The sequence below is a fragment of the Equus przewalskii genome, chromosome 6, assembly GCF_037783145.1.
Source record: "Equus przewalskii isolate Varuska chromosome 6, EquPr2, whole genome shotgun sequence".
Taxonomy (NCBI): domain Eukaryota; kingdom Metazoa; phylum Chordata; class Mammalia; order Perissodactyla; family Equidae; genus Equus; species Equus przewalskii.
Genome location: NC_091836.1, coordinates 18,106,458 through 18,683,173, shown reverse-complemented (window position 1 = coordinate 18,683,173; position 576,716 = coordinate 18,106,458). Strand labels below are relative to the sequence as shown.

General features: G+C 38.4%; 1 protein-coding gene, 2 long non-coding RNA genes and 1 pseudogene across 4 annotated transcripts; 1 reads left to right on the top strand and 3 right to left on the bottom strand.

Annotated features, from left to right (window-relative positions):
- Positions 1 to 71,383: 71,383 nt before the first annotated feature.
- On the bottom strand, positions 71,384 to 90,037 carry LOC139084282 (uncharacterized). Its single transcript, XR_011541661.1, has 3 exons — positions 89,770 to 90,037; positions 80,632 to 81,545; positions 71,384 to 74,431 (listed from the first exon to the last, which is right to left on the bottom strand). It is a non-coding gene; the product is annotated as an uncharacterized lncRNA (long non-coding RNA).
- A 138,233-nt stretch (positions 90,038 to 228,270) lies between these two features.
- On the bottom strand, positions 228,271 to 232,489 carry LOC139084077 (uncharacterized). Its single transcript, XR_011541342.1, has 4 exons — positions 232,067 to 232,489; positions 231,883 to 231,966; positions 229,475 to 231,386; positions 228,271 to 228,822 (listed from the first exon to the last, which is right to left on the bottom strand). It is a non-coding gene; the product is annotated as an uncharacterized lncRNA (long non-coding RNA).
- Positions 232,490 to 244,996: 12,507 nt separating this feature from the next.
- DDX10 (DEAD-box helicase 10) lies at positions 244,997 to 520,281 on the bottom strand. Of its 2 annotated transcripts, XM_070624851.1 has the most exons (19): positions 519,938 to 520,281; positions 511,304 to 511,364; positions 510,424 to 510,554; positions 509,199 to 509,357; positions 508,037 to 508,157; positions 507,262 to 507,451; positions 500,824 to 500,950; positions 496,523 to 496,685; positions 492,010 to 492,094; positions 479,762 to 479,863; positions 478,520 to 478,607; positions 475,366 to 475,454; positions 470,863 to 471,331; positions 367,956 to 368,075; positions 364,979 to 365,140; positions 354,026 to 354,082; positions 275,571 to 275,707; positions 275,316 to 275,369; positions 244,997 to 245,683 (listed from the first exon to the last, which is right to left on the bottom strand). In XM_070624851.1, exons 1-18 carry the CDS (start codon positions 520,121 to 520,123, stop codon positions 275,327 to 275,329), a joined length of 2,490 nt encoding a protein of 829 aa, XP_070480952.1. In that variant the 5' UTR covers positions 520,124 to 520,281; the 3' UTR covers positions 244,997 to 245,683; positions 275,316 to 275,326. The 2 variants fall into 2 exon arrangements, with proteins under 2 accessions (XP_070480952.1, XP_008522806.2); XM_008524584.2 differs by lacking the exon at positions 275,316 to 275,369.
- LOC139084032 (small ribosomal subunit protein uS5 pseudogene) lies at positions 414,292 to 415,102 on the top strand (annotated as a pseudogene).
- Positions 520,282 to 576,716: the final 56,435 nt, after the last annotated feature.

Below are 576,716 nucleotides of genomic sequence, written 5' to 3'. Positions count from 1 at the left end.
ATTTTAGGGAGGACATTGAACTTCCATAAGCTATAGAACTGGAATCTCAGTGACAACTTATTTAGGTTTTCAAGGAAAAGGGAGATACTAGGTAAGGTCAAGGTTATATTTACACAAGGAAAAAACTCTACCAAACTACTGAGAGATATAAAAGAGGCTTGAAAACCTAGACAAGCCAGGTTCCTGGATGAAAAAACAAACTACTAAGGAGTGTCAATTCTTTCCAAGTTAATTTGAAGATTTAATGTGTTCCCAATCAATATCCCAAATGTGCTTTTAAATATTTTGACAAAATGATTCCAAAGTTCAGCTGGAATAGCTAAGAAAAAAACTGAAGAAAAGTGATGGCCTCAATAGATGTTAAAACACTGTAAACCTAGTCAGCATGGCACTGGTGCGGAAATAGATGGGCAAATCTATGAAGCGATATGCAACCAGGAAACAGGAGCCAGTACGTATAGGAAATTAATGCACAATCACAAACCAGGGAAAAAGGAAAGAGGCACTCATTGAACAGTGCTGGGACCATTTTTTAGCTATTTGGGAAATAATCTGCTCAATTCTCATGCAATGTTATCCAAATAAATTCCAGATGGGTTAAGAAGTTAGATATCAAAATGAAGCCATAAAAAACAGAAGGAAATGTAGTTGAATATTTGTCTGTTCTTTAAGTAGGAAAGGACATTCTAGCTTAAAAGAAATCTAAAAATATCTTAAAATATCAACATATTTGACAGCATAAAAAATACTAAATGTCTGTATTTTAGATAAACCTATTTGGAAAGTAACCAAGAAATTATATATAAGTATTTACATTAAATATAATAAAGTGTTAATATATCTAAAATCCATATAATTCAATAGGAAAATATTAACCTTGCCCCATCTGCTCCCCCACCTCATAATAGAAGGAAGATAAAAGATATGAACATATAGATCTCAAGAGAAAATGCTAATAAAAATCTGAAAGACATTTAAATACATTATTAAGACCACAAATGTGAAACTTTTAATAAAGTGGCATTTTTCCCTACCAAAAAAAGTAATACAATATATTTTAACTGAGAATATCTTCAACGAGGCCACTGTGAAATAGCCACCAAATACACGGTGTGGGGAATATAAGCAAGTTCAACATTTTCAGAAAATAATTTTGTATTGCATTGTGTAGATGGAGCTTTAAGTTATAACAATTTTTAACCAACTAAATCTCACATTCACAGAATTTATTTTAAAGGAAAAAATAAAATACAAAGATTAATGTCACAGATGTTAGCCACTGTGACATTTATAATAGCAAAACACCAACAAACAGATCTTGGCTTTCAATAATATAGATACACAAATGATATGGAATATTATGTAGGCTTCAATAAGGACTTTTTAAGAAAGGTTAGTGACATTGAAAAATGCCGAGAAAAATATAAAATTGTGTGTATAGTCTGATGACAGCTGAATAAAACAAGACATGAAAGAAGGAAAATATAAAACATTAACAATTATCTCTGAATGAAAGTATCACAGGTGATTATTTTATTCTCTTGATGTACAGTGTCTTTTGTTCCTATTTTTGTATAATAAACCCATATTGCTATCATAATACTTCATAACTTTTTAAAAGAAATACTAGGCTTTTGTGAGTGCAACTACTGTATACATCATTGCTTCTCCTGGTCAGAAATTTCTCCCCGTGACAGCACGTAGAATGCCAAGCAGAGGCACGCTAAAGCAGCCACAGCAGACATCCACTCCAGCAAAAGAGACAGGAGATGTCTCAGGTTTCCCGTCTTCTGGCCAAGCTGTTCCTTCTCTCTGGACTACCTGCTGCGTCTCCTTGTCTTCCTGGCAAATTCTACCGCACACTTGAACACTCCCTGACCCTTTGCACACCCGCCCAGGAAGAATTAGTTCTCCTCCTTCAGCAGTCCACAGGGCACGGCATTCCCTGCGTATTTGTTCCAGATTCTCCCTAGCAACTAGGCTTTCTCACAAAAGGCACAGGGTTTTCTCCACCTTACACTCTAGCCCACTGTAGCAGCTCAAGAAATATTTTCCAAAAGTTTGAGAACTTGAAGAGAGCTACAGGATTTAATGCATAAATCTTCTCTTCCAGCGATGTTTCTGTAAATGCATTTATTAATTTAATAAACCAGGATTAATCTCCTGTTATGAAATGATTCAAAGATTAATAAAGCCTGATCTTTGCCCTAAACAAGCCAGAAGTCTGAAAGAACTCAGATTTGTAAAGAATTAATTATATCAGGGATGTACAAGATTCTTCTAGTCTGCAAAATGCTCCCTTTTGGGATTTCTGATACATTTTGCTGCTAATGATCCCAGGAATAACATCTGAACAAAACACATGAAATAGTCTAAAACCACCTTTCTTTTCTGAGCAGAACGTTTAAGGGCAAAGACACGAAAACAAAGGGTAGCACCTTTTTTTCCTAATTCACCCCTGTGTTAATCAATAAAGACTTTGAAGCCGAAAAGGGATTCAAATGCAGTGAATTTTGGGAATGTGTTTGGAGATTCTTACTTTCTAAAAAGAATAATAATAATTTGACCTATCCACTGAGAAGTGCTGCTTTTGTCACCATCCCTAAAGCAGCAGTTTTTCCCTAAGAAAGGCAGAATACATTAAAGGAAGTGCATGTGTCAAAGAAGCCAGGGTGTAGGGGGCCTTATATTGATAACAAAATTACTTTACCTGCCAAGCTTGATCCTCTGTACAATCCTGTGAGGACAGCAGGCAGACAAAACGAGAGCCCCATGCCCTTCACAGATGTGAAACCAAAGGGTTAAGTTGTTTGCCCAACACCACACCTGAGTGACAGCCAGGGCAAGAAGGAGGGTGGAGCAGGTCTCAGACTCCAAGCCCAGCCTTTTCTCGACCTTGAGGTGCTGCCTGCCCTGGAGGGTGTTGCTGGAGTTGGGCAATGACAGGAACAAAGGGTAAAATGAACATTAAGGGCACAAACCCTGGGGCCGGGCCGCGGTGCAGGGGTTTAATTCGCTCATTCAGCTTAGGCGGCCCGGGGTTGGCCAATTGGGATCCCGGGTGTGGACATGGCACCGCTTGGCAAGCCACGCTGTGGTAGGTGTCCCACATATAAAGTAGAGGAAGATGGGCATGGATGTGAGCTCAGGGCCAGTCTTCCTGAGCAAAAAGAGGAGGATTGGCAGCAGATGTTAGCACAGGGCTAATCTTCCTTAAAAAAAAAGAACACAAATCCTTATCAGCAACAGGATGACTTCAGTAAAGTGACATCATCTAAGCTAAGATTCCTAAATACTCAAAAGACTGTGAGAAAACCAAAGCATGAAAGGAAAAGAAATGGTAATGGTGATCACTAGGAGGTCGGTGTTCATTGAGACCCTCGCAATGTTTGCTCCAGCCACATTGTCAGCATAAACAACGATAATTGTCTCTCTGCCCAGTCTCCCTCCCTGACTCTCTGCTTGGTCTCATGATGCCTAGCAGGAGGCCGTCACCCTGATCAATGAAGACAGAGACAGAGATCGTAAGTGAACATTGATGGACTCCAACGCTCGCCACACATTCTTTCAGAGCTTACACACCCTCAGATTGTGGGTGCTTGGATGGCAATTTTCTGCAAGAGGAGAGGGGCATCCAGAGTGTCTGCTGTACTGGCAGAGCCTTTCCTCACAGAGCCATCCTTGGAAGGGTCTTCTCTGCCCCGCACTCTGCCCCCTGTAGGTCTATGTCTTCACAAAATGGCTAGATGACTCTATGTCTTGGACTGACTACAGGGTAACCTGTGAAAGGGGATAAGGGTGGATATTCTACGTCTGCTATTGACTTACACCCATGTCTTTGTGGAACTGCACTGGAGAAGTCTGGCAAACATTTCTTTAAAAATTCTTGGCCGTTATTAATTTTTATCTAATTGCTATGGGCAGGTTTGGCTATCACGAGGAACTTACATTCTCTGTCTCTGTCTCTGTGTCTCTCTCACTGTCTCTCTCAGACACACACACACAAAAAAACCAGATAGATACCCACACACCTCCCTTGTTCATATTCACAACTTCTTTGGCCACAGATGATAAAAAAAAAAAAGTCCTCTACAACTGTCCACTCAGCAGAACACTTTGGAGGAGACATGTGACAGGAATGTAGGGTCATGAATATAGTACTGAAGCATCAGCACCCATAACCCTCTGGCAACTCTCCTGAGAGCTCTGGGACCAAGGATTCACTCATTCTTTGGTCCTATTCCTCCTGAGACTCTGCCAGGAGTTAGGCACCATGCCAGGTGCTGAGAAGACAGAGATAAAAGGCAATCTCTGCCCTCAAAGAGAACTCAGTCTGGGGATAGGAGAAGTGAGGATCTCATAGAAGTTAGCCAACAATCTCAACACAATGTGAGAAGAACTTTGAAAAATAATAGCATAGATTTATACATTCACTGATTTCCTATTATGTACCAACTCTATTAAGTTCTCTGCATATATTATCTTGCTGAATCTTTTGGAAATTACTAACCTGTTTTACAGAAGAGGACACTAAAGTGCAGAAAGGTGAAGTATTTGGTCCATGGTCACACAGCTTGTTATTAATGGAGCCCAGGTTTTAGTTTGGGTAATGTGGCTCTACAGCCTGAGTTTCTTACCTGTTAGCTATAACATAGTGGGACAAGTACAGGCTGAAAAGGAGGCACATATACAACCTACACAGATCAAAAAAATCAAGGAAGGTTTCCCAGAGCACTTGGGAAGGATAAGAAGGAATTAGTCAGGCAGAACAGGGGAAGGGAGAGAGAGAGAGGCATAGGCAAAGACAAACGTATGAGCCAGTGTGGAGCTTCTAGGAACTTACTATCCGAATCATTTTCAAATTTAAGTGGATCTACACACAAAAGCATATCTTGTCCTACAAATTAAAGTGGGTAGAAACAAAGGCAAAATTTAGGCTCAAGCAGTTGAAACATTTGTTAGAATTTTTAGTCAAGCGGCAGAGTCAAAACAAGAGGTCCTATCAAGAGAGACTTCAGAAAAAAATCTAAGAGATCTCTTTGTATGGATGTACAATACTTTGTATGTCTCTTTGTATGGATTACCGGTGGGAATGAATTTATTTCTTCATCAGAATAGCATCCATCAGTTGCCTTCACTTCCAGGAGCATCATCCTCCAAAACAAAGCAAACTCTTAGAGTTACATAATAGACATATGAATGTGTCAATATAAAATGGCAAGAAAGAGAGCAGAAAAGAGACATTTAAAACCCTAAATTAAGCCAGAATAAAAGTATTTCAAGTGCCAGAGAGATAAGTCAAGAACAGACTGCCTGTAACCCCATGGACGAACACAGTCAAAGCATAGATCAAAGTCCGTGAAACGATGGGCTCAGCTTGTTGCTGAGAAAGCTTCTTGGCTGCCTTCCTTTGAATATTCACTTGAAACCATTTCTAACTGTGCTCATTTTCATCCTAATCCCTTTTATGAGTTACACTTTGGAGATAAATTTTATGTAGTACAAAAATGACCTCAATCATATTAACATTAACCAGAGCTTGCAACCCATAGCTGGCCTAAGGGCCTGGAACATGAAAGGAAATTTTAAGATCCCATACGTTTTGCCAAAAAAGCACAAAGAGGAGCGAATTGACAATCAGACCTAGCTGTTCAGAGTGCCCCCAAGGTGGTCACTTATACTTTTAAATGATAGGATTTACAGCAAATACATATAGAGCTCCCCCTGTTCAATAGGCAAACCAAAAGAAAAAGGAGATTTTCTCTTTTGGCATTACCAAGGACAGTTTTCCTGAAAAGCTTCTGCTATAAAACAACAAAAATGCTAAATGAATCATTAAAAATGTGTTGTAAATATGTTCTGTTTCTGGAAATAGTTTATTGACATCAACACTTCTGCTGAAAATAATGCTACATAGTATATATACAGTCCTAAATCATCTTTAAAGTGTCGAATTGCTGGCAGGTACTGAAGACTGCCAGGCCCTGTTGGGGAGAAAGTTGGAACCCTAAGAGAGAAAGTGAACACCTAAGGAGCACTAAACTGCTTTTTTCCTGAGAACTTGTGCCCATACCAAGAAACTGGACTTAAGATAGGACCTAGCTAGACAAAAATGACAGAAGTTGAGGTCAGGCCCGAACAGAGGTGAGGAATCTTATGAGACTGTCTCATTTTAAGTTGGGCCTCAAATGGCTATAGTTTCTGGATAATTGTGAACCAGAATTAAATCCATAGCACCTTCCTCCAAATTCTACCCCAGAGAACTGCAGGGAAGGTTGCCTTGGAACCAGTGAGAGCTCAGAAAGAGAGAAGGAGGAAGAAAAGGAAGGAAGGAAGGAAGGAGGGGAGGGGAGGGCAATGGAAGAGACTGGAAGAAAGGAAAGAAAGAAAGAAAGACAAAGAATGAAAGCAAGAAGAGGGAGGGGAAAAGGTAGTCCTGAGAAATTGTGAACATAGCTTGACAAAAAATCTAAATAAAATATTAGCAAACTAAAGCCAATAAATATGTGAATGATGATATATCAAGTTGGACTTAAAAAAGGAATGTTAATTTAATGTTAGCTTAACATTAGAAAACTAATCAACACAAATCACCATAGTAACAAACAAAAGGAGAAAATTCATATGATCCTCTCAATAAATGCAAAAGAAAATCTCCAAAATGTTTAACATCCATTCATTATAGAAATTGTTAGCAAATAGGAAAAAAGGAATTTCTCAGTCAAATAATATTACGTGCAACAAATGTGCAACAAGTGAATTAACAAGTAAAGATACAACCTTGAGAAATTGCCTTTGAGATTAGAAACTAGACAAGGATGTCCATTATCACCAGTCCTATTCAATATTCCAACTGGGAAGTCTCAGAAACATGGTAATGCAAGAAAAATAAACAGAATATATAAGAATCAGGAATAATAAAAGATAATATTTTCAAAAGATATGATTACATATCTAGGAAATCTAAATGAATCTATCAATGTTATTAAAATTAATAAGAGAATTTAGCAACTTTGCTTAATGCAAAGTCAACATGTAAAACTTAATCCTATTTCTATGCTCTGGCAACAAAAATTTAGAAAATGAATTTCTAAATGTATCATTTATAATATGACCAAAAAAGTATCTGGTACATAGGAATATATTTTTTAAAGAATGTGAAATATCTCTACAGGAAAAATTCTGACACCTATTAGTGAGATATATTTTAAAAGTCTTAAATAAAAGGAGAAATAAATCTTGTTCATTAACTGGAAAAACTCAAAATTGCAAATATGTCCATTTTCTTCAAATGAATTAATAAATTCCCTGTAATCATAATTAAAATTCCAACCCCCAGTGAAACTCACTGTTGACAACGCCGCTTCACACATCCACACACATGCAGCTCACACACGCTCACACAGTAAGAGTTCTAAGTCAGCTTTTTAGTGTCCCACTATTAAGCATTATGGTCAGACAAGGACTCCAAGGCAACTCAAGGTAGCCTGTGACATTATAGACAGAAGCTAAAGCAAACACACACACAAAAAGGAATTTGAAGAAAACAGAGACTGTTGCAAAGAGAAGTTCTTTTTAAATAATAATACTATCATTAAATCTTCACAGTGATGAGAAAATGCTGCATCCGTGAAACAAGAACAGAATAATGTATAAAAGAAAAACATTTAAAGATGGAAAAACTACATTGGCTGTTTGTAATAATAGCATAAATGAAAAACTCAAAAAGATGTTGGAAGATAAAGTTTTAGCACAAAAGAAATTGAAAATAGGAGAGGCAGGGTAAGAAAATTTGAGAAAAGTTCAGAAGGTCTCACATCTGATTAATACATTCTTCAGAAAGAGAGGGTCATCATAGAATAATATAAGAAAATTTTTCAGAAATAATGAACATGATTTTCCAAATCAGAAAAGTTATTTAAGTGTCCAGAGCAATGAATAAAAATAAATCCCCACCAAGACATATCATCGTGATATTTCAAGAAACAGAATAAAAAGACTGTAAAGCTTTCCAGGGTCCAGGGAGAGAGGAAATATATTGTTCACACACAGGATCAAGGGTCAAATGCCTTTTTCTTTGTCAATAGCCATAGCGGACACTAAAAGGCAATGGAACAATGCCTTCAAAGGATCTGACAGAAAATTATTTACAACCTAGAATTCTATACCCAAAGTATCATTTAACCATGAGAAAAAGACCAAACTAATACAAAACTATGGTAATCAAGACAGTTGATATTGACAAAGAGATGGACAAATTGATGGATGGAACAGAATACTACATCTAGAACAAGGCCTAGTACATATTAGGCATTCAATAAGTATCTTTTGAATGTTGACTGAATATGTAAACTTGGTGCGTGAGAGGCAGTCTTGCAGATCAGTAGACGAAGGATGGACTGTTCAATAAATAGTTGGAAAAATTAGATATCCATTTAGAAAAAATAAATCCAGCTCAATTATTTACACGACACAAAAATTGTTAAAACTCAAGGTGAAATAGAGATAAACCTGAAGGATAAAACTTACAAAAAAAAACATAGAATGATATCTTTTTAACTTCACATGCATAAATATTTCTTAAACAAGACACAAAAAGTTTGGTCCATAAAGAAAGATTGTTAAATGTGGCTACATTAAAATTATGAACTTCCGTTTATCAATGATATCTTAAAGACAGTGGAAAGGCAAGCCACGACTGGGGGAAGATATTTGTACATGCATAACCAACAAAAAATTAGTATCCAGGAAAAAAAAAACTCTTAAAAATAAGAAAAAAAGGCAATTCAACAGAAGAATGGGCAAAAGATACAAGGAATTTAATAAATATAAATGAAAAACACATGAAAAGATTTCAAGCTCATTAGTAGTCAGAGAATTCAAATTCAAATCACAAGAATATTGGCAAATCAGTCTGATATATTGCCGGCAGGAATGTAGATAAAAGGAATTTTTATGTCTTACTTGGAATATATATTGAAACTACTTGGGTAAACAATTTGGCATTTTCTAGTCAATCTCAACATTTATATAATCTATGAAGTAACAATTCTACTCCTAGATGATATCTAAAAATTTTTTATATAAAAATGGACTTGGAAACATATAAATACTATTCATAACAGCAATATTCATAATAGCATAGCACAAAAGCTCAAATGTCCATCAACAGTAGAATAGATAAATAAATTATGATTCATTTATACAAAGTTATTTGACACAACAGTGGAGAAGAATGAAATCCATCCACACGTAACAACATGGATGAATCTTAAAAACAATACTGCGAGCTGAAAACAAGTAACAAGAATTTATAGTGTAAAATACTATTGATTTCATGCTCAAAAACGTTCAAACCAAAAATTATATTCTGTAAGGATTCATACATTTGAAAACATACAAAAATTCAGAAAATACTAAACTAGAAATTCAAGTCAATAGATCTTTCTTGGGGGAAAGGCAAAAGTTGTGATTACAGAAGGATACAAAAGGGTCTTAAAAATTGGTAATATTCTGTCTTAACTAATTCTGTGTCTTAACGTTGGTAATACTCTATGTCTTAAACCGGAGGGTGAATGTGTAGTCTTTGTCATCATTTTTTTTTAAGGTCCAAACTTTTTTTTTTTTTTTTTTTGAGGAAGATTAGCCCTGAGCTAACATCTGCTGCCAATCCTCCTCTTTTTGCTGAGGAAGACTGGCCCTGAGCTCACATCCATGCCCAACTTCCTCTATTTTGTACATGGGATGCCTACCACAGCGTGGCTTGCCAAGCGGTACCATGTTCGCACCCAGGATCTGAACCGGCGAACCCGGGTGCCAAAGCGAAACGTGTGCACTTAACCACTGTGCCACCGGGCAGGTCTCCATCTTTTTTTTTTTAAAGATTGGCACCTGAGCTGACAACTGTTGCCAATCTTCTTCTTTCTTTTTCTGCTTTTTCTCCCCAAATTCCCCCAGTACACAGTTGTATATTTTAGTTGTGGGTCCTTCCAGTTGTGGCATGTGGGATGCCGTCTCGGCGTGACCGGACGAGCTGTTCCATGTCCGCACCCGGGATCCGAACCGGCGAAACCGTGGGCTGCCAAAGTGGAACAGTGAACTTAACCACTCGGCCACAGGGCCGGTCCCTGTCATCATTTTTATATCTTTCATATACTTTATATTTTCTTTTGGATATGTGAAACATTTCATAATTTTTAATAAAACAAAAAAGAATATGGAAAAAGTAAGACTGTGGAACTGACATCCAAGTTACCCATCCTACAGAACTGAGAATTTTCCACATTGTATAACTTAGAAACAGTACTCTGGAAGCTTGTCAAGTCACTACCAGAAGTCTAACCAACAAATGATGGGCAAGTTCATCATTGACCAGCCTGATACGTTTGTGCTGCGCTAGTTGGGTCCATGTGAAAAGCTTTGGCTTTGGAGTCACAGTTCTAGGTTTGCAGCTTCTGAAATTGAGAGAGGCTCAGTTTGCACATGTATACAGTGAGGATTGACAGCAAGGATTGTTTAAAGATTAAATGAGACCATGGGTGATAAGTACCCGGCATACTTCAAGTACCAGAAAATGTTGGTTCCTTTCCCCTTTCATACAGTCTTTGCCACACTTTCATATTAAGCTCCCTAGTGCTTTGACTGCACCAGGTAACAGTTTTCTGTAACAGAACTTTGAGTTTGGAGAGTATATTATCTATTTGAAAGTTATTTTACAAATATTATTGCATTTGATCTTCAAGTTTATACTTCAGAAGAAATGACTATGCCAATTTGCAAACTGATGTTCACAGAGATGAAAGCAATAATGTCCAAAATTCAGGATAAGTCCTGGTTGCCACTATTACATCTATTATTCCCCAAAACATTTTTTAAGTCCAGAGAAAAGCTCCAATATTGTGACATCTAAGTGACCTCTTTCAGACCACTCCCTGACCCAAAAAGTATTTGCTATCCAATGTTCTCTCATTTGGGACTTGGGATTCTATGGTCCCTAGACTGCTAAAGCCCTAAAATTACAAAATCAAGCACAGAATAATCCCAAGATTTACCCAAATTTCGAAAAGCAGAAATATATTCAAGGATGTTTTAGATACACTCGAACACTTAAGGCAAAAAATCACTAGCTGGAAATAATGTAATTTCACCTCTGAGGCCTATTTCTGGTACATTCCCTTGGGAAGAGCTGCCACATAATTATCAGTCCTATAAATTAAAAAGAATGTTCCAGTAGGCATCGTCCCCAGACCTCCAGGCTCCATAGAGCTTAGAAGGAAACATTGACACTTGTGACAAAGAATGCTCTTCCAACGCAGCCTCCCTCTCGGAGGGCCCTGCCCAACCCTGGGCCTAATTAATTTTGTTCAACTTTTATTTTGTGACTTTATCTGCATTGAGAATAAGTCACCAGCAACCTCAAATGCTGACCATGCAACCTACAGGACAGCCAGGAGGTGCAGAGTGTGCCGATGAGGCATTATCTTCTTTTATCTTTTGTACTGAACAGTGTTTTTGAGAGCAAATCCTATAAAAAGCTGTGTGTCTCCATTGGCATCATTGTGAAGAGCCCCCTTCCAACAAGACTCAAAGGATTCTTTCAGAGAATTTTATAGAGCCATCATGACCCTTAAGGGGAAAGTCCCTTTCCTAATTGGCAGCAAAAAGTGAGCACCATCAAAGCCCTACTCCCAGACCATAATGGTGGTAAGGAGGAGCTGTGTGACTGGCCGTAAAACCCAAGAAAGAGTGGTGACCTAGAGTGGCTTTAATAGCCACTCACAATCCATCCACGTGCACTGACATATTTCATTTATTCAGGCTACTGCAAGAGGTGAGAAAAAAGAAGGTGCCTAGTATGCCTTTTGTTCTCATTTCTATTTTTGGCCCTCTGAGGTCCTGATTATTCCAAGAGAATCTTTTCCCTGGCTGTCAGAATAGGTGTTCTGAGTTTTCATCAGCAGAAAAAGACTCTTTAAAATGTCAGGACTTCCTACCAACTTATAAATGAGAATAAATTGACTTTCATTGAACTTTGAGTATCACATGCTGAGCGAGGCACTTTACATGTTGTCTCAGTGAATCTGCCCAACAACTGATGGAAGATGGGTCAACTCAAACACAACTCCTCAGATGTGCAGAACAAATAAGTAACATTCTTTGTGTTATTTAAATGCTCTCCCCTTGCCCTTAATCCCCTAGTTCCAAAAATGGCAGAAATTACAGGGGAAAAAACAAACTTTATCTTGGCAATCCAATGTTGTTCTGTTTTGAGTAATTACTCAGTCTTTCTGCATTTTGGCCCATTCTCAAGTGTTCTCCTCTTCCACTTCTCCTTCCCAAGATAGTAGGAAGTTTCAGAGAAAAGCCTATCCATTCCATTGCCCTTTGGAAGGGCACCTGCTCTTCATGCAGTTGGTAGTGGCTGACAAAGGCCATTATTTGTGTACACAGGTGAGAGGGCAAGGCGAGAGGGCATTGCTGGTGCAGTGTTAGGGATCTTCAACCATTGGAACCAACAGAGCCTGGTTGGAAGGCTCTGAGGAGGAATCATAGCATTTCTGAGCTAAACAGGACCTTGAGGATGAATCATAAGTGAGAGTTTTCCAGAGCGGAAAAAAAAATTTTGATTTATAAATTAAAGTTTTATATATTTAAAAAATAAATATTCATTAAAAAATAAAAAATAATGACTTTAGCAATAAAGGCAAGGAGAAAATTCCAGGTTAGGAGCAGAGCAACATTTACAGTGGCTTAAAGGTGAGAGAGGAGCAGATATAAGGGAGAGCAAATATGTCTACCTGACTGAAGCAGAGGGCTCCATGGGATGGAAGACAAGGACAGCCACAGGCTGAGAGGTGGCTCTGGCTGGAAGAATATCTTAAAGTCCATAATGAATTAAGCCAAAGAGTTAGCATCAATGCAGGATGGTGAGAAGGTGACGGTCGTAGTTAAAGTGAAATATAAGGTAAATGGCTAGAGACGTGACTACGCACTGTGTCCTAACAACTATTCTAGTCAAAAAGGGAGACAGCCCAGGGTGTTCAGAAGCCAAAGTTTGGAGAGAGAAAGTTTGCTGGATGTAGATAGACATCATCAAAGGCAGAACATGAACAGGATGAGCGGGCAAACCGGTCCCTGCCTGGAGTAACCAAGGAAACCGCCCCTGACTGGACAGAATCTGAGGAGGTCAAGCTCAGATCATGGCACCATGTTTTCTTTCACAGGACTTTGTTCAATTTGGAGAGGACTGACAGCTGGAACTTTTTCCTTTACAGATGGTGAGGGGAAAAACATAGATACCCACTTTTGGAAGTAAGCTTTGGGGTTACTTAGCAGAGACCGAAGGGAAAAAACCACACTTCTCCTCTGACAAGGCCCAGGAGTTCATTAATGGTTTCTGCCTCTAGGGAGAGAAAGTCAGGCTAGATTTGAAACTAGAAGAAAAGAAAACCTGAGCAAGAAATTAATGAGAGGCATATCTTACATTGAGAAAAGCAACTTTCCTGGGCTTAGGTGAATATTTTTTTTAACTAGAACTTTTATCTTAACTACGGTTATCACGGACAGAAATATGTCTCTATATTTATATTTAGAGATATCTATAGATTCGGAGTTGGCAAGTTTATATTGTATATGTAAGAAATTTAATTTTGTAGAAAAAAAATACAAGCCAGTGATTAAGAGTTTGGTCTCTGGAGTTTAGATTTTAATCTTGGCTCTCCATTTAGTGCCTGTCTGACGTAGGTCACACTATTGAAACTTCAATTTCCATCACCTAGAAAATAGGCTCATTTCCACATAGCACTCTATTATCTGTAATGAAAATGAATTCTCCCGTTTATCGTGTCTGCTGATTTTCTGTCATGGTTGTTTTCATATACGCTTTGTAATTTTCAGCTTAGCTCATCTTCATCAAGAGCTATTTCCTGTGGGAGTTCCATGCAACCTCAGCTGCGGAGGACACCTCATGGGACAGTTTTGTGTTTACCTCCTTTACTAAACCAATTTTCCTCAGAAAGTCATTCTCAGGATTAAATAAGTTAATATTTGTGAAGAACTCAGAATGGTATGTGTGGCTGTTCTTAATGATATAAATACTCAACAAATGAGTATTTGTTGAAGGAAATTTCTTGGTTCAGAACTCTCACATCTCCAGAAGAGTCTCAGGATTCCATTTCCTCACAGATGACTTTTTTTTTGATTACCCAAGGTACCTGTTGTGATTGCTGTGTCCCTGGGACAATGGACAGAATTTTTCTAGGCCCTGATTAAGTCTTTCCCAGCTTTGCGCGTAGGCAGGGGACTCACTTCCAGGCACACAGGATCCTTGGCTTCAACATCCATCCATTCTCTCCCCTCACTCGTGACACTCTAGCCTCTTAAGCTTGTATAAGTTTCAATAGCTCTGTGGGTCTTTTGGATTTAACCTGCTCTCATGTTCTGGCTTGTTTCCTCTTAGTTTCTAGATCTTCAGAATTTCCCTTGTCTGCTTTTGAGCTAGACTATGGACTTTCTGACTTGATTACACTGTAACAACGTCGTGAGTTGGGAATGTGCACCCTACACTGCCCACATCAGTTCAGTCTACCATATTGACTGGAAGTCACCTACCCTACATTTTTAACCATCAACACCAGTGGTAAAAAGGCCACAGCATACACCATAAAGACAGCTCAAAAACCAGGAAATACCCCAAACCATTGGATGACCAATAGTTTTTAACACCTACATTCAAATGGTTCTTAACATTTATCAGTACTGTCATTTCACGCAATGATATCTGATCATGTCTGCATTACTATCTAAAAAGCAGCTTTGTTCACCTTTGTAACATATTTCCATTGTTAGTTTAAAATTTAGGAATATAACTCTGTGCTCTTGGGGATAAAATCACATTTCTTTTTGGTGTTTTCTGGATTCCCAAAATTATCTCCATACAGTTTGTTTTTATTAGACTATTGGCTTCTTCATTAAGATTTCATGCTGTTAGAAGTGAATACCTAAAATGCATGTTGCAAATACTGTGTGCAAGAGCTCACTCACCCAATCTATTTTTATCTTTTTGAAGTAACCAGAGATCATATTTTAAACTGGTTTAATAATTCTAATGAGCCTGCTATTAATTGAAAAAGTTTAAATAAATATTACCAAGCAGAATTTTTAATTTCACATATTACGGAAAATCTCATTGATTCTAACTAAAACAAGAGTTACCCAAAACTTCACCCAAATCCATAGTACTACTGCAACAGGAAGAGAAACATTGAAGAAACAAATGATTTCAGCCAGTATTTTACTTCTACTCCTGGAAATAGCCATGTAGACAGCAATACTCCAGAACTCCTGACCAGAGCATGCTAGGCCATCTGTCCCTCTAGTAAGAGATCCACGGCATGCATCTATGAGTATCAAACAAAAGAGGAAAAAACTTTGTTCAGCCTCAATGTCTCAAAAAGGATCATTCAATTAAACACACTATAGTACAGGGCATATGGTAAAAGATAATACTACATAAAAATATGATTATATACTATTCAACCCCATGGAAAGATATTGATAATGTTTTAGGAGATAAAAGCTAGTAGAAATATGACCCTATTTCTTATAAAATGAAATTTATTGTAATAAATAATATGGAAGTAGGGATGGATCCTCGTTTTGTACAGCCTAAAGTTTATACAGTATGGGCAGGATCGTTTTAGGAAAAGAAAATGAAACGATGAAGACAAAATTACCTGGGCTCCTATCAGTGCCTGGAAAGGCACCTATGCGAGCTTCATTAGCCCCATATAAATCTGCCTTTGTCTGAAAGTTTCTACCACCAAGTATTAACAGGTACATGTTTAGGTAATAGAATTTCCAATGATCCTTTTCCATATTCTCTCTGTCCACCATGATTTTCTTAACTTTCTAGAATAAAACAAATTACTCATTTAATAGGAAGAAAAATACTTTCAGAAAAACCTTTGATAAAGTAACCTTTGGAGGAAGATTTACACAGCCTGAGCAAAAGAATATTGATTTCAAATGTCAGACAGGGCCCACCTAGGTCAAGTATATGCTTAGAAAAATACGTGGAGGATATTGGATTTTAACAATATCTTAAAATATATATATGTATTTTTTTAAGACAAAAAACAGTTAAGAATGACTGAACTCACACTCTGTAATGAGAACTACATGGATTTTACTTTGGGACCTGTACTAAATATGAAAATAATTAAAAGGTACAATGTTTTTCTGATATAAAATGGTCAGTTATCCTTTATTTCATTTTTTTCATTACACCCTATATGGAATCACAAAGTCCTATCAGTTCTACCTCTTTTTTTTAAGTCCAAACTGTTTCTCCCTCTCCTGCTATCCTAATCTGAGCCATGGTCAGTGCTGGCCAGGCCCACATGCCATCCTTTCACCTAGTCTCTGCTTCTGCTTGGGCCCCACACCTACCTCGGTCCATTCTCCACACGGCAGTCAGTCATCTTTCAGAAACGTTAACTAGATTGTGTTGCTCCTGCTTTAAAAACCCCTCAGTGGTTCCTCCATGCACTAGGAATGGTATGCAAACGTGGTCTGCGTGACCCCCAAGGCTCTGCGTGTTTGGCCGCCTGTCTTCCTCACCAGCCTCACTTGTAATTCTCCCCTTGCTCACACCTTCCCACCACATTCCTTTCCTTCCTTCTCATTAAGCAACAAGTTTCCTGCTTCACTGCCTTTGCACTTTCTATTCTCTCCACTGGGGAAGCTTAACCCCCAGTTTTTCAACTGCCTGACTGCTCCTTATCCTACAGGATTCTTAGTGATTGTTGCCTCTGAAAGGTCTTCCCCCTCACCCTCCTAAAGCTGCAGCTCCACCCACCACACCTCCTTACTTTCTAAGGCAGCACCCACAACATTAATAGAAGTTCTGTCTCACGGGCAGAATTATGGATTCTTTTCTTTTCTTCTCTATAAATTTTTGATTTACTAAATTTTCTAAAATAAACCAGTATTTCTTTAATAAGAGGGATTAATTGGTAATTGTTTTTAAATCTCTGGACTAGTAGAGAAAATTAATTTGTTTGCCCCTGTGTGAATTTGCCTGAGTCTACTGAAAGTAACCCACCAATGGTCCAGAACTTACAGAACTTCCATGCTGCTGGCACACTCCAATTCACTCAAGGCCCTGCTCAAATCTCACTCCATTGTGAAGCCTCATTAGGTCATCCAGGAAGAGATGTATGCCCTTCCTCTATATTCCCACGGCTTCTCATAAGTACTTCCACTCCAGCTCTCATCAAACTGAATTGTAATTATTAGTTTAAATCCATTTCCTCCAGCAGTCAGAACTATGTATTCATCATTTCACCCCCAGTACCTGGAAGAATACAGTGCTGAGGACATTTAAAGTCTCTGATTTATATTTGGATAAGTTAATATGGAAGGAATTTCCCCCTCATTTTCATAAGAAATAAGAAAACGTAAGAAAATCTAGTATTTGGGGACCATAGGGTATAAAGACCTTAGAAACTATTTAGTTCCATTACCCAGCTTCAGCTTGAGCATTTCAAGGGACAGGAAACTCACCCTCTGGAGGAAGTTAATCCTACATGGGACAGTTCTGGCCAACAGAATGTTCCCTCCTTTTCTGATTCCCAAATGGCCTCCTGTAGCTTCTTATCTTTCTTTTTCTTTTTTTTGACCAAGAGTTTTTTTAAAGCCCACCAAACTGTTTTTTTTTTTTTTTTGAGATTTTCCCTTAGCTAACATCTGTTGCCAATCTTCCCCTTTTTTTTCCCTCCCCAAAGCCCCAGTACATAGTTGTATATCCTAGTTGTAGGTCATTCTAGTTCCTCTGTGTGGGACGCTGCCATACCGTGGCTTGATGAGCGATGCTATGTTCACACCCAGGATCCAAACCAGCAAACCCTGGGCCACTAAAGCGGAGCATGTGAACTTAACCACTCGGCCATGGGGCCGGCTCCCTTATATTTCTTTAATAAATCAGATCTATCATCTGAGAGGCAGACATCATGACCCCATTCCACATGAAATATTTCTAGTTACTTATATAGGCCATGATTGATTGGTTTCAAAATCCTGGTCTTTGCCCATTTAACATGCCCCAGTGTTTCCATATCTCTTAGAATGTGGACAGTTCAGCCTAAGGTAAAGGAGAATTACCACCTCCTTCATTCACAAGTCTGTTTCTATCAATATGTCCAGGATCCAGGATCAAGAATGCATCAGCATTTTCGACAGCCACACCACCCTTGCCGTACTGAACCAACTGTCAACCAAGACTCTAAGTTTTTATTAATCTGCATGCTTCCCATTCTACACTCGTACAGCTAGTTTTAAAGCCTTTGTGCATAAAGCACATTTTTCTTTAATTTTATCTTGTTAGATTTGGTTCCACTTCCTGCCTCTCAAGACTTTCTAAAATATCAAGGCATTGGCTCCTCTCCTAGCTTATGTCATCTACAACTGTAATAAACATGCTTTCTACACATTTGTCCAAATCATTGAGAAAAATGTGGCCAAAGAAAGTCAGCATAAAACATCTATTGCTAGTTGGATCTAAGGCAAATATCCAAAACATGATGCCATTTTATGTTAAGTGACATAAGGGAGCTTCAAAGCAACTAGAAGGAGGAGGAAAAGAACACAGTTGGCGAAGTGAAGAAAGGGAACACAGGGAGGATGAGAAGGGAAAGGGATTAGGAAACAATCAACAGAAGGGATAATATTTGAATGAGAATTGAAGCATAGAAGATATTACAATAGGCAGAATTGTACAAATAACATTCCAGGCATGAGAAGCACATTCACAAAATTCTGTGGAAGCAAATCACATAATATACTCATTCATTCAGAATTTACCTACTGTGCTATGTGCCAGATACTATACTAGGTAAGAGGACAGAGTGATGATCAAAAATAGACACAGTGTCTGCCCCTGGAACTTATGGTCTAGTGAGACAGACAAGCCAATGCTCAAACAAATTAAAAATTGCTAGTTTGACACATGAATATATTTGGATACAAGCAAGTTTTCCAGTTCAGTAAACATCTTGAAGAATTTAGGGTAGTACCATGTTATATATCTGGAAGATGCAATGAATCTGAGAATGGTACATTGTGGATATTTGGCTAAGAAGCAATGGGGAGCCATTGAATATTCTTGAATAAAGAGATAACCTAATCTGTTTAAGAAATAAGCTTTGAGACAAATAACTTGGCAGCACCTTGCAGAATCGGCTGGGAAAATAAAAGACTGGTAGTTGAGAAATTTTGTTAAACTAAGGCAAATATTGAATGGGAGATAACGAGGGTCTACACTATAATTGTATAATTGGGGATGGAATGTGAGAATCATTAAAGAAGTAAAATTAGTAATGTATGAACAGTGGCCTGGAGATAGAAAAGAAGAGAAAGTAGTCAAAGGGGGACCAATGTATAAGCCCAACTGACTGAGAAAATGGTGATAACTCCTTTAACAACACTAAAGATGCTAGAGAACTGAGTTGATGTGTGAGGAAAGATGCAAATAGGGTATCTAGAAGGCCATAGTCAGCAGGAAACTGGAAATGAGGGGCCAGAGCTTAGGAGAGAAGTGAAGGTTGCAGAGGGATGGAAGTTGAAGCCTTGAGAGTGGATCCTAGTATTGAGAGAGAAATAAAAGACAGCTTCCTGACCCAGAACTTGGAAAAAGATCCTGCTAGAAAGAGGCCAGAAGGTTAAAATGGGAGCAAAGAAGACTGAAGTGAAACCTGTAGAGAGGCATGTCCATCCTCCTTTTTCAGAAGACCAAACCACCAACAAGGAAGAAAAGCAAGTTCAACATTAGGTTCTTGTCTTCACAATTCTTCTCTCTCTGCAATATTTATGAGGCACCTGTGATTATCATATAGCCTTATATGGCATCTGGCCTCCACCATCTTGGCAGTAGAAATGGCCATCATCCTGTAATCGGTCAACAGAGGGTCACTGGCAGTGGACTCTCGGTGTAGCAGTTCAGTCAGTTCACAGGGCAAGACAGGCACTATGGGTTTAATTTGGAGCATGCTAGAAATTCTTTATACCACATTGTATTACCTATTGCTCCTACAAACTCATAGGCAGCATGGAATCTTTTGTTTTTGTGCTTTCCACTGAGACTAGTTTCAGCCTGAAATGTAAGCTCCTACTTACTCAAAGGAACAACCAATTTGGTAATGCTGGGGCACCGTAGGCATGATTTGCATCTTAGTATTTTGTGAGATGTAAGTGAAAGATGGTAGCAGAGCCCAATCCATAATGTATTTGTTCTATTCTATCAAGAAGAGATAAAAAGAACTGTAATGTTAACTACACCTAAGAATATATTTCTTCGTATAACTTGAGTGACATGAATTATCAGTGGAGACACGTAGTCTCATATATATACACCTGCATGCACATACACACTCATACACACACACAAGCGAGACCAATTGTAGAAGAACAACAGTAGTCTTTCTAGGGAAAGATAGCCAAGCATGACACTTTACACCTCTGGAGGAAATCATGGCAGTTTCCACTTAAATTATTTCTTCGACAGTCATACATGCACATACACACAAGCAGGCAACATGACCACAGGGGACTGCCCTGGTTGGAACTAATCCATACAGCACTTTTAGTAAGGATTCAGATCAAAATAACTACTAAATCAAGTGAAGAAGGACACAAAACACACACACACACACACACACACACACACAAGTGTTAATGGAAAGAGATCATAAGGGATTTCAGTATTGGCAAAAAGCCTCACCAAGAAACCCACAGACCAATGAACATTTCCGAAGCAGCAGAGTTAGCCTAGATTTGGTTTCCATGGCAATACATGCAGAATGGAGTTCTGTTAACTACCTTTCCTGAAGAGAAGGGTCAGAAATCAGGAAAATACTTCATTTAATGATTAAAAGGTAATTATCAAAAGCAATCACAATGGCACTCAGCACTGTCAAAAATAACTGTTGTATGACATTGTGGCTTTTACCCTGGTTAAAAACAATAAAAGGAGAATTTATAAAAGTCGCCAAATAATATGGTGATTTTATGCTGAACCCCAACAGATCTATATAAATAAAAAATAGATGATTTAGGGCTGACCACAAGCCACTGTGCCTAAATTTGGACGCCTTGAACAGTGTTAGTGACCACCAGAAGGAGCTGCAACCATGGAGTCACCTATGGATGTGGTCTTTAGACTTCAACACTCCCCTGTAAAGAATCCTAGAATATCTCAGAAATTCATCCTTCTTACTCTACAGAAAGCATTTAACTCTAATATAACCACATGTGCAAAGTAAGCCTGCTTACTTTCACAGGCTGGAACCAGGAAAAGTGATGATAATTATGTGTTATTAACTATGTCATTCATTCAGCCTTCGATGATTTGCTACACACGTGCTCTATGTCAGGCATACTGTTGAACACGCAGCATACAAAGATGGAAAAGATAGTCTTTCCCTCAAGGAGCGCAGAGTCTATCAGGGAGGCACAGCTGTGAGCTAATGAGTATAACATAATAAAACAAGTACTCCAAAGAAAGATATTATCCTTCATTGGCTCATTGTTACCTTAGGATAAAGTCAGAACTCCTTCACCTGGCTCCAAGGCCCTCTGGAATCTCTGGAATCAAAGCTTTCTGGCAGCTCTTGAATCTCATCCCCGCTAACTCCCCCGACCATGGATGTTCCAGCCATTACTGTCCTTGCTGAGTTCTCTCTTGCCTCCAGTTTTCCCACACGTTGCTCCCTCTGCTTAATCATTCCCTGACCCCTCATCTGGCTCCTCCTAGGGATCCCTCAGTTCTCAACTTAAGCCTCACTTCCCAGAAGTGTTAGGTCCTCCTGTCATATGTTCTCATGGTTCCATATGCTTCCCCTATTAGAATTTCTCACTTTAGTGGTTTTAGTCTTCAATTATCTATCAAGGTCATTGAGGAATGTGATCACTTCTTACAGGTTACCTCATATCCCCAATTGTAAGCACTGGATGTGGGACATAATAAATCTCAAATACATATTGAATGAATGAAATTGTCAGGGGATAGGTAAGCACAGAAGAGCTAATTAGCATAACATGGCCTAACCCTCAGCACAGAGAAGATGCTGTTGCTAATACCAATGTTTATTGTGATGTAGCAGTGTAACTGAATAGATTACAAATTAATCTGAAAACCTTTATAGAATGCAGAAATTTCTACAGAGCTGGTTCTGTATCTGGATTAACTCATTTTCTACCCAGGAAAAGAATGCCTAAAACTTCTGATGGCTTAGTAAGAACTACTGTGAAAACACATAAATTTAGACTTCAAACATTTGAAATTCAGAGTAACGCTCATAGAGCGCTGACATTTCCATGCTTTCTCTAATTATAAAGGATTGTTAGGCAGCTGGCATGTATGATGGGTATGTCATGAGGTGAGTGACTTTAACAAGCAGAACATACTAAGGTGTGTTCCGAGGTATAGTAGACAGAACACTCAACCAAGAATCAGAAGAGCTGGTTCTTGTACCAGCTCTGCCACTAACTAACTCTCATGAACCTCTCTGGGTCCCAAACTCCTCACCTGTAAGATGAGCAGGTTGGACTCCATGACCTTCATGGTTATATACAACCCAATCTGTCCTTAAGTCTAAGAAAAACACACCCAATTACATATAAATGATTAATAGGTTAATTATTCTAGAAAATCAAGTCTTCAAGGGCCTTTAACACAAGTAATGTGTTCCGAAGAGTTATTATTACAATACTACCTTTAAAAATGAAATTTTTATTACATAGATATTCTATGATATTCACTAGGTCTCCCTGGCCTAGCTCAGATGAGGAAGTTTTGCTGAATTTGATAACTGGAATAAACCCATGCACCCTGTAGAAGTAGGGCATGAGGCAAGGGAGTCATGCTCACAAACATATTTCATCTCATCTCTGCAGGTTCAGGGCCAACAGGGAGAAATGGACACAACAGGATCAGTTCAAGCAACAACGTCACGGGAGAAGCTTCTACTATTCACCTCTGACGATAAATTGTTCACCATCTCAAAACAGACAGTCAATAACTTTTTAAACCAGTGAACCTACCCAGGAAATGAATTTTAATAAAAACAAGGACAATTTTAAGCAAAACAGGTAATAAAAATATCAACCACATCATCTCAAAATATGAAAACACATGCTAAAATAAAATAATGCAAAAAAACTCCCTCAAATTATGAATAAAAAGAATAAATCAACGAGTCACTTGAGTAATTGAGATCATTAAATATCCACTGATGAGGTCACTGACTTTCTTTATACATATATTACTAGTATAGGGACATCCAATTCCCACTGCTTTCTTCTCCTAATCTAATTACCCTCCAATATTTAGATCTGTTTCCAATCAACATATAAATTGAAAAGTGTAAAACAGAAACACTCTTCTAGAGAGACTATTTTCTTCCTTCCTTCTTTTCTTTCTTCCGTTCCTCCTTCCTTCCATCGTTCATTCATAAGAACAGCATTATTTGGCATCTATTATATAACTGAAACAGTTTAAGGTTCCCAGGGGGATATTATTCTTTTTACAGAAAATGCAGGCACTAGTCTTGAAACACAATCTATTGAGGAGATAAATCAAATACATGAAACAACTAGAAATCACTTCTAAGGGTAAGCAAGAATAAGAGAACTCAGTATAATCTGTACATCAATGTGCTGAAAAATAAAACTGTCTTTGGGCAGGGTTAGTCTTGGAGATTGCCTTAGAAAAGATGACATTTGAAATAGATCTTAAATAGTTGATTGGATTTGTTATGTCAGAAATTAAGGAAGTGCTCAAAAAAGGGAGTGGGGAGTACAGGTATCGCAAGGATATACAAAGAGACTGTATCCAGCTTGAAGGGGCTTCTGCTGGCTAAGTCCGGAACAATTTCAGCATCAAAAAAATTAAGTTCAGTAATGAATTATAAACAATTGAAAAAATGGAAATTCATGAGTCTATATAAATAATAATTAGATAAGTGAATAGAGAACTGAGAAGTTAGATAAGTAAATAAACAACCACTTACAGTAGACTGGTGAGGGCTAACTGGTAAACAGGGAAGGAATGCTGGTACTGGCGTTGAAAAAATCATCATTTTACAGTCATTGTAAAGACTGGATCAGGCAAAAACATCAATAGATAGAAATTCAAGGGGAACCTTCATAAGAAACAATATATTTGCTTGTCTCTGTGCAAACTGCTTATTAGCTGCAAAGGAGAAAAATAAACAGTAATATACAGTGGAGAAGTTGGGCAACACTTGACTGGGTGATCAAAATGAGCATGACCGAGGAGGAACAGATGTGCATCCTGCGTCTCCAGATGTGATTCCCTGAGAAGGACACAACATCACCTGCGCAGTATTCTAGCCAAGACTACGTAATCTTAATCTAACCACGATTAGAGGAAACACCAGACAAACACGATGTGAGGCACGTTCTTTTTAAAAGAGGGGGGAAGGACTTTGTGTATCAATGCTATAAAAGACAAAGAAAAGCTGTGAAAATTTTTCAGACTAAAAGTTGCTAAAGAGACAGACAACTAAATGTAACCTCTGACCCTAGATTGGATCCTTCGCTGGAGGGGGAACTTACTATAAAGGACATTAGATCAACTGAAAAACCTGAAATATGAGTGATCAATTAAAATATTATATCGATGCAAATATACACGTACATACATATAAGCATATATACACAGAGAATAAAAGAGGGGCACTCAGGGCCTGGCCAGATGGGGCCTCCTGTAATCTGGTAAAGCTCTACGTCTTGACCTTGTCGGTCGTTACAAGTATACAAGTTTTATACATTTTTCTCCTATCTCATAATTTTAAAAGTTAAAAAATAAGATAAAAATACTCACACACATACATAAAATGCCAGTGATTTATCTGCACAGATGTCAATTGGGATTTGTCCACGTTATTGGCAATGGACGTACAGAATAAGAGCGGGTGGGCTTCTGCTGGGAATTCTGAATAAAGGAAGTTGAAAACTCTCCCCTCACCTCTGTGGTACTCGCCTTTGGACACTCCAGCATCTGGAACTGGCCTCATTAGACCCATACAAGTGGTAGTTTTCTCTCAGAGAGAAGTGGAGCCATAAAGTTTTTTTAATGGGATTTTGTTGGCATATAAATATAAGACAAATCAGGAGTGGACCAGGATTGTGGTGCAGATGCTCCTCTGGTTAGAGATAGGAGGATCAGTCAAGAAAGCAGCTGTTTTGTTGCTGCTGTTTTAAGTTTTTTTATTGAATTATAAGCAAATAAAGAGCACAAATCATAAATATTCAGCTTTATGAATTTATACAAAGTTAACCCACCCATTTATCTATCCTTCAAATACAAAAACAAAACATTAACAGAAGTTCTCCTTCCTGATAACAACGCCTATTCTCCAAGAGTAAACATTATTCTGACTCCTAATAATATAGATTAGTTTTGCCTATTTTGAATTTCATATAAACAAAACCATACAGTATATATTGTATTGTGTCTGACTTCTTTCCCTCCACATTATTTATGAGATTCATGTAGGTTGTTGCAAATAGCAATACATATATATATTAGTCATGTGCCATATAATGACATTTCACATATGTGACTAGTGGTCCCATAAGATTAGTACCATATAGCCCAGGTGTATAGTAGGCTATACCATCTAGGTTTGTGTAAGTGAGCTCTGTGATGTTCGCACAAGGAAGAAACCCTCTAAGGACACAGTTCTCAGGATGCCTCCTCGTCGTTAAGCAGCACATGACCGTAGTTTGTTCATTTTCATTACTGTATTATATTTTTTCCACTCTACCGTTAATGGGCAATTTGGTTTTCTACATTAAGGAAATTACAAATAATAGTGGTGTAAAATTCTTGCACATACTTTTAGCACACATATGTATGCTTTATTGCTTAGTAGGAAGATGAGAATAGAATTGTTGGGTCGCAGGGCATATATCTGTTCGGCTTTCACAGACCCTGCCAGTTTTCCTAAGTAGTTGTGCCAATATGTAATCAAAGCAGAGTATGTGACAGCTCCAGTTGCTTCACAGCCTCTCCAAACCTTAGACTTGTCAGTCCTTTTAATTTTAGCCCTTGTAGTGCATATGAGTGTGATTTTAACTTGAATTTCCTTGATGGCCAATGAGGCTGAGCAGCTTTTTTTATACTTCTTGGCTGTTTGAATCTCCTGTTTTGTGAAGTGCCTTTTTACATCTTTGCCCACTTTTCTTTTGGGATGACTCTCCTTCTCATTGATTCTTATGAATCTGTTGTATATTCAAATAAGTCCTTTGTGGGAAATACGTATTGCAAATACCTTCTCTCAATCTGTGTCTTATCATTTCACTCTCTTAGTAGTGTCTTTTTGTGATTATAAATTCATAATTTTATGGAAATCTAATCTGTCAATCTTTCCTTTATGTTTAGTGCTTTCTGTTTTTGTTTAAGAAACATTTACGTATCAAAAGGTCATAAAGATATACCACTATGTTTTACTTTAGAAGCTTTATTGTTATGTCTTTTATATTTCTATCTACTGTTCATCTGAAATTGATTTTCAGTTTCAGTGTAAAGTAGGGAGTTAAGATTTGTTTTTTTCTATATGGTTTTCTAATCGGTCCAGTACCATTTGTTGATAAGTCTTCCCTTCCACAGAGCACTGCAGTATGACCTTTGTCATGAATCAAGTGAACATATAAGTCTAGGTCTGTTTCTGGATTTGTATTCTGTTTCATTGGTTTATTTCTCTATCCTCGTGCCAATACCACACTGCCTTAATTACTATAGCTTTAAAACAAATCTGGATAATTGATAGTGTAAGTTTTTCAACTTTGTTCGAATTCTTCAAGATTGTCTTGCTATTCCTGGCCTTTTAATTCCATACAAATTTTAGAATTGACTTGTCAGTTTCAAAGAAAAAAACAAAAATATAGCTTATTTTGGTAGTGATTGAGTTGAATCTATAGGCCAGTTTAGGAAGATTAACATCATTACAACACGGAGTATTCCAGTCTATGAACAAGGAGTATCCTTCCATGCATTTGGTTCTGCTTTAATTTCTAGACAACGTTATACATATTTCTGTGTAGAGCTTGTGCAAATATTCTGATAAATTTATTCCTATGTAGTTGGTGTTATTGATATTATTTTAAATTTTCTTATTTTTAAATTTCATTTTCTAACTGTTGGCTACAGGTCTATAGAATAAAATTGATTTTTGTGTATTGACCTTATATTGAATGATCCTGCTAAACTCGGTTATTAAATCTATCAGTTTGTCTGTAGATTCTCAATTATGCCATCTGTGAAAAGCAATTTTATTTCTGTTTTTCCAGCCCTTATACTTTATACTGTTAACTTCATTCCTTTCTGCATTTCCATGTTTCTATCAGGGATCATTTTCTTCTGCATGAAGAACTCATTTAAGGATTTCTTTTACTTCAGGTCTGCTGACAACAAGTTATTTCATGTTTTGTTTTGTTTGGAAATATATTTATTTCACCTCCTTTTTTAAACTTTTTTTGAAGTACAGTATACATATAGGAAAGTGTACATATCATAATTTTATATATAGATAAATTTTCACAAACTGAACTAAGCACCACTTGAGCTAATCAAGACACTGTAACTCTCCCAAGATTAACTATGCTGTTGACTTCAAACAGCATGGTTTTTCCTTTTTGAACTTTGCATGAGGAAAAAAACATAAGTGTGCATTTTTTTCACATTGGCTTCTTTTACTCAACGTTTTGTTTGGGAGATTCATCCATACTGCTGCATGTAGTGAACTTCATTCCCATTGCTGTTTAGTCTTTCTTTGTGTGATTACATTTGGGTAGTTTCCAGGTTTTGACTCTTTGAATAATGTTGCTATGAATAATCAAGTACATTTTGTAAGTCATATACTTTTGGCAGACAAAAGCAGTCATCTCTGTTGAATGTTTCTGGGACATAGAGTATGCATCACTTCATTTTTTCAAACTAATTTCCAAAGTGAAAATACTAATTTATATTCCAAGAAGCAGAACATGAGAGTTCCAATTTTTTGACATTCTCACCAATTCTTGGTTTTTACCACCTTTTTCATCCTATCATTCTGGTGGTTGTGTAGTGGTATGACATAGGAGTTTTAATTTGCATTTCCCTGATGACAGATGCACTTGAGTATCTTTTTCATATGCTTCTTAGCCACTGGGAAATTTCTGTTTGAGTTTTTTTGTTTTTATCTGTTTTTTAATTGTCTTTTTAAAAATTTATACCAGCTCTTTATATATATATATATATATATATATATATATATATATATGAAGCTCATATATAGAGTCTTTTGTCAGATATGTGCATAGTAAATATATTCTCTCACTCTGTAAGTTGTGTTTGCTCTCTTAATGGCATCTTTTCAAAACAGATCTTAATTTTAGTAGAATTCAATTTATCCACTTTCTTTTATGATTAGCATATAGGATACATCATTGCTAGTGTCTAGAAATATACTTGATTTTTGTATGTTGATCTCATATCCCACAATCTTGCTGAATTGTCTCATTATTTCTAGAAACTTTTTTGCAGATTTGATTGGATTTTCTACATAGACAATCATGCCATCTGAAAATAAAGACAGTTTTACTTGTTATTTTCTAATCTTGATATCTCTTATTTCATTTTCTTGCCTTATTGCCCTGTCTAGAATGTGTAGAACAAGGTTGAATGGAAGTGGTGAGAGCAAACTGATCTTAGGAGACGCAGTCTTTTTCCATTAAGTATGATGTTAGCTGTATGTTATTAGCACTGGGGTTTTCCACAAATAGCAGGGGAAGAATTGGGATAGGAGGGGAATGAAGTGCTGAGGACAACTGGATGCTGCATTCAAGGAGGAGGAAACTTAGGGCCACTGTCACTTGAGCATTAATGTTAATGTTGCATCCTTTGTACTTACAATTTTGTAAAGATGTTCTGAGAACAAGGAACGGGTTATCAGAAAACTAAAAGCCTTGTTTTGAGCTCAGAGAGAAAATCCAGAAACAGTTCATGGACCTGAGTATTGACTGGAATTCCTCTTCACTAGGTGAAGGCAGCAAAGGAGAACTGATGGGTAGGTTCAACTGGTCAAATAAGCACCAATGAAAAAGACTTTGTGAATTCAGCCAGGATCTCTTATCCAACAGATGTATATCCCAGATAACAAAAGGGCTAGAAGAAAGGAGTGTGGAGCACACATATTCTTCCACTACCTAGACATCATCCTGCACTTTCTTGGGCAGAAGAATGCTCTAATGGAGGCAGTGTTTCAGAAGGAGCCCTTGGGTACCAATAATCTGCTTATACCTTGCACTCTGGGTGCCACCACCATGTGAGTTGTGCCTAAAATTCCACAAAGGCATATACAGCATATTCAGCCTGAGGTACTTTTAGGTATCTATCTTGCCTCCCTGGGAACACCATCATTTTATTCCCCCTACCTTATTATAGAATATTGCAGTTTAAGAAGAACTTTAACTCACACTGTATTTTAATCTTGAGCTGCTCAACAACACTATGATGAGGGTTAGGCAGTATTATTATTCCTTCTGTACATATGTGAGAATGGGCCAGGAAGGTTAAGTGTTTTGTTAAGGGTCACAGGCTAATAAACAGATGAGCCAGGATTAAAACCCAGATAATCTGATTCTAAATCCAGTCCTCTTTTCATTACATTATATTCCTTAATCTCTGTCAAAAAAGCAGACAGAGTTAAAAACAAGTTTTATCCAAGGATTTTTCAAGAATGCTCAAATCTACTTTGCCTAAAATAATATCTGCTACTTTCTACTGTACACCTTCCTAAGGGCCAGAAAATATGCTAAGCATTTTAGATACATTATATCATTGTTTTCTTCAACAATCCCACAGGGTAGGTACTGTCCTCATTTTATAGGTCAGGACATTGCAGCTAACGGAGGCACAGAAACTTTCCCAAGATCACACAATTAATACATGGAAAGCAGTAGGCTCCACTTCACCAGACTTCCTAAATAAATAAATACGTTGACTTATGTTCTGGAATCATGTTGGAACATGTGATTCTTATTTTATTCTGAAGAGTTTATATTCTCATATTCAGTTCTCAAATATTTAAAGGACTGTCAAGGAAAAGAGAAATCAGGCTGAATGTGCATGCTTCGGAAGAAAGAAATAGGACTAACATGAAGAAGTTCCAAACAGTTAAATTGTGCTTCAACACAAGAAATAATCTTCTAATAATCACATCTGTTTGAAAAACAAGGAGCTAATGTTCTGCATTTTGTTTGGAGTGGTGGTTACACAGGCATCTACACTTATCAAAATTCATCTAATTGTAACTTCAGATCTGTGTATTTCATTATATATAAATTTAACAAAAATATTTTTTAAATAAAGAGGGTACCTTGTGAGATAATGAGCTTCAGTCAGAGGCTTAATGATAACCTGTCAGAGATAAACAGGATTCCTGACTTAAGTGGAGAGGTGATACAGGACAGTATCTTAGGATTATTCCAAACTTAAGTCTTTATAGTATTTTCATTGGTGTATATAAAAGAGAATATGAGGTCACTTCCGAATCTAAAACTCTTAGTTTTTTTTAATTGATTACTTTCTGTACTCATAGTCTCTTTAAATATGTAATGAGTTTCCAGATAAGTTACCTTGGGAGCATTTTTCAAGTAGGAGGAGAAGAGCCAGTGATGAGCTTAGAGTGTCACTTGTCAAACTAGCATGTCACGTGACTAGAGACCTTCCAGAATGGACTTCACCAATGAATTGCATTGGTCAATAACCTGGTCCTTAGCCTTAAAGACCCAGAAAACTAATTTTGTCTGTACATCAAGAGCATAGCACAATAGAAAAGTTTACAAGACTAAGGGCAACTTCTATTATTTTTAAATGTGAAATAAAATTTCCAAAGGGATCAGATCCATTGGATCTTCCAGTCAGCACACTGCTCTTGCAGCATGCCATAGAGGAAAATAAACTATAATCAGAGTGTTGATTCATAATCGTGTAGTCAAAGTGCAGGATGTTGTATGACTCAAAATTTTAATGACATCTTTGGGCAGCTTAATATTCAATCAGGTTATTGTTCCTAGGAGCAATCTTGGCTTTAAAAAAGAATTACATATGTTTGCTCTGGCTCATTATGGATTAATATTTTAGTTACCTAACAGGGCAATGTTTCTTTCTTCATTTCCAAGTTCCTGGAAAGCATTGTGATTCTTACACACTACAAAAGATAAAAACAAGTGGAAATGTTACCTATAAAATATTCAGTGGGTACTTTGTATGGTCTAGGAAATGTGAAACTATAGATATAACACAGACCTTATTTTAAGGGTACTTGAAGTCTGATAATGAAAATCGAATGGATAACATGTAATCAGCAGACATGGATAGTTGAGATTATATCCTACTTATAATATAAAAATGGAAAATGGAAACATGGATAGTCTGTTGTAACAACTGTTGAAATCTACATCTTCTTAAACAGGGATATGTGCCCACTTTTAGTTTGCTTTCTTTGTTTTCCTTGCATGTTCATTCTCATCAGAAGTGTTTGAATATCCATTAAGTGTTGTATATGCCAGCTTCTCTGTGTCCCACAATATGTTTGGCTAGGAGCAATGTCAAATTATAAGATGGACACGGGGTAAATGCTCTTGGAGATGGAGAGTGCTCTTCATTTTCACACGTCAAAAATAGGGTAGGAATGAAATAAATTAATATTTGTTGAGTGCCTAATTTATGACAGGCTCCATTTTAGAGATTTTAGTCTTATTCAATCCTTATGTGATGTAACCTGTCAAATAATTCTCCTCATTTTACAGAGGCAGGTATTGAGCTAAAAGAGATTGCTTGACTAACTAATGGTTGCCTAATTGTTGAGTAGCAGGGCTGGAATTTGAACCCAATCTCTCTGATCTGAATGCCCGATTTCTATGCATATGCTGATCTTTCCTGCTATCCTGACATTCTTTTTTTGGGAGTGTAGGGGGCAAAGAAGATTGGCCCTGAGCTGACATCTGTCACAATCTTCCACTTTTTACTTGAGGAAGATTGTCCCTGAGTTAACACCTGTGCCAACCTTCCTCTATTTTGTATGTGGGTCACCACCACAGCATGGCTTGATGAGTGGTGTAGGTCTGCACCCAGGATCCAAACCTGTGAGCCTAGGCTGCCGAAGCGGAGAGTGTCAAACTTAACCACTATGCCACCAGGCTGGCCCCCTATCCTGCCATTCTTATCATCTTAGTAAAATATTTTGTTTGTTAGGAGGGAAAAGGCCCATTGCTCCCCCAACTCCCTGAAAGCTTTCTCCAGCACACAGTGAAGAGTTACACACACACAAAAGTGACTAGAATCTTCATCCACAACCATTCACCCCCAACACCCAAATTGCTGCATATTGAGATGGCAAAGCTCTGAAGTGTAATTACACAGTATCGAACAAAATTCTAAAATGTAATTAAACAACATTGGGTAAAATTCTGTGAATGTTCTCACCTGTGCCAACAAAACTTTACTAAGCCAAGGAAGAGACAGATCTCAAGTGACAGCGGCTGTCTTTCAGGGAAGCTGCCTGCCACGGCCACTTCTCCAGAGAGCTTCCCAAGTAAGGATGCCAACCTTGCAGGGGCCAAACCAAAGCTGGGCTGTTGCAAGAAAAAAACACATCTGATAAGCCTCCCAGTGTCTGGGAATGGATCATCCAGGAAATGCATCCATTCATTCCACAGACATTACTAAACACCTACTCAAAGCTAGTGTTTGTTTGGGGCCCTAAGCCCAAGATGAATGAGAGACATTTCCTCAAGCAAAGACGCAGTAAGTTTCACTTCTCTTTGACTCCAATCAAGTATACCGGATCCAGCACACTGCCTGTGAAGGAGACAGAAGTGAATGAAATAGACCCAAATTCCTGCCCTCGTGAAGCTGGCATTCTAGAGAAGCAGAAGAACAGATGAATAGATAAAGAAGAAAAATGTATATTATGTCAGATGGGGATTAGGGATATCACATCTCACTCTCAACACATGACAGAACTACTAGATATAAAGTCAGCATGAATATAGAACTGAACAACACAACTAACCAACAGGATCGAATTGACGTATAGAGAATACTTCACCCAATAGCAAAATATTTTTTCCAAGTAGTTATGACACATTCACCAAGACAGACCATGTCCTCATCCATAAAACAAGCCTCAACAAGTTAAAAAATATTGAATTCATATGAAGTTCTCTGATCATAATGGAATCCAACTAGAAATCAATAGCAGAAAGACATCAGGGAAATCTCCGAACACTTGGAAATCAAACAATAGAGTTCTAAATAATCCGTGGGTCAAATAAGAAATCTCAAAGGAAATTTTTTAAAGTACATAAAACTGAATAAATATAAAAATAAAACATATCAAAATATATGAGATGTAACTGATAACAATGCTGAAAGGGAAATTTATAGCACTAAATGCTTACATTAGAAAAGAAGAAAGGTCTCACATCAACAACATAAATTCCTTCCTCAAGAAAAGAAGAGAAAAGTAAACTCAAACCAAGCAGAACAAAGGAAATAACAAAGGTAAGAGCAGAAATCAATGAAATCAAAAAGAGGAAAAAAATATACAAGATCAATGAGACAAAAAGCAAGTAGACACAAATCACCAACCATACCTAACTGAATGGCTAAAATAAAAAATAGGAACAACATCAAATACTGACAAAATGCAGAAAAACTGGATCACTCATACATTGCTGGTGGGAATGAAAAATGGTGCAGCCGCTCTGCCAAACAATTTGGCAGTTTCTTATAAAACTAAACATTCAATTACCATACAACCCAGCAATTCCACTCTTGGGCATTTATCACAGAGAAAATTACATTGACATAAAAACCTGTCCACAAATGCTCACAGCGGCTTTATTTGTAATAGTCCAAAACTGCAAATAGCCTTCGTGTCTTTCAGTGGATGTATGGATGAAAAATCTGTGGTACATGCATACCATGGAATACTACTCAACCATAAAATGAAATGAACTATTAATACACGCAACAATCTGGATGAATCTCCAGGGAATTGAGATGAGTGAAAAAAAAAACAATTACATACTGTATGATTCCACTAATGTAACATTTTGGAAATGACAAAATTTTAGAAATGATAGCAGATTAGTGGTTACTAGGTGTTAGTGATTAAGGGTGTGAGATAAAAGAGAGGGAGGTATCATTATAACAGGGCACAAAAAAGATCTTTGTGGTGACAAGTGGTCTGTATCTCGTGTGGCGGCAGATACAGGAATCTACACATGTGATAAAATTGTATAGAACTAAAAACATACTCACATACACACACAAATGACTACATTTAAAACCAGGGAAATTTGAATAAGATTTGTGGATCGTATCAATGTCAATATCTTGGTTGTGATATTATATTACAGTTTAGCAAGATGTTACCATTGGGGGAAAATGGATTAAACATAGGACCTTTCTGTATTATTTCTTACAATTGCATGTAAATCTATAATTATCTCAAAATAAAAAGTTTTTTTTAAGTAACGCACCTAGAAAAAAAAATTGGAGACATGACATTGAAAATAAGGAAAGAGAAGTTTGCGTTAATGCTACCGACTGGTATAAGATCAGATTTTGACGTTCTTAGCCATATAGTTTGGTTTAAATGTCTTAGAGCACACATTCTTTTCCTGGAATATGCCTCACTTCCCTATCCATTAGCCTAAGAATGCTGGCAGTTTCAAAGAAGATAAAAGAGTAGACAGATGGCGTTATGGAAAAAAATTCATAGACCTAAATATGAAAAACCTGGCAAGGAAAGAATGTCACCAACCAAAATCAGAATCGTGTTTGGGTGAAATTAAAGATTTATTTTGCCTAGCACACATGAAGGATTACCTAGAAATTATGGAACTATGCTATGAAAAGTAAACATTAGTTTGAGGAATCATCAAAAACATTAGCTACACTTCACCAAAAAGAAAAAAAAAACCCACAATAGAAAGTGCTAGCCAAGTAGGCAATTCAGTAAGTCTCTAAACTCAAGACCTGTGAAGAATTGAAAAAAAAACAAGTGTAAAACTTTACATGAAATTAAAAGTATTTTAATAATTTCATGTAGTTCCAAAATAGGTAAAATAGTGCTTAAAAACAAACACTAAAAGGGACTGGCCTGGTGGTGTAGTGGTTAAGTTCTCTCACTCCATTTTGGCAGCCCACGGTTCACCGCTTGGGACCCTAGGTGTGGACCTACACACTACTCATCAAGCCATGCTGTGGTGGTGACCCACATACAAAATAGAGGAAGATTGGCACTGATGTTAGCTTGAGGACAACCTTCCTCAAGCAAAAAGAAGAGGTTTGGCAACAGATGTTAGCTCAGGGCCAATCTTCCTCACACACACACACACACAAAAAACCACTAACGGAAAACAACATTGTACATATTTTATTTTTTTTGAGGAAGATCAGCCCTGAGCTAACTGCTGCCAATCCCCCTCTTTTTGCTGAGGAAGACTGGCCCTGAGCTAACATCCATGCCCATCTTCCTCTACTTTTTTTATATGTGGGATGCCTAACACAGCATGGCATGCCAAGGGGTGCCATGTTCGTACTCGGGATCCGAACCAGCGAACCCTGGGCCACTGAAGCAGAATGTGTACACTTAACCGCTGCATCACCGGGCTGGCCACTCTACATATTTTTTAACGTGAAACTTATTAAAAACAAAAAATGCCTGTTGCATCAAGTGTCATGAACTTGAGAATTTTTATGTTGGTATAATTTTAGCATTGTAAATTGCTTTTAATACTTCAGTTACCATATTTTGGGTTAATTCTAAATGAACATGAATTTTTAAAGGTAATAAGAAAATGTCAGAAATAGAAAGTATATGAGAAGCAATTTATTCTCCCCTTATCTTTGTATGGATGGTTTTGAACCTAATGATAAGCAAACAGGCAAAAATCTCAAATTATTAATCTATGAGTCAAATCCAGGGAGCCTTCACAGACAAGTTTCCCTATACCTTAACAACTTGCTTTGATAAAATTTATAGATACTAAAATATCATTTGGGCATGTGTCCTAATTTACCTTTGACAGAGACCTTTCTGAAATGTCAATTACTGTTATGCTGAGCTATTAGTGTTATGATTCACATTTATTCATTTCCTAAAAGAATGATAACAGCCTGTAGTATAAAGTGTGAAAAGACATTAATAGAAAAAGAGAAAACACTTTATATTGGCAACTCTGACACCTTTTTTAAATTTTAAAGAAAGCTGCGAATAAACTATCCACTTAGAAATCATGTTTCTTTAATTCTGTTTGCAGGTAAATAATGCAAACGTGTGAACAGAAGCTTGAAACTTTGTTAAAGCAAGGCATAACAATAACTTGAAAACAATTTTTAAATAAATAAACTAATTGAAACTACATCTTTTATCTCAATTTTGCCTGAAGGGAAAGAAAACAAAAGATTTCATACAAATTGACCATTTATGGTGAAAAAGCCCAACACCGCCTAGAAATGTCATCAAGCATTTTCCCCTAAATTTTAGATAAGCAACTATCTAACTGGTGGATACTAGCCAAATTAAAATGTTTCCAATACTGTAAATTCGAATGTGGATAAAACTTGCTCTCTATCCTGTGCACCCGTCCAAGAAGATGGCACCACTGGCCACCCACACTAAGAACCTGGCACTTCTCCTCAGCCCCTCCTGTCTCATATCCCTCGCATCTGATCAGTAACAAAGGTTTATTGACTCCAGCTCATTAACAGTCCCTCCTCTCGACCCCACCCTCCTCCCTGCAGCATCTCTTTCCAGGACACTTACTAAATGGTCAACCAAGTTCCTGCCCAGCAGCAGTCTAGTCCACTCTCTGGCTCGCTATCAGAGTGGTTCGACTGACACCACATACCTGAAAATATGACTCCACTGTCACACTCAACCCCTTAGCCTGACCTTGCACAATCTGGTCCTTGCCACCTCACCAGCTTCATTTCTCACCACCCTACCCCATCACCACTCACATCATTTATATTCTGGTCACACCAATCTATATGCTTTCTCCTAAATCTTGCCTATAGTTTACACTCCTGGGTTTCTATCATAGTCTTTTTTTCTGCCCAACTTTTCCTTCTCTTTACATCATGTTCCCTCAATGTCAACGTGAGCCTCAAGAGGGCAGTGACTTGGTCTTTTTGGCTTGCTGTATCCCAAGTCCCCAGAACTGTACCAGGTTCACAGTAAGTGTGTGGAGAGTTTTCAAACGTGAGGCCTAAAATTGGTACACATCAGTTCCATTCATACTCCTTTGTCTAGAACTCAGCCACATGGCCAGACCTACCTTCAAGGCAGGTGGGAAATGTAGCAAAGTGTGTATCAAAGAAGAAATAATAGACATGGATGAGCAGCCAGCAGACTCAGCCACACCAGGTAACTGTCATATAAACATAATGGTAACAGAAGAAAAATTCAAATGTGCAAAAACCAACAAAGAAAAGCTACTTTTCCTTGAAATAAAAACCTACTAGAAGCTGAATTTAAGCCAAGAAAGAGATAAATGAAAAAAAAAATTGATAGTGAACATTTGAGAACCATTAGGTGTCTAGAAGTTTCAGAAACGATAGCATCAATCATTTATATGTGCAATTACAGTACTCTTTAAACTATTTCAGAATGTTCTTTTCAGGAAGCTAGTATAATATTGATACCAAAAGATACACACAAAAATCTACAGGCCAATGTTACTTAATGAAATATCAATGCAATAATCCTAAATAAAATATCAGCAAATAGAATATACAGCACATTGAAAGAATAAGTCACCATGTATAAGCGGAGTTAACTCAAAGAATGTAAGAATGTTCAATATTAGAAAATTATTGATATAAATCACCATTCTAATGTCAAAAGAGAAAAATCATATAATTATTTGCATATGCATGATAGTAAAGCCTATTATCAAGTTACAGTAATTAGTAATTATAATCGACAATTATATTGATGCATAAATAAGCAGACAGATAATAAAACAGGAAAGTGAGTCCAGAAGCAGACACAAATACCCACTGGATTTAGTACAGCCATATCTTGTGGTGCAGCCATTCAAATGGCAAGAGTCTTATGAAGAATTTCGTTTAATACTCCTGCTTTGGCTTATAAGACTTTACACGTATTTATGAAGATCAATTAGGATTCCCTCTGAGCAAGAGAGTGCTGTGAAATTAGAGCCAACAGGCAGACTCCTTGGAGTTGTATAGTTGGTGCATGTTCTATTGGGTTTTCCTCCAAAATACTCTAGCACATAGTAGTAATAAGCTCTTCATTTACACTGATTTCATTGATTTTTTTACCCTAAAAATTCCATAACTTAAATATTGAGAATCACATGAATCCTTTGTCTGTGAGGATTATTTTAAGATTACAACAACATCCAATGGCTACGACAGAGAGAACGAGTACACATATATAGCCATACTTTAGAGAAATTAATTAATGAAACTTGCCCTTGTTATGTCATGTTATAATAAATACTAATTATTGATGTTGTATAGATTTCAATGGGGTATGGAATTGTTTTAGCATAAAGTGTTTTTGTTTTGAGACTCAGGAAACCACACAATTTTTTGCCATTGAAATAATAGTAAGAAGATCTTCTACTTAGAACAACTTAGCATCATAACATAAGGAGAAAACTCTGCCATAAGAAAGGGAATACCACATGTGGAGATAAAAGGATGGCTCACTCAAAAAATGGGCCAGTAGGTCACGATCTAGAAAATGATAAAAATCATATCCTTATTTCACTTCTTATATCAAAATTAATTCCATGTGAATGAACGATTTAAATATAAAAATGAAATTTTGTTCCAGAGGAACACAAGAGAAGTTTTCATTATGATCTCAGAGAACATATGCCTTGTCTATCTTCTTCACAGTTGTAATCTCAGCAACCCAGCCTCGTAATAAATATTTGTTGAATTAGAATGAATTGAATTGAATGAGATCTTAGAGGAGTAAGAGCCACGTTCTATAAAGTGTTCATGGAAGGCACACATAAGAAACTTCTGCCAAAGAGTCTCCGGGAAAACAGGGCATTGCATCTAGTAGTACCGGCTTCAATAAATTTGGGAAAGAGACACACTCAGACCCCCACCTGAGAGAAGTCAACAGTTTCCTGATAGTGGAATGAGCCCTCAGCTGAAACCCACAGGATGGTGCCTGCCCTCTCCTGCAGCAGAGAACACCTCAACTCCGCACATCTGTCACCCTCAGCACCTGCCCAGCTGAGGTGCAGCCAATGTACTTCCCATTCTGGCTCTCTGGCAGGCCTCCAGAAGGGTTGCTTCTGGTAACTCCATCTGCCAGTAGATGGAGAGGATGTCACACAGGCAAGCTTGCCCATGACTCTGCCAGGGAGAACAGGCAAATGCTTTAAGGATGACCTGGTGCGAAGCTTCAAGTGGTGTGGCAAAGCTGCGGACTGCTGAGAAACAGCAGCAGCAGTCAGACCAACTCAGCAGGAAGCTATTAGGATTGGGGCAGCTCACTTTGAGCAAAGGAATCTGTCCAATTGAGACTGAGGCAGGTTCAACGACAGTGGCAGGCTTTGTTCAAGAGACACTATGCCCAATAAGCAAAGATGAGCTTCATGTGGTTTCAAGAGGCAAGGATCACAGCTCCCAAACTGATCTTTGCCAACCCCCTGAGCAAACAATTATCGTCAATCAGTGCTAACAACCTGAAAATAAAAAAACTATACAAAGAGTGTGTGTGGCAGATTTCAGATTCACAGCAAAGGTCTTATGCTTGGTCTGAAACTTGAAGCTTCCGCAAGAGGAAACTCTGCTGGAAATTTCCTCACAATACCAACTGCCTTTGCTCAGTGTTCACCTTTTCTAACATTATCACCAGAGATTACACAGCCTGCAAGGATTTTATAAGGACCACTATGAGCCCAACAAAGGGCTAGTCCCTGACGAGGCCTTGAAGATTTTAAAGGCACGTACCTCAGTCTTATATGAGCTTAAAAAAAATTCATCATAAAAGTAAATTTAAGCCACATTAAATGTTTGGGGAACAATTAAACACAGAAGCATGGTAATGATCATAATTCCAGTGAACAGAAGCACAGAGAAAGGAGAAATAAAAATAGGAAGTAGGATGTGATCTGGGCCTTGGAGGGAGGGAGAATGGTACGGGTAGGCAGAGAGGAAAGGAAGAACATTGTGGGTGGGAAGAACAGAATGAGTGGGGGCTCAAAAGTGGAGGAGAGCTGGCATGAAACTAAGGTCATAGCATCTGGTGAGAATTCATGAATCTGCATCTACAGGGACGATATTTGGTGCCAATGATTTTGCCTCGGGTTTTCTTTGTCAGTCCGTTGCATAGGCTAACTCCAAACTACCCCATATTATTGGAAAGAGCTTCTTGAAAACAATAAGCTGGATTATTACTTAGAATCAAATGTTAGAGCTATGAGGGATCATAGCATCTACCTAGGCCATCACTTTATTTCACAGATATAAGAATGTTGCCCGGCAAGTTCATAGCTAGTTAGTGCGGCTGACGGGTCTCCAGACAGCTTCATTCCATGGACCTTTTTCTCTAAGCCATATTTTTTCACATTTTAAGCCTGGGAGCTTTCCCCTCTGGTTTTGCTATTTCACCAAAGACTGTGCTCCTTAGGAGCAGGGACATCCAACAACTTTATCTAGCACAGAATAATCATTAAGCACAAACTATGTACAAGGCGTCTGGGCTGATATGATAAATAATATAAAAATAGGGGAAAAAAATCAACAACCATGTTCTTGTTTGCATCCATAGTGCTAAATTCAAATAGATAGTTTTGTTTAGTAGCACATATATTAAGTGACTTCTATGTGGAATATGAGAATCTAAAGGAAGACTTGGTGGAAAAGGCAAAAACACATAGAGTTTATTGTAACACAGTGTTAGGTAAATAACATCAGTGAGCTGTGGGTGCTGAGCAACATTAAGGAGGGGTAATTAATCCAATTTAGGATTGGGGAAAGGGATGGCCAGATGTCACGGAGTCTTCATGAAAGGGTTAACATCTGAATTTGATCTTAAAGAATGAATAGAAGTTACCCAAGTAAAGAAAAGGTGGTGAAAGGGACAGCAAGAGCAAAGGCATGGGCAAGCAAGACAACCTGTGTTCAGAGAGCTAAAGCAGTTCAGAATCGGTGAAATGTGTTCCTACAGTCTAGGAGTGGTAAAAGAAGAAACTGTTAAGAAAGCCATAGGCCAGACCATCAGAGTCCTTGCATCTCAGGTCACAGAACTTGATTTTTATCAGAAAGTCTACAAGAACCCACAGAAAATTTAAAGCAGGGCAGTGACATGATCAGATAGATCATGCTGGTAATTGAGGAAGGCAACAGTAGAAGCAAGGAGAGCAGTTAGCATCACAACAGGCAAGAGATGATGATAGCACGACAGTAGGGATGAAAAACAAAAGAGGGGCCAATTTAAAGAATATTTTGGAGATAATACTCTCCAAACATTTGGTGTATGAATAATTGGTGAAGATTGAAAGAGAAAGATAATCAAGTATGATTCCTGGGTTTCTAATTTGTGTGACTGCCACCACCAAGATAGAAAATCCTAGAGAAAAAAGACAAGATTGTTTTGAGGTATACTGAGTTTGAGATATCTTTGTAATATTTGTTTGGGGATGCCTAGCCCACAGATAGATTAAAAGGTTTGAAGATCAGAGGAGAGAACTGAGCAAGAGACACAGCTTTAGAAGTCATCAGCCTATGAGAAGAAGTCAAAGTAATGAAAGTAGATGAGACCATGAGGAAGAAGATGAAGAATGAGAAGACAATTGAGATAGGAATGGAGCCCTAGGAAGCAGGAATATCAAGGTGCGGGGAAAGGAAGAGGAACCAGTGAAGAAATGGAGAAGGAATGTTCAGCAAGGATTACAGGAACATATAGATGGTTATAGGAGGGCATGATCAATAGTTTCAATATAACAGTGAGGTCAAATAAGATAAATCTAGAGATGCCCATTGTACTTGCAAGTAGTAACTCATCGGTGACTATAACAAGATGTCTTTCAAAAAAGTGGTAGAAATGGTAGGCAGTTTGCAATGAGTTACAGTAATTGAGAGGTGAGGAAATGAAGACTTTGAATCATCAATTTTTGGGTAGAAAGAGGAGGAGAGATTGGATGGTATCTTGAAAGGAATACAGTGTCAAAGAAGGATGTATTCTTTAAGATAATCATGTTGATGGGATAAAGAGAAGCAGTCAAGAAAGAGAGAGACTAAAGAGAAAGGAGAGAGTTGGCGATAACTGAGAGAGTAAGCTCCTACAGGTAGCAAGAGGAGAGAGAACCAAAGCTACAGACACAGTTGTCAAACCGGCCCTTAGGTTATACCTAGAATATTCTTTTGAGTCTGAAGAAAAGATGATAAGGATAGATCTGGATACAGATACATTTGTATATAGGGCAAGTAGTTAGGAAGTTTAGAGACAAAATACTTAGTGATTCAAACTTTCTTGTTGAAATAGGAAGTAAGTTCATTTAATAAAGGGCAGAGAGAACAATGTGATCTGGTGACAGTGCAGTTTCTGACAGTCCCCGTAACACCTCCTACAAACCAAACCGATCAACCATGATGGCAACGAGGGAAAAAAGTCCATAGAGGACATCATCAACAAAATTTCATGATAGAGAATTCCCATAGACCCAAGACATGGGTGAGTGCTACCAAACCACCAACTGTGACCTGCCTAGGATTTGCAGCTGTGTGGCCAGGCAGACAGGGAATAAACACACCAAGTTGTGGAAATTTAAATGTTGCCTCAAAAATTTACCGGCAAAGGAGAAAACCTTACTTGAGGGAAACCTAAGCAGATAGATCAAGAAATGACGTTTGAAATTGAGACAGTCCCCACAGGCTCTGTGATGCGGGTGAGGGGAAAAGTCTGCCTCAGACATGGGAAGGCCAAATAGTGTTTCCGGTCTCTAATTTCAGAATGATTCGGCAAACACTCTCAGAGGAATTGATTCTTACCTGAGGGAAATCTAACAGAGAAAGGAACCAAATAGAGGAGAGCAGAAACACTGAGGGCAAGAGAAAGAGAGAGAAGCTTCACCTGATGGGGCCCAGAGGATCCCAGACCCAGAAAGCACTGTGACAGCAGAGTATTACTTCTAAAGGTGTGCGCCACCAGAGAATGCAAGGGCTTCAGAGGACCAGAAAATTTTTCTCAATCCAACTCATCTCAGACAGAGGCCATAGTTTGAATTCTTCGTGGTAATGGCATAGAAAGGAGCACTTTAAACCATGAACCCAGAAAAATATTACCATAACTCATTTCTTCCAAAGACATTTTCTCTAATAGCCTAGTAACATCAGAGTCATTTAAACAAGTAAAACAACAACAAATAATAACCCCATAAAAAATTATTACATGAAAAAAAGTTGAAAAGGACATTATAACACTTTGACAAGTAATGGAAACACATCTTAAAATGTGGCCACAAAGCAGAAAACTATCCAAATGTTTCAAAATGAGGTAATCAAAATTTCAAGCATTTTTGAAGCTTTGAAACAACAGCACAAATAAGAAATAGAAAAGCTCAGATATTATAATATGACTAGACAAGAGGAGTACATAAAGCAAGAACTGACATTTCAGAAAAGAATCAGAAAAACATTTTCAGACTCTAAGGCTAAATTAAAGAAACAAAAGAGTGAACAGACACCAAAGAATGTACATTATGGGAAATAGAAGATAGAAAGGAAATACATAAAATAGTAATAATAATATAATAAATGAGCCAGAAATTTTCAGACTTTTTATATGTTTCAAAAAAAGTGACAAATACAGAATATAAGCAAAGAAGAGTGAATAAATATACAGCTGGTACCTTCTAAAAAATGAAAAAGAAATAAGTGAAATAGAACAAATGTTTAAAACTATACTTCAAGAAAATCTTCCTAAAGTAAAAAAACTTGCATCTATATATTAAAGAGCATACTGTTGCCATGGAAAATTTATCCAGAAGTGTCAACACAGACATTTCCTAGTAAAAGTATTGGCCTTTAGGGGCTGGCCTAGTGGCACAGTGGTTAAGTTCACACGTTCCACTTCAGCGGCCCGGGTTTTACCAGTTTGGATCCCAAGTGTGGACCTACACTCCGCTTGTCAAGCCATGCTGTGACAGGCATCCCACATAAAATAGAGGAAGATGGACATAGATGTTAGCTCAGGGCCAGTCTTCCTCAGCAAAAAGAGGGGGATTGGCAGCAGATGTTATCAGGGCTAATCTTCCTCAAAAAGAAAAAACGTATTGGCCTTTAAATATAAGTAAAAGTCGGGCATGGCCCCGTGGCCGAGTGGTTAAGTTCATATGCTCTGCTTCAGTAGCCCAGGGTTTTGCTGGTTCAGATCATGGGCGTGGACATGGCACCACTCGTCAGGCCATATTAGGTGGCATCCCACATGCCACAACTAGAAGGACCCACAACTGAAAATATACAACTGGGAGGATTTGGGGAGAAAAAAGCAGAAAAAAAAGAAGATTGGCAACAGTTGTCAGCTCAGGTGCCAATCTTTAAAAAAATGAATAAATGGAGCTTTGAGTCAGGAGAAGATGAGGGAGTCCAATTCAATTAAAATATGTATTTTGTGTATATGTATATTTATATATATTATATTATATATTATAATTAATTATATTATAATTATATTATAATTATATATTATTTTATTATTATATTATATTAATTAATATTAATTAATTAATATTAATTAATATATAATTATATATGCGATTAATTAAATTATAAATATATAAAATATATATAAATTATATAAAATATAAATACACAATTTTTAAATATATAATATTATATATTATTTATATATTATATATAATTATATATAAATAATATATAATTAATTATATATCAATTAATATATATACTTTTACATATATATTTAAATTATGTATATATATATGGAAAAGACCTTTGGGTATCTGGAAAAAAGTCCAGGCTATTTATAGGGAAAAAGCATCAGATTCAAATTAGACACTCATCTTAATAGTAATATTTCATACTGGTAAACAATGTAACATTTTTAACATACTCAAAGAAAGAAACTGTAAGCTAGGGTTTAAAATCTATCCAAAATTTTTTTTAATATAAAGGTCATAGACATGCTAAAACTTAGAGAATATTGTCTCCATGAGCCTATCTTGAGGAATTTACAGGAATAAGCTTCAGACAGTCACAAAATAATTGGAAAAGTTTTAAGATAATGCTCTAGGTTGAATATATTTACCTATCAAAATAAGACTAAAGGGTGAAGATAAGTGTAATATAATAATATGAAAAGGTATATGCTCTAAAAATGTAGAAAAATAGCAAAAATTGCTTGAGAGAAGGGAGAGTATATGGAAAGTACAATAAGCTTACTGACTACTGTATAGGTATTAACTGGGATGTGTATATGTGGGTTTTTTTTTTTTGAGGAAGATTACCCCTGAGCTAACTGCTGCCAGTCCTCCTCTTTTTTGCTGAGGAAGACTGGCCCTGAGCTAACATCAGTGGCCATCTTCCTCTACTTTATATGTGGGACATCTGCCACAGCCTGGCATGCCAAGCAGTGCCATGTCTGCACCCGGGATCTGAACCGGCGAACCCCAGGCCACAGAGAAACAGAACGTGTGAACTTAACTGCTGCACCACCAGGCCAGCCCCTGTATGTGTGTTTTGAAGCTAGCAAATCAAGTAGTAAAAGCTAAGTGCACCTAAAACTACAAAAAATAACATTAAATGATACTAGTGTCTAAAATTGGAGTATAGAGGAGAGACAGTGGAGAAAAGAAGAATGATTGCTCATTAACCTCACTACTGGTCATAGTAGAAAACCAACAGGTTATATCTGAACAAGAGGTGACTAAGAGTATTAAATAAAGATAGAAACATGTCTGTTTTAACAAAAATTAAAACTTTCAAATAACAAAAGAAATACCAATAGAAAGCAAAGAAAACACATGAGTTTCAAGTAGTCGTTACTACATGGGTGGACCCTGAGGGTATTAGCTTAAGCAAAATAAGCCAGACAGAGAAAGACAAACATCGTATTATTTCACTCATATGAAACAACATAAAACGCCAAGTATACCCATCATGTCAATAAATGCAAGTGGGCTTAACTTAGCTAATAAGAAGAAATTATTCTCATACTGGTTTCTTTTACACCCAGATAGATCAAATGGACAAAAGCAATTGTATAGGGATATAGAAGATCTAAACAGGCAATAAGGCAGATGTTATGGACATGTGTTGAACTCTGTTTTCCAATAGTTGGAATGCACCCTTCTTAAAGAGTATACGTGGAACATTTACAAAAATTAACAATATATAATGTTACAAAGATTCAAAATTAAGATTGCTTATTTCAGATTTTTCTTGTTTGTTAAGGTTGACCTATATTGCTATGAATTTCCCTCTTGGGATTGCTTTTGCTGTATCCCATATGAGTTGGTAAAGGTGTATTTTCATTCTCAATTGTTTCCAGATATTTTTTTATTTCTCCTTTAATTTCTTCAATGATCCATTGGTTGCTCAGTAGCATGTTGTTTAGTCTCCACATGTTTGCCACTTTCCTAGCTTTTTTCTTGTAGTTGATTTCTAGTTTCACAACATTATGGTCAGAAAACGTACTTGATATGATTTCAGTGTTCTTCAATTTATTGAGGCTTTCCTTATTTCCCAAAATATGGTCTATCCTTGAGAATGTTCCATGTGCACTTGAGAATAATGTGCATTCTGTTGTTTTGGATGGAGGATTCTATATATATGTATTAAGTCCGTCTGGTCTAGTTTTTCATTTAAATCCACTATTTTCTTGTTGACTTTCTGTCTGGATGATCTATACATTGATATAAGTGTGGTGTTAAGGTCCCATACTATTATTGTGTTGTTGTTAATATCTCATTTTAGATTTGTTAAGAGTTGCTCTATGTACTTTGGTACTCCTGTGTTGGGTGCACATGTATTTATAAGTGTTATGTCTTCTTGGTGGAGTGTTCCTTTGATCATTATATACTGCCCCTCTTTGTCTCTCATTACCTGTTTTGTCTTGAAGTCCTCTTTGTCTGATACAAGTGTGGCAATATCTGCTTTCTTTTATTCGCCATTAGCTTGGAGTATCATCTTCCATCTCTTCAGTCTGAGCCTGTGTTTGTCTTTAGAGCTGAGATGTGTTTCATGGAGGCAGCATATTGTTGGGTCCTGTTTATTAAAAAATAAACATCTCACCACTCTGTGTCTTTTGATTGGAGAATTCAATCCATTTGAATTTAGAGTGATTATTGATACATGAGGGCTTAATTCTGCTATTTTATCGCTCATTTCCCAGTTCTGCATTTCCCTTGTTTCTTGCCCCATGTATTTTGGACTACCAATTCAGTTTGGTAATTCTCTATGATGGTTTTCTTAGTTTTCTCTTTGTTTATCCTTTGTGTCTCTGTTCTGCTTACTTGTTTAGTGGTTACCACTAAAAATCTCGTAGATGAGACAATCCATTATCTGATAGCCTATTTTCTAATAGCCTCTTATTTCTTTAAACTAAACTGTTTCCATCCCTTTCCTTTTCACCTTCGAAGTTATGATTGCCACAACTTATTCCATCTTGTATTGTGAGTTTGTGGCTAAAATGACAAGATTATATTTATTTTTGATTTTTTCCTTCCCTTTATCTTCAATGTTTTAAGTGTTTGCTAACCTGTTCTGATAGAGGGCTGCAGTTTTCTGATTTTTGTCTACGTATTTCCTTGCTCAAAACTTCATAAGCCCTTTCTTTTTATTTCAGGGATGAGGGCTTTCTGGAGCATTTCTTGGGGGGTGGGGAAATCTTGTGGTGATGAACTCCCTTAGCCTTTGTTTATCTGGGAAATTTCTTATTTCTCCCTCATATCTGAAGGATATTTCTGCTGCATAGAGTATTCTTGGCTGAAAGTTTTTGTCTTTCAGAATTTTGGATATATCATTCCACTCTCTCCTAGTCTCTAAGGTTTCTGCTGAGAAATCTGCTGAAAGCCTGATAAGGGTTCCTTTGTAAGTTATTTTCTTCTGCCTTGCTCCCCTTAATATTTTTTTTTTGTCATTGACTTTTGCCAGCTTTACTATTATATGCCTTGGAGAAGGTCTTTTTGCATTGGTATAATTAGGAGATATATTAGCTTCTTTCACTTGTATTTCCAGCTCCTTCCCCAGGCTTGGGAAGTTCTCAGCTATTACTTCTTTGAACAAGCTTTCTGCTCCATTCTCTTTCTCTTCTCCCTCTTGAATACCTATAATCCTTATGCTGCATTTCCTAACTGAGTCAGATATTTCTTGGAGAATTTCTTCATTTCTTTCTAGTCTTAGTTGTTTCTCCTCCTCCACCTGAAGCATTTCTTCATTTCTGTCCTCCAAACTGCTGATTCTCTCGTCCATAATATCAGCTCTGTTATTCAGGGCATCCAGATTTTTCTTTATCTCATCCATTGTGTTTTTCATCTCCAATATTTCTGATTGGTTTTTCCTTATAATTTCAATCTCTTTTATGAAGAAGTTCCTGATTTCATTGAACTGTCTATCTGTATTTTCTTGTAACTCATTGAGTTTTTTATGATAGCTATTTTGAATTCTCTGTCATTTAGATTATAAATTTCTGTGCCATCAGAATTGATTTCTGGGTGTTTGTCATTTTCCTTCTGGTGTGAAGTATCAATATATTTTTTCGTGATATTTGGTGGCACAGATTTCTGCCTCTGCATAGTGATGATATTTGGTTGCAACTTCCACCTGCTGCTACTGGGTAGGGGTCAAGAGCTGTGTATTCTGAACTCACCATGACCCTGGCTTACTCACTCACTGCTGCTGCTCTTCTATCATATGCACCTCACTCTGGCTGACTGGCTGAGCTAGAGCACCAGGCATGGTGAGGGGTGTTTCTTTCACCTGCACGATCCCAGGGGCATTTTCTCTCTGCCCTTGCTATCTGCTTTCCTAGGGTGCTGGCCTGATGAAGACACCCCCACAATAGCTTAGCCACTTCTGTGTGGGGCTTCCCACGTGCAGTGTGGGAACTTGGAGAGTGAAGGTGCTCCCACAAAGGGCCACCCCTCCCCCCTCTCTCAGAGTCATGTGTGATCCTGTACCATGGGTTGCTATCATTGGGGGAGGGAGAGGAGTTCCCCTTGCCTCCTTCCACTTCTTCCAGAGGGGTTCGGCACTTCCACTTTTGGATGTATGGCTGTGTGGGTCTCTCATGCACCTTTTGTGTTGTGTGAATGTGCTCTGTTGGTATCTGAATGTCCTTTTTGTTGTATCTTAGTGGGGAAGAGTCTACGGGAAGAGCTCACTTCATCATGATGCTGATGTCACTAGGATTTGTTTTAATCTACATAATTATATTGGCACAATCCTATGCAAATATTTGAAAACCTAAAGGAAATCAATAACTTCAGTCAAAATAAAATGTTGAGATAGAATGTCCAAACAGACTAATTATCATATAAGGAACTGAGAGGGTTTTCAAAAAGCTACTCTTCAAAATGGCACCAGGACCAGAGAGTTTTACAATGGAACATTACTAAACAATTAAAAACCACATAGTCTAGCTGCTATTTAAATTGTTCCAGATCATAGAAAAGGAAGGAAAATCATTCAAATATTTTATATCTAATACCAAATATTCATTGATATAAAAGCTGTATAAAGTTCATACAAAAAAGAAAGCTACACATCATTCTCGCCTGTGAAAACTGATGTAATAGTTATAAGTAAAATATTTAAAATAGAATCTTACATCATATTGATATAAAATACATCATGATCAAACAGAGTTTATTCTAGGAATACAAATGATTCCATATGAGGAAATCCATTAATATAATTAATCATAACAATAGGTTAAGGAAGAAATCATATGACCAGCTCTCTTAATGCCAAAAAAATTTGAAAAATATCAGCTCTTACTTTTAAATCATACACACACACTCACACATACACATTCATTCATTAAAATAAGAATTCACTAAATACACTAAATTAAGAATTCACTAAAACAAGAATCAATTAAACTTTCATCTTACTTAATGGGGAAACACTTAAGGGCATTTCCATTAATGTAATAAACAACACAAAATTGCCCACAATTGCCACTAGTATTTAACATGATGGTGGAAGAACTAACCAAAGGAATTAGACAAGATAAAGCAATTGGGAGGTAAAACTAGATTTATTCTTAGATAATAGGTCTGTATATTAGAAAAATCAAGGATCCAGCCCTGTTTCCTGGTGGCACACTCCACTTTGGTAGCTCAAGTTCAGTTCCAAGGCATGGACCTACACCACTCATCAGCCATGTGTAGGTCTGATGACCCACATACAAAATAGAAGAAGATTGGCAACAGATGTTAGCTCAGGGCAAATCTTCTTCGGCCAAAAAAATATAATAACTCAGGAGAATCAAAGAAAAACCTACTACAAAATCAGAGAATGTGGTAAATTAACAGGATATATATGGAAATCAATAGCTTCCATATATACAAACACTAAAATGTTATGCTATATAAAGGAAGAGAAGGCTCCAGCTTAAAAAGATAAACTACTTAGGCATACACTTAGCAAGAAATATGCAAAATCTTCATAAGGAAAATTTTTAAACACTACTGAAAGATGAAAAATGTACATTTAAATAAATGGAAAAACATTCCCCGCTGTTATAAGAAGACTCAACATGAATGGAGGGATCAAGGCTTCACAAAGAAGCAAACAGATAAATTCCAAATATAGGTCATTCTTAAGGATGATTCCCTTCTTCTCTTCAGGAAGTCAATAGTGCGGTTGAAAAACAAAAATGTGAAGGGGGTGGGTGAGGGGAAGGGGTGGGGTGGGAAGGAGATTGATCTCGATTAAAGGAAATTCAAAGCACAACTCAATGCAATTTGTGGGCCTTGTGTGGATCCTAATTCAAACAAATCAACTTTAAAAAGAATTTTGGTAATTGACTGGGTAGTTGATGATACCAAAGGATTATTTTTTGTTTCCTTAGATGTGATAACAGCATTGTGGTTATGTAAGAAAACGTCCATAATTTTTAGAGATGCATTCTTAAACACACAGTCATGAAATAATATATTTGAAATTTCCTTTAAAATAATTCACCAAATGAAAAGTCAAAAGGGATAGAGATAAAGTAAATATAGAAAAATCTTCAAAATTAGTGAATGAATATAAATATGTGGAGCTTCATTATTTTTACGTATTTTTTAAATATTCATTAAACAATTATTTTATTTAATAAAAAAAGAATGAGTACAAGTAGTAGGCTTAAGGCAAGTGACGATTTGAAAGAGTTGCTGAGGGAAATGGGAGCTGGTTTGACCAAGAATGAATAAAAAGTTTGCAGAACAGCACAAAGGTCCACCTCAGGGTGACGGGCCTGACTTGGGTGGGGCCAGTTTGCACTGGTGTAGGAATTGAAACGATAGATAGGAGTCAGCGGGGACATTTTTCTCCACATGTGGGGAGAAGAAAGAGAAGAGAATCAAGGCATCACACACCTTCCCAAAGCCAAACAATCTGATCACATAAGGATCAAGCCAGACTCCAAGGACAACTCATAGAAAACCTAAGATAGGTTTGTCAGTAACGGGGAAAATAGGAAGTGAGGCATAGTAGGGGTGTCGGCACCATGAGCAGCTGGAGCATGCACAACCAAAAGTGGAATAAACCCCCTTTCTAAACTTGCACCATTCTCGGCACCAATCCTGTTCTTAGGGATTCCCTCTTAATTGTAAGCAACGTTAATTGCTCCCTTTTCTGGTCTCTTAGAACAATAGCTGTGTACCCAGCACTATACATAATTAGTAACGACACTGGCTGACATTTATCTAGTGGTTGCCTCATGGCGAGGTAAGCACCGCTGCACAGGGATTATCTCCTTGAATCCTCATAGCTAGCCGAGGAGTCTCAGCGATGTTAGGTGGAAGTGAGGGAACTGGGATTTGAGCTCAGATGACTGACTCCAGGATCCAAGCTCCTAATAAGAAGCGGTACTGTAATTACAGCTCATCAGCTTCCACCTCTCTGATTTTCTCTCCTTCAAGAAAGCATTTCAGCATGCAAACAAGTGATGTTTTTAGGGATTAGATTGAATCCACCCTAATTTGTATGAAAAATAAATAACTCACAAATTTTAGGTCTTTTAGTTATTATTACTAATAAATTATTAGCAACAAATCTCAGAACTGATTGTGACACAGGAGTGTGTAATAATATTGTGGTTGAGAACTGCACTTCTGATATGCTTACTCTCCAAAACACTTTTTCAAAATGTTTCTACATTTAATTAAGCACTTAAGTTTTCTAATTTATTTCATTCCTGACTGCCAGATATTCATGCCAGATATTCCTAGTAAATTATAATCTCTTTGAGGGGAAGAGTTTAGTCCTGTGATTTTTTTTTTTTAAACTCTCCAAAACATCCAGAATATGCCAGGCACATAGAAATCACTTAATAAACGTTCTCTGAATAGAACTGATTACTGCTGAAATAATATTAGTAAGAATAGGTAATATTAGGGTGGGGCTTTCCTCTTTATAAAAACCCTTCCATCAGGTCATCAGGCTTCTTCTGAAAGTACACAGAAAAAGAATCAGAGGGGCCAGTCTGATGGCCCAGCAGTTAAGTTCACACCTTCCGCTTTGGCAGCCTGGGGTTCACCGGTTCGGATCGTGGGTGTGGACCTATGCACGACTTGTCAAGCCATGCTGTGGTAAGCGTCCCCCATATAAAGTAGAGGAAGATGGGCACGGATGTTAGCTCAGGGCCAGTCTTCCTTAGCAAAAAGAGGAGGATTGGCAGCAGATGTTAGCTCAGGGCTGGTTTTCCTCAAAAAAAAAAAAAAAAAGAATCAGAGATCCCAGTCCAAGAGGGTATATTCCCTGTGTAGAGCAGGCTTTTTTGCCCTGTCTCCCCAGAGAGGACATGGATGGAGAAGTTTTCTAGAATTGCGAGTACAGTAGCCCCCTTATCTGCAGGGGATAGGCTGGAAGAACACCAGTGAGCGCCTGAAACCACAGATAGTGCCAATATACGCTGCTTTTCCCTATACATAGGTGTTTGAGGGGAGACAGCAAAACCAGCACAAATTTCTTTTTCCTTCTTCACAATTTCACAAGTAGAAGATTTGTTCTTGCTGACGATGTTAGCAACCTCAGCATATAATTCTTTTTCTTTCCTTACTAAGTCTAGAACTTTTACCTTTTCACTTAAAGGAAGCACTTTGACTTCTCTTTGGCATATCTAAGTTGCCAGCATCAGCGATACTGTGACAGTTGATCTGGTAACCAAGATGGCTACTAAGTGACTAATGAGCGGATACAATGTGGACATGCTGGACAAAGGGATGATTCACACGCTGGGCAGGACGTAGAGGAGCTGCACAAGATTTCAGGACGCTACTCAAATGGTGTGCAATTTAAAACTTATAAACTGTTTATTTCTGGAATTTCTCATTTAATATTTTTGGACTGTGGTTGACCACGGGTAATTGAAACTACAGAAAGCGAAACCGTGGATAAGGAGGGACTACTGTATATAATTAGAAGTACCCAATGTCATAGCTGGATCTGTCTTTTAGCTCTGCACCCTAGTGCATTTCTAACACAGGCTCAGAAGTCTGTGTTTGCCTAAATAAGATCTTATTACATGTCACCTGTACCTAACTCCATTAACATGTAAATAAAATTGATTCTCTGCACTGAGAACAAGAATACTTACCTGGCAATATAACCCAATGCTTTAAAAAAAAAAAAATGCAAATTTTTCATTACAGATTTCTAAGGTGAAAAGAAAGTAACTTATCTGCCAAGCTGACCAATTTAAAAAGCTCAGAGCCAGAGAATGAACACTTGGAATTAAGTATGATATGATTAAAGACACTCTGCAAGCTTAAAAGGTAAGGCAAAAAGGAAACAGTATATGCAACATCTAGGATAATTTTCACAAACAAGGGCTCATGCTCTTGTTTTCTAGACCTGAGGAGTAGCAACTTCTTCCTTTTTGATACTTCCTAGCAGGGAGGTTAAGGACATGAGATTTGGAGCTAGACAGGCCTGCCTGTGGACACTCAGTAAATGTTAGCCACCATTCTGATTTTGGGGCAGAGAAATTTTCAGTTCCCTTCCCTTACCCCTGTTCCTCCAGAGATGAAGTTGCTGCAGGGTGTATAATGGATGGGAATCCCTCTGTAGTCTATGAACTTGTAGGAGAGGAAGATAATTCCTCTACCTTCTAGGTCCTTCTGGCTACTCTAAGTATTAAATTGACATGAGACAAAACAAGAAGAGAAAATAAACAAAGCTTTATAACATGTATACATGGGAAAAACCCAGGAAAGTTGAGTAACTTGCCAGAATGGCCAAAGCTGCCACCTTAAATATCATCTTCAGCCAAAGACAAAGCAGGATGTTGGGGGCAGTGGTTTGGGACTTCAAAGGGGAGGAAGGCAATTCACATGGAAATGGAGAAGCAAACATTTGGTAGACAGAACTTTGATAGGAATGGGCTTAGCAAGGACACAGAGTTATCTATGGTGATGGCCTTATCTTAAATTCTGTTAGGCAGTTAGGGGGAAGGTGAAAGTTTCTTCCAGAGTCTTTTGTCTTTAACCAAAGAGACACATTTTGGGGTGGTCAATTCTGATCCCCCACAACCTCTCTTCCCCGGCATGCACTTTGCTGGGTGAATATACTGCCCAGAGAGCTGGCCATGCCATCTCTCTCCAGTGCTTTTTCTACTGCCCTGCAAGTGTACAGCTGGAGGTGCATTGAATCTAAGGCCTGTTCTGCAGACCAGTTAGCTAGTTCTCCCACTTCTTTAATCACTTCTTCCACATTGCTAATAAGAGGGTTTCAGATCCCAAGACTTGGAAAGAAGGCTGTGCTAATCAGGTGTCAAGCTCAGGCTCCAAGGGGGGAAAAGGAGGAAGAGATGTCAGAGAGCACTTGAGCACTGCTGAGTCAGAGTCATACCATTTAATAACATCAGAATCCTACTATAACCCAAATTGTTGTTATTGTTATTATTATTGACTTTGAAGTGGAGAAGGTCAATTGTGTGGTCAATTGACTTGCAAAGGTTTCCCGTTGTCTTAAGGGTCCCCTGTGCTTCAGCTCTATCTTACCCACTGTAGGGGAGGAAGACATTTCCTCTACCCACTCTGGGTCCTTATGGCCAGAAAAAGAATTAAATTGACATGAGACAGAATAACAGGAGAAAATTAAACAAAGCTTTATAACATGTATACATGGAAGAGGCTCAGACCAACTGAGCAACTCGCCTAAATGGCAGAAGCTCTCACCTTAAATACCACCCTCATGTAAAGAAAAAGGAGGATGTTGGGGCTGGGGGGAGTCAATCATGGGAGGCTACCAAAAACCACAGTAAACAAGAGTAAGGTTATTATGCAGATTTAAGTTCTTGCCTTCTGCATTGATTAAGAGTTTCTAGAGATAAGTCATCCTTCTTTCTTCCTGGTACAGAGAGGGAGACACCTTTGCAGATGGAGATTTCCTTTACAAATGTAAATGTCTCTTAACAAAGGGTAAGTAAATTTTACTTTGCAGAGCTTCTTTCCTGTCTGCAGTTTTTTAAAAGTAACCAACCCAAAATAATCCTCAGGCCAAAGAGACATATCTTGGGGTGTCCAATTCCAGTTTCCCATGCCACATAGCTCACTTTCTGGCTAATGTTTCCTTTTACGTTAGGTATACTTTCCTGAGTGCAATTTTTGCACATCCCTCTTTTTATCTCAATATTAATTAATTAGTCTTTACTCTTCATCCTGAAATTAACTATTTCCATTTTACATAAGAGGGAATGTTCAGAGAGGTTAAGTATCCTGTCTAAAACCACACAGCTACGAGTGGGAGACCTGAATCTAAAATCCAGACCTGTTTAATCCCAACGAGCATCCTTCACACTAACGTCCCTACTTTCCCATTCCTAACTTCAACCTCATGAGAATTTCAGTTGATTGAGTTTGGTAGGAAAGGGATCAAGGTCAAGATACGTCAGTCTCCACATAAACTCAAAGGTCCCTTATCTTTCAATTCACATTCACTTTTCCAAACCACCACAGCACCTGTCATCTCCCATTTAAAAGGTTTCTCTGATCTGGGTGGTTTCTTCATGCCCCAACATAAGTCAGATATCTTTATCTAAAAGCCAGGACTTCTGAATTTTCAGAGCAAGCATCAGTGAGGGCACAAGTCACCCAGCTGCCTTCTCTTGTCGGTTTTTACCACCAAACCTTGCCAAAACACGAGTCGCATGTGTAGGAGGAGTAGAGCTCACTCATCACTGAGGTCTGAGACTTGACAGGAGTTGGCAGTGCTTAAACCTCAGGCCTCCTTTATTTTCACTTCAGAAAGGAGAGGAAAAAATACCCAGATACTTTAGTGTGATATTGGAAAAGTCCCCTTTACCTTTGGCAATTTCTCTGACAGTCCAAAAGGGCATCTGCTGTTTGTGGTGAAGATAATACCTCCAGCCTTCTCAGTCATCTTGAGAAAGCCAAAAATGAAAACACAACCTTGCAGCTTAGCAAAATAAGGATGATACACTTGGGGAGCAAGATAAATGATAAGACACTATATGTTGGGAATCAGTGTCGTTCAGTCTGAAATGATCAAAGCTGGGCCTTCGCTTCAAATAGTGCCAGGCCAGTGGATTTGACTCCATTTTGTTAGAATGTTTTTTTAACAATTCCCTTTCAATCACCTTTGTAAACAGTCATCTTCTGACCTCAGGTCTCACGCTGAATACAAATCTTAGCTGGAAATCCCAAAAACTATTCAAGCTTTTATCAGCTGGCAAGGATTCTTTTAACCAGAATGATTTCATTATAAAGCTTATCACAAGTTCCTTAAAAAGAAAGCAGAATCTCTAGAAACGTGTCTAACCAGATAGCACACCCATCTCAGTCTTCCCTGAAATCAGTTGAGCAGTGGCTTCCATGTACTTTCCTGAGAATTAAACAGCAGAGCAAAAAAGACTCAAAGTTGTTAGCTGAGTTCAGTGAATGTGCAGGAAACTTAACCCCAGAAAATACCAGGTCTCTTTCAGTCAGTCTAAAAAGGAAGAAACAATACTTTGAAAAAGCATCTTCAACTTGATGGTGAGACATGGTCCCACTGCCCAGAAGGCCCTTCACTCCTCCTTCCTCAGCCACTAAGACTCAGCTGAGGCCTCATTTTCAAGCTTGTGTGGGACAACCCTCTTCTGTGTCCCCATACAACACTGTGTTTGCCTTTAGCCCAATACCACTCTATGCTATAGTCATAGTCTATGTCCTCTGTCTCTCCTATAGAAGGTGAGGGGAGAACTGTGGCTTTTTTTCTCTATATCAAAAGTGACCAGCTCAGGCTCTAGTACATAGATGTTGAGTGAATATTTCTTGAACGAATCGATGGACAAATGGAATGGATGGAATGGATAAATGAACGAAAGAAGGAGCAAGTGAGTGAACAAAGGAATAGCACAGCCTCAAGATGTAGGTTTAAAATTCTGCTCTGGTCCAGATCTGCCCAAATGGCAGTGGCCTATCTGCAGTAGGAACAGGAGGCCAAGGGGGCAATTTCACTATGGAAGGATATAAATTGCAACTTCCTTCCCCAAATTCCAATCCATCTGCCTACCATTCTTCCAAACCTCAGCATGACCTCTTCTTCCTCTCTCATTCATACATGTTTAGACATAGGCTGTGCATCTAAGACACCAGGTCTGCCTAAAGCAAAGTGCCCTGAAGAATCCCACTTCTCTTTGAGCAGAACTCACCTGACATCACAAGCTCCCCAACTTCACCCAGCAGGACTCAAAAGACCAGACCATCCATAAAAACCTTCAGCTTCAGAAACCAGGAAATAGAGAGCAGGAGGAATGAGAAATAGAAATATCTCAACCAAAAGCCCAGAGGCACTTTTTATGCCCCCCGGGGCAGAATGGACCCCTGGACTGAAGCCACAAGCAGTGAGAAGTGTGTTACAGGACAAACTGCAACCACTGCTGGACTTCAGGACTCAAACTCGAAAGCTCATTTGTAACTATTTGCATATATCTTTGCGTGCTATTTGCCTAATGCACTGAAAACTCTCTTGCTTTTTATTTCTTCCAAAGTTCCCCATTTATGCTTTCATTCATGCCACACAGATTGGCCCAGCCTCCAGGGAAGATACGGGGTGAAAGAAGAAAGAAATAAGAATAACCACCACCACTACTGATTGAAAACCTTTGGGAGCACAATTTCTCTGTCGAAAGATGTGAAGATGCTGGGTACTCAAATCCAGAGGTCACCAATACACATTTTAAACCTACGACCTAAATCCTGCAACTAAGAAGCCAGCTGTCAAATCACTCGTTTGAAGCTGGCCCAAAAGAGAAAGGATACATTAGAAGAAGGAGCACAAAATGAGTCTCACTAATCATCCAGCAGATGAAGGATTTTACATCATTATTGCCCTTGCCAATAGCTTCAATATGCTAGGAGCTCCTGAAATTCTCTCAAGATAATCTCAGTCTGTGTATTTCATCCACATATACCATCTAACAGCTGAAATATACAATAGCAGTGGGAAAGCCTTTTCCACCTGACCAAATGAGGTTAAGAGGATTGGTTTGACCCATATCTGCCGAAAGAAATTGCATTCAATAAAACTTGGTTTTCCCTATAATTTACCTTTTCAGTGCCTCTGAGCAATTCTTATGGGTACATGTTTGGAAGTTAAAAAGCAAAGTTCAGAACTGCATCATTCCACTTTGGAGTTATTATATTTTAGTGGAAGTTTTGTGTTGTTGTTTGTGTTTTTATTTTTTTAATGCAGTACTTGAGGCAAGTCCATATGCAGCATAGTAATATTCTCAAATCACACAACAGAGATTCTGGAAAATGTCCCTTGTGCTCAAATAAAGCCATCACCATACTCTAATGCAGGGTAACAGCACACAATGCAGTCATGCACACGATATTACAACAAACTGGGTCATTGCGATCACTCACCCAGTGCTCAGATAAAAAGACCATTATCATGCAGTAGATGGGGAAGAGATGGAATTGATTTCCCAGGATCCAGTCCATGAGCAGAGTGTATACAGAACAGAGAAAGAAACTGTCCAGGTCCTGGAGGAATGGCTAATATTTACTTTAGGGGTTTTTGTCTTCTCCCTCCATCCTGAAAAGTGGGAAGCAACAGTAATCAACATCATGGGACCTGACTGTGCATTGTGCCCAGAAATGCTTTAGACGCCTGCTGTCTGGTTTTGATTTCTGGAATACGAACACTGCCTCTGCTCCACTGATTGCCCGCAAAATGGTTACCTGTACATTTGTTGATTTAAAAGAAGAATTTGGTTATTACGAAGCTCAATTTACTCTGCTTTCTGAATATTAACATAAAAAATAGCTTATGTCAATGATTTTTTGGGTATGACACAAAAACCTAGGCAAGAAAAGCAAAAATAGACAAGTGGGATTGCAGCAAACTAAAAAGCTTCTGCACTGCAAAAGAAACAGCAGACAGAGTGAAAAAGCAACCTACAAAATGGAAGAAAATATTTGCAAACTATAGAACTGACAAGAGTCTAATATCCAAAATATATAAGGAACTCATGCGACTTCATAACAAAAAACTGAATAATCCAATTTAAAAATTGCAGTGGCAGAGTGGTTAAGTTTGCGCACTCTGCATCAGCAGCATGCTGTTCATGGGTTCAGATCCCAGGCACAGACCTACACCATTCATCAAGCCATGCTGTGATGGTGACACACATACAAAATAGAGGAAGATTGGCACAGATGTTGGCTCAGGGACAATCCTCCTCAATCAAAACAGGGAAGATTGGAAACAGATGTTAGCTCAGGGCCAATCTTCCTCACCCAAAAAAAGGGGGTGGGGGCAAAGGACCTGAATAGACATTTCTCAAAACAAGACATGCTAATGGCCCACAGGTACACGAAAAGGTGCTCTACTTCACTAATCATCAGGGAAATGCAAATCAAAACCACAATAAGATGTCGTCTCACAGCTGTTAGAATGACTATTATCAGAAAGACAAAAGATAACAAGCACTAGTGAGGATGTGGAGAAAAGGGAACCCTTGTGCACTGTTGGTGGAAATATGAATTGGTACAGGCATCATATAAAACAGTAAGAAGGTTCCTCAAAAAATTAAAAATAGAATCCAGCAATCCCATTTCTAGGTATATGAAATCAGGAAATGAAGGAAATGAAATCAGGATCTCAACAAGATATCTATACTCCCATGTTCATTTCAGCATTATTCACAATAGCCAGGATATGGAAATAATATAAATGTCCACTGATGGATGAATATGTAAAGAAAATTTGGTATATACATACAATGGAATATTATTCAACCATAAAAAGAAGGAAATCCTGCCATTTGTGATAACATGGATGAATCTGGAGGACATTATACTAAGTGAAATAAGACAGACACTGAAAGACAAATACTATATGATCTCACTTATATGTGGAATCTAAAATAGTCAAACTCATAGAAGCTCAAAGGAGTAGAACAGTGGTTGCCAGGGGCTGCTGGGGAGAAGAAATGAGGATATGTTGGTCAAGGGCTACAAACTTCCGGTTATGCAAGATGAATAGATTCTGGAGATCTAATGTATAACACTGAGACTACAGTTAACAGTTGTGTGTTGTACACTTGAAATTTGCTAAGAAGGTAGATCTTAAGTATTCTCATCACAAAAAGGATTTGGTAACTATGTGAGGTGCTGGATATGTTAATTATCTTGATTGTGGTGACTATTTCACAATGAATATGTATATCAAATCATCAAGTTATACACCTTAAATATATACAAATTTTAATTGTTAATTATACCCCCAATGGAGCTGGGAGAAAAAAATAGCCCATGTGTGCTGCTTACTCTTCTGTTTACTCTGTCTTGCTTACTTTCTTTTCAGTTTTCTGAAGATGTTTTCTACAGATAGATAAAGGATGGTGGAACAAGTTTGGGCAGTAAAGTAAGGATGAGAGAAGTTGATAGGAACTCTAAAATTGAGATTCAAATAAAATCTTCATAACCATATGATTTTTAAAGAATTCATGTTTTTATGCCTTAAGAACTTTCTTATCAGTAATTTCAGTTAATGTAGATATAAATCATCCCTCTCTCCCAAATAGGCATGTTCTTGACCAGACCAGTAGATTGAGAGATGGAAGATGTATTAATATCAGATAGCATCAGCAGGAGCTGAGCAGAACCTCAAAAGTGCCTAACCACAACTGGATTGCCATGTTCTAGGTCCCACTCGGGCCTGAGAAGCTAACTCTCATTCCTCAAAACACAAATGAGACTGACTCAGATGCCTAAATGCCAGTTTATCAGTTTACAATTAGAAATATCAGCCAGCATGGACCAGAACATCTGCGCTAGCTCTAACTGCTGAGGAGCCACCTGACCTTACGCCCCATGTGCTCACAAGAACTCTTCTCCTTGGGACGGGGGAATTAGCTCTCATCACCTATTTTCTATTTCCCCTTTCCTCTTCCTGTGGGGTTATCATTAAAATACAAGTGTAGGGACATTAAAAGCTATCCCCAGGCACATGATAGCACTGAATACTTGTTGCAAGAGCCTTTGTCGAATCAGAAGAGAAGCAATTAGTGATCTAACTCCCCAAATCTAGTAACTTTTTCTGACAAGAAAACAAAGGTTGTCGAGAAATGCTTATTTTTATCACAGAATCCAACCATGTTAAAGTAGAAGAGACACTAGAAAGAATCTAGGCTAACTCCATTACTCATTTATTCATTTAGGAAATTTGTATTGAGCACCTAATATGAGCCAGGCATGAGTTTAGGCACTTTGGAGATAGTAGGGAACCAAATTGACAAGGATCCCTGTGCTTAAGGAGCTTACATCTGTCAGGGGAGAACACAAAATAAACATAATAAATAAGTGAACCACATAAAACATGCTTTGGAAAAAAGAAAAAGCAGAAGCAAGTAAGGAGAAGTAGCAAGAGTGTATGGTAGGAGGTAGGAAAAATTTTGAATAAAGTAGTTTTTTCATTGAAAAAATATCATTTGAACGAAAGCTTGAAGGAGATGAATAAATTAACCCTGTGGACATCTGTGAGAAGAACATTTCAAGCACCAAGAAGAGACAATGCAACGATCCTACGAGAGAAGTGAGTCCAGAAGGTTGAAGGAACAGCAAGGAGGCCGGTATGGCTGGAGGGCAGGAGGAGATGAGCTCAGAGAAATAATGGAAGATCAGATCAAGTAGAGGGGTTCTGTAGGCCTTTAGGAAGACTTTGGCTTTTACTATGAGTGAAATGGAGTTTTAAGCAGAGAAGTAGAATGACTCACATTCCTTTCATTTTAACAGAATCATTCTGGCTTCTCTACTGAGAATAGATGGTAGAAATAGGGATGCAAGTTAGGAAGCTATTGCATGAATCCAGATAAGAGGAAAAAGAACCTGAGCCCATGGTGGTAGTCAGGGAACTGGTGAAAAGTGGTGGAATTCTGAATCCATATTGAGGTTAGACCACACAAAACTAACTGATGGATTGGATGTGAGATGTGAGAATCAAGGAAGATTCCAAGGTTTTAGGCCTGAGCAACCGTAAAAATGGAGTTGCCTTCAATATCCCTTTTCAAGAGCTCCGTCAGCCCTCAAATATGTAAGGCAACTGGGGAGTATGCTCTATTACCTGGGAATTGGGAATTGGAGGAATTAGGGGATGGCAGAGCAGAAGGAAGAGCAGGGGTTTACAGTTCCCACACTCTCAAGTACATTTTGCTTCTGAATCACTAATTCTGGGTTCCCTAAACTCAGTCTTCTACAAAATGGCCATCCTCTGTCCAGCTATTCAGAATGGCGGGTTTTCTCCTTCAAGAAGTCCCTGGCCCTTGTTTCAGACACACTCACACTTCAGGGTTGGATGACGCTCCCTCTAGTCTTGGTGGCCTTTGTAGTCTCCTGGGCAATGCTCTGAAACAGCAAGTCACCGAATGTACTATCTCTTCAACCTGGCGAGAGTCTTAGTGACTATTTCAAATGATTTGAGGTCCTTCTTCTTCTCTTGAAGCTCATGAGAAGCACAAAGAACCAGAAGGCTATTCCTGCTGTCACTGCAGCCTTCGCCTGCATCAAAGCCCTGCTTTAATGCTTTCATAGCAATGAGTTTCTGAGGCACTTGTGAACTAACTGCCTCCTTCTAGCCACAGGCTCTATGACTGTGGTTAACCAAGGAGCGCTTTGTGTAAACAAAGTCAGAAGCAGTGGTGCAATATTCAAGTAGAGCCGTTCTGGTGGTTAAAGCGTAGGTAGGAGACAAGGAATCCCATCCTCTTGGCCTCCCTCTCCCCACCACGACCCTTCCCCACTCTTGAGCTCCACTGGGGTGTTCTCTAAGTAGGCACTAAGGAAAATTGAAAGTTCTGTGGAACACAGTTTGAAAATGAATAGACTATGGCTTTCTGCAAGATCAATGACACACAGCAATAGAGAGCGTTCATTTCCTACCAGGTGGTCAGGCTTAAGAAACTTAACCTGCACTGTCCCACAGTTTCCCATATTTCTGAGTAACAGGTAAATATACCTGAGGTCTCCCTCACAGCAACACAGGCATTGTCTGCCAGAGCAGATGGACAGACTCCAGTGAAAAGCCAAGCAAAGTGTCAACATCTTTCTTTTATTTTGGTCCAGAGCATGCCTCACAAGAGGCATGTTTCAGCCAAAGTTCAAGGTTTTTTGTTAAGGCTGAAAGAAAACTCTCCAAGAAAATTTTCCATTTTCTGACCTCGTTCTCTTTACAAGAGGCTGATCAAATTTCCTTACTATTTTCTCCACTATAAAAATGTATATCTCTGAAAGCATGCCAAGGCTTGGGACTGTAGGAGTGATATCTTATAGCCAAGGAGTCTAGGCAGGGTTGATGTGGTCTAACCTTTTTCTCTAGAATGGGTTATCGTTTCAGATTCTCAGTGCCCAAGGTACAAGCCTAAAGACCCGTTCCCGGCACCACCTTTCCTGGAACCTCCCTTAAATAGCAGTCAATCTCACCAAGCCTAGAAAGGCTTTCATTTTAATTATCCTCTCTTTTGAAGTGCCGCATGCAGCTGATGAAAGAGAGCAGCCCTCTTTCCACTTTGGGGCTGTATTGTACCAACTGAGCCCTAAAGGAGCTTTGGCTGTGCTGAGAGACTCACCAACTCTCTCCCCAAAACCGTTTCTTCAGCTTCTAACTCTAACTTCTCTCACTCTAGGGGCTCAAAATGAATCCAAATTATCTACTCCTACCTTTGTACCTTTACAGAAATGTCCTTCCTTTCTCTCCTGACTGAGAAGGGAAGAGAGATCCTCATGAATGCCATTTCATGGTAATAGGCCCAGTGGAAGGTGGGCTTGGGCTGCGAGGACCCCCAGACCAATCTATGCTTAGGCTCAGCCAAGGGACACCCCAGCAGCTACATACAGATGAGGAACCTGACCCCCACTCATCACTAAGGAGGCTCGCCCAAGACCACAGAGGTCATTAGTGACAAAGCAGACATTCGAACTGATGTCCCTTAGTTCCCTATCTGAAGAGCATCAATTCTCTGGAAAAAGGTGACAGATTTTTAAAAGGTCAAACTATTTTATTACTTAAAAAATTTAGGTGTAAACCATGACAAGAGATGTATTTATCACAGGAAAAAAAAATACTTGTTCTAGACAGATTCTTTTTTCAGCCTGCTAGTGACTAACTTTCATCCTTTATTATGAATTAGCTCAAAGACATGTCCCTACACCTAAAATGCATTAGCCGTGAAAGTAGGAGGGGAGTGGGCTGAATGTCTGACAGCATCCCTCCCAGCCCTAAACCCCACAAGTGAAGGCATGGATGGGCTCTGAGCATCTGTACAGCAAAAAGGAAAACAGCACATTGACGAGACTTACATAACAGCTTCTCAAAGGTTAAAAACTGCTCCCGGTGGCATTTTCTGAACTCGTATAGTCGGCTGCTGTGGCTGTGGCTTTCACTTATGGGGGTCCTCAAGAAAGGACTTGGTTATTATTCCCTGTACTTTAGAGCTAAATTATCTTGCAGTGCACACAAGTCAGTAAGGCTGTTTTTCACCAAATTGCGAACAGTCACTTCCCACAGTAATTGTTCTGTGAATTCCCCTGTCTGCATAGACAATGGGTTCCAGCTTCAACCCTTTGCACAAATATGGCAGTTACTGCTACAATAGACCAGCTCTGCAGCTGGAAGTCAGGAAGGCGCTAATATTGAGGGTATTGTGCTGGCCAAATTCAGGAAAGAAAAGTGACAGCTTGAAATTACAGCAGAATAAAGTATGGAGAATCTGAATGGGTACAGGCCTTCTAACAGAGGGCATCTTACAGGTCTGTATTTCAATTTATTTCTTAGACAAGGCATGGATGGTGAGGGGGCTGGAAGGAGAAGGAAAGTGGGATAGGACTTGGATAGAAAGGAGTGGATCCTTTTGCTTTCTTTTCTTTTGTATGGTCTTAATCCATGGAAGAACAAAGTTTCAGGATGCTGGGGGTGACAAAAATATTTACCTTCATATAATGTGACCACTTTCTTACCTCTGAGACATTCTTAATGCAAGGCCAGTGTTAGGCTTGCTTTTAAAACAATGATAATAACAACAACAACAGTAATAATACAATGCCAAATTACTGACTTCCTGTCAGCTACTTCACTCACTCTGATCCCTTGCCTTTCCTCTGTCCAAAGGCACCAACCAGTCTCTTTTCATCTTTTTCTGCCTCTAGGAAGTTGAACTTTTCAACCCTTCATTATCTAGAATTTAAATAATAGACTGATATGCACAGAACCCAAAAAAGCATGTGCTCCCAATACCTCCATCAGGACAGACCTGTTTCTGCTCACCACAGTATCCCCTGCACCTAGTCTGTGCATAACAAAAGTTTGTTGAAAGAATAATTGAACCACACCCTCCCTTTCTGTCCAGTCTGCATAAAGGAGCAGGCACCGCCTTCTTGACTCCGCTGTGTCAGTTTCTGACCTTTTCTCTAACTCACCAAGGCCATTTAAATCCCACACTTGTTCTTCAGAGTGTGGCAAACACACTGACCATCTCAGTGTCACTGTAATATCCTAAATGAACTTCAAATCCAGTTTATATTCTGCCCGTCTCATGAAGCCTCTGCTGCCCACACCAGCTCGCAGTGACCGTTCTCCTCTGATCTTACCATGCACACCACTCATTTGGTCTCAGTTTATTGTGTAGATTTTCAGACGTGTTTGCAATTATATTACAAATACATTGCACAAAAGGACTGCATTTTAGATTTCCCTTACCTCCTAATCAAGGCACAAGCTGTAGCAGGAAGTCGGTAACTATCATGTGTTGATATGAATCAATGAGAACACTTCCTATTGCAGTACTCCTATTTTTAAATGCTGAATGGGTCTTTGATGAGTTCAAAGTAACAGTGCTTGGTAGAGTCTTAAAAGCAGAAAACACTGTCCTCCTGTTCACGTTAACAATTGCATGGTCTAGTTAAATGATGTTTGTGAACAAATCACCACTCAATACATATCAACAAAAACCCAGGGCCTAAAAGAAATCAGGTTGCAAACAAGAAAAATTACTAACAAATATCAGATATGTTGGCCCTCAAAATTGGTTTGTATTTCTACCCAACCAACTAACCCATCCGGTATTGGGCACTGATATACAGAGAAAGGAGTATTTTTTTACTGTTTATGCTTTACTCTCTGGTTATATGTGTATTGCCTGGAGGATGCATTTATGTGTCTTCAACCAAAAGCTCCTAAAGGATATCATCACTGTCATCATCATTAGCAGCAGCAGCAGCAGCAGCGGCGGCAACAACATCAACTTCCTCACTGTTCCTGGTATGGGGCTGGGGGATGCAAAAAGAAAACGAGGCAGACCTGATTCCTGACTCTTTGAAAGGTCACAAAAACAGGCATACTGGTGGGAGCCCTCCTTACTAGGGTACCTAAATATCCAAATCCCAACCAAAACTTGTCTCGTGACTGAAAGATAAGGCACAGCACTGTGGAGTGGTTAAACAGAAACAGTGCCGATAGCGTTCTCATTCCAACTTTGCCGCTACCCGAGTGCAGGACATTATACAAGGGGCTTAGAAGCCCTGGCCTCAGATCTTTAACTTTCAGAAGAATTTGCACTAGATCATCTCTAAGGTCCCTCCAAACTCTGGAATTTAACCAGAGACAGGGTCTTTGCCAGGTGCCACTCCAGGGCCACCCTTAACAGAAGAATGCAGTGATGAGAGTCCACAAAGTGGATGCAGATGGACCTGCGTTCAAATTCTAGCTCCACCACTCACCAACTTTGGGCAAATCATTAATCTCAACAAGCCTCAGTCTGATAAAATATAAAATAAGTCCAATGATACTTTCATAGGGCAGTTATCAGTATTAAAAGAAGTAATGTTATCTAACACATAACGTGGCATTCAGTAAACATAAGCATTTTCAGATTATTTTCCCCTCTCCTGTTTAATGTATAAAGCAGACTGTCAGGTCCTTTAATAGTGAACATACAAGAGTCTGTTAGAGAGGTTTGAAACATTCTCAGACCTCTGGACGTCTGACCCTTCAATCAGAGGCTCAAGAATCCACCATGATGGCAGTTCAGGAGTATAAATGCTGGGACAATTGGTCACTACACTGGGCCCTCCTCATATTTCTTCTAAGATAGTCAACACCAACCAAGATCAAGACATGACTTGCCTTATGTCAGCTTTTCATGTGACACGAGTCAAGGACCACCAGAAAGTTCCTGCTTCCCACAATATCTCCCAAACAGTCTCCAGAGTATTTGAAATTTCACTGTTAGAGAACTACTTCTTGATAAAGGCTCAGAAAAAGTCCTTGCCAGATTTCCTCTTTTGAATTCCAAATTCCTTAGAGAGTGGTAAGTCATTCGTGATTAAGCAGACAGAGGGTATTATAGGAATCAGAAGGTTATAGGGGAGACAAAAGGCTAGTGAACTCTAATAATAAACTTTGACTAACTTCACAGTTCTGACAACTGCTGTACCCGGATGGAGGTGCTACATGTAGAAAGCGTACCCTATTGGTGATGTCCATGGGAGGTGACTTGGGCCAAAGGAGCCCTCATAAACAATATCCTCCACTTTCAGCCTGTCTGGTCCCCCCATGTGCAGGCTACGCATCCATCTGCACCTGCATCCCTTACCACTGCAGAAGTGCCTACTTGGGCTCCTGCTTCCCAGAACTCACATGGCTTTCTCTATTCCTGGTCTGGGCTCTGTGCCATCCACTGACATAGCAGATCCAGCATCATCTGCCTGGCCTCTCTAAAGAAAGTGAGAGAGATCTAGGAGGATGGCAGAGATGGGAGGCTGATGGCCCCAGTAGAGAGGGCCGAGTACTCATCAGAGGATTTCCAATGCCACTGCTGATGAGAAAAGGCCAAAAGTTCCTCCACTGAAAGAGCATAGTTTACAATTCTAATAATTTATACACGGGCTCACTTTCCTTGAATAATTACAGATTATTATCCAGCTAATTACAGTACATGGTATTAAAAGATCTGGAATTCATTACCCCCATCTAGGAAATTACTTTGGTACGTGTTTGGAAAAGAAAAATGCTGGGAAAGTAGTTCAGTTCTTGCCAGGATGATATACTGCAGTGGTTTCATATTCTCTTCCCAGCATGAGACAGGCTTATATTGCTGTGTATCCTACAGAGGTCCTAAAATGTGAATTTCAGCGTCTCAGTCCCAAACGACTTTTCTCTCTAAGTAGGGTTGCCAGAGTCAGCAAGTAAAAACGCAGGATGCCCAGTTAAATTTGAATTTTAGACAAGCAAATAATTTAGTGCAAATATGTCTCAAACATTGCATGAGACATACTTTTACTAAAAAATCATTCACCGTTTATCTGAAATTCAAATTTAACTCAATGTCCTATATTTTATCTGACAATCCTATCCCCCAAGGGAGCTTTCAAACAGCAAGTAATGCTGAAAAGCGTAGGTTCAATGAACAGTTTCCCAATGTCAAAAAGTGGGGGATCAAACTTCATATAAAAATATGAATCTCCAACGGGGGAGTGTTCCACATTAGAAGAAAAACGTCCGTGGAAATTCTCAAATATGAGCCTTCACTCCCAGATCAAAATGGCACAATGGTAAACTCTTCCATTCCTATGTGGATCTGATCCTTTGGAGGGTCCTTGGCTGTCTCCAGCTACCGAGAATCTTTTCAATCAACGTGAACGAGAGGGAGATGCAAAGGAAGCACGGACAGCCCTCTCTTGACATGGTCTACCCACCGCACCCACCCCGCCTTGCCCCACCAACTGACACATAATTCTTTTCAGGATGCCACCCTTATCTACTTAACTAAATTACCATTTCCAATACCCCCACTATGTTGTTGGGAACAGAAATGCACATGCTGATGTTGATACAGAAATAGTAAGGGGTAAGGGATGGAGAGGGAGAGAAGAAGCGTTTTCTAATATTAAAGATAAGAGTATCAGTGCTTCATTTTTTACTCCAAAATGACTTCAAAAATTACTGAGTATAAGAAATAGTCACTAACACATTTGAAAAGAAATATAGTCTAAATACAGGCAAACCTGTGTGATACTGACCACAAGCAGAGTAAAATTTCAAAGAACACCACCAGTGTGAACTGTAGACAATCCAGGTAGTTCAAAAATCCCTTCATTCAGCAAATATTTACTGAGTGCCTACTATTGTCCTAGGCACTGTGCCAGGCACTAGGGTGACAGCAGTGAATGAAACAGGCAAGATCCCACTCTTGAGAGGTTTCTATTCAAGGAGTGGGGCGGGGAAGGATAGGAAAGATAGGAGATATAGGAAATAAACAATAAAGGGACAGACAAAATAGCAAGATTATTTCAGGCAATATTAAGTGCTATGAAGGCAATAAAACAGTATGAGATGATAAAACAGAATAATCTGTTACTAGACATGTAGATAAGTTTGACTCAAATGTCCAGTGGCTTCACAAAGATAATCTCTAAGTTCAAGGTTTGAGGTGGGGTCCCCCAAATTCCCTTGGTCACCTCTACCACAGTTTTGCAGAATTCACTCAGTTTAAAGATTGACTCACCTAATCATCCTGTCCCTTTTCCATCCACCCTAAGTGCCAGTCCAGACATGGAATATAATCCCTTTCCATGATATTCTCTCTCTCTCTCTTTCTCTCTCTCTCTCACTCTATACACACACATATAAACACACAGCCTTTGTGTGTTTGGCAGAGTTTCCTGAAGGTTTTTGGGAGGGACATAAAGGGAGTTTGCTTCATCACAACACAAAAACTTAGAATATCAGACATCCCTGTTCTGAACCATCTTGGGGCAATCTATCACATTACTCCTACCTTCTTGGCTTCCTCATTCCAATAATGTTCTCTTCATATCTAAAGATAAGCTTTTTATGATTTTTGTTGTTTTACCTCCTACTAAGCCATCACTTCAGTGTCTCACTTTCTGTTCAAGGTATTTCCCTACATAGACAGTTTCTTCCTTAAGAGAAATTCTGTTGCCAGCTATTAAGATAATAACTTGTTTCAACTAACTGCGTGTAATAGTCAGAAATCTATATTTTTCTCTGTTGTTCCTGGTGAAAGAATTGTTAAAATCCCTTGACCTTGTGATAACAGAAAGTTTAAATGAAATCAACAGTCTTCCTTCTTGCAGTCAGTTTTCCAGATCCATTTTGTATGTGAAAGATGCACAATAGGCTCTCAATAAATGTTTGATGAATTTAATTGAATGTAATACAACCTACATGTGCACCACGGAGGGCACAGAACAGACATATGACAGTGAGCCAACACTCAAGAAAGCTAGTTTATTAACAATAATTTGCCACCAGCTGTACTTTGAAGTAGATTACTTTTCACGCTGTTTCTTGTTCTTATCATTAAAACATAGGGAATATTTTGAAGCAAGCTAAGGTAGGACGTGTCTCTCTCCTCTGAGATTTCACATTTAAATATGTGCCACCTAGATTGTCTCAAAAGGAAATAGAAAATAGAAGTGATCAAGCCAGCATTAGCTAGGTTCATACATTACCCATGTCTTATCAATGTATCACAATCATATCCATCTCCATAGGAGTGGCAAACATCCTAATTGACCCAGAATTTTCTGATTTTCTGTATGATTCTTTCTTGCCTTCAGAGGATAAGTTTGGCTTTTGAAATAATTTTTTTAAACTGCTCCCATCTTGTAAATGGTTTTGCTAATCTATATTGACTTTAGGAAACACTCCTACTGGAACCTTGTGATGAACTGAATGTTTGTGTCGCCCCAGAATTCATATGTTGAAGCCTAATCCTCAATGTGATGGCATTTGAAGGTGTAGCCTTTGGGAGGTGATTAGTTCATAAGGGTGACAGCCTCATCAATGGTATTAGTGCCCTTATAAGAGATCCCAGAGAGTTCTCTTGCCTTCTTCCATGTGAGGAAAAAGAGGATGGCCATCTATGAACCAGGAAGCAGGCCCTCACCAGACAGTGAATCTGCCAGCACCTTGATCTTGGACTTCACGGCCTCCAGAACTGTAAGAAATAAATTTCCATCATTTATCAGCCACTCAACTTATGAAACTTTGTTATGGCAGCCTGAACAGACAAAGACAAACCTTAAACTCCAGGCAGGCCAACATAGACCAACCTCTGAGCTATTGGTAACCATGAATCCCCTTGACTTTGTGTCAACCATCTCCCACCCTGAGAGGTGGTCACTCTCCTCTCTTTGATTTCCAAATCCTTATGCATAAAGATTTCATCCAAGCACTATGACAGTACATTGTAACTACTTATTATTAGCTTCTTTCACTGGATTATGAGCTTTCTGGGGGTAGGTGCAATATCTTATCTTTTTAGCTCTAGCACCTAATACAATGCTTGAAAAAAGTGTTTTAGTTGCTTAACCAGTGCTGACTGATTAAATCAACCTTTTTCCACCCCATGGCAAACAACTTTTGGAAGATATGAGGAAGCCATGAGACTGCATTAGAAAGAATTAAATACAATTTTTTAATCTCTATTTAACATCTAATGCATAAAAGACAACTTCAAGTACTCTGCAAATCTGCCCTAATCTTACATTCAAATTAGAATTTATGGTTCTCTGTTCAGCACATGAATTGCCTAGTTTATGGGAGTAAAGTAATTTTTTAACTTTCAGAATTTATCGTGGTAAAATGAGTGGTTTAATTTGAAGTGTTCACTTAGTCTATTCTTGGTTCCTCTGAATTCTAAACAATTCTCTCTAATGAATGAGAGGAGCTAGAGACATAATAAGCAAGAAGCTGATAGGAATCTTTGATCTGTCTGTGCATCCTCTTTATGAAAATATACCTAGGGAATTCTTAATAATGATCTCATTAGGACTCACCCTCTTTCAGAACCCAAAACATTTTAGAAGAAAAGGAAGACTTAGACCACGGCTATCAGGTAGAGGTGTATAGAGAAGGAGGATATTCTGCATTGTTTAAGTACACTTGTCCTATCTCAATCCATTTCTTAATGGAGGAGAGAAATTCTTAAGAATCTGGGAACAAGTCACCAGCAAAGAGTAGATATTAATTTATCAGTTAGACTTGAAGATCTTCAGCAGATGAATTTTTTTAAAGAGATACTCATGTTTAAGAAAATAAAATGGGAGATGATGAGTGAAAATTCTTCAAATCATTAAGGTATCACTAAGAACCCAGTCTGTTTTTAACATGACTACATCTCTGCCTCTTTGCCTATCCAAATCCTACCTATTCATCCAATTCTAGTTCACCTCTTCGATCTGAACCCCTACAAAATTCATCTGGTACGAAACAAAAATTTTAGATTCATATAAGCCTGGGTTATTATCCTAGCTTCCCCATTTCACTTTAAAGTTCGCCTTTCTGAATCTGTGCACTTCAGTCAGCATGCATTGCACGTCCAGATACAGTACCAAGTGTTCCTTTTAACTAATTTAGTGGATGCATTTGAATGCTCTTAGAATGCTTTTCTACTTGCAAGTAAGATTTCCAAGTTTGTGTCTTTGGGCAATCTACTTCTCTGAGTCTTACCTCACCTGCTATATGGGAATAATTATATCTACTTTGAAGTTTTTTCTTATGTTTAAATAGGATAGCACATGAAAAGTGCCTGGAATATAGTAACTGCTCAATAAAAACTTACTAATTTGATAAAAATGATTGATTTTTGATTACTTGATTAGAAAATCTTGTTCCTCCTATGAAAGATCTGTAAAATTTTGCATCCTGGTGAATCAGTTCTTTCCCAGATTCCTAAGCCCGTCACAGGTTTAATAGTCAAAATATTTTCTGACAATCCCTTATCTCCTTGTCTCTGAGATTCCCCCATAGGATACTATGTAAAAGCAAAATCATCAATACAAATCAACTCTGGCCTGTGCTCAAGCATTTATCAATTCTTCCGTAGAAGAAGAATAAAACATTAAAACATTTAGATTGCTGAACGTATTGAACTGCTCTTTTCCTAAGTGGCTACGCAAGAGCTGGAGGAGTCCACCCTCTGCCTTGACTGGAGGCTGACACCAAAGCTGAAGAACTGCTTCATGACTAAGGTCTGAAGTTCATACATACCTGAGGCATTTGTGCTCCTCCAGGTCATCCATCTGCTGACATCCATGTCAGCCTTGTTCCCACTTCAATTAACAAAGAGCAGTTTTATATGGCTGAAGTATAGGGTTATCCCCAAAGGAACCAAACAAGGTTAATTGCAAGGGTTCCAATTTTTTTTTAATTCTTTACTTTGAAATAGTTTTAGACTTACATAAGAGTTACAAAAATAGTAGATAATTCCAATATGCTCTTTACCCTGCTTTCTCTAGTATGTTAATCTCTTATAACTATAATACAATTATCCAAACTAAGAAATTTACATTGTTACAATACTATTAACTAAATCATAGACTTTATTCAGATTTCACCAGTTTTTCACTCATGCTCCTTTTCTATTCCAGGATCCCATATCGTATTTAATTATGTCTCCTTAGTCTTCTCCAACCTGTGACTGTTCTTCAGTCTTTAATGACCTTGACACTCTTGAAGGATACTGGTACTGGCCAGGTTTTTGTAGAATGTCTCTTAACTTGGATTTGTCTGATGGCTTCTCATGGTTAGACTGGGATTATCCACCTTTGGGAAGAACACCAGAGGGGTATGGGCCATTTTCAGTGCATCCTAAAATAGAACACGTGAGGCCCATATGAGTTGTTACTGGTGATACCAACTTTGATCACTTTGTTAAAATGGAGTGTGCCTAGGTTTTCTACTTTTGTAGAAAATTTATTTGTAATTAGTAAATATTTTTCCTTTGTACTGAGTAAATATTATGCAAAAATCTATTTTTCTCCACTGATTTAGCATTCATCAGTGGATCTTGTCTGTAGCAATTATCACTATGGTGTTCTAAGGCTGATTGTCTATGTCCCTCATTCTTTCTCTATCTATTAATTGGAGGATTTTTGTAAGGAAGAATTGCCTCTCTATTTTTTACTCAAAAGATTTATATCAATTTGCACTTATGAATATTTATTTTATTGTTTGTGTTATAATCCAATACTACTGTTATTTATTTTGTTGCAAAAATTGTTCCAATTTTGTCCATTGCAAACTCTTTTAGGGTGGCTCCTGTGTTCCTTTAACAGGTCATCATCTTTTTTTCTTTAAGCACTTACTTTCTGACACTACCGAATGCTCCAAGCTCAACCACTTCTCCAAGGACAGGAACGCCAATTTTTTCTTAATTTATTTAATTCAGTGGGTGTGCTTAATGTTCTTAAATTAATGGTCCTAACCTACAAGAATTACTTGCCCCTTCCAAACCTAGTTGTTCCTTCCAGCTTAATCACACAGCACTCTTGTATTTGTTTCTATCAGAACACATCTCAAATTGTATCATAACCGTTCCTTTACATTTCTGTCCCTCCATCTAAATTTCTCAAGGGCCAGGATTTTCATTTATTCTTTTATTCAAAAGATATATATTGAGCATTTGCTATCCGATGAAGATACAATGGTGAACAAGACAGACCCAGTCTCAGCTCTCAACTTCCTGATACAACACCTGAAATATAATAAGCACGTAGTGCAGTCTTTGAGGAAATGTCGAAAGAACTGTCAGTGAAGATGACTACAGTGAGATGACTACTTTGCCCACATGTGGCAAAAAGGAAATCACTCCAGTGTATGGCTCAGGTCCTTATTAACCACACACAGAAAATAATATAATATCATCCATGGAAAACTATTATCTCCATCCCTTTTTCTATTACCATCTCTCAGGGATTTATTATCCACTGAGAGAACTGCTTGCTTAGCAAATAAGTGCTAAATATACGAAGACTGTAATTCAAGTAGTGACTCCTGAAGGACAGCATTATTATATGAGCTCTATTTAATGTTTCCCTGAGCTACCCTGACTTTCACTATTCAAGAAAACTAGAAAATCTCTTGAGGAAGAGCAATGATAGGCTATATCTGTTCATATTTCTGTATAATCTCCATGCTGGATACATACAGACAAAGCTCAGCGTTTACACATTTCAAAGAAGACAGAAAAAAATTAACAAAGTCACGGGAAAGATTAACTTCTCTTCAAGGGTACAAAAATTCTCTACCTCAGAAGAGAAATTTGCTGTAGAACGAACACAAAAAACAATCAAACAATCTTATGGATTCCTTCTGTCAAACCAAGTTACAGAGGGTCACAACAGAGCCCAGGGCAAGATACTTCTTGTGGAGAGCAATATGTGAACTTCAAATGTAGCAGACTTCCAAACCTGTAACATTTTAGTCTTTATCACAAGAAACAAAATGGAATCTGACTTGTAATGTCACCTTTAAGCACTTCTAGGGTTACTGTATTTTAAAATCAGCCTTAAATTGCAGGCAGTGCACCTAAGTCTAGTAGAGGAGAATAATCTGCCAATTTATCAAATAAAATCCTAATTACGCTTCAGTTCGCAAGTCTTACTAATGCTTGTAAAGAAGATGCTACACCATCATTCTGAAGTGATTACTTCCCTCGAAGGAAAAAATATGTGCGAATTTTCATGAAGTTCCTCCATCAGTGATACAGATTTGCTTAAGGTGAAACTTCACTTGGACAGATAAACTATTATCCAACATAACACTGAAGGTGCTTTGGAAAGTGTGGAACTAAGAACAAATGTAGCAAAAATCTCCTTCTGTGCATGTTTAAAATAATCCTAGGCCCCACCTCATACCCAAATAATCTATATTTTTTAAGAGATAATTCCTTTGCATACCAAGGTTTGAGAACCACTGAAATATAAGCAAAACTCTAATGACTTTCACATTTATCTAAAATGTGTGAGTTTATGAGTATAGAGACAGGAAAATTACATTGACAAATGGTTCAAACACCAGAGAAATTATTAAAATTATTATTCATTTATATAATGTAGTAACTGTTGCTGCTGGACATGATGGAATAACTAATATAACTAGACTTAGTCTCCTGCTATAAACAACTATAAAACTGGACAAAATATATAAGACAACTGTTGTCATGCATTAGACATCGAGAAGCACACGACCACAGTCCTTGAGAGAAGGAAAACATAGGTTAAACCCATATTCACCTGGGATTTCTGCCTGGGGCACTTTCCAGATCGTAAAATGTAGTGAGGTAGAGACAAAGTAGAGAGCAGCTGTCTCGCTGAGTTGAGGAAGCAAACATCAGAGTCTATTCCTGCAGAGGTGACTAGATTTTGTGGGAAAAGGTACTAGAATTTTAAAAGCTTTGCAAAGTAGGGGCTTCAGAACATTGTGTGGAGGTTTCCCTCAAATCCTTGCCTAACGGCTGTGTACAAAATGAAATTCCACAACATTTAGCAGAGAGACCCTCTTGGGAGCGGGAGGAATGAATAGAAACAGCAAAGGTTTAAAAATGCTTTGATATACTGGCTGAAGCAGCATAGAGAAGCCTCTCTGAGTACCTCCAACATTCATTCGGAACCCCAGAAAGGCCATCCCTTGGGAGTAAAGGCCACACTCTAGAATAAGGGTTATGCCCTAGGACTAAAGACAAAACAAAATTAAACCCACCCTAACAAAGCCTAAAACTAAGACTGACAGAATCAAAAAGTTTCTCTAACAATTTAATTGCCTGCCAGAACAAGATTCAATATCCTTTAAAAGAAGACAACATAATCCAGACTCCTTTCAATATATTACCCGCAATGTGCTGCATATAATAAAACATACTGGACATGTAAGGTGACTCATAACCAAGAGAAAAAGAAAAGAAAAAGAAGTCAAGAGAAAAAGACCAAAAGATAACAAAAATATTGGAATTAACAGACAAGAAGTCTAAAACACCTATTTGAAATATACACAAGAATTTAAAGAAAAAGATAGGCAATGAGTTAACAGATGGAGAATCTCAACAAAGAAATAGAAACTATGAAAAAAAGAACCAAATGAAAATTATAATATTTGAAATGAAAAATTCACCAAATAAGCTTAAAGTAGATTACACTATGCAGACTAAAGGGTAAATAAACTTGAAGACAAATCAAGAAAAATTACCCATATTGACAGAGAGGAAAAGACTTGTGTTTAATTTACAGAGCTGCAATTAAATTTGGAAAAATATCAAATGGTTTAACATACATGTAATTGGAATCTCTGAATGAGAGGAGAAAAAGAATGGGGTAGAAAAGTTAGTTGAAGAAATAATGGTTGAAAATCTCACAAACTGGTAAAATAAATCAGCAAACAGATCCAAAACTTTGGCAAATCTCAAGGAAGATAAATACGAAAAAAAAAAAAAAAAAAAACCCCACACACTTAGTTACATAATAGCCAAGCTGGTGAAAACCAAAAATAAAGAGAAAATCTTCAAAGCAGTCAGAGAAAAATGACACATTATATATAGAGGAACAATGATAGTAAGGACAGCTACAGTTCATCATCAAAAACAAAGGAGGGCAGAAGAAACTGGAATGACTTCTACAGAGTGTGAAAAAAATGTTAAGAATTTCACACCTGGAAAAACAACCCTTCCAAAAAGAGGGTTAATAAAGACATTTTCAGATAAATAAAAGCTGAAAGAATCAGCTGCCAGTACATCTATAGTACAAGAAATGCTAAAGTAAATTCTTCAAACTAAAGAGAAATAGTACAAATGGAAACTCAGATCCACAGAATAGTGCCAGAAATGGCAAATATGTGAGTAATTTTCTTAAAAACATATTTTATTCTTTTAATGTTTTAAAAAACTGATTTATAAAGCAAAAATAACAGCGTATTGTGCAGAATTTATAACACATGTAGAAGAAAAATCTATGACAACAATAGAACACAGCTGGAAGATAAAGCGAATATACTGTTAAAGCAGTCTTACATTTTTACATGTAGTAAGCCATCAGCATGGCTTGATGAGTGGTGCTAGGTCCATGCCCAGGATTCGACCAGACAAAACCCTGGGCCACCGAAGCAAAGCACACAAACTTAACCACTCAGCCACAGGGCCGGCCCCCAAGCAACACACTTCTAAATGACCCTTAAGTCAAAGAAGAAATCGCAGGGAAAATTTTAAAATATTATGAACTGAATAAATATGAAAATACAATGTAACAAAATTTGTGGGATGCACCTAAAGTAATGCTTAGCAGGGGGAATATGTAGGTTGAAATTCTTGTAGTAGTACAGGAGAGAGCTTTAAACGTAAAGTAGATAAATAATAAAGATAAGAACAGAATAAATGAAACAGAAAATAGGCAAACTATAAAGAGAAACAGCAAAGCAAAAATTACTTCTTAAAAACACTGATAAAGTTGAAAACCTCCATCAAGACTGATCAAGAAAAAAATAAGAGAAAGCACAAATTATCAATTTGGGAAGGAAAGAGAGGCTAGTGTTATTAGATGCTACAGACCAGGGGTCAGCAAACTACGGCACATGGGCCAAATCAGCCAACACCTGTTTTTGTATAGCCTGCAAGCTAAGAATGGTATTCACATTTTTTAAATGGTTGAGGAAAAAAAATTAAAAGAACATTTCATGATAGATGAAAATTATATGAAATTTAAATTTTAGTGCCCACAAATAGTTTCCTTGGAACACAGCCACACTCATTCATTTATATATTATCTATGGGTGCTTTCACACTCCAATGGCAGAGTTGAGTACTTGTGACAGAGACTGCATGGCTCATAAAGCCTAAAAGATTTACTATCTGGCCCTTTACAGAAAAACGTTTGCCAAGCCCTACTGTAAACACTAAAAGGGTAACAAGGAAACATTACTTAAAACTTTATGCCAATACATTCAACAATTTAGGTGAAATAAACGCATCCCTGGAAACGTACAGCTAACCAAGCTGACACAAGAAGAAACAAAATATGTGAATATCTATTACATATTGAATTTGTAATTAAAAACTTTCCCAAAAAAGAAAACTCCAGGTCCAAGTGGTTTCAACTACTAAATTTAACTCCAAGTGGATTGAAGACCTGAAAGGGAAGGGCAAAATAAACAGTAAAGATAACATCAGAGGATAGTTGTGTTGGAAGAGAGTTTTCAACCAGGACATAAAAAATGCCAGTCGTAAGAAATAACACTGATAAGCTGGACTTCACTCAAATTAGGAACTTCTGTTCATCAGAAGATTTCTTTAAGAGAATGAAGCCACAGGTGGGAGAAGATATTTGCAACATATATCACTGGCAAAACACTCACATCTAAAATATGAAAAGAACTCCTACAAATCAATAAGAAAAAAGGCAACACATTTTTAAAACTGGGCAAAATAATTGAACAGTCACTTCACTAAAGAGGAAAAGCCAATAAGCATATTAAAATTGCTCACCATTATTATTTATCAGGGAAATGCAAATTAAAACCACAGTGATAAACATCTGTTGTTTGCAGATTAACACCTATTCCTCGTCCTTCTGGAAGTATCAAATATCCTCTATAATGACATTTCCTTTATAAAACCATCTCTTCTCCCTTCTCAGCTTTGTAGTTTGAGTGGGATTCAACTCAACCATAACTCTAGGGACAGAAACTGTTTGAGCCCAGCCAATTAACACATCCCATTTTCCAGCCACGATGTTCGGTGTGAACATGAAACCCAATCAGAGCTAGTAAAACATGATGCTGAAACTCGAAGCTGCAGTTTCAAGTAAAGAACACCTCTCCTTTCTTCAACCAGAAATACTAGAAGAGACTTTTTCGTTTTTCCCCTATAGGACAGAAAGTGACAATCTGAGATTTTGACTGCAGTCAAAAGAGGAGAACCTAGAGTGTCAAGGTGGCAAAGGGTTGGTGGCGAAGTCGGGTGGGGTGGGAGAGATCAACAGAAATTTTCCTTGGTGTCGCTATTAAGAAGGTGGATCACATCTCACCTGAAGCTTCTCCTCCTCCTGATCTTTTCAGATATGTCAGCCAACAAATTCCCTTTATGACATAAGCCATTTTGAGTTTGATTTTCCATGGTTGCAACCTATAATCAAAATTGATGATATTATTACCATATTTTAGTGCTTGCTAATATACCAGAGAACATGCTCAGTGCTTCACATACATAATATCTAAACTTCAAAATCCTGAGATAGGTATTATGACCTCCATTTTACAGATGAGTAAACCAAGATACAGAGATGCTAAGTGGCCGGAAAACTGACACTCAAACACACAGCTGGCTTTTCCTCCATAAAGCCTTTAACTCCGGAAAGCCCTGCTGAGCACTGAGCAGAAACCACATCAGCATTTGAGCTGCCTCAGCATAGACTTGGAAAGCTAAGAGTCACATAATTTCTTCCAACATAACAGCCAGGAAGAGCCCAAGAGCATTTTATTACAAGTTCAAAGTAAACAGCAAAGAATTAGGTGTTTATCTTTAAAAAAGAGGAAAAAAAGCGTTTGGTAGATATTCTGCTGGAGTTCATTTTTTTCCTTCCTTTTAAATTCTTTAAGATAAAGTTAAAGCAGCCCAGGGGAAGAAGCAGACTAGAGTTGTCTCGCTTTTGTGGCTCGAGGAGAGGCATGATCTCCTTCATGATCCACTTGATGTAGAGGATACAAAGCAGAGAAGTGAATCATGGGCTCTACTGGCCGCCTGCCTGCAGGATAGGGAGGAAAAAGACCCTGCAGCTCCAGCACGTCCCAGCCTTGCCCCGCATCATTCGTTTTCTTTCATCTGCAGGTCCTTCCGAGCCTCCTCTTAGCACTGCCTTCCTAATGCCCCCTGACGTTCAAGTGTCTTCCCAGGTGTAGACGTTCTGATAGTGGCCTAGGACAAAAGAGGCCAAAGCTGGTTCTGTTAGGACGGGACAGAAAAAAAGAAAGGTCAGCTTTCCTCAAAGATTCTGACAATAGCAAAGGAGGTAGGATCTGGTTGGTTACTTGAAATAGGAAACCAAGCAATTTGGAGCCTTCGTGCTGGCAGAGTTTTCCCAAGGAGTAGATTGACATCGTTGGGGTTTTTTAAAAATATTTAATTGCTTTTTTCAAATAACAAACGTAATACTTTTATTATAGAAAAATTTGAAAATATAAACAAGCATTAAAAGTAGACAATGTAAACCAGTATAATATCACTATTCAGAGATAAGTACTGTTAGCTCTAGACATTTTCATATATATGTAAGCTTTTCCTTGTTTTTTCACCAAAAACATGAGAATAATGCAGTTTGCAAGCTCTTTACATTACTTGGCATCTTTCATAGCAATAAGTAGTTTCTACAACATGATATTAATGGCTGGGTGGTCTGTTACATATATTAAGATAATCCATTTAACTAATCCTATCTATTAACTTTCCATCCGTTTCCAATTTTTAAACCTGCCATGCTGAATATTTTGTAGTATAATATCTTGACCCTTGTCATATTGTTTCCATCAGATAAATGACTAGAAATCAAATTTATGAGTCAAAAAATAAACATTTTTAAGGCTATTGACATATATTACTATTCATTCTCCTGAAAAATTATACAAATTCACATTTATAGACTCACTCTTGAAGGCTTACAAGAGTAAGTAAAAACGACCTTTGATAAACAAGGGGAGCCCTACATCTAACTGGACCAATCAAATTCTTTCCTGGGAATTTAAAATGTGGATGGGAGAAATCTAAGTCTTCAAAGCTGGACTGCATTCATTTCAGGACTCTAGAGAGGTCCACCAAGTCCTGCTGCTGTGATCCCCAGAGTGTCCTGGCCCATCAGTTTTTTAGCTCTTCCTTCAGTCTCATGAAATACTGCAGGAATCTTCCAGTACTTTTCCATTTTTTTGGCTTAAGCTAGCCAGCATCTGTTTTTACTGCTTGTAACCGATGAACCTGACATATTACCCAGAGCCTGGACTTCTATCATCATCAGTGTAACTGCAGGTGATGGCAAGGCCTTCAGAAAAGAAAATTAACTCCTCCTCACAAAGCACTGGGAGCCCCTGATACGCAGCCCTGCCTCAGAAAGAGCGGCCAGTTGCTGGTGGCAGAATACTGCTAGCAAGCTTCCAGATGTCTCGTTACCAGAAATTCCATGAAAACGTGGGCATAAAATTGCATAAATTTCAGACATCTCAGAGGACTGTGCTTTCATTGTTCTTTTCCCATATGTTACAAAAGTACAGTCTGGGTAGCTCTGGATGTGTGGCAAGCTGGAACAGTGGCTAAGTGAATTTTCCTATCCAAAAGCCTAGAGAAAGTTCAACTGTTTCTTTGGAACACTGCAGGTAGAGCTCGTACCTTCTGGAAACTAATTATGAGAACTAGATGTCCTCAGATAAACCTGCCAAAAGTGAAAAGCCTTGAGCTATTACTTCTTTTTAATGTTTTACGATTTTTCTAAATGGCTGTAGGTTTATAGAGAATATAGTTGAAACCACTGGAAACTGGGGAGGGAAATCATTTAGACCAAAAAAAGAAAAAAGAAAGACAAAGAAAGGCTGTCTTGTCCATCAGATCCAACCTATGCAGCTTCTTCCTTCAAGTTGTTTCTTAGATATATCCTTCCTCTGCTTTTCCATCAGCATCTCCCAAATCCAGCCCATCTCACTCACGCCCCAAATTAAGGCTCCAGTTTCTGCTCTCCAGCATCTTCTCTCTCCAATCCATCATTTGCAGTTATGCCAGACCAATCTTTCAAAACCACTGATTTCTCAGGGCTCTCTCCTATGCAAAAATCTACCCCAGAGAGACTTGGGTGCAGTGAGAAATGCCTGGGCTTTGGAGCCAAGGACAAGAGCTAAATTCCTGCTCCACCAACCATAGCTGTTTGAATTTACATAAGGAATTTAACCTCCTAGAGCCTCAGTGTACTCATTTGTAAAATGCAGATAATGCATGCCTTGAAGGTTATTACAAATAAATGGGACATAATTTGCAAGGTGCAAGCCCTCAGAAAACACTCCATAAAAACATTGCTTCACTTTCTCCTCTCTATTAAGCTTGAAATCTTATGACCTTATTCAGCACCTCCTCTTCCTGGCCCATCAATGCCCTTCATAATCGGACATCATACTCCATTTCCAACCATGTGTCCTGCATGAATTAATTCTGTGTCCCAACTAGGCTCCCACCCCTCTACCCCCATTTCTACCTTTCTCCCTTTACTCATGCTCTATATTCAATTCCACTCCCCCACTGCCCATTCCTATCTTTCCCGTCCTGCAAGTCCCTTATAATCCAGCTCAAGTCCCTGCCCCTCCAGCCTCCTTAGTCACAATGATTTCACCATTTTCAGAATTATGCAATGAATACAAATTTCCCAGGCCACAAACTCAGATATCTAGGAATGTAATTCTCTTTATTTTTCAGTAATTGAATGTGATTTCCAGCTCAAGCCCCAATTCCAGCTGGAGGTAGTAATTTAATCTTACTCACATTAAGTTTTTCTTGATCAAATCAGAGTTTTCTCTGTCAGTTCTGGGTTTTCAGCTTCCTTTTCTTCCTAGGATTTCATCTAAATTCCAGAGAGGCTGACAAAATGCTTAGGTTGGGATATGTGTGAGGCATTTCTTATCACCTTGGCCTTGTCCACTCTTTCTTCTAGCACCTGCTGAGATGTGCATCCTTCCACTGACCCATCATCAGAGTCTCCTCACTCACATTTGCTTTGGGGCTTGAGTTCCCATGTGGTCTCTTTCTACAGACTAGCCTAGCATCTTCTGCTGCATATTGTCCTGTCCGCAAAGCTTAGTTAGGTCTGCTGGTTCATACTCTCAGCCTCTCTGGCATGGTAGAAAACTGAGCTAGGCTGTCTCAGGTCCCTTTGTCTAGATGTCCCCACAGCCATCCCTTTCCTAATGCCCCCTTGCCCTGGAGGCAAGGGAACTCTGTTAAGATTGATGATTCCCAAGACTGTAACAGGGAAGCAGGACTCAGCTCCCTTCTGCTCTCAAAGCCTACAAACTATTTGATGATTCTATTGTCCTCACCCAAACAGGGCCCAGACCAAGTATAGGATACATTACCCCTTATCAGATTCCCTTACCCATTTCTAACTCTATTGCTCTTCTAGCCAATTTTCCTCTCTTCTCCCAGGAAGAATTTATCTCTTCTCATTTGGAAAAGCTGACTCTAACAGAATCTCTGTCTTCCTATTCAAAATTCTATGTCTGATAAAAGTATTAAAATTACCTATTTCCATAATAAGAGGGTATTGGATACAGACACACAGAAAAAGAAGTTAGACATGATAGGAAAAACATGAAATGTGGGAGGAAGGAAATAAAAGAGTAGAGCTTTTAGAAAGAGGTCAAACTAGAGAGACCATTAACTTAATATAGATTGCTATATATGTAGGTTATTATATATGAACATCACAGTAAGCACAAACCAGAAAACTATAATAAATACACACAAAAATTAAAAGAAAGTAACCCAAACATAATACTAAAGAAAGCCATCAAGCCACAAGGGAAGAGAGCAAGAGCAGAAGAAAAGGAACAGAGAAGAGCTACTAAAACACCCAAAAAAAAGTAACAAAATGACAATAAGTACATACTTATCAATAGCTACTTCACATGGCAATGGACTAAATGCTGCAATCAAAAGGCATAGGGTGGCTGATTGGATAAAAAAAAAAATCCATATATATGCTGCATGCAAGAGATACATTTCAGACTGAAAGACACTCACAAACTGAAAGTGAAGGGATGGAACAAGATACTCCATGCACATGGCAATGAAAAGAAATCTGGGGTAGCAATGTAAAATAGACTGTAAAGCAAAAACTGTGATAAGAGACAAAAAGGGGCAACACATAATGGTAAAGGGAACAATCCAATGAGAGGATATGACACTCATAAATATCTATGCACTCAACATAGGAGCACCTAAATATATAAAGCAATTATTAACAGACATAAAAGGAGAAATATACAGCAACAGAATAATAGTAGAGGACTTTAACACTCCACTTACACCAGTGGATAGATCATCCAAACAGAAGATCAATAAGGAAACACTGGCCTTAAATGATACATTAGATGGACTTAGTAGATATATACAGAACATTCTATCCAAAAACTGCAGAATACACATTCTTTTAAAATGCACGTGGAACATTCTCCAGGATTCATCACATATTAGGCCACAAAATAAGTCTCAATAAATATAAGAAGATTGAAATAATACCAAGCATCTTTTCTGATCACAAAGGTATGAAACTAGAAATCAACTACAGGAAGAAAATCAGAGAAACCGCAAATACATGGAGATTAACAAAATGCTAACAAACAATGATTGAATCAAAGAAGAAATGAAAGGAGAAATTTTAAAAAATCACTGGAGACAAATGAAAATGAAAATACAACATGCCAAAATTGCAAAAGTGGTTCTAAGAGGGAAGTTTATAGCAATACAGGCCTACTTCAACAAATAAGAAAAATCTCAATTAAAAATCTGACAGAGCTCCTGAAGGAACTAGAAAAAGAAGAACAAACAAAGACCCAAATCAGTAGAAGGAAGGAAATAATAAAATTCAGAGCAGAAATAAATGAAATAGAGACTAAAACAAAAAAAGGAAAAAATCAATGAAACCAAGATCTGATTCTTTGAAAAGATAAACAAAATTGACAAACCTTTAGCTAGACTCACCATGAAAGAAAGAGAAATTCTTCAAATAAATAAAATCAGAAATGAAAGAGGAGAATTTACAATGGACACCTCAGAAATAGAAAAGATTATAAGAGAATACTACGAAAAGCTATATGCCAACAAATTGGATAATCTAGAAGAAAAGAATACATTCTCAGAATCATACAACCTTCCAAAACTGAATTACAAAGAAATAGAGAATTTAAATAGACCAATCATCAGTAAGGAGATCAAAACAGCAATAAAAAACCTCCCTAAAAATAAAAATCCAGGACCAGATGGTTTCCCTGGTGAATTCTACCAAACATTCAAAGAAGACTTAATACCTATCCTTCTCAAACTCTTCCAAAGAATTGAAGAGGAGGGGAAGCTTCCTAACTCATTCTACAAAGCCAACATTGCCCTGATACCAAAACCAGACAAGGACAACACAAAAAAATGAAAATTACCAGCCAATATTACTGATGAACATTGATGCAAAAATCCTCAACAAAATACTAGCAGATCGAATACAACAATATATTACAAAGATCATACACCATGACCAAGTAGGATTTATTCCAGGGATACAGTGATGGTTCAACATCCTCAAATCAATCAACATGATACACCACATTAATGAAATGAAGAATAAAAGTCACATGATCATCTCAATAGATGCAGAGAAAGCATTTGACGAGATACAGTATCAATTTGTGACAAAAACTCTGAGTAAAATGGATATAGAAGGAAAGTACCTCAACATAATAAAGGCCATATATGACAAACCACAGATAATATCATTTTCCATTGAGCAAAACTGGAAGCTATCCCTCTAAGAACAGGAACCAGACATGGATGCCCACTGTCACCACTCTTATTTAACATAACATTGGAAGCCCTAGCCAGAGCAATCAGGCAAGAAAAAGATATAAAAGGGATTTCAAATTGGAAAGCAAGAAGTGAAATGGTCACTATTTGCAGATAACATGATTCTATATATAGAAAACCCTGAAGAATCCACCAAAAAACTTTTAGAAATAATAAAGAAATATGGTAAAGTTTCAGGATACAAAATTAATGTACAAAAATCACTTGTGTTTCTATACACTAACAATGAAATCGCAGAAAGAGAAATTATTAATACAACCCCATTTACAATTGCCATAAAAAGAATAAAATACCTAGGAATAAACTTAACCAAGGAAGTGAAAGATCTGTACACTGAAAACTATCAAACATTGTTATAGTTTGAGATTCCTCAAAAAATTAAGACTAGAACTACCATACAATCCAGCTGTTCCACTGCTGGGTATTTACCCAAAGAACATGAAAACATGAATGCATAAAGATACATGCACCCCTATGTTCACTGCAGCATTATTTACAATAGCCAAGACTTGGAAGCAACCCAAGAGATGAATGGATAAAGAAGATGTGGCATATATACACAATGGAATACGAAATGATAAAATCCATAACAAATGATGAAATCCGGCCATTTGTGACAACATGGATGGACTTTGAGGGTATTATGCTAAGCGAAATAAGTCAGAGAGAGGTCAAATACCATATGATCTATAGAGATGGAGACTGGAGTGGTGGTTACCAGAGGCGAAGGAGGAAGGGAAGAGGGCAAGAGGGGTGACTAGGCACATGTATGTGGTGATTGATTGTAATTAGTTTTGGGGTGGAGAATATGATGTAATCTACACTGGAATCAAAATATAAGGAAGTACACCTGAAATTTATATAATGTTATAAACCAATGTTACCACAACAAAAAATATAAATTAAATAAATGCAATCATTAAGGCCAAAAAAACAACAACAGAAGTGTATGTCTGAGTCTTTCAAGGTTTTGACATTTGAGATGGAAAAAACTTTTGTATTTTATCTACTGGCTCTACCAGGAGTTTTAAAAGTCTGCTATGGAACACAAAAGCTGGATATGGACCCTTCCCTTCTCTGAAGCGCTGAGCACAGGCTGCCCCAGCTGCCACCTGAAATAAATGGAGGGGTTACAGTACACAGGGAAATATCAGGAACAAAAACACAAAGTAAATGAAAGATTTTAGTGCAGAAAAGAGATACCTGGAACAAAAAGAACATTCATTGATGTCAAACATCACCTCTCCCACACTGGTCAGGAGCTCTCTCCTCCCCATTTTCACTTCTACACTTCTTCCTCTGGATAATTTCTTCAGTTCTCTGCTCAGATATCACATCCTTTGAAAAGTTTTCTCCTGCTTTACCCACTCTCATTTCAATCCCAAAATTTAGGAGAAGTACTCATCCTATGTGTCCACAGGCAGAATTCTAGGATGACCCCCAAGGACCCTCTCCCACATATAATTCCCTCCCCTGTGCCTATGATGGGACAACACTACTGTGATGATGTTACACTACATGGCAAAAGGGATATTGTTAATGTAATTAAGGCTACCAATCAGTTGACTTTGAGTTAATCAGAAGAGAGGTTATCCATGTGGGCCTGACCTAATCACATGAGCCCTTTAAAGGCAGAGTTCTCTGGCTGGTTGCAGAAGAGGAAGTAAGAAACTTGAAACATGAAGGAGTTCGATATACCATTGCTGGCTTGAAGATGGAGGGGGCCACATGGAAAGAACCTTAGAGAGGCTCCTACAAGATGAAAGAAAGAGAATTACAGCTGAGAGCCAGCCTGAAAATAGGGACCTAAATCCGACCTCCTCAAGGAAATGAATGCTACCAACAACCAGCGATCTTGGAAGAGAACCCCGAGCCCAGATGAGATGCAGCCTAGCTGACACCTTGGTTTCAGCCCCAAAAGACCACGTGCAAAGAATACAGCGATACCATGCCCATACTTCTGACCTCAAAAACTGTGAATAGTAAATACGTGTTGTGTTAAGCCAGCAAGTTTGTGGTAATTTGTTACACGGTAATGTAGAACTAACACCATACCATATGTAACCCCACAACACGTGATGAACCCTAGTACCAAAGTGTATCATGAGTGCCCTTAACTTTCCGCCTCACCCAACAAGACTGTGAGTCTCATGAGAGCAGACTATATCTGGTTCACGTTTACGTTAAAGGGATGGGGTGCTTGAGGAGCTCCAGGCAGTGACCATTTATCACTGATTTGGAAATATTTTGATGTTTCAACAAAAAGTTTTGCCACCTTGGTGTGCACCTGCTGGACATCAGCCCTGCTTTGATCCTTCCTGGTCTGGGGACCCTGGATAACTACTTTATCCTCCTGAGGCTGCCAACTCTGAGAACTCATTTCAGGGGGTCTTAAGAATTAAATGAGATAAATGTATATGAAAGAAAAAGTCTATTCCTACTTGAGACACAATAGGTGTTTGATGAATGGCAGCTGAATGAATTAATGAAAACAACAATACCTGTTCTGCCTTCCTCACAAAGTTTTTTTTTTGGGCAGGTGACAGGTTTAATAAGCAAGGGAACTTACAGACGAGGCTTGGTCTTAGCTGCCACAGGACCAGAAGACCTCCGCACCCGCCCGGCAGCATCTTAGTTTATAGAGAGGCCTTAACTGGGTTCAGTCACGTATTCCATCCAGATGGTCTCCACAACACTTTGCTCTCTCAAGGCTGCATCCTTGAAAACGGCTGTGAATGGTGGACAAAATGGACATTCTAAGGACAGGGGGAGGGGTGAGGCGCCTCTGATTGCCAGAGTCCAGCTCATGGGTCAACCCCAGGTCACATCCTCTCTATGACCTCCTCCAATGCTCCACCCCTTATGACAAGCCCTTACAGTCTTACACAATGTGCCTGAGGGGTCAGCGAAGGGTTTCACTGGCATGGAGGTGGCTCATTTGGTGACTATCTGGTTGCACAGGAGGCAGATACCACAGCCACAATATAGACACATGCAGGAGAAAACACAGATTAAGATAATGATTCAGAAAATAAGTAACAATTTTTTCCACCAGGAGCCCCACGATCCAAACCACTGATTTATTAAGTCTCCCAGGCACTGAAGGCATTCACTTGCAGTGTGATTTAATAAAGATGCTACATTAGCAGATTCATCAAGTATGAACACATAACATTCTGTTTGAATAGTGGCACAGGTGCCTCCTTGTGGGGCAGTCATAATGTCCAAGGCCATCCTATTTTAGAGGATAGCTTTTCTCATTAGAGATATTTCAGTGTCCAGTAAAGACAGGCTTTCCCAGCCGTCACTTAAGACTCGTTGGCTCACAAAGTTTAAAGGAAGAATAGTAAAATATTGGATATGAAAATTTTTTAAACGTCAACCCCGCAGGTCTGTGGGCCCTGCTTATTATTTGCTGTCCCTTGGAAACAAGTTTCTATTCCCAGGAGCTGTCCACAATTATTCACTGAGACCCTCACCACATGAGCCCTCGCCCTCAAACTTTAGGAAATCAGATGATAACCTCCAGTACAGGTCCGAGTTTTCAAGCGCCTTTGGATCCACCCATATCACTTAGTGGGCAGCCTTTGAGAGCCGTTTGTTAGAGTTTGGACACTCTGTTTCTTCTTCTGGCCTCTGTACCCAGTAATGGTATTGACGACCCTTTTACGAGCCAGCAACTAGTACATTACGGCCAAGAGGAAATTGAGTGAGTGATCATTAAAATTAGTGTGTCTGCCAGCAGCCTGCCTCCATCTAGGCAGCAAGCTCACTGTGCACTTGAATGTCTCTTACTCTACCTTCCAGGTAAATTAAGGTAATTTAACACAACCACATCCAGGAGATGTTCAGGATTTGGTGAATGGAAATAAGAGAGATTTATAATCAAGAACGACCTGTAGCCATTTTACAGATGAGTAAGCTGAGACCCAGAGAGGCATCCTTTGCCGGAGGCCATCTGGCTGTTCAGTGGTGGATTAGTTCAAACTCAGAGAGCTCATACTCTTCCCAGAATGCCCAAACTCTTTCCCACTAGCCATCTCAGCAAACAGGTGAAGTAAACAGATAATTAAGCTCCACAGAGACGATCTGCTGCCAGGGCCAATAATCCGTACAAATAAAGCCCTACATTTGCAAATAAAAGGTAATATTGCTGAAAGGTAAGTTCTAGAGACTCTTGGAGCTGAGCCTTCAGCAGAGACAGCAAACTCAGCAAACTCTTTAGAGGCAAAAACTGGCGCCTGTGTTCCAAAGAACTCCACTTAAGAGAATTAACCCCTTGCTACAAGGTCCTGATGTGTGTGTGAGTCAAATGATGAAAATGCCCAGGACCCAGGACCTATTTATTGGTCTCTGTTCCAGGGCAGGCAATCCTATACCCTGCCTTGGGAAGCTGAAGAGATCTCAGCTGGCAAATGGTAACATCAACAGAGCAGCTGGACCCAGACCCCAGCCTTGAAGCATTGTATGCAACAGTCCCCTGGAGAGGATGGAACTGCTTGCAATACTTTTAGGGCCTTTATACTTGTTCTCTTGGCCTGGAATGCCAATTCCCCTAGACTTGTTTGTGGTTTGCTCATCACTAAACTGAATTCTCTACTCAAATGTCTCCTCCTCAGAGAGGCCATTTGAGATCATCTTGTTTAAAAGAACCCTCTGTTACATTCTACATCCTTACTCTGCTTTATGTTCTCTCTTGACATCCCCTCAATGTTGGATAAGCTCTTGGAGGGCAGAGACTTTGCTAGTTGTATCACCTGTGCGTAGAACAGTGCCTGACACTTAATGGACACTCAAGAAATATTTGTTGAATAAGTAAAAGCAAAGCTGACAGTGCCTGCATCTGCAACTACACGTGTGAGAAAGTAGAGATGTCACAAAGACCAAAGAAAAGCAAATGCCTAAAAACAGGAACCAAAAATTGCACATTTATTAATATGATCCTGTCTGTGAAGGAAATTTTTGTATGTTCAGTGTCATCATGTAAAAACATTTGGGGAGCCAATCACCCCTGACCCTGCCACCCGCTCCTCAACGGGCAGAGTGTCAACATCATATTGCAAAGAAGAGCGTGCAAGGTGAGAGATGCTGCTGAGGCCATCTTGGAGAATACAGTCTCCTACAACAGCTTCTTCTCATAGCAGTTTCTAAGCGGTAAAGAGCTGAAGAAATACCAGTTTCAGAACAAATGAGCAGCTGCTATGATGTGGTGGGAAGACCACTGGGCTAAGATGACAGATTCCTGTGAAATCCGGCCTTGGCCCCTAACCCACGCCTCTTCAAGCCTACCCTGGACTCAGGCTTCATCTCACGCTGTTTCCCTGCTTCAAATGTCACTGCTTCTTCTCTACCAAATGCAGTTGGAAAAGTTTCCCTGACACCGTCATGCCCACAGTTAACCCCCAAAGGATGTTTTGCAAGTTCTGTTACTGACACTGAGCTCTTTGTATCATCATTTGTTCATTCACTGCACAATTTATACAGTCCCAGGCACCATTCTAGGCATCAGGTACCCCGGTGGATTTGTCATGAAGCTAATGAAGCTTCAGAGGCCCTCATTTACATGCATCCCTTTTAAAATCCTGGAAGGGGCCCTAACAACATGTGGTCATATGTTTCTGTCAAATTTGTATAAGTAAGACACTTTAAACTTAATCAGTTAAAACCACCCTCTGTTTCCACTTGGACTCCCCTCAGGAGATGTTGGGGTCACAGTAAGCATTCAGGGGATCTGGCCAAGGGGAAGCTGAAAGAGGATACATTTAGTTTGAGTTTAGTGGGATATTTTTATGCGGCTTGTAGCCACTTTTGTGTACAGTTAAGCTATCATCAGCCTTCCTGGAGTAGGAATGGCTTCCAGAATACTTTACTATGCACTGTTGCCAACTCACCAGCCACTGTAACACAGAGGTGCTGGGCCAGATGTGGTCGTACAACATGAACATGTCCTGTAGTGTCCAGCCCCAGAAGTATGTATGTGGAAGAAAAATCAGATTTAAACATACCAGCCAGAAACTAGTCTGTCCAAAATCAAATGCGGAAAATTATAAGCAGAAAATTTGGTCCTCATCAAAACAAAAGTCCTCTGCTGCCAAAATACACCCAATAATGCAATGCATATAATTATAAACACATTGTATATTTATTTTCTTTTTTAGACAGGAATCACACACGATGGAAATTATCAGAAGGCCTGTGCGTATAGGATACAAATCTATAATCATACTACAAACAACAAGTATGTCTACAACTGCTCATATGACACCAAAAAACAAACTACAAAACTGAAAGAAACTTTTCTAAACTTCCAATAATAAAAACAAATTTGACCAACTGGGAAAGAATAAAGTATGACTCTACCTCTAAAGTAGAATACATTATAAAATTATTGTAATAAAAGAGATGATCGAAGAGTATGTAGCCAAAAGCTATATGAAGAAAAGGTATGGTAGCAGTGATAGGCATTTAATTAATGAGAATATGCTGTTATTTTTATGGAATTTATGATGCTTATTTTATTTGTCAGCTTTAAATGTTCAGTGTTTGTGATTTCTTTTCTTATTCCAAACAAATATCCATTCAGAACTAATTTTTTGTGAATTTTGTATTCTTTTTCTTAAAGAGAGGCCCCCAAATTGTATAAACATTAAGCCCCACAAAACTTAGATCTACCTAGGGACGTAACACTGAAACAAACAGAAAAATGTATATATCTCTGCCTCCACTCTAATGGAGGAGAACAAGCAAACAATAAACAAAACAAAAAAATCACATTACATATTGTATTGATGGTCATAAGTGCTATGCGCGTGTCCTCACCACTAGATCAGGAGCTCCTTGAAAACAGGGACTGTTTCTCACTTACATAGATCCCCAAACCTAAGCATGGTTTCTGGAACAAAGTAGGTACTTGATGAAAAATCAGATAGACAGATGGATGGACAAGTGAGTGGCTAAGGGCTGAAGCAAGTCAGTCAACCTCTGTGTATTTCAGTTTCCCATCTGCAAAATGGTTAGATTATATGATCATTTTACGTAAAGTATCCTATATAATAATAAACTTTGACTCTAGCTATGTAATCTTTGTCTTCGGCATATGTTTTCTATAATTGTTCAGTTTTTAGGTCTATATATTATTTGTCTAGCAAGATTTCAACTTTCTTAGACTAGGACTCTATATAGTACATCTTTTTTACTCTTGATGTCTAACAAATTTCTACAAAGAGTAGGTGTGTTTGTTTGAAATACTGATGCTAAATATGCTGGGAAACAATGCTATATTCATCATTCTTCCTCACATCAAGATAATAATTCAGAAAAGGAATATGAGAGGCAAGATCATATAGAGGCTAGGGGCGTGGACTTCCGGGTTACATTTCCTGGTTGGATCCCTTCTCTGACAAGTGTTAGTTTTTATAAACTGGTCAAGTTCTTGTTTTCTCTATACCCCAGTTTCTTCTCTGTTAAACAGAGGTCGTAATAATCCCTACCTTACGGGGTTGTTGTGAGAGACTTTTACAATGCCTGACAATTGCAATTACTCAAAGTCTGTCAGCCCTTAACATCACCGTGGACGTATTCACAGTTGTGCCTCTCCCACTTTTTTTGGCTGCCATCAAGACCTGCTCTCTTAGGACCCCATTGGAATAGTGAGATAATTCTGGAATCACAAAGTCTTTTTAATTTCCTAATTTCTTAAAGAGACTATGAATGTGCAGTGATGTGACAGCAATCCCTAGACAGCTCCTCCTGAACCCGGTGTCAGTCTGATTGCCTCTCTCAGCTCACTTGGACAGCTCACTTGAGGACTTGCTTGCTTTTGCAGTGCTGGTTTGTCTGGTCTGTTAAAAGTTCAGTTCCTCCTGCCTTCTGTCAATCTCTCTATAATTCAATAAATACAGCATCACTATGCACCCGGCAGGCTCTAGGTACTGAAGACGTGTAAGTGAAGAAGACACGGTCCCTGTTCTAAAGTAGCTCAGGGACTAGCTGGGAAGGCAGGTATGCACATAATTCACAAGGGGAATATGATAAGAGATATAGTAGAGGGATGAAAAGTGCTTTGGGAACAGGGAGGAAGGAGCCAAAAGCCATCATTATAGCCTGCCTGGCTTTTTAAGTCCTACGGATCAGAATTTTATGATCATCTTTGGGTACAGTAGCAGGACAAGGAAACATACAAAAGCAAAATATACTAAAAATCAAAATCCTAATTCTAGCAAGTGAGTGGCATAGGTCTGTGTGACGTTTCCCTACAGGTCTTTGGACAAGGGCTGGGCTGCACGTGTGCAGGGCAAGCCTCCTCGAAGCCTGGCAGAGAATGGAGGTCACAGATTTAAAAGTAGAACAAAGATGCTGGAGGTAGACAATTCTGGGACACATGCTCTGGCCCAGTCAGAATGGAGAAACTCATCAACACCTCAGACATTCATTGAGATTCCAGAAAGGTCTAGGAGGAAAGACCACATCCTAGGGTAAGATTTAATCTAGACCTGCCGTGGCCAATACATATAGCAATTTAAATTTAAATTTTGACGAATTAAAATTAAATAAAATGTAAAATTCATTTTGTCAGTCTCACTAGCCACATTTCAAATGCTCACTAAATATGACTAGTGACAACTACATTGGAAATCACAGATATTGAACACTCTCATCATCACAGAAAGGTTTACTGGACAGCCCTACTCTAAGAAAGCTAAAAAACAAGCATGAAAAGACGGAGGAGAGACACCCCAAAATTATTTATCTCAACACTCTTTAAAGGAAGGACACATAATCCATAATCCCTTATAATGTATCATCCACAATACATAGCATACAATAAGTAATTCTAGGCATACAAAGAAGTAGGAAAATGTGGACCATAATCAAGAGAAAAAAAAAACTATGAATGGAAACAGACCCTGAGATGATAGAGATGCTGGAATTTTCAGACAATGGCTTTATAATAGTGACTATAAACGTCTTCAAGGACTTAAAGGAAATATGGGATTCATCAGTAAATAGATGGAAATTCTTAGCAAAAAAATAGACATTATAAAAAAGATAAAAAGAAATTATAGAATTCTAAATTGCGATATCTGAAATAAAACATTCACTCAATGGGCTAAACAATAGATTGGAAATCACAGGAGAATGGATAGGTAAACTTGAAGACAGATCTCTAGAAATCAACCCAATCTGAAGAACAGAGTGGGAAGAAAATCTAATCATAACAAATGTGAGTATTCATGCTTTCTATCTTTTCCTAAGATTTATTATTAATTATTCTTTGCTAAACTTGTCAAATTTTCAATGCGTAAACCAGACAGGATCTGCCAAGTGTCTTTTCATACGTCCAAATGCTCCATCACATTACTGCCAACTCTTAATGACTAGAAAGCTGATTTGCTGAAAAAAGTTTAAATCTCAGCCAATTTAACCACTCTTAGTTTTACATTATTAATCTATATCATGGTCACACTTAAAAATTATGTCATTTTCATCAAATTTGGAGCCCTTCTAAAGATTATCAAGGTACAATTTACTTGACTCATAGGTCATTCTGCAATTTAAAACAAGGTGGGAAATGATGTTTTCAACAAGCTGGACTTCTTAATGTGTTTCATTGAAACATATTGCTGGGTAGAAATTCCAGAAATATTTTCTTTGATTCAACAAGCATTCATTGAATATGTACTCTATTCTAGAAGTTATGCTGGAGATGTAGAAATGAAATAGACATGATCCCTAATTATTATACTGAGTGAAGTCCCTAATTTATAGTCCTAATTTATACCAACTAGGTATAAAATAATAATACTTGGCCCCTGTTCATCTTCCAAGGTTGATGGAGGAGCTAAGTTGAACAAGGTGCCACCTCTGAAGAGTGATACAAATTTCATTAGGAAGAAAGGTCTAGATTGAGAAGGGGCCTCCTAGTTAATTATAGGTAAGACAGGGCTTGACCTATGACATGAGTACACCTGAGTTCTAACGTGCCTTTAGCCTACTTTTTGCACCTGATTAGAGATGGATAAAACAGGAGTAATAGGTTTTAATATGAGGACTAAGAGATTCTGGGGTGCTTAACTCAGTTGGTTCCTAAGTGATCCAAATAATCCAGTGTTTCTTCAGTTAAATATCTTTGCAGATGTTAATTTCTAATTTGCTCTGGAGAAATTGGACATAAAAGAAGAGTCTTGTTATCAATAAACCAATTATATAGTAATGTAAAATTTCAGTAATAATAAGTTTATATAGTATAATTGATATAAATCAACAGGCCAAACACGTTAACTAGTTTTTAGTTATTTCTTTAAAGCCTATTATAGTCCATTGCATCTCAGTGATGGAAAATATTTTACTGTACTTCATCTCTGCACTAATTTGCTCTGGGAACCCAAGTTACATAATATTTTAATGCTTCTATTTGTGAAGTCAAAAATCATCACATTCTATAAACCTCTCATCCTCAGAATCCACCCCACATTCATCTACCGGGTAAGCCCTCAGGACTTTTAATTAAAAGGTATGCACATAAGACCTAGCCCACCATCTCTGACCTGGCCACCATCATCACAACTTGCTACTCTACTGAATAATCCAAACACCACTAACTTGAAGCCTGGCATCTCTTTGGCATTTTGACGAGAAGTCTCTTCTCTTGCATCCTGGTCAGCCCCTGATTGAGGGAGGAGCCAGAAATGTAGGTGCCCAGTGTGATCAGTCTACAAGAGACACTAAAGCATCAGGAAATATACAGGAATTGTGGTGTCAGTTTCCACACATGACTACATCACAGGCGCATCGTGGTCCAGCTCATATGGAGGAAGGCAATAACTTCAAGTGAAAATTTCAAAAGGTGCTCCTGGCTGATGCTGACCTCTCTGTGTTGACTATTTCCACAAAGCACATACACATATTTCACGATGCGACTACAGTAATCTGAAGTTGGCAGTCCCAGCCAATATTGCGTAATGCCTTTTGCTGCAAATGAGTGATTTACTACTATCTATAGTGTAAACTCTGTAGTGTGACTCTAAAAAGTTGTGTGGTTCAAAAAATTCCAAAAGAAAAATGAAGATAGAGTAGGAATAACCAAAAAGTGGGAAATACTTTGCCTACATACAAGCCAGAAAAGAGAGAATCTTCAGAACATTTTGAATAAGACTTAGCAAGTATTCCTATGTAAATTGCTTCTATCCTTAGTATCTGAGTGACTGAATCTATCCAGTCATGACTGCCATAAAATCTAGAAATGAAAGATAAACCAAGTTAAAAAGTTAAAGTTACATTTGGTGCAATGCTTGTAATTTTGGACATAAAGGAAGGGGCATAAAAATTTTCTTAGCGGGGCCGGCTCCGTGGCCGAGTGGTTAAGTTCGGGCTCTCCACTGCAGTGGCCCAGGGTTCAGATCCTGGGCGCGGACATGGCACCGCTCGTCAGGCCACGTTGAGGCGGCGTCCCACATCCCACAACTAGAAGGACCTGCGACTAAGATATACAACTGTGTACAGGGTGGGTTGGGGAGATAAAGCAGAAAAAAAGAACAAAAAAAAAAGATTGGCAACAGTTGTTAGCCCAGGTGCCAATCTTTAAAAAAAGAAAAAAATTCTTAGCAAAATATAAATTCGTCCCCTCCCCCTAGAAAAATGTTGAACAAATATTTTTAAAATATTGATTTAAAGGGTCACCAAATTATTAGGCTGCCTTTGGCATCTTCTTGTATCTGTCCATCCCATGTCCTGGCTTATTCTGTTTCTCTCTTAAAGTCAGAACAAAATGAGAGAAAAACTCAGAAGTCAGGCAAATGAAGGTAAAAAGTATCGACTCTTTTTTTAACTGACAAAGCTGTTTGGAGAACATCACTAAATTCTAGACCAAGTGGCCTGTCTCATATCTCAGCCCTGAATTAATCCTATGCACCCAGACACCAGCAGAGATGGACCAACACAGGCCTCACTAAAAAACAAAAGGTTTTTGACCCTAAGTTTACCTTTCAGCCAGGGGAGAGCACTTCTTTCAGTAGGAGGATCCAAAGGAGAAAGAAGGGAGGCAAACGCATGCCCAGTTACTTCTCCCAAACTCCTCAGTCGGATTTTGTTCTACTACGTTAGGGGGCAAAGAGTGAGATCAGAAAGTAGCCAGGATTATTAATCTACAAAATCATCCCACCTGGAAGCAGAAAGAGGGGGGAATATTCTTTGCAACCTAGCACTCATTTGGGTTCCTTCCTTCCTTTATTCCTTCCTACCTTCCTTCCTCGACCTTTAAGCAAGTGGTTCTCAACTTTAGCCACCATTGCAAACACTGGAAGAGCTTTAAAAATATTGACACCTGGGTCCCACTCTCACTTATTCTGATTTAATAAGGCTGGGAAGAGGCCTGGGTATTGGGATTTTTAAGAGCTTCCCAGGAGATTCTAATGAGCAGTCATAGTTGAGTACCACTGCATTCGTCCCATGTTCAAACAGATGAGTGAGGAGGAAGTGAGAAGTCTATCCTATCTCGCTGAGATTAATCTCCCAAGGCCAACCACTGCTTCTTTGAGGATTCTTCTCACGCCACTGGGGGGCAGTTTAGCATTTTGCTCTCCAAGAGCTCTGAAATGGGTTGATGCAGTTCATTAATTCAATTAACTTCAAACCTGAAAAATTCACTATCTTTTCCATTTCCCATCCCAAATTTGCCCGGCCTTGAAATCTAATACAGCTTATCAGAGGTTCTGCAATGCTATTAGATAATAGCATAGAAACACTCTACTCCATTAATAGAATACCTAGAGTAACAGTCCCCAAGTTTGAGTATAAATCATCTCCAATTATGAAATGTGCAGGGAGAAATTAGTGTTCAAAAATTAATTTTTTTACAAGTTAGATTCCGAAATCAAATCCTCTTGCCATTTTAAATTCAAAGTCCAAATAATTTTAAACCAATATGATTCTTATATTATAATCCCTCTGCATTTTTAATTTTGCTCTGTCTCAGGTTAGAGGATTTGTGATGTCTGGGTAGAGATTGGATTTTTCAGTAGCTGTTGCTTGGCTCTTGTCCACTGTATGAATTTAATTTTCTCAGACTCTCTTAAGTTGAACTAAATAACAAGCCTTGCATATAGCTCACTTTTAAAGAATCAAAAGAGTTAACAGGACACAATATTATCATAGCGCTAGTCCCATAATGACAAAATATAGACCCTAGCGCAGCTAATCCCTGCATTTCTGCATCCCCAGACCTGAGTACCTACTGTTACCACAGACCATAGCAAAGACTCAGTGCTATGAAGGGAAAATGGCAGAAGACAAGGATCTCTGGGTTCAGCCTCACCAAGACACAAAAGAGTCTCTGGCAAAGGTCCTCATTTGTGCCCTTCAACTCAATGAATAGAGGGTTCTTATTGGGAGGCTAATTTTGACACTATGTATGCACTATACCTGTGAGGAAATTCACTCTTGCACTGTCTTTCTCTCAAGGAGTGGCGTTCAAGATATTCCTGCAAGGAACAACTCTGTTACTATAAAATTTAGAGATCTGCAATGATGACAGCATCAGTCAACATATCTTATTTGAGGTAACTTTCTTTGCTCCTCTGCTTAATTAGAAACCTCTAAAGTTTCATTTTCCCTTTGAGCACTATGTCTGAGGACTTGTGGGCAGGTTAAGTTAACTACAAGGGAAGCTATTACCAACCCAGACTAAAGGGGTGAGGGGAGGGAGCTGCAGCCGCAGGAGAGAGGCTGCCCAACAGGGAAATGCAGCCACTGCCAAACTCTAGCTTGGCAGGCAGGGAACCAGTGATTAAGTACCTCAGTCAGCCTCTCTCCCACTCTCTGATCCCTTCTGGGCCTTCCATTGGCCATACTCAACCAGATCTAGAGGGTAAAGCAGCCTGAGTGATAGAGATCAGCCTCCAGAAGCACAGAGCAGGGCCTGGAAGGATGGACAATAGATCTGGAGGAGAAAGTGGGGAACATCTAGCACTGCTTTTAGGTTTTATTTCCATCTGCTGTTCCCCTTTTCCTCCAGGACAGCTCAGTTGAGTTTCTAACTGTTCAAGCTGCTTCTTAAGGACAACTCTTTCTGTTCTAACATAAGTAGTGCTAAACTATGCCTAGAATCTGCCTATCTTCCCTCTTACTTTCCTTTGATTTCTGGCTCAGCCATGTGATTTTGAAAAATATACCTTCAGATTTTGTCTTGCACATTCTCCTATAGCAAGAAACATGAAATCAAAACACTCTGGGTCTTCCATGATCATCCACTGTTCAAACAAACCTTCCCATCTTCAAAACGTCATCCAGTCACACAATACCATTCACCAAGGACACATTCTCCCATCCGGTCGATCCAGGCCTGGACTTCATCTATTGTTATCTGCCTGCTCCCATTTAATATTCCCATTTTTGGGGGCTTTCTCTTAGTGTACTAATTCCATATATTTCTTGGGTATGTTCCCTCAAGGTGGAAGCAATGTCTGTGTTACTTTGGAGCTTTCCAAATCATTCCTCTTCCTAGTAGTCTTCTCTCAAATTTTCCATAACCCCTTGGTATTGCTGTCCCGATTTGCAAGGATGGTGGCCCAATTCTTTTATGATGGAGTCTGTATTTGCAGCTCTAAGAGAGTGTTTTTCAATCTTATTCTGGATTCTGACATCTTCTGAGGAGTAATTCCAGTTTTCTCCCTAAGATATTGCTTTTCCTACCTTTATTGAACCCCTGTCACTATTTCTGAATTAGTAACATCTAAAATATTTTCCTCTTTCCTAATGCCCTTTTTAAGAGCAAGTACACCTAGGCATATCTTGTTTTTCCTTCCATATCTGCCTTTCCTGATGTTCAGATATCTGCTTTTCTATTTTGTGTCTTCTAATCTGGCCTCTACATTGCAGCACATCTCCTGAGGAAATCTCACCTTTGTCAGCGCTTAATCATACTTTCTTTCATTATTTTATTTTTTCCTTTGCTTCTGTAAATATAGTTCTCTTATTCTTCCTTTATTTCCTGAGTTATTTGATTTCTAGAAACCAAGAATTCCAGACTAAAGCCTTTTTGGCATTTTGATTTGAGATTATTTCATCTAAATAATTTTCTCCTTTAGTTGTTTTTGATGTCATATTCTCAGCAAACTTTTTGAATTTTCTATTCTTAAAATCTGTTGCTATTTTATGGATCTCAGAAATCCAATGTCAAGGTCAGAGTTTATGTAACTAACAAGTGGTAGCAGAAGCTCTGGAGGCCCCATGCCACAATCCCAGCCCCACCAAGCCCATTTGATTTCGGCACCGCTGAGGTGGACAGTTCCAGCATGTTACCAGTGACCTCTCTAGCCCTTCCCAAGGCTTCTCTGCTTCAGCACTCTCTATAAAGCCTCAGAAACCTACTCAAGTGCATGCAGGTACAGCCCAGAAAAGAGAGGAGGCTGCTCTCAATCTATGGGGAATAGGAGGTAGTGGATCAATAGCCCAGTTTCCCATGCTGCAGAAAGACAATCTTAGTATATTTTCTACTGAATTCCAAGGGGGTACCATTGCCCACAACGGAAACCAGCTCCATAAGACATCCTGTATTGCTTTCTCTCCTTGCCTTTCTCACTTGTCCCATTCTCTCACTTTAGCTTCCTGGGATCATCTCAAAAAAATAAAAACCGACCTGTACCCAGTCTAGTCCATGTCTCAACTCATTTCTTGGAGACACAAAACCAAGCCTACATGAGACTTTGCAGTGAGGCAGGGTCAGAGGAGTGACTCTTAGACTGTTAAGACTCTTAAGAACACTAGAGGTTGCCCCACCGCCCCAGTCCCCCTTTGTCCTTGAGCATAATTAATGGAACTTGAAGCAGCCAGTTCAATACAAACTACTTAGGTCTGGCATCAACAATTTACAGCCAGAAATGCCACAAACACACTGGTGAGTTCCACTTGGAACTTAGCTACTTTTGTAGACTTTGACGAGAAACACAGTAAGAGCAGCAAAAGATTGTTATTGGGCCTCCACCTGTTTCAAGATAAGTCTTCAATGGGACTCAAAGCCTCTCTTTTTTGTTTTATTGAGTTCATAATGGTTTACATCAATGTGAGATTTCAGTTGTACATTATTTCTTGACTGTCACCACATAAGTGCTCCCCTTCACCCCCTGTGCCCACCCCCCGCCCCCCTTCCCCTGGTAACCACTGAACTGTTTTCTTTGTCCATGTGTTTGTTCATATTCCACATACGAGTAAAATCATCTGGTATTTGTCTTTCTCAGTCTGGCTTATTTCACTTAACATAATGCCCTCCAGGTCCATCCATGTTGTTGCAAATGGGATGAATTTGTCTTTTTTTTATAGCCGAATAGCATTCCATTGTGTATATATATATATATGCACACAATTAGGGTTAGGGTTAGGGTTATATATATATATACCATATGTTCTTTATCCAATCATCAGCCGATGAACACTTGGATTGTTTCCATGTCTTAGCTATTGTGAATAGTGCTGCAATGAACATAGGGGTGCATATCTTACTTTGGATTGTTGATTTCAAGTTGTTAAGGTAGATACCCAGTAGTGGGGTAGCTGGGTTGTATGGTAGTTCTATTTTTAGTTTTTTGAGGAATCTTCATACTGTTTTCCATAGTGGCTGCACCAGTTTGCATTTCTACCAGCAGTGGATGAGGGTTCCCTTTTCTCCACACCCTCTCCAACATTTGTTATTTTTAGTTTTAGTGATTATAGCCATTTTAACAGTCATAAGGTGGTATCTTAGTGTAGTTTTGATTTGCATTTCCCTGGTTATTAGTGATGTTGAACGTCTTTTCATGTGTTTATTGGCCATCTGTATATATTCTTTGGGAAACTGTCTGTTCATATCCTCTGCTCATTTTTTGATCATGCTGTTTGTTTTGTTATTGCTCAGTTGTGTGAGTTCCTTATATATTATAGAGATTAACCCCTTGTCAGATATATGATTTGCAAATATTTTCTCCAAATTGGTGGATTGTGTTTTAATCCTAGCTTCTTTTGCCTTGCAGAAGCTATTTAGTCTGATGAACTCCCACTTGTATATTTTTTCTTTTGTTTCTCTTGTCTGAGAAGACATGGTATTCAAAAAGATCCTTTTTAGTTCGATGTCAAAGAGTGTAATACCTATATTATCTTCCAGGAGTTTTATGGTTTCAGGACTTATCTTCAACTCTTTGATCCATTTTGAGTTTATTTTTGTGTATGGCATGAGATAATGGTCTACCTTCATTCTTTTGCATGTGGCTGTCCAGTTTTCCCAATACCATTTATTGAACAGACTATCTTTTCTCCATTGTATGTTCTTGGCACCTTTGTTGAAGATTAGCTGTCCATAGATGTGCAGTTATATCTCTGGGCTTTCAGTTCTGTGCCATTGATCTGTGTGCCTGTTTTTGTACCAGTACCACGCCAATTTGATCAGTATGGCTTTATAGTACATTTTGAAGTCAGGGATTGTGAAGCCTCCACCTTTGTTCTTTTTTCTCAGGGTTACCTTAGCAATTCGGGGTCTTTGGTTGCCCCATATGAATTTTAGGATTCTCAAAGTCTCTCTTTTGACAATTAAATCCCAATACCAAAACCATCTGTGGCTTTATTGTGCAAGTTCAGCTGCAGCTAACCATTCAGCAGGGCATCTGCTAAGGCCCACGTAGCTTCTCCCTCACACACAGCCCTGTCTGTGCAGAAACACCCACTTTCCAGAGTATAAACCTCCTCTTGCCTGTAGACAAAGCTGCCATAATTTGCAATGACCCACCAACATCATTTTCCCACATAGCTTACTTATTAAACCCAGAGTCTAAAGCCACTTCTAAGGCAAAGCCTATTAGAAGCCAACTATGCAAATTTTAAAACTAGCCACACAGCAAAATGCAGGTACTGCAGACTGCCAAGGTGAAAAAGCCACATGGCCTCATCTATTAACACTTACTGTCTACAGCCAACAGGCCAGGATGTACTAGTTATTTTTAGTCCCAAATTGTATACCTTATCTCGTTTATAAGGTCCCCAGGTCATCTACCATGTTAAGGTTTGGGGGATCAATAAATTGTCACCTATTTTTCTGTCAAATTCAGAATCAATTGAGAGATATCCACATGGATCAAGCAGAGACAGATCAAAATATCATCATTACTACTGATAAAGCTATTGTAGAATGTGGCTTAGAGCAGGGCCAAGTGGATTCCCTAATATTTTACCCTTGAATTAAACTTAGCCACCTACAGTCATAGCTGAGTCACCTGCAAAGGCAGAACCATAAATCTTACCTGTGACTGTGGCAGAAGCTCCCCTAGATTCCAGGCAATAAGTCTCTTCCCCTTCTCTCAAAAGGAGTGGGTGAGGGGGTAGAAAGAGGCTAGGAGTGTTACTATACGTAATCTCACCACATGGAAATAGGAAGAATGCTGTCTTCTAGCAGCTTCCTCTGCCTACATTTCCTGTGTATGGATAAACATGGCTACCAGTCCCAGCTCCACCATCTTGCAGTTCCTACAACTGAGACCCACCAGAAAGAGAACCTTGTGACTCAGTTTATCTCTGACTGACCCCATTCATCTTGTTCATTTCTGCACAGAGCCTCACCCCAAACATGTCAAAAGCCACTTGTCAGATTGTGGATTACCAGCCTTGGTCCAGGTGTCCACCCCTGAGCCAATGAGCTATGGCAGAAGGTGAAGGGAGTAAAATGATGAGGTTTGTGGTACCTCAGACTGGTACTGTGGGCAGGGGCTCTGTGAGGGGCACCATCAGACCTGCCCAGCACAGATTTCCAGGTGGCCCAACTTCTCCGAGGTACATAGTCCTCCACCTGCTTGCTCCTGACTCCACCCTGGGATGGCCTAAACAGCTCCCCCCAGAACACATCTACTCAGCCGGCTCCCTGGCACCTCCCACCAGGGCCTTTGGCCGGCAGAGCATTCCCAAGTGAGGCCTTCTCCTACCACTCCTGGGGCTTCTACCACCTCTCAATGCTACCGCGGAATCAGGTCTGGTCCCCATCCTCCACTAGAGGCACAACAACCAACACAGTCGTCTGCCCCCTGTCACCTAAAAGCCCAACCATAGACCACATTCTATTCTATCCTATTCAGAATCTGTCAGAGAACACAAGAATCTTACAGATTTCTGGCATAGGATCTGTCTCCATTTAAATTTACATTAAAAGCATTGGTCTAACCATTTTGGTCAAACATTATCGGAGGCCCCAACCACATAGCAGCAAATTTTTCAAGGGCCAGTACATTTTAAAGACTGGCCCTTCTAAACTGGAAAACCAGCATCCTGGCCCGCAGGAGATCCAGTAAGAGGGAACCAAAGGGGCACCCAGGTTGCTTAAGGATAATATGGTTAAACCATATTTACACAACAATTCACCCCATCCCAGAGGGCTGTCCACGTTAGATTATACCAGACTTCTCCAGTCACATTCGGGTAATAACCCTGGAAGAACAGACTACAAGAAAAAAAAGTAATCAAAACATTTTGTCTCCAACTGTTGAAAAACAGTGAAGTCAGTCAATATCGAACCTGAACACCAAGAGCAGCTTAACGATCACAACCCCGCCGAGTCCACCTTTCATCACTCCCGGCACATTTTGGAACATCATGTAGACATTGCCCTTGTGTGCCTAGAACCAGAGGAAAGTTGTCTCTCTTTACAGGAAACCAGGCCAGGGAGAGGAAGGGAAGTTAAGCATGTCCAATGTCTGTCCCTCCCTACGGCTGCGGGAACGCTTGGTGAGCTGAGACCTCAGAAGCAGTAAATGCAGCAGCACTGTCTGCACAGTGGGGCTCACAGGGGCAGAGAAAGTGCTGGGCCTGAGTCTAGTCATATAAAAGCTCTGCAGAGGCAGGGGCATGGAGTGAATGGCTGTTTGTTCCTCAATGTTGGCAACTTTGAGTCATTTTGAGTCAACAGCAACTTTATCACAGTCTCTTAGACCTCAGAGCCATCCACGCATGTTAGTCTGCAGCCAAGCTTGCAGCCCCCCCTAGCTCTCTCTTGACCCCACAGAGCTCAGGGTCTGGGTCCTCAAAGTTGGTGCTCACAGGAGCAGAGGACCACCACGTGGGATTCTCGAGCCCCACCCCAGGCCCAGTGAATCAGAATCTGAATTCTAACAAGAGGCCTTGGCAATCAGCTTTCACAGTAAAGTTTGAGGTGCGCTGCTCTGCTTCTGAGGCTGAGGATGAGAAATGTGGGTGAAGTGGGTGAAGGAAGGCAAAGGAAAAGGCAGAAAGAGAAGCAGATGTAGAAGTGTCCAGGGAGAAAATCACACCGCTGAAACGTGAGTTCAAACCAAGCCTGAAGAAGGCTATGAGAACACAAAACTTGCTTTCCATCAGAAGCTGTATCTCAGAAATCTCCATTTTTGATCGATATGTACCTGAGTCTTTGTGTGAATTCGATAAGCTAGGATTTCTAGGCAATGATCAAAATATTCCACTACATTCCAGGAAGCCAAATAGAAGTAAGTGAAGAAATGGTGGCTCTGAGAAATCAACAAGCAGAATAAACTAGAAATTGTATTTCCATCCCAGGGAGCCTACATGGGCCACCCTCATTTTGCCACTTGCGGCTATTCACCCACCTCCCCCATTGCCTTGCTGACCCTGAGTGGGTCCTCAGCCCTGATCCTTCATGTTTGAACTGAGGACACTCCAGTAAAAGGATTAATTAATCCCATTTGACCCCTCACAATCTAGTTTAATTATAAAGATTTTTCTTTTCTTAGTGAGACAACTCTTTGAAGAGGTTCCTGATCATTCACTTTAAGTTTTAAGGGAGATGAACAATTTTAAGGACAGAAAATAGTTTATTTCTTAGATCTCTTCTATCCAAGGCAACTGCTGATATATTCAAGTGAGCATAAACCACGAAGGCTTGGTTAATCACCAAGCTGGGAAAGTGTCAGAGCAGTCCTGTGCAGTCCTGGGTGGAACCTGATCTTCAGAAGCAAGTGAGAAGGCTGATGAAGAGGTCAGGATGCGGGATCAAATCTACAAAGAGGCTAGCGATGGTCACTCAGAGGAAAGGCAGGTAACTCATGGTCCCTCCCTCAGTGCTGCACCCAACCCAGTCATGTTTTGGCTGCCGTGATCGTGTCCCAGGGTGGAGGGATGTTGCCCTTGCATGGAAACAGCAAAGTGTCTATCCTGCTGACATAGACAGATGGGAGAACATGGGATCTTTGGAAGTCAGATTTATTCCTGATTCTTATTTTATTTCCTGTGGTGTTTTTTTCCCATAAGAAATAGAAGTTATTTCTGTAATCAGATTTAAAATGAGGATTACTTTAAAATGCACGGGGATTTGATCCAGAGAACCTAGAAGCAAGCCTGTTCTCCATCACCTCTTAGCTTTGTAATTTGGGGGAAATCATTTAACCTTTCTAAGCTCCAGTTTCCTCAATTTACAATTACTATCTTAATAATTACTGCCTTACCAACTTCAGAGAGATTTTGTGAGGCTCAAATAAGATAATGAATATTTATCAAAATAAAAAGGACCCAAAAAAAGGGATGTGGCTTTGAATAACCTGCTCACGTTTTAGAAGCCTCTTCCTAGGCTTGGTCTCAGTTGACTATAGAAGGAAAGGGGAGTGAGCATCCTCATGGAGTGGAAAGAGCACATGCTTAGAGACCAGACAGATCTGAACGTAAAAATCCTGCTCTGGCCCTTATTAGCAGTATGACTTTGAGTAAATTACTTTACTTCTCTGAGCCTCAGTATCTTCCTCTATAACATGGAAATAATATCCATGCAGTGTGGTTGTGAGACCTAGAATAAATGCATATCATTTGCCTAGCCCTTAGGAGGCAGCTATTGTTAGTCTTTCCTGCTAGTAGGATCAGGAAGTGGGACTATAACCATATATTCTTGTATTGAAAGAGTATATACAACTAAATTTTGCCCTAAATCTTCTTGAATTGAACTAAGTTTTCTCCATCAAGCATGGGGTGGTTGATGGAAAGGTGGAGTGCTATCCATCACTTCCGCCAGGACAGTTAGCTGTGAAAGCAAGAGCTAAGTCCAGTAGCGAGGGGGATAGCTGTGTCATGAGATCCTGTTTTCTTGGCCCTAAGAACCTAAGAATTGGAGGAACTGAAGAGAATACAAGTTGTACACAGGAATCAGTTGTTTTTCAGTTGCCTACATACCACAGGTGGTAAAAGAGGCATCACACAGTAGCTGTGGGCGTTGTAGCGGCAGTAGGTACCACAGGGAGATAAAGTGGAATTATTGGCATCAAAATTCGCGATGAACACAGTGATAAAGCCCAGAAAAAGAGGAAGAACACAGTCCAGTGGAAGGGCCCGTGGTAGTGATTGGTCTTAGTGGCAGAGGCATCTGGGACTGTCGTCTGAGGGAACAAGCAGGAGGCTCTCATCCAACCAGTGATATTACAAAGCTCTGCTCTTCAACATGCAATCTCTAGAAACTGATCCAACAAGGGCAGGAGCCAATCCTACAGGGAGCCACATTCCACTCTCAGTGGGGCTGACTTAAAAGTCTTGGTCTATTCCAAGAAGATCTTGGGGTTCAGGACCGTCCTTGTGATGGTAGTTATGTGACACGTGAAACCAAACACTTCATCCACTTCTACCTGGGCCAAGTGGCCATACTGCCATTCAAGTCTGGTTAAAAGTATGGACTGTGCCACACACCCAGTGATCCATCCAGAAACAAGGACTGCAGCCTAAATTCCAAATACCAGAGACTGAAATCTTCAGCCCTGCCTAAGGGAACAATCTTGATCTTTGAATCTTTGTTGTGTTGTTTTGTACAGGGCATTCTCTATACTAATTTGTTGTGGTTATAAAACAACTAGCAAAACAGCTTACACTTGTATTTATGGGGATCATGGGGTGGTGGGGAGAGCCAAGACAGCTCAAGCTCCTACTCATGAAGCTGTACACAGTGAACTGTTTAAGCTGAGCCTGAATCAGCCTCCAGAGACAAAGACAAAGGACAAGGGAAACAGTCAATCTTCCTTTGAAAACATCCTCCTCCCCTTGCCCCCCCACAAGAAGTTCCTTCTATAATTTGAATTACATACATAAAAGCATGCTTCAACTGCAAACTGCCATGCAAATGTAAGGTGGTTTTATTCTTGTTATTATGACTAATGTACCCCAGAGACCCCATCCCAGTGTGCAAAGGACAAAGCATCCTTAGATGCACAGAATATTCGGTATCCATCCTAATGAATAAAATATCATTTACTACCCTGGGTTTTTTTTCTGATCTTTAGAGTCTTCATAATCTTTTCTGGTATTTTTGTAAAGCCAAGGAACTGCGCTCTTTTTAAGCTAATCGCCTGGAAAAACCATTCCCACATCTCTCATATGCAGAATAGAAGTATCTTCCTGTGTAGTCAAGGCAGGATCCTAAATATGAGTCATTGCAGACAAGATAAAGATGAATCCCCCTTCATCATCATCTCTGCTCTGATTTTCCAGGCTGCAGCCTCTGTGCTCAAGGTGCCTGCATGTATTTCAATTGGGCCCTCTCCTTTCCATGTACAGCTTACATGTCATACACAACAATGGCCATCTGAATGCAGGCTCCCTCAAATCCTGTAAGCTGCTTCTGACTGTGCAGATAAGTTGACTTTTCATAAGAAATAGCATGAGTGCCATTGTTCTCTGCTCTTTGAAGAGCCAGCATAAGAAAACACACGAATGCACTGGATGCCTATTAGTTGGGCCACCCATTTGTTTGTTCTCTCACCAAATAGATACTGAGCCCCTCCTATGCATGAAGCAGTTGAGAATGAAAAGATGGAGGAGACACAAACCCAACCTTGAATTTCCTATCGGTCTCAACAGACAGCACTGCCATCTTATTTCTGAGGACATGTATTTGATTTTTTAACTGGTTATATCTTCCATAAGAATCACCACAATCTGTCAGTGTCAAGAGGAGAGTGGTGAATGTAAAATCAAGGGGTGAGCTTAAGATGGTCAAGATCATTTAAGCAGGAGGCTAAAACTTGTCCATACAATGAAATCTACATGAAGTCAGGGCAAACCAGGTTCCAATTGTCAGTTAACACACATCTGGGGAAGGAAAACACAAAAGAAGCAAATATGAGAATCATAGTCCATGAGCAAATCTTGAGATTGAAGGCGACAGGGATTGACAAAGAGGCCTTTGCTCATGGCTGCCCTCTCTGCCTAAAACAGCCCAACTCCACCACCCCAAATCCACCTAGCTCACTATTCATGCTATAAAACTGGTCTCAGCATCACTTCCACCGGGAAGCCCATTGTCATCACCACCCCTTCCAGATAGAGTTTGGTGTCCCTTCTCGTTGTGATACCTAGCACTTTTTTATACCACTGACTTCCACGTATTGCTGTATAATTATCTATCTGCATATTTCTCTTCCCCTCCTCACTGTGAGCTACTTGAGGGCATGGATTTTTGTTTTATTTATTATTTAACACAGTGCCTGTTACATTTAGTGCTCACACATTTGTGGAATGAATGAGCAAACGAATGAATGAAGAGAAGAGTGCCAGTATACTCTTTAGAAGCCTGGGTGCTTGCCCCTTACAGGAATGTCTTCACTGGCTGACACTTCACTTCACTTACACAGGGACTTTGCAGATGAAAACATGCAGTAAATATCCCTCTCTCCTGTAGGTCAAGGGCAGAAAGGCGGCAGTGTCGGCTAAGGTCTTTCAGTGTCTCTCTGTCAGCCAGAGAGACAAGCCATCCACAGTTTGCAAGCTTTCCTTGTCTTCTGTGCTTTGGAGGGATTTGGCTATGGGGTTCTTAACGAGATCAAGTCAAATCACACAGTTTCATCCTGTCAAAAGGAATTGAAAATTTTTCTTGGGTGATTTATCATGGAAATACACATGGCAGGGAAGGGGAAGGGAATTAGAAGAAGCAGAGAAAGCCATTCTCAGCCTGCAGTGCTCGGCGGGCAGGATGCCCATGGCAGCCGCAGCAGCTGGTGGACAAGGCTGTCCTGACCCAGGGATGGATGGGCTCCTGTGAGAAGGCCGCCTCCTAGAAATAAATAATCATCACCGGGACAGTCCCACTCCAAGAACCGCGTTAGCAGAGAACAGCCGTAGCCAGTAAATCCTTGCCAACGAGTGTGGTAGGGAGAGGGGGGCCGGGTTAATTTGCAGCTGCTGGCAATGCCTGACAGATCAGTTAAAATATGGAGTAGCTTAGATTTGCTCCCCAAAGTCAATAGCAACACTATCACTAATTTAAAGCCAGGGCATCCACAACTAACTAAAGTCACTGCTAGAGAGAGACTGGGGTAAAAGAACATTAATAACCAGAAATTTGAAGCTATCTCCTGTATCTTCAACATACCTGTAAATATTTTGACTTCTCTCTCTCTTGCACCTCCCTCCCAGAGCAGGGGCTTATCTCAAGATAACCCTTGTTTTGTGTAGATGACTTTGTTTTGTTTTTATGGTGGTATATGTGCCAGTATAGCATGCTGATGCTTTTTATTAAAAGCAGCATTAACAAATGTGAGCCCAAATAGAAAGTCATTGCCATTTGTCAATGTTGCTTTGAAAAAGAGGTGCCAGATTGCACTACAGGGCCCTTGAGGGCAGAGACACTTTGTTCCAAGGCTGAGAGCCTGCTCTTTTCGAGGCAGGATGCTGAAAACGAAGAATACAAAGATAGAATGCAAATGGCACCCTGCCCCCAGGCCCTTAGAGTCAAGTGAGGGAGATAGACCAGAGATAGAGATAGAAAATTAGCTAAAAGAAAGAGCATTGCACTAAAGTGTGGTGCTTTGAAAGAGGTAAACCCAGAGTACCCTGGGACAGAGATGGGGAGCCTTGGCAGGGCCTGGCCTAGGAACAGCCTGTAGGAAGAAATGATGCCTTCACCCACAGGCCAACACACGGATTACCCAAAAGACCTCTCCTCAGAAATTCATAGTGTGTGGCCATTATTTTTATTTAACAACATTTAAGACTATGCAAGTGTGGGGGACTGGAATTGGCCACCCCAAGATATGTCTCTTTGGCCTGAGGATTATTTGGGGCTGCTTACTTTTAATAAACTGCAGACAGGAAAGGAGCTCTGAAAAGCAGAGTTTACTTACCCTTTGTTAAGAAACATTTACATTGTAAAGGAAATCTCCATCTGCAAAGTTGTCTCCCTCTCTGTACCAGGAGGAAGGGGGATGACCTTATCTCTAGAAACTCTTATCAATGCTGAAGGCAAGGACTTAAATCTGCAGAATAATCTTATTCCTGTTTACTGTGCTTGTCTGGTAACCTTCTGTAACTGAGCCCCACCCCCCCCCCACCCCCAACATCCTCCTTTGTCTTTAGCTGAAGATGATATTTAAGGTGGTGGCTTCCGCCATTTTGGTGAGTTGCTCAGCTTGCCTGAGCCTCTCCCATGCATACATGTTATAAATCTTTGTTTAATTTTCTCCTGTCATTTTGTCTCATGTGAATTTAATTCGTTCTCTGACCAGAAGAACCCACAGTGGGTAGAGGAAATGTCTTCCTCCCCTACACAAGCTTTTCTTTTTCTATTTCTTATTTGTTCACCACATTATCCTTTAAATATGGGGGATTCTGTGTAAGCCAAATGTGTGGGGAGTTTGAAGACCCACTAACAGTGAGGGGAGGGGCACCAGAAGCAAGCAGGAGTGAGGAGGGGTGGTTTCCAATTTATCAAGATAAGAATAATGGTATCTATTTTTTAAGAGGATTTATTTTTAATGATAATAATAAAAAGACAAAAAAAGTAAATGTAGCTACAACCCAAAAAGTCCTGTGGGCCTTAAGGATTAGCAGTTGGCCTTCTGGGTTTTAGACCAAACAAATAAAGTAAATAACACAAAGAATCATCAAAAATCATTGAAATCCTGCCATTTGTGACTACATGGACGAACCTTGAGGGCATTATGCTAGGTTAAATAAGTCAGACAGAAAAGGACACATACTATATGATCTCACTTACATGTAGAATCTAAAAAACAAAGAAAACTGAGCTCACAGATTCAGAGAACAGATGGGTAGTTGGGTTTCCAAAGGTGGGGATGGAGGGTGAGTAAATGGGTGAAGGTGACCAAAAGGCACAAACTTCCAGTTATAGAATAAGTCATAAGGATGTAATGTAAAGTGACCATGGATAATAATACTTTATTATATATTCAAAAGTTGCTAAGAGAATAGATCTTAAAAGTTCTCATCACACAAGTAGAAACCTCTCAGAATTTAGAAAGAGTCAAAATCTCATTTATTTCATTATTTAATACAGCCATGCATCATTTACCAGCAGGGACACATTCTGGCAAATGCATCATTAGGCAATTTTGTTGTGCAAACATCAGAGAGAACATCAGAGAGTGTACTTCCACAAACTGAGATGGTATAGCCTATACACACCTAGGCTATATGGTATAGCCTATTGCTCTTAGGTTATAAACCTGTACAGCAAGTTACTCTACTGAATACTGTAGGCAATTGTAACACACTGGTAAGTATTTGTGTATCTAAACATATCTAAACATAGAAAAGGTACAGTAAAAATATAGTATTAAAAAAATGGTCCACCTGTATAGGGCACTTACCATGAATGGAGCTTGTAGGACTGGAAGTTGCTCTGGGTGAGTCAGTGAGTGAGTGGTGAGTGAATATGAAGACCTAGGATGTTACTGTAGACTTTACAAACACTGCACACTTAAGCTACACTATATTTATTAAAAATAGTTTTGTTTCTTCAGTAATAAATTAACCTTAGCTTACTGCAGCATTTTTACTTTATAAACTTTTTTACCTTTAACTTTTTAACTCTTTTACAATAACACTTAACTTAAAACACAAACACATTGTACAGCTGTCCAAAAATATTTTCTTTCTTAATATCCTTATTCTATAAGCTTTTTTCTATTTTTAATTTTTTTTTACCTTTTAAAATTTTTTGTTGAAAACTAAGACACAAACACACACATTAACCTAGGCCTACACAGAGTCAGGATCATCAATGTCACTGCCTTTCACCTCCACATCTTGTCCCACTGGAAAATCTTCAGGGACAATAACACATATGAGCTGCCATCTCCTATGATAACAATGCCTTCTTTTGGAATACCTGCTGAAGGACCTGCCTGAGGCTCTTCTTGAGGAAGTGGCACTCTTTCAGAAATATGTCCGTGGTGGTTTGCTTCTTTTTTTCATCACAGATTTGCTTGTAAGCAGATAATGCGGCATGAACATTCCTCTTTATTAGTGAAAACCTTTTGGTGTTGGGATCCATGTTTTCAAACTTTTTAAGGAACTTGTTGAGGTCTGCAAAATATTCTGCCTAACATTTCATTGTGAATTTTCTTGGAGGTTCTTCTTCTTTTTCTTCTCCTGCAGTTTTCTTTTCTCTTGCCTCTTCTTCAGCTATGCATGCTTGTTCCAGTTCCAACAGCTCCTCATTAATCAATTCCTCAGGAACCACCTCTAGTTGCTCCCTAATGTCATCCTCATCCACACCCAGGTTAAGTTGTTTGCCATCTCAACCACAGCCTTGTTGATTTTCACAAGCTCCTCATCCTTGGCAAATCCTCTGAAGTCATGGACGAACCACTTGAGTGTCTTCTTCCAGATGCTATTCATACACTCCTTGATGATATCATCTCAAGCCCAAGCAAGGTTCTTGATGTAGTCATAGATGTTGTAATCCTTCCAGAATTGCATCAGTGTCTTCTCAATGTTTTCCTTAGTTGTAGCAATAGCCTGGTCAAAGGACTTCCTCAGGTATGGGCCTTAGAAGCTGCTATAATTCCTTGATCTGTTGGTTTGATCAAAGAGGTAGCATTTGGAGGGAGAAACACCAGTTTAATATTGGAATGAAGATCCTCAATAAAAGGAGGATATCTGGGAGCATTAGCAATGACAAGCAAAATCTTGAAAGGCATGTTACTCTCCAAACAGTACTTCTCCATTTTGCTGACATAGCAATTCAGGAGGGCATCTTGGAAGTGGAGCTGGGTCATCCATGACTTACTAGTGCTCCTGTATTACACTGGCAGTGTGTGCTTATTGATATGTTTGAAGGCCCTGGGGTTCTCACTGTGCCAGATCACAAAGGGTTTCAATTTGTAGCTTGCAACATTGCCCCCAAGCAAGAATCTTATCCTGTCCTTAAAAGCCTTGAAACTTGGCATTGACTTGGCCTCCTTATGGATGAAAGTCTTTTCAGGCATCCATTTACAGAATAGGGAGGCTTCATCCATATTGAATGTTTGTTCTGGCAAGTAATTTTCCTCCACAATCAGCTTATCTAGTTTCCAAAAATTCTTCAGCTGCCTTCACATCAGCACTCACGACTCACCAATCACTTTCACATTATGTAATGAATAATGATTCTTTAATCATTTAAACCACCCAGAGCTAGCAGTAAATTCAACATCATAGTTGGGTCCAGGCTTTTCTTTCCATGTCACAAACAAACTTTTTGCTTTGGCTGTGATCATTATGGTGCTGAGAGGGATAGGTTTCTGTGTCTGGTCTTCAATTCAGGTCACTAGAAGTTTCTTCATGTCTAATATAGGCCCTTCTGGAATTTTGTGAATCTCGTTGCCTTCAATGAAGCAGATCCTTTAACAGCTTCTATCACTTTGTTCTCATTCTTCAAGATCGTAGCTTCATGCATGACTGGCGAGCAATAACCATCACTGATTTTCTACCTTTGTAGCCTTTAATCACTTTTAATCTTGTTTCCAGGTCAATCACTCAATGTGGTCTCTTACTGGCAACATTAGCAGTGGATTTTTATACTTAGGGGCTATAATGAACAAAACAACATGAGATCAAATCAAGCACAAGAGAAATGATGCAATCAAGAAACTCGGTAAATAGGGGGCTGGCCCCATGGCCTAGCGGTTAAGCTCAGCGCACTCCACTTCAGCAGCACAGGTTCAGTTCCCAGGCATGGACCTACACTGCTCATCAGGGGCCATGCCGTGGCAGCAACCCATATACAAAATGGAGGAAGATTGACACAGATATTAGCTCAAGATTAATCTTCCTCAAGCAAAAAGAAGATTGGAAATAGATGTTAGCTCAGGGTAAATCTTCCTCAGCAAAGAAACTTGGTAAACAACATGTATAAGGCTGGTGCTGGTGTAACACACATACTGTTTTGCATAAACTTTTTTTTGTGAGTAGAAAGAGTATACTCTAACATAATGAGAAAAAGTTTAGTGTAGGAGTGACATCAGCATCATGGCAGAACGAGTTGTTCTCTTTGTCTCTCTCCTCTATATCACAACTAAACAGACATCCATTGACCAACAGAGGATTCCCTACACAGCACAACAAGACGCCTGAGAGATCCATGCAGCTATACATCTGAAGGTGGGTGGACTGGGCCCCTGCAAAGTAGTGGAACTAGGGGAGTGGCCCCTCCCTCTCCCTGGCAGCAGCAGCAATCCAGGATGTGGACCCTCAGGCAGCAGCCTGCACAACTGTGAGTGGAGGTGGGGGCAGCCCGGCTCACGTGCAAACACCCATGGGGCAGCAGTGGACCAGCCTGCAAGAGTGTCCACTGAGAGGCAGTAGCCCTGCCAGCATGAACATGCTCCACCAAGAGGCAGTGACCCTGCCCATGCGATCACAACCCACCAAGAGGCAGCAGCCCCACCAGCCTGAACACAGAGTGGCGTGACCAGCACAACTATGAACAGATGGAGCAGGAACAGAAAAAACAGCCCCTGCCCCTGCAGCAGTAACAGGTGGAATATGCCACCAGAAGCCACAGCAGAACCAGTGACCCAGCTCCCAGTGGTGGCATCTCCAACATCAGCTCCATCAACAGCAGGAGCTGCATACAAGTCCCCAGATCCTTGGGCCCCCACCAGCAACAGCAACATGCATGAACCCTGCACCTCTGGCAGTGGCACAACCAGCACTCTAAGATAACCCAGAAATAGCAGTGTAGGTGGTGCACAGGACAGAAATATCCAAGCCTACAGAGAGCCAGTGGAGGAACGTGGGACCCAGGTGACCCTGGAAGCAGCAGAAGTGCTTGCAGTCTGCTAACCTGGGTAGCATCACCAGAGACCACAGTGACATCTAACCAGCAAGCCACCAGTAAACTCAGGGGCACAGGCAGCCCAGGGAAGGCACTGATGACGCTTCCAACAGAGGCAGTGGAGGATGGAAAGTTCAGGCTCTCAAATACAATCAGAAGTAGCTCAAAACCAAAACAACCAAAGCTATACACAAATAAGAAAAGTTGATTACTATGAATGAGCCAGAGAGGACCAATTCATCAAATACCATGAAGAACTACATTAACATTGCAGAATAGAAGGAAAATGACAACTCTCCAGAAAACAAACCTGAAGTCACAGAAGATTACAATCTAACTGACAGAGAATTCAAAATAGCTGTCATAAGGGAACTCAATCAGTTACAAGAAAACTCAAAAAGACAGTTCAATGAGCTTAGGAATAAAATTAATGAACAGAAGGAATACTTCACCAAAGAGACTGAAGCTCTAAAAAAACAAATACACAGTAATTCTGGATATGAAGAACACACCTAATGAGACAAAATGTAGAAAGCATAAAAATAGAGCAGATCTTATGGAGGAGAGAATTAATGAGCTCAAAGATAGAAACCTAGAAATGCCTCAGGTGGAAGAGAAGAGAGAAATAAGTTTTTTTTAAATGAAGAAATTCTTCAAGAAATATCCAACTAAATTAGGAAAAGTAACATAAGGATTATAGGTATCTCAGAGAGAGAAGGGAAGGAGAAAGGAGCAGAGAGCTTATTCAAAGAAATAATAGGTGAAAACTTGCCAAACCTTGGAAAGGAACTGGGCATGCAAGTACGTGAAGCTAATGGAATTCCTAACTACATCAATGCAAAAAGACCTTCTCCAAGGCATATGATAGTAAAACTGTCAAAACTCAATGACAAAGAAAAAATATTGAGGGCAGCAAGACAGAAGAAAATAATCTACAAAGGAACCCCTATCAGGCTTTCAGCGGATTTCTCAGCAGAAATTTATAGGCTAAGAGAGAGTGGAATGATATATTCAAATTCTGAAAAACTATCAGCCAAGAAAACTCTACCCAGTGAAATTATACTTCAGATATGACAGAGAAATAAAAGTATTCCCAGACAAATAAAAGCTGAAGGAGTTCATTGCCACTAGACCTGCCTTAAAAGAAATGATGATGGGAGCCTCCCACCTGATACAAAAAGGCAAGTGTCTACAGAGCTTTGAGCAAAGAGATAAACACACAGAAAAAATTGGAAAATTGCAGCTTCATATCAGAATAGGTTAGCAAACAATTATAACACAAAAGATAAACAGAAAGAAAGCATCAAAAATAACTATAAACACTTCAATTTAGTCACCATCTCACAACATGAAAAAGAATATTTGTGACAACAAAAACATAGAAGAAGATGAAAGGGTTGGAAGCTGCTTAGGCTAATGGAGATAAAAAGCTATCAGAAAATGGACTATCTCATCTATGAGCTCTTTTATGCAAATCTCATGGTAACCACAAAACAAAAAGTCAGAGCAGAGTCACAAATCATAAATAAAGAGAAAATATAGAAAAACATCACAGGAAACCACCAAACTGAAATGGCAGACAGAAATACAAGGAAAAAGAAAAAATGGAAATATAGAACAACCAGAAAACAAGAGTTAAAATGGCAGTATTAAGCTCTCATATATCAATAATCACTCTAAATGTAAATGGATTGAATTCACCAATCAAAAGACACAGAGTGGCTGGATAGATTAAAAAACAAGACCCAACAATATGCTTCCTCCAGGAAACACACCACAGCTCTAAAGACAAGCATAGGCTCAAAGTAAAAGGATGGAAGATGATACTCCAAGCAAATGGGAAACAAGAGAAAGTGAGTGTAGCACATACTTATATCAAAGTAGACTTCAAGATAAAAAAGATAGTAAGAGACAAAGATGGGCATTATATAATGATAAAAGGGACAATTCACCAAGAAGACATAACATTTTATTAATATATATGCACTTAAACAGGAACACCAAAATATACAAAGCAACTATTAACAGACCTAAAGGGAGAAATTGACAGTAACACAATAATAGTAGGGGACCTTAACACCCCTCTTACCTCAGTTGATAGGTTATCCAGACAAAAAGTTAGCAAGGAAAAAGTTGCCTTAAATGAAACATCAGACGAGATGGATTTAATAGATATATGTAAGACATTGCATCCCAAAACAACAGAATATATGTTCTTCTCAAGTGTACATGGAACATTCTCAAAGATAGACCATATGTTGGGAAACAAAGCAAGCCTCAATAAGTTTAAGAAGATTGCAATCATATCAAGCATCTTTTCCAACCACAACACTATGAAAGTAGAAATCAACAACAAGAAAAAAGCTGGAACACTCACAAATATGTGGAAACTAAACAACATGCTACTGAAAAACTATTGGATCAATTAAGAAATCTAATAAGAAATCAAAAAATATGTGGAGACAAATGAAAATGAAAACACAACATACCAAAACTTACAGGATGCAGCAAAAGTGGTAGTAAGAGGGAAATTTGTAGCAATACAGCCCCACCTCAGCAAACAAGAAAAATCTCAAACAAACAAGCTTACCCTATACCTAAAAGAACTAGAGAAAGAACAAATAAAGCCCAAAATCAGTAGAAGGAAGGAAATAATAAAAATCATAGCAGAAATAAATGAAATAGAGACAAAAAAATAGAAAGGATCAATGAAACTAAGAGCTAGTCCTTTGAGAAGATAAACAAAATTGACAAAACCTTAGCCAGGCTCACTAAGAAAAAAAGAGAGAAGATTCAAATAAATAAAATTGGAAATGAAAGTCAAGAAATTACAATGGACACCACAGAAATACAAAGGATTATAAAAGAATACTATGAAAATCTACACACCAACAAACTGGGTAACCTAGAAGAAATGAATAAATTCTTAGAGTCATACAACCTCCCAAAATTGAACCAAGAAGAAATAGAGAATTGAACAGACCAATCACAAGCAAAGAGATTGAAACAGTAATCAAAAACCTCCCACAAAACAAAAGTCCAGGACCTGATGGCTTCTCCAGTGAATTTTACCAAACATTCAAAGAAGACAGAATACTTTTACTTCTCAAACTCTTCCAAAAATTGAAGAGGAGGGGCAGCTTTCTAACTCATTCTATAAGACCAAAATTACCTTGATACCAAAATCAGACAAGGACAACACAAAAAAAGAAAATTACAGGCACATATCACTGATGAACATAGATGCAAAAATCTTCAACAAAATATTAGCAAATCAAATACAACAATGCACTAAAAATATCATACACCACAATCAAGTAGGATTTATTCCAGGGATGCAGGGATGGTTCAAGATTTGCAAAACAATCAATGTGATACACCACATTAACAAAATGAAGAATAAAAATCACACAATCTGGGGCTGGCCCTGTGACCACGCGGTTAAGTTTGCACACACTGATTCGATAGCCTAGGGTTTCACCAGTTTGGAGTCTGGGCACGGACCTAGTGCCACTCATCAAGCCACGCTGAGGCGGCGTCCCACATAGTACAACTAGAAGGACCTACAACTAGAATATACAAGCAGGTACTGGGGGCTTTGGGGTGAAAAAAAAAGAAGATTGGAAACAGATGTTAGCTCAGGTGCCAAACTTTAAAAAATAAAGTCTGTTATTTTAAAAAGAAAATCGCACAATCTCAATAGATGCAAAGAAAGCATTTGACAAGATCCAACATCTATTTATGATACAAACTCTCAAAAAAATGAGTATAGAAGGAAAGTACCTTTATATAATAAAGGCCATATATTACAAACCCACAGCCAAGATCATACTTAATGGAGAAAAACTGAAACCCATTCCTCTAAGAACAAGAACAAGACAAGGATGCCCCCTCTCACGACTCTTATTCAACACAGTACTGGAAGTTTTAGCTAGAGCAATTAAACAAAAAAAGAGAAGGGATTTAAATTGGAAAGGAAGAAGTGAAACTTTTACTATTTGTAGATAACATGATTCTACATATAGAAAACCCTGAAGAACCCACCAAAAAACTACAAGAAATAATCAACAAATACAGTAAAGTTGCAGGATACAAAATCAACATACAAAAATCAGTTGCATTTCTATACTCTAATAATGAACCAGAAGAAAGTGAAATGAAGAATACAATCCCATTTATAATCACAACAAAGAGAATAAAATACTAAGGAATAAATTTAACCAAGGACGTGAAAGACCCATAGACTAAAAACTAAAAGACATTATTGAAAGAAATAGAAGAGATAAAGAAATGAAAAGATATTCCATGTTCATAGATTGGAAGAATAAATATAGTTAAAATGTCCAAATTACCTAAAGCAATCTACAGGTTCAATGCAATCTCAATCAGAATCCAAATGACATTCTTCCTGAAAATAGAACAAAGAATCCTAAAATTTGTGTGGAACAACAAAAGACCCTGAATAGCCAAAACAATCCTGAGAAAAAAGATCAAAGTTGGAGGTATCACACCTCCTGAATTCAAATTATACTACAAGGCTATCGTAATCAAAACAGCATTGTGCTCACAGAAAAACAGACACACAGATCAATGGAACTCAACTGAGGGCTCAGAAATAAAACTGCACATCTATGGACAGCTAATCTTTGAGAAAGGAGCCAAGAACATACAATGGAGAAAGGAAAGTCTCTTCAATGAATGGTGTTGGAAAAACTGGACAGCCACATGCAAAAGAATGAAGGTAGACCATTATCTTACACCAAACACAAAAATTAACTCAAAGTGGATTAAATATTTGAATGTAAGACCTGAAACCATAAAACTCTTAGAAGAAAATATAGGCAGTGCACTCTTTGACATCAGTCTGAGCAGTCTCTTTTCAAATACCATGTTTACTCAGTCAATGGAAACAAAAGCAAAAATAAAGAAATGAGACTACATCAAATTAAAAAGCTTCTGCACAGCAAAGGAAACCAAAACGAAAAGACAACCCACCAACTGGGAGAAAAATTTGCAAATCACATATCCAACAAGGGGTTAATTTCCAAAATATATAAAGACCTCAGACAACTAAACAACAAAAAAGTGAACAACTCAATCAAAAAATGGGCAGAGGATATGAACAGACATTTTTCCAAAGACGATATACAGATGGCCAAAAGGCACATGAAAAGATGTTCAACATCATTAATTATTGGGGAAAAGCAAATCAAAACCACAATGAGGGGCCGGCTCCATGGCCAAGTGGTTAGGTTTGCACACTTCGCTTCAGCAGTTTGGGGTTTGCTAGTTCGGATCCTAGGCGCAGACCTACACACCACTCATCAAGCCATGCTGTGGCAGCATTCCACATAGAAGAACTAGAATGACTTACAACTAGAATATACAACTATGTACTGGGTCTTTGGGGAGGAAAAAGAGAAGGAAGATTGGCAATAGATGTTAGCTCAGGACCAGTCTTCCTCACCAAAAAAAAACCTACAATGAGATATCACCTTACACACATCAGAATGGCTATAATTGATAAGACAATAAATAACAAGTAGTGGAGAAGATATGGAAAAAAGGGAACACCCATACACTGCTGGTGGAAATGCCAACTGGTGCAGCCACTATGGAAAACAGTATGGAGATTTTCCAAAGAATTAAAAATTGAAATACATAACAATCCAGCTATCTCACTACTTCGTATTTATCCAAAGAACATGGAAGCAACAATTCAAAGGGATTTATGCATCCCTATGTACATGGCAGCATTATTCACAATAGCCAAGGCGTGGAAGCAACCCAAGTGCCCATCAATGGATGAATGGATAAAGATGTGGTATATAAATACACAATGGAATACTAGTGAGCCACAAAAAAAGACAAAATCGTGCCACTTGGGACAAGATGGATGGACCTTGAGTGTATTATGCTAAGCAAAATAAGTCAGATAGAGAAAGACAAATACCATATGATTTCACTCATATACAGAAGATAAACAAATACATAGATAAGAAGAACAGATTACTGGTTACCAGAGGAGGAGGGAGTGGGGGGAGGCTGAAAGGGATAAAGGGGCACATATGTATGGAGATGGATAAAAACTAGACTATTGGTGATAAACATGATGCAGTGTATACAGAAACTGAAATATAATAATGTACACCTGAAATTTACACAATGGTATAGGCCAATATGACCTCAATTAAAAAATATAGTATATTAAATATATAAGCCAGTAACATAGTTGTTTATTATTATTAAGTATTATGTACTGTACATAATTGTATATGCTACAGTTTTATACGACTGGCAGCACAGCAGGTTTGTCTACATCAGCATCACCACAAACACGTGAGTAATGCATTGCACTACACATCATGATGGCTAGAACATCACTAGGCGATAGGAATTTTTCAGCTCCAATAGAATTTTATGGGACCATCGTTGCTTATGTGGTCCATTGTCGACCAAAACATCATTTGCAGCATGTGACTGTATGTATACTACCATAATAAACTAATAATAATCAGAGTTTTCAAAAATCACTGAAACCCAGAAAGCACTTCATTGATGAATAGTACTGTATTACTTTCTTTGGGCTGCCTTAACAAAGTACCATAAACTGGGTGACTTAGAGCAATAGACATTTATTCTCTCACAGTTCTGGAGACTAGAAGTCAGAAATCAAGGTGTCAGTAGGGTTGGTTCCTTTTTTTGGAGGTTCTGACTGAGAATCTGTTACTGTCTCCCAGCATCTGGTTGTTGCTGGCAATCCTTAGTGTTCCTTAGCTTATAGATGCGTCACTCCAATCTCTGTCTCCCTCTTCACGTGGGCTTCTCCGCATGTGCCTCTGTCTCTGTGCCCAAATTTCTCTCTTCTTGTAAGGACACCAGTCACTGAAGTAGAGTCCACTCTAATGAGGATGGCTTCACCCTACTTGATTACATCTTTAAAGACTGTAGTTATAAAGAAGGTCATATTCACAGGGGTCAGGTGTTAGGACTTCAACATATTTTTTAGGGAGACAGAATTTAACCATCAACAAATACCCATCAACTCTGTTTACTTTTCAGACATTAACTATTTACCAAAGATTAGTTATTCATCTTCCAAAATTCAATCCAGGGAAATGTTGCCAGCTCCCCTCCTTTATCTTATTTTTTTATCCTGAGTGTTGCCTGAGTAACCCCCATAACAATGAGGGAACTATGTATTTGACAATAAACAAAGAAGAAAAGGTTCTTTTCTGAGCTTTGAGCTGAAGGGATGTGTGAGCCATCCACTGTTTCTTACTCTAAAATGGATGTGTTTGTGTGGATCCAAGTGTGTTATGCTTGAAAATAATAATTCCGAAATGCCTCTATTATGGTTTCTCTATTTGCACTCCCATTTTTCTTCTTTCTATAGAGACTTGGCATTCTAGAACACTGCACATTCTGAACAAAATGTCCTTTTCTTATCCAGCACCACAGTTTGGTGGATAAAAGGTGACTGAAATGCTAAAAGTAATATATAATTCACTCTTAACAAATGGCAGAGGAATAATGGAGCGTCGATGTTTTATAAAGGAAAGACTAATTACAGTGAGAACCAAACATAGCAAGGACCCAATTTTAATCTTTCATAACAGAAAATGTCACTAACACAACTAGGTGTTTTTGCTTTTTCTTAGCAGTAGCTTGAAATAATGACAGTTGGGGAAACTGTTAGGTTTGTACTAAAGTTGTTCCAAAGTTTGATTTATCGTCAGTCATCTTCCGTTTGGCAGCAGCTTAGAAGGAAGAAGCAGTAGAGAGAAGTCTGGCAGCTTTCACCCTTGAGGTTAAGATATTAAACAAAAGTGAAAACTAATCTATCTTCAGACGGAAATGTGGTACTTAAAACTGAGTGTTTGAGAGACGATCTTAAATGTTTCTCCTTAAAAATGATTTTATTAGAGCAATTAAAATGTAGAAAATGGCACCATGTTTCTAAAGTTGTGTAAAAGCTCTGTTCTAATCTCCCGTGCTCTCTGGAGCTAGATAAATCTATATATAGCCATCCCTGGTATATGCTTCACTCATTATCTCTATATATAGATCTGTAGATGGACTCTTCACTGTGAACATAGGTCACACTGTATTCACAGGAGGATTACATCTTCAAATCTTGAAACTATAAATCCCTTGAATAGTTCACAGAACCAGCCCTGGGAAGTGAGAAGTCAGAGGTAATCTTTGAGTCTCACAGTCATGCATGTATTTATTTATCCATTCAACAAATATGTACTGAGTATCTATTATATGTAGACACTTTTGTCAACAGCTGTGGGTTTAACAACAATAAAAAGAAAAAGTCTCTGTCCTCTAAGATCTTATCATAAGGGGAGAAACCTATTGTTCTACTTTTGGCAGTGTGGCTGATTATCCACATTTATAAAATAAAAAAAGTCTTCCTGATATAATACTAGTTGCTCCTGCAGAAGTAACAAAAGTAAATTTTGAAACATATTGCTGATCTCTAAGAATGTAAGAAAATCCTTATAAAAGGTGATAAAAGGAAGATGGAGTTTAAACCAGAGCATGACCTGTAAGCCAGAAGCCAGGGGTAACTGGGAGGAAGGTGCCAAGGCCAGGAGCCTAGAGCTTTGAGATTTTCAAAGAAGAAACAGGGCATTAGTCCTTTCCAGGGTTTCTAAACCTGGGGTCTGTGGGTTCTCAAGGTATTTGCAAGAGAATTCAAAGAATCCATGGACTTGGATGGGGGAAAAAAATTACATCTTTATTTTATACATCTCTGATTAAAATTTCCTTTAATTAAAAAATGTAAGCAACAAATCACAGTAGTTTGAGCAATAACTGTCTTTGCCTCCAATAGAAATCATAGATATTTCATATCATATCAGAGTGTTGCAGATGACTTGAAATGATGATTATGCTCATTTTGACTGTTTTGCAATTATGGTAGTTATTAAACAAATCACTAGGTATTATTTAATGCATGAATAAAAAAGCACATATACATATACATGTACACATACACATATACATATAATATACATTTGTTTCCTAGTATTTTGATAACTGTTGTCTCAATCCATTCAGATTGTTATAACAAAATACCATAGACTGGGTGATTTGTAAACAACAGAAATTTATTTCTTACAGTTCTTGAGGCTGGGAAGTCCAAGATCAAGGCGGCAGCAGATCTGGAATCTGGTGAGAACCTGCTTCGTGGTTCGTAGGTGGCCATCTTACTGCTGCATCTTCACATAGCAGAACGAGGCAAGGGAGCTCTCTGAGACCTCTCTAATAAGGGCACTAATGCCATTCATTAGGGCTGCACCCTCATGACCCAATCACCAAAGATCCCACTTCCAAATATCATCACACTGGGGATTAGTTTTAAGTATATGAATTTCAAGGGGGACACAAACAATCAGCCTGTATCAACGGTACTTCAATATAATTGTAGTCATTTGTAATTCTATGTATTTTACGCACTCAAAAATATTCCAAGAAGGGTGCATAGGCTTCACTGGATTGTCAAAAAGAGCCTAGACGTCTGCACTAATGAAAGAGTGAGCTAGAAAAATATTGATTGTTTGCCAGGAGAGTGAGCCCATAAGGAAACCTACCTCCTTCTGCTATGGCTGCAGTAGTAAAAAATAAAACAATAGTACCATTGATGATAGCTACCCCTTAAGAATTTGTAATCCATAATCATAGGTCTGCTCACTTATAGTACAGTCAGAAGGGTACAGACAAAGAAATTCCTAATCTAGAAAGTAAACCAAAGTGTGTCCTGGTCAGTAATACTTTAAGATGTGTGGTAGACAAAAATGTCATTTCTATCTAGGTGAAGACATTTAAAACTAGGCCCCTAAGACTTCTCACAAATGATGTTTAAAAAATAGTAAGCTCAAAATAAAAATTGTTAAGCAAATGAATAACTAAGATACCATGAGTAAGAGTCAGAAGAGGAAAAAAGGAAATAAAAAACAGTTTTAGCTCAACCCTTGCCAAGGACTTCAGATATTCAGAATTACTTGATTCTGAATATAAAATACTCTATATCATATGTTTAAAGAAATTTTTTAAACGGAATCAAAAAGTAAACAATATAAAAATTTATTAATAATTCAAAGAACAAAGGTAACCCTGAGAAGCAGGTAAATCATGGAGAATTCTGATACGTCATCATAGCTCCCTAGTTCTTTCCTTGCTGTGTTATGACAGCACGCTCCCTGGTCCAGATTTAAGTCAAGTTCTCCAATTACGCATACTGGACACCACTTACACAGAGGGGAGCAATTCCTATCACGAACCATCTCCATTTCGTAGACTAGAAATTACATAGCCGATACTGACATTTTCCAGTGGGCCATGCCCCATAAATCTAGAAACAACCTCTTGGTCCAGTCATATCCTGCTAAAAGCAGTCCACATATAAAGACTCTTCACTACATTTACAAAGAGATTCGACAAGGTCATTTTATTCTTTTCAGTTCTTTTCTTCTCTTCCCTGAATAGGATGGGAAATAGACCAGCTGCTAACCCCTCCCTTCTCAGCCATAAAAGGTACAAGGACTTGGGGGTCTGATCCATATGCTAATGTTTGTTTTATTTTTGTTTTGTTTTGTGGATACTAATGATCTGAATCTAAAACTATGTAGGAAAGAAAAGTCCAATATAGTACTGAGAAAGAAGGAGGAAAACTCACTGTATGAAATACCAAAACTCATTATAAAGTTACAGTAATAGAGTTAGTGTGGCATTGATGCAAGAACAGACAAATAGACCAATAGACCAAGCAGAAAGCTTGGAGAGAGAGCCATTCATATTTGGCAGCTTAGCACATGAAAGAGGTGGCCCTGCAAAACTCCAAGACTTTTAGCAGCAGAGAGTATCTCCATGAACTTAGACAAGACATAAAAATCACAAGGAAATGATTGCTATATCTCACTATGACACTTTTGTTAAGCAAAAGATGCAATTTAAAAACAAAAAAAAACAACAACAAGAAATAAGCTAGGAGAAAAAAAGAGTTGCAACAAATGTAGCTAACAAAGGATTAGTAAACTCATATATATCAATAAGAAAGTCATAATCCAATTGAAAAATGGACAAAAGTCTGTTCAGTCATGCTACAGAAGAAAAAATTAATCACAGACGTATGAAAAAGTTGTTAACCTTGTAACTAATCAGAGAAATACAAGTTTTAACTGCAATAAAATGCAACTTTATCAGAAATGTAAATCCCATCAGAAATGCAAAAATTAACCACTGACAGTACTATTTGTGGTGAGGATGCAAGACCATGGGAACCCCCATACTTTGGTAGGAGAGACTATAACTGAATCCAATCCCTTTGTAAAATAGTTTAACATTAACTTTAAATCTAGAAATGTTCAGACCTATGAACCACAATTCCACTTTTTTATATGTATCCTAGAAACACTAGAGCATGTGCACTGGAAGACAGAGCAGTTTTGTGTGTAAAGAGCAACAAAACAGAAACAACTCAAATGTATATCACCAAGGAAATGGATAAATGGTGGCAAATTAATACTATAGAACACTGTCCAGCAGCGAAGCAAATGAACTACAGCTACGCACATAGATGTGGATGAACATCGACCACAAAATAGTGAGGAAAAGCGAGTCATGGAAAAACAGATACAGTATGATATCACCTATGTAAATGGCAAGATGTGACAAGTGATGGATGCAAGTGATACAAAGTTTCATGGAACTTCTGAGGAAGAACTTCTTCTGCCTAAGGGGAATCAGGGAAGACATCATAGGGAAGTGACATTTGAACTGGACTTTGAACAATAGAGAGAATTTCTAGAAAGAGATAGAGAGGATTGAGGGCATGTAAATACAGTCCAGGCTGAGAAAACAGTGAGAGTGATGGTATGGAGATCCCCCTGACCTCCCTCCCCCATTCTTCAGAGAACAACAAAACTGAAAAATAAGGCATGTAATGGAAAAATCATAAGATTAGAGACATGTTGGGTCTAGGGCACCAAGAGGCCCTTGCCTGATGTATTTGAACACAAAAGAGAGAAAGCCCCATTATTCATATCCTAAAGGGGTCCCTGTTCTTTGCTTCCCCCTTGAACAGTGCTGTGTCCTATAAGCCACACCCTCTCAGCTTCTGCCCAGTCTTTGCTCTGCTCCTCTTCCTCAACACCACTCCTATTCCCATCACTTGCAAGTAATAGCAACTGATGCCACATTATCATGAACAGCACCACTTCAAAATGAGTGTGAAATAGCAGCAATAATCTGAGTATCAAAAGCTTGCATTGGCACCGAGCATTCAGCAAACCCCTGAAACCTTGAATCCAAAAGAGAAGGCCCCGGTGTACGCCTGGGATTGTGTTCCTTGAGCGAGGTCTCTCACACACACATCCAGTTAGGGGTACAGCTCAATAGATAAACTCTGGGCTTTCTATCTACACTCATTCTGCGCATATTTATTGAACATTTAAAACCAATGAAGGTTGGGTCTTCATGGAGCCACGCAGCCAGTCTCATTACACTGCCGCTCCTCCATCCCAATGGTAGTTTTCAATGGTAATAGCCAAGTCTTATTAGACATGATCCAGAAGCGATTAGCTACTTATTTTCATTTTGCAGAACGGCCATTCAGTGTTCACTCAAGCACTAATGCTTTTTAAAACCAAATGGGAACTGTATTGAGTAAAATACTCTTAATTGTGTTAGAAATAGTTTGTTGTTCAAAGTGATGTTTGAGATAAACAAAAAAAATCACTGACAGAATATCAACTTGCACTTTTAAAAAATAATTATTTTCCCTTATCCTTGTCCCTCAAACCAATGTTAATACATTTAAAATAAGAACAGAGAAGATATGTTCTGTGTAATATGACTTGAAGGAGGAGCTCTATGTGTTACCAGGAAACTGAGGGGGAAAGTGGGCCCTTATCTTTCCTTGCTATCTCAATTCTTCATCTAGAAGATTTTATAGCAAGTTGAACTCATCTGAACATGAATATGGAGGTTGCTCCTTGTAAGAAAAATGAGTTTATTGACCTGTGATCAAAAGAGCTGATGATGAATTTTAATGATCCAACCACATACTTTTAAATGCTTTCTCTTACTACCAAAGGTACGTATAGCTGAGTCCTAACGCAAACAAGGCCCCAGTGGAGCCAGGATCCAGAAATGGAGAAGGGAACTGCGAATCTAACCAATAAGTGGGACATAGGGTGCCAGATGTTACCAATACATCACAATCACAGTGTAGATGGAGCTGGTTGAGAGACATAGTCAGAGGCCAAGCTCAGAGCTCAGAAAACAGATACAGGAAATTAGGGTACCAAATTGAAGGTAGAAGAGCAAGAAGCAAAACTGGAGCACAAAGCACAGAATATTTTTGTTATCAGTCCAGAAATTTACCAAAAAACACTTTTATTTTATGGCTTGAGGGTTTGGAATTCTGGTCCTGAAGCATCCTACTTCCCCGCTTTTAAAGAGATGGGCCCAAAGCTGAAATTTATCAGAAAATCAAGACAGATAATTTGCAAAACAGTAACCTGAGAAATAGTGAAATTAGCCAATGTGGCACAGAACATCTCAACATAATGCAAACCCTTGGCTTCATTTAGCACAGGGCTCTAAACACTTGAACTAACCAGTCTTCTGTGGAACCTAATTCATTAACAATTACTAGAGATACTCAAAAGATAAAGTTACAAAGTGAGATCATGAGGGCTATTTCATTTACAAGTGGTGGAAACTCAACCAGAAATAGTTTAAGCCAAGAAAGTATACTGAGGTGTCTCACAGAATGTAAGCCAGGAACAGTCAGGCCTCAATAACAACTCAAAGCAGGAACACACGCACCACCAGGATTCCTCTCATTCTCTAGTCTCTGCTTCCCTCTGTGCCCTGCTCCATTCTCTCTCTCGGTGAGGACCAGTGTGGAGGAAAGCATGGTCAACAACAGCCCTACCGTTGTAGGTCTTAAAGCTCCAGCCCTCAGAGACTGATTTGTTGCATTCTCTGATCCCAATTAAAAACATATGGAGAAGGAAATTTGTGGCTCAGCTTCCCAATCTTGGGCCAGTCAACTGTGGCCAAGATAGCAGGATACTTGGACTGGCCCTGCTGGGATCAGGTGTCCAACCTTGTACTAGTTAATGGTGGTCAAAGTGATGAGGTCATGAAAAAATATGGCCGTTCTGGTAGAGACCACAGAGACAGAGTTGGGGCTGCCATTCCCAGAAGAAGCAGATGCTGAGCACATAAACAGTAAGTACCCACCCAACAAAGTGAATTAGCTACGTATTAGAATTATTGGGTTAATGGCACAATATTTTATTCGGCCCAGAATAGAGAATCAGCTGTCCCTGACTAAAAGCATTGCTTCCTTTATATAATCTTATTTAAGAATCTTATTTAAGCTCATTCTCTGAGATGAAGATGGAGCTTCTATACTACTCAGTTTCTAAGCCGCTCCCCAGAACTCTCAGGCAGGTGAGGGTACGTGTTCATGTCACACACTAAGGTTGCTCTAGTTGAGAGGCAGGGTAACCAAGAAGAAAGAACCAGCTTTCCTGACAGATTTAGTTCACATTCCAACTCCCAGTGTACGAGCTGTGACTGTGGGCAAATTGCTGAAACTCTCTGAGCCACAGTTTCCTCACCTGCAAAATGTGGGAAATAAGACATACCTTGCAAGGTCGTATAAAGGTTAGAGATGATGTACATAAGGAGCACTGTGCCTTAGCAATGCTGGCTATTCTATTATTAATATACTGAATGGCTCCCTCCCAACCTCTAAGAACAGAAGGGCACTTGCCCCTGGGAATGTCTTCAGGCATGCTCCATCTCAGAGAACCGTTTCCTTGTGAAAGGCTCCCTCTCCCACGCAGTATACCGGAAGACATGGTTAATATCCATCCCAACTAGGCTGTACTACAAAGAAAGGAGGCTGTGGTGAGAGGGGCTGTTTTTACTTTTTGGCTTTCCCTATAGGTTTACTTACTTTATCTGAAATGATGCCACAAAATATCCAAAATCCAAAGATGACTCTAAAATGTGAGCTAAGAAAGACAATATAGCTGCATTAATACCCAAATGTGTATGTATGTGTGTATATAGATGTATAGCCACATGTAATTTTACATATATAAATATATCTAGTATATATTACATATATGTAATATATATGTAATATATTGTTATTTAATATTTTATATATTATATTTTATATATTTATAATATATTTTATAATTGGCTTTTTATTTCATGAATGAAATAAAAATACAGTTCAGGAAAACCACAGCTGGCACCATCTCTGGAGCTAGGGGAGTTCAGAGCAGAGCAAAATTCCCTACTGGGATTTCAGAGTATTAATCCCTTCATTTTACAAACAAGGAAACTGAAGTTCAGAGAGATGAAGTGACTTGTCTGAGGTCACCCAGTTCAAATATCAGGAGCATGTCCAGAGCCTTATTCCCTGCCCAGCTACTCTCCCACCACACCCCGGCATCTGTGGCCAGAAGGAGGCAGACAGACGGGACCCTCAGACAGCCCCACAGGAGGACTGAGAGGGAGCTGCACAGAGACAGGAGCAAAGAACATGCTGCAGGCAGATCCCCGTATCCCTCAAATGGGTCCTCCAAAAAAGGGGGAGGAAAGCAGGCCGTGCATCCAGCGCGCTCTCCTGGCCACTTTCCATGGCCAGATTTAAGTGATTGAGAATTATCTATTATTTTGCAATGTCTGAAGCTCCATTAACATAGATAATCAAAAAATAGCTTTCATTAAGGACCCTTAAATAGCAACAGTAATAAATAGAACAAATAGTGCAGCCAGCACATGATAAAAAATGATCCCCATACTCCTGTCTCCATCTCCCACTTTGACTCACTGCATACTCAAAGCAAAAAATGCTTCTGACATCCCTGGACACCCCACTCCTTCTCACCTCCATGCTTTTGCTCCTGCTGACCCTGCTGGCTGGAATTCCCTTCTGCTCTTTCCTTGGCTCACTCATCCTTTAAGATAGAGCTCCGGCACCACCTCCTCCAGGAAGATTACCCTCATTCATCTTTGTGTCCTGGCCCATCGTAGGTCTCAGTGAAGGTGTGTTGAGCACTCAGTGTTGAAGGGAAGAGGTTTCTTGCTGTAATCCAGTATCAGAGTTCCCTTTTTCACAATCCTAACCTGTCGTGGTCATCCCAACAACATCTCCTTTAACAGCACTTAAGGTCATGTGAATCAGGCCGTGTCTGTCATAGGCCATTGAAGCTGTGGAAATGTCTGCTAGAAAAACTCTGTTTCCTTTCCTGGCAGAGAAGAAAGAAAGTAGAGTGTAGGGTAGGAAAGCAAAGCAGCAGGGAAGACAGGATGATGTGGGCAGAGAAACGACACAGCGGTACTTGGGGCAGGAAGCAGCCTAGACAACATGAACATGTATCTGACCTTGTCTAAGACCATTGCTTCTTCTCTCATGGTTTTCAGCAGCCTGCCCCTTGGCCTTGGATTCCTGGGTTTGCAGTCATTCCCAGCAAAAAAATAGAAGGCTTAGGGAGTGAACTAGGCCCATGGCAGTTTCCACATCCAAGACCATTATCCCTTTAAAGGACCTCCACCCCAAGTTATACCTGGGACCTAGCTGTCCCTACATCAGGACTAGCGGGCCAAGTGGAGGTCCTAGAAAGTATGGGCTCTGCCCTAAGATAGAACTCGAGGGGGCATTACATGATTTAGAGAAGAGACAGCAGGAAATCCAAGTCTGGCCTGCCCAGCCTGAGTGCCCCTGGGCACAGTCTTGTTTCTCAGCCACTGAGGAAGCCTCCACATCACACCCAGCACCAAGCCTGGAACAGCCACTCCAGGACAAAATACAGGCCAAATCTCAAATCCAAATTTCTCTGATTCTGATTCTCATCTACACAGCTTAACAAATCAAGTTGGTTCGAGCTTATTCATTTACAAACTCTGGCTGGCATCCAATGTTACCAGTCTGAGACCATGGGTCCCATGGAGCTCATCACGTCTGTGGTCTGTCATCTTCCATGGCCAACAATTAGCTCCAGGATGCCATACAAGCTGCCATTTCCATTCTGGTCCTGGTTACCATGGGGAACACCTTATGCTTCTTTGGAGGAACCAACTGTAATACTTTTGCTAATAGCCCATAGCCTTGACTCTTGGGAGATTAGCAGCATTAGGCAATCAGAGCACTTGTATTTGAAACTCCTCTCCTTCCCTAGGAGCTTAAGTATTGGTGAAGAAGGCCAAGGGACACAGAGAGGAGGGTGCCCCTATTCCGTTAGGAAAGAGGTTTCTACTAGTCCTTTCCTTTGCCAGCGGAGTTTAGATATTTTCATAAATTTAAGAAAAATAGGAGACACCATAGTTACATAGCAGGGGTACAAGATACCTGAGTTCTACACTTAACTCAGCCACCAACTCTGTCTGTAAACTGAGACAATTCACTACACCTCTTTGGACCTGTTTCCTCATGAATAAATTGAAGAGTTCGACAAAAACTTTTTCAAAGTTCCATCAGCTAGTATTTTGATAATTTGCTCTGCTCTCAACTGACAAAATAACGTCTCCCCTACATGGAAAATGGTCAATAAGAATGATCAGGTGGAAAGATAGGAAAAAAATAGCAAGACTGAAAATAAAACATGGTTCTGGTCCCAGGGCCAGAGGCTAGAGGAGCCCAGAAGCCAAAGGTAGAGATGGAGTTAGGGGTCTGAAATCAGGCAAGGGATCAGGCACTAGGGAACCCAGGGACAGAAAAAGCAATCCAGATATTCAGTGAGAGGACACCACAACCAACGTACGAGGGCCTCAGGGAAATCCAAAGCAAGAAATCATATCTGAGTAACCTGAGGGATTAGATTATGTCTATGCCAAGTCAGAAAATCATGAGTCAAAAGCCAATGAGAGGTTAGAAAGTTAGGAGATATCAAGAGGAAAATGAAATCCTGACTTCTCTAAAATACTTAAAGTCATGTGTGTCATAGGCCACTACAGAAGCTGTGGAAAATGTCTGGCAGAAAATGTCAGTTTCTTTTCCTGATAGGGTTCTCAGGATCTAAACGGACAATGAATGAAAAAAATCCCTGGAGCAGTCAGTGCAAAACCTAAGGGATCAAACGAATGAGAGGTCTGAGGCTGAGATGCAGGCATCCTGGGGCTCATTTGGACCACATCTTTTGCAGCCACTGAGGTCCTTTTCAAAGCCCCTGGGCTATACATCTGTAGGCGTGCCCTCTCATCTCTCTGTATCTTGTACTTAACTTCTACTTAACTGAGCTCTGTTTTCTCAGAGTTTGGGGCTTGCAGATGAGAGCTTATTCATTGTTTCAACAAATATTTACTGAGTACCTACTGCAGGCCAAATACCATGCTAGGAATTAATCTAGAGGCACATTGATTGCTACTTAAAAATCCAAATCTTTCGTGGTTAATTTTCTGATCTCATATGAGTTCTTTGCTACTATACAACCCAAGGAGCTTTCTATAGACCCCAAAGGGACATTTCCCCAGGCCTTGGTCCTTCCAAGTACAGTGGAAAAAGAATTGGGTTCTTATCCCAGTTCTGCTGCTAACCTGCTTTGGGCTAAGGCTGCCTCACAAAAACATTCAAGCTCTCAGCTTCCACTTCTGCCATGTGGACTGAATCCTTCCTCCTCTGCCTCTTTCACAAGATGCTATGAGGAGTCAATGAACTAATCCTTGTAAAATCACTTTGAAATATGGTCTCATTGGCGACAAGCCAGCACTCCGCATGGATGGCGGTTTCATTGGAATCAGGGCTTCTGATTCAGCCCAGCTTCTCTAGCCATTTCTGCATCAATCAGCTGTCACTGCTCCTTCTCCTCCAACTGGGCAAAGTTAAGAAGCCTGCACAAGCTCATCTGGAATTCACATACCCAAGCTTTAAACAGACAAGGACAACCTGAAATTGGAAATACAGGAAGATGGCAGGTGGTGCTGCTCTCTGTGAAAAATGAGCATTGTAGAAACAGCCGCACTTCTCCCGAAGATGCCCGATGTTTGTGGATGATTTGTAATGCTTTCACTGAAAAAAACCTCATCCCCTTGAACACATTTTGAAGACAGAAATCAATCTTACAATATAACAGAGAGAGAAAATCTGTTAGGCAAAATGAAAAGGCAAAAAACCACCTGGTTCTAGAATCCTTCCTACTAAATAAATGGATTCCAGAGAAGTAGGGCTGCATCCATATTTTTTCTCACTCTTACCATTTACTAAGCAGCTGCCAGAGGTGAGATTGAAGAGAGAGACTATCTAGCCAGCCCTACCAGCCTTTCCATCTCAATAATTTAGGCCGGATGCCATCAGACAGAGACGATCTCCTTTATCATCTCACCTCAGCGACCTAAGTCTTGGCATTTTGTACTCGGCCAGTGTTTGCCTATATAAGACAAATAACTAAGACCCTCCAGAACCAGTCACAACTATACACTATGATCCGTTGGGCATTACTACACAGGACAGGGTGCCACCATACCTTTGGGGTATTTGTGATCTTTAAAATAAGGCAGTAACATAAAGAGGTTTAATTTAATTCCCAGACCAAGATGAATTCTACTTCTCAGACCCTCAAGCTCTCAAGGATAATGTCACTACAAGATATACTGAAGCTCACAGCTGAAAATCATCATAGAACACTGCAGCGAGAATCCAATCAGCTTTAGGTAGAGGTAAGTTACCGAATAAGGCAGAAAATAGAAAGGGGTACATAAAGCTAGCAAAGTGGAGGAAAGGAGACTAAAGCTATGAGGGAAGGGTCAGAAAGACACTTTCTATGAAGAAAAATCCATTGTCGAGGTCCACCAGTATATGCTTACACACTGAAAAGTCCCCTTTACTCTTTTCTTGCTCAGATGTCCACAGCCTCCTACAGTGTTCCATTCTTTCTTTCTTTTTTTGGTTTTTTTTGTGAGGAAGTTTGGCCCTGAGCTAACATCTGTTGCCGATCTTCCTCTTTTGCTTGAGGAAGGTTGTCACTGAGCTAACATCTGTGCCAACCTTCCTCTATTTCATGTGGAACGCCACCACAACATGGCTTGACAAGTGTTGCTCGGTATGCACCCAGCATCCGAACCTGCGAACCCTGGGCCACCAAAGCTGACCGCATGAGCTTAACCACTACACCACCAGGCCAGCCCATAATGTTCCATTATTTAGAGGGTTTCAGAAGAGTTGCAAAAGCTTCCTAAAGAACAGGTCTTATTCTGAAAAGAGGGAAGGGTTGGCGTCCAAAATCAGTGTTGCTTCCTCCCTATCTTCTCCCCACACCTCATCTCCTACCCACCCCAGAGGAATCCTGTGGGAAAATAAGCTGTACTCTTTCCCACTGCCCTTCTGGCCTTTTGTATGTTTGAGGAGCTTCTCTTCTGAGAAAAATCCATCCCCAGCAGGTCTGGGAGAAAGAGATAATGTGAGTGCTCACAGTGGGTCAGTAATTCAGTTAAAAGCCAGAGAGCTGTTGGCTGGGGAATGTCAGAGACATCTGTGCAAGAGCCAGGGAGAAAGCACACTCAGCGCCTGCAGGACTCAGTCCTCAGGATGGAGCCTGGCCCTGGGGAGCTGCCTGGCTGTGTGCTCTATGTACCACGAAGGAAGGTGCTGAGACTTGGAATTTCCTCAAAATGCTATCTTGAAAGAGAGAGGCAGCTGAGACTGGATGTGAAGAAGGAGTATGTTTAAGAAATGTGTAATGACTTCGAGAAAATCAGAAATATTGTGGAGCCCTGTAAGAACATCCTGGCACACCACGGACAAGCACGTCAAACTCAAAATGCATGAAGAGGCTCAAAATCTGACATAAATAACATAAATCTAAGACTGTAAATATCCTGTTAAAATTCCATCCTGGCCCCTTTAAATTCTACATTCCAATTCTCCAGCTTCCAAGAGTCAAAAATAAGTCAAGATAACCCAGCCTGACTGTCTTTATTACAATGACCTGCATCCTGTGAGTGCTTGAAGCATATTAAAGGAATTGAATGCATGGCTACAAAATTCCAAATCAGCTATGATTAATTCAGAAACTGAAGGGAGAACTTTTCATATGTAAATCAAGAGAAACCACAATTTCAGTCATACCCACCTTTTCCAAGTGCCTCTGCTGTTAACATCAACAAGGACTCCAGGTGGCGGTTAAGTGTGTTATCTACCAGCCTACGAGTCCAGAGTCCTTTCAGAAAGGCATTATGAAAGGCTACTTGAAAGAATTTGAGATCCATCTGTGACATTAGTGAGCTTTGCATTTTAAAGTTATTCCTCCCATAGTCAGCAAGTATTTTTAAACCAATCTGAAAGCAGAGAAAATCTGGGTAGAATCAAGATGGCTGAATGAGAAAAAACATATACTCCCCAGGAGCTAGCTAGGGGAGACATTGGACTCAATCAGGATTGTGGTAAACGTTGTCCCACTGGAGAGACTAAGCCCTACAGGCCTCGATGTAGAGGGTAACAGTGAAAATGTAGAGGCAGACCCAGGTTTGAACTTCTGCGTAGTGTTAATAGCACAAGGCAGTAACTCCTGACCCCAGTCCAAAGCCCTTTAGCCCTTAGGCTCAAGCGCAGCAGGCTGAGGTCAAGTTGCCTGGAAGAAAGAATATGAGCTTTGGACCTTGTTCCAGGCCCCAGCTCCACCTGTGGATAAGTTGCTTCACTCTCTGAGTCTGTTCCCTTCTTTTGCTGTCAGTGTCAATGGCCCTATTTGAACAGCTAGCATGGTAATCAATGAGGTAAACATGTATATGTCCCTTAGAACAATTTTTAGCGTATTTAGTTCTCGCTCACACTTCTGAAACCACTGTTTGGGACTGTATATAGGGAAGGCAGACAGAGCTGTTGATATTTAGTGGAAAGAGTACTGGGCTAAGAATTAGTGACCTGGTTCTTATACCAGCTAGCTCTGTGACTTTGGACAAATCACTGCACTTGCTGATGCATCAGCTTCGTCACATGCAAAATGAACTCAGATAATCTCTGAGATGTCCTCTGGAAATAGAAGAATTCAGATTTAGAGTTGGGAATAGATGAAAGCATTAGAAGAAAAGTGTTATAGCCAGGGTTATAGAGAAACACCAGCCCTGGAGTCTACCAGAATTGCTGAATGAGGTCAGAAATACTGACCATGTCAGGATATGAAGATTCTAGATTAAAAAGAACTACCGTGTATTTCTACTCAAAGGCAGTTGGGGTGGGGGAAGTGGGGAGGGAGGGAGAACAAGATGAAAGAGATAATGCTCCTCCTCTGAACTGATGGCTGCAAGATTCCGATGGAAGAGCCTCCTACCCAAGGAGGACAACTTGAAAGTACTGAGACTTTGACCCCAGCTGGCTAATCCAGGCCAGACTCTATAACAGAGCTCCTAGGTGTGCCTCACATGCAATAGATGGGCAGGGTAGGAGCACTGCAGAGGGAAGGTGAAAAGTGGCAGCCAGCTTTGGAAGTATGTTGGCCTCCCACGCCCCTTCCCCATACATACACACACTCACACACACACACTTCAGTGCCCCTCATGTCCGGGCAGGGATCTATGGCCCTGTTTCTAGTCTTCTGTGTCCCTTCTCTCCATCAGTGAGCCTAAACCCTGTCTAAAGCAGCATCCCCTCATTTAGGGTCAATGAGAGTTTCACAAGAACTCAGATGGGGACAGGTAGCTGGGGCTGGCTATGCTGAAGGAGCCACAGCCTGTTCTTCAAACTTCCTGGGCCTAAAGAATGAACAACTTAGAAAGAAAACATATTTAACACCATGCCATAAAACTTGAGAGAGTAGTGACTTTCCCCTACACCTTGCACCTCTCCACCCATAAATGCACACAAACACCTACCCATTAACCAACAAAAATATCACACTGGGACTATTTCAGAATAGTATCTGAAAAGCAATAAAGTATCTTTTAAAATACTCCACAAAAGGACAATTCTGACCAGTCATCCTTGATGACTCTGGCTCTCTGAAATACCTCCAGGCCCGACAGGCTCTCAGGAGCTTCTGGGTAGACAGTACCAAGGTTGGCTCAATCTCTCCCAAGGCCCAGGCTATTCCGTGCAGCACAGATATGACTGCCTTCACTTTCACCATCCTTCATACCCACTCTGCCCCTACCTTGCTTCTGCCTGGCCAATTCCTACTCATCCTTCGATCTCAGTATAAATGCCCCGTCCTCCAAGAAGCCCTTAGTGACTGCCTATGTTAGCGAAGGTGCCCTTTCTATGTGCATCTTCACCTATCTTAGCATTAGCTGGCGCAATTGCAGTTGTATATCAACTTGTCCATCTTCAGTAAACTGTGGTTCCTTGAGAACAGAAACTATATCTCTAGCACTTAACACAGTTTTGGCATATAGAAATGCCCAGTAAATATTCGTTGAATAAATGAATCTGAACAAGATTAATAGTCGTAATAAAAAACTACCCAGGGGGCCAGCCCCATGGCATAGTGATTAAGTTTGTTGCACTCCACTTCGGCAGCCCAGGTTTGTGGGTTCAGATCCCGGACGTGAACCTATACCACTGTCAGGCATGCTAAGGCAGTGACCCACATATAAAGTGGAGGAAGAATGGCACAGATGTTAACTCAGGGCTCATCTTCCTCAAGCCAAAAAAGAGGAAGATTGGCAATAGATGTTAGCTTAGGGCTAATTTTCCTCAGCAAACAAACAAACAAAAAGAACTACTCAGGTCTACTGAGAAACAAACCAATGACCCTGCTGTAAGGAAAGCAGAAGTCCCTACTGCTGTGAAAACTGGGTACTCTCCCTAGAGTTCACAATGAATTAGCTGTGTGACTGAGCCCGGGATTGGTGCCACTGAATGAGCCAGACCAGAGGGCAAAGGAAAGAGTAGCAAGGCCAAACCAGCTGCTGCCTGTAAAAAAAGAGGGAAGAGAACAAGCACTTACAGAGCATCTATGTATATCCCTCTTAAGCCAAATAAAAACTTGTGAGGGAAGTGTTATCATCATCTTTTTACAGATAAGAAAAGCAATGCTCAGAGAAGCATATAATGCATCCAGTAAATAGCAAAGTTGGTATTAGAAGTTGGACCAGCTGACGCCAGAGTTCACACTTTTTTCACTCTACCTCATTGCTTCTCAAATGTGATAGGTTTAGATGTTTGTTTTCACATTCTGGTTAGTAAGATGCTGGCTGGGAAGCTGGTTGCCCCTGAAGTCGTGGCAGTTGATATGGAGTGGTGGTATTAAACCAATAAGCAGATGAACTGGCATTCAGACTCATTATCTGTGGCTGGCAAAGGGCTCATATTGCCAAAGGTCTTCTTGTCTTTGAAAACAGCTTCAAAGAAAAGATTAAGATTCAGAGAAGGGAATAAAGAGGGGGGGAAAAAGAGCAGAGAGGAGTCAAGACAGGCTCCTCTAGACTGATGATTGATGAAACAAAATTATATTGTTTTCTCTAAGTGGTTGCACACCCAACCACTCACAGAAAATGTATTCCAAAAAACAGCCATCTTCAAGTGTCATTATCAACAGGGTCCCTCGTCATAGCCACAAGGCCCCCCCCCCACCCCCCAACTATCAGCACATAGTCTCCTGCCTCCAAAGACAAAGACACTGAGAGTCGAGAGAGAAGCTTGGAGGAAGTGAAAATGCATCCAATTCTCAATCAAATGAAAATGCTATGGGCCCAAGTCCAAAGAATATTCTTGGCCTGATACTGTTCACCACCCTAAATTTAGCCAACTGGTGAGCTTTTTTAAGAAGCATCTTATTCAACCTTTTGAAAGCCAGAGATTTACCTCCTAATGCACAGCTTGCTTCCCCCCTGAAGCTGGAACACACTGTCCTTGGCTTTGTCATCTGTGGAAGAAGCAATGCCAACAGAAGCTCTGCCGTTATCACCTAGCTCTGCTCATCCAAGCAGTGCCTGGATGAGTTTTTTAAGGGTACTGCCAGAAGGCCTGCCTTCCCCCAATAACCCAGCCCACCTCCCCACTCTCCCCATAACTGCTAGCTCATCTTAATTCTTATCATCAGAGATTCGTTCCTTTGCGTTAATCACTCCAGCTCCAGATACTACCTTTTAAGAGGAGAAAACTTTGGGGAGAATTTGCATGCCCATTAACATAACCAAGGTCTGTGCAGAATGTAACATTGCTGGCCTGTGTAATCCTTAGGACAACACTGTGAGGACTGAAACGCAGCACGGAAGGTTGAAAAAGCCACGAAGCCTTGGAATTAGACCTGGATTGGAAGCCTCACTCTTTCACCCAGGCAAGCTTTAGTTGCCTCATATGAAAAATAAGAATCGTGATTTCTATCTTTGCTCAATAAATGGAAACTAGTATTATTTTTAGGTGGTTATTAATTTTAGGAACTTTTAGAGCTAGAAGAACTGAATTGAATGGTTAAGTGCACGACTCTAGAGCCAGACAGAGAAATCAGGGCCCATGCTGGAGAAGTTTTTGGAGAATTGGTGAATAAAGGTGGTATCAAGACACAAGTGAAACTGATATCAGATCTATGGGACTCAGTCAGGAATCCACAGAGGCCAATAAAAGAAATGGGGGTCGGAGGAGGGGATGCAGGGCCCTCCCACCAACCTAGAGCAGTGACATACGTATAGCCATGCTTCAGTTCATCTTGTAGTCACTCCTAATGACCAGTTTCATTTTGGCAATCAATAAATACTTATTAAGCACAGTTTTGTGCCAAATGACGATCAAAAGAATAGGTTCAGTGCGCTTGGGGTTGCAGTAAGTTCCTCCAGACTTTGGCAGAGGACGGGAAAATATCTTGAGATCCGAATTAATGAAAACACATGAGAGGTGGTGACAGCCATGTGCAGAAGTGGCCCACCCTAGGAAGCAGTTGGTAAATATGTTCTCATAGGAAGAGAGAACAGAGCAAACAGAAGGAGGGAGAGAAATCACACATGTGTGCACGCACACACACACACACACATGAATTTACAAATCAAAAGGGCCCATTGAGGGTCCAGTGCAACAGAAGGAAAGTGATCCATACTTAGGCACATTTTCATGACATTTCCGAGCACTGGAGTTGAAGAGAAATACCTTAAATATCCTTAAAGCTTCCAAAGGGAAAATGGAGCAGTGCTTTCAAAACTCTGAGGAAAAGTTATTTGCGATCAAGACTTCTATACCTATTCAAACTAGGATCAAAATGTAGGATAAAGTAAAGGCATTTTCAGGGAAGGATTGCATGAGATTAGGAAGTGAGGAGGAGTTGCTGGTTTAAGTATCTGGATTTCATTCTCAGAGATGGGAAGCTACCAGAGGATTCTTACCAGAGTGGTGGCATGATCTGATGTATGTTCAATCTTACAGTCTATTTTATCTGATATTAGTAGATCTTGTTATCTATTTACCTGCTATTTTATATATCTCTTATGGCAGAGTTGTGGGGTTCTCTATCCTTAAAGCCTGCCCTTTTCCCCGGGAAGAACCTCTACACCACTTCACTGGAGCCCTTGCCATACAAATGGGAGCTGGATGGGGGAAGGGACCACCAATTCTCACAGCTGTACCTGCCTGGAATAGTGCTTTTGTGACATGGGCTGGGAGGGTGGGGGGCAGATAAGAGACACTGGCCTGCCCCTGCTGGAATGAAACAGTAGCCCTGGGAGCTTGGGGTAGAGAAGGCCCTCTTCTTCTCAGCTACACCTGCTCAAAGAAGAGTGCCCATGTTAGAGCTTCTGTCACATGGAGCTGAGGGAGGGGAGAGATGGGTGTAGGTTCTGGTTCAAATACAGCAGACTCATTATTTTTACTGAGATTTGGTAGATTTTCTTGAATATTTCTCCATTCGTTGTATATTCTAAGGACAATTTCCAGAAGCTATTTAGTGTTTTTATATATGTAATTTTCATTAGTTAAACAATTATCTTGCTGGGGAAGGGGTCCACCAGCCTCCTCATACCACCATTCCAGAAGTCCCAACCTTGACTCATAGTTTAAAACAATCCTTCTCCCGCCTGTGTGAAGAACAGGAACAGAGTAGCCGTGAGCTCTATATTAAAAATATCGATCATCATTATTTATATATGCAATGCCTTAACACAGCCTGATGCACAGCAGTGCTCACAAATATTAGCTTCCTTTCTCAGGGACTGGGTCCTTTGCAAGGAGGACTGTGCCCCCTGTGAGGAGACTCCATATGCACTGAGATGCCCCCCCAAAAACTTCCTGTTTGTCAACTTCCCATTCTCAACCAAAATTTTCCAACCCCAGGACACCTAGTCTTGCAGCCTTCCTCAAACTAGGCTACATCTCCTGTTAGGAGGCCTTTGAACTTCATGACTTGGTCTGTACCCAGATTCTCACCTTCCTTCCAATCCCGCTATTTTCCTTCTTTGCTTCAGATTTCTCAGTCTCAATACTCATCCTCTTTGCACAAGCACTTTGCCAGTTCCGACTCAGGTTTTCCTGCCTCCCCATCCACAACCTCCCCCTGTATTTATTGCTGGCCTCTGTAAGCTTCATCTCACTTGCCCAGATTACCTGGTCCCCGCACCCAGATATAGCCCACTCAATCCAGCTACTCTGGACTCACATTGATTTTACTCTTCTCTTTCAGTTTCTACTGATCTCTGGCTGTTTTCCCAGGACACCTGACCTTGCTCTATACCCTGGTGTTTGCTTGCACTTGCTGCTGACACACACACCTGAGTTTGATTTGTTATTTATGCCTTTCCTCCAGCTTCCCTACCTGATGTTGGCTCAGAGACTTCTAAATGGGTCTTCAGTGTGAAGCCTCTCCTGCCAGTCCAACTCTAGGTTCCTCACGTGGTTCCAGCTACAGTTCCTGGCACTCACCCCAAATCACTACTATCCCTGTTACCCTGTGCTTTTTATCTGGTCTTTTTGTCCTGCTTGTCCTACATCCAGTCTCTTTGTTCTAGTTTCTTGCCTTGCTGCCTACATTCCAAAGTCAAAAAGTTACCTCTGTAACTGTTTGTACTAGTATTGACTGCCTTGCACTTTACACATTGCACCAACATTAAGTACAGCATACAGAATAACCCAAAACAAAGAGAACCATAGTAGAACATAGTGGCTCTAAAATAAACCAAAGTATCTGAAAAAGTATGGAATCACACTAAAATAAAGGGAACTACCAAGTAAAAGAATGCAAAATCCATGAGGGCAAGGATTTTGTTTTATTTATCACTCTATCCCCATGTTCAGCCCCATGCCCATCTGGGTGAGCAGTGTGGGATAGGTTGCTGTGAGACCAAAGAAAAGACTCAGAGACAGCGAAGAGATATATGGGTTTATTGGGGGTTACTTACGGGGAAGGTCCAATGGCGGCCCGCCAGACAGGAACGTGTACCCACCCCTGCCCCCTGAGAGAAGCTTGCTTAAGTAGGCAGAGGAACAAAGGCTGTGTGCTTGCCAAGGGGGATCATCCCCGTATGACCTGCATTCCAAGGACCAGAGCCCCACCCCGGAGGGCCTCCGTGTTCCCTCAGACCTCGAAGGTCTTGGTGCTAACTCTCCCATGAGAAAGCAGCTGGGGTGACCAAGCCCAGGACGGTTATCATCATGAGTGCTTGCGCACAGCCCAGACAGGAGCCTCAAGGACATATGGTTTTTAAACAGACATACCAGCTAATGCCCCTACACCCCAGCACCTAAAACAGTACTTGAAAAATAATAAGTTATTAATAAATATTTGTAGAATGAATGAATGAAAATTTCAATAGAGTTCAGCTGACTGCAATGATTAGAAACAAAATATTTTTGCATTTATACTCCAATTAGTCAAGACTCCTTAATATACTTACTACATCCATATGGTGTCATAGATTATTTCTAAGACATCATGTCTGTGATCTCAGCACCTCATGATAGGCATTTATTTATTCTTTCTACAGTGTCTACTCCCATCTTAAAGATTTTTTTGTTTGTTTCAAACTCTACCCAAATCTTTGATACCTTAAAATCTTGTTCATTGTGCTGGATGCTGCTACTCCAACACTGATTGTAAGTTTTCCACTTAGCACATCATGACTTTGCCTGCCTGTTGGACTTAAAGGCAAGATGGGAGGGGTTCTTGTCGGGTCTATGTTCCTTTGTAAACGATATTGTAGGTAAGAGGGTGGCTTCAGTGTTGGTCAGATCTGAGTTTGCATGTAAAGCATTTGTCTAGCTCTAATTATTAGCTCTCATAGGCACAGATGCTACTAATTTTATATTTACTTTCCCCTACAGCATGAACACCTGTGTCAAGTTCTGTCTGTTCCTCCTGACATGGGCAGGAATCTGTTTGGCATCCCTCTGAATTTGTGATGCTTTTGATCACTTTCCATCCAAGTGTAGAGCTTAGATAAAGAAGTATAGAAACCCTGAGAAATTGGCAGAGATGATCACTCCATATGTAAACACCATTAGAGAGAAAGGTAATATATTGTAGCTGGTTTCCCTTATTTTTTTTTTTTTTGAGGAAGATTAGTCCTGAGCTAACATCTGCCACCAATCCTTTTTTTTTTTTTTTTTTTTTGCTTGGGAATACTGGCCCTGAGATAATATCCATGCCCATCTTCCTCTACTTTATATGTAGGATGCCTGTTCACAGCATGGCTTGACAAGCAGTGGACAGGTCCACACCTGGGATCTGAACCAGAGAACCCAGGCCACTGAATTGGAATGTGCAAACTTAACTGCTGCACCACTGGGCCAGCCCCTAGTTTCCCTTATTTTTAATTTCTGACGTTTTTAATTCCACTAGGGTAAGTAACTTCCATTTTCTTCCCAAAAGATTAAAAAAAATTGATTTATTTTAGTCTGGTCTGGTGGGAGAACAGAGTGCATCTCTTTAATAGGTCATATTATCATATTTTAAATTAATGTTCTTCCATGGGTTTTAATATGACCATTTTTATCCCTTATGATCTTTGCAGTAACTTTTAAAAGGCTGAGATTTAGGATTCAGGAACCCCTGAGGAAAAGAGGTGCTAAGTTTGATTAATTTTGTGTCACGCCTTTGGGTGTCTGACATTCTTCAATTTTATTTTAACCAAGAAAGGCACCAAGATTACAGATGCTACCACCACTCATCAGACACGCTTGATCCCGGGATTCCTGCAGGGCTTTTAAGAAACTTTTCTTTATGGAAGTATCTAAATGAAGAGGACAACGATAATAATGAGCACTTTCCACCAACAATACTTCTCATCACTGTAGAATATCCAAGCAGCATATCCAAATACATCACTGTAATGTCAGTAATGCACAAGCACAGAGGAAGGGCATGACCTCACAACACCTCTCGCACCCACGGCCTCCCCAAATCCTCCCTAATCTGTCTCTAACTTATAGCTATACTTCATAGCTATGACTAGACTTAATTCTGTGTTTAAGACTGCCTTAACATGCTGCCTATGAACTGAAGGGTAACAATGGTGGCCCTCCTACTTGACTTGAAATGTATAGATTAAAAGCATTGTATAGATCAAAAGAGTTGAAAAAAAAAATGAATAGATCAAAAGACTTAGAAGGTCACCTAATCCAATGTTGTTCCTGAGATTGGAATCCACTATACGATTCCCTCACACTAAGGGGACTTGTGTACCAAAGTCTTCCAATCAAACACACCTAATTCATTAGAAGCATTAATTAATTTAATAACCAGTTAAACAAAAACAAATCAGAATAGCTTCCCAAAGGCCACAGTTAAAAAGCATATTACTAAAGAATAGATCCCTTGGAACTTACGTAATTACCAGGATGACCTAAGCTAGGAACAGCTGAGTCTTCACTGAGGAAATGAAGCAGAAATCCCCAGAAACACAGGAGGTTTACATCGGGGAGCAAGGGGGGCAGTGCTGAAGCCAGTGCACAGTGCAGAAATACATGTTTAGGCAGATTGCTGCTGACGGGCAGGAAGCAAGATAGTGTCTAAGTGAAGGTACCAAGGATAGGAAGAGAAGGAACCAAGCCAGATGGCAGAGATCTATGCCAGCCAGTCTGCAGCTTGAGGATAGACAGCTGAGATGAAAGGGATTTCATTCTGAATCAAATTCCCAACTAATTTTGTTGATACTTAAGGGACCTGCCCTTTGAAAACTCTTCTACTCAGTTTGTATTTCCTTTCTTTGCCTTACTTTATTTTTCTTTTATCTTTTCAAGATCCTCAGATCCATCAGTCTCCTGAATATCCCTCAATATCCTATGTCAGCTTTCCACTGAATAAATTGCAATTCCTTGAATCTAATATCTGAGAGAAGGAGCAGGCAAGCTTAAATGAAGTATTCTATTATACCCACCCCACTCTATTTCCTGTAATTCAGAAGACAGCAAAGGAAACTTTGTACAGGCTCTGATTTCATAAACAGGAACTGTCAATGCGGCAACCTGAACGAGCTAACTCTAGATGCGAGTCACATGCTCCTTCAGTGTCTTCACGGAAATGCACCCTTGGAAATGAGAAGGAAAGGATTCCTGACAAAGAAAATTTCTCTTGAATATCAACATCGAGTAATCCAGTAGTTTCCAACATGTTCCAACCATTTGCACAAGAAAAGTTTTCTGCAGAACCCCCATTTACAAAAGAGATAAAGACACAGATACTCGGGTTGAAGTGGCCCTCAGGGACCCGCAATTTCACAGAATTGTCTCCCCCTCATCAGCTTCTCCCTCTGTTTCTTCCTTTGCAGCTGCTTCTGAGGCATAACCATAGAACCCCAGGGCTATATTAAACATGATTTGAAAAATACTGGCTAGTGGTTAAACACACAGGCTTCAGAATCAAGAAATCCTAGTTCTAAATCCCACTTCTCCCGTTTATCACCCGTGTGAATTTGAGCAAATTAACCTAAGCTTCTACTCTGCATCTATAAAGTGTAGATAATAATAGCAACCTCGAAGGCTCTTTCAGAGGTTACATAAGATAATGCTTGTGAAATCCTTAGCATTGCCTGCCCTATAATAAGAATTCAATAAATGTCAGATATTATTATTATTAAAATGACACATTCTATAAGAATCAAATTAGAGTCTTTAAATAGTAGAGGCAAGCATTTGTAACTCTTGCACTTAAATTCTTCTAGAATATTGTTTTCCAAATTGTGTTCAGCAGAACATTATCTCCATGAAATACTTCATGAATAAAAGCCTTGTGGTCTGATCTATTAGGAAAATGTGTCTAATAAAGCCTTCTAGAGATTCACCAAGCATAATAAAGGCCAGTGTCCGGGACAGAGGTCAGTAAGTCACATGATGAAATTCTACCTTAGAAAGATCTTGCTGGATTGTGGAGAAAGGAATGGAAGTGGGAGGAATGATGCCAGGGACACAAGTTAGGAAGCCGTTGAAATAATCCAGGGGAGAATTATGGTGGCCTGAACAGGACAGAGTAAAGGAAAGTGATCAGATTCAAGAGAAAAAGAGGAGAAGGGAAAGGAGACGAAAGAGTCAATGACAAAACCCAAGTATCTGGCCTAGATAAGGGGATCAATGATGGTGTCGTTAATGGAAATGGAACACAGAGCAGGACCAGATTGGGGAAAGATGAGTTTCTCACCCATGAGTCTGAGATGCATATTTTCCATTGCAAGTGACAGAAACCCCATTCACATTAACTAGAGTAAAAAGGAAATGTGTTAACTCATGTAATGGGGAAAGAGAGGGGTGACTTGGTCTTGGACTCTGGAGCAATGTCCCTTGTCCACTCTGTGGCTGGTATCACTTTCTTTCAGCTTGACAAGAACCCTGAACCAACCTGATTAAGCAGGGATCTTTCTAATTCTAGAGAAGCCTCCAGATAGGACTTCCCATTGCCTTGACCTGGGAAACCCACTCTGCAACCCTTGCTCAAAGTCACTTCACTCCCTGATATAGCCACTCCTATGGACGAACTCCTACCCAGACTCTCAGCTAAGTCTAGGACCTGTCTACACCACAGGGGACTCACAGAAGGCTTAGAAAAACTAAAAGTTCAAAGCTTCTCAGCCTAACCATACAGAAACATCAAATTCTCTTTCGATTTGGTGACATCCTCAGTTGGTGTATGCCAACCTAATAAATGGCCACCATACAGAGTTCCAAATGATACAATGGGTGAGAGGACTCTGTTCCATCTGTGTTACTCTCACTTCTCTAAAACTCCTCCCATTTCTGGGCTGAAGCTTGGAGAAGAGAAAAATAAAGATATGCATCTCTCATGCCTCTTTCTTCCATCCTCCCAAATACCCTGGATTGGAAGGGGTCAAGTTTTGTCTAGACCAGTGCTTCACAAATTTTAGCGTGCATCAGAATTGCCCAGAGGCGTTGTTAAAAAATAGATGGCTGAGGACCAGCCCCGGTTGCCTAGTGGTTAAGTTCAGTGTGCTCTGCTTCATTGGTCTGGGCCTGGTCCCGGGCGTGGACCTACCCCACTTGGCTGTTAGTGACCATGCTGTGGTGGCGGCTCACATATAAAAAGAGGAAGATTGGCAGCAAATGTTAGCTCAGGGCGAATTTTCATCACCAAAAACAAGCAAACAAAAATAGATTGCTGAACCTCATCCCTAGAGTTTTTGATCAGTAAGTCTGAGATGGGACCAGGGAATCTACATTTCTAACAAGTTCCCAAGTGATGCTGAAACTGCTAGTCTGGGGGCCACGCTTTGAGAACTGGTAAGTCATTCTTCCCCTCCAACCTTGCAGCTAAATCTCTTTGCAAGCAAAGGGATTTTTTTCTATACATGGAAAGAACTCTATGATCTGGATCCCTTCCTGAATAAGAGTGCTTTCTCTACATGACAGGAGTCCTCTCTGATAGGAATCCTCCAGGCTTAGCCCTTGATTTGTTAGATAGGACCTAGATTAATTTAGTAAGTCCTTTCTCACTTTCTCACTCTAAAACGCCTTGTTTTCACACCTATTGTCTCACTTCATTCTATTTTGCATGCCAGAAGCTGAGTATGAGTCTACACATCCTCTCTGCATTCCTTCTGTAACGTTCCTAACACACCTGCAGGCAGACGGATATCCTTAGCTGAGCTAAGGATAGAGAAAGTCATAAACTGAGAAAGGAAAAAAAAAAAAATCACATTAAAATATTTTCAAAAATATATCCCATTAGATGTTTTGTTTTGTTTTTTTGCCTCTGGAATTGCAGGAAAATTTTTTCTCTCCAAACATGTGAATTTCCTCCCTTCAATTATTACTGCTACATAATCCTGGTACCTCCTCTCTCAACCTGACATAGCAAGATCAAGACCTAACTTTACATTCCCTTTAGTTATTTCTTTGACCTGATATTTTCTAAATAACTTTCCCTCTTAATCTATCTTATTACTTTTCTTCATTCCTGGATTTTTTTTTTCCTTTTGCTCATTTATAAAAATTTTAGGTAAATAAATAAATAAATGTAGGGTTCCTGTGTCTTTTATTAAAGGCTCACTAGCATAAACATCACAACAGTTCTTTTTGAAAAAGCCATCCTTTCCCAGCTGTCCTGAAGGGTGGAAAGGGAAGGGGTCAGTGTCCAAGCTCAGTTTCCAAGGGTAGGGCCCTAACCCAGGAGTGAGGTGTTGTCAGGGACACTTAAAGGAGAGGCCGTGCCCTCCAGTGGGAGGACACAAAAACAGAAAGGGATGTCTAGGGACTAATAGGGCAGCTATCTCTCCCACAGCTAAAGCAGGCCAAGGGGGAGTGGGAGAGAGCCATCAGAAGCGGGATAGTCTGAAGGCTTCCTCCAAAGGCCCCTCTGCTCCCAAAATGTTCCTACTCCCAACACTATGGAAAATTTCCCTTCAGCTTACTTTTTCAGCTCCAGATGAACCCTTATAAATGCCAACAGTCCTGGCAGGTATGCCACATCCAGAACAAGAACATTTTGATGGGACAAAGGGATAGAGGAGAGCGCAGCTCATGATTGCTACCCAGAGAGGGTGAACCCTGGTTGGGGTTCCCTGAAAGCCAGAAGACAGCCTGAGCCCATATGAGAGGGGGAAGAGCTGTAGCTAAAACACCAAAAGAAGTAGAAACAAGTGCAGTAACTTAGGCGTTAGTGAACCAGAGGCTTCTAAAACTGCAGCATCTCAGTGATAATTAGGACCAGAGTCTCAGGAGATGCAGTGGGGTTCCATTCACACCTTAGAATCTTGACCCTAGAGTTATGCAGTGCACAGCCTGGGGGGGCCATATGCGGCAGCCTCAGTCCTCTGGAGGCCAAGATAAATCACCACAAGGAGAAGACAGGGAGTGCTCCCGGGCCTCCACCTCTCATTCTAATATTGAATGAAGCCTCCCCAGGAAAATGCTAAATCTCAAGACTTGCCAAGTTGGACAAAAACAGGCATGCTCTTCTTTAAAGGCCTTAATTTATGAGGTTAACTGCCAGAACTGCACATAGCCTTCAGGCTAAACAAGAAGAGAAACATCCAGCCTCCACTGCTGCTCTTGCTCACCTAAAGCTTTAACAGAGAATCAAAAGAAGAGCCAGAGACCAGCAGGGAAAAGAAAAACATGTCCACTGAATCTTACAAAAGGCCACAGTAGGCAAGGACCCCAATCAGAGGGGACCGATCCCAATTGTACCTGAGACAGCCTCCTTCCAAACAAATTCCACAGCTTCTCCTCTTCCCCAGGAGCCACTGAGCTCCCATCTAGGCCCCCGTGTCTTGCCGCGCTCCACCAACTGGCTATTCACTGTCCATGGAAGACCGTCTGTGATCTATTTTGTTCGAACACAATGTCAGCAAAATTGTCATTAAAAGCTTATATAAAGACAACTGTGTCAACAGGTGAATTTTCCCAACTGTGCTGTAAACTAGCATTGACTGGCCAGGTGTCCTTAGGCAAGTCACTTCTCTCTAGGCCTCAGGTTCTTCACCTGAAGGTTGAGGGAATAGACTTGGTGCTGCCTGAGATTCCTTCCAGCTCTAACATTGCGTTCTATCTATGACTCTCTATGGTTCTTTCAGCATCTTTCCCATGACAAGCTATACAAAGCCTGTCAGTGTTATTTGACAAAGGCAAGGCCTTATACTGTTTCTTAAGAAGCTCTGTAAAGGCAGGGAAAATAGGGAGAAAGTCAGACACTTGTTTCTTCCTTGTCTTCTTTAGAATTTCTTTATAAAGACCATCTTCAATTCCCTTTGCTAAGCATCAGGCACCAAACTGCATGTAAAGAGTTGAGCAAATCTACCGCCCATCAATCTGTGAGGATCTTTCGAGCTTAAGCAAAATTGCCCTTCTTCTTCCCTTGCACAGTGAGGACTCTCTGTGTGGCTCTCCACTGGAGAGGTGGGCAAAGCAGTTGCTTCTCACCTCACCTCAGCTCACCCTGGCTTTGTGGCAACCCCACAACTCTTTGTGTTCCAAAAGGAGTTAACAAGGCTCTGGGCTCCTTCACCGGCACTTCAACCTGAGGGCAAGGCCGACTGCAGCTTGCCAAGTGGAAAATGGACAAAACCACAGCAGAAAGAAGTTGTGCTTTCCGGTTCTGAGAAGAAATGACAATGGGAAGCTCTTTTATGTCCTACCTTTTACATTTTCCATTCATTCTGGGATGAATTGGAGCTTCTCCAGAGAGATGCCTGCTCTTTTCATCTTCCTTCCTGGGCTCTAGTTTTCCCGGAAGCTGCTAAAGATGCTCATGGAATTCCCACCCCAGGCCTGCTTTTTCTTTGACAGCTCCACCCCAAACTATTGAACTAGTTCTCTCATAAAGAATAATAATAAATGCAGCAATAATATACAATAACACATGGATCAACTCCCATGTTTCAGACATGTGCCTGGTACATTCTCAAGCCATTGTTGGAGGAGGTCTTCCAGAGTACGTGACAGCGGGTTGACGCACAACCTGGACCCAGGCAATCAGAGGCTCCTCACCCTATCTCTTGTCCTTGGAACATACGTTGCCCACCCTTCCCACAGCTGGAGTCGTTTCAAGGACACACCCTTAAGAGAGCAATGTGATGTTAAGACCATCTGGACTAAATACGTCACTGAACCCAGTTAAGGCCTGTATATAAATATTTAAGATTCTGGTTGGTAGGTGCAAAGATCTATTTGTCTTATGGCCACCCAAGACAAGTCTCGTACGTAAGTTCCATTGCTTATTAAACCTGCCATCTACCAATCTGGAGTGGTCTGCCTCTTTCTTCGGTCTCTCCTTGTGCTTCATGTAGTTTCAGATTTCACCCAGGGAACTCCCAAGTTTGTGAACCAACAGCTATCCTCACAACAACTCGTGAGGTCAGAACTGCCCTTAACCACACTTTATAGATGATGACACTGAAAGTCAGTAAGGTTCATTTGCCTGATGTCACACAGCTCGTAAGCAGAGCTGGAATTAGAACCAGGCAGTTTGAGAACAGAGCCTGCACTTGCTACCCTTCTAGTACACTGTGTAAACCACATCCTTCCCACTTCCCAGCTTCTACAACCTTCTTCTCCCCATAACTCAGGTCTCCTAGCTTTTACCTGCAGGCTTCAAAGAATCTAGACCCAATTCTCATCTCAGGCAGAAGGTGCTAAAAGGATTTGAGCGGCTTTGTACATGTACTTAGGACCAAGACACTCTTCCCTGTGGCTCTAACCTTCACTACATACCCCAAATGCATAGCTAAGCTCCTCATTTGTTCCTGGATCTGAGTCGCTGTGTAGATTATCTACCATTTGCACAGCCCTCCGCTCATTCGTTGCAGAAATATTTTTGATAAGCTACTTACATACTAATCACAAAAAAGAGAGAATGCAACCAATTAACCAATATGTTATCATGTCTATTTTACAGATGGGAAAACAGAAAGTGAGAGGTTAAATCACTTGCCTGCTGTCTCACATCTAGTAAACAGAACTAGCATTTGATTCCAGGTCTTCCCCTTTCTGAAATTGGGCCCCACCTTGCTCCTGCCAATACTCTCCTTCCCTTGACCCTGACATCATTTTCCAGACAACGACCAAGTCTCTAATTCTCTGACTGGGTGTCCCACAATTCAATTCAGTTCTTACACTAAGTATTGGAGTTAGCACAGACCCCACAGGTTAAGGACTCAGTCTCGCATGATGCCAACTATAAATGGGGTCCCCAGGATACCTGCACTTTTGACCAGCGGATTGCAAATTTGGGAGTTCCCACGGCTCATCCTCAGGTTCAATAATTCACTAAAACTACTCACAGAACTCAGGAAAGCTCTATACTTACGAATACAGTTTTATTATAAAGGATACAACTCAGAAACAGTCAATAGAAGAGAGCCATAGGGCTGAGTATAAGAGGTGGGGGAGTGCAGAGCTTCCGTGATTTCTCCATTGTGCCACCCTCCCAGCACTTCAATGCACTCATAAACTTGGAAGCTCTCCAAACCTTGTTGTTCAAAAGTTTTTATGGAGGTTTCCTTAAGTAGGCATGATTGATTAAGTCATTGGCCATTGGTGATTGAACTCAATCTCCAGTCCTCCTCCCCTCCCCAGATGTTGAGGAGAGGGCTGAAAGTTCCAGCTCCAATCACAGTGTGCAGCCAGCCTCTCCCTTGAAACTATCTGAGGGGCCAGCTTGAGTCATCTCATTAGCATAAACTCAGGTATAGTAGAAAGGGGCTCTTTATGAATAACAGAAGACACTCCCATCACTTAGGAAATTCCAAGGGTTTCTGAAGCCCTGTGCCAGGAACTGGGGGCAAAGACTATATGAATGAGTATATATTTTTTTCTTTTTTTTTAATTATATCCAATTCCCCCAGGAATCACAGCCAGGGACTGAAATTGTGCCATCTGCCATCAGACTTGCCTAAAGGGAGCCACCTGCCTGGATTTCTATGAACGCTTCCTGGCTCCCCAGCACTGTATTCTGCACACCTGTCAAGGCAGCCTGTCTGCTTACCTGGAAATTCTCCCTCCTGTGAGGTTCTGCCTACTAGACTAGTTACAGCCAACTGTGTCCGTCCCCTCCATCCCAAACCTGCCTCACTCCAGGGATCTGCTCCTCTTTCAGAATTCCCCCAACCCCAAGTCTGTGTCTACAGGAATTAACTATGTCATGTTCTGCCAGATACCAATGTGACCCAGACCTGCCCAGAGGGCATATAACTTTGCCAGTCATGGACGTGACAGGCCACAGGCTTTGGCACTGAAGAAGTTAGAGAAAGAATTGGGTCAGTATGAATCACAGCAAGAAAAAATCTATAGAGTATTAGATTTAGAGAATATTACGCTCCAGTATTATTAGAACACATCTCTGGCCACGCTAGCTAGGCCTATATCAGCGTTTCCATTATAAATCCTATTTCCAAGGGTTTATGATTTGCTGTAAAAATTCAATCGAGGCTGAAAAGCAACATAGTGAGTTTGCAGTCCAAGAAACAGTTTGATTCAAAGAAAGGATAAAAAGTTGAAAAGAAACAAACGAAGGGAAAAGAGAAAAAGGAAACAAGTTGTTTAAAAAGAAAACAGCTAGAGTGTTGCCCTGCTTTTCTAACCTCATGCAACTTAAAGATGATTTTGTTTTTAAATTTGTTTTCACAGGTTATTAACTCACATGTGCATAGAGGCCTATGAGGACACTGGAGCCAAATGCATTTAGCTCCATGATGTGTTTTCCAATTGAAAAAGCCTGGTAACTGCATGTGTTAAACCTTGCTCCGCAGGGGGTCCCCTGATGAGCAATGTCCCCTCTCATGGACTGCATTCATGGAAACTCTCGGGGGACACATCAAATCTCTACTGGTTCAGTAAAAGGCAGGGAGCAGACAGGAGATGCTCAGTAAGCTTATACTCTCTGATGAGGTGAAGGCAAATTATGATCCAGTTACTCATTTCCTGAAAATAAGGCAACCATCTCTATCTCTCTCCATTACCCTCCAGAACATATTTTGAAGCAGGCACCCAAGACTTCCAAACATCTGTGACTATCCAGATATAATTTCATTATAAAGTGACCCAAGACATACTTGACACTTTTGCCAGCATTACCACTAACCCATAATTCCCAAGGAGAGGAATCTTCTATTAGTTCAGAAATACCATCTCCCAGACCTGGTAAGTGCATACTTAGAATGCACAACAATTCACCAAAGTCCACTTTGCCTAGTTTGAAGATGGGTCTTTGCCCCCAGTTTTCCATAACGAAATCTTAGAGCAGTTCAGGGGAGGAAGGAGAAGACAACAACCAGTCTTTGGGTTCAAGCTTCTCCATAGGAGGGACCCCAAGGATGGCAATCTAGTTGGAAGGAAAAAATAGGGAACTTGTCTTGGCTGTGATCATGTAGCAAGTAATCACACTGCTGCTTAGATCGCTGGATTATTTGGGGGAGCTTTCAGAGAGAGTTGATGGAAATTATGTTGGGGACACTAACGCCTGTACAATCCTTGTTGCTGCTGCAAAAGTGAGGTTCTGCATTCAGGGAGGTGATCTGCGTCAAACTCATAGTTTGATCTCAAGTAGAAGGGTTGACTAAAAGGAACAAGGAATGGAATCTGTTTTTATTAAGCATCATTGCTGTGCTAGACAGCATGCACTTGTTTTTTATACATAATTTCATGTAAACCTTATGAAAACCCTATGATATTGATATGCATTATCCATATCTGTTTAAAAGATACAGAAATGAAGACTAATTAACTCACCCCAGGTTAAATCACAGGCAAAGTAGCAGAGTCCGGATTGAATCCACACCTTTCTTGTTTCAAAGGCTTTGATCTTTCCACATCAGTGCCAAGCAGTACTTCAGTGGATAAATTACAGAATGGAAATGAATCTGAGATGGTCTGAAAGTTTCAAGCTGGATGTTGTCTGGGGTAGGACTGGGGAGAGGACTGGTAGTCATCTGCACGAAGGACGGCAGACTTTAATTATGCTAATTCCTCAAACGTAGAGATGTCAATTTACATTCAGAAAATAAAAAGCTTCTGGGATCGTTAAAAAAAAAATGTATCCAACCATCTTTTTAATTTTATACATGAATGTTTTACTGTGAACTCTGAAAGGTAAGAGCTTCCCACTTTTAAAGGCAGTGTTGGTAATTAAGCTATTGTCTCTCAGTTCCCAACCCACCTTGCTAAAATCTGCTTTGTCATGCTGGAGCTGGGACCCTGCAAACCCCATTTCTGCATTGCCAGCCGCTGCTCTATTAGGCTCTGCCAACAGGGGGTGCTAGAGGGAGATGGGAAGGCAGCAAGAGGGGAAAGATTCTGCCTCCTTTTTCACTTTCCGTACCCACAGCCTTAGTTGGTTCCGGTTTCAAATGTTTCCCACACTCTCAGAACAGCCGTATTGCACCTCTTCAGAAAAACTAGCACCAGCCAGCTGTCTGGGGCCTGTTCTCCTAGCTTCTAGATTCTAAGAACCCCAACCTGTTTCCTCTGTTCCTCCTGCTGTAGAGGTAGAAGATTCTTCTGGAAGTTGCTATGCCTATTTACCTCAGTGCGCCATTTTGCCTTTAACTGTTTAAATACCTGTTTAAAAAATCCTGTGTAGGGGCCAGCCCATGGCTGAGTGGTTAAGTTCTCGCGCTCTGCTGTGGTGGCCCAGGGTTTCCCCCGGTTCGCATCCTGGGTGCGGACATGGTGCCGCTAGCAGGCCACGTTGAGGCAGCGTCCCACATGCCACAACTAGAAGGACCCACAACTAAAAATATACAACTATGTGCTGGGGGGATTTGGGGAGATAAAGCAGAGAAGAAAAAAAAAAAGAAGATTGGCCACAGTTGTTAGCTCAGGTGCCAATCTTTTAAAAAGATCCCATGTATTAAAGTCTGTTAAAATAACTGGTATGGTTCATTTTCCTGAATGGGCCCTGACAGATGCAAAGTCCTCTGAAGGAAGCTTCTTTAACCTCTTTCTGAAGTTCAATTCTTCTTGATGCCTGAAGTCTTTTTTATACTGTGTCATATTAAAAATTAAGCTAAATAATTTCTCTCTGTATATATATAAAATCATTTTTGTACACCTGAAACTAACGAAATGTTATATGTCAATTATATCTCAATTAACATAATTAACCTAGTCTGTCTCCAGGACTTACTTATGATGTGAATTTCAACATGGTAAAAACTTTTCTAAGGCTCAATTTTGTCATGTCTCATACTGGGTTGTTAATATCTACCCAATAGGGTCATTGTGAGGAATGAATGAAATAATCTATGTGCAAGCATCAAGCACAATAGCTGGTGCATGTAGATGCTTGTGATAAACATATATGTGTCTGCTAAGCATCCCTATATTTGAAGAATCACCTCCCTAATTCCATAGTAATCCTGGTCCATCCATATTTTTTGAGAAGTTAATCCTTCAACTCAAGGTGAACACATGCTTAAACACATCAAAGTAATTCATCTCCCTGGCCATAGAGAGCCCAGGATGGACCTGTGTTCCAAGTCAGGCCAATTATAATGGCCAAACAATCACCATGACTTTTCCTGGCATTAAGGGATAATTATGCTAGTTCTTGCTCTGATGCCTAAACTGTAAAATCATATAAGCCCAAGATTCCAGGAGCTATCTTTCCCACCACTTTGGTGACCAACTTGCCCTCGCTTGCCTGGGACGTTCTTGATTTTAAATCTATAATATCTGCATGCCGGGAAACCCCTCAGCCCCAGGCAAACTGAGATGATGGGTCACCCTACTGTGGTGAAAGTGTGCAAGAGAAAGCAGCCCCTACCTTCTCCAAAGAAGCAGCCACTTCTCCAAAGAAGATATACAAACGGCCAAGAAGCACAGGAAAAGGTACTCAACGTCATTCATTATTGAGGTGCCTCTTCACACCCATTAGGATAGCTATAATCAAAAAAAGGGGCGAGGGGACGTAACAACTGCTGGTGAGGATGTAGTGAAATTTGGACCCTTGCATATTACTAGTGGGAATGTAAAATGGTTCAGCCACTGTGGAAAACAGTTTCGCAGTTTATCGAAAAGTTAAACAGAGAATTGCCATATGATCCTGCAATTCCATTCTGGGGTATGTTCACAAAAGAATTAAAAACAGGTATTCAAACAAGTACATGTACACACATGTTCACAGCAGCAGTACTCACAATAACCAGAAGGCAGAAACAGCCAAAATGTCCATCAATGGATGAATAGATAAACAAATTGTGGTTATACATACAATGGAATATTATACAGCCATTAAAAAATGGAGTACTGATATATACTAGAATTTGGATGAATCTCCAAAACATGATGCTAAGTGAAAGAAGCCAGACATAAAAGGTTACATATTATATGATTCTATTTGCACAAAATATCCAGAACAGATACAGCCATAGAAACAGAACACAGATTGATGGTTACCAGAGGCTAGGAGAGTGGTTAGGGAGGAGAATAGGGAGAAACCTCTTAATAGGTAAGGATGTTTACTTTGGAGTGATGGAAATGTTTTGGAACTAGACAGAGGTGATGGTTGCACAACATTGTGAATGCACTAAAATTGTTCACTTAAAAATGGTTAATTTTATGTTAATTTCATCTCAACAAATTCTTTTGAAAGAAAGAAAGGATGGAAGGGAGGAAGGAAGGAACGTAAGCTGGCCAGGAGATGGAGAGAGAAGAAACTGGATCCTAATAACATGACTGAAACTTGGATCAAGCCTTCCCCGAAGTGGATGACCCGTGATCTTGTCAGTTAAAAAACCCAAGAAATTTTTTTTGCTTGAGTAAGTCTGAGTTGGGTTTCTCTCCTTTCCAACCAAGAATTCTGAATAATATTGCCCTCAATTAACAGTAATTAACTATTAACCCAGAACCCACTAAAATTTAGTCTACTTTCTGTCTGTCCTGGCTTCAATAGGAGTAAAGAGCAGTTTATCACTGCCCAATCTAGAAAAATTGTGCATATGTAGAAAACTCTTGACTACCCTTCAGCTGTTCTCTTCTTCAGGCTGCATAGTCTCAGTTGTTTCAACCTTTACATGCATTCCTTGAAAAGTACTTTTTCACTAGTATCTGAACCAGAATAGCACATAATATTTTAGAAAATTCCTTGACAGAAGTCAAAGATATGAGACACAAAACCCACCATTCTTATCAACAAAAAAAAATGGTCGATGTGTCTCACCAAGGAAATTCTGCCATCTCATCCAGTGGTGAGTGGAGGCTGAACAAATCATCTGACAATGAATCCTCTTGTACTCCAGACCTTCTCACTCCTCTCTCAGAATCACCTTGATGTTTCTTATGTGTTATTAGCAAAGGGCTAATCACATTTTAATGTCATAGGCTGGGATTTAATTGTTGGTTTATAATTGAATGGCTCTAAGTGGAAGGAACTAATTGCCTCCATGAAAATTTGATGTGATCCTGTCAGGTAACCATCTGGATCTCAGAATACCCCTACAGCTGATGAGTTCATCAGTTTGCTAATTTTCTACGAGAGACTGGATTTCATTAACTTTCCTTGCCCTGATGGCTAACTTAATCACAGGGAGATTGCGCTGGGGCTGGGGTAACAAACTCCACCAAATGGGCGGAGTCCTCAGATGTGCTACAGTTAAAGAAAACCTGATAAAATGCTGACAATGGCAAACAGTAACAGCAAGAGTCACCAACACTTGCCAGATAGAAAGAGCTTCTTCCTGTATGACGGATAACCCCAGGCAAGTCTCTTCACCTCTGGCCTCAGGGTTTTCATCTATAAAAGTAAGTGGTTGGAATAGATTTCTAAGGTCTTTTTCAGCAGCAAAATTTTGCCTTCTAACATCAAAATGAGATTGGTTATTAACTGAGTTCACTCGTTATAAAGAAACATGGTAGAAATCATTATTCCCATTTTACAGTTGTGTAAATAAGAGCCCCAAATAAAAGCAAGATCTTTCATCAGCCAGATAGTGTTCTATTCATGTATTTATTCAGTCAGCCAGACCATCCTTACCAGGACAGCTTTTGTGGGGAATGTTCCAGAATGCTATTCCAGAACCTCCTTATTAGAGACGTAAAACCTGGAAGAGCATTTCAGAACCTCATAGTTAACAGACATCAGTTGCTGCAATAATAAAACAAATACTACACACCAAAAACTGTAGTGATCAAAATTAATAATAAATCATATCAAGATTCATATTATATCTTCCTATGTAATAAGCAGAATCATTCCTCTATAAGATTCTTTTCTTGGGTCAGAGTTCAGCTACCTCCCAAGGTAGTGAATTTGATAGAAGTCCAGTTCATTTTGCAATCAGTACCCTATGGAAATACCAGGAGGATAAAGGGGAAAAGCAGTGAATTTTGTGTTTATTATTTTGTGACATGGTGGAGCTAAACGTAAATATTAGAGTGACATCAGCTGGGGTATCAATCAATAATGAATGCTACAACATCATTGGAAATTTAACGAGATAAAAAAATGTAATTTATAAGAACTCTTTTCAGGGCACATGTTTATGTGGTTGGAAGAAACATTTTTCAAAACCACTCGGGGTTAAATGAGCCCCTCATGCACCCAGAAACATGTTCAAGTAACATGAGATGGTGCATTCATGAGCTGCCTTCTAAGAAAGATGATTAGGTTAATGCAGAGATTTCTCATGTCTAAGTTGGGTATATGATTTGGGGGCTGATATGAATGGTCTAGAGCTGTAATCTGTATCTTTCTCCATCTATAATCTATATCCTTTCCATGTGAGATAGGTCCTCTGCCTCTGATGAACAAATGTTCAAGAACATCAGGTTGATAGGACATCAAATTATTAGCATATTCTTGGGATGCTCCCATGTTTTAGCCCAGCCCGCCCCCCACTCACACTCCTTTTGGGTCTGGGAGACGCAGAGTATACAGGAAAGGAATCGCACACAATTAGATCCCAGGCAGCCAAGGAGACTCCTCCTTCTGTTCACAGTAAGCCATGTGACTGTTTGCTCAAACAGTGGAAGGAGAACCAGCGGTGCAAAACACAGTGAGAAGTCGTAAAAGCATGGAGGTTCTTAGAGTCCATCCTCTTCTGTTTTGCTTTGAGTAGATGACACGATAAATAGTTCATATGGTTAGAACTTCATTCATTGACATTAAAGGTCACACATTAAAACATAAATAATTTACTAAATTAAAAAAATTAAACATCAAGCTGCTAACAAATAAAACAAATGGGAAAAGTCTATTATCCATGGGGAGTCCTGGCATCTCCTCTGTGCTCACCACAGTGTTGAGCACGGGGGATCCACAAATGAGTGAGCACAGCCCCTCCTCGCCCTTCCCAGCAAAGTGCTTTCAGTGCACTGAATAGTTTTCAGCAATTTCATTTTTCCTCACATCTATCTTTTTCTCTACATATAGTGCTCTTTTAGAATGTACCAGAAGCTCCCCAAGCCAAAGAAATTTAATCGTTCAGCAAACATTTATCGTGCATCACTCCGCGCTGGATACTGCAGCAGGTGCTGGAGATACAAGGATGGATAAGATGAAGTGCTTGCCCTTGGGGAGCTCAAAGCTAGGAGTAACCTCAGACAACTCGCTATAAGTGTTGGAATGGAGGTAGCCACACAGATCCAGAGAGGAGATACAAATTGCGCAATCTGATTCCATTCAATGATGATGATGATGATAAACCACACTGTGCTAAATCCTCTGTGTTCACTTGTTCCTTTCATCCTCTCAGCAAGCCTATGAAGTATTAATAACCCCATTTACTGAGTAATGGATATGCAGAAGTGTTTTTGTTTTTGTTAATAGCAGCTGGTCAGAGAATTCTTCTGTAAGGAGGAAGCTGTTGGATAAACCCACTCATCCAAATCTAGAAGGATCAGCATCCCAGGCAAGGATACTGGGCCAGGCGCTAGATTTCCTTCAGGCCAGTAAGGAGAGCTACTTTACATAATAAAGAGAGGAACAGTGGATGCCAAGAAAATTGGGAAGAATGGAGTAAAAGCAGCAGAGTTCTGCAGGCGGTAAGTATCAGCAGAAAAGCAGAGTTCCTGGCTAAGGTGTAGAGGAGGGAGGGAAGACAGAAGACGAGACAAGACTAACAGAGACTTTTCGAGACAAATGCTGTATGCTTTGTGAGGGGGCTTCTCCCTGTGACCCCACAGATATCCAGTAAACCTACTTGAATCTTATGGAAACCCATGAAGCCGACTTTTGCCTCAAAGTTGATACACTGCATACACTAATGAAGGGAAGGGTGGGCATCTGTTTTAGAATAAAAATGGGAAAACTGAGATGTAAAAAGATTAAGCTAAAAGCCCAGGCTCTGCCCTCTTTGGAGGAACAAAAATATGAGAGGCCAGAGAATTGTCTCTGCTTCTTAGGGAGATGAGGACGTGGTCTCTAGCCACGGACCAAAAAGGCCTCCCTTCCCAGAGGCCTTTTCCAACTCCAAAAAGGAAAGCTTTGGGAATGAGCAGGCTAAGATCATAGGAACAGATCATATGAGCAAAGGGCAGCTAGAAAGAAAGCATTTCTGGGGCCTTGTAACAAGAGAAGAAATAAGAAAGAAGATTCATGATCCTACCACAATGAGTCTGCGAAGAGAAATAACTGAAGCAAGGAACCACGGAAAAGTGGAAAAGCCAAGAAGAGGAGAAAGAATGAAAACTCAAAGGTGCTGTGGGCCAAGAACCTGTGATGAGATAAGAGCTGGAATTCAGCGTGGGAAACGAGAGGGTACTTGGCAGTGGGAAGAGCATTATAAGAACCTATTCTACGTAAATATTTTGAATAATATCTTCTGTAAGATCTGTACAGATGAGTTTTACCTCCAGGAAGGGATATGAATTTGTGGCCAAAAGAGAATTTTAAATGGATTTAGAGGTTGAACAGAAACCCCTTTCTATCTCCACGGCCTCTACTTCCCTATGTGGCTTTTATGCTGAGAAGTGAGGTTAGAGAATTTTCAGTTATCACTAAAAGAAGCTCCCGTCTCTGTCACGTTGGGGCATGAAGGAAAGAAATGGGACAAATGTAGCATGTGGTCCCTCCCCACTTTCCTGCTGGACACCCCCTACCTCCTGCCTCTCCGGTGGCTAAACTTGTCCTGGGTGTTCAGACCACTCTTGCTTTTATTCCTAATTATCAGGGCTGTGTCAGGATAAATTTTTTCCTGTGCAAATATAGATCTTTCAGAGGTTTTTATAGCTTAAATCCTACAGTTTCTTTGAATATGACCTTTCCACTTCAGAAGGATTTTATTCATTTGCAACTCAGCAATGATCTCCAGACCCTACATTACAATTAAGAGCATCAACTGTGTAGGTTCAGAACTGCTCTCTGGTGTTCTCGAAACTTCAATATTGAAATGGGAGCTCAGTGAACTTGAAGGAAACAAAGGCTCCAGCAGCCACAATGTCAACAAATATTGAGTAATGGCGCTAGCTCACCAGAGAACCAAAACCCAAAGCTTGATTTTTTAAAGCAGTAACTGACAGTCATGAAATAGTTGAATTACTTTATAGTATAAAATGACAAGAGTCTACTAGTGAATCTGAAGGGAGGAAAAAAACGCAGGGATTATAAGTAAAGCATTACACAGATTCATCTTAGAATATGAATAGCAGAAATTGTTACTATGACTCGTACTCCAAAGCAAAGCTTTTGCCATTGAATAAAGTAATTATCACTCATTAATCTTTGCAAGGATTATGAACATGTGTTTATGATCAGGCTCCCAAGTATTTGCAGCAATGATTATAAGGATAGATTTGTCATCCCAAATAAGCAGATAATCTTCCTGTTTAATGAGCCTCTTTTCTCAGAGATCAAAATGCATTGTGAGAACCTCAAGAAAATGATGCTCCAAACACCATTTGTTACTTCCAGGTTTATTCAATGTGATTAAACTTTTAAAAAAACGCACTTCTTCCACCTCATCATTTTCCTCTCTCCCCCTGAATTACTTACTCATGAATTTATTTCAAGCAATGCCTGTAATGTCGAGTAGAGATCTCAGAGTTTATTCTTCCCCCTCAAATACCTTGATATGATTAACAACGTCGTTCAGCCTGCCGCAGCACAGCAAGGAAGCAGACACATGGTTGGGCAGCAGAAACAAGCAAGGACTTTGTACCAAACAATCATGAATTTGCATCCCTGTTCTATCAATTATTACAGGAACATTATTTCATCTCTCTCAGTGACAGCTTCCTCATCTATAAAATGGGGGCAGGGTGGGTTAAATGATACAATGGACGTAAAATGTGGGTGCTCAGCAACAGGAGTACCAACCTGCCTTGGTCTTCTCATCCGTTTGTCTCCTGAGGGTGACTAGAATCAGCAAGCATAGAATGCACCTGTCCCCAGTCCAAGTGTACCACATTGACTGTTGCTACACTAGGGCTCCCAGCACTGGCAAATGCACTGCCACTGACCTAGCAAAGGATGTGGGAAATCTTTAGTTGGTACCTGATTTCTCTGAATTCTTATAACACTCAAGAGTTTGTACCCCCTGTTTTGTATCATGAGCTAATTGCTTTGTATATGTGTCTGAGTTTTTCAGTGAGATTAAAGTTTCTAGCTAGCATGGATTGAGTCTTACATTGTTTAATTCTCTTTAAAAAACTAATATCCCAACTACAAATTCAGTCATAAATATATTCTTTATATATACAGTGCTTCCTTTGTTTTTTTAAATTGTGAATTGATTGTATTATTTAGAGTGTGGGTCCTACTGCTTTATTAGAAGCCAAGTAACAGTGGCCTAATTGAGATAGACGTTTAATTCTTTCTCCATAAAGATGTGGACTGATAGGCAATCCAGGGCTATAGGCAACTCTAATCCTATCTGGTTACTCCCAGCTGTCCCCAAAAATGATGAATCCATCGATGTGGTTGAAACAGACTCACCACCACAGCAGGAAGAAAAGAAGTGGAATTCAAGGAGCTTCTTTTTAAGGACATAACCATGAATTTGCACATATCACTCATCTTCATGGTCTATTGAACAGAACTTGGTGAATGGTCATACTTAGCTGCAAGGGAAGCTAGAAAATATAATATTATAATATCCAGCTGCCAGAGGTAGAGAGAAGGGGAAGGACATGTGCCTAACTAAAACTTGAGGGTTCTAACACAAAGAGAAAGAAGGGAATAGTGGATCCTGGGGGCAATCAGCAATCTCTGCCACAGTTGTGACATTTGAAGTCAAAGGATTTCATATAAAATTCTAGATTATTGGCTTCTTTAAAGAAAGAAAAAAAGATCTGACAAAATAAGGATCAAATTCCGGTGTAACAATAATTGATAGCTCTGAATAGCAGCTGCCCTTTGTGGAGGGTGCATGCAACATCTATTTTGCCATAGTCCCCATTAGACCCTTATACACATCTTGTACTTAGTCTCTATTATTCATTCATATCATTTGCTTAGTCCCTGTGGGCATTTGAGTTTGATCCTAATGCATCTAATAAGCCACCTATTGTGCTCCCACGGTATACCAAGAACTTTTCCTACATTTTCTCAGTTTATCCTCACAGCAATTTTGCAAGGTAACTTCCTTTACTCTGTGGTATAACTGAATAAATTAAGATTCAGAGAGATTTAATAATTTGCCAAGTTTATCTAGAAAGTGGCAGATTAAAAAAACCGTAAACCCAAATCTTTTTGTGTCTGACTCAAATGTCCATGCTGGGAAGTGGACAACAATGGATGTCCAGATGGAGGTTTTAACATGTTTCAATTTTACCACTTTCTTTGGTAAAACAACTTTCTTCTTTCTTGCCCACAGCATCTTTAATATTGACTCTTCTTACAAAAGAACAACTCTCCTAGGTAATTCAAGTCATTCGAGGAATAAATCTTAAGACCATTAAACAGAGTACCTGTGACCCAGCTTGGAGTGGAAGACATGGGGGAAGTTCTCATCCCCTGAAGGGTCCTGTGGTTTCCACTGAGAATCCAGTAGAGCTCCCATCACCAGTAGTCCCCAAGCTCACTCATCACTGTCCACTCTGGTCCCTTCCCTCTCCTAGGATCCTTCTGCTATTTTCACCCTCTAGCTACTTCCCTCTGACCCTTCAGGACCCAGGCTAAATCCAGCCGGAGGTCATCCTTGGCTCCTTTCCCCATCTCTTAGGACCTTCAGTTCTCACTGTTGACTCTGAGCAACCTGTTCCCATTCATTCCTCCTATTCCCAAACTAGATCGCAAGCCCACAGCACTGAGTTCAGTGCTCCACACAGAGCAAATCCTCATTAAATCTATGGTGACTGATTAATGTTGTCAGATTAAATGTTTTTTGAGTGTCCCAACTAATAAAATCAAATACAAAAAAACTTATATTCTTGGTTTACTACTTCCTGTTTACAGCTTCATAAGTTGTCATTTCTCCTTTTGTTTGGTAAGTTCATGGTCACCATGGGGTGGAAAGCAGCGTAAAAGGAGTAAACAAGCATTTGTCTAAGAATCACAGGATCAAGTCTTTGGTCTTGGCTTTCTTTTCATTCATTTATCCATCCATTCATTCATTCTACATTATTGGGCATGTACTATGTGCCAGGTCTTGAGATGGACAAAAGACACAGAATGAACAAGACGGGGTTCTATCCTCAAGAAGATCTCATTCTGGTAGGAGAAGCACACAAGAAAAAACAAATTACATTACAGGACAAAGAGGGATGGAGCACAGGGAAGGAATATGAAAACCAATCCATACGAAAGAGACTCTTCCTCTGCGCCTCAGTATTCTTACACATCAAAACAGAAATAACCGCTCTACCTTTGCCAAGCTTTATGCAACCAAATGAAGCAAAGAACTGGATTCGTAAGATATCATTATGGAAATTTTCAGTTTTATTCTTCCACAGTCTTGACAACCTTCATTAATCTTTGTAGTTCTTACCCTTGTTTACCAAAAGAACAGTGACTCAGAGCTACATAACAATTAGAGATAAAGTTAATTAGAAATCCATATTTCTTAACTGCTCTTTTTCAGCAATTGCTCACTGTTTAACTTGAAAGATCACTTTAAGTGAGTGATAAATGAAAGCGAAAACTCATCGGCAATGGACAAATACATGTACATACAGAGAATTTCCATGAATTTGGGGTATTAAGTTTGGAATAAGAACACTTTTAGTCTGGAGGATGGGAGACTGGACAGCAGTCGTGCCCCCAGCCACTGCTGGTGACTGCCATGGAGGACGGTGGCTGGAGAGAGCCGGAGGTGTAGAAGAATGAATCCTGACTCCTTAGCCTTTCTATATACCTAAAGAGTGGAGAGCATCTGGAGAGTCTCAGAAAAATTAGTAAAAGCTAACATTTACTGAGCACTTCCAAAGTGCCAGACATAATCTAAGTGCTTACATGTGTTTTCTTAATTATTTCTCACAACAATGTTATGAAGTACGTTCTTCTATTAACTTCATCCTACCGAGGAGAAAACTAAAGGCATCTTGATTACAGAAAACCCTTTGCTAACTAACACAGTCATTGTTTGAACCATTCTCTCCCTCAAAACGGAAGCAGAGAATGAGAAGGAAATTATTTCCACTAATCTTTTTCTCCAAAATGTGGAGTAATAAGAACATCCAAAAGAAGAGAATGCCTGAGCAAATGCAATAGAAACTTCCTCTACCAAACATCCTGAGCATCCCCACCTCAGAGTATTGAATCAGCGACGATGGCAAGGAAGGAGCAACCTGCATAATACAGCCTCCTCCGGAGAACAGAGGACCAGATCTGAGAGAAACACTCCTGCCTCCTGACACTCACACTGAATCATGGGACAAAGGAACAATGTGGAGCTCTTGGGTGCCAATTATGTGTTACTGAAAACTGAAAACCAACAATGGCATTCACTCAAAAATCCGAAAGGACCGTGAGTCAGTCCTATGAGCATAACAAGCCTTAGCCAAATACTTTAATAAGCTTTCTAATTTAAAAAAAATTATCATTTCAATCAAACCTGGGTACTACTAATTGTTCTGTGACTCACTCAAATTGTGCTTTGGGCAAATTTTATTTTACTCATTTTCCCTCTCAATAAACTAAGAATCTTGATTCTATCAGCTGGAGCTTGTCACAGATAGGAGCTTGATGAGAAAGGGAAATCATGAATAAAGGAGTAGTCCAAAGGGATACCTTCAGTATCTCGCTTCTAGGAAGGAAAACCCAAAGATTCAACAAAGCCATCAAGCTAATGGTGTGACCTGCCTTTTGTGTAATAAAAACAGCTGTGAAGCATTTCCCGCTGGGACTATTGAGGGCTATCAATTACTGTACCTGTGGGTAGCAGGCTAATTCCTCCATTGCCTGTTCAGCTTGAATGGTTCGTGTGTCCACTGTAGCCTTGTCCTCCCGTGAGATGCCAAGCCATCCACACTGGTCCATGTAGCTAGGCAGTGTCCCCTCATCAGCCCTACACCTCAGAGGAAATAGGGGCATCTGGGTCTCACTCTTTCTAAAAGAGAGCAGTTGTTTCAATCAACATACATTCACTGAACACGCACCTTGGGCCAACTACTCTGAATTCAAAGGCTATCTCTTTTCTCCAGGAATTTGCAGGCCACTGAGACAGAATCATGGAAATAAAAGTGTAACGAAATGTGATTACTTCAATAGAGGTAAGTAGGTATACAGAGCCATAAGCAATAAAGAGAGAGAGGGTAAAACCGACCAAATTGTAAGAATTGAGGAAGCAAGAAGGTCAGGGAAGACTTCTCAAACTAATGTGAGTGATACTTGAACTGGGTTATAAAGGACAAGGAGGAGTTTTTCTATATTGTATTTTCTTGCTTATCTATAAGATCTCTGAGATAAGGATTAGGTTTTGTTCAGAGCTGTATTTGTAGCAACTAGCATTTTGCCTGAGACGTTTACTGAATGTATGAACAAAAGACGGAAGGAGGAAAGGAGGAATGAAGGAAGGAAGGAAATATGGAAGGAAGGAGTCTATTTATTTCATAGGTGTGGAGGAGTGTAGCAGACATCCGTTGACTTTCCCACCCCTGTTCTCTGGAATCTGCCCATCTTGTCCACAGGCATTGTACTAACAGTATATTACATTTCAACTACCTGATCTTGACCCCTAGACATAGATGATTGGTCCAGGAATGGGCCACTGACACAAAAAGGACAAATCAGAGTATCTTCCTTGGAATTTGGGATTGGGACCCACAAAGAAAAAGAGTCTTAGCCTCTCTGGGTAGCTAGGTCTATAGCTTATAAAATTTGGGAAGTGGGGGAAGGCCATGTCTTCCACCATGTGAAGAGGGAGCAAAGGAAGCCAGTTCACAAAGAGCAAAGGATGAAGTGGGTATGCAAAGAAAAGCAGAGATGAGAAACAAGGAGAAATGTAAGACAGGAAACACTACTTTAGTTTCTACTTCATTCCAGTTCCTAGTTCCTGAGACCGAGTTATGTTACTACCTTTGGGTTCTTTGAGTCTCCCCATTTGTCCTTCCAGTAAATTTTCTCTTTTTTATTTAAGCCAGTTTTACTTGGTTTCTGATATTTGGAACCAAAAGCACTTTATCCAATGACAGTGAGAGTTGGGGTGACAGGATTCCAGACAGAGGCTTAGCATGATCAAAAGCATTGAGGTTCAAAAGGCTTGGTTGCTTGAAGAATTGAGAGACGGAACATGGTCCTCCATTAGCTGAGATGGAGGAATAGGGTCTTGGGATACTAGGAAATCACAAGACAAAAGGACCAGATATCATAAAAACAGATCCATCTTCACCTGGAAATTCCTACATTTGGAATGTGCCTGGGAAACATCATCAAAAAGTCTGAGAGGGGAATTCAAGTTCCATCTGGCAAAGGGATGTGAATGAAAACCTTCTGGGGGCCTGCATGTATAGGCTTCGGGGACTAATAAAGTTTAAAAACTTGGAAAGGGGCAGCAGGAACAGAGAATGGATACGAGCACTGAAGAGAGACTGATACATCAAAGTAGGACAACTTTCTGTTCATTTGCAGTGAGATGCAACGATCCGGCCCAGGAATACGTGACGTCTGTCTGCGCAGGACATTCTGTGTTACGTGACCATAGGATCACAATGTCCCTATGCATACTGATTAGAATTTACCTGTATGCATCCCTCCTTTCTCCACACAAATACTAATCTTCCACCATGGACTTCTGGACCTCGTCCCTCAAGTTGGAAGTCATTAAAGTAGCTCCTGATACATTTTTAGCCCTTCACCTTCTATTAGGCAGAATCTCATGCAGCAAGTACAAGAAAACAAATGTTCCGATGTTCTCCTACCCATTCATACTATGGAAACACAGTGTGGCCTCGCTTTTAGAAACTCCAACTCAATATATCACATACTACATATCTACATAGGGTAGAGTGTATTAGCATTACAAAAAGCATTACAAAATGAGCCTTCTCTTTGCAAAGGATTAGGCTTCAAGGTTCCTTGAACTTGCCTGCTTCTCCAGTGCAATTAGAACATAATACGATTTTCCCAAACAGCACTTACACATACCCTCCTAGGAATATAATTATTGTATGTGATGGATTTGACCTATACTGAACTTAAGATCTTTGGCAAAAGTAATTCCAAATCACAGCTCTGGGAAGTTTTTCAAGGAAGTCAAGAGAGTAGAAGTTGCTTTTTGCAGCATCAACACAGGAGGAGATGTGAATCCAGCAAGTCTCTCTTGGTTTTAATAATTCACTGCTTGGTGTTATCTATGCCCACGTGACCAAAGGCCTGGGTATTGAGCACTCAACAACATCCCAGGCACATAAATAAACCATCTTCTGCTCTCAGTGCAGAAGGCAGTTATTGATCTGGTCTGTGATCTTTTCCTACCTGGCTTTCTGAGGATTTCTAAAATAGCTCACCTTAGGGGAATTAGAGACTCAAGTACTTTTCTTTTGTCCTTTGTTCAATTAAAAAACCACCACCACGTTGCAAAAAATGAATTCTAACAGAAGAAACATCAGCATTTTAACTGACCAGATATCTTAGCCTGCAAGCTAAGAGACAAAAGGAAAAGAATTGATAGTCCTTTGACTGCCAATGTTTACCTTGTTCCATCAAGAATCAGGCTCCACAGGCTGGCCCTGTGGCCAAGTCGTTGGGTTCGTATGCTCCGCATCAGTGGCCCAGGGTTTGCTGGTTCTCATCCTGGCTGTGGATCTACACACCACCCATCAAGCCATGCTGTGGCAGCATCCCACATGGAGAAGCTAGAATGACCTACAACTGGGATATGTGGCTATATACTGGGGCTTTGGGAAGAGAAAAAAGAGGAAGATTGGCAACACCTTTTAGCTCAGGGCCAATCTTCCTCATCAAAAAAGAAGAAGAAGAAGAATCAGGCTCCAAATTACAGCTCTGAGATCTTGATCAGCCAAAACCAGGCCATGTGCTCTCTGTGGATCAGATGGGAAGAAGAGATGCCCTGACACAGAAGTTCTTCCCCTCCACACACTCAGTTGCCCATTTTGGTTACCAGACTAAAAATGTAAATTTTAGTCCTAGCTTCTACTGGCTATGTGACCTGTGAAAAGTCCCAACGTTTCTCAGGACCTCAGGATCTTTACTGGTCAGATACAAATGATCGGCCACATAGCAGACATTTCTAGCCCCCTTATCCCTGATTGCCTGTAACGACAGAGGCTACAAATGCTAAATTCTCACTTTCCTAGCCTTTCTTGCAGTCAGGGTCCTATGAGATATATGGGGAAATCAGCTGGGGGATTCTGCATAAGAATTTTATCCTTGAAAAACACAGACAATGTGATAAAAGATTGTTATTCAAAATATACAAAGAATTCTTAAAACTCAACAATAAGAAAACAAACAACTCAATTAAAAATTGGGCCAAAGATTTTAACAGACATCTCACCAAAGATGATACACAGATGGCAAATATGCATACGAAAAGATGTTCCATATATGTTATCAGGGAAACGCAAATTAAAACAACAACGAGGCACCAGTACATACCTATTAGAATGGCCAAACTCTGGAACACTGACAACACCAAATGGTGATGAGGATGTGGAGCAATAGGAACTCTCATTCACTGCTAATGGGAATGCAAAACAGTACAGTCACTTTGGAAGGCAGTTTGGCAGTTTCTTACAAAACTCATCATACTCTTTCCATTCGGTCCTGCAATTACACTCCTTGGTGTTTACCCAAAGGAATGGAAAACTTATGTCCACACCAAAGCCTGCACACAGATGTTTATTAGCATCTTCATTCATAAATGTCAAAACTTGGAAGCAACCAAGATGTCCTAAATGGATGAATAAACTGTGGTATATCCAGACGACAGAATATTATTCAGCAGTAAAAAGAAAGAGCTATCAAGCCATGAAAAGACATGGAGGAAATTTAAGTGCATATTACAAAGTGAAAGAAGTCAATATGAAAAGGCTACATGTTGTGTGATTCCAACTATATGACATTATAGAAAAGACAAAACAATGGAGAAAGTAAAAAGATCAGTGGTTGCCAGGGGAGGGAGGAATAGGCAGAGCATTCTAGATTTCTAGGGCAGTAAAACCATCCTGTATGATACGATCATGACAGATACATGTCATTACACATTTGTCCAAATCTGTAGAATGTACAATGCCAAAAGTAAACTGTCACGTAAACTATGGACTTTGGGTGATTACGATGTGTCAACGTGGGTTTATCAATTGTAGCAAATGCAGCCCTTTTGAGTGATGTTGATAATGGGGGAGGCCATGCATGTGTGGGTCAAGCAGTATATGGGAATCTCTGTACCTTTCCCTCAATTTTGCTTGAACCTAAAACTGCTTTAAGAAAATAAAGTATTAATTTAAAAAAAGAAAAACTAGAGACACAAGAGAAAAATACTCTCTCACCATCCCAGATACCCTCTTTATCCCTCTTTTTGACTCTTTCATGGGAGTTGTGATGATTGGAACTGAAGCAGATATCTTGCAACCTTAAGGGGAGACATTGCCACACACAGATATGGACTGAGGGAACCTGTGTCCTTAAGGGTATCACTGAGCAAATGGACTAACCTAGACTACAACCTCCTCCAGACTTCTTGTTAAGTAAACAATGTGTCCTTATGATGTAAGACTTGGCTGGTAGATTTTCTGTTACTTGCAGCCAAAAGCATCCTAGTGGATACCTACATCTATAAAATATGAGGGTCAGACTGGGTCTATGGTTCTTTCCACTATAAAATTTCTAAGGCAATTTTTGCATCTATCCTTAGTACCCTCAAAGTCTCTTCCCTTGGCTGGCTTACCCATCAAGAGTAAGTGTAGCCATACAGTTGTCAAAAATATTTCTTCAAAATGATAAACTAATAAAAATTACATTGCTTCTCCTATAAGAAGATGAAGCCTCTGACCCACCAAGGGCAGAGTCTGACTTTGGCAGAGCAGTGAGTATGCATTTGAACTGAGCATCCCTCTGTCCTGGCATGAGATAGGATCCCTTGGTAAAATGATGGAAATACTTGGGAGATGGGCCCCTGGCAATAGCAAAGTGAGTATACACACCCTTTGGGATGCGATTTGAAGAGCACTGGTAAAAGGTCTCTGACGCCAAGTAACTCACATGTCCCAGGAATTTCCACCAGATTTTAAGCATTTCTGTTGCCAGAATCTTCTTGAAACATACTGATAGAAATAATGCCTAAGCTTGAGCACTTTCAAGCCCTGAGGAGATGGAAGGTGGAGATGGGTTTCCAGATGGGTTTCCAGATGGGTTTTGGAAATCATTAAGGATAGTAAAAAGACCACAGACTTCAGAGTTATAGGGCTATGTTTAAGTCCTTATTCTACCACTTAATACCTGTATATCCTGAAAAAGTCATTTGAACCCTCTAAGAATTATTTATAAAATGTCCTGCCCTTTCTTTTGTTCACGGCTATTATGGGAAGCCAATGAGACCATGTATGCAAAAAGGCTTTGTATAGAGTGCTGCCCGACTGTGAGAGGTTATCATTCTTAATGATGAGGAATAGGCAAAGTGCAGAGGGATAGCCAAAGGGCACCAGGAACCTTGGGAGGCTGAGGAGTACATCAGAAGGCAAACAATCACTACTTAACGTCAGGCTCAGGCAGGCCTTTACTGGGTTGGTTTCTCTCTGGCTCTAGCTATAGAGCCTAAGCAAGGGTTAATCTCAGTCCCTGGCCTAAGCAGCCCCTTTCTCCAAACTAGGTAACAGGCCACCTCATAGTTACCTTAATAACTGTAGATGTTGGAAACACTCCCAGCTCAGCGCTGTTTCCTCCTCCTGTGTGGTTCGGGCTGTTTCCAAAGGCATTCAAGTTCCTCTAACGACACTGTATTCTCTCATCTTTCCTATAGTCCTATAAAGGAGACTGAACTGTGCAGCCAGATGGGATAGAGAGAGGGAGGAGCAAGGTACAAATAACCAAACATTGGTTAGAGGCTCAGCTATAAACCAGCCATGCACCACTAGGCTAGTCACCAGCATCTCAGAGCGTCAGTTTCCACATCTGTGGTATGGGCCAATAACACTTGTTCTCGTTGCTTCCAGTAAAGTTAAAGTGAGATAGTAGAGGAAAGGGTGACTTGAATACTGGAAAGCAACGCACAACTGTAAAATGTCTCTGGGGCCGTGGGGAGTTGTGGTTAAGAGGATGGGCTTTGAAGTTAGATGCACCCGGGTTATGTCCTAGCTCTGTCACCTCCAGCTATAGGATTCTGAGCCCAGTTGCTCAGCCTGTTCAAAACTTGAGTCATTGTCTTTACAATAGGACCCCTAAGATCTACTAGATAACCTGTCTTAGCGATTAAACAACAAATTCCTATTACTCATTAAGCAAACACTTCATAAATGTCAGTAGTAGTGGTAGTATTTGTTGCTATTTTTATTATTATTATAACTATTAATCCCATCCCCTAGGTAGATAGCAAGAGTAAAACCACAGAAGGCCTCAGCATATGCTGCCTCCCCACCTTACCTGAGTGTTCACCCCAAAAAGTCACGCACTTCTGAAGGCTCTATTGAGACGTGAGATGTGAGAATGAGTCCAAAGCTTCAGAGTTGATAAGACTAGCATCCAGAAGCCCCTTCCAGACCGACACTCCCTGTCAGATCCCTTGCTGAGGGAGGTTTTACAGCAAATCCCTGTGCTCTGATGCAGAACGCGATCTGCAAAGCCCAGCACTGCTCCTGCTAGGCTCCCTGCCATGGAAAATCCACACTGCGGTGCTGAGGCGGCCTGGCAGAGGCACCTGGGGAAGCTCATCCAAGCCAGTCTTCACCCCCACTGGTTCCGCAGCCCCCAAAGGGAACTTGGCATGTCCCTCCTGAGAGTTCAGCCCCAGCTTCCACACTAGAAGCCAGCACTCTAACTCTGCCCAGCACTCTAACCTGCTGCCCTCCAGGCGTTCCTTCCAACCTAAGAGGCCAAGCTGAATGTCCTTCTGCCTATTGCTACTTCAAGATGGTGGGGAAATGACTGAGTCAGTGTCACACCTTCCTGGGAAGCCACAATCCCAGGTAAATCATTATATCTTTGGACTTAACACATTATAATTTTTCATGTAATTACTTATCTGTCTCTCCCACTAGACTCAAACTCCCAGAACATAGGAGCCTCTTGATATTTATTTTTACATTTCTAAGCACAGGCACTGGTCCACAAAAAACTCTCAGTTAGTGTTTGTTTACCTAAACTGTTGAATTGCCAAATCCTAAAATACATGATCGGCATGTTTGGAGTGCTTCAATACAAGGAAAGTTCAACAAACTGTCCCTAAGACACTTTGGGACACGTGTTACTCTATCACTGGCCTCCCTTCATTCACCCAGCCAGTGGTTCCATTGCAGATAAACAGAGTCAAAAGGCAAGAAAGTGGGCAAAGAAGGCCTCAGAGACGCCACCCCTTCAACCACACTCTTGCCAATATTACAAGCTCCACGCATTCACCTGGCAAATCTACCCCAGGAACAACCCAACTCCCAACTTCTCATGCCTACCTCTGAGCTCTGAGTGCTACTGGAGACCAACACCACAACCAGGCATGGCCTCCAGCCCCAGCTGGGCCCCCAAAAGCCAGCCAGCTTGAATAGTTCCCTGGGGAGAAGTCTCTTCTTCAGAACTGCTCCTCCAAGTCTCCCTCACTCTTCTGAAACCCTCAGGACATTACCTCTCATTTCACCAAGGAACTAGAAGCTACTGAGAACTCTCTCACCTTCCTGCCAACTTACTAACCTTCCTTCCTATCTCTACACCTTTCCTTTCCTCCTTCCCTCCAGTTACAACCAATAAGGAATCTCTCCTCCCATATAAGAATAACCATTGCACTAAGTCCTGGGCCCTTACTCAGGGGCTCGGTATCTCTCTTATTTTTACCATCCTTGAGATTTCAGCTTCTTATTTCCTAATGGGTCCTTCTCAGTGGCCTGTAACCTCATCAAGTCTCTTTCACCTTTAAAAAAAATAATAATAACAACAAAGACAAACCAACAAAAATCCCCATTTACCTTGGTATTTACCCAAATGCACTAAAAACTTATGTCCACAAAAAAACCTGCACATGGATGTTTACAGCAGCTTTATTCATGACTGTCAAAACTCAGAAGCAACCAAGATGTCCTTCAGTATGTGAATTCAGTAAGAATGGATAAATACACTGTGTACATTCAGATAATGAAATATTATTCAGTGCTAAAAGGAAAAGAGCTATCAAGTCATGAAAAGATGTGGAGGAGACAAATGCATATGACTAAGTGAAAGAAACCACTCTGAAAAGGCAACATGCTGTATGATCCTAACTACATGCCATTCTGGAAAAGGCAAAACTATGGAGACAGTAAAGAAAAGCAGTGATTGCCAGGAGTTAAGGGAGAGAGAGGGATGAACAGGCAGAGCACAGAGGATTTTCAGGGCAGTGAAACCACTCTGTATGGTACTACAAGGGTGGGTGCACATCAGTATCCATTTGTCCAAACCCAAGAATGTACAACACCAAGGGTGAGCCCTAACGTAACCTATGGACTCTGGATGATGATGATGCATCAATGTAGGTTCATCATTTGAAACAAAAGTACCACTCTAGTGGAGGATGTTGATAATGGGGGAGGCTATACATGTGGGGTGGCCAAGGGATATATGGGAAATCTCTATACCTTCCCCTCAAAGTTGCTGTGAACCTAAAGTTGCTCTAAAAATTAAAACCTATTAAAACTATTTTTAAAATCCACATTCAACCCTCAGTTGCAATTACCAGAATAAGCAGGCATTAAAATAATTACAGATTTTGACAGGTTATGTTATCAAGGAATAAAAAATAAGTGGGGCTGAGATAACATAGAGAGAATATGCTCACCATGCAGACTCCCAATAGCCTGGGACATTTGACAGTTAGCCTTCATTGTAAATGAACTGTTAATAAACTGTTATACATCTCAGGCCTCTGTGAATTCATTAGTCTGAGCCAGTATCTTAAGTCTGATTCCCTTTGTTCCCTCCTACAGTGAGTTTCTGGCCATCCAAAGTGGAAGATCAAATTCTGGAACTAGTCATATAAAAGGGATTCAGTAGATATTCTCTTAACCAACTTCTGCTAGCTGACTTGACAGAACCAACATGCTCCAGTCCTTCTGTAGGACACACAGACTGATGGCCACAGCACACTGAATGTTGTGGTTAAGCCAGTAGCACAGTCTCATTAACACACACTTCTCCCAGTTGAACTATATCTTTACGTTTTGCAGAAAATAGAAACAACTGCTTACTATTATAATTAGGTCATTTAATTAAATATTACTTTATATATTTATACATTAGGTAAGCATATGTATATACACCTACACACTTTTATATACTTATATATTATAAACTGATTAAATATGAATATAAAAAGAAAAAGATTAACTTCTAAAATGTAGTCAAACATTCTAGAAAGACTTTATAAGCTAAGCCGATAAAAATTGCTGGTGAATTGGGTACAGAGGAGAAATTTTTAAGAGTTTGGAGGAGAGGGATTATAAAAATTTCGAAGTGTTCTACACACAGATTGCCTCCAAGTGTGAAATTCTCATCCCACTTTACAGAAATTGAAACTAGAAGTCGCAGATGATGCACTGCGGGTATACGAAAGATAGTGCTGAACTCCAGGATGAAGTAACTGTACTCAAAGGCTTTGGTTTTGTGTCAAAAGATCAGTGAATAAATGCACATTTATATACTTGCAGTAAAAATAACACATCTAGGGAACCCGTGAATCATGTTTTATGCTTCCTCACTTTAATCAGGTTTGTCAGTTGACCAGTGGACTGCTGGTCCCATCACAGACACTCTTCCCATGTAGTAGGGCGCTAGATCCCATCCAGCTGCAGCAGGCTCCCCTCAGACAATCTCACCTGCTTCCCCAAATTCCTACAGCTGTGTTAAGAAGGATTCCTTTAGATCCAGGCCTTCAGTCATGCCACAGCAGCTAGGCCATGTCAATTATGACACGAAGTAGATGTTCAATAAATGATTGCTGGAAGAATGGATTAATGATTAACAACAGAACAAAGATTTGGAGGTTCTTCCAAAGTTCACCTCATCTAGTCCCCTATCACTAGCATAAACTAGTTCATCAAAGTGTTAGTATTTTCTTTGTAAAAATCCACTAGAGAAGAGAAGAGTTGGAACTCACCCTTGCTTTAGAGATACAATGATCTGTCTCTCATATATTCTAAGTCATTCATTCTAAGGAGTAAGTTTCTTTCTCCTTGGCGGCTCTAAAAGACATGGACACTACTTATTGCTGAATCTACTTTGGTCTCCCCAGATCCTACTAAGCTATTCATTCAACAAACACTGATTAGGTACCAACAATGTGGCAGGCACTGTACTAGGTGCTTGGGATATGGGAGGGAACACAACAGGCACAATCTCATCTCTCAAAACCTCCTAGTCACAAAGGCATAAAAAGTATAAGAAGGCTGTTTTGTGTTCTGAAACAATGAATCCACAGGCAAGGCCAAAAGTAAGGTGAGGCAGGTCAGGCACCTAGGGTACCCAATTGAAGGAGGTATCGCTCTCAGGTTCTCATGCATGGCCTTGAGAGTAATGCCTCCTTTCATTTTTGAACCCTGGGCGGTTTGCTTGCCTAGTCTATAGGTAGCTTCCCCTTTCCTCCTCCTGACTATGTTTCGTTTTTCTCTAGTCAAGCTTCCAGAATCAGTTTTATTCGATTCATACATTGCCCACGATAAATCTCTGGGCCTTTTTGACACACAAGTTTTTGGTATATTTTGACATAGTTTGCACCTGAGAATAGATCTTAAAGGTCTGTTTAACCATAAATGTATCAACCTCACTACTCTTAAGAAAGAAATCACCATATTTTATTTTTCAACTAAGAAATTAGCAAGCAAACCAGAGAGTAATGAATAATTATGTCTTACTCCAAGGTGTGGACAGGTTTCAGCAAATAAAGAGTCCTATACTTGTGTGAGTTTAAAGATGCTAGGAAGAATCCCTTGCTGAAAAAAATCTGCTGGGAGACAGGATAAAGCAGGAGTAAAGAGTTCAGCAGTCAAGACTTGAGTTCAATTTCAAGCTCTGACATTTGCTAGTTGGATCAAAAAATGAGTAAGACATAATCCCTGCCACCAAGAGGCACACATCTACTAGGGACGACAAATTGATGGTTACAACACGGCGAGGCAAGCACAGTGATGGAGATGTTCCCAGTCTTAGGAGCACAGAGGATGGGGCCTGAGAGGAAGAGAAGGAGACAAAGGGAGGAGGGGCTGCCTGAACAGTGTTACAGGAAGCATAGGAGTCAGTCAGGGACAGAAGAGGGAGAAGAGCGATCTAGGCAGAGAGGACCTCAGAACTGTTACATTTTTTCCAATTGAAAGACTAAAAGGTTGTTTCAGTTAATGGGAATGTAATAGAAAGATACACAGAGAAATAAGAGACATGAAATCATTCCCTACAGCAAGACAGTCAGACCTCATTTGGAACATTGAAGAATCAACACAACTCTTAGTGCTCAGTTATCTTGTGTCCTCTAACGAGTAGATCCCTTGCCCCTTATTCTAATGATCCATCACCCTGGTAATTAAGCCCCTCTTTGCCTCTCTTTATCTCCCTCTCTCTCTTTATCTCTGTCTCTCCTCTATCCACAACTCCAGCCACTGATATCTTTTTACCTTATTCTCTCTGATTTTTGTTTATTCATGGTGCTTACTGCCACTGAGCTTCTGCCTACCACAGTCACCTTGACTTCTTCCCATTCTAGTGTCTGCTGATTTTCTGTTCATTGGATTCAAACTCACCAAGAGTGGGACTCTGATGGCCAGCCCCCTCCCGTGGAGAGCAGCTCTGCTGGGCGGAGTTCTCATGCCAGGCCACCTTGAGGCTGCTCGTCAGTGGTATCTGTGTGTCAGATGCCTGTTCCTGGTTAAATTATCTGTATACAGAGCGTGTGTTTGTTGGGGGTAGGGGGGATGTGACACAGTTAAAGCACACTAACCATAAACCTACACATAGGCAACTTTGTTCAGAAGCTTCTTCTCAGTGCCCTGAGCAAAAGCATTGAGGTGGAAAAGCAGTTCTATGAGCTGCTTGGCCATCCTGGAAAGTAAAGCTGGAAGAGAGAGTGTTTAGGAATGAGACTGGCCCAGGGCCTGGGGGTGTGTCTTCAGGTTTAGGATATAGCAGGGTGAATCTCAGGCTACAAACCCAGATACGCAAGAATATCACATTTCCACATGTACTTTAAATCAGATTAATTCCAATGCTGAGATCCCTTCAAAATGGTGGCAGAAAATTCAATCTCAATCAATTGAGGGATTTGTCCTTGGGTTTGTGCAAAGATCCCAGAGTCTTCTGTGGAACCAATGCACTGAGGAGGCTACTCTTGGCCTCTGGTCGTTGGTCCACACAGGGAACCACTAAAGTACCTGGTGCTTGCCACTGCAAACCTCTGCTTTCTTTTTGCTGAAGGCAGGCCCTGATCCCTCCTCACCTAGCAGGTGATAGGGTCCGGAAAGAAGCCCAGCTCCCAAGTCCATACCCACTGCTCTCTCACACACAGACAGGCTTGCAACATGGCTGCTCTCCTCCCCAAACACCAGCTCACCCACCCCACCTCCCTGCCTCCAGCTACGCGTGGCTACAGAATGGGAGGGGTTTTTACAGGACCTGTCTGTCCCGTTAGAGAATTCATTGACAAAACAGCCTGGCTAAATGTAATGAATAACATGATAACACATCTGAAAGGAGGGGAGCGGTTTGAGAGTGGGGTATTCAGAAGGAAATGTAAGCAATGATGGAGCAAAGAATATCGCTTTTCCTAGGAAGGCTGCGTGCTGTGGCTGAGATGAGAATCCATCACTGACAGAGCGGAGCGTGACTGGCCGGGGGGAGGCTGAGGAGATCCACGAGGCAGGAGTGTGTCTTTCAGGATTGATTTGGCAGAAGAGGAGACAGTAGTATTTCAACGGGACCTTTAGAGCAAATAGAAAATCAGCTCTCTGGTTGAAACAGATGCAGAAGAAAAACTGTGTATTCGGAATATGTTTTCCCCTGCAGGAAGAGAGAATCATGCAGGGCCCTGGAGAAAAGCCTTACAAAACAGGACAGTAAGGAGTCACTATCACCAGAGCCTTCTCCTCTTCCACAGCAGGAAGGCCCCATCATTGGAGGAAGGGAATCCGAAGCTCTGGGATCACCGCTCACCTGCTGTGTGATCCCCTGCAACCACCTTACACTCGCTGAGCCTCAGTGTCTTCGCTATAAAATTGGGATAATAGTAGCTGCCTCACAGGGTTGCTGTGTTATGATGGTCCTCCCCAAGTGCCGAAAACCAAGGGAGCTATCTACTGCATGATTCCAACTATATAACGTTCTGGATAAGGCAAAACTGTGGAGACAGTAAAAGGATCAGTGGTTTCCAGGGGTTGGGGGAAGGGAGGGTTGAACAGAGGATTTTTAAGGCAGTGAAACTATTCTTTATGATGCTATAATGGTGGCTATATCATTCTACTTTGTTCAAACCCATGGAATGTACAAACCCAAGAGTGAACCCTAATGTAAACCATGCACTTTGAGTGGTAATGATGTGCCAATGTGGCTTTATTGATTGTATCAAATGTACCATCCTGGAGGGAGATGTTAATAATGGGGGAGACTATGCATGGGCGGGTGTAGCAGGTATGAGGGAAATCTCTGTGCCTGTCTCTCAATTTTGCTATGAACCTAAAACTTCTCTAAAAATAAAGTTTATTAATAAAGAAATAAAGTCTATTTTTGGAAAAAGAGGCCAACGTTAGTGTCATCAAACTCATTAGCACGTTAGCATGAGATGCCCTCTCTATGTGGACGTCTGACAGTTCCATGGCTGTCCCCTGTGGCTTCCATTCCACCACTACACAGCCCTGAGCAGGCTACAAACCGCTTTCACATGCCTCATCCTGTGGTTTCCTCAAGGTTGCACAGCTCTGTGGCTGGTTCAGGTGGAAGGAGTAGGCCTCAGGCAGCCCCAGGGCTTGAACTCAGGGCCCTGCTCCTTCCACCATGTTGTGTTTGCAGATGGCTCAAAGATGGCTCCTATCCACACCAGCCTGGTGCCCACCGCCATGCCTCCCTCCTCAGTGTCTCCAAGATCTTCAGGATGTCCTTGCCCTTATTTTGCTAATGTCTCCCTATCCTGCCTCCCAACCCCTGCAACTGACAATGGCCACAGAGGCCACACATCCCTCCCCGCTTTTCCCTCTGCCTGTGCTCACAATTGTGTCCAGATGGGCCAGACTCCACTGAACTCATATCAGCCCACGAGTTTCTGCCCTCAACTCTTCAGAACCAACATTCTGTTATAAATTCCCCTCAGGAAAAACAATAATAATAGCATCACGATTGAACATCTGTTACATACTAGGCACTTTGATATATTGTCTCATAGAATTCTCACTATAGACTTTTGACTGAAGCTCTAAGTCAAAAACCAGTATACTCATTTTTCAAATTAGGAGATTGATGCTCAGGAGGTTGAATTCCCAGTTAATAGAGGAGTAAGGATTCAAAGCAGGTCAGTCTCACTCCAGAGTCCATGTTCCACTCCATCCTCCAACTTCTTGTAATTGAAATGTTGTTCTTCTGACTCTACTTTCCTCCCAACCCTAATTGGTGAAAGGACTTCTCCTCATGCCCAGACAGGCACTTTAGTTTTCCATTATCCATTCTGGGTCAATCTTTAACCTCCTTCCTTTAACAGATGATGTCAAGGCCATCAGCCTATGCCTTTCCTCTGGACTTCATCACAACCTACCTTCCTCTGTGATGTCCCCTCTCATCATCCTCAAGGTTTCCAACACCCCTACTGACAACCCTTTTAATTCCTTAGCCTCTAAGTTTCTCTACAGAGCTAATGACCTCCATCTCTGCTCAACCACAGGAACCTGCAGGGACATAAGCATTCCACAGACATCATTATTGCTCCCACAGCTTCAGAACATCACACCATGTCTATAAACACCCATGGTCCCTTTTCCTGATCCTTTCCTCCATTTCTCTAGCCTCTTGTGATCTTCATTTCCTCATCTATATTAACCTCCCAGTCCGTCAACCCCTTCCAGGGTTCATTCACCCACATCCCACAGGTAGTCACTTTCACAATGCGCTCACTTCTGTTCTAGGAGCCCATTTACCATCCAAATGCAGTGCTTCCACAGTTAAGCAATCCCCTCTTTCCCAAGACTTTCTCCAGAAAAAATTGGCAGTAGGAACAAAGTAATAAAATGACCGTGAGCCTTTCTCAATGTAAAATCAAATACATGTGACCAATTCCAGCAGAGCCCATATTTCTGCTGAGAGCCTTTCATTCAGCTCTCAGTTCTCTCCCCCATGAGTGGTATTTCCCATAGCATCCACTCCTCCTGTTTCCCTTAGCCTCAATCCCTAATGTACCACCTCACTTTCTATAGATAATTTTACTTTTACTGGAAAGACTATAACAATTTAACGTGATTTAATTCCCTCAGCTTTCCCAGCCTTTCCTTAAATATCACCAGAACTTCCTTCATTCTCATATCTGAGAAGTGTCCTGCTTCTTTGCCAAGACCAACACTTCCACTTGCTCTTGATCCCATTCACTCTTATCTCCTCCAGTATCTCATTTTGTCTGTAGTCCAATCTCTCCCTCCATCCCTCCCTTCACTGGCTCTTTGCACTATGTCCGCAAAACAACATGGTTTCCCTAGGCTAAATCAGCACCTCTGGCAGGGGCATATGTGTAGTCAGGAGTCATTACCTAAAACTATGAAGCAGGCACTGTGCTTGATGATGGAGAGACAAAGAGAAATGAGATAACTTCCTCTCCTAAGGAGCTCAAATTCAGAATGAGAAACAGATAAAGAATGGCATAAAGTCTAGGCAAGGAATAAGTACAGGATTATGTAGGATAACAGACAAAAGACATCTACGCCAGACAGAGATGTTCCTAGAAAGGATGACACCTGAGCTTGGTCTGTATCAGTTAGGAATATGTTCTATAGCAATCAAAGAAAAGCTGATCGATAACTTCCACAGATGTGATTCATCTCTCAAGTTCAGTAGAAGTCCAGGAGAGGCCAGTGCAGGGCTAGCACAACGACTCAACAATGTCATCAAGGACCCAGGCTCTTTCCATCTTTCTGCTTCATCTTGAACATGTTGTCTTTCACTTTCATACTCTCATCTCAGGGTTACAAGATGGCCTCTGTATTTCCAGATCTCTTTTCTACTTTCCAGACAGGAGAAATGGACAAGAGCATAGGGGCAAAAGACTCCCTTGGCAAATTTTGCCTTTTGGGGGGAATGGGTGCCCTCTGCAGGGACTTCTGCCAAAAACTCATTGTTCAGAACAGTATCCCATGGCCACTCTTAGCTGCAAGGAGGATGAGGAAGTGGTTTAGTGGGATAGAAAAAACAAATAAGAGTTGCAAAGATTCAGGAAATAAAGAAGGGAGAACAATCAAAGCTGTAGGACTCACATATATGAGGTGAGAGAGCACATGGTTTATTTGGGAATTGTCGAGCAGTTCAGAAGGGAGGGAGAGGAGGGAACCAGAAGGGGCTATGGGAGAGGTGAGATGGAAGAGGTAGGCAGGGCTGAAACATGCAAGACTTTGATGCCATGCAATGGATTTGGACTTTATCCTGAAGATCCTTGTAATAGTGAAGATCAGATTTATATTTTATTTTATTTATTATTTTAGTGAGGAGGATTGGCCCTGAGCTAACATCTGTGCCACTTCCTCTATTTTGTATGTGGGATGCCAACACAGCACAGCTTGATGAGCAGTATATAGGTCCATACTGGGGATCTGCACCTGCAAACCGCAGGCTGCCAAAGCAGAGCATGTGAACTTAACCACTACACCACTGCACCAGCCCCATAGATTTATATTTTAGACAGATCACTCTTTATGATGAATGGGGAATGGATTTTAGGAGTGCAAGATTAGAGGAAGAGAAATCTTCAAAGTGATGATGGTAAAGAATGATGACCTGCTAGTGGGACAGAAAGATGTGAACAGAATCTGGAGGTATGATAGGACACACCTCCTCTGAAAGGACTTTCCTCACCACCCTATCCAAAATAGCAGCTGCGCCAGACTATCTGTTAATAAGTCCTCCCTTCTTGCTCTCACCCGTCTTCCAGGGCTACAAGAATGGGAACCACATTTTCCAGATTCCCTTGCCATTAAGTTTTCAAAGTTACATTCTAACCCAGTTCCTCTTCATTCCCAGATTATGGCAAACATATTCCTGGATGGTCTCATGGTTTCACATCATCTCCTAATCCAACCTTCATACCACTTCAAGGGTAAACATCACTTCATAACAAACACTTCAATCATAAATATTGCTTACCAACGCAAGATGCAAAAACAGCTCATCTCAACTGTACAACAATGGAACAAGCTACTTGCAAAGTAAGCAATTCTCACCATTGCTATGGACACCGCTTATTTAGTATTTATTCTGTCGCCTCTCATTACCATCTGTATATGACTCATTTTTTTCTCTACTAAACTGCCATTTCCATAAGAGAAATGCTGCAGATGGAAGAGTTCTTTATCTTTTTCTATTGAGTCATGCCATGTCTCAGTTGCTTAGCAGGCTAGAAAACTAAAAGGCAAGAAATAAATCAAGAAATATTTGCAGCATATATGACAGATACAGGTCTTATATGATATACAGAAGACTTTTTATAAATCCAAAATAAAATAAATAAACACTCCAAAAGAAAAATGGTAAGTAAACGTGAATAGGCATTTTGCAAAAGAAATTGAAGTGGCTAAATACAATTTTTAAAACTAAACTTGCTAGTAATCAAATAAATGCAAATTAGATTAAACATCTTTTTTAATATATGAATTGGGCAAAGGTGAAACGAATTACAATAGCTAATATTTATAGGGTATTTACTATGATCCAGGTTCTCTTCTAAGTACTTAACATGAATTCATTCTTTTAATCTTCACAACAAGCCCTGTGAGGAAGTTGCTATTATTGTCCCCTATATTTTACAGATAAGGGAAAAGGCACAGAGAGGTTAAGTAACTTACCTGGATTCATACAACTAGATAGTGCTGAAGACAGAATTTTATTCAGATACTCAAGCTCCATAATCCCCTTCTAGCTATTTCACCCTTTGTCTCTAGAAGATTAAACATTTATTACATGTTTTCTATTTGCCAAGTATAGTGTTAAGTGTTGTGCATAGATTACTTTACATGACCCTTACAAGAGCCCTAGAAAGGATTTATTTCTATTTTTTCCAGTTTACAGACTAACAAAACTAGTCTCACTAAACTAAGAGGAACTGAGAAACTTAGCCAAATTAACAACTAGTAGATGACAGAACTAGGTTTGTTTCCACAAAAGCCTATACCCAGTGTTGTCAAGAGTTTGGGAGAACAGGCGCTTTCATGTACTGGTGGAAATGTTAGATGGCACGACCATTGTGGGAGGCAATTTGGCAAACATCATTTGCTTTTGCAGTTTACCATTGGCTAATATAGTCTTTCAACCATATTTCCTTTAGAAATGACTATGTACAAAGATTCTTCTAGAAAGGTCTTTAATAAATATTATTTATAATTTGGGCTAGAGAAGGAACACAATACAGCTATTAAAAATGATGTTATAGCAGAAGATTTTCATGACATGAAATAAAGGGTTAATGATATGTTGCATAAGGAGAAAAGGCAGACCACCAAACAGCAGGCACCATTTGATCTCATTTTTAAGAAATTGTGTAAACCAGAGTTGATTAACTAGACAGTTAGACAGCAGATAGATGGCTGACTAGTTTGCTATACGTACCTGGATATTTAGATACATAGAGTTATCAAGATAGATAGCTACAGCTAGATTTTTTTTTTAATATTATGGTTACCTCCATATAGTAGGATTTCAGGTGACTTTTTTCTTCTTTGTATTTTTCTGTATGTTTCCAATTTTCTCTTTTTCCACTTGTAATAGGAAGAAGAACATGTCAATTTTTTTATGTGGTTCTACAGCATAAACCAAAGAAGGTGTCTCAGGCTCTTACAAAAGTAATATTTCTACCTAAAGTTCAGAGACAAGGGCAGGGATTACAGTGCTGGGGCAGACAGAAGCCAAGAATAATGGTTCATATTCCCCACAGGCCAGTTACAGAAAAGATTAGTCCTTCCTCACAAACCCAGGAAGAAAATTCTCTAGACTCCAGATCTCTTCTCATTGCAGGAATCCAGACCATTCTCTCTTGTGCTAAAATATTGGCTTTTCTTTTGCTGGTGTTCCTCATAGACCACGCCCCACTCTGGTACTAATGTACCTTCTTGTCTGATGAACCAGGTGACTTGGTTAACACTTTTTATTTGCTGACTACATAAAGATGACTTTGTTAAAAAGATAAAAGGTATCTCTCATAGGTGCAAGACTGAGAACAGCCACAGGCAGATTTTGCTCAAACACCTGTTTCATTCTTCTGGGTCTCCATAGACTGGCTCTCTCTGATTCTCTACCCCACCTTAGAAGATGGCCCCAAATTCACAGCCTCAGGATCAATCCCATCAACCTGCTGGAGAAAAGCCAATTGGCTCAATTTGGCTTAGGCATCCATCCTTGTTGTCACAGCTAGGCCAGCATGTGGGTTCCAGGATGTACCCATGCAACCACCCTGTGACCCTGCAGATGGAGGGTGTGGTTCCCAGAGACAGGGGAGATGCTCAAAGCTGAGCAGACCCTCCAAAGAGGTAACCTCTGCTAGTCCACTCTGCCATCTTTCCTGGCTGCAAGACCACTTATCTGCAGTTAGGATCCCAAAAGCTAGCATCCAGCAGCAGTCTTGTCAGTCAATTCATCGAGAAGGGCAGGACCAACCTTGCCTCTCTCTTCTTTTCTATCTTCCTCAGCACAGCACATCGGAGAGTTTGAATACTTATTGTCGGATTGCCTGAGAGAAGTGTCAGCCTTCAACACAAGCTAATAAAGTGGTGTAAACACCCTAAGACTAGCTTCCAAGTGATGAAGCCAAACAAACATTCTGCTCCAGAAACAGAACCAAGGAGAGCGGTGGGTTTTAAATTGTGGGTTAGTGAGATTTCTAAGTAGAACTCAATTTACTGTGTGTGTGTGGGCATTTTCTCCTCATTGGCCAAAGTAAAGAGATGAGAGACTAGAAATCACCTCTATTTTAACAGCACACAGTTTTCCATGCTGGAAGCCTATTAAAAAGATATTTCCGTCCATAAAATAAAGGAGCAATGTTTGCATAGGAATGCAAACAGAATGGAATTTAGATCCCATCTCCTCAGGCCTACTGATACTGAGCTCAGATACATTAAGAGAATGCCATTTGGGATCTTGTTTTAATTGGATTTTCTAATCTTCCATATATTCTAATGAGCTTGGGGGGAAAAATTCTTCAGTGTTTAGAATATAGCCTCTATCAAGATGATCCAAGAGTTTTCTTCTCTTTGGGTTGTTCTGGGTTGGGGAGTAATGGTGAAGAGGGATTTAGTGTGACTTTCCATCACCTTCAGGAATTTCCCAGCCATCAGCCTTCAGGAGGTACCTGTCCAAGCCTTTCGTTTCAGTCTCTGGAGAGCCATGTGTTATGAAAGACAGACCCAAAGGCCTTCAGTAAACATCTTTCTCAGAGAGCTCACTACAGTTCAATATGTTGTACCTGATGATGATTTAACAAGGATCTACAACTCCAATAGTGGCCAGAGGTTGTAGACCAGAAAGGCAGAGGGCTCTGCTGACCAGTAGCCACTCAACAAAGGGCACATTACCACAGGGATCTCTGACCCTCCATCCAGACCAGATGGACAGGAATGCCCAGCTCCTTAGCAATACTGTCTAGGAAAACAAATGTAAACACAACATTGACCACCTCTGACCATCGGTATTAGTTTGTTATGGCTGCCATAAAAAGTACCACAGACTCAGTGGCTTAACCAACAGAAATTTATTTTCTCACAGTCCTAGGGGCTGAAGTATGAGATCAAGGTGTTAGCAGGGTTGCTTTCTTCTGAGGCCTCTCTCATTTGCTTGCAGATGGTTATCTTCCTCCTGCGTCTTCACATGGTCTCCCCTCTGTACATGTCTGTGTCCAAATTTCCTCTTCTTCTGAGGACACAAGTCATATTGGATTAGGACCTGTCCTAATGACCTCATTTTCATGTAATCACTTCTTTAAAGACCCTATTCCAAATACAGTCACATTCTGAGGTACTGGGCATTAGGACTTCAACATACTAATTTGAGCCCATCACACCATCTAAAGGAAAAAGATGGAGTGTGCATACTTCCTCCAAAGCTCTCTGACCCCATTGGGGAGTCAGACCAGCACGGTTCTTACATGTACAAGCTCCAGACAGATAGCCTGGATCCTAATACTGCACATCTGGACACAAGCTGTGAGACTCCTCTCTGGGCCACAGTTTCTCAGATGCAAAATGGGGGTGGTTGTAATAGTACGTAAGTCCTATGACGTAGGATTGCCATGATAATTAAACGAGTTCACACATATAATGGGCTTAGAACAGCACCTGGCACAAAGTAAATGCTTAGTAAATATTAGTGAGTATTATTATTAATTGAGCCACTGGGCATCCCAGCTAATTACTGGCCTAGCCTGGGTGGGGATCTGTTGGATGCACTCAAAGCATCATTGAAGGTGCCCCCCAAGGGACCCTAACTGAGGATACTCTTGAACCCATGAGTCTGACCACAACCTGTCAGCCATAAATTTGGGAATAAATACCCATCCACCTCCCAGAAGCCTCAGCCAGTTCACTTTTTTAACTTAGGCTCCCGAGTACTTAAGGCTTTTGCTTGTATTGAATGAATTTGCATCTACTTGCAAGTCAGGTTGCACAGGTTGAATTGGCAGGCAATGAATTTTTCCCTTTGTTTTTCTTGTTCTCATTGAAGACTACAAAGAAAGGCGCAAACTAATCCTTGGAAGATAAAAGTCTTCAAGTGATTCTTCTTTTCTAGCCTATTTAGTCTTGCCTAAAGCTAATCAGCTTGCTTGTCAAAGCAGACCCTAAATCTGTGGAAATACCCGACATGGAGGAATATATAAAGACAAACACCATTTTGCTCTGATGTGCTGGGTGTTTGTCATTTGAGGGTGCTGCATCTCCAGCTTTACAGGAACTACACCAGAGTCAACGGAATCCTTCACTTCTGTCACAGAAGTGGAGTGCCCTCCCTGACATCAATAGACATTTTTTTTTAGGACCTATTATGTGCATATCACTGCCCAGAGGTGGAGAATGAAGAAAATGTAGTGATGATAAGCAAGTCCCTCAAGGGGGCTGAGAGTATAGTGGGACAGACCTCCCCTACATCTTTATAAGAAGATGTGATAAATGCTGGAAGAATTATAACCACACTGCCAGGGAACTCTGAGAAGGCAATGCTGGTGACTGGTGATGAGGGAAGGCTGTATTTGGGGTGGGCCCTTTGAAGGATGAGTAGACAGATAGCAATGTGGAGATAAGACCTTCACAACGGAGCAAACAGGGTAAGTCAAAGGGGCAGAGGCACGAAAATTCCTGAGGGGATGAAGTAACATCATTGGGGCAGTGAGGGAAGGGTGAGAAAGGAGCCTGAAACCCACAAACACCGCCCATTTGGAACTTGTTCACTTTTAGGAACAGGCATCACCGGGCATGAACACAGAGACCAAGCTCACCTGCCTTCCGCATTTAATACCGGTCCCCGTCCTCATTCCCATTTGCTGCTTGTGTTCCTAGTCTCCACCCGTACACTGGCTGTTGAAAAGCCTCCTAGAACATTTCTATCACTGCAGAAAGTTCTACTGGACAATGCTGTATGAGAGAATATTATTCAAGACAGCTAGAGCCTTTTGGACAGGTTTGGAACAAAGCAATTCACAATCATTGCTAAGGGAAGTTAAAAATCAGAAGCATGACAGTCATTTAATGTCCGATTATTTTTGCCTTTGCCAACCCGAGGGAGGACCTGATTTAGACCATGCTGTTGTTAACATCTTCAGTCTCAAATACTTCTTCAGGGTTTCAGGTAGCCTTCGGTAACTTAACCATTATTTAGAACCTAGCCATCTCTGTGCTATTGATCCCATTTTTGTGTTGTGTATGAGGACAAGCCCATATGTATGTTCCATCTCAAAAAAAGAGTTTTTAGTTCCTTAAATGCAAGGATTTATTCTTATAAGTTTTTATATCCCTAGTGCCAAGCCCAGTGCTTTGTACATAGAATATGCTCAGAAAACACCTGTTGGTGAATAGTGGCATACAAGGCTCTCTATGACCTAGACCTGCTTTCCTTTCAAGCCTCATCACTCCCACTCCCAGACCTGCTCTTTACAGTTCAGTTCTTCTGAGCTCCAGGCAGTTCCCCCCAATGCTCCAGGTTTTATACACTCCCAGGCCTTTGTACACATGCATCCCATCACCCTTCACCTTGGTTTGGCCAGCCCTTGCTCATCCTTCAGGAATCAGCCTCCACTCCCCGTTCCTCACCTTGTGTGACCTCCAGGCCCCGTTAGCTGCCCCTTCCAGAAGTTCCCTCAGCATGCCCTTCTGTAGCGCCCATCACTCGATGTGTGATTGCCAGTTAGCTGTCTGTGTCCTCTGCTACATCATGAGCTCTGTGAGGGCTGGAACTACAGCTTGTGTGTGGTTGTATGCCCAGAACTGAGGATAATGTCTGGCACAGAAAAATCACACAAATATTCATGATAAAATAATTGAAAATTTTTTCAGAGTTTTATTGATCTTCAGTGACAAGTTAATTTTAACTATTTTATCTATTACTTTTTATAAAATTTTACTTCTTTTGTGGCATTTCATAAATATTTCAACAACCATTTATATTCTTTCAAATAGGGAAAAAAGGGTGCTATCTTGAAGTGTTATGCTAACATGCTTAATGAGAAAAGGGATGTCAGCCTCTATGTCAGACCCTTGAGATATCTTAAAAGGTTGTTTTTCCACTCCAGCCCAGATGGTCACAGTGACCCTAAAGACAGCCTGTGCAACACCTGTGCCTAAAAGCACAGCTCCTAATAGCTCAACATTGTTGCAGGGTGATGCTTTCCTCCAAGGAAGCAATGAAAGACAGCATGGGCAAGCTGTGGAGCAGGCTTGCTATTCTCCTCAATTTGGTGACATCTATTTGGTACCTATCTGTACCCAGCATTGTGACGGGCAGCAAGGATACAGTGAAAACTAAGACAACACACAGCTGCTGATCTCCAGGAACTCACCTGCTCGTGTGGTGAAGCTGGCAAACAAACATCAGTGCAACAATGTCAAAGAAACACACGTAACTCAGGTGTGGGAAAAGTTAACTTTAAGTTGTTGTGAGGGAGAAGGATGGTGAATTAGAACAAGCTTCTAAAGGTGGGGAGAAAGATATTTCAGGGAGAGGAGACAGCATGTGCAAAGATTTGGGATATGAATGTGGTAGTATTAAATGGCATATTAAGCAGATGCATGTCATTTCTAAACGGCCCCCAAATCCCATTAAAATGAGAAAATTACATAGCATGAGAACAAGAAGGGTACCACCAGCACATCAGGAATTTTGAGAATTTTGTGAATGTATGCACCCACCCTTAACTGTGGGCCTTCAGATGCTAGAACTGGGGATGCAAAAATTATATTAAAAATTATTTAGGGGCCGGCCCCAGGGTGTAGTGGTTAAGTCCAGCATGCTCCGCTTTGGTGGAGCAGGTTTGTGGGACTGGATCCCCAATTTGGATCTGTACCACTTGTCAAGCCATGCTGTGACAGTGACCCACACACAAAATAGAGGAAGATTGGCACAGATCTCAGCTCAGGGCTGATCTTCCTCAAGAAAAAACAGAGGAAGACTGGCAATAGATGTTAGCTCAGGGCAAATCATCCTCAGCAAAAAAAAAAAAAAAAAGAAAAGAGGAAAATGTTGGCAACTCATCACAAAAAGCTAATAAAGAAATATTTAATTTTTTTTTTTTTTTTGAGGAAGATCAGCCCTGAGCTAACATCTGTTGCCAATCCTCCTCTTTTTGCTGAGGAAGGCTGGCCCTGGGCTAACATCCGTGCCCATCTTCCTCCACTTTATATGTGGGATGCCTACCACAGCATGGCTTTGCCAAGCAGTGCCATGACCACATCCAGGATCCGAACTGGAGAACCCTGGGTTGTCGAAGCGGAACGTGCGAACTTAACCACTGTGCCACCAGGCCAGCCCCAAAGAAATATTTAAAATTTGCTCGGCAAAACTTAATACCTAATTATATTTGACTTTTATCAATATTAAAAATTATTTTACATCTCCAGAATATTCTGCAAAACTAAAAAGGAAAGAAAACTGGCTCAGAACCACTGGAGAATAAAAGCAAACTAACCCAGAAGCTGGAAAGTTTTTAACTAAAGGGATTAACAAAAACCTAGGTCATGAGACATTCTCTGGAATTGAATTATCAGCCTCCTCTATGGGAAGAGGTGGCTCTGCAAGACCTTTCCTGTAGCCTTCCTTGCCCCAAGCTTCCTCTGCAGACATAATCATTCTCAGTTTCCACAAACCTTTTCAAAGAACTAGAGAGCTATTCCTGCCAGATAGAGGCACATGGTATCACTTCAACAGACCAGTCATAATAAGGCTTTTTGAATTACTCACTAGGCTGTGGGTGGGTTAAGAACTGATAGTCTGAGTTCCTAGACTTTCTAACGGGAGACAGCCAACTGCAAATACTTGATTCCCCTTTCAAGTGGCTGATCCTCTCTGGTTTCCTTTGGGTCTCTCCCATTTCCATTCTGGGTAGCAAGCTCTGCTGGCAGGCATGGTAATTAGGTGTGATTTAAGTGCTGCATAATTTGTACAATGCTATAAAATGCCAACGCAAAATCAAGGGAGTTTGGTCAAGAGGAAAATTTATTTTGGAAAAGAGGAGAGGGGGAGCAGGTGGCACTAGGCCATCTGCTTCAGAAGGGATAATTAGGATTCTGGTTTTGCTGAGAACATTTTTAGAAAAAGCATTGCAAGGGTTGCTGAAAAGTAGCATCAATTCTGAGAAGGAAGTAGGAAGAGAGAGCAAAGGCTGGGCAGGCTGAGCTCTCCAGATTAAACCAATGCGCAGTTAACCCTGAAAATGAAAACTTCCCAAAAAGACTCAGCCAGGAGGAAATCCTGCAAGTATAAAGTAGCCACCAAAGTGGAAAGGATGACCTCAGCTCTGATATATTGTCTCTTTTATCCATTGCTATTATCCAACATCTTTCAACTCCTGGAAGCAGAGCAGCGTTAGAAGAGTCACAGACCAAGAAGTTTTAAAAATATGAGGATTTTCTTCCTTCTCAGTCTCTGGCCTCTGGTTATGTGGCCATTTGTGCCTCTACACCATCAAGACAAAGGGTTTGGGCATATAATTCCTTAGCTGTAAATATCCAGGGAGAAAGAGATAAGCTCTTAAAAGTCTCAATGAAAGAAGAAAGGGAGGGAGGAAAGGAGGAAGGAAGGAAGCAAAGGGAAAGAGAGAGGAATAGAACAGAAAAAAAGTGCAAAGAAGAGTATTTTGTTGGGCTGTAACTTTTAGAAGGTATTGATTTATGAACAAACATCATGAATTTAGGTCAGTAAAGATGGGAGAAGGTTTCTATAAAATTACCAGTTCAAAGGTGTTTGTGCTATGTGATTTTTTTTTTAATTTTTTTTAAAAGATTTTTATTTTTTTCCTTTTTCTCCCCAAAGCCCCCCAGTACATAGTTGTATATTCTTCGTTGTGGATCCCTCTAGTTGTGGCATGTGGGACGCTGCCTCAGCGTGGTTTGATGAGCAGTGCCATGTCCGCGCCCAGGATTCGAACCAACGAAACACTGGGCCGCCTGCAGCGGAGCGGGCGAACTTAACCACTCGGCCACAGGGCCAGCCCCTGTGCTGGGTGATTTTTAATAAATATTGCAAACTTAGAATTTAATGCTTCAGTTTTAGTAGTTTCTGTAATATGAACTAAATCAGTCGATGTATTGCAATATTTGCCGGCATCTGTTATAATCACTGTAATTACCTTCATCTGTCAGTTGAAGGACAATTTCTACTTCATGCCATTATCCTTACACCGAAATAGCACAACACAAATTAGAAATTATATATTGACAAATTAGCATTCCCTGCCAGAATTTGGGTTTCTCATGTGAAAACTTAAGTGATAGAGTCCAAGTTTGATTAGAAGAGTTTAAACTTAACCTATAATGTGGCATGAAACGAAGTTTAATGGGTAATATTGAGTAGAGAAAAACCTCATGAATTCAGACTTTATTAATGTGGACTTTGCCATGCTCATATTTGCTATATCCATAAAAACATGTTTCCTAGCAATATGTTGTTATAAATTCAATCATACCAAGAAGCAGCTTCCTAATGCTATATTTAAGGGCCTTAAGGGTTTTAAAAGCATGAACTTAAATATGTTTTATATGCTACCGTAGATTATACCCTGTCACAAGAGGCCTGCTTGAAAATAATATTAGATCTACTCCCATCTAATACATCTGGAAAAATATACCATACTAAAAGGTAATGTCTTTTCTCCTTTCCCTACTTGAAAATACTCATATTCAAACGTTACAGAGAAAGGGTTAATTGAAAGAAAAAAATATAGTAGTATCTTCATGTACATAATAAACATATAGTCTGCTTTTTTACATCCTAAGACAGAGTCTCAAGCCAGCCCGGATGGCCTAGTGGTTAAAGTTCGGCACTCACCACTTCAGCGGCCCAGGGTTTGCATCCCGGTCGGGGAACCACACCACCCGTCTGTCAGTTGCCATGCTGTGGAGGTGGCTCATGTGGAAGAACTAGAACGACTTATAACTAGGATATACAACAATGTACTGTGGCTTTGGGGAGGGGGAAAAAAACAGTCTTGCCAAATCTCATTACTTCTACTTGTCCTTTAGTGTATATTTTTTTAGAAAGGGGGTAAATGGGAAAGCTCTCTTTTCTCCCTAACTTGGAATTCTTTGTGTCACTGGTTGGCTTGAAATCTACTTTTGTCGAGTGCCTGATCTACTGATGTCTGGATAATTGCATAAATGTTCTTTTAATCCCCTTAACTCGAAGCAGAAATGCCTCTCATCTCTTCCCAGTGCTTCCTTATCCTACTCCTCTCTTAAGGAGTCTAAGTCTCCCTATGACCCTTTATATACAAAAGCAGTCAGTGTGTGCACTTCTCCAGAGAACTACTGCACAAATTGTAGTGAACCCTCCTTAAATCACCCTGGTTTATGCAACATAAATAATTCCAAGTCATAAAATCTTAGCATCAGAAAGGATAGCATCCAATTCAAAAATTCCACCTTATAGCTGAGGAAAATGAGTCCTAAGAAGGTGAAGTGACTTGCTCAAGGCCACGTATCTCTTCTTGATAGTATTGTTAAGAAATGCGGAAATTCACTATGCAAAATTATGTCTATCAGCCTACTAATTCTTTTCATATTAGAAAATAATAAAATAGCATTAATTTTCTTTTCTAGTTTAGGCTTCACATTAACTCATACGAGCTTTCTCCTTGATTCCTCTGTGAACCCATAAGCTTTTATTCTATGAATGGTAAAGTTTTCTTAAGAAGGGAAATTCTCAACCTATTTTCCCACATTTTGGCCTTGGCCCATAGTATGGAACAAACGTTTTATACTCATCCTCTGGCCCCCTCTCCACTTACTTCCTAGCCCTCTCCACAGGAGAAGGGGTTGTCTCTCTGACTGATCAGAGCCTGATGTTCATTAGGCCACATTTTGCCAGATGGTTGTGTTACTGGGCCTTAAACAGGAATAGCACTACTCTTTGTTTTTTTACTTCCAGCACCATAAGCAGTAGGCTCAGCTCACTGCGTTTTGAACTCCCACTAGTGCCCATCAGTTAGAAAGTAAGAGCCTTATTTGTCACCTGTGGAAATGCTCATCCATCTCCTCTCTTCTCCCACTGGGCAGCCTGACTTAGGCTGCTAACCTGGCCTTGAGCCAAACAGCATAAACCCACGTTGGGCTACACACTGACAGTAAATATGCCCCTTGTTAATGTCTAGCTTCTTTTCTCCTGGCGTTAACAGGTGTGCTTTTGATTAGCCTGTCCTTGACTCATAATTCAAAGAGCCCCTCTTCAGGTTGGGAATGGGAGGAGAAAATAAGCAAAGATTCAGAGGGAAAGAAGTAGAAGATGGCGTTTCAGCTCACGTTTACGGCATGTGGCCTGCCCAACTTATTTCTACCAGAGAAGCCCCACATGGGAGAAGGGGGGACAGGAGGAAGAGTGGCTGGGTATTGGTTCTTTACCAAGCCATATTACTGCTAGTAACACTGGCAATGTGTTTCCCATGTGGTCCTTGTTCCTTTTACGTGTAGATTCCCAGGAAGGAACCCCAAAGAGAAGATGAGTGGGTGGGAGGGTTCAAGGACCAACTCTTACTCCAAACCCACCAAACAAATACCTAACTCCATATCATCATAGAATAAAAAAGATCCGGGTCATCTTCCAGTGACAAATCTACCTCAGCTCCTGAAAGAAGGCCATCTATAAGATGGCCTCCCTTCCCCAAGATCTCTGCTCACTGTTTCCTGAAGCCATTTAAGCAAACATGGAGACAAATGCCTGTGTTTCCATTTGGTTCATTCCTGATCATTTCCTCTGACAGAAACACTCCAGTGGCTTGGACTCGTTGGTCAGTTTACCAGAAGGAAAAAAATACCTGATCATGCCTGCCTCAGGCAAGACTTCTTCCAGAGGGAAAGAGAAGAACCACTTGAGGTGAAACTACATTGAGAAGTTGACCTGGATAACCCCTAAGGTCCTACCACCAAAAATCAATCTTCTAGTTCTAATTCAGTCTGTGCCTAATTTAATCGAAATGTATATATGTAAGTAATGATATTTTTTTAGACAGAGAAATAGAAACAGAAGTGATGTTTATAAACATCAAAATATGGAATCCTTGGCAGATGCACCAATGGAGCAGGGCCACCAGTAGCTCTTGGCTCTACTGAAAACCACAGTCTTCAAAGTAAGGAATAGAGTTGGTTAACATGCTCTTAAGTGCAGTAGAGTGAAGTGGAAAGAGCACCAGACTGTTAGGAAACCCAGGTGCTAGTCTTGCTGAACTTTTGACTAGCCATGAGACCTGGGGCCAGCACAACTTCTCTGAACATGTTATATGTGCTTCATCTGCAAAATGAAGGAATGAATAACATGACTGCTGGGTCCCTTCCAGCCCTAGGACTCCATGTTGTTAATAAAATGCCCCTTCATTAGAGATAATGAGAAGATACTGCCTGTTTTTTAACCATGAAATATACACCTAGAAGTGGCACGATTTACCCTCAATTTTTGAAAGAAGCAAACACAATAAAAATAGTTTGTCAGAAAAGATTGAAATTCAATCCATTAAAATAATTGCTTCCTGAATTCTAAATTCAAAATAGATTGTTTCAGTCCATTATGAGTGATTTCAAGAAATCTTACATTAACAACAATTTGGCCCTTTTCCTGAAAAATCCTGGTTCTCATATCTTTGTTCTGTAAGAGCAATTAACATTCCTCTCAGTGGTAACATCAGCAGCAACTTGGGACCATAAGTAACCAAGGACTCCATTTTCATTTCTAAGAATACGAAAGATGGAAACCCAGGGGTTTGGGCAGAAGCTGGAAAATAGCAGAGATGTTGATTGTGTTTTTAAAATTCCAATTTCATTTCCAAGTGCAGAATGTGCCCAGAAGCAAGACTCAATGCAGCAACCTACAGCAAATGTCCATAATTACTTCTTTTCCAGGCTCCTTCAAACATTAGCAATCTGGAGGCTTGGTCCATAAAACTGGCCAGAAATCACTCCAAATCATTTTCTAATCATTTACTTGAAAAGCAGGCGTAAGTTACACCCTGATATGACTCCCCTAAATAATTATTCAACAGAGTGAGGCTCTGACCTCTGAAATCCTCTAGGACCAATGAGATTTCAGAGGCAGCAATGAAGCTAAAATTTTGTTTCCCTTGAGATCTAAATGGCAAGGTTCTCTCTGCTTCCCTTATTTTATACACCAACATGGAGTACTTATTGCCTTCTAAGCTCTGGGGCAGTCCAAACATAAAACAGTCTGACTTATTGCCTCCACTATTACGAACATATTTGCCAGACTATGTGTCCCAATTTGTAGACTGAAAAATTGGATATCCTGAGGACTAGACCTACCATAATTTGTCCTCTGTGCATTCACATGCTCTTCCTTGCTCTCACTCCTTTTATCCAGGCTGGTACCCATCAAATAGCCGTGGCATTTCTTCAAATAAAATTTACAATGGCCAAGACCTCAATTTGGTTTTTGTCAAAAGATTCCTACAAATACTAATCAATAACACTCAAAAAAATAAAAGAATGTATTTTGTCTCCAGGAGTCTCTCTGAAATGTCTATTACTGGAATAGAAGTAAACATTTCATGGAGAGTTAAAGAAATGCCCTGTCTAGCATTGTCAAACATTGCAGTATGGGGAGAGAGGGAGAAGGCTCGGACACAGGGATACAAGATGAAGAAGGGAAAAAGAGATCAGAGTGATGCAATTTATCTTGGAGAGAAGGAACTTTTTAAGATCCTTTTACATTTTCATAAAACATTATCTTAGGAACAAGATCACCAATGGGGCAGATAATCCAGCCACAGTCTACAAGGATGTACTTGGCAGAAGCCAAGCAAGAAATTCCCCTTAAGGGAAGCCAGTGCTCTCCTCAGGCAGACAGGGTGTGCTGGACACCCGCAGCAAGACATCCGAGAGATGCTCATTCCATCATCTTCCTGCCACTAGCTCCTCTTCAGAGGCTAAAGAGGCAGTTCTGCAGCTGCTACTTTCCCAACCCAAACTCCGTGCAAACAGTCCCTTGCCCTATAGTAGGCTGGGCCATTTCACCTATGATGTAGAGGAAGCCACCTGCTTTAGGACTTCCCTCCTTCCCCCCACCAAACCTGAGCAAGAGCTCAGTGCAGGCAGGAAGTAATTATTGGAAGGACAGATGCGCTCTCCCCCGACGCACCGACGCAACATTTTCACACTGTTGAACAGCAATAAGCAACAAGAATAACAGAGACAAAGAGATGAATTCTCTTTCTATAAATAAACATAGAAATCTGTTCCTGGACTCTAAACTCACAAAGGTGCAATAGACACACCAGGTTCCCCTTTATTCACCAAGAAAACCTTGGCATCACATAAAGACTATTTAGTGCTTGAACAGAAGACAACTTCAAAGCTCTTTTAAATGTAAGTTAATGTTAACACTGGAACAATTCAGGAACGTGTACTCTAGTCCACGGCATGGAAGAAGAGGAACTTTCTAGCCCTTTCTAGTTTTCATAAAAACATTTTCAGATCCACCCTATCAGTACCTTATTTTAAAATGTCATACAGAGTCCTCTTGTGTGCCAATCTGGCCTACTTACATCTGGTATATCCAACTCTGTCTTTAGTTTTAAATCTGACCCTAAAACATCTTATGGTTTTGGTAAAGCCACAATTGTCAAGTGGTTTATCTTGATAATGGACAAAACCACCCGAGGATGGAGTTGGTCAAGTGAGTGCCACGGAGACGCGATCCTGACCAACATCAACTTGGTCTTACCAGTTATGCTAGATCCACAAAGCCTTTGGCAGCCCCATCCACGGGTTTTTCTTCTTTCTTCTTCCTTTTTTTGCATTTTATTTTTAAAGTTGTTTAGGCACAGACACACATCTATAATTAAATGCACAAGTGTATCATATCAGCCACGTTGGGGTTTTTGTCTTCTTTTGCAACCCTGCTCCTCTTCTTCCTTAGGGCTCCACCTACATCATGGCCTCTTTCCCCAAACACGAATCTCCTGGTAACAACCTCACATATGGTGTTTGTTTTACAAAAATGGGATTATATTTTAAACTCTTTTCTACATCTTGCTTTTCTGACAAATCACGTCATGGAAATCTCTTCAAGTTGGGCAATGGAATTATAGATTTATTTTGCTTTGCTTTTGCTTTTACCTTTTTAATCCCTGCATAAGATATCATGGTATGGATGAAATACAATAATTGATGAAACCACTCCTCTCCCAATAAACATTCACCTTGTTTTCCATGCCGTAAATCTGCATTAGTCAGAGTTTTCCAAAGAAACAGAACCAATAGGATGTACAGAGAAAGAGAAAGAGATTTATTATAGGGAATTGGCTTATGCAATTATGGAGACTAAGAAATCCTAACATCTGCAGTCAGCAAACTGGAGACCCAGGAGAGCCAATGATGCAGTTCCAGTTCAAGTCTGAAGGCCTGAAAATTAGGAGAGCTTTTGGGGTAGCTCCAGTCCAAAAGCCAGCAGAGTCGAGACCCAAGAAGAGCTGACGTTTCAGTTGAGTCTGAAGGCAGGAAAAGACCAATGTCCCAGTTCAAGGCATTCAGGCAGGAGGAATTCCCTCCTACTCAGTCTTTTCGCTCTATTCAGGCCTTCAACTGATTGGATGAGGCCCACGCACATTGGGGAGAGCAATCTGCTTACTCAGTCTACTGATTCAAATGCTAATCTCATCCAGAAACATCTCCATGGACACACCTAGAATACTGTTGGATCAAATATCTGGGCACCCCACAGTCCAGTTAAGGTGACACATAAAATTAACCATCACAATATCTTTACAAACTAGTGGTTTGAATTTTTTATAGGATAAGGTCCCAGCACTGGGATAAATGAACAGAAAGACATATGTAATATTAATGGTTTAGACAGTTGGCTTTTCACAGACTATAAATTTTACGTTTTTCCAGCATTATATAAGAGGACTCTTTTCTCCATATCCCACCAGCAATAGCCGTTATTATTCTTTTAAATTTTGGCTATTTTATATCTCACTGTTACTTAAAATTGGATTTCCTGAACACCAGTACCTTTTAATATGTTCTCATAAAGTTTTGGCCATTTGGAATTATTCTTCTGTCAATAGTCTCTGCATATCAATTGCCTTTTTTTTTTTTGGTGAGGAAGATTCACCCTGAGCTAACATCTGTGCCAATCATTCTCTACTTTGTATGTGGGATGCCACCATAGCATGGCTGATGAGTGGCATAGGTCTGCATCCAGGATCCAAACCTTGAACCCAGGCAGCTGAAGCAGAACACGCAGAACTTTAACCACTCAGCCATGGGGCCAGCTCCTCATTTGCCCATTTTTCCACTGGGTAGTTTGTCCCTTCTTGACAATTTGTAAGAATTGTTTGTATATTATTAGATGTATGGCTATTAATCCTATTTTTTTCACTGAATTTTTTCTACAACCATCATGTACTTGTTTCTGTTTCATTTTGGTTGGTAATTTTTTTTAAACAGCTTGTGAGTTTCCAGTCTTGATTAAGATCTCCCCTGCAACCAGACTGTACAAGCGAAATCCCAATTTCTTTTTTTGCAAGATTTTCATTATTCTGTGCATATGAAAGGGATCCAACTTTGCTTTCCTCCAGATGGGGAATGAGGAATCCCAAGATTATATTATCAAATCTAGCCTTTTCTTGTTTTTTTTTCCTTTTGGGGGGGAGTTGTTTTTGTTTTTAGGATCTTTTAATAACCATTTCTATTTTATTTTATTTTGTATTTTTCCCAGTTTTATTGAGATGTAACTGACGTACAACACTATAAGTTTGCCGAGTACAGCATAATATTTCACTTACATATATTGTGAAATGGTTACCACAATAAGTTTAGTTAACATCCATCATCTCATATAGATACAATAAAAAAAGGAAAAGAAAAATAAAAATATGGGTTTTTGTCTTTGCAATGAAAACTCTTAGGATCTACTCTCAGCAACATTCATATATACCTCACAGCCATGTTAACAATAATCATCATCTTGTAAAGCTTTTCCTGTTGAATTAAAATGCTGCCTCTGGAATACATTAACTTTTCACATAAATCAAGCTCTTTCTGGATTATCTATTCTGTTCCACTAATCTCTTTGTCTACCTCGGGCCAGTAATACATTGATGTAATCTCATTGCCTTAAAAGTAGGTGGTCATGTCTGCTGTGGGAAATCTTCATTTTTCTTTTACATATATTTCTTGGCTATTCTAAAATATTCATTCTTCCATATACACTGTAAGATTATTTTGTCTAGTTCTCAAGACAAAAACTCTGTTGGGATACCAACAGGAATTCCTAAAGTTTGTACATGAATTTTGAAGAAATCACTTTTTTTGTACTAAATATTTTCCTTTGAAAAAAGAAAGTCCTTTGAAACGTCCAGAGATTGTTGTGTCCCCCTCAATAAGGTTTTAGTTTTCTTCATATAGGTTCTGCGCCTTTCTTAGCATCCTTGTAAATATGTCATAGTATTTAAAGTTACAAACAAATTATTCCTTTTCCATTTCTGTCTGCTTACATGTAGAAAAAAAGACGTGTTTTGATTTTTGTATATGTATCTCATTCAGTGACCTTACAAATTATCTTATTAACATAAGTAGCTTTTTTAACACCTAAAAGCAAAGATTTGGGGTTTTGAAAGGTTAAAAAAAAGCATATCACCAATTAAAAAATCAATCTAGTATCAGTAATTTCTTTTCTTGACCTATTTCATTCACTAGAATCTCCAACACAATATTGTACAACCATGGTGAGAATATTCCTTTTTAGCTCCTGATCTGAACAAAAGTAGATTAAGTGTTTTGCCACTTAGAATAATATTTTCTGGTGGTTTTTGGTGAATGTCTCTATTGTATTTAGGTTATTTACTTCTATTTCTATTTCTATATTATATCTTGGCTTTCTTTTATAGGAATTTCATAAAATGCACTTTCAAAATCTATTAATATAATCGAATGATTCTCTTTTTTTTTTTTGGCTGATATAACGAGTTATATCGATAGATATCTTTATTTCCATCCATTCTCGCATTCCTAAAATAAATCTAAGTCACAGTGCAGTATTCTTCTAAAACTTCACTAGATTTGGGGCCAGCCCGGTGCCATAGTGGTTAAGTTGTGAGCTCTGCTTTGGCGGCCCAGTGTTTGTGGGTTCGGATCCTGACAATGGACCTACCACTGCTCATCAAGCCACACTGTGGTGACATCCCACATAAAGTGGAGGAAGATTGGCACAGATGTTAGCTCAGCAACAATCTTCCTCAAGCAAAAAGAGGAAGATTGGCAACAGATGTTAGCTCAGGGCCAAACTTTCTCACACACACACACACACACACAAACTTCACTAGATTCTATTTGCTGTTTATTTTTTTGCAACAATATTCATAAGTTAGATTGGTTTATTTTTTTAAATTTCCAATTATACCTCCTTTATTAGAGTTGAGTATTAAAATTAAGTTGGCTTCATTAAGTGAATTCAGATATTTTTCATATCTTTCTATGACCTAGAAGAGTTTAAATAACATTGCAACTATCCTTCTTTAAATATTAGATAAATCTGAGTCATGAGCCCATTTAGTCTTGGGGCCTCTTTTCATTGGGAAGTCTCTCATCAAGTCTTGATTTCATCTCTGCTCTTCACACTGCTGCTGCCCCAGGGCTGAAGACTGCTTCATCTTTCTGGATCCACCGACAGAAAAAGCAAGGTTCTGTGCCCAATTCAGTTTCCCTACCACTTCATCTTCTTCTGAGTTAGTTCATTTTCTGTTTGTTTTGAGTCCTTTTCAAGTATTTTACTGAGATAGTGAATGTGAGTGAACCACTCTAGAGCATTACATATCTTCAAATCACTTTTGTTTCTTTCCTTGACGAGTGAATGATATCTTGGCTGGGAATAGGAGCCTTGTTTGGTATATTTTCTGTAGATTTTGTTCCAATATCCTCTAGCTGACAAATGAGAAGTCTCATGCCAATCCCACTTGATTCCCTCATAAGTAACTTGTTCTTCCTTTCTAAAAAGTTACAATATTTTTCTCTTTATTCTTAGAATTCAGGAATTTACCAGAATATGTTTGATCTTGCTGTTCCCATTAATCTGACCTGGAGCTTATCTTCATCCTTCAATATATAGAGTCAGGAAAGCCAGAAAATTTGCTTTCGTTATGTGTTTAATTATTGCCTCTTCTTCAGCTGTTCCTTCTTTCCCTTCTGTAAATCCTGTTACTTGCAGGTTAGCTCTCCTGGTTCTGTTCTCCTAGTCATTTTTTTATCCTTATGATTTTCATCTCCTTGTGATTTTGTTCTTCATGCTTTGGTCTTCCAAACCACCAATGTGGGTCTTAATAGTGACCATTAACTCTTTCAGTTATGTCTACTTAACTGATTAACAAGGAATTTTTTTCCATTAGAAATTCTTTTTGTGTTGCACTTAGATCTCTTATTACATCTCTGCTTGTTTCCGCCAGTAGCTCTATTTTGCTGAGATTGTGTTTCATTGGTTCTGACTCCTCTTGCTCTCTCTAGCTGCTGGCATCTCTCACCTACAGCTTCTTTTTCTCTGTTGGTTCCGTGGATTCAGGTCTGGTTAGTGACAGACAGGAAGGAGTCTCTTCTTCCAAGGCTGGCAGTACCAAAGTAGGTCCTGCTGAGGCTGTAGGAGGAAAGTGCCCAGCACCCCATCAGCCTCAGAAGAGAGAGGCCTTCCACTCACTCACCAATGAGGACTACACTAAGTTAAAGAAAATAATTCTTTCTAGGCCTTTGAGGCACCAGGAGTATGAGAAATATCCATAAGGCTAATGTCATCCTTCTTCCTTGGGGTACCGAGATCTCACTAGGCCAAGCCCTTTGCAGGACTGACCACCTTCCAGTCTCCACAGAACTCTGATGTTGTCCCAGAACTCTTGCCAAATCTGTGTCTAGTTCTGATTTAAAATTCCTGTCAGAGTTCTTCCCTTCCACACAGCCTCCAGTCCCATCTGAACACAGTGCTCATTGACTTCATCTGCCATTTAGTCCCAGAGATGCAGATACATTAGAATTGGGAGTGTGATGAAATTAACCACTCACAGGTTAATAAAACACGAAAACCTAAAAAAATACTTCATATGTCTCTCCTCCTCCCCTCAGCCTAGTTTCAACCAGAAAATCGCATGAGTGCCTGTTCCGCGGGCCTGCTGGAAAAAAAAAAGAGGAATAATCCAATTTCAGAAACACTTTAAATGATATTTTTCTTCAGTTCTGCAAGGCCTGCTCTGATTCTGTGGAGGCCTACAGCATGTAGGTCAGTTCTTATGTTCATCACTGTGTTCATTAAATACAGGAAACTGGGCCGAGAGGTAGATCCGAAGGAGAGGAGATGCTCCCCCTTCCCTCCTTTCCAGGTCCCCCTCGGTCTTCATTTAATTCAGCTACCATACCAAGAAAACTAAATATCATAAGGCAATAATCCTTGTGTGAGGACTAAGTTAGAAAATGAAGAAAAATATCACTGGTTCATGTTGTAATAAAGCAGAGCTATTGAAAAGGCTGCAGATTTATGGCAAACTCTCCTCTGAGGAGCCTAATGACCACTCAGCTTCTCCGTTCCCTTTTTATCAGCTATTGAAGTATGTTTGTGCAGCCTGAAGCTCCTGTCAAATCTCAGTTTAGCTCACTTCAAATCAAGCAAGCGAGAAAGTCACAGGATCCGAAGGTCTTGTGAAGTATCCGCAGGCTGCAAGGAGTAAGCAGGAATGGGCTAATACGAGGCATGTATCCATCTGGACCCAGAGGGAGGCTGTGACGGAAGGGGAAAGCTCTGGAATAGGAGGCTGCGCGGGTTCCCCACCTGAAGGGAGAGGCTAAAACGTCTGCCTCACAGGGCTATCTGATTGGTAAAGGCAAGTGCTTCATAAAGAGCCATGCAAAAGCGAGGGGATGGAGGGTAATCATTATCATCATTATCCCAAAGGCGTTTATGGGCTTCACTTTCCAGGTCGATGTGTCATTCAAGTCTGGGAAGTTTCAGAAAATACATTTCTTCACACCTTCATCTGTTTTTATAGTCCCTATTAGCAACAAGAGGCATCAGAGTGATTAAGCCAGTGTTACTATTAACAGTCTCTCAATGATTTATGACAGTGCAAACAGAAGCAGCATCTTATGGTCTTAGTTAACTGGATACATTGTGCAATAAAAGATATTATCTATAAGTAATAAACTTAAATCAATCCTGACTCTTAAAAAAAAAGACAAGAATAAAAGATCTTAACCAGTTCAATTATTTAGGAAAATACAGTTTTTTGTTTTGATAGCCTTCTTCTGTTTATTTGTTTATTTTCCCTAATGAAGGCCTTCTCTCTAGTTCTTTTGGTAGAGAAATAACAAGATTTTTCTTCACTAGAGTGCTCAGCAATTGTGAGATGTGTCAGCTTTGACTTATTGCCCTCCCACTAATAACAGAGGAAAGAGTCTTATCTCCAAAAGCCTAAAATTAGCTGAGAATTCTGGAATCACACTAATCTCATAAAACTAAACTCATAAACTGGCAACCCAGGGCAGTGGTTCAGAGACAGGCTTCCTTTCAGAGTCAGAGATACTTGAACTCTAACCATATTCTGCCACTTGATCACTCAAACTAGTGACTCAAATAATTTCTTCAACCTCTTTTAGCTCTAGTTTCCTCAGCTTTAGAACATGAGGACGTTCGGTAACTCACCAATGAGGACTACACTAAATTAAATAAAATAATTCTTAAAAAGTACCTATTCCAGCGTCTGACAAGAGCCAAGTACTCAGTAATTTAACAATAGTTTCTGTTAACAAGACTACATTTACTTCTATACTAAAATGCCTATCTTTTCTTCAAAGAAAATAAAATGCTGATGTAACCAAAGCTGGGGTTATAAATCTGGAGGCTATGCCTCAGAGGGAGGATTCCCACATCTGGCCGCTCATCAGAATTTTCTGATGAAGTGAGAATGCAGATGCCTCAGCCCGAGAGACTCAGAACCTCCTAGAAGAGGGGGTCATGACAAGGAGCTGGATCTATTAAAAATATCCCAGGTGGTCTTGATGAGCAGTTGTGTACGGGAACCACTGGCTTAGACAATTAGGGCCCCCCCAAAATTAGTCCCATTATATCAAAATCAAAAGCTAAAATAAATTAATCTCAATTTCATTTCCAGTTACGTGTCTAAATTCCCTTTAAACAAACTATTTAGGAGAATGCCTTATATATGTGTAGAAATGTGATAAAATAAATATAAATATGAAAAGGGAACAATATTCACAGAAGGAAAACACCCAAGGAAGCCAGAAAAGCCACAAATTGCCATAAATGAGCTCCATAAAACAGAACATATTGTGTGATGGAAAATGACCCAAACCATCCTTTAATTTCTATGTTATAGTTGGCTAAAATTCAGTAAAGGGTCCTCAGGGCTATTGCAACTTCCTGATGATACCCAGAAAAGCCTCCATGCGGCTGTGTAGCATCTCAAGAAAGGGTGGTGTATATGGAAAGTACATAGCTTCCTTTATAGTTTTCCCTTAATGCTGGTCCTTTCCTGCACATGCTGCCCACACAGCAGCCCAAGGCAATAACCTTGAACACCCTTGACTCCTCTTTGCCCTTCATCTGTCTCACCCAAACAGTGACCTACATCCTGTCTATTCCACCTTCTAGTCATCTTTTCCGTTGTCCCCTTCTCTATGATCACCATTGGCCTAAGAGAGCCCTTAATTTTCCCATCCCAGCTATTCCATTGCCCCTGTCAGACAGGACTCCACCAAGGGCCAGGATCCTGACAAGGAAAGACAAGCAACTCGTGGACACTGACGCTGGAGAGGCATAGATGGGACAGGTGTGTACAAAGGTCTTTGGGCCTGATCTGAGGCCCCAAAGAGAGGTCTACCTGGAGCATACTGGTCTGGAGGGTCTTGTGCCTTTTTATTGGACAAGTCATGAGAAGGGAGGATCATTATCCTTAACATCAGGGCCTCTGGCCAGAGGTCCTCGAAATTCTTATCCAAGAATAGAGAAAATGTACTATAGGTTAGTATGATACAATAGGCAAGATCCAGAACAGAGCAGGTATGGGTTTGAACTCCATCACCGCTATTTCATCTTAGACAAATTTTTCAATCTCTCTGAGCTCAGTTTCTCCATCTGAAAATGGGAAGAATAATGACCATTCTAGAGGGCAATTCTGAGAATTAGAATTATTTAAAAGTGTCTCACATGCAGTAATCTCTCAAATCTGAGCTAGTAGTTGTATCAATAAGTGGGTGTGTATGTGTATGTATGTCTGTGATTCAGAAAAAAACTAAAAAGATATATTCAAAAGAGAAGTATTCTTTAGGGTTACATCATCCTCAGTTTTGATTTTCAATATTTTGTAAATTTCCCCACAGCATAAGAGTCTCAGATTCTTCATGTTTTCCTTTGACACACAGTTTGAATCCAATGCTATTTTGATGGCAGTAGGGCATGGGGGGCATGGAAAATAGAGCAGATGGGTGGGGTAATACATTAAAAAGTGAATTACATTTGAAGCCTTATTACAACCAACCAAACCACCATCAATAGCCTTGACCAAAGAAAAAAGAATACACATTCAAATATAGGATGATGTCATGCTCCCCTACACAATCTACCTAGAATCAGGGCACCCATCTTGCAGCATATGAGCAAAGTAAATCTTAAATAAACCATATGCAGCTAAATGAAGCTAGCTGCTATAACAACAACCCCCAAATCTCAGTGGCATAATACAATAATGGTTTGTTTCTTCCTTACATCATAATTTTACAAGACAGGAACCCTGCAATCATGCAAGGACCCAGACTCCTTCCATCTTGTGACTCTACCCTCTTTAAATCCTCAGAATCTTCTCCAGTCCACAGGTGACAAGGAGAGAGAGAGAGAGGATTGTACATCATATGTGGTAGATGTTTACGGACCAAATTACTTCCACTCACATTCCATTGGCTTGAACTCAGTTATGTGCCCTCCACCTCCACCAACCTACCCACCTACCTAACAGCAGTGGAGGCTGGGAAATATAGTCCAGCCATGTCCCGTCAAGAAGAAAGAACACAAATATGGGTAAGCCTCATCAGTTTCTGGGATTTTCCTGAAGCAAATATCATTGTCAGATAATTTATTCACTGTGTGTTTTTTTCCAAAGACTTGGAAATCTATTTGTTTTTGAAGATCTTGTCTTTTACTTATTTCAGGAGCCATTGACTAATCAAGTCCTAGTGTCACTACAAGTTACTTCTGGCCCTTCCTAGATGACTCTGGGTCCACCCTACTTTTCAGAAGTCACCCAAGGTCCTTGACTAGGGCCACAAGGACAACCAGGTCAGGACATCATCTGAATTAGCAACCAAGCAAGATTCCTACGAAGCATGGTTATCAGGCTGGGTCAGAGTGTGGCATTTGGGAGTCTGAGGAGAAAGTGGGCAGAAGTCTGTCTGAGGCACCTAAGGGACAGCTCCTGAGAGGCCTTCACAGCTCCCACCCAGAGAATAGCAGGGCTCCTCAGTTTGAGGGGACGTCTCCTCCTCAGCATGGCTGGCCAGTCCACCAGCTTCTCAGGCCTGTCCTGAAACAGCAATGCCTACTTCTCAGCTAACCACTAAGACAAGATGATGAGGAGAGCCAAAGGAGATATCCTTGAAGAGAACTCCCCATGTGATAGATAGTAATAGTAGGAACTAATTATTAAAATCTTACTTTGTTCTCAGGTCCTGTCATAAGCAGCTTTTTCACGTAATTCTCACAATAACCTTCTGAAGTAGGTTCTACTACTGTTCCCATTTTACAGAGAAGGAAACTGAGGCTTCTCATTCTTCAGTCATTTGAGCAAGGACTCCCAGCTAATATGGGGCAGAGCTGGGATTCAGTCAGCTTTGTCTGTTTCCAAATCCAAGAATGGAGCCATAGCAATATGTCCTCAGCAAAATCTCTGATGGGGCTTCTGGTTCTTTTTCTGCCTTGAGCAGTGGGAATAACTGGCCCTAAAGGGATACTCTCCTTAAGTAGGAGGCAGTTGCTCCACTTTCTTCAGAAGTTCATTATGGTGGAGGGCCCAGAGAGGGGAGCTGTCCAATGGCACTGCATTTGCCACCCCACTCACCACACCCTTCCAACTCCCTCCTTGGAGATCCACAAACAACACTTCCTCCTAACATTTTGGTGAATCTCACCCCCTGATCCCTAAATATCTAGGGGGCAAAGTATGACCTGGTGACTGTTCCAACAACACACCACCATCTACCGTATGGACCACCTCTGTGGTGGGAAAGGTTTATACCTGCAAATCATCTGCCCCTTGGCAGAGTGAAGGGGGATGGGGGGCAGAGAACCTTATTCATCCCATTGCAACCCCCATGGGACACTTTATGTAAATGTCCCCTAACTATAAAGTGATGAGGAGGTGAAGGGATGGCACACAGCCTGGAGCAGCCTATTCAGCCCCAGGCTACATAGATTATCCCTGAGACAAACAGAGAGTGGAGAGGCATCAGGGATGAGGGCATGGAGAAGGGGCAGGGGAACGCAAGTCCTGTGTACAGGAAGCACAGGACCAAACCCCCAATGAGCATGCACCTAGCCCATGTTGCGGACGTGGAGGCCTGACAAATGCTTTGAGATCAGAACAAAACAGATGTCTTTTTCTGTTTTTCTTAATGAGTGATTTCCAGAGGCAGGTCACAGTGTCCCCATCTACCTGGTCTGCACGGAATGGGTAAGTGCCTTGGGACAGCCTTGTTAGGATCCCAACTGAAAACGCTCCGTACACTTAGTACCTAATGCAGTGCTCAGTGCAGACAGATGCTAAGAAACTACTTTCAGATGAGCATTTTACAGATGACCTCTCTTCTCTCTCCGCAAGTCCATGTTGAAATAAGGAGGCAGTGATAATGGTAGGACGCAGTAACCTCGTTATAGCACTATTTGTTCTACTGAGGCTCCATACTGGATCCTATCCAAAGGGATCTGGTTATTAAAATATCTAAAAGATGCATTATAAAGTGGTTTCACCAAAAAAAGACAGTTGAGATACACCAATTTCAAAAAAAAAGGAAATGCCTTGCTGTACCTCCATCCCTCAGAAGTTAGAAGGGGAGGCAGTGGAGTGGGGAGAGAAGGAGGCGGGTCAAGCTTTGTAATGTTCCCCTTGGTTTAACTGTGTGTGGAAGAGGGATGAGAATCCTATTTCCCCAATTCACTTAAGCAGCCACCTGTAGCTACCTCAAGTCTCCAAAATATCCAGCCCATGATAGAGATTTGGGACTGGACACACCTTCCCACATCCCTTTATTCTTTGAGTACAAATTAATTGCTTTAATGTACCAGGCATTCTGCTGTGCAACAGGGATACGATAGTGAAAAAGACCAGAAGGAATTTGCCTTCCTGGGGCTCCCAGTCCACTAAGGGAAGCAGACAAGCAGGAAGAGTATGAATAGAGGATTATAGGAACATCTCACTCACCATGTCAGATACCTCTTGGCCTCATCTCACATCCTCTGAACCCAACTTTTACCCTGGCAGCTTCCCACAGCTGTACCCTGAAAGCTGCTTGACATTATCTCTGACTTTCTGTCTTGGAGATTCTCTACAGCTGCTGTAAGGGATGCCAGCAAGATCTGCTGGGTCCTCACACGGTGTAATCTGGAAAAGCAGAAGAGTTTATGCCCCATGAGGCACTGACACTGGACATCAGGAGCCAATGCTTCCCCTTTGGTCCCTTGGCGAGACAATTCTGAGGTAGAGTCTAGATGGCTTATTATGGTTAAATTGTGTCCTCCAAAAAGATGTTGAAGTCCTAACTTCTAGTACCTGTGAATGTGACCTTATTTAGAAATAGAGTCTTTGCAGATGATCAAGTTAAGATGAAGTCATTAGGGTGGGCCCTAACCAATATGACTGGTATCCTTATAAAATGGGGAAATTTGGACACTGAGACAGACACACACAAGGAGAACACCTTGTGAACATAAAGGCAGAGATTGGGGTCAGGCATCCACAAGCCAAGGGACACCAAAGATTGCCAGCACTCTTAAATGCTGGGAGAGAGGCCTAGAACAGATTCATGCTCACAGCCCTCAGAGGGAACCAATCCTGCGAACACCTTCATCTCAGACTTTCAGCCTCCAGAACTGTGAGACAATAAATTTCTGTTGGTTAAGCCACTCATTTGTGGTACTTTGTAATGACAGCCCTAAGACACTAATACATGGCACCTCAGAATGTCCCAGTGAGATGGTGCGTCAGTTTCCCACAGTGAGGAGCAGCTTGATAACCCACCCTTGCATTGGCTTCACCTCAATCTTGTCTTGGTTTTCCCTGCTACCTTCTCATAGTCCCTTGGATCCTAAAATTAAGTCCCCAGATAAAGCCCCTATACCAAGCCCTTGTCTCAGACTCTGCTTTCTAATGGGAAAATCCAGGCTAAGACACCACCCTTGGAAGAGTCAGCCATCAGTCTAGGTCCCTGAATGGCTACATGGAAGGGAGTGACTTTGGACTGTTAAATGAGTGAGAAGTAAACCACGATAGTGTTCATCCAGTTGATGTGGGGGATTTCTTGTTAGTTATAACAGCTTAGCTCACCCGGAGCCATACAGGATAAACCTCCTAAGGGTCTAACACTGCTTTAGGCACAGGCAGACACTTCCCTTTTAGCACAGGGATGTCATCAAGTACGTGGTAGTGTATTCAGGAGAAATGACAATGTGCTAGGGCAAAATTTCTCCAGTAACTCTCCACGGTACTTGCTTCCATGCACTCCCAATGCAGACATTCTTCACTGCTATTATTTGGAAGGAGTACAGGGGTATAGTTGTTCTTGTAGGCCCCACTTTTTGCTTCCTGGAAAATCCAACCACCTGTACCTCATTTCCTTACCCAACCCCCTCGCTCATCCATTCCTCCCAGAACAGGGACCTTTGGGTTTGTTGAGTGTATAACTGCTTCAGCTACTTTCTTAAGACAGTTATTGCAGCATATTCCAGAATAATTAAGAGAATTATTCCAGAAGAAAAAAGAGAAAATCCACTATATGTTAAAATGTTGCTATTGTATACTATTTATTATATTACCATAACTTTTGTGACTTTTCTCCATAACTTTTCTTGACTCCTGGACTAGACTGTAAACTCCTTGATGTCACCACAGAATCTCATTATGAGGTGGTTCCAAGAGTCCATAGCTGGAGAAACTTTTCTCACTTTGTACCAAGTAGGAGTTGAATAAATATTTGAGAACTTATTCTTCTCACATTTATATCTCATATTACCTAAGCTTTTTTCCCCTATAATCTGAAGTATGGCAGTAACAGAGCAAAATTCAGCAGTTTTCTAAGATAAATTTTAAAAACAAGTACCGTTTTCAATGCTACAGGTTGAGAGGTAATGGGGGGGGGGGGGGAACTGGGAAGGTCCTTCTGCCCTGGGCTTGCCTCTGGCCATGGACTCAAGTGGAATGTTGCCGTCACCTCCCCAGCCCTCCCTGCACACACGTTGTAATCAAATAGCATCTGTCCATCTGGTACTCAAGGACTTGGGAAGGGAGCTGGAAAAAACAAAGACACTCTCTTTCCACAAAGCTCCCACCTGCAGAAGAGCTGTGATAACACTCCTTCCTATTTTTAGCGTGGAATAATCACATCAGGTGCTAGGTGGAGGAGTGGCGGTGGGATGGAATGGACCAAAAGTCCTACATACAGACGCTCACCGGGTTTCTCTGCTGTGGGCACCCACCCAAACGTGCTTGCTGCTGGTTGCACTTAATAATCATAAAGTGCGAGAGAAGCTGGCAGCACAGAATACTAAACACTGCAAACAATAACTCTGTGGGCAATTATTTGTTCAGGATTGGTGTGCACCTGCAAATATTTGGGCAAGGTTTGAATGACATGGGCATGAGGACTGGGAGAGAGGTTAAGGCAAGCCAGCCTTCCATTTCACTACTGGGGCATTGTGAGTGATGTCGGCGCCGTTTAGAGATGAGCCTCCAGGGGAAATGGGTCTGTCCTAGTTTCCAGCATCCTAGAAAGCTCCAAGTCTCCCCATGACACAGGGAAAGCAAACTAGGCACAGAAAGGGGTGATTCAGTGACTAGTAAAATACTGTGCATAGGAAACTGAACTAGAGTCTAATTCACTGTAACTCAACCACAATAAACCAATCATAGTTATAAGTTATGAGCATCTAGTCTTTGCTGGACCTTTCCAATTTGCATGTGGAGAAGCTCACGTCCATGTGAACAGCATAGGAGCAACACTGCTCAGGGGCTGTCTCTCTTGGATCCAAAGATCAGAGATGTTTTCTAGTTGATCTCACATGTGTCCCAGCTATAATCACTTTGGGGAAATACCATACACCTTCTGTTCTGAAGCTCTTGCCAATAAAAAAAATTGTTATCCTCAGAAGCAGTCCTGTGGCTTATAATAATATTACAGAATATATCAATTAGGGAGTTAACACACTATCCAATGAAGAATGCTGTCAGCTCATCAGGCACAGTAAATTGATCTGATGGCATGATGTGAGCCCCTGATCAATTTATTTCCCTGACAAAGGCATCAATATGCCAATTTTTTTTACGGCACTAATCATTAGGCGAATCTTATCAGTTCTGCAAAAATCTGTATACATCCAGTAACAGGCTTTTCTCTCTCAAAACTCTCACTCTGAGACTACTTTCTCAAAATTCAAGCCCACCTGTGGTGTACAGGGATGGAGGACAGTGAATAGGAAGCAATCCCCGTTTCAGGTGGCAGGCACGACACACAAAGGCCTTGGTTCTTCCAGGGATATCATGATCTCAGGCAATGCTGTAAAAGCGCTGGGAAGCTAGAGGCAGAATGAGCATTCACTGTCAAGCCTGAGATCAGAGAGAAAACATGCGGCTGCTTGTCCCCACCCCCCCTTTCCTTAAAACTCGTCCCTCAGGATCTTCCAGTCTAAAGGGCATAGAGCTCCCTCTGAGTTAGGGATGTAGGAGACTGACAGGAGCCTCTGGGAGGTAGAAGGCAGGGACACTGAGGAAAAGAGCCTCTCCCTGAAAGCAGAGGTCCTGCTAGGCCAAGCAGAAATATCTTTGCACCAGAGTCCTTCTAAGAGCTCCCTTGTTTAAAGGAAAAATAAACAGGTGAACTGAGGTCTGAACCCTCCCTTAAAAAAGAAAAAGCCGCCAGATCATGCAGTACTGAATCAGCCCCAGAGAAATGGCTCAGGAGGAAAATACTGAGTATTATCAGAGACTGTCATCAACTGGGAACTAACACTCTAAGTCAAGAGGCACTTAGTCCAGAGATGACGGCAGCTGACTCCAGTGACGTCAGCAGGCTCTTTGCATCTGTGCTTGTAATAAAAGGCAACTCAAGGGAAGTGTGTACAAGCAAAGCATGGAAACTCAAGAGTATCTTCTGATGTCTGTTCAGAGATCACTCTTTCCAAAGGGCCAATTTTGCCAGTGGAGAAGCACACTGAGGCTATTCTGATGGCCGTTTGTCATGGATACCTTGCAAGATGCAGGGTATGGGGCTCCAGGATAGGAAATCAGGCCTTTCCTATCCTGGGCTCAGGCCAAGGTACAAGCAGGAAGTGACTTAAATGGGGCTCCCTTAAAGGGAGAAAAGGATTCAGAGTTATTGGGGGAAATTCAAGCCTAGAAGAAGCCGACCCTAAAAAGAGATGTCAGGGATGGCTACAGAGGGGTAGGGCAAGGATTACAGGATTATAGTCTATAATTGGCAATTACCTAGCCTTGTCCTGGAAATTTAAAAACTCACACTCCCTTTCTGCCCTACCCTCCACGAAAGCTCCTAGTCCAGTTGCTCAGACATTGACAGTCAAGCCAATGATGCTGCTCCTCCAACACTGGCTGCCCTGGACAGTGTGTGCTGGTACACGTTTAACAGCTCTTTGGGAAGCAAAAATGTAGGCATATGTATATGTCCATATGTTGATTACAAATTTTATGGATCTAAAAGCTGCATAACATACAAGTGACGACTAATAATAACATTTACAATACTCTCTATTGTAAATCTTATAAATAATTGGTTCTTGTATAATGCTTTCATTATTTTTGTCCATCTTCTAATTGTTTGAGGACTATTTGAGGCCCATCATCGCATAGGGACATTCAGCCAAGGGAGCTGACAGGCAGAAATTCCAAGGTCACAAGGAATTGATTGGCCAAGAATCATTTTGAATATAAAACGGTATGCAAAAGTAGCTCCTATCTCAGCAGCACCACTCCTGCACAAGTCCATGTACCCCACACACACACACAAACATACACTGCACATACACATACAAATGCAGGCATGCATACACACCTGCCATTCAGAACAGCCTCACATCTCTACTCCCAAGGCAGCAAATTTCTTAGTTGTGATATTAAACACGGAGTTAATTATGACCCAGTAGTTCCACTCCTAGGTATATCCTCAAGAGAAATCAAAATCTATGTCCACACCAGAACTTGTAGGTAAATGTTCATAGCATTATTCATAATAGCCAAAAAGTGCAAACAACCCAAATGTCCACCGATAAGTGAATAAACAAAATTTGAAGGAACAAATATTTATACAATGGAATATTATTTGGCAATAACACGGAATGAAGTACTGACACCAGCTACTACTTGGAGAAACCTTGAACACATTATGCTAAGTGAAAGAAGCCAGACACAAAAGGCCACATATCATATGATTCCATTTATATGAAATGTGCAGAATAGGCAAATGTATAGAGACAGAAAGTAGATTAGTAGTTGCCTAGGGCTGGGGAGGTTAGGGGGGAAATGAGGAGTAACTACTAATGGGTATGAGACTTCTTGTTGGGGAGATGAAAATGTTCAAAATTGATTGTGGTAATGGTTACACAACTCTGTGAACATACCAAAAATCAGTGAATTGTAACTTTAAAATGGGGAATTGTATGTTATGTGTATTATATGTCAATAAAGCTGTTTTAGAAAAAATCCTGAGCCATTAACAAAGTTTGTGTATTATCTCAATCCCATGAACGTACTTCCACTGCTAATGGTTTGAAGGAGAGCTTTACAAATGTCTCGGCCTCATTTTTTATTTTTTATTATTATTTTTTTTTCCTTTTTCTCCCCAAAGCCCCCCAGTACATAGTTGTATATTCTTCATTGTGGGTCCTTCTAGTTGTGGCATGTGGGGCGCTGCCTCAGCATGGTTTGATGAGCAGTGCCATGTCCGCGCCCAGGATTCGAACCAACGAAACACTGGGCCGCCTGCAGCGGAGCGCGCGAACTTAACCACTCGGCCATGGGGCCAGCCCCTCGGCCTCATTTTTTGATTGGATTTCCACAACAACCACATGAGGTTGACAGAGCAGAGAAGATGAGGCTTACTTCAGAAGGCTGGCTTCAGTCTATTAGGTGACTTGCACAGGATCATTCAGCCAGCTTGGCAGTAGAAGGTGGGGACCGGAAAATCTGCCTCCTGGTGCTTAGAGTTTTCTCCTCCTCAAGCTAACACAGTTCAACTGAGTACAAACTGAGGAGAAGCTAATGCCCTATAAGAGGGCCACATAGCAAGCCCAGGAGTTGAGTCCCTTGCTGAAAGGCGTCCACGTGGAGGCTAGGGAACAGCAGGGCTGAGGTGCTGGCTTGTAGGATGAGGCCTGAAGAGTGGGTGAGATCAGAGCTGCACAAGACAAATGTCATGGACACCTTATTTATTCATTAATCCACCCAGTAAATACTTACTGGGCATCTATGATGAGCAAGACATTGTGCTAGGCCCTGGGGATTCAGTGGAGAAAAACTGCCTGCCATCATGGAGATGTCAGGGTAGGGAAGCACAGACATTAAACAGATAATCCTATGAAAAATTGATTATAATTGTGAAAAGGGCTCCAAGGGAGAAATAAAAAGTGCCAAGAGAGCATATAAAGGGACCTGGCCTGCTTTGGATTAAAGACAAATTGAGAAGGCCAAATCCAATATTTTACCAGATTCTATCTTACCAGTTCCAAGTATGGCTTTGCCTTGCAAAGTCAAACCAGATAATCCGTTTCTGTTTTTTTTTCAGTTAGCATATGATATTTACTCCTCTACTCTCAAGTTTTCACAGAAGAAACTTCTGCAAACACTTCCACTCTCTCAAGAAGTCCTCCAGAGAGGGCTTTATTGGATTAGTGAAGTAGTGAGAGGCTGACACCTCTGGGCCTGTTTACCAGGGGCAGGTCCAGGCACTGTAGAGATTCATGGGCTCATTGCTCACCTCTTACTCTCATGGCCCCCTGGGTTCAGGCATCCTGGGCTCTCCTTGGGCTCCCAGCCTCATTTTGTTAAGCGCAACTGGAGAGTGCCTGCATGTCCTGTGAAGTCCTATCTCTGTTCTCAGTGTCCCAGTATTTCCATCTGGGACTGGGTGAATGTTCCAATTATCTCTTGCTGAATAACAAACTACTCCAAAGCTTAGGGGCTCAAAACAGCCATTGTATATCACGATTTTGTAGACCAGGAGTTTAGGCAATTCTGCTCCGCATGGCACTGACCAGGGGTACTCCATCACATTGAGCTGGTGGCTGGGCTGGATTGGGGGGTTCCAAACACCTTCACTCACACGCCTGGCACCACAGCTGAGAGGAGTGGAAGGCCAGGCTCAGCTGGGCACCTCTTTCTCTCTATGGAGTCTCAGGGCCTCACTATGTGGTCTCTCCAGCAGGGCAGTTGGACATCTCACATTCCACTCAGAGCTCTAAGAGTGAGTGTTCCCAAAGACCAAAAGATGAACATCTGGGAAACAGGCACAGGGTCACTTCCATTCATACTGTCTTGGTCAAAGATCCTACTCAGATTCAAGAATAGAGGCTGTAGATCTTACTTGCAATGGGAGGAGGGTCAAAGAATTTGCAGCCATCTTTATCTTCCATGATGGGGATATATGATTTGGAGATGGAGGAAGGGTCAAAAAGCCCCATTTTGACCTTAAGCCTACATAGTTCACTGGAGACCCCTTACTTTGGGAAATAAAGGTGACATGTGGACCCCTGCTTGTCTCGGTTCTTTGGGTTTATATCGTATAAGCCAGAAACCTGGAGAGTAGAAGAGATGACTCCCTCCCCAGACGTAGGACAGTCTGAATTTAGAGAAGCTAAGAGTCCTAAGTAACTAGGGCAAGCTAATAGGGTGAGAACCCCAGAGAACACTTCAATTTCTTCTCAACTCTTTTCTGCTGCCAGCATGAAACTCAGAGCTGTGTGTGCTCAGCAGTTGCTATCCTGTGACCAGTGGGATAGGCTGGGTCTGAGAAAGAGAGACTTCAAATGATGCTTTTGGAGTTCTTCCCAGGCCTTTACATTTGAAAAGGGCCTTGTGGGACCTGGAAGTATGATTCCCGGGATTAAACAGCTGTGGCCTCTTTGAATTTCTTGGCAACTTGTATCACCTTTCCTGGAGTAAACAACCTTGCAGCAGGCCTGGTGTGCACACCCTTGGGACACCACACCATCTGAATCACAGATGGCTCTCAGGCAGCAGAGCCCCATCCTGGCACATACAGACCTGAATCTGAGATGTGCACGAGTATATTGTGCCCTAGTATATTTGTGCACAGAGCCCCCATAACCCTCATCACCAAGGGCATGTGCATGGCAGCACGGATGTTGAACTTTGAACACACAGTGCACAGAAGCAGGGGCATGCCTGGCTAGAGCAGTGGGGATAAGCAGTGAAGGTCTAGGGTATCTTGCTCCCCATTCCAAACTCAGGTGAATAACGCCATTGGTGACAACAACAGTTACAGCAACCAATGCTCTAAATGCTAATGTATATCAACTCACTTCATCCTCAAAACAACCCTATGAGGTAGGTAGTAACTGCATCTTAACAGGTAAGAAATCCGAGGCACGTGGCAATTGAGTTACTTGCCTAGGTCTCCAAGCAAGTAAGTGGTAAAGGAAGGACTTGAAATTCAGGGTTCATGCCCTCAACATGTTGTCTTTAGCCTGATTAAGCTCAATAACGTGCCTGTGGACGCTGTGACCATAAAATCAGGTAAATGGAGGGAACCTTGGCTTCTGGTTTTTTAGAATCCCTGGTATACTTGTTTCTTAGGGCTGTCCTAACAAATTTCCACAAGCTGGGTGGCGTAAGGTAATAGAAATTTATTCTCTCACAGTTCTGGAGGCTGGAAGTCCAAAATTAAGATGTCGGCAGGCAGGGCCACATAAGGGGAGGATCCTTCCTTACCCCTTCCAGCTTTTGGTGGTTGCCAGTAATCCTTGGCATTCCTTGGTTTGTAGATGCATCACTCCAATCTCTGCCTCCACCTTCACATGGCCTTCTCCCCTGCATGCGTATGTCCTTTGTGCATGTGTCAGTGCCTCTTTTCCTCCTCTTATAAAGACACCAGTCATAATGCATTTAGGGCCCACTTTACTCCAGAATGACCTCATCTCAACTAATTACATCTGTAAGACCCTATTTCCAAATAAGGTCACACTCTGAGGTCCAAGATGAGCAAGAATTTTAGGGGGACACAAACCAGTGTATTTGAGGACAAAAACAGGGTTATTTCACTGCAAAGACAAAGAAAATCTCAATGTGGACACATCAACTCTACCTTCTTCAATGGATGCAGTCCATTCAACCAGGTCAGTTCTGCTGTTTCTAAACTCTTTTAAAACTCACATTCATTTTCATCTGTATCAACAACTCTAGCATTTCATTGGCTTGCTTGTGAGTTTTTCTTGTCAAGGAGACTCTACACTTCCTGATGGTGAGGCAGTATCCATGTTTTCTGTCTCTCATAACACCTTGCACATCCATTCAGTCTGCACAAGGCTCTCAGAATGCACTTTCTAAAGCACAGTCTGAATGGGTCATTTTCCAAATCATAAAATCTTTCCCAAACCCACATCCCCTCCCAGGAGCTTAGCATGGCTTTCAATCTCCTTGACAATGTGGAATAGCCCCATGCTTTCAAGTGTGGGCTGTGGAGTCAGATTGCCTTGGCTCAAAACCCTGGCTCTGCCTTTTCCAAGCCAAGATAACACGGGTAAAGCAATTCAGCAGTGTCTGGCTCATAAGAAGGGTCTGCTAAACATTGGCTGTTATTATTATCGCTGCTTTCCAGCCTGGGTTCCTGATGCACATTGGACTCTAGTTTCTCACTCTAGTTTCCCAAACACTCTGGGATTTTTCAAACTCATGTTATTCCCTTTTCTGGAATGCTCTTTCTCCTTTTTTTCGACTGGGAAGTTCCAATTTTTCTTAAAGCCCTACTCAAATTCACCCTCTTGGTGACATCTTCTCCCACCTGACCTAGACAAATTATTGTTTTCTCCCCTGTGCATCCACTGGCCTGGAGTTTTCAATCCTCTATCTCCATGTTGCCTGCCCCACCCAACCCCAAAAGTGTCCAGCACAGTGCACGGCACTTTGGGAAGTCATCAAAAACTATTAAGCGGATATACAAAATACTAAATAGTGGACACTTTTTTTCATTTTTTCCCTTCCTCTTGGTCACCCTCACATAGATTCACCATTATCCTTCAGTCCACCTACCTACCCACAACCTTTCCAGGCTAATTTATAAATAGGAAATGACAGCTACATACAAATATATCCCAGAGGCCAGGAACGCTCTGAAGACAAGGTCAGACACATTTATTTTTTGCATTTTCTGAAATAGCTGATTCTTACCTATTTCAGCTTCTTCAATATCTAAAACTCAGGTTTCTCCCTTAAGGTCAGTGAATGCTTTGCTCACCTTCTAACGTTCTTCATGGAAAGCCTCTATCCCTAGGCTGGCAGCCCTTCCCCAAGATGACTCCCCACTGGTTCTAAACTGCTTTATTTAAAATGATTACACCATGCCCAAAGAATCCAAATGCTCTATTGATTCACCCATTTAACACAGAGTATAACAAGACAGACAAATTTGGACCCTGTCCTCAGGGTTCACTATTATTGAGTGAGGAAGACATTATGACATAAGTACTTACCTGATTTAGAACCCACACTTGAAAGCATGGGGCTTTTCCACATTGTCAAGGAGACTGAAAGCCATGCTAAGCAATGCTAAGCTCCTGGGAGGGGATTAGGGTTTGGGAAAGATTTTATGATTTGGAAAATGACCCATTCAGATTGTGCTTTAGAAAGTCCATTCTGAGAAATGAAAGTGCAGAGGGGGATGGAAATGTACAGCACAGGTGTGTTAACAGGTTTGGGGAAAGAGGCAAGTTCCTGTGAGGAAGTGATATTTACTCAAAGATCTTGAAGGATGAGAAGGAGTTGTCCAAGAGAAAAGCAAGAAGAGTGCTTTAGGTAGGGAGAACAGCATGTGCCAAGGCCCTGAAGTGGGAGAGAAAAGTTCTTTAGACTCAAGAACTGATACAATCAGTGTGGCTGGAGAATGGCAAAGCCACAGGGCTGCTGAAGTGGGCAGAGGCCATATTGCAGAAGACATTGTGAATCAAGGCAAAGGTTTTAAGCCTTATCCTAAGTACACTGGACAGCCTCTGAAGGGCTGTAAGCAGGAAAATGAGGTGATTTTATTTGGTTTTAGAAGGTCTCTCTGGCTGTGGAGTGGATAATAGATTGGGGGTGGCAGAAGATGAGTCAGGAGGGGTCTGCAGAAGTTCAGGCAGGAGCCCACAGAGGCCTCCTCATAATAATGTCAACTTAACTTGAATTCTGATACTCTTTCCTGAGTGGGAGAGAAAAGAATGGTGCTGGCACATTGGGAATTATGAACAGAAGTGCTTAGCACACCTGCACACCATCCATCTATCCACTAGATGGATGGACAGATCTGCCCATCTACTGAGGACCATCATCTCATATACCAACAGGAAACACTGGTTGAAAGAAGCCAGCAGTGGTTATGCTTTCCATTTCCTCCACCTCCTTCTCTGCTCTCCTTCCTTGCCTCACTGCTCATTGTAACTACACTCAGCTCTATACCACCACTGGTGCAGATTGCTAGTGGTCCACCAAAGTCCAGTCTGCCCTTCTTCCACAGGAGCAGAATCAAAGCCAGGCATGTGCCAGTTCAGCTACACTACATTTGCCAGTTTCTCTTGCAGTTAGGTAAGGTCATGGACAAAACTCTCACCAATGGGACATGTTCTGACGTGGGCTATTTCTGGTGTGCAGCTCTAACAGTATGAGTTGGTCTCCTCCATGCTCTCTTGCCAGATGCAGCTATGACTCAGTCTCCACCAGGCAAGCAATGAATGGCAAAGTTCTGGGGAATGGCAGAACCTGGAGTTGGAAGGAATTTGGGCACCTGGGAAGTGGATAGCACTGCCCACTGTCCGGGAATGCTTTCCTTGGATATGAAAGACAAACACAGTCATGGGTCACTTAACGACAGGGATATGTTCTGAGAAATGTGTCACTGGGTGATTTCATCATCGTGTGAACTCATAGAATGTACTCACACAAACCTAGACAGTATAGCCTACAACACACCTAGGCTGTATGGTACTAATCTTATGGCATCAGCACCATATATGTGGTCCGTTGTTGACTGAAACATCGTTATGTGGCACATGACTGTAAACTCCTTTGTTTTTTATGTCACTGAATTTGGCGTCTTTTTAAATAGAGCTCAGCTTCTGCTCATATGCTGACCTCCTCCCTCCCTTCAATCCAACTCCTCTAACCCAGAAACTCCCCATTTCTTCCTCTTCCTGTGCATTCATCCACTGTTCTTCCACAAATGCACCAGAAGTGTCATAAAGTTTCTTGATTTTTACAAATAGACAATAGGCAGTTTGGTTTTCTTGTCTTTCCTTTTCTAAAGAAAAAAAACATTATAAATGCTGGAGAAAAATCATAAAATGCAGATAAGCAAGAAGTAGAATAGAAACATGATTCATAATCTCACCAAAGCATGAAATTATTTAATGGTTCATCTGTATTACTATACTCATGACCTTTTTTAATGCAACAATATCAGGAATATCTTTTCATATCAAGAAAGACATTTTTACAATAGAATTTTTTTAATGGATGCATAGTATTCTGTTGAATCTGCCATAATTTACTCAGCCACTCCCCAATTGTTGGAAATTTAGGTTGTTCTCAGGGTTTTTAAAATTATAAACAAGGTTGAAATAAAGATTCTTCCATGTCCTTTATTATTTACTTAGCACAAATTGCTGAAAGTGGAATTGCTGGGTAAAGGAAACACATAATTCACAGTTTTTGACATATATTGCGAACTTGTCCTCGAGAAACAGTAAAAAAATTTAAGGCAGGTTGTTTTTCTAATTATTGCTATACTATATTGTACTGTGTATGTGAAAAAGATACTCAGCCCCATACGCCCCTCACTGCACTTGAAGCCATAATACCTCCTCGGGCAGGTGCCGAGCCTCCTTCCTCTGGGTGCCCAGGCAGCAATTCTAGGAATGCAGCTTGTCCCTGGTATAGAATAAAGATTAGTAAGGCAGGAAAAAACCATAATTTCTGTTATTTTTTAAAGGCAGTTTCTTGAGACTCTGTGAACAGGGCTAATTTCCATTTTCTGAGAACTCAATAACCCTCTCCAACATTAAAGAAAAAAATCAAACCAAAAACCAAACTCCTTGGGGGTCTCCTCTCAGATCTCTGCAAAGATTTAATGGCAGAGCAGAAGCAAGGTCTGAAACTACTTTAACAGCTGAACCACCCAGCATATCCGTGCATGTGCTTCAAACGAAGCAAACAGTTATCTCTGTCCAAATAAACACAGGAGCCCCCCTGGTGATAGTGTTTGAATAGCCTATAATGCTAATGGGTCTCCTCATTTAAGACACGATAGTGAAGATTTTGTGTTTGCATCTGTTCTCTCAACAGTCTAAGCTGCAATTATTCTGAAGCCCAGAAATCACAGTTTTCAATATTAAGTTTACTCTTGGAATCATCTCATCCTTCTCTTCCTAACCCTCTTTTAATGCTGGACCCATAGATTCCTAATATTTCCTCCAAGTTCCTTTGCCTCCCAGAAGTTATTGTTAAAAAAGTCTCTGGAGGCTATTATCTGGTAGGTGCTCAGAAGAAGAGCCACAACACTGGCAGTGCAGAATATGCTCACCTTGCCTGGCTTCATTTCCTTGCTGTAAATTGAAGGCACCCAGGTATCTCTCTGACTTGTGTGCCCATGGGTACATCATAAATACAAGCAGTGCAGTGACTCTCCAGCGAGACAGTAATTTCCAGCAGATCTTCAGAGTTGCTCAATAATGTTGAAAAGTGTTTACTTTATTCAGCTGGGGGCATTGTCTACTGAAAAGAGATGGGCTTGCAGATAAGACCCACAGATTGTCACGGGCCTCAGAGGAACACAGATGTTACACTGGGGACAGCAATTCGAACATTTTTAGATTAGAAGAAAAACAATGAAAGGGAAAATTTGATTCTTTTAGTGTGGGACTTTAGACAAAATGCAATAGGGGAAAAAAAGCACACAGTTGTTACTTCTGTCTACCTGTAGCTGTGCCTGCTGGTGGCTCCTCTCAATCCCAGCTTAGACGTGGCCTGCTGTGGCTACTCAGGTCTCTACACCACAAACTTGGGCAGCCGCTCCCAGTGCACTGCCACGAGTCTGTGGTTCCTAACTTAAACTCCCTTGCAAGAGACTCTTGTTGATCCAGCTCATTTATTTTCCCTCTCACATCAGCCAAGGCAGAGTTCGCTGGCCTTACCCTGGGCCTCACCGCGGGTCTGGTCAGCTGGGGCTCTGAAGTATGAGGGGGCAGAGGTGTCTATAAGGCCAAGCCTTCCACATGGGTGGGAGGTGGGACAGGTGTCTTTACTTACAAGGTTCTTTGATGATGGTGCTTGTAGTGGTAGAAAGATCTCCATATATGGATTAATATTCTAACAGGGAGGAGAGGAAAGGAAATTTAAACAACCCAGACAGCTCATGCTGAAGCCTGAACCACCCCACACAAGTTCTGGTTGTCAGGTGTAGGAGGCACAGAGAGAGGAGGTGGAGAAGGGGAAAGATTTTAAGGAAACAAGAGCCTTCCCTGGTAAGAAATTCTGATCTTGAATCTTTGAAACCTTAAAAGTGCCCAGACTATTTCCACAATGAATTACCTATTCATCTGAAAAGCCAGGAAGCAAGAGCAGGCTTCCCACTGGGAACCTCCAGACACAAAGGGGTCCCCCCTCTTACCTGTCCCCAGTGTTGTCTCCTTATTTTCCAGAACATCTGGAGGTGTGTGCCTGGGAGGGGGGTGGATGAGCATGACTCACCTGAAGAGCCGGTTGGCAAGGCTTGCGGGCAGGCGGCGGATATTGGGGCTTTCGTCCCCACAGGAGTTCTTGCTCTGGGGGAGGCAACCTGAAAACCAATCCTTCTCCTCCTCTTCCTCATCCTCTTGGTGGCTTCTTTGCCAGAGAGGCAGCTTCTCCCTCCCTCCCGATGGTCAGGACTGAGCTGGCCTACCCAGCACTCACCGGATTTCTGAGAGAATAAGCTGGCTGCAGAGCTTAAAGAGTCAGTCAGAAATTGTAGCTCAAAGTCCCCCTGAGTAGCCAGACTGTCAGCTACATGTCTAGCACACGGTGAGTGAGGCTGAGCTGCTGCAGGCAGTTCTGGAGTTCAAGGCTCACGACCAGGGGACTGTCTGGTACTGGTGAACACCTCCAGGCCATCCTCCCACCAAACAGGGCAAGCAGGATGTGGTCCCCGCCATCAGCAAGGAGAGCACACCCCCTCCCCAGGCCCAGTGGCACTGCCTCTCCACCATTAAAGCCTTGCAAGGCAAAACAAGGCCCCCAAACGTAGCCCTTGGAGTCCCACAGCGCAGTGCCCTGGATGCAGACCTTCTGTTCCCAGTATGAGTCAGTGAGCTGCTCAACCAGTCACATGGAAAGTCAGCTGAGACAGTGAAGTGCCTGGTGAGGAGGCCCAGCTTTGGAATTGGATAGGCTGGTTCAAATCGTGGCTCTGTGTGATACTGAAGAAGGTCACTTAACCTCTCAGCCAGTTTCCTTATCTGTAGAATGGGAAAATAATCTCCTCTCAGAATTGTTGTCTGGATTAACACCAGGTGTTGTGCAAATATACAGAGGCTACTAACTCAGGATAGGGGAAGAAATCAAGGAAAGCTTCTGAGAGGAGGTGGTAGCAGTGATCAGGGAAAAGTAGTGAGGACTGGTTGGGGAAAAGGGTGTTCTTGGCAGAGGAAATAGCGTATTCAGAAGTCCGGAGCTATGAGAGAGCCTCTTGTACCAGAACCAATAAGGCCATGAGCACTGGCAGTAGTCTAACACCACTAAAGGCAGCTGCTTTCTTGGTGAAGCTGAAGGTCATCAATGTATCTGTGCATATGATTTCTGATATAAACATCCATGTAACGTCACTAACTTCTAATGCTTCCAGGCTGGTGCCTCACAGAGGAAGCATTTGCTGACAGTGAACATCTGTGCCCTAGAGGTACTCAGTGGTGGTGATGGGGATGCGATTTTAAATTTAATAACATTTTTACCTACTTGTGGATAGGTTTCTGTTAAGCCCTGGGGCCTTTGGATACAGGCTAATTTGCACACAGCAGAGACACATTGGTTTGTTTTTACCTAGAGCAAGAGACAATATATAGATGAGGATAAAAATTCTAACTGGATAAAGGTAGTTAGACCAAAGGAAAAAACAAAAATAAAAACCCTTATGAATTACCCAGCTTAGAGGGTTACAGGCAACGCATCCAGCTGGAGCACCAAGCCCATCACTCAGGATAACTGACAAGCTGATGTTTCAATGACTCATCTTTGCAACGGCAGGGTCAAGACTAGAGGTTGGGAGACGCGTTTTAATTTAATAAACCATCTGCAAGAAATGCACAGCTTTCAGTTTAGTGTCTTTGGCCTCCCTATATAAATACTTCTACATGAAGGTCCAGTACATCTCTAATTAAAATCTAAATTGCATTCAAGATATTTACATCCAAAGAATGCCATTCTTTTTTTGCTGCTCAGCAAAGACCTAGATCACTGAATTGTGAGTTAATATTTCCAATGCACCATTTTCCATTTTCACCTAGGTGCCTGTAACCTTGCGATGAATATAACCAGCCTCATTTCTTCTCCTGGAAGATACAATAACTGGCACTTCATAAAAAAGTCAGAAATCTTCAAATGATTCACCCCATCAGCAGCATAACAATAGCTTAGAAAAACACTGGATTTTCAGACACAACTCACACGTCAGAGAAGTGGGGGGGTGGGGGAGGGAAAGAAGTGCACCATATAGCCAATTAAGTCTACAAATAGAATAGTAACTGCAGGGCTCCATGGTCCACCCCAGCGATTGTCACCCTGGATGCACATTAAAATCACCTGGAAGAGATTAAAGGCGACTAAGGAGATGAGGCAACTAAAATTATCCAAAATTGCAATTGATGAAATTTGAATAAGGTCTGTGGATTAGTGAATAGTACTGTATCTATGTTCATATCCTGGCTTTGATAATTACATGGTGATTATGTAAGACATTAATGTTTGGGAGAGCTGGGGGAAGGATATATGGGACTTTACAGTATTGTGCATCTTTTTTTAAGTCTGAAATTATTTCAAAAGGAAAAGTGGGGGGGGGGGGGGGAAGGAATCAAAAAAGAAATCTCCCAGAAAGCCTTTAAAAAATACCAACGTCTGGGTCCCACCTCAGACCAATTAAATCAAATCTCTGGCTATGAAGCCTGAATATCAGTCTTTTTAAAAAGTCCCTCTGGTGATTTTATTGTGTAGCTAGGATTGAGAACCACTGCTCGAGTAAAGTTAGGGTAGGTGAACCGAGGCTGATTCCCATTTTATCACATCCTGCCCTACGACTTCAGGCAGGTCATTTACTCTCGCTATGCCTCAGCAGCCTTATCTGTAAAACAGAGATACTTGGCTGTACCTGACCATACTGATAGTGTCACGCTAAACAAAGAGTGTGGAGAGAAAAGCTTTACAAACTAGGGAAACCCAAGGTGCCAGTGAGTCATTCCTTCTGAAGAGAAACTTCAATACTTAAGACCCTGGATGAGCTTCAGAACACAATGACATGCTGGTAAATTAGTCAGGGGTAATCTAGTGGTCAAAAAGAGAGCAATTCCATTACATCCAGGGTTCCTTCCTTTCAGCCATCTCAACCCAACCGTTCCCTGCATCTCTAGGGACAGGAACATCCGTCCATGGGCCACACACCATCAGGTCCCACTGCTTAGGTTCTTCCTTTTCTTTGACTTATGATCTAAAGTATAAATGGTGCTCTCTACTTCTATTAGTTCTCTCCTCATCTACAATAGTGGTTCTCATACAATACTGTGCACTAGAATCAAAAGGAGGACTTGTGAAAACACAGATTGCACAGGAATGTTCACAGCAGCACTATTCACAATAGCCAAAAGGTGGAAATAACCCAAATGTCCATCAACTCATGAACAGATCAACAAAACGTGGTTTATCCATATGAAGGAATATTATTTGGCCATAAGAAGGAATAAACTACTGATACATGCTACATGGATGAACTCTGAAAATATTATGCTAGGTGAAAGCAGCCAGACAGAAAAGGCTACATATTGCATGTTTCCATTTATATGAATATGCAAATCTATAGAGACAGAAAGTAGATTAATGGTTGTGTAGGGCTTGGGGGATAGGAGGTGAGAGCTAAAGGGTACATGGTTTCTTTTTGAGGTAATGAAAATGTTTTAAAATTGACTGTGGTGATAGTTGCACAACTTTGTGAAGATACTAAAAACCACTGACTCATATTTTAAATGGGTGAATTGTATGGTATGAGAATTATATCTCAATGAAGCTGTTTAAAAAAAATTTTAAGTGTATGTACTTCTCAAGAAAGGAAAAAACCGGGGCTGGCCCCGTGGCCGAGTGGTTAAGTTCGCGCGCTCCGCTGCAGGCGGCCCAGTGTTTCGTTAGTTCGAATCCTGGGCGCGGACACGGCACTGCTCATCAAACCACGCTGAGGCAGCGTCCTACATGCCACAACTAGAAGGACCCACAACGAAGAATACACAACTATGTACCGGAGGGCTTTGGGGAGAAAAAGGAAAAAATAAAATCTTTAAAAAAAAAAAAAAAGGAAAAAACCTACATATTGCTAGGCCCCAACCCCAGAGCTTCTGGGGTTGATTCAGTAGATCTAGAGCAGGGTCTGAGAATTTGCATTTCTAACAAGTTTCCAGGTGATGCTGATGCTGCTGGTTCCAGGGACCACACTTTGAGAACCACTGATCTACTGTCTGATTGCCTGATAAAATCCAGAAGGCTCTGTCATGTCCTCTGGATATCTAGAGCTATGTATTTCTTTTTCTGCTTTCATTGTTTTTATACTAGGCTGGTCACACTTAGCATGAGGAAGTGAACTCTTCTGACAGAGGCTGGTGCCTTAACAGGCTCATTTATCTTTGTACAGGCTGCAGACACCCAATGCAAGACACACTCCTGAACATGGGCCTGACACTGGCAAGCTAGTTTCTCAGGGAGTTGATAAGACCATTTCATGGCATTTGATGTGACTGGCTTGGAGAGGAAAAACAGCCAATAGTCCTTTCCAAATGTGACCATCCCTCATCATAGACCATTATTTGGAGTTAACATTCTTCAATTGAAAGTGCCTCATTTGGTATTTTGTATCAAAATCCTTATTGCTATTATAATATGCACACCTGTTATCCTACCAGTTCACTTCTACAAACTTATTCTAAAGGAAATAGTAACATATGCATGCAAAGATTTAATCCTAAGAACATTCATCATAAATGTGTTCAAAATCAAAAATTTAGAAACTCCTTAAATGTCTAATCATAAGACATTAAATGATTCATCTGTTGTGTGTCATTTTTAAAATAAACTTTTCGGGGCTGGCCCCGTGGCCGAGTGGTTAAGTTTGCGCGCTCCGCTGCAGGCGGCCCAGTGTTTCGTTGGTTCGAATCCTGGGCGCGGACATGACACTGCTCATCAGACCACGCTGAGGCAGCATCCCACATGCCACAACTAGAAGGACCTACAACAAAGAATATACAACTATGTACCGTGGGGCTTTGGGGAGAAAAAGGGAAAAAATAAAATCTTTAAAAAAATAAATAAATAAAATAAACTTTTCATTTGAAACTGCTAGACTTACAGTCATTGTGAAGCTAGTACAGAGTTCCCACATACCTTGCACCCAGTTCCCCTATTATTATCTTACTTTATTATGGTACATTTCTCACAATTAATGAACCAATACTGATAAATTATTAACTAAACTCCATGCTTTATTCAGATTTCCTTAGTTGTTACTCAGTGTCCTATTTCTGTTCCAGGATCCCATCCAGGAGACCATGTTACATTTCATCATCATGTCTCCTTAATCTCCTCTTAGCTGTGACCGATTCTCAGACTTTCCTTTTTTTAATGACTTTGAGAGTTTTGAGAATTACTGGTCAAGTATGTCGTAGAATGTCTCTCAACTTGGATTTGTCTGATGTTTTCCTCATTAATAGACTGGTGTTATGTGTTTTGGGGAGGAAGACTACAGAGGTAATGTGCCATTCCCATCACATCCTATCAAGAGTATACAATGACAGTTGATGTTGACCTTGATCACCTGGCTGAGGTAGTGTTTGTCAGGTTTTTCCACTGTAAAATTACTTTTTTTTTTTCTCTTTTCATACTGTCCTCTTTGGAAGAAAGTCACTATGTACAGCCCACACTTAAGGAAGAGGCAGTTATGTTCCACCTCGAGGGCAGAGTCTCCACATAAATTATTTGGTATTCTTCTGCACAGATTTGTCTCTTCTCTCATATTTATTTATTCAATCATTTATATCAGCATGGACTAATGGATACTTGTTATATATGCTGGGTTATAATTCAATACTACTTTATTTTGTTGCTCAAACTCTTTCAGCTTTGGCCATTGGGAGCTCTTTCAGTTGGCTCCTGTATCCCTTTGGCATACCCACACATTGTGGGCTTTTTTTCTTTTTGAGGATTTTCTTAACTGACACAAGATGCTCCAGGCTCAGCTTATACATTTCCTGCCCCAGTCCTAGAATCAGTCATTTCTCTAAGGAGCCCTGGTTCCTTTTGTCACAGAATGGTATTAGAAACCAAGATCTGGGTGCTAGATGTCCTCATTGCTACTGGGGTGTGTTTAATGGAATTTAATACATCATTGAAAATTATGTTGTAAATGATATTTAATGTCTGCCAACTATTAAGAGAAAAAAGTAGCTTAACAAACATATGATCCCAGAGATTCTTTCATATATAGAGAAGAAAATACACTACAATATTAACAATAATTATCTCTGGGCACTCAGTGATAGGCAATTTTTATTTTTTGCATTTTGCATAACCATAATTTTAAAGGTTCTACAGCAAACAAATATTCATTGATAATGTGAGAAGAACATGAGCTTAGAAAGCTCCTGTACATGACTGACTGGAAGTCAGAGGTACTTACTGACAGAGTGGGATTAGAGTCTGAAGTCAGAGGCTTCTGCTCCAGCCTTGCCCCACTGCACCGGGTATCATCCTCACCATGGCCCCAGCATGTAGCTCTAAGGGTATAACCAAGGGCAGGCTGAGGAGCAGACACACCAAAGGATGACCCTTTGACAGCACCTATCACCAAAAAAATTGTGATGCAATCTCCCTTTACCTAAGTGAAAATAGTACTAAATTATAAAACACAAAATTCATATGTATGTTGAAATTATGAATTAGCCAGCTTAGAGGGTTACAGGCAATGCATCCAGCTGAAGCACCAAGCCCATCACTCAGGATAACTGACAGGCTGATGTTTCAATGACTCATCTTTTTGGCTGGGTCTGGAACATCTAACATGGCTTCTTTCACATGTCTGATGCCTCATCTGGGATGACTGCACTGGCCAGTAGTCTAGCTGGATCTCAAGAGCAGTCTTTGGTTTTACTAGTGATAACTTGTCTTGGGCACTTACTATGTCTCACATACGTTGTTTCACTTAATTCTCAAAAGAGCTATTGGAGGTGGATATTAGTATTAGACTTTACAATAGACTAGTATGGAGCTCAGAAAGGACAGGTGTTGTGTCTAAGTACACCAGCTATGTAAGTGGCAGAAACCAATTAACCAGTACTAAGAGTTGGAGTTCCAGTCCAGATCTGTTCCACTCCAAAGGGTCTAACAATACTGCCAATATACTGCTCTCAGTAGCCTAGGGTAGCACTGATTTGATTTTCAAGGCATGAGAGCAGCTCTCAAAACAAGCAGACAAGTCTTTGGGACCCTCATGCCCAGGACTCAATATATCTCCTAGGACTAGTTCCTTGCTGCTCTACGGCTGGGCAAAGTCATTTGGTGGGGCCTTTGCCCACTTCTATACTCAGCCAGGGCTTTATCTTCTAAACTCAACTTTTTTCTCCCAATGTAAACTCTGAACCTAGCTGGGTATTAGGCAATTAGGGGTACATTTTAGCGTGAATGACTGAAAACCTCAGTTTCTTAGTCCTGACAGGGCTATAACTCTTCTAAAAGAAAATTTCATTAATCCATATGGATGTTTAATTGGTAGGATATATCCATTCATTCACCAAATATTTGTTGAGTGTTCACTATGTACCATTTCCTGGCCTAGGAGCTGGGATATGGCAATTAACAAAGACACTCTCTGGCCTCAAGGAACTTACTTTGTTTGGCAGGTGTGTGGGAAAAGGGGAGCAGCATGGAGACAGACAAAAAACAGTGTCAGATGGTGATAAGTGCAATGAAGGAAAATAAAAGGATAAAGAATGACTGGGTAATTAAGAGGGTGCTATTTTCTACTGGGTGGTCAGAGAAAGCTTCTCATAAAAATCTTTGCATAAAATGCCACGCAAGTACCTAAGAATCCAGAACTCCAGGCAGAAAGAACAGCTAGGAGTCCAGTGAAACGAAACGGAGTGAGGGAAGGAAGTTGTTGATGACATCAGAGACAGGACAAAGCATAGAACTTTGTAGGCCATGAAAAAGACACTAGATTTTATTTCAAGTGAGATAAGAAGCCGTCAATTTTGAGCAGAGGAGTCACATAATCCAGGTATATGATTTAAAAGGATCATTTTGTCTCCTACGTGAGGAAAAGGGTAGAAGAAAGGAGACCAGTTGAGAGGTTATTGCAATATTCCTGGAAATGATGGCTTGGAATAGAGTGGAAATGAAAGTGGGAATGATGGTAAGAAGTTAGTTTTCGGATATATTCCAAAAGAAGAGCTGACCAGATTTGCTAATGTATCTGATGCAGGATGTGAGAGACAAGAATGTCTCCAAGGTTTCTGGCCTGAGAACAGATATGATATTTAATGAGATGAGAAAGAAAAAGGAGAGGAAGATTTGGGGGAAAATTAAAAGTTCACCCTGGGACATACTGAGATGCTTGTTAGACATGCAGGTAGGATGGTGACTACAGTTGGATATGAGTCTGGAATGCAGAGAAGCTGGGCTAGAGATATAATTTTGAGAGTTATCAGTGTATAGATGGTATTTTATACCATGAGAATGGAGGAGATCACTCAGGGAGTGAATGTAGATAGAAAAATCCAAGGGTTGAGCCCTGAAAGTTAAGGAGCACCAAGAAAAGGAGACTGAAAAGAAGTAATCAACAAGGAGAATAGAGAGACAGTGGTTCCCTGAAAGCTAAGCAAAAAAGTGATTGAAGAAGGTGGGAAAGTCAGATTCTACTAAAAGGTTGATTAGGATGAGCCCCAACAATTGATCTTGGTTACAGCATGGAAGCAGTGGTGACGTGACAAGAACTATTTTGGTAAAGTGACAGGAACAAAAGCTTAATTAGAGGTTTAAAAGTGAAGGAAAGATGGGTCTGGCCCAGTAGTGTAGTGGTTAAGTTTGCTTGCATTTCGGCAGCCCAGGGTTCACAGGTTTGGATCCTGGGTGTGGACCCACACACCGTTCATTAAGCCATGCTGTGGCAGTGTCTCACATAGAAAATAGAGGAAGACTGGCATAGATGTTACCTCAGTGACAACCTTCCTCAAGCAAAAAGAGGAAGATCGGCAACAGATGTTAGCTCAGGGCCAATCTTTCTCATCAAAAAATAAAAGGGGAGAGCTGCCAGCACCCACCTTACCACTGCACCCTGAAAGTGTAATATTCAGAAGTGCTGAGATTACCCTTTGTGTTGGAGAACACATCAGCGGACATCCTAGGCAGGCTCTCCAAAGAAGAGCACTGAAAGCCTTTCGTCATTCTAGTAAATATGAAAATCATCAATCACACTGAAAAGGAACAGATAACTGGTGCTGGCCATGAGTCTCGCTCAGGGAAAGACCCACCACAAGAATGTGAGGGAATGGCCTAGAGACTGAAGGACGTGCTTCCTAAGGAGGAACAGTGCATGAGACTGTGCATGAAAATGCCTGCTGAGGTAAAGGGCATGTCTAAGGGCGGCAGGCTAACATATGGGTGCCTTGGTTGAATGCTGTAAGAGATTTCTTAAAAAAGCTGAACAGGCAATTCAGTGGAGAAAGAATCGTTTTTTCAACAAATGATGTTGGATTAATTGGATATGCTTATGCAAGAAAATGAAGTTCAATCCACATCTTGCATAATATACAAAGATTAATTCAAAATGGAGCATAAACCTGAATGGAAAATCTGAAATCATAAAACTTTTAGAGGAAAACATAGGAGAAAATCTTTGTGACCTTGGGATAGACAAAGATTTCTTAGACATGACACCAATCGCACAATCAATAAAAGAAAAATAAATTGAACATCAAAGTTAAAGTTTTGCTCTTCAAAAGAAAATCAGGAGACAAGAGAATGAAAAGACAAGCCACACATTGGGAGAAAATATTTGCAAATCACGTATCTGATAAAGGACTCGTATCCAGAATATCAGAAGAATTCGTGAATAAGAAAACAAGCAACCAAAGAAAAAAATGGGCAAGATTTTGAACAGACACTTCACCAAAGATATATAAATGGCAAATAAGCACATGAAAGGATGCTCAACATCTTTAGTCATTAGGGAAATATAAATTAAAATCACAATGAGATACTACTAGACTGATTAAAATGGATAAAATTAAAAAGATTGATCATGTCAAGTGCTGGTGAGGCTGGAACTCTAATTTTACTGGTGGGAATGTAAAATGGTACAGCTACTTTGAAAGACCATTTGGTAGTTTCTTAAAAAATTAAACATGTAACTCCCATATGAGTCAGCCATTCCCACTCTCAGGTGTGTTTACCCAAGAGAAACAAAAACATGTGACCATAAAAAGTCTTGTATACAAAGGTTCACGGCAGTTTTATTTGTAATTGCCAAACACTGGAAGTTTTTTCACCTGTTGGTTAATAGGTAAATGGATAAACAAATTGTAGTATGATTCATACAATGGATTATTATTCAGCAATAAAAGGGAATGAACTATTGATATATGCTGCAACATGGATGAATCTCAAGATAATAATGCTGAGTGCAAGGAACCAGATAATATACTGTACACTGTGTGATCCCATTTATATAAAATTCTAGGAAAAGCAAATTAATCTATAGCAACAGAAAACAAATCAGTGGTTGGCTGGGAAATGGGGGAGGGGAGAGGAGGGCTGCAAGGGAGACAGGGATTACAAAGCAACGTGAGGAAACTTTCGGGTGATGGATACATTCATTATTAACTGTAGTGATGGTTTCATGGATGTACGCATATGTCGGTAGTACTAACCAAACTGTATACTTTAACATGTGCAGCTTATTCAGTATCAATTATATCCCAATAAAGTGTTTAAGAAAAAGACTGGGAAGGAAGAAAGCACAGACAGGGAACAGACACAACTCTTGAGGAGTTATACTATAAGGGAAAAGGGAGAAATAGAGCTGTGGCTGGAAATGGATTAGGGGGAGTTGTCAAGGTTTTGTTTTTAAGATGGGAGACATAAGAGCATGTTTGTTCACTGATGCAAATAACTCAGTAGAGAGGGAAAATTGCTAATACTGCAGAGAAAGGGGACAACTGCAGGAGTGACATCCTTGAGAGGGTCAGTGGAGATGGGATCCAGCACACATGCAGGGGGTTTGGCCTTAGGCAGGAGAGTGGATAGTTTCTCTCCAGAGACAGGAAGAATGGCAGAGAGCGCAGGCACAGATGCAGCAAGGTGGATAGATGTGGTGCACAAGTTTACAGAGGGTCTCCTGACTATATCTATTTTCTGAGTAAAATCAAAAGGTCATCAGCCAAGAGTGAAGAAGGGGAAGACGTTTTGGAGATTTAAGATGAGAGGAAAATGTGTGAAATAGTTGTTTTGCAGTAGGAGAGAGAATAAAACTACGAAAGCAGCACTGAAGGCCCCTACAGGATAAGGGTCATGAATTTTCTAGAGAGACCAGTCCACATGGTTGGACAGTTTTCTTCATTTGCATCCTGCAAAGGTGCTTGGGAAGTAGGCCCTGTTCCTTTAGACTTCACACCCATCAGAAGTCTTGCCGCCTTCAAAACAGCCCCTGTTCCCCTGCTGCCTTGGCTCTATCTCCGTGCCGTGCTTTATTTTTCTTCATAACATTTATCCCTACCTGGTCATGTTTTATATGCTGGTTTGCTTGTTGTCCATCCTTGCTGTGTGTCTAGCACTTAGAACAGTGCCTTCTAGGTACACAGAAGGTGTCGAAGGGACAAAATCTGAGGGCTTCTCCTCTTTTCCCCCCCGAAATTCCACATATTTATACCCTGTATCTCCGTGCCAATTTCTTCTGTTGGCCCCTTACACTTCTCTACCTTACTGTGTCCTGGCAGACTGTACAGATTACACCTATGGGCAGCTTGTTTTCTGGCTTTGGTTGGGGCCCTGGGGGCCACTGGCAGGAATCTCTAGAGAGGCTGGAGAGTGAGGTCGTAGAATTTATTCTTTTGGCTGGTTCCCTGTGTCACCTCAGGCTGGCTGCCCATGTCAATTGAAGGTCAAAGATCACATGTCTCTTCTGCTCCTCTCTTCCCTCATCCCTTCAGGATGAGGAGTGGTAACACTTCTATTACTAGCCTCCGTGAGACCACCCTTTGGGGTTTCCTTACGCCCTGCTCTGGCCTATATAAATAATCCTTTTATTAAATCCTCTTGGAATGATCCTAATTTGTGTGCACCATCTGTTTCGTGCTGGGACTCTGACAGAATCCCTATCTGTGAATAATGGTTTTAATAACTCTCTGAATTCCATTAGTGCCTTGCTACTCAAATGCGGCCACGGGCCAGCAGCATGCCATAACCTAGGAGCTTGTAAGAAATGCAGAATCTCAGGCCCCACCTCAGACCTGCCGAATCAGGATTAGCACTTTTAAAGATCCTCTGGTGCCTCCTATGCATGTTAAAGTCTAAGTAGCATGGCATTAGAGTAATCTGAGTTTTACTGAAGCTCTTTCTGTTACTAAAAACCCCAAAGACTCAGACTAGATCACGCAACAGGGTCTTACACCTCAGGCAGTAAAGGAGACAGACTTGTCAAGAAATCTAAGAATAGGACACAGGAGAAGGTGACAACTTCATGGAGATGGGGGTCAGTGTGGATCTCAGAGACCTCAACAAGGGGAGTCTGCAAGTCTGCTGCTCCAGCCTGGATCATTACTCTCCATGGATTTGCTTCATGCTGCATGACCAACTGGATCCCTCACCATTTACTCTCTTATCTATTGCCAGAGTACTTGTTCACTTAAACTTTGCCTAACTCCTAATCTGGCTCACTTTTGCCTATCATGTATTCCCTAGTCTCTCTCATAACCTTATTTTGCCCACTACCCAAATTTCAGTTTCTAAAGAGTAAGAACATTATTCGCCCAATTCATCCCTGTATGGGCAGAGCTTTTTGCACCAGCTTCTCTCACAGCTAATGGCTAGCCTTTGAGTTAAGTGTCAATTCCTGATTCAGCAGGCATCAGTAATACAGTATAAAACAAGTCTGCCCTGGGCTGTCTGATCAGCAGGGGCTGTGGAAGAAAATCACATTATGATTACATGTCTAGTTAAAATGGTCTTAAAAGATATGAAACAGGGTTTTCAGATCTTGGTTGCAGGCTCTTTCCTCTTTACCTACACCATTACCTCCCATCCTCGCTCCCTCCCCACACTTCCCAGGAATATCTGCATCCTCTGGCAGACTCTAACAGTCATGGAGATGACTTTTTATGTTCAGGGTATTTCAAATATTGTGTAACAAAATTAATTACATTTAATTAAATTTATCCATTTTTTATAGCCCCAAACAAACCTAAAATGCCATGTTAAGCTTATGAGATGGCAGTCCTCCAAAGGGTTCTGCTGCCGGGTATATCTGCTATCAGGGTCTTAGGCAGTTTTAGGGATCATTTTACATGAGTTGAGTCTGATGAATGGCCTCTCAGCCTCAGTTAACCATCAGGCAAAGATCAGTCGCCGGGTCCCAGGCCAAGCAACTACCTACATGTCCTCCCTACTTCCTGCACTCCAGGGACAGCTTCCTCCTCAGACAATAATCTTCTTTCTGCCTGCTTTCACAAAGCACTAAAATTATGAGTTTGCTTCTCTTTTTCCTCCACTATGTGGTAGCAGGGGAGGGAACTGTTTGTATTTCTCACAAGTACAGGGCCTGGAATATGGCAGGTGCTGAATTTATTAACATTTATTGATTGAAAGAATGCTCTTGTTCACTGGTTACGTGTTTCACTCACCTTGTGTACTAGTCAGGTTTTTCTGTGATAACTCCCTAAGTGTCAGCGGATTTCTTGCTCCACAAGTTTGAGAGGTGACTGTGGAGTTGCAGGTCTGTTTCACATCGTCTCTTCTCATGTCCAGACTGAAGCAGTGTCCTCTCTTTGGTCCCTGTTGGTCTCAAGGTGGAAGCGAGAGGACTGATGGACACATCAATGCATCTTAAAGCCTCTGCTTATAACCAGCACATAGTTACTTCCATCACATTCCAAGGGCTAAAGTAAGTCACAGGGTCAACATCATCAGCAATGTGGAAAAAATATGCTTCCCATAGGGAAGGAGGGGGCTGGAGGGAATATTTGCTGAACAGTAACATAATCTACCATGCATTGTTACTTGAGTTTTCTATCAACACTATTCTGATGTTTTAGTTAGTTTTCAAAATCAGCAAACTAAAATCTCCTACAGTGTAGTGTATATTAAAGGCAGGATACATTTAGTACCAGAGACAGAATACACCTCAAAGTAGTTTACACCAAAAAGAAATTTACTGACCCATAACTAGGAAGTACAAGGACTGGATCTGGTTGAAGCAGGGCTTTCTCTCCATCTCTTCACTCTGCTCACCTTGATGTGTTGGCCTTATTCTCCCCAGCCTCTCAGAGGTGGCCTCCATTTGCTAGAAAAAATGGCTGCAAGACATTTGCAGAAGGCCTACAAGCTACTATATGCCAAGAGACCAGGTTTTAGATCACAAAGTCTTCAGATTCAGGACTTTTATAGATTTTATAAATGATAGCTAGCAAATCTGCAAATGTAAGTTAAATGGTATCTTTAAGAGGGCTAATTTAGGAATATGAAAAATTTACTGTTTCAGGAATTCGCCAAGCATTTTAATCTTAAGAACTTTCCCTTGACAGTGCTCTCAGATTACCGGACGTGTTGAAAACAGCAATTTTATAGGAAATATGTTTATTATTGATCATTTCAATTCAAAAATACTCATTCTTTCTCAGGGCTGGTCCATTATACTCAGTCTCTTTAGAGATATTAAATAATCAAAACTGTGAGAAATTTTGTTTAACAGTACATAGAAACTTCTGTAAGGTAAGCAACACAGTAATTTCTAACAATGAAACAAGGTCTCCAGAATTTGCCATTAAAACAAAGGAAGCATTTCCAATGACAAGATGTAGGGACCCATGGATAAAATCTAACACAGCACATGCTGGAAAATGGGATCAGGAAATTTTATGATCCACCCTCACTCTGAGTTTGCTCTTGGATGGTGCAAGCACATCCCGTGAAAGGGGCTTAGAGATATGATCACTTCTATCTGGAGAATGGGTCCTTTGGGCATGGGACTCATGTTATCTAAGTTCCCCAAAACCAATCATTTTTTCAACTTCTTGTCCATACAATCATGACCAGAGATTTCAAGGAGAAGACAAGAGCAGGAAGTATCTAGCTTTGATTTTTTAGGAGATGTAACACCAGCTCTTCATCCTCTGCTAAAGACAGGCCTGTATCCAAAGGCTCTAAGGTTTCCCACTTGGCCTTCTTTCTGTTAGAACTTGTGGGTCGCATGTCTTCCACTTCACCGCTGTTCCTTTTCCTCATTCCCTGCATCTTCTTGGTATCACTGGTGGGAACAAATTTAATGATTTACTTTATAAACAAATAATTAAATTCATTATTATGAAACCAAACATTTATAATAGGACAAAATTACCGATAACAGTTGCTAAAGTGATATTATTATTAAGAGAGAAAGAAACATAACATCTTCAGGATATCTATATCATAAGTACCTTCCCATTAATGGATGGGGGGAGAGGGCCTATATGCACTGGGAACTGTGCAGAGTAGTTTGCACAGACTGTCTCATCCAATCCTCAGAATAATTCTAGGAAACTATGGCTATATTATCCACAATTTGAGGACAATGAGAGGCCCATAGTCTAGCTCCAGACTGGCTCCAATCTGTGCTTGTCCTGCCACATCAAATCATCTCTACTTAAAGTTAGGTTATCCTTTAGACAGCAGTCAGTGGGCTAACAGATATCAGGATACCAGGCACTGATTCTAATATCTGTTGCATTAAGTTGTGATATATAGATCATGAGTAAACTGGAACCTAAAATGTTAAATTAAAAATTACTTAAGACTTCATATAAATTTACCCCATTTAAAATATGTATCTAGAGGCCGGCCTGGTGGCACAGTAGTTAAGTTTGCACGTTCTCCTCCTCGGCGGCCAGGGGTTCACCGGTTCAGATCCTGGGTGCAGACATGGCACTGCTTGGCATGCCATGCTTTGGTAGGCGTTGCATGTATAAAGTAGAGGAAGATGAGCATGGCTGTTAGCTCAGGGCCAGTCTTCCTCAGCAAAAAGAGGAGGACTGGCAGTAGTTAGCTCAGGGCTAATCTTCCTCAAAAAAATAAATAAATAAAAATAAAATAAAATATGTATCTAAGACCCACTCATAGAGTCAAGAAAACATAAACATTATTGCTGTATTCTACACACACCTGAGGCACAGACCATAAAAATAAAGCTAATTTCAGAAGGTAGAGGAAATCACTAGATATATTAAAAATAGAAGAAAAAGGAAAACATCCTCAAAGCATTTTGAGATATCATCATCATGTTCAAAGATGATTCAATTATTGGATACAAGATTAAAACAAAATAAAAAACCCATGCAGTAGCAACCATATATTAAGGGCTTACTAAGGGTCCGGCACTGTGCTACATTCTTTACATAGATTACATCATTTATCTTCATGAAAGTCCTTGGTGTACAGAGCATTAGCCTCATTCTACAATGACAAGAGGTTAAATGACTGGACCCAGACTACACACATGGGATTCAAACCCAGATGTAAATAACTCTAAATTCAGCTCCACAGCCAGGCTATGGAAAGCAATTTGAGTTGACCTGCTTTAGTCAACATTTGGATGATACTAATGGAAGGAATTAGCTGTGGAAAGAGCATTGCTTTGGCATTGACACAGTCAGACCTTGGGCAATCTCCACTAACATTTCTAAGCCCTGGTTTCCTTACCTGTAAAGATGGGGATTATACAATTTACTTAGTAGAACTGTTGTAAGAATTAAATGAAATTATATAAGTGTAAGAACATAGTAGTGCTCAATGCATGTTAGTTTCTTTTCTGCCTATAAATGATTCCCTTTCAAATAAATACTTACATTAACATTATAAACAGCCAAAAAAAAAAAAAAAAGAGAGAGAAAATCATCACAGAAACATTTCAAGCAAATGATGCATTCCAAAGGAGAACAAATTGCTCAAGTTCCAATGGACTCTATTACTCCTTAAGACAGCTTGAAGATCAAAGTAATTCTGCCTATCTGGATACCCATTTTTGATCAGATTGAAGCAAAGCTGTAAATAATTTCCCCATTTATCACCTGGAAATGCCCAGTGCCCTGACTCAGCAGCCATTCTCTCTCACCATTTGGAGGAAAGACAAACCAGACAATACTATGAGGTTATTTAAACCCTCAAATAACTGCATTTTAAAAGGCCTGGAGAGAAGATCATGAAAGAGTTTCCTCTGATGGGAATTCAGTCAGCAAAGAAAGCAATTCTTAGTGGAAAGCTGCCTTTAAAAAAAGCATTGAGTCCAAATATGCCTGAGTATGTCTGGTCCTGTGCCAATTCCACTGGATTACAGTGCTATGATTTATTTGGTATAAGGTAATAATTATTTTTTCCTGCTTGTACTTCCAGTGCATCTCAGAGCAGCTCATCAGAAAAAACCTAAGTAGTGGGCTTTACTAATGTATCCTTTATTAATGTGCTCCTGCACATTATACTCCCTGTAGGAAATTAAGTTGGTTCAGCTAATAAAAGGAAGACGGGAAATTTATGTAGCCCAAATATTTTCACAATTAGCTGCTTTGTGGACCAATTCAAATTCTAGAAAGGTATTTTATACTATGTTCCATAGCAAATAAGTAGTAACTTATATAACAAATTAATTATTATTAAATAATATTATAGATATTCTATAGGTAATTACCCCAAAAGGGGGATAATGTAATCAATCTAGAAAACATTTAGTAAGCAGAAAACAAAATGTGGTCACAATCTGGTCTCTTAACTAATGCCTCTTCTGGGGCCGGCCTGGTGGGGCAGCAGTTAAGTGGGCATGTTCCGCTTTGGAGGCCTGGGGTTCACCGGTTTGGATCCTGGGTGCAGACATGGCACCACTTGGCATGCTGTGGTAGGCATCCCACATATAAAGTAGAGGAAGATGGGCATGGATGTTAGCTCAGGGCCAGTCTTCCTCGGCAAAAAGAAGAGGATTGGCAACAGTTACCTCAGGACTAACCTTCCTCAAAAAGAAAAAGAAAAAAGAAATGCCTCTTCCAAATGGTGTGGCACTAGAGAGTGATGTCAGCAACATGGCTGAATAAGACAGTCCTTGTTCATGTTACCTCACAACAATCTGGCATCCCTTAACAGACAAAAGTGCCTTTGTGGGAGCTGTGAGATCCAGCACTATATGCCAAGGGACTCAGGGGTCGTCTCGCCCAACTGTGCATCTGGTAATAGGCACAGAGACCTTGGACCTGGCAATGGCCCATGAACCAACTCCAGTCCCTCTTGGCCATGGGAGAACAATCATCCAGGGACGAGAAAGTTTTTGTGGAAGTCCAGGTTTCCAGTGGAGAAATTCCAGCATACCAATAGAGCAAAAAATATGAATTTGGATGTATTAGAGAGAATAAGAGGAACAGTCTGACTTTATTCACAGCCCCCAAGGCGGCATAGCTCAGGGCCAAGAGAGATGTTCCTTGCCTGTGATTTCTCCCATGGAGGAAAGTGAGAAGATGTGAGTGAGCACCCAGCTCCCCTAGCTATGTGGAACGCTGCCAAAGAGGCCAATTTCTCTTACTGCATCTCCCCCCTCCCACCCTGCTCACAGAGTACTAAATCATGAGCTGCATAACTGGGGGTCAGGAAGAGACGGGGGAGCGGCAGACAGAACTCTCTGAGGGAATTAAAAGGATGCAGATCCTACTAACTGCATCACAGACACCAAAAGGAGCCTGCCCATAAACCGCTGGGGACGCCTTGCCTGTGAATCCTTCCAATTAGTCGACAGGCATCATCAGCACTCCACGTGCCTCACCCATACACACCCTGGTCAGCTCCCTGTGCAGGCTACAGAGAGGGGTGGTGAGAGGGAGCTTAGGCAGATGGCTAGTGAGCATATGCAGAGAGCCAACCTCAATCTTCAGGCCAGGGAGAGACCACAAACTTCAGCTTTAGTGTCACCCTTGGGAAAACAAAGGGAAGCTGTCAGGACTTGATCTGGTGTGTTGCAGAATTGAGAGAAGGCATACAAGCTTAAGAATTCTGCCACAAGAGGGAGCAAAAAGTGTGGAGCAGGCATATCCACAGAAGGTCAAATAAAGCCTCAGAATCCCTAGCAGAACTGACAGGAGATATTTCTTTCCTGAAGGCAGTTAGGAAAGACTGGAGGAGGTGACTCCTACTGCAAATGCAAAAATAGCAATTGAAAACTTCAATGAAAATGGAAAATCAAGGAAACATGACACCACCAAAGTATCACAATAATCTTCCAGTAACCAATTCCACAGACAAAGAGATCTGTAATTTAATCCAATATGGAATTCAAAATAACTGTTTTAAAGAAGCTCAATGAGTTAACATGAAAAAACAGAAAGAAAATTCAGTGACATCAGAAAAACAATCAGTGAACAAAATGAGAAGTTTAACAAAGAGACAGATCACAAAAAAGAACTAAGAAATTCTGAGGCTGAAAAATACAATGAATGAAATGAAAACTGCGAAAGAGAGCAGCAACATCAGAATGGATCAAGCAGAAGAAAGAATTTGTGAGTTAGAAGATAGGAACTTTGAAATTATCTGTCAGAGAACAATAAAAAAAGAGTGAAGAAAGCCTATAGGATCTATGGCATATCCTCAAAGAATTAATTTGTGAATTATTGAAGTCACAGAAGAAGGAGAGAAGGTGAAAGGGGCAGAAAGATTATTTAAAGAAATAATAGGTGAGAACTCAAATCTGGTGAGAGATTTATATATCCAAGTTCATGAAGCTCAAAGGTCCCCAAACAAATTTAACTTAAAGAGATCTTCTCCAAGACACAATAAAACTGTCAAAAATAATGACACAGCCAGAATCTTAAAAACAGCAAGAGAAAAGCAGCTTGTAACATACAAGGGAACCCCCATAAGTCTATCAGTGGATTTCTCAACAGAAAACTTGCAGTCCAGGAGAGAGTGAGATGATCTATTCCAAACAGTAAAAGGGGGGAAAAAACCCTGCCAATCAAGAGTACTTTACCTGGCAAAGTTGTCCTTTAGAAATGAAGAGGAGATAAAGACTAACCCAGACAACCAAAAGCTGGGGTTGTTCATAACCACTAGACCTGCCTTACAAGAAATGCTGAAAGGAGTTCAAGGTAAAAATGAAAGGATGCTAATTAGTAACATGAAAATATCCACTTTCATATAAAGTATAGTCAAATTCTGAATATTCTAATATTTTAATATGGTGATGTGTTCACCACTTAACTCTAGTATAGAGGTTAAAGGACAAGGGCGTTAAAAATAACTCTAGGTATTAAAATGGCAGAGATTTTGTACGCAATCAAAGTTAAGTTGTTATTAGCATAAAACAGACTGTTACATCTACAAGATATTTTATGTAATCCTTATGGTAACCACAAAGCAAAAACCTACAAGAGATCCGCAAAAGATAAGGGAATCAAAGCACACCACTACAGAAAATCATTGATTCACAAAGAAAGGCAGCAAGAGAGGAAGAAAGAAACACGAGAACTATGAAACAGCCAGAAAACAATAAGATGGTATTAGTAGTCCTTATCTATAAATAATTAAATTAAATGGATTAAATTCTCCAATCAAAAGGGATGGAGTGGATGAATGGATAAAAACATGGATAAAAAGAACAAGACCTAACTATACACTGCCTATAAGAGATTCATTTCAGTTTTAAGGACACACATAGGCTCAAAATGAAGGTTGGCAAAGATATTCCACGCAAGTGGAAATCAAGAGAGAACAGAGGTAGCTAAACTTATAGTAGACAAAATAGACTTCAAGTCAAAAACAGTAATAAGACACACAGTAGAGCATTATATAATGAAAAAGGGGTCAATTCATTAAGAGCATATAACAATCATAAACACAGACTCAACATTGGAACACTACAATATATTAAGCAAATACTAACAGATCTGAAGGGAGAAACAAACAATAATACAATAATAGTAGGGGACTTTAATACCCTGCTTTCAACAATGGCTAGATAATACAGACAGATAATCAATAAAAAAAAAATGTTGGATCTGAACTATACTTTAGACCAAATGGAGCTACCACATATATACGGAACACTCCACTCGAAAGCAGCAGAATAAACATTCTTCTCAAGCACACATGGAACATTCTTCAGGATAGATCATATGATAGATCACATAATGAGTGTTAGCAAATTTAAGAATACTGAAATCATACCAAGTATCTTTTCCAACCACAATGGTATGAAACTAGAAATCAATAACAGGAAGAAATGGGAAAATGCACAAATATGTGGAAATTAACACAATACTGAACAACTAATGGGTTCAAGATGAAATCAAAAGAGAAATCAAAAAATATCTCGAGGGGCCAGCCCAGTGGCATAGTGGTTACGTTTGTGCTCTCTGCTTTGGCAGCCCAGGGTTCGCAGGTTCAGATTCCGGTGCAGACCTACACATTGCTTATCAAGCTATGCTATGGTAGCATCCCACAGAGAAAATAGAGGAAGATTGGCACAGATGTTAGCTCGGTGATAATCTTCCTCAAGCAAAAAGGAAGACTGGTAAAAGATGTTAGTTATCTAAAAAGATCTCAAAATAAATCACCTCACTTTATACCTCAAGGAACAAGAAAAGAACAAACTAAGTCCAAAGTTAGCAGAAGGAAGGAAATGACAAAGATCAGAGTAGAAATAAATGAAATAGAGACCAGAAAAGATCAATGAAACTCAAACTAGTTTTTCAAAAAGATAAAGCTGACAAAACTTTAGCTAGACTAGGAAAAAAAAGAGAGAAGACTCAAAATAAAAAACTAAAGAGCAAACATTACAACTGATACCACACAAATACAAAGGGCTGTGAGACTACTGTGAACAATTATATGCCAACAAATTAGATAAACTAGAAGAAATGGATAAATTCCTAGAAACATACAACCTGCCGAGACTGAACCATGAAGGAATAGAAAAGTCTGAAGACCCCATAATGAATGAGGAGACTGAATCAGTAATCACAACCTCCCAACAACAAAAAGCCCAGGACCAGACAGCCTCATTGGTGAATTCTACCAAACATTTAGAGAAGGAATAATACTAATCCTTCTCAAACTCTTTCAAAAAAGAGGAAGGAACATTTCCACACTCATTTTACAAGGCCAGCATTACCTTGATACCAAAGACAGCGAAGGATATTAAAAGGAAAAAAAACTATAAGTCAATATCCCTCATGAATACAGATGCAAAAATTCTGAACATAATATTAGCAAACTGAATTCAACAGTACATTAAAAGGATTATACACCATGATCAAGTGGGATTTATCCTGGGGATGCAAGGATGGTTCAATATACCCCACCCCCCCAATAAAGGTGATTCACCACATTAATAAAATAAAAGTTAAAAATCACAATCATGTCAATAGATGCAGAAAAAGCATTTGATAAAATTCAACATCAATTCATGATAAAAACTCTGAATAAATCAGGTATAGAAGGAAAGTATCTCACCATAATACTCTATATGACAAGCCCACAGCTAACATCATACTCACTGGTGAAAAGCTGAAAGCTTTTCCTCTAAGATCAGGAATAAGACAAGGATACCCACTCTCACCACTCCTATTCAACATAGCACTGGATGTTCCAGCCAGGGAATTAGGCAAAAAAACGAAATGAAAGACATCCAAATCAGAAAGGAGGAAGTAAAATTGTCATTGTTTGCAAATGATATGATCTTATGATACACAAAATCCTCAAGACTCCAACAAAATCTTTTAGAACTAATCAATGAATTCAGTAAAGTTGCAGGATACATAAATTAGTAGTGTTTCTATATACTACCAGTGAATTATCTGAAAAAGAAATAAAGAAAAGTATCCCATTCACAATAGCATCAAAAACAATAAAACACTTAGGAATAAATTTAGCCAAGGAGGTGAAATGTCTGTACACTGAAAACTATAAGCCTTTGATGAAAGAAATTGAAGAAGACACAAATAAATGGAAAGATACCCAGTGTTCATGGAACAGAAGGCTTAATATTGTTAAAATGTCCATACTTCCCAAAGTCATCTATAGATTCAATGCAATCTCTATCAAAATCCCAAAGACATTTTTCACAGAAATATAAAAAACAATCCTAAAATTTGTGTGAAATCACAAAAGACCCCAAAATAGCCAAAGCAATCCTGAGAAAGAACAAAGCTGGAGGCGTCACACTTCCTGATTTCAAACTACATTATAAAGCTACAGTAATCACAACAGTATTGTGATAGCATGAAAACAGACACACAGACCAATGAAACAGAACTGAGAGTCCAGAAATAAACCCTTGCATATGGGAGCCAAGAATACTCAAACGGAGAAAAGACCATCTCTTCAACAAATGGTACTGGAAAAACTAGATAATCACATGCAGAAGAAAGACTGGACTCCTATCTTACACCACTCACAAAATGAACTTGAAATGGATTAAAGGCTTAAACATAAAACCTACAACCATAAAACCCCTAGAAGAAAATGTAAGGATAAAGCTCCTTGACATGTGTGTTCCAATGATCTTTTGGATATGACACCATTGTTTTGTTTTTTGCACAAGCAACAAAAGCAAAAATAAATAACTGGGACTACATCAAACTAAAAAGCTCTGCACATAAAAGAAGCAATCAACAAACTGAAAAGGCAACCTACAGAATGGAAGAAAACATTTGTAACCCATGTATCTGATAAGAGGTTAATATCCAAAATATATAAGGAACTCAGGCAACTCAATAGCAAAAAAACCCCCAAACAATCTAATTAAAAAATGGGCGTAAGAACAGAATAGACATTTTTCCAAAGACATGCAGATGGCCAACAGGTATATGAAAAAATGCTAAGCATCAGGGAAATGCAAATCAAAAACCACAATGAAATATCACCTCACATCTGTTAGAATGGCTTTTGACAAAAAGATAGGAGATAACAAATGCTGGTAAGGATGTGGAGAAAAGAGAACCCTTGTAAACTGCTGGTGGAATTATAAATTGGCATAGCCACTATGGAAAACAATATTGTGGTTTCTCAAAAAATTAAAAATAGGACTATCATACGATCCAGCAATCCCACTTCTGGGTATACATCCAAAGGAAATGAGATCATGATCTTGAAGAGATGTCTGGACTCCCATGTTCATTGCAGCATTATTCACAAAAGCCAAGATATGGAAACAACCTAAGAGTCCATCAGTGGATAAATGGATAAAGAAGAGGTGCTACACACACACACACACACACACACACACACACACGTATATTATTCAGCCATGAGAAAAAAGGAAACCTTGCCATTATGACAAAATGGATGGACTGTACTCTGAGGGCACTACACTAAGTGAAATAAGTCAAACAGAGAAAGACAAACACAGTATATCACCTATATGCGGAATCTAAAAAAACCAAACTTGAAGAAACAGAGAGTAGAATGGTGGTTACCAAGGGCTAGGGGGTGGAGGAAATGCGGAGATATAGATCAAAGGGTACAAACTCCCAGTTATAAGATGAATAAGTTCTGGGGATCCAGTGTATAGCGTGATGATTATAGTTAACAGCACTGTTAGATACTTGAAGGCTGCTAAGACAGTAGATCTAACTGTTCTCACCACATACACACACAAATGGTATGTGATGGTATTAGCTAACAGTAGGATGGCAATCATTTCAAGTATACTGTACTTTAAAATCTAAAAACAGTTTTCTTCAAACTATAAAAATTATTCTAGAATGACAAAAATATAAAACACAGACAACACAAAATGCTGGCAAAGATGTGGAGCAACAGGAACTCTCATTGATTACTAGCAAGGAATTGAAAATTTATGTCCACACAAAAACATGCACATGAATGTTTACAGCAGCTATATTAATAATTTAGCTAAATATTCATAATTCATAATTATAATTCATAATTATAGCTAAATATTCATAATTGCTAAAACTAGGAATTAACCAAGAAGTCTTTCAACAGGTGAACAGATAAACAAACTGTAGCACATCTATATAATGCAATATTACTCAGTGATAAAAAGAAATGAACTATCAGGCCCTGAAAAGACATGAAAGAACTTTGAAAGCATATTGCTAAGTGAAAGAAATCAATCTGAAAGGACTACACACTGTATGCTTTCAACTATATGGCATTCTAGAAGAGGCAACACTATGGATATAGTAAAAAGACCAGTGGTTTCCAGGGGCTGGGAGGCAGGGAGAGAAAAAGGAGAAAGGGATGAATAGGCAGAGGACAGGGAATTTTTAGGGCAGTGAAAATACTCTGTATGATACTATAATGGTAGATATACGCCATTATATATTTGTCAAAATCCACAGAACGTACAACAGAGTAAACACTAATATAAACTACGGACTTTGGGTGATAACGATGTGTCAACATAGGTCCATCAATGATAACAAATGTACCACTTTGGTGCAGGATGCTGACAATAGAAAAGACTGTGTATGGGCGGGGGGTAGTATATGGAAACTCGACTTTTTGTTCAATTTTTATCATAAAAATGGAAATTGCTAAAAAAAATAGTCTATTAATAAAAAATTCAAATAGTTCAAAAGAATTCATATGCCATCAACACATAAATTATTAAGCATAAAATACATTAGAGTTTTCTCCTCATCCCCAAAGAACTACATGTTGCTTTAATTCATAAAAATCCTGAATTACTTTCCAGTCTTCAATTGCAGCCCTCAGATCATCTCAAGTTCACTCACTTATTCTGATGAACTCCATGCTGCCATACTCCTTTCTAATGAGTTGCCACTTTGTGGACTAGAATAGCAGCTGTTTCTTATCTTGATCACCTTCCATGAAGTCAAATAGCATTACAGTCAGATAGACACATAGCTAAAGGATGATGGGATGAAAAAGAGGCAAGGAATCTCCTCCGGCAGGAATGTACATAATTGTATAGTTATAATTATGCTATTAGGGTATATATTTAAATTTTAATAATTGCCCAAGCAATTCATGGTTAGAACATTAGGATGAATTATTCCCTCTTTACTTAAAGAAAAACCTTTTAATAATGCTTCAGGTCTCAGCTCAGAGAGATTTTTTCTAACCACCTCACATACAGTGAACTCTCCCGATTCCTCTCTCATTATTCTACAGTTATCACTTTCATGGCCCTCCATCACCATCTCTTTTCTATTTTTTGTTTACTTCTTAATAGTCTGTCTCCCTCACTTGAGTGTAAGCTTTGTGAGGACTGGGATCTAGTCTCTCTTATTTATTGCTGTATGCCAGGCACATAGTAAACTTTCAGTTTATTGCATGCCTGGATAATGGGAATGTCAAAGGAGAACAGATAGGTAAGGGCATTTCTCACACTCTAATTTGGTAAAATGGACACTCTATCCACATGTAGAATTGGAGCGAGTCTATCCATGTGTAGAATAGGATATGTTACATGAAATTACTTTCACTGTATCATTCATCATTTCAACCTAGTCTGTAGTATATTTTTGCAGACTGTTTTGAACAGAGAGGCTGCCACATTGTAAATCTGGGGACTGAAGGAATGATTTTGATGTGGAAGAAAACAGAAAGCAGGATCAGAGGACATTAAATTCTATTCTTGTGAAGGTATATACTCAACTCCCACAGCTTTGATTTTTTTTTTTTTTTTTTGGCTAAGGAAGATTCCCCCTGAATTAACATCTGTTACCAATCTTCCTCTTTTGTTCTTTTTGATGCGAGCCGCTGCCACAGCATGGCCCTGCTAACAGACGAGTGGTGTAGGTCCACACCCAGGATCTGAACTCAGGACACCAAGGCAGAGCACACAGGATTTAACCACTAGGCCACCAGGGCTAGCCTTATAGTTTTGCTTTTAGTAATTAAAATTACCATATACTTATGACCCTACTATGCATCATACTCTGTTTTCTTTTTTCACCCTCATTAGGTCTTCACAATAACCTTGCAAAGCAAGAATTATCTTCATTTGACTGATGAGAAAACTCAGAGTCAAAGAGAGTAAGTAACTTGCTCATGGTCCACAACATGTAGAAGAAAGTAAGATTCAAACTCAGGTCTGTCTATCTGACTCCAAAAGCTATTTTCCCACAGGGCCAAGTAGCCTGCCTTTGTTCTAATACAGACTTAATTTCACAAAATTCCTATTTCTCTGCATGTTACAAAGTTTATGATAATATGGGACGTAGATCAATATTCCCAAACTATATGCAGTGGTGCATGTGGGCAAGGCATTCAGTCTCTTGGTTCACAGACCTTCATACAATTCAACTTATACCTGCTTGAGCAACTATTTTTGTAATACAGATGCTTCTGAGACCATCCAGCGAGAAGCACAGCTTAAATTCCTATATATCGATACAGAAAGGCAAAGGAGAGAGACTGATCCACTGACATAATATTTTCCCATGTAGGAGAAACCAGTAGGTCTTATTCCACTTCATTTACTTTAATTCTTTCTCTGACCCTTAGGAAGCTTTAGCCAACAGACTTACAGATGTGGAAAGGGATGGGACAAATGATACATTACAAGAAGAAGAAGAACGTAATCATTACTATCTGCCATGAAGAGGAAGATAGCTCATTGTTAAACAGCATACTTTAAACAATTGATCTGTGAATTAACTCCATAAAAAGAGGACAGAATGTCCTCTGTAAACTAGAAACCACATTCCCTGGGCTACAAGGACGCTGCAGCTAGAACCAATACTCCAAGCCTCAAGAACATTCCAAGTGCTGTCTGATATGATTACAGCCAAGGCACTATAGAAGAAAAAGATCTGCTGGGAAAACCTGTCAACTTCTTCCCTGATGTATGCAGGACTTTACAGAAATAATGCAGTGGTGTGAGCACTGAAATTCCAAGCGTGCTGGGGCAAGCAGTTGTAATAAGTAAGTTATAAAATGGCAACCAAAGTCACTGGGGATTCAGAAGCCCGACACTGGAAAACGAGACCGTGCAGACAGAAAGTGTTATGATGCCTCGTCTTAGAGCCCCTAACTTCTGTAGCAGTTGGGTTTATTCATGTACAACGAAGGGTGTGCAAGTTTTGTGTTACATCATAAAATGGAGGATCAACATCACTATACAAGCCTATTCAGAAACCTAACAAAAGCCGGGGCAGGGGGCTGCTGGAAGAAAGCATACTCCCTTTATTATAGTTTCTGTACAATTTTTCAACCTCTTGCTTTTTTTTCTTTTCGAATGCAAAGAACAGAAATCAGGTGAAATTGCCGACTGATCTAGCTGCAAGCAAGCTAAGGACTGGGAGAGAACAGTGAATATCCTCACACAGAAACCCTTGGGTATTCTTTTACAACATGCTGCCAAATTGTGTGTGGAAAGCTACCTTTAGTTCAGCAACTGAATGTCCAGTTTATACTCCTATTTGTATAAAACTCTTTCTTGCATTTATATCAATAAATGTGGCTTATATTTTTTCCTCAAGAATTTTAAGCTAATAATAAATGAGCCTGGGAGCATTAAGAAAAACTGTCGGAAATCTTTATCTCTATCCTTAAGTACTGGCACTCTGGTCTTGTGCCAGAAACTTTTCCCCTTACCATAAACTTTAATTTACAAGGCGATGGCAACAGTCCTAATGAAGATTAATTACTGCAGTACATTCCATAAAATCTGCCCAGCTTCCTTCTGATGGTGAAGGCTACCACATACAGAAATGAAACTGAAAATGTTACCACATCCCTTGTGAAAACAAGTTAGTCAAAGGAAAGACTGATGGGCTCAGAGTTCATTACAAACATAACTGCAAGAGCAGAAGAGAAGACGTTCTCTTAGATCAGAATTCTAATAATCAGAAACAGTCGGGGATGGCGAGAAGTAACAGAAGGTAGAAGACTGCACATCACATCACTAATCCATGTATATGTTTCCTTCTGCAAAATGCACACACATCATTTTGGACTGGCAAAAAGTTTTGGCCTTCCGATCTCTACTTTTTGGTTCATAAACCCACTTGAGAATCTGATGAAAAACTCTGAACTCCTTTTCCAGATAAATGCATGGGAGTGTCTATGCTGCATGCACACCCACACCACTATTTTGCCAACAATTTCAAGATACTATAGATTCCCGTAAAGCTCACCCATAGAGTCCAAGTTAAGAATCCCTGCTTTGCAGCAATTTAGAAGATGTAATTATTTCCCTTCTAGATTAAAAAAAATTTAAACACCCACAGAAGTTGGGTTTATATTATTCCTTTTTCTTACTACTAATCTGTACGTAGAACATTTTGTGCTCCCCAGAAGCACATCAGCCTCTCTCTTCAAACTACTTTTACTGATTAGTTTTCAATATTCAAGATCATCACCTATCCAAGCATCTCCTCAATGTTGCAGCTATCTGGCAAAATTAAGTTTTACAGTTTCAGTCTTACTCTTCATTAGTCCTTCAAAAGATTTCAAGAGAGAAAATCCAACCTTTAACAAAGTTTCCCATTGAAGAATTACTTAAATGGTGGAAACAAAATCAAACAACAAAAACCAAAAACCTAAACATGGGTACAACCTAAAATTCTAAGAATAAGGAAATTATGGTGTAAGTAAATGATGGAATATTATCTAGTGATTAGGAATGAATGCATTCTACATGAAGCAAAAAGTGAAATGAAAAGGATAGCCCTAAGAAAGTGTCATCCTCTACGGTCTTGTCAGTGAAAACAAACTTCCTGTGCACCAGAATCAGGGCAGTAGCCATGAGAATCCTACTAGGTGGTTCATCATCCTTGCTAGGTGGTTCATCTTGGCCCCATGGCATCCTGAGCTATTCATCCATCTTCTTAGAGATCCTAGCATTTCTGAAAAATGACAACTAGTAACTGTCACTAAGTGACAGTTATACAATGGGTGGCTAAATGACAGAGGAGTTGAAAGCCCAGGGCAAAAAATGAGACTTCAAGTAAGGTCAAGCAGAGAGTTCCCTAAACTCCAAATTTCTCAAAGTATGTCTTCCATCCCAACCCTCACCTGCAAAAATAACAACTTCCTTCCTCAATGGGTAGCAACCTTTCCCCTAAAAGTCCTAAGGCAAATAACACTGCCTGTCCCCACTCCACCACACCCAAACAATCTGCCTTGGAAGTTTCTCCATTTATGCTATCCATACACAGGATATTCTTTTTTTATTTTGTTTTGAGGGCAATGGCAAAGGGAGAAAGACAAAAGAAACACAATTTAATGAAATTTAAGCAAATTAACTCCTCTTGTCACCCACAATTCACGTTAAGTTCTGGTAGAAGCTCTATGAAATTTGATAGTTCATGGAACTTTGTACTTCATAAAAAAGGCAATAAGTGACAAAGAGAGGCAGTATATAAGGATAATGTCCTCCACCAAGAGGACACAACACTTATATATGTACCTACCACAGGAGCTCCAAAGTACATAAAAAGCCACTCCTGACAAACCTAAACAGAGAGATTAACAGCAACACAATAGTAGGAGACCTGAACATCCCACTTACATCAATGGATAGATCATCCAAACACAAAGTCAACAAGGAAACAGTGGAATTAAGTGAAAAATTAGACCAGGTGGACTTAACAGATACATATAGAACACACCATCCAAAAACAGCAGAATACACATTCTTCTCAAGTACACATGGAACATTCTCAAAGACAGACTATATGTAGGGAAACGAGGCAAGCCTCAACAAATTTAGAAAGAGCAAAATCATTTCAAGCATCTTTTTTGAGCATAATGTTATGAAACTAGAAATAAACTACAAGAAAAAATCTGAGAAGGGAACAAACATATGGAGACTAAACAATGTGCTACTGAACAAACAAGGGATCAATGAAGAAATTAAAGGAGAAATCAAAAAATATCTGGAGACAAACGAAAATGAAAATACACCATACCAACTCATACAGGATGCAGCAAGAGTGGTCCTAAGAGGGAAATTCATAGCAATTCAGGCCCATTTTAACAAACAGCAAAAATTTCAAATAAGTAATCTTAAACTACACCTAACAGAACTAGAAAAAGAAGAACAAACAAAGCCAAAAGTTAGCAGAAGGAGGGAAATAATCAAAATCAGGAAGAAATAAATGAAATTGAAACCAAAAAAACAGTAAAAAGGATCACTGAAACAAAGAGATGGTTCTCTGAGAAGATAAAAAAAAATTGACAAACCCTTAGCCAGACTCACAAAGTAAAAAAAAGAAAGTTCAAATAAATAAAATTAGAAAGAGGAGAAATTACAATGGATATGACAGAAAAAAAAAAAAACGAGGCTATGATTAAAAACTATAGGCTAACAAATTGGACAATTGAGAAGAAATGGATAAACTCTTTGAGTTATACAACCTCCCAAAACTGAGAGAATCTGAATAGATCAATCACAAGTAAAGAGATTGAAACAGTAATCAAAAACAAAACTCTAGGACCAGATGGTTTCTCTGGAGAATTCTACCAAATATTCAAAGAATATTTAATACCTATCTTTCTCAAACTATTCCAAAAAATTGAAGAAGACGGAATACTTTCTAACTCATTCTAATAGGCCAACATCACCCTGAATCTAAAGTCAGACAAGGACAACACAAAGAAGGAAAATTACAGGGCTTTATCCCCGATAAACATAAATGCAAAAATCCTTAACAAAATATCGGCAAACTGAATACAGCAATAAATTAAAAGGCTCAAACACCATGATCAAGTGATCACATCATAGCAGTGATGACACAGGGATGGTTCAACATCTGCAAATCAATCAATTGTGATACACCACATTAACAAAATGAGGAATAAAAACCACATGATCATCTCAGTAGATGAAGAGAAAGCATTTGACAAGATCAAACATCCATTTATGATAAAAACTCTTAACAAAATGGCAAGAGAAGGAAAGTACCTCAACATAATAAAGGCCATACATGACAAACTCACAGCCAAAATCATACTCAATGGTGAAAAACTGAAAGCTGTCCCTCTAAAAACTGGAACAACAAGGGTGCCCACTTTCTCCACTCTTATTCAACATAGTACTGGAGATTTTGCCCAGAACAATTAGGCAAGAAAAAGAAATAAATGGTATCCAAACTGGCAAGGAAGAAGTGCAACTCTTGCTGTGGCAGATGACGTGATTCTATATACAGAAAACCCTAAGAAATAATCAACAACTGCAACAAAGTTGCAGGGTACAAAATCAACTTACAAAAATCAGTTGCATTTCTATACTCTAATAAGAAACTAACAGGAAACTCAAGAATACAATACCATTTATAATTGCAACAAAAAGAATAAAATATTTAGGAATAAATTCAACCATGGAGGTGAAGGTTTATACAATGAAAACTATAAGGCATTACTGAAAGAAATCAATGATGACATAAAGAAAAGGAAAGATATTCAATGTGCACGGACTTTCCAGAAAAATAAACATAGTTAAAATGTTCATACTACCTAAAGCAATCTACAGATTCAAAGCAATCTCAATCAGAATCCCAATGACACACTTCACAGAAATAGAACAAAGAATCCTAAAATTTATATGCGGCAACAAAAAACCCCAAATAGCCAAAGGATTCTTGAGAAAAAAGAACAAAGCTGGAGGTATCACATGCCCAGATTTCAAAATATACTACAAAGCCACAGTAACCAACACAGCATGGTACTGGCACAAAAACAGGCACACAGATCAATGGAACGGAATCGAGAGCCCAGAAATAAACCCACAAGTTTATGGACAGCTAATATTCGACAAGGGAGCCAAGAGCATACAATGGAGAAAGGAGAGTCTCTTCAACAAATGGTGATGGGAAAACTGGACAGCCACATGCATAAGAATGAAAGTAGACCATTACCTTACATCATCCACAAAAATCAACTCAAAATGGATTAAAGACTTGAATGTAAGACCCAAAACCATGAAACTTCTGGAGGAAAACATAGGCAGTATGCTCTTTGACATCGGTCTTAGCAGCATATTTTCAAGTACCATGTCTGACCAGGCAAGGGAAACAAAAGAAAAATGAACAAATGGGACTACGTCAAACTAAAAAGCTTCTACACAGCAAAGGAAACCATCAACAAAATGAAAAGACAACCTAACAACTGGGAGAAGTTATTTGCAAAGCATATATCAGAGAAGGGGTTAATATCCAAAATATACAAATAACTCATACGTCTCAACAACAAAAAAACCAACAACCCAATTAAAAAATGAGTGAAAGATCTGAGCAAACATTTCTCCAAAGAAGATATACGGATGGCCAACAGGCACATGAAAAGATGCTCGGCATCATTAGTTATCAGGGAAATGCAAATCAAAACTACAATGAGGTATCACCTCACTCCGGTCAGAATGGTTATAATTAACAAGACAGGAAACAACAAGTGTTGGAGAGGATGAGGAGAGAAGGGAACCCTCGTACACTGCTGGTGGGAGGGCAAACTGGTGCAGCCACTATGGAAAGCAGTATTGAGTATCCTCAGAAAATTAAAAATCGATCTACCAGATGATCCAGCTGTCCCATTGCTGGGTATTTATCCAAAGAACTTGAAAACACAAATGCGTAAAGATACATGCACCTCTATGTTCACTGCAGTATTATTCACAATAACCAAGACTTAGAAGCAACCTAGGTGCCCATCAAGGGACAAATGGATAAAGATGTGGTATATATACACAATGGAATACTACTCAGCCATAAGAAATGATGAAATCCAGCCATTTGTCACAACATGGATGGACCCTGAGGGTATTATGTGAAGCGAAATAACTCAGAGGGAGAAAGTCAAATACCATATGATCTCACTCATAAGCAGAAGATGAAAACAAGGACAAACAAACACATAGCAACGGAGATTAGATTGGTGGTTACCATAGGGGGAGGGGGAAGGGCAAAAGGGGTGATTAGGCTCACATGTGAGGTGATGGACTATAATTAGTTTTTGGGTGGTAAACATGATGTAATCTACACAGAATTCGAAATATATTACCATGTATATCTGAAAGCTATATACTGTTATAATCCAATGTTACTGCAATAAAAAAAATAAATAAATGGTGTTGGGAAACCTGGACAACCACATGCAAAAGAATGAAAGTAGATCATTATCTTTCGCTATACACAAAAATAAACGCAAAATGGATCAAAGACTTGAAGGTAAGACGTGAAACCATAAAACTCCTAGAAGAAAATACAGACAGCACACCCTTTGACATAGGTCTTCGAAGCATCTTTTTAAATACCATGTCTACTCAGGGAAGGGAAATAAAAGAAAAATGATAAAAATGGGACTACACCAGACTAAAAAGCTTCTGCAAGGCAAAGGAAACCAGGAAGAAAAACAAAAAGACAACCCACCCACTGAAAGAAAATATTTGCAAATCATATATCCGACAAGGAGTTAATCTCTAAAATATATAAACAATTCATACAACTCAAGAACAAAAAAACAAACAACTCAATCAAAAAATGGGCAGAAGATATGAACAGATATTTTTCCAAATAAGATTTACAGATGGCCAACAGGCAGATGAAAAGATGTTCAGCATCACTAACATTAGGGAAAAGCAAATACAAACTACAATGAGAAATCACCTTACACCTGTTAGAATGGCTATAATTACTAAGACAAAAAATAACAAATGTTGGAGAGGAGGTGGAGAAAAAGGAACACTCATACACTGCTGGTGGGAATGCAAATTGGTGCAGCCACTATGGAAAACAGTATAGGGATTTCTCAAAAGATTAAAAATAGAAATACCATATGATCAAGCTATCCCACTACTGAGTATTTACCTAAAGAAGATGAAATCAACAATTCAAAGATATTTACATACCCCTATGTTCATTGCAGCATTATTCACAACAGCCAAGACATGGAAGCAACCTAAGTGCCCATCAACAGATGAATGGATAAACATGTGATATATATATCTATACACAACATATATATACATACATACATATATATATATGTATGTATGTATATATACACACACACACACACACACACACACAACAGAATACTACTTAGCCATAAAAAAGACAAAATCATCCCATTTGCAACAACATGGATGGACCCTAAGGGTATTATGTTAAGCAAAATAAGCCAGACAGAGAAAGACAAACACCGCATAATTTCACTCATATCTGGAAGATAAACACATGGACAAAGAGAACAGTATAACAGTTACCAGAGGGGAAGTGTGTTAGGGGTGGATATAAGGGGTAAAGGGGCACATATATATGGTGACTGAAAATAACAGTGTACAATTGAAATTTCACAATGTTATAAGCTATTATGACCTCAATAAAATTTTTTTTACATTTACCTCTTAGAAATTAAAATCATCTGCATGGCATAAGCAGAACCAAGTCAAAAGACAAAAGAAAAACTAGGAGAAAAATAACCGCAACATACACTACTTTAAAAGATCTAATTATCGTTAATATACAAATTTTTTTAATTGACGAAAAAACACCAAAATCCTACAGAAAAAAATGGGCAAAGACTTGAAAATATAATTCACAAAAAGATTCAGAATAATAGTCTGTGAAAAGATGTTCAATTTCACTCAGAGAAATGCAATAGACACCACCTATCCCATCAAATTGGCAAGACAGAAAATAATCAAAAGCTTGACAATATATTTTGTTGGTAATGCTGTGGGAAACAGGCACTCTCAGGCACTTTTGGTAGGAATGCAAAATGGTATATTCCCTCTAGAAGGGAATTTGGCAATATTTAGCAGAACTACATATCCATTTACCCTTCAACAAAAAATTCCAATTCTGTGAATTTACCGTGAAGATATAGCTTCAACAATAACAAAATACATATTCTCAAGGTTATTCACTGCAGCATTATTTGTAATTGCAAAATATTGGAAACCACACACACAAGCATGAGAAAACTACAGTACACATATATAATAAATACTATGGAGCAATAAAAAAATGAATGAAGACAATCTCTATGAACTGATGGAATAATTTTGAAGGCGTACCATTTAATGAAAAAGATGAAGTGCAAAAGAGCATATATAGTATGCTACTTTTTGTGTAAGAAAGAAAGAGAACTTCCATTTATGAAACAAATAAATTATGGGGATCTATTGTACAGCACAGTGACTATACTTAATAATATTGTATTGCATATTTGAAAGTTGCTAAGAGAGTAGTTCTTAAAAGTTCTCCTCACAAGACAAAAATTTTGTAACTGTGTATGGTGTTAACTAGACTTATTGTGGTGAACATTTTACATTATATACTGTAGGGGTCTGAAATTGGCCACCGCAAGATGTCTCTTTGGCATGAGGATTATTTGAGGCTGATTGCTTTTGATAAACTGGGACAGGGAAGGAGGCTCTGAGGAATGGAACTTGCCCTTTGTTAGGACACATTTACATTTGTAAGGTAAATCTCTATCTGTAAAAGGTGCCTCCCTCTCTGTACCAGGAAGAAGAAAGGAGATGACCTTCTCTCTAGAAACTCTTAATCAATGCCAAAGGCAAGGACTTAAATCTGCATTTTATTGTGCTTGTCTGGTAACCTCCTGTAACTGACTTCCCTCCCCCTCCCAACATTGGCATTTCTTTAAGGATTAAGCATCTTTCCTTAGGTTAGGAACTGATTGCTGTGCTCACCTGTGACCACCCAGCTCAAGACAAGAGAATTGCCTCCTGCTACTGCCCACTGAGATAGCAGACCCACTATCTGCTATGTCCATCAAGCGCTGTGCTGACAGGGCAATCTTGTGACTATTGTGGGAGGGACATTTCAATCATATGTGAAACACCCTGTTTGGGGGTATATAACCACTCTGTGCACCCCACTTCTTCGGTGCCCTTTCTTCCTTTGGGAAGAAAGGCCCCAGGCCACGGTTCCTCATAAATCTGTTTAATTTTCTCTTGCTATTCTGTCTCATGTGAATTCAATTCGTTCTCTGGCCAGATGAACCCACATTTGGGAAGAGGAAATGTCTTCCTCCCCTACAATATAAATACTGAATCATTATGCTGTATACCTGGAAACTAATACAATGTTATATGTCAATTATATCTCAATAAAAAACATTTTTAAAGAAAGGGAAATAATGACATCTATACCAATTTTAATCCATCACTACAGGTTCAATTTTCTGTTTCCAAGTCCACAATCCTATAATATACCTAAAGTAGTTTCAGAATTGCTTTGCCCATATCACTACAAAAAAAGAAACTACTAAAAATCTGCTCATCTTTACAAAAAAAAAGAAACACGAGAAATAAACCAGAAAACAATGAAGCTAGTTTACATTCAAGAAGTGGGGGAGAATGGGATGGAAGGCATATGGAAAGGATCGACACTTCTCTGGATATATTTTCCTGTATGTTTTTGACTTTTAAAGATCTACACATATTCAAAAAACAGTTAAATCAACAAGGATAGAAGAAAACAAAACAAACAACAACAATAACAGCAATAATCTCAAAATAGAAAACTGAAAGCAAATGGAAATAAATGAACCCAAGTGCATTTCAATTGAATAAAGTTGGGGCTGGGGAAGGTGGGGTTGACTAATTCAAGTAAATGGTGAACACAATAGGCAACGATATACCCTTAGTCAGTCTTGGATCAAGTAGCGTGGAGGATACAATGAAAACAAATCCTAAACTCTTTTTAGTATTTTTTTGTATTGCTATTATTTTTGGTAGTTGTATGGACAAAGTAACCCTGGAACAATTTTAGATGTATTATAGGAGTGAGTGAACAAATAAGTTAATGTAAAAAGAGAGTTATAGCTATGGAATGGGGAAAATTAAGGAAGAACTCTGTGGTGATGGATTGGAATTGGCGGTATTAGCATAGAATAATGATTTCTAGGATAGGTATCTGTATGTGTATATGTGTGTGTATGGATACAAACATAGATATATTTTTCTATCTCTGTCCGCTGGAAAGGCCAAGAAGCAAAGGCACTCTAGTAGCAATAAGCAAATCTAGTGATAAGATCTTGATTTCTAATGCCATTATCCATTAAAAGGAACCAGGAATCCTCAGAGGAATGCTAAGAAGTGACCAAAACAATTGTGGGGATATGTCACAAGGATATAGGAGCCAGCTTGAAGGGACTCCACTGGCCAAATATGGGAGATTTTGAGATTAATGAATTATAAATCCTTGAAAAAATAGGAATTCATGAGTCTTTACTGATAATCAATCCATCAATGAGAAGGCATTCTTGTATCGAATGCCAAGTGCCAACTGGCAAACACAGAGGCAGAGCTGAAGTTTTAAAATCATCATTTTGCGATCATCACAGCAAAAACTCTTCAAGCAAAAATCATTAATACTAAATCTAAAGGGGAAGGGGGAATTTATTGAAGAGCAGGATATTTGCGTGTATTAATGTATCCCCAAAGATTTCATATTCCTAGGAAAAGAAAAGCAGCAACTATTTAGTAGAAATTTCCAATATCAACATGCACACTGAAGTATTTAGGGGAAAGAGCTATAACGTGTGCAACTCACTCCTGAATGATTTGGAAAAACAATAACGTCTGCACATATTTAGAGAATGAGCAAATGATAAAACAAGTGGGGCCAAACGTTAACAATAGGTGAATGTGGATCTGTGGTTGTCTTTGTACTACTCTTGCGAATTTTCTGCTTGACATTATTTCCAAATAAAAAGTAAAAAACCAAAACAAAATCATTCCCTGTATTCAGCACCAACAATTCCACTAAAATTTATATTAAATATACAAATGCGCCATACCTAGATCCAATCAAAAACAGTTAAGAAAGAAATGAAAATGCTTTCTAGGAATTTTCCTTCCCCAGAAATTTATCTTTGACATACACATTTCTTTTCCAGATGAAAAGCCTTCCACATATTACAAAGCTGACTGTAAAGTCTTGGAAGAGTAGTTGCCAGGCAAAATTTACTGCAGAGATGTCACAGAACAACGTTAGGAGAAACCACAGAGATTAAAGAAGTTCCTCTCCTTCACATGAGAGATAACTTTTAAAGATAGGCAAGTTCACTCAAAAATAGGATACTAACATGGAACAGATTTTAAAAATAAAATACAAACCCCAAACAAATGCAAACACAGACAAAAATCCTTAATCAGTCTTTTGACTCAGAGTTGTGTCACACGAGGTAAAAAGAATAGCTAATTATATTAGCTGTGAAACAGTACACTTTGTACAGGAAAAGGTATCAATCCATATAGAAGTTACCATGTCTAAATTATGCCAATAGTTTCAGTACAAATTATAGACGTAATTGGTCTTAACGCCACTTAGAATAATCTACCAAACACACCATCATATAACAGTTCTTCATAAAGCAAGTTGCCTTAGCCAGAGACTGTGGTCTACGAAGATACTGATATATGGCAGTTAAGATTCTAACCACCACCTTTTCTCTCTTTTTTTTGTTTGAAAAAGGTTAAGATTATAAATATTAAAAACTTAATTTGGCTGGATAATGAATATCTGGAACATCCAGCTGCTTCTTTTCAGTGTATTCAATACTTTGCAAATTTTCACATCATTAGCAATTCACATGAAGATGGCCATAAACCAAATATGATGAATGCTACTAGATATACAAAAATTAATCTTATATTACACGCTCAGAATCAAATCTCTCAGCTTGTGAGGCATAGCTAAAAGGAACAATTTTTTTGAAAGAAGAGTTTAACTGGAATTTAAGGACACTCTTGTCTCACTTCAAAGGTCTCACTCTTTAGAAGGGCGATTTACCCTTCTGCCTGCTTGGCTAAGACTTAAACTTACTTCAGGTTTAGCTCAGATATCACTTCCTTCAGGAAGCTCTCCTGATTCCCCAGCCCCAGGGTTAGGTCCATCACTTCAGTGCTCTCCATGTGCATTCCCTACCTACCCTCCTCCACACTGCCTCCCCCAGGGCACAAATCACAGCACTTATCTATCACATTGTTTTGTGATTACAGGCTTAGCTGTCTGTAACCTCCGCTGAACTAAAAGCTCAGTGAAAACAGGAAAGGTATTTTTCTTGTTTAATGTTTTATCTTCTGTACCTGTTACTCACTATGTGTGGCACATGATAGCTACTAAAAAATTCCTGGTTGAAAGAATGGATGCAAGAAATATTACAACAAGCTAGAGACTAACAGATCAAGTGGGTGTTTTTAACTCTTTAAATAAGTAGAATGTGATTTAAATAACGCAGGAGGTTCTCACTCCAGTTCTTGGCACCACACGTAGAAGCTTGTCAAAATATTTTTATTGTGAAAGCAGTATAACTACATCATATGGACTATTTGGGAGATAAAGAAATGAAAAATCACTTAGCACAACAATAATTAGAATATTTGAGGTCCTTTTTTCTCAAAAGGTATAAAAGTCTACATCAAAACTCACTGGAAACAAGAACACATGATTCTGGTAGTTACCAGCAGACCAGTGAATTCTATGATGTCACCACGTTCACTGCAACTAAGAGTTAGGTCTCCTACCAAATCGTTCTCTATTTTAATAACAACAATAAAACAACAAATCCTAACATCTTGTATTTATTCTACCTATGCTAATTCCACAGTTTCAAACGAGGAATCAGAAGTGAAAGCCACAGAGTAAAACACAGCCTGGACCAACCTGTAAGATGAATGAAGATGAGTCAAGAAACTAGAGACCATGAGAGCAAGCGCTTCCTTCTATACGTGTTTTCAAAAATAGCACATAAAAGCTTGGAGCCTCCAATGGAGATAGGGCATCTACTGCTGACTAACTCGCTGACATTCTCGCGTACTATGGGTAGATTACCCGCTTTCCCTATTTCACAGCTGCTTCTGAGGATAAATGGAGCTATTAATGGCAGCTGAATTCACAAAGGTTCGTAAAAGGAACTCAAGATCATATTATTTTTGCTGTCCCTGGGACATTATAAGCAAGAGATGTTTGTCATGCTAACTTAAAGGAGCTGAATCTTGCACATCAGAATCCCTTTGGAATCTCAGAAAGATGCTAATTCTGATATTTCTACAGAGGGCTGAGGATGGTTTAAATTCTACTGTGGCTGAGCACTGAGCTCAGGAGAATTATTGACCCCAGATTCAGTCAGCCTCCACTAAATCTGGCTCTCCAGTGACGATTGTCTACTGACTGTCTTTCCATGTAAATAGACAAAAGTATTACTCATGTTGAATATTTATGGATGTCACCAAAGTGAAGGAAAAATAAATACCCAGAGGAAATTTTCAAAGAAACTAGTTCATGCTAGTTAGTTTGGGACTGATAGTCATTTTCTAATTGGTGTATCTAGTCCCATAAGCATAAACTCATATCTTAAGCGCAAAGTTAATACCCAGAGGATAACCTACGGAGAGAGTGAAGATGACCAAGCAGCTGGAACACAAGCTGTTCCTACAATTATTGAGCAGAGGCTAGAAACAGTCCAGCAAATAAAACCTATGAAAACGCCAGGAGGACCCTCTAAAACTGACATCAGAAAATCTTAGCATCATGTCATGCTTATGAGAAGCAAAGAAAAAAAGATGTAGTCAAACTGGGAACAATACAGGAAAACTGTATTGGTGCTATTATTGCATACAGCAGCAGCAAGCAGCAGTTACTTTTGTCAAAATTCTAGTGTATATAGATTTACTTGTAAATACTTTTTCTTATCCAAAACAATTTTGGCTTCAGTTTACATATACCTTTACTCATTGCTATTGAGGTAATTTTACGAAATAAGGGAAAATAAGAAAAATGGAAATTAGAGTATAAATAGGAATTTCACATATAGACTACCACTTGTAACTTACCCTCAATCCTGCCTTCTAGTTCAGAAATGGCAAAGTTTCATCTTGTGTACCAACTCCAACTGATTGACAGAAGCTGTATTGAGAAGGACTGCTACAGCTAAGTGGAAAATAGATAAAGCCTATCCTGGATAAAGGATGAGGAAATTAAGTACTAGTAATATTCACCTGTCATCCTTGGTCTAGTCCAGTGGATTCTCAATGTGGGAGGTTTTTCTCCCCAAGGCACATCTGGCAATGTTTGAAGATATTTCTGGTTATCCCAATGGGAGAGATGCTAGTGGTTGAGGCCAGGGATGATACTAAACAGTCTACAACCACTTCTAACCCCCCAAGACAAAGAATTATCTGGCCCAGAATGTCAATGATGCTGAAGTTGGGAAACCATGGTCTAGTCAAATCTATTCTATCATTAGTCTATGGATCAGGTCTTCAGTCAAATGACATTAAATTTGTCTTCAGGCAGTTTTACTGAGCTACCTCTCCTAATGCTAGAGTGATTCTATATAACTTGGAGTTTAGAACTAGGGAAGCAGTTTGATTTAGGAAGGTCACAGCGATCTGTCCCTAACTTGTATTGTGATCACAGACACATTATTTTATCCCTTGAAGCTTTGGTTTCTTCATCTATAAGAAGATGGCTTTGGACTAGATAACCACTGTGTTCATAGACAAAAGACAAAAACTGCTAGGAAGCCCTTAAATGCACTAAAGGAATAAAGTCCTTGTTGATATTCTCTTCAACAAAAGACAATTTTTCTTCAGCTTAAGACAAATTTACCAATTCCTTTCAATCTCTGCTAATGCAGAGTTAGGAGCCATGTGTACAATTAAAACTATTTTAATTTTTATTTAATGCTTAACTATTTTCCATCTGAACTCCTGTTATTTAAGATGCTTTGGCATTTCAAGGTACTCCCACCTTCTCGTCCACTACCATTACACTATTTGAACTTAGCTTCTTTGAATTCTCCAACCATCTATTCTGTCATCTCTTGTATCATTTAAGCTATTAGGACCAATTATATAGCCTCTTATATTTCTCTTTCTTATTCTATAAATCTTCTTCATCAATCAATTAATCAATTCAAATATTTCAAGGCTTTCTCTGTGCCCATGACATTAACATTGGGGATATGAGTAGAGGCTGGAGCTGGAAGGGTTGGTACAAAAAGAGTTTCTAGCTAGAAAGCATTTACAGGCTAATTAGGATGAAACATGTGAGGCTATTAAAGAACAAGTCATTACGTGGTAGCAGGAAAATGTCACTATGAGAGTCAGAAATATCAGAAGAATGAAATGAAATGTCTGCTGTACATAGATTAAAGATGACCCAGAAACAATCATAAAGTGTAAAAAAAAAAATTCTTATGAATCAGATACAGAAGGAATGGTGACTTCTTGCCAATGACTTCAAAGGTTGGTTCTATGTTTTAAAGGTATGTTAGACAGATGTGCAAAATATGGTGCATAACAATTTGTAAAAACCAAGTAAATGTTTCCTTTAGGCAGTAAAATTACACAGAAACATTTGGAAGTTATGATATAAAGTCCTATGTGTTACATTAGATCACATCTATCAAAATGGAGATCCCATAAAACCACTCTGAAAGATGGACATTTATATAAGAACATAAGGGGCAACAAACTTAAACATACTGATAACTCATCAAAGTCCTGACACGTGCACCAAGGAACTTTCTGAAGCAAAATGTGCATACGTACTCTCAAAGGTCAATTTCTAAAGATTAGGAATATGCTCTGAACTTAAATTATTTAACCCCTGTGGCACACATTTATATATTTTTCTAAATCTTAATCAAATTACTTTCACTTGTGATAGCAAAGCTAATATGTCTACTACCTAGTCTGCCAATACTAGAAAGGTGTTATGTCCACTACCTGGTTGTCAAATAGCAAATGTTTCAAGTTTCTGGCATCACTTGGGAAGACTGCATTTTGGATGTCATTTTCACTATTACAAAATAATTCTACTTTCAAATGAGCACAAGATTAAAATGAAGAGAAATTATGAAATGATCTCCCTACAGCATTTTATCCTAAGGGGACAATCTTTTTGAGAACTTTATATAATGTTCTTCTTACTTAAAACCAGATTATAGCTTTCTGTGGCCTATTTCTCCAACTCCAAACTCCCTGGGCTAGCACTTTAAGAGTTCCATCAAGCTACCTCTTCCCTTCAATCATATTAACTTCATCTGTCATTAGTATCTCCCATCTGCCTAAATAAGCTCATTGGTTTAGAATGTCCATGAAGTTTAATCTCCTCAACTTTTTTTTTTTTTTTTTTAAAGATTTTATTTTTTTCCTTTTTTTCTCCCCAAAGCCCCCCAGTACATAGTTGTATATTCTTCGTTGTGGGTCCTTCTAGTTGTGGCATGTGGGACGCTGCCTCAGCGTGGTCTGATGAGCAGTGCCATGTCCGCGCCCAGGATTCGAACCAACGAAACACTGGGCCGCCTGCAGCGGAGCGCGCGAACTTAACCACTCGGCCACGGGGCCAGCCCCTAATCTCCTCAACTTTTAAATCAATAGAATCTCAATGTAATCTAATACACAGTACTCTGAAAACAAATGCTGAGCAAGTCATACTGTGATTCAATTCATAACATTTCATCTGTTTTTGGCAGGGTAGTAAATAAGTCTACATTACAAATGAACAGATTTTTAAATTGAGAGAATTTGTCAAGGGCTATTTATGTGTAAGTTTTCCATTATTTTATGTATTTCTTAATTTTATTTTAAAGATTGGCACCTGAGCTAACAAGTGTTACCAATCTTTTTTTTTTTCCTGCTTTTTCTCCCCAAATCCCCCCGGTACATAGTTGTATATTTTAGTTGTGGGTCCTTCTAGTTGTGGTATATGGGACACCACCTCAACATGGCCTAATGAGCAGTGCCATGTCTGCCCCCAGGATCTGAACCGGTGAAACCCTGGGCCACCGAAGCAGAGCGTGTGAACTTATCCACTTGGCCATGGGGCCGGCCCCTATGTATTTCTTAATTTTATATCAAAGAATGTCAAAGTATAACTGCTCCTTTTTAAAATTCAGAGAGAATTTTTAACAACACTCTCAATAGAGTCCTTTGATGGTGAATCAAAATAAAATCCTACCTCTGTTTGCATTAAATATACCCTAAGGCATCAAATACTTGAGCATAAAGGTTTCTGAAAGAGACAAGAAAAAAGAATAGAGAAAGAAAAAGAAAATACAATTCTTAAAACATTCTTATATCTGTTAACCAGGATTACAGAAAAAATAAGAGAGCCCCTAAAATGCTGAGAAGGGCAAGACATTTATCCCTAGAAATCTTTTGGATTAAATGGAGGAGACCCATATACTTAATGCTGCCAATGGTAAAAACATACCTAATTTTATTTTCCATATCTTCACTATCTGATTCTTCAGAGCTTCTGTACTTATCTGGATCTGGAAGCGTGCTGGGATCAAATCCATCATCATCATCATCACTCCAGTCCAGAAAGGCTTCCTCTTCATCTTTGGCCTAAGAAAACACAAGGGAAATTGTGTTGTAAGGAAACAGCTGATGAATAATCAGGTCTTATTTCTAGACCCAAATAAATACCCCCTAATTGAGATTCTCAAATTAGAAGCCTTCTATTCTGCTGAAAGCCTCTATGTGACTTTCAGACTCATAATCATTTTCAAAGAGAAAGAAACCCATGTCACTTCAAAAATAAAATGAAATAAAATATGGTTCAGAAAGTAAACCACTATTAAGTCCCTTAAACACAATATGGGGAAAAATTGTCAATTTTATGACTTCAATGTAGCTCAAATTTCAAAGAAATAAAGTATAAAATAAAGTTGTTTTAGTGTTTCTGTTCACACACATGTAAATTTCAAAACTACAAAAAATATTAGGTGAAAATATAAAAGGCCAGAACAGAGAGTACAGAAACACTCTCTTTTTGTCTGATGATTTTGACTATTTTATAACCACAATAATCTAAGTCTTAAAATAACAATTAGATCTGTATGAACTCATTAATAGTAAGGGGTCTTCTAAATTCAAATGTAAGTACAAAGTCACTAAGAACAATGGAAAAAAGGGAGGCATACCAAGAAACAGGTAAAGCAGTAACACATGGAAGAAGTCGGGAACTACCCAGTTTCTCGCAAGTTGGTAGGGAGGTGGGCTTTTATTTTTTTGGCTTTTGTTTTACGGTGGTTTATTTTTGTCAAAGAACAAACTAACGCAATCTCAAAATAAACTTACTAAACATTTATGTATTGAACATCCCCTATAACAAATTTATTTCTGGCACATTGGTTTTTGCCACCTAGTAGATAAGAAACACCAATAAGCATTGCCACATGCATTTAACAGATTATAAACAGGACTAAAAGAAAAAATTCTAGATGAGTTTTTCTCAGTTATGATCTTTATAATTCTTCTTTACACAATGTGAAACAAACTTCAATAATTCTTTCTTTTCAAATGTTTAATGCTCTTTCCCAGAAACTGAATAACAACTGCAAATAAATAGCATGGCAATTGACTGTGTAGGCCACTATAGAAGTCCTCTAACACTTTGTGAACAGCTCTCCCATGATAACCTCTAAACATAACAAGAGGAGGAAGAAGTGTAAAAAAAAAAAAAAAAAGTTAGGATTGGTTACCACTGCAAAAGCCCCTATTGCTTTTCTGGTAAAGCTCCCTGCTAAAAATAAAAGGTCTGGAAACAAATATCAGAAGTGGGGGGAAAAAAGTTTGCCATTAGAAGCTTAATAAGACGCAGACTTGACAGTATACTTTACAGTCTACTTGAAAATAATCAAGGATATCAACAAAAATTGAATGTCACCATATACTCAAGAACACTAATCTCCTGGGTTACAAAATATTTCCAATTTTCCAGTCTGATGCTCTCAAAGGAATTTGCTATCTGAAGGTGGAGACAGAACAGACACAAAACAATTCTCACGTTTTTCTGGTCTCAGGGCACCTTTACACTTAAAAAGTATGAAGGACTCCAAAGAGCTTTTGTTAATGTGGATTATAGCTACTGACATTCCCTGTGTTAAAAATTTTTTAAATTTATTAATTTAAAAGTACCAGTAAAACTCACTATATATTAACATAAATAGCATATTTTTATGAAAAATAGCTATAATGTTCAAAACAAAAAAACATTATTTTACGTTTTTGCAAGTTTCTTTACTGTCTAGCTTAAAAGAAGACAGCTGGATCCTCAAATCTGCTTCTGCATTCAATATGTCATTCTGGTTGAAGATTATATGAAGAAAATCCAGTCTCTCAGATATAGATAGTTGGGAAAGGGAAGAAAAATTTAATAGCCTTTTGAGAATTGCAGTTACTCTGCTTTGATATCATAACAAACCTTGATGAGTGGTAGTTTAAAAAAGTAGTTGCAGTGTGGAATCTGAAGCCACATCAATAAACTTTTTGTACTCTGTTACATTAAAATCCATTGGTCTACTTTGCACTCTGAATGGCTCTCTTACCACTGAATGACTTCACAACATCATGCCATTGGCTAATTGGAAAATACTGATTCACTGAATTACGTAGATCTTCCTTTACGTGGATCTTCAAATGCTGACACATTTCATTATATTTTTTAAAAATCACAATTGTTAATATCACCATTAATGTTGTAAGCAATTTCTTTCAAAGTACTAGGAAGCTATTAGTGGATACAAGTTTTCTAAAGTCGAATATTGGGAAGTATGAGTGAATACAACTTTTCCAAAATTCTATTTTTTCTTAAAAGCTCAAATTTTATCATTAGCAACAAATACTTTCAGTTTTTTCCTCGAAGTATAAACAAGTGTCATTTTCCTCTGGTTGCTTTTGAAATTTTCTCTTTATTATACAGCAGTTTGATTATGATGTGTCTAGAAATGATTTGCTTTGTGTTCATTCTTCTTGGGGCTCTGAAAGCTTCTTGGATCTATCAATTAATGTTTTTAAACTAAATCTGGGAAGTTTTGGGCCATTATTTCTGCCCAAAGCATGGTACTCAACTGCTTATATTTCTGTTTTGTTCTGTGGCTTCCAACTGCTGCTCTTTTAGATTGGTTCCCTATGGGTCTCCCTTGAGCCTATGCAATATGATACTCAGCCAAGGATTTAGGCAGAGTTGGGCTCACCCTCTTGTGGTTTTCTTGCTTCTGGTGATTTCCCTAATTTCCAGATGCTTGTTGGCTTTGAGATCTGTACTCAGACACTTCAAGCAGAATGTTTTATTTAACTGTATTTTAACACCTAATACCACTTGCTGTGCTCTTTTAACATTTACTGTAAAGCAGTGGCCTTCACAAAATATCTACAATATAATAAGAGAAATAAATTAGATAATGAGACTTAGTATAAATACCTCACTCAGTATTCCAGTGTACATATTTATCTATTTGAAGGAAAATACTGACTCGGAATGATGAAAATTTGCTTTTAAATAGATGAACTAATATTTGGATTTAATGTTAATATGCCTCTTGTAATTGATAACATTGAGGTCTTGCTATTTCCTGACCTATAAGATGACCGCACTGTTGATGCCATACCACATTGTCTGTGTTGCATTACACTATTCAATTCATGACATGACAAATAAATTTAAGCTGGCAATCACTCCTTTCAGAAACACAATGTCAACCTACTAAAAGTGTAGGGATGATGGGAAAAAGACATTTTTATATTGACCCTTTGGCCTTTTGGTTCATTCTTTGAACGGTTAGAAATATATAACCATAAAATATATAATATCTGTATTATGAAAAGTATAATGTGCTTCTATTAATGTCTTTAATTTATTAAAAAATAAAAACACTATCATCTACAACAAACACAAAGCATAAATAAAAGTCACTAAGTAAAGAGGGTATTGTCATAAAACATTTTAGAGAAAAGTACTCTGTCTTTCTGGCAAGGTCTAGTTTAGAAATGCTCTTTCTAGCTATATAAGGTTAGCAAAGAAAACGGACATTCTAGCTGCTCTGTCTCTATCCTTGTGATTTCCTGAATCATTTGAAAGATAATTTATAAATACAGCACCATATTCATTTTTATCTCCTTTTGGACTCATATTCATGAGAGACAGCAGAAATACTCTGATATACCTATCAACTCCCAACTGATTGTGACACCTCAGTGTGTTAGGACACCATGGCTGGAAACTCACTGCGATAAGTAAAAGAGAACCATTTAAGTATTCTAGGAGGAGAATAAATTTGTATCTTATGTAACTGGGAGCAAGGGGAAAGGTGGTTGGAGGGTATAAGATTTGAAAGCAGTTAATCAGTTTAAAAACAACAATAATCCAGATGAGACAAGGGATTCAATGAAGGAAGCAGCAGTGAAGGTGGAGGTGAGGGACAGGTATGAGAGATATTAAGGAGGAAGAACCAACTAGACTCTGTGGACTACATGCATACATAACATATTTCAGAGAATCAATACACACAGAAGCATAATTGTACATGTTAAATATGGCCTAAAAAAGCAGCTTAATAAATATTGTGAAAATGCCTTATAAAAACACCTTTATTCAACAAGTCTTTATTAAGGAGCTATTACATGTGCCAGATACACTATTAGGTTCTGGTGTGCAGCAGTAAATAAGACAAAGTCCCTGCTCTGATGATAAAATGAATTGTTCTGGGATAGTTAGCAACATAAGCACTAAAATGAAAGCCAGGTTCTGCTATTTCTGGGGAATAGCCAATCAAGAGTGAAATGACTCCACTGGCCCTACTAAATGTATGTCAAGGCTCTGAGGGAGAAAAAGCAACAAGTAGTTCACACACACAAAGGAATCAGGGTCACCTCTAAGAACCAGCTGAAAAATGCTTTCAGAACCTCTGAGAAAAACCTCACCTAAAATAAAAATGACTTTTCCTAAAATAGTTATTTGGAAGACTCAATTATATGTAGGACAGATGAAAATATCCAAAAAAGAAATGCAATCCAACTAGCTTTTATTTTGTTTTCGGCTTTGATGATAGGAAGAAACACAAACGAGAAGTGGCATTCTCCTACAACAAATTTACAGAGTGCTCTGACATTCATTAAATTGATCTTCAAACCCGATGAAGTAGGAAGAAAAAGAACTGTTGTTCCCATTTTCAAAATTAAGGGGCTGATTCAGATGACTAAATAATTTCACCACAGTCACACAAACCTGGACATATGCTAGGTCTTCTCCTATATCACCCTGAATCTCAACTTTCACCATTAAAGCTTCGGATTTGCTGCTGATACAATTTCTTCTTCAGAATTAAGCATATTTTATAAGCTTCATAAAACATATAGGAGAGCTTTTTATGTTATTTTGTATGTGTCCATCTCCACTTTCACTGGCCATGTCTCCCAAGCCTCTATTCTTTCTTGCATGGAATATTGCACCAGCTTCCTAATGAGTCTCCCTGTAACCATTCTTCCCCTCGTTCTGATCACTCCAATTCTCCACGTTGTAATTGGAACGCTGTTGTTGTTTTATAAGTTTCAAATGTGATTGTGTCTACCACCCGCTTACAATCATGTAAGCCCACTTTCTTTTGGGTCTTGGAACAAGTCAAACCCCTTCCCATCTCAGAGTCTTCACACCTGCTATTTCTCTTCTGGAATCCTCTTCTACGTCCTCTTGCCTAGTGTGTGGTGTTTTCTGATACCAAATATGTGGTTTTTTTTCAATACCAGTTCTCCAATGCCAAAGGAGCGTCCAACAATTCAATTCAATTCAATTCTGACACTACGCAGACTTCACATAGACCTCACGGGTAAAGGGCTCAGTTCCACAAGATTGCCCACACTGCAAATGGGGTCCCCAAGCTACCTGCATTTCTGCCTGGCCAACTACAAATTCAGGGATTCCCACGACTCCCTCCTCAGGTTCGATAATTCTCTGGAATGTCTCACAGAACTCAGGAAAGTGCTTTACTTAGGACTCCCAGTTCATTTATTATAAAGGATACAACTCAGGAACAGCCAAACGGAAGAGATGCACAGGACAAGGTATGAAGTGGGGATGTGGGGGTAGAGCTTCCATACCCTCTCCAGGTAGGCCATCTTCCTAGCACATGTTCACCAACCTTGAAGTTATTGAGATCTTGTGCAAGAGTTCTTATAACTTAGTTTCCAGGTCCAACTTCCTCCCAGGAGGTGGGGGGCAGGGCTAAAAGTTCCCATCCTCTAATCATGTGTTTGGTCCTTCTGGTGACCAGCTCTCATTCTGAAGCTATCTAGAGACCCCACCCTGAACCACCTCATTAACATAAACACAAGTGTGCTGGACAGGGGCTCCTGATGCATAAGGACAGATACTCCTATTATTCAGGAAGTTCCAAGGGTTTTAGGAGTTTAGTGTCAGGAACTAGGTACTAAGACTAAATATATTTTTTATTATACCACACAAGGTTAACTTCAAGTCATCAGGTTGCATATTAAACATTTCTAACCAACACTTCCTTAGTAAAACTTCCTGTGGATTTCTCTTCAGTGTTACACCCAGACTGAATTCACTATTTGTGCAATGTCTGTATTCCTAGGCAGTAAGTTCCATGGGGGAAGAGTCTATGCCCTGTTATCACTGTTGAAATAAATTTCTAGGCCCAAAATGGAGCTGGTCCTGCCCAGGGAGCCATGTCAACAAAAGCAAAACTTAGATAACTTTTGTGTCCCTGTAAATGTTCCACTTGACCAGAAATGCAATATATCCAGTGAGCCAATGTCTAAAAGCCAAGCCAACTCAAGGGCTTCTCACCCCAAACAAGGCTGATTATGTGGCCCCAACGAATCAGATATTTTCTATTTTTCTCTTTCTTGTTCTTTATTCTTTATCCTATAAAAACTTCCTACTCTCTGCCCCATTTTGCAGTTCTCCAAAAGAAGACTGTCCATGAAACGTAAAATAAAGTTGTGTCACCTAAATTGTCTTCTTTAAACACTTTTAACATCGCCCACTGCTATAGTAAAAAAACACAGAGCAAGTTCTTAAATATTTGATAGGTATTTAACATGAAAATATTAAAGTGGGATACAATGCTATTTATTATTATTGAGTATATACATATTTATTATTGACAAGGGTTTAACACTAGTTAGAAATCTCACCAATTTAGATCTAACCATATTTTCACTGATAATTCTCAACCACTTCTGTGTCAGATTTCTCAAGTATAAAATGGAAATAATTTACAGTATTTAGGTTTAAGGAAGCTTGCAAAGATTTTAATTAACTGCAGATGCTTGGAAAACATGCAATCAGCATCTTAATGGGGAAAAAGTAAGTAGTCAGTAAAGAAAAATGAATGTGTGATAATGTCTATAAAATAACAAATAAGTTATGTTTAAAATTCTCTCCAGAAGATCACGCACAAAAACTCTGTACACACACTGAGGGCTTATACATATACAAAAGAATCTAGTTATTTCTACAAATATGGACTTACACATGATCAAGTTCTTGACCCTTATATTCATTAAAAAAATATAGAAACCTCAAACACTCCCGTCAGTTCAAATTAATAATCACTTCCTGAGTGCTTAGTATATTTAGCCCATCATGGGTATGCAAAACTAAATGAGTTAGGGTCTTAATTTTGAGAAGCTTAAAATTTTACAAAAGAATATTATATAAAATTCCTTTGGCAGACAGAGCCATAACCTACCCCTAAATATGCTTTTATACGTGCTGGATTTCCTTTATTTTTCTTTCTGAGAGCATTCACAACCACAGCAAAAGCAAAAAAAAAAAGAAAGAAATCCTAATGTTAAAACTGAGGGAGCACAAAATGTCTCAATAAGAAATGTAACACACTTGAAGCTTTATTAAAAGAAAACAAAGTTATATAATTCTGGACTGTCTCTGAGAAATAGAGAGTAGGGTTGATGTGGAGGTGAAAGAAAACAGATTATTTCATTGTACTATACAGAAAGTAAGATATCACTTAGCACCGTAGTAAATTTTATTAGGCCAAAAAATCTTAAATGTTTATAAAATAAAAGGGAATTAGACTAATTTCAATCACTTTACTAAGGAGTAGACATAGAAGCCATATTGCATGCAATGGATGAAGGAGAGAATGGGCATCATGCTTGCTGCTCAGTCAGGGATTATTAGTGAGGAGATCAATTCAAAGTCTAAATATAGAGAATTACCTTTATTACCTTCTTATATAAAATACAGCATTCATAACAATAGACAAAATAAGCTTTAAGAATTGTATTTAAATTTTAGTTATTTAATTCCATTTAGGGTTTAAAAAAAGAGGTCTTTCCATATTGTATGAATTAAAAGCAGAATGTCGGAAAAAAGGCAAACTGTCAATACCTCAAAATTTCATGAGGGAAAATTCCAAAATTCATGATAAACTATTTCTGATCCTGACAAAGAATATAACGATTGTGAAGAAAAGAAAATTTTGGAGAAAAATGAGATATTCAAAATGTTTTGTTCTCAGTAATAAAACTTTAAAGCAACTTTCTAAGACAGCACTGAGAAGATACACTTTACAGTTTTGAAATTTAAAACAAAAATTCTGATTGCTATACACAGCCAACTGTCTTTGGTAGTTAGAGATGGATTAATTTTTGAGATTTATCCAAGCTCTAAATCCCAAGTACAAAGTTACTTAGAGAAGAAATTATTAAAACTTTTTTCTTAATTATAAGCACAGAAAGGTTAATGATAATTAAATATGCCTGCTGAAAGTGAGCATCTAGCCACTAAGGCAAATGTGCAGAATAGTAAACACAGGAGCAGCAGACAATGCTGAGACATTACTGCTCCTCCACCATAATGCCAAATTTTATTAGCCTGATTCCACTTTTAATAATAATGCTGTAATACTAAATTAAAATGTTAGAATATTTTCAGTTTATTTCTCCTACAAATTTATTGCACAATGGTGATGTTGGCTTTAACCAAATGCTGATTTACATACTTGGTTCTTTGGTATCTGGCCCAAGTGTGTATTCTGTGTACTTCTAACAGGTATTAGCTGCACTGCACTTGAAAACCCCAACTTTGAGCAAAGGCACTAGACTCTACAATTATGAGTATCCTACTCAGAAACATCTCTTCCCTCCCTAAGATCTAGGATTTATAAAATAGGCACAGCGAATGAGAGGAAGGCAACACATTTTAGCTCTGGCTACCTAATCATAGGAATCTGAGAAGACAGAGAGAATGCAGGATGTTGGGGAATGATAAAAGCAAAATCCAGGTGAACAAGGAGAATTCAGGCAAACGCCACCTGTTTACAGAATTTCTCTTACATCTAGTAGAGCTTAACCAAACTCCACTCACTACCTTCTTTATTTTTTCCAAGCATTCCAAAACAAGATGAATATTTGATTGAAAGACTATGAAGAGGTGATATAAATAATACATCAAGTGAACACAGTTAAGAATGGCAGGCAAAGGGACGGCACAGGAATATCCAAGCCTCAAAGAGCAAGTCTCAAATTTGGAAGGATCTTCAGAATTTGGAATATTCATTCAACAACTATTTATTGCACACTTTCTGTGTGCTGAGCATTGCTATAAAAGAAGAATGTAACCTGAAAGAGACAGCATGGAAGAAGAGACTGTGATTCAGTATGTTAACCTTAATAAGACTTTTAGCAAAATAAAATTTCTTCTAAAGCTGCCTTGCACAACATACATTATTCTTCTAAATTGCTCACTCAATATACGAATATCTCACAGATCTCTACAGGATACTGACAATGTTACAATTTCATACATACCCTAATAAGTAATAGTGCATCCCATTACTGATCATCTTTGTTTCTCATTCTCTTCTTTCCAGAAGAAAGTTACACTAAATAAACATATTAAATAAAATACAAGTCCAGTGTGCCATTCTTCTCACAATAATGGACACTTTAATATAAGATGAGCTACAAGACTCTGATTTGATTGTTTCACCAGTGACTAGCTATGTGTCCTTAAGTAACTGATTAACTCAAGGTGCTTCTGTTTTCTCATCTGTATAATCTAAACACTACCATTTTCTCAGCCAACTGAGCTACAGTGCTGAATGAGAAAAGAACGTGACGAAGAAGTCTACAATAATGTTTATCATCATTAACAAGAACTATGCAAACTGAGAAAAGAAATTCTAGCAGTTAGGTGGTCTTATCCTTCTTAAGTACTCTTCTGCTTTCTCCAAACCTGATTCTAACATGGGCAGAAATATGCACTAGATTTAAATCTCCTCAGGAAGCAGTATATTCATATTTGGAAAATATAAAAGATTAAACACAAAAAAGGAATATAACTGAAACTTTAAAATGATTAAGGTTATAAAGAGTGAAAGTATCAATGTTAGAATGAACCACAATACTTGGGGAAGGTAATTAAAGCATAATTAAAAGTATTACTTTGTAAACCAAGTAGTAGTTTGATAGATGGACTATTACTCAACAATGACAAGGACTGATTATATGCAACAACACGGATGAATCTCAAATGCACCTGGCTAAGCAAAAGAGGACAGATCTCAAAGGCTACAAACTGAATGATTCAATTTATATAAAATTCTTAAAAAAAACCACCTAAGGGGACAGAAAACAGATCAGTGATTGCCAGGAGCTGAGGTTGGGAGTAGGCAGCAAGAAAGACTTTTTTTGAGATGACAGAACTATTCCGTATCTTCAATGGTGGTAAATGCATGACTTTTACGTATTTGTCAAAAGCCATATAAATTAACACCACAAATAGTGAATTTTACTATATGTAAGTTAAGAAATAAAGGGTCCCTGAAAGAATATTTTAATGACACTTAAAAGAGTGTTCACAAGGAATCAGTAGATAATAAAGACCATACTAATAAAAAAATATGTGTAGAGGAAACTTTGGGTGGGGAGATTGGATTACAAGATTTTCCCTTTTTCTACCAATGAAAACGTATCTTACAATAAGTAATAGTTTTGAAATCAAACAGAAGAAATATTGTTACATTGTTTTTAAAAGATTCTAAAAGTAGTCTGTATGGACTCTTTAATATGACAACAGGGTGGGATTTAGATTAGAAATTCTTAACTTGGGGTTCCGGTAAGCCACCAAAACCACTGAAACAATATGAAAAATATTCTTAGTATGTACACATTTGCATTTTGGAGGGGAGAAGAGTAAATATTTTCATAGTCCACGGGCCACCACCACTACTACCACAATCCCATCCCCAGTGAAGGACTACTGCTTGGTATAACTCTATTTCCTGAAGTTGAACTGATAATAAGAATACAGGACTCAAATTAGACAGTTCTGAGCTTCGAGAAGGTCACACATCCCCAAAGCCTTAAACATGATTTAGGTTTCAACTACCTAGTGACACACGCCAGTCTCTTAAGAACTGTTTCAGGCTGCTGAGAAGCAGAAAAACAAAGAAGAAAAGTCACGAACTCAAGATTTTTAAGAGCAAGAATTCATAACATTAAAATAATTCATAAAACAGCCATAGAATGAGTGGAATCATGTACCCCTCTGCCACATGACTATATTTTCAATCTCTGACTCCAACTTTCACTTCTCAGGGAGAGAAGAAAAACTATCACTGAGCTAGCTGAGCTCTAGCTTTAGAGTGATATAACACTGACAAGATGGGTTTTTGGCCATGTGCATGTTTAGTTTTACTATATTCTTCACCGTTTTTCCATCAATTCATTATCACTTCTCCAAGTGGAAATCCAAGTCCTCAGTGGAATCTGAACTTCTCTCAGTGAGTGATTGGAAAACTATTCTCTGCAGGGACTAAAACTGGCTCATATTTGGCGAAAAACAGCAATTTAAAATCAGAAATGAACTGAATGATTTCAGGTTTTGACAAATGCATATGAATGAATCCAGCAGAATGTGAAAATCCATTAACTATATGCATATGAAAAGTCAAAAATGCTCAAGAGTGGGGAAAAACATCCCTACAAATGTAAAATTACAAACTGTGACAGCATATCTTCCAAGGAAATATGTGATTTTAATATCACTGAATGAGATGTCACTGAATGAACATTTCCAACCAAAACCAATTTTTCCTTTTAGCATTTTGTAGAGGGGAACCTCCGTCACTTCTGCTAAGATTGCCCTGTTCTGATAACCAGCCTCCTAATGAGAGTAGGCTCATTTCCAACTGGCTAGTTTTAAACAAACGTCCATTAAAAAAAAAAAAAAATCATAGAAATAAAATTTTTTTCTTTTTCCTTTTTTCCCATCTCCCAAGATTATAGCACCAATGACTCAAGGGGAAGGAAGGAGAGATAAAACAGAGACCTTAAGACTGAAGGGTATACTTTGCTTTGAAAAATAGGTAGTTCTTCAGAAACTTAATAGAGTTAGCAAACCACCCAGCAATTCCAATCCTCGTATATACCCAACAGAACTCAAAATATATGTCTACACAAAAACTTGCGCATGAATGTTCACAACAGTATTATTCATAATAGCCAAAAAGTTTAAACAACCCAAATGGCCTACAAATGGTAAATGGATATATAAAATGTAGACTAGCCATACAATGGAATGTTATTCCTCAGTGAAAGAAATGAAGTACTGATACGTGCTACAACATGGATGAACCTGGAAAACATTATGCTAAATGAAAGAAACCAAACACAAGGGACTACATATTGTATGATTCCACTTATAGGAAACGTCCAGAACAGGCAGATATGGATCCTTAGGGACTGAAAGTAGAATAGGGTTGTCAAGAATGAGGAGAGGAAGGAATGGAGAATGACTGATAGTGGGTACTGAGTTTTTTTAGGTGGTGACAAAAACATTCTAAAATTAGTGGTGGTGGTGTTCATGCAACTTTATAAATATATAAAAAAAAAAACCCTTGAATTGTATACTTTAAAAGGATGAGTTTTATGGTATGTGAATTATATCTCAATTTTAAAAATATAAAAAGATTAAAAGTTACGTATTTTACTTTTTAATATGAAGCTGCAAAAAATTTACATTTTACTTTTAACAAATAAACAGGATTATTTAACAGACAATAATGTAAAAATTCTCTTTAATTTCTATGATTTGTCAATCCAGCTGTAGAGTGAGAAAAAAATTAGGGAGGAAAGGAAGAGGAAGAGTCAGCACTTTGATGTCAGCTAAAACACTCCAAGAAAAGACTTAACACATTTATAAACACATCCTTTGTTTTCAAATTTCATCATCACTGGAGAGGTTCAAAGAGATTATAGCTACTTAAAGTTATAAGACAAATGGATTTTCTAACTCTCATTTTTGACAAGGGGGAAAATCCCTTAACTTCTTATCTTAAAATGTGTGTTATATCTGTATGAGTATTAATATTCTCAATACATAGATTCAGATTTGAAAACTGAGGCTGAGAGGGGCTAAATAACTTTCTCAATGACACGTAGTTTATATAATAAAAATGGAAAGAAATTTGGTCATGTCAGACTCCGATGTCCATCCTCTTTCCATGTCATCAAGACCAAACTTAACTCTGTAAGAGGGCAACTATAAGCACACATAAGTTCACCTTTGGTATTTGTCCTGGGAATCCGCTCATGAGGTTTTTCTTACTGCTGTAGCTCAAACACAGCTTGTGAGCATATAGTTTGTACCCTGGTTATAACAGATGCCACAGTCACTGGCAACAAACATCACATATTTATGTTGCTGTTTAGCTACATTCTACAGTGTTAAAAAGAAACATTTTCATGGGTTACAGCTCTCTGTGCCAGTGATGCTCCAGTATATATTCTTTGTTAAAGACTGTACTCCTGATACCAGACAGTCTCCTTAAAACTGGTCATGTGAGGAACAAAGAGAACGTGTGGGGAGGATTAGGACAAACTCATCATGGTGAAGAAAACCTAAGGGAACGTCTAGAGTAGCATCTTTCTACATGAAGAACAATAGAGTCCTTCCATTATTCTGTCAAAATAAATATTAACGAAACTATCCACAAGTCCTAGTAGCCGTTCAAAATTATTCTTTCTTAAATGGCCTATACACACTTCTGCTCAAGTTCTTTCAGAACTCAACATTACATTACTTACCATATTTTAAGTCATTCAAAATACAATTCCACAATGAATTTTTAACACTTTAGATTAGCCAAATCTCCAGCTAGGCCAAAAAATATTTTGGTAATTGCCTAATGAGATATTTGTGCTTTTCAGAATTTTTGTACTGACTGGCCTACCTTTGCCCTTGTTTATATTTCAGATGAAGACCACAGAAGAAAAACACCTTATAGAGTAGTTGTGTATTAGCAAATAAAATATTTAAGACTGCAGCATATGTTCACGGGATTCCAGTTTATTCAGAGCAAAGGAACACTTTCTGAAGTCTTTATTTGTAGATACATTCAACCCCAAACCCAGAACATTCACAACACTGAAAAAACAGGGTAAAATATCTGAGAAGGTATATGTAGAGTTATATATATTGCTTACGGTTTTAATCTTGAAAATATATTCTCTAGTGAAAAGCTGGATACAAAATATGGAAGCTTATATTTTAAGGCATGTGAATGTCTTCTAATATAAATCTTAACTCAGAAAGAAAAACGTTTATTGTCTCACTTGGTCCAGGGATCTAGGACCACAATTAGCTTCTGCGTTATATTTATGCAACAAATATTTCTGAATGCTTACTATGTGTAAGGACACATGGTAAGAGGCTTTGGGGGACAGAAAGAGAAATAAAATCTGGTCTATGCTCTAAAAGTGCTTCCAGACTAATAAAGTCAATAATATAGAAACATACATAATTCTAATACAAGGAAGAAAGATAAATTTTCTATGGGAGAAACTATATAATTAAAATGCTACAGAAGTTTAGCCAATGGAAAGCTAGTTCTGGCACTGGGACAAGGACAGTGGTGGTGGCAGATATTAAAGAAAGCTTTATGAAGAGAATGTCATTTAAGTTATGCTCAGGATAAATAAGGACTGGAACATGTAAAGGTCACAAAGAAGGGCATTTCGGGTGAAGGTGTAGCCTAAGCAAAGATATAGCACATCAACTGTGTAGGTACAGACAAGATGGATACTAGAAAAGGTACGTCCCCCTCTTTCTCCAAACAAATGCAGTCCCTTGCCAGAGAGCACAGCTTGGGAAACAGAACACCAGCTGGATTTTAGTTCCCACTGACTCCCTCAGCCCCCATAGTTAACAACCTGATAACTATATGGGGCAAACCTGGTTTGTATGAGAAAAACATACAGGGGCAGTAGTGATGGCGACCAAGTGAATTCTATTAAATCTTGGGTCCACCACTTCAGCTGCATGACTTTAGGTAAATTGCAACCTTACTGTACCACAGTTTCATTACCTGGGAATTAATATAGTATTAATAACTAATTAGTGACTCTATGAATTAATGAGGAAATAAATATAAAGCTTATACCAAGCTTGGCTAACGTAGGCACTCAATAAATGACAGAAGTAGTTGTTTGTTTTGGCAGAAGGTAAGCAAAAAGCTTTATATAACTATAGAAAGGTGGACAGGGCCTGGGATCCTGAGCTAACACATCTTTGGATTTCTGAGGGTTCAAAATATCTATATTAGGTAGCTATCATTTTAGCCAGGTAAAGGTGAAACTCAGGATTACAAAATAATTCTCAGTATTGTTGTGCATGTCTTTATGTTGGTCCAAAATCACCAACTATCATAGGAAACGACTTCATTGTATTCTAATGTTAAGTCCTTTTCAATTTGTATTTTCTTTAAGAAATAATAATTATAGTTGTCTGTGCTTTTAAATGCGTCTAATGGAAAAATATAAAGAAGTGTCACACTATGTATATCACTCATTTTCTGTTTGTTTTGAAATACAAAAGTTTGGGAAGCACTAAACTCAACAGACTCCTCCTGAGATCTCTGTAATTAGTTTGACAGGGAAAGAGTTGCCCTGAGATAACACCTGTTGCGAATCTTCCTCTTTTTTTTTTTTTTCCCCTCCTCCCCAAAGCCCTAGTACATAGTTGTATATCCTAGTCGTAGGTGCTTCTGGTTCTTTTATGACAGCCACCGCCGCCACAGAATGGCTACTGATAAATGAGCAGTGTGGTTCCGTGCCTGAGAACTGAACCTGGGCTGCTGAAGCGAAACACGTCCAACTTTAACCACTAGGCCAATAGGTCTGGCTCTGTAACTGGTTTTATAATCTATCTAAGGGCGTCATAAATGTCAGCCCAAGATTACAAACAAATAATGTTAACAAATGTCTACTGGAAAACTCAAAATAATTTATAACCTAATACAGGGGAGAAAAAACAGCAATAAAGATATTTCCTGAATAATACTGCAGAGAAAAGGATTGATATAGACTAGTGCATCTGTAAGGATCTGAAACTTAATTTCAGATGAAAAGGTGAAAAGAATAAAACAGCGTTTATTAAGAAGATACCCAGAGACTGGAATTTATAGCTGAAGTTGTGAACGTTCTTGTTTTCAAAGTACATTTGAGAATACTAGAATTTTAGGTGGCCTGCCTAAAGAGATTAAAAACACACACACACACAATTATTCCTACAGAGCCACTTTATAAATAAAGTGAGAGGCACTGTATTTCATCTGTAAAATATCTATAATTATTTCACTATTGACTAGGTCACTCTTTGACACTGGGTCAGGTCTGAATGGAAATGGAATGACTGCAATGATTGTACTTGCTTATGTACTCGTGAGGTGAAGTTTTTGATTGTTCCCATCAACACACGATTCACTTAGGCACTGGGTGACCACCCTGGGACTCACCTCTCAGTTGCAACAGGTAATACCTTTTGAATTTTATCCATATCACATTAACTGTGTTCAACTTTCTATCTGCCAGCCATTGCTATAACTGTGTGTATGTTATAGTTGTGAGGGAAGGTGAATTGTGTGTAACTATCATAAGTGGGCAGCATACCTTGGAAGGGTTCACATACATGGAGAACTTCTGTCTTAAAGCTATGATCCTCAAAGTACACATGGCCCATGGTCCACTAGTGAGCCAAGATTGTTCACAACCTCATACAAAAACACAGATCTTTTTGTTATTCTTTAGGGAGAATGATGAATAATTCCTGGACTTCTAAATTTTTTCATACACCTGTAAAGGCTACATATTGGGAACCTATGTAGCTGAATTATCAGAAATAGGTGAAATCAAGTACTCAAAAATTAAAGGCCACTTTGGTATCAAAGCATCAACTCTCTTGTCTTAGAGGTTGGTTATAATTTTCAATTGTTATTTTTCTTCAATTATGAAATTTGCTTACTTCAGTTTTATCATTATCAATTGAGTTTGTTCATTATACAGAGTGAAGTGATACATGCCTGAATATTTTGGGCACATTTACACTAAGATACATGCTTGGGTTTTCCTCAATTTTCTCATACAGAGTGTGACTGGTAATATTCCATCTGTGAGAATCTGCACTACTTAAGTAACCTGCCATCTACCATCAAGACACGGTAATAAAATTTCTGTGGTACTGTTAAGTTTATATGGCATACAAATCATGAGTAAGCTCATATTCTTCACTAATGAAGTATTTCATATGCTATTAAGCAATTAGGTACTGACACTAGGAGTACCTTAATATCTCTATTCTGTATTTCACATTCTGTATGTATATTGTAATGTAATGCTGTTGTCATATAGATCGTTATACCAAAAAAACTACAGAAAAAAAAAAGTAGGAACTTCTCATTATCTTGATCCTCTCCAATTCTTTATCAAGGGTCATTACAGGTAGGACAGTGATTAGGATGAGAACAAATGGATTGGAACCACTGCCTTTCAGCATCAGAACTGCAAGTTATACGAGATTCGCAAAGGATCTCAAAGAGATATTTGGACTCTCATGTTTTTTGCAGCATTACTTACAACAGCCAAGAGGTGGAACCAACCTAAATGTTCACTGATAGATAAATGCATAAAATGTGGTATATACATACAATGGAATATTATCCAGCCTTAAAAAGGAACGAAATTCTGACACATGCTACAACATGGATGAACCCCGAGGATATTATCCTAAGTGAAATAAGCCAGTCACAAAAAGACAAATATTGTATGATTCTACTTATATGAGGCATCTAATACAGTCAAACTCAGAAACGGAAAGTAGAATGGGTTTGCAAGGGGTTGGGGGAAGGGGAGAAAGAAGAGTTGTTCAATGGGTACAGTGTTTCAGTTTTGCAAAATGAAAATGTTCTAATCAGTTGCATAACAATGTGTATATAGTGAACACCACTGGAGGATACATTTAAAAACAGTTAAAATGCTAAATTGTGTTGTGTGTTTTATGATAATTAAAAAGATTTCTAGCTAATACTCTCACTTCACAGATTACAAACAAGCACAAGCAAGCAAACACATGCTGACCTATGGAGTTTAAGCAAATTTCCTAAGATCATAGAACAAGTTAATGGCAGAACTAAGCCTAGATCTTTAGTTTGTCAGTCTTCCAGCCAAGGGCAGGCAATGCCACTCTCACATAAGGACTACGTGTGTACAAAGTATTTGGCAAAAGGTAAGCACTCAATAAAACTATCTTTCCTTCTGAACAGAAAGGCACTAAGACAAAGACATCAGGATGACCTTCTAATACTAAATTGACTTGAACACCACTGAGTATCAGTTATAGAAATGGTATGATTTCAAAATAGAATTCAGTGACAATTCTGATAAAGACCAGGTATGATATTGCTTTAATATTACACCCCAGACTTGGTTTTCTACCTCTGTATCAATCAGACAACTTTCAACTCTAAAACATGTATGGGTTAGCATTTTAGGATAAAGGAGACTGGTGGCTAGACAGACTGCCAACACATGCATTTGTCATTATTCACAAGCACACACAAGAGGAAATGAGCCTAAGCCAATTCCTTCCCAAACAGGGCCTAGAGAGAGAAAAGTTAAAACATGCATTGGCAGGAAGAAAAAAAGTGAAGGACCACTGCTCTATAAACCACTAGTGCTAAACTAAACCAGAGATCTTTAATTCTGGGTTCACCAGGATGTTTGCTCATTTGTTTTGCCTTTTAAAAGTACAGGTGTGGGAACAGTGACATCAGCATCATGGTGGAGTGAGCTCTTCCCTTGGAGACTCCCCTCTAAGATACAACCAAAAGGACATTCACACACCAACAGAGGAGACATACACACCACAAGAGACATTTGGGAGACCCATGCAGCCAACAGCCTGAAGATGGTGGTGGGGTTGGATCTTCCAGAGGAAGTGGAAGCTGATCTGCAGGAGCTCTGTGCAGAGAGACAGCTGCGGCAGTGGGAAGTGCACAGGTGAGATGGGTGCTCCGTCCCCGCCCAGTACTCCAGCCCAAGAATCCTCAGGAGCACGGTGCAGCAAGGATGGTAGTGGCAGCAGGGAAGGGGTGCAGGCACTCCAGCCCCAGGTTCGTGCAGAGTAAGGAGCAGAGAGCATGGTGGTGGCGGTGGGAAAAGTGCGCAGCCCTACAGTCCTACAGTCATCCGGAGCATGATGCAGAGAGTGTGGCAGCCACACAGGGGAAACTGTGCAGCCAAGAGAGGCACCCCGCCTCCACCCAGTATTCCAGCCCCAGAATTGTCCAGAGCTTGGTGCAGAGTGTGGTGGCAGGAGAGGGGAAAGGGCACAGCTGAGAGAGGTGCCCCATCCCCGCTCAGTACTCCAGCCCCAGAATCATCCAGAGCTCAGTGCGGAGAGTGTGGCAGCAGCAGAGGGGAAAGGGTGCAGCCGAGAAAGGCGCCCTGCCCCCGCCCAGTACTCCAGCCACAGAATCGTGTGGAGCACAGTACCAAGAGTGTGCCAGTGGTGGTAGAGGAAGGGAAAGTGCACAGTCTTGTAATCGCCCAGAGCTCCATACAGAGAGACAAGCAAGGGCTGGGGAAGCGCTGGAGAAGGAGAGTACCCCTCACCCTGCCCGGTGCTCCAGATCTGCCATCGATCCGTCTCTCAGAGAGAAAAGCAGTCAGTGGCTGGAGCTGATGAGCTCCTGCTCGTGCCAGGCCCAGAATACACAGTGCTGGATCCCCATCCTGTGGCAGTACATGGCAGCTGTGACCTGATAAGAACACCATGAGGAAGCAAAAATCTACCCAATCAAACAGTAAGAGTAGGTATATTAAAGCTCCAGACCAGAAGGAAACTGACAAGTACCCAGAAATCAACAACATAAACAACAAAGAATTCAAAACAGCTATCATAAAAAAACACAACAACTGACAAGAAAACACAGGAAGAGAAATAAACGAATTCAGGAGCTTCTTCACAAAGGAGATTGAAACCGAAAAGAACCAATCAGAATTGTTAGAGATGAAAATCATAAGAGATGAAATAAAGAAAAATCTGGATACCCTAAACAACAGAACTGACAATATGGGGGAAAGAATCAGCCAGTTAGAGGATAATACTATAGAAATGCTTCAGAAAGAGGAGAAGAGAGAACTAAGACTAAAAAGAAATGAACAAGCTCTCAGAGAAATATCTGACTCAATCAGGAAATGCAACATAAGGGTTATAGGTATTACAGAGGAAGAAGAGAAGAAGAATGGAGCAGAAAGCTTGTTCAAAGAAACATAGCTGAGAACTTCCCAAACCTAGGGAGGGAACTAGAAATCCACGTGAAAGAAGCCTCCAGATCTCCTAACTTTGTCAATGTAAAAAGACCCACCCCCAGGCATATAGTAGTGAAGCTGGCAAAAGACAGGGACAAAGAAAATATATTAGGGGCAGCAAGGCAGAAGAAAATAACTTACAAAGGAACCCCATCAGTCTTTCAGCATATTTCTCAGCAGAAACCTTATAGGCTAGGAGAGAGTAGAATGATATATTCAAAATCCTGAAAGACAAGAACTTTCAGCCAAAAATACTCTATCCAGCAAAAATCTCCTTCAGATATGATAGGGAAATAAAAACTTTCCCAGATAAACAAATGCTAAGGGAGTTCATTGTCCCAAGATGCCCCCTACAAGAAATCCTCAAGAAGGTCCTCATAACTGAGAAAAAAAAAAAAAATAGGAGAGGGGCTACAAAGCCCTGACTAAGGGGATGAATAGGTAGCCAATAATCAGAAATTGGCAGCTGTCTATCAGAGCAGGCTAGTAAACAGTTAACTCTAACATCAAGGATAAAGAAAAGGAAAACACCAAAACAAAAAAGATCTCATCTTTTTAACCACAAACTCACAACACAAGATGGAAAAAGATATGACTAAAATAACTTAGAAGGGGAAGAGGAAATGGATGAAATCAGTATAGTCCAAGGAAATAAGAGGCTATCAGAAAATGGACTGTTGCAACTACAAGATGTTTTTATATGAACCTAATGGTAACCACTAAACAAATAATGAGTACAGACACATTTCGATAAACAAAGAAGAAAGAAGAAAACCAACAGAGAAAACTATCTAATCAAATTGGTAGTTCGAAATATATAGGATGAGAAACAAAGGAAATGCAGAAGAACTAGGAAACATACATAAGATGGCAGTATTAAGCCCTAATATATCAATGATCACTCTAAATGTAAATGGATTGAATTCTCCAATCAAAAGACAGAGTGGCAGGAAGGATTAAAGAATAAGACCCAAGAATATGCTGCCTCCCGGATACATCTCAATTGTAGAGACAAACATAAGCTAAAAGTGAAGGGATGGAAGAAAATACTCTAACCTAAGGGCAAACAAAAGAAAGCAGGTGTTGCCATACTTACACCAGACAAAGTAGACTTCAAGATAAAACTGGGAAAGAGAGACATATACGGGCAGTATATAATGACAAAAGGGACTCTCCACCAAGAAGAGACAACACTTATAAACATGTATGCACCCAACGCAGGAGCACCAAAGCACATAAAGCCACTACTAACAAACATAAAAGGAGATATCAATGACAACACAGTAACAGTAGCGGACCTCAACACCCCACTTACATCAATGGATAGATCATCCAGACAAAAAGTCAACAAGGAGATAACGGACTTAAACGAAAAACTAGACCAGATGAACTTAATAGATATATAAAGAGCACCTCATCCAAAAACAGCAGGACATACCTTCTCCTCAAGTGCACATGGAACATTCTCAAGGATAGACAATATATTGGGAAACAAGGCAAATCTCAATAAATTAAAGACGATTGAAATGATATCTACTATCTTTTCCGACTATAACACCATGAAACTAGAAATCAACTACAAGAAAAAAGCTGGAAAATGAAGAAAAATGTGGAAACTAAACAACATGCTACTGAACAATCAATGGGTTGTCAAAGAAATAAAGGGAGAAATCAAAAAATATTTGGAGACAAACGAGAATGAAAACACACCATACCAATTCTTATGGGATGCAGCAGAAGCAGTTCTAAGAGGGAAATTTATAGCAATACAGGCCCACATTAACAAACAAGAAAAAGCTCAAAAAACAATCTTAAACTACACTTAGAAAAATAAGAATAAACAACACCCGAACTCAGCAGAAGGCAATAATAAAAATTAGTGCAGAAATTAATGAAACTGAAACACAAAAGACTGTAAAAAGGATGAATGAAACAAGGAGCTGGTTCTTTGAGAGGATAAACAAAATTGAGAAACCCTTAGCCAGACTCACTAAGAAAAAAAGAGAGAAGGCTCAAATAAAATTAGAAATGAAAAAGGAGAGATTACAATGGATACCACAGAAATACAAAAAATTCTAAGAGAATATTATGAAAAACTATACACCAACAAACTGGACAATCTACAAGAAATGGATGCATTCTTCGACTCTTACAATGTCCCAAAACTGAATCAAGAAGAAATAGAGAATCTGAACAGATCAATCACAAGTAAAGAGATTGCAACAATAATCAAAAACCTCGCCCAAAATAAAACTCCAGGACCAGACAGCTTCTTGGGAGAATTCTACCAAACACTGAGACAATTTATTACCTATTCTTCAAAACTATTTCCAAAAAACTGAGGAAGATGGAAATATTCCTAACACATTCTATATGGCCAACATCACCCTGATGCCAAAATCAGACAAAGACAACACAAAGGAAAATTACAGGCCAATATCACTGACGAACATATATGCAAAAATCCTCAACAAAATACTGGCAAAGTGAATACAGCGATACATTAAAAAGATCATATACCATGATCAAGTGGGACTAATACCAGGGACACAGGGATGGTTCAACATCCGCAAATAAGTCAATGTGATACATCATATTAACAAAAGGAGGAACAAAACCCACATGATCATCTCCATAGATGCAGAGAAAGCATTCAATAAGATCAAACATCTGTTCATGATAAAACCTGTCAATAAAATGGGTATAGAAGGAAAATACCTCAACATAATAAAGGCCATATATGAGACACCCACTGCCAACATCATCCTCAATGGGGAAAAACTGAAAGCCATCCTGCTGAGAACAGGAGCAAGACAAGGATGCTTACTCTCACCACTATTACTCAACATAGTACTACAGGTTTTGGCCAGAGCAATTAGGCAGGAAAAAGAAATAAAAGGAAACCAAATAGACAGTGAAGAAGTGAAACTCTCGCTCTTTGCAGATGACATGATTTTATATATAGAAAACCCTAAAGAATCCATCAGAAAACTTTTAGAAATAATTGACATCTACAACAAAGTTGCAGATACAAAGTCAACGTGCAAAAATCAGTGGCATTTCTACACTCTAATAAACGAACTAACAGAACAAGAACTCAAGAATACAACCCAATTTATAATCACAACAAAAAGAATAAAATATCTAGGAATAAATTTAACCATGGAGATGAAAGACCTATACTAGGAAAACTAGAGGACATCACTGAAAGAAATTGATAATGACATAAAGAAATGGCAAGATATTCCATGTACATGGACTGGAAAAATAAACATAGTTAAAACGGCCATACTACCTAAAGCAATCTACAGATTCAATGCAATCCCAATCAGAATCCCAATGACATTCTTCACAGAAACAGAACAAAGATCTTAAAATTCATATGGGGCAACAAAAGATCCCAAATAGTTAAAGCAATCCTGAGAAACAAGAACAAAGCTGGCGGCATCACAATCCCTGACTTCAAAACATTACAAAGCTTATAGTAATCGAAACAGCATGGTACTGGTACAAAAACAGGCACACAGATCAATGGAACAGAACTGAAAGCCCAGAAATAAAACCACACATATACAGACAACTAATCTTCGACAAAGGAGCCAAGAACATACAACGGAGAAAGGAAAGCCCCTTCAATAAATGGTGCTGGGAAAACTGGACAGCCACATGCAAAAGAATGAAAGTAGATCATTATCTTTCTCCACACACAAAAATAGACTCAAAATGGATCAAAACCTCAAAGGTAAGACCAGAAACCATAAAACCTCTGGAAGGAAATATAGGCAGTACACTCTTTGACATCAGCCTTAAAAGGATCTTTACAAATAAGATGTCCACTTAGAAAAGGGAAACAAAAGAAAAAATAAACAAGTGGGACTTCATCCGACTAAACAGCTTCTGGAAGGCAAAGGATTCAAGAACAAAATGGAAAAACAACCCACCAAATGGGAGAAAATATTAGCAAATCATATATCCAATAGGGGGTTAATCTCCATAATATATAAAGAGTTCACACAACAGAACTACAAAAAACTAAACAACCCAATCAAAAAGTGGGCAGAGGACATGGACAGACATTTTTCCAAAGAAGATATACAGATGGGCAATAGGTACATGAAAAAATTCTCAACATCACTAATCATCCGGGAGACGCAAATCAAAACTACACTTAGATATCATCTTAGACCCGTTAGAATGGCTATAATCACCAAAACAAAAAATAATTAATGTTGGGGGCAGCCGGCCTGGTAGCGCAGCGGTTAAGTTTGCACGTTCTGCTTCAGCGGCCCAGTGTTCACCAGTTTGGATCCCGGGTTCGGACATGGCACCACTTATCAAGCCATGCTGTGGGAGGCGTCCCACATATAAAGAAGTAGAGGAAGATAGGCACAGATGTTAGCTCAGGGCCAGTCTTCCTCAGCAAAAAGAGGACTGGCAGCAGATGTTAGCTCATGACTAACCTTCCTCAAAAATAAAAAAACAAACATTAATGTTGGAGAGGTTGTGGAGAAAAGGGAACCCTCATCCACTGCTGGTAGGAATGCAGTGGTGCAGCCACTACGGAAAACAGTATGGAGATTTCTCAAAATCCTAAAAATAGAATTACCAAATGACTCAGCTATCTTACTACTGGGTATTTATCCAAAGAACTTGAAATCAACAATACAAAGAGACTTATGCACCCCTATGTTCAGTGCAGCATTATTCACAATAGCCAAGATGTGGAAGCAACCGAAGTACCCATCGATTGATGACTGGATAAAGAAGATGTGGTACATATATACAATGGAATACTACTCAGCCATAAAAAAGACATAATCGTCCCATTTGCAACCACGTGGATGGACTTTGAGGGCATCAGGTTAAGTGAAATAAGCCAGACAGAGAAAGACAAACACTATATGATTTCACTCATGTGTGGAATATAAACAAACTTACGGACAAAGAGAACAATTTAGTGGTTAACAGGGGTAAGGAGGGGGAGGGTGCACACAAGGGGTGCAGAGGCACATTTATATGGTGTTTGATAAATATTAATGTAGAACTGAAATTTCACAATGTCATAAACTATTTAGACCACAATAAAAATTTTTTTTTTAAAAAGTACCCGTGTGGCCACTGTCAGTACTTTCTTTTTTTTTACATCACTAGCAGCTTTTTCGTTCTTTTACATTGGCAACAGTTGTTAGCTCAGGTGCCAATCTTCTTTTTTTCCCCCCTGCTTTTTCTCCCTGAATCCCCCCAGTACCTAGGTGTATATTATTTAGCTGTGGTTCTAGTTGTGGCAGGTGGGATGCTGCCTCAGCACGGCCGGACGAGCACTGCCATGTCCGCACCCAGGATCTGAACCAGTGAAACCCTGAGCTGTAGAAGTGGAGCAGGAGAACTTAACCACTTGGCCACAGGGCTGGCCCCGTCAGTACTCTTTAAAATGCATAAATAACCAGCAACAACTGCTTTGTAACAACTCTTCTTAGTCGCTATTTTATGTATGTGATCTAAAATCTATAATAAAATCATAACAAAGTGGATCTCCTGCTGAAGTCCTTTTCAATTAAACTGCCTCTTAAAGTTTTGACTTGCTTTGTTTGAACGATTAAATTTGGGTGGCATGATGTATCCCAACATTCCAGTACTGCTCAGGAAATGGAGAACTGCTGCAAAAAGGAAGTTGATACAACTTTCTTTTTGGCACAAATGGTTTATTACAAACCACAGAGGAAGAAAACAACTTAGTATTCTAGGTAGCAGATTGATAACTTTTGGTTTATCTGAAACGCTTTACTGAATTTTCTGAAAGCAAGACAGCTAGAATAGAAGCATTGAGCATGTCTGCTGTCTGAGCATCTACTCTGTTGAAATGGGACTTGGATCCTTCCTCAGCTATGTCCTCTGTATTAATCAGAACTACTGGATTTTGGGTTACAATTCTAATCTCTTGAAATATTTTTGGTAATAATTATTAAAGCCTAGTGCTATAACAATATTCAGTGAACCTATATTATTATTATTATTTACATCTTATAAAAAAGAAATCTCAGTAAAGATGTAACGTGTGATAATTTTATAAAGTTTATGATAAAATCAATACTAATGTACTACTGAAATACAGAAATATAACTCCTTTATGGTCCGAAAGCTAAACTTGGGTCCAGTTGCTATATAACATAAGATGTAACAAAAAGAAAATTAGTGAATCCTTAATATGCACTGCTAAGAAATCATATTCAGATTTTGGGAAAAGAGACGAGTTTTCAGTTAATAAGAGACTAATGAAAAGTTTTCTGACCTCACTGAGTTTTACATTCCAAGGAGAACATACAAGACTTGAATATAATACAATGAGACTGAAAAAACAACTCAGAGAAAAAAAGTCATGCCTTGTACACCAAGCAAAAAAATATATCATTCATTCAAAGATGGCATTTGATATTCGGCAAATTTTCTACCAAGTATTAAATTGGCTTAAGAAAACTCTTATACCTTTTAAAACAGAGCTAATTTTACTGTTCAAGCATTTGTAATATTGGTCCCAGTATGCACTTTTTAATGACCCAGGTCAAAGCTTGCTTCTATTAATCAGAGTAGACATTTCCAACCTTGCTAAACTTAAATTACAAATGACCTAAAATTACATTTTTTTCTTATTTTTGAAATTGCTCAAAATAGTCATGATCTGAAGTAGGCCAGAGGATAAATTCCAACCACAAATCCAATATCCTAAAAAATTCCTACAAAGGGTATGAAATTTCCACAAAAAGAAAAATCACTCAATTTCTTTTTTTTTTTTGAGGAAGATTAGCCCTGAGCTAACTGCTGCTAATCCTCCTCTTTTTGCTGAGGAAAACTAGCCCTGAGCTAACGTCCATGCCCATCTTCCTCTACTTTATATATATATATATATGGGACACCTACCACAGCATGGCGTGCCAAGCGGTGCCATGTCCGCATCTGGGATCCGAACTGGCGAACCCCGGGCTGCCGAAGCAGAATATGCGAACTTAACCGCTGCGCCACCAGGCTGGCCCCAATCACTCAATGTTCTTTACAGCAGAAAATAAAGAGTCTTTTCCTCTTCAAAAAATGGAAATGAATTCTAAATTGCCCCCAAGTTCCCTTAAAATATCGCAGTAATTATTTAATTAAAAAGTCACATAGTTATCCCCTTACTGGAAATTTTAACTTTTTTAATGACAAAAATATTTTACAAAAGAGTATGCCTAAATGAGCAAAATATCATTTTCTAAGATGTTCTGCATTTTGAATCCTATTAACTTTGTTATTTCCCCCACGACACTTTGGCAACAAAAGAATTTTTTTATTTACAAAAATTAATAAGCCAGCTCTAAGATAAGCCATGATAATATTGTCTTAAATGTGTGTCCATTATGTGTTTTAGCCTTCTATTTTCAAGTTTAGCTGAAATGAATTACAAACTAAAATTAGAAAAATCATGATCTGCAGCACATAATTAATAACGAATGGCTTATAATCAAGAAAAAAGATTGATAACTCATTTTACATTGTACATCTTTTAAAATTCTACATAAGAATCTCGATCATAAGTACATTATATTATACAAAGGATCAAAATTTCAGTTACTGTCTATTTCCTGCATCTTTACTATCTTCCCTTAAAAGCAGCAAGAATGAATTAACATACTTCAAGTTCATGTACTATTTCCTAATTTTTACTCTTCCTACTATCTATACACCTCAGCACCAACCTATCTCTGCTAACATATGATACGGACAGTCAAAGTGTATTATCCTCATGTTCTCACTTACAAGCTTTCTTTTTTTACCAAGAAATCAATTAACTAGTTCATAATTTTAATATCCAAATTAGATTTTCATAAAATTTGCTTGTGCAGTGAAAAAATCTTCAAGTGTTGAAATTCTCTATTCTATCTCTTTATAGTTTTCCATACACTCACTTATAAGTGGATTTGATTAGAGGTACAATTAAGATAATCAATTTTCCATTCAGCAAGACAAAAGCAAAGAAAATGTTTTATTTACACAGGAGAAATATACCCGGAAATCAAAGCTAAGTCATCCATTGCATAAATTTGCATGAAATTTCTTCTATTACTTTCTCTGGAAAAAAATACATAATCTTGAATATCAATCTTTTTAATATTCTCTTTAGCAATCAATGCTTCCCTAGTAAAGGGACTGAGAAAAAGAAATTTCTGTGTATCATTCAGGTGTTGGGCTAAGATTTAAGTCACCTATCCATATATAAATATATAGAGATAGAGAATTGAGACTATAATCTCTAGTGACCATATACATGAAAGACAGTTTATTTTGTACAGCTTTCCAAAAGATAAGGTAGGTAAATAAGCTGGTAACAGGAAAATAATAAAACATATTGACGCATTTTCTAAAGGTTTAGGCAATGTGAGTAGAAAGACCAATATAATTATTTGAAGGTTAAAATTTAAAGATAAAAATAGCAATGTCTAGAACATAAATACTGTTTGATGAACAGATGTACTGACAAAAATTACTGAGTTTAGAGACTCTTTTTTAAATATATATTTTTACTGATTCTAATGCCAAATACATACATTTTCAAGTTGTAGTATGGACAAATGAGAAATTATTCAGTTCGGTCTATTTAGTTGAGGTCCTATTTTTAAAAAATGCTGGTTGCACAGGCATTACTACAGGATGATGACGTGAATGAAGGAAGACAACAAAAGACGAGGTTAAAAATATGGAAATTTCTTTAATGGCAAAGGATATGGAACCACATCTGTTCTGACTACTACAGAAAGCACAAGAGAATGCAGCATTTTCCCAAATACATGCACAGGCTTCCCAGATCTGCCAAAGGTCCGTCTGGAAACATGCAGAAGCTACTGATAATGCTTGAACAGACTGTGGATACTGTGCTGCTATCTCTTCAACTCTCTGCCCCATGTCCTCCCCCTGGAATGTTCTGGAGAGTTCTGTTTTCATGCTTGCTCCTCAACAAATTCAAGTAACTAGTAGCACAATCCTAAGTATAAATTACTGCAACATTAGGTGATCATAAGGTCAACTACAGAAGTGAAGAATGCTTTAGAGGACGAGTTTTGGGCCCACCTGAGGTTCACTCCAGAACCACAGTATGAACTATAAGGTCAAAAGTAATGACATTATGATGGGGACTGATTCACAATTGCACTTTGAGGCAAGAAAGTAGAGAAGTCTACTTTTTCTTAGGAGAGTGTCAAGCTATCCACAACAGTCACATATCTGGAAAGCTCCACATTGGCAGGCTCCAATTACTAAAGCCATGTGTTGCACATTTATAACGCTTTTTTGCTCACACAAACACAGACTGGATAGACAGACTTACTTACTTATCAGTCAATCTTGATTTCATTGGCTACATTATAATCTCAGCCCTGTACAGGCTTCTGTGAAGGACTAAGAAGGAGAATGAAACACCTCTTGAGGTTCTGGAAGAATGCTGGTGGCATAGGCACCATTACAGGATGACGATATGAATGAAGGAAGCCACCAACAGACGAGTTTAAAAATACAAAAGTTTCTCAGAATGTTTAAAATCTATTTCAGGAAGCTGGCATCGAACATCATTCCTGACCACCAGAGAAGACGGGTAATGAAGAGCTCACACTATTGTACAGTGAATATAACTCCTATAGGAGTCAAGGAAGGAGTTCCAAGAGGGTTAGAACATGTGGGAAAGGCTTCATGGAAGGTGGGAAATGGATCTGAGATGAACTTTGAATAACGGGCAGTAAAGGGAAAGACAGTAAACACACACACACACAAATTCTACTGAACATGGCACAGTGGGGAGAAGTCTACACTAGAGCAGATGCATGTTGGAAGGGACAGTAGAACAGGTGATATCCAGTAGTTCACAGCGAAATCATAACCTCAGTTACAGCAGGTATGGCCTGTATATCTGAATTTTCTTCTCTAGTCTCAATACTCTGCTTTTTATTTCTGTATTTCCATAGTTCCTCTCTCATTTCTAAATATATTTACTTATTATCTTACTATAAGTGTTCCCATGGGACCCCCCAAAGCTCTGTGGAATGGAATTGGTATAGTAAACAAGTAAACAAATTTATGGTAGGATTATAGGGCCAGATTATAGAGGACCCAGAATGTTGAAAGGGGCAGTTTAATGAATGAGGAGGTCTGCACAGTTTTCTAAGCAGGGGAATGGAATTAAAAAATAATAGTATTTGAAAAATTCATTCTAGCAGTAAGCATCACGCTGAAGAAATAAAAAAAAAAATTTTAATTAATTATTATTTATTGATTTTGAGGAAGATTAGCCCTGAGCTAGCTACTGCCAATCCTCCTCTTTTTACTGAGGAAGACTGGCCCTGAGCTAACATACATGCTCACCTTCCTCTACTTTATATGTGGGATGCCTACCACAGCATGGCTTTTGCCAAGGGGTGCTATGTCTGCACCCGGGACCCAAACCGGTGAATGCTGGGCCGCCGAAAAGCGGAACGTGTGAACTTAACTGCTGTGCCACCGGGCAGGCCCCAGTTTTTTTAATTTAAAAAAAGGAGCTGGTGACGGTGTTGCAGCACTACAGGTACCAGGTGACAGAAGACACTGAGAACAAAGCAGCAGCTCTAGAAGAGCTAAGGGCGTTGCAACAGTAGATCCTACACAGGCTCCACTTGTTACTAGTAGGTAGAAGAAAGCTTCTCTCTCTCAGCTGCAATTTATCATAGTGATATGAATTAGTAAGTAGTTCCTGAACTGATGGCCTATTTACAGGCTATCATCTTCCAAGCACAGTATGTGGGTACCATATTAAGTCTTTATTTTTTTCTCATTCTTGCAGTAGATTATGATTATCCAACACATTTCTATCAAATTATATTTACCGTTGTAGAAGACAAGTAAATTTACCAAATACTCAGAATAGTGAAACTCTCAAGGAAGGACTTTGTCTAAGGCAGCCATGCATCTACACTGTAATAAGTTCCTAAGGTTTATTGATCTATCCTGTAATATCTGATCCTATGTCAAGATTCATATATTTTTATCATTTTAAGGAGATTCAATCCATCTTTTTGGAAATCTCTGCTACAAAAGAAATAAAATTGCTATTCTTTAACAATTATTGAAAACTTCTATTTATTAAAGACTTCGTATGTTATGCATTGAATTTTCTTTATAATGCCTCAAAGTGTCAGAACAACCACATTTATGACGTGGCAATTCAAATCAAACTTGAAAGAAACATTTCCTCTGCTTTTCTTTCTCTTTCATTTTTGGCTCTGCTGAAATTGAGGTTGCTCTTTAATTCTGGTTTACTTGTCTCATAGCAACCATAACAGCACATGATAAGTTACTACCGCTATAACTAAATAACCTTTTCAAGGTCTTTGTATATACTGCTATGAGTCAAGTTATTCTAATATGGGCTACAGAACTTAGCATCTTTGCTACAGTCAACTGTGCTCTGGCTCAAGTTTTATAAGCTGAAAGTACTTCAAGGTTATAAACTAAAACTCCATTATTCAAAACAATTAACCGGAATCTTCAGTAAGTAAAAACTGGGGGACAATGAACTTTTTAGGTGAAAGAAGCAATATGTGTTATGGGTCACTACGATTCAGTTCCATCTTTTGTCATTTTGACAACTACAAATTATGTAATCGTCATAAAAGCAGAGGAAGATAATCTGGAAACACTGTAAGATACTGAATTATTAAGAAAAGGCAATATCTATAAGAATTCTGATATCTGTATAGTCAACAGTTTACAAAGCACATTTACTATACTGACTTTTAATTCTCAAACAAATCTATTAGATGGGCCTTTATTTTATAGACAAGAAAAGTAAGACTCAGATCTTAAATATCTTGGCCTAAGACCATAACACTGGTAAACAGCAGAGTCTAGACTAGAAGCAGGTCTTCTAACTACAAATTCTGTCTTCTTATCATTAAATCACAGTATCTTGCGTTGCAGAAAACTAGACTTCAAACATAAGAGATGAATAACAAGAAACTACCGGTTAGGCTTCAATTTTTTTGTTTTGTAAAGTCGGGAGGATTTGATAAATCTTGTTGTATATATTAACATCTACATCCATGTCTAGCCAGTTACCAGTACAGCACGTCCAACTTCCCTGGTAAAATGCTTTGGTTTAAGCAAACTTCACCAAATTAGAACAGTAAACAGGGATTTTATAGCATAAACACTAGTTAAGAATAAAGGTACACCTGTACAGTCTTTCAGGAATCCGTGTGTGCAGACTGCAGTTATGCAGAGTATACACAGAAACAGTCAAGACATGGTAATATTACCAACTATATTCGACTACAAGAAGCAAAATGGCATATGAACTTTACAACCAGAAGACAGTATACTTTACTTACTTAGACCATCACTGGGTTTCTGTACAATAAAGAAAAGAGTTCAGTAGCCTCTTTGGCCAACGTAATTACAATGCTAAGAGGGTGGAGGCAGATATATTGAATATGTATGTATAAGTATTTTAACATAAGTGAAACCATGCACGGTGTCTGCAGATATATTATCAATAAATTCATGTAAGAATTTGATAGTATCGTCACCCCTTACTTGACATTCCATATAGATGATTTTTACAGTTCAGGGCCTATAATATAAATGGTGTGATATCTTTATTTTCATTCTAATCATCACCCTCTGCTGGGAAGATCTGTTTATGAAGTGACTGACAGGGCTATTAAAATCCATGAGTCATCTAATCTCAAAAGTAAGGCTTATAAGCATTAAAAACACTATCTCAAACAAAGCAATATCTACTTCTTCTGATCAAAAAAGTTATTAAAAACCAAGAGTAATTTAGTAACTGGAAAGGGAGAAAAAAAACCTCTGACATATTTCTAACCAATGACTTTAGTGGACTATGACTTTCAGGTTAGTTCAGATGTGAGTTTATTCTTTGCATCAAGAGAATTTACTAGTGATCTGCTCAGAGCCTAAGAAACTTGCTGTATTTTTTAGGCGGGGGAAAAAAAATCAACCGCAAAACTAGAACAAAACTTTCCCAAGCAATTAATTTGCTACATGGAGAGAAATGTGAGAAAAAAGTTATCTCTAAAATTTGAAGAGATGGCTTTGATATTTTTCTGTTTTGGAAATAAGTACTTAATTCTAAAGATCAATTAGTTCTTTGGTGATTAACTGGGTAAGCGATATATCACATGATACCTACATGGCCTATAAATAATATGGCAGTAAAGTATTCCCATTCAAAAGCTTAAAATTACAGAAAATATATTAACCTTCCATTTCTATATGAATATAAAAATTTGCTAATTTATAGGTATATCCATAAATATAACATATGTAAGTAACTAGTTAGTTATTCCCTTTCTAATGTTTCCATGCAATATATCATTTTCTAAGTCACATATTCAATGGAGGAAGAAAGGAGACTGGTGATTAAGGGTAGCCCAGAAGACAAAATATGGTAATATTAAAACAGTGGTAATAAAAGGGATGATCTTCAAATGTCCAGTACAGTATTAGCATGTGGCTAATAGAATACTGTTTGCTGGTAAACAACAACAACAACAAACAAGAACACAGTTTCAAAGAAAGATCATCTTCATAAGTGGTGATTAAACAACTGAAAAATGTATGTTTGCTCTGTCTTGAAGAAACATCTCTTAACTGCTATCTTGTGGTTTTGATTTGTTTCATTCCAAAGAAATAAAAGCTACTTTATTTCTGGTGTCTGATACCCTGATGTCACTAATATTTTTGGATGTCAAAGGAAACAAGGTAATGCTATAAGTAACATTCAAATGAAGATGAATTTTCCATGGCAAAATTCAATAGTCCTTTCAGAAGAGCCCAGAATTTAAGAGTGTAGAGAGAGACTTTTCACCAGAAAGTTGGTAATAGAGAATGAATTTGTTTTCAAGAATTTTTATATAATTTTTCAGAGGGTTCATCACTATAACAAGAAGACAGAGAGACAGAAAGAGGGAGAGGGGAGGAGAAAAGGGGAGGGAGAGGAGGGGAGGGGATGGTAAGAGGGAGGAAGAAGGGAGGAGAGAGAGGACAAGAGAAGGAAAGAGGGGAGAAGGGGGGAGAAAATATAGAAAGGAAAAACCATATGTGGATTTGGGGAAAGAGTGTTCTCAGAAGAGGGACCATCAAGTGTAAAGGCCTAGAGGTAGTAATGAGCTTGGTGTTTTCAGGGAACTCCTATGGTTTTGGCCCAATCAACTGAGCGAATGACAATGCCATCACCTACGATGGGGAAGACTTGGAGAAGTGCAGATTTAGCAGAAATAGGGACAGAGATTTGTCAATCAACAGTTTGTTAAGTTTGCATCTTTAACTTAAAATGCCTTGCCTTTCCAGTTTCTCATCGAACTGCAATGGGTGGCATTGGCTGGATTATTGTGTAAGGGAGGAAGACATTTCCTCTACCCTCTCTGGGTTCTTCTGGCAGGAGAACGAATTAAATTTACATCAGACAGAATAGCAGGAGAAAATCAAACAAAGTTTTATAACATGTATACATGGGAGAGGCTCAGGCAAGCTGAGCAACTCGCCAAAATGGGTGAAGCCTACACCTTAAATATCATCTTCAGCTAACGACAAAGGAGGATGTTGGGGGGGTGGAGGGGGAGTTGATCTTGGGAGATTACCACACAAGGACAGTAAACAAAGGCAGATTTAACTCCTTGCCTTTGGCATTGATTAAGAGTTTCTAGAGATAAGGTCACCCCCTTTCTTCTTCCTTGTACAGAGAGGGAGACAACTTTACAGAGGGAGATTTCCCTTACAAATGTACATGTTTCTTAACAAAGGGTAAGCAAGTTCCACTCCTCAGAGCCTCCTTCCCTGTCTGCAGTTTTAAGTAACCAGCCCCAAATAATCCTCATGCCAAAGAGACATATCTTGGGGTGGCCAATTCTCAGCCCCCACAACTGTAAGGTACCGGAGGGTTTCTAAATTGTTAGGAAGAATAGATTCTCTCTGTTATTGAGTCTGTTTCAAAAATGACTCACATACCCCTCTTTCTTTCATGGAGGAAAAGAATACCTTAAGAATTGCCCATAAATGAAGATGAATTGACATTCTACCTGTCACATAACATCTTCTTGTGTTTTCCCAAGAATGGAGACCATTTAAATTCTTATCATTCCCTTTGGTTTCTTAATCTTAAAAAGCTTATCTACTTCATTGCTCAGCATGGGGGAAAAAAGAGTTTGTTTGGCTATGTAAATGTGAAATGCCCAGCAACCATCCAAGTGAAAATATTAAGTAGGCAGTTAAATACAGGAAACAGGAGCTCAGGAGAGAGGTCAAGGCTAAAGTTATAAATTTAGGATTCATCAACATTGGAACGATATTTAAAGTGCTGAGAACAGAGAGATCATTTGGGAATGAATGAAGACAGAGAAGAAAAGAGGTCCAAAGACTGGGCCCAGAAGCATTCCAACCACTAGAAGTCCAGAAGTAGAAGGAAAGTTACTAAAAGAGATGGAGAGGTTTCCAAGGAGAATTTCAGAACTTGACATTCTGAAAGCTTAGTAAAGACAGGTTTCAATGAGATAATGAACAACTGAGTCAAGTGCTGAGAGGTCCAGTAAGATAGAGACTGAGAACTGACCACCTGATTTGACAAGAGAGAAGTTGTTGATGACTGTGAAATGAAAGATTTCAGTGAAGTAGAAGTCTGACATCCTGAGCAAGGAGCCTAAAGTGATGAGGGATGAGGAAGTGGTAATAATAGAAGCAAAGAAAATTCCGGAGTTTTACTATCAAGGAAAATTCATAAATGTGACAAAGCTAAGGGAGAATGTAGAGTCTAGGAAGGGATTTTCTTTCCCTTATGATCAGAGATAAAACATATTAACATTCTAATAAGGATGATCTGATAAAGAGAAAGAAATCGATGTTACAGAAGAGAGACGGGAAAATTCAAGAGCAAAGTTCCTGAGTAGGAGGGCATAGGATCCAGTGCCCAAGTAAAGAGGTTGGCCTTGGAATGGAGCTGTGACAATTCATTCCAGTAACAGATGAAAAGGCAAAGATGCAGGAAGGAATATGACATAAAACAAAATAATCTTTTGGATTATCACTATTTTCTCAGTAGTAATCTGAGAGATTCTTTCACTGATTGATCTTCTTTGGTAAATCTTTAAAAGCAATCATTGTAGGTATACAGTCTAGTCAAAATAGGAGCAATCTGCAAGTGGGTTCTAGATCTGGTTCTGCCAGTTCACCATCTAAATTCACCAGCCAAATCTCCTTTCTCATCTGTATTATAAAACCTCAGTTGCCCAGTTTACCTTATGGAGTGTTGTGAAAACAAGTGCAAACTATTTTAAAGTTACTTAGACACAGCAGTAAGGGTCACAAATATACACAGTTATACGGTATGGGCCATAGAAAATTTTACAGGAATACGTAGCAACTGATATGGGCAGTACCTTGAGATTCTGAATGCTGTTTAAGACAGATACTTCTGTATTAGAAATTCACAGAATCATGGACTGCTTAAGTTGGAAGGCAGTGTACTGAAGTGGTCAAATCATGTGTTTTACAGATAAGTGGTGGGAGTGGGTGGCTGTTGGTTGAATACCAGCTCTGCTACTCATTATAAGGCTAATTATTTAATTTTCACTAGTGACTTCAGTTTTTTCATCTTTAAATGGGGCAGGGTGATAGCAAGAACCTGCCTAATCAGGTTGCACATTTGTGCAAATACTCAATAAATGTTAGCAATTGCCACTGTTACCAAAGATAATTAGTTCATCCTCCTCCTAGTAGAGGTCACAGAATTAGGGGTTTTGGGGGGGGGGGCGGTTCCTAAGGTCACAGTCCTGTAGCCCACCACTACAGAGTGGGAACAACATCCCAGGTTCATTTATTTCTTCAGTGTTCGTTTTTTGAGACAACACCACAGTTGTGATAAGGTAAGACTCAATAAGGTATGATTTGCATACATAACTACAGAGGTGAAAATGTGCAAAATTACTTGAATCATGTTACCTTCCAAGTCTATGTAGTTCCTGAAAGTAAAGAAGCAAACAGCATGTATCATATCTATATAATATGATATCTATATAAGAGAATTTCATTCTCTTATAGGCTGGTATGAAGGCAAAAAGTCTATTTTCCCAGGAACCTCATAATTACTAACACTACGGAGAAAATAAAGACTTGACATATGGTCACTGCTCTTATGAGTCATACAGGTTATATGTAGGAAAAAAGGTATCTTCAATTTTCTTTGGTATTTTAATCAAACATACCTAGCAACCTGCTGAGCTATAACTCAAGTTTTAATGGAAACTAGTACAAACTGTCCTTATACAGAGAGCATGTCAGAAAAAAAGACACCATACAATATAACCATTTGTGCTCTTCTAAAATTAATGTTTAAAGATTTTAATGATAACCATTATTTTAAAGAGGTAGGAGCAACAAAGAAGAATGAATGCAGGAAAAAAGACATCACTGAATCATAGGATTTTAGATGTGAAAGCAACATTTAAAAATAAATGAGACAGGGGCTGGCCCCGTGGCCGAGTGGTTAAGTTCGCAGGCTCCGCTGCAGGCGGCCCAGTGTTTCATTGGTTCGAATCCTGGGCGCGGACATGGCACTGCTCAACAGACCACGCTGAGGCAGCGCCCTACAGGCCACAACTAGAAGGACCCACAACTAAGAATACACAACTGTGTACCGGGGGGCTTTGGGGAGAAAAAGGAAAATAAATAAATAAAATAAAATCTTTTAAAAAAAAATAAAAAATTAATGAGAAAATGGCAAAAACCCAGAGCTTTTAAATGATTTGTTCAAGGTCATGCCACTGGCCTAGAAAAAGAAAGCAGCATGGTGTCCTAATTCGTTTATTGTTTTGAATCCTTTTTTATTAGAATGCTTTCATATAATATTAACTAAAACACATTTTCTGTAATTTCCTAAAGTGCTAAGAGAAATAGAAACCCAAGTTAACAGAGACACAAGAAACTTAAAAATCTGACCTCCTATCCATCAATGAAAAGCAGCAAATTTTACACTATACCTACATTATCACTTAAAAGCATGTTTCAAACTACTTCATTACCCACACAACTGAGGATTAACTACTTACATTATGGATGCCACCATGAAATCATATTGAGGCTTTAAAATGTGTTTCTTCACAATGTGGAATCAAACACAAGTCTTCTCTAGTCAAACAGATGGGTAAACCCCTTGTTTCACTCCATTCCCGTGGACTAGGTGCTTGCTCTTTTCTAATCACTGCCTTCATTTCTGGGTGGGATATGGAATTAGAATATGAATGGAACACCATGAGATCATAATGGTTGAGAATTATCTTTTAAAATCAGCATTAAAAAATGGGACCATTTCTGTCTGCTCCCAGTTTATAAAACACAAGAGGAGGCAGATTTTTAGCAAACACTATTTTATGGAGGACAATATAGAAAAGGAAGAAATGACTTCAGAAAATTCTTGAGTAATCTGGGCTGATTATTTCATCTAGCTTAGAGAGGATAGGATGCTTTTAGTTTTCCTTCCCACCTACAATTCATAATTCCTTCATGGTTAAGCAACTCTAATGCTCAGTCCTCTATCAGGAAGTTAAACAAAGTTAATGAAAATATATTAGTTTTAAACCTGACAATTAGACCATTTGTTAGTGAATCTTCTAATGGCTTGCTCTTGAAGGATATTCTACCACAGGATAAAACAACATTTGGGAACTCTACATGGAGTTTATCTATCTAAGATAGGTCCCTTATTATCACAAAAAGACTACTTTCTATTACTGAATTGAAAGGGTTAACACTATTCAAACTATACCCCTCCTGTGAGACAGACACAGAGAGAGAGACTAGAAAGAAATGTTCCCAATACCCTACATGAAAAAGCAGGAAGCCCTAGACCACATCTTGTCATAACCTAAATAAAACTAGAGAAAATATAACCTACATATTGCTAAATATAAACTAATGCAGTAAGGGCTAAATTATAATCAAATAGAAGAAGAGTTCTGGAATTAGGCAAACCCAAGTTCAAATTCCAACTCTCATGGTTGTATAATTTCAGTGAAATGATGTAATCTCTCTGAAGCTACTTCCACTTCTGTCAAATTGGGATGATATCTAGGATCCCATATATTTTGAGAAATGATTAAATGAACTTGTATATATGGAGCCCCCAGGCCCATACAATACATACATTTTAGTTTCCTTTCTCTTCCCTTCCCTCACCATATTTAAAATGGGAAAGGATTATTTTTAAAGCCAGATCTTTACAGACCACAGAAGTCTTTGGAAATGAAGTTCAAGGTCTGAAATGTTGAGAAAAATGAGTAGCCCTCAGATTAGTAAGTGGAAAGAGGAGGGGAAATCACAAAACGACATGAAAATAATCCATGAGGGATGTAGCTAGATTTCTAAACAGGGGCTTTAATTTTAGATAATAAGCAAAAGGAAAATATGAAGATCCTTAAACAACAGACTAACACAGTGAGAGCAGCATTTTGGTAGGATTAATTTTACAGAACTATGCAAGACTGGTAAAGAGGTGCCAGGGCTGCCATGAGTTGCACAATTCCAAAACACATCACTCATATTATACGGTATGTGAATTATACCCCCTGGAAAATAATTCTAAGAGTTTGGAGTCATTTAGAAAACTTTTGTAGCAGCATGATTTGAGGCAATAGTAATCTCAGGCTAGAGTGGATGGCAATGGGAAAGAAGACTGGAAAGGAAACATCCGATATACTTACAGAAGGAAGCACTGGATGGTTTTGACTAACCCCTCGAGACTAAAATTAATGAATGTTCTCTATACCTGAAAATAACTTATAAAATCCTTGTTTCTAACAGGCAGGTATTAAATTGTTAGTGATTCCAACCTGTTTGTAATTAATGGTAAGATAGAGACAATATTTAAACTAATAATCAAAAAATGATCTTGCCTAACAAGCAGAAACAAAAAGTTGCAGCAAAGAGCTAATTATTTATAATTCTGCTCTCTAACCAGCAAAAACCACCTTTCCTCCTTTCCCTCAAGTAAAGAAGGGTTTATTCAGAATATAAACTCTGATACCCACAGTCTATTAAAAAATCACATAAACATAGAATTTAAAGGGCATCTATTCAACCCTTCCCCAGAAAAGATGGTGTTTGATCCCCTTTTCCTTGAAATTTCTAGAGACTCCATAGACTCCACAGCTCTTGTGGTAAGCCATTTCAAGGTGTCTAACCTAATTCCTCTGACAACAGTTTAGGCCTACATATTTTTGTCCTGTACTAAAAGAAAATGGAATCTCTCATGATCATCTGGAAAATATACTTTTATAGATTTCTGATGGTTTTTAAATCTTCTCAAAGTCTTTTCTCCTCTAGGCTAGACAACACTCTTACTCCTTTAACCTTGTTTTATGAGGTATATTTTCCCAGATTGTTTTAACTTAAATATCAGGCTTGCCATTTTAATCACACTGTGACTATTCATCTTTAATTCACATCTAAGGTTTCCACATCACCAAACTGATCTATGAAAAAAAACCTTCCACACAGCCAATCTTCCTACAGAAAACAGTCATGAAACCTAACAGTCTCCCCATCTTGTAGGAGAGTGGGGGACAGTTACCATCAAGCTACCAGTGTATTCACAGAATCTTCTACAGGATAAAAATACTGAATCCTTTTCGATGCTGTAAAATTTTGTGCTCATAATGCATGTGGTACATTGAGAAAGTGAGAATTTAAAGAGCACTTCAAAAATTATTAAGGGGAAGTTTTAAATACTTAACACCTATGGCTTAGTTCAGAGAAAGCAAAAGGTACATAAGAGTCGATAAATACAGAGGTAGAGATAAAAATAAAGTCTCCCTCCCTCCCCAGGTCAAAGACGAAACCAATGTAAAAATGCTTTAAGCAACATTCAAGGTCAATATTAGAAAAGTCTCCAAAATAGCATGGTAGAAGAAAGCTCTTCCCAGAAATATAGTTAGAAGTACCACTTGGGAATAGTTCTGATTAATTGCTTAAAGAATTAGGGAGTTCTACATCTGTCTAGAGTCTGGGCCAGATGACCAGTGCTATATTTCTAAAATACAAATCAGATTATGTCACTTTCCTGTGTAAAACTCTACAGGGCTCACTATTAACTACAGCTCAACCCTGGAGTGTAATTTGACGTCCTTTTCCCAGAATACCTATATCTTCCTTGTTCATAGCAAAGCCTACAATTTTTCCATTACCTAAAATGATACTGTTATTTAAATATATCTGCTATCATACTTACTAGATTATACTGATAATTTGTTTATACATTGGGCTTCCTCATTAGAGAGTGAGCCCCTTAAAGATTAAGATAAGGTCTAATTAATGTTCATATATCCAATGTTTAATGCAATGCTATTATGAACTAAATTGTGTTTCCAGCCCCCAAATTCATATGTTGAAGACCTAACCCCTAATGTGACTATATTTGGAGACAGAGCCTTTAATGAGATAATTAAAGTTAAATGAGGTCATAAGGGTGGGGCTCTAATCTAATAGGACTGGTATCCTTATAAAGAGGAGGAAGACACACCAGAGATCTCTCCCCTAACACCTGTGCACAGAGGAAAGGGCATATGAGGATACAGTGAGAAGGCAGCTGTCTACAAGCCTGGAAGACAGGCCTTACCAGAAACCAATCTTGACAATACCTTGATTTTAGACTTCTGGCCTCCAGACCCATAAGAAAATAAATTTTTGTGGTTTAAGCCACCCCATCTGTGGTGACATTATGTTATGTCAGCATTAGCTGACTAATACAAATGCCAAGAAGGTATTTTGTCAAGTAGAGTGTTTTTCAAAGCTAGTCTTAGAAGATCCACAAATTAGGAAATTCCCTTCAATTAATAGCACATATTTTTTAACATATCTTAAAGTTGGAAAAATATGCAATTATATCCATAAAAACCTAGTCTTGATATGTGTAAGAAGCAGCAAAACATTTTGATATGGTCACCTTGAAATAAGGGACATTCTGACAAAGCTAATTTGATGAAGCCATGCCAGAATGACCCCATTAGAAAGCAAAATCATTTTTTTTTTTTATTAACAAGTATTATGTACAGAGACAGTGATGACTCAATCTACTCCTGCCTGTCACATATCCAGAGCTGGCAAGAGTGGTCAGGTTAGGAGCAGCAGTACTTATTTTATTGTCATAATTCAATAACCAAAAAAAAGGTGAAAGTAATGGATTTTTGTCTTTTTCATACTTCAGCATGTCTCTGTATCAAAATAGCCAAGCCAAATGTTATGTAATCATGAGTTACTAACTGCCTCTAAAGTCTACTGCAATTCTTATTCAATGATCTTTCATCGATAGGAGCAATGCAGAAGTTACTATTTCAGGAAGATTATATTATTTATGATTATGGTTCCTTCACAGAAATTTGAAGAGGAATCTAAAGTGTAAGCTAAATGTTGCTCATATACCTATCTGATTATTTTTTGAAGAATGCAGCAAACTAATTAAACTCGAGGATTAGAAGATAGAAAATTCTACTAGAAAAAAACTGCTCGATCCCTAATTCCAGTTGGTGCCAAACACAGAACTCTATGGAAGCTGTAATTAAAGCAAAAGTATTTCAGTTTCATTTAGAGACTATCCTCACTTTGTAGGTCAGTAAACTGAGGTTTAGAGAAGTTAAGTAATTTGCCCAATTTCACAGACTTACTGAGTTTCTGAATTGGGATAAAAAAATCAAGTGGGTTTGTCAGCAGTGCCCAAGTTCTTTGCACTACAACATGGCTTTGGCAACCAACTGACAAAGAAAGGCAAGTATTTACCCACATCAATTCATGCTGGAATAAACTCAGAAAGTCCTCAGGATAGAGAATCCCATTATAACAATATGTCAAATAAAAACTTACATCAGAAAGAAACAAAGCAAAACATTATAGGAAGCTCTGTTATAAGACTTGATGGGCTACTGTGGGAAAAAGGGAGAATGATTTCAAGTAAATGTAATTTCATTCCAAAAGGAAAACTAGAATGTCACACTAGGGGAAGAAAGCAAGAAAAAGAGCCAGTGTGGAGATCATATTTCAGTGAAAAAATAGTAGCTGGTCAAGAGAAGGGGGTAAAAAAAAGATAGGATACAGAAAAGATAAGATACAGAAAACTCTCTATAGCAGTAGTGTGATACACATCTATATCCACAAAGTAACTTATTTAAAACTTTTGACATGCAATCTAAAGTTCACTGAGACAACTCATTCTTTATAAGAGGATGTTTCAGTCCATCTCAGCTTAGTTGGCTTTTCTTCCAGGGAGAAACAAAAAATGAACAAACAAGAATTTCTGTCCAATCCACCTCTTCTCCTTTTTCTGCTTTTAAATTTGTGTATTTGGAGATGGAAAAGTCATATACAGTCTCATAACAAAAATCTTCTTGTCCTGTATACAAATCCAATATGTCTAATTTTGAAAAATGTGGAGGTTCAAAGACAGTCAAATCTGGTATTTCAGCTTGGAAATTATTTTCAAATAATTAGAGGGGGCAAGAGCCTTCCTTTAAATATCTTCTTTCTTCTGAAATAAAGCAAGGGATGGAGGGGGCAGAAGAAGTAAAAAAGACATCACCGAGGTACACATAGAAGCAAGATAAGGAAAAAAGAACATCAGCCAGCATCATCCAGCTATGCCTTAACAAGTTTTCTGGATATAAAATTTATTTTTCTTGGGCTAGATTGTTTCACTTCAAATGATCAGATGAACTCTGCCAAATTTGGAAAGCTAGAACAAATAGCAAATCAAATAGGAACTGCATTTCTCTACTTTTCAGTTACCAAGACAAAACTCTCCAAGCTAGGGAGCCATGGAAGTGTCTTCCACAGGATTCCCATGGTTATGTGTATGTCTACCCAAGTCCATGAGTCTAGATTAGCACATGTACACCTTTGACATACAAAATGTGGACAATGAAAATTTACCTTCAGAAAGCACCTCCTTCCTCCTCCAAATTAAGCACGAATGACCCCCCTTAGCTGTTGGCAACAATAAATACCTAACACGAGTTTGCTTTATATAAATATTTCAGAAACTAAATGAAGTTCTTTACAGCAACTATGCTGTAACAATAGGCTTCAAACTGTGATTGCAATTCGGATATAACATCTAACACTTCTAAAATCTCATCAGGTCACTAAAGTGAAATTTCACCTGTGCTGTCTATACCCAAAAATGTTACATAAATTTAAAGAACTATAAACATACACAATTTACTAGACTTTTCCTAAAACAATGTCTAGATCATAAAAAACAAAAGACAAATGGTGCTGATGACTTTCAAAGAATCATGTAAATAAAGCAACTACACAAATTACTTATATTCAAGTTTGCACCATGCTTTAATCTGAGAACATTCTTTAGAAAAGTTAAATACAGTATATAAAAATAGTCTCAAGGCAACCAGGACTTCATCACTTACACTTTTCACAATGAGGGCTAGATGTTCTTGAGTTTTATGGGAAAAAGCAATTTTGGAAATGGATCAAAATTTTGAATGCTCCAGAACATTCTGATGGTTTATGAAGACACTATGACAACTGTTGGCCTTTAGTTCTCTGTGCATATGGCTATCTCTCCCAAGAATCTAAGAACTAGGAAAGGTCAACTGGAGCAACAATTCTGGAGGTCAACTGGACTAACCATAATTGACCCAAGAATCCCCTTTATAACAAATGGCACTTTTGGACTTTTATTGGACACAACTAGGGGTGGTGGCAGTATAACTTTACCTGAAATCTCTCTACAAAGTGATGAAAGCTGCCACATTTTAATGTACATACAATGGCCTTTGATGTGACTTTTCATGATAAAAAAAAAAAAGCATTTTCTCTCCTCCGGAAAAAAGGAGTAGGAAAGGGAGCTAATTTATAAGAAGCTCTTAGGTGTCAAGCATTAACAAGTACTTCACAAATGTTATCTTACTTATTTCTCTCAATATCTTTAGCATTTAGGTATCAATAGCCCCATTTGACAGATGAAAAAAACTTAGGCCCAGAGAGTTGAAGAAACTTGTTCAAGATTACATAGCTAGTAAACAATAAGACAGGTTTTAATCTAAGTCTGTATGACTCAAGAGTCAATATTGTTTTCTCTTCCTAAGTATTTTCTCAGCCAAGTTAAACATCCATAGTTTCTCTATAACTGTTCCCTCATATCTCATGACCTCAAAGTCCCCTCATCATTTTGTCTACTGATGTGGCATAGAGGGAAAAGAAGTTTAGAGTATGAGGATCTACCTGGTATATAACCTGTGCAAACTTTAGACAAATTACTTAAACCTCTCCAAACTTCAGGTCCCTCATTTGATGAGGGAAATCACTGTCAGGTAAAACATGGTGACAACAGGAAAGTACCCCAAAGAACCTAAAAATCAGTGAAAATAAGACAGTCTTCCAAGAGTCAAATAACAAAAATCAACATAAAATGGATCAGAACAGAGATACACAGTCATATCTGTTTACTATCATTGACTAAATTATTAGGTTGAACCATGTAAAACTGCTGTTTTTATCAATGAAAAGGTGTCAAATTATCAGTAGTTTTTAAAGACTCAGCCTAATATTTAACCTCTCCAAGGATGAGTTTTCTTCATGTGCAAAACTGGAAGAACAACAGTACTTACACCACAGTTTTGTTGAGAACATTATATGATCTAGTGCACATAACTGCTTCAGTCACTCTGAGTGAGGGTCCCTGAATCTAATAGGCCATGCGTCACCTATATGAAAATAAACAGGGAAACTCGTAGATGCCTCTTGGAGAGCAATCATTTGGTCTCTCCATCCTCACTGTCCATCTCCAGTTAGTACAACAGTAATCCCCATCCATCTTACTGCAAAGACTAGCAGTGAGAAGCTAACCCACAGGAGCACGCCATATGAAAGTACTCCAGGAACCAGAAAGCCAACACAGACCTTAGCCACTGTCTGGCAGGATGTTAGCTCTGGACTCCCCCAGTGGAAATAAAGACTCTCCCTTTTTCTAACTGCTCATCTGATCGTTTATTCTGGGTGATCACTAGAATGTTAGAGGCACTATTTTGCATCTGTGCACTGAATACATCAGCACTGCAAAAGGCATTTTGAAGTGAGCTTTAACACCGGAACAACAAATCCCTTGCTGAGAGACCCTTCTCAGTTTATAACCCCTGAAACTGCTCTTCTATAACGGCAGAGAAAGGGCTATCACGAGTTCTAAAAAGGACTTAGAAGTACCTGTAATTTTCTTAAAGCTGTGACCCATTAGTCCCTCTGGTTTCCACTAGGATCTGCACTTTCAAACCATGACTCATTAAGCTCTCAAGGGAGACAAATGCCTAAGATACACGAAGCTTATTTTTAAAATACATGTATTAAGACTTTCGAAAATATATGTGCCAATAGACAACCAGTACAGATTGACTAAAGTCAGCAGTATCTTTTCCTTTAAAACAGAACTAATATGTTGTACCTAGTCATGAAGTTTTCACAGAAACTTTTTGTCTTTTTTTGGTTTAGAGTTTCTCCTTGAAATAAGTAAAACTATTTGCCCTAAAACCTCTTCCTGGCTCAACAATTTTTTTTTTGGTGAGGAAGATTGCTGCTGAGCTAACATCTGTGCCAATCTCCTCTATTTTGTATATGGGATGACATCATAGCATGGCTTGATAAAGTTTGTAGGTCCATGCCCAGGATCTGAACCCATGAACCCTGGGCCACTGAAGGAGAATGCAAGAACTTAACCACTGCACCACTGGGCCAGTCTCTCAACAACAACTTTTTACTAATTGTTTAACTTGAGCTGTGGTAACTTTACATGCATTACCTCATTTAATCCCCCAAACAGTGCTATGAAATAGGTACTCTTATCACCTTCATTTTAGCAATAGGGAAATGGATGCAAGGGTTTCAATAATTTGCCCAAGAATTCAAACCCAGACATTCTGATTCCAGAGTTAGCCCCCTTTACCACTCTATTCTACTGCCACCAATAAAGGGCCTGAGCTCAAGTACTGCAACACTTTATAAATTTAGGCCCCATCACTCTGGCATTGACACTGTAAAAAAAAAAAAAAAAAAAAGTCCAGCTGAAATTAACTCTTGAACTATCAAGTAAGGCTGGATTTGTTAGGATGTTAGAAAGGTTTGAGCTACTAAACAGAGGAAACTATCTTAAGCACCTTCAAATACCTCAAAGTATCTATTCTTTTAAAGCAACTATCACTCTTAGAGACAGCTCTCCCTTAGAACACGTTGTTTGCCTCCCGATTCCTCTCAAAGTAGAATCAACAGAATTATGAGGCTTTGAGTGTCTTGTTAGATCTGAGGAGCTGTCTCATGCAAGCTCCCATGGAGGACAGGAGTCCCTTGCTTCAGTGAGAATGATATCGGAAGAGAAGATAACACAACACTTTCCCCTCCTGAAAGAACTCATTCCATTTATCCATAGTTCTAAATGTCATGAAGTTCTTCCACAAGGCACCTTTTTCTTCTTCATCACATATTTTGCTGCACGTCTCGTGGCTGTAAAACACTGGAATTTTTCTGTTGCTGTGAACACACACTACTATCACCTAAAGCAATATCCCTTCTGACTATCAGCAATCTTGAAGATTAGATAGAATGTATCTTCCTTTAGGAGGTCAGACAAGCACACCTACTGAGGGTAGCTGAAACATCTAACAGAAATAGACCCTTTGGAGTTATCTGAACGAAATACAGCTCAGGTACTGTCTGATCTAATTTAGTCCAATACCTAGAAGGATAAAAGATTAATAAAGTAACTTATTTGGGATTGGAGCTATATAATCTGATTTGAGAAAACTATAATGACACCTTAACTTTCTTATGAGGCAGCTTTGTATCATGGACAAAATATTTAAGAGATGTTCTGGATCAAACAAGATGCACAGGCAGAGTAGATGTCCGAGGGTATTAAGTCTGAGTTCTCCTCTGGGCCAATCATTTAACTCCTTTGCAAAGGTTTTACAAAAGGAATTCAAAATTCTTTACTGGAGAAAAAGAAAAGCAGACTCAGACCACAAAAGAATTTGTCCCAAAAAGGAGGTGTTCTAAGGTAAATAAAAGTTTTCTTGGTTGGAACACCCAGGACAATGTCATAAGAAAAGGCAACAATAGACTAGGACAAAAAACAGTCCCACACCGGTTTACTCCTATATAAAGGGATGGCCAATCAGTCAGGAGAATAAAAAAACTCATTTCCCTGAACTATGGGCATACAAAATCTGGAGAGCTAAAGCTGACAGTGACAAGGAAGAAGGGAAAGAGATTGCAAGTTTTCTTCCATGGGGATTGAGACAACACACTCATCCCTGATGAATATCATGCTATTCAGGGACCAGTGTCAAGTTTTCCTCAAATTTGAACTTTAGACAGTTAAGATATCATTGTCTACCTACCTAGAATAACAATACACCACGGCTCATTTTCCTTCAAAAATAAAAGGCCATTTAGTTCAAACTTAAATATCATAATAATTATGCTAACATAAGATGACAAAACAAAATCTCATAGTAACCTTCCACTGATTCATGAGACAGTTATAAAGAACTGTATAAATACTCGTTCATACTTAACTATGAATTATGTCCATGATGTTTACTCTACAAACATTTACTCACAGAATTCATTCCAGGTCTCCTTCTGGACAGTGGCTCCTGATATCAAATCACAGCATAGCTCATGTTTAATGAGAGCAATTCTTAGTCTTCAGAAGCTTTTATAGTATGGAGGCAGAAAGGATGGGAAAGATTGAATGCGAAGGAGAATGAATGAGAGAGAACATAGGATTGAGAGAGAAAGAGAAATGAGTAGGGGAGTTGATAGGAGAAATTACCATCTATATTTTTTAGATAAACAACACACTTGTCTTTGCACCAGAAAGCATTGCTGAAGGGAAACACTGTCAAGTATTTCCACAAATTCAAACACACACACACACCTACCAGACACTACTGAGTACCACAATTAACTTAGAAGTTCTTCTAAATGAAACAGAAGGGTAATAGTGCCAGAAATAATAGAAGTCAGTTGAGAAGCTAGTACACTAAACCAAAATGGACTCGTATTTTTGCTGTCAAAACAAGTTTTTTCTGGAAACCAAAGCTGTCTAAACCTTGGGAGAACATTACCTCAAACTATGCCTGGTATTCTGCAACTCAAATACTTTTTATAGGCTATACCCCCATCCCTCTACCCCCTACGCTAACTTATATAAGTGCTAATTTTAAAGAAATGAGGAACGTTTTCTTAAGTATCTTATGCTTTCGCCAATTTGCTTTTCTCTGAAAGAGCTGAACAGAGCAAAGAAACTGCTTATTTTACAGACACTAAAATAGAACACAACGATCTTAAAGAATATTCAGTGCAAATACTGCTTAATGGAAAATCAATTATGTAAAATTAAGCTGACTTTGATTGCGATTAGTCATCAATCTCTTTTATGTATTTGTGATTTATCTTGTTGATATAACATTATACGAGTGTTTGGTATTCACAGGAACATCTGACAAGACAAATTTTCAAGAATACATTGTACAAAAGTAAGAATCGAGATACTTGCAAAATAGTTAACTCATAGGACAAATGCAAAATGTTGCAATGGATGTTATTTTAGTAAATCACTACTATTAGTGCAATCATTTGTTAACTTTTTAAATTTCTTAGTACTTCATTGAAACTTCTTTATACACAAATAATGGGGAGACATTCATGTACCATCAAAGCTCAACTTTTTAAAAAAGATTCTTGGGACTAGTAAGGAGGAGGGCAGAGTTGGCATGTGGGCAAGTGGATGGACACAGGGGAAGGAAAGCTGAAATTTGTTCTAAATTCTAGAACAGTGGAGGGAAAAGACTTTTCCCCCTTAGTGCAAGGGTAACTAATAGAGTATGATAGAAAGGAAAGGGGAAGGATGAAACAAAATATGGCATTACATTACAACTTATATTTTCTACCAGCAGGAGCTTATGTTTCCAGAGTCCCAAGCCTCTAGTAGAGCTCAAGATGCCCTTTTCCATAGGTTAGGGTAAAGGTACTTTGAGTTATAAGAACAGTGACCATATGGCCTGGGTCCGCCAAGGACAGTCTTAGGTTTCCCCAGGACCAGTTGTCTGGGTGTAATTTTTCTTCACACCCATTTTCACTCTCTAAAGTGTCCTGTTTGGACATGTTACTTTATATGGTCACTCTAAGTAATAATGAAAATCAGCCACAGTGTATGACATCTTTTCTAAGGAAAAAACATGCTCCAGCTTTCAAATGAACTTGGAGACATAAAGCATACAATTAGAGATTGCCCATATTTAATAATTCCTGTGTGGGCCCAGTAACACTGCTTTCTAGTCCCCCTCTCCTTTATGTCGTTTTGTTTTGTTTTACTGTTTGTCCTCTGAAATGACCGTGAAATATCCCCAAAGTTACTGTGCCTTTCAATAAATAGCACACTGTAATTCTGCTATATCATTGTTTTGGAAGTGTCATAGGCAAAACAAGTTAACTGCATTAAAGAGTTTCTGCTTCACTCACTCACTCATTAAATATTAAGTGCCTACTATTTGCTGAGTACCAGTCTAGGCGCTCGTGATATACCTGTCATGGAGTTTACATTCTAGTCGGGGCAAGACACGCAACAACAAACTAGTATATATTTATATTCTGTCTGGTAGAGATAAGTACTATGGAGAAAAATAAATCAGAGTAAGAGCGTGCAAGGTGAGAGGAGGTGAAGGGAATAAGGGAGCAAACTACAAAGCTACCTGTGGAGCAAAGGACAGATGTATTTGAGGAATAATCAGGAGGACCTGATGTTAAGTGAGTTAATAGCAGAAGAGTGGGAAATAAGATTAGAGTCCCCGGGAGCTGTGAGCTGGATCATGTATGTAGGATTTTGTGTTTTTGATTATGAATAAGATAGGGAAGCACTTTGAGGGCTGGGTTCTGAGCAGAGGAGTGATATAATGTGAGATACTTTCAAAGGCTCATTCTTGATACTATATTAACAATAAACTGTGGCAGGGGGTGGGGGATGAAGGCAGGAAAGACCAAGAGAAGGGAGACAAGTAGACTAGTTAGAAGGCTATTACAATTAATAATCCATGCTAGAGATTATGGTGACTTGGAAATAACTTTGGATTTACAGAAAATCTGCTAAAATAATACAGTGTTCCCATATAACCCTCACCCAGGTTTCCCCAATTGTTAACATATTATGGTACATTCATCACAACTAAGAAACCAAGACTGGTATATTACTATTAACTGAATTCTAGACTTAATTTGGAATTCACCAATTTTTCTAGATCTATTTTTAAGGTGAAGTCAACAGGATTTATTGATGAATTGTGATGGCATATAAGAATGAAAAGCCAAGGGTATCTCTAAGGTTTCGCCTGAGGAACTGAAGGATAGAGTTATTTCCTGGGATGAGGAAGACTATGGAAAGAACAAATTTGGGAGACAAAAATTTGAAACTTGAAGTTGGCTATGTGAAGTTTTGAGATTCCTACTAAAAACCCAAGTGCAGATGTCCAATAGGTAGCTGGTTATATGAGTCTAAGTTTCAAGGCTAGAAGAGTAACATATACTTTGAGAGGGATTTTAAAAATAGAATTGCAAGAACTTGATGCTTAATTGTATATGATGAATGACTCCCAGGTTTGTAGGCAAGAACAAACAGGTAAATGATAAGGAAGTTTTTCAATTTTGGTTTTCTCCTAATTAATATCCACATTTTACCATAATTCTCTATAATGAAACTAAAAATCTCAACTGTCAAATTTTCAGTAATAACCTATTTAAAAATTAACACATTTTGCAGACAGTATTATATTAAACAAACAGGATATGGGGGCTGGCCCGGTGGCGCAGTAGTTAAGTTCACACGTTCCGCTTCTCGGCAGCCCGGGGCTGGCCGGTTCGGATCCCGGGTGCGGACATGGCACAGCTTTGCAAAAGCCATGCTGTGACAGACGTCCCACATATAAAGTAGAGGAAGATGGTCAAAGATGTTAGCTCAGGGCCAGTCTTCCTCAGCAAAAAGAGGAGGACTGGCAGTAGTTAGCTCAGGGCTAATCTTCTTCAAAAGAAAAAAGAAAAAAAAACAGGATATACATCAAACAAACTTTTCTTGGCAAAAGAAACAAAAATTCTTTTGGCAAAATTATAGGAGATTAGAAAAGTACAAAATTGAGATTTTAAAGGTGACTTGTATATGAACATATTTAAGCATTCATCTGTTCACTCTTGTCTTTCAGACTAACACTGATGATCTGCAGTCTGTTCAGAATGAAATCTGAAGCAAGACTTATTCTTTTACTGACTTTCAGAGGGGTAAGAAATCAAAAAACAAGATGTTAACGAAAGCTGATCAATGAAAATACAGAATAATCTATAACAAAAAGGAAGCATTCAGGCACATCTATAATAGTTCACTTGACAAAAGACCTGCTGACATGTCTTATTCCAAATAATATGTTCCTGAAGTTTAAATATCAGTATTTTCAGATTTGAACATTAAACAATGAAGAGTGCTTTCTCAATTCAGTTCCTTCCAAAGAGAAAATGAATGATGAAAAGTATCATAGCCCATGACAGAGCATAATAGCTATTTTACACCCTGGCCTTGCTAGGTAAATGGGCTGGAATTTTACAACATAACCAAAAACTATCTTAAAAAAAGAAAGAACCAGAGTTTAGGAAGCACGCACGTGGCTTTCAACATAAAAGTAAATTCTTCAAACAAAAATATTTGGGTTTTCCTTAATTCTGCATCTGACTCCCTCCCTTCCACTTCCATTACTATCATTATCTCTTGCCCAAACTTTTGAAAAGCCCAGTTATCTGAGCTCTTCCTCCTACTCACTGATCTAGCAGGCAGAAAAATTGAGCTTATTCCACATTGTGGTTTTAAACTTGAGACAAGGGCTCAGTTTCTCCGTCTTCATAAAGGCAATAAATATTTCTTCTTATCTAACTCTCAAGGTTATTATGGGGAACAAATTTAAAAATGCATGTAACAGTTATTTATAAACTATAAACAGCTCTGTTATTGTATTATCATCATATTCCTGGCACGAAGACATAATTATGTTATCACCCTGATACAAATTCTTCAAGGACTTTTTGTTGCCCATTAGATTGGAGACGAGTTCCTAGGCCTGGCACTCAAGAACGTCGGCAATATAACCACAGTATATCCCTCTGACTTTACCTCCTCAGAAAATAATTCACTTTTAAGTCATATTAGACCACTGTTTATCAGATTGCACATCTTAACTCATTAGTAAATCAAGAAGTCATCGAGTAGACTGTGACCATCGTTTTAAAAAGGAAATATAATAGACAATTCTAAGTATATGGCACATAGTAAGGGTAAGTATTGTTTTGTGAAATTTATCTTTCAATGTTGTACATACATTATGACTGGGAAGGTCATATAAAAGCTGTTTCTTACTCTAGAGTCCAGGCAAAAAAGTGTAAAAAAACCCTATAGTGAACTGTTCACTCTTTTACAGCCATAACTTCATGATCTTCAATCACCTAGCCGTACTGATCATGTTCCTTGCACCCAGACTGCCCTTCTACCTAAACTTTCTGAGTGTCCTTTCCTTACCCGAAAAACAGAGGTAACACAAACAGCCACCTCACAGTGCCTCTATGAAGAGCAAATTTAAGTCCTCTGTTATTAGCTATTAAATGAGATGAGGCACCAAGAGATTTTCTCTGCCCTTTTCTTCTTTCCTGACTGCAAACCCATATGACAAGGTGAGAAGTAATGTCAGTAGACTTAAACACTGGAGGCAAAAGAAAAATGAATCCAGTGGATACCAAGCTGTAATATCTAAAAAATTAGGAGTTTCTTATACCTTGGATCCCAAGCTACTGTTTATATGAAAGAGGCCTTTATGTCAAACCATATATGGAGGGCTGCCTGAAGACAGAACATAACTTAATATTTCCTTGATGTCTGAATACAAGAATTACAACCATCAGTACTGCAACAGAGTGGTGCCCTCTGGGTCTACTGAGATTCCTGAGGGTTCTCTATCCAAATACTACCATGCTTTTCAATCATGAGGTCTGCTTTATTAATAGTTTTTCTATAAATTTTCCTGTTATCTCATTTCACTGATAATAAGGGAGACTGGCCTTTAACAAACTACCTGTTCCAATTTGCTATTTATCTTCTGTAGCCTCATAACTCACAAAATCATGGTTGTTAGGACTGTGACTAAAATGCAAATCCATGTGTAATGGGTGTGGGCCTTCCCTGGAGGCAGAACGCCTTGCTCAGTGCCCAGGTGTTGTGACTTCTACATTGACTACTCAGAGGCTTTTTGTTCACTTCCTGGTTCTTAACTATGGTAACCAATTTTCTAACAAGTCAAGTATTGTATCAGGGATGACATTAGATTTCAATTTTCTAAATTAATTATTTGCTTAAATTTATACTGAAACCTCCCAAGGTAGAGAATCAAATGAAGTTTGGCTTATTCTCCAAAGTTTTTAACTTTCTACTCAGACTACCTAATATACGTATATGCAAAAATACTAAAATATAAACTGCATACATAATAAACACACATCTCTACTTTCAATCATAGCTCCTTATGGCTCTCTACTACCTACTAATAAAGCACATTCTACTTATTATAATATTCAAGGCCTTCTATTTCCAGTCTCAACTTGCACTGCTCCACTTTGAGAATTTCTACCCCCGCCAGGAAAAATTCTGCTGATAATAACTTGTGACATGCACCTTTGCTTCTGTTTGATGTCAACTTGGTACATTCAACCCCACTTATTGTCAATATAATATTTCTGTGGTCCAGTACAATTGAAGAACTTTCAGGAACACTTACTGTGATTTATGCTTCAAGCGCTGACTTAAATGATCCCCTTTCCTTGGATCTCTCTTTTTTGAATCATACAAATCAAAAATAACCTCTTCACTACACTAAGCATATCACCTTATACCCATTAGAATAGCTATAATCACCAAGATAAAAAATAACAAATGTTGGAGAGGATGTGGAGAAAAGGGAACCCTCATACACTGCTGGTAGGAATGCAAACTGGTGCAGCCACTATGGAAAACAGTATGGAGATTTCTCAAAAAATTAAAAATAGAAATACCACATGACCCAGCTATCCCACTACTGGGTATTTATCCAAAGAATTTGAAATCAACAATTCAAACAGACTTAGGCACCGCTATGTTTACTGCAGCATTATTCACTATAGCCAAGAAGTGGAAGCAACCCAGATGCCCATCGACTAATGATTGGATAAAGAGGATATGGTATATATACAAACAATGGAATACTACTCAGCCATAAAAAAGACAAAACCATACCATTCACATCAACATGGATAGACCTTGAGGGTATTATGTTAAGCGAAATAAGCCAGACAGAGAAACACAAACACCGTATGATTTCACTCATGTGGAAGATAAACTTACAAATGGACAAAGAGAACAGTTTAGTAGTAACCAGAGGGGAAGGGGGTTGGAGGGTGGGCACAAGAGGTGAAAGGGCACATATGTCTGGTGCCTGACAAATAATAACGTACAATGGAAATTCCACAGTGTTATAAACTATTACGATCTCAATAAAAATAAAGTAATAAAATAAAAAATAACCCCTTCAGGGGCCAGCCTGGTGGCATAGTGGTTAAGTTCTTGTGCTTTGGTGGCCCAGGGTTCCTGGGTTCAGATCCCTGGCACGGAACTATACACCGCTCGTCAAGCCATGCTGTGGCAGCATCCCACAAACAAAATAGAGGATGACTGGCACAGATGTTAGCTCAGGGCCAATCTTCCTCAGCATAAAAATAACCTCTTGAAACTTCCAAATTGTTTGTACCTTGTATGACTCATGGATGGTGCTGCTGCTATAATTATGTCCATTATTTTATGTCTTTTACTAGATCTGCCTACTAGAATAGAAATTAAATGCAAGATTTTGGACTCAGATAGTCACTTACTGAATATAGGTCTTTGGGAAAAATTATTTAATTTCTTTAAGCTCTAGGTCCCTCATCTGTAAATCTGTGTTGAGAATACCTACATATGAGTACTAAATAAAATGCCTTAGCACAGTCTACAGTACATAAAAGTTTAATACTAGTAGCTCTGATATGGATCTTTGTACACCCTAAAGCTGTCAGTACATGATAGGTGCCAAGTTCAGGAAACCTCAGGGCAATCTGTGACTCATCTCTCGCAGTCTCCCCATGTCCCATTCAAGTTACCGATCTTTGACAATTTTATCTCTTTAATACCTTGAATAAAATGTCCTTTCCTCACTACTCTCACACTTGCTGTCCTGACCAGACCATCACTATTTAACATCTCAACTAGTGAAATGGTTTCCTAACTGATTTCCCCAGCTGTCCTAGTCCTCCAACCCAACTGTGGAATGCAAACAAAATTCATCTTGGTAAGATCATAATGATTTTAATTGTCAAACCATGTCTGTTTCCAGTTCTCACCCTATTTCATCTCTCTGTGGCATTTAGGCTCTTGACCAGGTCCTTTAAATTCTCTCTTCATACTTCCTAAATCAATATGGCAATTTTCCTTCCTCTCCTCCTAAATCTTTCTGATAATATCGTCCCAAGTGTCCTAACTGCATTTTATCAACATTTCACCCTTAAATGTTGCTGTTCCCCAGGATTTGTGACTGACTTTCTCTCTCTCATTCACTCTCTGGAGTCAGATTATCTAGGTTGGAATCCTGAATCACTACAAACAAAGAGGCGTGCAACCTTTCTATACTGAAATTTCTTCATCTGTTAAATGGGGATGGTAATATTACCTATAGCTTCAAGGGCTGAAGTTTATACACTAAAATACATCTTTTAAAATCCATAGGAAGCACTTATAATAATATCTGACACATAGCACCATACAAACGTTTAATTTTTTCTCCTTTGGCTTCAACCATCTTGTATATGTAGATAACACATAAAATTTCTCTATCATAGCATTCATTACACTGTACCACTTACACATTTTTCCATTAGATTTATAGTCCCTCAAGAGCACACTAATTCTATCTTGGAATTAAGAAGCTAACACAGTAGGTACTCAAGCAATGTGTATGGAGTAAATAAATGAATCCTTCTAGGATCATTCTACTGCTTATGCTGCACTTCTCTTCAAAATCTTCACTGCATGCCCCACATTCTCCTGGATTAGCCCAAATCTTTAACGAGGCATTCAGGATCCTCTATGATCTACCAATTTTCTCCATCTCTGGCTCTTCTTATCCCTCTTGTATGCCTATAAAAACTAATAGACCCTCCCAAATGATATGCTTTCCAAAATCGCCCAAACCATCAATCAAACCCTTTACACTGGAAAGGTTACAGTCTCTTGCTGTATTTTTATTGCTAATAAGATATGACACAGAACAGACAACATACTTATTACACGGTATTAATATTACATGGGAAGTGGGGCTGGCCCCGTGGCCGAGTGGTTGAGTTCGCGCGCTCCGCTGCAGGCGGCCCAGTGTTTCATCGGTTCGAATCCTGGGCGCGGACATGGCACTGCTCGTCAGACCACGCTGAGGCGGCGTCCCACATGCCACAACTAGAGGAACCCACAACGAAGAATACACAACTATGTACCGGGGGGCTTTGGGGAGAAAAAGAAAAAAATAAAATCTTTAAAAAAAAAAAAAAAAATATTACATGGGAAGTATTACATGGGAAGGTTAGAAAGGATCTAAAACGACAGAGAATATTTTATCAGCTCCTGAATAAAAAAGGAAATCAGAATTATAGAGCTAAAAGGGGCCATATGGAACATCTAGTCCAGGATACTTAAAGTCATTTAAGAAATCTGCTCAAGGCCACACAGTGATCTATCAGCAGCACAGAAATCAGGCTCCAAGGCCATTAGATCCTCTGGGTCCACCTAACAAAACAGAGCCACTTTCTCCCAGTGTGGTCACTCACAGGGCTTTCTCCTTCCCCCAACACTGAGCTTAACATACACAGGACATACATTTGTACAAGCCACGGAGAAGCCAAAGCCTGGTGGTCCTTGCCTTCTACGAGGCTCTCGGCAACAGACCTCTGATACACTCATTCCCTTCTATTCCAGCATTGGTTCAGAGGTTGTTCATGAGGTTTTAGGGCAAGAGCAAAATGAGATCTTTCTCTGATGCCAACCTGCATGCAATCAAACACACTAAGAGAGAATTAGAGCTGGTCATGCAGGGTTACAAACCAATTCAAGAGACTGACCTTGTATTTATCCACATATTTCTAGTAGACATTCTGCCAAGTAGCATTAGCCAAACCCAAAATGGAAAAGGCCTATTAGCACCTCAGGGTTGTAACCAAGTACAAAAGTACATATCTGGATTTAGACCACTGGCTCTTAATGAGGTGGCTGTAGTACCTTAATTATACACATATATACCACATGAATGCATGCAAATAAGCCCCCTTTCCCAGAGATTCTGATGGGAGGAGGGTGAGGAAGAGGGAGTGAGATATGTGCATTTTGAGACACACATCTTTCAGTGACTTGGATTCAACATACTCTAGTATGAACCACTGGTTTAGTTTCTGGGTAATTCAAAATTAGCCTAAGAAGGCAACATATAATAATGCTGGTAACCATGGTTCATATCTTCTATAGTGATTCATAGCTCACCAAGGCCTTACACATTTATTGTCTTCACAAGAGACCTAGAAGGCTGACTATGCAGGCAACATCACTGCTGTTATTCTACAGAAAAGGTAACTGAGGTTCAGGGTAAAAATGACTGCCCTGGAATCCAAAGCTTACTGGCAAAAATTGAACCTAGGTTTTCTATTTCATCTTCCTTTGGGAGACCTCTAACAACCCGGCAGTTAATGACAAAAGCTGACTTTTAACCCCAAAACTACAATATAACATTACTGATGAACTCACAGTATAGACTAGAGTATCATTCAATCTTAATTTTTTCTTTTGCTAAAGATGACTTAATATTTTGCCTTCCTTAACTTTCTGTTATCCTCAAAGGAACACCACAAAAATACCATGTACCAGCTGTACTGAGAAGGGCAAAAATTTTAGGGTTGGATGGATTCCAGGAGGCAGCAATCAATAGTAGTCATGTTTAGAATTTAGATGAGACTCATGTTAAAAGCAATTCAATGAGGCTGAAGTCCTATGATATTCTTTCGAGTTTCCAAAGAAAGCTGTGCTAATATAAATAAATGGATAAGCTTGAGAGTGTATATATTTCCAACTGAAGGAAATGAAATGACTTTATGAAATAAAAATCAAATGTGTCTGTAGTAAAGGAGAAAATTGATGTACACAGCTGAAAATCAAGATGGGTAAAATGAAACAATTGGTCTTAATTCTAGCAGTGATCATCTTAGAGTCCAAAAACAGACAAGCAATATGATTCTTGAGAAAGGAACTTCTGAATCATATATACGCTATTTCTGCAGCATTTTCCAAGCTTAACATTTGATCTGGAATTTCAAGAGATTTACTCCTTCAAGTAAATATAAAATGAGGCTCTATTAACAAAAAGAGTCTACTTCCTCCTTAATAACACTGTAAACTCTTACTGTTGGACCAGGTACATTATGGATGCTAAGCACCTGTCAAAGTGATTAATATCTGTAGACGGTGAAAGTAACAGAGCAAATACTTAATTCACATAAGATACACATGGAAAGTATTTGAATGATAAGAGTCTATGGCAAGAACAAGGTAATCCAAATGAAAAACGCCTACTCATGAGAAGATCATGGGATGATGATCACTTCTTTGATAAGATGAACCTTCAAACTGAATATTTCTCAATTTCTGTGGTCAGATACTATATACATATATTTCAGTTTATTAAGTTACAAGTTACACAGAGGGAGCATTCATACTAATGTCTATTTCATCACCCTTGAGTTCCTTATTCTAAGTAAAGTCCAGTTCTATAGCTCTCAGGGTCCTCCTGGACGACAGGAACAGTAGAGACCGCACAACATTCCAAGGGCACCAAACCGACTCATAAATTTAGTGTAGAAACCAGAAAATTCACTCCTCCTCCCCATCCCTGGGGTGAGGAGGAGGTTAAAGGTCTCTGAACAGCACAATCATTACTGTGCCCCTTATGAAAAGCATACATTTTTCTTTTTAATTTGCATGGGAATTAAGGTTTATTTCTGTTTTATAAGTTTTAGAAGGTAAAAGAACATACTTCTTAGAACAAGGATTTTTTTTTTAAATGTGTATTTGAAGAATATAAATTATTAATTTCCTTTCATAGCTGTCATAAAATATGGATGAATCTAGGGACTAAGGCTCATAATACTTCTAGAGTTGTAAGAGTTATCCAGAAACCCTATATATTCCTAAATTTACAAATTATAACATCTAGGCTGAAAGCACATTTAGAGATCTAGTCTACCATTTAATTTTTTTAAATAACATTTTTAATTGAAGTATGACATATATTCAGGAAGTGCACAAATCATAAGGATATAGCTTGGTGAATTTTCATAAAGAGAACACTTCCATGTATCTACCATTGAAAATAAGAAAGCAGAACACTCCAAGTTCTCTAGAAGGCCCCTTCCAAGTAACAATCCCCCTTTGCCCCAAAGGCAACGCCATCATCCTAACTCTAATCCCAAAAGTTAGTTTTGCTTTTAAAAAAAAATTATATAAGGGCAAGCCCTGTGGCCAAGCAGTTAAGTTCACTCACTGCACTTTAGCAGCCTGGGGTTTCATTGGTTCAGATCCCAGGCACGGACATAGCATGGCTCATCAGGCCATGCTGAGGGAGCATCTCACGTGGCACAACCAGAAGGACCTACAACTAGAATATACAACTATGTATATACAACTACGTATGCTTTGGGGAGAAGAAGAAAAAATAAAAAATTTAAAAGATAACAAATAAAGATTGGCAACAGATGGTAGCCCAGGTGCCAACCTTTAAAAACAAAAAATTACATAAATGGAATATTATTTACTTTTTTGTGTCTGGCTTCTTTTGCTCAATATTTGTGAAATTTGTCCTTGTAATTGCATGTAGCAATAATTCTTTCATAACTAAATAATATTTCATTGTATCTATACCCACCATTTACTCTACAATTTAGGTTATTTCCAGAATTTGATGATTATAAACAGTGTTGCTATATAAACATATTTTGGCAGATATGTACACATTTCTCTTGGGTATATAGCTAGGAGAGGAAGTGTGGGACACAGGGTAGGCAAATGTTCAGCTTAGCAGACAGTGTCAAACATTTTTACAAGTGGTTATACTACTAATATGAAAAAGAAAACCTTAGGGAATTAGTGATTTGGCACCCAAATATACACTGATATAGGAAAGAAACAGAGATGAATTCCAGATATCATAATTTAATACTACTCCCATCTGAACACTGCAGATAACGTTCAAGGCAATCAAGATTAGATTTATTAATGTAAAATCTGAAGGATAGAGAGACATCAGCATCATGGCGGAGCAAGCTCTCCCTGTAAACTCTCCTAAGATACAATGAAAAGGACATTCATATTGCAAGAGAGGACATCTACACAACAGAAAAGACGTCTGAGAGACCCACACAGCCATATGTCAGAAGGTGGAAGTGCTGGAGCCACCCCAAGGAAGTAGAAGGAGGTAAGAGAAATCATCTCTTCCTCCCCGAAGAGCAGCAACCCAGGGACTGTGCATAGTTCCAAGAGGAAAGGCAGGAGGGGGTGGCCATCTGCAGGAACATTGCTCTCCAAGGTCCCTCACAGCCTGGAGGAAAGCCTCATACAGAGCTGACTAGCTATCACAGGGGTGTCTTCATCAAGCTAACACCCAAGGAGAGCAGACAGCGAGGGCAGAGTGAGAAGCCCTCAGTATGGCACAGGAGAAACAAAGTGACTCCCCCCACACTGAGGACACTGAGCCCACCTGGCACCGAAATTCAGCACCTGGGAGCAGTGTAGCAAACATGGCAGGCTCAGAATACGCAGCTCTTGACCCCCACCCAGTGGCAGTAGGTGGAAGCAGCAATCAAATATTACCACAATGCGGAAGAATAAATCCACACCATCTAGCAGTATGAGAAGATAAATTGCCGGGACTAGAAAGAAAATGACAAGTACGCAGAAATCAACCCTAAAGGCACAGAAATCTATAATCTAAATGACAGAGGATTCAAAAGAGAAAGTTAAAAGAAAAAGCACACAGACATTTTAATGAATTGAAGAGCTACTTCACAAAAGAGATTGAAAATATAAAGAAGCAGCAATGAGAAATATTGGAGATGAAAAACATATTGGATGAGATAAAGAAGAATATGGATTTGCCCAACAATAGAGCTGATATTATGGAAGAATGAATCAGTAACACTGAGGACAGAACAATAGAAAGGCTTCAGATAGAGGAAGAGAGAGAAATAAGACTAAAAAGAAGGGAAGAAATTCTCTGAGAAATATCTGACTCAATTAGGAAATGCAACATGAGGATTATAGGTATTCCAGAGGGAGAGGAGGAGAATGGAGCAGGAACCTTCTTCAAAGAAATAATAACAGAGAACTTCCTAAAACTGCACACAGAGCTGGAAATGCAAGGAAAGAAGCCACCAGATCTCCTAACTATATCAATGTAAAAAGACCTACTGCAAGTCATATAGTAGTGAAGTTGGCAAAAGTCAATGACAAAGAAAAAATGATAAGAGCAGCAAGGCAGAAGAGAATAACTGACAAAAGAACCGCTATCAGGCTTTCAGCAGATTTCTCAGCAGAAACCTTACAGGCTAGGCAAGAGTGGAATGAGATATTCAAATCTTTGAAAGACACATCTTTCCCCCAAGAATACCCTATACAGTGAAAATACATTTCAGATATGATGGAGAAATAACAATTTTCCCAGATAAAAGCTAAGGGAGTTCATCAGTACGAAACAGCCCCTATAAAAAATCCTTAAGAAGGCCCTCATAGTAGAAAAAAAGAAGAAATGGGTTAGAAAGCCCTGTGTAAGGAGATGAATAGGTAGAAAAAAATAAAAAAAATTGTAGCTATCTATCAGAAGAGGTTAGCAAACACACAAGTATAACATTAAAGACAGAATAAGATGGACTATAACACAAGATGGAATAAGATGTGACAAAAACAAGTTAGGAGGGGTAGAGGCGAGGGATGGATTCAGCTTTGTCTAAGGAAGTAAGAGGTTATCAGAAAATGGACTATTTCCTCTATGAGATTTTTCATACAAACTTCATAGTAACCACTAAACAAATATGTAGAACAGAAGCTAAAATAATAAATGAGGAGAAAACTAAAAAAATCAGCAAAAAAAAATCTACCTAAGCAAAAGGGCAGTCCAAAACACATGGGACGAGAAACAAAGGAAATGCAGGAGAACTGGAAAATGTGTGATAAAACAGAAGCATTAAGCCCTGATATATCAATAACCACTCTAAATGTAAATAGATCAAATTCTCCAATCAAAAGACACAGAGTGGCAGGATCAATTAGGAAACAAGACACAACAATATGCTGCCCCCAGGAAACACATCTCAGCTCCAACGACAAACACAGGCTCAAAGTGAAGAGATGGAAGACAATACTCCAAGCTAATGGCAAACAAAAGAAAGCAGGTGTTGCCATACTTAGACAAAGTAGACTTCAAGACAAAACAGGTAATGAGAGACAGAGGGGTGGTATATAATGATCAAAGGGACACTCCACCAAGAAGACGTAACACTTAAAAATATCTACGTATCCACCACAGAAGTGCCAAAATACATAAAACAGCTCTTAACAAACCTAACAAGAGACATTAATAACAACACAATAATAGCAGGGGACCTCAACACTCCACTCACATCAATGGACAGATCGTCCAGGCAGAAAGTCAACAAGGAAATAGTGGAATTAAATGAAAAACTAGACCAGATGGACTTAATAGATATATATATAAAACATTACATCCAAAAGCAGCAGAATACACATTCTTCTCAAGTGTGCATGGAACTTTCTCAAGGATAGACCATATTTTGTCAAAAGGGAAAGCCTCAATAAATTTAAGCAGACTGAAATCATATCAAGTACCTTTTCCAACCACAACGCTAGGAAACTAGAAATCAACTACAAGAAAGAAGCTGTGAAAGTGACAAACAGGTGGAGACTAAACAACATGCTACTGAACAACCAACGGATCATTGAAGAAATTAAAGCAGAAATCAAAAAATATCGGGAGACAAATGAAAATGAAAACATAGCATACCAACTCATATGAGAGGCAGCAAAAGTGGTCCTAAGAGGTAAATTCATCGCAATACAGACTCACCTTCACAAACAAGAAAAATCCCAAATAAGCAATCTCAAACTACACCCAACAGAATTAGAAAAAGAAGAACAAACAAAGCCCAAAGACAGCAGAAGGAGGGCAATAATAAAAATCAGAGCAGAAATAAATGAAATAGAAACAAAAAAGACAGTAGAAAAGATCAACGAAACAAAGAGCCAGTTCTTTGAGAAAATTAACAAGACTGAAAAACCCTTAGCCAGACTTACAAAGAAAAAGGAGAGAAAGCTCAAATAAATAAAATTAGAAATAAAAGAGTAGAAATTGCAACATCTACCCCAGAGAATACTATGAAAAACTATACACCAACAAATTGGACAATCCAGATGAAAGGGACAAATTCTTGGACTCTTATAGCCTCCCAAAGCTGAAGAAATAGATAATTGAATAGACCAATCACAAGTAAAGAGATTGAAACAGTAATTAAAAACCTCCCAAAACACAAAAGTCCAGGACCAGATGGGTTCCCTGGAGAATTCCACCAAACATTCAAAGACGACTTAATATCTATCCTTCACAAATTATTCCAAAAAATTGGCAAAGACAGAACACTTCGTAACACCGTCTATGAGGCCAATATCACCCTGATACCAAAGCCTGACAAGGGCAATACAGAAAAGGTAAACTACAGGCCAATACTGCTGATGAACATAGATGCAAAAATCCTCAACAAAATATTGACAACCCAAATACACCAATACATCAAAAAGATCATACACCACGATCAACTTGGATTTATACCAGGGACAGAGGGATGATTCAACATTCACAAAATCAATCAATGTGATACACCACATTAACAAAATGAGGGACAAAAACCACATGACCACCTCATTGATGAAGAAAAAGCATTTGACAAGATCCAACATCATTTATGTAAAAACTCTTAACAAAATGGAGATAGAAGGAAAGTACCTCAATACAGTAAAGGCCATATATAACAAACCCAAAGCCAAGATCATACTCAATCGAGAAAGAGTGAACACCATCCCTCTGAGAACAGGAACAAGACAAGGGTGCTCATTCTCTCCACCCTTATTCAACATAGTACTGAAGGTTCTGGCCAGAACAATTAGGCATGAATAAGGAGCAAAAGGAATCCAAACAGGAAATGAAGAAGTGAAACTTTCACTGTTTACAGATGACTTGATTTTATATACAGAAAACCCAAAATAATCCATCAGAAAACTATTACAAATAATCAACAACTACAGTAAAGTTGCAGGATACAAAATCAACTTACGAAAGTCAGTTGCATTTCTATATTCTAATAACAAATGAACAGAAAGAGAACTCCAGAATTCAATCCCATTTAAAATCCCAACAGAAAGAATAAAATATCTGGGAATAAATTTAACTAAGGAGGTAAAAGACCTACACAATGAAAATTGTAAAACATTACTGAAAGAAATTGATGATGACATAAAGAAATGGAAAGATATTCCATACACATGGATCAGAAGAATAAACATAGTTAAAATTTCCATACTACCCAAAGCAATCTACAGATTCAATGCAATTCCAATCAGAATCCCAATGACATTCTTCATGGAAATAGAACAAAGGATCCTAAAATTCATATGGGGCAACAAAAGATCCTGAATAGCTAAAGCAATCCTCAGAAAAAAGAACAACACTGGAGGCATTACAAACCCTGACTTCAAAATGTACTACAAAGCTATACTAATCAAAACAGCATGGTACTGGTACAAAAACAGGCACACAGATCAATGGAACAGAATTGAGAGCCCAGAAATGAAACCACACATCTGTAGAGCTAATCTCTGACAAAGGTGCTAAGAACATACAATGCATAGAGGAAAGTCTCTTCAATAAATGGCATTTGGGAAACTGGACAGCCACATGCAAAAGAATGAAAGTAGACCATTGTCTTTTGCCATACACAAAAATAAACTCAAAATGAATCAAAAACTTGTACATAAGGCCTGAAACCATAGAACTTGTAGAAGAAAATACAGGGAGTGCACTCTCTGACATCGGTCTTAAAAGGATCTTTTTGAATACCATGTCATTTCAGACAAGTGAAACAAAAGAAAAAATAAACAATTGGGACTTCATAAGAATAAAGAGCTTCTGTAAGGCAAAGGAAACCAGGATCAAAATAAAAAGACAACCCACCAAGTGGGAGAAAATATTTGCAAATCATATGTCCAACAAAGAGTTAATCTCCAAAATATATAAAGAACTCACACAAGTAAACAACAACAAACAACCCGATCAAAAAATGGGCAAAGGATATGAACAGACATTTCTCCAAAAAAGACATACAGATGGCCAATAGGCACATGAAAAGATGTTCAACATCACTAATCATCAGGGAAATGCAAATAAAAACTATACTAAGATATCACCTTACACTCGTTAAAATGGCTACAATCACCAACACAAAAAATAACAAATGTTGGAGAGGTTGTGGAGAAAATGGAACTCTCATATACTGCTCATAGGAATGCAAACTGGTGCAGCCACTATTGAAAACAGTATGGAGACTTCTCAAAAAATTAAAAATAGCAATAGCACATGACCCAGCTATCCCACTATGGGGATTTATCCAAAGAACACAAAATCAACAATTCAGAGAGACTTATGCATCCCTATGTTCACTGCAGCACTATGCACAATAGCCAAGAAGTGGAAGCAACCCAAGTGCCCAATGACTGAGGAGTGGATAAAGAAGATGTGGTACAAATATACAATGGAATAATACTCATCCATAAAAAAAGACAAAATCCTCCCATTTGCAACAACATGGACAGAACTTGAGGGTACTATGTTAAGCGAAATACACCAGACAGAAGACAAACACCATATGACTTCACTCATATGTGGAAGGTAAACACATGGACAAAGAGAACAGTTCAGTGGTTATAATGGGGGAAGGGGATGGGAGGTGGGCACAAAGGGTGAAGAGGAGCACTTATATGGTGACAGACAAATAATGTACACCTGAAATTTCACAATATTGTAAACTATTATGACCTGAATTTAAAAAAAAATAAAAATCTGAAGGATAGAAAACAGATCAACTCCTAAATAATGTCAGAAGACCTCTGCATATTAGGTTCTGAGACCAAAACCTGAGGGGTCTTTTAACCTACTAATCAGGTATATGACCTTAACCAAGTCACTTACCTAGCTTCTCTGTAGTAAAACCTTTTCAAGTGTCAGATGACTATAATGCTTCCTCTCATTACCTAAACTGATTAATCAAGTAGGATAATCTTGATGAAAGGGCTTTGAAAAGGAAACAACACTACGTGATGTTACAGAAAATCTACACCAACACATTCTATAAAAGGCAAATTCTGGGGCTCTCATCAAGTAAAGAAATCTTTGAATTCTATAATATATATCAATAATAAAGATTTAACAGGCAAAGGAAAAAATACTCTCACATAAAACATTGCAGACACCTGGCTACATCTTTACCCAAAGCAAGAAAATATAACAAACAGGAATCACTTAATGTTGCTGACAATAATAACTGCAATAACAACTCTTAAGATGAGCTAAATAGAGCTTTATAGTTACAAAACATTTCATATATAATTTCTAGAGGATGAAAAAAAGATGTCAATGAGAAAACAAGTTATTTTCAGTACATCTGACTACCTCCTAGGAGCTCCTAGCCCAAAACTTTTCTCTTCTCCAACAGAAGTCTTTATGGCTTATAGGAGGGGCAACAAAGCTTGGCCACTCTACAGCCCACACACACACAGCAGTGAGTAAAAGTCTGTTCCCAAAAGAGCTTTCCTTATTCACTAAAAGGTATTTCACACAGGGGAGTAGAGACCATAAATACTTGAAAATTAGGAATGCGCTTTAGTCTATCATCCATCTCCAAAACTAGCAATGGTCTTTAGGAATCAGTACAAAATTTATACCCAATCTCCTTTTCCTATGTTCCATTTCTTTTTAGTTTGTTAATTCCTTTTCCCATTGTCTACTTCCTTCTTTAAAAAATTGCAGACATAGCTTCTTTTTCTTCAAGAAATAGTGGCATCCTGTCTCTTTATGTCCTTTCTGCTATTGATGGTCTTAAATTTTGACTAAGTGTAACAACTATAGCTGATCCTGTTCACATACCATATGGTGGTGATCTCCACCTCTTCTAGTAAAAGAAGATGTTTAACACCGAACTATTTACAAGATGACAATCCTACGTTTGGTACATGTCATTTAAGACAAGACAAAAAGGTGCTATGAATTTAGCAATACAAATTCATTTATTTTCTATATAGCCAATGGTGGTTGCTTATGAGAATTTTTTGAAATCTCTAATAATAACATAGAGGACCCACACACATTCTTGCACCACAGCCTAAGAATCATTAAAATCAAGTTTTATAGTAATTCTCTAGACTGTCTCTTTCTTGGTATAAATGAAAGGATGTGCAGTTGTAAAGCAAAAATCTTAAGAGAAAAGAACCTATTTGCATTTTTTCCCCAGTATATTTGTGATTTTTGTATACTGGGTCAGAAATTACAATAGTATAATCTCTCAACAGTCAGCAACTGCTCTACTAACAGCCAAACCAAGTTATCTTATCATGCAGACCATTAATGAATGGTGATACATATAAATACATGGGTCAGTGATTCTAAGTATCAGTCTCCAAAATCATGATGGTCACACACACATGCACACGTACAAAGTTTCTACAAAGTAGAGTATATATTAACCACTGGAACACACACACTCAACCATACACTTACTAATCACCTACAATGATTCCAATAAAGTTAATTTGTTCTGTTAGAGAAGATCTGTCTATAAACTATCAACTCAAGCATATAAATGTCAAATTATCTCTAACTTGAAATAAGCAGAATAAACCATGACTGAGTATAAAGGGAATCACAGGAATTGGTCTATTCTGTTTTGGTCTAATCTGAACTCGAAGTCCTAATGTATTGGAATGACCCTAAATGACTACCTGACTGAGCAGAGTGCATCAAACCACTTAATAATACAGTTATCTATTACATATACAAAGGGATAATGTCACTGTCATATGACTGAGAAAGAGCACGAGAGCAAGGGCATATCTGAGCTTTTTTGGCACCTTATTCAAATGTGCTTTGAGACTATTTCGCCCCAATTCTATACGGTTAGAGCATTTTATTTTGCAAGTTTTATAAAAGAAACAACATACCTTAAGAAGTATTAGAAATAACTCCTGCAACAGTCAAAATTCTGTCTCAAAAATTCTGTCTCAAATTAATCTGGTATTGCATTAAAGTTCAAAAGCAACAAGCCTGACTTGTGTGCTGAAAAATTCCTTTTTCTCAGGGTTAATGGCTTGTACAGAACAGGTTTAAGATCACCCTTAACCTTAATACCCACTGCACAGCCCTTAGTGGTCACAAGTCAGGGGGTGGAGACAGACCTGGATCTGAGTGCTAGCTCTCTCACGGTCTAATCCTATTTTAATAAGGTTGCAATTATTCAGGTAACCCATGTTCAGTGGCATCAAGTACAATATTCACCATGACATCGCTAACAAAGTAGTTTTAGTAGGATCCACTCTTTTGGTCAATTAACAAATATTTACAAGCAAGGTACTGGATGACAGAATGAAGTCATGACTTTTACGGAGGTTAGGTTCCAAAATAAGCAGGCAAGGTGAAAATCAACATGATCAAACTACCTTAGAATGTCCCTTCTATCACTCATAAAGTATGACACACATAGTTTTGTATATTCAACTACACTAAAGCTTGAGGACCTCTAAGTTAGACAAAAGGAGTGAAGAAAAGGAAAACCAACATGCATATACTAAGACAACTCAACCTTTAAGGTAATTTAGTAAATTCTTAGCAAATAGGATATGGGTCAAGTACTCTAAAAGGATCCTTAAACAGAGTTTACTACGTTCTGTTTTATTATTAAGGATCTACAATCTTAATATAAGTTAATGGATTTGTTTCAAATTGTGGTGAAAAAACAAGATGAGGGAGGAGAGGTGCAGCAACTTGAAGAGCACTGGGTGTGTTGGTACATTCGCAGTCTGGCAGAAATTTAAATGCATATGATGCAACTCCACTGCATTCTATGGGCCCAGCTGCTGGGTTTCAAGGAGGCCGCTAATTCACATAAAGTTAACATTTACATGTTAATGCTAAGAATGAATATACTTGCATTCACTGATGCATTCGATGAATATTTACAAGCATTTACTTTGTGCCAGCTATGAAATAATTCAGTTGCGGCAACAGTCTAGTATTGAGAGAGACAATCACTACGTATCATGGCAGAATAATGTACAAAAAGTACAGTGGAGCAGAAAGGAAGAAATGCCCGAATCTACCTGAAGGAGGCAGAAAAAGCTTCAAAAAGGAAACAGTGCTAGGAGGAAGAAGCAATGAAGGAGAGAACCTCCTAGGCAGAGGGAAAGCTTGTGTGAAAGTAAAGAAGTATAGGAGAAGACAGCACGTTTAACTGATCTCCATAGGCCAGGAAATAATGGTAAATTGTTTCATAATATTTCATTTATAAGAAAAAACTTGACTACTGGGATTATAGTGAGGTTTTATAGAAACGAATAAGATGGCAATTAGACTTTGAGCGGTAAACACAATGTAGTCTACACAGAAATTGAAAAATAATGATGTACACCTGAAATTTATATAATAGTATAAACCAATGTTACCCCAATAAAAAACTAATGAAAAAAAGGGAAACTAATAAGAAATTAACAATACTCTGTAACTGCCAATGGTTATGCAACTAACTGTTCTGTTTCTTAATGTACTCATTATAAAAAGGAACTAACTGCGGATAAGGAGAACAATTTTAGGAGGAGAAAGTGTTTACGTACAATTTTTGTTTCAGCTTTTAAGACTCTCAAATGTGAATACTCTTGACTACCTTGAAAATGGGCTGACAGTATGGCCTAATGCTTATATGTCAAGGCTTTAGAGTCCTATAAAGTAGATTCGAGTCTGTGCTTTGCCATATCCTACCTATGTGATCTTGGGAAAGCCACATAAACTTCCTAGACCTCAATTTCCTCATCTACAAAATGGAGAGAAATAATACCAGTTACCTCACAGCACTGCTTGTGAGGATTAAAGCAATAATTCATGTAAAGTCTTTAATCACAGTATTTGTAACACAATAAGCAGTCAATCATGATAGCAGCTACTAATTACTATTATGCTTTATAGTGGCCATGTAAGTTATACCGCAAACTAATGTTGCTATTATAATTCCTATTTATACTGGGGGGGGGGGAGAGGATACTCTTTACAAAATCTTTTGGTAAGTTTAACATTGATGCTACTGGAACTTTCAACACTACCTGGGTTACAGGCTTTTGTAAGTGTTGAGATTGTGACAGAATAGTATTAATAACTTCTTCGTCACATTTTTATATGTGACACCTTAAATAAAATAAATCTATCAAAACTCTAAACCACATTCAGAACTCTACGTTGGTATAAGGAGGCTTTAAGATAGAATGAAAAAGCACACACATAAGCACCTGGAGACTTGGGTTCATGCCCAGTTTCCTGTTATTTAATTTTAAGACCTTGGAAGAATCATCTATTCATCAAGGGCCTTGCTACTTACTCATTTGCTAAAGAATGATTTCAAATATAAGTTTTCTCTTTAAAAGCTCATACTGTGGGGGGACTGGCACAGCGGTTAAGTTCAGCACACTCCACTTTGGCACCCCAGGTTCACAAGTTCGGATCCCAGGCGTGGACCTACACCATTCGTCAGCCATGCTGTGGCAGCAACCACATGTAAAATGCAGGAAGACTGACACACACGTTAGCTCAGGGCTAATCTTCTTCAGCAAAAAAAAAAAAAAAAAAAAAGGGCACAGAGTTCTAGTCCAGGATGATGAGTGTTCTGGAAATGGACAATTAGTGATGGTTGTACAGCAATGTAAACGTAATTAATGTTGCCAAATGGTACATTTAAGGATGGTTAAAATAGTAAATTTTATGTTATGTTTATTTTACCACAATAAAAAACATTTCAGAAGAATTTTTAAGTCTGTGCTCTGGATCCCTTTAAGCCATTCATTTATTCATTCATCCATTCATTCATTGCAATGTTAAGTGCTTATTACGAAGTAAGCACCGTGACAGGAATACAAAGAAGAACAGGACATAGAGCTGAGCGGGAAAGACAGACACATATCCAAGTAAGTACTATAAATTATCAGATGCTTTATGCAGGAGACTGCAGCAAGACTTATAAAAGCAGGAGTCTATTACATCTGAGAGGGGAAGAAAAATCTTCATAAAAGGGAGAACCCATGAGCTGAGTTTTAAAAGAACAGCATGTATTCACTACGAGGATGCTATGACCAGCGCTGCTCCTTTTCCCATAGAGAATTTTAAATTTTCATGACTAGAGGACAATTCTCTGACAAGGAAACACTAAAGGCACCTCTTAAATAATCCAAGATGGTTAAAAGTTCAAATTTAGTAATCCCTTTCATTATCACCACAGAAAGAAAGAAAAAAATCACTACATTAATCTCCAAGCAAACCAACACTATAACCACAATAAAAACTAAACCTACTTGGGTTTTCAATGCTCACTTGGATAGATATTAAAGGAAAAAGAAGCACATCCTCTGTAAAAGACTCAGTGTTGTTCATTTAAAAAGTAGAAGGAGAGCATAATAGGTCTTATTATAGCACTAAAATAAGGCATTATTTGAGCAGTTTGCTTAGGGAAACTGAATGACTCATTCAGGGCACGATTAAATAAGTGATTGTATCAGTGCAGCAAATGGTGGTCTGGAAGAGTTCAGAGCCTCCAAATGGGTGAGCAATTTACTTTCAGGGAATACCTTTACTTTCCCTGGGAATTGAGACTATAAACAAACTTATGTTTCCATTATCTTGTTTTTAATTTTATCAAAAGCAGTTTGGTTTAAAATAAACTGATCCTCCAGAGCCTTTGAAATCCTAACTATGTTCAGAATAAAGAGAGAGACCAGTAAAATTTGAAATCATGAAATGCCAAAAAAGGAAAAGGGAAGGAAGAGTTGGGTTATATGAAACACATGGAACAAGAAAGCATTTCCCCCAAAATGAAAAATATTAATTTGCTGTCATTCAATAAAGCACTGCCAACAAGGAACAAATGCAAAGGCTTAAGACCTAGAAAAGTTGGGAACGACCATTACCAACATTTATCAATGTCTATTTGTAGTTCTATAAGGAGAGAGAATTCTTCAGTAGATAAGCCTATAGTAAAATATGAGAACAGTAGTTATCCACAAATGTTTAGAATGGCTGAGGACCTGTGCTAGGAATTATGTTGAATATAATTCATACTTTTTGTTATATACCTCAGCTCAGATCAGCATTATATGGGACCACAAAAATGGAAACATGAATAAAAGTGACTGTGCCGTATATCTCCTTCATTTTACACATGGTCAGAAGGGGTCCAGAAAGGGAAATAACATGTCAGGAGTCACCTAGCAATGTAAAGAAAGACATAGCCTGCTTTCTAGATCTCAGTTCAGAGTTCTCTCCTTACTTAATCTATTTGTCATAGTAATTTTTATGAATGGTTGTTAGCCCTTGTACCATAGATAGGGTTTGTGTTTTCAAGGAACAAAAATAGAAAAGAAAAGAGGTAAAAAGTAACATGCACAAACAGCATGGGGCAATAACAACAACAGGAATGAGGATTCAAGGGGCCTGAGTATACATACCAGTTCCACCACCAAGAAGCAAGTGACGATGGGTAAGTCATTTACTTGTTTTTAACCTTAATTTATTTAGTAATTTAAAAATATTAAGTATGTATATATGTATTTAAGTAGAATCATTACTTCAAAAGCTTGCCTGGAAGGTCAGTATACATAGAAAAAAAATGTGGGGCTGCTCTGATTGAAGACAAAACAAGAGCCTAGAGTCCTGCCCAAATAACCCTCCCTTCTGGAGAGGCCTGAGGTACCTCCACAGAACTCCTAGGCCACTCAATGCACCATTTAAAACTACTGGAGTCAATCAGTGGATGCCACACTTAAATCACAGACCAGAAGTTCAAAAAAGATTTTGAAGGACTCACATAGGGTTTTTACGGTGTCCACTAATCATGATTTTAAAAATCATCATTATTTCATAAATGAAAGGACATTCCAGCATCAAAAAAACCCAGAAAGAATATAATATCCAAAATGAATAAGTTTAGCTTTGCTTTATGAAACTACTCGTGGCCAGAGAAAAAGACATAGATCAGTAGATTAGGAAACCACCAGACAATCTTTCTGGTCTATTCATGTTCTAAAATGGTACAACTTCTATTTCTTTGGATCTCCTATCCTGAAAGAACTAATTGAGACTATCTTAGGTATCCAAAAATTATTTCCTAAGACTACTATTTGTTCGGTAAATAAATAAAGTGTCCCAGGGTCACTGAAATTAAAAACAAATTAAAAACAATAACAACCAGAAAGAGAAAATCAAGTTAAAATTTACAATTATAAAATTTCAACCTCAAAACATGACATCATTTTAGTTATTTTAATATAATTTTCCCCACATCTAAAAAATAAGAACCATAAGCATCATCTGTAATATATTCAAAGTAACACTTAACTATCCATTGTTGAAGTAGCTCTGAACTGTTCCCTACTCTCTGCTCCTTCATACTCAGTGTTCAGTTCTATCAATCTCACACTTTTGTTTAATAAATTCCACTTTCTTTTCGAAAGCAGTAAAGCACTGAGATATTTCTGGGGATCTGTTTCCTCAAGTTTCACTACTGCTGTTCGTTCCTTTCTTCACATTTCTGCAAAAATCCTTCCAGCCACCAGAGGTTGGTATAAGCACTTGTGACCATCAAAATAACATGATGAAATGTAGCTGGTAATGAGCTGAAGTTATATTTCCAGGATTACTTAACCTCCCTGAACCCAAAAAGCAATTTGGTCTATTGATCAATGCTACAACTATTTTTTCAGATCTCAATTTAAAACTTCTGAGTTATACGAACATACAATATCCTGTTAGCTAAAGTAAAAGTCCACTATGCAATTCAAGTATTTCTATGCTAAATAAACTTTTGATACCCTAAAGACCTCTATCTCCCCATATCACTAAATATTGGGTACCCGGAAAACCTTCTTACGAGTTTCAACTTCATGTTTACCTCCTACTCCTGACACTGCACATAACATATTCTAGGCAGATCTTAGATCTATCTTTTAACAAAAGTTCTGTCAGATTCCTTTCTAACTTTATTTTACCATACTCCGATTTTACAGTAATTTTTCTTAAGAACACTTTGAGTATGTCAGAGAAGAGAGAACCACTACCATCATTTATAAAATTGAAAACTCACATTATCATTACGCCTTTTCTTTTCTGGGAAACAAAGATAATTCTAGTAACTTTTATTCAAACACTTTTTTCCAATTTTTAAAGAACTATTGTGTCCTCTCCATTCCTCCTCATACAACATGCTTGCTGAATGAAGCACAAAAAAAAGTAGAAATATAGCTCTGCGAGTCTCCCCTTCTCACACTTTTAGTTTCTATGCACTGATTTCTTAAAATAACTATAAATGGCTTAAGACTACACTTCCTGGTAAAGTAAGCCTGCAAATGCCACTGTCTTTCACCACTAAGGTATCTTTTGCATATCTTACAGGTTCAGGGATTGAAGGATGCTCTAGATTGAAGCTGACCAAAGGGCCTCAGTAGGCAACTACCTGAAGTCACACAGTGATTATGTGTAAACAATATTAAAGAGAGGATAAAGTTTACCCTAAAACTAAGCCATAGCCATCACTTAAAGGACACAGACAGAGACAACAAGGAAACCTAATAATTCACATCAAATATTTCTTGTTAGACATCACAGAACTTTGGGTCATCAGCCCTTTACTGAGTCCCTCCAAATAATATCTTCTGGGTCTGTTTCCAAGGGGCATCTGAACAGCCCTAAGAGCCTGCATCCCCTGTCACTTTCATTTGAAAAGAAGCTAGGTGCAAAAACACTGGTCCAAGCTAACTCCTTTGGCTTCATCAGTCAGCCTGAATCTGTCACTGCTGCCAGTCCCTGGTATCTTGAGGAATGTTTGAGTCCTGGCTACAACCCATCCACTCATGCCTCTGCTAACATCACTCTTACAAGAGGGCTGCCATCTCTGAGCAGTCAGACAAGGTTCTGAAAAGGAGGCAGCTCAGCTATTCAGAGCAATACCAAAACACAGCCTGTCTATTGAAAGCTCCTGGCTGAGCGGCAAGGCCCCATGAGCTGCACAGCCCCTTCTATTTGTTCCCAGTACAATCCTAAGTGGTTATATGGAAATGAAACTTGTCTGCTTGACAAGAAAGTATTCCTCTTTTCTTAGATATCAGGAAACAAACAGACATGACAAATGTGGGAGGGGGTGGGGAGTGGAGTGATGGGCTTGGTTTGAGGAGTTCACTTCAGAGACTTGCTTCAATGGAAAAACCTAACTCTTACAGCCTTTACAGCTTTCTGTTTATTTCCAGCTGGCAAAGTATGAAAACCAAATACATACACCAATTTATAGGGAAATAAAAGAAGGAGCACAAGAGGCACGCTCAAGGGTAAGAATAATTTCGAATGGCTTAAACCACTCTGAAAAATGAACCACACGGTATCAACAAATATACACAAATACACACACAAGAAATACAGTAACAGGGCTTTCTTTTGGCTCCAGTTTGCATCTTTCATTTTACAATTTTACATGGAGAAATGAGAGCTTCTCAGTGAAATAAAATAGGTTTATTTTTATGCTGAACATGGAATATTCATAAATATCAAATGCTTTCATTAGATTTACGATTTTTCTTCTTAAATTTTTCCCACAACAGCCCCTAAGATCTACTTTCTATGCCATGACAGTTCACATCTGCATTTTTAAAGCATATGCAGAATCCACCAACAGATTTAGCAGTCACGCTGTACCACTGTAGCTCTCATTTTCAGGCACCTTTGAAGACAGAGTGATATTTAATACTGAATATAAGCAGTCTTTTCATCTTACACTGTAGAGTAATTGCTTCCCACTTCAGAACTACAGCATGAGTTATCATCTCTGACTTGCTCTCTAAGTGCTATGGCTAGCACAGAAAAAAATGACAAAGAACATTATGGGCTTACTCAAGGGAGTCGGATCTTTGCTAACTGCCAAAGAAGAAAGCATGGCTAGTCAGTCAGGCATAGCACAATGAGATACAGCATGATAAATGACATACGTTACTGGGCCCTGGTTCTAGGAAATCATTTCCACTAAATGTCCTCAGAATGCAGAAGCTGAACTTTCTCAGTGTCAAACAAACAGGACAAAAATTACAGCTGCACATGGATGGTGTTTACTATTGTACATATATATTTGAGGGAAATGGTACATACATACTTGCTGGAAATTTTTGTTTACAGAATATAGTAGAGGTGGGAGATACAGACTGCTTTCCCCTAGACTCTGGGAGTTGAACTGAAGCAATCAATGCTTTCGGAATTATCTATTATCAAATTTAGAGGCTGTCTACCTAGTCTAAAAATGATATAGTTTAAAATCCTATCAGGCCTGGCCTATAGAGTCAACGTCTCCTATAAGAGGCACAAAATATAATGGAAAAAAGGAGGCGGGAGCAGTAAGGCAAAGGCCAGTAAACAAATTATCTTATGCATTTTTTCATCTTGTATCACAGTGGAAATAAATGAATATGAGAAAGTAAATGAAAGGCATACATGGACAAATCCAATTCAAATGTCATGATGTCTAAATAAATATAAGATGCACATGGAAAAGAAAAGTATTTAAATTCCATTCAGTGTTACATTCTCCCATTAAGATATAAACTCTTACCTTTGCTTGTCTCTTGTTGGCTTCTCTTCTGGCTTCCCTTTCTTTCAGCCTTTTCTCCTACAAGAAGAGGGGGAAAATTAGCAACATGTAAACTGTCTACTAGATGTAAATCAGACTACACACTCATAACAGTTTTTTTTAAAGCAACTGGTAAGTGGTATTCATTTTTCAATAAATATTTACTGAGTACCCATTATGGGGTTGGCATGAGTATTCATAATCATCACGTACGTGTCAAACAGATCTGGAATCAAATCCCAGTTTGACTTACTAGCTGTGCAGTTTGGGATAACCTATATTCTCTAACTCTCATTTTCTTATCTGAACATGGAGATAATAAGAGCACACATTTCATAAAATTGGTAAAAGAATTATATAAAATAACATACATAAATGCTTAGCACAATGTCGGACATGACTAGTACACAATGTGACTATTAAAACGAAAAGAAAGGAAATTTCCCCTTTCCTCTGTCTAAAAGCAGAATTTATAAAGGATAGGAAATCCCCATCTTTGGGATTCTTAGAAAAGTGGTAATAGTTTCTCAAACAAAAAGCAATAGAAGATCATTCTTATAAAGCATGTTATCTTACTAAACCACTTTTTAATTTCCCCATTAGTTTTCTAATTATTATAAAATAGTAAATGCAACACTAACATTTTTAAGAAAATATCTAAATTCAAAACAACAAAATGACCCAGTTAAAATTGAAAAGAATTTCATTTTAAATAAAAAATCTCTTCTTCAAAAATGAAATGTTAAAACAATAAAAAGGCTATTCTCAATCCAAAGTCCATAACCAACAATTTACATTTTTAAAAAATTTTAATCAACTACTAGGTCAATGTAAAGAGAATAAACAGCAAATAATTTTCTTTTCATGAAGTAATATGAAACTGCAACCATTATTCTCTATTGCAGTAAACATCCATTAACGTGAGAATTAGGTTTTTTAAGTCCGGACACTCTTGTCGTTACCATTATGCTTTATATATACATGGCTTTCTCCAGATTTAAGAATCAATTCTAATATAGTCTCTGAAGACAGACCTGAGGGTGCTCTGTTGCTTACACCATTGAGAAGAACAGGCAATTGCTACTATCAGACTTATGTGGGTTTATAGACTTCTTTTTGATAAAGCGAGACCTTAAATTTTAAAAGTTTCAAAGGGGGTTAAATACTAATTAATGCAAAGAGGAGCGCAGTCACAGAGCCTGTAGATTCAGTTTCTATAGCTTCAGATTGTACAGTAGGAAAGCTAAGAAGGAAAAGTGAAACTAACAAAAATTCAAACTCAAATGGAAACTGTGAAGAATATGTCACACCCCCTCAATAATGCATAATGTTAAATTATTCTTCTGTGTGATTATTATTCTTTCTCTACCCCAGTTTTGGAGAAAATAAGCAGTATTTTGACTTCAAAATAAAACATCTAAAAGAGCAGGTAAAACTTAATGTGCAATTTATACTAAGGAATACTCACTCAGAAGTTCTAGGACCAAGGTCACAGGAAAAGGAAAGATGAAGAAATAAAACTTAAAAGTTTTGACTTGTTCATTGTCAAAGAGCTTAGTAAACAACAGAGACTGATCTCAAATCTGGGTCTTCGCGTGCAAAGTCTAGTGTTAAAAATTCAAATGTCAGAGTTTGGAGACTTTAACAGATATGACTTTAATAACAGAAGAAAATAACATCGAGTATTATTTTAACAAGCAGCCAATTAATGCAATTGTATTTTCACACTATCCCTGAATTTATTCTCTAACGAACTTCCGAGAGCTGTTCTGCCGCTAAAGTAAAATAATCTCAATGTTTCCTCGATTTGTAGGAGGCAAAGAAGTTAATGGTGGCAGTTTCTAAACATTTGCGCCCAAATTTTCATAGAAAAGGACACCAATTACTGATTTTCTGCAAGCATTAGCAGACTACAAAATAAATGAAAGTAGCACAATAATATTGAAGAAAAAACTTAAAACAATTGATCATTAATCATGCTTACTTTGAGCACTAGCTTTAGTCTGTGGGTGCATGTATTTTTAACTTTCTCCTAGCATACACACACAATTTAGTTCTTTTTTCTACAAAAAAAAATTTTCATGTTTTGGAAAGTAAAGTTAGACTAGCAGTATTTTATGTTATTCTACAAAGATCAGAGTGACTTTCAAGTGTTGTGCTGCTTAAAGTAATTTTAACTACAGCTATAGAAAACATCAAGTAAGTACAGAGAGCAATAAAATTGTACTTTAATAAAAAGGTATTTGTCCATTAGCACATTATTATTGTTGTTGTTGTTACTGTCTTACTAAGAGTAACAGCTCTGAACTGTTAAGTATCAGCAGCGTGCTAGGCATTTTACATATATTTTTAAATCTATGTTACAAAACTTTTGAGGTATTATCATTCCCATTTCTAGATGAAAAAAATTGAAGATCAAAGTGAATAAGTAACTAGCCTGCTGTCACACAACCAAGAAGTTGATGGACCTGAAACTAAAAATGAGTCTGTGGAGCCAACATCCTCACTCCCTCAACTACAGGACACTTCTACACCCCTCTCTCCTCATAAGAAAGTTAATTTAAGTGTGTAGATTCATACACAGTGTTTTTATCTTAATATGTTTTAGACAAATGTTGAATTTCCTTTTATTAATAGTCTGCTACTGTATGTTTTTTTTCATCCTGATACCACTTTTTTTTCAGTAGCATTTTGTGTATATTTAATTAATTTTTGCCAGGCTCCTGTGCTGGAAAAACAGATAATTAACCACATTTAACAGTCACCCAAATTTCTGTTGTAATTATTCAGTAACTGGCTTTCTCCCAACACATTAGAGCATCTGAAAATGGCACTTCAAAGTTCCAAAGAATAACCTCAGTATGTTCACATCAGAATAACCCTTTCTACACAAGTAAACAATCTATTCTGGGGCTTTTTATCTAGCCATTTTAATCATAGCAAAAAAAAAAAACCACCCTGACAATGTTCCAGTACTACTGAATTCTAGTATGAATTCATTATAGTCAATGAAAGATAATTTAAATTTCAGATTTAAACTGGCTATCAGAATTCACATGTGCCTGCAAATGGGATAATTTCTCCTTTTAAGATTTCTGCCACAAGTCTCAGATGGATGAGGGCTATCCAAAACTTTTACAATATGAAGTGAACATGACTAGGATATGAAACTGAAATGCAATAAAAAGAACAAACTTTCAATACCAGGTAAAAGAAAAATTAGAAAACTTTTCTTTCTTATCTTAAAAAGTTATGTTAGCACTATATCTAAAAAGAGGGAAGAGTAAACATTAGTTTTTAAACAGAGAAGAACAGGAAGTAGAATCACGGTAATCCAAAATTTGAGAAATGGATATAGGGAGGAAAGTACATTTTTTTCCTTCACTAAGGTAGGGAAAAAAATGTTTTTAAATAAAGAGTTTACGAATTATAGATGCTATACATGACAAGACAAAGATAAAAGGTTGGAGTACAATGACTTGAGAGGAAAAATATAATCAAACTGTGATTTAAATGTTTTAAATCTTTTATTCTCCTATTTCAGTTCTGAGGATAGACTGGTACCAAAAGCTATTTGATGCCACACAAAAAGGAAAATTTCATCTTTGGATCTGCTATGTTACAAACGATTAAGTATAAGAAGAGCATGAAAGCCCCGTGGTGTAGTGGTTCAGTTCGCGCACTCCACTTTGGGGGCCCATGATTCGCACAGTAGGATCCCAGGCAAGGACCTAGCAGCCCTCATTAAGCCATGCTATGGTGGCATCACATAAAACAGAGGAAGACTGGCACAGATGTTAGCTCAGCAACAATCCTCCTCAAGCAAAAAGAGGAAGATAGGCAACAGATGCTAGTTCAGGGCCAATCTTCCTCACCAAAAAATAGAAAAGAGGAGGAGGAGGAGGAAATTCAGTAATAAAAATCAAATTCACAGGGGACAGGAAAACAAAAAAAGTAACATTAACGAGATTCAAAATACTCCCTTTATAGATGTTATCACTCTTCTTTTGGCTTCTCACACACTATATATAGGTCCTTAGCTTATAGAAAAGAAAGTGCTATGAAATATGAATTTCATCAGCAATCAGGACTGTGTATTTAAACACCATTTTCCTTCTATGGCAATTTTGGAAATATAACTCATTTTTCAGGAGGTGGTAGAAGCAAAACCTATTTGAATGAGTCTCAGGGAACTGCATCAATTTGGCAAGGAACCGAGTTCCCAGCTGTCACACAGAGAACAAGGGGACATCTATCCTTAATACAGTATTCCGGGAACTTCTGTTTCAGGGAGGAAAACTGGCTTCACAAATGTGAGTAAAACAATGATTACAAGCATTTTTAGTCCTGAAGACAACCTCTGCCCTCCAAGAACAAAATCCCCGTGAACCTAAATCCCTCCCAGGAACTCAGAACACAACAAGGTTCTCTGATCTGTTACCTATTCTACAGAGTTTTGCTTGGCCAACACAAAAAATTGGTCTTCCATATATAAATCCGTAACAATTCTAAGAAGGATACGAAGACAGGGAGAAAACAAATTTACACAGAAACACTGATTCATTCATTAATTACTTCAACTGTTTACTGAGCTACTATGTCTCAGGCCCCATGGTGGGCTCTGGGTATATAGGGATGAGCAAAACAGACACAATCCAGCTTCCAAGTCTTTGTAGTCTATGACCTAATCTTGTCAGACCCCTTAATTCCATTAGCACCAAACTGTGCCCCTGCTTCTCAACCCCTGTCTCCAGCTATTCACCATCAACCTAACAATCACTCCACTTCTCAAACACCATATGTGTTTAAAACAAAGCAACCAACCACAAAACAAAGAACAATAAAAATAGAGGTAATAAACAGCTCAAAGACTTGCCACACCATTGACAAAATCTATGCAATTTTCAGTATTTGTCTCATTTTTGATGCTGGATATGAAGGAGGGTCCAAGTACCAAGATGGTGAATTGAATATCACAAGATGCTATAAAGCTCATGAGAATAAGAGACACCTCCCAGACAGACATCTCCAAATTATGGGCAAAGGTTCCGTAGTTAACAGGTTGGCTCCTTTTTTATGATAAACCTGACTCTGATGGTGGTATGAAGGACTGAAACTGGGATGGGGTTAAGTACAGGAAGAGGATCTTTTTTCCTTTCATATAAATAAGCTTTATCCATAAAGTCCATGTTAGAATATTGGCACCAGAAGCTTAGTCCCTTGACCTCATGATGACATTTCTGACAACAGTAAAATTTCATAAGACTGTATAAGCCAGACCAGTCCCTGACAGTGCCTTTGACCCAAATGACCACAGCTACTGAAAATGGATTCTGGTACTAGTAACTATATAGCTATGGCACAAACATTCAGGAAAAGGTAATATTAGCACAGGATCCTAAAATACTAACCATAACACTTATTTTATTCCTAATTTGAGACCAAGGACCTTTTCCAGGAAATATGAACAATTTCCATTATTTGTCATCGCTTCAAAGCCTCTACTTCTGTTATCATCCTCCATCTTTTGATTCATTGCTTCACAGTCACCCTGTTGTAAGAGAATGCCTAATGGTTGGAGATAAGTAGCAACACAGCTGCATAGTTAAAAACAAAATCTGGGGGCTGGCCCCATGGCTGAGTGGTTAAGGTTTCGCATGCTCCACTCGGCAGCGCTGGTTCACCGGTTCAGATCCCAGGTACAAACCTACTCCACTCATCAGCCATGCTGTGGAGGTATCCCATATACAAAATGGAGGAAGAATGGCACAGATGTTACCTCAGGGCTAATCTTCTTCAAGCAAAAGAAGAGGAAGATTGGCAACAGATGTTAGCTCAGGGTGAATATTCCTCACCAAAAAAACCCATAAAACCAAAAAATAAAGTCTGTAGAGTAAGAAAGACCTTGGAAAGATTCCCAGGGCTGCTGTTTGTAAGCTGTGGGGCCTTGGACAAATTACCTGACTCTAAGTTTTAGTTTTATCATTTGTAAAATGAGGCTAGCTCATTTATTTCAGAAGTTAATTGTTAGTATATAATATGAAAATACATATACAGCACTTAGTGGAGGGCCCAATTAACTGATGCTACTTGATATTGTTAACATTCTCATTATTACTAATCCTAAGATGCCTGATTACTGCTTCCTTCCTTCTTGACTATCATACAAATTTATGTTTAAGATACCTGGATTCCATGCCAACTCAATTATGTGTGAACAACAAAACAGATTTTCTAAAAAGTCCCTTTAATTCTTTCCTTTCTAATGTTCATGCTAGTAGGAAACGGACCCCAAAGCAATGCTGTACCATCTTTGCAAGCAGTCCAGAGCCATATCTTCACATGGCTATGTTATCTAAACACACAATCCAAAATGGATAAAGCACTTGAAGCAAATTTCAAGGGAATGAAACAGAACTTCATAATGAATAGCTTCTCTCCCCTCTCAGCTGTTATAGCAGATATTATCACCCTAAAAACAAGTAATCTTTCAGAGTTAAGAATGATGACACACACCACAGAGCAGATTTTCACTCCATTAAAGTAAAAACCTTTCAATGAAGTGATCCATGGCCCATTTTTCACAGTTCTAATTATATTACTGGAAAACACATTGTTTCCATCCAAAAATAGGGCTTTTACCACCTTCACAATTTACTAATGATTTCATATATAAAAATTATAGCTTTCGCTATAATTTTGCTTCTGATAAATGGTTTCAAGAGGTTCAGCACAGAAAATAGTGACAGGCCTAGTTAAGTACAGGTACTCAAAAATTGCCAGGGAGGGGCTGGCCCCGTGGCCGAGTGGTTAAGTTCGCGCGCTCCGCTGCAGGCAGCCCAGTGTTTCGTTGGTTGAAATCCTGGGCACGGACATGGCACTGCTCATCAAACCATGCTGAGGCAGCGTCCCACATGCCACAACTAGAGGGACCCACAGCGAAGAATATACAACTATGTACTGGGGGGCTTTGGGGAGAAAAAGGAAAAAATAAAATCCTTTAAAAAAAAAAAATTGCCAGGGAAAGCTGAAGACCAGAATGGTCTCAGAAGGAAATGATGCTTAATGGCTACAATTAATACTGATGAAGAGAAATAAAGCTGTGAATTGAGTGACCCAAAGCAGTTAACACAAGAGCCCCTGAAGTCCACAGACTGGGTAGCTAGGAGTTCTGGCAAACAGGTAGCTAAATTCTACTCCCAGTGATGCTGTAAACTGTACGGCCTTTTTTCTTCTTTTTTTTGGCTATAAACTAGTTAAAATTCTTATTGCTCAATTTCTAAATCTTTAGAACAAAGACATTTACTTGAGTCACAATAGGAATTACACAGCTTTCAAAATTTCATAGATGAAAATATGAGCCAAGGACAGGTGCAACAGCATGAAGGAAAAACAGGTGGGAAAAAATGAATAGCTGAGTCCTACATTACAAAGACTGAGTGCATATTCAAAACTACGTTGCAAGGCTGTGCATTTTAAACGGCAGGAGCAAAAAACTACTTTCAAAGAGAATCATTAAGACTAAATTCAATTATCTATTAAACATCCGATCCTTTTAAACCAAAAATATAACCAAGAAATATTTTGAACTTGCTGAAAGAACATTCCTAAGCTTATGAAAACTTCTAAAATTGACACATTTTAAAAAATATAACATGCGTCAAATATAGAATTATGTTACAGATTTTATGGAGTCTTCTTTTCATGTGTAAAATTCTTTTCAGCACATATCTCATTCATAATTTTGTGTCAAAAGTTTCTTCACCTTTTTCTATCTTCATGAAGAAGCTTATTCCTAAATACTAAAGTTAGTATTTCAAATATTCTTTAGGACATACAACTACACTCAGTATACTTTCATAGAAATAAGAAAATAATGAGTGACAGCATCAAGGGAAACATAATTACATTTGCCCAAGATAAACCCCTATGCTAAAAGAACTAAGAATTATCATTATAGTAAGTAATATACTCAATTAGTGAAAAAAATTTGATTTCAAAACCAATGTGTTCAGATAAAGCAATTAAGATAAAATAAACCATGTAGGATTAATAATATATTTAGTTTTTAAGAATATATTTAGTTTTTAAAGTAAAATTTTAGTAACCATTGGAAAATAAGTGAACAAGAAGTAAGCCTTATCATCAAGCAAGGAACTCGATTTGTCAGCATGGGAAAATGACAAATATTTTTCAAACAGGAAAGGATAATTTTTTATTCCCATCTTACCAATACACACAAAGCCAGAAGATCTCTCTGATCATCTGGTTTTAACTCCCATTCCCTCATTTTTCAGAATAGGAAAGTACAGTCCAAACTAGTGACGGGTGATCCCAATTGGAGTAGGTAATGCCAGCGTCAGGATGCAAATCCAAGTATTCCACCATACAGTACAATACTCTTGCAACAAACATTACACCACATGTCAAAACTTGCCTTTTAAAAGAATATTCCATGTTTTCTAGGCAGAAATTCAGTCCATGGCAGCTTGATGTGTAACTGATTTGAACATCTGTATTGTGTCTCACATATGCTACTGTAACAAATACACTAATTCCAAAGTGCTCACAAATGTGAAATTTTCTCTAACAAATATATTATATATATATATATACATATTTAATTTTACTGATGAAAATACCAAGGAACTAATCATATTGTGTCAGGTAGCATTTATATTAAAGTTGAATAGAAAGAAGACTATTTTAGTGATTTCCTTGTGCTTTTTTCCGGCTACGTAATATTTTCAACCTCTGATATAGACAGTATGCCACAGGCAACCTTGTGCAGAAAAAACCTATTTTATATAAAATAAGCTTTGACTTATTTTTAAAAAGATATTTATGTCTATTTTAGTTACAGAGGTACTGACTTCAAAACCAGTAGTATGTAAAGTTCTTATGATTTTTCTCACAACTATGTTAGCCCAAAACTGCTCTGTTCAACCTTGCTGTGAGATAATCACAATGATAGTTTTAAAACCATATGCTATGTTTTAACAAGGGTGCAAAGAAAACAAATTATTTAAAAGCTCAAAAATAAGTGAAAATGGAAAAGTAAAGAACAATCTATATACAGTATAGTACCTTTCACGTAACAAAGGTAGAAAATAGGAATATGTATTTCTATTTACTCAGACTTGTATAAAGAAACTGGAAGGATACATTAATAATTAATAAAAATAGTTACCTATAGGGGTAGAGGTATGAATAAGAACAACAGGCATGGGCAGAAGCAAGACTTTTCAACATGAACTTTTTTATGATCTTGTTTTGGAACAAAGTGAATATATTATTTATCTCAAAAGTTTTAATGTAGAAAAACAGAGGTACAAAAAGCTTTTGTGCAGTGACAGAATATCCATAGTTAACTATGATTTAATCATAATCTCCCTGAGGACAGAGGAATCCATGTATTTTAAGTGATCTATCTTCACAACCTAGGGCAGAGCCTAGCACACAAACACTGTACAATTATTCAATTTGAAATTAAGCTTCTAAAGGTTTCAGAAACAACATTCCACAACCTGGATACCACAGTAACCTCCACACATGGGGCAAAGGGGGTGAAAGGGAAGACGAGGCAGGGGGAAAGTCTTTATTTTATGTAAATTCTTTACATTTCTTTTATGCTGGGTACAATTTAAAAATAAATGATAAAACTTTCTTATGCTCAATCATCCCCTGGATAAATACTCTAAGTTAACTGCAAGCTAAAATATGACAAGCTGCTGACACTCTTAATATTATTAAAAATTTTAACAACAAATTATCAATGCCAAATTTCAATTTAAAGTACTATGCTACAAGTAGCAATGCAGGAAATGTTTACTTCTCTCAATAACACAAATACTCAACAACTGCAACCAGTCAGGTTCATCTGTCCTCTGTATTTCTGAAATGTTTTTCTCACCATTCATTTCCATCCCTAAAGAGAATTGCTGCTCTATGAAAAAAGTTTCCTGGGCGATTAAATAGTTACAAGGTCAAAAAGAAGTCAAAAACTACAACAATCCTTCCCAGGATAAAGTTAATAATGTCCACACCTAAAGGCTTAAAAGTTTCTTAACACAGAACTTAATATATTATATCAGTGATTCTTGGGCATGATACTGTTACTCTGAAATTATTCACTGTGTCGAGGGCATGCTGCAGGAACTTCTTTAAAAATGTAAATCTGTTTTATTTCATTAATTGATTCATTTATCTAATGAAATGTCCACTTGTATGGGAATTAAGTAGTGTGAAAAGACTTACATCATGAGTGACCAGAATGGAGTAATCCGTTTCAAGGATAACAGAAAACTGCCAAGTTTGAGGCCAAGAGGGCACATGCTTATATAGAAGCATTTGCTCTCACAAGACTCTAAAACACCACTAATGTCACTCAAATGGGTGAATGGTGAAACAAACTGTGGTACATCCATACCACGGAATCCTACTAAGTAACAGAAAGAATGAAGTATTGATACATATAATAGCTTGGATGAATCTACAGAGAATTATGCTGAAGGAAAAAAGTCAATCTCAAAAGGCTACATACTACACAGTTGCATTTATATAACATCCCTAAAATGACAAAAATTATAGAAATGGAGCACATGGGATCTCTCTGTATTACTTTTTATAACTAAATGTGCAACTATAATTATCTCAAAATAAGAAAAATTAATTTGAAAAATCACTAATACTATTTGGGTTACCTCCAAAAAAGCAGATTTAGGTAACCTTCTTAGAAACCAGCCAGGATGCAAAGACTCCACCAGCAGGAAGAAGAAAGAAGAAATAGACAAAATGACAAAAGAGCCACAGAAAAAGAGGTGTTAGAGAAAGCAATGAAGAAAGCAGTATGGCTATTAATGAATAATGAATATTTAGATATACATAGGGACATATCAAATTTCACTCAGTATTAATTAAAGATGGAAAGCTTACCCGATGCTTTGCCTTGATTTTTTTCCTGTATTCTTCTTTGTCAAATTTGTCCTCTTCCTGAAGCCGTTCCTTTGCTTTATCTAAGTTGATACCACCAGTGTCATCCTCTTCCTCAGTATCCTTGGAGACAGATTTCTGCATTTGTGGCCACTGCTGAACTAACTGCAGACAGAAAAATGGTAAGTATGGCGTGCGAGACAGGAAACATCAACAGAAAACCATTTCCCTTTGTATAATGATTTTGAAATGGTACGTACACCCACTTTCTGCATTCCAACTGGATTTGTCAAACTTCCTAAGAAACTTTATAATTAAAGTGAGCAAGCCACAGAAAAGACTGTCCCAGTCAGCATAAAGTAATGCTGCCATAACCCAGTAAGAGCAAGACTGAAGGAAAATTTCATAGAATAATTTGGAGGAGAAGGCAGTTGCTCCAACATCATCTCAAACAGTGTTTTACTCCACTGACTTGGCTCCAAATGATGTGCACAGGGCAGGAGCCAGTTGACAAGAGTGCACTCCCCTGGCTGCCATGGCACCTTGTGTGTACTTTCAACTCTTCTCTCACCATACTGTATCGTTTTACTTTCCTGTTTTTCTACTAGAATTAATCTCCTTAAGGGCAGTAGTCTACCTTGTTCATGTATTCTCAGAGCCCAACACACTATCTGGCACATATCAGATGCTCAAAATTGATCTATGAATCACATATCAGCCAGTACTACATATAAAGACTAAAATAACTAAGCATAAAGGAGAAAATTAGTCTGGACTTCATGGGCTTGCTCAAATCTACACAATTTTACACATACAGTTTATGGTTAGGAACAAGGTAATAGGAACTCACAACACTGATCTGGGAATCAAAGGATCTGGCATAATGTCCTGGCCTTTTCGTCAGGCCACTGCATAATCCTGAATAAATTACTTAATCTCTGGACATCTGCAAAACTCAAGACAATTCAGACAAAACCTACTATCTTATCTAATAACTGCTTGCCAAAAGCATTCAAGTAACTATCACTGTTTTGAAAGACCACTAATTAACCGCAGGCAAACAGAAGTTGTAGGCATACACATCACAGGTATTAATGCCTCCTCTCACTCTTGTCACCACCACAGCCATCCTTCAAGACGAGATTCCTAGAGTCTCAACTTTTGGCAACGAACGGAGGTCACAAATATTACTGCATGAGCAGCCATGCTAGTAGTCACTGACACTGAACAAACAGTGAGAGGTATCAGCTGTGACAGTAAGAATGCCATCCATTGCTCTAACTCCTCACTCATTTTTCCATCACAAAGTTTTGAAAAAAGTTCATCCCTCTGTGGGCTGAATGAATAGAAGCATTTTTAAACTTTGAGAGTTTTAGATCAGAAGTTTCAATGTGGCTCATAGCCACATAGAGCTCCTATCAGCAATAAGTTTACACTGAAACATTTTACACTCATCTTGGAGCTAATTTGTATAATTATAAGGATTTACACACATCTTGTAGCTAATTTGTATAATTATACAATTATAATTTGTATAATTTAAGAGCACAGGAAGGAACCTCTAACGCTAACATTATACTAACAGTACTATTCTTTTACAATAAGCACCTCATGTAATACAACGATATTCTAGTTTAGCCTGCTTCTCAGGTGCTGACCTCTTTTTAGTAATTTCATAAAGATTCATCAATTATCAGTTACATAGGCTTCCTCTGCAACTTCCTAAACTTTGAATTGCACTCTGTTTGGTTAGTTTTCACATAATTTATACACCATTTTACTCCATATTATTAGGGCAAATCTGGGCTTCTGAAGCAAAGCCCCCTTCCACAAAGTAACATCCAAATCTTTGTTAACTTCAAAATTAAAAGGAAACATACTCCATTGGATATAAACTGCTTAAGGCAGCATTTATATTAATGATGATGAAATATCTGATGTGATACATTATAGTCGGTATATAAAGCTATTATTTTTATGGGGATATTAGAAAATGGTTCATTCATTCAATGAACTTTTTCTGAAGGTTTACTATATGACAGGGACTATTCTAAGTTCTCGGGACAGAGCAGTGAGCAAAGTCAACCAATACCTTCCTTCATGCGGCTTCCCTCATTCCACTGGAGTGGAAGAAAGGACAAGAAACAAATAAACATAGGATGTAAAGTCACATAGTAAGTGCTATTAAAAAAAAAACAGACAGGGCAAGAGAAATAAGCTTATGGTGGGTATGGGGTACTGCATGCTGTATTGGGATGAACAAGGAAAGCTGTAGGTTGGTGAGTATGAAACCAAGAGATCATATTCAGGAGATGTTGCTATGACCACTAACCAGCCATTACTCCTTAGGTAAGTCACTTGACCTTCCAGATCTCTTTCCTCTTTAAAAACAAAGATAATATTATGCACTAGAGTGACCTTTCATGAGCAACCTGTGAATAGTAACCCCTTTCCTACTCTATGGGTTATTTATTTACACTAAGACCAAGGTAATGGTGAGATGAAAACCAGGTATCTATTTGTCTGAGATTATTTTAAAGCAGAGAATTTCCTCTCATAGCCAGCCAAGGAAGAAGTATGCAAACACAGCTTCTAAAACTGAGGAACTGCAAAGCAGAGACTTTCTAGAAAGCAGCAAAAGCAGCTGTGGCAAGTAGTTGTATTACTACTCGTGCTCTTGTTCCCAAAGAACATTGATGGATACCATGACAAGAAAAGCTAATCTATAAAAACAAAATTTATAAAGTTCAAAACCAACTATATGTCATTATCACCAAGAAGTAACTCAGTTTACTCTCAGTAAGGCATTCTTGCTTATAGATGTAGAGTTGATGAAATGGCTGCAGTAACAGTGAAAGGAACTGCCTAGCATACTTTACAGAAACTATTTTCTCATTAACGAATGGAAAGTCAGCAGGAGAGTCAAACTTCTTATAATACTTAGAACGTACCTCAGAAATGAAGTGTTTAAGAATCTTACCTCCCCTTCATCAGTAAATGTTATTTTCTTATTCACTTTAAAATTTCTCTTCATTACTTTTTTTGCTTCTGCGACCTTGGTCACTTTTTTCTTGACACTGGATTTAGAAGGTTCTTTCTTCTGTGTAAGAATATACAAAAAACAGATGATTAGGCAAACGGCTGCTTTATATTAACAATTTAACTCTGGCCATATACTTTCCAAAATTGAGTGCATTTACTGCTCAATGGCTAATGAGAAGCACCAAAAATATCGTCCAGAAATAAAATTATTAGACTTATTAATGAATGACCTCTCCAATGCTAAGGGGGTTTAAGTGTGAATAAGATGAATATTAGACATAAATAACCTTTAAAATTCTTCTATTACTAAAACTATGCTATCCTGATAATGTTGAAGTACCAGAAATTTTATGATAATGTGACAAATGAATATGTAAGATAAAGCTATCTCCTAGCCAAAAAACAGGGAATATTTTTTAAATAGATCTAATTTACAAGTACAAACTTAAACTTTTAGACTAGGAAAATGATAACTTGGAAAGCAAAATAGCTGCAATACATTGTTTGCAACTCAACATTATTCCTCCCATTACAGTAATTTACTATACGAACACTGGAAAACATCCTATGATAACCAAGCTGTGCCAAGGGTGAGATGGAGTAAGAGCACTTTAACAAGATATACTGATCAGCACCTAGCTAATGTCCAAAATCCACTATAGCAAGACATTCAAAATACAATGACACTGCTTACTTATGCTAAGTGAATGCTGAGTGAAACATCTGAGATGAGGAGTTGCAGAGGTTATATCATAGCCTGCATTGAGGAGAGAGTGACAACAAGTAATCCTTTGAGGAGGATTGGGTTATTTTCCTCAAATCAGAGAGTACCATTGGTGGTACTTATTAAACTAATCTAACGCAGCCTCTATTAGAAGAGTAAACAGAATGAGCAGAAGTCTTTGGTGCAGTAATTAAATAAAGGGATCTGAATTCAAGCTCTACCACTTATGAACTGTGTAAAAGCAAGTTACTTAATCTCTGTGTTTTAGTTATAAACCAAGGATAATAATAGTACCTACCTCATAGGGTTGTTGGGAGAGTTTAATAATAAATGTAAAACATTCAAAATATAAGTGTTTGATAAACCTCAAATACCACTATTATATATTAATTTCATGCTAGCTAAAGAGATTGTGTCAACTGCATGGAGGATAAATTTGCAAACTCTCAGACTTTAAGCTTCCCAGTTGATTGGTTTTGTAACTCTGTACCATAGGGAACCACCCAAGGAAAAGTAAGAAAGGAGTGACTGATCTAGGAAACAAGAATTACCAGAAGCTTCAGAAGATGCACATTAGTTGCAACAGTTACATTATAGGAATAAACATGCACAAAAGAACAATTCATTTAACAAAGTATTATTGATATTGATGAATACAAAAATGCTTAATAAAACACCATAAAATCAAAGCCAACAAATTTATTAAAACAGAGGTTTGTGACAAGTTATCAATAAATTATATTTTTAAATAATGATAACGGTTATTATGAAAGTCAGCTAGTGCATCTGCAATAATATTATGATTTAAGTACAAGAAAGTTGTTTTGAAGGTTGGCCCAATGGCATAGTGGTTTAGTCCAGCACGCTCCACTTCAGCAGCCCGGGTTCATGGTTTCAGATCCCAGGCACGGACCTATACCACTCATCAAGCCATGCTATGGCAGCAACACACATACAAAATAAAGGAAGAGTGGCACAGATGTTAGCTCAGGGCTAACCTTCCTCAAGCAAAAAAAAGATGAAGATTGGCAACCGATGTTAGCCCAGATCAAATCTTCCTCACCAAAAAAAAAAAAGAAAGAAAGAAAGTTGTTTTGACACCAATGGTTCCATTATGTGGGTATTACTAACACTGCTTTTGTATTTCTGGTTCTTAGTACATGCATCTCTAGTATCTAATTACACTTATTTCTCAAGCCACAAATCAATTCATACCTAAGAACCTACTAGGGCCAGCCCAGTGGCACAGCAGTTAAGTTCGCACGTTCCACTTCTTGGCAGCCTGGGGTTCACCGGTTCGGATCCTGGGTGTGGACATGGCACCGCTTGGCAAAAAGCGATGCTGTGGTAGACATCCCACATATAAAGTAGAGGAAGATGGGCACGGATGTTAGCTCAGGGCAAGTCTTCCTCAGCAAAAAGAGGAAGATTGGCAGTAGTTACCTCAGGGCTAATCCTCCTCACAAAAAAAAAAAAAAAGAACCTACTAGAATTTTAAATCCATTAAATGCTTATGAAAGATTAATCTCCCGAGGTAACTAATTTCTATTACATCAGAGAGAGACACCAATATGCTACATTCACTATAACTACACCACACAAGATTTCTATGAAAAGAGATTAAGTTTGTTTTAGATTTCTTCTCCCCATGGGACATCCCATCTCTATCCCCCAGGGGTCCATGACTGCATATATGTTACCATCTGGTGGCATAAGGCCTTAAATTGCTCTGCTCATCCCTCACAACCCCCTCCCCACCACTGTGCTCTAAGATATATTACTGTTATTCTCCCTGAGGAAATATTACTTATCTCACTTCTGAGAGTAATTAAGTTGTGTGGTGGTAAAACTCCTAAATTGAAAGGGTGGCAGGAAGCTTGTCAACCTAAATGAGTTGCTATCTGCAGGGTACCTTGTGAACATAGGACATTAATAAGACCCCCATTTCCTTCCACCCAGTCATTCCTCCTACACCTCCTTTTTCCCCACAAACCCTTCTCAAAGAACACCATCAACACAACCACCAGGGTTGGTGACTGTTTTCCTGACTCCTACTGAATCTTGTTGGTTTTACAGTTAGGTCAATTCTTAAGAATCCTGGGTTGGCTGATATTCTGTTATCAGATCTCAGCTAATGACAGAGAGTGCCAATCAAACAGTACAATGTGAGAGGATCATTATGATGTAAAAATAACAAACAAGAGTAAGTTATATTCACTTAAATAAAAAGACAAAAAATAGTGGAGAACAACAGAGAAAACTTTCTGGGAGTGACAGTAATGCTCTATATCTTGATAGGAGTTTGAGTTACACATACATTTGTCAAAATTCATCAAATGTTACATTTAAGATTGGTGCATTTCATTGTACATAAATTTCTACCTCAAAAAAGAGTCCTGTAAACAAATACTGAACTTTAGTTAATGCCAGGCAAGCTGAAGCATATTGAGAGAAAGCGCAATGATGTTGGCAACTTACTCCAAAATGCATTAAATAAAAAGGATGACGGATGGATAGATGGAGAATTACATGATAAAGGAAATATGGTAAAAGGTTAATTGTATAATATGAGTGGTGGGTATTCTGGTGTCCAAAAGTACGCTTTTTTCAACTTTTCTATATGTTTGAAATTTTTTGTAAGAAAATACAAAAGCCCAGTCCCAGGAACGAGAGAAAGTCACAAAGCAAAGACACCAAAAACTGCCAGAACAGAATAAAGGTGGGTCAGAAAAACAATCCTGCAGAGTGGAATCTTGCAGTGATGTGGGGTTACATCAAGAGCTTTAGGGAAATCCATGAAACCACTGAAGTTACATAACAATATTTGTGCTATTTGCATCCTTGTATTTTTATGGTTTACCCTAGTTTCTAAAAGAGATTTGTGATCCCCCCTCCAAAGAAAAAAAGTTAAATTTTTTGTATGTTTTAAAGAAGCCACTGAAAGAAGAAACAGAAAGGCCAACGTGGGTGAGAAGATACATGTTTATTACATTTTCCTGATAGGCTGTGGCTTTGCTCTGACACTCTAGAATGATTCTTCACTCATTCAAATATGCACTGAGTGTCATCAACACAAAAGTGATCATAGTACACACTGGGGTCCTAGCAGTGAGAGACAGGTGGACCCCCCAACCCTCATGGAGCCTATCAGGTGAAAAAACATTAAATCAGTGGAAAATATTAACTATTTAATCACAAATGTAGTCAGTACTCAGAAAAAAGTATACAGGATGAACGAATCTATGCAATAGGATGTCTGCCCTAACTAGTCTAGGGTGAAGAGAGGAATCTCATTTGAGGGACAGATGTTTGAACTAAGCAGCAAGCACTCGAACACTGCTGGCACGCTGGTGATGAAAGAATGAATACCTTCTGTGTGTCCACTGATGGCATATTTCACACAGGGCTTACAAGAGAGTTAGTTCAGTATCATTCCTTTGAATCTTAATTTTAGCAGGTAACAGATGCTCATTTACTGTGTAAAGATATTCAGTTAAAAAGTTGCCATTCGTGTCCTCTTCAGCCTCCTGTTTACCCACCTCCCTGGAAGGAAGCACTGTTACTAGCTTTTTCTGTATCCTTCCAGAGACATTCTGTCCATATTCAAGTACATATGAAGAACACCAAGTTACTAAAAGAGCTATCCCTGCAATGAACAGCTTCCTTTATACATACGCTTTTATATATCTAGGATAAACTTCTAGAAGTTAGAGTGCTCAAAAAGTATGTGCATTTAAATTTAGAAAAATATTTCCAAACAACCCTTCAGGAAAGTTATACAAATTTAAACTCCCACCAAAAATTTGAGAGTATCTGATTCTCTACAACTATTCAAAGTATATTATTACGCTTTACAACTGCCAATCAACTTGGTGAAAATACAGTATCTCAGGGAAGTTTTAATTTGCATTTGTATTATTTTAAGTAGAGCAGAACATCTTTTCAAAGGCATATTTTTTCTATGCAGTACATATATTCTTTGCCGGTATTTTTAACGAATTCCTGGCATTTTATTAATTTGTGGAATCTCTTCATTTGTTAAAGATACTTCAACATTTTCTCCCACTTCATTTACATTTAGACCATCACCATATAAGTTAATATTTTGTTGTTTGCTTTTTGCAAAAGCAGATATTTTTAATTTTTATGTAATCAATTTTTTTCACTATAAAAAAGTTTTATGAGTTTGTGCTATAATTAAAAATATATTTCCAACCAAAAGATTTTTTAAAAAAATGACTTTAACTCCTTAAAATGCAGGTTTTACTTTTCTTAAGAGTTTCAACAGGGCCAGCTTGGTGGCGCAGTAGTTAAGTTCGTGAGCTCCCCTTTGGCGGTCTGGGGTTCTCCGACTTGGATCCCAGGTATGGACCTATGCACCGCTTCTCAAGCCACACTGTGGCAGGCGTCGCACATATGAAAAAAAAATAGAGGAAGATGGGCATAGATGTTAGCTCAGGGACAATCTTCCTCGGCAAAAACTAGCAGGACTGGCAGCAGATGTTAGCTCAGGGCTAATCTTCCTCAGAAAAAAAATAAAAATAAACAAACATTAAAAAAAAGTTTCAACACTGGCTCATGGACAAGGGAAAAAGTGCTCATTAATACTTTAAATTTCAATTCCTTAAGTGACGAAAAATATAAAATATACCTATTATTAGGCAAGAGTTAGTTTGACTACAAGACTTCATATTATTGGTACAAGAATGAAATTTGCAGCAGTCAGGAAGTATAATGAAAGATTTCCTGACAAGATGTAAAACTTCAAAATGCAATTTTCATTTCTGTTTGCACTTCTTCCACAATATGTATGTTAGACTTTAAAATAAAATGCTAAAAGGGAAATATCATAAAACACAATACAAAATTGATAGAGCATCAAATCTTTCTCAAGGTCCTGTGACAGCTGTAGGAGGCTGCCACAAAGAACTTAGAAGATACAAGAACAGTAACGAAAAAATAACGGATCCTATCATGATAGAAGGGTCATGTTAGTTAACATTGGCTATAAGAAGATGCAAAATATAATCAAATGAAAAAACCTACCTTAATATAAGCCTTACTACCAGATATCCTAGACAGTAAAAGAATAAGTGTCATCACAAAAAGATTGAAAAACAGAACCATGAGGAGATGAAATTAGAATTAAAGGGAAAGACATTGCAAAGAAATCAGATTTTCACATTTCCTTGAAGTGGCTCCCATATGTATCACTGAATAATTAATAGTTTATAACAGAAAACTGTATCTAAAAGTGAAGGAAACCAACAAAATAAAGAACCATCAACCCTGGTTAAGAGCACTTCCTAGCATTCATAAACATTGTTGCCTAAAAGTCCAAATTAACTTTAGATATTTCAATTGTCTAAATAACCAAACTCGACTAGAATATGTTTATGACTTTTTTAAAACAGCAAAATCAGGGCGGCCCTGTGGTCGAGTGGTCAAGTTTGCACGCTCCGCTGCGGCAGCCCAGGGTTTCGCTGGTTCGGATCCTGGACGCAGACACGGCACGGCTCATCAGGACACAATGAGGCGGCGTCCCACATGCCACAACTAGAAGGACCTGCAACTAGGATATACAACTACATACGGGGGAGATTTGGGGTGATAAAGCAGAAAAAAAAACAAAGAGAAGATTGGCAACAGTTGTTAGCTCAGATACCAATCTTTACCCAAAAAAAAGCAAAATCACCTGCTATGTAACCATATTTCCTTCATCGTCCTAAATTTACTTAACTATAATAATTCAATATTAATTCCAATTTACAGTATAAATTAAGGATGCATTATTTGATATTTTATTTTATTTTTAATTTTTATTTTTTCGGATGTACATCATATTTCAAATTCTGGATACATTACATCATGTTCACCACTCGAACACTAATTATAGTGCATCCTCTCACATGTGACCCTAATCACCCCTTTTGCCCTCCCTCCCCCTTCCCCAATGGTAACCACCAGTCCAATCTCCAATGCTATGTGGGTTTTTTTTTGTCGTTTTTATCTTCTACTTATGAGTGAGATCATATGGTATTTGACTTTCTCCCTCTGAATTATTTCACTCAGCATAACACCCTCAAGGTCCATCCATGTTGTCACAAATGGCTGGATTTCATCATTTCTTATGGCTGAGTAGTAGTCCATCGTGTATAAATACCACATCCTCTTTATCCATTTGTCCCTTGATGGGCTCCTAGGTTGCTTCCAAGTCTTGGCTATTGTGTATAATGCTGCAATGAACATAGGGGTGCAAGTATCTTTATGCCTTTGTGTTTTCAAGTTCTTTGGATAAATACCCAGCAGTGGAATAGCTGGATCATATGGTAGATCTATCCTTAATTTTCTGAGGATACTCCAAACTGCTTTCCATAGTGGCTGCACCAGTTTGCACTGCCACCAGCAGTGAACAAGGCTTCCCTTCTCTCCACACCCTCTCCAACATTTGTTGTTTCCTGTCTTGTTAATTATAGCCATTCTGACCGGGAGTCAGGTGACACCTCATTGTAGTTTTGATTTGCATTTCCCTGATAGCTAATGATGTTGAGCATCTTTTCATATGCCTGTTGGCCATCTGTATTTCTTCTTTGGAGAAATCTCTATTCAGATCTTTTGCCCATTTTCTAACTGGATTGTTGGTTTTTTTGTTGTTGAGCTGTATGAGTTCTTTGTATATTTTGGATATTAACCCCTTATCTGACATGTGGTTTGCAAATATCTTCTCCCAATTGTTAGGCTGTCTTTTCGTTTTGTTGATGGTTTCCTTTGCTGTGCAGAAACTTTTTAGTTTGATGTAGTCCCATTTGTTCATTTTTTCTTTTGTTTCCCTTGCCCAGCCAGACATGGGACTTGAAAATATGCTGTTCAGACCAATGTCATAGAGCGTACTGCCTACGTTTTCTTCTAGAAGTCTCATGGTTTCGGGTCTTACATTCAAGTTTTAATCCATTTTGAGTTGATTTTTGTGCATGGTGTAAGGGAATGGCCTATCTTCATTCTTTTGCATGTGGCTGTCCAGTTTTCCCAACACCATTTATTGAAGAGACTCTCCTTTCTCTATTGTATGCTCTTGGCTCCCTTGTCTAATATTAGCTGTCCATAAACGTGTGGGTTTACTTCTGGGCTCTCAATTTCGTTCCATTGATCTGTGTGTCTGTTTTTGTGCCAGTACCATGCTGTTTTGGTTACTATGGCTTTGTAGTATAATTTGAACTCAGGGAGTGTGATACCTCCAGCTTTGTTCTTTTTTCTCAGGAATCCTTTGGCTATTCAGGGTCTTTTGTTGTTCCATATACATTTTAGGATTCTTTGTTCTAGTTCTGTAAAAAATGTTGTTGGAACTTTGATAGGGCTTGCGTTGAATCTATAGATTGCTTTAGGAAGTATGGACATTTTTTTTTTTTTTTTTTTTAACATTTTAACCATTTTTTTTTTTTTTTTTTTTTTTTAAGATTTTATTTTTTCCTTTTTCTCCCCAAAGCCCCCCGGTACATAGTTGTGTATTCTTCGTTGTGGGTTCCTCTAGTTGTGGCATGTGGGACGCTGCCTCAGCGTGGTCTGACGAGCAGTGCCATGTCCGCGCCCAGGATTCGAACCGACGAAACACTGGGCCGCCTGCAGCAGAGCGCGCGAACTTAACCACTCAGCCACGGGGCCAGCCCCAGGAAGTATGGACATTTTAACTGTGTTAATTCTTCCAATCCAAGAGCACGGAATATCTTTCCATTTCTTTGTGTCTTCTTCGATTTCTTTCAGCAATGTTTTATAGTTGTCGGTGTACAGATCTTTCACCTCTTTCGTTAAGTTTACTCCAAGGTATTTTATTCTTTTTGTTGCAATCGTAAATGGGATTGTATTCTTAATTTCTCTTTCTGCTACTTCGATGTTAGTGTATAGAAACGCAACGGATTTTTGTACCTTGATTTTGTATCCCGCAACTTGACTGTATTCCTTTATTATTTCTAAAAGTTTTTTAGTGGACTCTTTAGCGTTTTCTAGATATAAAATCATGTCATCTGCAAAGAGTGACAGTTTCAAAGAAAAAACAAGTTAACTGGAAGACACTGGATATGTTAATTATCTTGATCTTGGCAATTGTTTCACACCGTATATGTATATGAAAACATGGTGTCATATACAATTAAATTTGTCAATTATTCCTCAACAAAGTTGGGGAAAAAAAAGAAAAGAAACTTGACACCAACACCAGTAAGCAGAAGAAGTATGCTTGTGAAATCTTTACAAAAACTATAGTTTTAAAATTAAGAGCCACCTAAAGGGTACGCAGTTTCAGTTTTGCAAGACGAGAAGAGGTCTGGAGATTGGTTGCACAACAACGTGAATGCATTTAACACTACTGAACTCTACACTTAAAAGGTTCCAGTGGTAAATTTTGTTATGTGTATTTTACCACAATTAAAAATAAAATTAAGAGCCACTTACAATATAACTGGACTTCAGTTTAAAATGTTATTACAAGAACAGAGTTTGTATTTTCAGAATTCCTACTCAAATGTAAACTTAAGACAAAGTAACAGTCCTAGAATTACACAGCAGCTGGAGCATGGGGAGCAGTATGGGCAATGCAAAGGAAAGGCACAATAGACCCCTAAATACAAGTTCAATGATATGAAACAAGAGTGTTTATAAATTATGAATTGTAGAAATAATATTATAATGGTTTAATAAATTTAACAGGATTTTTCTTTGAAAAAATGTCTACATTTACCAATCTCACTGTTTAAAGTTTAATAGAAGGCAAACTATGACAAACCTTACCAATATGCATAAATTTGGTCATATTCATAAAATTGGGAATAAAGGAATAACGAAAGCCAGTTGCTGCCTCTACCCAAGTCTCAGTGACCATTATATCTGAAGTGGACTGATATTATATTAATATTAGCCTGTTAAAAAGTCTTTGCATTCACTCTTGTCCCCATTACAGTAAGCTCTACTTGATTTCTTGTTTTGTTTTTCCTAACGGACTGTAATCTTCAAGAGGGTCAAGACCATTTGTATTACATTTGTATCCCCAGGGCATCACAGAGAGGCTGGCATACAGGAAATATTCAACCAATATTTCTTGAAGAAACAATTAGTGAATAAATTCTCACTTGAATAAAGCATTACTTCATTTACTACTCATAACAACCATGATTCAAACCTTGCCCCTGATAATTTTTTTAATTAGAAACCGAAAGCTAGATAAATTCAGCAATTTGTTCAAGGTTACATAATATAAACCAAAGTGCGTTTGACACTGTTGTTCACATTCTACAACGCTTAGCTGATTTTTGTTCAAACTACCTTAGGTTAGAGCATCATAACTATCAATTTTGAAAAAATGTTTGAAAATCGCTATTTTGAGAAACTTATACCTTTTTCCAACTTATCATTCAGTTCATGCCCATTAAGAAAGGTTTTTTCAGGTTCTACTTTCTGATGTAGTATACCTATTAGTTTTTTAAATAATTGTTTTCACATCCAAATAAAAATTTTGAATACTGAATATGCTATTTCTAATCACAAGGCCCCAACCTTTCTTTCTTTCTTTCTGATGAGAATAACAGCTGTTATAGAATTTATTTGTTTGATGCTTGTCTCATTACTTGATATTGACACTTCATAAATTATATCTAGGAGACTGCCTAAAGACTCATTCTAGAAATCCTTCCAAATTTTTTTATATTTTATAAATGTGTGTTTATTCCAAACACAAAATCATACAGATAAGAACCTACATATCCTGTTCAAGTTCCTCATTTTTCAAGGCTAGAGTAGTTCTTCTAAGTATTTTAAGAAGCAAAACGTAAGTAAATGTTAACCTCTTTCTCTATCCCTTATGGTCAATAAGGTCATGCATTATTTTCTTTGTAGTCTGTGAACTGCAATTCAAATGTATAAAGTGACGAAAATGGTTAATGAATACTACAATATATTAAACAACAATGACCAAATATTTATTATGAAATATAAATGATTCGATTTTAAAATCCTCTTAATGGGTCAAGACAAATGGGAAAACAGACAATTTGAGTATTGCTTGTTTCCCACCCCTCCCCACTCCAAACACTACAAAAATAGGTAGTGATCTCAGCTTTGTTTGGACTCCTGTACGATTATGAGAGGATCATAAGGCACAAGCATGCTACACAATGTTTCTGGATTGCTAGATTCTTCCTTCAGGATTTCTACTGCCTGAATCCACAGGCTAAACTCAGAAAACTTTCCAGAAGCTGTCTTTTAAACTAACAAACTCTTCCCGAGTGTGTGTACTTGCCACCTTAACTACTGAATGCTTTCAGAAAATTTTCAAATCTATCTCCAATGTAGTTTCTATTTCCCTCTATTCCTTCTCGCATTGTTCAGATATAAGTCCCTCCACCAAATCCTGACTCAAATACCAGTGCTTTTTCCTTCAGCACGTTTGTCCTCGCTTCCTCATCAATTTGTCAAAATTAAACTTTTCCTTGATTTTCAAAAGCCTCTATAGCATTTCAGTCTAATAACTCTTTTAATCTTTCACTGCTTCTAACTAGTCTAGACAAGATTTAAATTTCTTCTCCCCACCCAAGACATACTTTACGTTGCTTATTTCCTTACTTTAAGCCTCATCACCAGTTGAGTTTCATGGCCAGCCACATCCATCGTTGTCCTTAATTATTTATTATCTTAAATGGTTACTTCTACTTTTTCAAACACATAAACTGTTGGAACACATAAAGGATAATTTCATATTTCTCAATTACTACCTTAGGAAATTTTCTTTAGTTCACTGAAATTATCTAGCTGTTTACTGTTCTGTTTTGTGGGCAAGGAAATGTATTATTTGCTCCACACCATGCCCTCTTAAAAAAAAAAAAGCCATTGTAGAGGAAAAAACTCAGACATTTCCTGTTCTTTCACAAAATTATGGAACCAGTCATATTTTGCCTTAGGAATCCAATTTTTAACCTGCCACTTTTAATAAATATTTCTATATTAGGAAGCAGGCAGCTGGAAGCAATTTAGAGAAATGGCACTTGACACACAGTTTTTTGCCTCTCTTTTTAGACTTCAAAAAATGACAGTATGGATCTCATTTCTAACTTGTGTCCAAATTGGCTACATCAATTTCTGTTGTCTCCTACAACTTTTGGAGTTTTTCTATAACTTAGAAATATTCTAAGCTAGACACAAAAAATCCAAGAATATAAAAAGGAAAGCTAATTTGTGTCACATGGCCATTTAGTTAACAGGGTTAAGAGAGAATGACTACATAAGGGAAGCAATAATGGTAATAATGAACTAAGTTAAACGACCTAGAGGAGCATTTATGAAACTATTATAAACAATATGACACTAAGGTATGCTTCTCTTGGGAGAACATCTGAGCTATCATACTCCTACCACCTTCCTTCCAAATGATACCAGAGACCCAGCAATAATGCACCAGTAGCTAATTTAATCAGAATTTATTTGACCAAAATAAGAGAACATCAAAATAACATCCGACAATATTTTATAATAGGTTTAACTGAGAATTCTATAGCTGGCTCCAGACCTATGAGAAAAGCAAATTACTTGGCAGTCTGGTCTGTGTGATATACAGCAGAGTTTCTGAAAATTCATTCACCATGAAAGTCTAAGAAATGCAACCATAATGCTAGTTATTCCATGAACCACCAATTTAAAAAGTTATACACAGACACACACATACATCTACACTCTAAATTAGAGAAACGGAATCTCTCTCTACGATTTAAAGCCTTCACAAAGAACACAATAATAGAACTAAGAAATACACTAAACTCAAACTGAGCTTGGTACCTGGTTAGTTAAACCACTTGACAGGCTATTTTAAGATACTTAAGAGATGTTGATGCCAACCTCCCAGACCCCCAAGACAAGAAATCATTGTTACTGGTTATAGATGGTTGCAACGTCTGACATTTTTCTAAACTGGCTGACATTAGTAAATCACAAGACACAGACGGGAGGTATCTTAACTTCAAGAGAAATAACAAGCATCACCACAACAGCCAGTCCAAGCCATCTTCACAGTCACATGTACAGTCTAGTTTCCAAGATCTGCCTTCTATCATACATGAAAGTTAGCTAAGCAACAAGGGAACCAAACGAAAGATCAAAGCTCAGCCGACATGTACTACATTCCAATAAAATGTGCTTGGATGATGTCTAATCATTGAAAACTGGATATTCTTAAAAATACACCATTTATAAAACAGTGGTATGCAAAGCCATATAACGGTGATTAAAAATATCAGCATTAAGTACAGAAGTAAGGATGAAAAGGCCCTCTCAGAGCACCTAGAGAAATAACATTGCATGCACACACACACACAGAGGTTAAGAGGAATTCAAGATAACACAGCCAGTACCAGTGAAGTCAGGGCTAGAACTCTAAATCCTCCAAAAACAGTCTGTGCTCTTACCTTGACACCACATATGACAACAATATCTTAGACAGAAACATCTCAGACACCACACTTTCCTTTGAGAATCCTATTTTTCCTAAACAATATTCAGAGATCCCATAAAATGGAAATCAAGAGCTGGTCGACAGCAAATGTTTTCTTGAAAATGAAAAGAATTCCTCAAGGAATACATTTTAAAAATGGTTTTTTTGTACAAGGATCATAGGTAGATAGGACTCTAAATGTGACCTCTAATTTCCTTTCTCTCTCAAAAGCATAACATCTAGAAAAAAGTATCCTGTCCCTCAATACTCTATTACTTTGTCCTTTTTTTTCCCCCAGCAAATTACATGCCGAGCATGTAGTGATTAATACAATTTGCATCTGCCCTCCTTAGCATTTAAACATTAAAAATAGTTTGACAGACACTGGAAGCGGTTGACAGATTCTCGCTCACTGGTTTATTTTTCTTCCACCTTAGAATGAGTCCCTGCTATCTCGTTAGTAAATTTGTAACACTAAATGTATTATTTTGAATTACAACTTACTAAAAATACTGTAAACCACAATTCCCAAATTAAAATGAAATTTTCGCTAGGCTCCAAACTCCATTTGCTACATGGTCAAGAAACTTTTTCATTTTAAATCACTCTCCTACCCGCTGTCCCATCCACAGACTAGAAAATGCCGGACCTATCAATATGCTTGAAATTCTCCCTCAAAAGGCAAATTTAAGTTAAGATTTGACACTGCTTATCTTTTGAGACTTTTTCTCATTTTCCATCCTTAGCCTTTCAGTGATAGCTCTCATGGTGTTTCTTAGACTCTATTTTTATTCTTAAGACATTCTACTACTTCCATTTTACCCCTCTTAGACACTAAACTCCCTGAGGATATGGACACTTTGGTTTACTCATCTTTTAATTCCTAAAGTAAGTGCCTATACTGTGCCTAAGAAATGAGTAATTATTGGTGAAGATGAGCTGAGCCTCAGCAAATTAGGACCAATTTTGGTTGGGAGCAACATTCAAAGATTCTGAAATGCATTCTTCTGTTACCTATTCTGACATAAAGTCGCTTAAATAGCATAGAAATAAACAAACATAATATTTCACACATTTAACACTTATTTGTTAAGAAAACTGACTCACTGACACTGGGCAATAAAGTATGATGCGGGAAGTAGAACTGTTTGAAAATGCTGTCAGGTCACTCTGAGTGACCAGTCAAGGAGCTGGAATCACTCCTCCATCCCCTTCTTCCAAGAGGAGAGGGTGCAGCCACACTCAGCTCCAGACAGGACCATGGTTTCTTCCCTTAGCAGGGCAGACCCAACTTCCCATGGGTCCCAGGTCTCCACATGCTGGACAGATGAATTTCTCAGAGGACTGCAGGCATCCACACTATACTGTCTGGTTCCCAAGTAGTTTGTGTAACTTTCACTGATAAGGCTGGTCTACTACTTGTTCTATAATAAGAGACAATAAGATGGGACAGGATACCTTCACTGGAATGAAAATCTATGCTTTATATTGAGCTGATTGTCAAAACTCTGGCATCCCTCTGTGTGGAATAACGGGATGGAGAATTCATGCCTTACTTCTTGCTGATCCTGGCTTTTCACAATAAAATGTCCCCTTTTCCCAATAAAGCCTATTCCTTAATCCACGCAATGATAATGTGGAATGTGTCCTAAGCTCAAATGCATGACAAGTGCCAATCCAGAAAGATTTACCTGGCAAATCAAAAGGTCACTAAACTTTTCTTTGAGAAGTTGATAGAAGAGTAGTTAATTAGAGATGCCATCTGCAGACACCATGCTTGATGTTTTATATTTCATTTACTCATCACAACTTCCCTTTTGAGGTATTGCTTGCATCTTACAGGCGATGAAACTGACAATAAAATAAGCTAAACAATTATCTACCTAAAAGGGACAGAGACAGACTCTAAACACAGGCTCAAACTTCAAAATCTGTACTCTCAAACTTTGAAGCTTGTGCTCGTCTCAGGACTCCACAAATGTCACCAATTAAGCCAAACTCTAGAAACATTGTTTGTGGAAAGGTTTAGTCTAATTCCCAAATGCTGGAGCCTAAAACCTCCCCTCAGAGACAGACATACAGTTTCTACTTGAACAAATCCTTTGATACAGAATTCAATAAATTAAGAAAACATGTTGCATTGGAATATCTAATGCAACCTTTCCTGTATTTTTTTTTCTTTTGCTGAGGAAGATTAGCCCTGAGCTAACATCTGTGCCAATCTTCTTCTACTTTATATATGGGTCACTGCCACAGCATGGCTGAGGAGTGGTACAGGTCCGCATCTGGGATCCTGCAAGCCCGGACCGTCAAAGCAGAATGTGCTGAACTTAACCACTACACTGTGAGGCCGGCCCCCTGTATATTTTTTAAAGAACAAATTACACCAATAGAAAACAATGAGGAAAATTACGATTCTCACTAAAAAAATCATGTAGATTCCAAAATAAATAAACAATTAATGTTGGTCAAAATCCCAATCTAAATGCTTTTTCCACATTCCAGTGTTACTCTTGAGAAGTCTTTGGGGTACTAAAACCAAAGACAAACTGTATTTTCCTATGCCACTCTAGGAAAAAGAAAATAGTAATTATACAGATAGAGATAAATTAAAGTTGGAAGAAAAATTAGAAAGGTAATAAGAGTTCTGTGACAAGATTCAGGGAAAACTACAGGACAAAACAGACAGTATATACAGAACAAAATAGACAGGGGAAAGGACAACCGTGCAGAGTTGAGAGACAGCTACAGTGATAAAAGGAGACAATCTGAAAACAAAATCACAAGAAATGAAGGAATAGGGCATAAGAGAAGCTCTAGGAAAACAAATTGCTCTCATTATTAGTGATGTGTTGCAAAAACATTGCACCGTACCGCCAAATCATTTTTCCCCCTAATAGACACCCAAAAAAACTATCAACTCTAAATCAGGAAAATAAAATGATTAAACCAACAACAGAAGACTTTGAGAATTTCTTAACCAGCTACAGACAGGATGCATAATAACTGCCATCCATCTCCCAAATATTTTCTCCATTACAATAAAGAATGTCTGAGATATAAGATGAGAAGTGGTAAATCCAAAAGAAAAAAGTATACTGGAACATGAAATGAATCTTTGGGACTCAGTGTGGTCATCTCCAAGTTGGTATGCTTTCACTGACCAATACTATTTGCAACATATGCTAGACTGTTTCTTCTGAAAACACTTCCATTATTTAAACCATATAATAATATGAAGGATTTGGCTGAATCATTAATAAATGAAAGCATTAAATAACATAATGACGATCCTGAAAAAATATTTACAAACTAATTTTGAACACGTTCAACTTCAACAAAATCAAGAAAACAGGTTGAACTGATAGGAATTTTCTCTATTAAAATGCAATTAATTTCCCACTAGTGTATTAAGATTTCTGCAGTTACAATATTATGAAACTCGCCGATAATTTGCCTCATTAATTCTGATTATAAGATGCTGGTCTAAAAAAGACCACAAACTATCCCAGTTGACTTGATCAAAGTAGTGTTATTATCAGCTAATTGAGCACCTCCAGGAAGCCTCGTTCAACTAAAGGCATATAACCTGGCTAATTTTCAGCTTGCTTTGGAATGAGCTCTCCATTTTAGGAATAATGAATAAACTGTCTCTCACTGCTCTGTCAGAGAGCTGCATCTCGATAATCATGTTAAGCTCTACCTTACTCAAAGAAGCATGCATGCATACTGGTGGGGGGAATAAAGAGATGGAGGAAATATGAATGTGTGTATCCTACCAGTCAGTTGTCAGACAGCTGCCTTCCCTGAGCTTCATGATGGCATCATCTCTCCAGTTTCCTTTAAAAATGGGTGTTAAACATTGCCATATAAAATTTATGTCTTATAGAACAGTTAAAATGCAAGGAAAAGCTGTGCTTCTCTGGAGTAGAAGCATTTTTCCCCCCACAGAAAAAGTGTTCTTTTCGTTTTGGCAGTTAAGACCTCAGAGCCAAACTCCTGATCCATATTTAATAAGCATGTAAAATCTTGCATGACCTGCATATTAAATTTTCTCATTCGTCATTTCTATTCTATCTGTATTTTGCATGCCTGATGTTTTCTGTTTTATTACGTTTATAAGTATTTTTTAAGCTCCTTCAAATTCCTTGTGGTATTAGAAAGGATAAAATAAAATTTAAAAGAATCAAGGAAGCTCTGTCACTTGTTCAACAAACACTGGATATCTACATACTCCAAGTCCTATCCCAGGTGCTTAGGATACAGTGCAGCTTGCATTCTAGTAGGGAAACACACACACTGAATACGTCAAGGAGCTTTAAGTGCTAGAAACAAATAAAGGCAGAGTAAGGGACTAGGAAGTGACTGGGTGGAATGGAGAAATTACAGATAGTTATATAAGGCCTCTCTGAAGAGGGGACATTTGAGCAGAGATCTAAACGATGTGAAAGAGGAAGTCATCAATGATCTAGACAAGAGTTCCAGGTAGAGGAAACAGTAAGCACCAAAGGCCCACAAGTGGAAATGCGTTTGCTGTTTTCAAGAAACAAAAAATTCAGAGTGACTAGACAAGAGGGAGCAAGGTGAAGGGTGGCAAACATAGGAAGACTCTGGATCATGTAAGGCCTTGTAAGACATGGTAAGGAGTTTGATTTTACACTGAATATGATAAAACGAATAAAGTTTTGAACAAGAAACATGACATGATCTGGTTTACTTTTTTTTTTTCCAGTCTTGCTGTGAGGATACTAAATTGTATAAGACTAAGGAGAAAAAAAAAACAGGAAAATCAATTAGAAAGTTAATCTTTTGCTCTACATGCAAGATGATATGTGGTTTGAGTCAGAGCAGTAAATGAAGAACACAGTATAGAGTCTGGATATATTTTGAAGGAAAAGTAACAAGACTTGCCAGAAGAGGAGATGTGGGAGGTAAAACAGGATTCATAGATAACTCCTAGGTTCTTAGACTGAGTGACTGGTGCTAAATATCCAAGAGATATTAAGTAACTAGTTAAAAGGAGTTTAAGGGAAGCAGAAGGGGTTCAGGACATATATTTGGTTTCATTGACAAATCCAATGTCTAGGTTTGCCTAGGGAACATATGTAGATAGAGACTAGTTTAAGGCAGAGCCTTGGGGCATGCCCTCATTTAAAGATGGGGAAAGAAAGAGGAACCAGGAAAGAAAACGATGAGGGAACAACTTGTTAAGGTAGGACCAAAACCAGGAAAGCGTGGTGTGCCAGAAGCCAAGTGAAGAAGGCATTCCAAGAAGGAACATTTTTCAAAGAGAAAATGTTGCTGAGATTTTGCTTAAGATGAGGAATAATAGCTGATTTCTGAATTTGGCAAAACTTTGCTCACCTGAGCAAGAGAATTTTCAATAGAGTGGTAGGGACAGAAATCTGACCAGAATACGAGATAAGGTAGTGAAAACAGTAAGTATCGATTACTCTTTAAGGAATTCCCTACCTCATTCCTTGACTTTCAAACGGTGAAGGTCCAGAATTCAATTTAGTGTTATGGGAACTGGAATTCAGCTACATAAATGAGTTACTTTTTTTACATGCTAGATCAAAATACCTAGTCACCAATTTTTACATTTCCAAGAAAATAATTAAGGATTATAAATAAAGAATCCTCATTACATCATTGCATTTATTAGGTGAAAGTCAGAAGGAAACAAAAAGCATTATAAGGGTCACAAGAGGAAAACGTGTTATATATGCATTCACACAATGGGACATAATATAGCTATTAAATTATGGCATCATAGAAGCTTATTTACTGACATGGAAATTTCTCCCAATATTAGTTTTTTTGGTTATAAATCAGAACATAATACCATATCTGCTCTGTAACTTTAAATGTATTGGGGGAGGAGGAGTATGTGTATGAGCACATATACAGGGGGAAAAAAAAGCCAGAAGTACACAAACCAAAAGGGTAACAGTGGTTCTATTAAAGTATATGATAGGATTATGTTTCTTTTAATTTTGTTACATATTTATTTCCCAAATTTTTAGAAGAGCAAATGACTAGCAGAAATTTCTAATCATTCTAACATAAGGTTTATTTGCTGAGAAAAACGTTAAAATAAAAAACAAAATTCCTACTTATCTTTCTAGATGGGCTCTAATGTTACTTAAGGTCTTTCCAGATTCCCCTTTTCTCCGTCATTCCCATAGGCAAGTTGAGTTGCTCTTTTCTATGCTCCCAGAGACTACAATATAACTGCCAGTTTGTCTGAATTTATAACTCACCAGATTATTAAATCAATGCTACTAAACTTAGTAAATTGTGGACATTCGGTAAATATTAGCTGGTTTCATTTATTCATATAACTTATAGCTGTATTGCAAACTTGTTTTCCTAATGAGTATTAACGTAAAAAAATCATTTTTCTTTAAAACTGATGTTTTCTTTTAAATTGATGTTTTAAACTGATTCAAAAATTTATGAGAGATATTTTGTACTGTGGAAAAGTTCAAGATTTTATGATTCAGAAAATCTCTGATGCTATATTAGTATTTTTACAAAGCATTTTATATTTTGATTGTGTTCAGTGTCATATGGTAATTTATGATGCATGCAGAAAAAGTGCAGACCATGGTGTGATGATTTGTCATCCCAAACTGATGGAGATGAGAACTGAAAATGAATTACTGAAACCTGGGGCTTATTAAAGCTGTAAGGATATTAAGATAATAGTCACATCTGATTTAGGATCTAAATAAATGAAATCAACATTTCATAAATTTTCTTAATTAAAAATGAACAAATGACATGTTTACTAATAGGGACTGATATTCAAAGTAAAGGAAAACTTCACCTTCTAGATTAGCCCTCAAATAGCAATGCTTATATAAACAAACAAAAATTAGACAAGGCCATGTTTCATTCACAATCAAAGATAAAGATACCACTTCTTATTCTATCTCTATCCCACCTGAGTAGCTAGAGTAATGTAACCTTTATGGTATATTTATTATTCTATACTTCCTGATGAAGATTTCAAGGAAAGATAATTCATGTCAACAGTCTAGAAGAGGAAGAGTAATGGAGCAGATTTTATTAAACTTGTGTGAAATAATCTAAAGAACATGGGTTTTTATTACAGCATTGAGGGAAAGGTAACTTTTTTTTTTTTTGCTGAGGAAGATCTACCCTGAGCTAAGACCTGTTGCCAATCTTGATCTTTTTGCTAGAGGAAGATTTACCTTAAGCTAACATTTGTGCCAATCTTCCTCTATTTTGTATGTGAGTCGCTGCCACAGCATGGCTGCCAACAAGTGGTGTAGGTCCGTGCTTGGGAACCGAACCCAAGCCTCTGAACTTAACCACTAGGCCACAGGACCAGACCCTGAGAGATACCTAATTAACAAAGAATTTCAAGAGTAGAAATGTATTAAAAAGTTATTTTAAAGACAAATACTAAATTCTAAAATTCTAAATAAAATGGACTTTAATTAATTTTCCAAGCATGCTATTGTTTCATTTTAAATCCAGTCTGTTTCTAAGAAAATAAATTACATTAAATTTTGTAATTTTAAAGTGAAATGTAACAAGCTTACTCCTTTTGACCTGATCTTCATGCTATGATGGAGGGAATGATAATTCAGTTTACTATCATTAAGATTCAAGTTAATAAGGAAAAGGAACAAAGTTAACTGAACCCAAAGAAATTTCATTATTCAGAGTCACTTGATTGATGGTCCCAATTTTACAACCAGGAAAGCAATTAAGCCCATTTTACAGAAGGACATCCAGATCTCCTGAACATTCTAAACACTAAATGTTCATTTCCAAGGAAGCTTTTGAATCATTAATAGCACTCATTCATTTTAAGAATCTAGTTCACCCAAAAATAATAGTAAGCTTCCATCTTGCTTACCTTGCCTACTATTTTACTTTAAACTACCTCCCAGAATCATGCTAAGGGAAACTTACATAAATTCATCTGATGATTAAATCACAGAACTTCCTAATATCAAATTGGAAGGTTTTGCCTACTAAATCTGGTAAGGTGGGCAGAGCATGAAAAGATAACAATATAAGTGTTCTGTTATTCATAAAGTTAAGAGCTAGTTTGTTTTAATACTAGTGTTGTATTTTTAAAAATCACCAAAATAAAAGATAACCTCCAGATACAATGAAGAAAACACTGGGATAAAAAGAAGGTGTCTATTCAGCAATGGTTTGCTAATTTTTGATTGTTAATAAACATGGATTGGGGTAAGAGAGTAACTCTAGAAGACCTATACACAAACTTAATTATAAAAACTTGTTGTGCAACCCAGGCTAGACCCAGGCTAGACCCAGCTTGCATGAGTGTGTTAAAAGGGTACAAATTTGCTATAGTTAAGTCTAACTAATTAAGAAAGAGATGAAAATTGACTCAAAAGACTTGCTTCATTAATGAGTCCGTATAACAAAGATTAAGCATACAAGTTTTGGAACTATTTATTACTATGTCCAAATCCTAACTCTATCATTTACTAGCTCAAGGTTTTTTAAGGTCTCAATCTTCAATTTCGTCTTCTGTATAATAGGAAAGATAATACATTTTCAATAGGGCTATTTTAAGGATGAATTAGAAAATATAAATGAAGTGCTTAGTAAACTGCCTACCACCGTAAATGGTTCCTATCTTGTTGCTGTCACAATCACCAGGCCACGAACAAAGCAGAATGTACCAGAGACGTAAGAGCAGCAGAGACCAGCAGAGGAAGGGAGTGGGTCCCAGAAGGTTTATCCTCACTCATCTAGTCTACTAACCGCACAAGCCATCAACCACTTCTCTTCACAGATGTGTCCTTCTACTCTGGTACTCCTACCTCTACTCTACCATCCTAGTGAGAGCAGCATCTAGCATTAACTATCTAACGATTGACTGTTACACTTTCTACTTCACTTTGGTGGCCTGCCACTTTATACTCTCTCCTATACACTATTGCAGAACTGACCCCTAGTTTAAATGTTAGTTCCCTTGAACAGAAAGTCAACTACCACACGTTTGGTGCAAAATAAAACAGACACAAGCATGGAAAATAAATCTCTACTAACAATCATGAGTATTATTCAAGAAAAGAGAAAATAATTTATATCTAATGTTAACTTAAGACACATTAACAGGTAATTTTTATTTTTATAGAAGCCTGGTTTGTTCAGTACTTGTAGTCAAAAGATGAACACAAATATCAAAAGATCGGCTAAAAGTTGTTCAACCTTTCGAACCATCATCTAATCTAAGCATAAGAGAAAATTATAAATCACTATTCATTCACTGCCAAATTAGGAAAGGTGGTTTTAAATGTGTAATATTTGGAGATTTTCAGTTCTGGCAACATGGTAAAACCTCTCACACTAAAATATCTAGAAACACATAGAATACAACCAAATAGCATTTCAATAATGAAATATATTGCTAATTCAGCAAGAAAGAATCCCAAGTCAGAAAAGGAAAAGGAAACTGGGAGTCCCAAAGTGTGCTACCGACCCAGAGACCTACTATAAATGCTATGGGATTGAGTACTATGTTCACACCTGGATAGAAGAGACACAGGAAATTAGAACAATTAATCCTCTATGTAATACTCAAAGGGCCATATCCCCTGTGAAAGAAGAACCAGAAAAAATATGCCTAATGGCCCAAAAAGACAAGAAATTCAATTCAGGCAGTGACCTCTAGATGAAAGAAAGAGGGTAAGGGGAAGGAGAAGAGTAAAAAAATCCAAGAATAACATTTTAAAAACCCAAGGTGGAGAGGTGATGTTGGCATCATGACAGAGTGAGCTCTCCCTGTAAACTCTCCCCTGTAAGATACAATAAAAAGAACATTCATATTCCAACAGAGGACATCCACAAAATACAAAAGAAGTCTGAGAGACCCACACAGCAATACAGAGAGTAGGGAGGTGCTGGAGCCTCACCTTTAACCAGAGGAAGTCGAACAAGTAGCAGCAGGTGCAAGTGGTGATCAAATATGACCACACTGCAAAAGCACAAATCCACGCTGTCTAGCAGTGTGAAAAAAGATATTAACTCACCACATTAGAGGGAAAATGACAAGTACCCAGAAATCAATCCTGAAGGCATAGAAATCTATAACTGAAATGACAGGATTCAAAATAGCTATCATAAAAAAACTAAACGACTTAAAAGAAAATGCAGATAGTTCAACAAATTCAAGAGCTACTTCAGAAAAGAGGTTAAAACGATAAAGAACCAATGAGAAAGATTGGAGATGAAAAAAACAATGGATGAGATAAAGAATACGGATTTGCCAAACAATAGAGCTGATATGACGGAAGAATGAATTAGCAATAGTGAGGATAGAAATATAGAAATGCTTCAGATGGAGGAAGAGAGAAAAGTAAGATAAAAAAGAACTGAAGAAATTCTCTGAGAAATATCCGACACAATTAGGAAATGCAACATATGGATTTATAGGTATTCCAGAGGGAGAAGAGAAGGAGAATGGATCTGCAATCTTTTTCAAAGAAATAATAGCTTCCAAAACCTGGGGATAGAGCTGGAAATAAAATGAAAGAAGCCATGACATCTGCTAACTATATCAATGTAAAAAGATCTACTCCAAGGCATGTAGTAGTGAAGCTTGCACAGGTCAGTGACAGAGGAAAAAATAATAAGGGCACCAATGCAGAAGAAAATAATTTACAAAGGAACCACTATCAGGCTTTCAGCAGATTTCTCAGCAGAAACATCACAGGCTAGGAGAGACTGGAAGGAGACATGCAAATCTCTGCAAGACAAAAACTTTCAGCCAAAAATACTCTATCCAGTGAAAATACCCTTGAGATATGATCAAGAAACAAAAACTTTCCCAGATAAACAAAAGCTAAGGGAGTTCACTGCCAGAAGACATCACCTACAAGAAATCCTCAAGGTCCTCATACCTGGGGGGAAAAAAAAGAAGAAAGAGATTAAAGACCCTCAATAAGGAGATAATAGGTAGACAGAATCAGAAAACTGTAGCTATCCATGAGAACAGGCTGGCAAATACACTGTATAACGTTAAAGACAAAGGGAAGAAAACATCAAAAATAAATACAATGGTGTCATTTTAACCGCAAAGTCACAACACAAGATGGAGTAGGATGTAAGAAAAACAACTAAGGAGGGGAAGAGGACAGGGAGGGAAGCAGCTTTGTCTAAGGAAATAAGAGTTTATCAGAAAATATATTACCTCATCTATGAGATTTTTCAAACAAATCTCAGGGTACCACGAAACAAATAAGGAGAACAGGGACTAAAATAATAAATGAGGAGAAAACTAAGAAAATCAGCAAAGAGGGGCCGGGTCCGTGGCTGAGTGGTTAAGTTTGCACGCTCCGCTGCAGCGGCCCAGGGTTCGGATCCTGGGCGCAGACATGGCAGCGCTCCTCAGGCCACGGTGAGGTGGCGTCCCACATCCCACAACTGGAATGACCTGCAACTAAGATATACAACCATGTACAGGGGGAGGTTTGGGGAGATAAAGCAGAAAAAAGAAAAAAAGATTGGCAACAGTTGTTAGCCCAGGTGCCAATCTTAAAAAAAAAAGGAAGATTGGCAACAGTTGTTAGCCCAGGTGCCAATCTTTAAAAAAAAAGAAAAGAAAAGAAAATCAGCAAAGAAAACTACCTAATTGATTGGCAGTCTGAAACACAAGAGACAAGAAACAAAGGAAATGCAAAAGAACGGAAAACGAGCAATAAAATGGCAGCATTAAGTCCTCATGTATCAATAAGCACTCTAAATGTAAATAGATCAAATTCTCCAATTAAAAGACAGAGAGGTGGGATGGGTTAAGAAACAAGACACAACAATATGCTGCCTCCAGCAAACACATCTCAGCTCCAAGGACAAACACAGGCTCAGAGTGAAGAGATGGAAGATGATACTCCAAGCTAATGGCAAACAAAAGAAAGCAGGTGTTGCCATACCTATATCAGACAAAATAGACTCCAAGACAAAATGGGTAAAGAGAGACAAAGACAGGTGGAACATAATGATCAAATGGACACTCCACCAAGAAAACACTTATAAATATCTATACACCCAACACAGGAGCACCAAAGTACATAAAGCAACTCTTAATAAATATAAAAGGAGATATTAACACCACCACAATAATAGTAAGGGACCTCAACACTCCACTCACATCAATGGACAGATCATCCAGGCAGAAAGTCAACAAGGAAATAGTGGGAATTAAAAAAAAAACTAGACCAGATGGACTTAATAGATACATATAGAACACTCCATCCAAAAGCAGCAGAATACATTTTCTTCTGAAGTGTGCATGGAACTTTCTCAAGGATAGACCATATGTTGGGAAACAAGGCAAGCCTTAATAGATTTAAGCAGACTGAAATCATATCAAGCACCTTTTCCAACCATAACGCTAGGAAACTAGAAATCAACTACAAGAAAGAAGCTGTGAAAGTGACAAACAGGTGGAGACTAAACAACATGCTACTGAACAACAATGGATCATTGAAGAAATTAAAGCAGAAATCAAAAACTATCTGGAGACAAATGAAAATGAAAACATACCAACTCAAATGGGAGGTAGCAAAAGTGGTCCTAAGAGGGAAATTCATCGCAATACAGACTCACCTTCACAAACAAGAAAAATCCCAAATAAGCAATCTCAAACTACACCCAACAGAATTAGAAAAAGAAGAACAAACAAAGCCCAAAGACAGCAGAAGGAGGGCAATAATAAAAATCAGAGCAGAAATAAATGAAATAGAAACAAAAAAGACAGTAGAAAGGATCAACGAAACAAAGAGCCGGTTCTTTGAGAAAATAAACAAGACTAAAAAACCCTTAGCCAGACTCACAAAGAAAAAAGAGAGAAAGCTCAAATAAATAAAATTAGAAATAAAAGAGGAGAAATTGCAATAGCTACCACAGAGAATACTATGAAAAACTATACGCCAATAAATTGGACAATCTAGAAGAAATGGATAAATTCTTGGACTCTTACAGCCTCCCAAAGCTGAAGAAGAAACAGATAATCTGAATAGACCAATCACAAGTAAAAAGATTGAAATGGTAATCAAAAACCTCCCAAAACATAAAAGTCTAGGACTAGATGGCTTCCCTGGAGAATTCTACCAAACAGTCAAAGACGACTTAATATCTATCCTTCTCAAACTACTCCAAAAAGCTGAGGAACATGGAACACTTCCTAACACAGTCTACAATGCCAACATCCCCCTGATACCAAAGCCTGACAAGGACAAAAAAGGAAAACTACAGGCCAATATTGCTGATGAACATAGATCCAAAAATCCTCAGTAAAATAATGGCAATTCAAGTACAGCAATACATCAAAAGATCACACACCATGATCAACTTGGATTTATACCAGGGACACAGGGATGGTTCAACATCTGCAAGTCAATCAATGTAATACACCACATTAACAAAAGAAGGAATAAAAACCACAAGATCATCTCAACAGATGAAGAGAAAGCATTTAACAAGATCCAGCATCCATTTATGACAAAAACTCTTAACAAAATGGGGACAGAAGGAAAGTACCTCAACATAGGAAAGGCAATATATGACAAATTCACATCATCACACTCAATGGGGAAAAACTGAACACCATCCCTCTGAGAACAGGAACAAGATAAGGGTGCCTACTCTCCACTCTTATTCAATGTAGTACTAGAGGTTTTGGTTAGAGCAATTAGGCAAGAAAAAGGAATCCAAATAGGAAAGGAAGAGGTGAAACTCTCACTGCTTGAAGATGATGCGATTTTATATATAGAAAATCCTAAAGATTCCATTGGAAAACTATTATAATCAACAACTACAGTAAAGTTGCAGGATACAAAATCAACTTACGAAAGTCAGTTGCATTCCTATATTCTAATAATGAATGAACAGAACGAGAACTCCAGAATTCAATTCCATTTAAAATCTCAACAGCAAGAATAAAATATCTAGGAATAAATTTAACCAAGGAAGTGAAAGACCTAAACAATGAAAACTAGAAGACATTACGGAAAGAAATTGATGATGACATAAAGAAATGGAAAGATATTCCATACACATGGATCAGAAGAATAAACGTAGTTAAAATTTCCATACTACCCAAAGCAATCTACAGATTCACCGCTATCCCAATCAGAATCCCAATGACATTCTTCATGGAAATAGAACAAAGGATCCTAAAATTCATATGGGGCAACAAAAGATCCTGAATAGCTAAAGCAATCCTCAGAAAAAAGAACAACACTGGAGGCATCACAATCCCTGGCTTCAAAATATACTACAAAGCCATAGTAACCAAAACAGAATGGTACTGGTACAAAAACAGGCACACAGATCAACGGAACAGAACTGAGAGCCCAGAAATAAAACCACACATCTACGGACAGCTAATCTTCGACACACGTGCTGAGAACATACAAGGGAGAGAGGAAAGTCTCTTCAATCAATGGTGTTGGGAAAACTGGACAGCCACATGCAAAAGAATGAAAGTAGACCACTGTCTTTTGCCATACACAAAAATATACTCAAAATGGATCAAAGACTTGAACGTAAGACTTGAAACTATAAAACTTTTAGAAGAAAATATAGGGAGTACACTCTTTGATTTGGTCTTAAAGGGATCTTTCTGAATACCATGTCTTCTCAGACAAGGGAAACAAAAGAAAAAATAAACAATTGGGACTTCATAAGACTAAAGAGCTTCTGCAAGGCAAAGGAAACCAGGATCAAAACAAAAAGATAACCAACTGGGAGAAAATATTTGCAAATCATATATCCAACAAGGTAAGGGGTTAATCTCCATAACATACAAAGAGCTCACAGAACTGAACAAAAAAACATAAATCCGATCAAATACTGCACAGAGGATATGAACAGACATTTTTCCAAAGAAGATATATGGATGGCCAATAGGCACCTGAAAAGATGTTCAACATCACTAATCATCAGGGAAATACAAATCAAAACTATACTAAGATATGGCCTTATACCCGTTAAAATGGCTACAATCACCAACACAAAAAATAACAAACGTGGAGAGGTTGTGGAGAAAAGGGAACCCTCATACACTGCTGGTGGAATGCAAACTGGTGCAGCCACTATGGAAAACAGTATGGAGATTTCTCAAAATACTAAAAAATAGAATTACCAGATGACCCAGCCAACCCACTACTGGGCCTTTATTCAAAGAACTTGAAACCAACCATTTAAAGAGACTTATGCACTCCTATGTTCACTGCAGCATTATTCACAATAGCCAAGATGTGGAAGCAACTCAAGTGTCCACCGACTGATGACTGGATAAAGAAGATGTGGTATGTATATAACAATGGAATAATGCTCAGCCATAAAAAAGACAAAATCATCCCATTTGCAACAACATGGATGAACCTTGAGGGTATTATGTTAAGCGAAATAAGCCAGAAAGAAAAAGACAAACACCATATGATTTCACTCATACGTGGAAGATAAACAAACACACAAACAAAGAGAACAACACGTCAGTAGTTACCAGGGGGAAAGGGGATGGGGGCTGGGCACAAAGGATGAAGGGGAGCACCTATATGGTGACAGACAAATAATAACATAGAACTGAAATTTCACAATCTTGTAAGCTATTATGACCTCAATAAAACAAATGAACAAACAAAAAACCCAAGGTGGACTGCTCAGAAGTCTCTACGTTAAGAAATAAACATAAAAATAGTTTATGCTTAAATTAAGAATTTCAGGAAATTCTGAAGAAGAGTAAGTGATGAGTAGCTCTATGAAATATTTCAACATACTATCAAGGATTACATATATCCCAATGGAATGGAACAAAAAGTCCAAAAATAAGCCCAAAATATGTAAAGGTTTTCATATAGGATAAAGGTGGCAAATTAGATCAGTGCAAAAGATTGACTTAATAAACAGTGTTGGAACAATTGGGTTGCTGTCTAGAAAAATATAAAGTTTTTATTGCTCTTTTCATACTCCACAGCTTACAAAAGAATAAATTCCAAGTGGATCAAAAACTTCCATGCACAAGATTAAACTGTAAAAGTACCTGAATAAACCCTGGGAGAATTCTTTTATAATCTCAGAGAGTGAAGTTTCTTTTCAACTTTGACATGAAACCAGAAGACAGAAAACACAAACTGGCAAATTGAATTATATAAAAAATTTTCAAACATGATCCAAAGTCAGTAAAACAAAAGACAATCTGGAAAACAAAAACAAATCAGGAATAAAAAAAGAAAACTACTTGCAATTCATCAGATCAGAAGCAAAGATCAAATTTTCCCAAAATATAGAGGTAATACAATGAGTAAGGAAAAAGATCAATAGCCCAATAGGGCAAAAGATATGGACAGATCCCAGAACAGGCAATACAATGGCTCACTCATATTATGAGAAATGTAAATGAAAACTTCACAGAGATACCATTACCCTCCTATGTAACCGGCAAAGACAAAATATTTGAAAAGATGCTACACTAGGAGAAAAAATACGTATTTTGAACAGAAATGTGAAATAGCACAATTTACAACATCAAAATTTTAAATTTATAGACCCCTTTGATTTAGGAATTTCACTTTTAGGAATTTATTCTATAACTTTTTTTTTTTGGAAGAGAAAACATACTCAAGTATTTTCAATATCAGTAAGAAAGAAAATACATATGGTTATGGCAGATTGTTTTAAAAAAACATACCATTATACATTGTACACCAATTTAAGAACAACTTGAGAAATCTGTTCATGATCAGAGTAAGTGTTCATGGCATTTTTTATAATTGTCTTTTTATTATTACAGAAATCTTCATTTTATATCTTTTCACACATGCTAGCTATAATCCATTTAGTCAACAGTTACTGAAGAACATATACAAGTAGATAAATGGTGGTAATACCTAAGAAGTGCAAAAAGGCAACTCAGTGTTGACTACTATAACATAAATGTAGTGCCCAGCCCTGTGGCTGACTGGTTAAAGTTCCGCGCACTCCACTTTGGCAGCCTGGATTCACGGTCGTGAACCTACTCCACTCACTAGCCATGCTGTGGAGGTGTCCCATGTACAAAAAGAGAGAGAAAGATTGGCACAGAGGTAGCTCAGGGCTAACCTTCCTCAAGCAAAAAGAAAAAGAGGAGGATTGGCAGTGGATGTTAACTCACAGAAAAATCTTCCTCATACTTATAAATCAATGCAGGTAACAAGTTGACATTTCTATTTGATCAGAAATCTAAAGTATTACATTCTCCTTCAAGAGAAATAATGAAAGAGAAACAATGCAAAAAAAGAATATTCAGAAAGTTTACTTTTGAAAGCAAAAGTCATTTGAAAACAAAGATGGCTACTTAATGGGCTACATATAATATCAAACACAGCATCAGTATGACAAAAAGTAATCTTATTTCAAAAGCACAGTATCAGTGTCTTAATAATTTGCTTAACAACCCTAACAAGTAACTGGGGGTTTTGTTAATGTCTTATTTATTGCCTTTGTTGAGCTTGAATTTAGTCCACTGTTCCCGTTTTTTTTTTTTTAGAGATGTGATCCACATCAGTTGATTCTAAACAACAAAAGTTAGCATCACTCTCAACACTATCTCTACTTCTCAGTCTCTCCCCTTCCCTCTCTCCCTCACACACCAGCCCTCCAAAACAAATTTATAAGTCATCTATAAATACAATTGGGTACAGCACCTCCTACTCTTCTCCACACAGGGTTTCATCACTGCTCTCATGAATCATGTTATAAAACAAGGTCAAATAATCCCAAATTTTTCAAAAACCTATGCATTCAAAAGGAAGACTGTGAAAAGCAATCATCTCTACTCTCTTTCCTGGGGTCCTGAGTTTAGGCTAGTAAAATTCTCAAGTTCCATTGTATTACAAGTAGAACAGATGTTTATTAATTAAAAAGGAAAACAAATCACCAGTCATAACCAATCACCCCCTCCTCCGTGCCCATATCAGGTTGTTCATAACCTATTTTAATACTTGTTATAGCATCCTATACCCTGTAGTTAAAACGTCCATCTATTCAGATACAGTTTGACCATATTCAACTCTTATTCCCAGACTACTGCGTGGCACATGGAGAACACCAATAAACATTTATGAATGACCTATGGAAAAATGTATTTGGGGCTGCAGAAAACTTCTCAAATAGTAACCTTTCATAAAAGCCTACCAATATTGTTGATGTTAGTTTTTTTAAAATTTTACTACTTTTTAAAAGTTACATTATTTGTATATTAACCCAATTTTTTTTTTTTAAAGATTGGCACCTGAGCTAACAACTATTGCCAATCTTCTTTTTTTTTCCTGCTTTTTTCTCCCCAAATCCCCCAGTACATAGTTGTATATTTTAGTTGTGGGTCCTTCTAGTTGCAGCATGTGGGATGCCGCCTCAACGTGGCCTAATGAGCGGTGCCATGTCCGCACCCAGGATCCAAACCCTGGGCCACCAAAGTGGAGCGTGGGAACCTAACCACTCAGCCAGGGGGCCGGCCCCTCTTAGATATCAGTTACCAAAAGTGTAGAACAGATAAATGCAAAGGAATTCACTAATTCATTTTTTGGATGCCTACTATGTACGCCAAGCACCATGCCAGACACTGCTACATACGAACTACTAACCAGTGGCTAACACTGTGGAGGAAACCTACACTAGAATGTGAGCTCTGTGAGGGCAGGGACTGGGTCACATCTGTACCTCCAGCCCTTTGGCATTGCCTGGTGCATGCAGTTAACTACTGAATGACTTAAGCAAATTGGGAGACAGCTCCTCCAGACTCTGTTCCTCGATTCCTACCGTACCTTTATTGGTACTCACTGCTATCCTTTATTTCCTTCCTTCCTTTCCCTTTCTTATCCAAGGCCTATTCCACTGAAATCTGGAAGGGTTTCACACTTGCACACTTCACACCTAGATTTAGGTCAGGTAATAGAAGTCCATGTTCTTAAAAAAGTTCAAGTACAATCTAAAACAAAGCTACTTAAATTTTTCCTGCCTAAATAAGATCTAAGAGGATTTTTTAAAATTATGAATCCACTGAAATAGAATATTAAAATGAAGCACAGCTTCCTCACAGCAAAATTACTCTGGCTTAGAGCCCCAATAAGTTCCTAGGGTTTTCTTCCTGGCTGTGTAATACATACAATGAGATCATCAGATGATATGAAGATGCCTTTTACTCAAAGTGAAGCAAGAGCTATATTATCCTTTACAGAAATGACCAAATAATGTAACAATAAAACTCCAAGTAGAATATCACAAAATTTGGCAGGGGGGCCTGGAGTGATAAAAGAACCTCAAAGACCAACGTCTTTCTGGGTACTTAAAACCACTCTCATCAAGCTGCCCAAACTATGCCTAAACATCTCAAACCTGGATGTTGTTCTAATATACACAAATGCACACAATAAAAGCTTGTGTCACATATCTCAAAAAACATTCATTATGCATTTTTTTACTTAGAAGTTAAATTACACAGGTAGTCTACATACTACATTCTCAAAGTGTTCATTCTTATCCACCAACACATGGCTTCCAACAACATCTGCTAGAAAAAAATGTGAAGCAATATGCACATTCCTATCATTGAAGCATTTCTCTTATCACTATTCTCTTTCTCCTTCCCATTGTAACTAAGCTTTTTAAAATATAGTCTTCCCTCTCACTCACTCAAAGTAATTAAGCCTCTTATCCTTACCACTCTACTAAAATAGCCTTGAAAATGGTCATCAGGATCTTTCCAATTGCAATTCTTTTCTTACTCAACTTACTATGGCACGACACTGTGCCTCAAAGATTCATCCACTGGGTTTTCAAGAAATGACACTTTCCTAACTTGCTTTTTACCTTACTAATAACTGCGTCTTTATCCCTTCTCTTTCATATCCATTCCTTCCCCCCACCCCAAATCTAGTACTTCAGAAGGTACCATTTCCAGCCTTCGCAGCCTACATTCTTTTCTTTTGGAAGATCTTATCTTTTTATATGGCCTCACCTACTACCTACACACAGATGACCCTCAAATCCCAAACACTCTCTTGTGTTCAAGACCCCTAAGTCCAGCTGCCTACCAGATATTTTCACCTAGATGCCTGAAAGTTATACCAGTCTTGCCATGTACAAAACAAAATCCATTATCTTCTCCCACAAATTACCCATTAGGATTACTTCCGATCACTACCCAGTAATTAAAGTCAGAAACTTAAGTAATTTTTTCCTCCTCTCTCTCACCCTACTTTTATTCAGATATTTATTAAATATCTACTACATGTGAGGGATTGTCAATAACATCTAGTCAATTATCTTTATTTCTCAAACCTTCCCCCATAACATCCCCACCATCACAGTCTCAAGTCAATCCTTAACACCAATATAAAAAAAATTACTACAATAGTTCCTAAACTGATTTCTCTGCTTTCTCCTTTATGAATCTCTCCAATCTAGCCTTGACACTGCTGTCAATCATGATTTAAAATGTAAATGTGATGACATCCCTGGTAAGGTCTGCCTAACATTAAGCAATGAAACAGAAACTCTTTAACATGCCTTGATCTCAGCCTACCTTTTCTACTTCAATGATCTCCAGTACACTCTTCGAATCTTTAATTCCCAGTTGTTCAGGTCCAAAATTTAGGAATCATTCTTGATTCCTGCCTTTCCTTCATCTCCTAAATCTAATCCATTAGAAATCCCATTAATACAATCTCAATCTCTCTCCTTTCCATCCACTACCCCAGTTCAAGCCATTTCTTACCTGGACCTAGTACATGTGTTTCTTCTCTTATCCCCAGTTGTAACCAGGATAAACTAAGTTCAAGTCACTAATCTGTTCAGAATCCTTCAATGGCTTCCCAAAACAATTATAACGAAATATAAACTGCATATCATAGGCCCACAAATCCCTACATACACTGGCCATTGCATAATTCTCCAGCTTCATCTTATACCACATTCCATTTATTCCCTACTCTCCACATATTGACCTTCTATTGAGAGATCATCCCAATTTCTTTCCCACCTTACAATATATTTGCACAGTCTTCCCTCTGTCTAGAATTCTCTTCCTCCACCCCTTCAATGGCTAGCTCCTCCCAGTCTTCAGGTTGGTTCCTTCCCAATCTTCAGACCTCAGACCAAATGTGCTCCCCCTTAGAGAGGCCTTTGCTGGCCACCCCCCTAAAGCAGCCTCTCCACTACAAAGTGTCTCTTAATTACAGCACCCTGCTTATTACAGTTCCCTGCTTATTTTCTTCACAGCTCTCACTATAACTTATCTTACTTGTTTACTATTTGTTGTGTCTACCTCTAACATGGAGCTGCCTTGACCACTATCACCTCGTTTATTACTGATTTTCTGGCATTATATAGCAAAGGGTGCTTCACATGGTAAGAGCTCAATGTAATTCAATAACCGAAACAAATGCATGGATAGCCTAGGCACCAGACAACCCCAATGTCATAGATTCACCATATATACCACATTTTCCTTCTATCACAGTATCAAAAGTACTTCCAGGGAAAAGATATCTGTTAAAGTCCCTTCTACTCCACTTTTTGTTGTTGCAGAATTCTTTTTAAAAGACTGTGGTTTATTCTACAAACTTAACTTTCAAAAAAATCTACAAGTACTGCGTTTTTCTTCTTTCACTATTAAATTGGTCTGTTTATTTCCCAAAAATAAAAGTATATTAAAAATGTGAATTTAATCCAGAAATCTTTAAAATTAGAGTTCATATTGGCATCAACAAACTGAGGATGCAGAGGCAAGACACAGAAATTTGATATCTTTGATTTTAACCTATATCTAAAATTAAAGGTCACTGCCCTAAGTCATTAAATTCATGTCAACTTGGCAATGTAAAGAAAGGCCTACTGCTGAATAGGAGGAAAGATAAGAAAAGATGAAAAAATTCAATGCAAATAAGCTCATTACCTGTTTAAAGAACTGAATTAATTGAAGCAAAAAAAGAAACCCTAATGCTACTGTGAAATCTAAAAATAGACTATGTTGCTGCTCTCTGAAACATGTAAATCTAAAAAGAACTTTTCTTTACATGCCTAAACTATACTTTTAATGAGACTCTCAATCTAACAAGAAATTTATCTTTGATGTCTGTGTTGCTTATTACTTTAAACAAAAGCAACTATCTACATTAATATTTTAATAACAATTCTGAATCTTACTGAATATAATGTGGGGAGAAAGAAATCATGGCCTCCACAGTGGAGGCTCAAAAGTACGTGGATATGTCTTTGGAAAGGTGTAGCACAGGGAGTGCAGTCTCATGAGAGAGACCTCATCCTTACCTTGCATACAGTCTCAGCAAAGTAGAGACCGTGCTTCAACAGAGCGCCAGTCACAGTAATGGACCATTCTCAACACTGTCTAATCTAGTCCCAGTATGAACACAATATATAACCAATAAAATGTACCACTTTTAATCACTTGAGGTTTATCATCCATTTATTTACATCTTATCTGTGGCAGAAAGATCCTAAGGTGACCTCAAATGATCCCACCTCCTGTTCATGCCTTTGTGTAATCCCCACTCCTTTAGTGTAGCAGGACCTACAACTTTCTTCCAATCAAAAGGATATGGAAAAGGAAATCAGATATCACTCCCATGATTGTGTTACATTATGTAAGACTCCACCTTACCAGCAGATTGGTGCTATAGATTCCCTTTACAGGCTTAATGATGTAAGCAGCCATGCTGGAGAAGCCCACATGGCAAAGAACTGTGGGTGGCCTCCAGGAACTATGGGTGGTCCACAGTTCACAGCCAGCAAAAACCTGGGGCCCTAAATCATACAGCTGCCAAAAAAATTGTGCCAACAACTTGAATGAGCTTGGAAAGGGATTCTTCTCCATTCAAGTCCCTAGATGAGAATGTAGACTGGCCAACACTTTGACTGCAGCCTTGTGAGATGCTGAATAGAGGATCCAGCTAAGCTGTGCCCAGTTTCCTAAGCCACAGAAAACATGAGATAATAAATGTGTGTTGTTTTCAGCTGCTAAGTTGGTGAAAATTTGTGACACAGCCACAGAAAAACTAATGCATTGCCTTAGAACTGCTCTCTAGTTTGATTTTCTTTTTATTTCTTTGATGTACTCAGACTAACACAATATACAATGTCCTCAATAAATGCTTACTGAATTAACTGTGAGAGTCTGATCTTTTTGACCCACTTATATAGCAGTTCTATGATAAAACATGCCCGCCCCAAAAACACATACACACACACAAATGAGAGGAGCTGGAAACTGCCTTGGAAAGAGACCCATCGGCAATGCCTTATTCTAAAAAGAAATGAGAAGCTATAGAATCCAAAAGTGAAAAAATATTGAAGGAATGTGATTATTTCATGTGATTCTCATAGGATTGTAAAAGGAAAACACAGTCCAGAGACAACAACCAAAGACAGTTATTTCCAACACATGAGCATTGGCTTTATTTCTCAGTTTACATTACCTAGAGATCACTTTATAAACAAAAGATTAAAATTCAAACTTTTTGGTGAAATTAATATCTGAAATTTACTTATCTAAAAAATGTAAAAGGGTCAGAATATAAAACTACATATTAAGCAAATTTTACATAACCTCAAAAGATAACTTTGATTCACATAATATATGCCTTGGAGATATAATGAGGAGAACAGCAATCATAAAAAACAACAAAGATATGTGAAGGCTCTAAAATACTGTTCCTTGGTAATAATATTCATCTGAGTGGAAAGGACTCTGAGTAACAAAGGCAGCAAAAAAACCTATAATATTAAACCAAGTATGAAATATTGAAAGAATGCTACTGACAAAGAATTATTTGTTTGAAAAGAAAGACAAAGTAGAGGAAACTGAAATAAGCAGCCAAAAAAAGGAAAAGGAACAAGTTGTTGGAAACAGCATGTGTCTATCATGGAGTATCAGTTCTACAGAATTCAAATCTGATGCCCTTTTCTGGGAACTATGTTTAATCCTTTTTCCTACGTTGGATTAAGAAAAATGATATAGGTGCAGACATCAATTTTATGGGTTGCTTCTGCTGATAGTACTTAGGAGTTATATCTATATACAAGTCCAAGGGATTGATATAATTAAATTTCAAGTCTGGAAAGATAAATTCATGAGATAAATATCCTGTGTTAGCAATTTCTCATTTAAAACTTCACTTTGTTAATGAGGGTGGGGCTTCCATTAAAAAGCACATATAAAAATAAAAGTATATACCCGTTTCCTTCCATGCAATGTAAGCAACTATCTCTAGGAATCTTTTAATCATCTTTAAAAAAACCTCATAGAGAATAAAGTTTCAGAAAATTACAAAAGAAAAGCAACTTATTCTAAGCATAACAGAACCAGACTTGAGAGAATAACATATCTCTGAAGGAAAATTATATACTACCTACTGTATAAGCATAAATTTTGTAAAAGAAATCAGATACTCCTCCTTTCTGATACATAAACAAAAGAGGCCTAATAAAAATTTAAAAGATTGCTTTAAAGAAGGAAAAAAACCCAAAAACCTGACATCTTTGTGTTACAGTATTATTGGATTTAGTGCATTTTAAATCACATGAATGCACTATTAATTGAATGTTCCAAACTTACACACATTTCTGAGTTTTCTGAACAGAGCAGTACTGAGTTCCACTTGATCAGCCACAACAGGTCACACTGCACTCACAAACTGATTCTATTTTTTCGGTTTTGACTACAAATAAACCCACCAAAACAGTGTCACATTGAGAATTTCTATATTTTTATTTTTCAAGCTTCCCATAGCTCCCTTTTAATTAACAGCTATTTCTAAACAATAAGATTCTCAAGATCACCATTCTACTGTTCATGATGATAAAAATGTTGATAGCTGATAGCCTATATATTAGTTAATAGCACAGGCTGAGGAGTAAAAGGGACTGGATTTGAAATCTAACTTTGCTATTTATTTGTTGTGTGTTTTTATTCAACAGTGTCTAGCACATAAAAAACACTCAAATTTGTCATGAGTAAGAGGGAAGATGCATTATAAATGGGTGAGAAGAGCGTGGAAAATGTATGCATGCAGGAGAAAATGGAAGCTGATTTAGTAATACCATATCAATCAAATACAGAAACTAATGCCACTTCACATTTGTATCATACAGACTATAAATATTTGCATTCATGCTTTTACTTGATTTTTCACAACAGAGTACAAGAGGAAACAGGCTATAAAAAGTTGAGAAATTTGCCTATGGTCAGAAAACGGAACATAGTATATTCAGGATTCACAGGTCTAACATCTAGTCCAGCAGATGCTGTTTTCTCTACACACACCAGCTATTTCCAATTTTGGAATAGTTTAACATTTCACAAGTTCAGACACTTTGAAAACATATTTCTAAACACATTCAGGAAGCACACTTATTTCAAGCTTTAAAGAGAGAAGAAAAACAAGCCAACAGAACATAAACCCACTGCTGATCCTATAGCAGTTTACAAAATAGTGAATGTGTCCTTTCTCTTCTTAGGTTAGGCAGGTAAGGCAAGGTGAAGATAAATTTTTTGTTTTATTCTAATATTTTTAGAAAACTATGATCTAGTTAAATATTTTCTTAACAAAACTGAAACAATCACATTCTGGCATTCAAAGCACCCATTCCGACATTCTAAAGTACACTATGAAGACACACTATCATTATCTTCCAGAGTGTGAGAATTAGTACTTTAGCATGGTCTGTGGTTCTGCCAATTCAAAGAATTAACTCTTTTTTAGCATAAGAATATAGGTGACAAAATGACATCAAGTAATAACTAAAATCCATTTCCATCTCTACATACTTACAGATAGGGATGCAAAAAGAAAGAAGGAGAGGCTGGCCCTGTGGTGTAGTGGTTGGGGCTCTGTGTGCTCTGCTTCAGCAGCCTGGGTTCTAGGTGTCGACCTACACCACTCATCAGCCATGCTGTGGTGGTGACCCACATATAAAATAGAGAAAGACTAGCACAGATGTTAGCTGAGGGCTAATCTTCCTCAAGCAAAAAAAAAAAAAAAAAAAGGAAGACTGGCAACAGATGTTAGCTCAGGGTGAATCTACCTCAGGAGAAAAAAAAAAAAGGAAAATTCCTTTATCACCTGGATGAGAAATCAATTTATAGAGGAAACATCAAAGGATAAGTATAATCATATACAGTGAAAATTAACTGAGAAAATGGGAATAGGTAACAAACTATAAATACTACAAAAGCCACATTGTTATTCAAATAAGTGATTCAACCATATTTGCCCAATCAGGCAAAAGCATCATGTCATACAATTTTCCATTTAACTGTCAATTAATCAATAAGAATGTAATTTCTTATAAATCTGACACTTGAGGTTTCAAAAATCCATACCAATAGGTTCTCATAGGAGCATTTACTCTATTTAAGGCAGGCAAAGCATCCACAAAGAAAAAGAAAACTGCTTAAGTGTGACATATAGACAACTGGAGAACAGGGTAGTAAATATTAAGGGATTAAGGTCCTTTTTCCTTAAGAAGAAAGTAAACCAAAAAAAAAGTTAGAAAAGAGAATAAACAATGTAGCCTATAGTCATGCTGAAAAGAAATGAAGCTGAACTATTTTTAGGAAGTCAGTATAATCCTCAGTATCTGTATCTATCAATATTCCACCAATATTTACAGAACAGCAACCCTATATCAGGCATGGTGCCTAGTCTAGGAAGTGAGAATAAATAAGACAGACACTCTGTTCTCTAGATGCCCAACCCAAATAGAAAAGCCGAATATACAAATAAATAATTACACTGTGACAAATGTTCCAGAGGAGTGTGAAATCTGTGCAAGGGGAATAGAAGGAAACAAATCCGACTAGATGTTTTTAGTGGGGGTCTCAAAAGAAGATTAATCCCTAACACCCTAAAGCAACTGCGAAGGTAATGAATTAACTGCACTCTTATACATCTAGAATGGTGATATTCATGTACCATTCTTGAAAGACTGAGAAACAGTCTCTCAAATCACTGAGTTCTGAGATTCAGATAAGGAACTCTGGCAGACAAAGGCTTCAATCAAAGAGTGAGGTTTCACCAGATACAGAGAAACAAGAATAGGGTTTCTCAGGAAGGGACAATCTTATTTGCAATGACAAGGAAAAAGCATGACATATTTGAAGAATTCTAAGTCATTTGGTGAAGATGGAGGCAGGGGTGAGAGCGAGTGAAGAGACAACTGAAATCTGGCAAGAGAGGACAAGGAGTTAGTTTTGCATCAGGCTGCAAAACATTTAGTATGACATGCTGAGGACACTGAAATTCAACATATAGAAAAAGGCAGGGGCATACTCTGGGGGTGGAAAGTGATCAGATTCGTCCCAAAGAGCTTCTTAGGATGATTCTGGTTTATTGAGGCCAAGAACTAAGCCTTTCAGGAGACTATCTCATTTACCATACAGAAAGTAGAAAAAAAAGTTCTGTCCAACATGGAGCCTGAACTTTTTTACATTCAAAAATATTTTATAACAAGAAAAGTAAACTTCGTCATCCACACTTCTCTCAATGATCAAAAGAACTCCAAAGAAACAACTTATTTTTCAGATCACCTGGGTTATCATGAATCCAAAAAGACATTTACATTAGTCTTAACAGCTTTTCAATGAAAAAAACAAAACACATATATTACAAACACTGAAAAGAAAAGGAGATTCCTAAGATAGCAGATACAGTTATTCAATCAGTATGCTTATTAATTAGAAACAAACTGAGTCGGACATAGGATTTTACTTTAAAAACATTATGAAAACCCAGGCACTATTAAAATACTTAGAGGCAACTCAGTAAATGGGAAGTAAATTGAGAGAACAGAAAATTTCTCCTCTACCCTCTTGGGGTCTCCAGCTAGACCTAAGAATTAAACTGACATAAGACACGTTAGCAGGAGAAAAGCATACAAACCTTATTTAGTAATTTTTTTACTTACATGGAAGCCTTTACAAGGAAAATGAAGACCCAAAGAAGCAGCTACAACTCAAAAGTTTATATATGAGGTTGGACAAAGAGCAGTAAATTGTGCAGATGTGACAAGACAAAGGGGTCAGGCTAGAGCAGTTAATTGTGGAAAAGTGACTAGGAAGGTAAAGGTCTGTTTAACAAGGTTGGTTCGTGCAGATCTTTCTCAGTCTCTACTCCCCATCTCTAGTGATAAGAATGTCTTCCTTTCTCCTAGTATCAGGAGGGCACCTTTTACATGCGACTTTTTATGTGTTGCTTTCAGGAAGAAAAAGGAAGGTCAGAGTGGCCTTCCTGCATCTGCTATTTTTTATGTGCTTTAACTCAAAATAATCCTTATGCCCAAGTGGCATATTTTTTCTGCTGTTCTACACAAGTAAAGCTAAGCAAAACTGAACTTCAGAAGCCCCAGAATCTGCTTTTACTCCCATACTCTATCTGCGAACTATAGTAATTCTTCTCACATATTTAATATTCTAACATCCTCAATCCTCTTTCCATAAAAACTCTGCTCTTAAAAAAGAGATCTAATACTCAGGCTTAAAAAGAAAGGAAATTCTGACACAGGGTACAACATGGATGAATCTTGAGGACACTACGCTAAGTAAAATAAGCCAGTCTCAAAAGGACAAATACTGTATGATTATACTTATATAAAGTATCTAGAGCAGTCAAATTCATAGAAACAAAGTTTAATAGTGTTGCCAAGGGCTGGAGAGAGGAGAAAATAGGTTGTTACTGTTTAATTAATACACAGAGTTGTAGTTTTGCAAGACGAAAGAGTTCTGGAGATGGGCTGCAAAACAACGTGAATGTACTTAGTGGTGAACTGTACACTTAAAAACAGTTATGTAATGCTTGGTATATCCTAGTGTGGATTCCTTTGCATTCATCTTCACTGCAGAATGAGAGAAAAGCTTGGAATGAGGTTAAAACAAAGTCCTAAATCAGACAAAGGTACTAAAAGAGCCCTTCTCCTTTTATATACCAAAAGAAAATGAGACCAGGATCATGTAAAGAACATTAACATGAATGTGAACCATAATAAAATTTAAATAGTTATACCACATTATGGAAACAAAATTTTTATTTAAAAGGCTAAATTTGCTATCCTAGATAATAAGAATTCTCTCTATGCCTTTTTGTTTGAACTTACTATTGAATTCTATATGAGACAGTTACCAGAAGAATAAATCAACTTATGCCAACTTCTAAGATCTGTACTCACTATTACTGAGTCCAATTTAATTCAAGATTCTGTGGAAAACTTACTCACAAAGAAAACTGCCAGGCCAGATGGCTTCACTGGTGAATTGTACCAAACATCTGAGCTATAAATAACAATGCTACACAAATTTGTGCAAAATATTGAAAACGGAACACTCTTCCAATCACTCTTTGAGTCAAGCATTACCCTGATACTCAAACCAGACAAAGAAAGAAAGAAAACCACAGACCATTAGGTCTCATAAATAGAGAAGTAGAAATTCTTAATAGAACATCTGCAAATTGAATCAAGCACTATATAAAAAGAATCATGGTCAAGAGAGGTCTATTCTAGGAATGCAAAGTTGGTTTAACATAGAAAAGCAATATAGTTCACCATATTAACAGTTAAGCATCCTGCCTGAGAAACCAAATGATTGTCTTAATGAAAGCAGAAAAGGTATTTGATGAAATTCAATACCTATTCATGATAATAACTGGGAATAGAAGGAAAAGGAACTGCTTCAACTTGATGAAAGACATCTACAAAAATCCCTGAGGCAACATCCTACTTAAAGCTGAGAAAATGAATACTTTCTAAGATCATGAAAAAAAAAAGGCTGACATCACTTTTAGTCGACACTGTACTAGAGTTCTTAGACAGTGCAATAAGGCAAGGAAAAGAAATAAAAGGCATACAAATCTGTAAGAAACAAAAACTATCCTTATTCAAAGACGGCATGATTTTCAATGTGAAAATTCCTAAGAAATCTACAAAAAAGCTACTAAAACTAGTGAGTGAGTTAGCAAGGTCACAGGATACAAAGTCAATAGACAAAAGTGGTTTTTATTTCTACATAAAAGTCATACACATTTGGAAATAGAAATTTTTTTAAATACCAATTATAATAGGACCAAAGAAAAATATTTAGACATGTGGGTTAATTTCAGAACACCTAGAATTAGCCTGAGCTGTTTTGCTGAAGTAAAGATGTATCTGCATGGCACTGACCCCCATGAAAACATAAAATGTACTGCTTAATAGTGCTGCTTTGTGCTGATGGGTCCAAGGTGAGTTTCAGGAAAGTATGTACCAGACTGTCAGAAATGTTTATTGATCAGTGAGATTTGGTGCATCTGGTCTCAGCGAAAGGGCTCTACCACTGGGCTGGTTACATGAAAGACTATGCCTACATGATCAACAGGGTAAAAGTACCACCACCCTAGACTCCATTTGAAATTCCATGGTTCTATGCAGACATCAGTGACACCTGATCTGAGAGAAAAAGTGTGTCCATATGACCAACAGAGAGAACAGAGGTCATGCCTAGCGCCTCTAGATCCCTTACTATGAGGAAGCCTCTGGCTGCAATGCATATCTTTAATGTTCTACTCCTGTTGCTATGTTGCATCCTTTCCCTGCAATATATTTGGAAGCCTTGTCACTTTGTAGCCTTTGAGTCTTCTTTAGTAACTCAACCCTATCTAGCCTGCCACCATTAGTGCAAAAAAAAAATTAAAAATAAATTTAACAAAATGCACGCAAGACTTGTACATTGAAAACAACTAAACACTGCTTAAAGAGCTGAACAAATGGATATATAGAATCAGAAAAATTACTACTATTTAAGATATTTTCAGCAAATTGATCCATAGATTCAATACAATCCCATCAAAATTCTAGCAATCTTTTTCATAGTAATTAAAAGCTTATAAAATGTATATGGAAACTCAAAGAACCTAGAATACTTACGTGGGCTCGCTCTCACAGCATGGTGGCTTCAGTTCCAATATTGAGTGTCCCAAGAAGTACAGGCAGAAGCTCCTATCACTTTTTATGACCTGGTCTAGGAGGTCATATTAGTGTCTCTTCCACCATTCCACCATAGTCACAAGCCTGTCCAGATTCTGGTGGAGGGACATGGACCCTACCTCTTCACAGGAGGAGTATCAAAGTCACATTAGAAAGCAGAGTGTGTGAGGAGGAAGATATTTTTCCGACTACTTTGGAAAAAACAATCTTCCACATTGGATTTTTATTCTGTAGATAACTGGTAATCATTAGGCAATGCAAAACAACACAATTCCCTCCATTTTAGGATGGTAACTCCAGAAGCACTATTAGGAATAAACTACAACAGAAAGAATGAAAAAGTGTGGGTGGAAGGATGACAGGGAGGATTTATTAAGGTGGTATTTTGAGAAACAAAAGCAAAAGAGACTCTCAAGTGGCACAAAGTCTGCGAGCAAGACTGAAGAGAAAACAAGCTTGCTAGGGACACTACGCAAATACAAGTGAAATGTCTTGCCCACAAACGCATCTGGGTAAACTCAGATCCTCTGGAAAATGGTGATGCCATCAAGTGACAGAAAGTTTAGGAGGGCCAATAATAAATTCTGTTTTGGCACATGCTGGTGAAGGCAGAATGCATTTGAAAATAAAAAACAAGGGAGAGACCTACAACAAAGAGCACATGTTATATAACCCATGAAGAAGAGACTCAATTCTGATTAATCAAGAGTTGGCTACAATCCTGAGACAAGTCAACATAGATCATTACTTTTTATTTACCTAAAAGACTGACATTTATTTGCACACAAAATGCCTGAAAAGTGTGCTTTAATATTCTTGCTTCCTTTCTAGCCAGAACATTCTCTTTGAGGTTCACCAGGTTAATAAAACTGTCTATCTGGAGATGTGTCTCTAAGGTGAGGGGTAGTACAATTTATACAGTTCTTTTTTAAGCGATAACAGTGATCACACATGAATTCAAAACATAGTGGGTTTTTTGCGTGTTTTTTTTTACTTTAAATCAATTGTAGCGGGGCAAACAACATTGGCTGAATTCTTCTCCCTTATTCCTTACTAAAAGAACTCCTGCTTTCTTCAGCTATCAAATGGCCATATGCTTCAGGGGAGCTGGGTTTTATAGTCCCAGAGTAAATCTTACTTGGTGTGATTCTGTTCTCAGTCCCAGCAAGCTGCATGATAGAATGACCTGGGAACTTCTAAAAGACCAGTGCCTGGACTCCCTCCCTTCCCCCAGTGATTCTCATTTAACTGGTCTGGAGCTGTAGTGTCTTTTAATCATTAGAGGACAAGTCTAAGGGCAAAACTTAACAGGAACTAAGGTTGTCAAAGCAGAAAGATGGACAGACCCTTATCTTGACAACGTTGTTGAATAAACCAACTCTAGAACTGTCTTTCATCCAGGCTTCTCATTACATAAACTAACAAATTTTCCTCATTCTTTAAGCCACTTCTGCTTGCGTTTTCTGTTACTTAACAATGAAAAAGATCCTATGTATTACACCTGGCAACAGAATTTTCAGAATACAAGTTTGGCTTTATAAACAGGAAGCAGAACTTCAATCATTCTGCTGACAGAGGACAAGCCAATCTTACAGGAGCCAGCAAAGAATTACGTCATTTTACTGTACATGAAAAGATCTTTTCCCACAGCCTATATCTAATTTCAAAGATTTGAACAGATAGCTATCTGTCTGCTTAACTGCATCTCCAAATGACTAGAGGTTCTTCTTTGAAATGGAATGATACAGTAGTATATAAGACAATATCATCTCGCACATATATCTTTCACAAGTGTTCTAAGAACTATCTTCCCGATATACCTATAATACTAATCTGAAATCAAGCTATTTTCAAAAACAAAAATAAAATAATATATAGATGACATTTCCTTCGTTGTTCTCTAATTCAAAGTATCTACACACACCAAAAACAACTGCCACCAATCCTATGCTGCTGATGGATACTCCTCAAGTTTGGCTCTGATTTAAGGTACAACAAGAGGAAAGCAGCTGATTTAAAGGATTCTGAATTTCTCTTCTGAGAAAACAAAAAATGGCAGATGATGCCTGTGTTGCAGAATGGCCAGGTAGCCCCAAGGGTCCTGGAATAGGAGGTAAATGTGGCTTCTTCAGAGGCAAGGCTGAAGACAAGAAGTGGATACTCCATCACTAAGCTGAGCCACGCAGTCAGGGACAGGAAGATCAAGTCCCTACTGAAGGAGATCTCTCTTCTCCCTGCCCATCAAGGATTCTCAGATCACTGACTTTGTCCTAGGGGTGTCCCTCAAGAAAGATTTTGAAGATTATACTCATGCAAAAGCAGAGTCATGCTGGCCAGTGGACCAGGTTCAAGGTATTTGTCGCCATCAGAGATTACAACAGACATGTCAGTGTGGAAGTTAAGTGCTCCAAGGAGGTGGCCACTGCCTTCCACAGGCTATCATCCAAGCTCTCCATCACTGCAGTGGGGTGAGGCTACTGGCGGAACAAGATCAGCAAGCCCTACACCATCCTTTGTCACCGGCAGCTCTATGCTAGTGCATCTCATGCTCACCCCCAGGGGTACTAACATCGTCTACGCCTCTGTGCCCAAGAAGCTGCCGTTGATGCCTAGTATGGACAACAGCTGCACTTCAGCCAGGGGCTGCAATGCCACCCTGGGCAACTCTGCCAAGGCCACCTGTGACGCCATCTCCAAGACCCACAGCTGTGTCACCCCCAACCTCTGCAGAGAGACCATGTTCACCAAGTGTCCCTATCAGGAATTCACTGACCATCTCATAAAGACCCACACCAGAGTCTCCATGTAGAGGATCCAGGCTCCAGCTGTAGTCGCCACACAGTTCTGCTACGAGAAAAAGTGAATTAAGCTTGTTAAAAAATAAAGAATTCTGCTCCAAAATTCACTTCTAGGTTAATCATTTAGACCTTTCTTCATTTTTTTCTCAAAGGAATGTGGCCTGCTTGTCACTTTCAAGGCCCACCGGAGCCCATACCCTGGATTTGATCCTTCCTACTCCTCCTGAACCTGCAGCTCTTCCCTGTCCCTACTGTCTTCAGTGAGGTTCAGGAGCTCCTTCCCTTAGGCCTTTAAATATGTTCACATCTCCCTTTCTTACATCTAGTATAAGACTATATCATATATTCTTTTACCCGCCAGCTACAGCCCCCACTGACACCACCTGCCTTTTACAGCCAACCTTCCTGAATTGTGGCCTTCTCATCTCTTCATTTATCATCCCACTTCAATATGGCTTCCACCTCCAGTACTTGATTAAAATTTCTTTGGAAAAGGTCACTAATTATTGCCTCATTGCTAAAATTAATGACCCCTTTTAAGACTGTGTAATTCCTGGATTATTTTTAAGCTTCCATTAAAGCCAAGGTGTGTGTTAGGCATTACATATCCAAGGTTGATTAAAATAGTCCCTATCTTAAAAAGCTCAGTCTAATGGGAGAAACAGTCACAGAGAAATTCTAATCAGTTCCGTGACAGAAGCCTATACAAGATAGAGGGAAATCACAGGGAATGGGAGCTAGGAAATGGTCTCAAAGTCTCAGTTTTAAAGGTTTAATAGGAATTCATAACATTGTAGACATTGAAAAGGGATATTCCAGACAGAGCATGTGTGTGTGAAGAATAGAGAAATGGCCTAAACTCAGGCCTCAGTGAGCAGGAAGGAGATGGATCTAGGAAAAATTAACCTGTCAGACAGAGTTCGATACCACTGACTATTCTTCCTTTCTTGATACTCTCTTTCTGGCTTTCCTCCTAATTCCTCTTTTGTTGTATTCTTTTTCTATTCCCAAGAATCTGCCCCCATCCTCTTCACACTCTAAATGCTGTCAGGAACATTTGATCCAAGCATAGTATTGGCGAGTAGACATTGCAAACTGGGTCATTATAAAAAGTTTTCATTTGTAACTTTAATGATGGTATCGATGAGCAAAAGAACATTCAGTTCTGTCCACTGGATTAGCCAAATTAATTGCTTTCATAAACGTAGTGCACAAACTAACATATAAAAAATAGCAGTTATGAGGATAATACGGTACATGAATAGTGGCCTAAAGTACACGATAGCAGATTAATAAAATGCATTGAACAGAAGCCAGCAGAAACTGATCCTGGGGAAATGAAACTGCAGAATCTAAAGTGTTTTAGAAATGGTCTAACTAGAATTTAACTGCAATGAGAAAAACTGATCATATAAATTTTAACCATATCCAGAAAGTATTCAAAAATGATTGAAGAATGAATTAATAGGAGAAGAATTCTAGGCTTGCGCTTTCTCTCAAGAATGTGGGTGAGTCCTCTACATTCAAAATCAAATCTGAAAGTCTTCTGCAGAATTTCCTGTAAGAATCACAATTCCTAAGCAGAAACCTAAGATAAAAGATGACTTCTAAGGTAACCAAGGCCCACATCCATACCATACACAATCTGACGTATCAAAGTCATCACCTGAGCTTGTCAGAAATCAATTAGAAGAGCTGATGTGTTACATTTGTGCCCTGAGGCTGCAACCCTTTAAACAAATGAACTCCATGTTCCCTATTAACTGAATTTGCCAGTGGGCTTTCTCAAAGAGAAAATACACCTTTATGGAGGTCAAAGAGGAATGTGCCAGAATAACCTCTTCTGAGGCTGTGTTCCTAACTCCCAACGGCCAATGGAAACAAAGTTCTTACAATATTACAGAAGCAGCTTTTAAAAAGAGAGCAATTCAGTTGTCCTATTCATACACTCTTACTAATTTTATTTCTACCAGGAACTAAAAAAAAAAAGTCTGCAAATTGTTCATCCAAGAAAGGAAACAAACAATGAGAGATGATTTTTTGGTTTGCAACTTGAACTATGCTTTCAGAACCTCTGATAACCGAACTCACTCTGTTCCCCTTTTAGAGGAAAGCCATTTCAACTATAAATTGATAGAACCATTCTGGAAAGCAAAACAAAAACCTTCTTTCTTCTTTTATACTCTAGGGCTAAGAAGAAAGGGGTCAACAGGAATGGAGCTAATTTCTTCTGGCAATTCAATATTATAAAAACCATTTGGTATATATCAAAACAATAATGTTAACGAAATTGTAAAGTTTTTTCACTGAATCCAGTGAGCTTGTTTGTAAGTAGATCAGTTGTCACCACATTGCCAACTGCATTTAAAATTATTTTCTTTCCTCTTGAGAATTTGATTTAATAGGCTTGTGTAAATTAAGTATCTTTATTTACTGCCCCATCCAAATAAAAAGAGAGCAAGTTGTCAATAACAGAAACATTTTGCAACAATATAACCCAGGTATCTACATTAATAAAATGCTTGAGTAGACCACTAAGAATATGTTATTGCAATGCAGTGTAATAAAATAGCAACCCTTAGGACACAGAGACAAGTATATTTATGGAGGATGTTGTAAAATTAGTAAAATTACAAATCCAATTAGCACTTGATAAAGACCTCCAACACAAAGCTGTTTTGGAACTCTCGATTATTCAAATGGCAATAACACTAGAAACAAACCAGATAATATATATTGCTGTCCTAAAAAAATAGACTAGACCTAAACAGAAACACGGGGGGGAAGGGGGGTATTGTGTCTAGAAACAATCCCTCTAAGTCATCTCAGAAGGACAATAGGACAATTATATCTTTTGGAGACCTGATTCAGCATCAAATAGGTATATGGTAGTATTATAAAGTCTCCTCATCTTTACTGCAGCTACCCAGTCCTGTGCTCTGCTATTTGCAGTTGTCCCTCTTTGTGTCATCAGTTACATAGAAGACCTATTAAAAGAAAGGGATCCAACTGTAAACTGGCATTCTACTTTTGAAAAGGAAGATGGCAAAACACATCAATAGCTACAGTAAATCTTCATCTCCTCATCTACCATTAAGTGTCCACTCTTTTCCCAGTGCTTTCTATAAATCATATAATTTAATCTTCAAACAACCATGAAGGACAGATTTTCTTACCTTTTCACATAAATAAAAACAAGGCTCAAACATGTTAACTTGCCAGAGTCTCACAGCTAGTTAGGTAGGATATCAGAATGTGAACTCACATCCCATCTCGCTCCAAAGAGTTGGTTCTTCCCTCTAATCTCTTTAACCCAAGAATTCTACTCCAAATTTATCCTAATAAATCAATAGAACCAAAATATAGACTCATTAAGATATCTCTGCAGCTTTTTTAAAGCAAAAATAAAAAACAACCAAATAGCTAACATTAGGAGAATGGTACTCCAAACACAATGAAATATTGTACAACTAATATGAAGATTACATAAATAATTTTTAAGTGAAAAGGAAACCCCCAAATTGATATGGAAACGGAGTTCTAGCTCCAGTAATGGCAAAATAGTTTGTACAGAACTCCCACAGATAGCAATTATAAACTCCACTCAAAATATGTAAAACAACTCTGAACGCACTAGAGGGCAACCAAAACCAGGCAGAAACTCAAGGGGATTATCAAGAAAAGGAAATCATGCTGGGTGAAATTCCCATTGTATTAGTTTTCTATTGCTCAGTAACAAATTACCACAAATCTAGTCACTTAAAATAGCACCCATTTAATAGCTCACAATTCTGTAAGTCAGAAATCTAGCCAGCATGACTAAGTTCTCTGCTCAGGGTTAACACAAAGCTGAAATCAAGATGTCAGCTGGGCCATGTTCTCCCCTGGAACATCTGAAGGAAATTCTGCCTCCAAGCTCATCATTTTTTAGTAGAATTTAGGTCCTTGTGGTTATAGGACTGAGGTCCCTGGTCCCTGTTTCCTTGCTGGCTATCAGCCAACAATTTCTCTCAATTCCTTCAGACTTTCTCAGTAGCCCCCTCCATCTTTAAGCCAGCAATGGTATGTCAAATACTCCTTGTGCTTTGAATTTCTGAGTTCCTCTTCTGCCACCATCCAGAGAAAACTCTGCTTTTAAAGGATCTCATGTGAGTAGTTAGACTTCCCAAGATAATCCCCCTATCAAAGGTCAACTGTGCCATATAACGTAACATAATCACAGGGATGATGTCTCATCATATTCACAGGTGCCAGGGATTAGAGCATGAAATCTTGAGGGGCCATTTTTAGCATTCTCTCTACCACACCCGCTTATATGGGTTTTCTGAGAAGACTCCCAGTCCACCCAGTATGGACTGCTAGCACTAAAGCAGACAGCCACTGCCCATTAGTCTGAGGAGTCGAGCATGTAGCTCAGATCCAGAAAATCTAGAAATTAAGAAGAGAAACCCCAAAACAGAGGGCACCACAGAGAGGACAGCTCATATACCTGTGTTTAATTCTTCTCAAATCCTTGGCTGACAGCTGGAATGCATATGTATGTGACAAAACTCCAAAAAACTCAGGTAGAAACAAAAGCTGGAAGACAGAGCTGAGTAGAGATCTCAGTGGCTGCTCAGTGAAGGAGACAAAATTTGAAGTTTGAGTCCCACCAAACCAGTAGAAACCTTGGACTTTCCACTGAAACTACAGAAAGGACCCAGGACTAAGGAATTTGTCCTAAAACTAAGGATGAAGCCAAAACAGAACTTCCTTAATAAGGCCAAAAATGAAGACTCTACAATTTCAAGGGAGTCTGTCAAAAACTTAACCTTCTAAGTGGAACACTTTTCAAAAGAAGATAACAAAATTCAGAGTTTCTACAACACAGCATCTAGAATATACAATATACAATAAAAAATTATTAGACATGAAGAAAATAGGCAAATGTGGCTGATAGTCAACAGAAAAAAACCCATCAATAGACAAATCCACAAACAATCCAGATACTGGACCTAATAGACAAGGATTTTCTATAACAAATACATAACAGAGCCTACAGGAAAGACAGACTTACTGGGTAAAACGATGGATATTTCAACATAGACTGAAGTAATGAAAAAACAATAATAAATGAAAGAGCAGAAATCCCAGATTTCAAAAACAAAATGCCCAAAATAAAATTTTTATCAGACTTGATAGGAAATTAGACACAATAGCAAAAAAGAACCAATGACACTTAAGACAGGTAAACTGAAATTATCCAATTATCCCAAAACAACTTAGATTAAATAGACAAACACCTAGAAAACAAAACCAATTAAGACTAACACAAGATGAAAAAATCTGAATACCCCTGTATCTACTAAAGAAATTAAATGCATAACTTAAAATTTTCCCACAAAAATTCTCCAGACACCACTGGCTTCAGTGGGGAATTTTAGCAATCATTTCAAGGAAAAATAATAACCTTAAAAACATCAAACTTCTCTTATGAGGCAAGCATACCCTGACACCAACATCTGCTAAACACATGATAGAAGAAAATTACAGACCAACATCACCTATGAACATAGATGCAACAATTCTTAACAAAATATTAGCAAATTGAACCAAGCAATATATAAAAAGGATAATACAGAAAGACCAATTTGGATCTAGCCCAGGAATGCAAAATCCATTAGTGTAATTCACCACATTAATAACCAAATAAGGGACAAAAGCTGTCTATCATCTTAATAGACGTATAAAAAGCACTTGACTAAATTATGCCCATTCATAATTTAAAATAGAAAAGGACTCACAAAACTAGGAATAGAAGAGGACTTTCTCCATTTGATGAAAGACAACTATCTAGCTAATGAGATAACCAAATAGATAACTAGCTAACCTAGTATGGCTCCCCTCCCCGCCATGCCAATATAGACTTTGTCTCCTTGCACCTGGACTCTCACCTGGGGGGGCAAGGTGCCAAGATTAACCCATGGAATGGAGTAAGAGCTCTCAAAGAAGAGGGACACCTGAAGCTGCCCTGAATCCAAGTACGGCAATCACAGTCTTTCTTCCACATCCAAATGCCTAGGTGACTCTAAGACAAACCCTGGGTAGGCAAAACGGAATTAAAACTCTACACTCTACATCATACATTAAATGCATTTTCCCAAAGAACAAGGAAAAGGGAAGAATGTCCATTCTTACCAATTCAATTCAACACTATGTTGGAGGTCCTAGCCATCGCAGTAGGCAAGAAAAATGAATAAACACATACAGATTGAAAAGGAAAAATTAAAATTGTCTTTATTCTCAGATGACAGGACTGTTTATGCAGAAAATCCTAAAGAATGTACCAAAAAAAGAAACCCTAATAGAACAAGTAAATTTACCAACACTGCAGAATACAAAATCAAAATACAAACATCAATTGTATTCCAAGTTTATTGTACTAGCAACTACTTAAAAATAATTTTTTTCAATTACCAGTTACATATTATCAAAAAACATAAAACACTTAAAAAGAAATTTACAAGGGGCAAAGATCAGAGGATTCTCAGGGCAGTGAAAATACTGTGTGTGATACTATAATGGTGGGTAAGTGCCATTATACATTTGTCCAAAACCACAGAGTGTACAACACCAAAAGTACACCCTAACGTAAAGTATGGACTTCAGGTGATTATGATGTGTCAACGTAGGCATGAATTTTAACAAATGTATCATTCTGGGGGAGTCTATGCATGTGGTGGGAGAGGGGAAATATGGCAAGTCTCCGTATACCTTCCTTTCAATTTTGCTGTGAACCTAAAACTACTCTAAAAGAATGAAGTCTTACAACAAATCATAAGACACTTAAAAAAGAAACATAAAACTCTTTAAGATCTGTAACAGAAAATTCTAAAACAATGCTGTCCGAAATTAAAGCTCTAAAGAGACAAATGCAGAGAGATTCCAAGCTCATGAACTGGAAGGCTCAATATTGTTAATATTGACTATGTCCATTCTCCTCAAACTGATCAATGCAATCACCATTAAAATCCCAACAGGTTTTTTGTAGAAACTGACAAGCATACTCTTAAAATTTACACGGAAATTTAAAAGTCTTAGAAAAAGCAAAACAATATTGAAGAAGAAAAATGTTAAAAGACTTACATTACCTGTTTCTATGACTTACTATAAAACTACAGTAATTAAAGGCAGTGTGATATTGGCAATAAGAATAGACACAGATACAACAGACAAGAAAAGAAAATCCAAAAATATACCCACAAAATAGATCACTTGAGTTTAGGCAGAAGAAGTAATTTATTGGGGAAAGGATAGTCTTCTAAAGCAATGGTCTGGGGTCTGGCCCCATGGCCGAGTGAGTGAGTTCATGTGCTCTGCTTCAGCGGCCCAGGGTTTCACCATTTCAGATCCTGGGCACAGACATGGCACCACTCATCAAGCCATGCTGAGGCAGCATGCCACACAGCACAACCAGAAGGACCTACAACCAGAATATACAACTATGGGGGGGAGGGGGTTTTTGGGAGAAGAAGAAAACAAACAAATAAAAATAAGAAAATAAAGAAATAGTCTGTAAAAATTAAAAATCCACATGAAAATAAATACTTCTTGATCCCTACCTCACATCATATATTTAAAAATCCATTCCAATAGAATACAAAACCTGAAACTATAAAGCATCTAGATGATAACCAAGAAGAGTATCTTAGTGATATCTTGGTATAAAGCAAAACCTTCAGAGGGCACAAAAGCACTAACAAAGAGAGAAATAAAAGTGATAAACTAGACTCCACAGTTTAAAATTTCTGGAATAAAAAAGATACCATAAAAAAAAAAGAAAAGAAAAGAAAGCTACAGACCAAGCGAAAATACATGCAAGAGATATGACTGAAAAAGGATTTAACAAGATAATATTAAAAAACCTAGTGTTTCCATTGGGCAGAAGACTTGAACAGAAACTTTTGCAAAAGATATAGGAGACTTAGGTTGTTTCCATGTCCTGGCTATTGTAAATAACAATGCAACGAACGTGGGGGTATAGATATCTCTTTGAGGAGGGATTTCATATCCTTCAGATATATACCCAGAAGTAGGATTGCTGGATTATACGGTAGTTCTAATTTTAATTTTTGGAGGGACCTCCACACTGTTTTCCATGGTGGCCATATCAGTTAACATTCCCACCAACAATGCACAAGAGTTCCCTTTTCTCCATACCCTCACCAACATTTGTCATCTCTTGTCTTTTTGATAATAGCCCTTCTTTTGGGGGGGGTTTTTGTGAGGAAGGTTGGCCCTGAGCCAACTTCCTGTTGCCAATCTTCCTTTTTTTTTTCTTTCCCCTCTCCAAAGCTCAAGCACATAGTTGTATATCCCAGTTGTAAGTCCTTCTAGTTCTTCTATGTGGGATGCTGCCACAGCATGGCTTGACAAGGGGTGAGTAGGTTCATGTCCAGGATCCAAATTCGAGAACCCAGGGCCACCAAAGTGGAGCGCAAGAACTTAACCACTATGCCACTGGCCAGCCTTATAATATCCATTCTAATAGGTGTAAGGCGATACCTCTTGGTGGTTTTGATTTGCATTTCCCTGACGATTAATGATATGGAGCACCTTTCCATGTAGTTGTTGGCCATTTGTATGTGTTCTTTAAAAAAAAGTCTTAAAAGTCCTCTGCTCATTTTTGAATCAGATTGTTTTGGTTTTATGCTATTTAGTTGTATGAGTCCCTTGAATATTTTGGATATTAACCCCTTATCAGATATATGGTTTGCAAATATTTTCTCCCATTCCATAGGTTGCCTTTATATGTTGTTGTTGGTTTTGCTGTTGTGGGATTTTGTTGGCTTTCTGCTGTGCAGAAGCTTTTCTGTTTGATGTAATTCCACCAGTGTATCTTTGCTTTTTTTTTTTGGCTGTGTTGTCATATCCAAAATATCACTGCCAAGATCCATGTCAAGGAGCTTTTCCCCTACGTTTTTTTTTTTTAGGAGCTTTATGGTTTCAGGTCTTAAATTAAATCTTTAATCCATTCTGAGTTAATTTCTGTGAGTGGTCTAAGAGAGGGGATATCCAGTTTTGCATGTGGACATCCATTTTCCCCAGCACCATTTATTCAAGAGACTCTCCTTTCCCCACTGAGTATTTCTGGCTCCCTTGTCAAATATTAGTTAACTGTATATGCATGGGTTTATTTCTGAGCTCTTGGTTCTGTTGCATAGGTCCACACATCTGTTTTTCTACCAGCACCATACTGTTTTGATACTATAGTTTTGTAATATAGTTTTAAATCAGGAGATATATGTACAATGGAACGTTATTCAGCTATAAAAACGGAAATTCTGCCATTTGTAACAACATGGATGAACCTTGAGGGAATTATGCTAAGTGAAATAAGTCAGACAAAGATAAAAAGTGTATGATCTTATTTATATATGGAATCTAAAGTTGAACTCATATAAACAGTGGATTGGCGGTTGCCAGGGGAGGGCTGGGGGAAGATGGTTAATGGTGGTCAAAGGGTACAAATTTCCAGTTCTAAGATGAGTAAGTTCTGGGGCTTTAATATACAACATGGTGACTATAGTGAACAATACTGTACTATATACTTGAAAGCTGCTAAGAGGGTAGAACTTAAATGTTCTCAAAGAAAAAAGGTAACTATGTGAAATGATGAATGTGTTTGTTAACCTTATTGTGGTAATCATTTCACAATATATACGCATACCAAATCATCACATTGTACACCTAAAACTTACACAATACCAAGTCAGTTATCTGAAAGCTGGAAAAAAAGATATAGGGATAGTTGAGAAGCACATGAAAAAATGCTCGACATCATTAGCTATAAAGGAAATGCCAATTAAAACCATAAATAGGTTATGACTAGAATGGCTAAAATTAAGACATATCAAATTTTATACAGTATATGGAACAAATGGAAACTGTCATATATTGCTGATGTACAATAATACATTACTTTGGAATAGTTTGGCAGTTTTGGTCAAAGCACAAATTCTCCACCTCAACATTACAGATATTCTGGACCAAATAATTCTTTGCGTGTAGAGCTATCCTGTGCCTTGTATACTGTTTAGCAGTCTCTTGGACCTCTATCCACTCCCAGTCAGTAATGATCACCAAGAATATTTCCAAGGGCTGGCCCCATGGCCAAGTGGTTAGGTTTGCACGCTCCGCTTCAGTGGCCCAGGGTTTCACCAGTTCGGATCCTGGGCACAAACATGGCACCGCTCCTTGGGCCATGATGAGGCAGCATCCCACATGGCATAACCGGAGGGACCTTACAACTGGAATGCACAACTATATATTGGGGGGCTTTGGGGAGAAGAAGAAGAAAAAAGATTGGCAACAGATGTCAGCTCAGGTGCCAATCTTTAAAAAAAAGAAAAAAATGTTTCCAAACACTGCCAGATGTTCCCTGGGGTGGCAAAATCACCCACAGTTGAGAAGCACTACTTTAAAGTTAAACGTGCATCTACCCAGCAATTCCATTTCTAGGTATTTACCCAACAGACACAAATACAGATGTCCTTAAAAGATTTGTACATGACTGATCCCAACAATTTTACTTATACTAGCCAAAAAGTAGAAATAACCCAAATGTCCACCAACAAGTGAACTATGCAAATTGCAGCATATTCACACAATGCAACACAACTCAGCACTGAAAATAAAATAACTACTCATACGTCCAACAGCACAAATGAATTTTTTTTAAAACATTACACTGAGCAAAAGAAATCAGACATTAAAGAGTATGTCCTGTATGATTATATCTATTTGAAGTTCTAAAATGGACAAAACTAAGCTAGATGAATAAAATAGTAGTTGTGTCAGAGAAGAGAAGGAGGCAGGAAACGGCATAAGGGGACTTGCTTAAAATCTGTGCCTGTTAAAATCTGTGCCTGTACTGCATATAAATTATACCTCTAAAAATGTAAAATAAAAATTTATTTCACTGAAACTACAAGTATGCAGATTTATGACAAAGTAACAAAAACAGAGCACACGAGTAATTTTGAAATCACATCAATTTTTTTGATGTCACAGTTATATACTTACATTTCAAATAGCATTTGGACAGAAAAGTCAAAGAAAGTTGATCTATTCCTTGGAACAGTCTGCTACAAGAGCAGATCAAGATTGTTAGGCATTGTTTTGAGATGTTGAACTTAACTGGACAGATGCTAGAATTTCCACAACTTGACCCAAATACCAAGGCTTAGCATAGTATGTTTCCTCCTTTTTACTCTTTTCAGTTAGCTGGTCATCAATTCCTGAATGAAACAGATGACATCACTCATTTATTTGTTAATACATTCACTCAATTGTCTAAGGAACTGCATGCTTCCTTGTGAAGGTCAAAGTCTTCACAGCATTTGTCTGCCAGTGTAACCTGACACATTTAAAAATCAGTATGCATAGCAAAACCAACTTAAGATTATTAACATTTTTCATTTCTATTTAATTTCCCATGACAACTCACCCCTCATATTCACAATGTTTCCTTCATTTTACTAATGAGCTAAAGAGAGCTTTCACACCTATTTCAGGTCTTTCAGAACTGAATGTGTTTGACAATACCAACCATTTAAATGAGCCAATATCCAATTCTGATTAGATTTGGAAAACATTTCACTGTGCTCTAATGTCACTCATAAAGCTACCTGGTACTGAGTTCTTTCAATAAAAGCAAACATGTAAGAAAAGTTCTAACAAATTACCAAGGGTCAATAGTTGCCAGACATTCAGTCATATAGACTGATGTGTCTTCTGGCTCTAGTAAATTAGATACTGATCACAGTAAGTAGTAATCTCTAAACAGTGAGCAGTGTGTGATTTTCACTGGAGAGGAGCCAGATTCAAATCCTCCCTCAAAACATACCAGGAAAAGTATGAAACAGCATATTTAATGTGCCTATATTTTTTTGTAACACAAACTATAAAAAGTAAACCTTTTTGGTCAAGGGAAACAGAACACAGTGTAAGAAATACTATAAAGGGCATGAGTTTGGAGAGGGCAAGGAATGTGAAACAATATTTTCTAAAAGAACTAGGTACAAGTTCCAGGAATTGAAGAAAAAGTTAATGTCCGAGGTATAATTCAAGACTTGGTGGTAAATCAAGGCAGAGATTTCCAGTTACACAATGGAATGAGTATACCTTCTCTGCTCCCTCCAGAAAGCAATACATTAAAAAGCATATAAGAAATAAGTTTAAACCCCCAGAGACCAAGAGAAAGAAGATAACAGCAGACAGCAGATACTAACAAAATTTTATGCTAAGTGGATGAAGGATGACAAAGAACGCAGCAGAGTGAAGAAAACTGAAACCTAATGCCTGCACAGAGCAATGCCCACAATACGCCAGCCTAGTCCCACTGCCAACGACAAATGACCCTCACCTCACCAATTGCACTAAATTAAGGCAAATCCACTCCCATACTGTATCAATTTAGTTACTCCACATTTCCTACCAGATACAATTAAGACAACACCCTGACTTCTCTTTCTGGTCGTGAACTAGTTCTAAGCCAAGAGAAAATAACTAGTATTATTAAGCACTTACACAGACTTTCTTTAAATGCTTACAGAGTAATAGTTTGGTAATGGTTTGGTTTTTGTTGTGGTGGTTTTTTTGTGAGAACATCTTTACTCCATTCACCCACTAAGCAATTTTATTTGTGCTGCCTTGCAGCATGGCATAATCCCCAGTCCAGCATTCCCTCTTGGTCTCTGGGGACCAGTACTTTCTTTCTTGTCTAATTTAAACAAGATATCTTCTTTTATGTTTCTCTGGGCCCAACACTCATACTTCCAACTAGTAGTTTCAGGGCTGGGTCTCCCTTCTCTGCGCTAGGGCACGTTCCAAAACAATTAAATCAGAATATGAGTTTTTTAAACATTAGTCAGTTTAAAACTTCTTTATAGGAAACTCTAATATTTAAATGAATTACTCTTACTGTATTTTGTCCTCCTCAGTTTGGCTGTAAATAAACTGTCAAAATCTTTAATATGTATGGAAATCAATATTTGCAATTCTGCAATGATAGACCCAGATTCCAAGAAAAGAGTAAAAAACAACTAGACAACTAAGTGAAAGGGGCTTTTGAGTATGTGTATATGAGCACACATGTGGGCACAGGTTAGGAAGTGTAGAGAGAGAAAAGGCTCACAGATGTGGTGGAAGAAGAGAATCACAAATACAAATTTTTTATGGTTCCAAAGGAGAAAACTATGGTATGTAAAGCATGTAGGTAGACCTCATCACAACACAGGACAGCAACAGTAAGTACTGCTACCTTGATAAGCAAATCTCTAAAAGGAATAGCCAATTACCTTGAGTGGTCAGAAGAGGAAGTTAGGGTTGATTTGGGTTTCTGTCACAAGTAAAAGACCTACTTTCCAGGGGCATAAATCATTCTTACCTGCTCATATATATTAGAATAAGGTTCACAATAGTAAACAAGTTACAATTCAAGAGAACATAGTATCAAGACACTATGCTACAGTTTATGTCACTTGGCAGTGAAAAGAATAGTGTTTGCAATAACCTGTACCCTAACAAAGAGAGTGTCAAAGAAAAAAGTTCTTCATTTTCTATCGGGGTTCTAAAATTGAGTCAGGTTTCCTTATCCAATGTTTCTCAAAGTGTGGTCCATAACCTCACCTCCATATCCCCCATTCCCCCTCCTGCCAGCGCCCAGCAAAAGCCTTTCAGGAAGTCTACAAGGTCAAACCTATCTTCATAATACTAAGATGTTTTACCACATTAACATTTTCAGCTATGATACAAAAACAATAGTGGATAAAACTGCTGGTGCATTAGCACCAATCAAGGCACTGGCAACAAACTGTACTAGCAATCACTGTATTCTCTACCTCCAAATACTCCTTATAATAGAAGACGTCAGTTTCAATTTACAAATGCCCCTCATAAACCAGTAAAAATGATTGGTTTCATTAAATCTCAACCCTTAAATACAAGTGTATTCATTTCCTGAGGCTGCCATAACAAATAACCAGAAACTTGGTGGCTTAAAATAGACATTATTCTCCAGAGTTCTGGAAGCCAGAAGTACAAAACCAAGGTGTCAGCAAAGCCACACTCCGTCCAAAGATTCTAGGGAAGAATTCATTCTTTGCCTCTTCCAGTTTCTTCTGGCTTCAGGTGTTCCTTGACTTGTGGCCACATCACTTTAATCTCTGCCTCCATGATCACACAGTGCCTCCTCCTCCAAATGTGTCTTCTGTCTGTGTGTCTCTCTCCCACATGAACACTCATCATTGGATTTAGGCCCAACTTAGATAATCCAAAATGAACTCCTCATCTCAGGATCTTTAAGTTAATTAAAACTGCAAAGACCCTTCTTCTAACTCAGGTAACATTCACAGATTCCAGGAATTAGGATGTGGACAACTCTTTTGAGGGGCTGTTACTCAGCCCACTACAAGAAGTCATTTTACGATTATGTGTGACCAAATGGGAAGTGTCCATAAAGCACTTCTGCTGCATAGTGAAATGTAATGGTTATGTCTAAGAAAAGCACTGTGAGACTGTTGGAGCTGCAAATCAAACCAGTTACTCTTTTTGCAGGCACACCATCATTACGTGAAAGAAATGACAAACTGCAGTACAAAAACAAAAGCAGCCCTGGAAGACAGAAATTTGTCTTTACTCTCAGTGGAGCCTTGATGTGACTAAGATCTGACCCTCACAGCTAAGCCTTGATGTTCTCCTGTTAAATATAAACTGGACATCAACATCAGGTAAGGCCACTGTGACAATGATGGATCAAAACAAAAACAGGAACAGCACCCAAACCACAAAATGACCCAAACATCCCCATTGCCTGACTAGTAAGAGTGACTGTTGTGCCTGTTTACCAGTTAAACTTTTAGCTTCCGTTTATTCCTTCCTGCTTAAATATGAGATGTAAGGTACCTAATTATAGAATTCCTACTTCCCCACAGCATCTAATCCAGAGTAAAGCCCCCTTCTTTTAACCTGTCTTGAATCATCTAATATAAGCCTAAGTCCTGTAATAAATCTTTTCTGACAAATTCTTCCTGAGACACTCCACTGTTCTCCAGGGAGTATTCTCTCTCACTGCCACAAATAACAAACCCCGCTTGTTCAATTACAGGTGAGTTACTGAATGTTTGGCTAGAGAGCACCGACAATGGTTCTGAGCCTTGGGTATTTGCAACATTTCCTCAAATATGAACAAAGTGAGCCTGTTACTTCAAGGAAAACAACTGACACTATTTATTGCTAATGATAAAATTCAAGCTTTTAAAAGAAAATTAGATTTTTATAAAACATGTATCTACTGTGCACTGGATAGCTTCCCAATACTTAAAGACTTCTCTTAATGAGAACAGTGGTGATACTAACAAATGTGAGGGGGAGGGGGACTTGATATTATAAAATGAAATGGGTCACCACTCGGAAGATCTGCGTAACTCAGAGAACAAGTATTTCCAAACAAACAAAGCATGAGTTTAAAAAATAATACATAAGTAAAAGGTCTTTTCAGAGTGCAGAGGAGATCAATGGGTTTTACTGTGACAAAGAACAAAAGGTTCACTGATTCTACATTGTTTCAGATTCTACATTGCAACTAATCTTTAAGAAATTATCAGTGGTTGAGTTCTAATGTACTATCAAATAAGAATATCCGCGATTATTCAAGAGAGCTATTCCAACACACCTCCTCTTCCAAGTATAAATATGTGGAAAGCCAGATTTTCTTCATATACTTCAATGAAACACGTTGCAAACAGACTGAACTCAGAAGCTGTTATTAGAATCCAGCAGTCTTCTGTTCTACTCAGCAGACATTAAAGAGCTTTGCAAAAATAGTGCCACTTTCTCACTACCAATAGTCCCCCCTTATCCACAGTTTCAACTTCCAAGGTATTAGTTACATGTGGTTAACCGAGGGTCTGAAAATATTACACAGAAAATTCCAGAAATAAATGTAACCATCATAGACCAATTCGTACTGGCCCTATTATATCAATAACACATCAAAGTTACCTTGCAGGGGCAGTGTGCAAAAACTACAAGTCATGTAGTTGGAGCACGTGCAAAAGACGGAAACCTTGTCCTCAGATGACCTTGAGCCACCTAGGAATCAACCGTTCCCTAACTATGGAACTCAATGTGACAGTAAAACAGTGCGGGGAACCTACTAAGAAGCAAGGAGATCCTTGATTTGTAGCACACTGGACTTATAAGACCCTTACACTACCCCACCATCCAACCAGATTCCACCAAGCTAGTATTTTGCATAACCACTCCCACTCCCAGCTCCTTAAAACTGTGTCCCTGCTTCAGCTTGGGTGACGGATTTGAGCTTTGCCTCTTGTCTCCTTGCTGGCTGGCCATGCAACAGGGCTATTTTCTCAAAAGCCAGTGTCACAGTATCGGCTTCTACATATGTTGGGGAGCAGACCCTTGCTCAGTACCATAAATAATTCACAAGTTTTAAATTATGCACTGTTTTGAGCAGCGTGATGAAATCCCTATCAGCCCCCCTAGGGCATGAATCATCCCTTTGTCCAGTGTATCCTTGTTGTATGTGTTACCTGTTCATTAGTCACTTAGCAGCTCAGTTACAGATCAATTGTCACAGTATTACAGTGCTCGTCTTCAAGCCAACCCTTATTTTACTTAATAATGGCTCCACATGCAAGAGTAGTGATGCTGGCAATTCGGATATGCCAAAGAGAAGCCGTAAAGTGCTTCCTTTAAGAGAAAAGTTGAAAGTTGTCAACTTAATAAGGAAAAAGAAATCACCTACTGAGGTTGCTGAGATCTATGATAAGAACGAATCTTCTATCTGTGAAACTGAGGAAGCAAAAAGAAATTCATGCTAGTTTTGCTGTCACACCTCAAATATGTACATATAGGAAAAAACATAGCATATATAGGGGTTGGTAATGGGTTTCAGGCCTCCACTGGGGGGTTTGGAACATACCCCCAGGGATAAGGGATGACTACTGTAATTTTTTTTTGCTTGTTTTGGAAAAGTTTGTTTTATTTAAAAAAAAAAACTTTTATCTACATTGATTACAAAATTGAAATAAAGAATTTTTTTAAATCCTACACTAACTTTGTTTCTATTTTAACTGTCATCATGAAAATAAATTACAGATCAGACATTACAAAGGAAGAATAAGGAATATACAATATTAGCTATATGGTACAAAATCAATTGTATAGCTATGTACTAAGTTACTTTTTTTCTGAGGAAAGCTGTGCTGGGTTCTGTGAGGGATATAAGGGCAAACAAAACACAGTCCTGCCCTCATAAGCTTAGAATCTAGTGGAGGAGAAAGAGGGTACAAAATAACAGAAACAAAGGAAAATACAATTGGAACTATAAGTGTAGAGGCCTATGGATTATTATATTGAAGAAAATACCCAACTCAAAATCATTTTTAAAAGTAACAAAGCATCAATCACACTTAAATGAGGCCTGGCTGAAGCTAAGAATAAAACTGTGGCTCACAGTGATCAATCAATTTTGTAGGCACCTATCTGATTCAATACTCCAACATATTAATGAGAAACTACTTAAATCTCCTTAAAACATGGTCAAATTCATCAACAAATTAAGGTTCTACAGCACAACCTAACTCAATCTTCCACTTCATTCAATACCCTCTGACTACACCAAGTAATATACAAAAGCACACAGTGGGCAATTAAATGATGGCTAAATTGCAGGGTTGACTTAATAGAAAACCTCATCTATTTAGACACAAATCAAAAATCATTTTGTGATGCTCACATGAAAAATAAAATCAAACATTATGGTTAGTAAGATATTTTGCAATGCATAAGTAAACTGCCAAGTATTAAATACGGAGTAACTCTTAGATTTAATACAAGGTTGTCAAATTTCTCAAACTGCAGTCAAAATATTTTATTTCCTTTTGACAGCTGAAATGAAAAATACAAATATTTTTCTGGGCCAAATTTAAAGACAGAGTACCTAATTTACTTAAAAACTAACGGCACCTTGTCATATAATCCTAAGTAACATTTCTGAAGGAGCTGTAAGCAATTTTCTAAAACTACAGTATATAAAACTTGAATGTTAATGTTTTTTCTTATCTGTATTCAAATACTATGATTAATTGTACATAGGTTTAAGAAATCAATGAAGGGACACTATGAGGACATAGCATAAAACTCCTGAAGCAGCTTACTTTTTTAAATTCAGCACCACTACAGCTGTTTTGACACTTCCATCGATTTTAAGCAAATAACAGATTGTTATATTCACTGCCTCAGAGTCAAGGTAGAAACCCACTTTGGGGAACTGGCAGAGTATTATAACTGTAGATTTCTCTGTCTCTTTTTCAGGTCTCTGAAGAAATTGTGCTTTCTTCAGTACATTTTTATTTAATTTGAAGGTCAATTAAAATCTTGCATAAAACTTAATATCTTAGTAAAAACAAAGAAGTGAAAATAATTTTAAATTGCAATCCAAGTAGATTTGTTTTCATTTGCATGTCCTGTCTAAGAACACACTTTTTAAAAACATGCTTTTTATTCCAAAGCTAATAGAATGAATATAAAGTTTTTATTTTATACTGTAATTTATACTACAGATACGACACTTCAAAAGACATTTTATCCAAGTACTTATTCATTGTTTATGATCAATTTTCAAATCATTATAGATTTTTAAGAGGCAAAGCTAAGGAAAATTGTGCTAAGAAATGCATTCTGTGCCCCATCTCATTCCCTCTCAGATTAGACTAGTTCTTATATTCATAGTATCAAAGCAGCATTTTTTTGTTCTTTTCCTAAACTTTGATTTTGTTGTTTTGCCCTTTGAATGTCCTCCTAATTTACAACGTCTGTTTGCAAATATAGTGAAAATGATCTGTGTTGTAGTGAAGGTTTTTAAAAACCAACTTGAGGATGCTATTTCTCTCTTCCCTCCCACACCAAAATTAATTAACAAGCCCTGTAAACATCTCTCTCGTTCTTCATCTTGTGCTTTGCTTGGCTAAACCAAAAATTCCCTGGAAGGGATGATAATCCTTTGGTATTGTGTTTGAGTATTCCATAAAATTGAAAGAGGCAAACTTCATTTTGCTGCTAATCTAACACAACATATACCACCCTGCAAAGGTATTTCTCAAACTTGAGTCTGAGATTATAAAGAAGCACTAAAATACAAAGATTTTTCATTGAAAACCTACCAAAGGTTTTAGATGTTTTGCCTTCCAAGCAAAAATGGTCTATTTCCACAATTCTCATAATTTTCACCTTTTTACTTAGTCAGTAAAATAATAAAAGTTCCATATTTGAAATGGTTAACACTTGTCAATTTGTATTTTCTGCAAATTTGAAAACTGATAAAATATAGCATATTCTCTTTGAATATCAGCTATTGTTACATAAAATGTTAACCCCAAACTGTTTAATGAAGCATTATAGGTAAAGAATGTTTATTGGGAATAGAAACCCTTTGCTTTTTATTATACATACATTTCGAACAGAATCAAATATTTTCTCTCTCACTTATTCCTTTATATCCCTCATTAAAATAGAACCTACTGTCCAATGATCACAACTCAGTTTAAAAACACAATTTCCAAAGTCCACTGTTCTTTCACCAAATGACTTTGATTATATCAAACCATAACTATAAAACTTAAAAAATACAAATCTTTCTAGGCCATTTAAAAAGGAAGCCCAGTAAGTTCAACAGTGGAAAAAGCATGGTGCTGATACAATAAATCCTTAACAAATGTGCACTGTCAAGTGTTAAGCATCCCCCACATCTCTATGACCACAGATCTGTCAGGTTCGGGACTTGATTATTTAGCCTTATTTGTTATTAACACATTGTTTCTGGTAACAGAATGGCTTTTGGATACTTTTTAAAAATGTTTATGTTACTATGGATTCTCCTTAAACCAACAGAAGAGAGACTAAGTAAAAAGAAACCCAATGAGGATGATCTTCAGGAAGCCTATGAAATTAGACATCAGTGCCATCCCCCTCCATCAGAGGAGCTATCAACTTCTCAGTACTACTGTCACCGTGCAGTCTGGTCTGGCAGCAATGGAACTGAAACCAGAGGAAGAACAGTAGTAGACTCTCAGAATCTGTTAACTAAGCACCCGCGCTGCCAGTCATGGTGATTTATGTCAAGGACACCCAGCTCCCACTCTGCAAGGAGGCATGCACCATGGTGGAAGTCTGTTCAAAAATCAATGTGAACTAAGAGGCAGTAACAAGAGAAGAGAGAAGAGGATCCATATGTGCCACAGTTGCTTTGTGACTAGAGTTTATTTCCCTGAGGCATGATATTAAACTCAAAGATACTCTACTGGGAATCAAATTATTTTATGTACAAAGAAAGAAAGCCAGCAAAGCCTACTTAATCTCAACATGTTAAGGAATAACATTGCTCTAAAAACGGAAAAAGGAAAGGGATGTTTACTGTTGGCCAAATAGTGTTCTCCATGGGGATATGGAATAAAAATATTTAATATAGGAAATGAGGGTAGAAATGTACATAATTTTTGTCTATATGCCCCAAAAAGCTGAGACCAATGATCTAGACATTACTTTGCTTTCCACTAACTTTAATCAGGATCATTTACTTACCTCCGACAAGACCTGCAGCACCCACACCATGAGACCAGTATAAAGATTTTTTGAGAATCTCACAGGGCCTTTAATCTAGTAATCAAGCTCCCTTTAGTCTAGAAGAAAACCTCTAGCTGACCAGTAGGTTATATCCTGCTTTCAGGATCTCCGTCCCAGGTTTTTAATCTTTGTTCTCCAGTTTTTAAGCCTGGGTTCCTGATCTACAATGATAAAGCCCAATTCCCATCATGACAGTGATACCAGCAACGGAAAAGGAACTATTTATTATCCTGTTATCCCCGGTACGTGTGCTTGCTTGTTTGTTTTCACAAGCACAGTATAAATGAACTACACTGTTTGCCTGACAGCACAACCCTGTTCACAATGGGAAAGTAACACAAGAAGGAATAACCACCTATTCTGTTGAGTTTTATTATCTAGAAAGGGACTGCTAAAGTACTTCCACCTCACTAGCACTCATTTGTTTTATGTATTTGAGCATTTCATTCAGTAACAAGTGAACCAAATAGAACCATTAGGAATAAGAATATCCCCAAGCATCAGAAATTTAGAGCAAGGAAAGGAGCTAAGAAATCATCTAGTCCAACCCTCTTGGGTCTGCTATAAGATAAAAATAGAACTAAGGGGGTTTGCCCAGTGGCGTAGTGGTTAGGCTTGTGAGCTCCACATTGGCAGCCCGGGTTTCGCAGGTTCGGATACCAGGAACAGGAACTACACTGCTCATTAGGCCATGCTGTGGTGGTGACCTACATGCAAAGTGGAGGAGGACTGGCACAGACGTTAGCTCAAGGACAATCTTCCTTAAGCAAAAAGAGGAAGACTGGCAACAGATAACAGATGTCAGCTCAGGGCCAATCTTCCTTATCAAAAAAAAAAAAAAAGAAAAGAAACAAACAAACAAACAAAACTAAGAGTCAAGTTTAGAAACTTATATAGCAATTTGATCAAGGTCAGTAACAGTTTATGGACTGAAACTGACGTGCAGATCATACTTTGAGTAGTATTGCTTTAGAACAAACGAGACACCTCTTTGGGGATTCCTAGTTTCTTTATCTTGCTACCAAAAACACTCTGAGAATAGCTGTCAAAACTACACATCTGAAGAATTCCCTGTATTTGTCAATCTAGCAAGCCTATGCAGAAAATGAAATGAGCTAGATTTTGAGTAGCCCACACTGGCTTCTAGTGTTCATTCCATTTTCTTCCCTATGTTGCTCACATCTATTTAATAAGTTCTAGAATTTTCAGCAAAGATCAAGGCTACCTTGCCAGTTTTCACTGCCAGAATTTACCTCAACTTTTTTAAAAAAAATCTATTCATTATATGTTATTCTTCTAACTTCTAGTACATTTTTTTAAACAAATCTTCAAGTATTATTCACTGATCCTATGAATATATCTACAATTCTCTTTAAAAGCCAGGCATATAATTTGATGATGCCAAAGTTAAATCTTTATTTGTTTTAGATGGAGGTATGCAGGGAGAGGTGAATGGTATTAAGCAGGGAGAAATGAAAAGAAATCCATGTATGGCTCTTATCTAGAGAACAGTAAGCTCCTGGAATAATGCATCAATTCAAATACTTAAATATTTAAGTTTTGTTCAGTTGAAATCAGTTGGAATGGAAATACGTGGTAAATGGACAGAAATAAGGGTCACAACCTTAGAGATGCAGGCATTTTTAAATAAGATTGGACTATTTTTTAACTTTTAAAATAACTTTACCACAAAAAAAGGGTATTAAAATTGACTCCAGAATTGTCCAAATTACTTTTTTTTCCACATTTCTTTAACTGTCAAGATTTCCTTGGTAAATTTACCCAAAATACTAAATTTTCATTTCAGAACTTAGCTCATATTTATATAACAGAGTGCCTTAAAATGATCGAGGTTCACCAGGATACCTTTCTCCAAGCCTAATGGTTTCTATCTTTCCTATAAAATGTATAAGTATCTTTTAATTAACTTGTCATTTACAAAGATAATCTGGAGAAGAAATATGAATTAAACACCTATAAATTCTTCAGTTCTGTTACAATGCAACCATTTTTCATCTAATCCATACTGGTCTATCAACTGATTAATAAGGATTTGTCTCTTGCTCTCCTCAGACACAGCTAATTGCAACTCACAAAGCAAAAGCTGGCTACAAGTAAAGAAGTAACTTGTATAGTAACAAGTAAAGAAGTCACTAAGAACTAAGGAATTAACTGTCATTTTGACATGTTTGAGCCCTTTTAACAGTAAGGCCATAAAGACTCACTATTAATTTGACTATCTTCTTGAAGTGTTGTTGGAGAATTAAATGCCTAAAGACTTCATACAGTAAAAAGCAAAATGCCCTGTGAAGTGAGTTATTAATTTTTATTATGTACTGGGTACCAACTTTTTGTTATTACCATAGCACTTAAGTTACAATAGAAATCAACAGGGAAATGTTTTTAAGTGCACAAAATGTCCCTTTCTGCAACTTTGGCTGAATACACCTAATACTTAAAATAAGTCATGTTGTTTGCTAACAGAAGCTTTATTATACCCACTATAAAGCGATTACGGTAAATGAGGAGGGGTTTGGGACAGGGAGTTAAGGCAAGGTTACCACTAATTCATGCCTGGTAGGATGTAATACTAATGTTCTCAACATAAAAAGATTTGGTAAATGGACCAGGTTTACTAAATGAACCTTTATCCATGTACACTATCTGGATAGCTAAAAGCACAGCTGGCTATGACATGCTCATAATTCTTCATTTAAATATATGCAGGCCTTCTTTTAATAATTGAAGAAAATTAGGAACAGCAGGTTCCATTTAAAAGAAGGATTACTGTTCTAATCCAGCTGCCAGAACTGAGCCTGAGAAGTCACAGTAAACAATAAACATCAATTGTATTCATTTCTAATGAGAGCAATAAGTCAAACTTCGATTTTTCATAAATATTACTAGCGAAAATATTACATATATTTACTTAATGATTATAAAAAGTTATTTTCCATTCTCAGTAAATCTCCCATGGTACTAACTTTTTGTGCTTCCACATAATGTATATTTAAGTTTCCTGAAATATACAACTCTCTTTACTACAAGATACCTCCTCTATTTGATGGTCCCTTCTCATTCTGTGCCAAATGGAAGAGGACAAAAAATATGCAAGTTGAAGCAGAAACAACACTACAGCTGCTGAAATGTCTTACAAGGAGAACAGATCTGGATTTATACTTGACCCTTTCTTTAAAACACTCATCTGCCTGATACAGAGGTCCATATATGTTTTCTGAGCTCCCCAACCAACAAAGAAGCAACAACTGGTAATCTCTTGATCACTAAGGACACACAGTAATAGGGAAATAGCAATCTCACCAAGCCAGAAGTAACAGCCTTCTAAATCAAGGAAATTTTATATTAGAGGGGATCAGAAGTCCAAAAGGTCTTTAAGAGTTAACATTAACAGCCATTTAGAAAGAAAGTCCAGAATCAAAGAGGATCATAAGTATGACTTCAATCGCACTACAGTTAGTGCTATGAAAAATAAAGAGACCACTAAAAAAATTGAGAGAAGCTGCCTCTAGACTACTGTTGTCCAAAGGAAAAGGAGGAGAAAAACACAAGTACATAACAAAATGACTTTCATAAAGAATCAAAATAGAGTCAGGCTTCCTATACAACTTCCCTGCTTTGAGCATTCAACAGAGTAGAGAAGAGATCCACTGGCTCACTCATTCTTGAAAAATGTCATGCATACTGTTGCCACAACTGGGAAAGAGAAAGCAGAAAACCAACTAGGTCTTTGGAGGTCTTATGACGGTCCAAAATAAAAGCTATCTGAAGTGATGAGAGTTTGAACACTGTTTTCATTTTATACCTTGTATTTGTATCATTTTTTCTACAGGCCCTGTTAAAGCACTATATATGAGATAGGTTTTGTCACATAGCTAGAATTCCAACAGCACGTGCTTAGGTGACAGAATTACTTTGTTTATTCCATCCTCTATTCCCCAAGATTTTTCACATCGTTTCAAAGAAGATTTAAGTGAATAGCCCCGCCAATCATAGGAAATAACCATCAAAATAATCTGTGAGAAAGAATACACGGCAAAAGCTAAAAGTAAACTTAAAACTCCTTTACGAGAAAAGCATGAAAGGAGTTTTTTCCCATTTCTAAACTCCATTCTATTTCAACAAGCCATTTATCTGTAAGTTAATGGAACACAGACAGGATAAAGTAACCATCTTTCCTATTATAGGCCCTAAACCTCCTATTTTTAAAGAAACAATGCTAGGTTATACTTTAGTAAAAACATGTCCTAAATCAAATCCAAATATGATCTCACAATTGTCTGAATAAAAACATGATTTTAATTTAATTTGCATGCACTACATTAAAAAAACACAATATGAAGGAAGGTATTCTCAAACTGCTGAGGCCCCTAAACTGCCCAAATAAATTTATTACCTCTAATTCTAAAAGAGCAATTTAAGAACATTGTCATATGAACTAATATGAAAGCATACAGGAACCTGAACAAGTTTGCATTTTTTAATACATCAAATGCAGTAATAATTTTAAAATTATATAAAAAGCAGGAACATTTTAATGTCTTTATATCCTTCCCTGTCTCTCCCTCAGTCACTCTACCAGCTCACACATCAAACCCACCAAGTAATCTAATGAGCTAATTTCCCACAGAGATATATTTCATGAAGACAGGGAACACATCCCAATCAAAATTCAGACCAATATACAAAATAATTCTTAAAGCTTAAACAAAACTTTACTTAATGCTAAGAAAAACCAACCTACACACATATGACACAGAAAACATTAACAGAAAGCAAAAGGTCAAAGTGAAAGTTTCAGATTAAAACAAGGAAATGAACAACCAGTGAGCAACTTAAGAACTGGTAGACGTACCCTCCACTCACCATACAAGTTAACTCTTACAGTTGCATTATCATATTTTTTTCCAGGAATCACGGCAGGTAGTTTTTCTAAATATACCAAAACACTTTCTTTCACAAATTCAGCTACACAGTGAAATGGAAGGAGGCTAAGAAAAAATGCTCCATACAAAAATATCTCCTTTTTTGGCACAGCTTGGATGCCTACAAAATTCCTTCATTACCTGGTAATTTTGTAATAACACTAAATATTTCTGATAAAATACGATATCTGGGGTAGGCAGCATCTTAAAACATGTCTTACTGCCACATTCTAAACTGAGCTATTAGATTAAAGGAATTTATGGAAAGTCCAGGTCGTGAGCTATTACCAATGAAGAATGATGATGAAACAAAACCAAGTTCTGCCTACTTTAGTATTTGTCAGTTCTGGAGTTATCTAAGCAGCCCTGGGACAGATGTAGTCAAGAAGTCTCAATGAACTGTAAATTCGCTATAAGAACTTATAATGTTGTGTTTTCATTTCAATGACAACCTAAGAAACTTAGTTTACATTCTAGATCAAGTAGATGACTATCCTACCAGCAAATCTAACATCTGAGCTCAGCGGAGTGTTGACAACTGCACTGGCACCAAGTGGAACCGCTGGAGCAAAGGTTAGAAAACTTCAAAGAGTAGGAGCACTTCATCGCACGAGGCACTGCAGCACCAACATGACAAAGTAAAATGGCATCATCCACCCCATAAAGTGAAAGCTATTGATTTGAAGTTCACTGGTTTTTAGCTTCTTTTTTTATTTTGTTTTGGTTTTATAGGTATATGAGAGCACAAGTATGAAGAAACTTAGACATAGTTTTAGGTTGAGCTATATTATAATCAAATAATTTAAGAAAATTACATAGCATCTAAAAGATAATCAAGTTAATTATTACTGCAATATCTATTTTTAACTACTTTTATTAACCATACTAATATGAACTTCCAGTAGTATAGAACTCAATATGGCTGAGGGAAGAACTAAAATGATCGTATGGATTGTACCATAATAGCGCTACAAGAACTGGTAAATGTGTTAGAATGGACCAAAAAAGAACCACATAACAGGTAATATTTCCTCTTCTCCTTTTGGCCACCATAAAGGCATCTTTAAGACAAAATTATGACTTAACTAGAACAACCGAGTGGGACTTTATGGTCAGTCCCTATGGTAAAGCAGGAAAACAGCCCCCAAATACATCCACATGCAAATCCCTCCATCCATATTGTTACATGGCAAAGGGAAATTAAGGTTGCAATTGGAATTAAGGTTGCTAATCAGCTAACTTTAAAGTAGGGAGATTATCCTGGATTATCCAGGTGGGTCCTATGTAATCCCCAAGGATCCATAAAAGTGGAAGAGGGAGGCAGAAGAGGTCAGAGTGATGTGATGTGATGTGATGTGAGAACTCAAACCACTGCTGATGGCTTTGAAGACAGAGAAAGGGGGCTGGGAGCCAAGGAATGTGGACAGCAGCTAGACAGCCAGAAAGGGCAAGGCAACAGACTTGCTCCTAGAGCCTCCAGAAAGGAACATGGCCCTGCTGACACCTTGCTTTTAGCCCAATGAGACCCATGTAAGACTTCTCAACTACAGAAATGTAAGATAATAAATTCATTTGCTTTAAGCCACTAAGTTTGTAGTAATTTGGTACAGCAGCCACAGAAAACTAGTACAATTCCCCTCTATTATCCCATTTTCCCCTGCTATATCCCCCGTCCTCACATTCTACAAAATACAGACGTTTCTCTAAGTTTATTTCACTATTTAATATGTACTTCCTATGAGCTATTTCAAATCCTTTATAGACTGAGATGGTATGAATTTTTTAAATAAATTATACAAACACCGTCAAACATCCTGAATACCCACAGAGCATGAACCTGCAGTAGGTGCAGAAGATACAGAAGGTCTATTATAGATTCACCCCTCACTTACTACTGTGAACCAGGGTTTCTGCCAGATGGTATCTATTTTCTCTTTGGAATCATTTAATAAAACTGCTCAAGAAGATGACTAGTTAGGAGGCTTAGGAAGAGTGAAGATTTGATGCTGCCACTATGAGTAAGAGGAGGCAGAAAGAGCTGGTCCCAGCTTAGGTAGAAAGACAAGAATGCAATGGCATTAAAGGTAGTGACAAGAACAAAAGAAAAAGGAAAAGGTTGAAGAAATGGATGACAGTAGACAGGAAGGAAATAAAAGCAGCTGAGGCTGGAGATGATAAGAAAATGAACTGACCAGAGGACTAGACTCAGGGAAAAGCAAGAAAACAAGGAGAGATAACAATAGATTTATAAGGCTGGAAGGTTAAGAAATTAGGGTCAGAGACTACGATATGGTTTCTAAAAGGGCAACTGACAGATGTTTCCAGAAGGAAATAAAGTCAAGAGTTTGGTCCAATCTAGGCTTAAAATAATCACAGACTATGAAGAGAAGCTTGATTATTAAGGTTGACATCAAGCAAGCACGTTTTCAGGAAACCCCTTGGGGAGCACTCTAGGCCACAGAACTCTTGGCTATTTGGACCTAGGAACTTTGATAAGTATGTAAATTATCATAAATAAAAAGGATGACGTGCACAGATATGCTTCCAAATCCTATAGTCTTCAAAATTCAAAATACGGTTACCTGTAAATATTTTTAATTGGATAATTACATAAAATTATAATTAACAGGTGTAGCTTATGTTACACAGACAGGTACAAAAAGGTGGCAACTGAGTTTTTAGAAATCAAATGATTTTGATATGCAGCATGAATCATGGAAAGAACAACAAACTTTTCTTCTATAGAAACAGGAAAAGGGAAAGACAACGGAGATAAAGGTGAATGCAGACAGGCTAATGTTTTCATTTGGAGAATTCTTTGTATGGAGAGATGGGATAGTTTTGTTACTGGATTGCTAAAATTATGCCCAAAGTAACCTCCTGAAGCCACAGACCACAGGCTTCAGGAGGTCTTCTAGCTTCCCAGTATAGTACTCCCAGTATAGTACATTACTCAGCAGTCTCATCTCCCATCCAGTCCATGGGGAGAATCTACTTCACTGCTAAGTTCAACATAGATCCAGACTAAAATCAAATGCTCTATGTTTGCTGTATTTTTCAGATCTTTCCAAGGTCAGGAGAAATAAAGTGAGTCAGAATGCCTGGGGAATTACTTAATAACTGACTTTACAACTTATTCTCCTTCAATTAAGACCAAAACAACCTGAAAGCAAGATATAATTAGATGGATGCTGACTGCAATTTACTAAAACATAAGAACTGCGTTTTTCTCACTGTAGGACTAGCCAAAAAAGCCTAATGGGCATCAAAGGCCATCAAGAAAGCACAAACAGATACTCTGAAAACATCATGAGAATATTACCTTATTGGTCTTGAAATGTTGCACTGAAGGGGACTTACAAAAGTAGCCAACCTGAAGCCTGCAGAAAATTATTCACAGCTCTAACAAACCTGCAGCTATAAGAGCAGAACTATAAAGATGTTATGGGAACAAAGTTACTAGTTTAGTACTATATAACCAAAGATCAGGTAAAGTCTACAATATCTTAAATCAACAGACATATTCAACTACGTGCAGAAATCTAAAAGCCAAATGAATAGCTCAGTGAAGTGAGTAAATTAATTTGAGTGAGAATAGAGGGTCAATTTCAATTTATCTCTGATCTATTCAGTGGCCTTATTCTCAAGACAACTATAAATTTGAACTTCATTATGCCTGCAATCTCATTAGAGCAGATGAAGAATGCAATTTGATCTCAGTGAGTCTGACATCCAGATGCATGAGGTCTTAGAGCACTGGTAAATTCTATGTAAAAGTTACCCAGTCCAATGAACAACCTCGGGTTGAATTTCCTTAAGTCAATGTATGAAAAATAAACATGGATTAATCGACAGAAATCACATTCAATAATGTTACTGCAAACTAACCTTTCTGTGGTTTGAACAAACATCTTTAAAGGAGAAAACTGTAGCAGCGCTAACAAAAGTCATTGTAGCCAGAGGCTAAGTATGAGGGAAGGTGCAAACTTCTGATCTGACATGATGCCTGATCTTGGAATAGTTCCTTTTACCTTTTCCTTTACTTCAGATTTCAAAGAAAAAAAATCCTTAGTGAAAAGAGTTAATATTTATTTATTGAGCACCTATCACACACTAGACACTTCAATTACTGAATTCTCAGAACAAGCCTTTGAGCTAGAACTATTGTTAGCCTACTCTCCAGCAAGAAAACTAAAGAGAACTAACATTCCCAAGTCGCAAAATTGACAAATGGCTGAGGCAGGATTTGCACTCACGAAATTTTACTCCAGAACCAATGCTGTTAACCATCCCAACATATTATCTCAAAAAGTAAGCTTCTCCATTAAACATCAAAAAAAACCCACATCTAACTGGAAAAAGAGAAAAAAACTATTCATAAAATATCTGTAAGCCCAACTTCCTCACAGGTAGGCAAACTTCCTTTGTAAAGAGCCAGATAATAAATATTTTAGGCTTTATGGCCCACATGGTTTCTGTCACAACTACTCAACTCTGCTGCTGTAGCCAGAAAGCAATCAACAAATGAACATGGCTATGTTCCAATAAAACTTTATTTACAAACACAGGCAACAGGCCAGATTTGGCTTAGGGGCCACCATAGTTTGCCAAGCCCAGCCTAGCTCATAAGCAGAAAGATTTTATGAGTTTCAGTATGCTATAAAACTCACGACTCCTATATAAATCAATTACAGAAAAATCTGCACACAAGGTAGAAGAATAACATCAAACGCCTTAAAGGGCAAGTGGTTCTATTTGCAGATTTTTATTTTTAATTATATTGTTAATATGCATTGTTTTAGCGTTAAGCGTAGTTTTTCTCTTTGTAGAACCTCATGGATGTTCCAGGTTTTTCTAAAACCCCGGGGAAGGCCGCAGCTCCTGCCACAAACAGGTCTTACAAAACCACAGCAGTTTGCACCAGGGCTGCTGCACAGCCCACAACTGTTCCCGGCCCACATTTATTCCCCATCAACAGCATCTATTCTGTTAGGATGGGGGTCAGGACATCCAGCCAACAAAATCATATTTCCTAGAACAGTGAAAGCTGGAAGCCTAAGAGAGCCCACTTGAGTTAGCATACGCAAATTAAACAGATGTAAATGAATCAATCTGAAAACTCAACCTTTTCTGACACTGACTTTCTAGTTTTTCACTGATAACCTCCTGGCTGTCCACCCACTTAGGTACAGGGGATAGAACAGTGAACAAGGTTTGCCCTCTGTTCTCATAGATCCCTCAGGCTAACTTAAGTTACGAACAAGAAAATGGGATTTTCTTTGATCCTTCTTTCACTCCTCTTATTCTTATTCTCTCTCCCAGCTGTAGCTAAAGGTGCACTATATCTTAAATTACTCCCCTTCCTCTCATATTCCTAACACTACCACTCTGCCTCTTAGCCACCTATTATCTATTTGATTTCCAAATTTTTTTATCACATCTTTAGTAAAAACACTTTAAATATGCACCCAATACACATTTTTACTTATGAAATTCGCATATGAATTTATGTGGGTATATATAAAATCAAATATATAAGAAAAATATGAAGAGTTAGGTAAGTAAATACACGTTCTAATATTTTCTTCCTATATGTCAATGATTCATGGAGCACATTCTACTTGGAAACTAGATTATGGCCATAAGGCTCCAAACATGGCACTATCAAAATAAACCTTGTAAAACAAAAGCTATACTCAAACATATTAATGTATAACACACTATGAGAACACCAATGAGGGTATGATTCACTCAGCTAGACAACCCACTAGGGAAAGCATACAAAGAAGAGCATACTAAGGCTGAGTCTTTAAAGTCATACAGTATTAATGGGAAATATAATTTGGTGATATGAAACCTTCCAGTAAAAACAGCAGCATCAAATCCAAACAAAAAACAGGCCACTATAGAGAGTCCATTATTTTACTACAAGAGAAATCAGCAACAAAACCAATTGTTAGAAACAAATTCTTTAATGAATGAGAATAACTGTCAACACTGAATACAAAAGATAAACTGGGAAATTAACGTCTTGGACTGACTTTTTTTAAAGGGAAAAGGCAGCCAATAACAAATGTAATATATAAATATGTTGCTTCACACACACATCACACTCTGTATTCAGCATTTTACATCTGTAAGGCATCTCAAGAAAAGCCTAAGAAATTTTAATTCATTAAACCTATTAACATTCCTATAAAGCAAGTACCACATGGCTCAGAATACTAAGCTAAAAATTAAGGTCACTCATTTGATAACTCATTAATATAAAACTTTACTAAAAATTTCCAAATTCCAGGAGATGACTTTTTCCTTATTTGTCATGTGTTCAAACCTCCAGTTTTTCATAATGCTTTTCATTTTCCAAATGAGAATACACCATAGGAACTACACTTCTCTCTCTCTTTTTTTTATTTTTTGGTGAGGAAGATTGGCCCTGAGCTAACATCTGTTGCCAATCTTCCTTTTTCTTTTTTCCCTCCCCAAAGCCTCAGCACATAGTTGTATATCCTAGTTGTACATCACTCTAGTTTTTCTGTGTGGGATGCAACCACAGTATGGCTTGATGAGCAGTGTGTAGGTCTGCACCCAGGATCAGAACCGGCAAACTCTGGGCTGTCAAAGCAGAGCACACGAACTTAACCACTTGGCCTCGGGGCCGGCCCCCAGAACTATACACCTTCAATGCTTACTCTAGCTTCCTGTTTTGTTGTGACCCAGGTATTTACTGGAATCAGTGCATAAAGAATCCTTTCCATTCACCAATGAAAATGTGACAGACAGACGGTTAATGGTTGGCCACTTGGGAGTACCTTTAACACTTATCAAAATACTTTTTTCATTGCTTCATAAATTCTTGTAAGGGCAGTATATACTTAATACAGTGCTGTTGCTTCCTTTTGTAATGTTTATCCATAATGGAGTAGATTACTCCATTTTGTAGATGTGTTTGTATGTTTGTGAACAACCCATATTTTAAGATGCCTCTGATATTTCTTTTAATCTAAAAATAAGCATATAGCAAATTAAATATTCTATTTAAATAGAACTATTTAAATAGTCTTTATCCAATTTAAACAGTTCTATTTAAATAGTCTGTATCTAATCAAGGATAAGCATTTAAGTAATTACGTAGAGTTTGTGCCTTATGAGTAAGAAACTTATAATGAGCACTCAAGTTGTGCTATTAGTCCATAGAAAACAAACTTATTTGGTTTGTAGAAATTATTATGCATTATAAAGTTCTCCCTTCTGAAATAAAGGCTGCTAAACAGTCACTGCTAATAGATACAAAACACATTTCTAGTTTATGATAAAGAGCTCTACATCTTCCAACTTTATAGCTTGGCGACCAGAATGCAACTCAGCAAAACATTTATTTAGCACCTGTGCCAGGCCTCAAGGGATAAAAATGAACTTTCTGTGACATTCATTGCCTAGTAGTGACTCATAAGTACACCAAGATGGATCCATAACAGTGATGGAAAACATGCACCACTTGTTATCAGATAAAACACTACCAGATGTTCTTGCTATCAGGTGATGATACTGTAAATTTAATCAAAGCTCTAAGTAAGTTACTTGGTGAGGCACCTCTACCCAATTCATTCCACAAGAGAGAAAGTGAAGAGAGTAGCAGAAACAGGTGGCAGAAGCCCAAGACACTGCACATACTGAAGGCAGTATTACACACCTCTACTTGTTTTCTCCATCTTGCATTAAGTATGCAGCAAAAGCAAGAAGCAACTCAGTAGGTTTAATCTCAGTTCAAACTTGAAGACTCTGCACAAATGTATTTCTAACACCTCCACATAAAAACTAGTCACTGCCAAGAATGCAAAAAAAAAGTGGATGCCAGGGGTTGGGAGGTGGGGAATATAGAGAAAGGCTGGTAAAAGGGTGCAAACTTTCAGTTATAGATGAATAAGGTCTGAGGATCTAATGTATGACATGGTCACTACAATTGATACTATTGTATCGTATACCTGAAATTTACTAACAGAGTAGAACTTACATCTTCTCACATACTCCCAAAAAGATAAACGTGATGTGATGGATGTGTTAATAAACTTGATGGGGGGAATCCATTCACAATATAGGTGTATATCAAATCATCATGCTGTATACCTTAAATATCTTACAAATTTGTCAATTATATACCTCAATAAACCTGGAAAAAAAACAACCAAACACAAAAAACACTAGTCACTGCAGTTGAACTACCACAATCAACCTCACAACAAAGTCACAGGCCAGCCCGGTGGTGTAGTGGTTAAGTTCACATGCTCCACTTCGGCAGCCCAGGGTTTGTGCGTTCACATCCTGGGTGCAGACCTACACACCACTCATCAAGCCATACTGTGGTGGGGACCCACATACAAAAAATAGAGGAAGATTGGCACAGATGTTAGCTTAGCAACAATCTTCTTCAAGACAAAAGGAAGACTGGCAACAGATGTTAGCTCATAGCCAACCTTCCTCACCAAAAAAGAACAAGAACAAAACAAAGTCATGATGTAAGTCTCTTGTTCTGACCATCCACCCCATTCTTCGGAATCCACATAATTTTATCTTTGTGAAGTCTTTCCACTCACCCCATGATGAAAGAGCTCTAAAACTTAAAATCTACAACACATTGGAAACTTTACCATATACTAAGGCTTCATGCTGTGGTGAAAAGAACTCTAGCTTTGGAGTAAAATATTCCTGATGCACATCCTGGCTCAAAACTGCTTTCACTGGTTTCTTTTTATTTTATTTTTTTTAATTCAAGTATAATTGATATGATATCCTATTAGTTTCAGGTGTACATCATAGTGATTCGATATTTATAAACACTACAAAGTATCACCACAGTAAGTGTAGTTACTGTCACTGTACAAAGTTATTACAATATTGACTAAACTTCCTATGCTGTAGATTAGATCCCCATGACTCTTTCATTCTATACCTGGAAGTTTGTACCTCTTAATCTCCTTCACCTATTTCACCCAGCCCTCAACCCTCCCCTTCACTTGTTTCTCAATCTCTTCAAGCCTTGTGTTATTGTTTTAAGATGCAGAGGTCTCTCTAACCACATTCTAAATCCCATGAAGGAAAGAACATTCTGTTTTGCTTTATATTCCTAGCAATATGCTTTGCTCTAATGGATGCTCAAAAAAAGAGTCTAATACAAACTCACAGATACAGAGAACAGATTAGTGATTACCAGAGGGGAAGGGGCTTTGGGAGTGAGCAAAAGGGTGAAGGGGATCAACCATGTGGTGATGGATAGTAACTAGACCATGGTGGTGAGCACTTTGTAGTGTACACAGATGTCGAATTATAATGCTGTACACCCGAAAAATAATTTTAAGTTTAATATATTCAGTAGATGTTACAAATGTCTCAATATTTGTAAGTAAACAAAATATATGGGCTATGATAGGTTTACTTAAAAAATTAAAGGGTGTTGGAGTGGGGTAGGTGTAGGATATCTAAAGAATCACAATAAATTATAAAACAAGGGATTTTTACATTAGTTTAAGATATTTCACCATTAAAGGTGACTTTCCACAAGTTTAGAATCTAAGACTAAGAAGTAGAGGAGTCCATCTAATTCAATTCCTTCTATAACAAAACCTCTTATTCTGCTGTTGATATATGATGAAAGTTGGGACAGAGGGTCCATGAACTTGGTACCAAATAGTCCTATGTATTTTATTTTATGCATTTGAAACATTACTCTGAGAAGGGGCCTATAGGCATTATCAGATTGCCAGAAGAGTGCACGGCAAAAGAGGAAGAGGGTGAGAGAGAGTTAGAAACCCCTGTACGATAGGGAAACTGATTTATAGCACAATTGTGTGATTCAATATCCTATAACTTGTTAATACAAAACTTAAGATTCAAGTCTCCCATTCTTCTATTATCACCTTCGGCACGTGAATATTAGGAAAGTTTAAGTTAACTATGTAACTGACTTTTTCTGAGTCACACCAGCTTAGTCAGTACCAAATGAAGGAAAAACCAAGCTGGTGGCAGTGCTATAACATCACTCACTGCTAAATATACTAAAACAAAAGATTTCTTTGAAGTTAGCTTTTCTGATTGTTTCCCAAAGAAGAAAACAATGACACTCTCCAACAGCCAGTTTCTCTAGTGGAATCTTTCCTAACAGAATCTTAATATGGCCTCTCATTTCCATCAACTACAACACTTAAAGCAACAGCTGTACTTCATACGGATTCTGCGATTTTACTTTAGCTTTGATCATACTGATCATGATTTTTTTCTTCCTTAAAAAAGGAAATTACAAGCTTAAGATAAAAATCACTTTTACAGAGTACTTATAGGATTGCCCATACTATCAACCAATAAAGTCAATGTAAACTTTCAGTAAAATACAGTACCTAAATACTTGCCTTAACTAATTTTCTTACCAATAAAACAAAAACTTTTGTAACAATAAAATGTAAACGGCTATTTTAATAATCCATTTGCAAGAGTAACTCTACTTAAAATAAAAACACCTCATCAAAATTCTACTCTTTAAATGATCATTAGTTTTGATGTGGTTTCTTTCATGACAACTCAATTTTATTAACAAAATTTTACACATTAAATGTGATTCAGCCCTAGTTTACTTTATGTCTTACACACTGTATATATACTGACATTTACAGAAAAAAATTATAGCAGTGACATCTCCAAGAAGCATGAGAGACAGCCAAGCATTTAAAGGAAGTGTTTAATAAGAACATTACATAGTTTCTCTCTCAAGTATAACAAAAGAGGATCAGTTCTTTGACCTTTTAGCATCAAGAGAATTTTTAATTTTGACCTGATAAAACACACAAGCTGTCAGTAAGCTAACAAGCTTGAATACTGAAATATATATGGCAGTAAACCCCATTCCTTGAATAAAGATTTTCATCAATAACAGCATAAACACCAATTCAGAAGAATTACAGTACACTGTAACAAATCTCTATTTCACAAATTCCGTATAATGATGGAGTTCTATTTCCATCACCACTTTGGCCTTTAAAAATATCTACATAAGACTGTATCTTAATAAAGCTGGGGGAAAAAATCCAGACATAAATTTCAATAGATCAACACACTCTGTGTTCCTCTGTACTTCTATTCCACTATTAACAATGAGTATTAGAGATGAGAAGCCAAAAACAGGTAATTAGCAGACACTATCTTCAGGCCTTAACAGAGTTAGTTAGCCACCCAGTATTTAGGGTCTTCCTAGATGTTTTATTGATTTCTATTTTACTTCAGTTGTAATCAAAGTACACACACTATATGAATTCAATCCTTTTAAATGTATTGAAGCTTATTTTATGACCTAGTATACAATGCATTATGAATACACTGTGGGAACTGGAAAAGAAGGAATATACTACAGTTGTTGGATGTACTCTTCTAAAATATCAAATAGGCCAAGATACTTGATAGTGTTGTATAAAGACATTGAGGATCTGTCTGGACATCTATTGATTTTTTTAAATCTAGTTGCTCTATCATTTGCTGACAAAGGAGAGCTAAATTCCCCTAAAATGATCTGGAGCTCTTCTCTGGCTCTCTCTTCCAGAGGTCTCCTCTCACTCGGGGGGCCATAATTGCCCTGGCCCCACCCCGCTTCCTCAGAACAGAAAGACTGTGTACTTTCTATGAGAGGTTTTGTGCCCAACTCTGTAACTGTGGCCCATCCTCAGGGCAAAGACGCCACAACAGAAAATCCACCCTGTACCAGCCCTTTCTTCCAAGTTTTGACTCCCCTCTAAAATCTGCTTACTTTTCCTTACTCTCTCGAGTCCTTAAGTTTTATATTTTGTCCAAAACCTTTCATTCTTACCTGCAGTGGGGGGGAGGGCAGGGGGTGGGGGGTGGGAGTCAGTTGTCTATTAGACACTTACTATATACCTACACCATAAAAGCCCCCATGCAGTCTTAATTCTTTTTTCAATGTTACTTTGTGTGTGTATGCACACACACATGTTTCTCTCTGAAATCTAACAATGAACCCAGTAAGCCCAAAGGTCTCAGAAAGGCCAGAATCCATGAAAAATTTGAGAGAACAAATTCCATGAATCAATAACTTTGGGGTCATAATATATTCAGCAGAGGAAGAGCATTAATAGTACTGATTAGATGTGCATTTAATTAAGGTAATTCTGATGGCTACATTGGAGGATAGGTTTGAGAAAGATTAGTTAGCGGACTTATTTAACAATCCAAAGGAAAGAACCTGGAGAGGATAACAGTAGGCGTAAAGAGAATGGAGACTGAGCCAGAGAACTCAGCAGTATACAGGTAAGTAAGTAAGCTCCCCAGAAATCAAAAAAAAAAATGTAAGGAGACAAGTCATAAACATTTTGCCCCCAAAATTTGCAGCCTAAAAATATTATGCCATTAACTCTTCTCTCCAATGTTTCTTATATTCACTGCTATCACTTCAGTCTACCTTGCAGAAATGGGCAATAAGTAGCGATCATGTCAAAACTCTTTCATCCCATACTAAAAATGGGGAGCGAGCTCACCAGTCAGTCCCCACACTCTGGTCCATTGAGCCAAACTGAATTTATCAATCTTTTCAATATAGAGATTCAGTTCAATACCACCAACTGATCAGTTAGCACATAATAGGAAACCTATCTGCTATCCTTGATTGATATTGACCAGACTGATCCACCAAAAATTATTTTATTAAAATAAAATTTAAATGACTTCTATTTACACTACCAACCTCAAATTCATATACTGAGCCTCTTAAGCTAGGACAATGCACCTATCCAAACCCAGCTATTACTCCCTTACATGTATCTTCACAGCTCTACCCAGTCCCTTTCCACAACATATGTACATTTCTATCTGCAAGCCTTTGTTTATCCTATCCCCTTGATAAAAAGTCCTTAAAGGGGCTGGCCCTGCGGCCCAGCGGTTAAGTTCGCACGCTTCACTTCGGTGATCCAGGGTTTCGCCAGTTCAGATCCTGGTAGCCGACATGGCACTGCTCATCGGGCCATGTTGAGGTGGCATCCCACATGCCACAACCAGAAGGACCCACAACTAAAAATATACAGCTATGTACTGGGGGGATTTGGGGAGAAAAAGAAAAAAAAAAGTCCTTATAATTATAATTCTTGGCTAAATTTGTTCCTTCGGGGTTCAATTCAAGTTCTACCCTCACAGGTCTCTGCACTAACTCCCTCCAAAATATCTGTATAACATACCTAAGCTAAAAGGTATCATTACTCATCTTTTAATGCTTATGCTCCCTATACTTAACCAAACTACAAGCAACCTGAGTATAAGCACCTCATTGGTTATCAGGGAAATGCAAATCAAACCCACAATGAGATACCACTTCACACTCAGTAAGATGTCTACAAAAAGAGAGATAACTGCTAGTGAAAATGTGGAAGAACTGGCACCATCATACACTGCTGATAAAAATGCAAAATAGCATAGTCACTCTAGAAAAGACCTACAGTGCCTCAAAAAGTTAAACATAGTTACCACATGACCTAGCAATTGCATTCCTAGGTAAACGAATACTTACGTCCACACAAAAATCTGTACATGAATGTTCACAGCAGCATCACTCATAATTGCCAAAAGATAAAAATAATTCAACTGTCCTTTACCAAATGGATAAACAAAATGTGGTATAGCCATACAATGGAATATTAGCCATAAAAAGAATGAAGTACTGATACAGCAACTGTGAAAGTAAGGGAAACTTCACTTAAAATGGAATCAGGAGGCCAGGAGGAGGAGTTCCCATGCAGTACCAGGCGACGTCAGTTACAAGAAAGATAGTCCATTACAGACCCCAGCAGAAAGAAGTCCTCAACAGAAAAGAATCATCAATTACAGGAAGAAATGTACATTGCATCCTAAACAGAAATCACTCTCCCAGCAATTCAACCAATGAGAAACCAGCACCACCTGAACTCTTAGCTTTTCTCCAATGGACTTTTGTTCAAAACAACTCCCAATTTCCTCCTTTTCCTTATAAAATAATGTTTCTCTCCTTTCATTGTTGGATTTGCCTATCACTTTTGCCATAGCGTGTGGGTCTTGAATTGCAATTCCTTGGTTTTTCCAAAAACATTCATTTTGTTGGTAAAACAACTGGCTGTTTTATTTAAGGCTGACATAACAATATGGATAAAGCTTAAAAACATAATATTAAGTAAAAGAAGCCAGTCACAAAAGAGCACATATTATATGACTCCATTTATATAAAATATCCAAAATAAGTAAACCTATAGAGATAGAAAACTGATAAGTGGTTGTTTATGGCTGAGAGAAAAATGAGGGTTCGAGGGGTAACAGCTGAAGGGTGGGGGTTTCCTTTTGGAGGTGATGAAACATCTATAATTGTAGTGATGGCTGGACAACTCTGCAAACATACCAGAAACTACTGAGTTGTCTACTTTAAATGGATAAATTGTATAATATGTGAACTATTTCTCAAGAAAGCTATTATCAAAAAGAGACTTTTAAGACATGCTGAAAGTCATCCACTAAGAAAGGAATAACATGATGCACTAATTTTTAACATGTCTCACCCTGTATCAGGGCTTCGAGGTCTAGAAGAGTTCACTATCTGAATAATTTACCTCCTTCTTGCTGATAAAAACCACAACTATTAACGCTAATTTTATTTCATAATTGAGACTATTAAGATAATTGTAAAAAGAATCGCACTTATAGAAGTCATTTTAAAATGGACTTGCATCAACTTTTCTCTTCCTGATATTATGATCAGATTTATATTTAAACTGCAGTGAAGCTGTCACAGTAGTAAACTTGGATAATACGAAAACATATAAATAGAAATTATCCTTCACTTGCTTCATTACTCCTCACCATTTCCTGCAGAGTCCTCCTACTCTTCCAAAAGTGACTGACCAAAACTACTGCTGCCACCTCTGCTCATACCCTTTTCCCTCTTTCTCCACCTACCAAATCCAACACAGCCTTCAGTACTAATCAAGTCTCACCTACTCCCGAAAGATCTTCAGGACTCTAGCCCAAAATCCCAGGCCAAATTAAAAACTTTTTATCACTATAGGTAAATATTTTATATTGTCTTTCTTACACTTCCAACCTATATTGTTATTTCACTTAATATTTTCATATGAATGTCCTGCCTCCTCAACCATGTAACTTTCCTGAAGGCTGACAAGTCTAATTTTTTCATATTTGGCACGGTAACATGTCCATCTTAAGTGAATGAAAAAACCACAATTAATTACAGGGGGGAAAATGTGGCAGAGGATATTTAAGGTCAACTGACAAAATCCCAAATGCTCAGGCTAACCTACTCTGCCTAAAGGCTCAGTATTTTTATCCTTTCCTCAGTAGACTTTTGAGTCTGGGCACTGTGAATTATTTCAGTGAAAGTAGGAATAAATGAGTCCCTCAAGCGGCTGTGGGTGTTTTTACAGAGATCTCATCAGAACAAGAAAGAAGCTGGTGTTCTGAGTAGACCAGCAGGGTCTTTCAACCTGAGAAAACCAGAGACATAAATAGCCTCATTAAATAATCATTTCTTGGCATCTGCTAAGGCTTTACATTTCACACAATGTGTGCAACTCAATACACATACGCTGTTGGAAAAACGTTCCCAATTGCAATAACACTACTCTTTCCCTTAATATCTGATCTGAGGAATTCCTAGAAAAGTATGCAGTCTTTCAAATTAATGTTATTAATGAGAATATAATTAAGCATAAATGAGCTGTAGGTCTGAATTTGAAAAAGCTTTATGAATCATTTTTCTCCTTTATACTGTTAAATATACACTTTTGGCAAGAACATATAAACCCAACACAGATGTGAACACACAGACCTGCCAAAACAACTCTTTCATTTCTGTTTTAAAATATCTAGATAATTTTGATTATCATGCTTACTCATATGCCTTAAAAGAGGAGCACAAGTACTACCGAGCAGCGTTTAGACTGCTTCTCCAAGATTCTTAAATGTGGGGACAACAGGACTCAAGTGGCACTGAACGTATGGAGGAGAACTTGTGCTGGCCATGAGAAATGGTAAGCCTGCTTCCAATTTGCCTCTGTCAAGGTTAAATCTTCAACTGAAGAAGTACACATTGTAGGAAAGAGTCTTGCAGTCTTCTGGCCACAGTGATTTATACACACACTCTTTATCCTCACTCTACTCAAAACTACATACACATTCAGACATAAAACAAACCACTGATGGAATAACATTAGGATAAAACTGATGTCTACAAGTGAACTCAGTAGAAAATAAAATTACTGGTAGTTCAATCTAAGAAGTTAGTTTTTCCAAAGAATTTTCTCAACCATCTTTAGAAGAAAGTTCTTTAGAAAAATTTCACTTGTATTTTTATTTTTCTAGAGAACACAGAGGACCACATCAAGAAAATAGGTCCTAGGGATCAAAGCAATCAATACAACAAGGATGACGGATGGATTAATTCAGATTTAGGAATATTTCACATAATATATTGACTCTGTATCAAACCCAGCTTTTCAAATCCAATACAACGGTCCTATCTAAGACTAACCCATTCAATCAACAGATATTTTCTGACCCCTTACGTTTCACGTACTTTACTCTATCAAATGGTACAGTCTCAAATTGGGGAAGAAATCTGAATAAACAGATAAAAGATCAACCAGATCTGAGTTAAAGAGGTTCTACTAATTTATTTATTCATTTACTCATTTCATTCAACAAACAGCTACTCAGAACCTACTATAATAGGCTATTCTGATAGATATAAAGACACAAAGATGAATAATATATAGCCCCTGCCTCAACAAAGGTACATGGTATAGTGGGGAAAACAAACAAAACAACAGCCCAGGATGCTCAGGAAGCACACTTTGGAGCCCCTGATGGTCCCAGCAAATGTAACGACCCACTATTTAAGGTCTTATAAAAACAAAAGCAAGGGGGCTGGCCTCATAGCCAAGTGGTTAAGTTCGCGCTCTCCACTGCAGGCAGCCCAGTGTTTCGTTGGTTCAAGTCCTGGGCGCGGACACAGCACTGCTCATCAGGCCATGCTGAGACAGCATCCCACATGCCACAACTAGAAGGACCCACCATGAAGAATATACAACTATGTGCTGGGGGGCTTTAGGGAGAAAAACGAAAAAAGTAAAATCTTTAAAAATAAAAAAACACAAAAGCAAGGGCTTTCAAACGGAGGAATTTGTGTGTCTCTGGAATTCTGTTGATCATTTAAACTAAAGTAGTTTTTCTACATTCTGATTTGGGAGAAGCAGACCAAAACAGAAAGACAGAAGAAGACAGTTCTCACATTTTGCTGCTACCTAGCACTGGGAGACAATCATCCATGGATCTCTCATGTTTCTTCACATTTTCCAGCAGTTACTCTTCTGGATTATCTTTTCAAGTGTGTCAATATAGCACACAGCCTTAGAAGATAAAGAAATAGTATCTCCCTTGGGGGCAGTGAACAGATTTTCTCTTGACCAGGTTAATAAAGATAACCGAAGTACGGCACGTTTGCTAGCAGCCCTCCTATAGGACTGGGGATTTCTTCGCTCTGACACAACCTACTCTGTGGACAGCACCAACCTGAGGACACCTCCACATGGTCCCTGGGGAACTTCAGAGGCAGGGGAACTAAGGCAAACTTGAAGCTCATGCAGCCTGCTGTACTGTGAGTTATCAAAATATATACCAAAGTACAGCAGGCTAATTTGTCAATCTGCAAGTAGGGGAGAATCTCAGGCTCGTCATGGTTCTTGAAACCTAGAAATAATTTGTTTCCCTCTCTTCAATAAATAAGAAAAGCCAAATGAATCTGCAATTTGCCCCCACAGAACAGAGCTAGTCAACAGGCGGTGGAAAAAGGAAGAGAGAAGAATTAACCCAGTACCCCATATTTAATCCTGTAATCATAAACCCATTATAAACCTAGTTAGCTAAAGCTGGTGTTAGTATAATCATAAACCTAGTTAGCTAAAGCTGGTGTTAGTAGACAGGCTGGAAACCAGACAGGTAGACTCCAGGGCACTGATAGCATATTCTTGGGCAATAAAATACCTCCCCCTTCTCCTTTTTGTGGGAGGGGGAAAAGTGAGAGTATTATTTCTAAAAACACCCATTAAAAACCAATACTTTGTTCAACTTATTAAATAAAATAGCTCAATAGCTATTAAAACATATTACTAAGTATGTTTGAAATTGAGTCAACCTAAAAACTCTTTATAGAAAATAGGAGAAAATAAGATTCACTAAAAGCCAGCTTTTCAGATTCCTTTAAAAAAAAAATAAAAGTGTTCAATCTCAGAAGATTTGAGTGGAGAGTTGAAATAGAGAGCTTAATAGAATTTTACTTACTCTTTGACTTATAAAGTTCTACTTTACAGAAACGTCAGCAAGTAGGAAAAACAGTCTAGATAGATCAAAAGATGCAAACCAAACAAAAACACTGAACCAAACCACATGAGAGAATGTTATTTGGCAAATTCTTACTAAGTGTTTTTGGAATACGGAACCATTTCCTACATCAAACGTCCTGAAATTAGTGGACCTTCCAAAATCAGGTATTACAGCAAGGAAGAAAACAGTCCTCTGCTCTCTTGCTTCCCAAGACAAAAACCAGTAGATATGAAAATGCATGCAGGTGGCAGAATTATTCTAATCATGATCACCCAAAAGTCGTAATAGGAAATATGCCATTTTAATTTAGAACACAAACTTATAAAGTAATTATTATTTGAAGGTAGGCTCTATAGTGATTACCACTGCGAAACTGATTCACTTATTCCACCAACGTGAGGGGTGGGGAGGGAACAGACCAACAAGAAGGAAAATTGCATCAAGAGAGATTATCCTTGAAAATATGAGCCACGTCCCTTATACGCTTCTCTGAAAAGTTAAAATATGTGATTTCTATCTCATGCATGCCTAATGCTTAGGATTTTCTTAATATATTCCAGGGATATTTACAGTGCCCAGTATACCAGGGCATTTGCTTCTGGAGCTTAAAGTAATGCACTCTAAGAATCACCACTGTGTTGGCTTTATTAGAACTGTAACAAAATATCACTGTTTTCAATCATTTATTATGCCAAATAAAAACCAGCAGATTCTCTGTCCAACAGTCTATCAGGACAGTCTGTCACCCTTATTCTGACAGCCAGCAGGCAAGCTAAAAGAAGAGAAGAAAGGAAAACAAACCAAAAACAGCAACAGCCTTCTGGAGGGAAAAATGTTCAGGAATTGATGGTCTGCAACCTGCTTAACACAGATAAACCTTTTGTCCTATGGTAAAATACTCCTAAGCTTGAAAAATAAATAAAATCTTTTTAAAAATTCAGTTTATTAAAACTTCATTGTAGATGTTTCTAATCACGATTTGTTTAGAAAAAGTTTCATTATTTTATTTCAATACTAGGGATAAAACTGCTGTTGATGAATCCACAGGAAAAGCTCATTTAAAGAAAAACAAGCTAGAAACAAGCATTAAGCGTCTACCATGCGAGAGATGCTGCAGAGAATGCAGGAACAAGCAAGAAATGTTACCTGCTCTGAAGGAGATTCATGTTACTACACATTTCTTTGTGTAGTGAACTGCCTATCAAAAGTCTGTTTATCAATTCTTCCTCTTAATCTTCCTTCCTTCCTTTTTTTGAGGAGGTAGATACACAATTTAAAGGAGGAACCCTCATATCCCACTTGTAGTGGTACCCCTTACAGGGCCAAAGCCCATCCACCAAAGATAACCCAAAAAGGGAGCCAGCCCTGTGGTGTGTGGTTAACTTTGTGCACTCCACTTTGGCAGCCCGGGGTTTGCAGGTTCGGACCCTGGGCAGAGACCTACATACTGTTCATCAAGCCATGCTGTGGCGGCATCCCACACACAAAACAGAGGAAGACTGGCACAGAAGTTAGCTCAGGGACAATCCTCCTCAAGCAAAAAGAGGAAAATTGGCAACAATGTTAGCTCAGGGCCAATCTTCCTCACCAAAAACAAAACAAAACAAAACAAAATCCAAAGGGCATGAAATGGTTAAAGAGAAACCGCAGAATTTTCTAATTGACAAACAAGATGTTCCATTCATTAAACATCATTCACTACACACCCAAACACCCCACAACATTGTATTCTATTATGGCCCTTTAAACAGATGAGACAGAAAACAAAAGAATACAGACAGAGGTTTTATGATCAAAAAGTAAAAAGAGAAAAACCAATTTAGAGAAAGAGAAGACAGCAAAAAAGTTGGAGAAAGAAAAAAGCCAGGAAAACAAAAAGGTGTCCATTTCACTTTTTAAGTAATTTTTCTTTAATATGTTTTACAACATTATGAGTCTCTGATGGATTGGAAACTAAAACATTAGCCCTTCAACAAACAGCTGGAGCAGCAGTGCCCTAAAGACTTTTAAAATTTAAACCGTCATGGGGGCCAGCTCCATGGCTGAGTGGTTAAGTTCGCGCGCTCTGCTGCGGCGGCCCAGGGTTCGGATCCTGGGCGCAGACACGGTACTGCTCGTCAGGCCACATTGAGGCAGCGTCGCACATGCCACAACTAGAAGGATCTGCAACTAAGATATACAACTGTGTTCGGGGGGTGGTTTGGGGAGATAAAGCAGAAAAAAAAAAAAGATTGGCAACAGTTGTTAGCCCAGGTGCCAATCTTTACAAAAAAAAAAATTTAAACCATCATGAAATCGATATGCTAATCTTATCAGTATATACTTAGACTACTTTTACTGAAAAAATAAGCCTTTGTTAATATACAGGCATCCCTGTTCCCCTGCACTTTACTGATGTGCCAGTGCTCTGGCCTATTAACTTGCTAGCACAGGCTCCCAGGAGGGTCTGAATTCTCTTTAGGTTCCCCCTACCCAGCCTGGCTCTCTTGCTCCATTCACCAACCTGCAAATCACACACATGCTCAAAGCACCAGCAGAGCTGGAGTACTTTAAGAAAAAAAAAAAGTTTTTGCAATAATATATTTCAACAAAAGCAATGAAGTAGGCATCATAGAAAAAATAAGAACTTGAGAACTTCTATCGTTTTAAAATTTAGTATTCTTTTTGTTTCAAATAACGTATGGGGGGAGGGTATAGAAAAATCTTTTCAGAATTTAAAACCTCTCAAGGTCTTAATCCAGCAGTGATAGAATGCCTCACACACTCCCAGGGAGGCACCCCTGACCATTTTATGTGAAATTGTAACACCCTACCCCCTGAACTCTGCCTCCCTCTTACCCTGCTCCATTTTTCCCAAAGCACATGCATCTGTTTTCCATCTACCTTCCCCCAACTAGAACTTAAGCTCCATGAGGATAGGGAATGTTATTAACATTCTCAACTTCTAGCACTTAGCAGGCAGTCAGTAAATATTTGCTGAGTAGATTTTTCTAAAAGATCTCATTAAGCCTTCATTTAATAAGCCTCCATTTCATCTAAAATGCAAACTTTCATGGTAGGAATAAAGCTTCAGGTCAAAGCAAACATGATTTAACTGCCTTTCACCAACAGATGGCACTAGCTTCAGCTGCTGCCTTGGACTTAGATTCAGGATGCATCTGAAACTGTGTTTCAAAAATGTACACTGAAAAGAACCAAATCAAAATGCAAATATGTTTAGACAAATTTAAGAGAGATGAAGAGTTAAATTCAATGCTCCCACAAAGAGAATCCTCCCATTAAAAAGTTTTGGGTAAAAATATATACACTGACTGGGTAGACTTATTAACAACAGGTCTTATGAACAGCATTTTGGAAACTAACCTGTTCATGAGCAGAGGACCTGCATAGCAGCCTAAATACTCTACAGTATATCTGTAGAGCTATAAATATAAACAAACACTTGAAGACACTGAAAAGCTCCCTGTTTCTGATTATCCTAATAGTCAAGTTCAAAGGCAACTTACAACCCTCAATAATAACCTGTCCTATTTCACCTTTCTTTCACTACCTCTACATTACCTTAAAATGAAGGTAAACATACCCTGATAAATTTTCTGAAATTTAAGCTATAAAAGTAAGTCATTAGAAAATTCAGTAGTCACCAGATGCTTTAAATATCGAGTACTACAGAAAAGTAGGAAACAAAGGAGAACAAGTCAAAATGTTTTTGATACGATAACGATCCAGCATGTGAAAGAATAAACATCAAGGCAAAGCTGTTAGCTTTCCATTGTGAATTTACTTCCTCGGGAAATCATGTGCATACAAAACTCAAATAGGGAAGGAAGGAAAAGATACATATATTTATATAGCAACTCATATGTACATCTGAGTTTCAAGTCACACAATAACTATTCCTTTTGAATTGGAATGAAGTTTACAACTAAAGAATTAAGCACAGGATGCAAGAAAAGGGCACCTGTAAGAAGATAAGCGAGCATATATACCAACACCATTTGAACTACTCAACATTTAAAGGTCATCCCACCATTTCTCCACTTCATAGTACCAAAAATTGGGAGCACAGTAATCTTGATTCCTTGGTTTTACTTTAAAGAGCTCTCCCTTCTGTTTAATTCAACTGAGCATTATGTAAGACCCTTGGACACAAAGGTTATGACAATCTCAGTAATCACCAGGTAGAGAAGAAAGAGAAATTAAGACATTCCTGTAGGTATACTATGAAACACCAAAAAGAAAAATACTAACAAAATAGACAATCGGAAGCCAGATGTCAGTGGGATGAAGAAATAAAGAAAGGCTTCAAAGAAGAGGCAAGATTAGCAATGAATCTTACAAGAGAGGTAAGATGTGAAATGCTGGAGTAGTAAGAATATTCTAGGAAGGAATCCCTTCAGAGTAAGTGGAAACTCACACTGGAAAGAATGGGCTGGTAGTACAATGGGGTAGGGGCTGGCTTACAAAGCCCAACTGAAAGGAAGATCGGCCACATGAAAAAATACTAACTTGACAGAAGTTTGCAGGAAGATGCCTCAGAGAAAGAACAATGGGGACCAATTATGAGGCTTATCCCAAGTCAAGTCTGAGGTGATAAGGGTCTGGGGCAGAATAGTGGCAGTGCTAGTGCAAAGTGAAAAAGAACATTAAAAGACACCGCTAAATGTAGAAATGACAGGAATCAAAAAAAGCACAATCATGTTGAGGCTCAAGTCAGATGGGCCTAGGTACAAATCCTAATTGTGCCACTTCACTAACTGTAGAACATTAGGCAAGCAAGTGAACCTTTCAAAGTCTCTGTTTTTTAACCCACAAAATGGAAGTAATAGCACACAAGCCTGTGGTAAAAGTTTAAGTAAATGAGATAAAATATTCAAAGTGCATGGCAGATTACTGAAAATCAGTAGATGTTCATCACTTCCTGATACTTCTTTTACAAAAACATAGCTGTCTGCAACAAATTTCTGGAAATAGCCACCACAGTTCATTCCCATTTTAAATCAAATAATTATGAGGATAAAAAGAGCTAAACTCCAGCACTCTCCTAAAACAATTTATCAGCATGCCCAATCACTCCCCAAAAAAAGACATTACTTTCTCTAATGTAACTTCTAAATCAAGTCCTAAAAATAAGCAATATCCATAACCTAATATCTTCTACATAATACCTTCTAAAAGTATATTACACAATATTATCCACAAGAATATTGCCAGTTAACTGGACAGAGAACTCCACCTAGAAAAATATTTGTGTAATAATTTATTTAATGATTCCACATGAAATAAATATCTACTGTTAATACCATTTTCACTTCTACTTATAAGCAATCAATTCATTTCTACAGGGCATTGTGCTTGCCTAATAGGGTCTGAATATATCAAATTATAAACTCTCCATAAATATTTGGCTATAATGTCAATTGGACCTGTGATATCAGTGGAGAAGGTTTAGCACTCTTCAGATCAATACAGGACACTGAGAAATGTGAAAAATGCTCTATCAACTATGCTATAACCATAAAAGCAAACTTGTTTCCTGATACTGTACTTCAAGTAAATGAAATGCATCACTTTCTTTCTACAATGGTTCCTGATTCAGAAAAATAAGCCTTATTTTTCAACAACTACCTCAGACACTGCCTGGCCATGGAACAGACAAACCTATATCACCCCCTTTCCTGTATGTCCCTATAATACTTTATCAAGTGGAAATAATAGTTAACATTATCTATGCTTCTTCTATATACACAAACTTTGCTGGGTGCTTTTTGTTTCTATTCATCACAATAACTCTACCAAGCAGATGTTGTTACCGGCCCCATTTTACAGAGAAAGACACAAAGGCGCAGAAAGGCTAACTACTGAACAGCATACCAGAAATGGCTCCCCATATTAAACACGTACTTCCTTATGGCCATGGTTTTGCTCATTCTGTACTCTTTGCTTAGAATCCTTTTTCCCCCTTCCTATTAACTCCTATACTTTCTTTAAGGTACAATGTCCCCCAGGACATCTTCTCTACTACGATGCCAATATCTGAGCTTTAAAACATTTGGTTGCATGAATGAATAAGTGGATAGAAGGCTGGCATTCTGTACTGAAATGCTGGTTTAATAATCTGCTATGCTAACTAAAGCATAAGCCTCTAAAACTCACTAAGTAACTAGAGAAGTCCCTGGCACCTAGTAAAAACTCAGTAATTGCTGCTGGAAGGAGAAGAAAAAGGAAAAGTGAGAAAAGAAAAAGGGAAAACGAGAGAAAAGATGAAGAGACAAGAGGCAGAAAAAGCCCAGCTCCCACATATCAGAATCTTCATTTGGAACTTAGAATATCTTCATAAGAGAACACTCATAAATAATAACATTAGCTAATCTATGCTTTACCATCAACAGAGTTCTTGCAATACTAAGAATTTCCATGCAAAGATGTAAGACACAATGTAAACAGGATATAGAATCAACTCTAGGGTACAAAGAATAATCTATGAGTATCACCCGAATCTTAATTAAAACTGACCTATGTTTACTGTTAAGGAAGCTTTAAAAAGACACTGGCTGAGCTAAAATAAAATTTACCCATTCGTCTCATTTCTAAATAATTATAAAATGTGAAAGACAAAAGTATAAGCTTAGAGACTTCATTCCCATATTTAAGAAAATGTTTTAGGGGCCAGCCTGGTGGCATAGTGGTTAAGTTCGCGCACATTGCTTCAGCAGCCCAGGGTTCCCAGGTTCAGTTTCTGGGCATGAACCTACACACCACTCATCAAGCCACACTGTGGCAGCATCCCACATACAAAACAGAGGAAGACTGGCACAGATGTTGGCTCAGCAACAATCTTCCTCAAGCAAAAAGAGGAAGACTGGCAATGGATGTTAGCTCTGGGCAAATCTTCCTCACTAAAAAAAAAAAAAAAAGAGAGAGAGAGAGAAAATGTTTTAAAATCTTTTTCAATTTAATCATTTTAATCATATATTCACATTCTTCTCTAACACTGTTTCCCTGGAGGTCAACTTTCTAGACACCCAACAGCCAATAAAAGCAGCCAAACCAAAAGTCTCTTCCCTGTGGTGGGAGGTCAACCAACCTTCTCTTACTGCTTTAGTGCCTGATAGCAGCCAGGCTCTCTCTTACCCTTCTGTTATTGCTCCACTCATGACTCCCTCTCCGCTGCTAAGAAAATCTGTTTCTCTGTTCATGCCTTGATCCTGTCAAATAGAAAAGGACTATGACAAGGTAGTCTTCTAGAAGACATCACTTGCACCCAGTACTCAGCACCTCTCTTCTCCATTCATGTCTAAGTCTAAAGAGGTAAATGTATCAACTCTATATTCCAACTGTCTGCATAGCCCAAATTTATTTGGATAGCCCAAAATTATTTATAGTCCTGTCAATGGCACAGACATTACCTAGTGACAGAAAGTAAACCACACACAAATTATGGTAGGCAACAGGACTGGGTAGAAAGAGAAGGTGATTTGGCATCGGAGACAGATTTAAGCACTGACTCCACCACTCTGACTCTGGAAGTCCTTTAAAAGCCTCTGTGAAATTTTAAACATCATCATCTCCCTTTCCTGTCATGAGGATAAAATGAGAACTTACAAGGAAAGTATTTGGTATATGATAAAACACCAAATTAGCATTATTTTATTGATGAAAATGATATGATTATTAAAATCCACATGATCTACAATCCAATGTGTTCCCATGGGCTCCAAGCTTCAATTGAGTTGGACAAATCTTCTCCCTTTTCCAAAGGGACAAGAAAAGAAGAAAAAGATACCAAGGCAAAAAGAATAGCCTGTAATATAAGTAATGAAATCCGTTCTCTTGTGTGTCTGGTATGTCGTCCCTAAAGACAATTCTGAAACAGGAACAAAAATATTTGAACAAAGCCACCTGTGTCTGAAAAAGTATTTAGTCTCCCAAAGGGAATACATTCATCTATGTGTGTAAGTAATAGTATTATTTCCCATTTTTTGTATGGTTTGGTTTTCTTTACTTTGTCAGGTCTATCCTTAAAAATAGGTAATAAAAAAAGCAGCCTCCAGTGAGTGATGGCTGCAATACAATACTAAAATATAAAATGCAAGAACAAAGGCTAAAATGGAAAGCCAACTGAGACTGTGGATGCAAAAATCACACTCAAAACCAAGTGCCTTGAAAACATGATAAAGAATCAGATTATAATCTTTTTGCAAATAAGCGTTAATTGTGAAAACTCAAAGGCAGATAACAGGTAAAGTTGACAAGACTAGGTGAAAAAAAAAAGGCAGTAAGCCTTCCTATCTCAGCTAAAGAACAATAATTTCAACTTTACTATTTGTGAACAGTATTAGGTAATGTGCACAAAGAAAGGGAAAAACATTCCCTTATCAGCAGCTCAAAATCTTACTAACTGCCCCAAAATGTTCCTCACATATGACATATATGCCATACTTCCAATTTATTATAGTAAAAAAAATCACGTAGGTATTTCAAAGAACTTTTATAGTATACCATGCAAACATATTCTTAGTTAGAATTTTACATAATTACCATTAGATACTTTCATTTACTATCTAAATTACAAAGCTTGGCCTATACAGGTACGTCATTTAGAATCAAATAAATAAGTTATTTTATTTATGCTCATGTTTATAGAAAGTTCGAGAATACCTTTTGAATCACTATAAGTCAATCAGGTAAATCTTACATAGTTTCAAAATATAGGTTTCCAAGAACAAACCTATATATATGAATTCTATGTAATTCACAGCAAGCAAAACTATCAAAGTGAAAGAATAAGCAAGAAATCCAGTAATTCACTCATTCACTCATGAAACATTTGTGAAATGTGCTAACAGGAGGTAGACACTGTACCAGGCCCTGAACACACACTGGTCAGGAAGACATTAATTTCAAGGAATTTAGAATCCAGTAGGAATGGCAGACAAATAATTGTGTGTGACATGGGCTATAAAAAAAGGTTAAAAGTCAGGGATGATAACTAATGTTTAAGGACATCTTGGAAATCAACAAGCAAGAGACCAGTATCATAAGAGGAAAAAAAAGAGGGAAAAATATAAGCAATACACATACAGAAAAATTACACAAGTGAAATAAACGAATAATGCTCAACAGAATCCAAAAAAGATAAATTCAAACAGTAAGACATTTCTCACTGTTTTTTTCAAAACAGTAAAAACACATTAGTATTTGCTGTTGGTATGAATAAATGGGCACTGACACACAAAGCTAGTGGACAATGATCAATATGACCCTCTCTGTAGAACAGTCTGGCAAAATGTATCAAAAGTTTTTAAAATGTCATGTTCCCACAGTCATTATAAGAAAACTAGAAGCCAATATCCCTCATGAACACAGAAGCCAAGATCCTTAAGAAAATATTAGCAAGAGGAATCCTGCAACAGACCATGGAAAACACATCATGAGTAAGCGAAATTTATCACAGGAATTTAAAGTTGGCTCAACGTTAGAAAAAATCAGTTTATCAACAGAACAACTATATGGTTACCTTAATAACAGAGGGAAAAGCATCTGACAAAATTCACCATCCATTTCTGACAAAAACACTAAACCAGCTAGGAATAGAACTTTCTCAACCTGATTAAAACATTTACAAAAAACCTACAGCTAAGTTTAGATGTAATGGTAAAAGACTTAATATTTCCCGTCCCTAAGAACAGGAACAAGAAAATATCGTCCACTCTCACAACTGCTACTCAACATACAGTGCAATCAAATAAGAAAATGAAATAAAAGGTGGAGAGACTGGAAAGTGAGAAATGAAACCATCTTTATTAACGAACACCGTGATGACCATCTACAGAGAAAATCATAAAGAATCACCAAAAAGAGCCACCGGAACCAATAGGTAGGTCAGTTTAGAATGACTGGTATACAAAAATAAATTGTATTTCTATATACAGGCAAAGAATTGAAAATTGAAATTTTAGAAGTACAATCTATAACAGTACTGAAAAATATGAAATAGTAAGAAATAAATCTAAAATATGTGCAAGATATGCATGCTTAAAATTATAAAACAATGCTAAAAGACATTAAAGAACGCCTAAACAAATGGAAAGATGTACCACGTTTATGAATCAAAAGACTCAACTAAGGTGTCAATTCTCCCCAAATAGATTTACAGATTCAATGTAAGCTCAATGAGGATACCAGCTGGTTTTCTGTACAAATTAACCAGCCGATTTAACAACTTATATGGAAATACAATGGTCCAAAAATAGCCAAAACAATTTTTTTTAAGTACCAAGTTGGAAGACTCACACTACCTGATTTGACATTTACTATAAAGTTACACTAATCTAGACAGGTGTTACTGGTGAGACGACAGCTGTATAGACGAAATTGAGTCAACAAAGGGACCTAGACATACATGGTCAACTAACTTCCAACAAAGGGCCAAAGTAACTGAACGGAAAAGTGCAGTATTTAAGAAATAGTACTGATTCAATTCAACATCCACATGAAAAAAAAAGAACTTTAACCTTTACCTCACACCATACATAAAAAGTAAGTTGAAATCAATCCTGGCCTAAATTTGAATGCTAAAACTATAGAAGAAAATCTTTGTGACCTTGGGTTAACCACAGATTTATCAGACATGATAAAATATCTCAATTATAAGTGATAAATCAGACTTCAAAAACCAGATTATTGGTCAAGAACACGGACACTAAAGTCAGAATAACTAGGTTCAAATTCCAACACTGTCGGTAACAAGTTGTGCATCTAACTATTTTATTGTCTCTGTTTTTTCCCCTCACATATAGTATGAAATAGCACCTACCTCATAGTAGGTTACCTTCATAGGGTTATTCAAGGACCAAATGAGATATTCTAATATATATATATATCATTACATTATTATGTAATAATAATATACATTAAGTACTCAATAAGTATGTTTGCTACCTTTCCAAAATTTTTATTTAGTTACTTAAAGAAACACCTATCCAAGTTTCACAATTCAAAATTTACTATTTCCTACTATCGGTCTTAGAAAGAATTTTATTAAACATTGTACAAAGAATAAAAGGTTGGCTTCATTTTTCATTCAATTCTCTTTAAAGAAATGATAAAGAATAAAGGCATACAAAATAGGAAGAAAAATAAGGGAAAGAGAAGAAACATTTACTGTGCATCTACAAAAACCTCAGGAAACAGGTGCTTTATCCGGATTACATCTTTTGTTCCTCCTAGCAGGTACCTACAGAGAAAGAAAGGACCTACACCAAATTTTTAATAAACCTCCATAAGTGGCCTTTAAAAACAAGTGCCAGCTTTCTGTTTAAGATACTGGATTGGTGCCCAAAAGCAAACACCTTATTAAAAGTAAAATTCGTGTTTAGAGAGATTAAATTGTTCTAAGAAACATCTGCAATGATTTAAATCAGAAAGTAATTTGTTAAGAATCACAATGAGGGATCCTCACATCATACACCATAGAACCCCATCACATTCCTTAATGTTATAATCATGACTCTGGCTACTTTTAACACATGCATCAGAAAACCAGTAAATGAGAAGATTAAAGCTGTCGACCTCTTAAGAGTTCCCAAAGTTATGAAAAATCAGAATTCTTTGGCACCTATTCCATCTTTAAATATGGAGAAGGAGAGAAGGTTAACTGCAAAGAAAATCATTCTACAAATTTATCCTCGTTCTTACTTTCCCACAGTTCCCCAAAAGCAACAAGGAGCACACAGTAAAGTGGTGGGAAATAAAAGAAGACACTCCACTGGGAGTAAACTTACCTGTAACGTTTTATTCTCTTTAAGGTCCAACCCAAACACATTGTGCCGCTTCACCTTAAAGAAATCAGCATCAAGTCCATCTTCCTCCTCATCATCTCTGTCCAAGAAGTGCATAGAAACTTTCTCGTTTTTCTGAGACTCATCAGTGCTAGGGACAGATTGAGTTTGAGACCATTTTGCTTTTCCCAGTTTCTCTTCCATTTCTTCTTCATCTTCCTTTTCTTCCTCTTCAGCACTAATACTGTTAGCCAGTCTGTACTCTGTCCCTTCTGATCTTTTCCCACCTTTCTGAAGGATGGACATTTTCTCACTGAAGTAGGCTCTAAATTCTTCCACTTCATCATTGGTGAGGGAGGGAGCCCTTGGCCCAATTACTTTATTATCTTGGCTCACTACCAATTCTCTGGTGGGTTGTTTCTGCATTTTCTGAAGAAATCTTACCCGTGGTGCCACAGCAAGACCAAGAGACCTTAAATATGGGCAAATTAAAATAGTTATGTCAATACACTGATGGTGGGTTCATGGGTATTATGAAACAGCTTCTCAGGAGTTAGAGATTTTTAGAGTTTGGTTTTTTTTTTTTTTAAAGAAAACATTCCTCTAAGATACAATGCAATCTTGACAAGTTAGATGATCCAAAAGGCAAGACAAAAAATACTGAATACCTGTCAAAAAAAAAAAAACTGGAGATACCCTGTTTTGCACTAAGAGGTTAACATGGTATAAAATACAGAGCATGAGACCAGAAACAAGGAACAGTTCAAGTACTCAATCGGTGCATTTCCAGTTTAACTCTCTCACCTCAGCTTCCTCCAACACGAGATAACAATACCTACCAGGCCCATCTCACAGTTGCTGTAAAGATCTGATGTACTAACTATATGAAAATACTCTGTAAAATGTAAACATTAAGGCTAGAAAAGACATGGCCATGAAAGGACAAACCAGTTCTCTACAAAGAATAAACTCAAGTATCATCATCCTCCCTTCTGAGACACATAATATGACATAATCACTTCTATAAAAAAGGAGTTTTAAGCCGGAGGAATCACAATCCCCGATTTCAAAACATACTACAAAGCTACAGTGATCAAAACAGCATGGTACTGGTACAAAAACAGGTGCTCAGATCAATGGAACAGAATTGAAAGCCCAGAGATAAAACCACACATCTATGGACAGCTAATCTTCGACAAAGGAGCACAGGGCCTACAATGGAGAAAAGAAAGTCTCTTCAACAAATGGTGCTGGGAAAACTGGACAGCCACATGCAAAAGACTGAAAATTGACCAGTCTTTTTCACCACACACCAAAATAAACTCAAAATGGATCAAAGACCTAAAGATTAGGCCTGAAACAATAAGTCTTCTAGAAGAGAATATAGGCAGTACACTCTTTGACATCAGTTTCAAAAGAATCTTTTCGGACACTATAACTCCTCAGTTGAGGGAAACAATAGAAAGAATAAACAAATGGGACTTCATCAGACTAAAGAGCTTCTTCAAGGCAAGGGAAAACAGGATTGAAACAAAAAAACAGCTCACTAATTGGGAAAAAATATTTACAAGCCACTTATCTGACAAAGGGTTAACCTCCATAATATACAAAGAACTCACACGGCTTAACAACAAAAAAACAAACAACCCGATCAAAAAATGGGCAGAGGACATGAACAGACATCTCTGAAAAGAAGATATAAATATGGCCAATAGACACATGAAAAGATGTTCATCATCGCTAATCATCAGAGAAATGCAAATCAAAACTACACTAAGATATCACCTTACACCCGTTAGATTGGCAAAAACATCCAAAACCAAGAGCGACGAATGTTGGAGAGGTTGTGGAGAAAAAGGAACCCTCATACACCATTGGTGGGAATGCAAACTGGTACAGCCACTATGGAAAACAGTATGGAGATTTCTCAAAAAGTTAAAAATAGAAATACCCTATGACCCAGCCATCCCATTACTGGGTATCTATCCTAAGAACCTGAAATCAGAAATCCCAAGAGTCCCTTGCACCCCTATGTTCATCGCAGCATTATTTACAATAGCCAAGACGTGGAACCAACCTACATGCCCAGAAACTGATGATTGGATAAAGAAGATATGGTATATATACACAATGGAATACTACTCAGCCATAAAAAAAGACAAAATTGGCCCATTCACAGCAACGTGGATGGACCTTGAGGGTATTATGTTAAGCGAAACAAGCCAGTCAGAGAAAGACGAACTCTATATGACTCCACTCATAGGTGGAAGTTAACATATTGACAAGGAGATCTGATGGGTGGTTACCAGGGAAAAGGGGGGGTGGGGGGAGGGCACAAAGCAGGAAGTGGTGGACCCACAACATGACTAACAATAATGTACAACTGAAATCTCACAAGGTTGTAATCTATCATAACATTAATAAAAAATAAAAAAAAAAAATTTAAAAAAAAGGAGTTTTAAACCAGAGACCAAAAAAAGAGAAAAGATTTTCTCCTTCTAAAATCAAGATTCACTTTATGATCAGGTCCTTCCCAGCTTCTAAATTCTCACTGAGGGACTGCAAATAAACTCTTAAAGCAAGGCCTGCTATAATCAGCAGCTCACATTACAACACAGACCACTGCCTTTTTCCTATAAGACATAACTCATAAAAACTGAGAGTTATAGTGGTAAAAGGCAGATTCAGAAATAGGACTGTTGAGGTTGGAACCCACTAGTTGTGTGATCAAAGGACATTATTTAACTTTCCTATAGCTCAGTTCTCTCATTTGGAAATGGCATGATAAGAGTACTTACATCATAGGGTTGTTGTAAGAATAAACTCAGTTCATAGATGCAACGCACTTAAAATAGTGTCTGGCACATAGGCAGCCACTACTGAGCACTTGTCATTATTACTGTTATGGGGGCTCAAGGTTAGTACCACAAACTCGTATCTCTCAATGTATAATAATTACATTTACGTGTGTTTCTCAGCTACTAAACCTGGAGCTCCTTTAAGGTAGGAGTACATACTGTACATCTATAATTTCAACATTTAGCACAATGAACTGCATATTAGGTTTTCAAAACAAGTTTCTTTAGTAAAATAATTTTTAAAACCTTTATTATACCCTACATACATAGCACTGCCTTAAGTATCAAAGCCTTCTAAAGGAAATTACACATCCAAACATCCACAAATTAACTGAAAACACTAAATCAAACCGTACCGATAACTTAGGCTCAGAATTTAACTTTTTGCCTTCCTAAGTATCACGAATAAAAAGCAAATGTCTTCAACTGTAAACAGATGAGATTTATTGGCATCTGCAGCAACAAAATGTCTCCTAAATAGGGTTCTGCAGTGTTAAAGAACCATGCCTCTCCTGTTTGCTAATATCTCAGCTAAGTCCATCAGAAAACCAGAACAGACCTTCCTCATGGAGCACAAAAGTCAGCTAATAATCTAAACTATGAATTGTATTCAGAAATGGTAAAATTAGTATCTGGTACATAAACAGTAAGCAAACAAAAACATGTTATTCATGGCATGTAGTTTTCTATCCATTACCTAAACAGAAAGTCAGTGGCCTTACTCTGTTATCTAACAATTTAAATGGTTTTAAAATGTTACAACTGACAAATTACCTGTTATACTAAATTTGCAATCTAACACGAAGAAGAGAAAACAGCAGCACACTCAGATACAGGTTTGTATTAGACTCATTTTAAAGGTGAAGGAACTCAAATTCCTGCAGAGCAGGCCAAATATACAGACCTTGCCTTGAAAGTATATTATTTCATCACAGACTGGGAAATTTCATGCTGACATTCAAAGTCTGACTGACCTCAAGGGGGCGTCTATAGGATTTTGTCAATGCTTCTCCCACAGGTAGGACCCCACTGAAAAACGGACACTCCTCTTTTCTAGCTAAAAAGATTAGGGAAAAAATCCTGCAAATACTAAGGCAAAACAAGTCTAATTAAGAGTTCCATTTTCATATAAGACTAACCTCAGTTACTAACCAGGGACATTTTGCCAGGGGAACTGTTGAGTATGTGTACGAAACACCAAGACACAAAGAATATTCAGGCAATAAGTAGCATGGGAAACCAACGTAAAATAAGGTAAGGATGACAAAGAGACTTGCATTCAAAACATAAAAAGAACTGTCTGTGGTAGTCCAGGCCAGCATTTCAGAGAACAAGAGGATCACAGACATTTAAGATTTCAAAGAATGCTTATCAACTGCTCTCCATCTCCTTTAAGACCAAACTACAGGAAACTACCAGTGTGACTTCAAGGAATTTCTACTTACAAGTAAGAAACTTCTTCCTGACAAGAACAGAACACTCAACTAGTTTTCTACAGTTTACAGCATTTTTTTCTGTGAAGATTTTTAACCGATTCTCTTAAGGTAAGGCAGATTGGTTTAAACTAGGACTCTCAGAAAACCAGGTTTCAAACAAATTCCCTCTAATTTTGAAGATTCACAATTAAAACTACAATATGAATACTTACAGGGCATATTCAGGTATAGGTAACTTGCTCACATCAAATATTTCTTTATCCTTCATCAGATATACTGAACGTATGTAGGAGACAAAACACTGTAAAAATAGGAGGTTTAAATGTATGACATAATAGTTAGAAATGAAAAATGAATTTAAACCAAGGTAAAAGAAAGTTAACTGAAGGGATAAATTCAACAGTAGTGAAAAAACTCAAAAATAGTTGAGCATATCTCTATTCTGCAAAAACAGAAAACCTGCCTTTTTAGAACTGTAATATTAGAAAAGACTTTAAATTTGATTTCATCAAGCCAACTCACAGAATATCACCTTCTCAAAAAGCTATTTTAGGACTCAGTATCATTCAGCCACAATATGGTATATGAGAAAAAACAGAGACTTTGGAGTTAAACAGATGATAATCCAAACTCCATATCTTACTAGTTGAGCAAACTTCTTGTTTCTCTGTCAGTTTCCTCATCTATCAAACAGACAACAGCACCTTCTACTTAGAGTGTTATGAGAATTAAATGAGAGAGCGCACGTAGACTATCTGGGAATATCTTCTGGAATACAATAAATACTAGCTTTCGTAATTATTATTATTGTAGCAGTCAAAAAGTTCTCCAACAAAATAAAATTTTATTGTATTTAAATTAAGCTTAATAAAATCATGGCAGGTAAAAGTATTCCTAAAGCTTCTTCTTTTCTATTACAATTTCAAGTAACTCATCATCCTTACAATTTCAAGTAATTTGTCATCATCAACTTGTGACAGTTTCTTCTGTTAAAAAAACAAAAAACTATCTTTATGCCAAGAGCCATACAGAAAGTAAACATGGTCCTGATCCTTTGTCAGTCTGTAAAATAAGCAGGCAACAAAGATGAAACACATCTAAACAAGCTTTTTATTTTAAAATTAATTTTTGTAAAGTATATTTAATTCCCATTTCTATATTTTCTAAATGTCACATTTTCTCTAACTTTACACTAATCCTTTCTTCAAACCATTTACATTAATCTTCAAATAATTTTCCCTGTCTCCATAGGCATAAAAAACAATGAATGGTTCCAGTTCAAGGATAATTTTTTCCTCTACAATCGTCCACAAGAAATCACCCCAGTTGCTTATCATTTTTGTTCTATCCACATTATAATCAAAAGCTAGAAAATCACTTCTTTGAAACTAGATAGGTTGCTGCTGCTAGCAACACAGTTAGCCATTCTGTTAAACCATGCGTGACACCCAATAAATCACATCATTTATTTCAATGTGCTATTCTATAATCTTTGTTCTGGAAGGCTCATTTGTTGTATGCACAAACCAGTGCAACGACATCCTTCCAATGTTTCATATTTCCCAATTCATAATTGAATGACCTCCGAGGTATGCAGAAAGTCACAACATAACGGAATTCTTGTATATTATTTAAAATGTGCATATTATTTCCAAAGTCTCTAAAATAAAAATTTAATTCCTAGCTTAAAGTATGTCTGCTAGACAACACACACACACAATGTCTGCATGCCCAAATACGTGCCCAAAAATTTTAAGGAAAAAAAACTGTTTAAAGGTCCTTTTCATTAAATTTCAGATGAAACGGGCTTGTAGAAATCCAACTTTGCATAGTTCATTATTTGGTTTTCTTATATTTTAGAATTAATTTCTCATGATGTATCATGGAAGTTCTGAAGACAGTCAGACCTAGATTTGAATCTCAGGTCTGCCACTTTAACAGTTATGTGACCCTGCACAATTTTTATTTTCCTCAAGCTATCATTTACTCATCTATAAAACTGAATCACCTACCTCATAGGTTTTTGGAAAGATTAAATAACACAATGCATATCAAACTGTCATGTAATAAAGTCATGTCATAGCTAAGTGCCCAACACATAGTAAGCATTCAAATTTCATCATTAATGTTTTTTTATTACAGTGATAATTTGATAAAATAAGTTAATTTAAAAAAATGTAAGATCTGCTCTTTAAAAAAAGCTTCTTTGGGGGCCAGCCTGGTGGCGTAGCAGTTAAGTCCACACACTCTGCTTGCATGGCCCAGGCTTCACCAGTTCAAATCCAGGCACAGACCTATGCACTGCTTATCAAGCCATGCTATGGCAGGCATCCCACATGTAAAATGGAGGAAGATGGGCACAGATGTTAGCTCAGTGCTAATCTTCCTCAGCAAAAAGAGGAGGACTGGCAGCGGATGTTAGCTCGGGGCAAGTCTTCCACAAAGAAAAAAAGCTTCTTTGCTAAGAATATCCAATTTCAAAACCATAACATAACTTGACTGTTTTTCTGCTCAGGCTCTTCTATCTACTTAAGATGCCCTTTCTATATCTCTTCTTCATTTTCTGCCTCCCACTTCATCTATCTGCTAAAATAGAATCCACTCTCTGAATCCCTACTCTCTAACTTATTGCTGATGTGTTATGGAAGATGCAGATGTAGATATTGTATGCAGATCTTGTAATTACAACATAAGTTAAAGAGTGGTGAAAGGGAAGAGCTTTATAACAGTGACTCAAATATTTGTCAATTCAACAATTGGATAGCTCTAAAGACAATGAGAAATAATTTCAAACCTTCCTTTTCTAAAGACTCTACTGCTGGACACTCTAAGAAACAAAAAATAAGTTTAACTAAAAGCGACACTTTCTTGTCTATTTGCTAATAAAGATGATTTCTAAATCCAGAAAAGTAATTTGGGAACATTAAGTCTTATTTATAGATTAAAAATTCATCCCTAAAGACAATTTAACAAAAATGCTATGCTTTCTAGAAATTTAACCTAATATAAGAAGATATTAATCTTATAATCAGGAAAGTACACTCAGGGATTACAATAAGTTTATTGACGAAATTAAAACTTCTAACTTGTTCAAGTATACTAGAAACAGACCACTGTGCACTTAATCATCTTTAAGAGGATTTTCTAATTGTCTGTCAAGATTATGGAGAAGAGACATTTTTCCCAGGTTACTTTAAGAAATATATCATTTAAAAGTTAAAGAATAAGGTAACCCTTAACTGCAAATTACACTACTTGAATATCTGAAGCATAACCATGCAACCCAGAAGTAGCAGAAAATGATGAAATTTACCCTTATTATATGGCTCCATTCCAATGAAGATATTCAATTCAAAAATCACTTACCCTTTGAGCTCTTTCTTTTAAATCCTGATCTTGAGCTAAAAACGATTCCAATTTTTTCTGGACGTCTATAAGTTTTTCTGGATTGATTCTTTGCAACAAAAAGATAAATGTTAAACTGAGATATCTCAATTTTAGAAACTGAAATTAATACACAGCATTTTCCTCAGTATTTTTAAATCTATAACATTATTTCTCAACTATGAGCCAGATCAGACTGAAATTACACCAGAAACAAATTTGACTCTTGAGCCTTATGAATAATACAAGAAAAAGAAATGAAAGATCAGACATCTTCTCTAAACATCCCATATGAGTAAAAGATACTACAGTTAAGAAGTAACCAATGCTAATGTGGTGTTAAGTCTATAAAGTTAGAAAAATAGCCTTTCATGGGAGATGGATCATCAATGATATGGAATGAATGAAACCTAATGTCATTTTTTTAAGTATTTCCATTTTCAGTCAAATATCATAAAACAAATTTCAAATAATAAACAAGTGGCCAAGGGATATAAATATTGTCTTCCTCATCTGGAAGTTAGGCAAATTTAACACGATTGCCACTTAGCTCTGTCCAAGTAGGCTACAGGAAAGAATGAAATTCTTACAAGACTGTAGGTTTCTCAAAAGAAACTCCACTTGTTCCCCTGATTTTAGACTAAAACACTTTGTTCCCTCAAAGCTGGAGTGGTAATAAGTGGTGGTAGAGGAAACGGTTTTTACTTTTTTTTTCTTTTAATTATAGAGAAGTTCAAAACATAGAAAAGAAGAAAAATTTTACTCAGCCTCAACAATTATCAACTCACAGCTCTTGTTTCATCTAAACCCTTACCCACTCCCCACCTCCATCTAATCACCCTCCAAAGTATTTTCCTCCAAATAAAGCCAGAGTGTTTCAAGGGCCCCAGTAAAAATGAGACAGATCAATTCTGTGGATGCTCAATCTAAATATCTTCAATGACAGGAGAGCACAATACTCTGAAATGGACAGACAACCCTAAAAATAATTTCATCGAAGAGATTTAACCCTTTCAATCAATGCTTCCTCAAGCTAAGAAGTTCTCTTTTTCATCTTACTTTCTCCACTAACAGTCTTCTGAAAAGTTATAAGCAAATTTTAAAAAGTCACAAACCAGACAGCAGAATAGATTAGAGAGAGGAGAGAATTAGGTATACACAGTTAAGCATAATAATTTCATGCTTTCATTTTCCTAACACATCAAGACACCAAGTAGTTCTTACTTGATCTCCTTCACAGGCACTTTCTTCTGGAGAAGCTGCTGCACCATCCCTTTTTCTTCTGAGGGAAGCAAAATTAATAAAGCTTCACCATCCTCTTTATACCTAGACAAAAATCAAACAAAATCTCTTCCACATCAATGCAACCTGCTTTTCACTTTTTAACAGTCTGATGAACACGGAAGCAAGTTCACCTAATTAGTAAATATTAGGAATACTCTTTTTTTTTTTTTTAACTTCTGTGACAACAGAACATTGGGGCTTTGAATATGTTTTTCAGTTTTTCATCACTAGCTATAATTCCTAGTGACTTTGAGGCTATGCCACAAAAGAAGGGTTAGATCCTAAGAAACTAATCAATTAAAAAGAATTTCTTAAATGGCTCTCCACCTATAGGATAGCAAGGAGAATTTCTCATTCAAGCCATTAGAATGTTATAATAAAATCAGTCATTTAATAAACATGGCACCCAATACATTAAGGAAATCAAATCAGAATAACACTGTTCAGAGGCATCAGTTCTATGATATGAAATATAAATTATGAAATGGATCTCTGCTCAGGTGAAAAACCTGCCTCCAATTCATGTACCTCTCTTTCCTCACCTAGTAAAATTTTATTTCATGCTGCAACATCAGGAATTTCTACTTAAGCAGGGCACAAGGCACCCATCGTTACTTAAGCTTCATGTGCTACCTGCATACAGATTTCCCTGAAACCTCAGTGTCAGCTATTACACGCAAGCAGTAAGACATAATGGAATTGGGTATTTGTGGAAATATTTTGAAGACAAAACAGAAAGTAATCCCAAAGCCCTCTCCTCAGGGTTCATGCTATAAAATATGAGAGGCAAATTTTTATAGTTAAGCAAATAAACTATTCACTGAGAAACTTTGTGCCAGGCATAAACTGTGAGGAACACAAAGAAAAAGAAGATGAATATCCCTCTCTTCAGTGATCTACAATCTAGTTGACTAGAAAAGACAAATACATACAAAAGCAAGAGATTCAAGAGAACATCCCCAAAATAGTATATTAGTGTCAAAGGCCAATGACGGGCAATAAATGCCATGAACTCACAAGTGAAGAGACCACTCAGGGTTAGCTAGAGAAAAAGAGAAACACGTCACAGCAGACGGAATTTGAAAAGGGCCTTGAAAATGGACAGAAAGGAAAAAGCAAAGGTATTCCAAAGGGGGCAAATGACATGAACAAAGGAGTGGAAACCAGAAAATGCAAAGCAAATTTAGGGAGCAAACTAAAGATAGGAGAAACTCAACCTCAGGCAGGGTACACGAGTGGACAGCAAGAGATTACTAGAAAGGTACTTTAGAGTCTGGCTTGGGAGGATCTTGGATGCCTCTGTATAGAGAGATCGAATGCTACTGCACATAAGTAGAATTTTATTATTGAACACTGGAGGGGAAAACTAACTTTATTGACTTATCATACTGTACTATAAAGACTGAAGGAGCAATTTCTACCTCACATGTTGATTTCAAAACTCCACTCCTAGACATAAGGTGAAACTCCAGTGTAATACCTTCACAGAAGTGTATATACATGTGTGTGTATATATATCTTTGTGTATAGTGACACATAGAAACATATGAAACAAAAATACCAAAATGTTGAAAGTTCTCTTTAAGTTAATTCACAAATGTAAAAAATGTTAAGGGGCCACTATACACCAGGCACTGAAACAGAGTGATAAGACAGATATAGTTCTGGCTGTCACAGAGCTTACAGTCTATTAGTGACAGACATTAAAACCAATAACAATACAGTGGTATGAGTGTCACAGTAGACATACAGGAAGCCACAAGAACACATAACGGAGAGCTCTAAGAATGTAGTCTACGAGTCAAGAAAATTGCCCCAAGGAAGTGACATCTAAGACCTGAGACCTAAAGAAAAATCAGGAATTAGTCAAACATTAGGGGAGAGTCAAGTTTTCCAGAGGGAAAAGACAGCAGGCATTTGCGAGAGTCCACTGGGTAGTTTTGTCTTCTTAATGCTTATTTGCTTCTTCTAGGTTTTCTAAACGCACATGTATTAAACATGGAGAAAAGAACACAGCTGAGCATGCATTTACTCCTTTTACTAAGAATCTGTTTCATAAGTGAAAAGCTAGTACCAAATACCTTCCTCATTGTATTTTAATACAGACTACTTGACTCAAATGTTCTGTCTTCATTTACTATAAAGAAATACGAATGTAAAGCATTCCCCCCAAGCAGTGTTGGACTAAACCATGTGTGAAGGCAAAAATTATTAGCATATGAAGCATGAGGCAATATCCTGAGCAGGCAAGATATCTGAGAGACACCACAACTTCTGAAGTTCCAAGACCTCACCAAGGACAGGTGAGGGGTCAAAGAGTATAGAGATCAGTTAATACTGACCTCTATACAATGCGCTCACCAAAATTCCCTCAAGGCAGCCAGACTCTTGAGGTGAAGTCAGTTACCTTCAAAAGTTAAAAGGCCAACTTCCTGTGTCCAAAAAGGAACAATTAGGAAGGAGGGAGATCAGCGGGTTGAAGGATAAGCAACCATTTTAACCTTCTATATCCACATTCAGAGATGGAGAGATGAAACACATAGGCCCCCAAGTCTGCTTAGCCTAGAACTGTGGCAAAGGGGTAAAGAGAAATCTCTAGGATATCAAAAAAGCCATCCACTGAAGATCTCTGATTTTCAGACTGACTCAGAAGCAGGAATAAGAAGTCTAATCATCCATATCACTCTTATATACCCATTCATGCACCCATGAAGAATCCGGAAAAATGAGTCATGATTAAAGTCCCAAAGGGGCCATATCCAAACCTTTTAAAACTATAGCTAACAAGGGCCAGCCTGGTGGCATAGTGGTTAAGTTCACACATTCCGCTTCAGCAGCCCAGGGTTCTTGGGTTCAGATCCCAGGCACAGACCTACGCGCTGCTCATCAAGCCATGCTGTGGCAGCATCTCACATAAAAAGTAGACAGAGATTGGCGATTAGCTCAGGGACAATCTTCCTCACCAAAAAAAGAAAAACAACAACAACAAACTACAGCTAACAGAATGTATACATAAAAGACTACAGAAGGTTAAGACAGACTGCAACACTGAAATTTAGAAGATTCCCAAAAGAAAATGAAAAAAAAAGTCCAAAGTTGAATCTCACAAGAGAAGCATCTATTAAAAGGATCATCAGTGGTCATTTTACCTATTTCACATCATATACATCTTTTCCCAGAAACAAGGTAAAGCACAAATTATCTTCCACATACCAATACCCAAAAATTTCCAGTAAGCTTTTATTTCAAAAATAAAAGTTCTTTAAAAAAAAAAAAAGTATAAGCACATTTCACTTTTTTCTTTTAATGCTTATAAGAACTGTCTGTTTACCCATGAGCTAGCTTTTAAATTTCAAAAGCAATATCCAAGGCCCGAGGCTAAGTAAATGTATAAAGAGAAATAAATGTTCTTCATAAGATCTGCATTTGAAAACTCCATATATTTTGACAGATTATTTTAAGAGACATTCCAGGCACCATATAGAAAGCTCTGCATTTGAAAAACAAAAATCTCATTGTTACCATCACTATTAATACCATCTTACATTTATATTGCTCTTTAGAATTTATGAAGAGCTCCATTTGACATTAATTTGTCAATTTAAAAGCAAGCAACCAACAGAGGAAGCAAATAAAAAGTTCCTGAAACACCAAGAAGTTGGGAAAAAAACAAACAAAACAAAAAATCAGCTGATCAGTACATATCAGAGACTTTAAACTTCCAATTCATTGCTTTTTTCAACTCTACCAGAATTCCTTCCAGAAAGAAGGATCCTCAATAGACTGATTACGATTATCTGGTATCAGAAAGTTTGTCTCTATATCCCACAGCTCACTAGTATTTCTAGCTAAAATAGGAGAGCCACACCATTGGGTTTTGGTTCCCAGTGGTAATTTTTCAATTGAAATAATCTTAAAACAAACTATGGCCAGAGGAAGGGAAAAAAGCCTTGCCATTCTGGCAGTAGTCTGCCTTTACCCAAGAACCATTAATCTTCAACTATTCCAATTCAGATTCCAACACAAACTCCATTTTAGTTAAGTCTTTAAATGTCCCCTAAACTTTGCTCATTCATACCTCCAATTATTGCTGCAGCATGATCTGGCAGTGTTCACAATGCCTAGCGACCCTCAGTTCTCCCAGCCTGGTTCTCCAGGTTACCAATCAGGTTATCAAAGAATATACTTAGAATAATTCTCTCTTTGTAATTTAAAATACACATATAAACATACATGAAAAAATTTTTCCAGGCAATGGGATTTAGGTTGTTTAACTGTTATGCCATTGTCTAGAATTTGTATAGTGAATAAGCATTACTTTTGTAATAAAACACAAGTATTAAAAAACAAGTAAAAAGCTTTATATGCTTTTAAAATCTACATCTTTTGTATCAACTCTTAATTCATTTAACATACATCCTAGTGCTACCAATAGCAGTGTATTTTCTTATCTTGACCATTAAATTTGAGAACATGTATGAATTTGCCTTTCCTACTTAACAAACATCATTTGTGCCTAAAAGCTGGTTACTAAATATCAAGGAATACTAAGGAATGCAAACAAACCACTAGAAGTTGCATTAGCAGATAAAACACTAGATTTGGAGTCAAAAGAATTGATTAAGTCCCAGTTTTACTATTCATTAGCTTTATAACCTTGGATAATGAGTCACTTTTATCACTATACATTGCATTTTCTTATTTATAAACCATAGAGTTTGAATGAGATAATCCTAGGTCCCTTTAGGACCTAAAACTCTTCACCCGTGACTAAAACTAGTCATCATTCACAATACAAGTATGATCAAGAAGTGGAGAAATGGACAGTCGGTCACACTCTGCTATTTGACAGCCCTTCAACTTCTCTTTTCCCCTCCCTGTATCTCCTATTCTCCCTATGCTTTATAGCCTTACCTGTGGCAACCATCCCCAAAAGTTACTGTCACTGGGACAACAGTGTAGTCAGCCAGGCAGATGCAGACAGCCAGCCACAGGAATCCAACTGTTGGACTTCACAGAGTCCAACTGTTCTGTTCCTTTTGCACAACGTGGTAGAGAGAAGAGCTTATTCCAGGAAAAAGGGTCTCTCTGATCCACAAAATATCCAAAGACTCTACACTAAACTTAAAAAAGAAAAAGACAGACTGGGAAATATTCTAGGAAAAATAAAGTCATCTGCAGCCTAAGATCTTGGAAATACAAACAGGTATACCACAACAGGCTCAACAGTCTGGCAAATGAAGTTCACCGTAAAATATTGGAAAGAAACCAGCAGCTAACATGTATAACATGAAGAACCTCTAGAAAACTGATTAAGAACAAGGATTTACGCATTTACAGGGCAAGGATAAAAATCAAACTCTATCAACTCTGTCCCCAGAAAAACTAAAAAAAAAAAAAAAAAAGACTAAGCTTTAACAGATTAAGAACAAAAAGAAAACCCATATAAAAGTGGTACTTACACTACCTAAAATTATACTTTCAGGAAACTGAGTTAGATATGATGAACTCCATTTTCCAGGAGAAGAAACTGAGGCTTAGAGTGGTTAAGAACTGGTCCAAGAGTACACAGCCATCAGATAACAAAGCCAAAACCAAGCCTAAGTTTTCTTGACTTTTAAGAACAACGTTTAATCAAGTAAGGGATATCTGTCTCTCATAGTCCAAAGAAAGAAGGAAAAATGCACATATTTTTAGTTTATCTTCACAACCAGCAAATTTAAATAAAGTTATCAAACTTCTTTCTCCAAGTACCTGGCTTTCATGCATCCTGGAGCCCTGCATGGGAGCAGCAGCCACTAGACTTCATTAAATGAAACAGATGGTTTTAGGCACATTGGCAAGAACATGAGTTGTAGAGTCAGAAAGACCAGAGTAAAAATCCCAGCCCTGGTACTCCGAGTGATCTTAGACATATCTTACCTCACAATCTCTGAGAAAGAGTTCCCTAGTAAGAAGACTTCTTTCATAAGTCTGTTATAAAGGCTAAATGACTTCACTCATTTATTTACTCAACAGATATTGAGTGTTAGGAAGCAAATGGCTAAGCCACAATCCATTCATTCCCCCTGGGTGTGCAAGGGAAGGGGGTAAAGGCTCCCCGGCCAAAAAAAAACACAATGCAGTCAAATCTCCCTGTAAACATACTAGTGACAGACCTCCTGGGGAAGAAATATGGTAGATTTGCTTGCATTAGAGTCCTCCTCTACGAGATGCTATTAATAGGATGTACCAGGTTTGTTCAGTCTGTGGATTCAAGGAGTAGGTCCCTGCAGTCAACCTAGCACCTGAGTATACCAATGGCCCATCTGCGTAAGTGATAAGTTGCACATATTGCTTAGAGACTCTGAGGTTAATCTAGGCCAGAGCACACCCTGAGGTAGCAAGAATGGACCTGTCGAGCTGTGAAGCAGACCTCTTCCTGCTTCCTCTATACCTTGTGATTACCTTTATCCTTGAAATTATCAGTAAAGCTTGATATTAGATATAGTAGGCAGCTTCTAAAAGGGCTCCCAATAACCTGGGTCTCTGGTATTCACACCCCTCGAGTCTTCCCCACACTGAATAAGGCTGATTTGTGTAACCACTAGGATACTACAGATAAGATAGAGTGTGACTTCCGAGTCTAGGACATAAAAGACATTGCAGCTTCCATCTTACTCCCTGTTCCCCTCTCATTTGCTCTGATTAAGCCAGCTGCCATGTTGTAAGAAGCACTGTGAAGAGGAGGACCATGTGGGAAGGAACTGAGAGGCACCTCTGACCAACAGCCAGCGAGGAAATGAATCCTGGCAACAAACAGGTGAGTGAGCTTGGAAAGTTATCCTCCCAGTTGAGCCTTAAGTACCATGTGACACCTTGACTGCAGAATAGACCAAGAGCCAGAGGACCCAGCTGAGCTACACCTGGATTCCTGACCCACAGAAACCATGAGATTAATGCCTCTTGCTTTAAGCCACTAAATTGTGGGGTAATTTGTTACACAGTAATAGATAATTAATGTTAGGTATTCATGAGTCTGATTTGAGAAACTAATTGTGTTATTTCAAATGTCTGCTCTGTCAGGCCCTGTTCTAAGCATTTGGGGTACATCAATAAAGAAGTAGAGAAACATCCTTGCCTTTTCAGAGCTTACACTCTAGTGAGGAGAAAGAGAAAACAACAAATATAATAAGTAAATGTTCTAGTATTTGAAGGTGCTAAGTGTTATAGAAAAAAGAAAATACAGAGCAAGGTAAGGAAGAGTGGTTGGGGAATGTAAGAAAGATAGCCATGCAGATGCTTGAGGAAAAAGCATTCCAGCAGAAGAAACATAATATAAAGGCCCTAAGGCAAAAAAAAATCTCTGGCACGTAGGAGAAACAGATAGACCAGGGTGGAGCAGAGGGAACAAGTAGAGAATAATAAGAAATAGGGTTGGAGGAGGGTTGAATAGTATAAACCCAGTAGGTCATTGGCTTTCACTATGAGTGAAATGGGAAGCCATCAAAGGAGTGACATGATCCGACTTGTGTTTTAGAAGGATCACTCTGCCTGCCATGCTGAGAACAGATAGCAGGAGAGCCAAGGGAAATACAAGTGCCTGGAAAAACAAGTGCCTGGGAAATACGAGACTCTCAAGAAATATCAGTCCCCTTATCTACCTCTATAGCTACACAGGTCTTACTCTTACCCCAGTTCAACGCTTTTCGATGCAAAATAAAGGATTGGTTTTGCCCTTTTTTTAAAGTTTTAAATTCCAGATACCAATAGACAAAGGCAGAAGGCCATGTAAGGAGGCACCAGCCCCTATCTAGAAGGAGTGGACTGAAGATGGGATCTTAAGTCTAAGCTAAAGAAATGAAAAAAGTAAGAATTTTCACTAGCAAAAATTACTCCTATCTTATAAAGATACAGTAAATTAATGCTCATGGAAATTGTTTTTTCACTTTAATTTACAAACCAACTAAGCACACTACAAAAAAATTCTCATTATCTATTCCATAAAGTACCAGTATTTCCCACAAATCATGAACTCTTCACAAGTTAGCATATTAGAAATTTTAATTACTTTCCATCTTCATATTTGCTGATGATCTCAACTGCTGCCACTGAGTGTGCAAAGCAAAGAACCAGCCTTTGCTGTCCCCTAGTGGAATCACATTTTGCTACCCAAATCACTCATACAAAATCTAAAATCCACAAAACACAGCTAGTCAAATAAGACTCAGGTGGAATACTGCTGAACTCATTCTGTTACCACTACGCTGGAAAACAAAACTGTGTGTGTATATATGTGTATATAACTCCCATCATATACATACACACACATATATATACCTACCTCTTACATATGAACTTCCATCTTTTATATACACACTCCCAACTGTTTATATATAAACTCCCATCTTCCACTCACAGACCTTCCCTCCCCAATTAAAAGCATTTAAAAAACTAGGAGTATCTGATGTGTATCTACTTTCTATTGCTAAATCTTTCTTTTCAACTGGGCAATTTTATAAGAAATGGTAGAGTTTGGTTTTGTAAGTACCAAAAACTGCAAGCCCTAAAGATGATCACTTTTAAGCGGTAGGATGTGTCAGAGGATACAGATTTATGAACTATAGTCATATACCTTGCCTTGACTGTCTCTAAAGGAGGTCATTTTGTTAAAAGGGGTGTGAACAGTTAAGGAAAACAAAAGAAAATTTTTAAAATTAGTAATTCTCTCTCCTCAAAGACAAACAGTTTTGATGTTGTTCTACCTCCTCTTCACCTCCACTATCAAGACCATTTTAATGTTTACCATGGCATGTTCAAGCACACAAGATTTTTAACAACTTCTCTGGGTACCCAGAACCCTGAAATATTTCCCGTTTGTGGACTTCTTCCTGATGCAAAGATGTCCAATAATCTTCACACAGGAAGAATAATTTTTAAATACCACTAAACGTATTCTATAAAAGAATCAGTTTGCCCTATCGACGTCAAGACCAACAGCACATCTAAAAAGCCTGTATGTCCCTGGTCCAATATGCTAGTGAGAGACCAGTGTGCATAAGCATGGGTACATGTGCAAATTCATACACACCACGCATTTACTGAGAAGAATGAAACAGTGGAGAAACATTCATTCCACCAATGACTTCTTTGGCTATCTCACTATGAAAGATAACCTGAACACATACCCAACACATCAAAGACCTGATGCACCATGCACCTACTTTTCAAATAGAAAACAAGGCTGCTTTCTACCCAGGTCTCACGTACTTAGATCTCATGTGAAATCAAAATGCTACCATTCTAAAGGCAAGTTTGTCTGAATGCACAACATCATACAAAGAACCCAGTTCTAACTCTCTATTGCTTGTTCAAATTATATAGTTTATTGCAATAAAGACTTACTTGTGAACCCCCAGTACATAAATCCTATTTTAAAATAGTCTCATTTTTCACTATTATATTATTCTCTCCCTTCATGCTGGTCAAAAGAAATACAGTTAATTTAAGTGCATACACTTTGATTACAGCACATGATCAACAGCCCACAGGGTAAAACTGAATCAATCAAAAAATATAAACATTCAAACATTTTGTGAAAATCAGTAAACAAGCAGAAAGAGCTCTACTTCTTGTTAGGCTGTATAAAGACATGAAAAACTTTCACTTCAGCTGAAACAAACAACAAAATTCACCAGATAAAACAAAAAAATTATTTAAAGCCATCTGAGAACTGTGAATACAAAGACACTTAAAAGAACTAAACACCAAAGGGACTTCCTAGATAAGCCAAGGATAGAGGACACTTTCATACTTGGAGCTACTTGCTGAAAGAGACGCAGGGCAGTTGGCAGAGCAAGCCAGCTGGAAAATGACAGGCTTGTATGGATGAGGATTTAAGTGTTGGGTCTAAAACTCCTGCCACCCCTGGGAAATCAAACAAAAGTTGGTGGTCCAGTGAACTAACAGTTGGTGTCTCTTCCATCATTAAGCATCAATATGTCACTGACATCCACATTATAATCATCCAGTTTTGATAAGAAAATGTAAATCCAAAGAAAGAGTCCATCTGTGGCTAATCATAACCCTATTGTGATTATTTAGGTTGTTTCCAATTCTTAACCATTACAAGTATCAGTAAGATGAACATCTTTACTGAAACTTTATCCATCTTTTTCTGTCCTTTTTTGTCGGGAGCCGTGTTACCAACGCCTATACAGCCGTCTGACACGGTCCGAGCTAAAAAGGGCCGAGGGGCGCAGGGATGCCCCTCGGTGAAGAATGGCTGGCCGACACCCCTGATATTTTCTGAAATGTATGCATGCTTTCTATCAAGGTTATGACTATACTTGTTTCTGCTTTATATAGTTTAACTTAGCTTTTCAGCCTGATGCCTTACTAGTAAAATGATATTTTCTCCGGGCAGCGTGCTCAAGGGACAAATAGTCCTACCCCCAGAAAGACAAAGGAATGCTTTCACCCCCTAAGGGGCACGGGAATATAAAGATTTTAACTGCCCGCTGAGAAAGAACGCACGGAGCGTGTGGCCTTGCTGGTCGGAGCTTTCCCACCAGCCTGTCTTTGGCCTTGAGACGCTTGCAGAGAGAAGGAACCCTGTGACCTTGCTAGTCAGCAGCTTTCCCACCAGCCCGTGTCTCTTTGCGGGAGGAGATGGTCCAGGTGCTTGTCCTTGACGGTGTCTGTTCCCATAGAGGATGGTGGATTCTGGAGCCAGGTGGCCGGAGAGTGGGCAGGGAATGAGTGTTTTGGTTTTGTGTAGAGATAATAAATAGCAGTTAATTGCTGAAAAGATGATCATCAACCTTATGCTCTATAGAATGGAATGCTAATAAAAATTCTTGTGCTTGCTTTGTACTTCCTTATCTCTCTGAGAATATTTGTAGAGCTATTTCTGTACTAATCCTGAAAAATATAAAAACGACACTTGTGCACAGTAAAGACAGACTTGATTGCACCGACTCAAGTCTCACATCTCTTCCTTCACTGCGCCGACTCTGTCCCTCCCTCAGGAACCTGGACTTGGCTGGAGCAAGACTCCGGCACTTTTTTTCCCTTTTTTAAAAGGTTGGCACCTGAGCTAACATCTGTTGCCAATCTTTTTCTTTCTTCTTTTTCTCCCCAAAGACCCCCAGTACATAGTTGCATATTCTAGTTGTAGGTTCTTCTGGTTGTGCTATGTGGGACACCACCTGAGCATGGCCTGATGAGCAGCGCCATGTCCGTGCCCAGGATCCAAAGTGGCGAAACCCCAGGCCACCGAAGCAGAGCGTGCAAACTTGACCACACAGCCATGGGGCTGACCCCTCTCTATTTTCTTAAGATCAATTTCTGGACATGGAATTACTGAGGCAAAAGTAAGAACTCCAAGGCTTTCAAGAGTATTACCAAATGCTATCCAGAAAGATGCTAACCATTTACCGTTCTGCCAGCCAGCACACATCTCCCAACTTCACTGCAACCTCAACAGCAATGACACAGCACGTTATCCTTTTCATCCAAATACCTTTCTATGTCATTTACTCCCAAATGATTATGACTCTGCTCTATTCTTTTCCAGATAGCTTCCACACAGCTCATTAGCAAATATAGGGTGCTTTTATTGGGGGAGGATGCAGGGACACATAAAAGGGAGTACTTGAGAGTGGCCCCCAGCAATGCCTCTAATTCTCGCACTAGAAAAAAAGGGAAAGAGAAATCTATGACTCAAAACCACCTTGCCACCTCTGAATAAAGTCTATACCACAGAAGGTAAGAGAACAGATCCAGCTAGAGGAGTCAAACAGCCTTGGTTCAAATCCTGGCTCTCTGGATCTTTGAACAAGTTGTTTAACTGCTCAAAGACTCAATTTTCTCAACTGAAAACAGGAATTAAATAAGAGTCCTACACCTCACTGAGGAGTCAGCTGGATTCAGTGAGATGATGCTTGATGAGCAGTTCTGTTGAAAAGCTTAATAAACAAAGAAAGTTAGAACAAAAAACCTAAAAATTTTCGTGCATTTTTATCAGCACTAATCACCAAGTCTTGGCCACCTGACTTAGAACAGCTGATCAGTTGCTCTCAATCTACACCACAGAAACACTAAACCAGCACTCACCTGAACTCCTCCATTTGTTTGTCTGCAGTTCAGGAAGCATACTTTTTTGTTTAGACAGCAACAAAAGCAAAGATACGGGCCAACACACCTACCTGGCAGTTCTACCTGCTCTGTGAATGTACGTGTTGGCATCTTCTGGACAATCAAACTGAAGAACCCAATTCACAGCAGGGAAATCTGTACAGGAGAATGTTAAGTTAGAAAAGCAGTTTCAAGATCTGCCCTGCTGCACTATCTTTACTTTACAATATTGTTTGCCATGACTTTCCATCACATCAAACTGATAGATATCATCTGCGAACTCTATTAAAAACAAAACTGCATGAACCAAGAGATAATAAACACTTCTCTTCTTTGACAAGGTGAACTAAAATTATTAAGTGTTTGAATGTGCAGATTTCCTATTAGACACAGAAGAGACAGATTGTTTTGCGGTAAACAAATAATGAAATACTCTGATATTTAATCACCTAAAAGAACCACCTTTCATAGGCTCCTAGTGAACTATAAAACTGGTTTCTAAATTTAAATGAAGGTTTACTTTTCCTGTTATTCCTATCTCCATTCAAATTAATGATGTCTTTCTAAAATCCCTCTCCCCATTTCCTAGCAATAATTACTCCATATATATTTCTGGCTACAGAAGTTTCCATTCATTTCCAGAGATCCTGCTCTCAACTCCTTAAGAGAACTACCTTTGGTCATTTACAAATCTTGCTGAGAGGACTTCAGATAAATTTCTTCAGAGAAAAGGGCTGAGCACCAAAAAAAAAAAGAAGGGAAAGGTATTTGGAGATATTAATACCTATGACTACCTATGAGCATTGAAACTTTCACTAAGTCATACAAGCTATTCAAAAGAGTTGAATCCATTTAAATGGGGAAGACGAAACAAGAAAAACAGAACAGAGATATTTAGGAACAATTCTCTCTTTTGGGACTTTAAGTAACCAGGACCTCAGAAGACAAGGGCATGTTTCAGGGCTGTAAACAGGAAGATGGGCTGAAAGCAGCACTAGACTCTCAGGTCCCCTCCTTTACCTGTACATTTGGGTCCCTGGAAGAACACCAAAAATCTTATACTGGACAAAGGCTTCAGATCAAGACACCAGCTAGAGTGGAAGACAGTGGCACCAGAGCCAAAGTGAAAAGAGGAGCCCTGAGTGAAAGTCTGAAGGCTGACTGGGAGGCCCCTGTGCCTACTTCCTTGTGAGGCTTCCAGAAAGCCAGCAGCAAGCTTAATCCCTTTGCTCAAGAGATTCAAGTATTCTTCTCTGGAGAGACTGAATGTTGAAAAAAAACAGTCTGACACTTTGGATCCTCCACAAAATGATCAACTCTGTCCAAATCCCCTCACAATGAAGACCATTAGTCAACAAGCTTCACCCATGTACAAGTCACTTAAAATAAGCTTTTTGCTGCTTCAGTGTTAAATATAAAAAGACATCTAATTGCAGACCATTGGGAAGTCACAAAAATGAAAGACCAAAGAGTAAAAATGGGACTCAACAAAAACAGAAACAGTGCGAAGAGAACTTGAAAACTTTAATGTCTTCAAAGAGATAACAGTGCATCCAAACAAGAATAAGAGGCTATAAAAAAGGAACTCTTAGCACTTAAAGTAAATTGTAATAAGTGAGTTGAAATATAAAAATCAAGAAATCCCCCATGAAGAATATGAAAAAGAGAAGGAGATGGACAATAGAAGAAAAAGGAACATTAGAGGATTAAAGAGGTCAAATATTCTTCCAGAAAGAGAAAATAGGAAAGGGGAAAATGTTTCTTTAAAAAGTATGAAAAAGGAAACTAAGTACACAAATTACCTCAGCTGAAAACAATAATTACATAGTCAAAATAACGTAAGTAATGAATTTTAGAAAACCAGACATGCCAATGTGCTGGAAATGAGAAAAATCAGAACTGGGAACAGAGAAAACTAGGCAAATTTTAACTCTAGTAAGTCAAAGAAAAACACAAAACAAAGTACAAGGAAGGAGACAACTTAGTATACTACTTCCTCAGCAATTATATAGTCAAAACAATGTAAATACTAAATGCTGATTTTACCAAGTCACGATATAACTATATATAGAAAAAAATGGGGGTAGCAGAAGAGGAATGACAGAGAGGTAACAAAAGGAAATCTCTGAATAATTTCTAAACTTGATAAATTAAGAAGTGGCAGTATATGAATATTACTAAGAAATATGAAATCAAGTATACCATAAGAAGAAATAATAGCTTTAAGTAGTTGCCTCTGCAGAGTGAGAAGGGGTAGAACAGGGCCTGCTATGTCTCATAACTCTGTTTTACCTATGTGCACATAACATTCATTTAAAAATAAAATAATTGAGAAAATAAAATTAATAAAGTTTTTAAAAAATACTGGCGTAGGGGCCAGCCCCATGCCATAGTAGTTAAGTTCACGCGCTCTGCTTCAGCAGCCCAGGGTTTGCTGGTTCAGATCCCGGGCATGGACCTACACACCACTTGTCAAGTCATGCTATGGCAGGCATCCCACATATAAATTAGAGGAAGACTGGCTCTGAGCTAACATGTGTGCCTATCTTCCTCAGCAAAAAAAGGAGGACTCGCAGCAGACATTAGCTCAGGGCTAATATTCCTCAAAAAAAAAAAATACTGGTGCATTCTAAAGAAATTCTCAGATATTTACATAAGAATAGAGCTTCAGGATATTCAATATTCATTGTACATTTCTGAAATAAAAAGACTGAAACAACGTTAATGTCCATCATTCCAGGAATGGATAATTAAATTCATTCTATGAGATACTCTACGTAAATACAATGGCTCATTATACCTCAACATCTTAAGACTAGAAATGCAAGTCATAGACTAGCATGTATAGTATCATTTACGTAAACTTTTTAAACACTCAAGATAATACTATATATTGCTTGTGAATATATTCATATCAACTTTTTAAAATAAACTAGAACAGAGGTCTTAACATTTTTTTGTGCCGTAGGTGAAGCCCATGAACCCCTTTCTCAGAATGTTTTTAAATGCATACAACGGGATTACAAAAGAAAATTATAATAAAATGAAATATAAATATTTTTATTGAATTTCTCATACAGTAATATATATGCTTAGTTCCTAACATATTAAATAAAATGACCTAGTTGTGGGTCTAATAACCATTATAATATCAAAATAGTACTGAGCATAAACAATATTCCAAGATAGCTGCAAAAACTGTAATGTAATCTAAAAACACCTATAATTTCAACTGGTGACAAAGTCATAGATACTATAATACCACATAGTCCACTGCTTACATTCATAATTGAAGGAAAAGCTAAATTTCAGTTAAAGGTTAGGGAATATATATAGTTTTTTCCACATCTAAATTCACAGATTCCCTGAATTCTATCATAGACTGGGCTAGGGGTGAAGAGCCTTCAACTAAAAGGTTACATACCAAACATGGAATAGTAACTTTGTCTGGGGAGAGGACAAGGGGGAAAAAAAAGTGGGACAGGGAAAGTACAAAAAAAGATTTCAGCTACATCTACTAAATATTTAGCTTAACAAAATTCAATGAAAATATGACAGGAGTAATATCTGTTCGTTGTGATACACAATACCTATTTTATATATGTATATATATGCAATATAATTAACTGCTTGTGTTGACCTGAACTATTTAGGTTCCCAAATCAGGGAGAGACGGAACCAGTGTGATGCACATACAAACACAATTAAAATGTTTCAAAACTATATATTCAAAGTGCCATGACTGGGGGCAGGGGAGGATGGGTGGGACGAGTTGTTGTGGGGCTAAGAAAATAGCCTAGAGAGCTTTAAAAATACTTGCACACTTGGGGCTACTGCCTCCAGTCACATGGAACAAATTGATGTGATGTCTGAGATATGCTCTAAAATACTCCAAGAAGGACAAGGAGACAGGAGGAAAAGGGGGATTATGAAAAAAATAATTGCTGAAACATGAGGGTACATTAGATTTATTCTCTTTCCTTATGTTTAAAATTTACCGTAATAATTAACACAATAAAATTAAGTAGCTGAAGAGTTCAAATTACCACCTATGTATTCTCATCCTTTGTTATCTCTAAACTAGGGTTCCTATTATTACTTCCAAACACCATCCCACACCCACAAAGCCACTAGTTGTATACTATCACAGTGGATTTTTGAAAGTTTAAATACATTAAATATGATTTTAAAGTAAAAATTAGAATGTTTAGTGAAAAGATGGACTTCAATTTTTTGTTAAATAAGTTATAATACTCATCAAGTTTCCAATTTTCAAAGAAACGGGGCTTTTTTTTTTTCATATCTTTAAACCTTTAATCCTCCTTTGATTTTGTAGGCTCCTCAGGATTCTATGATACAATTACTATCATGAAATAATAAGAGCACAAAAGAGGAAAATACGAAAATTTTCACTGACATATCCTCAATGTTAATCATCTCAGTTATCAATTTACCTATTTTTCTCTTATAAGAAAAGAAAGCCCAATTATTTGAGTCAAACTACTTGAATTCCCAAAATACACCCGTTTATAAGCAAGCTATATTTCCCACGATCACAGAATATTTGCTCTTAAGTTTTCTTACCCAGGCCCCTGGCTGCAATATCAGTAGCAAAGAGTACTGCAGCTCTCTTGCGAACAAATTCATTATAGACTTCCATTCTTCTCATCTGCTGCTGTCGACCATGGAGGGCAAGTATAGAAACACCAGGACGCAGCCGGCAGAACACTCGATACAGATACTGAACCTAGGCATAATCAGAAAAATGAGCTTGGTATTTCTGGATTACAGCATAAAGTAAGCTTATAGATGAATAGCGAAAATGTAATACGGAACACAAGTTTCACCAGTTAAAAAAAATAAAGAGATTTCTCTAGAAATCTAGAATGTAGTCTAGAGTTGTGGTCCTCAAACATTTTGCTCACATTATTTCCTCAAAGAGTTTTGAAAAAATACGCTCCCCTTACATTTTTAAGTTGACATCTGACAGTTTTCCAAATTTAAGTGATTGCAAATAATATAATTTCAGGTATATATTAAATATTGATATTTTAAAATAAATACTTAAAACCTTTTATAAATGTATCCAATAGAATCTAAACAGCAGAGCAATTTGATACCCACAACTAATTGTTTTAAAAATATGTAAAAATAAGGAGGGAGGCTATGCATGTGCAGGAGAGGGCTTCTCAATTTTGCTGCTCCTAAACTGCTCTAAAAAAATAAAGCCTTTCAGGGGCCAGCCCCGGGGCCGAGTGCTTAAGTCCGCAGGCTTCACTTAGGTGGCCTGGGGTTTTGCCGGTTCAGATCCTGGGTGCAGACTAAGTACCAGTCATTAAGCCATGCTGAGGCGGCATCCCATATGGCAGAACCAGAAGGAGCTACAACTAGAATATACAACTATGTACTGAGGGGTTTTGGGGAGAAGAAAATAAAAAAAGATGAAGATTGCCAACAGATGTTAGCTCAGGTCCCAATCTTTAAAAAAAACAAAAATAAAAATAAAGTCTTTTAAAAAAATAAACAAAATGTGAAGAAACTAAAAGAAATTTTACATCATTTCTTTTCCTCTTTGAACTCTTTTCTATTTCCTAATCCCACAGAACTTTATCTTACCAGTTTTATGCTTGAAAGTCTTTTATTACCTTATCACACTTCATGATTTTCTACAACAAAACTACGTAAATCAGTTTTAACTTTTTTTAAATTTCCTGTGGTCATGAAGCTGCACTAAAAATTTTCTTCTCAGACTGAGCTTTATTACCATTATTAATATAAAACTGACCAAACAAGTTAGAATTTGATTTTAAAAAAACTGTTATACAGAAAGTAATTTTATTGTAAATACATCTCTTAATATACAGACTAGATGAGCTGATTGTTATAGTTTTGTTTTATTTCCCTTTAGTTTATATATTCACAAATGAATACTACTGATTGCCAGACTAAGGCAGAGTACAACATCATTTTATTCCTATTTTCTCTTTCTAACATAGATGTTAAGAAAAATCTCTTCATGAAAATACAGAAAATGGACTAGAGGGATTGTTAACTCTTTGAACTCCTATAAAATATTTCAAAACCATGACAGATTACAAATAATTTTTTTTTTTTTGAGGAAGATCAGCCCTGACCTAACTGCTGTCAATCCTCTTTTTGCTGAGGAAGACTGGCCCTGAGCTCACATCCATGCCCATCTTCCTCTACTTTATATGTGGGACGCCTACCACAGCCTGGCTTGCCAAGCAGTGCCATATCCGCACCCGGGATCTGAAGTGGCGAACCCCAGGCCGCCCAAGTGGAACATGTGCACTTAACCGCTGTGCCACTGGGCTGGGCCCAGATTACAAACAATTCTATCAGCTAATAACTCCATTAAGTCTTCCTTCAAATTTTGTTGAAAGTAAAGAATGGGAAACCAACTCAACTGCAAAATGACTTGTTACCCATCTATCAGAATCATTCACTTTCTGAACAGCAATCTGGTGCCAGGAAGGTTCTCTAGTCCTGAGACGAGGCACCAATAGAGATAGACGGACTCATGCCTTTCTTTTATAAAGTTTTAAAAAGGGCTACCATGAAAGGGGAGATTGGAAAAGAACCTGCAGACCACAGATGCACTCTTAGGCAAACCAGCCTCAGAAAAGTTCTGTACGGAAATGGAAGAAGTATAAATTCAGTCCACGAAAACTTTCTACATCTCTTGAATCAAGACAAGACTAACTTTGAATTCCACCCCTGAAAAAACTAGCTGAGATGGAAGACATATATAGAATAAAGCCATATAAGTTCTAACTAAGGAGTTTAAATACTAAATTTATAGAAAAAGTTATTGGAGGATTTGAAGCAAGGCAGTGACATATTCTAGTTCTACTTTTCAAAGATCACTCCAGCTCTCACGTGAAATAACTGTAGGAAACAAAGTAAGGGGATGAAGAGACTAACCAGGAGTAAGAGAAAGTTAAGCATGGTTCAGACTAAACTAGCATGAGGTGTGGTGAGCAGTGGTAGAGCTAATAAGAGCTATCAATAGATTGAATATGGGATGAAAACAGGTAAGAATTAAGGATTCATTTATTGAGATGGGGAAGAGTTGGAGGGAGTAAATCTTAGGGACAGGAAATCTTAAACTATTTTTCCTATGTTAAATTTGAGATGCCCTCTAGATACTCAACTGGAAATATCTAGTAATGGAGTGGATATACAAGTCGGGGGCTCAGAAAAGGGGTCAGGGCTTGAGATGTGGATTTGTCAATTGTTAGAATACAGCTGGCATTTAAAACCAGGAAACTAAAGAGGTTATCTAGGAAGAGTATAGATGAAAAAAGGCAGAGTACAGAGGTCCAAGGCACTCCAAATTGTAGTGGTTATGCAGAGGAGAACCAGCAAAGGAGGTTAACAGAAGAGTCATAAAGCAAGAAAGAGGTGACTGAGGACTCACAGAAGTTTAAAAAAGTGTTTCAAGAAGGAGGGAATGGGCAACTATATTAACGTTTCTGAGAGGTCAACTAAGATAAGGACTAATGACTGACCACTGACCCTGACAAGTTGCATCTCTTCATAAGGGCTAAATTCAGAAGAGGGCTGAGGAGAGAAGATGAGGCAGTGATTCAGCTAGTAGAGATAAATCTTTGAAAGTTTGCTATGAAGAAGAGCAGGGAAGAGAGGCAGTGACCAGAAAGGGACATGAGATTTGTTTTTTATTCTTAATATGGACAATATTCAGGAATAATAAGAAAACAGGAGAGAGGGTATTTGCAGTAACCAAGGCCTCATGCAGGTGAGAGGACAGGATCTGGAACACATGTAGAAGAGTTGGTCATAGATACAAGCAAGGACACTGTCCACTGTGATAAGAGGGAAACCAGAATATTATGGAGTAGAAACTTTAAATATGAACTCAAACTTATTTCCTTGCATGTAGATACCAAAAACATCCCTTCTTCAGGAGGTGTAAAGTTCTAAAAATCTAAAAATAGGACCAAAACTAACAGAATTCTGAAGTCATTCTTTACATGGTAAAATAATGGGGTCCTGTGCTTTCCCCCAACAATACAAAGACCACTACTTCTCTTCCACATAAGCTGGACGGAAACTTACCTACATATTTATCATGCTAAGCTATTCCAAAAGCTGTACATCTAGAATCGATCTACTATATACCAACCATATGTCATCAGGCAATCTGAAATTAGTAGAGGAAAAGTGACACAAATCAACCACAGTTCCTTCTTTTTAAGGGAAGAGACTAAGTTACTGAATCCCTTATTTGTAGCACATGGGGCACACGGCTAGTGTTAAAGAGATGTTTATTAACTAAATAAAGATACACTACAGAAGGATAGGAGAGGGAGATGATTGTAACAAGAAGATTGGGAGTGTCAGAAAAGGACTTCCAAGTGTCACACCTGAGCTTAGCCTGAAAAGACACTAAATATTCCCCCAGAATTAGGGTGAAGGGATGCAGACAGGGCATTCCAGAGATCAGCATAAACAAGGATACGGAGGCATGGAAATAAACGGCATGTTTGTTTCAGTATTCATGGAGGGTAAGTGGGTGTCAGATTATAAAGACCTTTGGTATAGTCTAGCCATTCAATTGTTCATTCTACCAATATTTGAGGGCTGCTATGCTCTAAGTGTTGTGCTAGATGCTAACAATACTAAAGTAAAAACTGACAGTTTTTTCCCCGTATTAAGCTTAAAATCTCATCCACAGGTTCCTTTAAAACAAAGACAGGATTCTCATTATCTACAGATCCCTCACCACATCTAGCACTAGATTTACTAGTATTTACTAGAAAAGAATTATCTATCTAACTGAAATTTGATATTTTAAAAGGGACGACAACACGAACAACTTAAGAAAAATAAACATTCAATACCTCTTTACAACTGGAGAAAAATACAATACTTTTCTTCTTCAGGTGGCTTCTCAGAAAGGAATATAGCACACTTATTTTTTGCTGTAGCTCACAAACTATGTAGTTCTGTTCCAAAGTAGCAGGGGTGCTTATGGAAATAAAAGGAGGAAAAACATTAAAAATATGCCACATTGCTAACTTTGAAATCCAGACAAAAGAAAAAGAACAAATGTTACTAAGTGGCTTGCCTCTTGAACAAATTTCTCATATACACACATACCCCAGAAGAAAACTTCTCTATTCACACGACTGAAATACATTCAAAATCCCTTCCAGATTACATATCAAAAATACAAACAATGGGGGCCGGCCCTGTGCCATAGTGGTTAAGTTTGGCACGCTCTGCTTGAGGGGCCCAGGTTCACAGGTTCAGACTCCAGGCGCAGACCTACAACACTAGTCAGTCATGCATGGCGGTGACCCACATACAAAATAGAGGAAGACTGGCACAGATGTTAGCTCAGGCCTAATCTTCCTCAAGCAAAAGAAGAGAACTGGTGGGGCTGGCCCAGGGGCATAGGGGATAAGTTCGCGCACTCCGCTTCAGCAGCCCAGGGTTCACAGGTTCGGATCCCAAGTGCAGACCCAGCATCACTCACCAAGCCATACTGTGGTGGCATCCCATATAAAATAGAGGAAGACTACCACAGATGTTAGCTCAGTAACAATCTTCCTCAAGCAAGAAGAGGAAGACTGGCAAGAGCTGTTAGCTCAGGGCTGATCTTCTTCATCAAAAAAAGAGAGAGAGAGAGAACTGGCAACAGATGTTAGCTCAGGGTGAATCTTCCTCAGCAAAAAAAACAATAGTGGTCGCCTCTGAAAGGGTAGGGTCAGGGATCAACTGACGGGCACGAAGGAACTTGCTGGGCTGATGATAATGTGCCACATCTTAATAAGGGTTAGGTGGATACACACATTTACCAAAAAACTCAGCAAATGTACTCTTAATTTGTTCATTTCATTGTATGCAAAATGTCAATAAAGAAAATCTATACAAACACTCAATTCTAGTGACATATGAACTGAAGTATTTAGAGGAAGTATACAGATCTGCAATTTACTTTGAAATGCATCAAAAACAAAATGGGTTGATGAATGAGGGGGGACAAATGGACAGTACATGGATGCTATTATTAGGTATCATCTAGGTGATAAGTATAAGGTATTCACTGTAAAATTCAATTGTGCTGCATGTTGGAAACTTCTCATGATAAAATGTTGGAGAGACATACACATACATTTACTATTTGAACTAATAAACCTACTTTTAGGATTCTCTTCCCAAAAATACTGATTAAAAAAAAACAAAGATATGGCATTATTTATAAACCCAAAAAAGAAAAGAAAACCATTATGTTCATCAGTAGGGAACTTGTGGAATCAACCACTGTATATCCACACAATTAAGTATCACGCAACTGTACAAAAGGAATGAAGAATCTATCCATATAGTGCTGCAGAGTGATTGCTAGAATATACCATTAACTGAAAGAAGCAAAGAACAGAACAGTACACAGAATTTGGTACCATTTATCAGGGCAGAGCTACACAAATATATATATTATATGCACACATTCACACACATAGGCATCCCTGTGCAGCTTTTTTTATTTTAAATACAGACAGAGGCAGACAGGGCCAGCCCCAGCAACCTGGTGGTGAAGTTTGGTGTGCTCTGCTTTGCAGCCCAGGTTGAGTTCCAAGTGCAGACCCATACCGCTCACCCATCAGTGGCCATGCTGTGGCAGCGGCTCACATACAAAAAAGGGAAGATCAGCAGCAGATGTTAGCTGAGGGAAAATCTTCCTCAGCAAAAAAAAAAAAAAAAAAAAAAAATACAGGCAGGCAAACCAAAAACTAAATTGGTTACCCACCAGGAAATACATGGAACAGAATGAATTAAAAATTTTTTTCTTTTTTGTTTGTGAGGAAGATTGGCCTTGAGCTAACATCTATGCCAACCTTCCTCTATTTTGTACATGGGATGCCACCTCAGCACAGCCGCTGCCAAGTGGTCCACACCTGGGATCTGAACCTGCAAACCCTGGGCTGCTGAAGCAGAGTGCATGAACTTAACCACTACTCCACGAGCTGGCCCCTAAACTTAATTTTTTTAAAAAGAAAAACAAATGAGCCTAAAGATATTTCAAGTTGATAGCTTAATGACAGAGAAATTTCAAAAGAATCTGCTACATTCTTACTGGGATACCTAAGGAAGAAAAGAAATGCAAAGGAATCTTAAACCTTCATAAGTAATCATATCATTAGCAATAATATTGATATTATCCTAAAACTATTTTTGATAAACTGATAAATGGAACAAATAAATAAAAGGCATTAGGGATGAAGATGTTTAGCACAAGAAAAAAATATAAATCAAAAGAGACTAAGTAAAAGGTTGTAATCTTATCTTTGATTTGTAAACACCAACTCATGATGCATTTTCTCTTTTAAAAAAAGAAAAATCTGTCTACTCAAAAGCCTGAGCACAATGACCATCCCACTAGAACCTAGACTATGATTTCTAAATACAATAATCTGCTAAAAGGATTTTATATGGGGTGGAAACAAGATGAACCTAGAAGACCAGAAAGGAAGGAAGCCAAAGACTCCCAGGATGTGTCTAAGGGATTCAGTTAACCTGAAGAACGTCCTTCTAGCCAAGTTTGGGATGATGCAAGGCAATTTGAGTATTAAAAATGCAGTAATAATTCCTATTGACTGAAGGGCAAACAAGATAGTATGTTTAAATGTATGCATTAATATCATTAAATCATTATTTATTAAATGTCGGTAAGTCTGAGTTCATTTTAATTTTAAAAAATACTGCTCACATTTGGAAAATGCTGGGGAACCAACTAATTAGTCTAAAAACTGGTGAATAAAGAGAATGAAACATGTATTCTGGTAGTCTGACCTTCCTGTAAGAACAGTATCTCAGATAATCAAGTAGTTGTTTTGGGAAAGCTTTTTGATATAAAGTATTTCAGTTAAGAAATAACAGAATCAGTATATAGCAATTTTGCAAATCCTAACGAAACGGATCTAGGCAATAATCAACTGCTAAAATTATAAGGTTAAAAAGTTATTGTTCCTGCCATCAAGGGGCTGTTTGTATCAGATTACTCCTTTGGCCTAGAGCATTAACTATAAAAGCTGGATGATATATATATATAAAGCAAAAAAACTGAAGGCATCAGAAAGCAACCAAGGCAGCCAGGACTCGAGGTACTAAAGGAAAAAATGGAAACGCCCTGAGGCAAGCCCCATATTAACCTCCACTTCTCTCTCAAAGCATCTGCTGACTTGCAACATAGCAAGTAGCAGCCTTAGGCCTAAACACGTCAGCTCACACATGGCAAAATGAACGAAAACAAGCAAGCAGCAATAACTGGGAAGCTACAGAGCTGAGCAGAGATCCTGGCAGTCTCACAGTGCTACAAAGTTGACAGAACCTGTCAAGATGGAAGGGCTCTGGTAAAGAGCCCCATCTTTCCGTTGAGACCCTCAGAAAGGCTATGCCCTCTGAGTCAGGGCTATATCCCACGACTAAGGACAAAAGAGAAACAGCATGGCCCAAAGTCTAAAAGGACAGCCCAAAGCAAGGTAATCTGTCTTTACCACATGTGCCTGCCAGAGAAAACATCTTCATGGTTTTGCTAAGAACTAAAGATAAGAAAATCTTTAAAAAACCACAAATTACCTTCAAAGGAACAAGAGAACTGTCAGCTGACTTTAATAGAAATAATGGGAACTAGACTGCAACAGAAACATCTTTGAAATGAAAAGAGAAACACTGCCAAGATATCCTTCAAAAATGAATATGAAGTAAGGAGGTTTTCAGGAAAGTCAAAACAGAGTTTTTCACTAGTAAACCTGAATTAAAAAGGAATTCTTTGAGCACAAGAAATAAGAACAACAGAAAGAATAAGTATTTGGGTAAGTCTAAACACATACTGACGTTTCAAACAATAATCATAATGGCTTATAGGGTTCAAAATATGTGTGGAATTAAAATATCTGACAATGAAGGCACAATAGGAAGAATAAAGAGACTTAAATACTAATAGGGTAAGTTAAATGTAATAAACAAAATCCTCCAGTTAAAAAGCAATCATCATACCAGATAAGAATAGAATCATATGCTGCCTACAAAGACAAATCTAAAATATAAGGGCATTCACAATGTAGAAAGTAACAGGTACAAAAAGAATCACCATGGAAACACTAATCAAAAGAAAGTTGCTATAGGTAAACTAATATCAAACTAGACTTTTGGGCATAAAGTATTAGTAAAAATAAAGAGGAACATTTCATAATGATTAATGATTCAAATTAACAGGAAATATAATAGTAAATCTGTACGCACCTAGTAACAGAAGCTCAAAATATCGATCTCAAACTTGAAATGTTTCATAATTCATCACAGAATCCAACTTATATTCATTGTAAAACATGACAAATTACTATGGCCCAAAGAGAACTATTTTTTCTTAAAAAAAAAATCAGAAGCACCATTTCACTACATATAGTAACAAAGAAAACACAGTGGTGTACTTCTTCTAAGTATACTCTCACATACAACTTCAGAAAGACCCGATTTTGATTTTCCTGGTCCTTCACAATTTGAGAGTAAATATTCTATAATGCCTTAAAATATTCTTGACTATAATCTCTCATGGTATATTAACCAAATTGTTAAGGCGCTAAAATGGGAAAATTCAAAATTCACAACAGCATCTGCTTTTTATAGTGCTTCCGGTGAATTTGAAATTACAGAGTACTGCAGTCATCATAACTGCAGTTTCATAAATTATGTCGTTAAATATCTGCCTTCTAAAATGTTTTCTGAAAGTTTTTTTTTTTTTTTTTTTTTTTTTTACACAAGTGATGGAACTGCATTTTGGAAGTCATTTACAAAATCAGCAGTCTTTGGCTTCATTTTCTTCTAACTCTATGACCTACAGATAATAATCAACTCTTATTATCTAAGAAATGGGAACAGGGATAATATGTACAATCAACTTACATAAATTATAAAAGGTTTTAGAGACCATTTAATGATAGAAAATTTATTGTCTGCTAAAGACACTAGTGAGTTTTGAAAATAGGCTGAAGCAAACAGCAAATAGAAGAAAATCAAAAGACCTAGATAGTCTCTACATTATCAAACTAATTGTACCAAGAATTTCAATAGCCATCTCAACACAACTTTATAAGACCAATGTCTCCTCAACAGTAAGCCAAGAAGGAAACTACACCTCAAGTATCCCTTGTTATTCCATTCCAGAGTTTTTGATAACCAAAGCTACCAGTACTGATTCTCCAAAGTTTATCCATTAGGATGCCCTGGAAGTATAGAGTCTGGCCTCTTCTCAGGCATTTTAAAAATCGTAGACATCTGTTGGTTAACAAGGTCAAGGTGGGCCTGAATGCCCATATTCCCCGTATTTAAAGACTTTCCAACAGGATAACCCAATTCATTTTCCCAATCTCTTTTTAGTCTAACATCTCATAACAAGAAATGAAAGTTTTAAGATAGAAATAATGGTAGGATTGAATTCATACTGAGATCTTCAACACAGATTCAACTTATATTCACTGGAATACATTTCTGTAAGTCAAGTATGTCCACAGTCTGCAATTATTCATACCAAACATACGGACACTTCCAGTTGTGATATCAAAATCCACTTTAAAACATTTCCCAACTTACTTACACATCTCTCTCTCTCTCTCTCTCTCACCCACACACACACTTTTTACTGTCACAAACATACATATCTTACTCTCTGGTTTTCAGAGATACCAGAACAAAAGAGTTGTTGGAGTATTTTCAACAGAAGGTATTTTGCTAAATATTAATGCATTTGATAAAATGTGTTCCATAGCACACTAGTCCTGCATAATGCAGCTAAAAAGAATGGCTCTGTACCCAAATAATTTTGGTAAATGCAGAAAGCTATATTCATCTCCTATTGCTTTGGAAAAATCAGCATCCATGAAAATATTAAAGGTTCTGGGAAGTCTTAAAGAAAACTTCTACTTTAACTCAGCATTTGCTTTTTATCTATCCAGGAATGCATCCTCCTAGAATCCATCCATCTCCATTTTATGGGGAGATAGTGGTAAATAAATACCTTTTAACATCTTAGGGAAACATACTTGATCCCCAGACCACATTTTAGAAAATACTGCATTCGAGTCTTCTCATATTTAAAGGTGTATCAAGAATTTAAATAATTTTTACTAATACATTTACTATGCTTCGCATATCTAATAACACGTAAAATAACATTTCATTTCCTAGAAAATATCAATTTGAAATATCAACTTCTTAAACTAAAAAGAGAAAACTAATTCTTGATGGAATCAAATATGGTTCCAAATAGTACACACCTGTATTTTGCTTTTTCATGAACCCAGACATACTCAGGGTTTTTCAAACTCAAGCGTGCAAGGTCCTTTACAGATTTGGTTTGTGTAGCTGAGAAAAGCAAAGTCTGACGTTTCTTGGGAAGATTTTCAATAATAGCATTCATGGTATCAGCAAAGCCCATATCCAAGATTCTATCTGCTTCATCAAGAACTAAAAAGGGAAAATGTAAATTGAACTGCAATATTTAAAATATACATTAGGCTACATGCAATGTGGAATCCTGGACTGGATCCTGGAACACAAAAAGGACATTAGTGGAAAAACAGGTAAAATCCAAATAAAGTCTGGAATTTACATAATGCATCAATGTTAATCTTGGTTTTGACAAAGGTATCATAGTTATGTAAGGTGTTACACTAGGGGAAACTGGGGGACGGGCACACAGGAACTCTACTATTACTGCAAATTTTCTATAAATCCAGAATTTTTCCAAAATAAAAAGTTGATTTAAGAAACACACATTAGGTAATATCAGAAGTGATGTTTCTTAAAAGGTAAAACTCAAATACTGAAGTGTCTAATTTCACATGTAAGAGTGCTTATATCCTTCTATTTTGATTTTTAAAAAGTCTAGTTGTACTCTCCGAGTTTAGAACACATATGCCAAAAAATTGTTTCAAGTTATTTCTCAGACTGTTTTTAATCAAAATATTTATCCAATAAAACATTTCTGTCAAAATTTATGAGGGCTCTCTCCTAAGTCTGATTTTTTCATTAAAAATTCATTAGACTCACCTAACATTTGGAGATTGGTAGCATGAAAACATATTGTTTCATCCATGTGTTGAAGGAGCCGACCCGGTGTGCAAACGAGTATATTTATGTTATTGATCCTCTCAGCTTCGTGCTTCAGATCCTGAAAACAGTTGTTTCTTTTGATTACACAGACACATCACTGAGCAGCCTGCGTATCAAAACTGTGTATAAAAGCCATATGCATGTGGCATTTTATCATACAATGCAGACACTCTAGAAATAAAGGTAATTTCTCCCTTCTATTTCTGCAGCACATCCAAATTTCTGGCCCAAACAAAAGAACTTAGTCAAGAAGTAAGAGTTCAGAGTTCCTCTAGATTCTTAATCATACCTAGGATTCTGAGGCCAAGAAAAATATCGTATGAATGCTCCAAGTCTTGATTTCCTATTAAGCTGACCAGAACCAACTTAAAAACTGGAATTATTCCCATTCTTTAAGTCAGGACCAAGGGGCATTGAACAGGTTCTCTGACAACACTCATTGCACTTTGTGGACTGAAAAAAAAAAGAGCTGAGCATTTGACATTCTAGAAGTTCTCTCCCTGAAACAAGAACCACAGACTGTTAGTTGTTAAACCTGGGTGACATGAATATATGAGGGTTTGTGATGCTCTACTTTTTTTGGTCTATGTTTGCATATAAATTCAAGAATTAAAGTATTTATCCTCAGTCTAGAAGAGACTATCAGATTCAAGCATTTCAGGTGTACTACAAAGCGCAGCAAAAGCTGAGGTTTTACCAAGACTTAAACATTCCTCAAAACTATCTTCCTTTCTTCTGCTGCTGATTCAGCCTGTTGTGAATTACTCAATCTCTTAGATACCTTATTAAAAGGAACTAGTTCACATACTGAAATGGTAGCTTTCCCAATGTTAATACACAAATAGATTTTCAGGTTGGTTAGAGTAGATTAGTCTTCAGAGAACCTGATCAATTCAGATACCCTGACAAAATGGACTTTCTGGACCTGCAAAACTGATGAGCAGACTCTAGACGACAGTGACCGCATCAGGATGCTACCAGCCACCATCTAGGGGGCCAACCTGTTTAGATGAAATCTCCACCTCTTCCCTGTCAACTGCTACAGTGCTCCAATGTAATAGAGAAGGAAAGAAGCACAGACAAAGACAAAAAGGCAAACCTTTCCACCAATGATGAGACCAGCCGAAAAGTCATGATTCTTTCCTACTTTTCGGAGAACTTCAAAGGTCTGATAGGCCAATTCTCTTGTAGGTGATATTATCAGAACCCCCAGCCCATCTGTTGAGGTCCACTGCAGGCGATATAAGGCTTCCAGTACCTCAAAAGAGACAGCAAATTCATGTTCAATAAGTCCTTAGAGAAGGTAGCTTTTTGATCCCTGAATCTCCATCTTGATCCTCCAAATCAAAAGCACCTTCCAAGAAGGCATAGCAGTCACAAGTTTTATCCAATTAGAAAGAAGAAATTTTGCTTTTTCCTTTTTCTTTCTCCCACCAGAAGTATCCTCCCCCAATTCAAGAGAAAAAGGAAAAGAAGCCCCATGGCAGCTCAACTGCTGCCAGAGCCATGGCACCAAGAGACCAGTGATCAGTGAAAGGTATGTGCAGCCCACAGGCCATTAAATAGATTTCAGAAAAAAATCTGTCACCAGTATCTGAACAGAAACCACATTACTATAAACTTTCACCTGTGTTACTGCTACAGTTATATAGTGACTAAGTTTTCTACTTGTACAGAGACACTGTTATAAAAAATAAAGATTTAAGAGAAAAATGGTTTTGCAGTACTTGAAACAAAAACTCAAATGTGATTTTTCTGAGCCAATTATTTTTCACAAGTACAAATTAAAAAATTATGAAACCAACTGCATAACTGAGATATTAGTGAAATCCTAAGAGGCTCTACTATTTTACTACCATAAAGAACAGATATCAATGTCTCAGAAAATTCTCAACAAATGACCCCATCTCCTTAGAGTGAGCATATTTCAGCTTTATCCTAAACAAGTGGCAAGTATAAATGTGACTGGCAGGTTTGCACAGGTGAGAACAGAAACAGCTTTCCCCATCAGTCTTACAGCAAAGCAGAACAATTCTGACCCGCCACCCTGGAATACCCAACATCCTTCAGGACTATAAGGGCTTGTCAGAGCACAATCATTCATTCGTTCAATAAGTTATTGAGTGCCCATCATGTGCAAGGCGTTGTGCTAGGACCTGGTGAATATGGTGGACAAGAAGATAGATGTGGCACCTTTCTGATAAGGTTTGCATTCTAGCTAGGGAAATCCAACATGAAACAACTCTTTATGTAATTATTTCTATCTAGGCACAGAACGTTTTAAAATCACAGAGGATCTGACCCAATATGAATAAACTACTTACTGGAACAAGGAAAGCCAAAGTCTTGCCAGATCCAGTTTTGGCAGCTCCAAGAACATCTTTACCTTGCAAAGCCAATCCAATGGTCTGCTTCTGTATCTCGGTTACCAAACGGTACTGGGCTTCCTGCAAACCTGATATGTGGAGGGGAGGAGAATGACACTTTAGAAAATATGGCTGAACTGTTCCGCCCCCTTGCCCATCCCAAAATTCATATGTTGAAGCCCTAACCCCCAGTACCTGAGATTGTGACTGTATTCAGAGACAGGGCCTTTAAAGAGGTGATTACCGTTAAAACGAACACATTAGGGTGGGCCTTAATCCAACCTGACTGGTGTCCTTATAAGAAGGGGAAATTTGGACACACACAGACACACCAGGGGTGTGACTGCAGAGTGACAACCAGGTAAAGCGGCAGCAGGAGGGGGCCATCTGTAAGCCAAGGAGAAAGGCCTGGAACAGATCCTTCCGTTATGGGCCTCAGGAAACCAACTGTGCCAGCATCCTGATATTTGGAATTTCAGCCTCCAGAACTGTTTGTTTAAGCCGCCCAGTCTGTGGTATTTTATTCTGGTGGCCTTAGCAAACTAACACAAAAGATGTCACATTTTTGTTTGTTCTCTTATTTTAGCTAACATAATTAGATTTCATTTTAATTATTCAGAGCCCCCGGCATCGTTTTTACCAGTATTCTCTCAACAGTCCAGAAAAAATGAGAATGACCAACTGGCAAAACTCAAATTAATTATTTTCTTGTTATAGGTTTTCACAATATCCAAATTATTTGCCAAAAAAAGATTTTCCAGGTTAAACTCTCTAAACCTTTCTCCATTTATAAAAAACATCATGAAATCCAACACCACCAAGATCGCTATATACCTACCTTTCAATGTTTTTCTGGACAAGGGGAAATCTGAAAATCTTGCAATTTCATTTACATTTATCTGGAAAAAAAAGAAAAAGGAGACTGTCAGCTAAGACAAAATAACATACTGTGTAATTCATTTGTTTCGCAACAAAATCATTTTTTGTCTACACTGTGTTTGCCTAGCTTATCCTTGGTACTGCAGTATAGAATTCAACCTTCACTTCTAATTAAAAACAAGCATTCCTTCTGAAAGGTAATATCGAGGAAGCTGATATGATATGAATCAAAAATATAAGTTTGTAACCATTTCAACTGGTAAAAAAAACTTCATTCACACAAAACACACACTCGCCACTACTACTACCCTGAACATCCATCACCTCTAAGATGTGAGAAACACAGTAAATCATCGCCATTATCAATGTTAGGAAGAAAATTTACTCTCATTTCATCCTTCAAGGAATATCAGTTTAAGAAATAGGGGCAAAATAACTACAAATCACAGCCCACCATGAGAACAGTTCTATTTACACACTTTGGAGACTAGATTGAAGTTAGTTGGAGAAATATATCTTGTTAGCACAAACCTTTCAAAGTTTTAACCATAAATCAGTGGCACGTGAAATACAACCTGACAATTAATCCAACCTGACAACTACCTATTTGGGGGTACACTGAAGGAGGGGTGTTATTTAACAACAACCAGGGGAAGTGTCTCTGTCATGCTTTTGAAGCCACAGTAAGTAACATTTTGGCCTTTAACTTTACATTATCTGAGTGTCCATTACTGATGTTGTTCATTAGCATAAACCCAATTTTCTGAATTTCATTTCAGCTGCTCAGGAGAATTATTTTATTACAGATGCTAAAAGCAAGAACTACTGTTCAGATCTGGGAATATGCTGCCAAATTATTCATGATTCACAAAAGGAGAAAGTTGCATTTGTAAGGTTCATTTATTTAAATTACACCCCAGGCAGTAAAGGCATGACAGTTTGTATTTCATTTTACAGTCTACACATATCTTTCCCAAGATTCTGAATGTAGCCCAGACAGGGTTATTCTCCAACTTTAAAGGCTGAAAACACAAATATTAAAACATTGCCTTAATCCCTACAAATTATTCCAGATAACATTGTAGAGGAGGTAGAATCAGTGTACTAGCATTAGAAAGACAAAAGTTCATTAGAATAATACCCTGTCCCATTCATGAACCTCAATTAGACAGTAAATCTCTCAAACAGGACACTAAGATGGTGCAGTCCACCCTTGCACCTGTGGTATATCAGCTAAACAGCTGTTTTCACAGAGAATGGAATGTTTACAGAAAAAGCTAGAGGGGCAACATGCTCTTCAATCCCTGCCAAAGACACAGTACAGGCAAAGCAGGCTACTCAGACGAAATACTGCACATCTCTCTAAAGTCTGTTAACCTCCTAGACAGAAAGTTTGAAAGAATGAAACTGTTCCAGCACTCTATCAGCCACTACAATGTAAAGCTATACAACATATTCTCAGAAGTCACCAAAGAAACAGAAGGAAATTTTTACTCCACTGATGATCTAGAACAGAGGTCAGGAAACTATAGCCCAATCCAATTTGCTGCCTGTTTTTGTAAAGTTTTACTGGAGCACAGCTAGAACCATTTATCAACATATTGTCTATGTAGTTCTAACAGAGACCGTAAGCCTAATACTGACTATCTGGCCTTTTACAGAAAAACTTTGCCAAGCCTGTTCCCGAACACTCTCAATTATATTCCAAAGAACACTTAGAAGCCACAGCAGAAAATAGCTATGGTTCCTACAAACAAAATGACACTCTTTCCCTTCCTTTCATTCCTTTCTTTTCTTAAAATCACTACCGCTTCCCAATCTTCCCACTCCCTCTAAAATCTGTATCATGCTTCCTAAAGCAAAGAATGGATGTTTCTTTCTGTGACTGTACTTGTTAGAAGACTTTCCATCTCTGGTGGAAAAGTTGAAGGGGAGAGAGGGAGAATAGGGTGGATATCACTTAAACACCCTCCTATACTTCTTACAACTCTCTCCTCACAACTCTTATTTCTCACAGAAGTGAAAAAAAGCTTTTACATCCTGAAAGGAGGAGAAAAAGGTTAAAAAATTTCCTAGAATGCTCCACCTATTGCAATCAGGATAAAAGAGTAATCTGCCTCAATTCACACTAGACCAAATTATGATTAAGGGGGAAAAAACTCGGATTAGAGTCCAGGGGCTCCTATACGACACAGCTGATAACAATAGTCTAAATGAATTCCAGGTGTAGGGAGTTGAGTCATTCAGCAATAGTGAAAACAGGTGAACTAAAAGAAATAGCTCAACATTTCTCAATAAGCTTCAATCCCCAATTGCCCATCAGCCCCTCCAACACACACCCCCCATGTGATGGCCTTAGAAATAAGCTACCTAGATATCCCGTTGTGGGGAGCATAGTTGACTGAAGATGCCAGCAGTCACTCCTCTAGATCCACCACTGGAAAAGCCATGCTTCCCTGGCCTGCTCCCAATGACTAAGCATGGGAGCAGTAAGACTGCAGGACATGGCATTCCGCTAATGGGCAACTCTGGCCTGAAGACTTTCTACATGCTCCTCCTTGCATCGTCTCTTCCCCTCCCTAGTCCTGTTCCCTTTCCTTCACCTGACATACATTTTCCCCCAATAAATCTCCAAATCTGTCTCTCACAGGATCCAAGACCTAGACCATACCTGTAGTCTCCTGCCTGGTCTCCCAGCCTCCAAACTCTGTACAGCTTGGCTATGTTCTCTAATTGACCCCAGAGACTCCCCACTGCTTCCAGATAAAGTCTCTGAACACAGCCTCTGGATAAGCTTCCTACTGTTGCTGAAACAAATTACTATAAACAGTGACTTAAACCAACATAAGTTTAGTAACTTAGAGTTCTGCAAGTCAAAAGTCCAAAATGGGTTTCACTCAGCTAAAATCAAGGTGTTGGCAGGGCTGCATTCTTTCTGGTGACTCTAGGACATAATCCATTTCCTTGCCTTTTCCAACTTCTAGAGGCTGCCCACATTTCTTGGCTTATGGCCCCCCGTTCCATCTTCAAAGCCAGTGTGGGGGACTGGAATTGGCCATCCTAAGATACGTCTCTTTGGCATGAGGAATATTTTAGGCTGCTTACTTTTAAAAAGCTGCAGACAGGAAAGAAACTCTGAGAAGTAGACTTTACTTACCCTTTGTTAAGAGACATTTACATTTGTAAAGGAAATGTCTATCTGTAAAGGTGTCTCCTTCTTTACACCAGGAAGAAGGGGGCATGACCTTATCTTCAGAAACTCTTAATGCGGAAGGCAAGGACTTAAATCAGCATAATAATCTTACTCTTGTTTACTGTACTTGTCTGGTAACCTCCCCCAATATCCTCCTTTGTCTTTAGCTGAAGATGATATCTAAGGTGGTGGCTTCAGCCATTTTGGTGAGTTGCTCAGTTTGCCTGAGCCTCTCCCATGTACACGTTATAAAGTTTTGTTTAATTTTCTTCTGTTATTCTGTCTCATGTCAATTTAGTTCGATGTCCAGCCAAGACAACCCAGAGCACTTAGAGGAAAGGTCTTCCTCCCCTACACCAGCCAGCAAAGAACAGTCGAGTCTCTCTCACTTCATAGCACTTTGAACACTGACTCTTCTGCGTCCTTCCTCCACATTTAAGAACCTTTGAGTGATTATATTAGGCCCACCTGGATAATCCAAATCAATCACCCTATTTTAAGGTCAGCAAGTTAGCAACCTTAATTATCCCTTGCCATGTAAAGGTGTCTCCTTCTTTACACCAGGAAGAAGGGGGCAAGACCTTATCTTCAGAAACTCATGACTTCAGACACCATGTAAGGTTTTGGGGATTAGGACACAAAGATCTTTAGGAGGCCATTATTCTACCTACTACAGCCATCCACAATCCACCTTCTTCCTTCTTCTCCAACCTCATCTGAAGCCAATTCAGGAACACATACCACACTCCAAGGACTATTTCCCCCCTCAAACAACACCATGTATTTTTACATCTTTTTGTATTTCCTCACGTTGCTCCTTCCACCTACAATATCCTGGCCAATCTTTTCTATCTGGAGAACCCATCATTCAAGAACTCATGGCTACCACAAACCACTGGACAGTTTGTTCACTCCACAAAGGCATCTGGTGAGGCAGTGGGGGGGGAGGGGGACGGGGGCAGAAATCTAGCCCACATTCAGCTCCACAAGCCAGGCCTGAGGCTGCAACCTCAGGAGAAAGGGGAGCACTCCAGATGAAACACATTTCTCTCATTCATCTGGCCAGAAAAGGTGTGGTACAGAATAACTCAACCTTTTTCCCCCCTCATTACACTATCCTCTAACTCCACAGCACTCTACATATTTACTATTATAACATTTGTCAAAATGAATCAACTCTACCCCACCTGCATCACAGTTCCCTAAGGACACAGACACGTATTTTTTTTCTATTATTTGTAGGCCTCAACAAGTACCTGTCAAATTTTTCCAAAATGTTTCTGAATCAAATTGTTCAGTATTTCACCAGTGAGGCTACTGAGCACCACCTGGGTACTGCAGCGCTGTAATAAAACTTCCATGCACAAATGCAACCATCTGAGGAGCCATATGGTGAAGGTCTGCCCCTTAGCTACCTAGAGAATAACAAATCTGCTATGATTGTATTGTAGTATTGGTAGCCCTGGCAATTTGATTTCACACATTTATTTGTGGACAAAATCTTAAAAAAAATATTTCTAAGATTAAAAAAAATAGAACTATACTTAGAGGAAAAAAGCTGTGCCTTCAACTTAGTGAAAAGATGGGATTTAAACATTTGTGCACTGAAATGCAATCAGGTGTAGTGGTTTGGAGCTCTGGCATCAGACCTAGACTACCTGGCTCAGAACTTTTTCACTTACTAACTTTTTAACCTTGCTGTGCCTTAAAGTTTCCTCACCCCTATAATGGGAACAATCTCATAGGGTTGTTTGTTGTGAGGATATGGCAAGCCAACATGTATAAAAGCTTGATAAATGTTAGTAATTATTATTAAAACAAGGGACCAAAAAGAATGGACTAATGCTACCAACCAGAATAAAACCATATGGAAAAGGTCATCGTGCACCAAACAACATCCAAACACTGAATGAGCTCTACTCAGCAACAGGCACCATGTTACCGGTCTCTGGGTACAGCAAAGGTGAGTGTATCAATAGTCTCTGACCTTCAGAGGTTCATGGTTTAGTGGGAGATTTAAAGTTAAACAAAGAAGCCAATCATCACAGCCTCGTGATAAATGCTATAATAAAGGCATGAACAAAATCCTACAGACACAGTGCCCCTAACTCTACCTGGGAAGGTCAGGAAGAGAAGTTAGAGGTAAATCTTAAAGGATGAGTAGGTGTCCCTAGAGTGGCAGGAATGGGGGTGCTCACTGCAGGAAGTGGAAACATCAGTACCAGGATGAGAAGCATCAAGGAGCATGGCCAATTCACAAAACTGCACGCTGTTCTTTCAAGTATGCCCATCACATACTGCCTGGTTTATATACATCACCTCATTTGAGCCTCACAACACTGGGTGGTTAGTAATCTCTGTCAAATGAACAAACTGAGACATGGAGAAGTTAAGAAACTTGGCCAGTCAATACCTGAACTGAGTGATATTTAAACCAGGTCTATCTGACCACAAATAACTTATGCTTTCCCAGGACTAGAATGTGTTGACATGTTAAAGTGTCTGACCATTTTCCTGAAAGTAACTGTGAGCCAGGGAAGGGTTTTAATCAGAAGTAAAATGATTGGATTTTCATCTTGGAAAAAATCATTCCATTCTAGCAGCAATATGGAAGACAGATTAGAGGGGGACAAGGCCTAATATCAGTTACCTGTTTTAGTCATTGAAGTTTTGCTGGAACACAACTACATCCATTTATTTAAGTATTTCTATGGCAGTTTTTCTGTTACACTGACAGAGTTGAGTAGTTCCACCCTTGTGACCTACAAAGCTGAAACCATTTACTATCTGGTCCTTTACAGAAAATGTTTGCTGACTCCTGTTGTAAGCAATAGCTACTGCAGTAATCTAGGCAAGATATGATGGGGCCTAAACCAAGGCACAGCAATGAGGACAGAGAAGCATTTGAGAAATTCAACAAGGAGACTAGATCACCAGTGTGACTGACTGGATGTAACAGTGGGTAAAAGGGAAGTCTCTAGGATTACTCCTAGGTTTCTAGCTCAGCAGTGCTTAGATGGTGGGGTTAGTATGTGGTAGGTTAAATAACAGTCTCCAAATATGTCCATGTCCTCACCCCTGGAACCTGTGAATGTTACCTTAATGGCAAAAGTGACTTTGCAAGTGTGATTAAAGATCTTGAGATGGGGAGATGATGCGGGTGGGCCTTAAATGCAACAGAGGAGTCTTTATAAAAGAACGGTGGAGGTAGATTTAATACAGACCAGGAGAAGTCAATGTGTCCGTGGAAGCAGAGATGGGAGTAATGCAGCCACACGCCAAGGAATGCAAGGAGCCACCAGAAGCCAAAAGAGGCAAGAAATGATTTTTCCAGAGAGCCTCTAGAGGGAGCATGGCCCAGCTGACACCTTGATTTCAGCCCAGTGAAACTGATTTCAGACTTCTGTCTTCCAGAACTGTGAGCAAATAAATTTCTGTTGTTTTAAGCCACCAAGTTTGTGGTAATTTGTTACAGCGGCAACAGAGAACTAATACGCGGGACTGTGAATTTAGGAGAGGTTGCTGAGTTATGAGGGAAAAAGATAATGAGCTCAGTTTTGGACTTGTGTCATTTAAGGTACCCTATGACACAGTTAGGTAAAGAAATCCAGCACAGTCAAATAAAAAAGATAGGAACTCAGAAGAGCTCTGGGTAGAATACAAGAAGAAGGAGTCATTGGTCCACAGGAATAAACCTTGAGATTACACAAGAGAAGAGAGCGAGAAAAAGCACGGGCTGAGGCTATATCCCCTAAAAGCAATTCTAGTCAGATAAAAAAGTCCAAAACGCAATCTAATAGTAATTTACTTTACAATGGCTTCTTGAGGTGTTCTGTATACAGCAGTAGTAGTAATTATACAAGTAACATATGGAATATTTACACGTGTCAGGCAATGTGCAAAATGCTTTACATGCATTCTAACTCACCACAACAACTTATATGGGAGATATTATGTGTTTTAAAGACAACAAAAGGAAAGCAAACAGAGCAAGCAACTTGCCCAAAGTCACTCATTTGGTGAGCAAAAGCCAAGGTCAAATAATCATCATCTTCAAGCAAAAGCCCAAAACAAACTCTAAGCTCTATCTAACCTTAAGGTTGATCTAAGGGTCATTTAAAGGAAAGCTATACCAGTATGACACGTGATGATTTTAATTCCAGAAATGTCCCACGTGTTACATCCCTGATTATCTGCACTAGAAGAGGGCAATCACTGAGAGGCTGAGGGGGGTGGGTGAAGGCCAACAGATATGGGATTCCGGGGAAGGAAAAGTAGGGGTACCGAGAGCCTCCAAGGAGAGTGGGAGGGAAGAGGTCAAAACGGTAACTACAGGGAGATTTATCTGGGAACATCAGCTACAATGTGGGGATGGAAGGTACCAGAGACAGACCAGGAGTCCAGTTTTTCTACGCTGGTTCTTGGATGGGGACAGAAAGCAAGTAGAGAAAATGAGATGGGCAGACAGAGGTGGATGGATGATGTAGAGGGATCCAACTCTGGCAGAACGGTTGAAAGCAAACGCTCTGGGGCCAGCCCCGGTGGCCTAGTGGTTATGTTGCGTGTGCTGCGCTTCCGCGGCTGGGTTCGGTTGCGGCGCTGACACACCACTCGTCAGTGACCATGCTATGACAGCGACCCACATACAAAGTAGAGGAAGACTGGGGCCGGCGCTGTGGCGTAGCGGTTAAGTTCACAGCTCTGCTTCAGCAGCCCTAGGTTCGCAGGTTCTGATCCCAGGCATGGACCTAGCACTGCTCGTCAGGCCACACTGTGGTGGCATCCCACATAAAAGAGAGAAAGACTGGCACAGATGTTAGCTCAGGGCCAATATTCCTCACACACAAAAAAAACAAAAATAGAGGAAGACTGGCCACAGATGTCAGCTCAGGGCAAACCTTCCTCAGGGGGGAAAAAAAAAAGCAAAGGCCCTGGAATTACTAAGTGTAAGAGCTTAGGACAAGCTTCTATTCCTCCCAGAACCTCAATGTTCTCATCTGTAAAACGAGAAAAAGACCCACACCTCAGATCAAGTCAAATACTTAACGTAAAGCTCATGGTGAGCGGCTTAAAAATGTAGGTGTCGTTATTAGCATTACCGTCGTTAGCATTTCTCTGAAAGTTACCGCATTAATCTCCCTATCCTTCAGCACCACGGCATTTCCATCATTTTCTCAAGAACAGAGTGGCGAGCAGAAGAGTGGCCAGGACGGTCACGAGGCCTGGGTTGTGGCACCCCGCAGACCACCTGTGGGACCTCAACATGGCCCCGGCGGCCTCTCACCCACCCCTTCTCCAACCCCGTGGGCTAACGGCATGTTCCCCTTCCCTCCACCGCCCCTCACCTCAGGGACCCGCGGCCCCGCTCCCGGCCCGCCCCCCGAGCGGCGGCGGCCTCACCTTCTCGTAGTTCTGCATGAGGTGGCTGATAACCTCGCGCTCGACCTGCCACTCGGGCTTCTTCAGCTGCTTCCTCAACTGCTTCTTCTGGCTCTGTTTATGGCTGTGTTTCTTCTTCCAGCGATTGAAGCTCCGCACCGGGTCGGGCCGGGCTCCCGGACTCCGAGAGTCCGCAGTTTTGCCCATGGCGGCGACAGCAAAGATCACCCCCAGACACGAGACACCTAAGGCCAGGCTGAGGCGCAGGGCTGAGGAGACGCGGAACCAGCGTGGGGAAAGAGGCCAACTGCGCGTGCGCGACACCTGGAGCCCGCCCCCGAGCTTTTAAAACCGGGGCACGCGTCACTGTCGGCGAGGAAAACGCGCGTGGTGATTGGCTACTTGGATCCCGCTGGGCGTCGCGGGGCTGTCTCAGGGGGAACGGAGGCGGAGCGCTCTGTGGAAGAGGGCGGGCTGAGTGCCGGCTCGAGTTCCGCGGGTCTTTAAATGGACGCATGCGCGCTGGTTTCTGTTACTATGGTGACGTCGTACTACTTACCGCTAAAAGGGTGTTACACTCTTGCAGTGGGTTTACCCTGGCAAAACGTGCGCTAGCGTGCGCGTGCACACAGACACATCCACAATCTGTGAATTATAATTGTGATCCTCGTTTTGCCTATTTCAGCCCAGGGAATTGAAAGATTTGCCCAAAAATCAAACAGCTAGTTAATTTCTGGTTTCCGTTAACTGCAGGATATCTCCCTAGGAATAAAAATGAATATTCTATATTCGTCTGTCCCTCTGGATTTTCCCGTTTTTCTGGTCCCTCAGACTTTAGCTGCAGCAGCAGGGAACTGGAGCAGAGTCTAGCTGAATTTGCCTTAAAACGCTGGTATAAAGACAAAATAACTAAAAACAAAGAATTAAAATTTATTTGCCAGTGACCCCTTGGCCTAGTGGTGAAGTTCGGGGTGCTCTGCTTCAGCAGCCTCGGTGCCCTAGCACCAACCCACACCACTCCTCAGCCATGCTGTAGCAGCTACCCACATACAAAATAGAGGAAGATTAGCAAAGATGTTAGGGCGAATCTTCCTCAGGCAAAAAAAGAGGAAGATTGGCAACAAATGTTAGCTCAGAATGAATCTTCCTCAGGGGGGAAAAAAATTTTATTTGCAAGTTGTCCATTTAAGTGAATTGGCTTTCAGTGAATTGGTTTTTTAGCATATTTACCTAGTGCATCCACAGGTATACAATGGATGGAGGTAGGGGCAGAGTTGTGACAAGGAAAACAGGGAGATAGGTTCAAAGTCAGCATGCAGAGTATTTGGGCCCTCAAACTCCCTTTCCAACCCCACAAAGCTAGATGACTTCCCCCAACCACATGCCCATCCCCTAAGCAGAAGCTGGCTTGCAGGGGTGGGGAAGTGAACTAGAGAATCTCCACATTCAGCGTCACTAGACGTGGTGGAAAGTAAAACTCAATAAAGGGAGGATATATAAAAGTGTGTGTGTGTGTGTGTATATATATATATATACACATATACATATATATATATACACATATATCTCCACAAAAAATTAAAAATAGAACTACCATATGACCCAGCAATTCTACTTCTGGATATATACACAAAAGAATTGAAAACGGGGTATAGAAGACACATTTGCACACCCATGTTCGTAGCAGCGTTATTCACAATAGCCAAAAGGTGGAAGCAACCCAAGTGTCTAACCACAAATGGTGGATAAACAAAATGTGATATGTACATACCATGGAATATTATTCAGCCTTAAAAAGGAAGAAAATTCTGACAATGCTACAACATGGATGAACCTTGAGGACCTGGATATACATAATAGCATTTAGGCAGCTGCCAAAGAAATGTCAGGTCACCAATCTCCCCTTGGCTCTTCAGTGAAACCTACAGTCAATCATCCCTTCCACGCACTTACAGTTTCTGATCAGCCTTACTCAAAGATGAAAGAATAACCAAAGACCAGCAAACATTTGAGGAAATCCTTTAACTTAAAAGTTGGAAGTTAAGACTAATAAAACAACACAGAGAACAAATCTTCAAAGAACATCATTATTAATATTTTTAGAAAGATACAGCACTGTATCCATGAATAACAACAGAAACTATTCAAAAAAAAGGAACAGAGACTATTCAAAGAATAAAATAGAACTCTTAATAGAAGTCATTTTGTTATACAAATCAAATTTTAATAGAAAATAATAGAAAATTCAAAGTTTAATCACAATAAATAACTATCACATTCCAAGGTTATTAGAATTTAATAATTTGTAATGAAAATAGGCTCACACCTTGATTGCATAAAATGACATCTTCGTGTTAATTTCAATGCTTATTTGCTCCAATATCTTTTTTTCTGTAGAAATGACCCCTAGACAACCTTTCAGTTGTGACATTGAAGACGTTGAATAGTTTTTAACACATTTTAATTTTGTCACCGTACATTCTCCACTATCAACCAATATTCGCAAAGTTCCTAAAGGGCTAAAAAGGATTCATAAATGTGCTGGTAACAACTACTACAAATATAGGCAAAATTTCAGTGGCACTAAGGGCTATATAAAATTAAGGGAGGGCATGTAATATTAGTTCCTCATACATTGGTATCACATTTAGTATTATTCATCAGTTAGTTTCTATTGTAAATTTTTACATAGTGTGGTTGTTCATCATCAAAATTCTTCACACTACGTCTCCAAAACTCTGAAAAGACTATATTCCTTCAGTACTTTGAAACTTTTTTTAAAAAATTAGCTTATTTGAGAAAGCATAGCAGCAATGATACCCCAATAGTGATGAGCACTACTGTTCCCCAGATCTCAGTTTAAAAATCAAATGAACCAGAGCTCTCTGGAGAAATAACTAACTTCAGGGCTGGGGCAAAGAAAGTGCGGGATGAGCCTGGAATGTCTTGAGGTGCCAGAAAATAAAGAAGAGTTCAGAGAATGATGGGAATGAAGGGTATAGTTCTATTTCTTGACCTAGGTAGTAGATGCAAGAATGTTTGCCTAATAATACTTCATTAGGCTCTATACTTCTTTTATGTAGTTTTCTATACATACATTTTTCAATAAAAATGATTTAAAATACAAAATGTCCACACCAAAGACTCATGCCAAATTAGCACTGAGAAAATACATTCAAACATAGGTGTTTTCAAACATATACGTTTGGTTAGCGTTCTAACCATTATCTACATAATTTATCTGTAAAAATATCAATAATTTATGAAAGAGCATTGCTTACTGCTTCTAATTGAAAATCAGTGGGAGGATGACCTCAACTAGACTTTCACATCATATATTTTATAGTGACTTCAAAATTAAATAAATATTTAATATTAAAAATAATAATAATATTACTACTACTATTATTATTATTTGAACCAGATTTAAGTTTCCCAGATATCAATAGGTGAACAAGAGGATGCTTTTTTTTCTTGAGGAGAGATCATTTTCAATTTGCGATAACATCTTCACCTCAAAACTATAGCATTTCAAACTTTAGTCAGGTTACAGTATTTTTTTTCACTGTCAGAATTTTTACAGTACTGTCAGAAGGGTTTTTTGCCATTTACTTTGAATTCAGTCTTCAATGAACCTTTTATTGCTTTTGCTTTTACAGATAAAGTAACTGAACAAGATAGTGGCCAACATGGTATCATGATGTCATAAGAGGAGGAGAGCCTCATCCCAAATCACAAAGATTTCTTTGTCTCACGTTATTTTGGTTTCTGTTCTATGTTCATTCTTGTCTACTAAATATGTAGATCTGATCATTCTCCAGATGTGTCATTTGCAGAGCAAAATCTATGTTCATATATAGAAATGTTGGATTTTAGAAATCCTCAAATCTAGCAATAATTGTTACCTGTTCTACATGGGGCCCATGGAGATTGTAACTAAAATAAGTGAGCAATATTTAGCATATTTTGCCTTATTCAAATGAGTCAAATAATTTCATTCAATGTAACTGTGATAGTGTTACTTGTTCAGTTTTATATTTTATCCTCTAAATACAGTCTCTATTCCAGAGCACCAATAGTTACATACATAATACTTTTCATATTGGATTTCAATTTTGAACACTTAACACTTCTTGGATGTGCTTTTTCTTTCTCTTTATGATTTCTAAGAATATGTGACAAATGCCATCCTTTGCACCTATTTGCTTACTTGATTTTTTTCATTCATTGACAGTTTTTAATAAAAACAGAATCCTTCAAGGTACAATAAAGGAACCAGAATTTAGTAATTTTTCATTGTTTGAAAGAGTTTGTGTAAAAAAAAAGTTTCCAAAATTTCTACCTGTGCTTTTTTTTAAATTTAGATTTCTTGTTTGTGATAGATAATTTTCAACAAGAATGACCTATTATTTAATATTCAGGTTACATGGCCATGTACCTGAATTGGGAGAAAATACATATGACACAAATATATGTTCAATTTTTCATCTGTTATGGTTGACACAAAGGTAAGTAAATTCCTGTCCAGCTCTCAGTTGTACATTCTGATGAAATTACCATCTTTTATTCCAGTAGCCCTATATTTTCTCCAAAAGAACATATCCAATTTTCCAAATATTATTTCATTTCCCTCTATAATCACTTCTTCTTTTTTTTTTCTGATTCTATTAATTTTTAAATTATTTGTCTGATGTCTAGTAAGAAATTATATAATAGCTTTGTATTTTATCTCAGAATTTGTAAAAAATTTGAAACAATATACTAAAAAAGCTACTAAATTTTGACAGTGATTATTTTTGAAAAATGGCGTTCCATAAGAACAGGAAGCAAGTGTTCCTATGTAATTACCTAATGATTACCTTGAAATTGCTAAATTATTGTGATATATTATCTACTTTCAGGGCCTTATTTGTTTTGACTGGAAAATCATGGTTTTTTCCTTTTTTTTTTTGACAGATCTAATAGTTTTACCAAATTATGTTTTAGAGTTCACTGTTATGGGTCAATTTTTTCCCAGGCACATAAATGACATCTTCAATAATAGTTCTTTAAGTTTTTCTGCTCCGTACCCTGTAACTGCCTCTTTACATAGTTTCTGAAATTAAATACTGTTTAATTTCAAGAGAGTCCCACAAGATCTGAATAACTTGGCCTAAAGAAGCTACAAGGTGACCCATCCAAGTCCTCTTATCATGCAAAAACTGCAAATAATTTTTGGTAAATCAAGGATATGTTAACTTTTTTTATTGGAAAGGAAATTAATTATACAAAAATGTATATGTTTATTCAAATAAAGAAATCCCTCTTTGTTTCTTTGTGCCTTATCAATATAATCAGTCTGAAGTCATTTTTAGGATACTATACCTCTGTGGAAATTTAGAGATTTCAGCTTAGTTTGGTTCTCTCTTCTTTTACTCATATCCTCTAAAACTTGGCAGGGCCAACATTCAGCCACCTTAATCCCAGAGTGTAACCTCTCTGAAATTTTCAAGAAAAATATATTTACCTAATTGGCTAGTACTCATAAACTAGAAGGCCAAGAGGTTCCAGCCCACCGCAACTGTTGTGTTACTAACTACTTCCAGGAGAGATGAAGCAATGTTTGTCTCTGCATGCCTTTGTTCGTTCATTTGTCTAATTTCTGTGGATGCCTATAGTGTGCTGGTCATTGTCAAGCCTCAGGAAAACAAAAATGAATAAGAAATTGTCCTGACCTCATGGAGCTTATAATCTACTATAATGGTCTCCAAGGTTAGCTGCAAGCATCACATAGGAAGCTTTTAAAAAAAAAATACGTCCTCACATTTACCCACAAATATTCTGATTCTGAAAGTATGCAACAGAAACTAGGCAATTCTGATGCGATCGGCCAGATCAACTGGTCTGCCGATTACCTTTTGGGAACCTCTGGTTAGATTATAATTAATCATAATAATTAAAGCTGATTATAATTAATTATATAATTTGAATCAGTTACAGTTTAATGCCACTAAAATTACACCATAATAAAACTATGAAAGATTTACAAATGAAAGAAAAATGGTAATGAACAAAGTTTCCATATGCCCTTGATTCACATTTGAGCCATAGATAACACTATTAAGCCTAACAAAACCATTTCCACTCACCAAAGGTATCAATAAAGATTACTGTGGCTCTCACACTTAAGGATTCTGACGATGAGGTCTACTAGTCAAAATAGTTGAAAACTCATGCCCTAATAATTTGTCTGAGATAAACTAAACTTCTGTCGCTATTTTCATTTAGCGAGGAATTGGAACTTCCAGACAGTTCTTTTTAGTTCATCATGGGCCAGCAGGTGGCAGTCCCGGATCACATGCTATCTTTCTCTTGGCGTTAAACAGAATTCAGCCTGGGTTTTTCTAGCCACTAAGTAATTGGTTACTGGTCAGTTCATCTGCCTTATAACATTGAGCTTTTAGAACATGATTTACAATTAGTACTCCTCAAATTCTCTGGAATACTTTTGAATTCTTTCTTCCATCATATTTTTTCAGTTAAGAGTAATTGCTAACATTTATTGAGCATCTAGTAAGTGCAATGTTTTCTTTTTTTTTTTTTTTTGAGGAAGGTTAGCCCCTGAGCTAACATCTGCTGCCAATCCTCCTCTTTTTACTGAGGAAGATTGGCCCTGAGCTGACATCCGTGCCCATCTTCCTCTACTTTATATGTGGGACGCCTACCACAGCATGGCTTGCCAAGCAGTGCCATGTCCACACCCAGGATCCGAACTGGTGAACCCCTGGCCGCTGTAGCGGAACGTGCGCACTTAACCACTGTGCCACTTGGCCAGCCCTAGTAAGTGCAATGTATTGCTAGATTCATTGCATGAATTTTCCAGATGAGAAAACTAAAGCTAAGAAAGATTAAATAATATGCCCAGGTCACTGACCTAGTAAACAACAGCACTGATATTGCATCCTGGTTTACAGTACTGCAAAACATTTATAATTTCCATTTGTTTTATCACTGAACACCTTCCATCTATGCTGTTCTAGGAAGAATTAGGATCTTCATAAATAGTTTTTCTTCAACTGGGGCCAATCGTATTATTTTTAACATGAAACTGAGTTTGGTTATTTGAAATGATCTTGAATCTAGTTATCCACTACTTATGTACCATTTCCATATATTTCTACATCTTGCATAGATTAAATAAGAAGTCTTTATCAGGAGATTGCCAGTTCGGCTCTGACATGTAAAGAGTTTGGACATTGTCAATCCCATCCTCACAACATGAAAAAGTTGAACAAAGTGAAAATTAATCACTTTTCTTGGATCCATCAGAAAACTGAGTTTTGGGGGCAAATTGCCAGCATGAAAGGAGAAACAGGCAAATCCAGAGACTCACAGCTGAGATCTGCTGACCAAGAGCAGGAGCTGCTAGAGCCGTAAACTGTAGGAAAACTTAGATGGTAATTTTGATGACTTGCTGAAGGTTGAGTGTAGACTAGCATGTGAGTGGGAGCTATAGTCTTGGAGGGGGATGGCCCAATCCCACCAGGTTCTCAGGCTGAAGAAGTGGGAAAGATGCCTTTGTGGCTCTGGCCAGCATGAGGGGAAGAGGAATAACTGTGAAATATTCCTAAAGCCTTCTCGATAATAAACTGCCACTGTCCAGGGGAAACAACTTCACCAGAGGCTTGTCCCACACTCATGAGGGAAGGGCACCCCTCTTACTCCAGCCTTTCTACTCTTTCTCTCTCTCCTAAAGTGAGGGAGACAAGAAATACTTGTCAAGGTCATGGGCAAGAGATATAAGCCCAATAAAAGATTGAGACCAAATTAGAAAACTATAGACCACTCCCCTTCCTCTACACATTATCAACACTCCAGCAGGCCTTCTGTATAATAGTGGTGGACTGTAGCTGAAACAATTGCAAGACACAGGCTCTCTCTTAAGGAGGATAACATAGGAAAGCCCAAAGTCAAGAGAGAATACAAAATAAAGAACACTAAAGGAATTGGAACCTTCTGGTACCTAAAGCTACAGCAAACATTAAACGAAGCTCAACTCCTAGCTAAATTAACATAAATTCTCACACACTTCAGTTTCTATTATCCAATACAACACATCTAGCTTTCAACCAAAAAATTATAAGATACGTCAAAAGGTGAGAAAAAAGTCTGAAGAGGCAAAGCAAGCATCAGAACCAAACTCAGATATGAAGCAGTTGTAGGAATTATCAGACAGGAAGTTTAAAAGAACTATGACAAATATGTTAAAGGCTCTAATCGGAAACAGTAGGAAACATGCAAGAACAGATGAATAATGTAAGCAGAGAGATAGAAATATTGAGAAAGAATCAGAAGGAAATGCTAGAAATCAAAAATGTTGTAACAGAAACAAAGAATGCCTTTGATGAGCTTACCAAGATTTTCCACACAGCCAAGCAAGGAAGGAATCAGTTAACTTGAAAACAAGTCAATAAAAACTTCTCATTCTGAACTGAATAGAGAAAAAGTCTTGACAATCAGAAAAGAGAAGTTAAGAACTGTCTGACAATTTAAAAAAAACATAACATATGCATAATAGGAATACAAGAGAGAGAAGAATGAGAGAATGGGGTAGAAGAAATATTTGAAGCAATAATGGCCACAAACCTTCCAAAATTAATGACACCAAATCACAGATCTAGGAAGCTCAGAGAACACCATAGAGCAAATACCAAAAACCAAACAAACTCTGTGTGGGTATATGGTAATCAAACTGCAGAAAACCGAAGACAACGAGAAAACCTTGAAAGAAGTCAGGGGGAAGAAAACCACATTTTACATATAGTGGAACAAGGATAACAATTCTAGATTCTCATTAGAAATCTTGTAAACAAGAAGAAAGTGGGGGCCAGCTCCATGGCCAAGTCTTAAGTTCATGTGCTCTGCTTCAGTGGCCTGGGGTTTGCTGGTTCAGATCCTGGGTATGGACATACACACCTCTCATTGAGCCGTGCTGTGGCAGCACCCCACATAAAAGAACTAGAATGACCTACAACTAGGATATACAATTATGTACTGGGGCTTTGGGGAGAAAAGAAAAAGACAAGAGGAAGATTGGCAACAGATGTTAGCTCAGGGCCGATCTTCCATACCAGAAATCTTGCAAACAAGAAGAAAGTGGAATGAAATATTTTACATGTTGAAATCAAAAAAATAAAATATATAAATAACTCTTTAAACTCAATGGTAAGAATATATCCAGTTTTTTAAATGGGCAAAAGATCTGCACAGACACCTCATGAAAGAAGACATACAGATGCAAAAAGGCATATGAAAAGATGCTCAACCGCATTTATCATTAAGGAATTGCATATTAAAACAACAGTGTGATACCACTACACACCTATTAAAATGGTTAAAATCTGAAAAACTGAAAATACCAACCATCAAGGAGGATGAGGAGCAACAAGGACTCTCATTCATTGCTCGTGAGAGTGCAAAATGGTGCAGCCATTTTGGAAGACACTTTCTGATAAAACTAAACAAAGTCTTACCACATAATCCAGCAATTGTGGTCCTAGGTATTTACTTAGCTGATTTAAAAATTTACATTCACACAAACACTTGCAGACAAACAGTAGTTTTTTAAGATAATAACCAAAAACTGGAAGCAATCAAGATATCTTTCAATATGTGAATGGATAAACAAACTATGGTACATCTATACAATGGAATACTATTCAACAATAAAAAAAAAAATGAGCTATCAAGCCACAGCAAGACATGGATGAATCTTAAATGCATATCATTAAGTGAAAGAAGCTAGTCTGAAAAAGTTACAATACTATATGATCCCAATTATACTACATTCTGGTAAAGCAGAAGTATAGAGACAGCAAATAGCTCAATGGCTGCCCAAGATTTGGGATGGGAGGGTGGTAAGAGTTGACTAAATAAAGCACAGGGGTTTTTTAAGTGTGGTAAAACTATTCCATATGATGCTATAATGGTGAATACATGACATTAAACATTTATCAAAATCCAGAGAACTTTACATTACAAAGAGTAAACTTCAAAAGTATGCAAATTAAAAAAAAAAACCATTTAGGAGGTAGAGGGATCCCAGATGGATTACAGAATGTGACAAAAGAAATGTGAATATATTACAAATGTGTGAACAATCTCATTGAAGAGGGTAGGAGAAAAGGGAGCTGACCAGTACTCCTCAAAATTGTCAAGGTCATCAACAACAAGGAAAGTCTGAGCCACTGTTATAGCCAAGGGGAACTTAAGGAGACATGACGGCTAATCATAATGTGGTATCTTAGATGGGATCTTGTAACAGAAAAAAAGACATTAGACATACAATGAGGAAATCTGAATAAAGTAGAGACTTTATCTAATAGTAAGGCATCAATATTGTTTCATTAATTGTGATAAATATACCGCAAGATATTACTAATAGGGGAAACTGAATGGGGAGTATATAGGAACTCTGGGTGCTATCTTCACAATTATTCTATAAATCTAAAACTGTTCTAAAATTAAAAGTTTATTTTAAAAGTCTTTGTCAGAATTTGCAGTAAATTATCAGTATAGAATCAGTAAATTATCCTAAATATCTCAAGGTAATAAGACTCTAATTGAACCTCTGAGACTGAATGTTTTACTGCTGCAAAGAAAAAGGACTCATTCTAAATGCAAAGATGCGTGCTAGGATAAGTTTATGTGTCCACGTTGATCAGTGTTTTTTGCTGGTCATCTGCAACACAAATAGACAGAAACTGTCACTAGTAATACAAATCATGCTTTAATATCTGACTGCCCACCGATGTCCCTGACTTTAACTGTATAAGAGCTTAGAACTAGAAATTATGGGCCTAAAACTAACTGCCCATATGTCTTTAAATGTTTTCTTTCAACAAAAACTTTGTTCCCTATCCTTGCTCCCTCCAGAAACTAACAAGGATTTTACAGTATCTATATGGGCATTTATCTCTATATGGGCACTTACTTTCCATGGCTTTTTATTCCATTTTCATTATTTCCATGTCTTACAGTGAAAAGTTATTATTCCCAAATTCCACAAATTTCCTTTTTGTTTAAAGATTGGCACCTGAGCTAACAACTTGCCGATCTTCTTCATTATTTTTTCCCTTCTTCTCCCCAAAGCACCCCCAGTACATAGTTGTATATTCTAGTTGTAGGTCCTTCTGGCTGTGCTATGTGGGGATGCTGCCTCAGCATGGCTTGATGAGCAGTGCCGTGTCCCTGCCTGGGATCCGAACTGGTGAAACTCCAGGCCACCAAAGCGGAGTGCATGAACTTAACCACTTGGCCATAGAGCTGGCCCCCAAATTTCCTTTTATTATGGTCAAACCGTTTATCTGAATGACACTTTTCCCTTTAAAACATAAGTTTATAAAATTCCATAAAATCCTGGAATGGGCACAGTCTATATTTTCAAAAGTAGGATACTAAAAACATTAAAATAATGATTGCATCTTCTCTAACAGAACGGACCGGACTTGAATTTTTTGAGCGACAGACACTGATATTCCAGACCAAGGATGATACTGTTGGCTCTTGTCTCGCATTCAGTACAGTTGGAAGACAAGGATTCACTCTTGACTCTTATTTTCTACTCTTCTAGAACATAAGAAATACTCACTCATGATAATCTAAGCATCATTCAAAATTCTGCTTGGGCTGTGAAGGCTTACCTCAGTGTTCTGATGGTGGAATCAAGGATGAGGAGTACTAATCTTCCAAGAGAAAGAGTCACTCCAAGAGAGAGAATGACATCTAAGAACTGTCATAACAGCTCAAATCATGTGGCATCGAGTTATCTTGACTATTGACATGAAAGTGATGCCTTGAGCTGGATTCTTATTCAGAGCCCAGGACAAGAGACTGGTGGCTATTTGGGACACTGTAATATTTGCAGTAGTCTTATGAAGGACCACAAGATGGATATAGATTCTATTTGGAGTGTTTCTATAATGTAAAAAATAAAAACACATATCCTAGAATGTTTTTCAAAAAGATATTTTCCAAAATTCTGAGAATGTTGCCTCAACATGTGCTACAAGTATGTAGAATGGCTCACATCCAAGTGCACTTTCTCTGTTGCCACAAGGAACAGTAGAAAAGCCTAGAGGAAGAAGTGACTTCTGCCACTAGGAATCTATGCCCTAGGCATTCATGCTCCTGGAAGAATGACAGGAAGAACTTGACTGCAGGAAATGTTAAGAGTTTACCCAAAGTGCTCTCCTAGGAATTAGGGACTAATATAATTTCATTTGAAGATGATATGAGTTTGAGTTCTGCCTCTTTTGCTCAATGTTTACACCACCTTAGCTAAGCACTTAACTTCTTTGAGTCTCATAGAAACTACTAGAAACTGCTTCATGGGGTTTAGGATTAAATGTGGTGGTGGAAATCGGAGGTCAATCAATCCCTTATTGATCCCTTATGCTAAATCTAACGTGAACCCTTCTGAATATAATGTTTAAAAGGAGCTCCATTCCTTTCTTTGAGAGCAGGGGAAATGAGTTTGATTAAGCTACAAAGAGTTTTGTTTTGTCGAGAAAGAAAGGACATGTGAAAGGGCATCAGCTTTCCCCCTCTGTTTTAGTCACTCTACCTTGTTGTAAGACACCTTGCAAGGTGTATTCTGTTGTGAAGACCATTTTTCTCTATTGTTTTGTGTAGGTTGATCTTGTGTCCGGTAACCCTGCTGAATACCTCTATTAGTTCTAAAAGTCTGTAAATTTTCTTGGAAGCTTTTTTCTGTCAATATCAACAATTTTGTCGTTTCCTTTATAGTCCTATAACTTTTCCCTTCCTGCCTGCCTTGTTTCTTTCCTGTTTTCCTTATCATGTTAGCTAAAGCTTCAAGGATAACTTAGAATAGGGAGATGAGAGCAGACATCCTGTTAACCTAACTGTTAACTAATTATATTGAAATATATATGGAGAAAGAGAGAGAGATAGACAGATAGAAACATGTATTTATATAATATGGGATGAACAGAATTTTGAAGATTTGCCCAAGGAATCTACTCACAATATAAAATATTTATTACCATGTAAATATATTTACCTTTATAAACAATTGTCTTACTAATGAACTTTTGGAACATAATCCCTTGATAAATTAAGGATAGCATCTTTAATCAGTTGGTAATGCAATACATAAAATGTCACTGTGGGACTTCCTGGAGCTAGAATTAACACCTGACCAGATTAACATCAAATTTAGCAATTGAATGCATGTAAATTGATGATGATTTCATATTTCCACATTTTAGTTATTATCCTATCAAGCGACACAAATATCCAATCGTACTTTCATGAATTGTTAAAATATTTGGAGTAACATATATTTAGAATAGCAAGACAAGCCTTCTCGCTAGGTAATTTAGACAGATACGTTATTTTCAAAAAAAATAGCGAGTAAATTGAAAGCAATTCTTGCTTGGTCATCACTATCTATGTGCAGAGCTTCTTCCAGACCATTTAGCTGGTAAAGACTCCTTTAGTGCAAACACAAATCATTTGTGGTAGAAACAAGCCTTTTTTTTGAGGGAGATTAGCACTGAGCTAACATCTGTTGCCAATCCTCCTTTTTTTGCTGAGGAAGATGGGCGCTGAGCTAACATCTATGCCCATCTTCCTCTATTTTATACGTGGGACACCTGCCACAGCGTGGCTTGATAAGTGCCTGGGGTTCAAACCGGCGAACCCTGGGCCACCAAAGCAGAGTGTGTGAGCTTAACTGCTGCCCTACCGGGCCGGCCCCAGAAACAAGCCATTTTATTTGTTCAGAAGCTAGCATCTACCATCCTGATCTGGAAACAGAAATCTATTTCAAAATTCTATCAGCAACAACAATCCACTGTGGAATAAAAAAATCCTCAGCAGAGAGCAGGAGATGCAGGAGTTAATGCTATATTTGAAATTCTATTTGTACCTCATGTTATGGTCAAATTATATGTTGAATTTACTGACTTAAAATCATTAGCAACTCTGCAGTCATCGAGGAAAACAACACAGTAGCAAAGGAGGAAAAGGTTTTGGAGGCATTTGGTTTTTAAACAAACATATTTATCACTAGAGGCCATTATACAGCCATGCATATTTTATTATTAACATAGTATGCAATGCATGCATATAAACATTCAGCTGGGGTTTTCCAAGCATCTTATTCACAGTATTTATCATTTGGGAGATTATGGTGCTGTCTAACATCAAGCACAAGGATCAAAATATCCCTTGGGTCTTCGTGTAATGGTTTATCATTGAATGGATTTTTTCCATTTTCTGCCTCCTTGATTTTGTGCACTAGATTCTGCCCTTATGTACTTCTACCCAGATCTGAACCACCACCTAAAACACACTGCAAATGTTTCTTCCATCAAGCTTACAGCAATCCTCCTGGCACCAAATTCCTACGCTCAATCGCTGTTTGTTTAATAAATGGATGAATTACTTTGACAATCATTTGGCGCCTTTATAAGGTCTTATAATGTCCATTTTCTTTCCTCATATTCATCATTCTTTCCAAACATTATTCTAAGCTTCTTGACCCAGTCCTTGATTTGTACATCTTTAGTATCTCTCAATATAAAACAGATTAAGCACTCAATAAATCCGTTCATTGAAGATTTCTTATGATTTCAGTATAGAGCAGTGGAGTTTTATTGCATTTTTATTGGTTTAACTCTTCTATTTTAATAAGCAGGAATAACACGCAGAATTAGGAACCTGTTCCGGTTTCCTTGAATCCGTGTAAAAATTGGCAGGTAAAGAGAAGAGTCTTTTGCACTAACCTACTTTTGTTATTACACTTCTAAATAAACCTTGACTTATTTGAGGCTCATTTACTCAGTGAATGGTGTGTTATGTCTCATTTTTCTATGATGTTCAAAAACCCAAGCTGGGGGCCAGCCCTGTGGCCAAGTGATCAAGTACACACCCTCTACTTCAGCGGCCCAGCGTTTCGCTAGTTCAGATCCTGGGTGCGGACATGGCACCACTCATCAGGCCATGCTGAAGTGGCATCCCACATGCAACAATTAGAAGGACCCACAACTAAAAAATATACAACTATGTACTGGGGGGATTTGGGGAGAAAAAGCAGAAAAAAAAAGAAGATTGGCAACAGCTGTTAGGTGCCAATCTCTGGGGGGAAAAAAAACCCCCAAGCTGTCTTACTTGCAAAGCTCATGAAAAGTGGTAGACTTTTACCACTAGTTAGACATTAGGTTTTTATATGAATAAAGTTTGTTTAGAGTTCCTCTATACATTTATCATGATCTCTACTCACTATTTCTTCCCGTTTCTCAGGCTTATCTTGGCATCATTTTCTTTTTACTTGAAAGACATCCTTTGGAACTTCTTATAATTTCTAAACTCTGAGTGATGAGCTCTCTATTTTATATGCCTGAAAAAACTTGTATTTGCTCTTATTCTTGAAAAATAGTTTCAATGGATACAGAATTCTAGGTTGAGAATAATATGATTTTCTCTTATCACATTGAGGATAATATGCCATTGTTTTTCTAGTTTTTACTCTTGTGGTTGAGAAGTCAGTGACCATTTTAACTGCCTTTTTTTCTTTTTTTGGTGAGAAGGATTGGCCCTAAGCTAACATCTGTTGCCAATCTTCTTCTTTTTGCCTGAGGAAGGTTGTCCCTGAACTAACATCTCTGACAATCTTCCTCTATTTCATATGTGGGATGCTGCCACAGCATGGCCTGGTGAGTGGTGTGTAGGTCTATACCCGAGATCTACACATTACAAGCCAAAGTGGAGCCCGTGAGCTAAACCACTATGCCACCGGGCTGGCCACATAACTGTCTTCTTTTGTAGGTCATCTGTCTTTTCTCCAGCTGCTTTTTGGACCTTTTCATTATGGTTCTGTTACTTCACTATTGGGTGTAGAGTTGTCTATTTCTTTTTTATGTCCTGCTTTGGGTTAGCTAGCCTTTCTGGATCTGAGGTTCAGTGTCTTTAAATAATTCTGAGAAATTATCAGTTACTGTGTTGGAATCCTTATTTTTTATTATTTTTATCTAGAAATGTACTTAGATGTAAGCTAGTTTCACTCTGTTAAACTTCTCTTATATGTTTTTCATCTCTTTATCTCTGTGAGCCCTATACTGGAAATTTTCTCCTTATTTGTCTTCCATTTCACCAATTCGCCCATCAGATTATTTAATCAATCCATTCATTTCTAGTTTCAATTATTCAAATTTTTATTTCTAAAATTTCTACTTAATCTTTTTTTTTTAGCTGAGGAAGATTCTCCCTGCACTAACATCTGTTACCAATCTTTTTTTTTTTTTTTTTGCTTGAGGAAGATTAGCTCTGAGCTAACATCTATGCCAATCTTCCTCTATTTTGTATGTGGGGTACTGCCACAGCATGGCTGGTGAGTGATGTAGGTCTGTGCCTGGGTTCCAAATCTGCGAACCCAGGCACTGAAGTAAGAGCAGGCAGAGCTTAGCCCCTCAGCCACGGGGCCAGCACCTCTACTTAATCTTTTTTGAAAATCTACTTCACTTAAAAAAGTCTCTTTTTCTTGCTCACATTTTCAAGTCTCTCTTTTGTTTTCCAAAACATAATTGAAGATTCTTGTTTCATATTTTGTATCTGATAAAGACAATATTTGAAGTCTTTGATAGGTCTGATCCTATTTTTTGTTACTTCTACCAGTTCTCATTCATGATGACTTTCTTCCTTAAGTATTCTGTGATTTTTTTCTGTGAACTCTATTTGTGGAAATCCTTTGAGACCTGCATTGAAATAAGTTGCGTTCCTCTGGAGGGGATTTGCATTTTCTTCTGTCTGTAACTTAGGGTCACTACCAGAATTTAAATTAAAGTCTCCACTTGAGGTTTTTCAGATGACACAAGCTTCATGAATCCAAGCAAAAAACTAATATGGGATCTAGACTGTGATTATGAAATCTGTGGGGGAGATTATTTTTCTCCTCAAATCTGTATCAAAGTCAAGAAAACCTTTTTTGCTGCCTCCTTCTAACAGTGGATCTATTGCTACTCACAATTATACTGAGTACATAGCCCTTAGAGATTTCATCTATGAGACACTCACCTTAGGCCAGTCCTAAGTTTCATTTTCTATTTGCCAAGAAAATTGTGGCCATAAGGGAAGCACATGGTTTGTAGATATCCTTAGGGTGAAAAGTCACTTCAATGTTTTGCTTACCTCCCAGAGCTTCCATTTACTTCATTCTTGGATTCTGCTGATATCTTACTTTCTTGCCAGTTCATCAATCTCATTTTAAAGATTTTAAAAATATATTTCATCCAGCTTTTTTGTTGTTGTTTTCTTTGGAAGGGTTTTTCAGGGTTTCCAGTCTACCTAACTGAAAGAAATACAAATCAGCATCTATCGTTTTTACAAAAACAGTAAATTCATTAAAACATATACATGTATGTGTATATCTATATATGCATATTTCTAAATGGTCAGCTGATTGTCATAATACAACTTAGAATCCACCACTAATTTACAATGCCACTTTATCGTGTTCCAATTTTTCATATGTATATGAGTTTAGTGTTGGAATGCTCCATTGATCTTTTGTTTATTCATGTAACAGTCCAAAATTCTTTTACTTACTATAACTCTATTATATGTTTAAATATCTGGTAAGTCTAGTACTCACTTGCTATCCTTTATTTTCAGAATTTTCTTGACTATTTTTACATGTTTATTTTTCCAGATTAACTTGAGAAAAATTTTATCAACTTCCAAAACTAATGAAATCTTGTCATTTTAATTAGTGCTACATTGCGTTTACAGATCAATTCAGTGAAAATGATTTATTTTCAGTGTTGAATTTTCACATCCAGGAGCGAAATTGGTCTTTCTATTTATTCAAGTTTTCTTTTATGTCTTTCAAAAGGGTTAAATTTTTTTCTAAATGAGGTGTATTAGACATAATAAAGGTTGTTTATTAACCTGGAAATCTCTTAAATTTCCATTTAAGAGAATATCGTTACAATTTCTCTGTGGTGTTGGGGAGTGGGAAATTTCCCCCTTCTACCTTTCTTGTGTTCTTATGGCTGGACTAATAATGAAACTCACACAAGACCAGATTAACAGGTGAAACACCCAGTTTAATACATATGTATTGGAGATCACAGAGAAATGATGCTCAGAGAGTGAGCAAGACAGACAGTATATATGTCGTTTCCACAAACAAATAATAAATTTGTGAGAAATTGACAGGACAAAGAAACTTATGTTTCGCGTACAGAATTAGTGAGGAATTTAAGCAGAGTTTAGGCTTGAGGTACTAAGTTAGCAAGGTTTCTTTCTGCAGCTTCTTGGCCCTGAATCCCCAGCTCTGATGACAAGGATGCAGGGAAAGCATCTTTCATGTGGGAAATTTATGCCCTGCTTTCAGGGGAACAGAGACACGAGGGTCAGAATGCCCTTCTTGCTTCTCAAGTAACTTTAATTCAAAATAATCAATATGCCATTGTGGGATGTTTTGGGGTAGCCTGCCCTGGGCCCCAGCAGTGGTATTATGGTTCATTAAATGAATGTTCCAAAATGGTTTATCAGGGGCAGGCCTGTGGCCAAGTGGTTAAATTGACACTCCACTTCGGCGGCCCAGGGTTTCACCGGTGTAAATCCTGGGGATGGACATGGCACTGCTCATCAGGCCATGCTGAGGTGGCGTCCCACATAGCACAAGCAGAAGGACCCACAACAAGAATATACAACTATGTACTGGGGAGCTCTGGGGAGAAGAAGAAGAAGAAGAAGAAGGAAAAAAAAGATTGTCAAGAGATGTTAGCTCAGGTGCCAATCTTTAAAAAAAAAAAGGTATATCAAATGAAAGTTTCAGTGTTCCAGTTTATATAACATTCCACAGTTTGGTGACATTTAAATAATTCCAGTTTTTTTTTTTACCGTTATTAACATGCCATTATTAATAATGTTATAATAAACATCTTTCTTCACAAATTTTTGTTTGCATTTCAGATTATTTCCTTAGAATAGATTCCTAGAAGTAGATTACCATGTCAAATAATAAACATTTTAAAGACTATTGATATGCATTAATAAAATTATTAATTTATCAATAATCAACTATGTATGTTTGTATATTTATATTATATATTATATGTAATATTAATTAAGTATTAATGTATTAACTAATAAATATTTTCCAAAAAAGTAGAGCTCATTTTGCATTCCCACAAGGAATATTTGTGTATATGAGAGAAAGAGAGAGAGAGAGAACAGGGTGGGGAGAGAGAAACAGAGAGAGAGAGAGTGTGTGTGCACGTACATCTCTGTACTTACTTCAGAGTACATCTTGGACAGCATTTCATATTCCTATTTTTAAAAAATCTTTGTTAATTCAATAGGTTGAAAATGGCATAGTGTTGTTTTAATTTCTACAATTTATATTATGCCAAAGATTTTTTAAAGTTTTTGTCATAATTTGTATTTGTATTAGTAGGCTAGAGTGAGAGATTCTCCTGCTGGCCTTGAAGAAGTAAGCTGCCACGTCATGGGAGGGTCTGAAAGAGGGCCACATGGCAAGGACCTGATAATGCCCTCTAGAAGCTGAGAATGGGCCCCAGCTGAAAGAAAGAAACCCAGCAAGAAAATGGGGACCCCAGTCCTACAACAGCAAGTCATTGAATTCTAACAACCTGAATGAGCTTGAAATAGGAACAAAGCTGCAGAAAGGAACACAGCCCAGTCAGTATCTTGTGCAACCTTGTGAGACCCTGAGCAGAGGACCCTGTTAAGCTGTGCCTGGCCTTCTGACCCATGGAAACTGTGAGATAATAAAGGTACGTTGTTTAAACCTCTAAGTGTATAGTAATTCATGATGCAGCAATGGAAAACTAATACCGCAGGGGTCATGGAGGACTGGAGCAATAGTTTAGCATTTATGAAGGATATAATATGAGCTCTAGGGATCTGCCCCTTTTCCTTTATGGAGTATTTATGCTTCCCATAAGAGAGGATTGGATTGCAGCCATTTGTCAGCATGCAGTAAGGAAAGTGTCTACTGGTTAAAAATGTATGCTAAGTTACCTCAAGAGATGACCACCTTTAAACAGAGTTATTTTGTGGTTGTCTTTTATCTGAATGCTTAGGTCCATCATCTGTGGCTCTAGTAGCATACATGATTTTATTCATTGCATCTGACCCAAATCATAGCAACTTATGTGGGGAAAAACTGATTTAGGCTCTTTATGTCACCTTAGGCCAAACAGGCATCTAAGACCTTATAAACTCCTCATACAGTGTGGCCAGTATGGTGCCTTAGTATTTATCTTACCAATTTTATAGGCTCTTTCAATATTAAGCATATTTTATGGGATAGTGGAAGTAATATTTTTGCAACCATTCAACCTTTAAATCATATACATATTTTTTTAAAGATTGGCACCTAAGCTAACAACTGTTGCCCATCTTCTTTTTCTTTTTCTGCTTTTTCTCCCCAAATCCCCCAAGTACATAGTTGTATATTTTAGTTGTGGGTCCTTCTAGTTGTGGCATGTGGGACGCCGCCTCAACGTGGCCTAACTAGTGGTGCCATGTCCGCGCCCAGGATCCAAACCGGTGAAACTCTGGGCCACCGAAGCAGAACGCACAAACTTAACCGTTAGGCCACGGGGCCGGCCCCCTAAATCATATTTTATTGTTGTCCTTCACTTCTACGTCAGAGCTGTGAAGCTTTTCACACTAAGCAAGAAAAGGTGCATCCTTGACCTCTTAGACTAAAAACAGGCATTGTGAAAATAGAAAATTTACTAAATTCATTATCCCTCCCTTTGACATATCAAGGGTCACATTTAGACAGCCCAGCTCATAAAGTTCTCCCAGAGTATAGAGAAGATATTAGTACAAGGGAGAAGACAGACTGAGTAAACTGATCATTTCAATACAAAGAGGCAGTGGCTACACAGATGTAAGCACAGGACAATGTAAGGGTAGCAGCACTTATAGATATACAGGAGCAGAAGGCAGAAGCTCATAGAGAGTAGGGTCAAAGTTTCCTGTAAGAGGTATTGTTTCATCCGAGTCTTAAGTGAAGACTAGAAATTAGACACAGAAGGAATTGCATAAGGAAAGGCCTCAACTTCCTGCAGCTTCCTGGCACCTTTGTTAACCTCTCTGCTCCCTTAAGACTATTTCCACTGCATAAATATCTCCCTCCTCCCCTAGATACTGCTGTCTAGAGGTATTCTTCACAGCTTTGTTTCTTGCATCTACGGAGTCCTCTCTCTTGTTCCAGTCAAAAGCTCCCTCTCACTTTGATCTCATCTCTGCTTTCTGCCCACTGTTTGGAACTGCTTTGTTTCCAGTTTCACTTCACCTGAGCCTCAAATTCTTCCCAGTGCTCTCAGCTGGGCTAGTGTCTCACACCACTCAGGCAGATGAGTCAGATAACAAATGCAGGTAGATCAGCACCGAACTGATGAAGCTTAAGGAAGTGGTAAAAACAGGAGCAGACAAGGCTTTATGTTTCAGAAAGGTCACTTCAGCTGCAATGTGGAGAATGGATTCAAGGTGAGCAGGACCAGAAGAAGGGAGATGGCTAGGAGGCTATGCGATAAAAACTAGACAAGAGATGATAAGGATATATGCAAGGACAGTGGCTAGAGAAATCTTTCGGAGATAAAATCATCAGACTTGGAGATGGATTTGATAGGGGTTTTGAGAAAAATTAAGGATGAAGCTCGGGATGATTATATAAAATGACCAACTAAGTTGGAGATACTGAGAAAAAGGTTTGTGGATAATGATTGTAAGTTCAGTCTTTGTCACATTGGATGGTGTTCATGGGCCATCTAAGGGATATATCCAGAAGTCAGTGGTTATGCTAGTCTAAAGTCAAAGACCGGATAAAAGATTTAGAAGCAACCATAGAGTGAGTGGGATTATCAGAGGAAGGCACACAGAGAAGAGCTGTTGGAGAAAGATATCCTTAGGGAAAAGTAACAATTAAGAGATATGCATAGGTACCAATTTTAATCCACAAATTCAAATATGTAAACAAAGCCAAAAGTCAGTAGAAGGAGGGAAATAATAAAAATTAGAGCAGAAATAAATGAAATAGACTAAAAAACAGTAGAAAGGATCAACGAAACTAAAATCTGCTTCTTTGAGAGGATAAACAAAACTGATAAACACTTAGCCAGACTGTCTAAGAAAAAAAGAGAGGAGACCCAAGTAAATAAAATTAGAAATGAAAGAGGAGAAATTACAATCGATACCATAGAAATAGAAAGGATTATAAGAGAGTACTATGAAAAACTATATGCTCACAAACTGGATAACCTAGAAGACATGGATAAATTCTTAGAATCATATCACCTTCTAAAACTGAATCAAGAAGAAATAGAGAATCTGAATAGACCAATCAGAAGCAAAGAGATTGAAACAGTACTCAAAAATCTCCCAAAAAACAAAAGCCCAGGAGCAGATGGCTTCTCTGGTGAATTCTACCAAACATTCAAAGAAGATTTAATACCTATCCATCTCAAACTATTCCAAAATATTGAAGAAGATGGAATGCTTCCTAACTCATTCTATGATGCCAACATTACCCTGATACCAAAATCAGACAAGGACAACACAAAAAGGAAAATTACAGGCCAATACCACTGATGAACTTAGATGCAAAAATCCTCAACAAAATATTAGCAAATTGAATACAACAATATGGTAAAAGGATTGTAACCATGATCAAGTGGGATTTATTCCAGGGATGCAGGGTTGGTTCAACATCCACAAATCAATCAATGTGGTATACCACATTAACAAAACTGAGGAATAAAAATCACATGATCATCTCAATAGATGCAGAGAAACCATTTGACAAGATCCCAATGATAAAACCTCTCAATAAAATGGGTATAGAAGGAAAGTACCCCAGCATAATAAAGGCCATATATGGCAAACCCACAGCAAATATCATTCTCAACAGAGAAAAACTGAAAGCTATCCATCTAAGAACAGGAAGCAGACAAGGATGCCCACTTTCACCACTCTTATTTAACATAGTATTGGAAGTCCTAGCCACAGCAATCAGGCAAGAAAAGGAAATAAAAGGGATCCAAATTGGAAAAGAAGAAGTGAAACTGTCACTATTTGCAGATGATATGATTTTATATATAGAAAACCCTAAAGAATCCACTAAAAAGCTTTTAGAAATAATGAACACAGTCAAGTTGCAGGATACAAAATCAACATACAAAAATCAGTTATATTTCTATACACTAACAATGAAGTAGCAGAAAGAAAAATTAAAAATACAATCTCATTTCCAATTGCAACAAAGAATAAAATGCCTAGGAATAAACTTAACCAAAGAGGTGAAAGATCTGTACACCAAAAACTATAAAACATTGTTGAAAGAAATCAAAGAAGACACAAAGAAATGGAAAGATATTCCATGCTCTTGAATTGGAAGAATTAACACAGTTAAAATGTCCATACTTCCTAAAGCAATCTATAGATTCAATGCAATCCCTATCAAAGAGCCAACAACATTTTTCACAGAAATAGAACAAAGAATCCTAAAATGTATATGGAACAACAAAAGACCCTGAATAGCCAAAGGATTCCTGAGAAAAAAGAACAAAGCTGGAGGTATCACATTTCCTGACTTCAAAATATACTACAAAGCAATAGTAACCAAAACAGCATGGTACTGGCACCAAACCAGACACACAGATCAATGGAACAGAATAGAGAGCCCAGAAATAAACCCACACATTTCTGGACAGCTAATACTCAACAAGAGAGGCAAGAGCATACAATGGAGAAAGGAGAGTCTCTTCAATAAATGGTGTTGGGAAAACTGGACAGCCACATGCAAAAGATGAAGGTATACCATTATCTTATACCATGCACAAAAATAAATCAAGATGGATTAAAGACTTGAATGTAAGACCCAAAACCATGAAACTTCTAGAAGAAAACATAGGCAGTACACTCTTTGACATCAGTCTTAGCAGCATATTTTCAAGTACCATGTCTGACTGGGCAAGGGAAACAAAAGAAAAAAATGAACAAATGGAACTACATCAAACTAAAAAGGTTCTGCACAGCAAAGGAAACCATCAACAAAATGAAAAGACAACCTAACAATTGGGAGAAGATATTTGCAAACCATATATCATGTAAGGGGTTAATATACAAAATATACAAAGAACTCATACAGCTCAACAACAAAAAAACCAACAAGCCAATTAAAAAATTGGCAAAGGATCTGAATAAAGATTTCTCCAAAGAAGATATACGGATCACCAACAGGCACATGAAAAGATGTTCAATATCATTAGCTACCAGGGAAATGCAAATCAAAACTACATGAGATATCACCTCACTCCAGTCAGAATGTCTACAATTAACAAGACAGGAAACAACAAGTGTTGGAGAGGATGTGGAGAGAAGGGAACTCTCGTACACTGCTGGTGGGAGTGCAAACTGGTGCAGCCACTATGGAAAGCAGGATGGAATATCCTCAGAAAATTAAGAATAGATCTACCATGTGATCCAGCTATCCCACTGCTGGGTATTTAGCCAAAGAACTTGAAAACACAAATGCATAAAGATACACGTTCCCCTATGTTCATTGCAGCATTATTCGCAATAGCCAAAACTTGGAAGCAACCTATGTGTTCATCAAGAGACAAATGGATAAAGAAGATGTGTTATTTATACACAATGGAATACTACTCAGCCACAAGAATTGCTGAAATCCGGCCATTTGTGACAACATGGATGGACCTTGAGGGTATTATGCTAAGTGAAATCAATCAGAGGGAGAAAGTCAAATACCATATAATCTCACTCATAGGTAGATGATAAAAACAACAACAAACAAACACATAGCAACAGAGATTGGATTGGTGGTTGCCATAGGAGAAGAGGGGAAAGGGGAGGGCAAAAGGGGATATTAGGCACATGTGTACGATGATGGATTATAATTAGTTTTTGGGTGGTGAACATGATGTAATCTACACAGAATTTGAAATGTATTATGATGTACACCTGAAAGTTACATAATGTTATAATCCAATGATACTGCAATAAAAAAAAAAGAAAGAAATGTTTCTGGAAGCCAAAATAAATAAATAAATAAATTTTAATGTAAAAAAAAAAAAAAACTCAGGCTGGCCTCAAATTCCTCCTATCGGCATCTGTGCCACAAGAGACTGGAAAATTTTCAACACAATTCTGCAGAAAAGGAAGTACTCTTCCTTAGGAAGAACCAAGACTATTTTAAAACAATTTGTTTTATAATCTATATATTTATAAATTTGTTCAATTTAAAGTCAAAAGGTAGACATTCTCGAATATGAGAGACCTCCAGGAGTATGGAGAATATCCATGAGTTGCACTTGAAAAGGGGACAACAAAATCTCTTCAACCAAAACATGAGTCAAAATAAAGCATACTTAGAGGGAAAAACCATTCTAAAAAGACTGACATTGATTATTGGTCAATTAACATAAAGACTAAAATTAAAAACTGAGAAATTATTGTTGTAGGAATAAAAATAAATATTACCAGCAACAAAAGTTAAGTGTTGGCAGAAGGGGACTTTGGAAGAAGAGTGAAGGTGCAAATCACATCCACAGTCATAGGAAGGAGAAAGGGCACAGTCAAGTCAAGTCACTCTCTCCTCAAAGCCTTGCAAGAACTCACCACCTCACTCAGGGAAAACTGAAGTCCTGCAATGCCCTGTCACCTCCTTAACCTTGTCTGTTAGTACTGCTTCAGACACTTTGACCATCTTGCTGTCTTTTTTTTTAACTTGCTCTCTTAGAGTTCTCCAGAGAAGGAGAACCAGTAAGGTGTGTGTGTCTATACGTAGAAAGAGAAAGAGATTTATTTTATGGAATTGGCTCGTGTGATTACAGAAGCTGACAAGTCCAAAATCTGCAGGGTGGGCCAGCAGCCTGGAGACCCAAGGAAGAGCTGATGCTGCCGTTGGCGTCTGAAGGCCGTCTGCTGCAGAATTCCCTCTTGCTTGAGGGAAAGTCAGTCTATTTGTTCTATTCAAGCCTTCAACTGATTGGATGAGGCCCATCCACATTACGGAGGGCAATCTGCTTTACTCAAAGTCCACGGATTTAAATGTTAATCTTACCCCAAAACACCCTCACAGAAACATCCAGAACAATGTTTGACCAAATATCTGGGCACTGTGGCCCAGCCAAGTTGACACATAAAATTAACTATCGCACTTCCTTAGGACCTTCATGCTTCCTCCACCTGGAACAATCTTCCCCAGCTGTGAGGCCTATTCTGACCACACTATTTAAAACAGCAACATGTCTCCCAACTCCCACTCCTGAGTCCATTTAGCCTGCTCCAATTTCTTTTCCCTGGAGTTAGTAATTGGCTAAAATTTATTTATTTTTCTTACATGGACTTTCAACTAATTTTATTTTAACCTCATCTACACCCTAATCTTAGAGGTACTGGGCACCTCCTTCCTGCAGTTCTGAAGTGTGAAGCAACTTGCTTCGTGGCTCCCCTCTTTCTTAGGTTTTACAGTTCTTGGTTCTGCTAAGTCAGTTAACACTAGTCCATTTGCTTTCTAGCCTCCAAGGGTTTTTTTCTACAATTTTTTTTCTATTTTCTTTGTCCTTGTGGATTTTTGCCATGTTAAATCTTTACTGTAATTTTGGTGGAATTTTAGGAGAGGGTAAAGGTAATAAGAACTCTATTGCCGGATGTTTTAAATAATGAGCTGTGTCATTTTTATGAAGCTAATATGTTTTATGAAGACAAAGTTATTTAATTAAAAAGAAAAAATAGCCCTTACCGTCTTCTCGTAACCCTTTCAGAGTTAAGGTCAAGTGTCTCAGCATGTCATAGGAGCCCCCTTGTGAACTGGTCTCTCTCTATGCAACCTTATCTACACCTTAGAAGGGCGACCACAGAAGAAATCATGGGCCAGGATCTTTTGGACTATCCATGAGATAGATGATGACGTACTTTACCAGTGCTATTTCTGCCCCTAACTTCTCTGTGCCTAATTGTCTTCCTTTTTGTAAGATACAAAACATGACATTTGTCTCATTGAATGTGTTTCATCAGATCAGACCAGGAAATCTATGCTACATTGTGAAAAGAGGCCTTTTTAGAAAAAAGCTTCTATAGAAACACTAAAGTATTGTCAGTTGGGTAGCTTACCTTTCCGGTTCTGTATACTGACATAAGCATTGTGTTACTCACTGTGGGTTAAGTTGAATTGATAATTCTCCACCCACTATATCAAAACAAAACTGACTTAAAAGGAGAAGGCCAGGGACAGAGCAAAGACTATGAAACCGCAGAATCTTAAATGTCATTTAAATTTCAATCTATGTACTTTTCCTGCTACATGAAAGCAGAGACTCGGAAGGTGAGGTCCTTCTCAAACATTTCAAATAAATCTGAAAGAACCAGTCAAATGAAAGCTGCTCAAATTCTTAAAAGGTGAAAGTTGCTAGTTAGTAATACAATAACTTTACTACTGTTTGAATATTCGTGTTTATAATGTGATTAAACAAGAAAGACCTGGAAACTGAGATCACCAAGAAAATACACGCCAATATAAACCCCACACCCAGAAAGCATGCTAGACACAGTTGTGTTGATTCTTGGGGAAGTTTGCCTTTCACAATAATGTCAATTATACCATGGGAACATCTCTAATACACAAGCCGCACCTCAAATGAAAACTTTTTGAGAAGACAATGAACATATGTTGGTTTGTTTGCTTGGGACAAGCCTATAACCATGATGAAAATGAGCCTGCTGCTAAGAAACAATTAGAACAACCACAGGTTAAGAGGACAAATGTTATCAAGCAGATCTTTCAAGTTGGTGTCCTTGAACTCTTGGGGACCTTTAAAATTTCATATTTTCATTTCAATGATAATCCAACAAAATGAATGTAAACACTATAGGAATAATATTTTGAAAATATTAAACAGGTTATTTTTTGTTTCCCTCATTAATCATATTCCCCACTACCCTACTATCATTCATGATGAGCCAGATGGTGCCCCAGGGAAGAAAGTACAAACTAGAAGAAAATTCCCTAAAGTGAGGAGATTATGATAAAGGGCAACTTACCTGAAAAGTAGGAAGGGAAGCAGAAGCCCTTTTGGGATAAGAAAGAAATGGAAGAAATGAAGCAAGAGGTCAGAAAACAGAGTCCTCCTTCTCACTAATCTCCCAACCCTCTCTCCTCCTTGTTCCTTCCTTCTCTATTCGAATTGCTACTTGCTGGAGTAAATCCATTAGTAGCTCTTTTAGCAAGGATCTATGAATGGTAAATTTTCTCAGTTTTGTCTTAAAATACTTTTTTTTTGCCTTATTTTACCTTTCCAATTGAATGATAATTTAGTTAGGGATAGGATTCTAAGTTGACAGTTTTGAAACTTCTATTCCATTCACTCTGAACTTGATAAGTTCTGTTAAAGTCTATTATCATTTTAACTAATGTTTCCTTCTAGTGTAATTTTTAAAAATCTCTGGTTGTTTTATTATTTTCTTTTTATTTTAGGTATTCTATAATTCTTTATCTTGAACATTCATGTCTTTCATTAATTCAGGAAAATTCTCAGTTATTATCTTTTGAAATATTGACTCCCTTTCACTCTCCATTCTCTCTTTTGGAAACTCCTTGTAGATAGACATTGGACATTTCTTTTCTTTCTTCCATGTCTCAAACTCTCTTGCATATTTTCCATTTCTTAAACTCTTTGAGATTCATATTCTGTGTATGTTTCCTTAGATCTATATTTCAGGTAACAAATTCTCTATTTAGGGAATTAAGTTTTTAAGTTATAACTATATTTCTCTTTCTTCCTTCCTCTCTTTTTTCCTCTTGCTCTCTCTTTTTTTTTTTTTTTTTGATGAGGAAGATTGGTCCTGAGCTAACATCTATGCTAGTCTTCCTCTATTTTGTATATGGGGTGCCACCACAGCATGGTGTGATGAGTGGTGCATAGGTCCATGCCCAGGATCCGAACCTGTGTACCATGGGCAGCTAAAGTGGAGCCTGTGAACTTAAATCACTATGCCACTGGGCCAACCCCTATATTTTTCAATTTTTATTTTTAGAAGTTTTATTTTTTAAAACCTGCATTTTATAGTATCTCATTTTCCTATGCTTTCTATTCTTTCTTATCTCTTAAATTATTTTAAACATATGTGTTTTGTAGTGCTGTAAGCTGAAGTTTTGAGAATGTATAAACCTGCTACTTATTGAATCTGATAACTTTCACACGTGGTGAATTGTTTCCTTCTTAGTTTTATAATTTCAAAATTTAGATTTATCTTCAGTGGGGATTTTTTTCTTTGCAGCCTTGGATTTAGAAGTACCCTCCAAAGCAGATGATTTGTTTATTTGATTTTTGCTTGCCAGGCTGCTGAGTGGTACCACCAACTGAGACAAGTTTTTACATTAACTTTTTGACTTGGAAGGGGCAGGGCATGTTTTCCTAGATCACGCAGGAAGTTCCAAGTCCATACGTGAAGAAAACTTGCTGTTTTCAGACTCCAAATCCATACACGGAGTAAACAGGGTTTTGATTTCCTGCGGCAGTTTTCTTTTTCCATACCTAAAGACCTAGGCATTGACAAGTTTCCTTTGAGTCTCCCTGGGACAGCGGAGTTTTTGCAGTCCTTCTTTCACAGAGGTGCATCCCTTTCAGTGTCCCTGCATATGTTCAAAATTCATGTCCCTGAATATTAGAGTTAATTTCTAAGTCTGAAAATTACCTTTGCCCACCAGAGTCACTGCAGGGTGAGCTGTGTGTTCAAAGTAGTACTTGTGTTTAACTCTTTCACCCAAGTCAAACTTTTTTTTTTTGGAGCGATAATTCAAAATTAAAAGTTGTTTCATAGAAAAAAGATTTTGGTTTCATAGAAAAGTCAGTCCATCGAGCTTTTCAGTTGCTTATGTGAAAACAATATGATGCAGTGGATCATAATGTACTTTGATTGTTATAGGTAAATGAGAGGAAAATAGAACACAAGAAGCAAATGTAATACATGAATTATGGTTTCAATCCAAGCAGAGGCTTAATATATAAAAGAGTGAAAGTTCCACAAGCAGCGCAATAGAGACAAGCGGTGGAAGAACTGAACTGAGTCATCGCACAGCAAATGCTATAAAGGGCGTGTAGTCATAAATGAGCAGATGTTATATAAATTCCGTCTTTGTAGATAGATGCTTTCAACAGTTTATGACTAATTGTATGTGGTAATAAATATGCAATGAAAAAATTTCTTAAAACAATGTTTTTTATTCTTTAGTATTGTAGTGAGGTGAAACACTAATACATGGATCTCTTTAACAGTGATCTCTATCACTCATAAATTGATTTCATGAAAGTAATTTTGGACTGATGTTTTTAAAAAAAGTCGAGACCATTGCTTTCTTTCAGCAAAACAACACCATTATTTCATTAAATATGTGTTGAAAAATTGACTTTTTAAGTTTATTTTTTTATTTAATCTTTAATTTTTTTTAATTCTTGCTCATAGAGTTAATAAAGCTACATGAATCAGGTTTATGCCTAGTCTTATGTTTGCACATGTTTAAGTAACATTGAAATAAGACACTTTAAGTCATCACTGAGGATCCAAGTAAGAAATAGTGGTGTATCAGATAGGACTCTGGACGGGGAGATAGAATCCCCACACTGCAGTCCTGGATTTTTTAGGCTGAACCACATAAAATTGTCACACGACCATCTTTTTTTTAACCTACGAAAAATTAGAATAATACATAGTAGCTATTAACTTTGAGACTCTTTGAGTCTCCTTTTCTTTATCCATAAAATAGAGAAAAACAATTCTGCCCTACCTCACAAAGTAGTTGCTTACATATTAGAACAGGATTTCTTTTACATTATCTAATAGATCAACTCATTTTTTTTTTCCCTTAGGGATATGTTCCAAGGAACCTGGGTCTTTATATCAGACCGTTGCTGTATTTCCTCTGGGTGAGTAGAGGAATCTTGGTGTCCTCAGCCACTAGGAAAGACGGAGAGGAGAACTGACTGAAGGGTGGAATTTTCCCAAGAAGAGTGGAGGCTCCAGCTCCTCCCCCTCCCCCCACCACAAACCTCAAAGATGGTTTTGCCGTGCTGGGAGTTTCCATTCCTATTCTTTTTTTTTTTTTTAAGATTTTATTTTTCCTTTTTCTCCCCAAAGCTCCCAAGTACATAGTTGTGTATTTTTAGCTGTGGGTCCTTCTAGTTGTGGCATGTGGGAGGCTGCCTCAGCATGACCTGACGAGTGGTACCATGTCCGCGGCCAGGATTCAAACCGGTGAAACCCTGGGCTACCAAAGCGGAGTGCACAAACTTAACCACTCAGCCATGGGGCCAGCCCTTCCATTCCTATTCTTTACCCAATCTTGGACAAAAAGTTCTTACCACTGTCATAAATTCCACTTTAGTGAAAATCAAAATATTAGCAGTATTACAAAGTGCAAGAAGAGCAAGACAGGTTCCTGCATAAAGGAAAGCCCATAAAGATCCAGTCCACTTTTGTCAAAATCCATATACTATTTTAGGCCAGAGAGAGTGAAGTTCACATTTACACTGTCACTATCTACCAGAACAAACTAATTTTTAATAATATTTGCTGTTAAGCAACTGATCTATTTGTAGGATCTTAATTTGGTGGACAAAAGGAAGACAATCAGTCTTGCTCAATAGAAAATCAAAATGGACAGATAACAAGAGGTCATTAGACAAAATTCCTAAAAAGTAGAGGCAAACTGCAAGAACCAGGGGCAAAAAAAATCATACATCTACATATATGTGTACATATACAAGACCTATATATTAATACATGGACATATATGTAAAAACGATATAACATTTGACTTAACAGCAGACACAGAGACAAAGACAATGTTTTCGGGCTCACAATGGAAGGGACAGTAAAGATTACTTTACTAAGCATAAAGAACTAAGAATTGCCAAATGAGATTAACCTGTCATTTTCAGACAGCATCATTATATATTTATATTAGTGGCCAGAGTGACACCAGATTCAGATCTAAAGCCCAGGTGTAAGGATGATAATAATAATTTCTCAAGCACCAGCCTCAGGCAGCCATAAGAAACAGGCAGTATGAAGTGATTTTGCAAGGGGATGCTGTAGGCATGAATCATATTTACCGCAAGAAGATGACTACTATTTCTGATGCTACCAATCTTATTTACATGGGAGAGGGAGGTAAGGAGTAGAGGAGAGAACACAGTATAGTTAATTTTAAAAATTCAAGTCTTTTAATAAAGTTTCTCCATTTGATTCTGGGTAAAACTTGAGTTATAGGAGTGAGAATCTGCTTTCCCAGAAACTCCAGTGAAAACCACAGGTGATTATTTCTCTCAATAGAAGGCTGCTCAATGTGAGTCCTTTCCATTCAGGATTTGTGTGTTTCAGGAGCTAAGTGGAAGCAGCCACAATTTTAGACTTCTGTCTTAAAATATTCTCCCAAGAATACTCTAGGAAAATAAGTGTGTTTGCAGAAATATTTCTTAATGTTATGAGGATCCTTCTCCCTCAAAAATGGATCACAAGGGGCCGGCCCCTGACCGAGTGGTTAAGTTCACGCGCTCCACTGCAGGCGGCCCAGTGTTTCATTGGTTCGAATCCTGGGCACGGACATGGCACTGCTCATCAAACTATGCTGAGGCAGCATCCCACATACCACAACTAGAAGGACACACAATGAAGAATATACAACTATGTACTGGGGGGCTTTGGGGAGAAAAAGGAAAAAATAAAATCTTAAAAAAAAAAAAATGGATCACAAATTCCAAAAGTGAGCAGGTAGGCATGTGCACACACACACACGCACACACCACCTCACCTCTAAATCCCTAAACACACGCCTCCTTATTTTATCTATTCAAACACATCTGAATTTTTTAAAGTATTCTCTTGTGATTTTTAAGTTTTTTAGTAACTCTAACAAATATATATACCAAAAGTAAAAATTAAGTTTCCTTGTGCCACAGGAGCTTACAAGAGATGAGGAAAGAGGTGGGGTGGGTACGGCTTGTACCTCTGACAGGTTAGACTCATACAATCATGTCCTAAGCATCCTGCTTAAGTGGCCTAGATAACTTTTGCTTCAACTGACTTTCTTTCTCTTTCAATTTTCCCAAAATTCTGTCATAAATTCATTAACTATTCACTAATCAAATACAATCCCAAGGCACTTTTAACCTGTCTAGAACTTCTCTGGTGTACATCTGGTGTTAATAGGAAATACAGAGAGGATATAGAAGAAATTGCCTCATCTGCCCCTTTGCCAGACTTAGCTTTTCACACCCACAAACAGTATTGGCATCTCCTAGGCTAACAAGGCCATTGTAAGCCGGTAAAACTTCCACCTCTTTCTGAACCACTGATGTATCCCTGGACAAGACCTTAGTCCTCCTCCTTCTCTTCTCCTTCCCTTCCTCTTTCCTTGTACCCAAACATGACGCTTCATTAGCAAACAATACTCCTAGACTGTTGAGAGGGAGGACTCTGGGCAAAGAAGTGAAGAGTCGATCTTTTTTCTCATGTAACGGTTTTACTGGGATCTATCTCTTAGCACACTAAGCCTTGCTTATGAAGGAAAATGATAGGGATCATGAAAAATTTGGGGCATATAGACTGAGTCCTAGAGTTTGGAAACTCCAAAGTAGCTCTTGGTGATAGCCTCATGGTACTTCTTCTCACTCTACATCTATTTTGATGTTAAAGAAAAGACAGAAGCCTTGGGAGCTATCTTAGGATTGTCTGCCTCCAAATGGGAGACTATATTGGTTTGGATCAGTCCTTAAGTGTCAGTTTAAGAGGGACTTTGATTAACATTGAAAGTTTCTGGGGCTGGCCCTGTGGGTGAGTGGTTAAGTTCACACACTCTGCTTCAGTGGCCCAGGGTTTCACCAGTTTGATCCTGGGCACAGACATGGCACTGTTCATCAAGCCACGCTGAGGCAGCATCCCACATAGCACAACCAGAAGGACCTATAACTAGAATATACGACTATGTACTGGGGGACTTTGGGGAGAAGAAGAAGAAGAAAAGAAGAAGAAGATTAGCAACAGATGTTAGCTCAGGTGCCAAACTCTAAAAATAAAAAAGTTCCAAGGTTGCTTGCTATAAGTCTCCTACCCGGGTCCATTTATTCAGCCATACGCTTACATTTTCTACTCCTCTGCCAGGTTGTAAAGTCTTAAAGGTCAGGGACTATAGTAATGAGCATTACACTGAGTAGAGGCTCATGGCCTACTCAAGGGATGTGCTATCCCTAATTGAGCCTCCTGGCTCAGGACACCATCCTGTGCTCTGAATGCGATCATCCTATTCAAGTGTCATGGTGATGTTGACCACAGCAAAAGGGAAGCAACCTCTTAGAAAAAACGAAGAGGTCTCCTTCTAATTAGTCAACAAGGTGGACGAGGTGATGATTCATATAATCCCAATGAGGCAATCACTAGACAATAGGATCAAAGCCAAGCAGTGATTATGAGTCATGGAGTCATGTTTTAAATTTGAATATCCAAGTTGTTTTGCTCCTCAATTAAATAATAGGAAGCATACCTTATATGCCGACAAAAACAAAAGGCCCAGATTATTTGACATTTTTCACTTAAATACTCTTTATGCACAAGTATGTTTTAGTTTTATGGTTATAGGGGAATGAAATGTTGCACGTATATTTTCTTCAATTTCATAAATCTTCCTAAGAGTTATATCTATTTATTTCCAAATTAAATAGTCACTCAAATAATACATGCTAAGTTGTTATGAAGAGCTATTTGAAGAGAGGACAGGAGAACACAGTTTTTCCCGCAGGAAAGCCTCTCCTAACGTAATCGGCATAACAGTTGCTCTTGAGAGAACAGGAATTCCAGTCTCTCTTAAGCAATATAACTGATAAAGCATCATCACAATATTAAAAGAGACTCCTAGTAGCAAAAAGGAAAAAAAAAAACAAGCTTAGAACCTCCTTAATATGCTCCTGTGATTGATAAACAAAGCTTTTCTCCTGGCTTTTGGTAAGAAAGAAATAGGCCACTTCTCTTTCTTAAGCCTTTTCAACCTCTTTGCGTTGCCCATGGGAGGACTACGTTTTCTCTGCCAGCTAAGATCCTTAGCAATTTTGGCTTCCCAAAAAGTGCTTCCACCCAATGAGTGTCCAGTATACATTTGACGAACGACTAGGTGAAGGAATTAATGCACTTCTTGACTTTGACACGCTGGGCTTACAGTAGGCCCTCCATATAAACTTTGTGAACTGTTTTGATTCTATTCTTAACACCTCTGTTGGAAGCAGCTTCTCCTCATGCCATCCGTTGACTTTGAGAGTTGCCAATTAAACAACACTTACATACACATCCCTACAAGTATGACCCAGACTAGACTACTGTGTTGTACTCTGGTCATTTGACTCAAGGACCCCTGCTCTGTAGTGATCTGTGTAGAGTAAGAATAGAGCATAAAACATAATTCCTTCCCCCGTCGTTAAGGGCTGTATTGTCTTTTACCAGTTTTAATTCAGTCATCACAGAGTTCCTGATTGATATGCTTTATAAATGGAAACTTAAAAATCAATGACTCACCAACATAATTAGGCTATACATGTTTTGTTGCAAGTTAACCTGTTTGGTACAATAGCAATTCATTCGGCATGTCTCAATGAGCATTAACACAGGAATGAAATCTGACTGCAGTAGCTTCTTAAATTTTACTATTTATATAACCAAATTCTGTATATAATCACCTTAATCTTCTTATTGCTGTGTAAACTTTTTTAAAAAAGTGTTTCCAATTCAGAAGTATAAAGGCTTTTAAAGTTTATTCTGATAATAACATGTACAATAATTAATACCCCAACTTCTTTGAAATACTAGTCAGAAATTCACGTGACATAAATTTTTAGAAAATATCTTATTGTCTGCATGCTGCTTGAAACAATAATTGCATAACTCCTCACCATATTCCTGGGATGCTTATAAAAAATGAGGGGTGGACTAATCATTTCACAATATATACTACCCATATCAAATCATTGTGTTGTATACTCTAAACTAATACAGTGTTATATATTAATTACATCTCAATAAAGCTGGGAGGAAAATGAGGGTGGAGTGACTGGTTGACTAACCTTGTTTCTCTGTCAATGTCAGAGAATGACAATCTTGAAGGACTACTACTGATTCAGAATTTCTGAACATGTTTCCTTAAGGGCCCATCATCCTGGGCATCTCTAATGCATCTCATTGGAGCACAGGGAGAAACCACGCCTTTGCCAATGGTAGCAGGGATGCTAAGGAACCTAATGCAGCTTTAATATGCATGCATCGCCTAAGGAGCTAGTAACTGGGATAGCCTGTCTAAGGTTGCCTGAGAAGAACCAGCACTACTATTTAACACCAAACACTGTAATGTGAAAGAAGCATATGTAAGGGATAGATTTGTATTATTTAATTTTTCCTTGCCAGACAAATTTAACTTTGGTTCATTAGTATCTAAGAATGATGAGTTAATGCATTTTATTGCTTTGGTATGTTGGGAAGAGCAATCTACACTCACAGTCAAAAGAACTCAGAGTCTCAGCTTTGCCACTTACTGCAGTATGTCCTTGCTATGTCCTTGGATGAGTTTCTCAAATTCCATGAGCCTCAGTTTCCTCGTCTGTAAAGTGAGGGTAATAATATCTACCTTGCAAACACAGTAGTACAGCCTCGTGTAGATAGAGCTCAATAAATGTTCATTCCTTCTATTAAGTTGTAAAATGTTTTGACAAGCTCTAATAAAAATAGAAACAAAGAGTCACGTTTTGCTTCCACGAAGTCAAAAGTCATTAATAAACTTACTGAGTTCATGCATCGCATTGTGAAAGAACTTAGAATTTAAAAGAAGTAGATGTTCTGGTTCTAGAGCCACAAAGCGTTAGTGAAAATAAACAAGTCTGTGATTTTTAAGAAAGATTCAGTAGAGGAGCAATACAGTACAATGGTAAGTAAGAATAGGTTCGGAATTAGGAATAACTAGGGTCACGTGCTAGTTCTACCTCTTCTGCTTTTTTTATTGAGTTCATGATAGTTTACATCAACATGAGATTTCAGTTGCACATTATTTCTTGACTGTCACCACATAAGTGCTCCCCTTCACCCCCTGTGCCCACCCCCCACGCCCCTTCCCCTGGTAACCACTGAACTGTTTTCTTTGTCCATGTGTTTGTTCATATTCCACATATGAGTGAAATCATCTAGTGTTTGTCTTTCTCAGTCTGGCTTATTTCACTTAGCATAATTCCCTCCAGGTCATTCCATGTTGTTGCAAATGGGATGAATTTGTCTTTTTTATGGCTGAGTAGTATTCCATTGTATATATATACACCACCTCTTCTTTATCCAGTCATCTGTCGATGGGCACTTGGATTGTTTCCGTGTCTTGGCTATTGTGAATAGTGCTGCAATGAACATAGGGGTGCATATGTTACTTTGGATTGTTGATTTCAACTTGTTTAGGTAGATACCCAGGGTAGTGGGATAGCTGGGTCGTATGGTAGTTCTATTTTTAGTTTTTTGAGGAATATCCATACTGTTTTCCATAGTGGCTGCACCAGTTTACATTCCTACCAACAGTGTGTGAGGGTTCTCTTTTCTCCACATCCTCTCCAACATGTGTTATTTTCAGTCTTAGTGATCGTAGCCATTTTAACAGTCATAATGTGGTATCTTAGTGTAGTTTTGATTTGCATTTCCCTGGTGATAAGTGATGTTGAACATCTTTTCATGTGTTTATTGGCCATCTGTATATCTTCTTTGGAAAAATGTCTGTTCATATCCTCTGCCCATTTTTTTTTTTTAAAGATTTTATTTTTTCCTTTTTCTCCCCAAAGCCCCCCGGTACATAGTTGTGTATTCTTCGTTGTGGGTTCTTCTAGTTGTGGCATGTGGGACGCTGCCTCAGCGTGGTCTGACGAGCAGTGCCATGTCCGCGCCCAGGATTCGAACTAACAAAACACTGGGCCGCCTGCAGCGGAGCGCGCGAACTTAACCACTCGGCCATGGGGCCAGCCCCCCTCTGCCCATTTTTTGATCAGGGTGTTTGTTTTTTTATTGTTCAGTTGTGTGAGTTCTTTATATATTATGGAGATTAACCCCTTGTCAGATATATGATTTGCAAATATTTTCTCCCAATTTGTGGGTTGTCTCTTTGTTTTGATCCTAGTTTCTTTTGCCTTGCAGAAACTCTTTAGTCTGTTGAACTCCCACTTGTTTATTTTTTCTGTTGTTTCCCTTGTCTGAGAAGACATAGTATTCGACAAGATCCTTTTAAGTTCAATGTCAAAGAGTGTACTACCTATGTTGTCTTCCAGGAGTTTTATGGTTTCAGGGCTTATCTTCACGTCTTTGATCTATTTTGAGTTTATTTTTGTGTATGGCGTGAGATAATGGTCCACCTTCATTCTTTCGCATGTGGCTGTCCAGTTTTCCCAACACTGTTTATTGAAGAGACTTTCCTTTCTTCATTGTATGTTCTTGGCACCTTTGTCAAAGATTAGCTGTCCGTAGATGTGTTGTTTTATTTCTGGGCTTTCAGTTCTGTTTCATTGATCTGTGTGCCTATTTTTGTACCAGTACCATGCTGTTTTGCTCACTGTGGCTTTGTAGTCATTTTGAAGTCAGGGATTGTGATGCCTCCAGCTTTGTTCTTTTTTCTCAGGATTGCTTTAGCAATTCAGGGTCTTTTGTTGCCCCATATGAATTTTAGGATTCTTAGTTCTATTTCCAAGGAGAATGTCATTGGGATTCTGATTGGGATTGCAATGAATCTGTAGATTGCTTTGGGTAGTATGGACATTTTAACTATGTTTATTCTTCCAATCCATGTGCATGGAATCTCTTTCCATCTCTTTATGTCATTATGAATTTCTCTCAGTAATGTCTTATAGTTTTCATTGTATAGGTCCTTCACCTCCTTGGTTAAATTTATTCTTTTAGTTGCTATTGTAAATGGAATTGTATTCTTGAGTTCTCTTTCTGTAAGTTCGTTATTAGAGTATAGAAAAACAACTGATTTTTGTACGTTGATTTTGTACACTCCAACTTTACTGTAGCTGTTAATTATTTCTATTAGTTTTCTGATGGATCCTTTGGGGTTTTCTATATACAAGATCATGTCATCTGCAAACAGTGAGAGTTTCACTCTCTATTTGGATTCCTTTTATTCCTTTCTCTTGCCTAATTGCTCTGGCCAAAACCTCCAGTACTGTCTTGAATAAGGGTGGTGATAGTGGGCATCCTTGTCTTGTTCCTGTTTTCAGGGGGTTGGCATTCAGTTTTTGCCCATTGAGTATGATGTCGGCTATGGGTTTGTCATATATGGCCTTTATTATGTTGAGGTAATTTCCTCCTATCCCCATTTTGTTAAGAGTTCTTATCATAAATGGCTGTTGGATCTTGTCAAATGCTTTCTCTGCATCTATTGAGATGATCATGTGGTTTTTATTCCTCAATTTGTTGATGTAGTGTATCACGTTGATCAATTTGCTGATATTGAACCATCCCTGCGTCCCTGGTATAAATCCCACTTGATCATGATGTGTGATCCTTTTGATGTATTGCTAAATTCGGGTTGCCAAAATCTTGTTGTGGATTTTTTTTTTTTTCCTTTTTCTCCCCAAAGCCCCCCGGTACATAGTTGTGTATTCTTCGTTGTGGGTCCTTCTAGTTGTAGGCATGTGGGACTCTGCCTCAGCGTGGTCTGATGAGCAGTGCCATGTCCGCGCCCAGGATTCGAACTAACGAAACACTGGGCCGCCTGCAGCGGAGCGCGCGAACTTAACCACTCGGCCACGGGGCCAGCCCCTCTTGTTGTGGATTTTTGCATCTATGTTCATCACCGATATTTGCCTGTAGTTTTCCTTTTTTGTGTTGCCCTTGTCTCTACCTCTTTAGTTGTGTGACCTTAGGCAAGATACTTAATATATTTAAGGCTTATTTTTTTTATTGACAGGAAAGGGGTAATGCCATATTTCACTGAATCTAATATTACATATATTGTAAAACATCAGTCTTTCATGTACAAGTAAGAAGACACTGCCAATTAGACACACTGTTTTCTTATAATGTAGAACTTTTATTTCATACGTAGTATAAGAGCTCCTTTAAATATATTTAGAAAGATTTTAATCATATATCATCCTGATGCATAGGTAAAAAGTGAAACTTAGCAAAACAAATTACTTAATATATTCCTCCAATTTTATATAGTGAGACCCTTCTGAATCACTTTTTGACTCAGAGTCATCGATGTCTCCATTTTTCTACACTATATTGGCCTCTATGCCATCAAGAGCATTGGTGATGCTTATTTCTTAACAGATGCCTCCACTATTGCTTCCAGGATTTTCTTCCAAGTCATGCTTTGATGCTGCCGCTTTCATGCCACCAGGAGTAACAACCAAGTTTGCTCACAAGCAGGCAACGACACTGGTGTCATGACTTGTCCTTCTAACAGAAACTATAAGACATCATGCACTATGTGATGTATCCCTTCTTCAAAGATGTTAAGAGTGGCAAAAATGGGCATCTTAGAATTGTGAGATTTGGATATTACTAAATCTTCAGAGAACTACTGTGAGGATTAGTAAGGAAATACAGGAAAAGGATTAATAAGATAACATAAATAAATTGTAGCTATTATATTACAGGGAAATGAGAAAATGCGCCACTTCTGATCTGTGACTCCTCGACATATTCCTGAGATGCTCATAAATACTGAATTAGATTATTCAAAACCTTCGGTATTATACTGTAATATTTGAGGATTGGCATTTTGCACATGATGGACTTTGCACGTCTGAAGCAAGTATTGCCAAATAGGAGATTCATTCCAGTCTCTTACTCTCTCCCTCTAAAGAAAAAAACAACAAAGAAATGTTGTGGTCTCCTAAGGGCATGGCGAAGTCGCCAGAGTATCATCCACTTTTTCCTTATCGCCCTTCATCTCCCTTGCTCTCCTGGGTACCTCTGGTCCACCATCACTACCATATAACCTGCAGACCCATTTCAAGTTTACATTTAGAAAGCCACTTCAGGAAAACCACACAGAGTGTATCAATGAAAATATCAAAACCTCTTTCAAAGGTAAATAAAAAATAACCTTAAGAATTACTTGGGATTTTTAGAAGACAAAAGCCACAGCATTGTGAGGACACTGTTTGAACTTTACTATTTTACTCAGTTCTTCAATGAGAGTTCTCAAGATCAGGTTAATCTAAAAAAGGAAGAAAAGGGAGAGAAATGCCTCAGAACTTTTCTGCAGAGGATTAAAGGAACAGAGCAAGGCTGAGCCTCTCTTATACCCTAGCTGCTCGCTACACCACATGATCTCTTGTAAGTTCTATAATTTGTTCTAATTGTTTAGGCAGGTCCCCCAGTAAAGCTGGACCAGGGCAAATTACTCAAACCAGGAACCTGCTTGGGGTGGAAATGTTGAAGAAAAAAACAGTAAAGGATAGTGAGGTAGGGGGTGGGCGGGACAGGGAAGAATGACCAGAGTCACAACAGGCTGGAAAATATCAAATGGGACAAAGCTTTTCAGTCTTGTGTTATTGATATTTGGGACTGAATAATTCTTTCTTTTGGGGGCTATCCCGTGCTTCGAAGGATGTTTAGCAGCATCACTGGTTTCCACCCACTAGATGCCAGTAGAATCCTCCTCCCGTCTCCCACTCTCACCCCTGAGTTGTGACAATCAAATCTGTCTCTAGACATTGTGAAGCTTCCATGAGAGGCAAAATTACCCCTGGTTAAGAACCGCTTACATAAGATAATATTAACAAACCAAAGTTCATGGATCATTGTAAGATACCAAGCACCCAAAACGAGTCTGAGTGTGGAAGACTAATTCAAGCAGAAATAGTTCTCAGGAACAGTGGTTACTTGTCTCAGCCTTCACCCTGGGCTTGATTATCATTATCTTTCTCTCTTTCTCTCTCTCTCTCTCTGTCTCTGGCACTGAAGATGAAACTTTAGCCTGCAGAGAGCAGCCCTTTAAGACAGAATTCTTTGCAATCTCTGCTTGAGCGCTTTCCTATACCAGCAAAGATAGATATCAGCCCAATTCTCCTAGCTGCTGGGAAGGAGTTGCAGAAAAGTGCAGAAGGTCCTTTCTTTCTGTGCATTCACCAGTGTGGAAAGGGACGTTTAAGAAGAGCTAAGTTTAATAATGATGTATTTGAAGCTTTCTCTATTTCCAGAGTATTGTTAGCTTGTCCCGAATGTCCATTTTGAGAATTCAGTAATCACAAAAGCACCTTTCTTTTGCACCATGCTGTTGTGAGGTGATAAGCAGAACCTTCCAAATCTTTATTTTAGGAAACTAAAATTTGAACACCAAAAAACTTGGTGGTGGTTACAAACCTTACTGTGCATCAGTATCACCTTACAGTGCTTGTTAAAAATTCATATTCCTTATAATTTTATTATATAATATTATTCAGCCTTAAAAAAGAAGGAAATTCTGACACATGCTACAACATGGATGAAACATGAGGGCATTATGCTATTCACAAAAAGACAAGTACTATATGATTCTACTCATACAAGGTACGTAAAGTAGCAACATTCATAGAAACAGAAAGTTAAATGGTGCTTGTCAGGGCTGGTGAGAGGGAAATGGAGAGTTATCATTTAATGAGTATAGAATTTCAATTTTACAAGATAAAAAGAGTTCTGGGAATGGATGATGGTGATGGTTGCACAACAATGTGAATATACTTAATGCCATTGAACTGTAGGCTTAAAAAATGGTTATGATGGTAAATTTTATGTTATATGTATTTCACCACAATTAAAAAATAAATTAAAAATATTAAATAAAAACTTCAGATCCCTGGTTACCACCAGTGATTCTGATTCTGTAGGTCTGAATGGGCCCAGAAATGCTCATTTTTAATGAGCAAGTCAGCTGATTCTGATCTTTAGATAATCCTTTGAGAAATACTAGTTTATAAAGCAGATAAAATAGAAGGATGTACTGAGGCCAATTAGAAATGTACGATTTGCCAGAAATGCCAGACTACAAGTTTCTTCAATGAAATCACAGTTAAAAAATTGGTTCATGGGAAGGCCTCTGGAAAATACGAGGAGAGAGTCCCAGGGCTACAGAAATGTCCCTAGATTTGATCTAAGAGAAAGCAGTCGGAGGCACTGAAGACCTTGTTTGATGTAACTGTGGGTGGAGGCATGAAAGATTAGGGAAGGGGAGGGATTCCTCACATGTATAAATAACCTTGTGAGGAAAGTGGGTAATTGCTTGGCATTTAGGTAATTATGCATGCAAATTAGAAGAGCATATATATATATATATGAGCCAGATGAAACAAAGACAATTATTAGCACATTCTAGAGCCATCATGCCAGTCGCACCATCATTTCCAGCTGCCCAGATGTAAGTACCAGCAATGACATGGTTTCCAATTGTTTGGTGCTCTAGTAGTCATGTATTGAAGCAAGAACATTTTATTTGGAGGATATTTTGTACATTGAAGGAGGAAAAATTATGATGGAGTCTTTTCCAGTTGACTCCATATTCTTCCCACACTAAAAACCACAAGACATTTCATATATATAGGCCTAGTAAATTTAAAAATACTTCTCATTCTCAATATTCATATTGAGTGAGAATTCTAGAATTCTTCCTTCTATCTTTCAATTCTTCCAGCTCTTCAAAGGCATGTGAGTGACAAGCAGATATTAAAGGAAACAAACAGAAATGAGGCTCTTCTTCCCTTTTTCTAAAGTCTTATGTTGAATAGTGATATTTTCATTAGTAATGTTTTATATTTGTGTTGTATCAGTCTGTTGTTGGGCACCGCTTCTGTTCACTCTTAGATTCATATTTCAAAGTATTTCTGGAGAAGCGCCTCTATTTTTAGATGTCCTAATCTCTTCTATTTCTCTCAAACCTGAATTTGATGAGTCTTAGATGGCCACAATGAAAAGCTCATCATTTAAGATCTTTGTCGTCTGTGAGGGTAAATGGAAATGCTCTAGTGATTTATAAATTTTAAAAATTGATAAGTGGTATGAAGAATTTAACCTGGAGCAGAATGTATGATTTCAATAAAATAAAAATAATTAGACATGGTTCCTGCTTTGCAGAGTTTACCATCTAGCTAGGTGAGAAAGGTGTGTAAACAAAAAGTGCAGTAAAGAGTTAATTCTAGGTGGTATGATAAAGGTCTGTGTGGATAGAGTGAGGCTCGAGGGAAGGCATCATCAGGCAAGGGCAAATCATACAGGGAGTCCAGGACGTGGGAAAGTCTTCATACGCAAAGTGAGTCTTGAGTTGAGTCTTTAGTATGAAACTCTGTCTTTAAAAGGCTTAAAATCAAGAAGTTTACAGTCTCATTAGAGAATCCAAATTGAAAATATATGAAAAAATAGTGAATAATTTAGTATTAAATTGTGAGGGACTTACTAATAGGGCAAAAGGTTTTTAGAAAAGTAGACCAGGTGGTTTGGAGCAGGTACAATGGGCTTTATAACGGAAACAAAGTTTAGCCAAGTCTTAGAATGGGCAGAATACAGATGAAGTACAGTGGAGGAGGTGGGGGGGCACAAGGCAGGAAAAGAGCAAAGATGGGGATCACAAGGAAACCAACTGGAGTAGGTGTGGAGGGATAATGGGGTCAGATCAAGATGGCAGGCAGTTTGGGGCTTGGTGTACTAGATGATATTGATATCTCAAAGATTCCTGATCAGGGAAATCATATGCTGAAAGCAATATTTAAGGAAAACAGGTCTAGTTTTCATTTCAAAAAATGAACCTAAAAGAGCTCAGAGTGGAGGCTGGGAGGCCAGCACAGAGGCTGTTGCAATCCTCCAGGAGGGAGGCGTTGCAGGTCTGTGAAGGACCAACAGCACAGAAATGGGTAGGAAGAGACTGTCAGCCACTGCCTCTGGTGGTGAATTATTACATTTGTATTTCTCTTCATACTTTTTAGAATGCTTCGTTGTCACATATGTTCACCATACAGTGATCATCAACTTTATCTACTTTTCAACTTTATATACTTTATCAACATTTTCTGATCCATCAGAGAAGTCAAGTAGCTTTTCAAATGACACAGAGTTAGCAATGAGTGGAGCACGTCCCAGAACCCAGGTCTCTCAATCCAAATCAGTCTAATACAGGATTTCTCAACCTCTGCACTATTGACATTTTGGACCAGATAATTCTTTGTTGTAGGGGAGCTGGGCTGTACATTGTTGGATTTTCAGCAGCACCTCTGGCCTCTGCAGTAGATGCCAGTAGCACCCCTTCTCCCCAGTTGTGACAATGAGAAATGTGTGCCAAATGTCCCTGGGGGTGGCAAAATTGCTCTTGGTTGAGAACCACTGCTCTAATATAATGTGCAGTTTAATTTTTTAAAATCATTTTTGGTGAGGAAGATTGGCCCTGAGCTAATATCTGTGCCAATCTTCCTCTATTTTTGTACGTAGGATGCCACCACAGCATGGCTTGATGAGTTGTATGTAGGCCACACCCGGGATCCCAACCTACAAACCCAGGCTGCCAAAGTGGAGTACACTAATTTAACCACTACACCACCAGGCAGGCCCCACATGCAATTTAATTTTTATAAGAATAACATCTCCTCCTATGCTCTATCTGGGCAGATATTTTCCATTACTTTCACTTGTAAACCTCAGGCTAGTGCTGCTCAGACACTGAATCTTTGCAGGCCGATAAGAACCCAAGCAGCAGGTTCACTGCTTTCATGATCAATTAATTTTGGAAAGGATGGCTAAAATTCATTAGCAGTGAAATGTTCTCTACCCTGAAGCACCTTTTCAAAGTGTTTCCCCACCACACCCCAGTTCCACTGGAACTTTGGGGATGATTGGTTTGATACTCTAGTCCCAGAAATATTTTCCTACCACCTGAGACCCCACCCCAATCCCTGGGATCTTGCTGTCGAGGAATGTCCTTCTTGTCCACTGACCTCTTCTTTATTCCAAATCCCTTCCAAGTCAGTCCCACCCAACTCAACTCCATGCAACTCAGCCTGGTTTCTCTACCTTCTTTACTACATGACCTCTGAAACCCTTATTAACTTTACCACAATCTCCCACACGACTACAGATGTTCTTTAAGTGTTCGTTCTCCCTTTAACCGAAAACTGATTTTGCCCTCATGACTTGAATTTCCTCCTTGACCAGAGGTGGCAGCCCCTTCTTGTGTTGCTTTTTTCCCTTTGACCCTGGGGTCTCAGGACTCGAAAGTGTTAGCATTCTTTTTGGCCTCTGCATCCCCTTCCAAACCGCTTTTCTGACTGCCTTTCTTCAGTATCATCTTCTTTAAAAGTCATCCTCTGGACATTCCCATTATAGTTCCATCTCAGCACCTATAAACCAGAACACTTGCTTATAGAAAAGAAATTGGGGTCCAGTCCTCCTCAGTAGGAAAATCTTCCCTCTGAGTTCCGATTTGCAATAATAATACATGGAAAATAAATACAGAAAACACCCAAAGTTTGGGTAGAATAATGAGGAAAACATGAATTGAAAGGAAAATAGGTTCTCTTTAACCACGAAAACCTTCAGAGGGCTGGCCTCATGTCCGAGTGGTTAAGTTCGTGCATCCTGCTTTGGTGGTCCAGGGTTTCACTGATTTGGATCCTTGGCACAGACCTAGCACAACTCATCAGGCCATGCTGAGACAGTGTCCCACATAGCACAGCCAGAAGGACCTACAACTAGAATATACAACTATGTACTGGGGGGCTTTGGGGAGAAGGAAGAGAAAAAAGAAAAGATTGGCAAGAGATGTTAGCTTAGGTGCAAATCAAAAAACTTTAGCCATTCCCTCAATTAAATGCAGCAAAACTAACTGCCTTCTTCCAAAAATTAGTCTAAAACAGACCAACTACCATCAGAACATCTTCATTTCTGCCCTCAACCACTAGATACATCTCACGTGTATATTTGCTTACGGATAATAGCCTTGTTATGCTTCCCCAATATCATTCCAGAATCCCAGCCATCTTTTCCCTTAAACCTCTGAAATCTGCACTTCCTCCTTCTACAAACAGCCTTTCTTTCCTTCAGGTCAATCTATAAGGAAGTCTTGCTCCTTATGATTATTAGGTGTTATTAGGAACTGCTCTCTCCACCCACTGGTGAAGATCATATTTGTTCCCACATTCAGTCATGTGGAGCAAACAGGCTATAAATCAGAAAGGAGTGGCTGTGACTTGCAAGTGTTTACAGCTCCTTTGACTTAATGCTGTTCTGCTGCACTAAACTTAAGCTTCACCTTTGGAGAACATTGAGTTAATAATGACATTATGTTTGACATACTGAGTTTATGTTTGGACTATTTCCAAGACTACTGGGGTTACAATTTTATCAACATGGACAATTTTTTTAAAAATTTTACTGAGATGAAATTCACACAACAGAAAATTAACCATCTGAAAGTGAACAATTCAGTAACACTTAGTACACACAATGTTGTACACCTACCACCCCTATCCAGTTCCAAAACAGTTTCAGCACCCCAAAGGAAACCATATCCATCGAGATAAGATTTTTACACCAACCTGGGAAATTATATATAATTTGCACAGTATTTGCACTAGACATTGGATTTCTATTTTCTCATCCTATTGGTACCTTATTATAACCCACTTTATGTTAAAGACAGTTTGAGTGAAGGCCAAGGACGACAGTGAGTTACATGGAAGAAAACCCTTTTAGCCCAGGAAACGTGCCTTTCTGAAAAATTGCTGAATAACATAGATCAACATAGAATACACTCTTCAAAAAGAGAGATGTAGGATGTGGGGGCAAATAACTGCTTAAAATGAACTTGGAGGAAATTAAACTAAAGAGACAAACTAGACTAGAAAGGTAAAGAACATTGCCTGCCACGTGGCAAGTGCTCAATAAATATTTGTTGAATGAATGAATGAGCAAAAAGCATCCTAATTGAATTAATGAAATAACCCAGAACAAATGGATGGATGCATACATTGGAAATGGATACAGGGTGCAAGGAGTAGTGTTTCAAGTGAGCAATTTGATAAACCATGAGGAGAAACACATTAAATGATTACTATGTCATTTCAGTTGGGCCAGCCTTAAAAACAAATAGGAAAGAGATATAAACAATTTGTCATTTATATTCAAATATTTATACTTCAGGCAAAGAGATAAAAGTTTCCATAGTTTTTGCTGTTTATCATATTTAAAGATTTGAAATTATGGGAACACTTTATACCTAGAGAAAACAGCTTTGAGGAAAAAATATTGACTGAATTCCAGTACGTAAGGTTTTTTAAAAGGGTCCAGAAGTGGAAGGGCATCTGTTATTATATAAATTGTTGTTTATAAGCTTGGATCGCTCCTCACATAGTCATAAATTTACATGACCATTTCTTAGTCAGTCTTGAGGATACTATTCCTAGTTTGTATATCTTTATATTTTAAGTGCATTTCTCCTCTGTGACTATTAATTTAAGTATGCCATTAATCTTTCAAAATTATTTACCTAGTAAATCCCTTGACTAGAAGAATGTCTAATATGATATGTACCTCATGTGATTATTGGTATTATAACAGAGTTAATTAAAGCACTGGCATATTTTCATCTACACAATAATTAGTTTAATAGGATTTATCAAGACCTAGAAGTTATTCTGTTCCAAGAGAATATTCATTTCTGCTCAATTATACTCAAGTTAGACATTCTAACTCAGGGACAACAAGCATGTGTGACATATTTTTACCTTCAGCAGGAATATGCTGTTAACTGCAGGAAGCCCCTCTACTGCACACAATACTTTCCCATCCACAGGCTCAGCTAGAGGATTTAGCATGCTTCTTAATGCACGGCAACAACTTTCTGTGTTCTTTCAACTGCACATATTTAGAAGCTCATGTATCATTATCCTGTTTGAAGGCACTTGATAACATTGTACTTGCCATCCAACTTGTCACTTAACAGTTGTCTTAGCCTCTTCAGGCTGCTATAAAAAACTACTATAGACTGAACCACACATCTATGGACAGCTAATCTTCGACAAAGGAGCAGAGGGCCTACAATGGAGAAAAGAAAGTCTCTTCAACAAATGGTGCTGGGAAAACTGGACAGCCACATGCAAAAGATTGAAAATTGACCAGTCTTTTTCACCACACACCAAAATAAACTCAAAATGGATCAAAGACCTAAAGATTAGGCCTGAGACAATAAGTCTTTTGGAAGAGAATATAGGCAGTACACTCTTTGACATCAGTTTCAAAAGAATCTTTTCAGACACTGTAACTCCTCAGTTGAGGGAAACAATAGAAAGAATAAACAAATGGGACTTCATCAGAATAAAGAGCTTCTTCAAGGCAAGGGAAAACAGGATTGAAACAAAAAAACAGCTCACTAATTGGGAAAAAATATTTACAAGCCACTTATCTGACAAAGGGTTAATCTCCATAATATACAAAGAACTCACACTGCTTAACAACAAAAAAACAAACAACCCGATCAAAAAATGGGCAGAGGACATGAACAGACATTTCTCAAAAGAAGATATGAATATGGCCAATAGACACATGAAAAGATGTTCATCATCGCTAATCATCAGGGAAATGCAAATCAAAACTACACTAAGATATCACCTTACACCCGTTAGATTGGCAAAAACATCCAAAACCAAGAGCGACAAATGTTGGAGAGGTTGTGGAGAAAAAGGAACCCTCATACACAGTTGGTGGGAATGCAAACTGGTACAGCCACTATGGAAAACAGTATGGAGATTTCTCAAAAAGTTAAAAATAGAAATACCCTATGACCCAGCCATCCCATTACTGGGTATCTATCCTAAGAACCTGATATCAGAAATCTCAAGAGTCCGTTGCACCCCTATGTTCATCACAGCATTATTTACAATAGCCAAGACGTGGAACCAGCCTACATGCCCAGAAACTGATGATTGGATAAAGAAGATGTGGTATATATACACAATGGAATACTACTCAGCCATAAAAAAAGACAAAATTGGCCCATTCACAACAACGTGGATGGACCTCAAGGGTATTATGTTAAGCGAAATAAGCCAGTCAGAGAAAGACGAACTCTATATGACTCCACTCGTAGGTGGAAATTAGTATATTGATAAGGAGATCTGATCGGTGGTTACCAGGGAAAAGGGGGGGTGGGGGGAGGGCACAGAGGGGGAAGTGGTGTACCCACAACATGACTAACAAAAATGTACAACTGAAATCTCACAAGGTTGTAATCTATCATAACATTAATAATAAAAAAAAAAACTTTAAAAAAAAAAAAACTACTATAGACTGGTTGGTTTATCAACAACAGAAATTTTTTTCTCACAGTTCTAGAGACTGAGAAGTCCAAGATCAAGATGTCAGCAGTGTCTGGTGAGGACTACTTCCTGTTCATAGACTGCTCTCTTCTTGCTGTGTCCTCACAGGTGGAAGAGCTTAGGGAGCTCTCTGGGGTCTCTTTCCCTGGGAGGCTAGTCCCATTCATGAGGGCTCTACTCTCATAACCTAGTCACCTCCCAAAGGCCCACCTCCTAACACTGTCACATTAGGGATTAGGTTTCAACGCATGAATTTTAGCGAGATAAAAACATTCACTTTATAGCAACAATAAACCTCTAACCATGTAAAACAATAAATATAACCAGGGAAAACAATCAGATGCCTCCACAAATGTGATGGTTAAATCCTGAAATTTGTGTGGTTCAGGTACTATTTGAAGCAGGCCCCAAAAATTAGAACAAAGAACTAGTTAAGGCAATGAAGGACCAAAAAGTACTTAGAATACATGCAAATTAAATTATGGAGATTAAGTTAGAGAGAACTTGATTAATTAGAGCCGCTTAAAGTCTTCCAATCAGTTGCTAGTTTGGTCCTGGTAATGAATTTAGAGACAAGAAATGAAATTATCTAATTCTATTTAATGGAAATTTGCCTGCTTAAATCACACTACAAGTTTTGAAGAACTACAATCTTGGTACTGTGCTCGCCACACTAAACAGAAAATTTCATCTAGTTCAAAATCCAGTTTTTTGAATCAAAAAGAGAAAAAATCCAAATATATTAATAAACTGTCTTCAAAATGCTCAGAGAAGAAAAAAACAGCAAACTTCCAGTTCAGTCTGAACCACCTTTTGATTTGACGTCAGTTTTATATTAATTAACAATAATGGTTCAGTTAGTCAGAGGTTGCAAAGAGGCTGTGGTGCACCAGCAGATGCGGAAATGAAAACATAGCTTTCAGTCTTGCTCATTTCCTTGTGAGTGGACGTTTCCTCCAAGTTTGGAAGAAGCTGAGATCAGTCTTCTATATTAGAATTTTCCTTCACTCTTTCTGCCCCACTTCCCCCCCCCCCCATCTCCATGCAATACAGCAGGGATGTTTAGTGGAGGGTCTTCTCTTCTCCCCTCCCTTGTACTTTCCAAGTTACCCAGATAGCAATATCCTGGACTCAAAGAGTAAAATCAGGTCCAACGGATTAGTACTATGGAAGCAATATAAGCCTTTGATTTTGAAGAAGAGAGTTCCTGAGAATTTTTAAAAATCTTCTACTGAGAGTCGGGATGGCATTCTCTCCCTCAGGCTGGCAGTGGTTACCCAAGTCTCGTTCCAGCCTCGTTGTGGGCACTTTCAGTGTCTTTACTGATGAGAAGATTCCAACAACAAACAAAAAAGATTTATTTTCAGGCGTCCCTTGATGTGTGCACAGGATTGACACTGAAAGGGCAGTGTCTTCAAAAAGAAAAAGCAACCACAATGGAAGGAGGCAGAATTGCCATAAGGAAGAATTTCCAAAGAATGAACACTGTAAAGTGCCAGAACAGGTTACTGAGGTATTATAAGAAACATCAGTAATCTCATTTTTGTAGAACACTTTAAAGTTCTGAAAGAACCTTTAAAACCATTTTTCGATCCTGCTAGATTGTGAAATCATCCTCTACAGGCGTCTTTCAGTAACAATATTAAAAGCTTCTATCAAAATATACACACTGTGGTCACAACTGGGTTATGAATATGTGTATACACAATTGTGATTATAACTATATATATCTATATATTATAATATATATATCCACACACTCAAATGGGCAAGAACTTTAGGATGATATTCAAATATGGAGAAAGAGCCCTTGAATTAGGATGACAGGATTATAAATACCTTTTTTCTCTTTTACTTCTTTGGTGTCATCATGCTATATTTTCAACTTAAAACAATTTTAGTCCTTATGTCACAAATGATGTGACATAAGTTCTGCCCACAAGTAGGATTTCCCCCAGCTTGGAGGCAGGGAAAGAAGAGATGGTATCTGGAAATCTTTTCTTAGCCTGGAAGCTGGCCAGGCGTGAGGAGGAAACAGAGCAGAATCCAACTGGCCACCTAGCTTGGGAGGACACTCTCTCATCTGGGTCTGTCTCTGTGTCTCTTTCTGTCACCCTCTGTCTCTCATATTATTTCATTAGAGCTTACTATGTGCTAAGCACTTCACATATTATATCACATTTAATTCCCCAAACTTATGAGGCAGGTACTATTATTACTCTCATTTCACAGATAAGGAGGCGATATAACCACCCATCTAGTAAACTGTGCAGCCAGAGTTGAACCAAGGACTCCTGATTCCCAGCTCATACCCTTAGAATAACATCTAAACCCCCTTGCCTTGGCCTAACTCCCTCATGTTATAAAGCCCATGCCTATCTCTGCAACCTCCTTTGTGTCCCTCTTCCCTGCATGCCCCCCACCCCATATTTACCCTAGTCCAGAGACATCAGCCCAGAGTATGTCAATCTCTCTCCCGCCTCAGTGTCTTCACACTTGCCTCTCTGCTTGGAAAGCCCTGCTCCTGGCTCTTACCAAGGTTGGATCTCTATCAACCTTCAGATCTCCACTTAACTGTCACTTCAGGGTGTCCTGACCACCACGTGTAAAGTAGTCCTCTCCTCTTCAAAGCTGCTCTCCATGACATCACCCTGCTGATTTTCTTCATAGCACTTATCACACTTGGTAAATCTTTTACTTATTTACTTACGTATTGTCTGTCTCTTCCCTCAGGAATGCAAACTCCATGAGGACAGAGAGCTTGTTTGTCTTTGTACCTCTGTGCTTTCAGCACCTGGAACAGGCCTTGACACACAGCTGGTTGAGCAAATACTAAGAGCCCTTAACCACAAAGCCACATTACCTGGGGCAGAGAACCCAACGGATTATTTCGTGCATGTAGATGATATAGGTTCAAAAGATTTTATAAATAGCACACGAGTCTATTTTCTACCCACATTTTATTCAAACTTAAGCCACTTTGAGTACATCTGTACATTTATTTTCCCAATTCTTCACATCTCGGGCTTCTTAGCCTTCAGGTTTTAGCTCAAACGGCACCTCACCAGAGCCTTCCCTGATCATGCTCGCTGGAGACATGCCACCCCTCCACCCCTCCCATCCACCACCCTGTTACTTTAGTTCACTTATCACACTCTAAATTTATGTTGATCTGTTTCCAGTTTTTCCTTCTGCTCATTAGAATGTAACATTCTTGAGGTCAGGAACATCTTTACCTTAACACTGTATATGCAGTGTCTAGAACATTTCCAACACATACTAGACATTCCATAAATATTTGTCGAGTGGATCAGTGTGCTGGCCACTTATGTGTATTCTCTTTTTAGTTCTAATAGTTTTTAATGGAATTCCTTGGGATTTTTTCGAAGTAGACAATCACTATCTATAGTCAATTTTTTCTTTTCTGAGTGTTACAGTCATTACATTTTATTGTATAGACTAGAACTACCAGAACACTATCACATAATACAGGTAAGAGAAGGTGTGTTTGATTTGTTTTCATTTAATTGACTCACCATTAATTACGTCATTGGTATTGTCTGGGACAGACATTCCTTACCACACCACAGAAACATGCTTCTAATCCTAAGAACTAGTTTTAAATTTAGTTTAACTTAATTTAGCTTAATTCTAACAAAAAGTCATCTTGAATTTTATCAAAGAACTTTTAATCATATGGTAGTCTGCCTTTGAACTCTTGATAAGTTAAACTATGTTAATATTAAAATATTCTTGCATTTCTGGAATAAACTCTACTTAGTCACTTAGCATATTTCTCTTTGAGTTACTGGCATTTTTCTTTGGATTTCTTCCTACCTCTATAGTCACAAAGGAAATTGTACTGTGTTTTTTGGTTTGTGTGTTTATTGACAGCTTTTTCAGGTGTTGCTGTCACGATAGCAACAGATTCATGTAATGCCCTGGGAAATGTTATACTTCTTTTGAGTTTTTGAACAGTCTCGGGTGCTTATACAAATCTCAGAGTCCACTGCTTCCTTTCGTCATCTTTCAGGTGGAATGGGAACACTGAAAGCCCCTTATGATGAGGATGTAGGGTGAGGCAGAATTGAACGTTTAGGACTAGAAATGAATAATACGTGTGTATTGCTTAGTTCCTTGATATGGACAGGTTTTTTGGTTTTTGTCCGGTAGATTTTGAGATATAGACCTCATATATATTGAATTTTGACATGAAAGAACAGGAGGCCCTGGTCCCCTTGCCTCATATGAGTTTTGGGTTTCAGAACCATACTTATGCTCTCTCTCATATCAGGGCTCAGTGATTTGTTTAAACACTCTAGAATGAATCTTGCATAATATTTCTATTACTCAAAGAGGCATGATACTTTACTATCCTAGGGAACTCTATGCAGCCATGTAAAGGGACATTATAGAAGATGATTGAATATAATGGCATATATTATATACATGGAAAAGGGGAATACATAAGGATATAAATAAAAATGTAAAAAATAAAAATAGTTGTTGGATTGTAGATAATTGATACTTTTCCCCTCTTTTCCAGATTCTTACATTTTTATATAAAGAACATTATTAGAGGGAATAACCATTCCCTCACTTTTCTAATAGGGGATGTCTATGATAAGAGTAACTTTCCAGCCTCTCTGCCTGATCCTTACTTACTCCTTCTCAGGGTAGATGGAGGAGTAAATTATCTGATTGGAGGATAGTAAGGGTATGAAATTCCTTGATCCATGCTTTTTGATTGATCCATGCTTTTGGACTGATCCATTAGAAAGCTTGAAGCACTTGGTGGGCATTCTCCCTGCCAACTTCTTATCACCAATAAAATCTGCTCCTAAGACCAAAAGCTCCCTCTGGTGCTCTGCCCAGATTCGGAAGGGGTGGTACAAGTGAGCCCACTTGCCTGCAGAACTAAGCTACATTCTTGCATTAACTTACCAGTAATACAGCTGAGATTTTGATCTCCATCTGTTTGACTCCTATGTTTTATTTTTCAGTTTTCCCCAACCCCCAATAAATAGGTGGCACTTTTTTAGTCAAAGAAGATGTTAACTTTAAAATTGCAGGCTGTTCTGTGTGCAAATAACATTATTAACAGGTATGACTTATTGAGCATTGACCTTGTTAATTGCTTTATGTGCATCATCTCAGTGAATTTTTACAATAATCTTATAAGGTTGGTTCTATTATTATTCTTGTTCTTGTAGAAAAACAAACAAAAAACCTCTAATGTTCAGAGAGTTTAAGCTGCTGTTCTTCATGGAATCTTTATTCCATAATCGGGGATCCAGGACTGACGCCTCAGAGGGAACCAAAAAAGGAGTTTTCTATCTAGATTTGCAAAGCTATTCACTGAACAGTTAGAATAGTGGAAACTGAAATAAGCAACTGTGTGAACTCCTTGTGCAAACTCCCTGCTCAGAGCTTTACATCTCTTGTTTGCTGATAAAGGCCTGTTACCCACATATTACACTCAAGCTGACTTGTATTTGCTTGTTTAACTGAAAGCTATTACCCAAACTCACCCCACAGCCTGCTGTTGGAAGAGAAGATAGCTCTGTGAAAATACTATCCCCAATCTACAGAGATGATTTGCAATGACCTACTAGGGGCATAGGGGACCTTGGGTGACAAAAATTCAGACATTCAAGCAAGTATGTGATCAGCATTTCTCTTGACTGTGTGAACTATCAGGGAAGAAAAAAAGTAAGCCCTCTGCTGAGAATCTGGCCTGGAGAAATGGAGACTGGAGAAAACAGGAGACTATAGGAGATATCTAAAGATTATTTTTATCTATCCAGCTGTTACTATTAAAAACCAAATTGATGAGTATCTCTTTAGCTGGGAGGCTGGGCAGGAGGTTTCCATGGTTACCAGTTACTAAGGTTGAAAATGGATGCTTGGAGCTGACTGAATGGGCCCATAAAACAATACTTTGAGAATTATTTTTACTTTAAAAGCACTAAGTTTACAGCCCCACAGAAACTACTTGCATGGTTTCCAAGGCAACCCCCAATGTCTTGCAAATTTATCAATATAAAACCTCAATACTATAAAAATTTCTCAATCATATGCCCCATCGCATCACAGCTCAGGGCTGGAGCATGCCTTGGTGCTGGTGTCTGATGTGGTCATTGAAGGTTCTGAACTCAGCCTCTACTCTCTGTCTACCCTCTGCTCTGGCCATCTTACCCAGTCTCAGGGTTTTGACAGTCACCTTTAAGCAGATGACTTCCAAATCTACTTCATCCCTGTTTCAAGAATTTCCAGTCCCACATTTCTCACTTTTGCTGAGTATCTCCATGTGGATAAACTGCACGTGCCTCAAACTCCTCATGTCTAAAACTGAACTCCTGATCTTTTCACAAACCTAATGCTTC

Bases quoted from the DNA above. Each gene is read 5' to 3' on its own strand.
- DDX10 (XM_008524584.2), bottom strand. From the start codon at position 520,123: ATGGGCAAAACTGCGGACTCTCGGAGTCCGGGAGCCCGGCCCGACCCG. The intron at 365,141-367,955 runs GTAAGATTCTTA...TTCTGTCTGCAG, and splicing joins CATTTACTGATGAAGGGGAG to TTAGTTCAGCAGTGGCCACA. The intron at 275,708-354,025 runs GTAAGAGTTTAT...GTGTTTTCTTAG, and splicing joins CCAACAAGAGACAAGCAAAG to GCCAAAGATGAAGAGGAAGC.